Source organism: Lingula anatina, chromosome 9, assembly GCF_051362555.1.
Source record: "Lingula anatina isolate TDL-2025a chromosome 9, LinAna3.0, whole genome shotgun sequence".
Lineage (NCBI taxonomy): Eukaryota > Metazoa > Brachiopoda > Lingulata > Lingulida > Lingulidae > Lingula > Lingula anatina.
Window position 1 is genome coordinate 7,277,627 of NC_141775.1, and position 442,332 is coordinate 7,719,958.

General features: G+C 36.9%; 25 protein-coding genes, 6 long non-coding RNA genes and 5 other non-coding genes across 68 annotated transcripts; 13 read left to right on the forward strand and 23 right to left on the reverse strand.

Moving 5' to 3' along the window:
• Positions 1–4,850: 4,850 nt before the first annotated feature.
• On the reverse strand, positions 4,851–36,870 carry LOC106177732 (sacsin). 4 transcript variants are annotated; one of them, XM_013560619.3, is made up of 6 exons: positions 36,725–36,870; positions 22,124–22,403; positions 12,692–13,070; positions 7,731–12,390; positions 7,197–7,453; positions 4,851–6,864 (listed from the first exon to the last, which is right to left on the reverse strand). In XM_013560619.3, exons 2-6 carry the CDS (start codon positions 22,244–22,246, stop codon positions 6,089–6,091), a joined length of 6,195 nt encoding a protein of 2,064 aa, XP_013416073.2. In that variant the 5' UTR covers positions 22,247–22,403; positions 36,725–36,870; the 3' UTR covers positions 4,851–6,088. The 4 variants fall into 4 exon arrangements, with proteins under 4 accessions (XP_013416073.2, XP_013416050.2, XP_086851437.1 ...); XM_013560596.3 differs by having other exon boundaries at positions 4,851–6,867; XM_086995311.1 differs by lacking the exon at positions 36,725–36,870 and adding an exon at positions 36,054–36,120 and having other exon boundaries at positions 4,851–6,867.
• LOC106154296 (uncharacterized) lies at positions 30,984–32,889 on the reverse strand. 2 transcript variants are annotated; one of them, XR_015331176.1, is made up of 4 exons: positions 32,573–32,889; positions 32,232–32,325; positions 31,752–31,834; positions 30,984–31,498 (listed from the first exon to the last, which is right to left on the reverse strand). It is a non-coding gene; the product is annotated as an uncharacterized LOC106154296 (long non-coding RNA). The 2 variants fall into 2 exon arrangements; XR_015331175.1 differs by having other exon boundaries at positions 31,680–31,834.
• A 1,020-nt stretch (positions 36,871–37,890) lies between the features above and the next one.
• Positions 37,891–37,962, reverse strand: Trnae-uuc (transfer RNA glutamic acid (anticodon UUC)). Its single transcript has one exon. It is a non-coding gene; the product is annotated as a tRNA-Glu (tRNA).
• A 590-nt stretch (positions 37,963–38,552) lies between these two features.
• LOC147759846 (uncharacterized) lies at positions 38,553–41,741 on the reverse strand. Of its 2 annotated transcripts, XM_086994844.1 has the most exons (3): positions 41,288–41,741; positions 40,111–40,466; positions 38,553–39,828 (listed from the first exon to the last, which is right to left on the reverse strand). In XM_086994844.1, the coding sequence occupies exons 2-3, from the start codon at positions 40,413–40,415 to the stop codon at positions 39,525–39,527; spliced, it is 609 nt and encodes a 202-aa protein (XP_086850970.1). In that variant the 5' UTR covers positions 40,416–40,466; positions 41,288–41,741; the 3' UTR covers positions 38,553–39,524. The 2 variants fall into 2 exon arrangements, with proteins under 2 accessions (XP_086850970.1, XP_086850971.1); XM_086994845.1 differs by lacking the exon at positions 41,288–41,741 and having other exon boundaries at positions 40,111–41,248.
• Positions 41,742–42,530: 789 nt separating this feature from the next.
• Positions 42,531–42,670, reverse strand: LOC112042452 (U4 spliceosomal RNA). Its single transcript, XR_002886538.1, has one exon. It is a non-coding gene; the product is annotated as a U4 spliceosomal RNA (small nuclear RNA).
• Positions 42,671–43,150: 480 nt separating this feature from the next.
• On the reverse strand, positions 43,151–43,222 carry Trnae-uuc (transfer RNA glutamic acid (anticodon UUC)). Its single transcript has one exon. It is a non-coding gene; the product is annotated as a tRNA-Glu (tRNA).
• A 572-nt stretch (positions 43,223–43,794) lies between these two features.
• On the forward strand, positions 43,795–43,866 carry Trnae-uuc (transfer RNA glutamic acid (anticodon UUC)). The gene has a single exon. It is a non-coding gene; the product is annotated as a tRNA-Glu (tRNA).
• Positions 43,867–44,931: 1,065 nt separating this feature from the next.
• LOC106177723 (RNA polymerase II subunit A C-terminal domain phosphatase SSU72) lies at positions 44,932–53,950 on the reverse strand. The gene is made up of 5 exons (XM_013560585.3): positions 53,779–53,950; positions 52,758–52,901; positions 46,491–46,630; positions 45,890–46,008; positions 44,932–45,719 (listed from the first exon to the last, which is right to left on the reverse strand). Exons 1-5 carry the CDS (start codon positions 53,853–53,855, stop codon positions 45,618–45,620), a joined length of 582 nt encoding a protein of 193 aa, XP_013416039.1. The 5' UTR covers positions 53,856–53,950; the 3' UTR covers positions 44,932–45,617.
• On the reverse strand, positions 51,897–52,751 carry LOC147759848 (uncharacterized). The gene is made up of 2 exons (XR_015331039.1): positions 52,224–52,751; positions 51,897–51,992 (listed from the first exon to the last, which is right to left on the reverse strand). It is a non-coding gene; the product is annotated as an uncharacterized LOC147759848 (long non-coding RNA).
• Positions 53,951–54,042: 92 nt separating the features above from the next.
• LOC106161218 (pre-mRNA 3' end processing protein WDR33-like) lies at positions 54,043–66,366 on the forward strand. Its single transcript, XM_086995401.1, has 18 exons — positions 54,043–54,212; positions 55,221–55,375; positions 55,751–55,897; positions 56,209–56,277; positions 56,528–56,632; positions 56,863–56,958; positions 57,464–57,615; positions 59,099–59,196; positions 60,300–60,426; positions 60,950–61,104; positions 61,474–61,552; positions 61,975–62,085; positions 62,383–62,477; positions 62,666–62,740; positions 62,959–63,195; positions 63,594–63,674; positions 64,159–64,353; positions 64,624–66,366. Exons 2-18 carry the CDS (start codon positions 55,295–55,297, stop codon positions 65,412–65,414), a joined length of 2,694 nt encoding a protein of 897 aa, XP_086851527.1. The 5' UTR covers positions 54,043–54,212; positions 55,221–55,294; the 3' UTR covers positions 65,415–66,366.
• A 374-nt stretch (positions 66,367–66,740) lies between these two features.
• On the forward strand, positions 66,741–81,012 carry LOC106161216 (coiled-coil domain-containing protein 150). Of its 3 annotated transcripts, none has more exons than XM_086996276.1 (24): positions 66,741–66,815; positions 67,168–67,453; positions 67,695–67,816; positions 68,045–68,214; positions 68,575–68,760; positions 69,284–69,413; positions 70,460–70,596; positions 70,962–71,069; positions 71,345–71,454; positions 71,874–72,051; positions 72,430–72,591; positions 73,000–73,191; positions 73,738–73,929; positions 74,232–74,401; positions 74,878–74,971; positions 75,225–75,394; positions 75,781–75,907; positions 76,181–76,375; positions 76,908–76,976; positions 77,258–77,419; positions 77,934–78,100; positions 78,407–78,515; positions 79,326–79,472; positions 79,725–81,012. In XM_086996276.1, exons 2-24 carry the CDS (start codon positions 67,230–67,232, stop codon positions 79,818–79,820), a joined length of 3,417 nt encoding a protein of 1,138 aa, XP_086852402.1. In that variant the 5' UTR covers positions 66,741–66,815; positions 67,168–67,229; the 3' UTR covers positions 79,821–81,012. The 3 variants fall into 3 exon arrangements, with proteins under 3 accessions (XP_086852402.1, XP_086852403.1, XP_086852404.1); XM_086996277.1 differs by having other exon boundaries at positions 66,789–66,906; XM_086996278.1 differs by having other exon boundaries at positions 66,791–66,810.
• Positions 81,013–83,637: 2,625 nt separating this feature from the next.
• Positions 83,638–104,504, reverse strand: LOC106161215 (DNA-directed RNA polymerase, mitochondrial). The gene is made up of 31 exons (XM_086996280.1): positions 104,041–104,504; positions 103,041–103,223; positions 101,713–102,163; positions 100,519–100,612; positions 100,007–100,141; positions 99,578–99,745; positions 99,038–99,106; positions 98,540–98,647; positions 97,730–97,879; positions 97,166–97,259; positions 96,611–96,690; positions 96,225–96,356; positions 95,259–95,372; positions 94,601–94,648; positions 94,318–94,376; positions 94,128–94,191; positions 93,799–93,928; positions 93,254–93,384; positions 91,671–91,771; positions 90,370–90,490; positions 89,776–89,860; positions 89,123–89,234; positions 88,827–88,905; positions 88,396–88,518; positions 87,752–87,874; positions 87,311–87,388; positions 86,546–86,734; positions 86,058–86,308; positions 85,546–85,710; positions 85,167–85,231; positions 83,638–84,855 (listed from the first exon to the last, which is right to left on the reverse strand). Exons 1-31 carry the CDS (start codon positions 104,216–104,218, stop codon positions 84,806–84,808), a joined length of 3,930 nt encoding a protein of 1,309 aa, XP_086852406.1. The 5' UTR covers positions 104,219–104,504; the 3' UTR covers positions 83,638–84,805.
• Positions 104,505–106,301: 1,797 nt separating this feature from the next.
• Positions 106,302–200,946, reverse strand: LOC106161219 (histone-lysine N-methyltransferase MECOM). 4 transcript variants are annotated; one of them, XM_013538102.2, is made up of 7 exons: positions 200,759–200,946; positions 168,766–169,112; positions 129,166–129,300; positions 117,618–117,735; positions 111,462–111,612; positions 111,069–111,138; positions 106,302–110,858 (listed from the first exon to the last, which is right to left on the reverse strand). In XM_013538102.2, exons 1-7 carry the CDS (start codon positions 200,793–200,795, stop codon positions 109,098–109,100), a joined length of 2,619 nt encoding a protein of 872 aa, XP_013393556.1. In that variant the 5' UTR covers positions 200,796–200,946; the 3' UTR covers positions 106,302–109,097. The 4 variants fall into 4 exon arrangements, with proteins under 4 accessions (XP_013393556.1, XP_013393555.1, XP_013393557.1 ...); XM_013538101.2 differs by lacking the exon at positions 200,759–200,946 and adding an exon at positions 173,701–173,785; XM_013538103.2 differs by lacking the exons at positions 168,766–169,112; positions 200,759–200,946 and adding an exon at positions 132,362–132,529.
• A 9,748-nt stretch (positions 200,947–210,694) lies between these two features.
• Positions 210,695–215,561, forward strand: LOC106161229 (spermidine synthase). 3 transcript variants are annotated; one of them, XM_086995826.1, is made up of 10 exons: positions 210,695–210,856; positions 211,488–211,638; positions 212,177–212,297; positions 212,673–212,765; positions 212,996–213,149; positions 213,314–213,397; positions 213,777–213,922; positions 214,408–214,521; positions 214,684–214,745; positions 215,084–215,561. In XM_086995826.1, exons 2-9 carry the CDS (start codon positions 211,505–211,507, stop codon positions 214,738–214,740), a joined length of 903 nt encoding a protein of 300 aa, XP_086851952.1. In that variant the 5' UTR covers positions 210,695–210,856; positions 211,488–211,504; the 3' UTR covers positions 214,741–214,745; positions 215,084–215,561. The 3 variants fall into 3 exon arrangements, with proteins under 3 accessions (XP_086851952.1, XP_013393578.2, XP_086851951.1); XM_013538124.3 differs by having other exon boundaries at positions 214,684–215,561; XM_086995825.1 differs by having other exon boundaries at positions 210,711–210,856; positions 211,485–211,638; positions 214,684–215,561.
• An 86-nt stretch (positions 215,562–215,647) lies between these two features.
• Positions 215,648–219,679, reverse strand: LOC147759849 (uncharacterized). Its single transcript, XM_086995824.1, has 4 exons — positions 219,347–219,679; positions 217,623–217,806; positions 216,551–216,781; positions 215,648–216,312 (listed from the first exon to the last, which is right to left on the reverse strand). The coding sequence occupies exons 1-4, from the start codon at positions 219,677–219,679 to the stop codon at positions 215,753–215,755; spliced, it is 1,308 nt and encodes a 435-aa protein (XP_086851950.1). The 3' UTR covers positions 215,648–215,752.
• Positions 219,680–220,475: 796 nt separating this feature from the next.
• Positions 220,476–223,607, reverse strand: LOC106161212 (uncharacterized). 2 transcript variants are annotated; one of them, XM_024075547.2, is made up of 4 exons: positions 222,585–223,607; positions 222,000–222,183; positions 221,245–221,466; positions 220,476–221,023 (listed from the first exon to the last, which is right to left on the reverse strand). In XM_024075547.2, the coding sequence occupies exons 1-4, from the start codon at positions 222,915–222,917 to the stop codon at positions 220,482–220,484; spliced, it is 1,281 nt and encodes a 426-aa protein (XP_023931315.2). In that variant the 5' UTR covers positions 222,918–223,607; the 3' UTR covers positions 220,476–220,481. The 2 variants fall into 2 exon arrangements, with proteins under 2 accessions (XP_023931315.2, XP_013393547.3); XM_013538093.3 differs by having other exon boundaries at positions 221,233–221,466.
• Positions 223,608–227,561: 3,954 nt separating this feature from the next.
• On the reverse strand, positions 227,562–239,206 carry LOC106161237 (trifunctional purine biosynthetic protein adenosine-3). Of its 2 annotated transcripts, none has more exons than XM_013538137.2 (21): positions 239,141–239,206; positions 238,306–238,454; positions 237,933–238,055; positions 237,082–237,229; positions 236,753–236,864; positions 236,219–236,287; positions 235,543–235,668; positions 235,180–235,267; positions 234,636–234,721; positions 234,151–234,319; positions 233,567–233,786; positions 232,899–233,118; positions 232,282–232,480; positions 231,769–232,017; positions 231,187–231,389; positions 230,558–230,711; positions 230,175–230,306; positions 229,452–229,588; positions 229,203–229,320; positions 228,702–228,841; positions 227,562–228,428 (listed from the first exon to the last, which is right to left on the reverse strand). In XM_013538137.2, exons 2-21 carry the CDS (start codon positions 238,451–238,453, stop codon positions 228,243–228,245), a joined length of 3,027 nt encoding a protein of 1,008 aa, XP_013393591.2. In that variant the 5' UTR covers position 238,454; positions 239,141–239,206; the 3' UTR covers positions 227,562–228,242. The 2 variants fall into 2 exon arrangements, with proteins under 2 accessions (XP_013393591.2, XP_086851932.1); XM_086995806.1 differs by lacking the exon at positions 239,141–239,206 and adding an exon at positions 238,829–238,998.
• On the forward strand, positions 239,175–241,944 carry LOC106161236 (uncharacterized). Its single transcript, XM_013538136.2, has 4 exons — positions 239,175–239,405; positions 239,813–239,936; positions 240,070–240,150; positions 240,533–241,944. Exons 1-4 carry the CDS (start codon positions 239,329–239,331, stop codon positions 240,611–240,613), a joined length of 363 nt encoding a protein of 120 aa, XP_013393590.2. The 5' UTR covers positions 239,175–239,328; the 3' UTR covers positions 240,614–241,944.
• Positions 241,945–242,555: 611 nt separating this feature from the next.
• Positions 242,556–243,797, reverse strand: LOC106161211 (lewis-type alpha-(1,3)-fucosyltransferase-like). Its single transcript, XM_013538092.2, has one exon. It carries the CDS (start codon positions 243,795–243,797, stop codon positions 242,556–242,558), a length of 1,242 nt encoding a protein of 413 aa, XP_013393546.2.
• A 266-nt stretch (positions 243,798–244,063) lies between these two features.
• LOC147759850 (uncharacterized) lies at positions 244,064–249,240 on the reverse strand. Its single transcript, XM_086995578.1, has 2 exons — positions 247,288–249,240; positions 244,064–246,724 (listed from the first exon to the last, which is right to left on the reverse strand). The coding sequence occupies exons 1-2, from the start codon at positions 249,238–249,240 to the stop codon at positions 245,432–245,434; spliced, it is 3,246 nt and encodes a 1,081-aa protein (XP_086851704.1). The 3' UTR covers positions 244,064–245,431.
• Positions 249,241–252,042: 2,802 nt separating this feature from the next.
• On the reverse strand, positions 252,043–254,815 carry LOC106161225 (G protein-coupled receptor 157). The gene is made up of 4 exons (XM_086995909.1): positions 254,243–254,815; positions 253,576–253,793; positions 252,798–252,983; positions 252,043–252,585 (listed from the first exon to the last, which is right to left on the reverse strand). The coding sequence occupies exons 1-4, from the start codon at positions 254,733–254,735 to the stop codon at positions 252,391–252,393; spliced, it is 1,092 nt and encodes a 363-aa protein (XP_086852035.1). The 5' UTR covers positions 254,736–254,815; the 3' UTR covers positions 252,043–252,390.
• Positions 254,816–260,532: 5,717 nt separating this feature from the next.
• On the reverse strand, positions 260,533–286,821 carry LOC106161234 (uncharacterized). The gene is made up of 2 exons (XM_013538133.2): positions 286,285–286,821; positions 260,533–261,495 (listed from the first exon to the last, which is right to left on the reverse strand). Exons 1-2 carry the CDS (start codon positions 286,474–286,476, stop codon positions 261,262–261,264), a joined length of 426 nt encoding a protein of 141 aa, XP_013393587.2. The 5' UTR covers positions 286,477–286,821; the 3' UTR covers positions 260,533–261,261.
• Positions 286,822–301,635: 14,814 nt separating this feature from the next.
• Positions 301,636–305,262, reverse strand: LOC106161235 (uncharacterized). Its single transcript, XM_013538135.2, has 3 exons — positions 304,696–305,262; positions 303,430–303,607; positions 301,636–303,166 (listed from the first exon to the last, which is right to left on the reverse strand). The coding sequence occupies exons 1-3, from the start codon at positions 304,879–304,881 to the stop codon at positions 303,099–303,101; spliced, it is 432 nt and encodes a 143-aa protein (XP_013393589.2). The 5' UTR covers positions 304,882–305,262; the 3' UTR covers positions 301,636–303,098.
• Positions 305,263–306,466: 1,204 nt separating this feature from the next.
• On the forward strand, positions 306,467–316,921 carry LOC106161210 (uncharacterized). Its single transcript, XM_086995716.1, has 2 exons — positions 306,467–307,440; positions 315,988–316,921. Exons 1-2 carry the CDS (start codon positions 307,307–307,309, stop codon positions 316,727–316,729), a joined length of 876 nt encoding a protein of 291 aa, XP_086851842.1. The 5' UTR covers positions 306,467–307,306; the 3' UTR covers positions 316,730–316,921.
• On the reverse strand, positions 309,797–312,291 carry LOC147759851 (uncharacterized). The gene is made up of 2 exons (XR_015331097.1): positions 310,772–312,291; positions 309,797–310,336 (listed from the first exon to the last, which is right to left on the reverse strand). It is a non-coding gene; the product is annotated as an uncharacterized LOC147759851 (long non-coding RNA).
• On the forward strand, positions 310,851–310,924 carry Trnat-ugu (transfer RNA threonine (anticodon UGU)). The gene has a single exon. It is a non-coding gene; the product is annotated as a tRNA-Thr (tRNA).
• Positions 316,922–321,801: 4,880 nt separating the features above from the next.
• LOC106161217 (DNA ligase 3) lies at positions 321,802–339,909 on the reverse strand. Its single transcript, XM_086995001.1, has 22 exons — positions 338,910–339,909; positions 332,886–333,005; positions 332,315–332,494; positions 331,793–331,899; positions 331,495–331,539; positions 330,763–330,852; positions 330,382–330,461; positions 330,048–330,125; positions 329,626–329,794; positions 329,042–329,197; positions 328,583–328,714; positions 328,158–328,237; positions 327,694–327,781; positions 327,140–327,217; positions 326,070–326,193; positions 325,156–325,373; positions 324,732–324,878; positions 324,290–324,553; positions 323,882–323,992; positions 323,278–323,363; positions 322,902–322,974; positions 321,802–322,746 (listed from the first exon to the last, which is right to left on the reverse strand). Exons 1-22 carry the CDS (start codon positions 339,466–339,468, stop codon positions 322,657–322,659), a joined length of 3,075 nt encoding a protein of 1,024 aa, XP_086851127.1. The 5' UTR covers positions 339,469–339,909; the 3' UTR covers positions 321,802–322,656.
• Positions 339,910–341,163: 1,254 nt separating this feature from the next.
• Positions 341,164–350,938, forward strand: LOC106161231 (SPRY domain-containing SOCS box protein 1). 2 transcript variants are annotated; one of them, XM_013538126.2, is made up of 3 exons: positions 341,164–341,362; positions 345,695–346,928; positions 347,436–350,938. In XM_013538126.2, the coding sequence occupies exons 2-3, from the start codon at positions 346,208–346,210 to the stop codon at positions 347,561–347,563; spliced, it is 849 nt and encodes a 282-aa protein (XP_013393580.1). In that variant the 5' UTR covers positions 341,164–341,362; positions 345,695–346,207; the 3' UTR covers positions 347,564–350,938. The 2 variants fall into 2 exon arrangements, with proteins under 2 accessions (XP_013393580.1, XP_013393581.1); XM_013538127.2 differs by lacking the exon at positions 341,164–341,362 and adding an exon at positions 341,598–341,763.
• A 3,779-nt stretch (positions 350,939–354,717) lies between these two features.
• On the reverse strand, positions 354,718–366,482 carry LOC106161233 (type-1 angiotensin II receptor-associated protein-like). 4 transcript variants are annotated; one of them, XM_013538130.2, is made up of 7 exons: positions 366,317–366,482; positions 363,834–363,868; positions 362,581–362,695; positions 360,043–360,142; positions 357,745–357,781; positions 357,096–357,229; positions 354,718–356,706 (listed from the first exon to the last, which is right to left on the reverse strand). In XM_013538130.2, the coding sequence occupies exons 1-7, from the start codon at positions 366,341–366,343 to the stop codon at positions 356,597–356,599; spliced, it is 558 nt and encodes a 185-aa protein (XP_013393584.2). In that variant the 5' UTR covers positions 366,344–366,482; the 3' UTR covers positions 354,718–356,596. The 4 variants fall into 4 exon arrangements, with proteins under 4 accessions (XP_013393584.2, XP_013393585.2, XP_013393586.2 ...); XM_013538131.2 differs by lacking the exons at positions 360,043–360,142; positions 362,581–362,695 and adding exons at positions 358,554–358,653; positions 361,383–361,494 and having other exon boundaries at positions 366,317–366,481; XM_013538132.2 differs by lacking the exon at positions 362,581–362,695 and adding an exon at positions 361,383–361,494 and having other exon boundaries at positions 366,317–366,481.
• Positions 361,631–362,398, forward strand: LOC147759853 (uncharacterized). The gene is made up of 2 exons (XR_015331024.1): positions 361,631–361,902; positions 361,965–362,398. It is a non-coding gene; the product is annotated as an uncharacterized LOC147759853 (long non-coding RNA).
• Positions 366,483–366,592: 110 nt separating the features above from the next.
• Positions 366,593–370,111, forward strand: LOC106161232 (uncharacterized). The gene is made up of 3 exons (XM_013538128.2): positions 366,593–366,735; positions 368,221–368,297; positions 369,143–370,111. The coding sequence occupies exons 2-3, from the start codon at positions 368,234–368,236 to the stop codon at positions 369,739–369,741; spliced, it is 663 nt and encodes a 220-aa protein (XP_013393582.2). The 5' UTR covers positions 366,593–366,735; positions 368,221–368,233; the 3' UTR covers positions 369,742–370,111.
• A 1,913-nt stretch (positions 370,112–372,024) lies between these two features.
• LOC106161228 (uncharacterized) lies at positions 372,025–377,296 on the reverse strand. 4 transcript variants are annotated; one of them, XM_086995394.1, is made up of 6 exons: positions 377,120–377,293; positions 375,250–375,384; positions 375,030–375,161; positions 373,373–373,955; positions 372,982–373,191; positions 372,029–372,372 (listed from the first exon to the last, which is right to left on the reverse strand). In XM_086995394.1, the coding sequence occupies exons 3-6, from the start codon at positions 375,099–375,101 to the stop codon at positions 372,215–372,217; spliced, it is 1,023 nt and encodes a 340-aa protein (XP_086851520.1). In that variant the 5' UTR covers positions 375,102–375,161; positions 375,250–375,384; positions 377,120–377,293; the 3' UTR covers positions 372,029–372,214. The 4 variants fall into 4 exon arrangements, with proteins under 4 accessions (XP_086851521.1, XP_086851520.1, XP_086851519.1 ...); XM_086995395.1 differs by having other exon boundaries at positions 372,025–372,372; positions 373,077–373,191; positions 375,030–375,384; positions 377,120–377,296; XM_086995393.1 differs by having other exon boundaries at positions 375,030–375,384; positions 377,120–377,292.
• LOC106161223 (uncharacterized) lies at positions 375,909–393,343 on the forward strand. 8 transcript variants are annotated; one of them, XM_086995391.1, is made up of 2 exons: positions 375,909–376,011; positions 390,450–393,343. In XM_086995391.1, the coding sequence occupies exons 1-2, from the start codon at positions 375,955–375,957 to the stop codon at positions 391,524–391,526; spliced, it is 1,134 nt and encodes a 377-aa protein (XP_086851517.1). In that variant the 5' UTR covers positions 375,909–375,954; the 3' UTR covers positions 391,527–393,343. The 8 variants fall into 8 exon arrangements, with proteins under 8 accessions (XP_086851517.1, XP_086851515.1, XP_023931314.2 ...); XM_086995389.1 differs by lacking the exons at positions 375,909–376,011; positions 390,450–393,343 and adding exons at positions 377,386–377,541; positions 383,000–387,155; XM_024075546.2 differs by lacking the exon at positions 375,909–376,011 and adding an exon at positions 377,403–377,541.
• A 1,553-nt stretch (positions 393,344–394,896) lies between these two features.
• Positions 394,897–396,704, forward strand: LOC147759854 (uncharacterized). The gene is made up of 2 exons (XR_015331145.1): positions 394,897–395,941; positions 396,214–396,704. It is a non-coding gene; the product is annotated as an uncharacterized LOC147759854 (long non-coding RNA).
• Positions 396,705–399,198: 2,494 nt separating this feature from the next.
• Positions 399,199–431,546, forward strand: LOC106161221 (protein kinase C iota type). 5 transcript variants are annotated; one of them, XM_086995089.1, is made up of 18 exons: positions 399,199–399,390; positions 400,142–400,220; positions 400,583–400,704; positions 413,932–414,021; positions 415,976–416,026; positions 419,694–419,779; positions 420,261–420,392; positions 421,037–421,165; positions 422,556–422,603; positions 423,595–423,762; positions 424,311–424,408; positions 424,930–425,066; positions 425,554–425,639; positions 427,221–427,308; positions 428,931–429,056; positions 429,331–429,410; positions 430,100–430,305; positions 430,588–431,546. In XM_086995089.1, the coding sequence occupies exons 2-18, from the start codon at positions 400,159–400,161 to the stop codon at positions 430,673–430,675; spliced, it is 1,797 nt and encodes a 598-aa protein (XP_086851215.1). In that variant the 5' UTR covers positions 399,199–399,390; positions 400,142–400,158; the 3' UTR covers positions 430,676–431,546. The 5 variants fall into 5 exon arrangements, with proteins under 5 accessions (XP_086851215.1, XP_086851214.1, XP_086851216.1 ...); XM_086995088.1 differs by lacking the exons at positions 399,199–399,390; positions 427,221–427,308 and adding an exon at positions 427,682–427,769; XM_086995090.1 differs by lacking the exons at positions 399,199–399,390; positions 422,556–422,603.
• LOC147759855 (uncharacterized) lies at positions 405,853–408,160 on the reverse strand. The gene is made up of 3 exons (XR_015331006.1): positions 408,007–408,160; positions 406,902–406,971; positions 405,853–406,329 (listed from the first exon to the last, which is right to left on the reverse strand). It is a non-coding gene; the product is annotated as an uncharacterized LOC147759855 (long non-coding RNA).
• Positions 431,547–442,332: the final 10,786 nt, after the last annotated feature.

Here is a 442,332-nt window from a genome sequence, read left to right on the forward strand (position 1 = left end):
TTTAGAATAAGCCTGCAAGATTTAGTGAAACGTGAAATGGACCTGGGTTGAAATGATCCGACAGAGAACTGCAGTGAGAGCTATCTTTTTTACTCAATTCCAAAGTGACTCTGTGTGTAGTAGAGTAATATCATAGCATTAAATAAACCATTCCCACTTCTCAAACACGGCCGAGATTTTTCCAATCGTGGCGTATGGAAGCAGTGGGACTTTATTAGCGAGTCTCCCCGTTGAAACGCAATGGGGCAACCAATTTAGTCAAGGGTTAGATTTTGAACATTATAGAGATCGCTTGTCTGCGATCAAATGAACGCTGGCATTATGCTGAGATATGTATATTAGCATGTCATCTATACGGAGGGATGTGTGTGTGTGTGTGTGTGTGTGTGAGAGAGAGAGAGAGAGAGAGAGAGTAAGAGAGAGAGAGAGAGAGAGAGAGAGAGAGAACAAGAATTAATGACTGTACAAACCGGTTCAACCTGAGCAGACGATAGAGGAAGAATCACATTACAAAAATAAAAAATTACAATTACCAAGTGAAATAAAGAAGAGCATCATTTTTCAGAGGTAGCAAGTGCATCTAGGCACCGAAGACCAAAGACCTCAATCAGATATCTATGGAAAATTTTACAGGAGAACGCCCGCATTACATATCAAAATGTATCATAATTACACGTGTCACAACATCTAGTACAAGATACATTGCCAAAATGTCTTACAAATTGCCTTCATCTTGATTCATACTTTTGAAGGAGTACATTTTCCAGCAGCAATAAAACATCTTTATACCTGAAATTTTCCCTACATGTAGACATTAGACGTTACGGGAAACATTTAGAACTGCATTATTTAATCAAAATGGTATAAAACAACAAGTTCAAGTACAGGGACGAGTTGAGCCATGATTCGTGGGTTGGAGAAAATTGCTTTCTTTTTGAAAGAAAATTCAATGTCATGGGGAAAATATCTATAAGGGACCATTAAGGGGTAATTAATTATGGTTTAGCAGCTTCAGTAGGCGTGCCAGACATCTAAGCCGCTTAAGCTAAAAGCAATTTAGCGAGAAATCCCTTGGAGATGGATCGATTCTGTTAGATCGATCTAGGTATGGGCACCCAGTCTAAGGCACTAACTACAAGAATTTAGTGCCCTTCTCAGGTATGCGGCTAAACGATCGTTAAGTCAATGTTGCTGAAACGACAAAACCTTTTAAAGCTGTTTTTAATTTTGCAGTGCCCTAAGGAAATATGCCAAACGAGAAATAAGATGCTGAGTGACAAATTAAGAAGGAGTAACCATCTTGTGTGAATTAAAAAAAAAGAAGTAACGAACTACAGTTCTTAGGTAAAAAGCGTAGAAATATCCAAGATCACCAAACATTTTTGACACAATCACATGGTTTGTACTCCTGAGGCGTTTCCAAGATGTCACTGTTAACATGCGTAATTCATTTATTCAAACATGCTATATTAAATGAAGGTCAAAAATATCCACCTTTGCTTAAAAACACGATGTCCTCAGAACTTTTTTGGGAATAAATCTAATTGAAATCAACCTAAAATGTTAATTAAAATTTCGTCTTGGCCTCCTGCATGGTTGCATACATACATAATGCCTTATCCCGCTGTCGCGCCCCCAAGATAAAAAAAAAACACATGTTCGTAAGATCAATTAAAATTTCAGTGTGCTTTAAGAAGGAACCGTATCATTCATTCAGTGCATACAGCTTGCGGCAAGTCTTTCGGGTTCCTTTTCGACATAAAACCGCGTATCGGTATCACCGCTGGCTTGTTGTCACCTTTAAAGTAACAGTGGACCATAAAGAATACGGTTGTCTGGCGAAAGTCTTGCAAGTTCAGCTGTAATACCTAACCTTGTAAAATTGTATCCCTCGCCACGTTTTTTAAATATTATTATAGCATATAGTATAGTATATGCTATTACTTGCCATGAAGGTAAGACGATAGAGTATCATTTTTAGATTTTTATACTGGGATTAGCTTAAGAGAAACGTATATGTCGTGGCCTATCATTGTGGCAAAGGATGTGCTTGCGGCAGTGCCAGTCTCACCTAACACATTCAAACAACTGTCGCATTTTTCTGGCAAAATTTGCCCTCTTTTCGAATATAATTTTTGCATCCTCAATTCCTGTGACACGCACTTGTTGAAATTTATGACCAGTTTAACAGGCACAGTGCTTTTATTCTACCCTCTACCAGGGCGACAGATTGATTTTCCACAGATATTCACAGATATGTCTCTAGATATATAGACAGTCATTTTGGTCTAACGTCGATTCAGCCAAAAATGTCCACAATAATAACTGCGACCCTGGTAGAGGGTACTTTTATTTCCTTTGTCACAATCATCTTTATACCAAATATGAAATACCAAGGTGGTTTAATCTAAAAAAAGTAATGCCTGGGATATTTTAATATCTTAAAAGTCACAGTCACACAGCAGTGCAAGACGCTTTAATGGTAGTTTTCCCTGTTTTACCTCTTTAAGCACTATCATAACAGCACCCACCTGTCATATTATGGGCTTTCACCGGTGACTGTTGGCAAATGTTACGAGGCATACTGCTAAAACGCATGTTCCAAAACAGTATAATTACTCATAAAAAAGACGTGTTCATGCCTGAAGCTATCAGCCAGGTTGACTTTAACGTTGTTGACGTCTTCATTTTGTTTATGGATTATGTAGATGAGAGTGTTCAAGTGCGTAATTGTCTCTCGACCTCCATTTAAACTTTGCATAAATTTTGTGTAATATAGTACAAATGGTATGGATAAAGGATAAGAGAAGGTTGTCATCCTCGTCGTTCTCTCTCTTTCTCTCTCTCTTTCTCTCTCACACACACAAACACATGCGAAAATACAACTCTCTCTCTCACACACACACATACACACGGGCGTGCTCTCTATGCCCCTCCTCTCTCTCTCACACACACACACACACACACACACAAGCACAATACATCTGTCTCTCTCTCATTATTGGCTGGGTACGAAGGGACTTCAAGTTCACAGACCTAAGTACGGATAAATATAACTTTTCCTCGCATATTACAAAGCACCACATTACCATGTAGACCACATTTTTGGTAGTAAAAAGGTAAAAATATTTTGCATATTACCTGCCTTGTCTCTTCACGAAGCACGCACATGTATGAGCAGATACTTTCTCTTCACTGAACGCAGATGACAAAATAGACTGACGCGAGCACTTAATGTAACTTTCTTTCTGCGGTGTTACATTTCACACCTAGGCGTTGTGACACTTCTCTATGTCAAACGAAATTCTTCCTGCGTTCTTCCACCACGCATATTCAAGCAGCCGGTTGCGTTTTTTCCTCTCTCTTAACTGTTACTGTATACGATTGAATATACAGAGATGAGTAGAATGAGCCTCTAATTCTCAGTTCTCACTTAATGATTCATGTAATAATCACATACGAAAATGTACACTGTCCTCTAGTGTATCTTGTGTAGTCTAAAACACAAGCAAAGTCTTGAACCCTTCTGGAAAGTTTATCCGTTTACTTCTTCCTTTTTCTGGTTGAAAAAAAAAAAGAACGTCGTTCTAAATGGGGTCGAGGTCTTACCTCTGCCGTGACGCTGTGTTCTCAATCGAAGACGGCAGCGTGACACCTACTTCTACATCACACGACGTGACGGCGTTGGAATTACCCAGTCAGCATGGGCATATTTCATTTCAGTTATCACACCTAGGTCACCAGTCGTGTGGTTATTTTTCATGTCTCCACACCACACCTGAGCTACAAAACCAGTAACGGCACTAGTCGCCCGTCCTTCCTAGCACCCCCAACGTGGTGTACATTTCAAATTCCATTGCGGTCTCTCTAATGATGTCATTCTCTTCACGTTCAACCAACTGCCTTTGCCCACTGGGAAGTGACAGTAAAATAGATACTAGCCAGAAATATGCATTGTGCATTAACGGCTGCGATATACAGGTTTTATGAGGGCTAGATGTTTTGTTTGGGCCTTAGGAAAGGGTGGTTGCGTGAAATTGAAACCGCGACTGTTGCCCCTCCTCCTATCCATCATCTGTAGTGTGACAAAGACGGCGTGACGTCATGGAAGGGGGAGGGGTGTCTTTGAGATAAAAGAGGCCGGATGATGGGTGAAACAAGTTTAGATACGAAATACATTGGCTTTGTTCTTTGATTGGAGATGCTGACGTCTCAGTGTGGATGTGTGAAAACTTTATAATTAATAGGTTTGCCCTGTCTTTCATTTTCTTTGTATGTTTTCATTTCTATTTTTTATTTCCAATTATTATTATTATTATTATCATTATTATTATTATTATTATATCTGCTTTAGGTTGGTGTCTCATTTGCTAAATTCGAGTTTTATCGTTATTGGCCGCATTTTCTTAGTTTTTATTTTCAGATTTGCCAAGAGAGAGAGAGATGTAGAATACAGCACGTCAATTTTACTTTTAAATTACTAATTATAGTGATGTCAGGTTGGTTATAACCATACAAGCCACCAAGTGAACAGAAAGATTAAGCATCGGCGGTGTCTTTTCGTGAAAGGACCTCTTACATTGCATGCGATATGTGAAAACTAAACTGTTGCGGTCTCACAGCGCACTTTACTTGAGAGAGAGAGAGAGGGAGGAAGGAAGGAAAAAAATATTGCTGGGGTTGTATATGAAAACTGCACTGTATACTATTATATTGGTCTTTTGGTCTTAAACATTTAAACGTTCATTTTTTTTTTTTTTTGGGGGGGGAGATATTATATATTAGCAACGGGTGGAAACAGTATTATTCTTAACGAGAGTGAAAGAGAGAAAGAGACAAACTTCTAGAACTGTGCATATTGCATTTCGCTATTTATTCATGCCAAAAAGTTACAGCAGCAAACAAATACCATTTCACACGCAAGAGTGTGCATACATGAATAACCCGAAACAAGACAGTGACCGAGATTTTTCAAATCTCTTACTTTGAGTAAGCTAGACTACTTGTATGTGCTTCGAGACAATGCTTTTTCTGAGATTCCAAACCTGCTTGGCCGACAATACGGTTTCCAAATAAAGGAGCAGTCATAGCTTTAAAACAGCGTTTCATCAGTAAAAAGGGTTCCACTTTAAAGTGTCATTCACTTAATCCTCATCTATAAACACAATGGTCCACAAATAAAAATACGTCGTGGGCATGTATATTCGCTTTAACAAAATTTCCACTCGTTCTTAAAAATAAAAGAACGCCTTGGGTAAAACGTAAAATAATAAAAATGGAATAATAATAAATGATCATTTGTTTTTAGTACATAAAGCTGGTATACCTATCATAAATATCAAAGATATACAAATTACACCAGTGCTGAATTGTTTATATATACATATACAAACGGATCTTAAACCGTGCTTCTAAAAATGCCAGAACTTTTGTACTATAATATTTATGGATACTCGCTTGAAGCATCCCTTTTCCTACGTATGAAGCAATGAATAGAGGTTATAAAATAAGGCAACAAATGTTTACCCAGAACAAATACAATAAATAATGAGTGAAAACAGTTGTCAACTGGTGCAATAAATATCATAATTATCATGAAATCGTCTTTAGGCATAGCAAGCATTACAAGGATGATGCAATTTCTACTTTTCGACAGACAAGAACAGGCGACATTTTGTCTCTATGCATATTTGTTAAGATTTTGCATGAATAAACTTGAAGTAGTATACATTTTAGTTAATTACTTATGGCGATATCATGTGGGATATGTACAGGCATATTTTGGGTCGAGTCGCCAATATTACCATTGACAATACGGATCGAATTTTGAACAGTGCAAAGTTTCTATTATGCAGTTTGTATTGAAATAATCCGGTGTGACAGGACTAGTAGTCCCTTAGAAACAGTAGCCCGTTCCCAATTACTTTCTACAGGTGGTATTCATCACATATACTAACTCCAATTTCCCGACTAACTCTAACCTGTACTAATCATATGGGACCCCGGACTTCCATTCCTAGGACTACCATTCCTGTCACACCGACACTTCAAAATTAAAACCAAGTATTCTATTCCAATCTCCCCAGAATCAAGAAGAACAACTCTTGCTCGTAACAAGTTTCGCTTTTGGCTTATCGCTGGCAGCAAATGTTTCAAAGTCATTGAATTCCTCCATATACTCTATCATCGCCTCTACAGTTTCAACTATATCCTGAGCGAGTGATTCCGTATAGTTATCGGATATAGTCTTTGATTCATCCAGAAGACTCAAGTCAAAACTGAACAAATAATTCGCGTTAAGTTTCCTCAAAAACGAGATGTCGTCAGACAGACGCTCTGGTAGCCCCGGAAGATCTCGAAGTTTCTCGAGCAGTTTTGGAAGATATCGCGTCATTTGGAGATCGTGGTGATTCTCCTCTTCTGTCTTCTGAAGAATCGAAGCCACCAACATTTTTCGTACGACTTCGTAGCAAATCGTGCAGGCCCACTCGTACCCATGGTTCTGTTTCATAATTTTCGCACAATCGAGATCTCGTTTGGCCTGACGAAACCATTCCTTTGGCGGGTCAAGGCGGTCGGTAGGTGGCGCGTCGATCTTGATTCCTTCTTTCATCTCGGTTTTTGTTTCAGAAGAATCAGCCTCCTTTGTCTCTGTCGTGGGACTGGGTTGGGTATCGAAAAACTCTTCCCCATCGGTCCCAGGCGAAAATGGACTGTCGTCTGCTCCGTCTTCCATCGGTGACGTTGCTGTACGCTGAGAGCTGGTGTCGTCCTCAGTCGCTGTTGACGGGCTTTCGTCAGGCTCAGCGCTCTCAGACGTTGGTCTGTCTTTAGCTGACTCGCTCCTTGGAGTTGACTTTGGTTCTGCTGGGTGTCACAAGAAAAAGAAAAAAATGTTACAAGAAATATCAAAATGTCGTGGATATTTTAGGAAAATACGTTCATCATGCATGTATTAATGTCCTCTTTTATAATCAAAAGGTGAAACGAAACAAATGCAATGTACTTTCATTAAACACAGAAATATCAAAGCATCCTTCAATCAGCTCAATTATAAAAGACAGTATTTTCAAAAACGGAGCCTATTCGTATACCTAACACGGTAAAACATGTATTCCTGGTAACAGACCGCTAAAAAAATCGTTTCACCAAAACATTATCCGCAGTATAACTTCACATTTGACATGCATTCTCACCTGGTTTATCTGCAGGTTTAGAAGGTTCAGGTGGTGGTTCTGGTCGCTGAAAGTTAAACCGGAAGTTGGCCGGGTTGGGACGATTAAACATATTTCCCTGCCCCTCGGCTTGCTCCTTAACGGGGTAAATCTTCTGAAGGCGGTCCAACTCTGCCTTCAGATGCTTAAACACCTCCGTCGCCATTAAAGTTCCCCCTGCTTTATCGGGATGCCACTTCAGGAACAGCCTTTTTCGCAGCTTGTCTCTCTCGTCATATCTACAGGAAAAATACACGTTTAGATTGCAGTTTTTTACTATATTTATCCTTTGTTATATGTTACCATGTAAATTACCGAACCTGTAACATTATTGACTGGTCAGATATATAACATTATAAACCTGATGCTGAATTTAACACCACATGTATTAATTTCATTTTATATCTACTCCAATCTTCTCTTCTAATATTTACCCTAATACTCATAGTAAACTGAAAACAAAATTTTCAGTTTTCGTTTATATATTGACTTATCACAATAATACTGAACAATTACCTCATAGGATCGCGGAAGACTTCTTCTAACAGGCGAGTCACCTGACGCTTCTGTTCCTCGATCTCCATCCCCTCTTTCAACCTCCTGTACATCTCTTCCGCCTCCGACAACTCCCTCATCAGCGCCCTCTGATGAGCAACATTGTCGGACTTCCGCTTCACCTCCCGATAAAGATCTAGCGACTGCGCAGTTAGAGGGTTCTCAAGGCCGACGTCTATAATGTACTCACGGAACATGTTGGAAACGTCAACCGGTTGTTCCTTGCGCTTACACTCTCGTATGATACGTGCGTGGATCATTTCGTTCTCATATTCGGGGAGCATGTACGCGACGTACTCTTTCGGTTGGAAACGAACATCCGGGTCACAACTGTACATCCAGTGGTCCTCGGGATCTATGAAGGCACCAAGTCTGGGTCTGGTCATCATGTCATCGTCCAGAGTGGACAACCCCTCCTCGACCAAAAATTCATCTAAATGATCTATCTTGCATCGGAGAAGTTTCGCAATTTTTCCTGAATCAATGCTGAAGGCGTTATTGGCACACAGCATGGTCTTTATGGCGTCTGCGACTGCTGAGACCATGTCTGCGTCACCGGGGTACTCGTCGTAGTGTTTAATGAACAGACGCATGTACCCTTCGTCCGAAACCTCGTGGTGGACCAGCTTCGGGGTGCTTATCAATTCCGTCGGGATGCCGCGCTCACAGAGGTAACAGTCTATCTTTTCAAAGCAGATGAAATCCATCACCTTTAACCTCTCAATGTTGTCTTCATAGTCGTCTCGATCAGGGTCCGGGGAGTGGCCCATCAGCATCAGTACATGCCCAAAGGCGTCTTGCGAGATTCGCATGCGGTATTCTTGCATGAAGGGACAGGTGGGACCTTTCATACAACGATACCGTACCACAGCCATTTGCTGGACCATATCAGACAGAATCTTGGGTCTTAACTCGTCCGGCAGGAGGTTGATGTACTCTCGCGGATGCTTTGGGAGGTTACAGCTTTGTAATTTGCATAGGTACTTGTATTTTTTCTTCTTGAATTTCTTCGCTATCATTTTGTTGTCGTTCACGATGAGTTGACTGGAGACGACCATGACTGCTTTGTCGGATGGCAAAAAGAGTGGGCCGGCGGTTAATTCGCTCTCTATATCCTGCTGAAGGGATGCAAAGAGGCCATATACGGCCGTGCTGGCAGTCTGTTTCTGGTTAGTTTTGAGGGGATTTGTGCCAGATTCGGTCCGCAGCTTGTTGAGTACATTTGCATAGGTATTGGGCTTGGGACTCTTCACGGCTCCAAGACGCTTGAATAATTCGTCGTACTTGGCCAAAGACATCGGTCTGGCGTACAGGTAAGGGTGCAGGGTGTCACTGTCAATGTCTGAGGGGAAGTTCAACACAACCTGGTCAGGTCGGACTCTTATTGTACCATCGTTAAGGACTATACACCTTGCCGTCTGTAGAGCTTTCATTTCCTTACACGTGTCACACCCAGGGTTGTTACAATCACACTTGAGCAGAAGAAAATCGTAAATATGCACCAAGACTTTCTCAAGCTCTTTCAAGGCTTCGTCTGAAAGCTGGTCGGTTACGGCCTCGCATAACTGTATGCAGTGCTGAGTGACGTCGGCGACGGAGGGCACCTGTTGCACGCCAAGAATATCGACAAGATTGTCGGGAATTTTTGCCCACTGGGGGAGGGTCGGGTTCACAGACCACGCCAGCAGGTCGTGCTGCAGGAGCTGGTGCTCTTGTCTACTCTCGTACTGCAGTGAGCCGGATAACTTCTGGAAACCTTCCGGCTGCTTTGGTGGGCAAACCGAGATGAGTTCGTCGTCATAGTCGATGGTGACTGCTGGAATAAACGGGATTTCTGAAAGCTGACGGAGAACGTCCTCCTCGAACTCGTTCAGGACAGCTGTGGAGAGGACGATCTGAGCAAATTTCTGAGCCTCCTCCATATCCTCGGACATCTGGGATACCGCCTCGGCGCACTTAATCAGTTCCGCCGCTTCTATCTCGGTTTTCAGACCAGCAACCCGCAGAAGCTCCCTCCACTCCGGTCCACAGAATTCCTCCGGAAGTGGATGCAGGTCTCCAGCCAAGTGTAGTATTCCCATATCCAAGTCATAAAAATTACTGGCAAGCAGGAAATTACCTTCATAAGGGATGAAGGGCAGTTTCTGAAGTTCTGAGGTAAACATATGCTTTGCTTGGTCTGTACCGAATGACAACAGCATCGGTAAAACAGAGTCTCGAATGCACTCCAAATGGGATTGTCTCATTTCTCTATCTATGCTGGCAAATTTGGGGAAAACATGATCCGTGTAGACATCTATTGTATTTTTCTTGCTGATACCTAACGCTGTGTACAAGTCACTGTAGGCCTTTTTCTCCTTCAGCAACACACGGTCCGAACTTCTCATGTAGCCTGTGATCCCTTTCGTAGGAATGGAATCGTCTAAAACTGCTACAGAAACAGCAGACGCTATGGACCTGAAGTCCCCTTCAATAGTTTCATAAATTGGGAGGAGACGCAACGTCTTAAGAAAGACGCCACTGCGACGAATTGACTCTAAGTCGTTTTTAAAGAAGAACAAGAACGTTTCACATTCTTCTTCGGAAAACTCACAACTATGAAACGGGTAGACAGTGAGCATGTACAGAATGTCCTCCGGGTGAGAAGCGTCCATAACACACGGCGACGCCATATCACTTATGTCCTGATCCGTGAGGTCGTCGTCTACAAGGTCAGTGGTGTCTAAAGTTGGGAGACCCATTTTCCGGACTATGGTCTGAATGTCTTTCGAAGAGTTGCAAAGATTTACCAGATTCTTGCCCTCGCCTACTTTATAGAAGCGGCCGTCCGAGCCTGGTAGTATAGGCAGGTCGCTCATCATGACCATGACGGTCCTGTTGTTGTATCTGTTTGTATTTTCCCGTAGAAACTTCCACATTAGGGTGAGCCATGCGCGATCTCTGACACATGGTGAAGTTGCTTGTATGTAGTTTGGAATGTCTGCGACCACCAATTTTCGCACGGGGGTATTGGTGTAGGTTTGGGCCACATTCAAAAGTGGTGCCAAATCTTCGTGGATGAACAAGTCTTGGTTGTATGGCAACAAGGTTTTGTACTCGAGGGACAAAAACACGGGCGATCTACGCCGAAATTCTTTCAGCTGGTTTGTCATGGTGACACACAGAGGCAATCCGTCGAGCCGATGGTAGTCTTGGTTGCTCTCTTCTAGGAGACAATACTCTAAGAGAATCTTGGCGTTATCTACAGTGCGTAGTTCAGTTGCAGAGATTGGCTTTGGAAGACCCATCCGTGTGGCTGCGTCTTTAAGGCAGCTTGTGGCTACCCTGGGGGTGAGAAAGTCTATGTCTTTCATTTTGGCTGCAAGTATCCGTTCTGTGATCTCGGGAAAGTTGCATATGTTAACGCCCAACACCATGAGGCTTTTCTCCACGTCTTCATTGTGGTCTTCTCCGTGTACAAAATATAAGTCCTTTGGTCCAAAGAATTCAACCTTCTGTCGAGCATCATTTGAGACACTCGAGGGTCGCAGCAAAGGTATCACAGGCAGATTGTTGTGTAGTATACAGAAATACAAATCTTTGACTAGTTCTTGGTAATATGATTCGGTGGCGACCTCTATGTGTGGAAACAACCTCAGATACCACTCGCCAACGTTGCGGGTATCGACCTGTCTGGTAATACTGCGTAGAAAGGAGCAATAAGCTGGGACTAGCACGTGATGGAGCAACACACGATTCCAATCACCAAACGCGGTGTTTGACCATAGGCTACGGCGAGAGGAGTGGATGGCAAAATGCCCATTGACGTGCACGGGTAGGCCGTTCTCGATAGGGAGCTGTAGGAAGCAGAAAGTCTCGCCCTTCAAGTCTTCATTATCACGTCTTGAGGCGAGGCCTGCTATGGGACTGAATTTTTTCCCTGAGAACGACCCTCCCACGAACTCATTTAGAAACTCTGATTCGTCTTCCGTAAAGTCACCATGAAAACCAAACGTTTGATTGACAGTCCAGTTTGTGGTGTTGAATTCATCCTCTGTCACCATGTTGTAAGTGATGGAATTTTTCGTAATATCCCCGACACCGATCCTCCCCTCCATAAGTGCCTTGATTTCAGTAGACAGACGCTGGTAGGAGGACTTAATCTCCCGGTGGTCTATGGCACTTATCTTGCGTTTAACTTCGGTGACCATCTCTTTATTCCCATCGGGATGAATCACCATAACACCTATATAGTCCACAGTCTTGGTAAACAAAAGGCACTTATGAAGAAGCAACCTGAACTCTATCGTCTCCAGATCTCTCTGCATTTCCTGAAGGCAGTCCTCGTCGTAATGCCGATTAGAAATTTTGGAATTCATCTCTTTTGTGCGAAGGGGAAATCGGAACACCGTGCTACCGCTCTGCTGGACATACTCATCAAGAAAGCCCCGGATGACGTCAGACCACGTGGTTTTGAACTCAGGTTCCTCCTTAAAGTTCACGTGACCACCAGGGCAGCCGTTGTTTGCTCCTGGGACGTAGGTCAAATGGGGGTCAAACATGCAGAGGTTGACACCATCTGACAACAAAGTCGGGCAGTCGGTCATCTGGTAAACTACGTTGAAACCGATGCCAAACTGACCTGCAAAGAAATATTGTTAATGCCCTTAATACAAAAGCACTGCTATAATTACGAACCGCCTGTTGTTTTTATAACTCTTTTGGGTTCGTTTAAAGAAGATTAGGAAGGTTCTTGATATTTTTACCGCCTTATTATACATGTACCATGGGAAAATTATTCGTCATATAACTTATATAAATTGTGCTTCAAAGTTACATTCACTGTAAATTAAGTTTAATCAAAGAATCATATAACATACACCGATCTTTGACACATCTTATCATAAATAAGTAATTACTACATGTAAACTAATTTTAGGTACCTGTTTTATCCGGATCACTGCTTTTGCTTCCCACTCCAAGCTTCTGTATAGCTTCAATATCGTTATCTGTGAAGATGGCGTTATTGTACACACAAAGTGATGGTCCCTGCAGTGGTTTCCATTCGTCCCACACATTTTCTGTCGGCAGATGGCGCTTGTCCAAGATGAACATGACCCTGCTAGCTTTTGCGTCGTCTGCATTTTGGGTTAGCTCCTTGACAACTTCTTCCAAGCCTATCCCTTTTGTGTCACCGACATATTGGTTTATAATGTTTTTAATTCTAACCGTAGGTGGTTCATGTTGACCGAAGCGGTTAAACCTGGGTTTGCGCTTCTCGTGCTCGCCGTTGGCAGCATCGTAAATTGGCCGAATCGGAGCCTAGGAGAAAAGAAAAAAACAAATAAACACTTAAACGATTTCGAAGTTAGCAAAAGGCGGGATTGTAAATGAAACGGCATTGTAAATGAAATATGAAAGAAGTGTACATGAAGATGCAAGCTGAACAATGCAAAAACATCATGGTCAAGATAAAGATAATTAACTGTTATGACAAATCCAATTCCTTGCGTGCCTCGATTTCCAACTGTACTTTACCGCGTACAATATATATTTACCACCAGCATCTAAAATATAACGTGATGCCGATGAGTCAGTCGAAACATTAAAACTTCATTATGCTATCTAATTTAGACTTTCAACATCCATGGTGGTTCAATCAGAGCATTTTCAACTACTTTTCGATTGGACCAAATACTGAACCAACGGCGGTGGTTCCCTTTCTTTTTTCATCTACATATAAAAACCTACAATCAGCAAACACTGGATGACCAAGATAAAGAACTACCTCTTAAGCACTTGAGCTTAGATAAAATGCTTTTAAATTTCGCTTTGCCCAAAAGCAATGGAACAGGATGGCAGTACTTCACGTGCAGACAAAACAGCAGACATCTATAAATGTCCGCAGAAAACCTGATTGCCTCTAACATTTGTTGAAACTCAATAAAATGCACATACAGCATTATGTAATATTTGTGCAATAAAATCAATTTGTACGTAACGCGTAACGACCACATAGAAGAGTGCCTGCTGTAATAGTCGTGCTTATGATTCTATACAGAACCAAATGCTTATCCGAGTCTTACATTAATTGTCCAATCATCATTCTGAACCAGAACTGAAATCTGCAATACAGTGCTTCAAAGCAGATACTTAATGATGAGTGTTCGTTCATAAGCGTTTTGTAATTATTAAATTTTATTAAAACAAAGGTTTCAATACTACCCTTGATTAATCTGATTAATGGGTGATTTAGTGTATTAACTGGCATAGGAAGACTGTCAGCATAAATGACTACAAGGTCCTCGGTGCGTGCTCCAAAGAACGTCCACGGTTTAACTACTATGTGCATAAATGTACTGAATAATGTAAAATATTGAACGGCTTTATATGGTTCGCACTAGCTGTACACAGGACAGATAGAGTGTGGTTACACACAGTGCTCGTGGCGAGTACCACGTATAAAGCCAACGAGCTTCAGACGTACTTGTCAATATATGTATGATTAATGTGGATGTGCACAGATGTCAAGTAGTCCATCCACTAATTAATGAGACGACTGTGTGACACAGGCTGACACGTGCTTTCGGGACACCTCAATTAACGCAATGCCAGATTTCACCTTACCTGAGGTATGCTTTTGCCTTCCATTGAAATCTGCATATGTCAGGTGGCACATGGATGCGATATACGTCTCTTCCTACTAGTACTGTGTCATGATATTAAAGCGGTCGTGACCACAATTCCATGCTATGCAGATCCTTACATATCGTATATGCATATTTCATTTTTGCTGTACTGCATACTCATCTTAAAGTAAATGCACAGACAATATGGCCGTGCTTCTGAGATTGATTGATTTTATACATGCAGCCCAGTCGCCATCCGTCAATGGGGAGAAACACTGTAAATCCAGCCATACATGGTTAGCCTTATTCTATATTCTAACTACCTGCATGAAGTTTTCCATTTAAAAATCAGCAATATCTCATACACACAGTCGAATATGCCGTCCCAATCTAGCTCCGAACTGCAACGCGAACCATGCCCAGTAGTGTTTCTCTTTCTGTTCTAATGACACTGTAGGTATAACGCAGCGTGTGATAAAAAGGCACAGCAGGGTCAGTATACCGTTAATGCCACTGAAGATCCAATATTATATGGGCCCGTTGCACAATAAAGGGTTGATGCGATAGATTCGTGCGATGCGTGAATAGTTCCGGTATTGCTAATCTAGCTAATAATAACTTCACTTACTGTCAGGAAAGCCTACTGAAGACGTGGCACTGAAATTCCTCTCGGAGTATAGAACAGTCAAAAATTACTTTGCAATGGAAATATCCAACTGCGCGGTATATTTCAAAACAGATAGGGAAAAATATCCCTATCACTTCTGATTGAAATCATATATTGATACCGAATAAAATTCCAAGAACTTGGAACCCGATCAATAATGTCAAAATACACATATATATCGGAATTGTAAATACCTGTGACTACAAAGCACGTTAGAAGCAGGTGCTGTCTGAAGTCACTACATGTAGGTATACGCACACCTCATGCTGTTCATTTTCTCAGCTGATACATATGCTGATAGGTATTGGATAGGACCGCTGGGAGGAAAGGCAGTCAATACGGATATTTTTAATTACCTCTAGTTTAGACTTTGGAATGAGATATATGTTTAGGGGAACATAGTTATCAATATGAAAGAACTTAAAATCACCTGTTGTTTCTACTTCCACTCCTTCCTAAGCCATGTGTAACCACATCCTTATTAAAGCTGTTTAAAGCAGTAAACATTAAAAGAAGTAAACTTTCAATATTTTAACATAGTCAATAATATACCCCTTGCCCCTTTTCATGACATTTGGGGGGAAAGTGCAAACTCGCTTTTACTGGCTGTAGATAGACAAATGAAATGAGTTGTGCTGTTTCACCTTTATGAGAACATCTAACACAACAAAGCAGCAACACCATTCGAGACACCTCGAGTGATTTCGTCGAGGCACGAAATCGTCCGCAGTTGGCCGAATGGCAGCAACGCCCTCTATACTATTCAGACTGTCGTAGATTATGACTCTAGATTTCATATACAGTGCTCTCAAACATAATTTAAATGCTTAAATCCCCCGCGACAAAAAAAAAAAAAAAGAAAGAAAGAAAGAAAGAAAGAGAGAAGGTTAATCAAGTGTTAACGCAGAAGATAAGGCACAGCATAATACCGTGCTAAGTTGAAATACGAACCAGTTTTGCCCTGTTAGGAAAAATAACCAGTTCTTCCAGTGTTTGGTGATATGCAAACAGACCGCAGGTGGGCAGCAGTAGGCGCTTCCATTTAAGGTATAGGATTTACGTACGATTAACCAAGGTGGTTTTAAAAAGAATGATATTCAACCATTTAAAGAGTTTTTTCAGGGCATCTGTGGTATCTTAGATTTTTCGTGAAACATGTCAAAAGGTATCAATAAAAGTGTGTTCTTCTTTTCTCAAACCTCATGATCTGGCCCTTAGACCCCATTCCCATACCCAGATCGATCTAGTAGGATCAACCCATCTTCGAGGGGATTCTCGCTAAATTGCATTCAGATTAAGCGGCTTAAGTGTCTGGCACGCCTACCGAAGCTGTTAAACGATAGTTACTTACCCCGTAACAGCTTCATTAGGCGTGCCAGACATCAGAGCCGCTTAAGGTGAATGTAATTTAGCGAGAAACCCCTCGGAGATGGGTCGATCCTGCTAGATCTATCTAGATATGGGAAAGGGGTCTTAAACCCCTGTCTATCTTGGTACCATAACTCAGACTCCCGTCAAGAATAGTCTGGCAAATACATGCTTTGGTTCACCAAGAGGGTAGGGTGTTGGATGTCTTCGTCTCGTACATCCATACATCTTCCCACCTCTGTCGGGTTAAGCACTCTCTGCGTGCTTAATCCTGTTTTACTGTCCCGGTGTTAATGTTTCGCACTTAACGCTTACGGTGCCATTTAATGGGATATTAGCTCTCTTTACAATATGCCGTTTTCACGCTTATCTGCAATTTTGTTTCTTTTTGCAAAATGGGAAAATGTGTTATAAAACGAATAGGGATAGTTAGTTAAAGCATCATCACAATTGTCTTCCTCGGGTTTCAGATGGACAGGTGAGACCCAGACACCTGCGGATTCGGTATGCGGTAATGGGTACTTAATGTAAATAACATGGGTGTAATGCATCGTAGATAGAGGTAATGCTCTTCAACTTCAACCGAGCATGAAATAAAATATGTTTATAATTTCCTGCAATTTTGCGACGTTTCCCCATCGACATCTTGTCGGATTTTAGCACATGGAGTCTTTTGTGCATATCTCTTAAACGCAAAGTTTTTTTAGGGCGCAGAAATGGTTTTCTTAAACAGTCTCAACTGTCAGGTATGTTTTACTTATGAATAACGGAATATAAAATAAATCATATGACAAGCAGAATCGAACTTCGTCTTCTTCTTATCGTTGTTTTTGAATACGACTTTAAACAAATGTAGGCTGTTCTGTAATTCGTCTGAAAAACAAGGATGCTGTGACACTGACACAAGTTCTCATTTTTCGCAGATAGATTATTTGTTCAACAAATCGCGCATACTGAGACAAAAGGTAATAAAAATCACAACAAAATGATTCTGAGAATACAGTTTCATTGAAATTACTTATTTTTCACTATGGCTATGTTTAATAGGCTGTCCGTGATAGGCTTACAACCGTGAAAATTTAAAGTCTCAAATTAACGTACAAAAATACGCGCACTGGAATTAAAAGCAACAAAAACACAAATTGACAAACAAAGCGCACTTAGAGAAAATACAGTCCGTGGAAATGATTTCTTGTTGTGTTTATATTTTCATACAGCTCATGATACCTTAAACATTGCCAAGGCCTACATCAGACGCTATTTAGTGTTGTAATACTTCCTTAAATCATATTTATCTTGTCTGGGCCTCCATACGTGCCACACCACATTAAACAGCACTTCTTGTTAAAGAGGTTTGACTGCAGTGATTAACAAGTCAGGCGTCTATTTTATCTTGGGCGAATTTAAGTGAAAGTTTGTGTCTGTGAAGAGAGAAGCACTGAAGGTGTGTGTGTGTGTGTGTGTGTACACATGAGAGAGAGAGAGAGAAAGGGAGAGAGAGAGAGAGAAATATGGCGGGAGAGGGGTGAAATATGTGAAGCGAGAGGAGAGGGAGGAGAAAAAGAGGTGGAGAATACACATCTCTTTTTCGCCAAGAGGACAACCACAAGAGTGAACAAACCAGTATTATTGGAGTAAAACCGCAACTTATCCTACTTTCGGGCCGTGTGTTTTAGACTTTGCGTCGAAGTCTCTCAAAGAATAATTAGAAATATAGTCCTGTTACTTATGGGACACTTCATTCTACAAGTGTCTATATTAATTTGTGCCTTCTTTTTTCATATTGGTGTTTGATAAGCCTTACGAACCCTTGTTTAACGCTCCAGTATATATTAAAGTGATAATGGGTATAACTTTAAAGTCACGCAGATGAGCACGAGTATATTAGCCACTGATCTTCATACATCATATTAACACATGATTGCCCACGGAGTAACATCGACTCAAATGACAACTTCTCATACTTCTCTTCTTTTTGTCCTGGTTTCTATTGCATACATACCCTAGAAGTATGTTCGATAAAATAAACCTGTCACTGCCATATATATATGTATATATAACTATATATATATACATAATTCAAAAATATCATTTACATCATATTCATTTAGGCTACGTGCAGATATTGTGCTGTTCGAAACAGATACACGCAGTAATATCTTTAAAGAGATTTTTTTCTCTGTACACATGAAGCCTCTCCAGCCAGACATTAAGCTATCCCGCTGTCCCCGCTGTATGTGACATGAATAAGGACTGCTAGTTTATGGCATTAAAAGTCCATAAAGCGACTTCAAAGTGTGAATATTAAAACAAAGCATCAGTATTCCATAAAGACAAGGTACATACTTTGATTAATTGAAGTATGTCATCATTTTTGTACTATAGCCATGCCATATTGTATATTTACAAACCAGAGGTGAACACCACTTCGCTAAAAAAGACAAAGCATTTTTTAAAAGTTTTTTAAAAGTGTCAGCCAATACAAAGGTATCACAACGAATTCTCCGTTTTGCACGCAAATTAGGACACGCGCTCATCAGGACAGGGACCATGGGAACGGGGAGCAGAAAAAATGGCAGTTGCATTTCTCACGCCATAAAGGTTCACAGCAGGGCCAATAACGTAAAATAAAATAAAATAATGGTGACATCATCTCGAGAGTGTTTCAGCTCTCCAGGCCTTGTATGGCCATCAGAAGCTACGACACGTCTCGAGCCACGTAAAAGGGGCATGCTGAATGCCAATGTCCAAATCCTTGGCAGAGATGGCACAGGTGATATCAATCTCTTCTAACAGCCATCAATTAGGACAAACCGGACAAGTGTATTTGCACTTAGAAAGCTTGACATACGACGGTCTGCCTGTCCCTTGATAAGTGTTATGCATCAGCACAAATACCTATCATTTCTTCTTCTTTTTAGGGAGGAGGGGGGCATTTTGCAAATCATTTATCATATCTTTAGTTGTGCTTGGTAAAGAAATTTACATGTATACGTCATTTTGACTCTGCAAGTTGTTTATAAAATTCTTCATAAAATATTTTGAAGGTTGAAAAAAACTAGCAAACAGACATGCAAAGTCTTGTTTTGCCTTGTTTTTCATAAAATTTATTCATTTATTTCGTTGTTAATTAATTTTATTTACTCGTTGATTTTTAGATTTCACTCGGTGTAGGGCATGCGTCCATTTCGAATAATGCACAATAGGATCACAACAGAAATACAAAACATGGAAATAAATAGTTTCTTTGCATAATGAAGTTACTTTGGTAACATAACTATGCAGGCAAATCTGTCTTCAATGCATATCTTATAAACGCATAACATAAAGAGTCGACAGGGTTTTGTCTCGGGTTGCCTCTGATGGTAGACGCCAAGGGGCATATGACATTCATTCATGCATTTGGATACATCCTCCAGCATGTACACATACAACGACATGGCTTGTTAACAAGAACAGCATCAAGAACCTCCTATATTAATAACCTGGCATCTTAGTCATGATGTAGCGAAGATTGCCAACATAAACGCCCATGGTAAAGACCTACATCACTGTACTTTACAGCTCATGGTGATTGAGAGCCATGTACATGTACACTTGTTGCTTGTCGCAGGAAATTAACGCCTCTGGATACCCCATTACTTTAATTTCTGGACGCCTCAGACAACTATTTGAAAAGTATGTCCTGCATTAATTTTCGTGAATAAAAAAAAAATAAAAATTAAAAACTATTTGAAAACTAGTAAGAAATCGTTTTCGAAAGAGGCTGAACGTATTTTTGCCAATGAGGCATGGTGTTTCTGCCTTCGGACATGATTCTTTACTTTTGTACCATCTTTACATAATTAAGAGACAATGTAAAATCAATTTCTGTGTATCTGAAAATTATAAAGTGTTTTGTTTTGTGTTTAAGTGTTTTTACGGTCACAGGACTAATTGCTCCACTATCATGCCCAAAAAATATGAATCAGCCGTTTTTTTTATGCCCAACATAAGTGGAACTGTACATTGAAGTGTGTGAAAAGCAACAAAAATCCTAATTTCCCTTTTAAAACTTTGGTTAAATGCCTTCTGACGTGATTTCCCTAATATAAATTGCTGTTGTAGAACTCATTGTTGTTTCCACAAAATAAATTGAGTTAAACCCTTTGAAAACAAACCGAATTTTATTCTCATAAAGGGCGACCCTGGATCTCCAAGGTCGGTGACATTAAATTATGGATATCATAAAATTGGTGTATGTATCTATATTTATATATATATATGTACGTATTGCGGTTTTATTTGTTATGTGGTTAGTAACCATTGAACAGTGTGGTAGACGCATTTTCACCAAGGAAATTGAAGAAGGGTGTCAAAATAACCATTTCAAACAACATTTACCCCAGGAGAGATGCAGCAAAATATGTTCCATGGGAGTAGAAAAAGAGTGCATGCGTGCTCCTTTAAATTTACAGACATGATAAATAAATATAATATATCCTTTTCAAAATATGACTTCTTTCGGCAACTTTTTTTAAAACATCGGTAACCCCATTTGAGGGAGGGCGTTTTTTCATTCATGTCTCAAAAACCCTTCACCTTGTGTCCGAGAGGCATATACCTGATGAACGACTAAAGGCTAGTGGACGGTAGATGACGTCAACGTTAAGTTCACTGGCGGCGTTTTAAGGGGTGGGCGCCTGCTAAGGTTAACTATAAGATTCATCACATGGAGATGACCTACTTAACGGTGCAAGGATTCCAGGCCAATCTCAATTTTGTCACACAGGTCGTATAGTCTGATTTAACATCTGAATAATATGCTGTATTTTCAACATTTCTTTAATATTGAACATTTTACTTTCGTTATTTTCATTGAACATATTCATTTTTCCCCGCTTGTGGTAAGTTATCATGACACTAACTTTAGAGAGGCCTAAATAAGAATACCCAGAGGGCAGCACAGATCACCTAGAGGGCGGGCCCTTGCAAGACAATCTGTCATATTTGACATGGCACACGAATGGGTCAAGTGCCTGTGGTAACTGACAATGACCGAACAACTGCTCGTCTAAGGTGTTTAAAGAGAAGCTAGCAGCCATATATGAACATTCTTAGAAATGAATCATTTTGTGGCCATGAAGATCTTAAGTAGTTATTATTTTTCTTTTAAGGATAATGAAGTTGAGTGGCAGTTCAATATTAATTTTTGACATGCTAGTCGTGATCTTTTCCCTTTGTCTGATCTGCAGGTGGAATAGTTTAGTAACTTTTCACATACATCAATTATAATCATTATTTTATTATAATGCCTATCATGATTAAATCTTATAATTCCCTTTACTTAATAATTATTATCATCATAATGTATGTAACAGTGACAAAATACTGTTTGGTTCTTGATACCTCATATAAAGGCTATACCATCGGCGACTGCATCACAAATTGGAAAACCACAGCTTCCATGTCAATCCATCCCCCTCTCTCTCTCTCTCTCGTGGTTCATTAAATTTCTCCCATTTCTGCGCAAGTTGTTAAAACACGTGTTTTTTGAAAATACATGGACTGGGAGGATACTGCATCAGCGGAATTCTCAAATTTCTCCAAATATCACCAAAAACAACAGCAATACTTTGAAATCCCCTTACTTCTTTCATAAAAGCAATGTAGAATTGAAAAGCAGAACACCAAGGTTGGTTAAAATATATCAAAGCAAAGTTCTGACTCACCATAGCCCCGGGTCCTGGGTTCAACTCCACATCACCACTCTGAAGCAGACGTTGCTTGTCGCTGGAAAAGTCGCCCCCCTGCACAGGACTCTCGTGGCTGCGGTATTTCTCGAGATCTTTCATCGGCGCCCTGTCAGCGTCTCCAGCTGGTTTGTAACTTCCAATTATGTATGTTTGTCTGAAATCCCTTTATTCAAAAATATCCCTTGTCCTTACTTCTGGCTGTAACCAAGCATGATTCCCTTGTGTTGTCGAGGTCCTGTTTCTGTTATTTGTGTCCCTGTAATTGAAAAATTAACCGGTGTCAAGTCCTATGTTAAAAGTTTTTTCAGATCTTCATATATTTTAGAAGAATTGTTGCCATAAGGCCACCGTGCCCCTATAACATGACAACCTCAGGAAACCACATCTTCCATTTTTGCTGTGCTGAATATTTTATGCCAAAAGACCTTACTCGGTTTACAATGAACATATCACCGCCTAACACAAGTAGACCAAACGACAAGACCATGACAACAAAATATGAATATGCAAATAGTAAAAATGAAAAGATTCCCGTAAGCTATGTCTGGGCCCAAACATCCGAAAGCGTGATGGTGCAAAGTAATAAAATCCAAAATGAGTGCATATTTAGCAATGGTTTGGAAAAGTCACATGACAGAGAGAAACCTGAAGTTCGGACCGATACATACTTTCCATGTATGGAATGGAAATTATACACTTGATAATATGTTTCTTCTTATTTGGAAATTTTTTAATAAGACTCATACCAAAACGAGTAAATGTGGATTCCTGACCTAACCCCTACTCAACGTCATCGTCAAACCGCACATTTTGTATACCATAAAATATATCAAAATCTGTAGCTTTCCCATAAAGAAGTACAGATAATTCACTATAATAGACTATGTATATAAGACCTGTTGCTACTTGTGAAAGCACTGCCCCGATAAAAGACATACAGGGTTACATTGGAATACAGCACCATCCTCAGTGCCACGTCGTGCAAAACCCCCGTTTTTATACCCCTCCCTGTATCCAACCCCATCCCCGCCACCCCACCCTCTAATTTATTTAGAATATTGGCTCCCCACAGCCTTCTTACCTCTCACAACCACTCCCAGCGAATTGAACAAATTAAAAATTTACGGTGCAACTATTGCTGTCGCTCTCAACTACAGTTCCCACACACCATAACATTACGACATGCACAACTAACATAACATAAAGTGCTATATGCACTAACAATTAACGTCGTAAAAATAACACTCAACTGAGGTTATGTTGAGCTTTCGTCTGGGCATATTTTCAAAAGAGCAGCTGATGACGCAACCCCTTTCTTGATAGGTACAAAAATATCTTCAGTGGAGGGTATGGGAAAAATTAAGATAAAGGAACGAGAAAAACAGCCTGGTTTACAGGATATTAAACTTGCAAACCGCAACGGTGGAAGAGAGTGCTGCTTGTCTGGTGACGTCATTAAGCCTCCACGGTCTAAACTTGTCCAGTTGTGAACTTGACCCATGAGTCCTCAGGGTTAAAAGTGAGACAGCCAGATAAGCACAAGTTTTGGCGAATAAATGTCACAAGACTGGAATAAATAAATGTCAAACTGCCTATGCTCGAGACGGTTCCGTTCGTGCTCGTCGTTATGCAAGACGGAAAATGACGATGTCATTGTAATTAATCACCATGGGTAAAATTCGAAGTTGCAGGAGTAAGGCCGCAGGGGGCACAGGTGTGGTCACCTCCAGCTCCGTCTTTACTAAAATGGTTTTAGATCAGATCCACTTCAGGAAGTAGATTCAGAGTAATGCTTTATCCCTGGGAAGGTAATATCAAGCAGCCTGCTTCTCAGAGACCGTCTGGAAAAGTTATCAGTGATAAAACACATGCGAAAAAAAAAAGAACAGCTACACAGAGCTGCAGCCTTCATAAGTTGACTGGATGACGTAATTGTTTAAGTATTTTGCCTATCTCATACGAAAAACACAAGACTTATAAAAAGTTTTTTCAAGAGAAAGGGTAAAGTTTGCAGTTTTCGTCCTTGATTTAAATGTAAGGTTTAAACTTAAACTGCAGATTTTAAATGCGATGTGTAGTTTATATATCCATGTTCTCCGTAACCAGTCATGTACATTTCAGTGAAATGGCCGTCACATATTTCTCGCACCATGTCCGTTTATAAAAAATTTCTATATAATGTGGCCATGCAAATAAACACACTTGGAAACGGTAAGTCTACATGTATGTCGTCTCCAAAATAACGTCGCACTCACGCATCCTATTAACTATATTAACTACACATTACTTTGTCAAGCAAAATACACCCTGCGGTAGTCTATCTATCATCCTTTTTGCACAAAACAATCATATCACTTGGCTCATTCCTCCTTCCATCGCCCCTTGGAGCCTCCGGCGATCAACGTAAAAAAGTACATAAAGAAATTAAAAGATGTCATTCTGTGTAGCGTCTTGGCAACCTTTCATGCCATACCTTGACAAAGCATTTTGAAGTTAAATGAAGGATGGTGTTTAGATGGATTTGTAATATCTAAGTCGATGGCCACTTTACCTTCTAAAATAGAAGTCTCTTTGTGAGCGAGGTTCGCAACCTTATAGCTGGCTGGTCTATTGTTGACCACAGTTAGGAAGCCAGTCTGGCTTATCTATGGTGCCCTTGGTCTTCCTCTCTATCCTACATTTACGTAGAGAGAAGGAGGGAGGGAGGGAGGAAGAGAGAGGGAGGAGGGACGTGCTCAAGCGCACGCACTCATGCATGTACAGTTAATCCAAAACACCTCTAATCTTTTTATGAAAAACGAAAGAAAAAAAAATAACGTTTTTTCACCTCACACCTCATGTGACAAGAGTTTAACCTATAGCATGACAACCCGCACCATCAAGGGGCTGGAAAAGACATAAGCTGTGGCCAATTGGAGGCTACCTATAGTGTCAAAATACTTACCCTGCACGCTCAGCCTTTCAATGTCAAACCAGCCGTGACTTCTTGCATTTTAGTTCAGAAAATGTTCAGTCCTCTCACCACGCAATTTCTTTTCGGTAAGTTAGTGAGGCTCCTGTTACAAAGCTAACGTAGAAAAATGCTGTCAATGGAATGAGACCAACGTCTCACGAATCTCCTCCGATCAACCGTTGCTTAATCGGTTTTGAGTAAGTTCAAGAGCTGTTGCCAAATGTCCTTTTCCTTATGTGTAGCTACAAATCTTTAAAAGCTTAATTTCCTTATCAGCTATCAGCCAAAAACAGTTCAAACAACCTGACATTGTTAAAACACCAAAAGCAACTAGCGACGTGTCACCAGTCGGACGACGGTGACTGCGCTCTGTGTTATTTCTGTGCTGTAGCGAGAGGTCGAAGGTCAGATGTCAGAGGTCACGCTTTGACAATCCGGTTTGGGGACTTACTCTGAGGCATTAGCATCAGGCCATTTGTCTTTCCTTTTTAAACACTCCCGAAATGAACTAGACTGCTTTCCTGATAAGAGGTTCACTAAGGGGAAACACGATTTTATAATGATGATAGAGGTGAAAAGCACAATTCTTATGCACTTCAGCCATTGCTGTAAGTGCGAATATATCCCGAAGGCATTTCCACACGGCTCAAAAGGCTTCGCCTTGGAAAATCGAAATTATTTGCTGGTAAATTTGAACTTCAAATGTTTGGCGGCCAGAATAAAATATATGATATGCACAGTGAAGAGGCAGTTTACATCATACTGTAAAGATGTCTACTTCACAAGTTATATGCACTCCATACATACCCAAACACCTTACGATACGTTTTTAAATCTTTCTGAATGCTCAACGCAAAATTTTAATAATCTCCATATTTCGAAACATAGATACACTTCCAATATTGCAAAAATGGAGAGGCCCTATAATTCCATCCTTTCTCAAACAGAGATAAATTCGGCAAACATAAAGGTATTATGGGGTAGGCCTACTATGGATGCATCAGCTTAAAATAACTTCTGATTTGTAAAAAAGATCACTTGTATTGTCACTTCCACTAAAAAAAAACATAAATCATCGCCACCGATACTACCTGTTGTGTGTATGTCTAAATAAGCAATGTCCTAAACACCCAAGATAGTCAATGACCCACAATCTTTCACGAGATGTCTTCACGTTAACTTTCCGTTTTCTATCAGTATGACTAAGACCCAAACACTGTTAGTCTGTCTGTTTTTGCCCTTAAAGAGACATCATACTTAAAACACCCGTATATGAGAATTACATTAAATATACCTTTTTGTCAGCACGGTAACCAAACCAGATAATCAACAAAAGTTTTGTTGTAAAAGAAAAAAAACAACATATTGAAAAGGAAGACATCGATACATTTTCTATTGAGATCAGACCACCTAGCTATACGTGATATGCCCGCAGACAAATTACACTCCGTTGTGTCTCAAAAGTCGTAATTTCAAACAAGTTCGGCCATCCTTACTTGCTATTCTATCTCAGCAGGAGGCCCTGACCCGTATCACAAGTTAATTTATCTTAATATTGACACCAGATAAAAAGGACTGCTATCTTCCCGGAAAAAAGTATTCTACCAGAACATGGCGACTGACCATTTTTCTTTTTTTTAACCATGGCAAACATCCTCATTTAAGTGGATAAAGCCTGATTAATCTTGGGTCAGGCTGCTGTCTGCTTTTAGGTCATGTTTAAGTTTCGACTGCATTTAGTTCTTTTGATACACGAGTCCTTTTGAAAAATATTATAAATATAGGTGTAGCTGTGAGTAAGGGTGGCGACTAGAAATCAAAAAGAGCATCACAACTGATGGACAAACTGTTTAGATATTTATAGTCGTGTGAGACCCTCCGGTCATTTTGGACAACGGCATGTCGGTCAAGAGGTCAAGCGTTTAGTAACACACAGGAAGTGCCCCCAGGGAAATGACAGCTGGCAGACGACACAAAATGCTGTATCTATACCTGTTGTGCGCGCTTCATCACCCCTTAACACAATTTGATAAATAAATAATCTTCTAAAAATACAAAAATTTTGGACACTACATCAACTTGGTCACCACCTTTTTCTGATTTAATCAATACCAGTAGCATATTATTCTATTAATTTACTGGTCTTATATACTTTATATTCGTTTCTTTTTTAATATATTATTTTTCTATAACACAAACAAGAATTTATATCTTGCTTGTACACGGGGTGACGTAGACTTCCTAATATCTTTTAAAGGCCATTATATCGCCAAAGTTGGCCGTACAGTACAGTGTAGATGATGGAATGAAGAACAAAAATGTTGAAAAATAAAGTCATATCAAACATACAGATGTAGCCGCACTGAACAGAAACACCCCTATCAAATCCTCAGCAGATCTCCAAGCTGGTAACACCATTACAATGCAACCCACGCGCTAACTTTATGCGAGGAGGTACGTAGGTAAAAAGGTGAGTCGTACTGTACTGTACCTCCTCTGGTCACCTGCGGCCAAAATAAGGTCATCAGAGGTCAACAAGGTCATTGACCCCCCTGGACGCAAGTCCGCCCATTAACGACGTAGTTCGACGTGACGTGAATAGCAGCGCTTGTACTGACCGTATACGTAGTAACGCGATTTGTGAATGAGAATAGACATTATCACAATTAAATGGACTTATAAGTGATAAGAAAACGTACAGCATCAGGACACGAGTGTGTCGTATTTGCTGGACATTCACTTATATCTATAATAATGAAGAAATGTTTTAAAGTCAACTTTTGCCGACGTCTGTTTTAGACCAGTTTTGACCTCTTTAAAGGGACGATGGCTCGTGAAACCGACTCGGGGACACCCAGCCTCCTCTCTGCCCTCTCCCCCTCCCCCCCCCCCCCCCCTCTATCGCACTGAACCTAGAGGACATTATAGTTTTCGTAAAATTGTGAACCAGATAGATATCTCACCAGATAGACGCCCCATCTCCCCAGTTGACTATCCCAACCCAGATTGATGTGGTTATAAGGGAGAAGTGACGGTGTTGTGGCAGGCAAAGAGAGTTATGATGGACGGCGATGTGAACTAATCAAATAAACAGGCGGACCCGTGTCCTTGCATCGCTGGACAACGTCCATCATTGTCAGTGTTTTTGTACCCTGAAGTCTCTTCATACTCTGTCCTTTTCTCTATTCGTCTCTCTCTCTCTCTCTCTCTCTCTCTCTCTCTCTCTCATCCACCCTTCAACGCGTGCAAACTTGTATAAAGAGATACATGTACACACACACACAGATACAGAGAGAGAGAGAGAGAGAGAGAGAAATTTAATGGTAGTAACACGTTGGTTGTTTTTTGCTCCAAACGGACAGAAGGAAAGTAGCAGGTGCCAAGCTCCATTCCACATGATATTTTCTACAATTACCATACTATAACACGCGCCAGTCCTTAAATAATTTATCCACTGTGAAAATGGGATCCTCGTTATTATCGTCTTTAAACAAACCTGCTTCTATAAGGGATAGTAAGGGATAGTGAGAGTATTGACCCGTGGGCGATAAACTCAAACGATGCTTAATCAATTATAATATTCCTTACACCTCCTGACCATAAGTTATACTGCTGCATGCATATTAAATCATAATAAGTACTAGCGTGCCTACAAACACAGTTCAACCTTTAAAGGTCTCAAACATGAATGATATACCTCCGACAGGTGCCAGCACATGACTGCCATATCAACACACGAGGGCCTGGATTTCAAACTGTTTTTTCATAACATCTCGGATTAGATTTAAAATAGTAATCAGAGGAGTCGCTCAGCTCAATGATGTAAACTGGGCAGTAGAATACGAGGTGAAATAATAATAATAATTATTATAATTATTATAATAATAGATTAATGGTCGTGTAACCATCAATGGTGAATCTGTTTTTCTACTAGTGTATGCCTAACTGCTGTTTAATCACTCTTCTTTCCCTCATATCATTCAGAGCGAAAAAATGCCCAATAAATCCACTTCTAAGTTGTATTAATCTCACCAATTAGAAATGAACAATTCAATACTTCTTTTCAAAAATCAAACAAGGGGAGACCAATTATATAGCCAGGTATAGTTAGGCAAGATACGACACCAGAATATCATTTGTCAATACAAACTACAATGAGTATGACATCTTTTAAAAGTTTGAATTACAACATGATAGTTTATCCTAACGTCAAATAATATTAACTGCTTACAATAATCAAAAGACAATCAGACACTACCTATCACATATAAAGCACATGAAATCCCACCTACCACTTAAACAGACTAAAAACCAAGCGAAAATTCCAGATACAGGTTCACAAAAATTTACCAGTTTCTCCAGCCTCTCTCTCGGGCCGACACTTCGCGCTTCCTATTAGCATATTTTCGCCGTTAAAGAAATTCCTGACCGCATTTTTAATGCGATGATCAGCATTGAAATCCAATGCGTTTCAAAACAGGTAAGCAAAAGGACAGGTGAGGCGAAGGTGTGTGTTAATGTTACAGCCCAATTTACGTGTTGGGGTTGGCGAGGGGTGTTTTAGGGAAATAATATTGATTAAGTTGATTGACATACCCCGCCTGCATGCTGATTGACATGACATTGTTATGCCGTTATACTTATTAAGCACATCTTTTAGTTTCAAAACTGCACTTCAAGCTTCTTATGGATTATACAAGTGAAAAATGGTTTTTGTATTTGACATTTTAAGTGTGTGTCCATGATAAGACCAGTCAGAGGGTGGCAAGGTGGGGGTCAACAGATTTCAACCAAATTCATAATATTGTTGCATATATAGGAGATATTAAGATTGAAGGCAACAATCCCAAAAGAAATCATTGGATATAATTATAATATGATATTATATGTTTTGGCCATTTTTGGCTTAATTTTCAGTTTCGGTCAATAAAGCCACTTCATAAGCAAATATGTCAAAACTGACGACTTTTTAAAATTAATTGAAAATTTACCTATTTAAACCAGCCATTTGCCATTGAGAATATGCTACTAAATTTCAGTTTAACCCACAAACTAACGAGCCATGCCCATTTTTATGACCCCACCCCCCAAACTCACTTTTCTACCAAGCAATGTTCAAGCATTCATATCTCTCTTTTTGCAGGCTTGACAGCCATAAAATTTTATAGGGATCCTAAGCATATATTGGTCTAATCATACAAAATTAAAAAAGTGTGTTAAACACAACAGAAGATATTGAAAAAGTGCCTCAAACTAAGCAATTTTAGCAAAAAACCAAACGGCCGAAATCAAGATATCAGTACATTTTGAGATAAAATTCCTTCCAATAATCAAATTTAATCAAAGACTCACAGCCAGGAATTCAAACTATGCTTTGATAAGGGCAAATCTATCCAATTTTTATAAATACAAAATGGCTGCCATCAAATCTGTCCCAAAAATACAGTTACCCTAATTCCTCAAAATAATCAAGAGGCCCATTTTTGCAGGTTTTTTATTTTGAGAACTGTAATACAGGATTGCTCAAATAATATTCTTTTCAAACAGAGCCATACAACTTCTGAATAAATTTAAATTACAAGTTATCCCCCCCCCCCCCTCCATTTAATAAGTTATTACTGTGCATATCCAGTGTCATCAGCATTGTGTATATACCTTATTTTCAGGGAGCAATAGAGAAAAAAAATTACAAATGATTTTTCTAAAGGTAAAAGGGAATGACTGTCTCATTTTATCAGTTTTCTCAAGTGCAACACTAATTAATCCACTTGAAATGATTTATATTGCATTTTTTCAACCATTCTTTTTCCTTTCTAATGATTCATAGGCTTTGTAAATACATGTGATATCTTGATATCTATATTCTTTATCTATAAAGAAAATTAAAACAGAGTCAGCAACATACAATAACAGGAGGAGTACTTTATTTTCATATTATCAATTGGACAGTAAAAGAACAAAGCAGTTACTTTTTACAGGAGTGAAATCAAGTTATGAATCTCCAAGGTTCCTATATCACGGCCATCTTTTCCATATACTGAACACAACAGTGATGGGTAGTGTTCCACAGATTTTAATCTTATAACTGATTGATCCCTAAGTTTCTTCTTCTGGTTGAGAGATCCAGGGTCTCCTACAGTAATGATAATTCAGCAATCTTAGAATAAGTGTGGTAACTTGAAGCAACATGCCACTATAGTTTAGTGTGACTGAACTGTCAATTGTCAATATTTGTAAATTCAATGGCGCCAATCCTCCTTTCCTACAAAACTGAATGAGATTGCCAAGACAAAGATGCACATTTGTCATGGGGGATTGTCCCAAGGTGGCTCCTCCAAGTCCAATAGAGGTTTGCCAGGATATCCACTACTGCGCCTACCTGAAGATGGCAGGACAGGCTGTCAAAAGAAAATGTATTAAACATATTTTAAACTCATGTTAATTGCTGTATAAGAACAATTACTAAATAATATTCTGATCAAACATATTGCATAAATGTAAAAAAAGAAATCAAATATGCATGACTGTAGCTACCAGAATTTCATGATATGAAAAGAAACAAATGAAAAAAAGGTAAACCTTTTTTCTTCTCCATGGAAGTGTTCCAGGCATTACAAAGTTGGTACTCACATCTGAATCTGATGAATTTACCTGTGCAATTTCAGGTGACTTTTCTATTATTGTCTGTAAGATTGTCCAGGTCAAGGTTCACATACAGGCCTAGGATGTAAATTCTGAAAAATAAACATAACATCAATAAATGCTTTACAACAACAGAGGCTTACTGTGTTCAGAATAGAAACTATCGTAGCAGGATCAATCTATTTCAGCGGAGTATCACACTCGGGCTCAGTCGTTGTAATCAGCTTAATTGTCTGGCACGCCCCCTTGCAAAGCAACATGAACAACATAATGGACCGCAAAGTTTTCCTGATTTTACATAAGTACCTTTAGTTACAAGTGTCCTGTGTAATATATGTAAGTCTTGAAAATTGAAGCACAGGCGGTTAACTTCAACTTCATTGTAAACACACAAATCTGCAAAGTGAATATAAAACTAAAATGTAAAAAACTGGCACAAGTAACATCCCCTAAAATGCCAAAACTTGAAACTGAATGTGTGTTACATACCTTTGACTCTGGGTAAGAAATTTCTTATGAATCTGTCTTCAAGCTCAGCATAGTCCTTAACTGTTTGTGTTATGATAACACATGTAACAAAGCCCTAGAATTTAATGCAAAAATATACTTCATAAGTTGGATACACAGTTAATTCTTTTCAGCATACATGTTTACCATGAAACAGAAATCAAGTAAAACTCTGTGAATTGAAATATACCAGTATGTCTTTAAAATTTGCTTATACATGTATTCTTTATATTACTGAATAATATTCAAACGTATTATTTAAACTGGTTTGAGTTTTTAGTGTATCTGATTCTAGTATATGTATGCCACCACTGATCACTTACCTTACAACAAACATCCAGAGCTAAATCGATGAGATGGATATATTGAGGAACCCAAGCCTGACAACAGTCTGAAGTGGTTCAACCAAAAAATGCACATTCTAAGGACGACCAGCTGCTATGGTCATTTCTTGTTATATTCTGGTGCACACCAATCATTCTGAGATGTACTTAAGCATCTCTAGTGCGTGTTCTTCATAAATTTAAGAAAGTATTATGTTTTAACACTGTGAAGACGATGTGCTTTGCTCCACAGCTGCTCCGGTGATAATCCTAGTACCCGCCATGTTGAAAATAGGTCACTGAGTTAGCATCGTTATTTTACATTTAGTTTCTACAACATAAACAAATTTAAAAAATGCATTTTCGCTTCATAAGTTCGTCTTCAGGGCAAACATAATTATTTTAAGGGCTTTTCACAAACCTATACATGGTTTTGACTTATTTATTTAGTTGAAGAAACAGTTTAGCATTTAAGTAGTATAAAAATATTCGTTTTTAGGCCCTTTTTAAAATTGTTGTAGTTCTTATTTTACAAGGTTTAACACAGATTTTATTTTACAAAATTTATTTTTTAACCCTTTTCTATCAGCACATACCAAAATTATATGGATAAAACCTGCAAAAAAGAAGTTGTGTGCATTTAAAGAAGGGGAGGGGGTCAAGCATACGGAAAACATGCCTTATTAGAATCAACCTTGTGTGGTCATGACAGTGCCTTTTCAAAAAATCTGTACTGGGTATTAAAGGTCTTTCCTTAACCTATCATGTGGCTTACCTTAATAATTCCTTATGCTGTACATGATTTTTTAAAAGAATATTTAAAATTATAACTTTTCAAGAGCTAAAAAGTGCTATATTTTGGCAAAATTGCCAATAAAAGATCTGCCCCCATATCTCTAAAACTAATGATCCAAAATAAGAAAGCCAGTGGCTCACAATATCTTTTATGTTGATGGTTTACCACACCAAAAATTATTAAAATCTGCTGACCCCCACCTTGCCACCTTCTGACTGATCTGTCTGGCTTTCTCATGGACGCGCTCTTAAGTTTAAAGTATTACACAAAAATATACGGGCTTTTTTATAAGATTTTTATACATTTTATACATCATTTTTATACATAATAGTTCTTTTTAACGGCAAAGCACAGAATTTTGAGGAAACATTTCTAGAAATCTGTTATTTAAACCCAATATCTCAGTGACATTGGGATATCGCTTTGGAGGCACCCTTTCTTTGAGCCAAGTGGGGCTGAGAGTCTTCATGGGTCAAAAATTCCCTGAGGTCTTCATCCACACGTCTTCAGTCTTACATTACAACCCGTATTTCAGCTCCTCCGCGTCAGAGAAAGGGCTTTCCTGACTCATTTTGCCACGTCACGAGACTTCCTTAAATGGCAGGGAAACCCCCGACACTACCTGGCGCTCTGACAAAAAGGTGTTACCGAGCATTTGTCGGTGTTGGATAAGATTCAACATCTTTTAAATAAATGGCATCGTGGATGATATGTTAACTCGTGACTTAATGATTCTTTCAAGAAAACATTTTCATTTTTTTTCATGAACTAAATAAAAAACTCCAAGACTTATTTCCTCATTGTTTCTATAGAAAAGATACAAAAGTTAAAGAGGGGATACAAACTCAGTTCCGTTAAACAATTTGGCTGAATGACAAATAAATGAAAACAGTTCTTTCTACCGTTTTGAAATGGCATGGTTGACAAATGGGATGGGTGATAAACCCGTTGGGTTATTTTCATAAGTTGTTAGATAATTGAAAATACTACCTTGTTCTTTACAGATGACTTACTTATCATGTAATACTGTCGACCAGCTGTGTCATCTAGACCTACACCGATTTAGATACATGGCGATCTCCTGATGCAACTTTTCATGGCATAAAAACGAATCAAGCAAAAAAAAAATCGTTTCGCCAATAAATTCGCATATACAAGAACATGACAAGATTATCAGCTTAATAGACGGACATAGAAATAGCCAGATAAATGATTAAACCGAAAGGCAGTTAACTGTGATGCACTGCTCACGTATAGCGGTAAATACCAAAGGTCTGAGTGATGGCTATCAACAGGTATACATACTTTATCGGATACAAATACAGTGAATGGCTGCAAGAGGAAAACCCATATTTCTCTCATTTTATGCACAATGAATATGTACGTAGTGGCATATACAATTGTACGCACATTGATACAATTTTTCAAGAACTGTAGTGTTGCAGCGTCTGTCATCAAGATGGTCAAAAAAGTGTCACAAACCTGGCACGCGACTTGTGCGACCTCAACTGGCCACATCACCGCTTATCTGATGGTCTAAATGGACGGTTTGACCTTTATCGTCTGCTTTATCGCTAGAAGGAAACCGTTGAGATGTATATCGCCATTATGTGGTAATGATATCATCTAGACCCAACAAAATGGTCAGCATACGAGAGAGGAGTGTGTGTGTGTGTGTGTGTGTGTGTATGTGTGTGTGTGTGTGTGTGTGTGTGAGAGAGAGAGAGAGAGAGAGAGAGAGAGAGAGAGAGAGAGAGAGAGAGAGAGAGAGAGTTGCATGAATTTTTGAAAATATCCCATGCCATGCAGTATCACACTTATCTACATACAAATTTCCAGGTCACTAAAACGAGGAGTAAACATTTTATTTAGTAGAAAGTATAGCTCACTTTGTCATATCTTGTGATTCGAAACACTACAGTGTACATAGTAATATTTGTATTATTCACAACAATGCCAGCATATATAGTAATGTATGTCACGTTTATCATAATCACGAGACTTAAACAAACAAGTATCACCCTACCAGCTTCTTTTCTGATATCTGAGTGTCATATCAACCACCAAGTATCATTTCGAATCGAGAGATTCCTCGAGTGCGCGCGCGGGTGAGTGTGTGTGTGTGTGTGTGTGTGTGGGGGGGGGGGGGAGAGAGAGAGAGAGAGAGAGAGAGAGAGAGAGAGAGAGGAGCGATCTCTGAGCTTACGCATATGCGCGCGAGCTAATGTGTGTGTGTGTGTGTTAAAATCCATGAATATTGGCCCTACCTTATAACAACAACCTACCACCGTAAAAAACACACGACTTTAAACGTTTGAATGCCTGCACACTCACCACACTACTCTGCAACACCGTCAGAATCATGAAGTTAACGTGGGAGACTCGATCCGAAATGCTACATGAAGAAACTGAATCCCCCCTCCCATTAACTGTCAACCTTGGGGGACTGACGCTACCTGTCTGTGTCACTGCCCAATGCCGGACACCGGTTACTGAATGGTCAACTGACAGTCCTCTCAGCGCTAGCCTCTATTTTTTTCACCTGGGTTGCTATTTCAATAATATGTCAACCCGTTATTTGTAGTGTTACCCTACCTATGAATACCTCTTAATGGACGGACTCGGTCCACTCATTGTCCGCCCCAGGTACGCTGATTGCGAACGCCACAGTGTGCCCAGACTTACCCTCCCTATCCTTAACTAGCCTGTAATTCTTGTTATATGCAGCCAGTCTGTAGGCAGCGCCGTTTAGTTATATTGCCGGCATTCAGTACACGGAGGTGGTTGGTTATATATATAGAACGTACATATCCTGAATCACCTGGCTTCGCGTTGAATTCGAGTGGCGATCCCTTATATTATAGGAGCGTGGAGCGTGCTTGGCTTATACACAGTTACACTGATTTAATACTCACTGGTAGTCTCTTCACACACAGACTGTGACCTCTATAGCCGGGTTCATGTTGTCAAGATATGTAACCAGCCTGTGGTATTCTGGTTATTCCATACTGAACATGTGTAAGTGAAACACACATATATTGTGCATAGTACAGTATACCCTTTCATTATACTTATAAAATCCCTGTTTAATACGCGTATTAAAACGTCCTTGGACTCCATGAATGTGTACTGAAACGAGCTTCTGGAATATATACTTTCCAGTGGTAGTGGCGATGAGGGGGGGGGGGGGGGGGGGGGGGGGGGGGAGGGGGGAGCATATCTCTTACTGGTATGTTTAGACTTGAAATGCCCAATGAATGTTCCCTGTTCATTCAGATCAATACTGATAAAAAAGATCAAATATTAAAGAGGGTATGGAAACACAGGTAGTTCCACTCATGATTAACAACACCTACCTTGAGCCCTGTTCGTATCAGCTGTTAACCTCGTACGTCGACCGACTGCTGGAGAATCGTTATGCACTGTGTAACGTCGTGTCTTGATTATGACGGTTAAAACAACATTAAGTGCGCTACTGCGCCTGCGCGACCCTGAAAGGTACGGCATAGCAGGGTGAGTCACTGGCCTCTCTTTTTTGAAATTAACAACAACGCGTAACAACTTATTAGTTACCGTCTGAGAGCACAAGTAGGTGGGGGACTAATTTCCGTGTCGCTTAAAGGTATTGTTTGAAATTTCATCAAGAGAAAAAAAGCAAAGTTTGAGAAAAACTAATAGAAGAATAGAAATGGAATGAGATCGCCGTGATACATGTAATTGAAATGATAAGATTTGATGGAGTAATTCATGAATATAAGAACACCAGTGCAAAGATCCACCCACCTAATAATTAATAAAAGATAATTAAAAGGATAATCATTGTTCATTTTGGCTAAAAAATGGATTCCTCTGGGGTAGGCCACAGTTTTCCCATACTAACCAGTGGTTAACGAATCCTTTCCGACATTCAAAGTTAGTCTATGTTAATTTTTTTTTTTTAGTTTGGGTTTTTGAAATTATCTCTTTTAAAGAGATTATGACAGAGTATAGCCATGCATCTATGAAGATCATCTGGTCCGATGGCAAGAACAGATTCCAGAACAATTGCGATAACCGCCAATTTGGTGATAAAATAGAATTTACAATGTAGGCCTACGATATATATGTACTAGTATTTATTGAAAAGAATGGATCTCATACAAAGAGTTGTCATCCCTTAAAGGAGTATGAAGTAGGTCGTGCGTAACAACCGTGCCTAAGGACATACCACTGTGCCTTTCGTTCTTTCATAAGAGATAAAAGAAAACAAATTATCACAAAAAGTACCACGTTTCGGTTATTAACACGAGACATAGTGAACAGATTAGGGAGTGGGTTGGGATTGGTCAGGTGTAAGTTAAGTCACTTAAAAACGCCTTAACTACGTTAATACCATCCGGAGTTACGTACATGTCTATATTACGTCTTTAAACGACGACACATAATCTTATGCCGAGCCTTTCTGTTTCTTTCTTTCTTTATTATTTTATTTATTTAAAAAGAAACAAACAAAAAAAATGAAATGTAATGCCAAAACAATATCTTCCGGTACCGGGAATCGAACCCGGGCCGCCTGGGTGAAAACCAGGAATCCTAGCCACTAGACCATACCGGACTACACGAGCTAAGGAGGTAAGAGGTAAGTTTGTATACCAGTCATATCACTATCAAGATTGCATTAGTTTAGGAATAACTGCTACATGGTATTCCTTTTCCATTTTCTCCAAAACGAATCCCTTGGTTTCTTTGTCAGTTTTTTTCCTATTATTTTTCAAAATCCAAATATCCATTAATTGTATAAATCAGTTATAACTGCTATCGAACGGTCACGATGACCGTAGGGCATGAAAAATAATGGGGTAATTATATTTTATCATTAGTATTATTAGTATCATTAGTATTATCAACCGGATGCATATCCCACTCCTGTCAGTTATAAGCTTGGTCGAACACATTCCACGGCCAATTTTGGACGATTGTTTTTTCTAAAATTTAGAAATAAATGAGGGCGGGGTCATCTTGCCCTTGTTAAATTAACTTCATGATCTCCATCCAACCGACCTTCGTAATAAATGTTGTTAGTTAGCGCCAGTAATGAGGTTCTACTAATGATGGCGTTTGCTGCCGTGTTTACGCAATGACGCAGATACAGCTTTGTGGCTAGTCATTGGTTAAAATCATTGTAATTAAAACAAAAAAAAAAACAAAAAAAAAAAAAAAAAAAAAAAAAAAAAAAAAAAAAAACAGGGCTGTGGACGCGATTTGCCAGCGCGCCTTGCTGAAAACCGGGTGAGGATTGGGAACGTGGACGCGGAGGTTGGGATGGGGTGCGGCGCGCAGCCTTCTCTTCCTCACCACTGCCTCAGTGCCTCGATAGGTGAAATGGGTTCAGGTGCTGGTACCCTCTGATATCAGGGAGGCTTTAAGACAACTAAACAAATTTAATGGATACAATAATTTCGTAACAGACTTCTGGCGGACCCTGTGGAAAACCACCTGCTAAACCTTAAAGTAGCCAATAAGGAGCTTTTGACGAACGCTTACAGTATCCTTAAAGGACTGAAAATGTGCATAAGTGGTTACAATACAAACAACATTCTACATAAACATTCATACATATATATATACTGCAATGACTTCTCAACATTTGATCACAGTCACTCCAGTCACACTACAAAATGCACACACAAAATGACAATAATCGAGATAAGTCAATCTCAAATACGAAAAAATATTTGACTGATATTCGGCATATTCCAATTTTCACAGAGATAATGTTTGATATTTGTAAAAACAGTTTTTTTACAAGTGCGTAATTGTTCTGGCAGAAAATGTTGGTATGGTAAAATAATCGATCTACTCGGCGTAAATTACACCCGATACCTGTACATGTTTTGTATACACAGTGAGCAAACCACAATGCAAACATGTATGTATATACATGTAAATATGACTGCGTGCCAGTCATTTTACCTGCTTCATTAAAACCCAACGATTTCCTCCATATATTATCTCGCAAATTCCGCCTATAGTTGTCTGCTTCTGCACCTGAACCGAAACACAATCACGAACTCTGACAGTTAAATAACACAGTCGCGGCCCGCCGTCTATGTCCAGGAATAAGGCACCAGGTGACCGCAGCGTTGAAACCTGAAATTGCCATACATCATAGTTCATTTATTTGGTATCCTTGCCATCTCCACAGGATCGCTTGATGGAAGGAAGCCGGGGATGCGACCCTTCGATAAATATATCTGCAATGGCTTGACAGCCATGATGACGGTGGTCCAGGGTTGGAGAAGTCAACTGTAATTTCGACTGCAGCCCTTCGCCTTCTCGTCTCAAACGCTCCTTGTCGCTAGGGCTGATCACGATGCGTGGGTGGCGATAGGTACCTGCCTCACCGATCCCAGTCCCTTTTTTTTTACTAAAAGGAGATGAACACAGCTCCCTGGGCTGCTGCCGGTACGGTGCTTTCCAGCTAGGGGGAAAAAATGATGAAGAATGCATTATAATGGTGATTGGGAGTGAGAAGGATGTGTAAGCTAGTTTTCCCATTTCTAATTGCCATAAGATATTTCAAATACATGTACGACCTCGGCTTTTGAAAGGCCCGCTATTTTCAAGTTTAAGAATTGTTAAATGTTTTCACGGAGTCAAAGTTCATCAAAAACAAAACATGTTAACATTTTATGTGTTAAGGGAAGATCCTTTTATGTTTCTTTGTTGCAAATAAGAAATTTGTCATTAAAACCCCTCTTACCATGATAGGCCCGTCTTGGCATTTTCGTGCGATACGCCGCATGGTGGCGTCATCGACCTGACATCCAACACGGGGGAAACAAGTCTATCGGAGGTTTTGGCAGATGTGGACGGCATTATCTTGGGGAGCCGTTGAGATTGCGCTTCCTTCTTCACTTTCATATATCGCAATAGATTAAGTGTGAGGGGAGGAAGACGAGATTGCTTTGTCGGCTCGGTCTGTTGCGCCTCTGTTTCCGCAACCGGACCGTCAAACGAGGTGTAATGCCAGGGAGGACAGGGCAGCGCCTGGGGTCTGTGCTTCATGTTGGGACTGAGACTTCTGACAAGCTTTCTTTTACTATTTTGGGGGATTATCTGAAAAAAAAAATAGCAAAATTGCTTATAAAGGTTTAACCCTAGCCTGTGCTTAATTCAGTAAAAATTTATTTAGTATCCGGTTTACTCGTCATTTGCCCCCTTGAATAAATTAATTTATCAATGGATAAATAAAGTGCACGAGAGAGATAGAATGATAGATAAAGGAGTGAATGCATGAATGACATTAAATAATTGAAAAATACTGAATGACGAATCTGATTACTGAATATATGGAAAGAAGGAATAAAGGAAGAAATAAAAAACAACCAAATGTAAATGGAGAAAGCCCAAGCAAAGAAACACATTATAAGACGAAGAAATATCCAAAAACCTGCATAAACGAACGAATAAGGAAATAGAAATGAACACACAAATAACAAAATATATGTAAAATATAATTAGAATATGTTCTAAGCTAGATTGGCTAAGTCGCAGTTTCACCACGCTTACGTTCTCTGGTGATTTGTTAATATGTTCAGACATTTACCTCTAATCTATTGGCATATTCTACATGTTTTATCTATACCTTTTTTCTGTTTTTTTTTTCTGTTCCTATACCTGGATTATTCTATTTTTCTATTTATTTGTTATCTATTTATTAATTCTTTGCACTTATTAAACTACAGTAGTATTGTTTTGATTCACTCTATTTCATACACCGACAAAAAAGAACAAGTTTTTAAGAAAACGTGCGCGCCGTAAATTTTAAAATTCACTCCCTCTACTGCTTTGTAGGTATAAGAGGATTCTTTACAAATATTTTTGAAATTATACTTCCCCTTTTAGTCGATAAATTAAGGATAAAAACGAATACATACCCTTCGAACAGTGCTTTAGTGAGACGTTTTTCTTGTTTTCAGAATGCTGATGGATTTGTCGCTCCTTTCTGCCTTTAAGCGCCGTTTTGTTAATAATAAACAAAAATATTACACCTTCGTTGTGACTTATCGATCACAACAGTGTTTTATCTAAGACTTGCTCTTCAATGATGTTTTTGTGCCTCTGAGTCCAAGACTGCCTTCTGATTTGAATATATAGGGTTGCTTTCTTAGTGATGACGGCACTTGTGGTCACCTACTTACGTTTTCATGACGTTCTCTATGTTACACAATTCTTCTTCTTCATTTGCCATCACCGATTCGGTGTTTGACTTACGTTGATATTTTGCAAATAACACAATTAACGCTTGACGAAAGATGGATGCGGCTTAAAGAAATGATATCGATGCACCAAAGTAAAATCACGTATTCAGAAACACTCCAAAAAAAGCGAGCTTTTGCGTCATGGCTTTTACGCCCACTTTTTTGTAAAAATTACATAACTGTTTTAAATCATTTTAATTACTGTTGATTTGCTTCCATATCGGAGGGTAGTCAACAGCACAAAACAGTGAAAAAATGGGCTTAGTCAGAATCATGCAAATATTACAAAAAATAAAAAATAAATAAATAAATAAAAAATGTGGGTCACACGCGTACCTCGAATGGTTACTTTTTTGCATAGAAGAAGCAACTTGCTAAAGTAGATAAAGTAATGAGAGGGTTGGTACGTCAGCTGAACAAGAACCAATCAATTACAATCATCATATCTGCAACCTAAAGTAGAGAGCGTCATTTGTCTTGATAATGAACTTGTTTATCTCATTAATAACACGCTACTACGGTTTAATTGCAATGCTCTTTGCTTTAACATTTTGTATTGCGCACCATAGACGTCAGCTCATGAGCAAAACTTATGTTCATTTTAATTACTGCCAAACTCTAATAATAATCTCAGATGACGGTGTGCCTTAGTTGTTTGTTACAAATTTAGTGTACGGCAAACTTTAATTTTGTAAATTCACTATTTTAGAAGCACCTGACGTCTAGTGGATTATTAATGTATTGTAGCCCAGTGTGTACCCCGGTCTCTACGAACAGATAAGAACTGCCATTCTGAACACTCCTTCTTCATTTGGTGTGAAACAGAAGCTGCTCGTCATTATAAATGACTGATGTGTTTATAATATTGTGTGTGTGTGTGTGTAGGGGGGGGGGGGGTTAGGACATGAGTATTCATGAGCCCCCGTAGAGGCGGGCAAAAATTGTGCCACCGTCGGTATTTCACGACGTCAGCACGGGGTATTGGGTATAGTTTTCAACTAGCAATAACCACGCCTCGGATAAACCTCATTGGCTATGGTACCGCCACTGCGCAAAGCTGAAGGAAACAGGGACCATTTGGGTATTTATAAAAACACAAGTCACCATTCAAAATGGTGGCACTTGACTGCAAGGTAAAAGACGTAACGTGTATTATTTCGTAATACAATTAAAAGTGCAACAGTAACAAATGTTAGACAGAAATTCATTTACGCATAAAAATTGATATTGGGGAAAATTACCAAGTGGGCTATTTTAAGACAACATTTAGAGAAAACATGAGAAACATATTGTTCGCTGCAGTCTGATTGGTTCATTTCAGTTGAGTCTAGCCGTTTTCTTGTTTGTTTGGCAGAACAGATGCATAAATAAGTTCATTTTCTAGAATTATTGTCCAGCAAAGTTTCAAACTTAATTCGTCACGATACACTGTATATGCTCCACTTTCGTTAAATAATTAACTAGTTTGGAGTAGAAAAAACACATTTACATTCGTAAAACGTCAAACTTTCTTCAAAATTTCGTATAAGAAAAATACGATTCCGGTACCGGGAATCGAACCCGGGCCGCCTGGGTGAAAACCAGGAATCCTAGCCACTAGACCATACCGGAGAACTTGAGCGCTATGCTAAGGGTTTCTATTTTTGTGGTTATCTTAACGCTCTTTTAGCTGGGTGATGACGTAATTTGTTTAAAAAAGATATGTACACAGAATAGCCAGAGAAATATATCTGAAAATGATTTAAAAAAAAAAAAAAAACTGTGACCCTGCTAGAGGGAAGGTAAAAAGGCTATATTACTATATATTATATACCCTAACTGACATCCTGTTTTTATCAGTTATCTCTTTGGAACCAGTATTAATTGCTATAAACTGGTTATATAATTGCAGGTATAAATCAATACAGGTATTACACGAAAAGAAAGAACTGATAGTAGTCTACTCAGGCCAGTAGCCGGGGGGGGGGGGGGGGGGGGGGGGGGTTCGAAAGAACCGCCCCTTTTGCTGGGAAAAGGTCCACTCTGGGTTAAATTTGATCTAGGTAAATGAAGTTTTTATGAGAAAAGGTCCACTTTTTCAGAAAAAGAACCCCCCTTTTTAAATTACTGGCTACGGGCCTGCTAGTGCTACTGGATCTTAATTAATAACACAAGAGCGGGGAAATGAGTAGGTGTTGCCGGAGTCCGGTATGGTCTAGTGGCTAGGATTCCTGGTTTTCACCCAGGCGGCCCGGGTTCGATTCCCGGTACCGGAACGTCGTACTATTATAAACTTTTTTTAGACATTAGTAGCAATTCGGACATCCGTAGAAAATCAGCCGAAAATCCCATATGTCAAATGCCTGTAATCCAGTTTCTGTTCTTAAATTGAACAATGCTCACCTGTACCCAATTATTTTGGTCTGAAATTGTCTTTTTATTCTTGCCTACATGTCGCGCAGATATGTTTGGCTTTTTAGTCCAAGGACCCTTACGTTAATAGTAGATGGATCATCTAAAGTAGGGGAGACCGGGGCTAGCTGGACCCCGGGGTATGTTGGACCCCCATCAATTTATGACAAAGTAACTACGGGGTAAAAGAATATGATCACATCATTTTGTAAAGTGACCGTACCCAATAGTGCTAAGAAAGCGTTGGCAGTGAGTCCAAATGAAATAATTTAGCATCTTAAAGTAACTCTATTAAAGAGACTTGATTGGGGGGGGGGGGGGGGGGGGGGGGGGGGGCAACTTACCCTGGGAACCAGCTAGCAGTATAAAATAAAATTAAACTCTATGCAAATATTTTCTTTTTATGTATTTTTCTTTTAATTCCACTTCTTTGTCGGTCTGGTGAACGTCGTAAGGTTTAATATACTTCCCAAAAAGGAATTAATGGCTGAAAGATAAATTCACCAATCAACAATAAAATTAACTAATTCAATATGGTCAGTAAAGACCAGAGATACACATCACGCCACTGGAGCCTTGCATTTTGTAATTTTTAGATCTTCAATTTATTCTCCATTATACGCCCGTTTTCTAAATAAGGCCTTGCTCTCCGATAGAATGTTCTTGTTTATATCTGCTTTTAACTGCTGTGTTGTTAAACGTCCAATTTCTAAATATGGCCTTGCACACCGATAGAACACGTTACTGGTTTGTTAAACAAACTAAAACAGTGGTCTATTACACAAATAAGTATATATCAATTTGGTTGGACTATTGGAAGGCATAGGCGAAGGAGTCAAATAATTATTATGGAGCCTTTAACGGGGGGATGGTATAGACCAAGTCAACTGGACTAAAAGCCGGTCTTTGAAAGTACAAAATCAGACACATACCAACATTGTACTTCATTTTCATTAAGAATTTTTAAAAAAGCTTAACAAAAACCTGCATATCATAATGAAGGACTGAATTCTTTTCAACCTCTGAAAAAACACCACGAGCCTATGTTGTAGGCGTTTATTTTAATGGTGACAAGCGGTTGTTCCCCTGATACGAAAAAAACATGGCTTCAAATGTCACACATATGATGTCCTTCCAGGTGCCGAATCCCAGCAATTAATATATATATTTTTTTTGTCCAACATCCTCTTTACCTTCCCAAGCACCATGGAAGATGGCTCTCAACAGACTAAGTTATAAGATTCAGCGACGTCAATTAACACAACAAATCGAACGCCTCAAATAAAGCAGTCGATTGATGACGCAAATGCTTGGTGCGCATTTTTAGAAATCCCTCTACAAGGATTCTTCGGGTATATATATATATTTCCGCATGGTATGTGGCAGCAGAGCATGGACGTATCTGCACCTCTAAATAATTTACCCACTATAACAGGGTCTGTACCCCTGAGTACGTTTAATGTGGCTGAATAATAACATCGGTAAGGATGCGCTTCACTAGACAGGAGTTTCATGCATTAACCCTCTGCCCACAGACACTCTTTTGCACATAACTGGAAAATGTGACGTATACACAGTGAACTGACGTCACAAAATTGTTAAATGACGTCACAGATCAGTAGAAACAGACAGTGTGTAGGATTGGTCTTTGGCACTTGCCCTCAAAGTCATGCAAGATTTCGTCGACGTCATTTTCCATGTCATCGGATTCCTTGAGCTGAAAAAGATCAATGGCAGTTTTTTATAACATGTAACTGGCGTATCTATAAAACTATTTTACCGGCACAAGTATGAAAAATAGATATATCCTGTAATTTTTCAGTAGTTGGTTCGAAGAGAGAGATAAAAAATGAGAAAATAAGAGATAAAGAGATAAAGAGCACTCACCAATTCACACAAATCACAGATCATAAAGGCACCAAGTGTAGCCTCTTCGTGGTTGTCTTGAATATCAATATTTATCACATGAACGGACTGATACTCTTCCTTCTCCCTATTTTCTAACTCTGGAATAAGATAACACTAGGTCTAAGAATTCATGGCACAATAGATAGGTCTAAATTTTGTCGATGCTATCGTCTTCCTTGCACAACTGGGCCATGTGCAGAATTGTTTGGGTGTATTGGTGGACATCCACGTTGAAGGAAAAGCACTGCCAGGATTTTCATTGAGATTTGGCATGAAGCATGGACGACTTACATCCCGTCCCCTCGGCTTCCTTCTCTACTGACAACTGTAGATTTCATCACACCTCTCGCAAGTGGCAGCTGGATTCCATTTACCCTCAAATCCCTTGTCGCATTCACCAGTGACAGCCCATGGGCCAATAAACGACCCTCTCCCCTTAAGCTAGTTCAATCACTACAGTGACCTATGGACTGTACGCCACGCCCATCACTTAGCGTCATACCTTTCACAAAGCTACGCAACACTTCTCACGCGAGAAATGCGTCACACCTCACCCATGTGACCACTACGTCATACTTACCCTCTATCACCTGGTCGTAGACTCTTTCCTCACACGTGACCACTACGTCAAACCTCTCCACGCAGTCCTGGAACCTCTCCGGCCTCTCCTTGATCCGCTTGTTCCTGTCCAGCATGTGTAGGATGCCGTTTTGTGTATATCTGAGGTACGAGGTTAAGGAATTTTAGACAAATTAGGCAAAAATACCATGAAGATAACGGCTTGTCTGAAGATTCGGTAGAAAATGTTTTCTCTTACACTTTTCTTTCTATTCTACTTATTTCGTTGTTTGTTCAGTGTTAAACGTGGCTCTCAACTTTTCTTGACAGCATAACGATGTATATATTAGAACCGGTGACAGACTGAGTGACGTCAGCAGACAACCAAGATCTGGTTAAACATAACCTCTGATAATAGTGAATTGCTGTTCACTTTAACTCTCCGTGCACTTGTGATGGGAGTTTTTTTGTGTACGAACCATGTAATGAACAGACGTCAGCTAAAGAGGGATCTGTAGTGCAGACCTAAGACAGTGGATTCAAAATTCTGAAAATTCTAAGCTGCTCTGGGACTCGCTGGGTATTCACTTCGTCTGCTTACGTCAATATACTACTTTTTAATTCAAAATAAGATGATTGTGAACAAACATCAATACTAACGATGTGATTAAGTTAAAGAGATAACAACTGTCCATTGTGGCCCAAAAAATCATACAATGGATTTTCCTGGGGTAAACTTTACCAATGGTTATAGCCCGTTTCGAAACTTACAGTTAGTTCCTAGTTTATTTCTAGTAAGTTTGGTTTTTGTAATAATCTCTTAAGATATTATTAAAGAGGGTAGCCATCTATGGAGGTCACGTGGTCTGATGGCAAGAAGAGATACCAGAATGATTTCAATAGCCGCCATTTTGGTGGTAAAATAGAACTTATTATATTTCTTTGTGTTGTTTACAATGTATTCATTGTGAAATGTGGATCTCAAACGAAGAGTTGTTATCCTTTTAAATGACGGACAACCTAACTACTAGGGGTGTGTGTGTGTGAATGTGTAGGCCTATGTGGTGGTGGTATGTGTGTGTGTGTGTGGGGGGGGGGGGGGGGCAAATCAATCTATGTAAACCAACGCATTAAATCAAACACGAACACAATTTCATACAAACACGCAGAATTAAAATGCAATGGACCTACTGCCTCATATTGCCCAACACACTCATTGGCCCACACACGGCAAACGTAATAAAAAGATCGAGATTTCATTACCTCCGCCAAGGAGGTTATGTTTTTACCCCTGTTTGTCTGTCTGTCTGTCATCAACATAACTCAAAAATTTATGGACCGATTTTGATGAAATTTTCAGGAACTGTCAAAAGTGGGCCAAGGAACAGATGATAAGTTTCTGGTGGTGATCCGGATCAATAATCAATCAATAATCAATGAAAATTTAGGGGTGAAACGGCATTGGGTGGAGACTTTGCTGCCTTGGCGGAGGTCTGCGCTCTCAGAGTGCTTTTCTAGTTATCATTTAGACTCCCACTTCATAAAATCGACGAAACCCGAAAGTAGGGGCCTACTGTTTTTCGCTGGTACACACACACACACACACACACACACACACAATAACAACAATTTAGTAGATATCAAGACGAAAAGAGAATATCATTATCATTAATTACTTTTGCTAATGCCCCTTGCTTTGAACTCTAGAACCGTTAAGGATTTTTACGTGGCCCTATACCATAAACGCCAGCTGATATTAGATTGCTTGAGTCCATCTTTACCATTATATGATGTATTCAACAGAATCAGTTACAACGCTATGCAATGGCTCTTCTTTGAAAATATGGGTGTGATTTTTAGCGTGGTGAAAGGTTTTGAACAAAGTACGCACTTAAAAAAATGAAATCTGACTTTTCCATTATAACTGATCTGTGTAACGGCGGTGGATTAGATGAGAGTCTAGTGATCGAGAAATGACATTACTGGGGGGGGGGGGGGGGGGGGTGGGGGGGGGGGGGGCACAAACCACTTTCATATCAACTTGTCGGGAAATATCGCCTTGCACTGGGGGAGGGTGTGTGCGTGTGTGCACGTATACGTATGGAAGGAGGTGGGGGGGGGGGAGGGGGGGGGGCAAAGAGAAGAAGGGCAGTACCAACCAGTCCTCACCAAAATGCCACGCTTCTGCCTAGTATCAAAACCGGTCTCTATTTCTGTTACTGGTATTGTAAATAGCACTTAATTTTACCATCACCTTCTAAGAAGTAACGTATCAATGAAACCCCAAAACCGCTTTCATTTTTACTAGGTAGAGCCGAGTGCGTGGTTGCACACATTTCTTGAACTTTCAGATCCGGATAAGGATAATTAGATACAATATCTTAAAGAAGACAGCGGATGAAAAGACAACACCCAGGAGAGCGGGAAAAGAAACAATCCCAACACTTTTATCAGGGAGGAAGAAAGGAAGGGGGGCGAGGGCTCAAGACTGACCAGTCGAAGGCGTTCCCGTTTTCTTTCTAGGAAACCAAAATTGTAAATATATATTTTTGTTTAAAAACTGGTTCTCCTCCCTTTTTTAAGAAAAATGGTCAATTTAACATTTGACACATGCATTTCTGTCCACCCCATCCTGCATTTTACATTAAGCAGCCACGAAAGCCACATTCTTGCAAAGTTTAACCCTTTGCCGGTGGAGGAGAAAAGACGTTAAGAAGAGAAAAACAATTGGCAAAAAATTCAGTACTAGTCTTTTATCACCAGGAACTGCACTATGAGCAGGATAAAGCTGAAAGATATCAGACAGTATCAAGAGATAAACCACCGAAACACAAATTACGGGGATTTTTTATTTATTTATTTATTTATTTATTTATTTTTTTTTGGGGGGGGGGCATAGATGTGAGCTCCATTTACAAGCAAACGAAAAGATCCATCCTGGAATGCAGATGCATTTCAAGCCAATATTGATGTTCTTGTGAAAAACGTACTACTTACTGTGATCGCTGACGGTGCATGCATTGAACCAAGTGAAACTTCAACCACTGGCAGACGGAACTTCCTGCAGTCGCACACTCGCTTCTTCACCATATCTTCGGTATTCAAGAAGACTAACTTCATGTTAACCACTGATAAAGAGTGGAAGTATTTACATGCTTGTTATCTAGGTACTCGATTAATAGCGACCCCCTGAGATTTTTTTGAGAGACGCAGCCTCCTCATTTCAAACGGAATAGGCCCTATAAGGCACCCATGTGGTAATCAAAAGTTGAGGGTTAGTGTACCAGTAATGATCATAATGAAGTATAACAACATCTACGGCAAAGTGCAATGTATGAATAGCCATCGGTATGCTTTTGGACCGTTCAAAATGACTTATGTCGCGCTAACAAGTGGAGACTTTATCCATGGGGAATCTCACAGAATGCAATCAGATTAACTCGCCTCTTTTTGTTTCCAACGCACTAGTAGAACTACCAGCTTCTATGCAATCTACTCAAGGTCAGGAGGCGTGTAAGGCTCTCAATCTGATTGCATTCAGCAAAAGTCACCATAGAGTTAGTGCACACTAGCTAGTGCGATCCAACTTATTCTAAACAGTCCCTTATTGTTATGCCCTTTACTCTTGACGTATTATTAGATACAGTAGATACCGGTCCAGCCTGTCAGACAGTAACATGTACCCGCACTATAGGGGGCTTACATCCTTTCACGAGTTCTTCACAAATTCGATTTTTTTTTTTTTTTTGTTGTTGTTCAAGTTGAATACCCATGACAACCGCAGAGGACTGTTTAGGTTCTCTTACGGAAAATCTTGGCCATTAAGCTGTCGTTTTCTCAAAGTGCACCGGTACAGGCTGTATCAGATGAGAATACCGCACGATGTGAACAATACTCCTTGATCTCTTTGGGACAAAAATGTCAGACTGCAGCGATTGTCGAAATTTCAGAATGAAAAATCAAAACATTCAACTCGTTTTCACTACATCGACAAATCAGTAATTCGTGAATGCGGCGTCAATGTATTCTTTAGGTTGTATATGTGCGTTTTGTTACACACGTTTTGCCAAATTACAAATAGCTTGCTCATGCGCATTGAGGCGTGGTTCCGTGCAGTTTTCAACCACCGGTCAAACGAAGGTCACGAAGGGGTCAAATGAAGGTCACCAAGAGGTCATTTGTATGTCTCTAGTAAGTGGGTTATTGTAATCGTATGGCCACTGAGAAGAGAACAAAACTGTCACCTCTATGATGTTGAGACTACGTACTTTAAACATTAGAAACTGGCTGAAAACGAACGTGGTTGACACAACACATCAGGTTTTAAGCCCCAGAAATAATGTGCTGTCTGTCCGTAACAGAATTTATAAGCCATGCAGCAAAACAGTATTAGACACCTTTCCGAAATTTCCACCCAACTAAAAAATATCATTTTTCTATACGGAATACAAATTTGATTTCTAAATGCGCTTCATTTGCATATGCACCTCCTCCAAAAAAGTTACAATTTACTTCCTACGTGCGATTTAGACGATACAACTTGAATGGACAGTCAGTTAAAAATGCAACATCAAGTCGATGAGTAAAAGTAAAAGGGTTACCACATCAATATCCGTTTTTTTCTCTATTTTTTTAAAATAAGGCTCATAATCTTATTCTTAAAAGTTAAATTGTTTTGTTGGCTTACTTGTGGTCATCTGGAACACAGCCATAAATCCAAAGAAAGCATAAGCTCAAGAGAGTAAACTGTAGACAGAAATTACAACCAGAGGTGATCAAAACACCACATTTTATAATTTTCTCAACTTTAATCTGGTTATTTAACCGTTCTCTTACGTCGTATACTTGTTTCCCTATAACAGATTTGACTAAAATTCATAGGTGTCAAAATGCAAAATAACCAAAACACTTTCCGTTTTAGTGCGAATCTCTGCCATTATTTTCTTGTTCTTCCTCGAAATTTAACATGGTCTAGAGGTGGATTCGCGACCGGCAGGTGTTGGAAAATACCAGTAAAGTAGCATTTTTTTTTTAAATGAGAAATAGTAACTTGGAGTTTGTAAATGTCATGAACGCCAGTGAATTTTTTCTTTTCTTTTTTTAAATTTATATACTATCTAAATAACTTTCTTCCCCCCCCCAAAAAAAAAAAAAAAAAAAAATTATAATAAAAAAAAAACAATGAAAAAATTAAAAAGGAGAAAAAGGAAAATATTATCCTCCAGGAACAAAGTTTACATCCCTCCATGACTAATTTGATTAATGCACTCATTAGCTATATGACTATATCATCTAAATTTAAAATTCACATCGCTTGAGAGGTTAGAGAAATATGAAGGGACTACAACTATCTCCAAATCACCCCATTTTCTCCATTTTCAGTTCTCTTTGGGATAAAAAGATTCAAGCAGGACAAACACCATTCTGGTGAATTTTAAAACCTTTATTATAAAAATATTCTTATTGAGTTATACTTTTACTCTTTATAATGAGAATTTTACAAACCATTTCCAGTATCAGCAAACTGAAAGTAAAAACAAGGAAAGTATAAATGGTTTAATCTTAACAATACATATTTAGATGTCTTTATTGCTTTTTTTTTTTCAATCTGCATGTAAAATAATTCAAAATCTACTCATTCAAGGATCAAGGAATGTAACTCAAGTTTTTAGTTAGTAAAATTAAGAATATCTATTATTGACAAAAACATTATGATTACAGATTTGAAATTAATTTAATAAAATCGAGAACTTACCTTTCATCAACTAAATTCAGCGCCCGTGTGTAGGTTATATAGACAAAGAACAGGCCTTGAATTCAAAACACACACACACGCACACAGTTTTGAAGCACTGTCCGATCTTAGGTTTTTTGAAAGACTACCTCTCATATTAGATGAAATCTGTCTCTAGCACCACAACAGTTTACATATATATATACATAATTACCAAGCAAAAAAAAAAAAAAAAAAAAAAAAAAAAAAAAAAAAAAAAAAAACATGAAAAAAATAAATAAATAAACAAAATTGACAAATGAATATATTTAAAGCCTGAGGATTCAACTTACAAAAAAAAAAAAAAAAAAAAAAAAAAAAAAAAAAAAGTGTACCAATTGATCAAAATGTAGAAAAACAAAATAACTTAAAATGAATCATATAACAGAACAAAACTAGAACTAATACGTAGAATATGACTGATAGCAAAAGTGTACGACCAAACCAACACCACCTCAGCATTCGGATAATTAAGAAATATCAGATTGCCTTGGCCTTTAAGTTAAAAGGGGATACAAATTTCTGTCCTTCATCAGCAGATCCCTGTACATGTATTCATAGGTAGTGCCGAAATCGTACACGTTGGGCTGGTTAGGAGAAGGGCCAGGCAGCTTGACCTGGGCCCCTGTTCCGAATGACCGCACGTTGAAATTCCTCTTACTGAAAAGAAAAAGGATTTTTAAAAGTTAACAAATATAACCAGCTAAAAAATAAATAAATAAAAATTAAATAAAAATATATAAATTCATAAAAAGAATAAATCAGACTAATAATAATATTTTAACAAATAGTTTACAACTGACAAGCATGATATATTTTTCAAGTACTAGTAAGCCAATGACTTTTTTTAACACAAACTAACATTTGTGATGCCAAGATAAAGTAAAGACAATCTGTTTCTGTAAATGATCAAATGAGGGCAAAAATGTTGACATTTAAATAAAAAAAGGAGAAAACTATTGTCACTCAGTAAATTGCCCCTGCTAAATAAAAAGTTCTTCACAATTTTTTACAACGACTGGGCACGATCTTTGTTTATTCATTGTTTCAGTTGCGATTCTCATTGCTCAACTGTCGCAATTGAATTTATCACACCGAAAGGGGAGGGGGGTTTCATTCTTGTTATAAAAACGTCGTAACCAGAAAATATCAAATTTCTGATATTTCTTTTAGATTTCGTTTGAAACATTTGGCTAGTGAATGAAAATGGTACAAACTGAGTAACGTTCAACAAAGTGGTAGTAACTATTCCCACTTAATTCAAGTTGCAAATTCCTCATAAGTCCAGAATTCAAATAGCTCCATATTGACTCAACTCGTATTCATTTCAGTGAATCACTGTCACCTTTCCCCATACACAGAAGCAGTGTAAAACAAATAACTGTCAAGATAAAATCCATGTCCTTTTTATGAAAGACTTCCAACACCTGGTTCGCGTATGTTCCATTGTTCCACGATTCTTGCAAAGACACATATCGAGAACTGAAGGAAAACGCACTATTTTATTTGTGCCTGTTTCACCTGGGATCATTTTTACCTGAGAAAACTGTGGGCCTCCATACTTCTGTTTTGATTACTGGAACATACCACTGCGACTTTCAAGTTCTCCGGCATTTTACAATAGTCTGTGAGTCTATGCGCAAAATATTGTCTTTGTAAGAATGCCCAGTACCGTTTGCGTCAATATTAAACTACTTCAACACACAAATAACTTCGATGACTACAAATAAATACGATTTAAATTCGCGATTACAGATATTTCTTTGAACACTCAATATGGCGTCAACTTCGGTTAGTCTCGTGCATGCTCGGGATATTCCGACACCATGAGGTCTAAAATGGCGCCGGTTTGCAGGACTCTGAGTTATCTAGGACAATAAACCTTTACTTTTGATTCAAAATGCCATGAAAATGCAGCAGACGTCGATGAGTAGGAAGCTTGGGGGTTCAGGAACCTAGAGATTGTAAAAAGTATGTTAAGTTTTCCTTAAACAGGACTGTAATTTGTCCAAAATAAATGAACTGCTTTTCTTGAAAAACATTATGGCAGAAATTTTGGATCGTATGTTTGTAGTTTAATTACAGTTTTCGTGAGATCTTTTACTTTTATTAAAAAAAAACATTGTATAAACGGAAGAAGTGGTTATACCAGCCTCTTACAAGATGAGATTCTCGTAAAATGCCTGAGGATTTTACCAATTTGGATTGTACGGTTTTGTGGTTTTCAGAATTTCAGTTTGTCAGAGGATCCTTTTTATTACTATAAAGACCCTTACACTTCTCACATGTAGATCTCCACCCATGTTGTGCAAATGACAGCAGAGATGTCAAAGGGAGTTGGCACGGTTTTCTTTGGGTAGAGATCTACACTCTTCAGGCTGGGTTCCCATAAGCCTATCATACTAGCAAGATTGATGTAACTAATGATTGATGTAACTGATGTCACTAAATTGCATTCAGCTTAAGCATCTTAAATGTCTGTCACACTCACTGAAGCTGCTAGAGGGATAATTAAGTGAATGCAATTTATTGAGAATACCCTCGGAGATGGATAGATTCTGCTAGTATGAAAGGGTTATAGGAATGGTCCCCAAGTTATGTTATACCTGGTTGACAACCCATCACATCTTTTAACCCCTGAAGCAATTAAAGTGGGCAGAAGATTAGGGGAAATGACTAGAAGTGATCATTTTGTTAATTTGTAGGCCTTTGAGAGTGACACTCCACTTCCAAATATACAAATAAATGTGAATTGGTATTTTGTCTGGAGATAGTTTGGGTTACTTATCCTTATTCAGGTTTGAACAAACCAACCCAGATACTAACTGAAAGTATTTATTGGATGTAGAAATAAGTCCATCATTTTCTTATACCTTTTCTTCTTTGATTTGGAAGAAAAAAATCCCCAATAAAATAAGCAACTGTTGACAAATCATGTTGATGCTTAACTTAAGTCTGGTTTATTTATGAATGTTTCAGAGTGATATACTGATTTGGAACTTAAGGAAGACAGTAGTTTATCTGACAGTGGCCAGGCTGATTGCAATACAAAGATGGAGGGCGGGGTTGCAATGCAGCATTCTACACCCCAACGCTTTTTCCACATGCCCAGATTCCAGATTAATTATCAAAAGGTAAAACTATTTTGTTCTCTTTGCAGTACTAGTTTGCATGTGAATTGTGTCAGAAAATTTTGTTCTTGTTGACAGCTTAGTTGTTTGACAACAAACAGTCATGGTACAACGATAATGAGTTTCGAAGAAAATATAACTGTAGAAGATTTATAAATAAATATTGAACCATCAGGTGTTTGTCCAGGTTATTGCATTGTTATTAATCAGTGGTATACCTGGAGCTTTTCCGTGGAATCAGGAAATTCCAAGATATTTAGTTCAGTTCTAATGATGTCCAGCCAATTGAGTGTTTGGTCCACCGATAAATATCTAAGCTTTTTTTTTTTTTTTTTTTTTTTTTTGAAAAATCATGCCTGTAAACTCTTCATTTTTCAGGGCAATTATGTTAACAATGCTGGAGCCAACAGGCAGTTTAATGCGCAGGGAGTTATGAATGCTACAACTTTTGATGGCAAGAGACTGAGGAAATCTGTCTACAGGAAAACTATAGACTACAACACGTCCATGATACAGATGCTAGAGGTGAGGTGGGAATGGCAATTTAAAAGGCACTAGGGGCTTTTTATTTGTATTTTATTAATTCATTTTCTATAATTTATTTTTATTATATGAAATATTGTTTGGGTTTGATTGGCATTTTAATTTGGACATTCCACATTTTAAACATTTGAACCTTGCAATGGTTACTTTGAAAAAAAAAAAATAAATAGAATAAAATAAATAAATAAATAAAAAACTTTCCTTACTAGTTTGACATCAGATCTTGTCAAGTGTTTTGAAACAGTGACTAAAGTTGCAGTTAGTGATATGTTATGGTTTTGTCTTCCTATCAGAACAGAATATGGCAGCGTGATCACAGGGATAGAAGAGCACTGCAGCCCGACTCACTATATCACTCAGAGGTGAGCTTGTGTTAGCAGTTCCTAAAATTTTATTAAATTTTTGGTCGTAAATTTGACCTACTTATCTGCCCTGTTTATATACAGTACAGGAAGCAAGCAGAACAATTCATTCAAATATTCTTTTTTTGGGTAATATGAAACAATATCTTTCAGTGTTTCACTAAAGTATGGGAATGCAACAGGAAAATTTATTTATAAGATAATTGGGTACAGTCATATTTTAATGTATTCTGTATTTGCTTACCACCAGCTTGTACCACCAATGGCTATGCTAGACAACCCAATGAATGCCGTCACTACGAAACACGTCAGAACATCCACCAACAAATTCAAGTGCCCTGTGTTTTGTGTCTGCGTAAGTATCTCTCCATGCATTGACATTTATTCACAGAATTTATCAACAGCAGTGTAATGTGATCATATTTTCAGTAGACATCAGACTTTGATAGATATTTGACTTTTTGAAGTAAAAGATACATTGTAGCATGTAGTTATATTTTCACTGAACCTTTGGAACTAGATATATAATTTGACATGTGGATAAAAGATACAATCTTACATTTAGTTATATATATTTTATTTCAGTGGACACCAGAAGGCAGGAGGTTGGTGACAGGAGCATCCAGTGGGGAGTTCACTCTTTGGAGTGGACTTACTTTCAATTTTGAAACAATTTTACAAGTAAGAGTCTCTTGAAGGAGCAGGGTAATGCACAATGCATATTTTAATAATATTTATTTGAGTGGCGCCTAAGTATTCTTGATTTATAGAAATGTTGTATTTCAGAATTCCTTTTGTCTGTAGTTTTTACTTATTAGAATTATAAAGATTTTTTTCACTCCTTTGTATGATTTTTATTTTACTGAACTGTGCTTTGTCAACTTGCTACCCTTATCCTTTGCATATCTACTGACACATACAGTTGTTTGAATGTATTTATGAATGTAATTTCAAAGCTTCTGCATGTTATATGAATTCATATGCTTTGTTAAGTGGGTGAGGTCAATGCTTTCTTTCTTGTTGACTTTTTGTTTACTGAAAAAATAAATAAATAAATTGACATATAAATAAGTAAAATAAATGAAAAAATTGCAGATATATAGATGAACTACAAGCAAAACTTTAAAACATCAACAGCTTGTGACATTAAAGACTTAAAAGCAATTTATTTGTCCCCTATTTCCAGGCTCATGACTCTTCAGTGCGTGCTATGCAGTGGAGCCACAATGACCAGTGGCTACTGACTGGTGACCACGGGGGATATGTGAAATACTGGCAGTCTAATATGAACAATGTGAAAATGTATCAGGCACACAAGGAACCCATAAGAGGGCTAAGGTGGGCAGATAGGGATCACATGATCGTCATGTGGTTGGTCTTGTGGCTGGTCACATGACTTGGGAAGATTTTTTTTTCTGTTTTTAAGGAGACAAATATTGACTCGGAGATAAACTGATCTAAAGGAGGTATAGCATGGACCTTAGGGCTCTTAACTTATTTCATAGAATTTCTAAATAGCTTTTTTTTATCTTAGAAAAAAAGATATTGACCAGGGATAACATTTATTCTAAATTAAAGTGACATTGAACTTGATTTTATAACGCTGTCGAGGAGATTTCTTATCTTAAAGGCCAGTACTTAGGATAGGTGCAATTCCGTGACGAGTTGAGTGTAGGAACAGAATAAATGAAATATATTTTTGATATGTATAATTTTTTTGCCTTTGAAATAAAACTTCCATTTGGTGCTGGGAGAATCTGGTAATAAAGTTCCCAGCACTGTCTTATTTTTTTATTGAAAAATAAATTATACATTTTTGTTGATTTATCAAGTAAATATCAGATATTTTGTGTCCTTGTTGCAGTAGAAAGGGTTAGCAGGAACAAATGGAAGTTGCAACCCCTGCTAATTGGATAAAAAAACAAAAAACAATTATGAATGCAATGCTTGATGTACAAAAATGTCCTTGTGAGCTAATGGAAAGCTGTTATCGTTTGTGGATATAGCAACCTCCCACCACCAACACCTAATAAATGAAAGTAAAAAAGTAAATGGCAGATGAACCCAATAAATGAACGTAAGAAAAGGCAGATGAATAAAGATCAATCTTTGAAAATAAATAAACATGAAGATTCAAAGAAATGAAATAAAGAAATGAATAGAATTAACAGTTTGAAAATCTGATTAGGACAGGTTGCTGCACTTAATAGAAATATAAATTCATTGGAAGTTTTCCTCTTGTTTCACCATCATTTATCCAGAAATGACACTTTATGGTTAAAGTGTTGTTCTCCATATGGAAGAGTCCCAAACAAGATGTGAAGATATTTAAGTGATGCAAACTTCAAATCCAATTTCAAAATGAAACCCTTAAAGAAGTGGTGATATTTACATTGTTGAGTGATAGTTCTTTTTAACTGAATAAAGAAGGATAAGAAGTGCTATTATAATTTTTAAGTATGTTGGAGATTTTTCACTTTCATTCAGGTTTCTTGTGAATATTCAAGCAAAGTAAATAATTGGATGAGGTTTTCTTTGTTTGGCTAGTAAATATATGTCATGTTTTAGCTTTTGTTGATTATTTTTCAGTCTTGGATTTTGCAAATAAATTTTGAATTCCTCATTTGAGAAAATGAAGCCGTTTTCAGTATGGTATTGAGATACTGTTTTATTAAGAAATAAAGTTAATGAAGAAAGAACAATGCAGCAACATTTAATGTTATGAACTACATTTACTTTAGTAGTCCTTATACCTTGGAAAGAATAAAAATGTTTATTTTTCATATTATTCGGAACATTTTTTGTATCTTTTTTCCACCAGTTTTTGTCCAACTGACTCTAAATACACATCTTGTTCTGATGATGGAACTGTCCGAGTGTGGGATTTTCAGCATTGCCATGAAGAAAGAGTTTTAAGAGGTACAGTATTCTAAATTATATTCAGACAAAAGGCTTTACTGGAATTTCCTTTTTTTTTCTTTTTTTGAGGGGTATATGTTGATAAAAATTCAGCTGAGAGTTGGCTTTGATAAAATGTCATTTTAAACAATGTCAAGTTGATTCTTGTACAAGTGAATATGAAATACCAGATGGAACAGGAGTTGTAAGACTTAAGTAGCATTTGTGTAGCACTTTGTGAAGGTTGGTGCTTTTTATGACATGATTATGTAAAAATTGTTGACCTTTGATAAAATGGGTTATTTTTTATTATTTCCATAATAAAATAATATAATTATGGCCCACATAGCACATTTGTTTGTGGAGAATACAGAAGTTGTAAAATACTGATCAATGAACGAAGAGGAAAGCATCAGGGAACATCTTGCTGTTCAAATCTTGTGTTAAAAAACAAATCATGATAGCAAAATGTGCAAACACTGTCCCTAGATTGTTATGGGTGCACGCAACAGTAGACTGTTTATTTTTTTATGACCATACAACGTTGATCTTAATCCAGGCTTTAATCTATCACCATCCAGGTGGTGTGTGTGCTTGCATGTGTGTTTACTTGTGTGTGTGTGTGTACATATGTGTATATGTGTATGCATAAAAGGTAAATGCCATGTTCATAGCAGGTGTAACTTACACCACTTCACGTCACCAGATTATTAAAATGAGGAAATTTGGGAAGGGGAAAGGAGGAGGGGTGTCATTGAAGGAGTCCTGGTGTGATCAGTAATACTATTTCTGATTTAAGTTTAAAGGTGCCCAACATCAACATAAGAATTTCTCGTAAAAAATTCATATTGTAACAAATTATTCTTGGGATAGGTAAACAGTATTTCTCTGTTAAAAAAGATCAAAATTACTTATCCTTAGATAAATTCAGCAAGAAGTGGTTTATGTAGTAATAAGCAAAAAATGTATGTTGAAAATCTTAGTCTTTGTCCCTTTAATCTAAACATGCCCTTTGCCAAGAGAGAAAGAGTGTCCCCCCCCCCCCCTTCACCACCCCGACCCCCACCCCCTCTAGTCCAAACAAACTTCACCCACTGATGTGTACTATTCGCTGTCCCCTATAGGCCATGGTTCTGATGTCAAATGTGTGGACTGGCACCCACAAAAGGGTCTGATAGCATCTGGGAGCAAGGACAGCCAGCAGCCCATTAAGCTGTGGGATCCAAGAGCTGGGAACAGTCTGGCAACTATGTAAGTGATGTACTGAGATCTTTGGATTTTGAGATTGTGCTGGTGTGGTATGTAATATTGAGTAATGAGCCAGTGGTGCCTTGTAAAAAATTAATTTCATTTTTAGTTACATGTGTTGTCTGTCTGCCCGTCTGTCTCTTTCAACACATTTGTGGTTTTTCTAGTCTTCTTATTAAGATTGAAGTCTTCCATATTTATCCTGATAATTTGGAGTTCTGTTCATGGTTCCCAACCTCACCCCACCACAAGCGTGACAAACATTTTTCAGTTTTCAGTCATTTATGTGTGCAAGCATATGTGGAACGTAATACGCTGACTTCCTCGTAATTGTCAGCAACGTGTTTAAACGCAAATGCTTAAATCTATTATGGGACTTAAAAACTTTGTTAGTAGATTCTTTTTTTGTAACATTAACGGCGTCCACATACTGAGGACTGAATCAGATCACCGTGACAAGATTTATTTTTAAGATATGTATATGTTATATTGGGTGGATTGCTAATGATATTGACAAACTTTTCAGTCATGCACATAAAAGTACTGTGATGGATTTGCACTGGAATCCCAATGGGAACTGGCTGTTGACGGCTTCCAGGGATCACTTGGTTAAATTATTTGACATACGCAGCATGAAAGAGGAAATGCAGACTTTCAAAGGCCACAAGAAAGAAGCAACAAGTAAGTTTATTCCATTTTTTGAAAAGATAATAGGGAGATTTAAGGCTTCAGACATTGCGAACCATCTCTTTAAAATAACAGAGGCTTTTTAAAATAATTCTGAATTTTCACCAAAAAATTGCAAACTCCCACTTTAAAAACCAGAGGTCTTTTAAAATCACATAATTCTGAATTTTCATGTTTTGAACTGCCCCTTGAAGTAAAGGAGAGGCCTTCCTTCAAATTAGTAGATCTTAAAATTCTAACTAAAATTTGGTGGTGATAATGCTGTTGATAACCCATTCTGTATGTCATAATTTTCTGATTTATGTCCGTACATTTCACAGCTTTGCTGCCTTGTGAAAAGCATTGTGTACTAAATATTTCCAGCAATAGCCTGGCACCCTATTCACGAAGGCATGTTTGCCAGTGGAGGATCTGATGGGGCTATACTGTTCTGGCTAGTAGGGTGAGTGGTTCCCAGGGTGATTATACAGGGCTTGATATAAACTAATTTCATTCACTTGTCCTGTTGTGCAAGCAGGTCTGAAAATCTACTAGCTCTACTCAAAACATTATTTTAAAAAATAGTAGTAGGACTTAAATTCTAGTTGTCCGACTGTGGAGAACACTTGTGCCAGCTGGCAAGTTCTGGGGTAACAGCAATAGGTATGTCTGGCCCTGATTAATTCATCATTTTAATTTCTGGTTTTGTACACTGGCACTTAAAAAAAAAATGGATGTGGTTGATAAGCAAACTGTACGCATTTTGATTGAAAATAATTAATTTAATAATCTTAAGTTTTCCAGATTCTTACAAAGACCTTAAAACAAGACATGCTGTGAATCTTTTCATGTGTTTGATTTCACATTTTATGTGCTTTTCCTCAGGACTGACAAAGAAGTTGGAGGTATGGATGAAGCTCATGATCAGATTATCTGGGACCTGGCCTGGCATCCAATGGGTCATATTCTAGTATCAGGATCAAACGATCACAGCACGTATGTTGACATCTGACGAAACAATAGTTTTGCTCAGTTTCAAATCCCATGACTCCTCTCTGCTTCTTTATATTTGCCCGCTTGTTGAATAAGTGCTGCTTTGGTATGGACATTTCACCAAACCATCTATAGTTAAAGAAAGATCTTATCATTGTCTTCCCCCTTTTTTCACATGCTGTGTTACATGTTCATTTTCATCATATGGGATTGTAATCATGGTAGTTTTGCCTGCAGCTATCATATTTATCCTTGTGATATTGGAAACAGCACAAACCAAATTTTGATTTGTTCTTTCAGTAAATTCTGGACCAGGAATAGGCCGGGAGACCACATGAGGGACAAGTACAATCTGAACACATTGCCAGTAGGGATGGGAGAAGATGTTGATTATGGTAGGTTTTCCAAATGAGCTTTTCTTGCAAACCAGTGCCATCTACCACAGTGATTACCCGTTTTAAAGATATGGTATAATTAGATTTCATTGTGGTTACCAAAGAGTTAAAAAGACCAAAGCGAAGTAACCAGTGCCATTAAATGCCTGTACCACCTACAAAATCTGTATTTAAAAAAAAAATTTCAGACGACATACAGTCTATTGCCAAGATTCCGGGCATGGGACTAGAATATGGAGTTGCTGAACATCTCAAGCCAAAACGTAAGTAATCAGTTTGCAAAAGTTAGAAATCTTCAAAAAATTGGTAATTGAAATGAAAAACAAATGAATAGAGCTATGTCAAAATTTATCATCAAGATGAGATATAAATTTCTCTCTTCTCCCCCCTTCCTTTTTTTTTTAGCCCCTGAGGAAGTTATGTCAAAATTGATCATTAAGATAAGAAATAAATCTCTCTCCTCTCCTCTTCCCTTTTTTAGCCCCTGAGGAAGCCATGCCCTCCATCCCAGGATTGGATTGGAAGGAAGAACAGCAGAGTGCCATCAACAGGCATCATGCCATGCAACAGCAACAAATGGCTAGTAGGAGAAAACACCCCCAGACACACGCCGTCCCTAAGAAATTTGAGCAGGCTTGGGAGACCAATGTGAACACCCCTGTGGTGGCAGTATCACCTGCCCCGCCAGAGAAGGCAGCACCCACTCCCACAGAAGGACGTAAGTTGCACTATATTTTGTGTAGTTGCTTTTAGCCAAAGTGCATCTCTGTAAGATTTTGACACAAGAAAAAATTCAGTTGTATCAAAATTTCTTTTTTGGGGTGTATGATAATTTTCTAGTATTCTACCAAGTACCAGCTCCAAACAAGCCCTGGAAATATGATTTTAGACCAATCTTTTTCATTTATGTCATGCCAGATGAAGAACTACTGTAACATGTGTTCCTTACAATTTGACTTGGTGCAGTCTGTCTCAACTGCTGGTTTTGTCTTTCAGATTGCCAATACTACTTAGTAGACCTTTGATGAATATGACTTCTGGTTTGTATTCCTTTCATAAGTTTTATTGACTGTACTGTTTTATGGCTGGAATTAACCCTTTCCTTCTGTCCATCAGGTCCACCCAGTCTACTGGATATGAATGTCCATGGTCCTCAAAATGGTCCCACAACGCAGGAGACGCCGTCCAGGTTGGCTGGTCAGTAAATGTTCTTTATGCCCTAGTCATACTCATTAAGCACACAAGGCACTCATAAATACTGTTTATGCCCTTGCCAAACTGTTCAAGCCCACAGTTTAGATGCACAAGGATGTGGTTGATAAGCAAATTGTAAATGTTTATACCGTAGCCATATCATTCAAGCCCACAACGAACATGAGGTCCACAAGGCACTCAGGAATTTTATTTATGCCCTAGTCAAACTGTGTAAGCCCACCGCTAACATCAGGTTTGTGCCATAATCATACTGTTTAGGCCCACTGTGAGCTTCATCTACAGGGGGCAATTTCTTTGTTATGGAATTGCATACTGCTATGAAATATTACATCGTTGGGTATGGATTTTCATGCTACTTTGACCTTGTCAAAAACTTCCGACTTTTAGAACCTACACAATATGTGCTTTATTCAGAAAAACAAAATATAATGCCCAGGGGAGCTTATAAGTAGCCATTTCATTCCAGGTCCTGCAGGTTTGGCATCACCCACAGGAGGGGCACTCACCCCCTCAGGCCACCCCCCAGGAGCTATGGGAGGACCATCCCATGTAGGACCAAATGGGGAACCAGGAATGGATAACAGGGGGTACCCCCCAGGGAATCATCATCCTGGACCACGCCCTCTTGGACCACGCCTACCTGGACCCAGGGGGAGACCAGGTATAGAGATGAAAAAAAAAAAAACTTAAACGTTGTCTTATTTTTCGCATTTTCATTGACTTTCTTATTGTTAAAAAAAAAAAATTGTCCAAAAAAAGAAAAAATGCTAGACTATTTGAAAGTTGTTGATTACTAGTGGAAATAACTATAATATATGCTCCCTCATATAAATAACTAAAATGAAATGCAACAGTGAATTCTTGTGCATGTGGACTTTTCTCAAATGCTCCTATATGTGATAATATTATTGGTGCACTCCATCTGTTTTAGGTGAACCCAGGCCTCTTTTCCGTGGCCAAGAAGGCCCACCCCCACGACAGCTTAGACCCAGGGGAGGAGGTGGCCTGTTAGGGGATGCCCCTCCTAGTCTCATGGAGCCTCAGGAAGAGGAATATGGTGAGGAATATTATGGTGAAGAAGATGGCAGTGGGTACATGGAGGAGTACGGCGGGTACGAGGAGGAACAAGGGTACGAGGATGAGACTGCTGAATGTTACCCGGAGGAGGAGCAGTATGAGGAAGACTATGAGCAGGGATATTATCCAGGGCCTAGGCACTATGAAATGGGCCCTGGTGGTGGCAGAGGTAGGCCAGATTATCGAGGTCGAGGAAGGCCTTTGAGGGGCAGAGGAGGCCCCCCAGAAAGGGGCTACAGAGGCTCCCCTAATGGCCCCCCAAGGCGTGGGAGAGGGGGATACATGCACCATGATGAGGATGAACAGTATGACAGGCGTGACAGGCCCCCCAGTAGAGGGGGCTACATGTCACAACATGGCGATCCCAGTGAAATGGGCGTGGGAAGGAAAAGAACCTGGGAGGAAGGCCCAGGCGAGGAAATGGGATCGTATGGACCCCCCAGGGGCAGGGGTGGCAGAGGAATGCCCCGAGGTCTTATAGGTGGACCCCCAGGGAGAGGTGGACCCCCAGGAGGCCGAGGGGGGCCACCACCACCAGGTAGAGGGGGTCCTCCACGTGGCAGGGGTCTTCCCCCTGGGAGAGGTGGGCCGCCGGGTCGTGGAGGGCCTCCCCGAGGACAGTGGAGAGGTGGGAGAGGGTATTGAGAGGGCAAGGAAAGGAATTTGGTTTGTTTAAAGGTGCATTTGACACTGAGCAGGATCTGTTGAATAGCTGCACTGGTGACTGGAGATATGAGACATTCATGAATACTAAAACATCGGTGACAGGCACTTGGAGAAATGCCTGTGGTACTTGGGAAATAAACAGAGTTGTACAATTCAGAGCAGATATGCAATATACAAAGATTTTTTCAAACTTTTCTGGTTCTTCAGACATTGATGGACCTAAGCTTATTGGCCATTAAATATAAGTATTGAGCTGGACTTCCGTTTTGTGTTGTGAAGTGATGGTCATCTTCACAGTGTTCTCCAGAAATGTCTTTCCCCATACTTTCTATTTATTTGAATTTTCTTATGTATTAGTTTAAGAGTTAAGACAGACTAAAACGGACCTTCACTGAGGAGTTTGTACCATTAAGAGCCACTGTGTGAGATCTTCATTTTTTTCTTTGCTGTATGTTGTTACTTGCTAATCAAATTTTGACACTTATGATTTGACTTCTTTTTCTTTATAAGTAAAATCTTTCTTTAATGCAATTGGAAATCAACAAACAGGCGTTTACAAATCTATATATTCTAATTATTTACAAATCAATTTGAGGTAAAAGATGGTGACTAGGAATATTTGTTCTAGTAATTTCAAACTGGATAGTCATATTGTAAGCCTTCAAGTCAAAGTAGATGTAAAATGGGGCTTATTTAAGACTGAGGTATCAATGCCTAAGACTCTATTGTGAAATGTCATCATAAAATTTATTGTAAAGTGTAAATGTGGAAGAATGTTTGTACCAGATTCACTTGATGAAATAAGGGGAATAATACTGACGGCTGTGTATGTAAAATTATGAAAAAGTTTGTAAATATAATTATGGACATGTATGTCACCTTACTGAAATATATATTTAGCTATGCTTATCTTTGTTCCGAGTCATGAAAATGAGGTAAATTGCAGTGGAAGAAAGCTTGTTTTCACATGTAAAGCTGTTTTTCATAACAAATAATATTGTAAAATGTGAAAATTTCCAATGTTTAAAAATGCAGTAAAATATCATTATTATAAAAAGTGTTCTTCATTTTATTGTTAGTTTGTGTAATCAACATTTTTTCAAATATAAGAACACATGAAGAGAAAGTGGTTTTTCAGGCTCTGCTCTTTAAGAATATTTAAAAAAGAAAATTAAGGTGAGAATAATTGATTTTGATTCTGAAGCAAAAGCACGGGTACAGTTGAGCATTATTGATCATCCCAAACAAACCGTACCTACAGCTTCACAAAATAAGCCATTGGCTTGTCTTGAAGTGAAAATTAGGTCAGCCAATCAAATCTCAGAATTTTGTGTTTGTTTCAAAATGGCCGAGATAGGTGGAAAATTCAACTTTTGTAAGGTAAAAATTTGAAATAAGTCATCGCGTGCAGACGTATTTGGATATTTAATGAAAAATTCTAGGAAAAGTCACATTCTTCATTTAACACACAGTGGGTTATAGTTCTTATCCAATGATTGGCTGATTTGACAAAACTAGTAGTTGTTCTGTTGTTAATTTTACTACAACCGACTGTCAGATTCTCACACTCGGACTCTTTATACATGTCTGTTTTATTTTTATGCTAATTAAGAATGGGATTGTTGTATGGGAGGTGGAATCAGAAGCATATGAGTTCCAATACTTGCAGTTACGTCCTGAATATATTGAGTGTTCAAAATATAGAGAGTTCCGTTTTACATTAATTTTACAGGACTCCATCTCCAATGAACGAGCGTAACAAATACTAGTAAAGGTGCATGACATACTCAGACTATGTCCCATGCGGCCATTCCTCCCATGCCCCTGGCTCATGACTCCCCACCGCAGCAGACTTTGGATGTCTTATCACAACGTCTTCAAGCTGCAGAGGAGGATGCCAAGGGGTTGGTCTCTGTTCTGAGAGAAATGGGAATGAATCCGAATCCAAACAGAGACCACAGAGGGGAGAGGCTGTCATATTACACCCCGAGGATGGCAGATCCTGATATATTGCATAGGTTGGTAGATTAAGAGATTTTTTTATGCATTTTTGGCAAACTTAACACAAAATGTTTAACTATGATGATTTCATTTGAAAAGAAATATGTGTATGGGTATAACATATTTTTCTCTAGGTATAAGATAACATGTTTAATAAACTATGGGATATAGGAATTTATTGATATTCTTTGAAAAGAATTTGAAATTAAGTTTGGAAAGTTACATCTTGACAGAGTAGGAAACATTTTTTTTTTCTAGAAATTATGAAACACTCGTAAGCAGGGTTTGCAAGTTAGAGAGCATCATTCAGTCCTTGAGGTTGAACATCTGCACCCTGCAGGCAGAGGTTGATTTGAGGAAGAAGGAGACCATTGTTACAGGTAGAATTCAGTCTCAGATAAGTGTACAGTCTCAAAAATGGTGTAGTTCTGTTATGCTTGACATGAGTTTTTTTTCCTTTTTCTTTTTTTTTTTTTTTGCTGTGTTTTGAAACACTGAATCTATAAGATTGTTTATTGAAAAGCTGTTTCCTTGATACGTGATGTTTGAAAGCAATTCACATTTTATTATTATTATTATTATTATTGTACCAAATTTTGATTTTGCAGAGGAAAAACTGGCTCAGTTAAATGAAGTGAATGAGCGTGAATTGAAAAAACTTAACAGGGACTTGGGGAGATGTCGCAAGGAACTAAAAGAAGACAAGGAGGCCAGACTGCAGGCAGAGGAGGAAGTGAGGAGGCTGCAGGAGGCACTGGAGGTAGCTACCAGCACAAGGGTAAGTGAAGAGAGAGAGAGAGAGAGAATGGGGAGTGTGTGTGTGTGTGTGTGTGTGTGTGTGTGTGTGTGTGTGTGTGTGTGTGTGTGTGTGTGTGTGTGTGTGTGTTTGAGAGAGAGAGAGAGAGATACTGATGAGGAATAGAGAGAGAAAGAAGGAAGGAAAATTACATGGTGATTAAAAAGCTAAATTCAGTGATGGATCACAGTGTGAATGCATATGTAGCATCATTATTCACTACAGAAAACAATCATTTATAAAAAAAAAATGAATTTTAAGTGTTTCAGCGTTCTGTCAGATTTTTGTATATTTGTTAAAAACCTTTTGAATGGCTGAATTTTATTATTGCTCCTCTCACAGGCTGACACAGCTAATAAAGTGGAAGATCTCAAGTCCACAAAACAGAAGCTCTCCAGGCAGCTGGCTGGACTGAGAGAAGAGCTGGCAAGGGAGCAGAATCTGCGCTCCAGTCTGGAGGAATCCCACAATACACTGCTCAGCAGGATACACCAGTTAGAGGAAGTGGTAGAAGCTGAGAGGGGTGAAGTGAGGCTCTAACTCTCATATTATTTATGCTTGACACTGTGTGTCTTTAACTTTTCAGTCCTCCTTTGGACCTCAGTAACTACTAGACAAGTTTGAATCAAAATATACAAGCCAGATGATGAAATTTATATATTTGGAAAGTTAATGTAAAACAACCTGTGAAATAGTTAACACTTGTAATTCTTAAGAGGAATATATGTGTTTTAAAGGCAGAGAAATGTCCAGGAACTGTTCCCCTTTGAGATTGGTCGAAGTCACAGAAAGGCACAAGGAATAAGGGGATATTAAAGATTTTAATCACATTATGAAATATAAATGATATATGATATTACCTTTGATAGCATTTTTTTTCTTTGTGTAAGAGTAAAGAGACTGAAGGTCGCGACTACAAGGCAAGACAATTTAACTATTCAGTAAATGGCCTTGGTGTCATTACTGAGTCATCAGTTTATTTTTCTGCCATTTCTGCAGGAGACAGTGAAAAAAAAACCTGTTTCACCAAAGCTTTTTCTTCTCTTTTCAGGTAAAAACCCTGTCCACAGACTGCTCTGTACTGAGACAGGATGGAGCCAGGGCGCGTCAACGTGCACAGGAGGACCACCAAGCCAGGATACAACTAGAGGAGCAGCTTAAACTATACAGCATTGAATTAGGTATGGTATGATACAAGATTTACTAAATATACATCTAAATTTAACTTGGAAAGTGGGGTGGGGGGTGGGGGGAAGGTGTTAAGCCAGATTATGGTTAGAGTACCCTAGGTTCTAGATTCCGGTATTGCCAGCTCGATCTTGATTTCATATATAACCCATAGTAGCAATACCAGGCTCTAGCGAACAGTGGCAACTCGGGGGCGTTCTTCTTCAAAATTCTGCCTGGGGCGCTTCCATATTTGGAAGTCACACGTCACAGCTGTGTCCGCCTGGATCCATATTTGGAAGTCATAAGTCTCGTACGTCACAGGTTTGACCGCCTTGCGCTGCCTTTCCCGCCTTGCGCTGAAGTCTCGTGCAGGCGAGACAAGAAGTGCCTGACGCGGAGTTAGAAGTTTGAATTGAAAATATCAGTGAAAATGCAGTCGAAGGTCAGTGCCACAAAACAAGCAACATTCTGCTGTAAAAACTTATTTTCGTGTAGCCATTGCGCAGTCCTTATAGTGGTATCGGGCATACAGTGTAGCTGTCAAATTTGGCACACGGCAAGCACATGTATTGTGCACGTGTATATCTCAGGACTAAATGTTCTTTGATAAGCAAAAAATACAAAAACATTGGATATATCTTTTCTTTCCGAAGAATATTATTTATTTTTTCACTTAACATCTAAAATACAGCAAATAAAATTAAATAAAGCAGAATTAAATTTGTTTTACGTTTTATTTTGGTCTGATGACATTCAACTGCATTTTCACTGCGGAGCAGTTCAATTTGATTGATGGAAAACTTTCATGGCCGCTGGTCTTCAGAGTTAGTAAAAGCGACTCCACCACAAGGTATATTTAGCAAGCTAGCTTTTACGTTGCTCTGACACTCAGGGTAGGTTAGAGGAGCAGCTTTAACTATATGGCATTGAATTGGATGTGGCATGTTATAAGATTGACACAATATCCATCTAACGTTATCTGATCTGATATTTCAAAACCTCAAAACCATATCACCATCAGTTTTTACTGTTCATTATTTACAATTTTTATTTTCAGAAAGTAAAAAAGCTAAAATTCAGGCACTTGAAAATGAGAAAGGGCTGATGGTTGGAGAGATGGAGAAGATTAAGATTGGCTACGCAGACCTGAACAAACAACTGGAGGGCATGCAGCAGCTATTTGATGACCACAGGGTTAGTTATTAAAGGGATAACAACTCTTCATATGAGATTAAGAATTCCAAAATAAATGCAACAACATAATAAAACTCATTTTACCATCAAAATGGTGGCTATCACACTTCAAATCTGTACTTGCCATTGCCACATGGACCTTTGTAGATGGCAACTCTCCGTAGTAATCTCTTAAAAGATTACTACAAAAACACTTATTTTGAAAAAAAAACAATCGAGTAACTTTTAATAGGGGGCAGATTAATTGACCATTGGTAAATATGTAACTCTCATATATATCATATCTTTTCTATATTTCTCTACACCTTTTTAGTGTATGTATATTTGCAAACTTTTCTGTCTAGGTCTAATTTTTTCTAATTCAGGATACCCACATACAGCTAGAACAAGAGAACAGTCAGCTGCACAAAGCTTTAAGTTCAGCTTCAGAGGAAGCAGCCAACCTCAGGGAGCAGTTTGAACAGCAAATACAGGTAGGTATGACAAGGTTCAGGTAGGTGCGATAAGGTGCAGGTATGTGACAAGTGCAGGTAGGTATGTCAAGGTTCTGGTATTCCAAATATGATTGTGAAGAAAGGAGAACTGCAATTCATGTAATTGCTAAGAAACATGCATAAATACAACTGCATTTGAACCTATAGGGGCATTGTGCATGACATCATGAGCATGCTCTAAAACCTTACAGACACTTATAATGATTGAATATTGAATGTGTTCATATTATAACGTTTACTATGTATGATTACAGACAGAGAGAGAAGAGTGGGAAGAAAAGTTTAAAGACCAGTCAGAAGTGGTATTTGTTAAAGAAGAACTCCGGAAGGAGAGAAAAGAAAAGGAGGAGTTGGAGGGAAGAAAGTGAGGATTGAAGTGTGTATCTAGACTCAAGAGATTGAAGTCTCCTGATTAATCCAGAAATCTGGACATTAGGATGTTGTATTTTCGTCAACTTCGGCCCAAATGTGCACATGAAATATAGCATAGGTGTTTAGCTAACTTATTTTAATGTGCATTGAAAGGGTTACCAAATCAGGGTGTAAGTAAGCTCAGCATCTGTGCCCTATTTTATGAGTACATTTCGGACAAACATAAGAAATGTAGTCACCAGGTGCACATAAATTTCCAAGTGTACTATGTTTAAAAGAGACAAAATAGCAGAATTATCGACCTGCTCAACATACCTCATTTTTGGGAGTTATACCCCTTTGATCTCCTAGGGTCTTGTTTAATTTTGAATTCAACAAAGTACTGGTATGGTATGGTTTATTTCTTTACAGTGAGCAGCTTCGAAATCAGAACAAAGAACTGAAAAATGAGCTGGACCAGCAGGCTCAGATAGCAGAAGAAGAAATGAAGAAGCTTCAAGGAAAAATGGAGAATCTACAGAAGACATTAGACAGCTTGGAAAACGAGAAAGATGGTGTGTTAAAAGATAAGGAAAATTTGTTGGAAGAGGTGAGGGGTTGGCCACTGAATTTTAAAAAAATTGACACAAATAAAATTCAATTTAAATTTTTCTACATTGAATTTGAATTAACTTTGTAAAAAAAACTGTTTGTCTGGTACAAAATCATACCTGCTATATGCAGTTTTCTTGTTATCATGTCTGAATATTGTAACTTGATGATTACTGTTATTTACTTTTGCATCTGATCACCCTAACCCTAACCCTATTTAAATGAATTGAATAGTGATTGAATTACTTTATTACCATTATTATTAAGTTATAGTGTGGTTTGATTTTCCATATTAGGTGATATTATTATTATTATTATTATTATTATTAATATTATTATTATTATTATTATTATTATTATTATTATTATACCCCAGGTCAACCAGGCAGTGGATGGGATGGCTGAGGAGAGGACGAGACTGCAGGCAGAGTTACAGCAAGCTCACCTAGAAATCAAGACACTAACACAGGCCAGCCATCAGCTGGAACAAGAGAACACCAGGCTGATGGAGAGAATGGGGGCAGTGGAACAACAACAGGTAGAATCGGGTTCTTGAACCATAAAAATTGAAGGTTAAACTAAAAGCCATTTTCCTCTTCTGTGCAAGATTTTTAAAATATAACTGTTGCTAAGTTTTTAACTATAAGTTTGTGTAACTTGGTTTTGCCCAACTGAAGTCATTTTCAGCTTGCCATATTCAGTGCAAAAAGAAAAAAAACTATGGGGATGCTGACATATTCCTTATTTCTGAAATATTCTTTATTCAACTTGAATCTTTTCATAAAAAACATTTCTTATATGCATGAGTAGCAGAGAAGCATGGATAATGGAGTGGCATGGTATTAGTATGTGTAATAGTATCATTATGTTATGCTATGGTATGGCATCGTTTGGATGCAGTATCTTCCAATGTAGTAAAACACTTCTCTTTTCTGTTTTTATCCAGCAAGCCCAGCACCAAGTGGACCATGTTATTGCAGAGATGACGGAGCAGAAGAACAAGCTGGCCTATGAGAAGGGAAAGCTGCAGTCCAAACTGGAGCAGCTGCAGAGAGACATGGAGAGTTTGTCTGGCTCCAAGGCGGAGCTGGCACAGCTCAGGAAGATAAACCAGGCTCTGGAGGGAAAATATACCAAGGTTTGTACAAGTGTGTGTGTGTGTGTGTGTGTGTGTGTGTGTGTGTACTCGCATGTGAGTGTGTGTGTCAGAGAGAGAGAGAGAGAGATTCATTCATGGATAGAAAAGTTAGATTAGTGGGAATAACATACCAACTGAAGGTCTTAGAGTGGGAGTGGGTTAAAAGTGGATTGAAATGGGAGAAGGCCCCAAAGAGTTGTTATAAAACTGAGAAAAAAAAACATTTTCAGTGAGAATTTGCATGATGGTTGATAGGTTATAAATCATATTAAATGTAAAAAGTCAGATATGAGTACAAAGTACTTTAAAAAAAATTGAGTTAGGATCTACAATTTATAAGACATTTCCTTTATGGTTTTAGCGATAGCTTATAAATCATATTAATTGTATAAATCTGATTTTAGTACAAAGTAGTTATAAACTGAATTAGGATTTACAATTTATAAGACAACAAAAATAGATGCCTAGAATATTTTCTGGCATTAAGAAAAGAAACGTCGCATATTTTCTAAATCTTAAATAATTTTAAGAATTTTGCAATTTCAGGCACAGAATGACCTGGGCAATTGCAAAATCAGCCTCCAGAGACTAGAGAGTCAGCTGAAGCAGGTGTCTGCTGTGGGCCAGAGGAAGGAGGAGGATTTTGCCCTCGCCATTCAGGCCAGGGATGAGGCCATGAAGGAGACACAGAGACTGGCGGCACATATACAGGCACTGGAGGAAAGGGAGAGACAGAAGGTAAGAGATTTGGCCTCATCTGCAAGATAGTTGTTATTCAATTCAATTCAAAAGGCCTTTTTTGATAAGGAGGGCTTGTTAGCTCTGATGAAAATGCTATCAGAGTTTTAACACGAGTAAAAGAGAAAGATAAGTTAACTCTGACAACGTTCTGTTTGAATTGAATTGAATTGATCAGGAAAACAAACACACACACACATTCTGTTTGCAATTTCAATCTCTCTCTCTCTCTCTCTCACACACACACACACACATACACACACACACACACTCATTCACATGGATTTCTTTTGTGAGTGCAGGGCTACAGCTTCCAGCAGAGTCTCTCTGATGCCAAGGAAGACAACAAGAAGATTGCAGCAACCCTGGAGAGTGTGGTGGCCTCCCACTCTCAGTTACAGAGGGCCATGGAGCACCTGCAGACAGAACTCGGCAAGAAAGATACACAAATTGTGCAACTTCGGAAAGAAAGGTAACATATACTGTGTGATTAAGATCAGAACATATTTATTTGAATATGAAAAGGGTTCAGGGGTCATTATATCTTTGCAAGAATAATCACTGAATAACCAACAGATGGAAGAATTGTGAAACCTTTTTGTAGTGCTGTATTCGCTCTACAGGAAATTATTTATAGCTTTCATCTTCAGACCATGAAATTTTGATTCAGACTTCCCTTTTTGTATATTGTTTTACACTTATCTATAGTGTACCACTTACAGTTTTGTTGGTGGGTATGGGGGGAGTGAGCTTTGACAAGTTGACTTCTAATTGTTTGGACCAATCAAAGTTAATGTGGTCAGCCTGCATAGTGTGAATGAGAGCTCCATTTCAGTGACTCTCTAAGTGTAGAATACCTGCATTATTGAGTTGTTAATTGCTCAGAGTTTTTTAATACAGAAAAGTGTAGCACTAAAAGGGTCTATGATTGATTCTCTGTTGTTTCAGGTCCCAGGTCCAGCAGGCCATGCATGGGATGCAGAAAGAGGTGGAGACACTTCAAGCCAGGCTTATTGCCATGGAAACACTTGAGTCCAATGAGGTGATAGTGAAAACGTTGCAGACTTATTTAATAATGAAATCCAACAAATTAATGTTAATTTTTGATGGGAAATATTGTTTGAAAAGACATTTGACAAAAAGTGTGTCCTTTCCACGAGCTTGCTTCCAGTTGTGTTCCTGTAGAGATGGTTATGAAATTAATAAAGAACAGAAAAAGCTAATTTCCAAAGCTCATATATAACCTCATTTTCAATTTACATTGGTTTCTTAACATATTTGTTACTTGGCTTCAGATTGGTCCACTGAGAGAGGCCCTGGAGAAGTGTAAGAATGATAATATCAAGATGGCAAATTCCTTGGATGGTTTACTCTCATCAAACGGTAAGCTTCAGTCCACCGTGGAGAGATTGCAGAATGAGGTGGAGAAAAAGAATTATCTGATGGAACAGTTGAAGGAAGCCAGGTAAAGAATTTTGCATTGTTTTAAAAGGCTCTGAATTTTGCTTTTCTGGAACTTTCTCATTCATCTTTTCCAAATAAGGGCAGTTGGTTTCATTTTTGATCCACTTAAAAACAAAAATTTGACTTTATCAAGGCAGCCCTTAGTTTTAAAATTGTGACATTTTGGATAAAAATTAACTATAAAGGAGGGTAGAGGTAGGGGTTGGGCCAGTTTTTGATAAAATTATGGGCAGGTATAATATTGTGAGCTTCTGTCACTCAAATCCATTTTGCAGGTCATTTAATGAAAACATTTTTCTTTAGGATTTATGAGGGAGAAACACCTTTCAGACAAACTTGATTTTAACATATCATGCTTGCACATGAAGTTTTAATAACTCATTCCAGGGGCCAGGAGTTGGAAGAGAGAAAACAGGAGGTGCAGAGTTATGAAGAACGCCTGGAGAACATGAGACAGCAGCTGAGACAGGAGAGGGACAAAGCTGTGAAGAAAACCAACAAAGATATGACAGAGGTAGGTTACCTAGATCTTTTTTTGGAATGAAGTATTTACATGTACATGATGTGTGTGTGTGTGTGTGTGTGTGTGTGTGTGTGTGTGTTTTGATGTGTGTCTTTGTGTAAGAGAATATTTTTTTATTTGTGAAAACAAGCTTTTTAGTTCATTTACAATGTTATAACCACTAGGGCATTTCAGTAGACTTTCCTTTGCTCTTAGCTAAGGTGTACATTTTTAACCCTTCTAAGTGTACATTTTATATGCCAAATTATCTTTGTCCGGACCTAGGTAAGGAAGCAAAACGAGGAGCTAGTCAGCAAGAACGGGGAGCTGTCGCGCGCTAACCACGAGCTGAGGCACCGAGCGACAGAACTGGGGCACCAGGTGAAGGAACAGAAGGAGAAGATCTCCAGGCACCGCAGCCAGATAGAGCACCTGCAGAAACTGAGACAGGAACAGGAGGAGACCATCAGCAAACTCAGGGTGAGGGGGTGGATATGGAGTGATTTAAAGCACTGGTCTGGAGTGTTTTTTTTTTTTTTTTTTTCGTTTGGGGGGGGGGAGGTCATTCCACAAAGACATGAATATTTGAGTCCCATTTTGTATAATATTTTCATTATTTTGACTTGCCCAATAATTTTTTTCGCTGCTTTATACTGGAGTACCCACCAGTATGGAGAAAGAAATCAATGGTAATTAAAAAGTACTATAAAACAATTTTGCAAATATTGCACAGAATGTGTGGGCCATTGACATGATCACAATGTTCACTTTTCTTTCTTTCTTATTTATTTATTTTTTGTAAGTATGATGTTAATTGTAGATGGAGATTAAAATTTTTATTTGCTTTTACTTAAAGTCAACAGAAGTGGAGTGTTTTAAAGCTTTGCTGGAAAATAATAGATGTTTATTGAAATAAAAAAAGTAATGTTTGCTGTATTTATGGTATGCTATTTGAAAATCAGTATTTTCATTTCTGCAAGTTTGTAAAGACTTTATGATTAATTTCAAACAGGTTATAGCAGATGAAGTAAAAGAACTAGAAAGGATGAGAGATGAATATGCGAAGAAAAATGAAGAACAGGTATTATGATCATATATTAGCAACTGATATATTGCATATTCTTTGAATATATCATTTAAAATTATAATGATGAAATTTTCAGTTACATTCAATTTGTCATATCATCATCTTCAAGATGGTGGCATTTGCACACTTGAATTTTATGTTAATTTTATAAATGGTTGACGTTTTTATATTGATGCCCACTTCATGCAAGAAGTTAACTAACATTTTGATAAATAAATAAATAAATGGATTTCTTTATCTGTTTATTTTTGAATGAACTACTTTCATCTCATCAGGTCAATGTAGTCCAGAGTTTCATGTCTCAGATAGCCTCACTTCAGGCGGAGATACGCGGTCTCTCTGAGGCTCAGCTAGAAACCAGCCAGGTGCTGGAGGACCAGGAGTATAAGCTCCAGTCAGAGAGAAAGCAGAGAGAGGAACTACATAGGAAATACAGGGTGAGTACAAGCTCCAGTCAGAGAGAAAGCAGAGAGAGGAACTACATAGGAAATACAGGGTGAGTACAAGCTCCAATCAGAGAGAAAGCAGAGAGAGGAACTACATAGGAAATACAGGGTGAGTACAAGCTCCAGTCAGAGAGAAAGCAGAGAGAGGAACTACATAGGAAATACAGGGTGAGTACAAGCTCCAGTCAGAGAGAAAGCAGAGAGAGGAACTACATAGGAAATACAGGGTGAGTACAAGCTCCAATCAGAGAGAAAGCAGAGAGAGGAACTACATAGGAAATACAGGGTGAGTACAAGCTCCAAACAGAGAGAAAGCAGAGAGAAGAACTACATAGGAAATACAGGGCAAGTCAACAATCAGACAAAATTCACAGAACGTATATTTGAATATATTTTTTCTTTTTTTGTCATCTGCACAATTCAAATAACCTGAAATTATTTAGTGAAGCATAACTAGCAGGAATATGTATTTTTTAATCACACATAATTCATTTTCTTGTTTTAGGAAGCTCGGAAAAGGGAACAAGAACTTGAAGAACTGCGGAGGAAGACCGAAGAGAAACTGATGGAGGCCAACGACGAGTCTATGCAGATATCGCACAGTCTGCAGGATGCCCATGAATGGTTCAAGTCCAAGTTTGAGAAGCTGCAATCTGAACTTGTGAAGTCCAGGTACACAAGCTCGCTCGCGCGCGCGCGCTCTCTCTCTCTCTCTCTCTCTAGTTTTTGCTCTTACTCTATCTTTGGATTTATGATAGATGTCAGTAAGCATTTATAATTATGAAAATTAGGATGAGAGATTATAAGAAATAGAAAACGTATAAATCATATTATCTCTCGCATTTATTATAATCTTTATGGTGAAAGATGATACTTAAAAATAAAAATAATTTTTTGGCCAATAAATGACCACCAGACTGGGGGCACTTAAACAAATACAGCACCTCAGTCAGTATTAGCAAAATGTTTCAATCCCAGGCAATCTCAGGCCGAGATGGAGCAAGCGGCCTTAGAACAGAGAATGATGGTGGAAGAGGAGAGGCAGAGGGCACAGGAGATTGCTGAGGAGGCTAGAAGGATGTTGAAAGTTAGTCTTTTTAGTTGATGTTTTTGTTTGTATTGGGAGTGGGGGGGGGGGGGGGGGGGGGGGGGGGGGGCATGGAAGACTGTTGAGGAGGCTAGAAGGATGTCAAGGTGGGTCCTTGTAGTTATTATTTACGCATTATGCCAGCAATTCATTTATTTCCATCTCCACTATGAGAGTGACTTTATAAAAAATAAGAAAGTCAAAACAGGCTTATAAATCATACTTTTGATATATCTTTATGAAATGTTGGAAAATTGCTATAATTTTCTGTAAAATTCTTTTTTTTTTTCATCGAAAGATCTAAGGGTCCATTCTCAATGAATTTATCAACCTAGCTACTAACTCTACAGGGACTCTTGCTGAATGCATGGAGATTAACAGATTAACATGCCGCCTTCTGGCATTGAGTAAAATACAAAAAAAAAAATGGTGATTTTACGATAAACAAGAGGAGGAGGAGTCTGTTCATCTGAGTGCAATCAGTGAGAGTCCCCATAGTGTAGAGCACAGTAGCTCGAGGTCAATTAATTCATTGAGAATGGGCCGAAAGATTCATTATACAGTATGCCTTAAACAGCTATTGCCAAAGCCTATTCAGGGGTGGATCCAGCAATATTTTCTGACAGTCTTCCAAATTATCTTTGTTGATCCATCCTCCATTTTTGACCGTCTTCCGACAGAAAAAATTAGATGCCCATCAGTGTCAACTTGAAAAATTCTGAACGTCTTCCGTAAGACCCAGAAGATGTTTTCCGTTCGCCCCTGCTATTCTAGACTTGATTGGTTCTGTTCTGTCTGTGTGTTCTCCAGGCCAGCAGGCAGACAGTGACCAAGCTGGCCGACTATGCCGAGATGGGGCAGCAGGAGACCAGGCAGGCCCTGGGCACCATGCAGGCACAACTCCAGGCAGAGAGGGACCATGCCAGATACATGGGCAGGAAATATAACCAGCTGAAGGTGTGTGTGTGTGTGTGTGTGTGTGTGTGTGTGTGTGAGAGAGAGAGAGAGAGAGAGAGATTATGTGAGAGAGAGAGAGAGAGGGGGTGAGAGAAGGGTGTGACTCTATCTCTCTCTGTGTGTGTGTGTGTGAGAGAGAGAGAGAGAGAAGGGAAAAGAAAAAAAGGGTAATGTAGATGGTAAGAGTTACGACACCTTTCTTGCTTCATGCCTGATCAGCTCATTTTGAGTATTGTTCTGTCTCATTTTCAGGAGTCCAGCAGCAGACAGGTGGAAGATCTAGTCAGGGAATTTGACTCTGTGCAATCTCGATCCCACCCACCAACGTGGACACCATATGGCAGCTAGCAGGACCTGTTATATATGGCTTGATTCACAACCTAGTAGATTTGTGGACTAACTAGTCCTCGGATCAAATATGGCGTGCACTTGACAATAGATTCTTGCTTTCAACTCACGCCGTCCCCAGCAGGGCAGAACAATTCAATCTCGCCATGTTTTTCCAGTGGGTCACGCCATATTTGACCTGTGGATAAGTTGGCCAGCAGATCAACTGGTTGTGAATACTCCCCATATGAGAGAAAAAGAGAACACCTGTAACAGATTCAGGTTGCATAAAGATATTGCCTGCCCTAGGAATATCCAGAGTGTAGTCACAGACTGGAGGGTTATCTTAGGCAGGGGATCGCAGCATTCACCAGTCAGGTTAAAGAGACATCCCATTGTGCCATAGACATTTAGAAGCCATTCAGAACAGAAGATCCGAGGATCTGCTGATCCATGGTTCAAATATGGTGGACTCTACACAAAAGAAGAGGCAACTAATCTGCTGATGGTCTCCCCATCTCCATGTGCACCAATAAAACAGATTAAATATTGGCTCCGAGGTTTAATTGCTAGACCTCTTCAAGGACGGCACATGTGGAGGCTGGGAGACCATCAGCAGATCAGTCGCCTTTTCTTTTTTTCTGTCAACTTTCATCCAGATCGTAGTGTTTTATTATTCTTTGCACAAGCACCAAAAAAGATGTGCAGATTTTTCTTTAAATTGATGGTGCATTTTTCTTTAGAACTTATCAAGAATAAGGTTTTGAAACCGTTTTGTTGAGATCTTAAAAATTATATGAACAAAAAGCATACAAATGGCTGCATAAAGTATAATGTTTGACCTGGTTTGTTTTTTAGAATAATAACTTATTACTCATAGAGTTCAACAGAAATTGGTCAGACATGGGCAAGGTAAATGCCTTGTCACAACTTGTAGAATTTTTTGATTTGTCTGTCCTTTTTTTTTTTTTTTTTTTTTTTGTCCCATCTCATCTCATTGTGTACATACATAAAGACATCATCCATTTACTACTTACTATTTATAGTTCTTTTTTATTTATATCATGAAATACGTCTTTAAAGTACTGTATTGAGATTTTAGTTTTGAATATTGATATATCATTGTCAGATTATTTATTTTGAATGATTTTTATCTGGTAAAATTGTTTCCTGTCACATTTATACCAAATAAAATATCAAATATAAAACTGTATCACATTAATTGTACTGATATATTTTAAAGGACAATGTTCATGTAAAAATCCATTTCTCGAATTTTGAAGATACAGCACTCAATCTATACACTAGAGGTATGTTTTAATCGATCCCCGCCATTTAAAAATTATAAAAACAATCTATTAGTAGAAAAAAAGCGTTTTAGTAAACCTCACCTCAATATGCAAAAATGAAGCAACAGATCTGGGTCACGTGGTACTGTGACGACAATCACGATAAATGTCTATGAGACTCAACTGAGCTCCATGGTGCGTACAGACGGAGAAGTTAATGAAAGTTGTGTTGAACGGAGTTGAGGAATTTTCGTTATGCCTCGGTGTGTTGCCGTGGGATTCACCAAAATTGCAGCTCTCGTTGACAATCTTTCTTTGTCTGTGACGGTCTTCCGTGACTTACTTACTAACTTCGGTGACAATAGTTGCGATGCTCTAGATCATGGTCACCTCAGGTGGTTTAGATCATATCAAGAGCTGGTAGTCTTTCAGATTAACTGTCGTCAGTTGGCAAACTTACTGATTGCTGATGCATTTTAAATGCATTGTAGTTGACCAAAAGCTCGTTTACAACAAACCTGTTAATTATGCACCGCTGCAATTCCCAAGCCAGGTAATAACAGGTATGAAACTCGTCTTGTGGGCTTTGATATTTTTCAATATATCTCCTTTATTTCATGGGGTTATTTTATTGGTATTTGTAAATGACGTTAAATATCAATACTTAAACAATTAAGTTCAAACACGGTCGCGAACATTAATAAAAGAAATTGCTCTCAGGGTATCTTGAAGCTTCCGTGGAAGAAAACGTGTTGAGGAAAAACAGGAAAAAGAGCGTTATATTAAAGAAAAAATGGGAACTGCTATAATAAAATGGTTCGTTATCCTAATTCGTTTATGCTTTGAGGATTTGTTTCTGAAGATTATTTCATCTGAAATATTAAATAATTTAAAAGATTGATCATTTTATAACTTGAAACGCAAATTCTGCGTCAGTACGCAATTTTTTTTTTTTTTTTTTTTTTTTTTTTTTTTTTTTTTTTTTTGCAAATTTGTAAGCTTATAACACCGTGCTATAAAGATCTACTCAAGAAAAAAATTTGCTTGGGTAAAATTGAGTACGGAATGAACTGGAGACACTTGGCTTGTCGTTAAGTTTACACGAAAATATGTCAGGTAACTTTATACTGTCTTTGAAAGAGTAAAGATTGAAAGATAATTTTAGACAAACTTTGACGGGGGAAATACCTACAAAGAGTAATGGGCTATTTCGCCAACATCTTGTTGAAAATTTTACACTGCAATTCTATTCAAATAAGCTAAAGAACTAATTGCCAAATTAATACTCTCATCACATAACAGGGGGGTAACCAGACCTGCAAAAATTGTACGCACATATTTAAAAAGATTACAAGCACATACAGCAAAATGTAGACCTACGCAAAACATGAAGGACAGCGTAATCACAGCAAATGTACCTCATATAGTAGCTTTATTTCCATTAATAATAAAATCATCATTTAAGTCAAAAATATTCTTGCAATTTAATAACTATTTTAATTTACCCAGAACGGTATATTTATTTTAAAGGCGGTTAACTGAAATATAGTTTTATGATTTGTTTGTGAAAATTGCCCATGTCACCCTGTTAGTTTGGAGGTCTAAGCTGGATCAAGTCCGTGTTAAAATTCCTATGAAGTTGTGCAGGAAAAATTCTTCCTTTCTTTCTCTAGCTCCTCGATAAACCTGGTGTTCAGATTTTATCTAGTACCCCCAGGTCTACGGGAGCTGCGCTTTGTAACTAACGCACAGGTAGATTTTTACCTGAGATAACTGGAGTAAAGCTTAGATAGAGAGTGCGTTCGATACAAGCAAGACAAATTGAATGCCATTTAACCCTCTAATTAAGAGGTAAAGGAAGTTCCAGTTAGATGGATGATTAAGATACAGTGTAGGACTTGTAAAGGTAACGGGCATTGTTTACCTCAGTTTAATAAAAGTATGCAAGACGGAGTGTCAGCGGTTTAATAAAATAAATTGAATTTCACAAATAACATGGACCTCATATGCAATAATCAACATTTCCCTTAACTCATTCAAATGCAGTGTTTTATACAACTTGGGATAACCATAATGAAATGATTGTTAAAGAAATGACTAGACGGGAAATGGTTTTACACAGCTTCACGAGGATTTAGACCCCTCGGGTAAGAGATTTGAATGAGTATAAACTTTTATCAGAAGTCAGAGAAGTCATCTTACATGTAGACAACGCAGCTCAGTTTGACAGCTAAGCACGCTCTGTTCTCCAGTGGCTCGATTGTCGTCATCGGACCACGTGACCACGTAGCTCATTAACTCCCATGCCGAGCAAATAGGACGTTTTTTAAAGCCAAAAATTTACAAAATGAGCTTTTAATTTGTGTATTTGGATAAAGATATCGTTAGTTGGGCATGTTTTCTGAAGAATATGTCCCGTTCAGGCCATTCTGACGGCATGAAGCAAACCCTTTAACCATCAATTTTTTCCATAAAGTGGTTAAACTGTTCTTCAGGGCGTGCTAGAATTTTTCTGGACTGAGAAAGTGACTCTTTGAAGAAATCAAGACTGAGACTAATATATTTTTCATTTATTTAGTTTGCATTTTGTTCAATAATTTACCATTTCAATCCCATTGTGTTCCAGAATTAACATTTGGATTGAATGTACAAAGTTGAAAAAGAGTCTCCGAGATATGTCAATGTTAACATGGACTGATGGCATTTTTATTATTTACAACTGTGATGAATCAATATGCAGTCATGAACAGGCTCATAGAAAGACAATGAGGGTTTACAATATTCTCCTGAGAAGTTCAATAAAAAATACTTGCTAATGTATTGATTGCAAGTAATGAATGGACATATTACTTATCACAATCCTACAAAGGAAGGGAAAAAAAAAAAAAAAAAACACAAGAATTTCAAAATGCACATGGTATTTGAATATGTAGAGTTGGTTAATCTGTCTGTCATTTTGTCCTCCGTACATGTGACCAATAATTCATTCTCTTACAAGTGGAGCAATTTTTAGAATGTGAGAACTATGAGACATCTAAGTATGAAGTTACACAATTTAAAAAATGTGACAGAACATGGAAATGCCCCCAACGCCATTTCAATATATTTTAAGTATCAGTAAAACATAAGAGAAGGATTACGTATTGGATGCCTTTTTGGAAAAAAAAAATTAATCAGACTTATTAAGCAAACAGTCACTTTCAATCTACATTGGTGAAACAAGTGGATGTGACATAATTTTACTCATAATTTTTTCCACCAAAAGTTTTCAGATAATCATTATTACAAGTCTTCAAATGGTGCACAATAACATTCATGTCTCCCATAAAAAACTTTCTGACAAGAAAACCTCTCTTGGACTATTCAAATCGCCACTTACCCGAAAACCAACCATATATTCTTACTGAAGAAGTAATAGATTCACTGATTTTCAAATTTTATGCATAATTGTTGTAGAAATAACAAAACCATATCAGAAATGTTAAAAAAAAGATGAATATGAGAAATCTGCCACATATTTATCCCTAAGTGATTTAATCTATAAAAGGTGCTTCTGTGATCATCCAGACACATTTATCATAAATGGTCACTGTTGGTCAATCTTTTCAAAGATTCTGAGTGGGCAGAAAAGAAGTATCCAGGCATGTGTAAACCATATCACAACATGTTCCTGTGCTATGGAGAAAGAATAGTGGCTCGTCTTTACCAGGGGGAGTGCTAGCTGAAGAAGTATTCCGACTTCTTTACTTTCTCTAAGGCGAAATTACCTGGAACACAAACAACACAAAAGAATGATATTAGAGAGAATAAAAACATAAGATGCTTCAATACCAAAGATTGAAATGGTTTTCAAAAAAAATTTTTTTTCGCTTTAACATGACTCCATTTGCTATTTGTGAGCTATTTTGTGTTAAAGTTGGAAGTACATTGCAAATAAAAAATATAATTAAATAAAAGGCAGATTATGCCTGTGATACTTGTATTCCTATCAGAAAGAAAACTGGGGGTTGGACAATGCCCTGTAAAACCACATCTGGGTTAAACTTTATTAAACAGTGCTTACTACATTTGTCTTTACCTTTTTTTGGCACTCTCCTGAGAATTCCGTTTAAACGTGCAATTGAAGGATTTTTTGATGCTTCTCTAAAAGAAAATGAAGTTAAATGTGAGTTCTAATCATTGAAAAATTAAAGACAATCATGAATGTCTCAAGTAACAATTTTAAAACTCAAAAAATCATTTCTCCTTTTTCCGTTTAACTGATTTTGTAGTTTTTAAAAATAATTTTAATAAACAACTGAAGAAATTAAAACATCCATTTGTACAAACTTCCTTATCTCTAACTTTTCCCCTCAAACTTATTTACAAATAAGAAAATTCAAAATATCCACTTCAACAGTTTTTCAATTTCAAGACCTTTCCTTTTCGCAATTCCCGGACTAAGATACCTTTCATACCTTTCACTAAATCCATATTTTTCACAAAGCTCCTCTGATAGCTGACTCAAAATTGGTTGGTTGTGGAGAGCAATGAACTGCTCTCGACATATTTTGTTCATTATTTCCACATCGCAAGGGTGTGTCCAGAAACAGTCATGTACTGACACAAAAGTGATTCCTGCTCTGTAAAGGTGGGAAAAAAAGATCGTGGAATTTTTTTTACTTCTGTTTTGAGTGAATTGCACTGACGGAGCAATGAAACATTATTGCTTGGACTTAGATGTCTTTTCTCCCATGCAAAATGACACAGTAACATATGTATAATATGCAAGAATGACAAAAAAGATTAAAGAGACATTAGAGAACAACCATATCAAAGTCTTGACTTCTTTTCTTATCTTTTTAACAATTTTTCAAATGTTTTTTTTTTAAATAAAATTCCCAAGCTAAGTTTCAAGCTTTCCCCAAGTTGTATCTGTTCTTGCCACGAGAGGGCACTGCAACCCAGACATGCCAAAACCAGTACTTACTCTAAACAGTACAGGGAAGTCAACATCATATGAGTGGCATCTAATGAATGAACAAAGTTTGGTGGAAAGGCATTCTTCTGTTTCACAGCATTGGGTTTAATTAGTTTCACAGATTTTTTGCTGCCATCCTTAATATTGTATTTTGTTGTTTTATAATAAGGCTGGATGACGGGAAAACCTAGGGGAGTGGTCCACTCCATTGGCTTTAAGCATACTTTAGACACAGCCACAGAAGTCTGTATAAACCAGTCCTACAAAAGTAAATTTAAAAAATTGAAATTGAAAATGAACTTCCGATACAGGAAACACCATGTCAATGGCTAAAAAAAGACTGCACAATTTACTTCAAAATGACTACAATTTTTACTTTTTCAAACAGAGGAAATTACCAATGAAATGACATGGAAAACAACAACTATAAATTCAATTTATCACTGCTTTTTTCTTGAGAAAAGTAAACTATCTTATAATTCATATCCAGCAACTACCTGGATTCTTCTGGCTGATTTGAACATATTGCGAATGGCTTTGAATGTCTTTTCTGCCAGATACTTCGCAGCCTCTTTATCATGTATGTGAGGGAAACCCTCAAGTTCTGTCAATTGACGGAGAATCTGCAGCTTGGCTCCATAAGGCGTTACTCCATACACAGTGGTCATCACAGTTTGCTTGATCACCTAAAATAGCATATATTCAGATCAATAACAGCATTTACGTCTCCTTGATCTAAACCTACTTAAATAATATGACATCCCTATTAAAAGAATAGAACAAACTCAAGTATGATGTTCGAAGCAAAAGTTCAATGAGAACTTTGAAATTTGCAAAGTGCAGTTCATTGTGAAAAGTAGGTTAAAATGTCAAATTCAAGGTCACTGGAAGACTGTCAATATATGAGTTCACATTCAAGTTCAGTAGTAACTATGGGCATATCTCTGCCCAAAATTTACATAAATCGAGTTGAGATTATATGTGACCTACATACAAGAGATGGGTACACAGGCTCTTGTAGTCTAGGAGAAGCAGTAACTGTGACATGACAACAGAACCGACAGATGATACCGGTCGGGACTAAAACCATGTGTACCACCAGTGTCACGCTAGTAGTACAATTAAAATGGAGTATGCAAGATATTTGAAATATGTGAATAAATACTGCATGTTCAGTCACCTTTGACAAAATTTCTGAAAATGGAAGTCAATCTGAATCTCCAGAAGTATCAGGAAGAGTTTCATGACCTGTTTTTTCTTACCTTCCTACTAACAAATCCCTCTAAAACTTTTGCTATTTCATTGCCTTTTGCAGCATCAGCCTGTCTTTCTTTTTCCACCTTTGTAAAAAGTAGCAGGAAGAAGAAAAGTCATTAAAACAGACAAGTGGGCCATGTAAGATATTGCACAGATAAGTGAGAAACTGAAATGATTTTCAATAAGTCAATTCCCATTGTTTTTGTTAGTAAACATGTGTACTAGCTGCTCCTTAACCCAATTATTCAAAATCCATAGATAGTAGATGACATTAAATATCAAGAAGATGAGTCAAGATGTCTTAGTACAGCAAGATCTCTTTACAACTGGCTATATATCACTGTAAAGGTCACCAACCAATTTGCATAGTTACAACAGCATTTAATATAGTCCATACAGAAAACACAGCTACAGAAGATAAAGACACTGATTTCACTGTCACTTACCAACTCAGTTACGTCACTATAAACGTCACAAGGTACAGGCGAAGGGGCGAGGTTGACAGACTTAGCACCAGCTTGGTCCCGACCCAAAGCTGCATAGTGCTGCAGACCATTACACGTGCCATCCTGTGAATAAATTTTGGCAAACATCAAAATCTTTTTTTCCCACATGCTCACTTATAATTATTATGGTAATAATTTATTGAAAGATTTCAGATTTACACATGCAGATATAACTCAACTGTCCACACCAAGTGTAACATGAAAATCTCCAGTCAAAATTTCATAATAAAATTTTTACCCCCCCCCCCCACCCACCCACCCACCCACACACACACACTCTCTCTCTCTCTCTCTCTCTCTCTCTCTCTTTTCATAAATCTTATTTTATGTGAGTATATGAAATTAGACTCCGGGAGTCAGATTTTCATGTTACACCAGAACTTTTACTTGAGGAGTGAAAGTTATAGTTTTCAAGGGCTGAATTGGGAAAAAGAACTCTAGTTTTGCAAGATATGTATACACACAATACATAACTGGGAAATTTGTATTGCACACAGTTTACCTTTTATGCACAAAAAATGGCAGACATGGAAACCTTTTAGAATTTTTTTTTTGAGGGAAAGATATCCTTCGTCTTTCCTTACCTGATGTACAGGAAAATGAGAAATGAACTCTTCATGATTAGGAGACCTGATTGCCTTGGCTATTTCCATGGAACATGCTAACGTCTGCCAGGGCTCATCTGAAGATCGCCACCATTTTTTGCCCTAATTTGCCATAAAAAAGCAATGTCGATTTAATACTTACTGACAATGAATTTTATCACATTCTTCATTGCATTAATCATCATAACAAAATAAAATCATTTTAATCAATCATTAAAATTTCTAAAAATATACCAAGTTTCACCAAATTTCGAGCATGCACACATATTATTCTATCAAATATCAATTCTTAATTTTGCTTTGCAAAAATGTTGGAATTGTTACAAGAATAACTTTCCACACAACATCGCAGATACACACAGAAAAAGACCCGTCATTTGTAGAAGCGTTCTCCCTGTGAACACATTTACCTCGAGAGGGTAATCTGCAGAGTCAAGTATCTCCGGCAGCAGCTCATTTGCATAAATAAGTCTCTCCTTCAAAGAGGACCTGAAACAGCACAATGCAAATGATCTTAGCCAACTTTCAGACCAAATTTTCAGCCATTAAGTCACAGACAAACCTTCAGTCTTTAAAATGCTCGTTTTTTTTTTCCTGAAAACTCCTCTTTCCCTTTGACCTTTTCTTAAACCCGTCGTATTTATAAGACTTTTCAGTCTTTAAAATGCTTAATTTTTTTCCCCGAAAACTCCCTTTTCCCTGTTACCTTTTCTTAAACCCTGTCGTATTGATAAGATGTATCTTCAGCCAGTCCAGACCCCGAGGACCCAGGGGCTTCCCTGTGCCAAACATCAGCAGACCCCTTGTAAGGTCACTGCCTGGAAATCACGAATTTGACAAAAGTTAATTTCTTTAAAAAATAATATTTCATCTTAAAGATGTTGATCAGTTGTGAAATATACTTGATGAAAATGTTATGCCTATTACACTGTGATAACATAATTGGTGTTAAGTGTGCTCTGCAGTAGGAGGAGACATACACTTGCACCATAAGTGACCTAAATACTGGATATATATAATTAACCCCTGCTCCTCTCATCACGGGGTTGTGGGGGTATAAGACACCAACCTTTTTAGCTGGGAAAAAAGTCCACTCTGGGTAAAATTTTATCTACGTACATAAAGGTTTCATGGTTAAAGGTCCACTTTTCAGAAAAAGAGCCTCCCCCTCCCCCCTGAAATTACGGGCCTGCTCATTTCACACTGACCAAAATGCACAGGAAATAATTGCTAATGACTGGAAACAATTGGTTTTAAATTATTTATTTTTACTCCCCTGGAAAGTGACGTTTTCTAATGACTGGAAACAACTGGTTTTAAATTATTTATTTTTACATAATTTTTATGTACAGATCATACCCATGTGCTGTAAGAATGGCGCCACAGTGTAGACACGGCTCCTGAAGTCCATGTTATGGGGGAGCCAGAATACGTCATTACGAAACTAAAACAAAAAATTAAATGCCTATGAGATCAAAATGAAATATATGCTATTTATAACTTAGCTACTTACATAAGGAATGATATTTTCATCTCACTCTCAAGGCAAATCTTATTTTTATTTATTCCCTTCGATAGAAAGTTAACCTAAGCAACATTTGGCATGTATTTTTAAGTTAGAGTCAAGTAGTCATAAATTCAATATGGCTGTGTATGCTTTCTTAAGCCTAGGTCCCAAATACGTATTGTATGCATGGTTTTTAGGTACCTTGCATCCGGCTAGGACTTAGCTAGATCGCAGGGAAGGAATCAAGTAATTGTTGAAAAGTTTCTACGTGCTGTTTGCGCCCTCCAAAAGTTGCACGATGGACGTGCTCCTCAAGCACAAACTCCCATGTTTTCCCCATTTTTTTGGCCGTAGACCACACGTAGCAGCCCCTACGTTCGGTTGGGACCAAGGCTTTAGATATATCAATTTCCCTTTATGAAACACAATCTGATAAAGAGGCTCACCATGTTTGCCATGGACAGCCTGTAGAGTTCCGTGCACCACAAGCTGTAGTTCTCACTCTGTTCTTTCACCATCTTTTCTCTCTTTTGAAAGGCCTCTCTGCGATCCCGTTTGCTCATGGTTCTGGAATGAAGATGACACAAGTTGATAGAAATATGTCCGTCCACAGAAAATGGAACTTAAAAAAAAAAAAAAAAGATTAAAGGGATAATAACTCTTCGTTTCTGCCAAAAAATTAATTTTCTTGGAGTAAACAACAATTTTTCCATACTTACCAATGGTTAATGAATCCATTTTTATATTCAAAGTTAGTCCCTGGTTTTTTTCTAAAAAGTTTGGTTTTTTTGTTAAAATCTCTTAAGAGATTTTAACAGAGTATAGCCATCAATGGAGGTCACGTGGTCTAAAGACAAGCTCAGATATCAGAATAATAGCTATAACTGCTGTTCTTGTGGTAAAACAGAATATATTATATTTCTTCGAGTTATTCACAATGTTTTTATTGTGAAATATAGATCTCATACGAAGAGTTATTATCCCTTTAATGTTAGAGATGACCAAATCATCACATTTTTCTTATTCTATGAGAGCATTCAGAACAAGTTGATCAGGGAACTTAGACCCCATTTCCAGAGATTAGATCGATCTACTTTAGATCGACCTAACTCCCTGGGGGTTCACGCTAAATAGCTGTCAACCGAGCGGACACGAAAGTTAATTACCCCCTTACAGCTTGTAGTAGGCAGGACGGACATTTAAGTCGGATTATCTGAAAGTAATCTAGTGAGACTCTCCGCGGGGATAGATCGATCTAAAAGCTCTGGGAATACAGCCTAGCAGATCCCCAGATCAAATATGGCAGACTCACTTAAAAGGTAGCCGTTTATAATCCCCTGATGGTCTCTCCGCCGCCACACGTGCCGTTGATGCAGGGGCCTAGCAATTAAACCATGGGAATGAGATTTAATCCATTTAATGGCTCGTGCGGAGGCAGTGAGACCATAAGGAGATTAAGCGACTTCCTTTTATAATGGGTCAGCCATATTTAGTCCGTGGATCATCTGTTCTGAATGTGGACTATCATGACGCCAAAAGATTACAAGAGATCAGGGCTCCGTATCTCGAAAGGTTCCCTATGTTGCGCACGTGCGCAAGTGTCTCGATTCCATAACCGATTCTATTTCGAGATACGGGGCCATGGAATCGAGACACTTACGCACGTGCGCAACATAGCGAACCTTTCAAGATACGGAGCCCAGGTGTCATCTTGGGACATTTATTTCTTTATGTTCCGCATGCTTACTTGTCAATCTTAGGTAATGGGGGATAAGAAGAGGGTAAATATGGAATATCCAGTGTCATGTCCCCTTTCTCCCTGAAGATTTTAAGAGCCAGGTCCAAAATCTGAAACAGGAAAAAAATGGCATCACAACCTCAGTACACTATATAAAATAAGTGAAAGTTCCCAGTTGTATGTGATTTCCTTCTGTATTTTCATTTTAATGAAAATGAAAATAAAAATTTGCATGCTGTACTTGCGTACATATCTTTTACATTGTACTATTTTAATATCTTAAAAATTTAACTGTCCATATATTTATTTACATTGCACTACACATTTTAATATCTTAATATATTAACTACTTATATATTTATTGATTTTATTCATTGTATTCTGTTCACTTTACCCATGTAAAGTCTACTGAACATTTTATATGGATTTTAGACTACAAATAAATATTACTATATTATTATTACTGTCATGCCTGTACTTAACATATTCCATTCATTATAATGTACAATTTGTGTAAACACATAGTTTCTTTAAAGATGCATACAAAGTCAATTTTTTGTCACAAAAACCAACCAAATGCCAGCATATAGTTTCAAGTAGTATAACTAAGAGAATTACCAAAAGGCATTGTTTAATTTTACCCGAAAATGATGTTTGAACAGATTTTTCTGCTGGCATTCTAAGCTGTATGTCAATGGGGCAGGAAAGTAGGTCACGGAAGTAGGTTAAATTTACAACCATAAATTTGAAGAAAGGAGCAGTCTAAAGGTCTTTTATGGCTGATCGAGTGATCTATTCAGTTTTTCCCTTGGCATGTCGAATTTATTTGAGTCATTTAAGAATCTAGTAGAAGTGGTTTACATGTGTTACTGGGAATCCACACTCCACCAATGCTCGGTTCGTATGTACCTTTAAGGAACATAAAGGTAAGTAGGATCTTATATTAAACCTATCAAAACACTGGGATGCCATGCATCAGTGGAGTCTGCATACACAGATTGTCGGGGCAATCCAGGGCTTCATTATCTTTAAATAAATTATCTCATTAGAGAATTTATAAAGGATTGCTATATTACCATCCTGACAATTATTTCTAAATCACAATTGTTTAGAAAAAGAAGAAAAAGACTACTCACTGAAAAAAAATGAAAAAGGTTTAAGAAACTTCAGTCTGTTGAAAGTAATGGGGGCGGTTTGACAAATTAAAACAGCCATAACCTGCTAACTGGTTTAAACTTTCTAACCAAAAATGCTTCTCTATTTTGACGCGAGATAATTCAGTACTACCTAGTTTGATAAATGGTATATTGCACCCGTTTTAAAACAAGACAGGCACTGAACCAAAGTGGACCAAATTTTGAGTCTAATAAGAAATTAGACCAATTACAATAGCCATTTTGTAATAATGATACAAGGTAACAATTTTCATAATATTAAAATAATAAAAATATTTTAGTCTAAACAATGATTGAATTTAACTGTATTACAGCCCACTGTCCAAGACAAAAACACTCAAGTTTTTTTCACATCATACAAAGGGCATTTTATGCCTCCTGTGAACATTCTTCTATTTTTTTGAGGTCGTGACTTACTGGCCCGTTAATCTTCCAGGAACATGCCCCAAGAGCAGTGAGAGTGTCCAAGGAAGGCAACATGTCTGAGGACGGCCGAGCCTGTATTCTTTTGTCCACTGGCCTCGAGTCATTTGATCGGACCAAATTTACTGAAAAAAAAAAAGGCCCATTAAATCCATCTATCTGTAGTTTAAACAAAATTTGCTGAAAATATTGATAAACCTGTTTTAAGTTAATCACCCCCTGCTGAAAATGGGCAAAAGAGAGGTTTTCTCATATGACAAACATAACAAATATGAATTACAAAAAACTGTGTTGAACCTCGCAAGACAGAGCTTCGTTGTGCTTGTGAACATACGGGTACATAAATACCATAATGATGCACTTCAAAAAGTGAGATGGAATTAAGGGACTGAACACTGGCTCTCAAAGTGAAAGAAAGTAATAATAATAATAATAAAAACAGGCCAATATTATGACACATGAATGCATCAAGATTATATCACTATGATTGTCCTTGATTCCCATCAAAGTTGACCTTGACCTTGACCTCAATACTGTACCTTGATCATGAATCATTCCCCCGGATTTGGTACTCGTCCAAGGTAAAGGAGGAACCAACATTGGCAATTTGAAGGTATCAAAATGCATTTTATAGCCCTGTCTGAATAGCCTTGTAAGATTTTCATCGGCCTGAAATAGTGTCAAGTTCAAGGTCTTTAGGTACAGGTTGAATTAACACACATGTACTGTAGTTCCTTTCCACTGAACATAAAAGTGAACAAAAAGCTTTATATTTACAGTAAGAACATCTCCAAAAAATTGATAGAAAATGTTACCCTTTTATCTAATCAACTTCAAATGCTTTTATTCTGAATGAGAATTTCTTTACCTTGATATGTTGCTCAGTGATAAAGCCGAATTTCTTGTAGAATGTTCTAAAGGCAGGCACAAACCTGGAAAACAAATGTTACTTAATGTATGTGGATCTTGGTAGCGAGTAAACAAACGATAAAAAAAAAAAGAAAGAAAAAGAAAAAGAGGGAGAGAGTGTGTAAACAAAAACCAAATAACATACTCACCCCTTTTTTGTATCAACTTTCAATTCTTCAAATATTATACTTCTCAATTGTTGGCCGACCTGCAATCATATATGTATTATTGCTAATAGAATATACTGGTTAAGTAAAAGATATCAAAGCAAACTGTTCACTTTTCTAGGCATAGTTTCCATTATTCAGCCAAACCCCCTTAAATGCTTGCAGAACTTGTGATTAATTCTTAGGAAAATTAGTAAAAACTTTCTGATGGGTCATTTTCAGACATATTTTAAAATGTCTCATGGGGTCATGCAGTTTATCTCACCTGTTTTATTATTTCACGGGGCCAATAACAGACAATGTCATGGTTGTTCTGAAAATGGAGAAAAAATCAGAAGAAAAATCAGAAGATTCTAACCAGTATATTGCTCTTCTTTTTTTTTTTTGATGAACATCGATTCCACGTGGAATGACCTAACTCAGGGATTTAGCTGCTTGAAATCAGCTTATTGGATGACCCGCCCCCTCCTGGTATTAAAAGGGAATACAACTTTTTGGGGCCCTAAATTCAATAAAATCCAACCCCCTCTTCTCTCTAGATTTGCTCATCACGTTTTACCCACTGAAGCTTTAGCCTAATTTTGAGGGGGGGGGGGGGGGAATTATCTTGTGGTGACGTCATTGCCTGAACTCTCTGACATTGGCCTACACATTACAATGCGGTGTGTAATGCCTTTGAACGGGTACGACAAGGGGATCCTTGATTCTACTAACATGTACATGGACACTGCATTAACCACATCGATGTCTGAATTATTTCTCTTATTGTATCACATTTTTCTACCTGGATTGTTCACTTATCCTTTTATAATTATTAGCTGATGTTCTACACACTTCTTTCCATCTTTCTCTGCACTGCAGGTATGAAACGAGTTAAAAAAAAAAAAAAAAAAAAAAAAAAAAACTAGGCTAAGCGTACTTACGTTTCTATCAATACCATGCTTGTCCTGCAATGCCAGCCATGTTTTTCTGTGGTTCGGTTGGGCCATGGTTTTTGATGTGTACACTTTCACATAGTCTGCATACAAAGTTTTAGTCTAGTCGGAAAAATAATGAAATTCATACACTTAAAAATGTAAGTCTCAAAGTGCCATTTTTACAGTATTTACGACAATATTTTAATGGTTTTAAATCTACGTATCACACTCAGAAAGTCTGCACTGGTGTTTAAGGCTGTATTCCCAGAGCTTTTAGATCGATCTATCCCCGCGGGGAGTCTCACTAGATTACTGTCAGATAATCCTGCTTAAATTACCGTCCCGCCTACTACAAGCTGTAAGAGGGTAATTAACTTTCGTGTCCGCCCGGCTGACAGCTATTTAGCGTGAACCCCCTGGGGAGTTAGGTCGATCTAAAGTAGATCGATCTAATCTCTGGAAATGGGGTCTAAATTTCATTTTGAATGCTTTAAGTATTGAAACTCATTCCCCTAGCTTGCAAGCATAATTCATTTTTACTTAATAATACAAACAAATGGCAAAAATCTCAAATCCCTCAAACTTACAAATGCCAAGTGAAGCTACCTTACAACATTCTTAGGACTTTTTTTTACACTTTGAATGTAACACAGAGAATGCCACTTAGTGCTACACCATTTCCAAAAAAGTTTTTTAAGACATTTGGTGTACGTATTCCACATATGTGTGCATTCTAAACATGTATTTGTTCACCAAACTGCAATAAAGTTTTGAAGCATTCCTTTAGAAAATTTGAACTCCATTTATATCATTGCAAAATAGAGGTCATGATGAGTATATATATATATATATATATATATATATATATATATATATATATATATATATATATATATATATATATATATATGCACAGTATCCTTTAAGCTATCTCCCTCCTTCAGCACTTCTGCTAATTAACAAGCCACTTACATCTTCTAGAATGTTCCTTTTCTTCTTCACTTCTTTTGCATATTGCCTGTGGACCATTTCTCCAAGTTGAAGTTCAAACCAGGAAAGAGTGTAGTGTTTGTCCTCTATAATTGTCAAAAAGCTACGGATTTCCTAAAATGGCAATTTATTTGACAAATATAGGATGCAGGTGCAAATTAAAAGTTAACCGGGGGAAATGCACATTGAAAAGGCTGAAAAGTGATGAGCAACAATTTGTGAGGAGTAAATAACTTTCTTCTAAGGAAAATTTTGTTTGGCATGAAAACCCAGCATGAGATACCATTAAAAAAGCCAAGTTCTAGTTTATATAAAAGAAGGAGTCACACGACTAGATAAGGGTCATGTGACAAAGTCCTGTGACCTACCTTCATTAAGAGCTCCACATATTGCTGATCAGACAACAGTGATAGAAATACAGCTATGTTTAGACTGTACACACTCTGTCCTGTGGATAAAAGATAAAAAAATTATCCTTGATAATGTTGACATGAATACACTTCATTCACTTAGGGACCATTCCCATGATATTTGGATCAATCTATCTCCCTATCAAACTAACCGGCTTAAACGTCTGTCACGCCTAGTAAAACTGTTAGGGGGTAATTATCTTTACCCCTAGCTGATTCAGTAGGCATGACAGACATTTAAGCCTCTTGAGCTGATAGCAATTTAGCATGAACCCCCAGTGAGTTAGGTTGTTCCAGATGGATCGATATAAGTACAGGAACCCAGTCTGAGGGATAGAACAGAAAAATATGTCTAACAAAAATGAAAAAAAAAAGCACCTTTCCTCCTGTTTTTATGTTCACTTTTTAAAAATTGTTAGATAATATCACTTGGTCTTGATTTTATAATTTACAGATCTTATAAAAATGATCAATTGTTTCAAACAAATGCTAGGATTTCCTACAAATACTTACTTTTAAACCCTCGATTAAGCTCATCACGTCTTTCAGCAATGGCTTTCAATAATACTTCCCTGAACTGCTTCTCAATCTCCTTCAGTTTTGGTTTCTAAAACAATATTAAACAGGATTGATGTTATTCCTTTTTGTATTTATGTAACACAATGAATATCACAGTACCCTTAGATAAAGAGGACCTTGCCTAAGTGAATCCTCGTATTATTTTTTTTTACTCTAGCAGAAAACATGCAGGTAAGTGGATAAATGGTGATTACTTGATCTTTTCAATGGGGGAAATTGTGAATTTTACAAATGCTGTATATTTGCTTTCTACTCCAACTATGGTTTAGGCCTAATTAAGTGCTCGTCTACCCAATTATAAAGTCAAGTCTGGTGCTCACCTGCCACACACAAAAATGAGAGAAAAGTAAATTAAAGTATGCTATGCTGGTTTCACATCATATGTTAAAAAAAATGTTGAGTTTAGTCTTTCAGAGAATTGCTATGTATTAACCAACAAGAACATGGTCTGGCCTTAATGGAAAATTACTCAAGGATAAAAAAAAAATGGCAGCCTACCGCCTTTTTATGTCCCTCTAGTTGCCCTGGTGTCAGTTGAAGAACACTGTCCACTTCAGCAATTCCTTCTTCTTCTCTTTTTATCTGCTCCTCCAAGAGATTCATCAACTGTTCTGGAGTTACCTCTCCAGCATAGGGGTTGACATAGGACTAGGAGGAGGAGCAAGACTGTCAGTCTTTCACACTTTTAGTAGGTCTACATTTATCAGTACAGAAACACTTAAGAATATTCCTTATATGTAATAATGCTACAGGACAGAGGGGAGGAGGGGAGCGTTAACTCCCTTTCAAACGTTTGCTTTTGACTGTTTTGAGGAAGCAAATTCCAGTTAACTGTCCAATTGGTGACACTTTGACTGAATTCCCATTAAACTTTTGTACTAGCTGGATCTGCCTAACTCCGGGGGGGGGGGGGGGGGGGGGGGGGGGGAGGGGGGGGGATTCTCACTAAGTTGCATTCAGTTTAAGCAACTTATAAATGTCTGTAAGGCCCACTGAAACTGCTAGGGGGTAATTAACTTTAGTGCATGCCTAAAATGAATGCAATTTAGCAAGAATCCCCTCAGAGATAGATCGATCCTGCTAGTACAATAGAGTTATGGGAATGGTCCCTTTTACATATCAGCCAGGCTAAGATGTACATCTTCAGAAGTATTTCGAAACAGATACAAAAAACATGCTGTAAGAAAAGGGAAAAGAAGCTTAAAAGGATTAAGGTACATTTAATTTTTGTGTAACAACTACACAATTGTGTCAGCAAAAATGCACATTCAATTCCATAACTTAGTGCATGAAATTCACCTTCATTACCTGTTTTTCACCATATTTCCTTGACAGATCCTCTAGAAGAACAGCACTGTAGTCTGATTCATCAGTGGGAGTGGGAGGCACATATTCATCATTCACAGTTCTTATTGCCTGTGTAAAGGAAATGTTGAATATAAACAAGTGGGCGTGTGTTAGAGAGAGAGAGAGAGAGAGAGAGAGAGAGAGAGAGAGAGAGAGAGAGAGAGAGAGAGAGAGAGAGAGAGAGAGAGAGAGAGAGAGAGAGAGAGAGAGAGAGAGAGAGAGAGAGAGAGAATACAAGCCTTTTACCTACTTACACAAATTTCAAAAAAAAAAAAAAAAAAAAAAAAAAAAAAAAAAAAAAAAAAAAAGGCACAACCAACTTCATTAACCAATGCAGGCTGACAATGGCAGTGGACAAAAAAAATTAAATGGATGACTGAGAAAGTTTGCATATGCATTGAAATCCCTCTGCTTAGTCAACAGCCATTATCCAGGGTAACTTAAACCAAAGTTTCTTACTTTTAACATATAGTTCTTGCTCTCCTCTTTCAGTGTGCACTTCGTAAACATGCAATCGGGATTAATGCCCTACAAAACAAGAAGAATGTTCTTTGATGATACTGTGCTTTTATTAGCCAGACATAAGTTTTGTTTCAAACAAGTACCTATATGATATTCAAATTATGCCAACAGTAAAGGAGCAACAGAAAGAAAAAAATGCACATTCACTGGCATTGTTTAAAAAATGTTATATATTATTTTTAAAAAAATGTCCATGCACTTCTGTCCACATTAAGAATAACAGCCAAGTTCTCTGTCACTGTAAACAATTTACCATAGTGACACTTACTACCATCATACCTAACACAAATAATTTTTCCAACCATCACAACTAACTCATTTTGCTTTCCTTTATTTCAAAGCAGATTTTGGTCTCTTTTTATAGTTTCTTAGAATCACTCAAGGCTCGTGGAAAAGCACACCTAACGCATTTATGAGCACAAACACACTCTTCACTGTCACACCAATCACAAATTTTTAGCATCAAAATTAACACACCTTGCTTTCCATTGTGGTTAGACACATTTGAATCTCATCACGTCGGCTCTCAGCATCCCTGCCCAGACATTCTAGAAGAGCAGCGTAGGACTCCGCGTCTGGCTCCACCTCTGAATACCCTGCTTCCTCCATCATTTCTAACAGGGAATATATTCGACGCAGGTGGGTCTAAAAAAAACAGATAAACTGCCCAATATCAAGAGTTCCTAAAATTTGCCTTTCAGTAAAAGCAGCACTGTCCCAGTCCAGACCATTCCAAACTGCATCAGAGCCAATATCGCAGGACCAAACTGATGAGATAAAGTGGCCTTTTTTTAAATTCTTAATAAAACAAAGCTTTCAGTTGGCTACCAAATTCCACAGCAGTCTTCACTAGGACCAATTCTGAACTGAAGTGATTCCATGCCACAGGTTCTTGTCCAGACTTACCTTATCTGAGGCATAAGCATGGAGGAGAAGGTTGTAAACGGACACATGAACCTTTAGCCTGTTCTTCCGGAAGTCAATTTTGCTGTTTGACCATTTCAACAAAGCTCTCTTCAGTGTGAGAAATGCAGTGTCAAGCTAAAAAAAAAATCATTCATTAATTAATCAATTAATTTATAAATGAGGTTAATTGTCTGATTATAATAAATGAATTAATATGGCTGAGGGTCTTGTTAGGGTCATGTCGAAGTCCGGGTCATATAATGGGGTACTGCAAGCACTTATCTTGTATATTGTTTAAAATATAAGATATATAGGAAATAAAATATAATACAGAATTATAGTCCTTTACCTCTTAAGAGTGCTGAACAGTGAACAACTATCACAAGGTTTCTTTGTATTCCATACAACAAAAACCAAAATTATGGAGCTTCCATGTTAACAAAATGCGGCAGTCTTGCAAAAAAAAAAAAAAAAAAAAAAAAAAAAAATTATGCGTCTGGTGGCTCACTTACATCTCCTATGTATAAACATGCATCTACATAGGCCAGCAGCTCGGCTGTGATTTGCTCTCCACCTATCCCATATTCTAGTAGTTTCCTTAAATCGCTGAAATGAAGACGTACATTCAATTATATTTGATACTAACAGTGCCATGTCATTCACAGCTTGGAACATGTCACTCCCAACACACTGTCTCACCATTTGCCTACTAATACACTATCACATTTAATACCATGTCACACCAAATGCATTTGCCTTAGGGTGCATTCCTAATGAAGCTTTTTTTCTTAGTAGATTGATCCAACTCCATGGGGACTCCTGCTGAATGCAATCAAAATTTAAAAATTAACACGTTTCCTCTTGATTCCATCATATTCATATAATCACCAACTTTTCTGTATTCTACTCAACATCAGGATAAGGCAGGTTCAACATCAGGATAAGGCAGGTTCATCCAAGGGTGCTTTCCCAGAGATTTAGATCAATCTAAAGATCAAGTTTTAGATCGACCTAACTCCCTGGGGGTTCAGGCTAAATTGCAGTCAGCCGAGCGGACACCATAGTTAATTACCCCCTTAAAGCTTTTAGTAGGCTGGACAGACCAAGCTGACAGTAATCTAGTGAGGCTCCCCACAGGGATAGATCGATCTAAAAATCTATGGAAATGGGGTGTAATTGTATTCAGCAAGCACCCATAGATTTAGAACGATCTACATAGAAGGATAGTTCCATTTAGGAATGAGCCTTTTCTCCTTTTAAATTTCACCCAACCATGCATGTACTATATAATCAGATTAACAGCTTTTAAAAATTAAACTAAAATCGCGTTCCAATAAACCCAGCGTACTAGCAGGATCGATCTTACTCTGAGGGGTTTCTTGCTAAAGAGCTTCCAGAGTAATCAGCTTAATTGTCTGGCTCGCACAGTTGAGTATCAATTACCCCCTTGAAGCTTGAGTAGGCATGCCAGATATCATTTCAGCCACTTACACTGAATGCAATTTAGCAACAATCCCTGCCGAGAATAATAGGGTTTTGGGAAAGGTCTTTTAAGTTATGGTTCTGAAACAAATTTGGCCAGACGGGGGCATAACATAATAGGACCCGTGTATTACAACAAATGGGTGTATATAAATACAAATATAAAAACTTTTTTTTCTTATTGTCAATTTTATGCAAAAATACCTCACACAAAACATCCTCACCTTTTCAAATCAAGTGTTTTTATTTCAAGCAAATCTTCCTCTCTCTCTTCCTGGTATGCCATCTCCAACTCGTTCTCGACCTGATGAAAATCCAAGCTCCCTCTGACTTGATGAAAAATCTTCTTTGTATCTATGAAGGCAGGGGGGTCTTTAACAACCTTGGGAAAATTTTTCTTTGTCTTTGTTTGATTTTCAATGTTTTTCACTGTTTTTCTGTTGCTAAAATGGGCAATAAATTTGGGCAGCACATCTAGAGGTCCGAACATACCCGATTCCGTTACAAGCAATTCAACATCAAGCTCTCTTTTCTTTTTTTTGAATTTCTTTTTGGTGCTTTCTGTTTGTTCCCAAGCATCTAAGATGCATGTAGTTTTTCGTAATTCCTCTTTTTTCTGTTGGTCTGTCACAAATGATGATGATGATGATGATGATGATGATGATGATGAACCACCTGTAAAAGAAACAGTTACAAATGATTCTCACATTGAAAACTATAGAAAAGCACTCCGAGAGCGCAGACCTCCGCCAAGGCAGCAATTTTTTTCATTATTGATTATTGATTGATTATTGATCCAGATCACCACCAATAACTAATCATCTCTTCCTTGACCCACTTCTGACAGTTCCTGTAAATTTCATCAAAATCGGTCCATAACTTTTTGAGTTATGTTGATGACAAACAAACAAACAAACAAACAAACAAACAAACAGACAGACAGACAAACATAAGGGCAAAAACATAACCTCCTTGGCGGAGGTAAAATTGATTCTCACATTAAAATACAACAAATATTCTTCACTAATAATTTTAACCTATGAATGAGAAGAGAATTCAATGAACTTGCCAACAATTCAGTTCCAGTAAAAAATTTTCTTATCACACAGCAAGGAGTTTGTTCATCAAAACTATACATGCAATTTCTTAACCAGACAGCAAAGCTAGCAAATATACAGACACCAAACAACAATAAACTGTACAATAATGCAAAAAAATCAATAACTTTTCTAAAAAATAATTGGATCTTGCTGATTTTCATAAGGAACCCACAATTTTTACCATGCAAAGCCATCAGATTAAAAAAAAAGTTTGGCAGCAACAGAGTGTTGACCTCATGACCAGAATAAAAACAGAAATGTACAATGTCAGGGGCAGATCCAGAGATATTTTCTGACAGTCTTCCAAATTACACCTTTTTTGATCCATCTTCCATTTTTGACCGTCTTTCAACAGAAAATTAGATACCCCTCAATGTAAACTGGAAAATATGACCGTCTTCCAAATCTGCTGCTGAGTGAAGTGTCCCTATATAAAAACTAAAATGACTCACCCCTCTTGGCAAAGTCTCCAGGTTTCACTGTAGATTTTTTCACATCATCTCTCATCCTGTTATTAGCAGGACTCTCCTCTGTGCAGTTTGAATTTTTGTTGTTGTCAGAACAAGCCATGTATATTTGTGGTCTTGTACTTGCGTATACAACCTGGCCTTGTCTACAGAGTACATCATGTTTGTCTGAAAAATTCAAAGACACATGAATTCAAGTTACAAAATACACCTAATTGCATGTAAGATACACAATCAATTCTTTACTAACAAAGCAGGCACAGCCCATACTCATACCCTGTAATTAATAATAATTCACTGATCCAACTCACGATCAACTTATCAAATCAGTATGATTTGTTTATGTCCCTGTTCAGCACGAGTCCCAGCGCAGTTGGATCAACCTACATATAACAATGGTTGAATTAGTAAGGGACCCCATGATACTAAGACTGGGTTCCCATCCCTAGATCGATCTAACAGGATCGGTCCATCTCCAAGGGGTTTCTCGTTAAATTGCCTACTAAAGCTGCTAGACGACAGTTAATTACCACCTATCAGCTTAGTGGGCGTGACAGACATCTAGGCCGCTTAAGTTGGTTGCAATTTATCAAGAACCCCCGAGGAGATGGATCGATCAAAAGTTTGTACGATAGGGCTGGGATTGGTTGTACCAGTGCGTGGCGGAACTAAGACCCCATTTCCAGAGATTAGATCGATCTACTTTAGATCGACCTAACTCCCTGGGGGTTCACGCTAAATAGCTGTCAGTCGGGCAGACACGAAAGTTAATTACCCCCTACAGCTTGTAGTAGGCGGGACGGACATTTAAGCCGGATTATCTCAATATCTGACAGTAATCTAGTGAGACTCCCCGCGGGGATAGATCGATTAAAAGCTCTGGGAATATATACAGCCTAAGACATGACTACTGGGGTGAAGCAAAACTACACAGCGCCACCGCACCCCTGGACCCACCAAAGATAATGTCCCGCGGCGAACTTACAGTATCTGTTCCAGTTATGGAACTGCTGCAACCTCTTGCACCAAGAACAAGTGGACAGGTAGGTACGTAATAAAGCAGGTCCCGTGGTCACATTCTCCGCAGGTACTGCCACCGCTGCATTGCGTAGAGCTAGAATCTGCGTCTTCTTCAAAATAGGCATTTTGAAGCTTGTTGTCATCTAAGAGTATCCATGTCGACTCAAGTTACTACCTAAACTAATTTTATTAGGCCGTAGCAGTGCATTTAATAACACGTGCGAGACATTTTCAATAAGGTTTGTATCCAAATGATGGGCGAGTTCTCATATGACCTTGGGGTACAGGAAGTGCGTAAAGCAACGACGATTCAGATGAAAAACACCTAATTTAGACTTGGGCGAGATAAAATAACGTAGAAAGAATAAATTGCACTCAAAAAATTCAATAGGGATCCCTACTGAGAGACCGCTGATTACTTGAGATATGTCATGTCAGACCAGCAGCCAGATGCCATTTCAGGCCAGTTTGAAACCAGCAATGTGGTATTCAACATGTCGGTCCTTTTGATATAATTTACCAGTTGATACTACATCAGTAAATTCTGTGTTGTAAATTATAGAGTTCGTGGGCAAATTCTTTTGAAGAAACGGTGTTTGTAGTAAAGTTAGTTGGCTACGTTTTCATTTTATGTGTATTTTTCCTAGACTTCTCAAGGCCCGACGCTAAAACGTAACAAATTACAACACACAGAATGACTTTATTTGTGACTAAAAACTGCACACTATTTGCATTCATTCAATATATAAAACTACGTTTTATCTATTTACTTGTCCAACTGTGGTTTATAATAATTTATGCAGGCCTATATATTACCAGTATATGCATTGCATCAACGGTTACATGCCAATACGTCCCCGCACCGATACTCCCCCGCACCGGTACATCCCCGCACCAATACTTCCCCGCACCGATACTCCCCCACAATCACAGATATACTGAGGGGGAGTATCGGTGCGGGGGAGTAACGGTGCGAGGGAGTATCGACTGTTGTGAGCACATGGACTCGACATCGGAGATTATGGTACAATATTTATATTTATTCTCTATAGCAAACTGCATCATTTATTTATTTATTTATTTATTTTTTGTGTAATTGTAATTTTATAATAATATGTAGCTTGATAATGCCATGTAGCCTACACTATATGGCTTGTATCAATAAAGTTCTTGTTTGAAAGCGATATATAAGTGAATAGTTTTTACCTCAAAGACGCTTCCCAACATCACGTGATTGCAAGTGAAACCTAGTTTATTTATTTATTATTTTTTTTATGTGGCAGCATTATCTCATAACGCATGACAAATTTTAATTCTGCATTATCTGAAAGCGGATAAGGGAAAAAAATCCTAACGTGTCGAACCACGTTCGGATGCTACCATGCACTCATTGTGTTGCCCGTGGTACGCAACATTTCTTGTAACAACTAACACACTCGCCGCTTCTGTCACGCCGTAAGCGTCGGGCCTTGAGAAATGTAGGAAAAATAAAATAACCAAAATCGTCAACACAATTATGCTCTATTTATGCTATTTTATTTATAATTGTTGTAAATTAGATGGAGACTGAATAATTTCACTCCTAACAGAATAAACAGGAAAATTAAAAGTAGATCGTAGGCCTATATATATACTTGGGTCTTTGCAACAGTTTTAGAGGGTATATACTTTTTTTAATAAAATGAGATTGTTGGCATCATCAATTTGCTGTATAAATGCAGGCCCGTATCCAGAAATTTCAAAAGGGGGGGGTCTTTTTCTAAAAAAGTGGACCTTTTTCCATAAAAACTTCATGTACCTAGATCAAACTTTACCCAGAGTGGACCTTTTCTCAGCAAAAGGGGTGGTTCTTTCGAACCCCCCGAACCCCCCCTGAAATGTCTACCGCATTGCATGCATTCAAAGGTCCGGTTTATACAAACTTTGCATCTAAACATATTATTTGTGAAATATGAAAAGACTTAAATCAAAAGATATCCAATAACAGAGTTCTCAGCTGCTACGAATTATTGTGTACTGCGCACTCAGGTTAAAAATGGCAAGATTTGAAATCATTTTTGACAAATGGCTTAAACATCAAGTTCAAAAACTATTCAAGGACAAAAAAGATGGAAGTTCTTTTCAAGGCCAATAACAATTTCTAGTAGGAACGATGTTAACTAGCTAATTCGACTAATTATAATTTATGGGATGAGGTGATAAATGGCATATTAAAACATTCAAACATTTTTTTTCTTTTTAACACTCTTTATTGAATTCTTCAATCAACTTCAATCAATTAAGTATTGACAGTATTTCACTGGGAGAGTTTGAAATATCCTGTGATAAGTTGTCATAGCAACCAAAAGTAGAAGTACCTGGCGTTTTCACAAGTGAAAACAGTGCTTAACGTGATTTATTTTTTTAAACAACTCATTGTGTGAATCTCAGCACATTATCTTGCACTATTTTCAAGAAGCTATGGTAACAGAATTTTTAGCACCCTTGGTTGATTTATATCTACCATGCACTGATGCTACTGTGTAAGGAACGGATATGATACATAAAGGTTGTACTTGAAGCTTAGTGGTGGTGTTGACACAACTAAAATATCACATGACTGCACAAGAATGATTTGCTATTATATACTTTCACTGTTACGAACAGTAAAAACAGGAGAATATTAATGAAAATCCAAGCTTAACACAATTAAACAAAAACTAAATGGCACAAAGTAAACAAGGTGTTTACTGGTCCAGATCTGACTGATGCTCCACCTGGTGGTGTATTGCAATGTTACCTTTACTTTGATTTCATATGAGTTTTAATACTTATACATAAGATGCTGAACTTGTGAACTTAACGGTAATCCTTATTTCCAAAATGAAAAATAATTCTTATTAGCCCATTAGTTAAAATCAATCTTTTTTGTTATTTCTTTTAAAATTCAAAAGCACATAAAAGCCGACAAGTACGGCTGAGAGGAGTTGCAATCATACCTTCCTTTTTTTTCTTTATGAACTAGGACCAGCCAGGGGGAGACATCAATGTTTTCATCACCTCAATCTTTAAATAATTCCAGATCAAACTTCCAGACTTAAAAAAATTAGTTTTCCACACACCAAGAACAAAACTTGAATGAGATTGACTCAAAAAAGGAATCTTCCTTCTAAAAAAAAAAAAAAAAAAAAAAAAAAACTAAAAAAAGAAAGAAAAAAATATTCAGGTCATGCAAAGACAATAAAATAATACGGCAAAATAAAGCTATTTACATAACTTAAAATTTGGGAAAATTGACTATTCCCACGTTGAAGTAAATATTGAAGCATTAATTTTAGCAACTACAGCACAACCTATCTGCAACTATTTAAGTAGCATTTCTAGTCCTGTCAAAGACAAAGACCACAATATTCGTATGCTGTTTTAACACACAAGACGGAAACCAAAAATCATCTAAAGCTCATTTTTTAAGGTCTTCATACAGCTAGCACACTGATATCTATCTGTTCTCTTTAGAAAATGCTGCTCATAGTGTTTGCTGCTTTCTGGTTTTCAGTAATCTTGTATGTAACAACAGCTCTTATTTGAATAATAAATTCACAACCTAGTGGGTAAATGTGTCTCAAACAGAAAAAAAAAAAAGAATTATCATTCCACAAATCAAACTTCTTTAAATGTCTGCAGGAAGATTGATACAAACAGGGTAACCTTTGTATTCATATTTGGCCAATCTATGTAACATTTTTGCATTTAAAATTGCCTTTAAAATTGGTAATAACACATAACTATGACAAACAGTTAATTCGGTTGTTTTAAATAATAGATTGAAATACCAAACACCTACATGTGAATCACAACAAAACTAAAATATTTCATTTAAAATATGCTTCAACCAAATAGTAACAAAAGATAAGATTTGGAAACAGTCAAACTTTGGATTGGTCCCATTTCAGCTGTTTCCATGGTTACCTGTTGTCATAGTAATACTGATACCAATCAAAAACCAAGTGCAATGTAAAGCCTATGAAGCAATAGCTGTGATAAACACCCAAAAAGCTGCAACACTTCAAAAATATACAATGGTTAAATATGTAAAGAATAAATTCTGTATTCATAAAAAATATCATCTGTGTTAACATCAGGTATGTAAGTATCTTTTTTTGGTCCCAATTAATGGCAAAATTGTAAGTTATCAGGAAAACGGAACGCCTGTATCGATGCAACAAGTGGTCCCCTCAAACCTCATAAATGCAATTATTGTTTAATACAAATACTACGTATCTTCACCCAATGTGACTACATTTGTTAATGTTAATCACAGCACAGACTTTGTTCTAGGGCTTACAATTACAGATTTCTTTCTTTTCTCCACTTCAACAAACTGACTAGATCTATCTTGCAAGATTGGTGCAAGCAAACAAACACACGCACAAAATGTTGGCAGACAAAAACTGCCAGTTGATATAAAACAATATTATAGCTCAAGATACACTTCAATTCTATCACTCAATAATTCATCAATAATTTCAATCAATTCATCTTATTTTTCATAACTACAATGGATGCAAATAATCATCAAAGCACTAAATGTAAAACATACTAAACTCTATTTACACCCTGCTAATCAATTACAAATACACTCTCTGTGTGTAAATCAACTATGGGATGCATTCTATATGATTGTCACTGCAACACTGCAAACTAAGGGTACAGAAAGACATGAATGAGAAAAATAAATCCCAGCTTTCTGGGACCTTAATGATTTGCTTTCAAAAATAAAACAAAAATTCAACGCACATATAATTATATGTATGTACAAGTATATAAACTATAATTCATAGATATATATGTATATATGAAGTGCTTCACATATTTGTGACACATAGAATGAGTAAAATATATAATAATTCCATACTCAGCTGTTCTTAAAGAAATGCCAGTGTTCCAAAAATAATAATTACGATAAAATAAAATGGCACTGACATGTCATATTGGCCAATAAGAAATGATTGTGTATCAGCTGCGGTCCAGTAAATGGGAAAATTACATGGAACATGCTAAAGGTGCTGATTTAATCTCGTACGGTTTTTGAACTGTCTTTGGGGACTCTGCCTCTTCTTCTGCCAAGTCTGAATCATTGTTGTTGTCCACTTTAAGTTTTTTCACTAAGGGCTCATCTGACTCATCACTATCATTGGCTATCTCATCTTCTTCAGCTAATGAAGAATCGTGATCAGGAGTGCCTTTTTCCAGGAAATTTCCAATCTGCTCAAAGTAAGAGTCATCCTTTTCTTCAAGCTCATTGGTAGGGGAGTCAACCACATTGGGGCCTTCCGACTCATGTTTCTTTAAATGACGATCAAGATTGGTCTGTTGCCCGAAGCAGCGATCGCAGAGTGGACATTTAAATGGCTTCTCTTTGTTGTGGATGTTACGCACATGACGCTGGAGGTTGGAGGAGATGCTGAACGATCTCTCACAGTACTTGCACTTGTATGGTTGCTCTCCAGTGTGGGTACGCAAGTGACGAGTCAGGTTTGCTGAACGTGGGAATATCTTCCCGCAGAACTTGCAGGCATATCTCTCCTTGCTTCTTGCACTGCCAGGGGTATATTGGTAAGCCTCGGAATTCTTAATGGTGGCTGGGACAGTCTTGGGGGTGTCCGGACTAAGGACGGGGACGGCTGTACTGAAACTGACTGGAGCACCCATAGGGAAACGAGGCTGGAAAGCCATGAGCTTAGCAGCATTCTGCTGAAATGCATGGAACTTTTCTTTATCCATCATCATCATGGGATGGGCCATGGGGAAAGCTTGGTGCAATTTGTTACCCCCCTCACGCACATCACCATAGATGTGAGTTTTGCGAGCTGTGGCTGCGATGCCTTCATCATCGCTTTCTTCTTTCTTGATGACCTTCTTGGACAGATCTAGAGGTTGGTCAAGGTCATTGTTGGACGGAGAATTTGACCTGGACAAGTTGAATGGGGTACCATTGCTGTTGGAGACAGGACTTCGACGACTGACATATGGCGGCACATATTCTGCCTTAATGTGAGCAGGCTTTGGTGCTTGTTCTTTCTCATTCTCACCATCAGATCCTGCAGCAGAGTCAAGGTCGCTTTGGTTGCTCAAGTTGGAGCGTTCATCTTCTGAACCCTCGGAGCCTCTCTTAGCCTTGTTAGGCAGGTCATCATAGCTGTCGTCACTGCCAGTTTGGCTCATCTTGCCATCCGGTAACATAGATGGCGCCAAAGCCAGAGGGTGACCAGGCGGAAACATGTGGTAGCCTGCAGCAGCCGCTGCCAGAGGCGGGTAGAATGGATACAATGGGCGAGGGCCGTAAAAGCCCATATATGCTGCAGGGATCCCTGGTGCTGCCTGCGGGCTCACAACCCCCGGGGGCTTGATGGGATAGCCAAATCGGGTCCCATTTCTGATGACACCTTCGCAGAAACGTTTGTGCTTGCTGAGGGAGGTCACAGTTGAGAAAGCCTGGCCGCAATCCTTGCATTTGATCTGTTGGCGACAGTCAGCATGCATTCTCTTGTGGCGGCAGAGGTTGGAAAATTGAGTATACGCTTTCAGGCAGACTTCACACTGGAACGGCTTGACACTACTGTGGATGTGCTGGTGCTGCTTCAGGCCACTGGATGTCGCAAAGGTTTTCCCACACTCCGGACAGGCATGGCAACGTGCACCAACATGCTGAGCACGAATGTGCCTTTGGAGATTGCTGGGATCTGTGAAATACTTGTCGCAGTGTTCGCATGGAAATTTGCGGTCACCATCTTCTTCAATGTACTGGAAAATGAAACAGAAACTGTAAATAGCACATATCACCCATTTTAAATTGATATATGCATCATGTGTGCACTCTCTTTTGGTTGAAATTGTAAGGCATTTAACGATAAAACCTGGCCGGAAATCAAACTGCCCCTCCTACATTTCTCACAAAATCTGAATTTCTATCCTTACTAAAGTACTGTTATGTATATTCATGTGTATGCTCACGTTGCCGCCATATTTGAGTTCACTTTCTCCCTGGGAATCTGAGGCAGACTTATCATTGGAACTTTTGTCTCTGGAATTAAAAAAAGAAAATGTCAAGAAAGACCAAATAAAAGTTTCAGTTAACCACCAAACCATCTCCCTCTTCTAACTAACAGGAAAACTTATTGCCTTATATGCAGAACAAAATTTTTCTACTACTTAAAAGCAACTGTTTTTTTTTTTTTTTCTTAATTTTTAACTTTTACATTTTTTTTACTTAAATTGTCATGCTCAAGCCAGATATAACTGCTTATACAGACAAGGGCTTTTGACTAACAGATCACTTAATTATTTTATTTTTATTTTTTAAATCAATGATGGAAATCATGAAAACCAATTATATACTGCTCTTACCCATCCATATTTTGGTTGTTTTCCCTGAATTCACTATTTATCTTGCTGTAGATGTTATTGGCATTGTTACACACGTAAGTTTCGTGTCGTCGCAGTGCAACTTTGGATCTAAATGCCTCACCGCATTCTCCACATGAATAACGTACTTCATCTGAAATAATAATAATAATAATAATAATAATAATAATAATAATAATAACTGAGCCAAAATTATGTTCAAATTAAGGAATAAAATAGTAATATATGTGGAAGGAAAATATGTCATATGTACAGCGCTTGGACGATGGTGCCAGCTTCATTAACATTACTTTTTACATCAACCAACAAATAAAATAACTTTGGTGGCAGACTGGTAATCAAAATTCTTTTTAAAAACTTTTGTAACTTTGCAGCTTATAAAGCATGAAGTAGATCTATAGTATGTTTTCCAAGTTCAACAACTCACATAGGTCATAATAATAACACGCAACACTTTTTAGTTAAAATAGTTAACTATTTTTAGGCAAATCTCGTGCTTCAATAATATCACATTTGCTAAATATCACAAGATGAAATCTCCTCTCTCTCCTCCCTATGGTAATAAGCCACTGATAAGCAACAGACTACTACACCAGTTACACAAAAGGACGAGAGATGTACAAAATGGATGATCACACATCCACACCAAGAGATGAATATGAAGGTCGCCAGCGAGGAAAGGGTTCAATGGCGCGCATCAGTGCTTCCCTCTATCACACCATCCTCTCGATCTCCAGGTATCTTCTCAAATGACGAGATAATGGGAAGAGGGTAGCATAATGAGGCAGGGGATATCGTCAGTGATTTTTTTATCTGCTGCATCACTTTACACCTGTCCCTTGCTCTCCAATGAAAACCTATGACAAGGAAGTATTGGAGAATCCCTCTTAAAATGAAAGCAATCTCCCTGGCTTTCTAAATATAAACACACCAGGTTGCGGCCAGTGGTCCTCTTTTTTTTTCTCCAAAAGTAGAAACCTACATGAGCCATGTTAATGACTTGGTAAAATGTAATTTCCAACATGTATATCAACAACCTCAAAAACCTGCCGCATTTAGTCTATAGCCTGTATCTATTATAAAGCTAAATCCTTAGCTAGGCTAGTGGCCATGATAAACTTGGAAAAATGTTTTGAAAACACTTTTTAACATGGAAAAAGCAAACACAAAATATCCCGTTAACACGCATGCACACACGCAAACACACATGCAAGCATGCGCTCACACTCTAGACATCAAGGGATGGGAGAACAGTGATTTTTATTTGCAATCTGTGATCAGGTGATGCTGTTCTCAGTCTTAAAATAGTAGATAAACAAAATCCTCTCAATATATAATCTCAATTATCCCTCAGTATCTGAAGTGCAGTTTATCTTATCTTTTGAACAAGACACCCAGCTCTTAAAAAGTAATAAAGTTTGATAAATGGTTACTACTACTATCTTTTGACATTCAACCAGTTTAAATTTTTCAGTCCAGATTATCATTATTTTTCCAATTTTTTCTTCGAAGAAAAAATATAAGAAAAACTTAAATTAACTCGAGGGCTCATTTTTTAAGTTTTCCACCTTCATGCATGTTAAAATCAGCACAAAATCAATAAATATGCAGGTTGGTTTGAGTTATCTTCAAATTATGACACCATTCTAGACACTGGCGTGAAGATGTCTCACGCTGCCGCAGCCTACCTCTCCAGAATGTGAAGGAGCAATAAATAATACCAGTACCATCTGACGCCTCACAAAGATTCCCACTCTAACAGAGATAAGTGGAAGCTTTCAGATACAGGCTATCTTCATTACAACAACAATAGAACTCCTGTTTGTTGTTCTATAAATACCTTTCATATTTAATGTTCCTGCAGGCCATTTCAGGGATTAGAAACCTTTTTTTTATCATTTCAATTCCATCACCACATATATTCAGTAATGCAGTTATTGCTGTTCATATTATTTTCACGTCTTTTAAAATTTTTTGACTTAACAACTGGTCCCTAATTTTCTTTGCACCAATCTTAATTTTGATTCCATGTTTTATCATCCATATTGCAGCAATGATTATAAAATTATCACTATTCATGTACCACTGATATTCATGATGATGATTCTTCATCCTGTTTTTGTCAAACTGCTCATAAGTAAATTAATTTGATATTGTTAGCTACATGCATCATGAAATGCTACAGTTCATTTAACTTTGACAATGATCCAAAAAGGAATTTCCTGAATAAATATCCTCAATTAAAGACATACATATGCTTGAAGACACTGACAGAGACAAACTACACATCTCTGCAAGATCAAAGTGAACACCCTCTCTTTATAAATATTTTTGTTGGTCTTTCTGCTTACATTTTCCTTGATCATAAAAGTCCACAAGTGTACTTAATAAGCAATATAAACTTCCTAATTTCATAATTTTGCTGTTATCCCCATTTTCTTTCAACTTGATCACATAGTAACTTTACTTCCTACGGTGATTAAGACATTTGATGTGAAAATATATACGAGACGGATTAAAGGAGGGTCAGAGGAAGAGAAGGCTCAACAGTGACACCCCAGGGTTCCCCCTTCAGAGACAAAAAGAAGACCCCACAGTACAGGAACATCACCATTCTCATCTGCTCATCTTCTCGACTGGAAACAGGAAATTCCCAGCCCCCTTTCAAGACCAAAATGAAAAACCTGCAGCGGTGGTATGTCTCATCTGCTCATCTTCTCAACTAAACACAGGAAATTCCCAGCCCCTTTTCCACCAGGGACAAACATTTCTTCTCAGAGCCTTCACACATTGGCGTCATCTTCTGTGGGCCATGCGCCTTGGGTGACAGAGGCATTGTCTGCTGATCACTCGCCACTCCAGGTGAGAGACAGAGACAGCAGATCAGGTGACGATTTGATGGGTTTCAAGTGTTGTCATTTTGATCACATATCTGTTTTGCACTTCTGCCATGGTGCACATTGAGGGAACTGACAACTCCTAATGTCTGCTCATAAAATGCTATTTATTTCATATTTTGAATTAGAGAGAAAATTTAGAAAAAGAATCAAGTTATCGCATCTATACGAGAATTCATTCCAATATGGTTGTAAAGTTCAAATCTGCTGGTAGAGTTAACAACTAAGATTCATGTTTTAAAATGTTGAGATGTTAATTCTAACAATCTTTTAATAAACGTTTAACAAAAAAACATTTAAAATTCTTTCAATTTATTCCCTAGAATCAGACATTTGTGAAGTGATATCTAGACTTGAGAATCCAGAAAACTGCACAAAGAATAACAAGATCTTGTCTGTTGTCCACCTGCTGTAACATCAACTTTTTTACCCATTTTTCCCACAACGTCCGCATCTATAATTTCTTTCAAAAAGTAATGGGCAAAAAAGACCCAGCATCCCATAATTGCCTATCAAATCATCCTACCTTCATGCACAAGTGTTTAATTATGCAATTTTCCCTCCATGTTTACAAAATTCAAGATCCCGCATGCTCCACCATTATTTTGATACTGGGTTACCCAAATTGGCGACTCCTTCACATGGTGTCCTCACAAAGTTTAAATGTTTTCCATGCTTTCTTTTATCATCAATTTATAACCAACTTTGTTGAAATTACATTTAATATCATGCCCAATTGATGGGGGCATGGCAGGCGTTTGACTGAACAAGATTTATGGCCATATAATCACTACCCTCATCCTTTCAAAATTTGATATTTCAACCTTGACATCCTCTGAAATGAGCCTTTTTGATGAGTTTAGAAATGTGAGCCCATCATGTTTGTTGCATTACGTGTTATTTTATAAAATGTTTTCTCATAACTGCCATAACAACCACTAGGGATGAAAGCGTGTCACACCACCCCTGTCATCGTCCCATATTAGGACAAGATGTTCTCTGATTGAACCTTTTCAAAGCTCCAATAATTATGCTTACGTCTGGATGAGATAGTCTTTCTTACAGTCTAAAAAAAGAAAAGAATGGAACAGGATAAAATTTCATCTTCTTTGAGGGCAAAAACCTAACCCACCTAACCCTAAAAGACTATCACAAGGTCTGCTGTAAGGATATCTTGCAAAAAAAAAAAAAAAAAAAAAAAAAAAAAAAAAAAAAACATTCTTTTAAAAAGAACATGAATGAAATAAATTGCACTTCATCATATATTTGTGAAAACAAAAAGAATTGCCTTTTTTAGATATGGACTATTATCACAGAAGGTTGTATATCGAACAGCAAACAAAGAACATTTTACTTTGATAAATATCACACAAATATATATATATATATATATTTAATTGAAAAAATAAAACTGCATTCTTCCTCCTCCCCTTTTGCCTTCATCCACTGTCTGACACAAGAATAACAGTATTCTCAGTGAATTAGCCACGCTTTTGCTGTCACCCATCCTTTCCTTCAACAACTCAATGACAGAATTATGGTGGACACAATAGGACAGCAAATTATGTTTACTGTTGCTTGTTTTCACCTGCAAGATCCTATCTGAAGTGGACAAAGGAAACTCGATGTTTGGAAAATTGGAATTTCACAGATTTGGGAACAGATCAATGAGGTTCGGGTCTGGGTTATCCCTGACACATAACTCCCCATTATAGACATGTACGGCCAGTCATCAGAGTGGCTGATGACAACTTTTGTCCCGTTTTCTCCAATTTTCAGGCCATTTGCTCAATAAATATGTCACAATGGTACAATGGCAGTGTCCTACTTTACAAGCACATTCACGGGATAATCTTTGCATTGTAGACTATCCAGGGCAAAAAGACTTCAGAAATAATTGTCCCCTCGCCACACACTCAGATAGGTAAAATAGCCCCAGGGGAACTCAGGTAGGTAGATGGACAATAAGAAACCCTCAGTAAACACCCCTCATAATGAGGAGATAATTATCAAAACAACTGTTAAAGGTGTGTCGGACAAATCTGTTAACCACCCCAAAATCCCTGCTTAATCTCTGACTTAAACATGCAATCCAGGGGAGGGGTAATTCTGAGAAGACTCTTAGGTGGAATCCAATCAATTAAGGGGATGCACACTTTAAATGAACCACACCAAGTCTCCTGCAAAGAGCTGTGGAAGTGGCTCCAAGTTGCTGCAAACAATGCATCATTAACACGGCTTTATGAGGTGTCAATGTGAACAGAATGAAGGGCAAACATCCCTCCTCTAAAGGACAGGTGAGCAAGAAGCTTGTGAATCTTGCTAATCTGATTGATGAGAGGCCAAGCCAGAGGTGACAAAAATGTGGCACAAAGACTGTAAAATTTCAGGTGATAGAGTAGAGTCCAGGGATTTCAGTTATGCTGCCAAGTGCAGGGAAGAGGCTGCCATTTAGCGAAAAATTTGTGTGAAAAAAATGACATGGGGTTCATGGGGCCACCCAGGCCAATGAAATATCTTGGCTCCCAAAAAGTCAGAACTCCTCCGATAGTCAGAAAAATCTCATCCCTGCTAGTTTTGATTTGCCTCATGGTCAACATTGTCAAAATTTCACACTTGAAAATTTCACACCTGATAAAAGGAAGGCAAGATCCATCTCGTGGGCATTGTTATCAAATGTTCAAAACTTCACACACGATAGGTTATCTTTCTAACTGCCAATGCCTTCTCAGATTTGGAAATGATCTAAGGCACAGTATCTTTTCAAATATCACCCTAATTTTATTGCTGTTCAGAAAATGACAAGCATTTCCTGTTATTCAACTCTAATTCCAAGAGCTAATTACTGGTATTTTTTTAATGATGACTTTACTTCTACATTCAGTGATTAATGCTAATACCTACAGTCAGTCTGCTAATAAAATTTTCCTAGTAATAATCAAACCATTTTTACTTGTGATATTGTGATCATACTTCACCTATTCAATTTGTTTCCTAGCCCAACAATAATTCATTTCACTTGTAAAGTGAAATTATTAGGAAGGGAATGCAAGCTTTCATCCCTTTTATAAACACCTTGCTTACTAATAAGGAAAAGCACTGGCACCATAGTCAAAGCAAACTAATTTACTTCTGTAGATAATTTAAGTAGCTAAGCTAGATTTCACAACATTACATGTGCAACATGAATTCCAATTAAAGGTAAATGTTCGTTTAAAAAAAGGATGGATAAATCACTTACCTTCAGCATCTATTGATTTCTGAATGGAATCAACCTCGTTCTCTGCATACACCGCATCCCGCGCATACAGCAACATTTCTTCACCTGGGCTGATATCCTTGATGGCTTTATAATATACCTAGAGAAGGAAAAAGAAACAGAATAAAATCAACTGTTTACTAGCCTGTGGCTTCTTTTGAATAAATACACAATAATAACATAATAAATTCCTTATTACACAAATTTATCACCTCATAAAAAATCCTGGAATTTTTTTCTCAGCAGGTGCTTTGTAAAATTATTCGACGGTACCGGGTAAATGTATCATATTCCAGCCACCTTTAATTTATATATCATTTCCAAACACATATTCTATGCATGCTCGCATGCAGTTCGTGATCAATGTCCCCATCACCGGTGACTCCCTATCTCCAATAAAAATGTATAGAACAAAAAAATCTCTACACTTGTTTTGAAGAGGAATAAATATTACTAATGGCTTCCTTTTCCACATAAATGACTAATTGTGTATTGTGTACCTCATTCATGATTCTCATACATGTACTAATATGTGTTTCTAAGAATAAAAATTCCCTTCATTGCTCTATCAGTTTGTGTATGTCTCCATCAGTTTTGTGAGATGTTATCTAATAATGCTTCGGTTCTGATTTATTCAAAAAAATCACTGACATAGGCATAGTTCTTATCAAAATTATTGTCACCATTTTTTTGTCAGCAATTTTCAGAAGAGCAAAACGAGAAAAAAAAAACATCTTCAAACATTTACTTCCACCAAATAATAACAAAAACATTAACAGTTAAACCAAGTTACATTAATACAGACAACCTACTTCACAAAATAATCATAAATTCAGAATGTCATCAGTATGCAAACAAAAAATAAATAAAATAACAAAAACAATCTACCTGAGCTAACTCTGAGTCTGAGGCAGGCATCTGTATTCCTAACCAAGACAAAATTAACTTCTTTCCCTAAAGTTATCCTGGTACCTGCTGTCCTTGTACCACAGGCTACTGTGTGCGAGTTATGACAATACTATACTATTCCAAAAGAGAGCTCCTTGCCCATATAAATCGCCAACGAAGACTGAAGCAGTGTCTCTGGTGTCAGTTTATTATACCTCACTGCCCATGAAGTCCTGCAGGGCCTCCCCAATCCAATCATCAACCAATTAGAAAACAGCATCACTAATCCTTTTCAGGGAGAGACAGAGGGTAAAGAGGGAATAAAATCTCATCCGTGGCATGGGTGGATTTTTACTTACAAGAGTTTGTACGAGAAAAGATCTATATAACTGATTTTTTCTGTGACTAGCTTAAATTTTAATTCACATATGGGTTTTTTTTTTTTTTTTGGGGGGGGGGGGGGTTATACTTCACCTTTTTCTTAATTTCACAAAAAAATAATTTTCTCATTACCGCCCCCCAAGAAAAATATGGCCAATCATCAATTTGTTCAACCTTCTAACATTATGATATCTTGCAATCTGAAAAAAAGGACATTCCACTTTCAGTCCTTGAAGATGTTATTTTTCTGCAGCTTCCACCTCTCCAAAGGCCCTCATCAACAGAATAGTTACTTTTTTAATTCAGATAAAAGCAAATAATTAAGACATTCATCTAAAAATAAACTCATACTCAGCTTATGATTGTCTTTTTATTAAAAACATGTATAATAATTCACTGCTTTATTCTAGTTTTATCACTTAAAAATGAAATTTTTTGAAATCTGTATCTATCACTTTTTTTACAGATATCATATTTGATTATGAAAATATTTTTTTTTCATTGTTAAAGATCGCTTCATCAATTTATCTGTTTGTATAAAGCTCCATCAATTTAGTTTTGGAAGATATTTTCTAATTTTTGCTGCTATTTTGACTTTTGAAAAAATCTGTTGAATAAATGGGAGTTATTCGATTTTGCCTTTTCAAAACTATCTCAACCTCATTTATTCCTTACTTGAAGTTTAAAGTAGAAAAAGTATTTTACTTCTTTCATCTGCATGTTAAAAAATAACTGTGCTGTCAGAACTTGTAACTTTCGATTTTGTCACAGTAATTTTCACATTGTTTGAGCTTATCTTTCTGGATAATTGTCTTTGTACAGTTTACTCACTTTTCCTATATCAACTCAACACACAATAACAACAGACACACATTGTTCAAAAACACCTGATTTGGTTCAACAGTACAGTAAGTGTGACAGAAGGGGAGGTGGATATTACTTATTCAGTTGTCATTTCTGCCTTATAAAACACAATTGCATTCTTTTAATTTCAATACAATACCTCTTTCACGATAATTGCACCTCTAACCCCTCCCTCCCTGATTCTTGCTCCACCTTGGTTGAATGGGAAGATGGTCTCATTCAACTGTCAAGTCTCATTAAAATAATCACTGACTAAAGCCCTTAAGTCACCTGTATTGACAGTACAGGTTTGGGGTGAAAGCACCCCCCTCCCCTAATTAAATTAGATGACTGCCTTGATGGTCATTATGATGTCACACCAATACAGGAGGTAGCAGTGAGTGTTTATACTGGGGCTAAGATTCCAAATTCTATGTAACAATTACAGTGATTGGATGGAATTCCAAGTATCAATACTTGGGACTGGATGGAAAATCCAATCAATTAAGGTGTCAAAAGTTCTTAATTCTTGGTGAAAATTGTTGATTCAGAGAATCCCTCCCAATTATATGCATGATTAGATTTCCAGCAAAGGTTAATTCAAAATCCAACAATTAATTCCAAATACGCAATATCTCAAATCTCTCCTTATTTAACACGTTAATCCTGCTCTTAAAGCCTGGATCTGATGACTTTTAAGGTAAAGAAAGAGGAAAATTCTACCTTACTTTAACCATGAACCTTTCACTGCAGAAATGATTGGACTGTTAATAAAATAAAGGATCTGAATTTCGTGAGTGATTGGCTTGTAGACATAATATCATTATCTGTGAATGCACTGTGATAGAATTTAGGTGAAAAACTCACCCCCCTTCCTCCACCTGTTCCACTTTTACTACTGTTATTTATTTATAATGAATCAATTTCGAAATTAATTATTGCTAATCCATTCAAAATACAGAGAAGGAATAACAATTATGAGTCTAAAAATCAGGTGCTCACAGTTATATTTAGAGTATTTCATTAACAGGTGCTTAGTTCTTCCAGGATAAGTCTATACCAAGAAGTATTTACTGTCTTATTTCAAAACCAGTTCATTTACCAGAGAACGATTCTGTGGTTCATCAAGGGCAAATTTTTCTTAAATATTTCTGACATATTTTTTCTGTCATGACAATGTCTGAATTTTAACAAAATCAAAATTATCAGTTCATCACTGTGATTGAAGATTAACTTTTTTCTGCTTGTAAATACATCAGTTTGCAAAAATGTAAGCACAATGCTCAACAAGTATCATGTTTATTTTCGGGTTAGGCTAACTGTTATTCATATTTTTTATCTGACTTGTATTAGCTCAACTGAAAAGTGTCAGCTGCCAGAGTCAATCAAATAACAGAAAATTTTCTATTTCATTAGTTCATCTTTTTATTTCTGCATTGAGTATAGAAAATAGCCGTTCCCCAATTTCTATATTTCCATTTGCAATGTCCAATTTCCACTTGTTTTACCTTTCAGCGTGATGAATTTACCATCCATGGCATCATCCCCAAAGCAACCACTTCCAGGTCCATAAAAAAGTGAAAATGTTGCAAAATTGCCTGACTTTATTCAAAGCCTTCACCACATAACATATATATAACATAATTTACTTAAAAGATCTGTTTATTTTCATAAAAATAATTAATCTGGGATAATTGGTTTAAAGAGGAAACACTGAATTGCACTGTCATATAAAAATATATCAGTTGGCATATTTAATAGTTTTTACATTATTTTTTGATGACCACTCTATTAAATGACAAACTTCATAAGATATTTTGGTTCATTCAATCAGTCTTTTTTTTCCATCCACCATTATCATTTAAGTATCAGTTGTCTTGTTGGCAGTCTAAATACCAGTAAAAAGAGAAAAAAACAATGCCTCTTATTCACAAGTATTTTCTCCTCATTTAAATCTAATCTCTCAAACTTGTACACACAAAGACAAAGCTACTCTCTTCATTTCCTATCCAACTGATAATGGACGCAGAAAAAAATGAGCTCTTTCCTATCACAAGAGCTGAATTCTAAAATGAAAGTGTCAAACACAAGAAAGGTATAAGCAACTACTGTAAACCATAAACAATTGCAGTCATTTCTGCCCTTCCTTGAAAACCAATCACGGAAATATATTTTATAAAAAATAATCTCTTTCTGATATGCAATATTTGATAATTTAATATTCATACTTATAATTGTTGAAATGTTGCAATCTATGCAGATAATCAAAAATCAGAAAATTTCAAGAAACACAAACAAAAATTCAGATGATACAGTTATTGTACTCTTTATGGAAAAGGACAGTGAACAATGGAGGTATGTCATTATCGGTGATCGTATGTGATTTGAAAGGGAAACACAGGATACAGTGTCTACGAACATGAATCTTTCATTAGGGTTATCATTCATGATCGCGAGACAGATTTTACATGAGAAAATGGGAAATCACAATAACTTCTGATATAGTTGGTTAATGTTGGCTTTTTAACTCTTGCAAAATTATCTGTATATATTCAGCCAAATCAAACTGTAAAAGTTTGTGGATGAGAGGATCATCAAAATGATGTTTTTTAAAATAAAATGCTTTTATCTTAGACTTAAATGATGAAATATTTACCTTTAAAATGTGAACCAATGGACTTTTTATGCTTTATTTTGAAAACAGATTACAAATTCATCTGACGAGAAAAAATTTACTAGGTCACAAGTGATTTAGAGACCCCTTTCCTTTTATGGAAAATGATATAAAATAAACCAACGAAAAAAATGTGTTAACATCTCATTTCACCAATAAAATCTCATTTAAATGACCTCATATTTTGAAAAATCAGCACGTAGCAAAAATAATGCTACTTTCAACATTTTCCAGACGATTTGAAATCATGCCAAACACAAATACGTTCCGTAACACTACAGTGACATAAAGGGGAGAAGTAACATCACATCACATTTTACAACCTCTTTACAAAAATTCCATTAAAATTGCCTCACACATTGGGAGAAAATTGACAACAGAGTCAACCTTTGGCCCTACAAAGAGCTACGACAGAGATTAATGCGAAAAATCATGCGATCAAAGGCATCCTAAGAGTGGATAGATAACTCCCTGCGGGATTATATTTCTTGAGATAGACTGTCTCTGATGGTACAGGTGCTTTGTAATGAAAAGCTAGGCTCCTATCTCAAGGTGGTGGAACACAATACTAGAAAACTCCTGACAGGTCTTCCTTATAAAACAGGCTATCCTTTTACAGGGCCTCACTTTGCAGTATCAAAACTCGTTACCATTTATATCTAATGTGCAATTATGCATATTCATGTTCAAATCCCTTGTTCTACTTTACCCAAGGCCCACAGTGTAGTTTCAATGTGACATTGGGACTTGAAATAAAAGATAAAATCAACGACCAGTTTCTCATCAAACTTGTGAGGTGACTTGTTAGATAAAAAAGAGAAAAAGAAGAAGAAAAAAAATGGGGGATTAGAGTGAAAAGAACAAGCCAGTACCATCCGTCCCATCTGACTTCCTTTGTGAAACATGATGCACGCCTACAAATCAATCTCCTGATTTCATCTGGTTCGTACCATCTAAAAACATCACGGAAATTGTGGACAAAAAATGGGGCAGATTTTGAGATTCTGTCCATAATGGGATATGCCTTTTCTTTATTTTTTAGTTTGATATCAAATCCCAGATGACGAGTTTCTTTCTAATGTCTGACATTTTCTTATCAGTTTTCAATTTCGTTTGCCTGTGACAGCATTTGTTGCACCAAATTATCTGAAATATCATGAATATGACTCTGGTATTAAAAACTCTAAAATTTGGTTTAAAAAAAAGTATGCGATAATCACTCTATCATTTCTAAAACATGAACTAGTTGAAAGCGATATCTGTTTACTAGTAATTGTCAAAGATCCCCCTTTCAATATCAACAACGGTCACAATTTATTACAACACATTATACATCAGAACCCATCCTAGCCTAAGGTCCTCCAAATCTTCCCAAGCATCATATCAGTACTCCAATATCAATTGCCAGTCATTTAGACCATGTCACAATCACTCAGGTCCGTTGGACGGTCATTCTTGGGCTACTTGACGTCCATCATTGGTCATTACTGTGGGCAACCTCCCTGTAATTGGTCACTGTGATGCAACAATTGTCTGTGGACACCCCATCTGTCACCATACACAGAGTGAGGAGTAATTTTCTTCTCCCTGTTTTTGTACGCAGACGATTACATGGATTGTCCCATTGTTCTGTCACTATTTGTCTCTGTGAGAAAGCAGTTTCTCTTAACCTGTAAACAGTTATCTTGGATTTTTGATCCATCTTTTTTTATTTATTTTTTAATACATTTTGAATCCTATGAACAGTTTGATCTAAATCTCATTCAGACTCCTTCACATCTACAGTTGTCATAAATCCTTGCAACAGAATGTCATTCCAAAAAGTAGGGATCTTAAAATCATGAACTTTATCAAAATATTATTTTTTTTTATTTCAAAGACATTCGAAAAAAATTTTTAAACATTTTTAAAAACATTTTTATGGTCCTGTTATAGTATGTTATGTGAAATGATTTAAAATGGAGATGGAGCAGTAAGTTGGTTAAAGCTGGGATATAACATATGCATCCTTGCTTAAAGCCAGCGTCAAAATTGAACTAATGACAGTCGAAGCAAAGGACTGTAACAAAAATTGAACGTGGAGATCAATCATTATCTAAAGGAAACAGGTCGCTAGGACAATGCTACCCTGTTGAGTTCCCTTCCTGTCAGATACTGCCCCTCTATCCAACACGCCACACCTAAATGGCTAAATTTTCCCAACTTACATAAATACTTATTGTCTTCGTTTAGGCTGTGGGCTGACAAGCGATTTGTCTCTAATTAAGAATCCTAGTGTCAAGAAGCTTTCTACCTACACATTCAAAATTGGCTGTAATCGTCTTTGTTACATAATGGTTTTGTCTTGGGGATTATCCCCCTATGACAATCAATTCATCACAATGACGTTTGGAACTTCCTTCCAATTTCCTGGATAAATCATCCAATGAAAGACGTAAAACTGCCCTAATGATGGTCAGATATAATCGGACATTTAAACCATCACTTTTCAACCAATGAAAGAAAGAAAACTTGATAAATAATGCTCAAAGACAATCCGTCATTCAACTGGTCAGTTTTCAGTGGGAGCAGTGAGCCGACCCTTATTGTCTCTGTTTGAAGTAAGCAATTTGTCAAGTTAAAGCAGTGGTCTTTTGTTGACCAGTGGTCAGTGTGAATACAGTGTTGGTCAGCAGACAGTTTTATACAGAACAGTGATCAATTTTTTTTATACCGAACAGATGTCATAACTTATCATGCAAGTTCCACATGCACTTGGAGCCTCAGACCAAATTTATCATCAGAGTTTCTCTACTGTAACTAACCACCTAAAAGTTTGCAACCCTCCCTAAACTGTTCCTTATTTTCTCCTAGCCTGTTACATTCTTCTCATAATGGTGAAGTCATTTCACCTAATTATTCTGAAATCTGTCTCGTAGGAGTACAGTTGGCTATACCCCACCCAGTCCCCGAACAATGAAGTGACATCAACGCGTGATCATCCGAGGTGTATTAGATGCTGACAGCGTGACAAAGGACAAAAGAGTCTGTCAGCGTTAATGCATAATGTACTATATGCAGTGGGAGGCACTCCCTGGGAAGGTGAGGGGGAAAGAGTCACAGAAGAAGATGGAAGTATTATGAGGATGGAATGCTCTGATAATGATATAATGATTCTGTCATGGAATAATTCTCCAATTAAAATTGTTAAATATTTCAAAAATTTCTCTTTCCTTCTGAAATATTCATTTGTTAATTGATCATCCTGACCACTCTCTCTCTCTCTCTCTCTCTCTCTCTCTCTCTCTTCTTTCCACTCTCTCTTTCTCTATCTTTTTTTCTGATGAAAACAGAAACCACCCACAAAAGATGCTAAAACATACACTTTTCAAACTCCAATAAAATCCTACACTCATCAAAACCCCAAGTCATCAAATCATCATGAGACATCAAACAACTACACCTTTTAATTAACTGGACTTGATAATTGAAAACCACTTGGATTGCAGAACTGAATGCTGGACTCCACTGGTTGAGGTAAATGACCATGTAAAAGGAAATAGGTCGTAAATTTTGGGACCTTCTTTGAAACTGACCACAGGATCCCGCAGGGACCAGGAGTGGGATAAAGATATTCTTGACCTCAAGTATCTGCTGTGATTAGTCTTCTTTCTATCTTTATCAGTATCAACATGCTTTCAGAAAAAAATTCTCTAAATTAATATCTTTCTAAGTCTGCGAAGTTCTGATCAATGATCCAGGTTTGTAGAAATTTTTTTTACCCTACTTTTACCCTTGGAAAAAACAGCAGTTACATATGCTGCAAAAACAATTTACAAGTGTTTTTTATCATCGCGTGGGATAAAAATCAAAACGAACTGCAAAATTAGTGTATTTTTCCAAGAATGAAGAATCCCTGGAATTTTGAAGACGTGAATCAAGTGATAATGTGATTTTATCTTGGCAACACAAAGAAACCATCTTGATTAGTCTACCTCCAGGATGATTTCTAACAGTCTCCAATCATTACCACATTCTTCAATTATCACATTCAGGTTCATTAAAATCCCATCTGCTTGTTTTGAAGCAATCAAAAAATACCCTTCTCAGAAATACTTTTTTCTATGTATTTTCCATGCCATGTGATTACCTTCATCATCGAACATTTTTCAAAAACAAAATCTGTATCAAGCATTGCTATTTATGCATATATGTATGTTTGTAGTGCTTGTTTAGACAAAATCATTGGAAATGGGAACTGTGATATATCACCTCCCTGGTATACTGGTTAATATTCATATTCCCAGAAAATAAAATAATAATGCTTTTAGAATCAACAAAATGTTAAAAATAACTTCATTTGTGGTATGTGTGTGTGTGTGTGTGTGTGTGGGGGGGGGGGGGGGGGAAGAGTTCCTAACTGTCTGGATGCATCTAAGGAGGGACGAGCAAAACAGACAAAATTTACTCAATGAACTAATTATGAGAGTACCCAACTTCAAGGGTATCTGGTGTCTTGTCAGTGCTTTAATCTACCTCTTCGCTCAAAGGGAGGAATACCGAATAGCTTTGTGTTAGCTTTGTTTTACAGGATGTATTCAAAATTCACTGTCATGTTCAATCACAGACTGAGAGATAAAACAAGTGCTGGTTCTTCACGGGTCAGTTGGCCTGAATTAAACTGTGATGTCCCTTCTAAAGGGATGGTTTGTCTGGTGTTTTTTGTGTGTGTGTTGGACTAATTTTCTTCTACATTTCAAGGAAGAATAAAGCTGGATATGAGAAAAAAATTAAGCCCCACCCACACAGTAATGAATTATCTTTTAAACAGCAACCGAACTCAGTGTTTCATATTTTCATGATATCTTCATTTTCAGTGACTCAATTTGAATGTGCCCTTTTGAACGTACTATTTCACCCAAACCCAATATTATCATCAGTGTTTAACATTTTTTAAATAATCTTTCTTCAGATTCTGTCCGGAAATACATATGACAATTTGTACAAATTCAGTAAGTTTCTGAACTCAACTTCAAATCAGCTGATGGCACATCAGTGCCTTTAAGACTTGTACCTTGGGTAGCTAAATTTCTTAAACCAGCAGTGCATATAATATTTGCAAGGTTTTAAAAAAATCTGAAGGAAGTATTGTTCACTTGTGTGGGAGTTATCTTCGGAAATATGTTCCTGTAACATTAATTTCTTTAAAGATAACAGTATAAGTGTGGGTGTTTTTTCTACTAAAGATTCAGCATTATGCCTTGAGGGTTGCAAATATGATATCATTCCAGATGTGCAGATCTTTTGTTCATCATTTTATTAATGGAAGAAAAACACCTGAGAATCCCAAAGAATCTTACATCATATCATATTAAGTTTGTGTGTTAGCGTGTGTGTGTGTGCATGCTTATGTATGTATGTAAGCATGCAATAAAACATTCAAAAACTTGATTAAATAAGTTTATTATAGATGTAAAAAAGTTTCATTGAAAAGAATCTGTACTTTATTACAAAATGAACATACCTCAGCTAAAACCTAAGAGACTCCCCCCCCCCCCCCCCCCTCCCATAAATGATTTCTTTTTGATTAGTCAAAGAAGATTTTGCTGGTTTTTGATAACAATATTAAGGTTGAGCAATGGAAGTCATTTTGGGACATCCATCCAATAAAATATTCAATTCTAAAAATATAGCCTTGAATAATTTTACAGTGTCTGTGACAGATTTTTTTCCTTGAACTAAATCATTATCAGTTGGTCTTTCTATAACTTCTGGTGATATATAACAATTTTCCCAGCAAAACGAAATACTTTTTTTAAAAATAAAATTAAGAGACGAGTCAAAAGTTTCCTAAAAACTTCTGTGCTAATTGAATGTTATGCCGTTGGAGACCATGAAGTTGAGTGAGTCACTGTGGGATTCTATTTGATCATGTTCCCACACTCATAGACCATGTTTTGTAAATAACAACACCCTTAATCCTCTGCTAGAAAAATTAGTATACAAATGGGCCCGTATGTCCAAACTTAATGCTGCTGATTTTTTTAAAGGAATACCTGTTGTTTAAGGAGGGTAGTTTCATGTGCTATTAACTCATCAGTGTATGCTGACGGCAAGTGTTTCATAGTTCTTATCAATGCATAAATTTTATACTCTCTCTTGCTCTGATTCACTGGTCCCCGATTCACACTATCGCAGCAGCTGTGCAATTGATGTATTTAAGTCAGAAGTCACGTTTGATGCTGAACAAACACCATTCAATCCAATAAATGGTATTAGATAAAGTACTAGAATACAGTTGTACAAACAAAGATGTTCAGTACAAAGTGCAGTATCATCTTAGGCAAATGTTTCCTAGATATTTTAGGGTTGTCTTTGACTACCTTCTTTCTTCATCTCTACAGTTTTTCCCTATTCACCATTATAAATAAGTTTCTTGTTTCCATTTGAGATTTTATTTTAAACAATGGGGTGAATATTCTAATCCAGTTCATAACAAAATCATAATGCATACAAATTTTTCATATATTCATTTACAGAAGTTAGTACATATTCTATATCTTTCCTATCTATACTTAGTATAACCTATGAGTGCTCAGTCTGCCTCTTAAAAAAATATATATTTTTTAATTTTCAAGATATGAAAGCCAACAAAATATGATTTTAAAAGCATGTACCTGGCTCAGCTCCCAGGTTTGTTTTCTTTCTTTTTTTTCAAATTTAAACCAACAGATTTTCTCTTCAGACGTGAAATGATCTACTCACCTGGTCGTCTGCTTGCACGGCCATGAGATTCTGTTCTTGCCTCGAGAGGGCGCTGCGGACGTACTTCATCCAATTCCCTGTTCCTGGGTCACTAGCGTCTACCCAACCTTGGACCTTACCAAACTTATCAACTATCTGTAAAGAGAGAAAAGATAAAGGAACATTTATTTTGGATTTCTCTGTTGTTTATAGTTTTGATTTTCATCTTTAAACGACTTATAAAAGAAATCTCTATGAACTTGTCAGCTGTCAGAAGAAATCTGACAGAAATAGAATTATGAAATCAAGTTTTATGTTTTACATTGTTAAGTGTTGTCTTTTAGAATACTGTTACCAAAATCCAGATTACATGTAAGACACCCCATGCAGGCCAATACATTTTTGTTTAATTCCCCTTTGTTTTATTTTGTAAACTTTACAATAACAACTAATAATGTTATGCATAGTCTTAAGCATTACAATAACAATAACATAACTGGAATTATCAAAATAGATCACATTTCGGTTGAATATTTTTGCAACTGTTTTCTCTGCAGGAACGCTACCTAATATTGCTTCTGTTCAACCTAAACTTAACTGTCCTAAGATGAAAGGAAACACCACAGAATTTATAAAATCTCTGTACTGGGTAGAATAATGGAGAGATGAAACACTAAAAAATGATTTATCAGAATGCTATAAGAAACTGGACACATTAAACATTTGAGTGATTAAAACAATCAAAAAAAAAATTAATACTACATCTGGAATATTTGAAATTTTCATTTTTTTTTTTTTTCGAAAATTCAAACCACTGTCTGCGTTTGATAGGAAGTGTGTGGGAAAATGAAACTGCGTGTGAGCAGACACGACAACAAATAGATAAGACATGTACTGAGATATAAAACCTTCATCCCATTCTATCATTACATCAATCAACTGATACATGTACACAAAGAAAAACTGCAACCGATTTGTTGGGTTTTTTTCTCCTTAAGTTTAACATTTCATCCACCCTTTTCACTGCAGTATCCCAGCTTTTTAAATGCTTTTGAACATCATTAAAAAACAAAGTCAGTTAGAAAAGTAATTATCAATTAAAACTAAAGCAGTAGACACTATTCATCTATTATCTTCTCTTCTGTAATTATCACTGATGGGAAATGAAGCAGATCTGTGTATTAGCCCCCCACGTTTTATATCAAAAGTTTCTCCCTTTAAGGCCCAAGGGGCACTACATACTACAATATACTACCAATGGCACTACAACTAATATGTACCCTTACCTGGGGTAGTGCAAGCAATTTTTTTTTTTTTTTTTTTTTTTTTGCTTAGCCAAATCACCATTTTTTTGTCAATTTGTTATCAAAATGGTTATAATTTGACTAAAACAAGTCAAATCAATCCCTTTTTCTTAAGCCAATTTAAGTAAGTTTTAGCATTTGGCTAAATTGGCGAGTGTTAGCACTACCCCAGCTTACACTTTCCAAGAACTCACAAAACCATTCTATAATCAATCTAGCCAATGATCAAGTCAGCTAATTAAGAGCATAGGATCCCTTCTGTAATGAGACCTAAGCCTTCATAATTATGCCCAGAGCAATCTGGTGATTTAAATTAGGCAGAATTTGGTCTAATGCCAAAATCTGAAGAAAAAAAAACTTTTGCAGAGCTAAAATGAAGTATATAGAATTCTTTGTATCATCTTTTAGATCAGTTTTCAAAATTGAGGCTAAAACATGTATCTGTCTTCAATGCTGAACGCGCCTGCATTGAGGCAAGTCCAGAAGTTGATACACTGTTCAAATATGATTTAATAACCAATATTATAGCATCAATGATTGTAGCGAGGGGAGAATTGAGGTGATTCATCACAAAAATCATGTCATTCTTATCTGTAGATGTCAAAGCGAGTTGACTTTAGCTCATAAGGTTGACACAAATGAGAAGTCACGTATGGAAACCAAGTCCTGGTTCTACCATCTGAATATTAATCACGTCAAATTGAAATAAATCTTAATCGATATATAAACCAAGCTGTGACTACTTATGTTGGTTGTACTTACTACTTTTGTGGCAAAGATATAAGCATATCATAGTCACTATTTAGTTGTCATGGTCAAATAGATGTCTTATTTCTCCATTTCCTTCTAGTTTGTGTAAGAGCTACTCTCTTCATAATGTCACCCCAATTATTTGTAGCTCATATAATTGAACCTACGATGATCTTTTAAAAGTGATTAACTTATCTTTGTGATTGTGTTTCAAAGATAGACTTTGGGCATTGCTCTCATAATCAAGTTTTTTTTTTTTTTTTTTTTATGGAATTGGCTGAGTGGAAGATGGGCAGACAGAGAGTGGAGGATGATCAACACCACTAGATGATTAAGATCTCTTAGAACATTATCTATCATGAGAAACTGGGACGGAAATGCCTCCACAGAAACAACCATTATCAAAACAAGCTAATGTTGTTGAAAAAACGACACCAGCTATTTACCATAAAAAACTATACTGTTTAATAACTGACATGAAAGCGTTACAGCCTAATGTGTAAAATGTGTTATTAATGCAATTAATGAAAAGGGTCTTACGCTGACACTGACAAGGAATTACATTTACGATTTCCACATGTCAGTGCAACATGGGGGTGCAAGCCATACGCTCCTGAAAAAAAATCATCTCTTAAAGGAATTTTCTTCCTCTTCTGTTTAAAACTTCTGGTTTCTGATTACACATACAATTAACATTAACAAAGTTGACAGAAGAGGCTGCTCACACAATGTGTGGAAACATGAACCATGTTTGCAGAAATATACCAGTTTTTAGATGTAACAGAAACTATGGCAATGATAACATTTACTGATGCACAAAAAGCAATATTTTATTCCATTGGAATAACACTGTCAAATAGACATTTAAACAAGCCTTGGCTACATTCACTGCTTTCAACTGAAACAAAATTACAGGTTTTATACTGTTTCTTAATCCTTTTAACTTCTTTATCAATGCCATAACTAAGAAACTAAACTGCCTGAGTGTTTAAATGATAGAGAAGAAAAAAAAACAACATCCTTTAAAAGAAAACTTCCAATAACCTCTGCTGCCCATCTTCCAATTTAAATACACACATTGTAAATCAGCATGTAATGCATTCCAAGACTGAAAAGCATGCATTTTAAGTGTCAACAAAAAATTACCAAAAGAACATCTTTACCTCACAAAATGATAGCAGCGCCAGAAACCACCGTCTGAGTCGGAAAGATTCTCCGCCAGTTTCTGCCTACTGTCCTTCTTAACTTAACAGGTGTCTGTGCAGCTTCACTAACATGTAGCGACTACCTGCCCAACTTGACTTGAGTGGAAGCATATGTTTGGTGGTTGGTCTGATTGGCTGATATTAGATTACCCACAGATTTCACCACCAGAGTGCAGTGCAGTCACTAAAGAGTGGCTGACAGCACAGATGCACTTTTATAACTGAGCAAATACTTTTCTTCGCAGTTTTCAGTAGGCCATCTTGCTATGGATGGCCTGCACTTTGTTTTTTGGCATAGGCTGTGCTTCTAATCTTTTCTTTTTTACTCAATTGTATTCTATTAATAGATTGCTTCACTTTTGCTGTATATCATTTTTGCTCTGAGGTATTATGGATTAATATACCGGTATATATTTGTGTTATTTTGAGGACTTAAATGCTGGAAACCCTGCTTGGTTTAAATGTTGATGCTGTGGTCTACTACAATTTCTGTGTTATGTGGCTGTTTTGACAAGTAAAGCTCAAGTATCTGTCTGTATTGCAAGTCACAGGATGCTTTAAAACCTTGTGTGTCATTTGGATAAAATGGCTCAAATCAACAAGAAGAAAAATTAGAAGAATATTTTGTGAATATGCTTGAATTGTTAATTAAATAAAATATAAAAGAGAAGAAACTATGCAGTCTACATTTTTGTCAGTAATTCCCCTTTTAGGTATTATTTACTTTCCCAGCACAAAAAAAAAGGATAACCATTTTAGTGGGGAAAAATATACATTTCCTTCATCATTTTTCAAAATATCTTTTCTACAAAATCTTAAAATAACAGCCCTTCTGAATGGAAATAATTAGCATGGCTTGTCTTTAGTGACCTTACAGTTGTTAGGGTCGCTGTGTTGTAGCCTAATAACTGTAATGACTGGAACATACCCTCTATCACAGACAGTCATAACTTTTTGCCACTTTTCAGAGTACATTTATTCTTGAAACTATATAAACATACATGTACAGGCAAATATATATATTACTTTCTCTTACAGCAATAACTACCAATGACTATCATGATATCATTTCTTTAGTTTTAAGACTGGTGCAAAAGACTAATTACAAAATATCAAGCCAATCATAGTAGTGCGTGTGCCTGTGTGCGTTTTTTTTTTTCTTTTTCCTGCATGTGCATGCATGTGTGGTATCTCTTAATTACACATATGTGTTAAACTGTATCCAGAGACTGGTAAAATGTCTGAGCAAAGTAAATGCTGCTAAATTACAACAATTGTCCCCTTGCGAGAGTATGAAAAGCTTTACATTCCACGAAAAGTCTGAAAACATCTTTTATCCAAGCAGTAAGGAAAACTGGATGAACCAACTCATGAGATTAAAAAAATGGATGTTATAAAATATATCCATGTACCACATTGACCAATAGGACAGCTTTTTAAGAGAGTCCTTTCAACAACTAGAGAGGGCTGATTAGGCATAGCACAACTATGTTTGTATTTCCTGTCAGCTACAACCCACTACTGTCATACCCAGAGACAAATTAACACTGGCACTGATTGGACAAATTCTAGCACCGTCTTGAGCCCTCCTTCCACCCCGACCAAATGGATGTACAAAGAGCATTTTGTCTGGAAAAAATGATGCGATTTTCTAATAATCTCAACACTCTGACAGGAGTAGGATGTTTTTGAAGAGGTGGAAGCTAGCAAAGGCAGCTACAAAGGTCATAAATTTGGAAAATGTTGAACCTGGGAATGAGACAAACAAATTCCATGTTCCAAAGATTTGACAATGACACTAGGAACAGATGGGTTGCCAAATGAAAATCTACTAAATATCAAGCATTCTTTTGGCAACCATTTTTTGTTTGTTTGTTTTTGAATACTGTTAAGTGAATAAACCGAGGGGTCAATCAAATTCCATTGGTGATTTAATGAAATAATGCTTTGGTCTTTGAATATAATGCCACAATGTGTCTAAAGGAAAAATGCCTTCACACATTTATGTCACAAAAATTTCACTATAAAACTAAGTCCCTAAATGTAATTTCTGAAAATTTTATTAATAGTTTTAAGAGTTGAAATTTTCATTTTACTTCAAAATCAAGATTCATCATAGAAACATCTCAAATAAATGTTTCCCGGCCTCCAATTGAAGACTGAAAAAAAAAAATTAAACTAAGAAAGAAAAACACAACAATAAAACACAATGAAAATATGTATAACACCATTCAAGAATAATTGTGATAAAAAAGCTGTCCACCCATCCTTAAACATGTCAATTTTTTCTTTCAGTTTTCTTGATAAAATATCGACAGCAAGTGGGGCCATTACTGTCAGCAATGGCATCCTCATGAACTTCAGTGGGTGTCCACCAATTTCGTTCCTCAAACGACACGTCCACACTACTGGGCACCTCAACTAACAACCAGGCCCTTGAATATGGATATGGCCATGCTCTGCTAATGCTAAGGGGCATGATACCTACCCACTGCGGCCCAGAGGGAGGATTTTGAAAACTTTCTAGGAACTCTGTTGACTTCCATGTTCCTATGCAGTATCTCACATATATCAGTGATTTGCTGATAGCTGCATGTCGACCACAATTGCGGGACCTCTTCCATTACACAGTGTTGACGATGTGGTTTTTACAGAAAATCACTTCAAGAAGTGCTAAGATTCTTTTTCAACAAGGTCTGATATCTTTGTGGTTAAAACTGCTGTGTTTTCCTTTTTCACTGTTTTTTGTCTATACACTTGTTTAAATTTGCACTTGAAGACATGGTGGTAAGGTTACAGTTTTATCAGACACAATATAGTTTATTGCCTAATGGTCTTACTTTTAACCTGGGTAAATTAAAATTAACTTGCAACTTTGTTTTTTACTTTCAGTAATAATTGAATTGAAAGGATTTGATTTCTTAATTATTTACTAACTGCAATATCATGTAATACACTTAGTTTACTCTTAGTCTCTTCAGATAGCCCCTGAAGAATAATGGCGAACATATCAGAGGACCATGTTTGATGCTGCACTTGTAAACAAGATTAATTACAGCCTACTGAACACAAATCACCTTTTTCACATTCTGAAAATTCCCAAGGCTTTTCTGAGAAATTTATCCCCAACTTAAGTAGCATCGCACAGTTCAATCATATCACATGAAAACAACAGCTTAAACAATATGGCCACCAGCAACGGCGACACTTGTATCATCTTGAATCTGCAAAAGGGCAAAGAAGGCACATGCCGTGGCACAAACACTCCAAAATGCTGATTTTTTGCTGACACACAAATGTTTTTTCTTTTTCTATGGCAATCGAAGAAACTGTCTGACAAAAAAAGTCTCCCTTCAAATTTTCACCTGCACACACCCTCCACAATTGTGAAATTTTACATAAAAATAAAATAAATATAAAAATGTACATTTTTAAAAGAATACGTTCCATAATGATTTCCTCATCAAATACTCTCCCTACACATTCTTCTTGTTTTACTGAAAGAGGGGTTCTCAAATCCTATATCATCAATAATCTAAAAGAAACAAATTGTCGAGAAAATCCTTTCTCACCAAAATGCAACTCCTCAAATTTTTCTGATAAGGCTTCATCAGATATAAGGATGGAAAAAAAAAGATGAATAATCTTCCAGAAAATATTTTCCCACCAAAAATTTGCCTCCTTAAATTTTTCCTGACAAACAAGTGTTCATCACCGAGAAGTCAGTAATTTACAGCCAAAGTTAAGTGCTTTTACACAGCGAGAATGAAGAGAACGAGGGGAGGACAACTCTTATCCCACATTTATCACTCCCGCAGTTGATCCTGCGAACAGATGGCAAGATCATGAATCTGAGGATACAAGCAATAAAAGACATTTCCTCCCGCAGAGAGAGAATCTCTTCTCAGTGCTAAACATAAACCAAGAGCCCTTTGCTCGAAGAGTGAAAATCTCCTCTCACCGAGAAACCAGCTTTCTGGCAGAGACAGGAGTAGTTCTCACTGCCAAACATGTTGCAGAACTCCTAATGCCAAAAAGACCATCACTATGTAGTGGTATAAATTGAATATCTACTTCTTCTAAAGAGAGCATCTCCTCTTGGTGACTAAAAGACAGAGCCCTTTACGCTAAGGAAACAACTTCTTTGAGTTTGTCTTAAAGCCATATGATCACACATAGAGAGCTTTGAATGCTCACTCTACGCATAAATAAATTCAGACATTCTGGTTTAACTTAAACTTCATATTGCTGGACAGCTAGTGTTGAAGCCTGAATACAATTTAATGTCATATATACTCATGTTTACTCAGTTTATATATCTGGTCTTGGTGAGAATGTGAACATGCTTCTTCTTGGTTTAGTTAGTTTCAACACAAATTCTCCATTTTTGGGGCTGTGTTACTTCTCGAAGACAATCTGCTCATCTTTGCTGCTAAACTTATAAGTAAAAGTACTATTTTTGGAGCTGGGGAATGAAGTCTGTTATGTTTTAGCATACTTTCTTTTTATTCTCTGATAAGACGTAATTTCTATCCCTTGTTTCAACACCAGAAGTGTATTGTGAAACAACACAACTTGATATGAATCCACTTTGTTTTGTCCAACCCCTTTCCTCTCCTAATGTGGATAATTTCTGTAAACAGCTTGCTGCCAAGTTGGCTACATCTCATTTCGTGTTTGGCAGTATTTCACTATATTTTCTATTTGTTTTTGGCAATTTTACCCTTTCTTGGAACTAATCTTGCATGTTTCTGCATGTTATGTTGACCTTTATAAATAAAATTATTAGTTGTGTTCCATCAAAAGCTTATATTTCTTAGGTACCATTGTAAAGAGAAAATTTATTTCTATCCTGTAGAACCTCTCTGAGGACACTTAATAAAGAACAGAGAAATTTTTCAAAAGAACATATTAAAAAATCCTTAAAATAAAATTCTTTCAATTAACAAGTTTTTGACAATAAGTAACATAGAATGAACATTCAGTTCAGGTACAGAAAAGTATAAACCAAGGAACACCAAATGCCAATTAAACTGTCATTATCTCTCCCCACACTTGGTTATTTTTTTGACCACAGCAATTTCTTGAATTTTGAAGGAGAAAAAATCTTTTCATCTTTGGTCTCTTGATGGCACTCCACGGACATCAGCTATTCCAGAACGGAAATGAGCAATCAGAAACGAAGGACCATCTTCCTAAGCCCTAGTCTACAATCTCCAGGCTTCCATGTGGAATCTGTCATATTATCAACCAAGACTTTTTTTCACAAAATTTTGTACCCTAATCTGCCCCATTCATATCCCCCTACACAGACCTTCAACTGAGACTGGTCATCTGAAACGACTAGAAATGTAGAAAAAAATTCTGTTGTGAAGTTGACGTTCTAAGAAAGCATCCTGCCACTGTCATTATTCCATATTCAAGATGCATTTGCACCTTGACAAGATGTGTGCATTTTATCCTAATTTTGAATTCAGCATTATTCTTAAAGAAAGTAATAAGTGTTATCATATTAACTTTTCCTGGATTAGCAGACACCTGTTTGAGGAAATACCTCCACTGAGTTCCACTGCAATGTATATATATATATATAAATATGTAACCACAGACAAAAATAACTTTGGTTATTTTGTCAAAGATATAATACACCTAACCAAAATATATAACAAATGCTTTATCTACCCGAATATTTAAGTGAAAAAATGTATTAATAAAAACTTGTTTAAACACTCTTGCCTTGGATGAGTTGAACAAACACCTGAGTTGAACAAACACCTGTTCAAGAGAGCGCCCTCTAGTTGGTGTCAGTCCCTATGTTGAGTTGGCAGCTTCACAGGAAGGGCTCAGCAGTGGTTTGCACCATAAAGATAAGACGAAGCAAATTCCAATTTAAAAAGACAAGGGGCACATGGTATAAACTCCTTGTTTAGCATAAATCTTACAATCTGGTGACTTGTAAAGACTAATACTTGCACATTTTAATGAAGATTTTTAATCCTTTTAAAAAATAAGCACTTGTTGGCTGACAAACAAACAAATAGGATTGGATATAATGAAATTTTTTTTTTTTTAATATGAAATGAAAAGTCTGGCAACGTCCTTTTATTCTATATTCAGTATGAATATTTTTCATTAATTTTGCTGTTGACAGTAACTTTCAACTTTAAATCAAAAGAAATAAGGGGATCAATCAAATTAACATCATACTTTTTTAATTTACCAATGTTTTGATAACATAAGTCAAGAAACAAAATTTCAAAATCCTTTGACCTATATGCCAGTGAGACCTCATAAGTGCACTACTTCCTTTGTAAATCTTCAGTATCTGATAATATTGTTTATCGCCCTGTGACTGGAATGACTGGTAAGACGGAGTCTGCATATTTCTTCCTTCAGAGGCCACATTGGCTTCTTATTTTATTTATAATTTTTTTTTTATTTTTGATATCAAATTGATTATCTGGTAACATTGCTGAACTGAAATGTTGACAGAAGAAAATATACCAATCTATCCCAATGAAAGACTTTGCTTATGAAATTATCTAATAAAAGCTGCATCCTTCAGGCAGCCAATACTGGCTTTGTATGGTATATAATTTTTGATTGGTAATTATAACACACTGTCTATAATTGTTTTCAAAGAAATGTAAGTTTTGACAATCATGGAAATTGTTGTCCTCAAAAAATAAAAAAAAGAAAAAGAAAACATTTCTTTACATAATGCAGTAAACAATGTTGAATATTGCTAATAATTAGAAAAGAAATCAAATGATTTGAGACTACAAACGGAAGCCAAGAGAAATCAAAATTGTCAACCTCTCCTGAGCTCTCCAGAACAGAGGAGCATAAATTTATTCATCAGATGATAAAAAACATCTTTTAAAGGTCTATTACAACCATATGTAATAGTGGCTCTTTACGCTTAGCTAGTGGCAAACATGTTCTCCCCCACGAATTTCACCATAGATCACTAAGTCTCCTCTCCTGCATGTTTCACAGTGCGAGGCAGCTGTGCAGCCATTTGCCAGATCACTTCTCCCGCTGTGGCGCAGACACTATATGGCCGTTCTCTATACCGTAGGCTAACCTATCCCACATAAATTTCACAAGAGAATGAGTTTCACAGGGCCCAAACTGTCAATAAGTGGGCAATGATGCTGCCATCGTATGTCTCCCAGTGACAGCATTGGAGATACATCAGTATAAGAGTTTGCTAATAGTGTTCCCATGTACTGTGATGGGGCTGTTGAAAAAAAAATTGTTCGCACCTAATTCGCAAGGGTTATATCACATATTATGGAATGCATATTGTTCTTTTTTTATCTTTTGATCTTTTTGAATGTGGTGGAATCTAAATGGGAAAGTTTCTTGCATTAGTTGGCTTTTTTAAAGCACTGAAATGTAGAAATGTCTGTAGGAAATGGACCATTTGAAATCGCAATTATGCCATTTTGGACTTTTTGTCTTTCTTCAAGTATTGAGAGTCAAAAGAAGAAACTGCTTCACAGAACATATATCATGGCAGACCTTGCATTTTTGGGTGCAGAGGTCTTCCAATCATCTTTGTTATGGAATCAACCCAAAGCTTGGCAGCAAAAAGACTTATTCCAATGCCACATAAGTAAAGTGCATCAAATTCAGTAAAACATTTTTAATGAAAAGAAAATTGGAAACATTTCTCTTTCAGTCAACCTGCTCTAACTTCCATTCATGTTCTTGCCACAGAGGAGAGTTCAACTGAGGCCAGACATGATGGGGATCTTGACAGAGTTCACACAAGAGAAAAAAGAACCGGTTCTATAGTAAATGACACCATCAACACAGTGTGGTGATCCATTAGGTCACCAGCCCAGCAAAAGGCATGAAGTTGTGCAATGGTGTGCCCCTGCTTAGCTGACACCTGTCTGTTCACTTTAGTCTGGCCAGATGATGTCATAAAGGAGGCCACTGCAGGAACCAATCGACTTGTTTCTAGTGTGAACCCATATGTGGAATATGATATTGTAATTTGGTCTCAGAAAACAAACTTTCTTTCAGTAGGTATCAACTCAAGGCTATAAGCATCAGTATAGGCATTCTCTTGGGGCAAACTGAGTTCAAAACTATTTGAAACATTCCCTAAAACAACTATTCATTCCTAGTCTTACGTACTGTTCCAACCCCTCAACTGTTCTTTTAGCTACTGGTCATGATTTATAATTTTTTCTTTCTTCAAAGCAAATGGCATATCTTTAAAGCAAATGAATTTTTTTTCAAAAATTTTTCTTTCTGGTCTTCCTTGCTAAATCAGAATCAATCCCCCAAACTCACTCTCTCTCTCTCTCTCTCTCTCTCTCTCTCTCTCTCTCTCTCTCTCTCTCTCTCTCTCTCTCAGCCTGCTCAGCTTTGCCTCTCCTGTCCTTTGCCAATATAAGGTTCTCCACATATCCAGTCAAAGCACTAACAGATCTCATGAACATACACACATATGGTCCACTGCCCCCAATGTCAACTATAGGCAGATGTCCAGACACTGGTGCTGAGATACATCTTTCAGAAGTAATTTTGTGTAAAACGGAAACCAAAAAAGAAACAAAACAGCATCTGTTCTGTCTCACTCCACTGATGCACTGTAATGTCGCCTCTTATGTGATTTTCTACATTGAAGCTGATTATGTACATTGGGGAATCATTTTAAGTTTTAAAGAAATAGCTCATTTTGTATGAAACAATTTTCAGTATGAGTGTTTTGTAAAATAACGTACTTCATTAGCATTAATTATTCAGAAAGAAGGGAAGGCAACATTCAAACAGTTTTCTTACATCATCCAGAAAGTTCATATGTGTGAGCATATATATATATATCAAATGCAAATGACCCACATCACCCCATCCCTATTTGGAGTCATTACTATCTCTCCTTTCCCAACCCCACTCTCCCCCCCCCCCCCCCCCCAAAAAAAAAAAAAAAATTAATTCCTTAAATTCCTCCTCTCTCGCTCTTTCTTTCTCATTTTTTTAGAAGAATGTTTAGTAGTAAGGATCAGTGGAAGATAATTGAAAGAAAAGTACTTAACATGCAAATGACAATGCCACGGTTTTGGAAAGAGCATTCAGGTCCCCATATTTTCAGAATATCACAAGACTATGGGAGAGTGGATCACCAAAATTGAATGCGCCATCATCTCTGTCTGATATGCTTGGTTTCCTAATCTGCTTGCATTTCACCTCCACTATGAATCACGTTTGACACCCCATGACAAAGACAGTGCCACATTTTCTCTCTGATTTCTTCTTGTAATCGAGAGATCATGTCTATGAATTTTTAAAAAATATGTGGAAGTCATCTTGAGAGTCTTCAAGCTCTGACTCTGTGTCCCTTATAGAAAATGTCAATATGCCAAGAATATATGAATCTCAAGGAAAAGAGGAGTGTTAAAAAAATTAATTTTGTTTGACTGCAAATGTGACATTTTGTTAGTGCAAATTACACACAAAATCCTGTGGCAAAAATATATCCTTCAAAGATCTTAAAACAGATAAAAAATGTGAAAATGATATAAAAAAAGGCTATAAATATGCCAGTAGCGTTTAGGTACATTTTATTAAAAATGAGCATAAAAAAGACCAATAAATAATCCCCTAAACAGAAGAGTCTTAAATTATTCAAATCATGTAAAAACAACATTTCAGAGGGAAAAAAAGAAGAACTCCTAATAATTTCAATTATTTTACAACCATATTTCATGTTCCCTGTGACAAAAAGAAGAGCTCCTAATAATTTCAATTATTTTGCAGCCATATTTCATCTTCCCTGTGACACGAGCATCCTGAGTGAGAGACAACCAGAACGTCCATCACAGACCAGAAAAACTGACATTTGTCTAAAGCACAAAATGACAACTCTGGCATGTACTCTGACGAATATCCTCATCTCAAACTGAGAAAATTGCGACAGACGCACTCGGCTGTCTCCCGGAAGACAGTGTTTAGCTCTTATGTAATGTGTCAACCCAATCCCAGGGATTAAGCTCCCAGGGGTCCAATGGTTAATTCCCCACAGTTTTAGGTAATGATTCTTTATCTGCCAATTTGGCAATTTGTCCTGTTCTGCCCTATGGAGTTGTGTGGGTTTGAGGTGATAACCATGATGTCAGGTAATAAGTAGAAGACTGACCAATGGCTCAGGATGGGGAAGGAATATACAGGTGACATTTTAAAGTTGAGAACTTAAATAACATGGAGAAATTGTGATGACAGATACATCATGTCTCTCTCTCTCTCTCTCTCTCTCTCTCTCTCTCTCTCTCTCTCTCTCTCTCTCTCTCTCTCTCTCATCATCATCCAGTCTCTTCGCTTCTACCCAGTTCTCTCACAACTTCTCATTCCCTTCACTGTCCCCTTATTATTGCATCGTCTAGTCCTTTTTATTTCTCTTTCTGTCCACCACCTCTCTCTCTCTCTCTCTCTCTCTCTCTCTCTCTCTCTCTCTCTGTCCACAGATTATGGTAAATAAGATCAGTCTCTTTGCATGTCGAGTAGAATCCCTATACTGCTGTGCCCTTAATTAAATCCTATCTCAGTAGATGTTAAACTAGCAAAGTAATTAGAGAATTGATTTGATTACATGGTCCATAAAACCTTAACTCAATAGTCATCCCCAGGAGAATTATCCATAGCCATCCTATTCTATGAAATCTCTGCTTGCTGCTTCAGGCATAATATTACTATACAGGGTTGCCGATCATTTCTACTTTGGAATATTACATGCCATTTTGACTGTTGAGACTTTTTGATTTTCGGCATTTTCATAGGAAAATCACGTAAAAAGAAAAGACCTTATGCATATTATGTTTAATATCATCAAAAGCTGCTGAGATAGATTATCTAATTCAGTGCCTTTTTGAAATCTGTGCATTTTCTAAGGGAACTCGAGGTGTGTGTGCATGGGGAGGGGGGGGGGTGAATTTTGGTGGACTGTGGAGGGGGGGGTGGAGAAAACGAAAGCTTACACTGCAGGGTTTATCTGAGCACTTACGCTATTCATTATCAATCATCTTACAACTTATAAAAAATTTCTGCCAAATCAATGAATTTTTTAATGTAAATTGAAATAGAAGAACCTACACGTATGTATCATAACGCACATTATATTCCTAAGTCTTTTGGGCATGACTTGCAGTTAATGCACCTTTTAAATATGAAGGAGATAAGAGGGGATCATTGTGATCATTTCAAACAAAAAATATCTATGCCTGACTTAGTTCAAAACAGCCATCTGCATCAGTTTGCGAGCAACTGGTAAAATTCTCACAAACTGTGACATCTTCTTCTAAAACTGCCATATAACATTTCCCAATAGCATGATTAGCGCATTTTCATATTTATCAAGCATGTGACTGTTTCCAAAGACTTGATTACCCAACAAAGCGTGGTTGGACTCAGAAACCTGTTGGCAGTCACAAAGACTCTTTTCACTCCCTCTGGTGAGCCCAATGAGGCATTCACTGCCACTTTTGTCTCCCTCATCCTTTTGTCCCCAGGTACAATTGTTCCCGTTTCGGTGCTGTCAATATTTAAGTGTGGGGTCAATCGTATCAGAGTCCTCCCCAGAGGCGAGATCTGTTAAACTGTGTCAATCATCCGAATTGATTCTAGTCACCTTTATTTGTGCAACTAATTGCTGACAAACAACAAGATGCTGTCAATAAATTACTGGAGATGCCTCACCTTTTAGGTATACCACACTTCACATGTACAATACACATAGAAAGATGCTCCCATAATTATTTCAATAAAAGGATGCAGGGAACTTAGAGGCCTGTTGTTTTCCTCTAGGGGATTGACAACATGCATGGAAAATTGACATAATGTCTAATTCTTTGTTTGTAACCATTAACTTACTATTATAATATACAAACAACATAAAAGATGTTCCCTTGCTTTCATTAAAAGGAGCAAGAGAGAAAAGCTAAGGGTCTGTTCTTTTCCTTCGGGGGATTTAACTAAATAATGGAGAATTGACTTAGAGACTTAAGTCTTTGTTCCTCCCCATTAGAGACGTTGTAATAGAAGTCGCTGAGATGAAGAACTTCTGGGAGATAAACTGCCAAATTCCAGGTGATGTGTTTGAATGATTAACTTGTCACTCTGAATTACCTCCCCCCCCCCCCCACCACCACCAAAAAAAACCTACAGGCTTATCCCTAGAACTGATAAATGGAGAGAGAGAGAGAGAGAGAGAGAGAGAGAGAGAGAGAGAGAGAGAGAGAGAGAGAGAGAGAGATTCAGTAATAAGCTTATCACATGACCAAAACAAATAGCTCCAACAACAGAAGAGGATGCCGTCTCCCTTCACTGATCAGTTAGATACCTGGACATTGCAATTAGTCCAGGAAATGGCACAAAGCTTTCATCATTTAACTAATCAATAAGATTAGCTCCCCGTTGCATGGTATAAATACATGCGGAGATTCACTTCCTTTACTGTCCTTTTTTCATAACTCCCATGAAAGAAATACTCCATTATGGACCCACTGTTTTTATGTTTATTCTCTAGTCAGACACACACCAATGATTTCACAAAATCCCTATTTCACTAAGTGTTTTTATCTTCTTTACCGTGCATAACATATTTTGTCTTTCTTGTTTTCATTGATTTTCAATACTGGCAACATTCTCTTCAAAAATAGGTAGATAACTGAACTTACTAAGCACAAAAAGGTTAGAAATATATTTTCCAAGTTTTAATCATCAACATTCCAATTTCTATGATTGGTAGAAAAAGTTAAACGTCAACAATAGTTCTGCAGAGAAGTTGTTCAGTTCTTTTTAAAATTCTGGCCACTTCTTACAATAAATAATGCTCCCTAATATCCTCTTTGTAAAGACATTTTACTTAAAATTAATGATAATCTGTTTTCCTTTCTACCTATTTTCTCTTTTCAAAAAAATACTTCTTCCTTCCCATTCTTAATATTGACAATTTCCTGCTCTCACAACAAACATATCTTTTCCTTAAGTTTTTCCACTAAAGATTAGACACTGGTTACAATATCACATACTAAAAAAAAAAAAAAAAAACATAAGCACTAAATGCACTCTTTGCCCGCTAAAAAATTACTATAAAACAGCTAGATTATGATTAAAACAGTGTCTCAGGGAAGTCCATTGCAAAATGAGCAGACTTAACTGTTATGCAAAAAATTCGTGAGTGCAGTTGGATAGGTGTATTTTTAAAGCAGCTAAGGATTAATTTTTTGATGAAATTGCTGCTCTTGTGACTTAAAGTACATGATAAAAGTCCATCAACCTGGCTTCCTGAGTGGACAGAATTATTTACATTTGACTGTGTCAAATTTCATGTCCCACGCATCTGAATTCTTATCTATTTCCAAATTTATCAAAATGACTGCTAAAATACAAACAGTCGTGATCCACGATGCACCTGTCAGATACGGAGTCCTCAATTCAAGTGATATAACTCCCATCCTGAGGAAATTGGTACAAATTGCAATGACAGAGAGCCCCAGTCAATTGAGCAAATAACTACAGAAGATACGAAAATATCTAGTTCTCATCTCGCTGAAAGATGAACCAATACAATCTGATTTACTATCTGTAATAACAGCCTGTGTTTATAACTGACATCTGTCATAGATAACAAAGTCCTCCACTGTAACTAGGAAGTCCCTTCACTAGGGATGAGCAAAACACAGGTGATCAGGGGATTATATCAGACTCAGCCTGATTTAAACGTAACATGTAAAGTTCCACAAAACTGTTCTCAACCGATCTTTCTCCACTGAATATAAATGTTTTTGATTTTTTTTTCTTTTTGGCAATCATGTCTTTGAATCTCAGGAATCATTTTATAGCTGATTAGTGATTGGCAAAGAATTTGCTGCAATGATGGCAACACAACTTTAACAATTTGATTATTTTCTTTTCTTTTTGTAAAAAGTAAAAAAAAAATCTAAGGGCAATGATATCTGGATATTTTTTCCTTTCCTTTTATCAAACAAGCAATTCATTACAGTCTTCATCTTAAAACCTAATGTTTAAAGCTTGTTTTGGCCAATATTAGCTCTTGTTTCATGTAAACTGTCTTCTTTTCACATATATTCAAGCACTTTTGGTTAAATTCTCAGGTAGGCATTATTATAAACACAGTTCAATGCCATTTGACTTTTAATCAAGTGATTAGACTGTGTTCTCTTTCAGTTTGACAGAAATCGGGTTTGCAATGATTGATATACATGTTACATTTTCTTGTGGAATCTCTTCATCAAATGATCTTCTGCTTCACAAATAAGTCCCCTACCCTCCAATCAGAGTTCAGGTGGGAAATGAACCTAAAGCAATCTGATCAAGACCAAAACGTGAACTCAGTTACTACTAATTTTACATAAAATGAAGAATATATTTTTAAAATGATTTCGGACATTTTTTTTTTCTGATTCGATCAACATTACTTTTCTAAAATGCAGACCTTTCTATATGCTACCCCTCCCCCCCCCCCTTTTTTTTTACTAAAAATGTGATTCTTGTTTTGCAATGCGCTTCAAATTTTCGTACTCCTATATTCCTATATTGCCACTGTCGACTGATTAACTTCTACTGTAACATGCTGTAGTGTTGATCACCATAGCTCCATTACCTATTTTCTTGGACCTTATCCTTATCAACTTACAAAGACAAAATTTATTGTCCACCTAGAAAATTATTTTTTGCCCATAAAACAATCCATTCTTCTCTTCCCATCCCATTTTGATATCTATTTACTTACAGCGCGATATGTCAAGATGGCGATTCGTCAGACAACGACGACAGCCCTCTTGAGAATTGCCAAGGAATTAATATCTCTATTCCCAGGTAATCAAAATAAAAAAGTAAGATTCACCAATTCTCTGAGGGAATTCTACCCTCCACTTGTCAAAGAGACAGGACAGGTCGAATGATGTAGTTAGTAATGATGTGGGAATTTCAGGTCGTTCAGCCAGGTGGGAGAAGCGAAATTACAATTCTTGATTATCTTCCCTGAAAGGCTGGTAAACATACTTGGCACAAGCAGCAACTTTATTGGATCTGTTTCTCCGTTGATATCTAAAGGATGGCCTACACAGTGTCTGCTTTCCTGTGCCCCCTATCATAAAAATCTATTCCCCCCTCCTCATCTGCTCAGATCCATTCCCAGAACGTGGCTAAGTTCAGTCAACAAATATTAAGCTTTGTTGTACTTATTGTTTGCCTCTCCCCCCCCCCCCCCTTGCTCCATACAGTTCTTCACTATCTATTGCATTTTATAAAGAAAAGATATGACTGTACGTAGATTCCATGTAAAGAGCAATTTCCTTTCTGGTTTATTAGCAAATTTTATTCGATGTTTGTTTTTATATTTCTGCAACATATGTACAACAGTAGCGATTGTAACAACTCACGTATATTGGTATATAAATAAACAATACTTGCAATATTTTTCTCTTCTTTTCTGGATTTTCATCATTGCACCTGCATTATTATACCTAACTATCAAACTACACACAAACATAAAAAATCAGTATACAAAATGTTGTTACTGTTTTCAGAGCTGTCCCCCCCCCCCCCCCTCCCTTCCCTTCTCTTCCCATTCATCTTAAATGATCGCCACACAAACTTGTATAATACGAGACAGAAGATCAATATATTCCAAGTCATGTTGGTTGGGTACCTGGATAGAAATAAATTTGAAAACTACAGAGAGTTCCAAAAATATCTTTTTCTTATCTTTTTCTTATGTTCTGCTTATAATTGTTGATGAAAAGATTGTCTGTTCTGCTACTATAAAAATCATTTGATATTTTTTCATTTTTTTTTTTTTTTTGACATACACCAAAGGAATGACTGTGAACATAACAATGCTGAAACCTATTGATAAGTACTGAATATTTAGGAAAGAACCCTGTGTGATATCAAATTTAGATTTCCAGATAATATGACTTAAGAATACAGATTGAAAAATACTCCGTCATACAAATTTATCAGGACCAGTAAAGAATATAAGATATGAGACTAGGCCATAATGAAATAAGATGGGGCAATTCTTCCCAGTTCTAAAAAAAGTCCATTTCCATGTTTACTATTTCTGCAGAGGCTCTATCATAAAAGCTAAAAATATATCAAATTTCTGAACACCTAATATGGATGATGACTTCTTTAATCAATTATTCATAACACAGATAAGCTTAACAGATAAGTGGTGATGGGCAAGGATTCTTTTAGCAGTGGCTATAATCAAACTTGGGTTTTGATTATTTACAGAAGGAAACATCACTGATTCAGTGATACACTTTTGTACCTAGTAAAAGGCTTATTTTGAAGAAATTAAATGGAGACATTGAGGTTGAAAAAAAAAAAAAAAGAAAAAAAAAGCGCCCTGAAATCAGATTGCAAGATAAATGACATAAATACATGTATGAACCAAATAAAAATAACAAGTGAAAAAATACAATGAAAACATGTAAAACTAAATTTTCAAGCATTTTTATCTTGACCTAAATCTGTTTTAGCAATTGGCATTGAATAAGGCAAACTTAACATTCATTCATTATCTCCTCCTCCCTCCCCCATTTACCCCCCCCTTCCCCAATCTGTTTCTTCCTACAAGCATTGCTTAATCATGTTGGGAGGTAACCTTTGATTGTCAGGGAGACACAATAAGATAACAACACCCTGTCAAATCTGATACTCTATAGGTTACTCTCTGGATCACGAAAGCTTTCTGTTGTCAACTGATGTCAACTGATGTCCAAAGGTTACCACCGCTAAGTGACAGTTGTAATAACTTTCGAGGGTATGCTTTTGTCATAATTTACTGCTGTAACTGAGGGGATTTCTCACTAAATTTGAACAAAATCAACAGGTTTTTTCTTCAAAAAGTTGACAAGTTTGATACTGATTTTCATTCCTTATCTCTGGCTTTTGAAATCGACAGATGATCAAATTTGAGTTTTTTAAACAGAGAGGAAATATCTAACATTATCAGGGATAAGACTGCCATTTAGTGAAAAAGTCTGAAAATATAACGTGGGGTCTAAAGACCTACCCCCACACCCATATTTTTTTTTTTTTTTTTTTTTTTTGGCAGATCTCAAAAATCACATTTATGGCTCCTGTCAATAATAGGAAAAATCACATCCCTGCATTTTAAATGTTACAGAAAATATACAACAGACAAAAGCCTAGTAATAACGAGTACAAAGGAGGGGGGTTAATCTACTAGAGGGCAGTCATTCAATGAGACTGGCAGGACTCTTTAATTCACCATCAGTTCTGTCCTATGACCTCGAGCGAACTTTTAACCTCTGACCTCGTCCAGACAGGCAGTCACGGTCAGTAGCAGGGCAGGATTAATGGGATGAAACTGATCCTTCTTTAAAGAGTCTGGCTTTGTTAGTTAAATTGATTCAGTTTCATTGGTCCACTGTTCCGATGGATTTAATAGGATGATTTACTAGGGTGTTAGACTTGTGATCGTTTTCTTTCTTTTTTGTTTTTGATTCTACTAAAGGTGCTTTTGTCTTTTATGTACTCCTTCCTCTCTTTTACCTTCAACCTAATATGCCTGTCTCTTCTCTTTATCTATTTTTCTCTCTCCCATTCCACACCCCATTCCTATTTTATCTCTCATATTATTTGGGGGATGCATGTATCATATGCATTTTCCTGTAGATATTCTCTATCCCTCCTTCCCTCCATCTCTCTCCCTTCTTCCCTCCTTCCCTCCATCTCTCTCTCTTCTTCCCTCCTTCCCTCCATCTCTCTCTCTTCTTCCCTCCTTCCCTCCATCTCTCTCCCTTCTTCTCTCCTTCCCTCCATCTCTCTCCCTTCTTCTCTCCCCCCCTCTCTCTCTCCCCTCTCTCTCTCTCTCTCTCTCTCTCTCTCTCTCTAAGTAAAGTTATTCAGTATGGTTAAATCATATCCTAATGTGTCACAAAAACACACATGCTCTACAGTTTTAATGACATTCAACTTTGCCATTGTCAGCAGGAAACGTTCAGCCCACGATCATGGAAATGCATACACTGACACGGCGACAGCGTTATTCTATCCTAGGATGTCAGAGATTTCGGAGATTTCATCTCCGTCTGTTTCCGTCTGCGTCAGTGACCCGTCCTTCCAAGAGCACATCCCAGGGGCAAATTTTAGACCTGTTTCTTATTTTATCAATTAACCTTCATTCACATTATCTCTTCCAAATTCATCATTTCCAGACCAACTCCGAGTATCAAATGATGGGAGTTTTGGGGGACCTGCCCAAAATGGCAAAAACCACACATTAAAAACTAAAACAATTCCTGTGAGGGTGATTAAATAGTCAAATATGCAACCCATGGTTTTAGCATAAGGGTGATGCTATGAGAAGTGACAACAGAGATGGGGATAATTTTTGAGAATTTTTAGTGACATAAAGACAGCTTTAGAAAAATTGAAGGCCAGTTATAAAATTCATTGCTTTATATTAAGATATGCCAATCCCTTCAGAAGAAAAAATAAAAAATCATTTAACATAAAGCATTCCTACTTCCTAAATATTTATAACACATGGTCTGATTTTCATCTTTGTCATCCTATCCTGGCATGCTGAAGATCAAAACTTTCAAAATCTAAAAACAGAGAAGCAATGCAGTAAGACGGTCCCCTTTCTGGTGGACTGAGTTTCCCAATCAGAGAAGACGTGCCAGCGCCAACACAGTGCTTCTCGCATGCTAATGTTTATCACCAGATGATGCAAACTGATCTTAGTTCTGTATAAGTTTGCATGACAGAAAAACTGTCTGAGAGACAGTTTGAAATTTTGATGGGAGGCGCCCCATATTCCCCTGGAATGTCTGATGTGTAAGACATTGAAAGATTTCTGCTTTGCTGCCACTGAGTTTTTTTCCCAAATGCTTCATTTAACTTGATGTGAGAAATTTGGGTACTTATTAAGTTTTTTCAATAACTGTCATCAGTGCTTCAAACAATATCTATGCAGCCATTATTTTGGAAAACTGGTTACAAATTTTGTTCATGAAGATAAATACACAAGAAACATACACTTAAATCATTTTGATTAAGAACTATGTTATAAGACGATAAATTGCAAACTCTGCCTGAAAACAACCTGCACTTTGGTATCCTTCCATTTCTCTCCATTTTTTGTAACTATCCTCCTAACTGCTGAAATTTCTGCATGGAATTTTTTGGCAGCAGCTTCATTCTTGCCAGATAGTGCATTTAAATTATTTCCACAGTGTTGAGTTTAGATGTTAACATCATTTATCTACCAGACCATTCTGAGTGTGGGAAGGTGAACTTTGCCGCCAGTCAGCCACTTGTTGGAGTCTAAATACAACAGGCTAAGTCAGACCGTTTCATTTTTTCCCCAATTTCTTTACATTTTTTTTGTCTGTGCATCTCTCTCTTTGTCCCTCCCCCCCCCCATCTCCCTACCCATCCTCTCTCTCTCTCTCTCTCTCTCTCTCTCTCTCTCTCTCTCTCACACACACACACACGTATTCTCTCACTCTATCTCATCAATGCCAACCTTGATATCTTAACCTCCATTTCCTCATAAAAATCAAAGGAATAATTACAACTGTCTGATGTCACAAATATTCACAAAATGTCACAGATTATAATTTCTCACACAAACATGCTGAGTCGATACCTCTTACTGCAGTGTTGCAAATAATTGGCTCTAACAGCGCCCATCACTGTTGGCCCAAAACCACACACAGCCAGCTCTTTTGAAACATGAAAGAGGCCTGACAGGGATGGGACTTCTTTACAGAACACAAAGTTTTGTTTCCAAAGATGTAGTGGTCGAACTTTAACCCCCCCCCTCTATATTTCTGTGCTTAAACTACATAAAACAATTATCTTTGACTGCCAAATCGTTTGCCAAACAGTAGATACACCGTCTTTTGCGTTTTTAATTATGTATTAAATAGAGCCTAAAAAATTAGGAATGCTGAGTTATGTGCAAAGAATATGTATTGTATATTTGATGTTATTATTTATGTGGCCGATGTACTCAATTCATTAAGAAATAACATTCAAGTTGTTTCCTTTATACCATATCTTTAAAGTTCTGACCAAACTGAAGTTGAAAAAAATCTCGAAAAATGTTTGCACTTTCATCTCCAACTAGTAACTTGCTAGATTGTTAACATGACTATTACTGTCAGACCCAAGCGTTGCCGTGCCGACTTATGACAGATATGCGGAAACCATTACGGACCTTCAGCAGCGTTCAAAGAAAATTGTGTTTCAAAAGAAAGTAGAGCCATACAAGACGTCCATTGTTTAAGTTTCATGTCTCCTTGGAATAACTATTATGAAATGCCTGACTGTCTACTTTATTCAGTTGGGGATCCAAGAGGAAGAGATGTCACATATACTCAGGAAAATTACATTTGTTTGTTTCTTTTACTGCATCCTCAGTCTTTTTATTTCCTCAGAAACACTTCTTGAAACCTTTTTGTTAACTTTTTTCAATATTTGGACATATTTTAATTGCAATTATTCTTTGAATTCACAGCAGAAATATCACTGAAATTTATTTTTGATCTTTGACCCTTGGCCGTCCAATCACCTGTTTGAAAATTCTGCAGCAAATTGTTGTCAACTCTAAGTCTGAGCTAACATGTAAAGTTTTCATAGCCAGATAAAATAATAAGCATTTCCACCTTTTTATTTTTTTTTTCATCAAAATTACTTTGATATTTCATTCAGATGAAGAACTTACATGATTGGTCAAAGCAAAAGTTCTGCCACAGTGAACACAGCAACAGTTACAAACTGCTGATGTTAGGGGGTCACATACCTGAATGACAAGGGGTGACAATAAATGCTGACCCCAAGGGTCAAAGGAGGCGTTGGAACAAGATCAGCACGCCAGGGGTTAGAATCACTTATGACAACGGATAGGGATGATTTTACTTGTTTTTGTCATGTTTGGTTAAGCCTTGTCACAAGGTCGCATTTAAATTGGGAAGATAAGCTGTTGTCCTGTCTCTGTGACCGACCATTTATTTTTAAACTGAGTCAAGTCCAATTTTGTGCCAATCGTGAATGTGTGTCCTTTTAAACAATCAGTCTTTAAATCTCATATAACCAATATGAGTAATCAATGGAGATATATCTAGGCATTCATAAACAGTTTTTAAAGACAATTTTAAGTATAAATTTCTGCTCGTTTTTTCTAGCATGTTTAACAAAAAAAAAAAAATAGATCTCACTTTTGCTTCCAAGTAATAAACTGCAACTTCAAAAAAAAAGTTATATCTGAACTGCTTTTCTTTCTTTCTGACATTTCCTTTCACTTCTTTTGCAAAAATAACTATCTTATCTACCTAAAAGTACACTGCTCTGATCTATATCAGTTTACACTTAAAGTCATCAAATCTATCAATCCAAGAGACTCAAACTTTCCTTATAGGAAGCATTAAAGGACAGATAATCTGTACTTTCTTTACTATTATCTTTTAATGATAAAATTGACCATCATGTCAAGACCCTGGTGGCTCCTTAGTTAATGCATAATACATCCCTATGGTCTATAATGCCCTTTTCAGGGCCACTGATTGGATGCTGGACATCCATTTCTCTTTATACATTTGGAGGGGCTTTGTCACTGCAGATAAAACCCTCACTATGAGTGATAACAACCACACTATGGTTTGGATGAATCAGAACTATCAGTTTTCCAGCCTGTGACAATAAATGATCATTTTCAGATCATTACCGACAATTTTTCGCTATCGTTTTACTCTAAGATGAACTCCAGCACAGTGATTGAATTACACTAACTGGAGCCTCCTTAAAAGCCCTGCCTCTAGGCGCCTCTTATCATCTAGTCATTTACCAGATCAAACAGGGATGAATTGATCGGTGGAGTAAAAAGGAAAATAATGGAGCGTACGTCTTGAAAATGAATTTTATTAGATGTATTGATGAGCCCTTAGACCTGCCTGTGATCTATAACATATCCGTAACTGCTGACACTAAAATCAATCACGAACGGACAACAAGATTCCATTGATGGGACAGGAACAAATCAATACCTTGCTGTGAATGCCGTTTGACAAAGTCGGTCGCCTATTCATTCCTTGTCACAGATTAATTACTTTTCTTGATTCTTGAATTATTAATGGCCATTATCAATAAGCCTCCCATTGTTAGCAGCAGACGACCATATTCAAGACAGATCAGGACCATTGTTTACCCATGATCAGTCAGACCTCTCTCAATAAAATGAAAGAAAGGGATTAAATGTTCTTCTTTCAGAGGGATTTTCTGTCTTTCTTTCTTTCCTTTTCTTTTTCTTTCTTTTTTGTATCTATATTTATGAAAAATTGTATCATTTCATTCAACAACTTATAAGTTTATTACTTATGGGAGAAAAAAATGGAAGGCTGTGGGTAAAAAGGGAGATAGATACTGACCAATCTGGAAAAAGAACTTAATAAGTATTTAAATGTTTGTTAACTTTACTACATTATTTCATTTTTCAAACACGTACTTGTTCAACTTCTGAATGATGAGTGGTGCACTGGAAAGATTTTTTTTCTTAACTTCATCTATTTGCCCCACAGTGCTTCCATCCATATTCTACCACTTTTTTAAGCTCATTAAATATATCTTACAGTTTTATACACAAAATGTGGTTAAAAATATCCCTCTGACCATTTTCGAATAATCATACCCTTAAACTTAACCATGTGTAATATCTCACCACCTTATCAAAAAAAGAAAGGGAAAAAAGGCACTCAAAGAAGTAATCTATAGTAGCATGTCAGTGATTTCTTTGCACAGGATCAACAATACATGGTAAAGGAGAATTACTCATTGAGAAATGAGATTCATCTGTTCTCGCAATGTGACTTCCTCACAGATCCTCTCTTTGAATTCCCTACCAACGGCAATCAAGGCCTTTTGTATTTCACCTACTGAGTCAAGCACGAGTGAAGGATTTGAATCTTTTCATTTGATAGCAACAAGAGTTTTATATCCCCCTAGCATGCTGGCTAATCCCATCTTTATTAAACAATCACATCATCGGGTGTGTTCACACTTGGGCAAAATGGAACCGATTCTGATCAATTATCTTCCGGTGCCAAATCATTTGCCAAACATTGAATACATAAACCATCTTTTGTGTTATTAATATGCAAAGAATACAACTTTATATGTATTAGGGCACAGAGCAGAAAGACAGGATTGGATCACCACATGAACTTGAATAACTGTGCTTCGGCTATCACCAGCTAAGCAGAGGGCCACCTGAGTGATGATCATAATAAGATCACAAACAGAATGCCATTGTCCTGCATACTACCAGGGACAGAATGCTTCAGAACTGTTGGCATACCTGTTAGGAAAATGTATGATGACATACAGCATAAAGACAATAGTACAGTGTATGATATTACAGATTAAATTAAGTAGTCAAGTTTTTATCAGTTTAGCATAAGGCCACCTGAGTAAATCAGTTCTTCATGATGTCCAGGACATATGAAAAAAAAAAAAGCTCGTAACAGGCTGCTTCAGAACCCTGGTAATATTTTTGGTGTGAGCAGGCCGTTAAGAAACCAGGGATGGCATAGCTTCACACTGGCTTAACACAGCATAATTACTCTCTACCAATTTATCATTAGAATTCAATGAGCTGGAGAAAGTGGTTGAACGCGTGGCATAACTCATCGAGATAGTCAAGGAAATTTGTCTTCTCCTTCCATAGAAATGAGAGCAAAGACGTGTGAGAGAAAGCTTTCAAATATTCTTTTAATTCAGGCTCATTTCCTTATTTCATGCTTCATCTGGGGGGAACTGGTGATAGTTCATGATGGAAACCATTGTGTGAAAAAGGGAGTTAAGATACACCATGCCGTGAGAACGAGAAATTACTTTTAGGAAAGCAGATGAGGTTGTCTTTTTTTTTCTTTTCAAAAGCTGAAGAGCTGTGATAAGTTACTCCTCAGATGACAAGTACAAGATCAAAAATGGAAACACTTCTTTGAAAAGCTAGGAAGAGCTCAGTGCACTTAGTCATTGGCAAGATGAAACCTCAAGAATAATTAATTCAGGAAATTTTTCTTAAGTATCTTAACTTCTGCAACTGTATTACATGTTAAATACCTCAAATTCTGGCTATATATGATATGTACTATCTCTGACTAATAATAAAACTTTTTCATACTGCATGGATTAAAAAGATTATCAAAAAAATTGCATTAACATTATGTTAAAGTATATGTAAAACTAGGAGAGTGAAATATTTTGTGTAAATCAAAAATATATTTTCCCAAATAAGAACCATTCCCTCAAAGTAAAAGATACAAATAATCAGCTCTGCCAGTTTGCCCACCCCACCTCAGATTTTAGAGATGGCATCTGGCAAAAAAAATGAACCAGAATATGGAGGAAGCTGTAATGTTTTAACGGCCATGCATCCATCATAGAAAAATCTGACACAGACTCCCCGAGTTGTGGCACGTAGGTTTGATGTTGAGAACCCCTATAGGCAAGATGACACCCCGACACTGTGACAACTGTTTAACTTTTAGTTACATGATGTTGACAATAGTCACTGGGAAAGTTTATCTTGTCTGTGTGTTGTTTATGGCTCACCAACCACCTGCTACCACTCACCAGATGGGGTTCAAGGACAAGACAATACATGTTCCAAACTCGCAAGTTAAAACGTGTGCCCCAGGAGATGGGTTTCAAATACAAAATAAGTGTCACCCATAGTCTTGTAAATATATATGAAAAAGAGTGCCATGCCCAGTGTGTAACTGATTAGACACTAGGGTGTCTGCGTTAATGCACATGACTCCTGAAGTAACGGCAATGTCATCTGTGGTAGCTCATCAAGGAAGAAATTTTTTTCACTTTTCTTCAAAACAAATGCCACATTAAAAAACACTAATGTTGACTGACAGTCTGAGTGGTTAAAAAGAGAGAATGGGCGTTCCATCCATCAAGCAAAGATCTCTGGGAAAAGTTCGATGAACATTTTGCTCCGCTTCATCTTTCTTTTGCATGTCTTTTTCTGGCAGACGTTAGTGTCTTGCTCAGCAAATGAACCTGGGGCCCCACTGTACCATCTGGATTTAATACACATTGCAGTCGGCATCTCAAGTAGAAATCTTACAGTAATGACACAAACAAAAGTCTTGCATACTACGCACATACATGTATGTGAGCTTCTTTTTCATATTACTGCATAACCAATTTAGTTTCTGACACATGGCTCTATTTTTGCAGCTTTAAACAAATACATATCATTAGGTATTCAAATCTGGAGGAAAATGTGATATCAGCAGGCAATATAAGTGTGTGCATGCGTCCGTGCATGTGTGTGTGTGTGCTTGCATGATTACAAATGTTTGTGCATACATATCTCCACCAAAAAACAAAAACTGGCCATTGCAAACATGCAGAAACCTCTCAAAAACTTGAGAAATGTTGACTAACATCCCTATCTTTGTGATCAATTCAGACCTATTTAACTGTTGATTTTCTAGTCTCCTACACAAGAACTTGGGGCATGCTTTTGAGGCAGAACACATCAAAGTCTTCAGTCTTTCTTAAGAGTGATCAGGTCTCCCCCATCTTCTCACTTACTGATCAGAAAAAAAAATAAAAATATGGTAAATGCTCAAGTTTTCAAACAACCACAAATTCTAAACTCTGGTCACTGCAAGAGATACAAATTTTAGTCACTCTCAAAGAAAAAAGAAAAGAAAAAAGTTACTATGACAGAACCTTTAAATCAACTTTTTTCTGCATTTACCAAAATAATTTTTGTTGAAATATGATTAATTATTTTTGTTCCGATTTATTCAGTAATTGCCGTAACTGTATCCATCTCATATCATTTAGGTTGACTTGAACTGACCTTGCCTAACAACAGCTGCGAGACTCGTGAAGAACAGAGAATGAACATAAACCGAGTTTAATCTAACAGTGATTCTTTTTGCTTGGGAACTTCTTTTTTGAAAAAAAAAGTGTTTTCACAAATAAAAAAACACAAAGAATGCTTCCCAATGTTAGATTACAATCCCGGAGGACAGAGAGAAAATGCCAAATCGCTGATTGAAGGGCAGATCGTCTTTTAAACTTCATCCTTGGTGTTTATGTCTCAAAAGAAAGTCAATCGCAGTAATTAAGATTATTTTTCTGTCAGGCTTTTCTGACACTCCTAAGTAGTAAATTATGGGATAGGATGGGTTTGGAACACAGCAGAGATTCTTACACATGTGGCTGTAATGTGAAGAAATGCACACTAGGCTCTCAGAAAACTAAACCATTAAACGAATATTATCTATAATAAGTGACCTGTGAAATGACAAGGATTCAATGTTGGGTTTAACTAAAATAACATCTAAGCATCGTTGATGTGAAAGAATTTGGTGATTTTCTCAGTGATGAGTGCACAGTTGCACAACATGTTCCATCACAAGGGGTTTAAACACGAGGAATTTTGCGACAGACTTAAAGATTTGAAAGTTTATTTTTCTATTTCTTTTCATTATGATGAAGACTTCTAATATATTAAATTTTGCCACTGAAAGAATGTTCACGTAAAGGCAGAAAACCTTGCCTCACATGACTTAAAAAAAAACGATGTCAAAAATGATGCAGTATGACAAAAAGTAACAATCAATGGATAGAAAATATTACATCCTCTTCCTGCCTTCAATTCTAGAAGGGTCCAGATGAAGTCCATCACCAATGGAGTTTTCAGTGATATAAATACCTAACAACTCACTGAATAGAATTAGTAAAATAAATGAAAGTCTACATACACAACATGAGCAACATTTAAACCGTCTGCTGCAAATCCAAAACTGATTTGACCTGTCTGTAGGCAGTGGAGAATTGACCATTTTGTTCAACCACCTGTGAGAGTAGAGGTAATAGTGCAATACATACCTTGGAAATTAATCAATTTTATGGTAAACTTCACTTTTTTTAAAGAATTATTCTGTGTGTGTGTGTGTGTGCGTGTGTGTGTGTGTGTGCGTGCATGCGTGTTTGTGAGTGCACGTGTCCAGATGTATCTATGTGTGTATATTTGTGCTTGAACATAGTAAATACACAAAAACCCAAAAACAAAACATTGTCTGCAATCAGGAATTGACTCTACCCCCTAAACTGTCTCCCATCCCAACCCTGGGAATCCCCCTTCAAATATGAAATTTGAAATATGCCTGGAAAATTTCTAGTATATATACAATAAAACGCAAAACAAACTCCAATTCTATTAAACAACAGAGATACCACCCTTCTAGAAATTGCCAAACTTATCTTCGTTAGAATCGAGATATCTTTTTCGTGTGGGAAACCTGTCTCTTCAGATGAACCTGTTTAAATAGTTATTAACCTCAAGAGCGGAAAAAACAACACAGGCCTGCAATAACGCCCCTGGTCTAAAAGCCGGGTTTTTTTTCCAGCTATTTCATCACCAGTGAATCCTTCTTATTAGATTTTCGATACAAGTGCTGTGTAAGTTGAAGAAGACATGACAGCAGGGAAAGATAAACAGCAAAGAAATCACAAACACCCATCAGGTTGCTTCACTTATCTAGTTTCTACCTCTCTGGCTTTGATCTAAAAGAGAAATCGTACAAAGGTATTTTTCTTGACCCTCTTTGTTGTGCTTTGAATTAGCAGCACGTCTGCCAGTGCCCAACTCACCCCTGTGGAAGATAAATCTTGGAATTTTACGGCCACTATCAAAACATGCACATCCTTATTATATTTGCTATTCAAAACTTTGAATAACAGACAACGCTAATCTGAAGGATGGTTTGAGTTCATCAAAGAGGGAACATGTTGGGGGCTGACGTTTGCGTCGTATTTTCTTAATTTTTTTAGCCCTAAGAGCATGAAAAACAAGCAGGGCTAATTTGCGTGTTGTTGTTGCACGGCGGCAGGTACGCTACATGTGACATTGCGTCACAAGCTCAAAAATTCTTCGCTTTCCATTACACCAAGAAAAGCCTAACAAATGGCCATTTTTTTCATTTTTTGGATAAGCTGAGTGTTACTCTCCATGTTGATACATTTTTAACATATAATCATCTTGAAAGAATTTCTCAAACACAAAAGGATTAAATCTAAAGATATCCCTTATCAATATGTAACCCTATCAACTTTCCATAATAAAAAAATACCTCTACTTGGCAAAGTTTAGTCTGATAAAATGTCAAAACCAGCTGTATCCTGTATACAAGTATCCTTTATTTTGAAAAAAAAGATTAATTAACATATCATTAATCTTAATTTGATAAGGAGTTATTTTAGATAAAATTTGTAGACATTTACTCATAATTCCATCAAAACATTCTGTAACTCTTATTTAATATACTGGTAAAAAAGTACTAAATAGGCAAGATTTTTTTAAAAAAATTTCCCAAAACACTGACATACTTACAAGTTTATATCTATGCTGAGTTACACTGGTCTCTTCTCTTAAAGCAAGGTGTTATTTCAATACCACCTGCTTCTACTTTACTGCTTGTTCTTGTAAATGACAAAGCATTGGATTTGTACCATTTTACAAATGGGCTTCCTTTTTCCATTGGTGCAATTTCAATTTCACTACCACAATACACTCTGTAATGTTTATATTATAATATATTGAGTTATTATGCAAGTGATGATCATAAAAACGTGATGATAGCTTTGTTTGCTCTTCTTTTTTTGTGATTTTTCTGTCTATAGATGGTTTTCCTTTTGAAAAAAAAAAGAAAAGGGGGGAAAGGAAAGGTAGAAGCACAGTATTTAAAGGAGAGAGAGAGAGAATTTTATACCTCATACAAAATCAAATTAAAAAATAATTCATTCAAACCAATACCAGGAACTGCACAAAAATACCAAAGCCATTATTATTAGATAACACACATAGCAACTTGACACAACATCAAAATCCCATTAATTAACAACAACAGCATTTGTTTTCTCCCCTTTGCCTTAATTATGCTGCGGGAGAACAAGTGCACATGGACAAGACAGAACCTAATCTTCTTAAAGCTTAAAAGACAGGGAAGATAAATCTTATTCCAGAGCCTAATTAATTGTTCAATTTCTGAGGATAGATATCAATTAGGGTCCCTTGAGGCCTGGCACACTTGCTGGCACAGGATTCCACCACTGATTAATGTTTACTTACATTAATTACTCACTGTTTTCAAACATTGCAAACAGCATTGTTTGACAAAGCTAAATATGTGGATTTTGTACTACTTCTCGTTATGTATTGTTTGGAATGTCTTAGTATAATAAACATACAGGTGTTTAAAAATAGGCAGGAAGACAGGTTGTAAAATGTAACTGTAAAAAAATTTTAGTGCTCAATTATGTTCTGATTATTACGTATTTTACTTTTATTTGAGATTAATGATTTCCAGTCAGAGACAGAAGCATGCTTACTAGTACTCAATTGAACCCAGCTTTCTTTTTGGACTTTTAAATCCACAGTTTAAATGAAACAATGTTTTTGATTAATTAATTTTGTTTGAAATTAGGGAGTTATTACCATACTAACAAGGCAGGTGTCTAACATGAGGAACGTGAAATCTTATGGCACACGAGGACATGTTATATGGGCACATATGTAAACTGTTCATTGGTAATTAAGGTTTGATCTGATTGAAGAGAATGAAGACAAAAACATGGTTTTTTTATTGCTGGTTTGTTACTGATTTGATAACAATGTAATTTGGTCACAAATGTTTAATTCTCTCTCTCTCTCTCTCTCTCTCTCATTCAATCTCTTCCCAAATTTAACTTTCATACACAATTTCAGACATCATATCAAGGTATTTTTTTTTTCTTCAATCATGCACATTCTTCACAATAAACAAATGGTACGTGAATCAATATTCACAGACGCTAATCAGGATATACATAGATATATGTCATGTACCCGCATAACCCTTGTTCCCTGTAGTTTAATTAACAAGATGAAGCCAGTGTCAGAAGGAAGACCTGTGATGAAATAAAAAAAAAGCTTCTTCTTAAGTAATCTCTTCCATGTCTCCAGTAAAATGTGCTTTGCATTCACACAATTATTTTTGATTACCACACAATTATTTTTGATTACAAATAGCTAGGTTTTTGTAAAGGCTAGTAGTTGTTGAGTATTCTAAAATAGTAAACTGTTCATATTTGATTCCAAATTCCACCGATTTGGTGAAAAATAAAAAATCATACTATACACTGACAATGGTGTCTGGTATATGCAAAAGGGAAAAGTTGCTTGAAAACCTATCCATTATACTTTTCACTATCAATATTGCTTATCACATATTGTCAATGAAAATGAAGAGAACTGGCACTGCAAATAAAAAGAAAATTATTGTCAGATTTACACATTCATGATACATATTATTATCTATTTCAGCTAACAGAAAAGAGAGGAATCAGAAAATACAAATTTGACTACCCAAAACCCATCACCACCCTGACCAATGCAAATTAAAACTTAAAAATTGTATAAATCAGATTACTAGTAAAAATGCAATTGATATTATAAATCTCAGCAGCCACTAAATAATTTCTTAACTTACTACATAGCATGATGCAAGACAATATCAGGGGACCAACATGTAGAGAAGACAGAAATATTAGCCTACTTTAAATCGCATTAGGCTGCCCTATTAAGTCGGTTGTGTAAATCAATTAAATTCTCATTTTCAAAAACTGAGAACTTCTTATCAAAATCTCCATATTATTACCCTTTATTTTCTGCCAAACCTCTACCAATTTACATCCGAGCACACGTAAGCCTATTTTCCTCAAAAGTTTATAGCTTTTGTCTAATAAAGATTCAAGTTTAATGCATCATAAAGATAACCTGTGCGACTTAAAGAGGACAGAAATACAGGTTGGCCTTGATTAAAAGTTTTACGGTAACAATGTTCACTGTCACTGACAAGTGGATTGGCCCCCAGGGAACATCTTGAAGATGGGAAAGGGTGGAGATGCATCATATGGACTGTAATCACCCAAAAATACAGAATTAAAAAATACGGCAAAGAAATTGTTTTCTTGTTCGATTATGGATGATGAAGCCCACGGGGATCGTAAAGATGATCAGTGACATCCAATCCTAAGGTTAATGAGGCATGACCAATCAAATCGCAGATGAATATCTATCCGTCAACGCTTTTGTTTCGCGGTTAGTTTCCGCGATGGGGGTGCTCAACATCTCTATCAAAATATCCCTTGGGTGTAGTAATTTTCCCATTATGATGAGATGTTCGCTTCATTTTTTTCATTTCTTTCTTGTTGCTGTTCTTTTAGGCACTCAAAGTAATCACAAAACCAAAAGTCATGTGGTTGGATCCCCGAGTCATGCAATGTGGATGTTAAGTGGTAATTCTTGTCATTATGAGCAATGATCGTCTGAAAAACCGTAGCAATATTGCATGTTGTACAGTCAACTATTCTCTCTCTTCATTTTCAGAAATTAAAAAAAAAAGATTGATACCTGGATTTATAGGGCCTAATGTTGATCACTTAGTTTTCAAAAATTTCATAAAAAAGAAAAACCATTATAGAATTTTTAGGGGGTAGAGGGTGGGAGTGGGGGGGGGGGGTCACAGTTATTTAAATAAAGATGTTTCACTGCATTAATAAATTGACCATATCATTATGTTATAAATTACTAATAGTACAATAAAATGTGATTAAAAAATTCAGATTGCAAAATGATTCACAAAAAAATTAAAGCCTCTGATCTTTTTTTCACAGCTAAATCTGTCTTATGCTCATCAATAGTTTGCTCTACTAACAAATATAAATATATATAATCTTAATCTCATTGTTGAGTAAAAATATCTTATCCAAAATAAAAACACTATTAGGGATATTACTTCGTCATCAGTGCCATCCTAACTTTCTGTTAAAGGAATTAGCAGTGGCAAATAAAAAGGTGTTTCCCATACGTGCATCAATTATTAAAATATATCGATTCTCAAAAAGATGATTAAGTTTCATATCTCTCAATCATAGAGAGGTAAATATCTCCATTGCCGACCAGCCTTGCCGACCAGGTAATCTGTTAGACTGGTTACAGTTAGCACTGGCGGAGCAACTGTCTCATTTTGTGTCATTCTCTTATCTATTCTAAACGATACTCTCGATAAGCAGCAGGAATGGCACTCAAGTTGTTTGGAAGATGATATAAATTGGAAACAGTCGATATTGATAAATTCTGTTGACAGTTACCATGAGAAGAGTAGAAGGCAGGGATTTTAAAACAACTTATGGACTCTTCTTTGATGTAAATAACAAGAGTATCAGTACTGACACAAATTTTAACAATAAAATGGCCTATAATTACATCTACATTTTAAATTAAACAGTGCCCATAATTTTCTACACCAAACTCAAGATGTGCAGTTAATCACTAAAATTTGTGCCATTTTTTATACAGCATCAAGTGTCATCAACATGTATAATCAACAAGTAATATTAAAAAGATGAATAAAAAAAAATTAATATATACTGAAGCTATCTCGGCATCATTTAGAAATGAACTAAATATATCTGCTGATTAAAAAAAGTCTGAAGTTCTGTCAGTGACCTTTGGCAGAACTCTTACACAGCCCAGTGATAGAGATCCGCTAGTGCTATGTTAAAATGATTCACACCTTTCCCCACCCAACCAAGATAGTATTTGTTTACCCAAGACTTAAGTGGGATTGAGACCCCATACCATACTTGAAGGAAAGGAGGATGGCTACCAGTTTGCAACTTTTTAATACTTCTTGACTGTATGATCTTATCTCTTACAAATTTCCAATGCTCTGAAGACAGGATATTTGTCTGTAGAGAAAAATAAAATGTTGCTACTTTCTCTTTTGAAACAGCCTGACATTTTATCTCATTTATGTTTATCTTAATTCCTTGTCCATTTAATAACATATAATTGGGAAAATAAAACACAAGGGTGCAGTATTTTAATGAGAAGACTATTTTACTTCCCTTGTCTCTCTCTCTCTCTCTCCCTCCCCCACCTTTCTCTCTCTCTCTCTCTCTCTCTCTCACAGTTTGCTGTGAGACACAACATGACCTCAGCTGACCCCTATGACCTCTGTGACCTCTGTGCCCAATCACAAGGCATGTGGCACAGAGGTCAGATAGCCTCAAAGTTGATCATGCAGTTTTGGGGAGAGACAGCCAGCAAACAAGGCAACCCATTTTAAGTGTTTTTTTGGGGTATTAAACAGGTCAGAAAAAATTAACATTAGATTAAATGAATTCAAAATAAAAAATGAATCAAAAATATTTGAGTGTTTGATTGTTCTAAAAGAGTACGTGGATTTTCATGGAAACCGTATTTGGTAATTAAAAGAAGCTTTTTCATTCTGTTTTTTTTTCTTCATCCCAAGACCTTTTTCTTAAAAAAAATAACCATACCAGAAAACCACCAAAACCACAAAGTTTAAAATGACATTTAAACTTAGAACAAAAACAAAGTGTGGGGTTTTCAATTAACCTGAAATCCTAAATTAAGAAAGAAGAGCGACCAATTTACAGAGATAATCTTGAGGATGACTCACTTTCCTTCCCACTGGCACCTAGGCTGTATAGGATCCATCATCTATCAGGAGCCATTAAGTTTTTTATCTCCAAATAGAAAACAGGTGATGGCTCACAATCCAGCAATTGTACTAACTGATCAGAAAAAATAAAGTTAAGGGCACATGAACCAGGATGAATTGACACTTTCAGTTTTAAGATTGTGTCAAGACAAGGGCCGTTTTGGAACGAAAATTTAATTCATTAAGTATGGTCTTAAATGCTGAAGTGCTATGAACTCTCAATGTAAACCCATCCTCAGCACACAGCAAACTAATCGGGTAGGTTACCAAGGCAACCACTTCTGACAACAAGACTTTGATATTGTACCACCGAGGGCATGAAAACTTGTGCTACCAACAGAGGGTTTTGAATTTGGACAGACAGAGATGTGGTTCAAGAACTGGCCCATCTGACCCCTGACTATTACAACAATAGCTAGCAGTTTGTTCCATGAACAAGTTGCATACAAGGTGCATCAGGGTTCCTTTCAATACAAAGATCCTTAGACATTTTTCAACATTCCAGAAGCCAATAACTCAGCCAAATCAGTATTTATTTTTATTTTCTTTTTTGATTTAGTCTATAAATTAACACCATCCTTATTATACTCACCTCATAAATGTCAATTGATTACTTTAAAGCACCAATGTGGCAACTCAAACTTAAAAAAAAAAAGAACTCTGTAACTTTGTGCTTTCCTTCCTTTCTTGCTTACCCTCTGTGGCAATTTCTGTCTTTCAATAAAAAATAATGTGAGAACAAAGGAGAATACTTCACAAGTTATGATGAAGCACCCTAAATCCACCTCAATTCATTGCGATTGTACCTGCCCCCATCTTCAACCACTAGCTTCAAGTAAAAAAAAATGGCCTGCCATCCATTGCTCCACTTATCCTCCCCCCTTCACAAAAAATGCAAATAAATAAAAAGAAATCCACACAGGGCATTTAGATTAACTGTCTAATTGAGCTGTAGTCGTTCACTTTTTATCCTCTCACGCTCCAACGACTGCTCCCAAAATATGTTACAGTGGATTAGCAGCCTCTTCGTATCCTGTCACTTTTAATGACTACCGACTGGGGACACCTCTCTAAACATTAAATTGGTCTCTAAGGCCCTAAAGGTTGGGTCAAGCTAGGGACCAGAAAGATCCAATGACCATCAACTATCCATGCCTGCCAAATTCATTTTTTAGGAAAGATAAGGAAATGTTTTTTCCCTCCAAGTCAAATCACACACACACACACACACACACACACACACACACACACACACACACACAGAAATTGCCTGCTGAATTCAAGGTTGATCACTATCAACCAGTAATACATTCAAGCTAAATAATACTTTCTTCTTATGATGAGAATGGAAAGACCTGATAAATACTGTGAAGTTAAAATGTTTGAACATTGGCAGAAAAAAGGAACAATGCAGTCATCAGTCAAATAAAATCAGTCCCAATGTTTACAGGCTTGTTTACATTTTCTGTCATCACAAGTTATCTTATAAGTTCACAATGAGTCCCTAAATGTTTGATGAGTAGGAGACAGTTCAATTGACTGAGAAGTTTTTAAAAGAAATTTAAGAAGTTTGTGTTATGTGTTTTTGTCATCTAGTTACGATGGCAACATTAATTTTGGACTCATTAAAAGAGTTGTTTTGACTCTGAAGAAATCCTTCAATTATCTTTAAAGTTGCTTTGCTCTTTGGTCCATCCATCTCTCTGTAGTAAATCGTGTCACTCAGTGTCAGACACGCCACTTCATTCAAGTCATAAATTTTTACAAAATCTGTTTTTAAAAGTATTTTGTCTCTTTGTATTTTTAGTTTCTTAAATCATCATTATCTAATATTCATTTTCAAGCCTCTTAAGATTTGATACCAGCAAATTCGAACAGTGCTACTGGAAAAATATTCTCCACCTAGCTGTAACTGCCTCTACGGTAAATATGTTCTAAGCAAATAATCCCACGCAGCAACAGTAACACATCTATAACCAATTATTACTGTCACATTTTTTTATTCTTTGTCATCAAATTAAACAGGTTTCCTTTGACGCCAGTCTGGGCCAATCCAAAGTATTGCCTGATAATTCACAGGACACCAGAGTACAAAGTGAAATTCTAATCAATTTGCGCTGAGAAAAAAATATGCTGTCATCGCATGTTTTTGTCACAGACGACTTGCTGATGCACTGCTTTTTTCAATCGTTAAATCAAAATGATGGAACTAACAGAGCATGAACCCTACAGAGACACCTGGAGAGCATTTCTTAATTATTTTAAACGACAAAGAAGAAGTTGAGAAGTTTTTCTCCCTTTATTCTTCCCTTTCATCTTCTCAGTACACAGCTGTATTACCCTGGACATTGATAATTTGTCATTTCTGTGTTCATAATCTTTCAGTTGACACTGTATCTTAACAATCAAGAAACCCACTTTTTAACCCCCTCCGTATCAGTTAAGGGACAACACCCTATATACTGTATTTAAGCAAATTTATGGTTTCAATGCATGCCAACTAAATCTTTTTGATGGATGGGTCCATATTAATGAAAATGCACCTTTCCGAGTGGTTTAAAATTTGGATAGACTAATGTATTTTTCTATCAACCATCCTTCCTTTTATTAAAAGTCATTTTTAATAAATTGAATGAGAAAAGTAAGTTTTTGACATGATGCAATGTTATATTTAAAAATATATACCCTGCAATGGAGATATCAAACAAGACAAGCCACTATCGTGCTGCCACCTACCTCCCAAGCACTGGATGGGTCGGAGACAGAAGTCTTGAGTATCCCTTCAAAAGGACCAAACTTCTCTCCCTGTTCTACTGCCACCCTGGTCCAGACCCCTAACCCTGAAAAAACTTTGGATTCTCGAAGCTCAAAATCATCTGGTATTGGAATGTCTTCCGGAATATAAACTGGAGGGTGGTGGGACAGATCGGACGGAGATTCTGAGAAGGTGTCCTCATCAGTATGCTGACTTTCATCAACGTTGTTGTTATGGTTCATGATGCTGCATTCTTGTTCCTGCAGTCGCAGGGTATCGTGATCTTCTGCATGTGCATCATGATCCAAATGCTGCTCTTCATTTTCAGCTAGAAAGAAGAATTGAGGTTTTTAATATTTGAAATCATAAAAGTGACATGGAAGTATTTTTGAAAATGCTGATAAATATATTTACATATAAACTATAAATTTCAACATGGTAACTTTTGAAGTGTTTTGAAAGCAACTGTTAATTCTTTGCAGATGATCATAATTGTTGCTGAGGTTTCATGTAGCCCTGCACAAATCTACACTGTGATAACTGAAACAAACACACAAATTCCATTTTCCATTATAGTATCACTTTCTTTTCACTGAAATGTATATTTTATCTGTTTTTGTAGACTGCTAAAATTGATTATACAGATAAAACAAAGATACACAATTTTTCAATGAAAACAATCTTTCCATGACTGCGATGGCACTGGCCCAGCAGAAAAAATTATCTATTCAATTACTCTGAGTTATAGTCAAAGTGAAATTTAATTCAATAGAAGAGTCATGGTTGGGTACATCTGCCATTTTGTTGCTACTATCAGCGATGTCACTTTTATCTGGCATCGGGGCTAATTTCAATCGGCATCAGTTTTCCCATTTTTTTGACATTGTCTTGTGTTTTTTATGGGGTTTCAATCATCAGAGTTCATCTCAAGGTTCAGCCAAGTGGTTCTCTGTCTTCTGTTTTATATTGTTAACTTCTGGTGTCTGTCTGGCAATTTTTTTTCTTTTTTTTTCTTTTTCTTTTTACTTTTCCACTCTTTTCGACCAACTTAAGGTGTGTTTTTCCCTTTTCTTCTTTTTACATCTTATAGTTTTGGTTATCATTTTTGCTGGTAAACATGGAACTTGAATACTGCATGCAAGCATCATTATAGACTTCCTATCAAACAGAATCAATCTACTACAATACTCCCCCAAAGAAATCACTAAAAATTTAAGTTGGTTTGCTTGGAATATAATACTGACAAACTGCTTTTAAGTAAAACTGTGAATGATTTGCAGGAGTCGACAAAAAAAAAAAATGGATGAGAAAGTTCCTATAAATGTGTCTAAATTTCACAATATACCTACAAAAAATATCCCAAAGCAAGCTCCAAAAAGGGGAGTAAAATGAATTAAGACAAGTCTTGGCATTTTTGTTGTTCATATCCAGATACAGAACGCCTGCAATTCCTACGATTCCAATGAAAGCATCACACATAAACAAAAGCTGCAAAAGAATCTCAAGTTTTTCTTGGAATATTTTTAATTTTTTTTTATTTCACTCTGGTTTTGAATTCAGAAAGAGGTGCACACTTGAACCAACAATCTTACCCCAAAACCCCTTTTGTTGTCCCCTGATGAAATGGTCCGAACAATGACCATTGGATGAGACTATGCATAGAAACCATTACAAAGGAGTGGCATTTTTAATTTACTATTTGCTACTAAACCTTTTTTTTTTTTGTAACAGGTTAATCTGGCATGACCTTGTGTATCTTATAATCAAAACCTATAGAAAAAACTTGCTATCATCAATGTTAAGTAATCAAAAAAATATTAATGAAAATTACTATCTCATGAACAATGCAAACTTGAGCAACATGGTCCCATCATTAAAATTCCCACCAATGAATCCCGTCCAATGAAACATCAATATCACTATCATTTTTGTTTTATTAATTTTTTCCTCATTTTTCCCTCTCGGTGACAATGTAAATTTAATCAACATGGTAGTCAGAATCCTTTTCCCACAACTGATAGTTACAACCCAAATGCTGATGGAATTGCTATCTTTGCTGCATTTTTTGCCACTTGTTTTACCACTCTCACTGACAATGCAAACACTTGCAGAAAGGCATCTTCAGCAATTTTCCCACAGAACTTTGCAGAAAAAAGCTGAGTGTCAGCCGCATCTGCTCTCTAAGTTTATGTTTCTGATGTTTGCAAGAAACGACAGATTGTCTATGCCTGTTTTTTTCTTCCAATGATTTTAAAAGCCTTCCCTTCCATACATGATGATGTGTAAGAATGAGGAAATTTAAACAATGTCTGGTGTAAAAAGATATATTTACAAAAAGGAGACTCTCTGTACTGTTAAATGGCTTGAAAAAGGGAACTTCATTTTTCAAATGATAAACGAGAAAATGATATTCTAAAAGAGATTAATATTAGTGTTGCAGTATGGCTAAGAAGTGTATCAAAAACATCAAATAAGTTATTAAATGAGACTAATAGAAAATAACCTTAGTGATGATACAAGTTGCATTATTTTACCCCCATGAATGCAGAGAAAACCAAGATTGAGAGACCAAGATGTCATATACACAACAGTCATACATAACTCTACTTTATTAACAACTTTTCCCCTCTACCCCTCTATCTCCCTCAAACTCCCCCCCCCCCCACCCACCCCTGGCAATCTTTTCCACTACCATTATCCTACTTTTCTTATCAATCCACCCTGTTAAATAAAACAGAATACCCACTACAACATTAACAGTTAGCAATTAAGCCAACTATTCCATCATATCAGAATACCACTGTTTAATTATTATACAGAGGCATATATCAAATGAAGATCAAGCCATCATTCAAGGGAAATATGATTTATTTCTAAATAAAAAAAGGGCCAAATAGTCTTATCAATTATTATTTTTCTGCTACAGACACAGACAGTCTAAAATGCAATAATTTCAACTGGCACATGTGATCAGTAAATTTTCCCAGTGACAGACATTTTTATCATTATTCTTCAGTTGCAGTGGCCGTGAAAATTTATTCCTCTTCTTTGCTTAAAGGCTGCTTTTGTCTTTACGCTTTGATCTTCGCCAGAAGAAAAAACTCCCCAAACTAGCTACATTAGCCTTTTCACTGACCTATCATCTTTTTAATCTATTATGTTTAAAAAGATGATACTTTAGTTTTTTTTCCACCATATGGCACTTTGAAGTGGTGCATGGGAAGCTAAATTCAACCACTTGCCGCAGGATCGGGTAATTGCCTTCCTACCCTCTGCCGCAAACCTGCATTTTAGTTGCCTCTCGTCACCATAAGGGTGGTTTTCACAGAAACTATTACTGTATAAATTTCAAGAAATAGATCCTTGATTGCAATACCCCATCAGATTTGGCATCATAGCGTTATCTCGGGCTAAGCTGTTGGAAAAAATGGGAGGGGTGGAGGTTGGGGGTGGGGGAGATAAGGGATAACATATGCTTTCTCCTACATAACCAAGGGTGTGTTCACAATGAAAGTATGATACTGAGCTGGATCAATCTCCCTCGTACGATAGTTCCATTGTGAACGCACCCCAAGACTTCCGATTGCCAAGGTAACAAAGGTTAAGCACTTACTTCCAGGTGCACTGCTGAAATGTTTTGTGCTCAAAAGACAGGACTTTTAATTGCCAAAGTTACCAAGGTCAAGTTTGCACTTCCTAAGCTTGATGTTAAAACGTCTTACGTCAAATTTGTTCAGAATACAGTACTTTTGCATACTAGTTGCTAGACACTTCCTTCCTTTAATGAAATTTGTTTCTTTCAGTGTAAATATGTGTGAATATGTTATTACTGCTCACTTGTTCAAAAAAATTTGTATATAAACATTCTATCTATCTTGCAACTTGGAAAATATGACAAAGTTTTAAACATTACTATGATATATATTTCTGATTTTCATATGTTTTTGTACAGTGTTATTTTCTTTCTATTTACTTTACCTTTTTGATAAATGAAGAACTGTGCTGATAAATGTCAGACTGAATTTCAATGTTATCAACATTTGTTTTGTATCACATAATAATAATTTAAGAAAAAATGCAACAAATAGAAAAAAAGAACCTCTGTGAAAGAGGCTTCTAGTCTTGAAGCTCCAGTCCCACCCTTCCACTTTGTTTAAAAAGATGATCCTCTGTACTTTTAGATCTTTTTCAATTTCCACCAACCAGGGACTGTTAAAAATGGCACCTTACCCCCCTCAGCTTGGCAGACTCATGTGGACTTAATTAGGCCTGAGAATACATCCTTGGGCTGATGGTTTATCTTTGTTTTTTTGCCGTTACCACGGAAACCCTCTGTCCCAGCAGACTTTGTAACGCTCAAACAGACTGCCGTCTTAAATTGCCTCGCCTGTGCTTATATCACTTTTCTACACTGAGTTAGGACATGTTACACAGAGAAGACGTCAAACAAGAGGCAGCTAGTGGAGCTGACACCTTGGTTAAAATATATCTTTAAGTTGAAGGTTCCTAAACAAATTTATACGATGTCGGTTCTAACTGTGACGGACTGGGTGACTTCATTCTCAAGTAAAACCTAAGCATCAGTAAAACTGACTTTTTTCCTTCTTTCCTTTTCTGTTTAGTGCAATATATAATAAATGTTAAATCAAGCACCTTGGGAATTAATGTGACTTTTGAAAATATATCTTTTGTGATCACTTTTTAAATTTTCTTATCATTTCTAATTCTGGTATGAAATCTGAAGTGGCTTAACAAACTTTTAAGATGTTAATACTTTAATCTTTAATAACAATGTGTCACTCTAACATATTTAACAACATCCAGATACAATGAAAATGACAGTTTCTTAAAAAAACAAAATCTTTAAAATTTAACAAAAAAATACTAATGAATAAAATAAATAAAGTAAATAGTACCTAGTAAGAATCTGTCCTGCAATCTCCGAAACCAAGCGAAGGTATCAAAGTTGACGACCCGCTTCCTCATTGCAACAGTTTAACAGCGAATACATCAAATAAAAAAAAAATCCAGCTACTTTGTAAATAACTGTTTAAGCCGCGTCCCTGCTGCGATATTATTGTCTTCTTCCCACCTGTCAAAGCAGTAAATTCATCAAGCATATATTTATCATGAGTAGCTCCGATGAGTAATCAAGACCCCCGTTTGTTCAGACGACGCTCTACGACCCACTACGAACACACACACACACAAACACAGAGTATCCTAGAATCATACATGCAGTCTCCTTATCCAATCTTCAGCGATTCATAATGATAAATACGCACTCCATTAAGCTTGATAAAGACTACGCAAACACCAGTGTTAGACATTTATGATCCTAGCATTACTGAATCTCCAAATAGATAAAATAGACAGGGTCTAAAAACAGTTATATTCTTGGGTGGATTCTTCACAAACACAGAGACTATCATTGATAGCAATTCCTTTGATGAAACAAACTTGGAGAGACACACGTTTCACAACTGGCGAGACAAGTTTAAATTTCCTCCCAAAGAAAACGCACGGGATGCACCTTGAGTTGAGAATGGTTTTATGACAGATGCACAAAAACAAATATGACATTAATTTCCTTACACGTAATGCGCACTGTAGTTAAAAAAACAAAATTGTTACAGCTTTTCAATTAAAGAGCAATTCTAAGTGGCTTGCTGTGTTAGGTAGAAGATACCATCTCGGCCATCCAAGCTAAGTGAGACTAATGAATTTGTTTAGCTACATATACACACAGCCTTTTATCTACTTTACTCTTGTCAATGTAATTTCCTGCATATTAAAACCCATTCAACCAATTTGTATACTTAGATATTAACTTTATAGAAGAAGGGTACACAAAAAGAGATGGTGTAGAATTGCGCAGATGTTTAATTTGGCCCGAGATATGAGATATGGAAAACTCAACCATCTGCTGAGAGTCTCTCTCTGTAAGAGCCATCTCTTTCTCAATAACTGTCTTATAGCTTTTATCATTGGACAACACATGGTGTATATTAAATAGGGTAAATTTGAGGCAAAATTATGTTCTAGAATTCTTAGGTGTTAGTTTTATCAACAGGTGTTACATCTGGGTGTACGGAGCTTTAAATTCATTGAGAGTGCCTGGTAAGGTGTTGGCCAAAATACCCCCCCCCCCCCACACACACACACCCTGTATGAACCCCTCCTAAATTTTCTAATTTGTATGTTATGCTGTCAAGAGAGAATTTGTGCTTAGTAAAGAATATGTTGACAAGATAAGATCCTGATAAATTTTAATTTTTTAAAATTATTTTCTTCATGATTATCAAACATAATAAAAAGAGAGCATGAGTACCTAACAAGTTCTAATTTTGAAAAAAGCATATACAGTAGTGACTTATCTGAGTACAAGTAATTTATAAACAAATAAATGGATATAATTATCATTTCAAGACAGTTTGATTACACTGTAAGAAACCATAAAAGCATACTTAACACGAATCAAAAACTGCATAAAACTGAGCCAAAAAAAATAATACATAAGAAATAAAATAAACTAACATTGTTATAGACATTGGAATATATATAACATTGTTATATATATTCCAATGTCAAGGTTCACTTCCTCTCTTACCAGTACATAAAGCAAGAGAAAAATATGACAAATTTGCACTGAGACTAGATTAATTTACAAAGTTATTGGCCAATTGTCATAACTGTGCTGCTAAGGAGGCGTCAGGGATGGCCATAGGGGGACAACTATCTACCCTCACATGTCAACCCTAACAGTAAATATTCCCTTAACAACATGTCAATTGCGTTCCTTTGTCTGCTCAAGTAGAAGCAATTTCACAGCTCGTAGGTCTCATTGTTGGCATTTACCCCCGCCGTCCAAAGACTAGATTATGGAAGAATTAATTAATCATGTCAATCAATGGAAGGACGGAGGATCAATCGGGGGAAAATATTAGTACATAAAATATCACATGAGGAGCAAGACTTGTTAACTGCTCATGGGTGTAACTGACGAAAAAAAAAAAAAGTAAGACTGTCCATTAGGAAGATGCAGTGAAGCTTTACTCCCATGGGTCGGTTCAGGCAAAGAACTCGAGACCAAAACATGTCTTCCTTCTTGACGCAAGATAAATCAGTGGTATCCTATGACATATTGAAGCGATGTTGTAAAAAAGAGAGAAATATTTTACATAAATAATTACAAAATTTTAGTGGACTACTGAAAATTCATTGGAATTGAAATTGACAGAAATATTTATCTTATTTAAATTTTTTATCCAATTTCATTGGCAGTTTTTGCCAAATGAGTTTTTGCCAAATGAGTAAATGGGATTACAGATAACTAATGCCCACGAGGCGTATTTCATGCAACTTTTAATTTCCTTATTAAAAGCTCAGAGCTTTGATATCTATAACACTGGATGAGCTAGGAAGCTGGTCGATTAAAGATCATATGAAAATTTAATTGGAAAGTCCATCCCTATTAATTGTTTTTCTCACACTTTCCAAAAACACTGCACATATTACGTACCCAATGATGTAACTTGTGAATAATAAGATCAATGGAACCATTGGTTGAATTTTCCATCTTACACCTTTCAAGTTCTCCGATAAAAGATCAAATTATACAACCAAATGATGCAACAGGAAAATAAAAGATCAAATGTGGAAATTTTGGTTGGTTAAACAGGTCATCAAATGCCTATATACATTCCCACACCCACTCAGAGTTTTAAACGATTATGCCAAATGACATAACCGATGAAAGTATTTAACAAACCATGTGTTGACACAGGGGGAATGTTTTCATAACTATCACGGAGATTCAACCCCTTTTGTGTGGCCATGTTTAACAGGCCCCTCATCCTTTATTGAAAACCATATTTACAGAGTCTGTTTAGCCAGGTGACGGCGTATCCCCCTGGTGGATCTATTATGTCGTCTGTCGCTCTACGCCAACGATTCTCCATTGTCAACTAATGGACCAGTGACAATGGGGACCGAGGACCTCCTCTAAAATTTGGACTGTCTACGATGTCCGATCAGTATTGTGTAATCCCCTCCGTGCTTCCACTTTGAGGGAATTATGGTAGAAAGTGTAAACAACTTTGGTGACAACGCCATTAAAAGACTTGGTTAAATAGTTATGGCAGGGGATCTTCTGTCAGTGCAAACAAATGGTTAAAAGGGCGCTGTTTGGCTGTTTGTGGAAATGGCAAGATTTTGGGAGGGGGTCTACTGGTACCTTATTGATGTAGATTAGAATTAATATATTACAATTTTGCACAATCTCATCTATCTTTTATGTCCCCTTCTCCAATTCTCCTCCTACCCCCCTTGCTTTTAAAAGTATGATAATTAACACCTTTTAATTTCCTGAGTTCTTTTAAACTTTGAATGACTCATTAATACTGGTGGGTACTTGGGTAATTTTGTTTTGAGATGTTGCACCTGTTTTATATGTTTAGATAACTGTTTCTTTTTCCAAATTTTGATCCATCTTTTTCATTCATCTCTTACTTTATCTAACTACATGACTCACTATAGATTATCTTCAAAATTTTTCAATAATTCATTCATGTCTCTCTGAGTTTACTCTTTTTAAGTGCCCTCTCTCCCAACAAACCAATCCCCCCTGTCTCTAGTCCCCCTCCCTCCCCTTTTTACACCCCCTCCCCCTTTTTCTTACCCCCCCCCCCTTTCTAACATACCAATATTCAGTAGTAGTACAATGATGAGGGATTATTTTATCTGCAAAAATTGTATTTACTCATGTTTTGTCATTTCAATCAAGTACCTACTCTAAGCTTAAACATACACATTTAAAATTACTTTATTCCTGAATGACAGAATGAACACCCCAGACGCACATGGGGTATAAAACACACAGGGAGGTAGGGTCTTAAGGCGAAATTATTCCCATGAAGATGGAGACAGGAGACTTTTCTTCAGAGGTTACACAAGCATGCCAGGATGATAATGATGGTGTCAAGAATGAATAAAATACAATCAATTATAACCTGTGTTTATCCTTGGCAGTTGCAGATAACCCCTAGCTACATGGGAACATCTTTCCGATAACCTTCTTATGACAAAAAGTGGAATCTTTTTTATCATAAACCAAACAGATATTGACAGAAGCATACTGATAGAATGAAATTAGAATTCTCCCTCATTTTTTTATTCATTTCTCAATTTCTATTGTTATTAGTTTTATTAAATTATTTTATCTTGGAATATGAGGACATTAAAATGGAAATGATACATAAATGTCCTTAGCAATAAATTATAGTGATTGCAATAGTGATAAGTGTAAAGGATACGCTCTGCTCTTCTTGCACCTTAACACACACAATGAAACTAAGGTAGCATGACACCATGGCGATATGACAAACGAAAAGGAATCTCTCTTGTCCACAAAGACTAATTCACGTCACAGTCAAATACTGTGAGAGCCGCAGTGTAAAAATGAGCGCAAGGAGATCTTTAAAATGAAGAGGCATTTCTCTCTCCCGTAAGCAGATCAGATCCAGCAACTGTCAAACAAATGGGGAAGTTGCCACAACAGACGTTGCACATCTCTGCACAAACAGCAGAAAATCCCGAGTTTATCCTGTGTACAATGGGTCCTAAACCAATATCAGGACACGATTGAAAGACCCATATATTTTATACAAAGACACAAATAGCAAGTTGACACATGTTACAGTTAGTATCTCTGTATAACAAAAAATCATGTCGCACTGGAGATACATGATTTTCTCTTATACAAACCACCAAATCAACCATTTTAGCTCCTGGATTAGAAATACCTTTATTTCAAACAAAGATAAAAATACCAAACTGACTACCATCTTCTAATATATGACCACATCAGTGTACTTCCCACAGAAACTTAGAATAATGGCACTTTGAATGAAATCAATGAATGCTACAATGTGAAAAAAAAATGATATCAGAGTTAGACACACATATCATAAAGAAGATAATCTTGTCTTTTCCCCATAATCCCTTATCCTAAATACAAATCTATGCATTTTTTTTGGTTTTTGTCCTTATATTTTGTGACATCAGATTCTTCCACCAACAGAGACTAATGAGAGAGAGAGAGAGAGAGAGAGAGAGCGGATGCCCTGTTTCTGAGTGCCAATCCCCTGACAGAATCTTTTGATTGTACCTTTCAATGCGGATGCTCGTCAGCCAGCATATAGAATCCTAGACTACTGATTATCACAGGAATCAAAACGATTGACAATCTTTATATTTCAACTGGTGCCTAAATACTAGTTACAACAGGAGTCCACCACTATATGCAACATACAAGCGCGTTGTATTGAGGCAAAGCCAAGATATAATTTGCTCTTTTATGTTGCATATAGCAGGCGACGATTAGTCGTATCCCAAAAGAAAAGACAAGTTTATCGCATAGTTGGAGCTTCAAACAGTAGGGCATTTTGTTCGGAACGTGGTGAAGGGTGAGAAAATACAGGCGAGCACGTCAGCAAAATGCAAGTGCAATTATCCTATTGTTTGAAGCGCCAACTGTGGGATAATGATTAAAAACAACATGACTGTTAGAAAATTAATTAAAAGGGTAATAAGATTGGCAAAACAAATTTAAACACTTTTCAAGACAGCTTAGAGAAACTTAGAGAAAAAGTATTATAATTGTTCAAATACAGAGAGGTATTTCCGAAAAAAAAAAAAACTTCCACGTTCTTTGAGTAAGATACATCAAACAAGTAAACACTTATTTCATAAAAACATAATTATAAAATATTTTACAGCCTTTACAGAAGCAACACCAAACAAATCTAAAATTCATTGATAAACAGACAGAAAACTAGCGATAACAATAACCTAAATTTAGGCCCCAGATGCCACAACTTCGCTAAGACTAGATGGATGTTAATCGCAAACATCCCTACATTAAAGACGAATCCTTATCTGTGTCAGGACAAACACAGTGATAATGCTGGAGCAAAATGGAAAGTGTAGCTGGGATGGGCTGGACTCCATATTGAAGTGTTTGCATCAAGATAACATTACAAAGAGACATGAGGGAAAAGCAGGGAGGCGATAATCTGAAGATTATCTCGGCACATCTTGATGACCCCGGAGCAAACACGTCTGCCCTGATGACGTGGATCGACTGTCAGCCATGAAAACAGAAATAACACGGGGACAAAATTGGATGACATTGGCTTGAAATATCTCTAAGGAGTTTTTATACAAAAAGATAACTTTCGCACATGAACGTGATGACTTGAAAACAAACATGCATAATGAAGAGTCCCGAGTTGTTTTTTATCCATGAAAACAGAAAAATGTGAGCAAACTTGGATGACATGAAGTGGATTCTGCTATTCAGTCAGGTTTTTTTTACACAAGTGTAAAATTTCACCCTTGATAATGCCCCAAAAATAAACACATCTGCTATAAATGTCAACTGAACTTTTGGTTTTGTAGCAAAATGTGTATAAACATGGAAATAGATTTCAAATTGTCCTTTTATTGGTTACCTTTTTTAAACTTAAAAGATTTACTCAAATTTACACAAAAAGTTAGTTCTATTTCAATACAAAGACATCAGCAAAACATCTGTATCATTTCTAAACGCAAGACGAAGCTTTCCTACCCCAGTCAAAACATGTAAAAACATCAAAGATTTCTGCTCTGATTGGCTTTAGTTGTCTTCCTCTTGGCTCTTAAGAAGAAAAGGGTGACCATGATGACACTGATACAAGCTGAGCTGATACCAGCAGAACGATTTTTCACAAAACCTATTGTATAAGGATGGATCAAAAAGGTACTGTCTGCCTTTCAAATATGGTAATAACTCCAAAATATCAAACAAAACTGATCAATTTTATTCCCCATGAAATGTTTTGTGAACAATTTCTTTAAAAATATCAAAATCTCTTCAGTTCGTATCCAAGTAGTTGAGGGTTAGGGGGAGTGGGATTAACTAAAACAAGAAATCTTAATAAAAAATTCATTTCCACAAGAAGGGTGCATGAAATTTGTGGTCAAATACCATGCTGTTTATATCACAATGCCCATTTATTTCCTTATCTGTTAGAAAGATGCGCACCTGCTGGTAACAATTTTTTTCTAACTCTTTTGTCTATTTTCAGGTATCTGCCTGAGAAGAAAAAAATCACTTCCACGCTGATCATGGGAAACGGTTGCACTTGTAGCTTTTCTCATCTTAACATATTGACTTCAATAATGCAGGTATTACTAGTACTTGATCATTCTAACACAAACATCCCCCATTAATTAACTTTATCATTGATACAATCTGTAAGCATGGTGGAAGTTAAAAAGCTACGTCTCTGAATATGAGGACAAAAATATCCCTGATGTGCTCAAGGTCTCAAATTATTTTGCATATCTGGTTTCATTTGCATTAGCTTGTATCACTTTTTCATTTTTCAAAAATAGTTATTGTAATAAGCAATTGAGAGGGCACTAATGAAAGCATTCAAACATCCACTTTTTTATTTCCATTTAAGAATCAGTAAACAAAGTACAGCAATAATTAGTATCAAATGACACATCTATTTGGAAAAAAATCAATTTGCACTAAAAGGAATGATAAACAAGTCTGCATGAAGTGTAATTACTTATAATTAATTCTTTTGTATGAATGTAATCCTTTTATTAACCCAAAAAGCCATAAAAAGCCCATTTTATCAAAGTCTACAGAAAATTTCAAAAGGCAATAATACTAAATGTAGCAATTTTCTTAAATATATTTTTATTTGCATTTTTTTCAGTCATATGCCACGTGTCTTCTTTCAAGGCAGATTAAATAAGTGACTGCCACTTTGTGATACTTACACAAGATTAATACAAAATATCATAACACGAGACACTTTTAAGTAATCCATGCAAGAAGATGTTCCACAAATTTTTTTTCTTTAACCACGCCAAGAAAATCTAGCCTTATTCTTGAATCAGAGGTCGTTCAACGCTGACCCCCCTAGTTTTCCTATGGGAAGCCTCGGAGAGAGTGAACACAAAGAAAAAGCCCCCATATCGCATACGGTTACAAGATGTCAGAAAGATAAGATAGTAACACACCATTAACTCTATAGACTACCAGTACAGACAGGTATAGCACCTCTTCAAAGACCCTTCTCCAATTACCGTGTTAACACAAAGAGAGTGACGCTTCTCGGCTCACGGGACAAAACGACAACGTTTACAGGTGCACAGATGCAACAGCGATGAGCATGGTTTATAATTACCATTACATATCAGTTAGACAGGGTAGACTATTCCATTACCAACTATAAAAGCTTAGCCTAAACAGACGAGTGGCAATTAATTGGGTTTTTATCAAGTTTAAAAGTCAAATGTCAAAAAGTTAGATATATGGACACAACAAAGTTAAGCAGGGCACATAATTTGCCATTAAACAAACATACAGGCATGCTCATTAGTCAACCAGAAAGAGATGATTCTATTGAACAGATGAGACTTCATGGAAGTTATCAGACTCGGTGACAGTTAATTCACATATTACTGATTAAAAACATTCAGCATCACAAAAAGGTGCACATACACTTTGAGATCCCTCAAATAATTGATGCCTGTTGATGCTACTAACGCTGAAAATTACATATACAGGGTTTAACATTACCCCTGCACGCAATTTTTCTTTCTTAAGAAGTCAGTAGAGGATCTGAGCAGGTGAATGAGGGGACCATGGGTGTCATGAGGGGACATCAGCTGCACCCCTTGTCTGACTTGTCTCCATCAGCCACCTGATTCTTCCCCTGTTTATTTTACTAGGGCTAACTGAAATCCGATCTTTATTTTATTTGTTTGATTTGATATAGAAATGGGTTGTCGTAGTGTCATAGTGGAGTTGGCAGAGTCATGTTTTCTTTTGTCCCGCGTGGCTTCTCCTCAGGTTTTCGCCTTTATTGGAGATGAAATAACTGTGCCACCGAGGGAGGGAGAGAGAGCGGGACTTTTTTTGTCAAGCGATATTCAGCGTGTACCTCTTCAAACAGAAGAAGGAGAAAGTTTACCCTAGAACAAAAGGACCTGTTATTGAGACGATCTTCCCCTTCCCCCCCACTCCTTACGGTCATCGAGCTTGAATGGCAGCCATTGATACTAGTGATGCAGTTCATCTTACATGCCGCACAATTCGGCAGAAAAGCCAGAGTCTAATGTCAACACCGACATTCAGTTAGTTTTGAGGGCAAGTCAAAGAGAAGTAATGTCAAATTAGGAACTCTGAAAAGAAGGTGCTATCCCACGAAGACTTTATTCTCTACTCTTCCATTTAATTCAATTATTTTGAGAAGATGAGCTTTGAAAAATATGATTTTTTGCCTTTTGTTGTAATATTGTGATAACGGCATTTCTTTAAGTCAACCATCATTGTGAGCGAACAGATGTCATCTAAAGAATGTGCTTTTCGGGAGCATTTTCTTCCCGTCTCTGTTTACATGTCTCTTTAATAAATTTTATGCTTATTTTCATGAGAACAATAACTGATTGACTTTGTTATTATGCACAAAAGCTTACCTCAGGAGGAGTTCATATTTACAAAATATTTTTGACTTTGTTTCTTTTAACCATTTTCCTCACACCTGAAATCGTATTCTCTATATTCATCAGTATATCATACAGTGTAGAATCCCCCATGGGGTGTTACAACTCATTGATGAAGTACTAGTAAAATTTAATACTCACGCTCTTGTACTGTTGATTTGTACATTATTATTAAGTCATAATGGAAGAGGGAGTTTTTTCTTATTGCTTTATTTTCACATGCATTAGAGTTGACTTCATGTAGGCTTATGATTGAATTCAATTTGGTAGAAATTGACTTTATACAATATAAAATGCAGACATAATTTGGAGTTGAAGGATAATCTTCGATATGTACTTATATTTTTACTTTGTAAAATAAAATGTGTATAACACAGGGATTTTAGATGCCTCATAGCAGACCTGGTACATTTACTTTATCAAACAAAGTATTTTTGTTTAAAACCTAATAAAGCTATCATTTTGCCCATCTTTTCAAAATTATTCTTTGGTACATCACCTTAAACCCCCTCCCCTCCCACCCTGGCATAGCCAAACTCAAAAGAAAAAAATTCAAATACATTCTACAATATTTACCATAACCAAACCAATTTCACAGCATATCCCTATTATAAATCATGAACGAAAAACCGACACTTTCTGTCAAAAGGTTCTTAACCAGCTACTGGCAATATGCCCATCTTATTTGTCTGTACTCTAGGACAGTCATCGAAAATAGAAAAGTTGACAATTAATTCTCTGCCAGTTTTCAAGAAAGAAAGAGATAAGCTCAACGAAACCCTGATAAATTTTTCTCTGATGGAAATGTCCAGGTGTCAATTGTGAGAGGTAAAAAGAGCCCAGAGCGTCGGCATGATAAAATTGAAGTTTTTCCAACAGATTGATTACACGATGATTGTTTTATCATGCTTGCAATACAATTGGCCTAGAAGCTGGATAATATGGAGCGAAACCGTCGCACAAAGCTTAAGATAAGACGATCAAAACCGATGAAACCCTTCTGAATATCAGCCAAAGATAAATCTTCTGACTATGGTGACGTCTGCTTTCACCGTTGCTAAGATTTTAAGTGTCCTGATGCAACTGTACCTCACTCCTTGCCTCTTGTGACCTTTCTAAGTACACTGGGAAATATTTTGTGGATTTGTGCAAAGTTTATCACATCACCCTTTCTCCGTGCTCTTTTTTAACTAAAATTTTAAGATGGGAAGTTATTGCAGGAATGGGTAGTCACCAGTACAGAGAGCAAAAATGTGGGGATTTATTTCTCTATAAGAAGTCTTTTTTTACTTAAGCTATAATGCAATGATGTACCTTATCACTGGGCTCTTTTATTGCGTCTTCACAAAAAAAAAACCCTTTTCACATTTCTTTTGCTTAAATACCATAATGACAGGCAAATCTTTTGAATTATTAACTTGGGATCCTTAAGGATTTAATATTTGAAATGAGATGGCAAGGAAGCATTGTTCGAATTGAAAACTCCATTCCAATCTTTCTTTTTAGGTCTGCACATCTTTTGGCCACTAAGATAACTCTTCTATTTTTCCTTACCTTGTTGGTTAAACCTATCCCAATAAGGTCAATCTATTGAACTAAATACTGAAGAAATCTATTATGAAAATATCTCATTTCACCTTTCGTAAATTAAATATACATATATATATACACCTATCTGAATAAAACAATTACAAACATATAGCTAGATTTATATAGTTATCAAGAACTGGGTTATTGTTTTGCATAGACAACTGCATCTTTCCCATCAAAAGAAAGCCTCCCATCATAAAAAATAACTTCCAATGTCCCAATTGTTGACAAGAAACACAGGCATTCTCTCTCTCCCTCAGACTGTTGAGTGTTCGACGGGAAATAAAAATAGAAGGTTAATTGATAGTACTAAGATCAATGTTTACGAGACAAACGGTTCTAAACAATGGATTTCTAAATCAACATCCTTTTCACTGGGATGACTTCGTGCATTGATCTTCAATAAGGAGATTCTGCAGCCTGAAAAGTCTAAACGAACGCAAAGAATAAGAAGCCCAGGAATAATTATGCCTCATAAAATATGCATGTGGAGTATCAATGGCATGTCTGATACTTTTATTTTGTTTTCAGGTACTTATTGATGAGTGGTAATTTAGTTCCAATGAACCGAGAAGAGTTATCAATTCAGCATGAGATTAATTAATGGGAGAACATGTACACAATCTGTTGCACTGAATTTTTAAAAACCTCTTTAAGGGCATGTGTAGTTTCTGCTCCCTTGAGAAGACCAATAATATCTAGAGCATCACCAATCTCATTGAGCTAAATAATTCGAATTCTGTTCCACTTCCTAACATTTCAGATTTGAAGAAAGCGCTTTTTCTCAAGAGCTTGATCTATTCAACACCCCCCCCCCCCCCCCCGCCCCAGATTTGCTTATTTATTTTATTTATTTATCTTTTTAATCTTCCTGGTTTCTCAAATTAGTTGACCCAACAGTAATCACAAACATCCCCTTATCCCCCCCCCTCCCCCCACTCCCCAAAATAACTGACAATGCTCATTCTATCACATTTTTATCTTGGTCACAGGAATCTTTTCTTTTTACTTTTGTCAATATATTGACTTAATTTGGTTAAAATTTTGTCAACTGACCATAAAAAAAAGTCTGCAGTGATTCAATTTAATATCTTAGAGTCCTCTCATTTGAAGCTACTATGAATCAGAGCAACTAATACTACACCTTTACAGGGGTTGTATTCTGGAAAACTTGTCGAAAATTGAACCCTTAACCTTGGAAATTCAAGGTGAATTTTCCATTCAATAACTTAAAAAACCATTAATCACTTTCTACGTCAAGACTGAACAAATGAACACAGATGTAGCAAGAATAAACCACCATAACAATTCAATTTCTATTCATTCAACGGTAGGGCCCCCACCCTATAATGTCTGCTGGTATCGCTTTGAGTTGATTCCTAAAAGAGAATTTCATCTTTATGTAATGATATTCCATCACTTTTAAAGCCAACAAATTTACAAAGAGAAACCTTTCTTTGTCCCCCCCTCCCATTCCCACCTGAATGCGGGAAGCAGCAAGGTGCATATCAAATATTCATTTAAAAAAACAATTAATACAGAAGTCCAAAATACAATACCTCTAAAAAAAATTATTTTTGATACAGGGAGTAACAAAGAGCACAGATGTAAGATGAATATGCCATCATATCTTTTAGTTTTCTGTTTATCACGCCGGGGGACCTCCATGTGATGATATTTCATAATGGTAGATTAATAAATGCTGTTCTTAGATGGCAGAGGAATTTGCAATAAAAGATATGTGGCATTCTGTCACACAATCCTGGAAACATCCATCAAAACAACAGGTGCCACCTCCTACACCCAGTTCTTTCCAGACATACGCAAATGCACGCACATGCAAATGTTCGCATGCACACATACTAGTACACACACCAAGAAGCACTGTGAAAATTCTCTGAAATCTCTAACACACAAGACCAAATGGCAATGTCTCCGCAAACGTAATCAATATGATCCTTAGTTGAATTTCAAAAAAATTTATTTTCCTGATTATGTAAGTCCACATTTTTTTGGTATAAAAACAATTAAATTAAGTGCTTACCATTATAGGCAGTAAAAATTCATGCCAGCTCTGGTGGTCAAAACACTGCCACACTGAATGTAATATATTTAGGTGTGCCACATACTGTTCGGTTGGTTTTCTATGGTGAGATAATCACAGGTAATTAGACAACCTGTGAAGATGGGTCCCATGAGGCCAGGTCAAGGTCTTAAGAGTCTATATATACTAGCATCTCACAATGTCAAGAAACTGATACTGAACACTGTGACAGCTCTGTTACAAAAGACCAAAATAGTTTTATGTCACCTCCACCTTTCCATCTACCACACATCATGATGCATCCTAATGACAAAGCAATTGCCAGATACAAGTTTGTGATTTGGCCAATCGTGGAGGCTTTTATTAACACAAACCCCTCAAGATTAATTACAGGTACTTGAAAACTAAGTTACTTAGTCCATTAAACATTTCTGCAATGAGCTGCCATCAATGTAATGGTTTGCAAAAAAAAAAAAAAAAAGAAAAAAAGAAAAAAAGCATAACTATCCCTAAAACTCATCACCTGTCTCTTTTCTCACCTGCACCTCCCCCTTTTCCATCTGCCCCCCACCCTGAATAAAAAAAAAAGATTCTAAGATTCTCAATGATTTTACTTTTTACAACTGATGTAATGCTTTAACAAATATTTCAACTTTTCTATAAGCAAGTTATAATGATATAATTATCTCTACCTGCATGCAATTAATGAACCGAGCCAACCATTAATTAGCCCACATTTGTTCACCTGCCCATCTTCGCACCCTTTTTTCTTCACCTGTCTCTCTCTCCCCCCCCCCCCCCCCACTTCACCTGTCTCCTCCCTCTTCCATCTGCAAGTGCCCATACTTTCTTACATTTTTCTATACTGATTTCCAGTTCTCCAGATTAAAAAATCAAACTGTGGTCATCTTCAGCAGTAGCCAGATACAACTGCACTCACACACGCATGCACATGCACACACATACACACACACACACACACACACAAATGTGCACGCACACACACAATTACTCACCACCTGCTTATTACTGGGAACTAAGAACATATGCTAAACGTCAACACCTGTTTATTTTAATGACCATCATCATTTTGTGTTATGTGTATTTTTGTTGATTTATAGATACCGACAAGTTAATGACAGGGTCTGGTTGAAGAGAATGAGAGCATCTTAAAAATTTTCAATGAAATATATTCTTTATGAGACAGGTGGCGCCCAACTTGTGAAATTATAATAAAATGAAATGCTTGAAAACCTGCTTCTTAAGACAGCTTGTTTCTGTATTTATCAAAAAGTATAATCATCTTATTTCAAAATACAATAAAAATTTTGCTCGGCCACAGAAATACAAGACAAGCCTCCATCCACACTCCCATCAATAATGAAGACCAAAGCTGGGGGTTAATTCACACCTTTTCATTTTCAAAGAAAAAAAAACAAGCACATGCTTTTTCGTTAATCTGTATTGAATACAAACATCTTTAGAAATACTGTTTCTGTTTGTTTCTTATGTTAATTCCTACCCACCCTCCCCATTTTGTGTTTAACTAAAATTTTAACGATACAAAAATCACAATGTTTGTAAATTTTCCATTCTATAATTCCATTCAAATAACCAATATCTTTTATCTGGTTTTCTCTGTTTTTCAGTAAGCCCAACTTTACTGAGATATAACCTGTACAGTTTTTCACACACACACACACACACACACACACACACACACACACACACACACACACAGTGTAGTTAGTCTAGGGTTGGATGATAGTAAGACCATCCTGCTTCGACTCAATTCTACTTTGGCACGTTTCTTTTATTTTCCTAACTTTCTCTCTTTTTTGGTAAGGAGTGAAATCTGAGCTTTCCGTTGGACACACGGACTGTGACAACGGCAGTGTTAGTACAGTGTTGGGTGACAGTAAATCCAGGTGGCGGTGTTTACACTATAAACCCCTCTTTCATTCAGACACCATTCATGGGCCTTATCTGCACTCATCTTGGTAAATATTGGCGGAAAATTGGTCCCTTTATCACAGATAATAAAGGTGGAGAGTTCCATTGAAAACTTTACTCAGTACATCACGGTTGTCAGAGCACTATTAGATAACGGTGAATCTTAACGGATTCCCTGTAACAAAAGAGTGATTACTTGCTCAATTTTACCAGGTAGGCTCAATGCTTGAGGGGTCTGGGTTACCACAACATAGCCACAATGGCAGGATGGCCGCAACAAATTGAGTTATTAAGTAACTTTTGTGCTAACTGTCACCGAGTTCTAAATCCCCGGTACAGCTGAATAGGCCCACTGAAGAAGTACCTCTAGTTTTGTTGTTATTGCTCCGTTATTTAGAATGAGTGATAATATGGCAGGGTGTCGTTACTGGTCCCTTTTCAAACCCACTACAGGTGCGTAAAATGCGCAATTAAAGGTGTAAGTCTGTGGCATAATTAAACAGACACTGCCTGTATCCCCCCTCGACGCTCACTTTCAATGGACCCAGTGGTAAGGAAAGTATGGGACTTGAATGACGCTAAACCAGTGGACAATGCCTCAATAGAGGCAGATAAAACCAGTGACAAATGTCTGCTGAAAATGAAATGGAATTGACAAATAACAGGGATTTTCACAGTTACTAAACTAGCTGATTGAAACATACAAGAAATCAACAAGTAGCAGATTGGAAAGCTGTAATCTGATACACGTTAAAAAATAATCTCCTGGCCTTCTATGACCTTTGACGACCTTGCTAACGGCAGACTTTTTTCAGGGCTGGCTCATAGCATTGCCAAGGTGCAGACTTTACTGTCAAATAAAGGCTAATGTCTCCATCTAAATGCAATGACATTTTTCCCAATTTCTTTCTCAAATGTCACTCTATGGGGATAATTATGATATTTTAAAAGGTAGAATATCTTCTAATTTAAGTTTATAATTTATGATACAAAAAAAAAACAAAAACATTTTCACTGTTACAGTGTTATTTACAAAAGACATGTTGCCTCCAAAAGCTGACTGAAATGTAAAATCAACCTCCAAATTGAGCCTATGAACAAAAATTTAATACATAAGGTACAAGCTTAATTTGTAGAAAAAAATTAAACAAGTGAAAAGACATCAACATCTGCAATATCTCTTTGAACATTCAAGTACCCTCAACATTAAACAAAAAAAAAAGGGAAATGGAGAAAAAAAGTTTGTCTGACAAGTTAAACTGATATACCTCAACGATGGGGGTTAAAAGATCTAATCCCTCCAGTATCTTTCCAACTTTTGTTTTCCGCAAGATCTTCCTGCCTTGTTCTTGCTGAGTAACACAACACAGAGATTAGGCAGAAGACATCTGATTCTTTAAAATAATGAGGGGGCAAAAGCATGCTCTCTGAAACAATTTCCGTCCATTAAAGATACATGTTCCAGAGGTCTGACACTGACAGTTCAGTCTAGTTTCATCTTTTTCTCCCTTTTTTTTTAAACTTTCTCCATACAGCAGATTTTATTTGAAATAAATGTGTTCTTCTCCTGACATATTGTCGGTCCAGTTCCAATTTGCATTATTTTTTTTCCAAATTTGAGCATTTAATGTTAAGGTACGTTTGTTTTTCTTTTTAAGGTTTTTGTATACATTTTTCATAATAATCAGCCCTTAGTTTATTCAGGTTGTTTTTTTTTACAAAATTTGTTCTGTTAATGATAAAAAAAATAAATAAAATTATACTAATTTATGACATGACATCAAGGACTCACCAGAATGATATCTGGTTATAGTATTTTTCTTTCTTTTTTTCTTTTTTTTTTTTTTTTGTTTCAAATCATCAAAGCTTTCTCAATAACTGTGCTTCATTAAATAAATATCAATACCAAAATGGATATAATTCCTTAAAATTTAGTTATGACTTTCAGTAATGTGACACCTATTTGCTTGATTGCACTGCATTATTTCTCACCTGACATGCAAATCAATATTTAATGTATAATTACAAAAGTTATACTTCTTAATGAACCAAACGTGGCAATCAGGATTATTGGTGCTAATTTATATTATTGGAGCATTAAATTTTGAGATTTTACAACTTTTATGAAATAATTCAACAACGAGAAATGATTTTTTCACTCCATGTTTCATTCATTCAAATCAAACCTTTAAATTTCAACATCACGAAATTTTCAGATCCAGAATATTGCAAATTTTGTATATGCATACTGTATATATATATTTTGGGTAAGTAGCTTATAACATATTAATTGTACTTAAAAGACATCCTTCAGAGAAAATGACCACCTTATATAATGCCCCCCCCCTCACACATTTACACCCGTTACGCATTCACTCCTGCGTCAGTGCTACAACTCCAAACTTTATTGTTCTGCAATGAACAAAACACCAAGGAGTGCTTAAGGTCTCCAAACATACTGATACAGCAATAATACTGTTACAAATCAAGTGATCTTGACCGTGAATAAAACCGTTTCACCCTTTGACCGACGTCAGACAATCCCCTGCTCTAACCCTACACACTTTTCTTTGATCTTAGACAGTTTCTGGTTCCTAACATAAACAATCACGACGTGCAGGTGCGAGGGGAAATGAGAAAGCACGATGCTTGCGTCAATGGGACCATCTTGATCTATAGAGAGAGAGAGCACCGCGAGGGCCAATTTGCAACACGGTTCATTATTTCATGCTTGTGTAACTACTGGATAGGAGCATGTCACGGGGGCTTGGTTCCATCTTTCTGAGACCCTATTCTTTCTTTCATGGGTGCTCATCCGTGAGCTGCCCTGACAAATTCATCTCATTTCTAAGCCATTATCACCTGCTATTAATTGTCTCCACAACAAAGATAACAGTTGCCATGTCAAAGATAATACAGTTATCCCTCCTTTGTTAAAATAAAAACATGAAAATCCCAAGAACGAAAAGAAGTTGGCAGAAAAAATACGAAAAAGACTACACCCTCAGGTATTTTCCATACACTTGTCTTGCAGTCGTGTGTAAGTTTCTTCCGCGTGAGCGCACACGTAGTACTCCAATGCTGTCTAGATTAATTTAATGTGGGACTGAATATGTTTAATAAAGCATGCCGTGCCTCTGTGCTATATCGCCGGAAGACATATTCTGTGTAGAATCATGTTTGTGAAGTGACACGGAGACAAAGAGGACCAGACAACACTCGTCTGATCATACCCGTGAATGCACATGCCCTCTGAAGCCCACGGGGCGCAAAGTTTTCACTTTCTCACAAAATACCAACAATTGTCCCCCATTCTGTGCAAGTCAGCAAAGAAAACATTTACTTTTAATTTTATCTTCATCAGGGCCTGGGTTCCATTGGGGTATGTGCGCCCGGTCTGCCCTATTCATACCTCCATTCGGAAGCGAGCTACCAATGTCTAAATCAATAAAGGATCTTCGAGATCTTCACAAGATTCTCGCCCGCGGCTATGCTATTCTGTAACCTCAAAACAATACTAAATCAACAGGGCGATTAAGTTCCGAACACTGAGACCAAAAAACATCCACCTCCCAGGTGGAGGAACATTGTGACAACTATGGGAATTCTAAACAATGACACGGCTATCTCATAGACGGAAAGAAACTTTGCGCATCGTTTCCAGAATAGGGTTTCCAATTTAAACCCAACTTGTTTTCTTAGAATACATCCACTGTGTCCTTAGATGAGAAAGTTAAACTGTACAAGCAGACAACTCCCCGCATTTTGTTCTTTAAGCAAAATTATCTCTAATCGATAGTGTAATTTTTCAAATGAAATTTTCGCTCTTGTATTTACACAGACAATAAACCAGAGACAGTGTGTTATCAAATCATTTAACCTGACGTCTCACGACTGTCTGTTGCATTATGTCAAGTTGCCAGATTTTAGGGAAGAATAACCGCAAATTAATTGCCTTGTTTTCCTGAGGAAGCCTTTTGTTTTCTTTATTTAAGGCAACAGAAATGGCCAATGTATGTTATCAGATATTTTAACTGGAAACTGCAGACATCATCTTGCTGTTTAATATCTTGTCTGCTTATCCTCTTTAACTAAGGTGGATTTCAGGCAGAATTAGAAATAAATTGCTTGAATTTTCTTCAGTCAACTTTCTTTTTTCATATTTGTTTTTTACTTTTTTAACATAAACATGTAGACTTTAGTATGACTGTCACTTGGTAGTAACTATAAAGGATATTCTGAAATTGATTGCTGTTTTTTTCTTTTTTTTTTTTTTAGAAAAAAAGGGGACCTTTTGATATCTTTCTTGGCAGCTCAAAAAAATCACTTTTCTTTTCTTCATATCTTAATTCTTCATGATTTTTCGTAAAGGTAAATACAAATAGTATATAATCACAAACACACACACACACATCCCAAAAAAATTTACTGCTAAATACTGGGCATAATTCATAAAAACTTCTTTCTTCAATGAAAATACTTTGCCTCCCTGTTTGATGTAGTATAAGAACTGTATCCTTCAGGGAAAACACCTGAAGATTCTGAAGACTAAATATTACATACAGTTACAGACGATACATTCAAAGGAAACCTTCAGCCTTCCATGACCCCATTGTTTGAAATTTTACTGGCTCTCCTGAACTCTGACGGGGTCCAACAATGTCGTATTGATCCCAAAAGAAAGCGGATTACCTACTATTAAGGGTCGTCACAGTTATTCAATTTTCCTTGTTACGCCATTCCATTTCATACTATTGAACGCTGTATCAGCGGTGTTTTTAGAATCAACAGTGTGCAACAGGTGATTGTAACGAAGCCACCGCAATAATTGGCAGACTTTTCATGGAGGAATCAGACATGCTCCTCAACCCATCAGGTGCTGTTAACCCCAACAAAAGTGCCACCAAACATTTGTTTACTGATCATCATAAGAACAAACAAATCATAATACCTGCTGATAATTTAGTACTGTTAGAAAATTGAATTTGGAATCTCCAGATCAGCAAGATTTTCAATTTGTCTGAGGCAGAGGAGAGAAAGAGGTCTGACTGAATGAAAGTAGATTACTGAGGTCTGACGAAGGACCAGGGTTCTCCAGGCATTGTAATTTATAAAAGGTAACAGTCAAAGTTGTCAGAATAAATAATCTTTTCAAAGACATCCCATCTCATTTTACCATAATCAGAAAAGCACATTGGGTCCCTCCAAGCCTATTAAGATCTATGAGTAATGATATATCCAATCACAATTCAGCAATCCCAATCAATGGTTTCATTCAAGTGTGCAAAATATAAACAATCTATTTAAATGGCCTGAGCCTGAGATCGTGTAAAAATCTGCCTGTTCGGATGGAAAGACCCAACCGTCCATCCATGGTTTGGTTAATAAGGGTCCAGGAGGGTAAGATTACTTCTTTGTTGGTCGGTGATCTGTCTGGAGACTCTGTTCGCTGAATGCGGCACAATACGAGCATGTCACGCACATACTGCCGTGAATGAATGACTAAACATTTGTGTAATCTATCTACTGTTTGTGTTATCACTTGTTTGGAATACAATAAATTTCACACCTAACCCCGTTCTTTCATTGCCCCTTTTACTGCCAGAAAAGGTGTTAAAAAGCAAGCGGTAAGCCCTCAGGCGTGAAGGGCTTTTACAAACGCACATGTTATCTTTTATTTCATGTGCGAAAACTGTGAGTGCAGATACCGATATTAGGCAGACAATGATGCGTAGCCGGCCAAGCAAAAGCCCTTTGCATGAGCGATTGCTTAGACCATGGGTGCATCCACCTGTGAAGTCAAAATTGAATAGATGCTACCCCCCTCCCAGCATTTGTGATGTTGACTTGCCGAGCAATGTTGTAACAACTGAAGATCAATTATGCACTTTATCATCTGAACGGAGAACTCAGGAAGTGGATGGCTTTGCTCAGAAAACAAGTTTACTGAGTAAATAACGACTTGTATCTTGTCTCCCCATACTCCATTCATATTTATTGATAAATGTTACAAGACCCACCCATCCTACACAAAATTCAATATACAATTTATCTGGTCCATTAATGTATACATTAAGTGCTGAGAGTTCATAGGAAATGGAATCACTGATGTAAAGCACAATTACAGCCATCATTTATAGGTAAACTTTACAGGTGTGCTTATACTACAAATGACCAATACAGACAATTTTATTGAACTCTTGTTGCGCCATTTAAGACACTAGGATTTTAAAATCAGTATCATTTTATTGATATGGTTTGCTGTGCTTCACCATTAATTTTTCTGGGTTTCAATTGTGTACTAAATTATAAATAAATCTCTTTTTTTTTTAAAGATGTTTATCTCGAAGGTGTAGCATGAGGCAACCATAAGCCCCCCCCCCCCAATCTACTCACTCCCCCACTTGCTAATAAATTAAAGAATATAATCCATAATCTAACAACATTAAAAATCTCTTAATCCCTTCCAACCAAAATAAGTGCTCTGTCTCCATCTTCACCTAACATTATACTCCTGTTAGACACGAATACAGCATTAAGAGATACAGGCCAAAAATAAAGAAGCCACTTCTGAAGTACAGTAACATTTAGAAAATGGTGTTCTCCTAATATCTACAAAGTGGTGGAAAATCAGATATGTCCAAAACCTCCAAGCAACCACACCCTTCCTAAGCCCCTACATATCTTTCACTTTTTTAGTCAAAATTGGGATAACCATCAATTTTTATTTCTAAAACTCTCAACAGAAACTGATTGGAATCTGTTGTCAATAAAAACATGTTATTTCCTTCGAAAACATACATTTTTTTTTTTGCTTTTTTAAAGGGAAAAATTGTAATTGGATTGCATGTAATAGCCATATTTTTACTCATTCATTCATTTAAGAAAAGCTGAACAATGAATTTATCAAAAGCATGCAGAACCAGTCATCTAAAAAAAAAAAAATGGCCAAACACACAGTAGAAAAAGTCTGAAAGCAGCTAAAACCTCCTTATGCAGATTCTGGTCTGACCACAGCCCAAACATCTCCATCTTGGCTGTCACAAAAATACCTCCGAAAGTGGCTTTGATGGCACATCAGGCAGACAGGACGAATCTGTGTGTAAACACATTGTCAGATAACGCCACTCATCTAAGAGATAAGCAATTGTTGGTACACATATAAGGTGATGATATGGCAAGGGGCTTTGTGGGGGGGGGGGGGGGGTAAATGGGTACCTTGTTAGTGGATATTGGTACACCTTATTATAATAAGATGACATGGCACAGGGCTCTGTTCGGGGGAGGGGGGGGGGTAAGCTGTGGTGATGTATTAGGCTGCTGGCAGCTGGCATGATCAAATATAATAACCTTTTTTCCAAAAAGTGATGATTATATTTGGGGTCAGGTTTTAGTACTATGTCAGAGGATTCAATCTTTTTTTTTAGTAATGAGAGAGAGAGAGGAGAGTTTTAAGATATTGTAAATTAGCAACACTTGTCAGGAATTATTACATGTATGCTAAATTTGAACCGAAATTATCTACTGAAAACCCAATAAAAAACTAGCTTGTCACTTTTAATGTGACATTCCCTTATCCTCATTGATATTAATCTATATTTCAAACCCGGATTTCAAACCAATAGTAGCCAATAAAATACCCACTATCTAATCCAGGCGAGACAGTCATAGTAGTCATCATATAGATAGCATAAGTGCTGGTAAAACATGTGGAACTTTATGTCATAGATAGCTTCTTTGTATGTCAATAGATACCGCAACTGCCCACATTGAAATGGTTACAGGATGACGGATTTTCACACATGCCTACAGCCTCGTTAGCATGGTTCTTAACTGAGATTAACTACACATTTCTATAAAATAATAATTACCATCAATAGCATCCAAAATTATCAATTTTCTGTACAAAAAAATACTAAAATGAACAGTATATGTAGAGCTTTAACAGACAATAAAGCACCTAGAAGTCCAATATTTCACCTGAATTCATGTATTTACCAGATTCATTGACTATATCACCGAGAATCTCTTTTCGATGACAAACTGTCTCTGAAATAATAAGACAAGCAACAAGGACTGTGACATAAAGAGTTCATCCAAATAAAAAGAACTGTTCAACTCTCTCAGTGGTGGCATCCTAAAAGAAACCAGCTTCCAGCATTTCCATAAATAAAGCACCTAGAAGTCCAATATTTCACCTGAATTCATGTATTTACCAGATTCATTGACTATATCACCGAGAATCTCTTTTCGATGACAAACTGTCTCTGAAATAATAAGACAAGCAACAAGGACTGTGACATAAAGAGTTCATCCAAATAAAAAGAACTGTTCAACTCTCTCAGTGGTGGCATCCTAAAAGAAACCAGCTTCCAGCATTTCCATAAATAAACACAACTTTATCCCCTGAAGGAGGCCACCTTTGACAGAAAACCCGTTGGGCATTTTAGGAGAAAAATGGACGCTCACTTAAAGGGCTTTTAGGCATAGAATCTCTTTGTGGTTGAAGGATCATCCCCTTCTTAATTATCTCTCTACCTTGCATGTTTGATGATGACATACTGTGTGCAGAAGGGCTTAAGGAAACAATGCTTGGAGAGAGAGTACCTCCTAAGCTATCCCGACTATTGTCACAGCCATTAGACACAAGTTTACACATCGCTACAGTGTACCCCAGGAGGGAGAGGAGAGATAGGCTGACAGCCTTTTTGTGCCACTTGGACCCACTTCATCCCATCTATGCATTATATCACCTGGGAAATGCTGCCGGGTGTTTTGAAAGGATAATGAAGCACCAAGATAGAAAAAGAGAGATATATATGGACATTCTGATTAAAATGTTATTTTTTTTCACCTTTATTGCTGAGGGTTTCCACATATTTCGGTGGACTGGTACAACTTAAGATTTTACATTTTTTCAATAGTGTTGTTTTAAACATCTCATTTCAGTTTTTTTCAGGGTGGCTATTTTTTTCTTTGGGATCAATACATTTTAATCTATAAGGCACATTATTATGCACATCATTAAAAAAAATTACAAGTGGATGGCACACTTACCAGACATATCACATATTTAGAAGGATCCTTATAAATAAATAATTTAAGATAAACCATTCATCTCCCCAGAAACTAAAGAAAATGCAAATCTTAGATAAAAATACTAACTTTATTTACCAACACTAATATCAATAATAAATCTACTCAAGTCCTCAAAACATTATATACATTAGAATGTTCTGTACAAGAAAATAATCCCTGAGGAAAGTATTGAAAGTATTAAAACTACAACCCCAATATCTATCAACTTTATGATGTCCATCATGACAATATAACAACAGTGGCCACCCCAAAACCTTCAACGCCATTACAATAATCGGCCAGGAGGGGTTCAGAGGAATCAAACAAAACAGCCCATTTTGCTGGAAAAAGATTGGCTCTGGGTAAAAAAAATAATCTAGGTAAACAAAGGTTTTCATTATAAAAGATCCACTTTTTTAGAAAAAAAAACCCTCCCCCTTTGAAATTGCTGTCTACAGGCCTAATGATGGGGCTACATGGCCACATATAACAATGCCCCATGTTCTTCTGAGAAAGAAATGGGATTACAGTCGACACATACTCTAATGCATATTGGAGATTACTTGAAGAGAAGAGACGAGTATTTGAATAAGTCCGTCCAGATTTTACATCATCCTCGCTGTGTAAATTTCAGAATGTCCATTTCAGTTGTGTACACAGGGACTCCATCCATTTCGTTGGCATGTTTGACAACGAGAGTCTCCGGACAATGGGAGGATTAGGGAGAGAAGAGAAAGCGAGCCAGGCCCATGCAAGGACAGCAGGGATCAGATATTTTAAACTGCATCACTTTGCTGATTGACCATTTGGGTGATGGGGACCAGCAACCAATGAGTTTGTGAAAATATATTCCCCCTCCCCCCCCTCCCCCTCCCTCCCCCCCCCCCCCCCCCCCCCCCCCCCCCCCCCCCCCCAAAAAAGCTAATTTCATCAAAAATTATTGCCAGTTCGTTACAAAATGTTTTAACAAAATGGCACACTCACTTCAGCAATAAAATGGATGACAACAGTTTGTGGACTAGAATCCCGTTATTAAAAAATTTCCCACAGCCCTCTTATGGTTCTTTAGTCCCAGTCACTGTCCAAATCACACTTCCTAAGACTACAAAATCAAGTGCCTAATCTTAAAGTACTAGGCTGATTTTTTTTCACTCTTGATCAGAATGCATTTAATCTATAGATCATCTAAAGGCATGCCACCAACCCTGCCTTTACTAACACATACATGCACTATAACTTCTCCATTGTATGTACTCAATACAAATACCCTTATAAATTATGTGTTACCCTGAAGGCTAACCAGGTCCCTCCTATATGACATGTTGCTAATGGACAAATGACTCTGAGATCTACAAATTATTTGAAATGTACAAATTAGACAATTGAGCATTTACACAAAGCAGCACCTCTCCCTTAACAAAAAGCCTGGGAATTATCTCATTTCATGGGTTCTGGTCTCCAAAGGAATAACAGGATTTCAGTGTTATGAAAGATTGGGTGGTTTCCTCCCACTTGTTCTGCACCTCTGAGTTTTCTCCGAGTTAAGTGACACTCCGTGAAAATGATACGCAGCAAAATTAAGGCACTTTCCAATTAGGTTTTTTTGTTTAGGAATTAGGAAGTATAAAGTGTGATTTTTTATCTATTTTATTTTCTTGCTTTCATCATATATCCTTTACTCAATTATAAATAAATATACTGTTTTTTGTTTTAGAAGAACAAGATCCAATGTAAAAATCAATCAATTCAGTGTATATATATATGTTGCAAGTTAATTTTAACTATTGGATATTTTGTATTTTCATAAAAATTGCTTCTTGGATTAGACTTTAATCAGCCCTAAAATAGTTATCTTTGCAAGAGCTCTGAATAAATACTTTGTATTTTAAGAAGCCAAGGAGCTCATACACAGCAGCAACAGTTTATGAAAGCAAGAAAAAACAATCACAAATATGACTGTAATTGTTTTGCAACATTTATATGTCATAACTTTATTATGTGAAATAAGTCTTCCTGTCTTATTATGCTTTGATTAAACAAATCAATGATCAACTGCAACCACTTGCATATAAAAAGTAGGAGAAAAGGTTGGCATTTTGTGTAATAAATTACTAATTACCTAAAAATAATAATTGTAATTAACATTTTTCATAACTATTAAACAACAATATATTTTTCCGCCTGCTTCCCCCTCCCATTAAAAGGGGGAGCGCGAGCACGTCGCGTCAAAGGCTACATTTAGCTAGATTTATACCGAATCAACAAATGTTTTTCCGAGTCGTTCCGTGAGAGCAACTAATGGCTAAAACACAAGTCAGGCAGCTCTTTTAATATAATTACACGTAGACGAGAAATCTGATCGCTTCCGAACTAGGGCAACACAACCACTTGCTTGGCTTTTGCCTCTGGTGCCTACAAGAGCCTTCAGTCTTTCAGAGATGGGGCATCAAACGCTCACAAAGTTTACAAACTTTCCCATTACCCGCTCTAGATAATATTTAAACTAATAACCGAGTGTACTTCTGTATGTTAAGTCTATGAGGTCATACGAAAAAGGTCACGTAAGAAAACCCAATAAGTCGATACGAGAAAAAGCCAACGGCTGCTGTGAAGCCGGTCGTGATGCCATCTTTCACTTGTAAGTGACAGTCTGTGTAACTTTTTATAACTCTGATTTCCGCGATGCTTTCTTAGTAAACAATCACGCTGCGGGACGATCTGGGTAGAGTTTAGACACTTACTTTGCGTGAGCTTCCTCGCCTTGCCCTTGGAACGCATTTTCGGTCAGTAGTTGCTGCGGTTGAAGAGGGGACATGTACCCAAGACTTGCGAACCTCCCTCACACTGTCTTGTCAACATCTAAACACGCACCTGCTAGCGCATGCGCACTGCCTTGAAATCGACAAAGCTCATCTCGCGCCTTTGGCTTCGCTTACTTTATTTACTTAAGGTGATTCTTTCTTGTAATTTGCGACGAATTGTTTGATTAAGTGATTAGCTTGTAAATACTCATCGTCGCTTGTTGTTAGCGGTTAGTCCGGGATGTCAAGCATATTGTCAATGGGAATCGCGGTCGATTAAATGGGTATATTTGCCGCCACCTGAAAAGTCTTCATATAACAATTTAACCCTACAAGGATATCATATTATCAAAGTGTCATTTTACTAGTGTTAAAGGGAAGAAATACCGACAATATGCTGACGACAGATGTGAACATTTAGGTGATAATCTGAAACGCAGTATGATACCAATTAACGTGAATTTGATACAGATAATCAACGAAATCTTAACCAAAAGAGACGATAGGCCTACTGCTTACCAGACAATTGTTTTCCTCGTTGGAAAATTAATTCTTGAAAATGTAGATGTGTTGTAGTTTTCAGAGATTAAATCTATTTCTAATGTATTTCTAAAACAGAATATCACTTTTATTACATGGGAGGTAATTAACGAGCTGCTAAAACGAATTTATTGGGTGAGATTCATTAGGCCTATACGTGTAATTCAAGGATAAAACGGAATAATTGATAAAAGCTTATTCAGCCATTTTACAGTACTTATATCATAAAATATATATGAAACAGAAATTATAGCCCTATTGGCATCTCAGGTTTAATATTGAGATGAATTAAAACAGGCATTTCAAAGAATCAAAAGTCATCGATTAAATATTACGTTTTGCTATTAAAAAGATGTGGCAGTTGGATAAAAACTTTTAAAAATCTTTTAGAGGATTAAGTGCACTATTACTCGGTGGGAATTCAAAACATAAATAGAAGCTTTATTCTAAGTCTATCTGTATGAACACAGGTATTTTATATGAAATATTGTATAGGCAAAAGATGTAGGTATCCACAGTGTATGTAATTTCAAAGGGTGTTCTTTTTAGAAAATATAAAAAAGCGAACCTTTTAATTCAGCCTTTTGACCCAGCTTGAGAAATAGCATAGAATCTATATCATTGTATCAAACGGATCTTTTTCAGCAAAAAAGGATGATTCTTTAAAACTCCCTACCCCCCCCCCCCCAAGCCTACGAGCCTGACTGACCACTACGTACCTCCCTTGCCCAGTGATGTCAGTAAAAGTTAATTCCCATTGAAACCATCGGCGAAAACGGACTACGTAGACTGACCTTACTCCGCGGGGACTCTCGCTGAATTCAATCAGTTTAATAGGTACGGAAACCTTTAAACTAAATTTCCCATGCTCAAACCAGTTAAACTGAGTTGTGATACTTGTCGTGAACGATATTTTGGGTAGATCTGGATATTTTCTATCTTTGCAAGGAGAGATTAATTTGAAAGACCAGATAAATAGAGAGAGGCGAATGATGAAATATTTTGTAAGAGTGTACAATACGTCGAAAAGAATAATATTGTATAATATTGAATGACCAATAGGACGATATTACAAGGGTCTTACAAACGTTAAATTAAAGCAGAAATAAGAAAATGGACGATGGATCTGGTTTATATTATAATGTGTTCTTCATATGTAATTTAGCAAGAACGTAAATTGAATGTCCTTGGCAGTAGTAAAGATGCACACTGTAAGATTTTCCCGCGAAAAACTCATACTCAACAACGGATTTTCTGGGATAAACGGTATCTTTCCTCCGAATAACCAATCTTTGATCCCGCTAAAATTTCTGAAACCCGACATATCTCTGTAACAATGTGAGGAAATTACAGAGTTCTCAACCCTGGCATTAAAAATAGTTTTTTCAAATCCCGCCATCCCTCCCAGCTCAACTAGCTCTCCGACTACCACAATGCGCGTGTTGTATAACTGCACTTAAATTCATGGTATTTATCTGTAAAAATATCAATAAAAATAATTTTCCTCAGATTAGTCGAATAAGAAATCTTTTGTGTACTTACCGCGTATTCAAAAGCTTACACTTTGTCACCTTGTTAAGGCGATGTCTTGTTAATGTTATTGAAGTTCTAAATGTTTCCCTCTATGTTTAGGCCGCTACACCAGCGTGCACATTTCATAGAGAAACATCGACATTTGGTACTTTTATTTAAGAGTTTTTAAAATCGGTTTTAATGTCTGCATTATGAAAGATAAGCTGTGTTTCAGGAGTTGTAGACACAGAAATTATGACTTTGGGGGCAATTTCAAACGCGGAAGTATACCTTTAAGATGTGAAGAGGTCCGAGATTTGTACTGATCGAAAGTAACAAATCCCAAGAAATAATCTAGGATTCTTTCTTCAAAGGTACCTTAGTCCTTTTCAAAGAATGTAAAGTATGATATCTCGAAAGTAACAAATCCCGGGAAATAATCTAAGATTCTCTCTTCAAAGGTACCTTATTCATTTCCAAGAATGTAAAGTATGATATCTTGAAGAGGGGTTTTGTCTCTTTGTCTAATGATAGCAAAAAGGGAAATCGTTGGTAAAAAGACTGGACGTGTTTCCTACGTCATAGGTAGAAAAAACGTTTTGTCTCTATAAAACAATTTACTTTTTACCATAATCACTATATTGTCTTGCTATGACGTTCCAACTTACAAGATCTCAGTTGTTTTTTCAGAAATGCTCTACCATATATATATATATATATATATATATATATATATATATATATATATATATATATATATATATATATATATATATATTTTTTTTTTTTTACTTTCAAGGTTGAAACAAGTACCCCGATAAACTTAAAGTTAATTTTTTCTTCAATCAACCGTTAATATTGAAACTGATTACCTCCAATATTTCGACGTCTGTCTGGAACATCTTCATTACGGAGTGAGGCTATCTGGTTTAATAGGTTTGGGGAGGGTGGGGAGGGAAGTATATTTCCTTAATTGAAGCTATTTCCTAGACAGAGTTAATAGAGGCAAACAATTTCAGTTTTGCTGTTGATTTGTGAAGTAGGGACGGGAACATTGTTCTTTTTTTTTTTTTTTTTTTTTGATAACCACGTTTATTTAATTTTTTGGCGAATTTTATTGTCCTTGCTTCAGCTCTTTTCCTTTGATTCCACCTATAAAATCACTATCCACAGCCATTCTTCTTGAATTCTCATTCCCTGTGCAATTAAATTATTGTTCGTTTATAGGAGTCAAATAAAAACGTTTCAACCATTATCTAAAGAAGATATTTTTGCTATTGTAGCGTAATGAATATTTTGTTATACATACTATTTTAAAGGCAGGTGGGGACTCAAGGAATACTAATAGAAGGTCGTCTTGAATGAATTGTGAACGAGAGAAAATTTCAGCAAGCAAATCAGCGCTTTCTTAGGAATTGGGGAAAAAACTCAGTATGGTAAGTTTTCGGTCTTACAGGTGGGCGAGATACCCATCAAATTATCATTTTATGGCAAATGGGCCATGAGAATGGCGGTTGGGAGGGGGCAAGAAACGCACAGAAGATAAATAAACTAAAAAGCTGCAACGTGAAAAAGCTCGGAATGAAAAAAGAAACATTTAACGAAAGGGAAACCTATTTAAAACATCAGCAGCATCAAAAGAAAGGGAAAGTGGGAGCCAAGAAGGGTCGGATACAGGATTTTTAAGGGAGGGGGGTCCGCGGATGCGAAGCCGACCCCCCCTCCCCCACCTTGGCGTGGGGTCGGGGCCTGCTCAAGAGCCCCGAAAAATGTTGATATTTTAGAGGGCGAAGGGCGCCTTTTGGTACGGTATAAAACTCTGATTCAGCTAGTCAAAATTCTAATTTCAAAAGGGGACCATTGGAGTGATTTTTTTTCAGAAATCGAATGGGGGGTCAGGACCCCCTTGACACCTCCCTAAATCCGCCACTGCCAAGGACGCACATGGACGACATATAAGCGGGAAAAAAACACAAGTGCACTTCTGCATTTTTCCAAAATTCTTTAAGGAGATTTATGAATAATTTTCCATTATAAGAGTTTTAAAGGTCGCGTATCTTGGTGAAGCTGCATTGTAGAAGACCCTTCCTTGGATTTCAAGATATCCTTTTTTAAACCTGTAGGGCATTATACATGAAGCAAATAAAATCTGTGGGTAAATTTTGCATTAGCAAACAAAAAGAATCCACTGTGGCCACAGAGTCCGCTAGCTACTAGTCTAATACAAAATTATTAATTTTCAATACTTGAATTTTGTATACTCTTTCACGGCCCCATGTGATACCAGAGCGTAAGAAAACAATGGGTTTCTCACTGGAGGACAAAGCCACCAACACTAAAGTGTACTTGTGCTGCAGAGGTCTAAACTGCCTGAGGTTGGGGTGCCTTCTTTCGAAGGTCCTTTCTAGCTGTTTAAAAAATGTATGAAAGACCCCTGTCGGATTCTAGACGATCAGGCGGGAAAAGGCTCGCCTTTTGCATTCCTAGGTGTACAGGTGAGTCTTTTATAAAGTTTTGTAACAACACTTCTTCTAGAGAGTAACATTTGGACGTTCATTCAAGGCTCAGCTAAGATGGGCTGGTTTATGGCCGACCCATTTGAAAGCTTTCCACATAAACCCCCTCGGGGAATCTATTCAGTGTCTATTGGGGGATTATGCAGCAAGCTTTCAAGTTGCACGGCCATATTTGATCCTCGAATCTGTTACTCCGGTGATCGACTTGTTCTGAATGCAGCCTCAGGCTGTATTCCCAGAGCTTTTAGATCGATCTATCCCCGCGGGGAGTCTCACTAGATTACTGTCAGATAATCCGGCTTAAATGTCCGTCCCGCCTACTACAAGCTGTAGGAGGGTAATTAACTTTCGTGTCCGCTCGGCTGACAGCTATTTAGCGTGAACCCCCAGGGAGTTAGGTCGATCTAAAGTAGATCGATTTAATCTCTGGAAATGGGGTCTTAAAGGCCATATGGTTAACTCTCAAGGATACAATTCATCTAATAAACAAGAAGAAAGTTTTCTCGAAGACTTTCTTGTTCTCCAAGATTTTCTATTTGAATCTCAAACTCAAGTTCCATCCTTTGAAAATACTGTGATAACCCTTTGCTCAAAACGTGCACTTTCAAGGGAAACTCGCGACTGTTCATGTAGGTCGCTGGGTTAGAAGTATTAATTAAGGATTTTTAATTAGTACATTTTCACACTGTGGACTAATGTCCCATACTGCGTTACTGATTTCATTTTCGTAATTATGAAAATTTGAAAGACATAAATTTGGCACCCTGATATCAATAATTTTCTATATTTCGTTGAATCTGTCCTAAAATCGATGATTTTCAAGGGAAACTCGCGACTGTTCATGTAGGTCGCTGGGTTAGAAGTATTAATTAAGGATTTTTAATAAGTACATTTTCACACTTTGGACTAATGTCCCATACTGCGTTACTGATTTCATTTTCGTAATTATGAAAATTTGAAAGACATAAATTTGGCACCCTGATATCATAAATTTTCTATATTTCGTTGAATCTGTTCTAAAATCGATGAATGAAAACAATGACTTGTGAGGATGTGAAAGAACCTGTTCCTCTAAAATTCTTGGAAAAAACAAGGAGGCGCACACTGACATTTTTCGGATGATATTTAATAAGCATTCTAGTCCTAATTAAGACACCGGTAGAACTTGGGTATAGAGTTTAATTAAAGGTAGAACCGAGCGATGGTGGGGCACATATAAACCACGTCTCTTGGTTTTTTATACGACTCAAATAAAGTCGACATGCCAAGGGATAAACCGAATTAATCGTTTGATCAGCCATAAAAGAGCTTTACAATGCACCTTTTTTAGGTCTTTGGTCGTAAACTTAACCTTATTATCTCATCTACTTATCTGCCCCATTTATATACAGCATAGAAAGGCAGAAAAATCCGTTCAAATATCATTTTTCGGGGAACACGTAAAGTGATATCTTTTGGTATTTCTCTAAATTATACTATTTGAACTACGTGGTGACACTTGGTCGACTTTTTGTGGCAAAAATTGAGTTCATATACATCTTTGATCTCCCAGTGAACAGATATGGATAGTATCGAAAGCGGAAAATATTTAACAATTTTCTTCAAAAGAAAACTTCCTTTAGTACTAACAACCATACTGTGTCGTTGGACAGAACCTGAGAGGCATACAACCACGTTATATTTTTATATAGCAAATAAATAAATAAATAAATAAATAAATAAATAAATAAATAAATAACCCAGAATATTTCAATAATTTACATTCCCATTGACCAGGATTTGAAAAGATGTCCCCATAAAACTTTTAAAAGAGGCATCTTTAGAGGTTTCAATAAAAGTGAGCTACTGATTGCCATTTCCTGTTTGGAACACGGAGAGCCACTAGAACATTTAGGCAAGTTGGTGCCATTTTACAAAAAGCACCTTGGACAAAAACTATGGTCGCATTCACAACCAAAGTTGTTCCGCAGATTAACAAATCTGCTGATCACATATGACCGACACACTTTCAAGAATATCGACCGGCGCATTTGAATTTTCGCGTAATCCCCGCGGGGTATCTATTCAGTGTCTATTAGCCTATTATGCGGCAAGCTTTAAAGTTGGTCGGCCATATTTGATCCCCGGATCTGTTAGTCCGCAGATCAACTTGTTCTGAATGCGACCTAAGAAATTGAATAAAACCATAGCTTGGAGTGGCAGCCCTTGAATCGATTTTCCACAGAAGTACGAGTAATAGTGGTTCTAGTTTTAATAAATGTGATTTGCGATTTTAAGATTTTATTTCCGTGAACTGTGATCACCCCCCCCCCCCCCCCACACACACACACACAATATGACCCTCTAGTGTTATATAGGGGCCTCCTGCAGATTTGCATACGCAGAAATTAGCTTGTTCATGGAAAATGTTCCATTTATAAATAACACCAAGATTCTTTGCGTTTGGCTCTGGCTTGATGTCACTGGCTCCAAGTTTTAGTTAAATATTTTTTCCGATATTTTCTGGTTGTGTGGCACTGTCACATCTAGCGTACGCCCTCCTCCCTAACATAAGGGAAAAACTGCCCATACGCAAACAGGCGCAAGGGAGTTGTTAGACTTGCGTTGTACACGTCTGGAGAACGCAGGTCTACGTTCGAATACCCGGAGGGAAATAGTATGTTTTGATATATACAAAAACTATTTTGTACGCTGCTCATATCTTCAATTTAGAACTAATAGGGTGAAAAAACGGGGTGATTCCATGAGCTCAAAGTTGTATATAACCGATGTCACATACGATACTCATAGGCCTACGTACCTCTTTACGCTAGATGTCACAGAGCCTTCATATCTACAGTGTACATGTACATTGAATCTTGTGCGTGTAAGACACCATTCCATAGACACCATCGACCTACGTGGATCGACCCAACTCTGCAGGATCTGTCGCTATGTGCAACCAGTTTAAATAAATGACGCGCCTCCACTTGTTTCCAACGTACTTGATAATCAACAGATTTTCTGAATTCTACTCACCAGGAGGAGGCGTGTCATTCAGTTTAACTGGTTGCAGTCAGCAAGAGTCCCCGTAGAAGTTGGGTTGATCCATGTTGACTGATGGTGTTATGGGGATAGGGCCTTGGGATAGCTTGTTTGACTATATGGATTATCTTTGGTCGAAAGCTACATTTATAGTAAGTAAGACAAGCAGCAGAGGACTACATACATATTTAGCAGGATCCGTTTTTGGTACGACTGATATAAAGACAGAGGATCCAGTTTATGTCCTGTAGAAATAAAAATGATTTTGTTGTAAATAAACATTTTGTGACTCTAATGCAGAATTTAGAATATCGAAAGTGCATTTTAATGTGCATTTTAGTAAAAGAAACGTGCAAGTGATAAATCTGTAAAATCTTATCAACGTGAAAAAGAGCGGAATGGACACAAACTTAAGGCTACTGTATGCGTTTGCTAAAAACACCTTATTTACTGCCTTATTTACATAAATCTTCAGTGTTCAGTGACTAAATTGATTAACATTTACACATATGTCATCTTACGGGTGACGTCATAATTGCGATTTGGGGGTAAATATGGAAAAATCGACTTATCAAATTTCTCCTTTACCTGAGCACCCAGGAACACCGTTTCAACGCCCAGTACAGCCAGCGAATTTTCTTAAAACCCTTAGTTCAGATTTTTTCGTTGACAAAGCAAAGTAATGCTTTTGTTTAATGAAAATCTGTTATTATAACTACATACCAAAAACTTTTAAGCCAAAATGACGGCACCGGATTGTAACCCATAGACTTGTGGTTACCTTTGCCAATTTTCGTCGTAAAGTCTCCTTCAGGGATGAAGTTAAGCCCCATAACGATAGCTATCTCACCTAAAAATAGAAAAGTGTGAAATTGACGATAAAAGCTTTAAGTGGCCCATGCTTATACATAGCAACCAGAAAAATAAACGCTGATGTTTTATATATTCCAAGGGAATTTTATCACTATAAATCAGCTCAAAGGTAGATGCATTATTGAATAATTAGATTATGGAAAAACTCATTTTCGGTATTTGGAAGATAATAAACCCTAACAGTACCCTTAGGAAAGAGAACGTTAACGCTATTAAAACGTTTTACTTTAAGAACTTATAAGCCAGCGCGAATTGGTGAGACTGTAAGGCCCTTTATTTTTTATTTCTTTTTTCAATCTGTCCACCACTAACTTTTTCTTTTTCAAAAGTTTGTGGTTGTGTCTCAAGGGCTTGATGTATTATAATACTAAGAAAGTCCATGAAACATTTTGTTGCCAAAAGTTTTCGTTTAAAATCTCAAATCCAATTTTCAGCCAAAAAGAATACTGTGATACCCCCCTACTCAGAGCGTGCTCTTTCACACTCTTTACAGCAGTTTTACGGAAAGGTCAGTGCCAACCAAAGGCTAAATTCACAACCAAAGTTGATCCGAAGACTAACAGATCTGCGGATCGAATATGGCTGACCCAGTTGAAGACTTACCGCGTAATCCTTGCGAGGTATCTATTCAATGGCTATTTTAAAAGGGATAAGGCGACAAGCAAGTGGATCAGGCATATGTGATCCGCGGATCCGTTAGTCGGCGGATCAACTTGTTCTGAAAGCGTCCAAAGATATTATCCAGCCCACGAATGTTTGTATACGGGAGAGTTTTTTGCTGGGCAAGTGAATTGTATTGACTGTAAATAGGGTTGAGTGATGCTGAAATAATAATAATAATAATAATAATAATAATAATAATAATAATAATAATAATAATAATAATAACTAGATGAGGATGACGATGATAAATCAATTAAGTTTACTTTATCATTCATCTTTTTCCTTTTTGTTTTAATTTCTTGTGAAGTAGTTAAATTTCGAAGTTATTTCTGAAGCTTATTTTCTTAGTATTTTTCAAGATTTAAAAAGTTTTCTTGTTTAATTTTTCATTTAACTATTTATTTTTTTACAAAATATGTCGTTTTTGCTTTTTTCATGTCAATCCGTCTGAGGGAATGGTCTCCGAGTATTCACTATCCTTGTGGCGTGGTAAAGACATTGTGTTTGTTGCGCTGTCTTCTGTGCACATGGTAAAAATCACAATCGGATGAAATGCTTCTGTTCGTTCTTTTGAACGAACCTTTTGGCACAACATTATTCCATTTTATTCGTTAAAAAAATTATGCAAGGTGAAAAACAGATGAGTTTCAATTTCATCTTGCTAACAAAAACAAAATAGCAACGACAAAAAATGTTTATTATTCTGGGACATAGATGAACAGTCGTCCGTATATACGAACACGCTCAGAGTCAGAATACTTGTCAATCGACCTTGACCTGTCTAGTAAATGAAACCTTCGTCCAGCGTGTCCGGTTATAACCCATGTACGCACAAACAGAGATCAGTTTGTAGGCCATCTCGGGAGATAGTGCACTGGCTGCTGCCTGTAGATGCTGATCGTATACAGAGGTTAATATTCTTTACGTTTTAGATTTTATATTTTTGGTAATTATAATTATATTAATTTTGTGCCATGGCGATCCCCCCTCCCTCCCTTCCTACCTCTCTCTCTCTCTCTCTCTCTCTCACACACACACACACACACACACAAAGAGAGAGAGGGGGAGAGAGCTAGCTCGTTTTAAGATCTTTTAAGGGTGGTGGCCAAGAATTACCGTGTAAATATGTTTAACAAACTTATTCTTCTCTGTGTTCTCTGTAATCTAACCCAGTGGTCATATATGGATTGTTTGACGGGCTGTCTTTCTCTTGTGGAAAAGAAGGGTTATCAGGATGGGGTGGGTGTGCATGGATGGAGGTGGGATGATGAAAGGAGTGAAAAAAGAGAACAAATGAACTTGCAAGTTAATAATTAACAATTAAAGACACTAGAAGTAGTTGGATATGAATTTCAGCAAAGTAAATACACTGACTGCTATGGTAATTGATCATGAATGTGTTTTTTAAAAAAGAAATATGTTCCTTTATAACTTCTTTTTATGGGTGTGTGTGTGTGTGTGTGTGTGTGTGTGTGTGTGTGTTATTATAGTTATTATTAATATTATTCATTATTTTATAATTTATTATTACATGTGAGAAGGTTGAGGCACTGGTGGTATGGACAAGCTACAACAAGGTTGGTTTAGTGAGCACAGTCAGCAGTTGTGGCCTGGGCAGTGCATGTCCCTGGAGGTGGAACAGGTGCTCTATGAAGGAAAGTCCAAGTACCAGGAAATATTAGTGTTTAAAAGGTGAAAAATGAAAACATATGGAAGTAAGGGACCATTCCCATAACCCTATCGTACTATGAGGATCAATCTAACTCCAAGGGGATTCTTGCTAAATTAGGTTTATGGGAACCCAGTCTTACATACAGTACACTTAAAAGAAGGAATTAATTGAAAGTCTCATATCTGACATTAATACAATGTATCTTGGAAGGACAGACACAAGTGCTAGAATGTTAGTATTCAGAAAATATTGTGGGTACCGTAGTTCTCAAATTGTTTTGAGTGAAGAAAAATATAAGGTCTCAAAATATGTTTTTTATTTAAATGAATCATATTCTTTTATTTTGAATCACAATTTTTATTTGAATTTACATGTATGTTTCATTTAGATTCACATATAATAATGATATTATTTATTTGGATTCACATATTTTTGGATTGAATTCATATATCTTAAATTTTTAATTGGATTTACATGTATCTTAAAGTTGCACTCCCATATTTCTTAGTATTAGATTCACATGTTTTTAATTTGGATTCACGTCTTATTTCACTCCAGCAAGAGCTATGGCAATGTCCTTGTCTTAGATGGGATCATTCAATGCACAGAGAGAGACGAGTTCTCGTACCAAGAAATGATCTCATATCTACCTCTAAACTCACATCCAAATCCAGAAAAGGTGAGTCATTGTGTTGCTGTTATCTGATCACCTGGAGTTTTCTCTATAAGGATTAACAACCCACAAATGGTCTATCTTATGCAGGAAATGGTACATTATATTGACAGCAACCAGTGTGTGTGTGTGTGTGTGTGTGTGTGTGTGTGTGTGTGCATCACTGTGTGTGTGTGTGCATGCATGTGCATGCATGTGTGTGTGTGCATGAATATGTGTGTGTGTCACTGTGTGTGTACATGTCTGTGTGTGTGCATGAGACCCTAGTTAGAAAGCATAGAAAGGAGAAGAAATCATTCATCGCATTATCAATTCAGTCTTTATTATATAGTATATTATACAGATTTTCCACTTCCCCATCTAATGTGTGTTGTTTTTCAGGTGTTGATAATAGGCGGAGGTGATGGAGGGGTGGCACGGGACGTAGTGAGACACCCCCTTGTTAAGTCAGCAGTGCAATGTGAAATTGATGAGGTATGTAACAAGGAATTAGGAATTTCCACATTTTAGTATCGTTTTGTGTGATAATTCCTGAAATTCATGATTTACAAGTTTCCAAAAGTATCAGGTTGATTCATGGGAGAAGAAATGTTTATGTAAATGACTAAAAATAATCAATCTTGAACAATAAAATTTTGTCATTAAGGTGTTTGAAAATTGGGTGATATATGTACAACCATTTACTTATTATTTTTTTCTCTCAGAAAGTGATAGAAGTCTCAAAACAATACCTGCCAAGCATGTCTTCTGGCTTCAGCAGTCCAAAGCTGACCCTCCATGTTGGAGATGGTTTTGATTTCATGGCCAAACACCAGGGGGAGTTTGATGTCATTATCACAGACTCCTCAGACCCCATAGGTAAGGAATGAGTAGAGTATTAAAACCCCGTCCCCATACCTATAGATAGATGTGGTATATTTTACAGAATATGTTATAAGTTTTGTGAAAAATCTTGTTGCAGAAAACAAGTTTTTGTAGTGCATTATTTATTAACAGGTGACTAATGCGCTGTGATTTTTCAGGTCCAGCAAGCTCTCTATTTGAGAAATCGTACTACGAATTGATGAAGAAAGCGTTAAGACCAGGGGGTGTAGTTTGCTCACAAGGTGAGTTAGTTTTCAAATTTACACATCATACACACATACATACACCCACACTCACATATATGCAAGCAAGTACGTACGCGCACATGGCAGGTCCAATACGTTAGAGAGATGGAGGGAAGCCATATTGATCTTTAAGTTTTAAATTAGGTGAATGAAATGCTTTGTACAAATGTAATAAAATGTATATCCCATACCAAAATTGCCCATAGGACTATATGACTATTTGACTGTATGAACATATGGGACTCTATAGGAATCTTACAGGACTCTGTTGAAATTCTATTGGACATCCTATCGGATTCCTATTTAGGACCTTATCCTATAGGTACTGTACCTGATATAAAAAGGAGATGTCCTCTGATATATCTTATTTTTCCAGGGGAATGCTTGTGGTTGGACCTTGGCTTAATTGACAATATGCAGAAATTCTGTCGTAGTCTGTATCCTGTGGTAGACTATGGGTACACCACTATACCCACGTACCCAAGTGGACAAATAGGATTTACACTTTGTAGTCTAAATCCTGTGAGTACGGTGATTTTCAGCCACTTCATTCAACTGGTGGCAACTAGCCAAGTACCAATATGGCAATTACTTGATCTTTTCAGTTTGCAAAATTTATCAAACTATCAGATACTTGATTTTGTGATCACTAAAATTTATATGGCATTTATGCTGCTTTTACTGCATAGAATAGAACTGTTGAGTAGCCTGCTTTATAATTTTGTTGCTACCACTCAGTAGGAATTTTCTAATCTAAAGAAATTTTGACTTAAAAGTATAACAAGCAACTGTTAAATAAACAATTTTCCCTCATGAATAGATCGAATAATTACCGTACCCTACAACTGGGTCATCTTTCCCCATCCATTTCGGGTCACTCAGGGTAAAATACATCAGATGAGGTGTATAGGCTCTAAGGAATCTAAAAGAACATTTGTATGAATGAAACAGGCTTTGTGTGTGTTTGTGTTTCATATATTATACTGAGTAAGATTTTTCTCATTTAGGAAACAAATTTTAGCGAACCACTCCATGTTTGGTCTGATGATCAACTGCCTACCAAGTATTACAATTCAGATGTCCATAAAGCAGCCTTTGCCCTACCACAATTTGCCAGAAAGGTATGTTTGCTCTTTCTCTCTCTCTCTCTCTCTCTCTCTCTCACACACACTCACACACACACACACAAACACACTGACAAATGACTTACACAAATAACTGTGGTATGCTTGTTGCAACAAACTCCAGGATAAGGCTAATGTAAACACGTTTTTCATTCTTAGGTACTGAATGGTGACGCTGATCCTAGGAAAACCCAAGTCGGAAGCCAAGAACACTGACAATGGTGGGCACTCATTTCATCAGTGACTTTTGTCACTCCGTAATCTACCGGCAGTGTTACCGATAAGTGTTTGACTTAGAAGTCATAAATGACAAAAAAGTCATTGAGACAAAATATTTAAAGATTCCCTTTTTTCTAAGAGCAGAAAATTATTTTTGTATTAGATGAATCCTTGAATATGATCTGTTTTAACAACTATATTTTCATAGATATATCTACGGTATTTACTTAGCTGCACTGCTGTAAATTTTTGGTGTAGGCTTACATTCAGTTTTCAACCCGGTGAGACAGGAATGGTAGTCCGCTAGAAACCGTGATCTGTTCCTCATTATTTTCTACAGGTGACATTGGTCCCATATACTAACCCCAATACTCCGACTTACCATAACCTGTACTAATCATATGGGACCCTGGGCTCCGTTACTCGAAAGCATCGCGAATTGCAAATAGCGATATCACCTTTTGGGGCGAGTAAATCTGGAGTTATGGAATAGAGACGCTTGCGCTCGGTCGCAATTCGCGATGCTTTACGGAGCGTTACGGAGCCGTGGACTTCCATTTCGAGGATTACCATTCCTGTCACACTGGCAAAGGAAGTCTCAATATGGTAGTTCCATTGAAACAAGGTCAGAGATTTGGTTGTCTGGAAACTCTCGAGTGGTTCTGGTAGCCTGTTTGAGTTCTATATTGGCAGAGATATTCTGGAAAAAGTCACGACATTCCTGTTGCTCAAACAGATGTATTTGTAACCGGGATGATCTCGCACAAATCAGTTTTGCATTTGTTATTTGTTTTCAAATAAATATGTTAGAAAGTTGAGAGTCGGGTCTTTATTTTGTAAGAATCGTCGTGGAACATTATTGATTTGTAATTGGGAGCGGATGCTGATCTATCTATCTATCTATCTATCTATCTATCTAAGTTGGCAAATTTGTCAAAATTTATTCACATAGTTGCACTAAATTTACAGCACAAATTGTTTTTCACTGTCGGAATGGAATGTGAATATTTCACCGTATCTTCATATCAAAGCCGCGTGACGTAGAAAATTCCAGAAACTCTTTAAAATGCTCCATTACTTCTTCCCTTGTCAACTTAAAACGCTCTGAATCGTACTTGTGTCGGCCAAACTTATTTTGCGGGTGTTCCTCCACGTAAGCACTCATCTTGGCTTCCCCAAGCGCCGTCAACGTCAACCCGAAGAAGTTGTAAATCTTCCTCACCACATTCATGGGCGATACAACAATGTCTTCATAATTAATATCGCAGAATCGGTACTCCTCTTCCGGGTGGGCCTTCCTAAACCTCACCATCTCGTTTCCACCGTTGATCAGGGGGAATCTCAGAGCGTCTTGGCCTAAACGACTTAGGTGTAAATCGATGTCCGCTGCGGTATATCCACGAGAATATACAGCGAACTTACACATGGAAGAGAAAGACGCCGTTGACGCTCTGGGATCACGGTACGTGTAGATGAAAAGAGCGTCGGGATAGACCTTGAGGAATGTCTCCAGATTCATGGCATGCAAGGAATCTCTGAGTATGAGCTGTTGGTTTTGTTCCTTAAGGCCTAATTATAAAATTCAGATTGTTTTATATCGTGTCAGTGATAAACAAAACCTGCTTATTATTCACGTGATTTATGGGTGATTTATACCAACTGATGAAAAAACCATACAATGAAAAAAGACGTTAAATATTTAAATAATGTATATATTGATACATTTTTGACAAAGCCAAATGAAAAAAGTAGGATGTTGATCCTGTGGCTATAGAAATGTGAAGGGAATGAATAACCTCACCCTTACCCCTGTCCTGAAGGATAAGCTGTATTTGCAATTTATGGAAATGATAGGCTTCCAGCATTTGATCTTTGGTTAGTGTTCGGAGCCATTCGTCGTATTCCTGGGAATTCTTGGTGTGAAAACGGTAGGTTTTGAAGATCCCCATGTTTTCCATGAGGGGAAAACAACTATACGGACCCTCAGCATGGACGCTGTGTACCGCTTTTAATTTGGGATTGGCTCTGTACCTTGAAGCTTAAACACAAGAAATGTAGACCGCTATTACAGGTCCAAATGAGACGATGTTCGGCCTAAGTAAGAAAGGGTTTTTATATTCTTCTGTTTGTATCACAGGTGTATAGCGACAGAGAGCCCCCACCCCCCATGATAGAGAGTCCACTTCCCATTGATTTGTACAGGTAAGCCTTGCCCTAGATTTTGAGCTACTTACCATTATAGCTAAATGGAGGGCCATTTGATTCTCTGTTACCCTGTGATGAAACCTCAAGAATGATTACATTGCTGGTTATTGTTTGCATAACTGCTCAGGCGCTGCCACTTAACATGCCTAAGCGAAGTCCCCTTGACAGCAACCAAGACAGTTGATTGGTCTGATTTTAATACCTTACTCTTTTGTGCCAGATAAAGAAGCCCCTTCTGAATTGCTTGCTACTTCAGAATGAAGTTAACTGAGGAATCTCCTGTAGCAGCTCCCTACACAGCGGGTACAATGCCATCTGCGCGCGTGCAGATTTGATTGCTTCCATCTAGCCAAAAGTTACAGGGTGGCTTTTTGGAAAATTTGCCTATAGTATCTGCCACCCTGGTAGAGAGTAGGTGGGGGTATCCTCTACAAGGGACATATGTTGAAATTTCACTAGATATTCCCAGATATGTCTGTGGCTAATGCAAGTTATTTTTTCTACTGTCTGAAGAGAATTTGTGCATGGCATTACTTTGCAAGATATAGCCAGATATAGACGGAGCGGTTAATAGCGTCAAATTGCACTCACTTTTTAAGTTCTACTCACCGGTTTGTCGATATATATATTTTTTTTTATATTAATGATTAATGTAATATTGCCAATTGTCTTACCTAATGCACCGCTTTCGGTTAGAAGCCGCGTGTCAATGCCTTCATTTGTGATTTCTACCACTGGGTGCATCGTCTCATAATATCTTGGAGAAGTGTTATGAGGATCCTCGTTTAGAAGATTCAATAGAAAGGATGTTCCAGAACGACACGGTCCTATTATGAAGATGGGTTTCTTGATCTGACTCTGAAATTTGACGCCAACTGGGAAATATACAGACACCAAACATCATTGCAACAATGTTTACAAAGTGGGCAGCAAAGCTGTTAAATGGACAGACATAGTAGTTTAATACACACATACCTTGACATACTAGTCAAAACTGACTGACTCAGTGACATAAGTAATGACCCCAGATCCACACCTTGAAAGTGCTGACTGATTTGTGAAAAGTACGAAATTCACACACGCACACGCACGCACACACACACACACACAAACACACACACATAAACCAAAAACAAGAACAATAAAAATATAAATCAGGTGCGTTTTAGGGTTGAAAACTGATAGATCGATTTCAAACATATTTCCCTCACATGAACAGCCAACAGAACTGTTATTGACGCCATTACATTTTCTTGAAAGGTTTACTTCATATTTTGTCTGTAACAAGGCATATGCCTTTATCTAACGAAACATTATTAGGGGCCAAATCTACCAGAGAAAACAAAAGATTGTGGTCCACACCCCAGTCGTCATACATGCATGCAACGATGATGGTATCTCGATCGACAAACAACGAATAAGAATTACGAATAACGTGTCCGAACTTCGTTGTTTCAGAAATTACGATCGATGTAACAATACGAAAACAACAGAAGACATGTCGCTAGAGTGCTTAGAGTAAAATGACATGCAGGATGAAGAAAAATCTTGCTCAGTTCAGAGTGATTTTATCACCAGTTTCATTTTAAATAATCCGTCCTGGTTTTTACACAAAAGAAACGTGAAAACATATTGTATCCACCCCGGCCATTTAAAGCGGTGTGTCATGCTTGCAAACCAAGAAGAAAGCAGTAATATGTGTTAACCATTAATATGTCATACTTCTATCATCTGAAAGAGACAGAATGACACATATAGTCTAGGTTGTCATACGGGTTTATGATGGTAATTATTTGTATAAAGCTTACCACCTGTGTCAACATACCAGCATAAAAATGCATGTAGGTTTTTTTACAGTGTCCCCCAAGACCTAAACGTCCTGCCAATATATGAACGTTAACAAAATATGATGCGCATCCTACTGATAATTACTAAATAATTTAAACTTTTTAAAAATTTATTTTCCAAAAGAAGGGGTGGGGGTAGAAATGGTCATTTCAAGTTTAAAAGACAAATCTGAGAAATATGATATCTTGGAAGGTATATTTTTAATGACAGATTTTTAGTATGGCACCGGACATTTGCACGGCCTCATATTTAGCGAGTGTAACATTCAAGTCGTTCTCAAACCACTCTCTTGTTCTTCATAGCCCAATTACAGTAATTTCTTACTTCACTTATACATAAGCTAAATATGTTTTGAAATAAATAGTTGGTGAATATGCAAACTCTAGTTTTACTTTGTTTCATTCTTGCTTATCAATATTACCTTTTTGGCACACCGAAACCCACTAATAACTCAACTTTAAAACCTTTCCATGAAAATATTTTTGAAATGGCTCCAATTCAAAGAACTCTTCTCAATTAACGTGCATGCGTTAAAATATTCTACACGTACCTTTGATACATCAACAACCGCCAATCGTCGGGATACAAAAAGTCTGTTTTGAAGAATTTCGGTCCATCTTTTTTCTATGGACAATCTCCCCGCCACAGACAATTTTTCATCTTCACGGAAACCCTTCAAAAGTATGGAAAATCCTTCGTACCACCATCTTCGAGTGAGGCTTTCTGACAGAATAAGTCGTCGCTCCTCTAAGGTGAATTTACTCCACAGACTTTCCTCTGTGAGAGGACTCAGTCGACTTCGGAGCACAATGCGGAATAACCAGTCAAGTAAGACACGCAAGCATGGAAGGCAGAACTCGTATATCACTTGAAGAACTGCCATATTGACTTGACATGTAAAAAACGCCACATACAGTTCTAATAATGGACCTTGGAATCTGACTTTCTGCGGCCACTTGGTCTTCAATCGCCGAATTCTTCATGCAATACTCTCCGCCAAATTAGCTCTCACCTAACTCATGACATCCACAGTACACAGCTACCAGTATATGTAACAAATATTTCTGAACATGAAAAAAAAAAAATATTATGGTTTTATGCATGAGTTTTGGTTACATTGCGCATACTCCTGTATATTTTCGTCACAATAAGAGGACATACATGTATGATTTCATGAGATCACCCGAGTTTCTCAGAATGGCTTTTACAGTTTAGCTAACGCATTTTTGTAAAGGAAGCACCTCTAACACATCTTATCCAATGAATTAACCATCATCCCGTATTTAGATTTGTGAATTTGTCGTTTTGCATTATCATTATACATAAGCGGGAAAAGAAATTTGCTCTCTCTCTCTCTCTCTCTCTCTCTCTCTCTCTCTCTCTCTCTCTGATCCTCCTTCTCTCTCTCGTTCAATATCCAGGTTGTAACCAGTGTTTTCAGTTTTTCCTGGAAAAAATGTACCTTTTTACCTTTCCAGTTGACCCAACTGGAGAAATGACATAGAACACTAATCAAATTTTGATTTCTGATCTCAAACGGACCATTTCCAGCCAAAATGTTTTTTCGAACCAAATTTCTACACGTTTTTATCATTTTTAGATGGGCGATTATAATTGAATATACATATCAAATTTAATATGTTAGGCAGTGATTATGTCATGGTCATCGTCATTTCATAATATCGCTAAAGAAGACCACGGGCTTTGGAAAACTCTACAAACTCTTTGTGTTGTTCCATGACATCTTCCTCTGTCAATTTATAACGCTTTAGAGCATACTTGTGGCGGCCATATTTGTTTTGCGGGTGTTTCTCTACGTAAGCCGTCATCTTGGCTACCCCTAGCGCCGTCAACGTCAAGCCGAAGAAACTGTAAATCTTCCTCACCACATTCAAAGGGGATTCAACAATATCTTCATACTTTATATCGCAGAATCGGTACTCCTCCTCCGGGTGACCTTTCCTAAACCTCGCCATCTCGTTTCCACCGTGGACCTGAGAGGAACGCAGAATATCCTGACCGAGACGTGCCAAGTCTATGTTCTCTGGACTATACCCCAGGGTTACCATAAAAACCTCACACAAGGAGCCTAGCGACGCGGTGGACGCACAGGGGTCACGATACGTCTGGATGAAGAGAGCGTCCGGATAGGCCTCAAGTATGGCCTCCAGGTTCATAGCATGTGAGGCCTCCTTGAACACGAGTTGTTGTTCATGATCCATGTAGTCTGAAATTAAATGTGGCTGCCATCTAACAATTGGGCAAGTTATTCACAACATAATTATATATTATATAATCATTGTATGCAAACAGTAACATTTGAAGTAGCATCGAAAGCCAGCAGTCTATCATATATCTGATATAAATTACTATTTTTATTCATCACATAATCATATATCTACGTCGCACTAATGTATTTTTTATGAAATATCGTACTGTTCATAATACCGTTGCCCCTAGCCAGAAGGATAAGTTGCATTTGCAATTTATGGAAACGGTAAGCCTCCACCATTTGATCCTTGGAAAGAGTTCTTAGCCATTCTTGGTATTCTCTGAACCTAATGTTCTTCATCCATCCTATGTTTTCCATCAGACAGTAGCATTCATACGGGCCTTCAGCATTGATGTAGTGCATCGCTTTCAATTCCGGTACGTTGCCATACATCGCGGCTGAAACATTCGAAAATGGGCACATTTGACCTTGAAGGCGATTTTTAGGTCAAGTAAAAATGAGGAAGATCATGATAGTACATAATAATGGCAATGATAAACGTAACACACAAGTTTAATCATGATTTGAATTAATGTTTTATTTGAAGTCGACATCGTTGTTTATGTCAACTGCCTTTTTTTAAAGATTTATTTTCAAATCGTAATGCCACATTATATTTTACGTAGTTTCAGTCAAAGTCACAAGCTATATATAAGAGCAAGGCCTACGATCTCTGTCTGCCTTTATCTCTGGCTGATTTAATTTGCCCACTGACCTATTCACAAAAATAAATTAAATATACCCTGATACATTTTCCGCTTTCGTTGTGGAACATTTGCTTAGCAAAAACGTCACGTGTGGATCACGTGGCTAGCACGTTGCTACCATATGATTATTATAACGTCATAGCGACGGGTTAACCACGTGGTACCAACGTGACGTGTTTGCTGGGTGGCAACGCTTATAATAACATAAAAATATACACCTGTACCTAGTGCACGAATTTCGGTCAGAATCCCCTTTTTACTGTCATTTACGGTAACGTTCCCTACAGGATGCATCGTCTCGTAATATCTCGGAGAAGTGTTATGCGGATCCTCGTTTAGAAGATTCAGAAGAAACGTCGTTCCGGACCGACAAGGTCCTATTATGAAAATGGGTCTCTTGATATGACACTGAAACGATGAAAGATAGCTTTGGTCGTCACAAACAGATGTATACAGGGGGGTGATCGTGATATTTTTTTTAGCCTTTCAAATCATCTTTGTTGATCCATCCACCATTTTGACCGTCTTCTGACCGAAAAAATTACGTCAAAGTTTTAATCTTTGCTTTTCTTTGTATCCTATTTAAAATGTAGCGCGGGTGTTGTAAAGAAGTAAAAAAGAATTTGAATTTTTTAAAAATGGCCAACTTAGCGTGTTACAAAAAAGTAAATAAGGCTAAATCATTACACTAAAAAGCTAAAAAACTATTAATTTTTAATAACGTACATCTCCTTAACTGGTACTAGAATGATATGAAAAGTGCATGGCTAACACCACCCGAGATAAAATATTCGCACCACCATATGTACCTTGGATATATCAACAGTCGCCAGTCGTCGAGATATAGAAAGTCTGTTTTGAAGAATTTCAGTCCATCTTTTTTCTATGGATAATCTCCCCGCCACAGACAATTTTTCATCTTCACGGTAACCCTTCAAAAGTATGGAAAATCCTTCGTACCACCATCTTCGAGTAAGATTTTCTGAAAATATGAGTAGTCGCTCCTCTAAGGTGAATTTACTCCACAGACTTTCCTCTGTGAGAGGACTCAGTCTACTTCGGAGCACAATGCGGTACACCCAGTCAAGTAAGATACGCAAGTATGGAAGGCAAAACTCGAATACATTTTGGAAAACTTCCATATTTTGATAGACAACGAGATATGTTGATGGATGTGCTCAGTGTACTGGGACATACAGGATTCCAAAAGACCTGTACAAAGTCTAAATAAGCATGCTCCTCAGTGTTTATATTAAGGAGGCCAGTTGAAAATCATTGATACGTTAACCAGGCTATTTTTGATTGCCTTGAACATTATATAACAGCAGGCTGGGTTCATAACTGCATGGGCACATGTCATATGTTCAGCACATGCGTCAAACGCCCGCGCATGAGCAGCGTCTTTCCCGCTTAGCCTTCTGCGACTGAGATACAGGGTTTGTAACAAAATTATATAAATAAATAAAGGATTCGGTGGCGTTTTCAGCAGGGACGGTTCGAAGTTGTACAGGAATACTTTGTCCCTTTTCCTTGTTTCAGTCTATATGCCAGTATGTTATCTTCAATGTAAATGTAACTTCAATGTAAATCAATATGTAAATATGCAGTGCATCTAATCTGACTGGTAACACCGTTTTGGCAAACATGTAAATGCTATAGGTTGACATTAAGCTTTGCGAGGTTAGAATAGGTAAAATTATGACAACAAACGATCAACAACCCTGTTTCTTTTTGCTAGTATTATTCATTTCAGGGACGCCCGAATCCAATTAAATGCCTTTTATACTGGACATGTTGGTAGGCCTACATATAAATGCACGGAAATGGCTCGAATTTATCAATGGAGAAAATTGTGAACTCTACGGGTACTGAATTTTTAAAGTCATGAATTCTTACAATTAGAACTTTCCTTTTGAGTGGTAGCAACAAACTTGAAACACAAGCAGTAGTTTTGTTCTATGTAGTAAAAGCAAACAAATGAGAAGAAATATAATTTTTAATTATTCCAATATTATGTATCTAAACAGATATAATTTTTCTCATGGTAAAGATCAAGTCATTACCATAGTTTACATTACCGCAGAGCAACAGAGACATCTATAAAATTCGAGATCGAGACAAACGTCTCTCTTGCGTTTTATCGTCATAAACGTTAAAGTTTTTGTCAACAGACAACGGCAACCTTTCCTTCATCTGTGCCTCGTGGGTTTTCACAATGGCGTACGCTAGAGCTCCCAGTATAACCAGCCCGTTTCCCAGCCACCACAATGTCGGTTTGGATTCGCTAAATATGATCACCGCGAAGACCGTCTGCATCACAGATTTGGAATTGGTGCTCACAATATGCGTGAGGGGGGAGGTGTGTTGGATCTGTAAGTTAGTAGCGTACGCTATCAAAAAGTTCATTATTCCTGATAACAGTAGAGTCCCTAGAAACCCGACATTCCACAGTTTGCCGGAAGCAACGAGAGAGTCCATCTGCCCGGTAACCATAGCAACTGGGAAAAACAGAAAGCTCGCGTTGAAACTTTTGACGTAGGTCAGTTTGATGGGGTCTTGTTCTACCAAATCAAGGGCCTTTTTGGAGAAAATTCCAACCAGGGAAACAAAAATACTGGAAAAAATCCCGTATGTTACCCCAATGGTCGACAACGTTCCTGCCATTTTTTCTTGATCCACTCCCAGGACAAACCCCACCACCACGAGCACGCAGCAGACGATAGATGGAGCAGACGATCTCTTCCCGAGTATGAGGGCGGAAAACAAAACTGTGAAGATGAGAGTCAGCGATCTTGCCAGTTGGAAAAATGCGACGCCGACATATTTGAGACACATATTATTGAAAGATAGCATTCCTACGTAAAGACACGACAGCACAAGCATAATCTTAGAATTAGAGACAGTCAAATCGGGTTTTATGGGCTGGATGTGACTGTTGACCTCGTGCCCTGCGTGCGTGACTATCATAACAAACGCGGTGCATCCAATGTTTTGGACCCAGGCGACAAAAATGGAGAAGTCATATTCCGAGTCCCCTCTCCCGACTAAATGTTTATTGAGGAAGACCATAGTGATGGAAACGACCCAGTAGTTGACGACCACGCAGACTGTCTTGAACAGCGTCCTCTGGCGGACAGAGATCCCCATTCTTTTTTCTTGTCGGAAGCTGATAAAATCTTCGTATATCTACAGGGCTTTATAGATGGTCGGTGGGATCTCCAACAAAAGTTTATTCTGTTTTGTTAATTTTTCCGCTCAAAACATCGCGGCCTTTAGTCCGTACAGAAGTGTCCAGCGAGCAATGCCCAATGCCCGCACAGTACCAGCAGATTTTTTGATGGGTGTTCTCTGATCTCTGAACTTATCCCAACATCTTAATCCTTCATTTTTCTATCCGAAGTAACAAGTTTCATTAATGTTATTTCTTCAGTTCACCAGTCTTCGATAACAGATACACTTATCGTATCTACCACTACCGCTTCGGCTAACTTCTGTTGTCGCCTATAATTCCGTTTTGGTACAATGTAGGCCTATAGCGCTATATCCTTGTTTTTTTTCTCGGCGAATTAGCCTACAGTCCTATCTGAAACTGATTTCAAGTCGTTGTATTCATGCATCTAACAGCTGTGCCACCGCTCCTCGATTTTTTCTCTAAAATATTCATGCGTGTCAACTGAACCCATATTAGCTCTGTGAATATATGAAAACGTGTGCGCAAGTAGGTATAAGCTAGCGCTTCTGTTAAAAACTACATTAACATTTTATATGTGCTATATCCTTTCCATGAGAGTTGCCTTCGTTCGTGAGAGCAAGGTATCAAGAACGTGAACCTCTATGTCACTGCCAAGCTATAAACATTGCATTTGTCATTACCGGTGCATTTTAGTCGAACTGCAAAATCTTTACGATAATTCCCACGCGACTATTCCTTCTCATTTGTGGAAATGGTGACCATCTGTCGTACTCGATGTTTTATCAGTTTTGTCAGTAAATAATAAAGGACTGATGGCGTGACGGAAGAAAGTTATGGAAAGCCTACAATCTGTGTCCTGGTCATCAAATTTGGGATATTGTGCCACGGACGAATCAGCAAAGACCGTCCGTCGAAGTGCCTGTCATCGGTCTAGCTCCCTTAAATTTGTTCGCACCACCTTGTAGAACTTTTGTGATAACAAAAAACCGTGTATAAATTTTCCGTAAATAAATTACATTACTGAGGTTTTTCCATTCTAAACCTTCTGTTTACCAACCCAACGTGACTGTAAATAAAATGAAGGCAAACCAATGGAGGTACGATGTACCCGTATATAATGGAAAAATTGAGTGGTAGGTTTTTTATTTAGTTCGCTACTCTGATGTGCATAAGCTTTATTTAGATGCGACCATAAACGTAAATTTGCTGTGACAGCTTCTAAAATTTTGAAATTCTGATAATATACATAACTCTATTAGTGAGTGGCCATTAAAGAGACAATACTGTACATTATTCTTTTTCTCCATTAGCATGAAAATTATACCTTTCAAGCCACACCTGTCAAGTCACTTTCTGCAAAATGATATGCCATTTTCTAAGTAAGTACCATTTAAAACCCCGTTACACTTCACTGTGGCACGCGAGTAACATTAGAAAAAATATCCCAGCTTAAGTTAATGAATCTGATGTGGCGTGTACTAAAGTGGTTACATGCTTGCCAGGAAGCAAGGAGTAATAACCAAAAGGTGGTTACCTTTAAAATATGTTATACAGCCCCGTAGCCAGCAATTTCAAAAGGGTGATTCTTTTTCTGAAAAAGTGGACCTTTACCAACAAACCTCCATGTACGTAGATAGAACTTTACCCAGAGAGGACTTCTTCCCGGCAAAAGGGGGGTTCTTTTGAACTCCCCGACCCCCCCCCCCCCCCCCCCCCCCCGTTTTCTGGCTACGGACCTGTTATATAATCAGAATGTGAAACATTGCGTTAAAAAAGTCGAGGTTGTCATACCCGTTTATGAGCAATTATTAGCTATAGCATGTTAGGGTATCATAAGTTAGTATAACCATCAGTGAGTGAAGATCTCTGACAGGCTAAGTCGCCGTTCACCTCGGGTGAATTCATTTCACAGATGAGTGCTCACAAACGCCTGCATGTCCACGTACCCTGCATTCCGCACGGAAGAAAGGAATTATAGGGATTGTTCACAATGAAACTACCGCACCAGGTACTTTGGTTATATAAACGTTATGGTAACGTTATAATAACGATTTATGTTTGCTGGAAACTTCACGTACTTTTTACTCTTTAATGTTTGTGCTCTAGAGTCAGCGTCACCTTTCTTAAAATATGTTGTCACGATTACGATGTGTCGTGCTTTATTTCATCAGGTGGATCACCCTTTTCCGTGATAGATAGACATAGATAAACATTACACACAGAAGTTTACACTGATCAGCCGAACCCTTGCACACTTTTATACGGACACATTCAGCAAACCTCAAAATTGTTGAATGTAAATTCTATTTTCGGATCTGTCAATTTTTTCAAGATATAACGATTATCATGTCTTTTTTAACAGCCTGCCTTAATAATAACAAAATCACCCAAAATAATCAATCGTTTCAACCGAGTTTTTTTCTCAGTAATCAATGTTTTAGTATGCATGAGTATACATAGTGCGATATTGTTCAAATCTAATCCACCCCAGTCTACAAAAAAGAAAAAATAAAATAAAAAAAAAAAATAAAATAAAATAAATAAAAAAAAATATGCCCTGAGATATCAATAAAAATTCCAACACAAAGACATATTACATTAGTATCAAATACTTTATTGAGATTCAAAGTACGTATTTTGTGAAAAACTTGCAAAGTGGCAATAGAGACTCGTGTCCAGAATGTGAGATTCCAAATATTAAAAAAAAAAACCTACGTTATCTTTAAACGTTTCATGCACTTTTAATTAAGCAGTGCATAGTTATTTCTCATGTCGATAAGTGTAAAAATAGTGTGTCCATAAATTGGAATGTGAGATTCTGCGAGATTTGTGAGAACCTTCTAGTTTTGTAAGTCATTTTATAAACATTCAATTAAGTGTAGCAAAATTATAAAAAAAAACTTCAATAAACACGTCTTCAACCGTGTTTCTCCTAAAAAAAGTGATAATTGTTTCTCGAGTACATTCACTTATTGCTAAAAATTTTAAGTTTCACCTTCTCTCTCTTCCTCGTGTCCTCCACCCGGTGCTCATTAAAACCCGACTTAGTCTCACCGAGTCGTTTTCAATACTTTCCTTGAATTCATAACGATACATGGGTTCATTAAAAAAAAACTCTTGCATTGCTTATCGTTTATCTGCAATAATATCACAAAGCCAAAAATAAAAATATAATAATTATAATAATAATAATAATAATAGAAAAAAGTTAAAATAAAAATAATGAAACAAGTGAAAACATACTAATATAAAAAAAACGTAAAAAAGCAAAAAATTAAACACTCCATATAACTTTATTATTCTCTCCCAACTTTGCTTTCCCAGAGGCCAACAGTTCCAATGCCTTAGGGAAAGCTTTATGTTCCACAGTCTTCACCCTGTCTGCCAGTGTTTCTTCTGTGTCTCCAATTTCCACTGGGACTACTTCTTGAACCAAGATGGCGCCCGAATCAACCTCCTCCTGTAAATTTAATACCAGTGCTAATGCTCATATCATTGGTTCATTTCATAACTGAATATCGATATTACTGCTTATGTTACTATAAAAGACATAAAACACACACAAACACACACCAGATAGTTAAGTAGAAAATAGTCTTTAGTGAAAGAAAGTTGAAAAAGTGTTAAATTTTTTGGGCCTCCTAAAGCCTTCTTGTTATTTTACAACTTTGATTTTTTTCCAACTTGGAAAACACAGCCTTGTAAAATAATTTTCTTTGCATGTTGGACGTACCGCAACAAAATGAACTGTGCACCCTGACACACGCACCCCCTGCTCCAGCACGAGTTTGTGTGCATGTGCACCTTTAAAGGATGGAAGGAGGGAAGGATGAATGTTCAACAGTCTGCCCTCCCACTTTCTTACAAAATCACCTGATGGAGAGAAAGAAAATCTGGGTCAGTAAATTTTTCTATAGTTACCCCATTAGGATGAAAAAGTATAGTTATTGCTCAAAATTAAAAGAAAATCAAATAAACAAATACAGGTATTCCACAAATTAACTCAAAATGTAATAAAAGATACTAGCGCAAAGAAATATTTGCTTCTTAAAATTAAGTTGAGTGGTCCATGGTAAGTTTTTAGCATGCATTATTCAAAGGTCACAAGAAAGCAAAATCTAATCTCGTAGGTAAAAAAAAAAAAAACAAAAAGATTATCAATACTGTTAAAATTGTCTTATTATATAATAAACAAAAAAGAGAGCACTGCCATCAAGACAGGCCACATCTGTACCAGTGAGTATTCTCATGAACCCAGCTAAGCAGACGTACTCCACACCAAAATCTTCTAATATGGCCGACACTGCCAAGTCAAACTCAAGACGAGATGGAAAATCTTTGTGGTTAATGACCTGAAAACAAAATACAACAATTAAAAATCTTAGACTATTCAAGTGAAAATCTATTTATTATAAGACAATGCTGTGAAGGACAGGTGTTATTCTTGTGTTGTATATGAGAGAGAGAGAGAGACAGTCATCACCTGTGTTTGAATGCCTGCCTTCCTCGCCCTCTCCAATCCTTTGACCCCTGCCTTGTTTGAGATGACCACTACAATCTCTGCTGCACTGTCCACTGCTGGGTTTTGGGTGTGGTCAATCAGAGCTTGGAGGTTTGTGCCTGAACCAAAAAGAGTGGGCACAACAGTGAACAGACCTCACTCTGTTATTTCATACTAAGGGAGTCCAAGTAATATGATCTGCCATTATTTTGTGTGGATGAAAAAGCCAACAGACACTGGTACCAACAGTACCACCGTCATATCCAAATGAAATTTTTGATTCATCCACTTGTTCTAAACTAGGATTAAAGATAAAGATGGAAATATAATTAATGCCACACAAATTGTCACCACATGACATCAGTGAAAGAGTGAAACCATCTTCACCATATTCAACTGAAGAAGGCCTTGTAAAATGGCTAAAGTGAAGTGACCTCCATTTCAAACACTACAAAGCTTCAGTATGAAATTGAACAATAATTACTTCATCTTAAAACCACCTCCATTAAATTCTCTCTCTCTCTCTACAATCTTGAACTCACACAAACTTAAATTTACAAAACCATACAAAAAACTGTGCAAAAGCCAGTTAACACTAGCTGTCACCTTTTCACACTCTCATCTATTTTTCAAAGGCAGCAATCAATGTCACATCCCCTGTCTCACCTAACACACTCTGCTATATTAAAATGATAAGACACTTACCTGACCCAGATATCAACACACCAACTTTCTTCCTATTCCTAACTGCTCCATTAACATGTTCTCCTGTTGTTGGAGGGTTCCAGACTTTGTTTAAGGAGTGCTCTAGCTGGCTAATTAGTACTCTGGGACAGTCTTAAAAGAAGACAATATGTAGATGATCGAAAATCCCTTTTGAGGGAGGCAGTCAATTAATGCAAAAAGGGTTTTAAACTGTGAGTCTATTTTCAACTATGATTTTTTAAAGAATTGAATGATTTACTTTTTCTTGCAAATTGTATATTATATACCATGACTTTTTCAGCAAACAAAATATTATTTAAATTATTTTTTAATCAAATTTACACAAGCGCATCTGTTTTAAATTGCTTCACTTTTTTTCTTACCAAAGCACGGCACAACTGAGCCAATCTTCCATGCTTTTTGTCCGGCAGACAACAGTTCATTCAAGATGGCATCTGCATCTGTGGGGGAGACGATCAAGACAGCCCCAATGCCACAGTTAAATGTGGTCACCATCTCCAAAGATTCTACATTACCCTGTATTCAACAAGATACTAAATTATAAATAAATGTTTACATGGTTACAGGATTATATTAAATGTGACAATCAAAATCATAATGTCATAAATAAACAAAACTGAGTTACTTGTAGCTTACGGGCAACAAATGTGTATAGAAATAGTATCCCTGTTTAATGATTACTGCCCACACACTGACTAAATGTGTCCACCCAGGAAGATTCATAATTGACAAAGCCAAAGAGGAAAGATATTGTGAGCTTTCAAATTTACTGGCCAGGCTGGTAGCGAGGAATTTCAAATTTTACCCAGAGCAGATCTTTTCCTGGCATTAGGGGCATTTTGTTTAACATCTCCACCCCCAACACACCTGGCTACAGACTTGCTGGCATCTTTGTGGAGGGGCCAATGAAAAAACTTCTTAATCAGACTTTTCATCTTATAATTGCGTCATTCACATTTTCATCTTCATTTCAACTGTTATTGCTTAGTACCTGCTTATATATCCAGCTGAACACAGGCGGGAGGTCCCAATTCCCAGCACACAGCTGAACTCCTTTTTTACTGGGTAGAACTCTTGGAATGTTCTCTATCAGACCACCACCAGTTATGTGAGCAAACGCCTTCACTTTCCCTGACCTCAGTGAAGGCAGGACGGTCTTGGAGTAAATTCTTGTGGGAACCAACAGAGATTCTCCTGTAAATAATAATGATGATGATGATGATGATATACAAATATTAAAAAATATATACATTGTTACATATGGTAACAAAAGAAATTAAGAATAAAACATTATGCAGTTACTATCTATTGCTCCTGAGCATAAAGCCATGAGATAAATTTCTGAAACAAACTTGGAAGTTTTCCTGTAAAGATAACAATTGCAATTATGGCAACATTGGACATGGTCTCATACATACAACATGTTATGCAAACATTTCAAACACCCTGATACAAAATTTTAATAAAATAATCAAAACTTTGGTAGGATTTTTTTGTCATGACACTAGATGACAAGTCCTCTCACTCTAATGCATCTTTAATTGTAATAATAATAATAAGAAAAAGAAGATACCCAGTGTCTTTCCCTCCATAAATGGAGAAGGATCGGAGTACGCAATCCCTTGCTGCTCCACCAGCTTTCTGACCAGACTAAAGCCGTTGCTATGGAGACCACTGGACGACAGGCCGATGACCATATCACCATTCTTGATGTCTTTACTACGAGGCAGGTACTGGTGTCTTTCCAGAGCACCCACGGTGAAACCAGCCAAGTCGTAGCAGCCAGGGTCATACATGCCTGGCATTTCTGCTGTCTCTCCTCCTGAAGGCAAATATCAAGACTTAATTCTAGCAAGATAATCTCCTAGTCAACTCACTCCGTCATCTTGGAAATCTAGGGCCACTGCTCAGGATACACACATCATCAATTAATTCTTCTTGTGTCTTTGTAATCAATAATTCATCCCAGATTCTGGTTGAACCAAGCCACCTGACCAGTTATAAAAATTTTAATGGACGAATACTTACATGTTACTGAACAAAAGATGAATCAAACAATTTAAAACAAATGGAATAAAGTGCGTACCTAGTAATGCACATCCTGCCAGCCGACATCCATGGGCGATACCCTTGATCACCTTCTCGGCCACACCAAGATTGAGTTTTCCACAGGCGAAATAATCCAGGAAGTAGAGGGGTTCTGCCCCATGCGCAAGTACGTCGTTGACACACATGGCCACCAAATCTATGCCTATCGAATCATGCTTGTTACAGGCTTGGGCAATCTATTTTAATTGTTTAGATATTAAAATGGAATTTAAACTGAAAAACTGCAATTAAAATCAATTTTCATTTTCTGGTCTTAAACTTTGATTGCTTGTTCCTTTTTTTCAAGAATTTGTACTTTATTGTTGTACCTGACTAGCTCTGAGGTCAACGTAACTTGTTAGTATGTCCAAAAAGCAAATCTAAAAATCTAAACTTAAAAATATACATAAAAATAGCTATATTCAATTATCTTTAGATTTCTTACAGTCACTGTCTAGTCTAAGTTTAGAATTCATATAACTATGCTGACTCTGTGTGTGTGTGTGTGTGTGTGTGTGTGTGTGTGTGTGTGCGTGTGTGTGTGTACATATACACAATTCCTAAACAACAGGAAAAACAATATAAAGAAAATGAACACAGTAATACCACAATCACCTTCAGTTTAGTCCCCACTCCGTCTGTGCCAGAAATCAGCAGAGGATCCTTATACCCAGCAGCTTTACAGTCAAACAGGCCCCCAAACTGCCCCAGCTCAGCTGTACACCCATGTCGCGCAGTCGCGGCTGCTGCAGGTTTTATGAGATTCACCAAGTTGTCTCCAGCAGCTATGTCAACTCCAGCATCTTTGTACTTTAACCCCCGACCCTTTCTTGACCTAGAAACAACAAATCAATAGAGACATCTTTGTACTTAAGCCCCAGACTTTCTTTGGCCTAAAAAAAATACAATTAATGTACATAGCCATATTTGTATTTTAACTCTTGAACTTTCCTTGACCTACAAATGTACTGCAAATTATAATAGCCATTTTTGTTCTAAACCTATGACCTATCTTTGAAGAAACCAAATTAATGAACAAAATGTGAAGAACACTTCTGGGTCCAAAAGTTGCTGTAACAAAAACATGCAATTGGATGGCCTAACAAAATCCATTTACCAGGGATTTACCAGTTAAAGTTCTCGCTAATGCCCCTCCCACCACCACCCAAACACATTGTTCCTTTTGATACTATCAAATTGCAGGAATTACTGAAAAAACCTACATCACACTTTCAAAAAGTGACTTTCAGCCTCCCTTTTCTGTCAAAATAGTTCACACTCACCATGCTATGGCTCTATGGGCAATATCCCTTCTGTAAAATGCTCCATCATACTGAATAATGTCTGCTCCCTGCTGGGCTTTGCTGGCTGCTGATTGGATGTTTGTATCTATGGCAACCACAGCCAGGACACGCCCACCACTTGTGACTATTTTTCCCTCTTTCATGGCTGTCCCAGCATGGAATACTGTAGTTTCTGGATCTTTGGACAATTTGTCAAGTCCTAAATGTGACAAAAATCATACCTGAAATCACTGAATAACATAATAACTGTTTATACTTAACAAAATTAAGCAAAAAGTATCAAACTGAGTAGACATTTCTTGTGAGACTTCAACATCTCCTGTGTCCACAGATAGCCTATATGAAATAATGTTCATATGTTGTATTCTCACAAAAATTGGGTTCATATATCTCATTTCAGATCTAAAAAATCTGATAAAATGAAATTCAAAATAACAGAAGGTATATATATATATAATGGTATGTCAAATGTGAAGCCAGTTTTCCAAGAAAATACATTAATAAAGTTCCAGCCCTAATTTACACCTGTTTTACACTCTTCACATATCATTGTATATCAGTACCTGAAATTTCCATCCCTTTTTTATAAGAATTTGGATATCCACCGCTGACAACTACAACCCCCACTGCAGCTCTGTCTGTGCGGAATTCTGGGATGGCATCTGGCAACTTCCCGTCAACGCAGGCAAGCATGGTGGCAAAGAGGTCTGTTTTAATGAGCGGGATGAGGACCTACAAAATATAATATGGAATGTGATGAAAGAAAATCAATTACTGCTTCACTGTACTCATATAAAATATAGAAATATATGGCATAATCAAACAGTTCCGTCTTAGCTAGATCATCAAAACCTAATTAATAAAATCAAATTATGTGAGTACATGACAACAATTAAGATATTTTGATTATCAAAATCCAAATTTAAGATGCACTTGAAAGAAAAGATATCAGGTATACAGTTCCTCTATCCCACAGTTATGAACATATCTAATAGATATGAAAATGAAGAGTATATTACAAGTTTATATGATGAAATAAAAAAATGACCTGTGTTTCTGGATCACCAAATCTACAATTGAACTCCAGTACTTTTGGTCCATTACTTGTAAGCATAAGGCCAGCATATAGGACACCTTGAAACACAAAAAGAGTTATGGATATTCAAAATAATGAAATACAAACATCTCCAGTTAAACCTGTCAACGCAGGCAAGCATGGTGGCTTTCTCTTGGCAAAACAATTTGTTCTAAAGTATATAAGACTGAAATCTGTATAATCCAATTGCAAAGGTCTTAGGAACATGGAGCCTGGTAAACAATATTTACATATGAACAACCAATGAAGTGCATCTACAAGTTGTCACTTACGTTTATAAACAGAAATAAAATATGTTAAACTATGAAGTTTAAACTAAAATATCATAATTATTGAAAATTAAAAGAAATTAATTATTAAATTATGTCCATTTTGGAAATTGACAGGTATTTTAGCTTGGAAGTTTGGAGCAAAATTTAATTGCTTTCCAGCAAAAGCTGAATTCTGAAGCATGCACATCTGCTCTGGCTTCTGACTTTGTACACTTTGTACTTACCAACATATGGAATTTCTTCAGCTCTCATGCCATCCACTGTCTTCTGAAGCACCTGTTTCTCTATTAGTTCCAGAGAAGCTTGTGAAACCTGTGTACATACATTATAATATCCAGATATTTAAAAATATTACAAGTAGCTGGTATCCAATAAAAATGTTGTTTAACAAATAAATTTTTCTAAGAATATTTTAAAAGCCTATTTGCGTAACACTGGTAAACAATTTTTCAAATGTTATGGAAGTTTATAGCACATAGCAAAATCCTGGATCCACCAATGAACAGTGCAATCCATAGGACAGCACCATCCTACATTGATGAAACTAATCCAGCTCTACTCTTTCCTTCCTGGTGTTATTTTCCTACCTGAGGACAAGGACAGTAAGCTCCCATTCCCCCAGTATTGGGTCCCAAATCTCCGTCCAGCAATCTCTTGTGGTCCTGGGCAGGGGGCATGCAGGAGATGGTGCTGCCATCTGTGAAGCAAAGACACTGGGAGAAAGAGAACAGAAATAAGATAATTACAGAGACACTGGTTAAGATTAACAAGAAATATGCAAGACTCCAGCTCCTGCTCCACTAAAGCTGAAAGGTTAAGTTCACCTTTGATTGTGTTAGAGGAGATGGCTGATGCATCCAACACAAGAAGTTCATTATTTGCACTGAAGCAGAGGAAATAGTGAAAGAGCAGTTACTACTACCGGTTCAACTCTCTGAGAAATAATTGATATTTTTGGATGAACGATTCCCTTTAATCATTTCACATACTCTGCACAGTTTCAATGGCTATTTTATATATATGATGAAGAAGAGCCCATCTTTTGTTGTGTTTTACACATTTTCTACCCATCTGCTGCTGCTATTTTTAATTTTACAATCTCCATTGGCTTTCTATATAACTTTTCATTTACCTTAATATCTACCATATTCTTGTAAAAATTACACTGAAGCTCCAACAGTAAAAAGAAAAAATGTCCTATGTATTTTTTTTTTTCAAATTGGTTGAACAGACAGTATAACACTTTACAATGATAATACTTACTGATACTTCCTCACCCTCTAATAACTCTTCAATTACCACTTCATCACCAGCACTGCCATACGTTTTATCCTAGAGTGAAACAAGGCAGCAATACTGTCAAATGGACATCAATTTCAAAACTGATATAAAAGTAAAGTAAGGTACCACACTCCACTAAATCTCAGTGTGGTTTACAGTAAATGAAAATATGCCTGGCATAACTTTTGACCCCGATTCAGTCTAGAACCAGATGTTCTTGCCTGCCAGCATGGAGCAGATTCGACCCAAATTCAGAAACATTGAAACAGTCTATAAGGGTGCATTCAGATTCACACATCACACTAACTGGATCGATCCTACTCTGTGGGGAATTCTTGTTAAAGTGCAATCAGTGGAATCAGCTTAATCAGCACACGCTAGTTAATTACCCTCTTGCTGCTTGAGGAGCATTGCACTTTGCAGAGTTGGACTGACCCCGCTGGTGCGATGCATGAATCTGAATGCAGTCCAAGTCACAAAGTCAAAAGTACATCAACTGTGATGGACATAACTTACTTTCAGTATGATATCCACTGCCTCACACGCCTCCTGCTGGTTACTGGCCACTATGACTCCCTTCCCGGCAGCTAACCCACTGGCTTTCACCACCAGGGCTGGATAGGGGGCGCTGGAAGAAGAAAATCAACCATATAGTAACTCCCTCAAAACCAATTGGTAGGAACAAAAGCTGCATAACAAACAGTTATATGGAGACAAAAATTCTTCACCGAGGACAAAATATTGTAGGCTGTTCAATGTCAATTTTTTTCAGGTAAAATAAGTCTTCGTTTGGCACTAGGTTACAATTTATTATGCTAATACTAGCCTAGCATGTATCTTTTTACCTCTTGATATGGTCACATGCTTCTTGTGCATTTGTGAAGCTTTTCCACCTTGCAGTAGGAATATTGTGTCTGTCCATGAAAGCTTTGGAAAACGCTTTACTTGCCTCTATCTGGGCAGCCTTGGCACTGGGACCAAAGCATTTGATACCTGGAAATACATTTTAGTTTAAAATGAAAAAAAAAAGGTTTTTCTAATATTAAGATTCAGCATACTGTAAACTTGACTCAGTAAAAGCCATAAGAAGCTACAAGAAATACAGGGTGAGGAAGAGGAGTTAAAGGAGGGAGAGGAAGGTTAGGCAGAAAAAGTGGAGGAGGAGGACGTGGAAAAAGGAGGAGAAACAGAATGAGAGGGAAAAGGAAAGAGAGAAAGAGGAGGAGAGAGGAGGAAAGGGAAGAGAGAGGCGACAAGGAAGAGGAGGAGGAAAAAGGAGGAGAACATAACGAGAGGAAAGATGGAAAAAGAGTGGATAGAGTGAGGTAGAGGAGGAGGAGGAAGAGGAGGAGAAAGAGGAGGAGGAGAAGGAGAAGGAGAGTAAGGGCCCGTTCCCATAACCTTATTGTATTAGCTGGATTGATCCAACTTCTCATATTTGCTAACCTGCACTCAGTTTGAGAGGCTTAAATGTCTGGTACACCCCCTTGTAACTTAAAGAACTTAAGTAAAGTTTTGAAAGCTTTGAGTTTCATGATGTTGTTCACATTGCTTTGCCAGACAATTAAGCTGATTACATTGACTGCGCCTTAGCGAGAATCCCCGCTGAGATAGATTGATCCTGCTAGTACAACAAGGTTATGGATATGCAGTCTAAGAGGATTGGAAAGAGATGAGTGGAAACAGAGAAATTCACCTGCAGCTGTGAGGACATCTGAGATCCCGGCAGCCAGGGGGTCCTCAGGACCCACACAGACCAAAGCCACACTGTGCTGCTTACACCACGAGACCACAGCATCAAATTTCTTCAAGTTGATCACTAAACAAAATAACAGAAATCTTGTAAAAAAATCATAAAAAGAAGTCTAGTATATAGCAAACTAAAATTTGCAGCCCCAGCTACCATTTAATCATACAAATGTTAATATTTTCATTAAAAATTATTTTGATACATTAAATTCTCAGATTGTGAGATTGCTTACAAAGGAAAAGGTAGTGTGTTTACACTGACAGAACTTACAGATATTACTGATGTTGCTAGCTGACAGAGCCTAGCTAGTTTTACTTACAGACATTACTGATGTTGCTGACCCCTCTCTCAGTTCCAGCATTACCAGGACTGACAAAGACATGTCGAACTTGTGGGGACTGGGCAAGCTTCCAAGCCAAGGCATGCTCTCGACCCCCTCCTCCTATGACAAGGACAGCTTCGGTCATTCTGGAATGGACACACGGGTTATGTACATTATAGTCAGATCACTCGATCCATAAGGAAGAGTTGATTGTTTGTGAAATAAAAAAGGTGTCAAAAATGGCCAAAGTGGTGTATAGTTTACCAGTCCTAAAGTAAGCCCTGGAGTATTATACTTATTGATAGATACTGTGGCCTGTACTGTTCATAAAACGTGTAGATTCAATTGTAGTTACAGACTAGATTTGCATATACAGGATGCAGATTAAGCACTCTACAAAAAGCTAATAAAAATTCATATCACCAACACATACTGTACAAGTACTAGTTACAAGTAAGTTTTACACTGTATATATAGTTTACAGTAGAATGCAACTACAATATATCAAAATAGTAATTACACTATTGGTCCTTTTATACATAAAAATCTCAATTTTGTTTTGCTTCACACAATCATTCCCATCTGTTTTAGTGAACCGACAGCCTCGGCTTACTGTCTGTGCACGTACTGTAAGTTTCCATTCAAAACACGAGTGCCCTCCTCGGAGCACAAACAAACAATGAACCGATTGACCCCACCGCCAAGTTTTTCATTTTAAAAATCTAGGTCTCTTCAAATGTATAGACCGAGAATTTGGCTCACAAAGGAGTAGATCTGACCAAAAGAGCACATGATATCATTCACAATCAGAACATAAACGTTTCATTCTTACCTATGGTAAATCGTGCAGGCAGCGTGATCAACAACGTGAGATTCTTCTCTGTTTTGAGGAGGGAATAGTAACATCCGGTCTCGGTTGCAAATGCAACCAGGGTAAACAATTTTGACAGCTTGGGCAGTTGTCTACCTGTATGTTATTTTGAATTTTGAACTGATTCTAGCTGCCGGATAGTTAGAGAGATGAATGTGAAAGGATATGATACGGAAGGGACATATGTGAAGAAAGAATTGCGGCTGAATATGAAGCATGAGCAAATGTAGGTTGATATCTTTTAAGATGTAAAATAGCGAGTTACAGGCAGTTAGTACTCAGTACGTGTACATTTGGAAGCTATACCGGTACATTGTACAATGCCTTTAGAGTTAGCACTACTGTTTGTTTGTTTCGTTGAAGCATTTTTTGACATTCGACCAATTAGCAACACTACGGAAGCAACACCCGTTACAATTTTTAACAGTTTCTTGGGTGCAACTTACATGTCTGGGCCAAGTTACAAGTACTGGCGCACTGTATTTGTAACATGCATGTGTACGTTTGAATGAGGACGTCCTTATTCAAAATCTTCAAAAAATTCATTTGTATCACCAGAAAACGTCCACAATATATGCTCATTGTAAAAATAAAGATTTAAAAGAACCAGTAACTGACTATTTTATTTTTAAGCCTGGCTCAACGACAAGCTCTATTGAATGGAACGGAGGCTTATTATGACAGCCGACAGAAACGTGCATCTGAGTTTGTCTCCAGTTATAACAGAGCCATGGAAAGAAACCAAAGATTGAGAGAGGTATAGTAATAGTACATGAACCCAGTGATTTAAAACTTTTAATTTTTTATTTGTCATATTTTATATAGTTGTAAAGGAAGCATCCTAAGATTTCCAAGTAATAACTTGATCACTGAAAGCTTGTTTGCTGTAGGAGATACATAACTGTATGAGGGGAATGCAGAAAGAGAGGAGAAGAGCCAGAAAAGAGGATTCTGAGTTTGAAAATTTGAAGGTAAAGGTTTTATTAAGAAAAGTCCCTTTTAGGAAAAATACTAGTAGAACTGTCATTTATTTACTTTGTAATTCTGTTTGTGTTCGTGTCAGTACCTACATACTTAGGTTCTATTAATAATAATAATAATAATAATAATAATAATAATAATAATAATAATAGTGATAGTGAAAAATAGATAATCAAATGATAATAATGATAATAATAAAATAGCTAAGTAATGCAGTTAAGAAAGACTTGAAAAATTCAAATCCATAACTAAAACATTAAAATAGTCTTCAAACTTTGATCACTTCAGAATTAATTTTTTTCCATCTGTCTGTCTTTATGTTTATATTTATTAAGATAAGCAAAACGATTTATTCATTTATTTACTTTACAGGATAATTACTGGAACATGGTGAAGAAATGTCTACCAAAGTGGAAAGAAGAATTAGATAAACAGAAAAATCTGCCTTCGTGAAAGTTCTCTGATTTCTTCTCTGAAATCCCACAAATCCCAGAGCTTGTGCCTGATCACATGAAACACTGGAAATCTACAGGGTTATCACGAAATTGCGATATCATAAAATAGATTTTCCAGGGTTGCGGACCAAAGTGCTGGTCGCATAATATGATCGGTTGCAGAGGGTAACAAATTTGAAAGTTTGAATTTGGATTCTTTGAGACGGTTTGGTTTTACCATTTACAGTAAAAAATCGATCCTTTAAGGATATATGATGAATGAGCAAAAAGCAAGAAAAGTCAATCACACAGTTGGGGTTTAAGAAATTTTAGGTATTACAATTGAAAAGCACATGACTTATGAAAAAAAAGGGTGATAAGTTTGAATATATTGAAAATTTTATGTGGAGTCTGCCATATTTAGTCGATCATTTAGTCCGCGGATTATCTGTTCTAAATGCGCTCAGAGACAGCCATCTACTGTATGCATGCAGAGTCCCACACTCGACAATTTACTAAACAGCAGGCCCCGTTTTCACGAAAAAAACTTTAGTTTCCTGGCTTAGTCGTCTAAGATTTCCATGAGAGTGCTGTAGCGCTGTTCCTGATAGGGTAAGATATGTGCATTTGACCATGTAACGTTGGTAACCAAGTACTTAGTCAGGGAAGCTGACTTAGTATTTATTTTTTTTTTTTTGAAACAAGGGCCAGGAAGCAAACTGCATTTGTACCGGTAGTGGAGAGCTTGTGATAGGGAGTAAACCCCAAGTTCCCTTTCCGCATGTGAGAGCTTCACAAAGGGGGCTTGAAACGTAATTTTATCATTTAAAAAGAGACTTTATCTGCTAGAGTCATGGTTGTTTTAAGCCGTGTTTGAACTGAAATCATCCATTGCTTTATTCACTCTCTGCATTAATAGTACTGTATATATGTGATGCTCAGTGGCGGATTTAGAGGGGGTCCTGACCCCCCTTCGATTTCTGGTCCCCTCTTGAAATTAGAATTTGGACCAGCTGAATCATAGTTCTAAAACGTACCAAATGGCACCTTTCGCCCTCTAAAATACCAAAAAACTTCGGGGCCTGCTGAAGGGCCCGGACCCCCCCCCCCCCCTTCAAATAATCCTGAATTCGTCCCTGATGCTATTTTAATACATATTTGAAATTTAACCAGACACCATTTGTTGTACTCCCTTCATCAGTTGCAGTTTCTATTTAAATGTAATGTATATATGTACCCAGGGCATCGTTAAATGATATAAGTTATGCCGAATAGCCTGCGGAAACATTATAAGGTATGAAGATATAAAAACGTACAGATGCAACTGAAAAATAAAAACATTAATGCGCACATTCCCCTCAGGGGCTTAGTCTTTTATATGGATTTAGTTTATGGAATACCGGTAGCTAACATACCGGCTAATACAGGTACAGGTAACTGTACCAGTACAGTGCACCTTTTAATGTTATCACTTAAAATGAAATCGCCTAAAAAAGACCCATTAAATCAAATATCAAGGTTCTATCACTGTATGTAGTGTTATAGTTCGTAAAGCCAAAGTGCCCAAGAAAGATTGGCCATCAGATTCTATATAGCTGTAGTAAAAGAAAAAACCCAAGTCCCAAATTTACGGCCTCAAAGCAGCACGTTTATTATTAACCCAGATGTAAAAAAATTACCATAGCTATTTCGTTACTTCACCAAGAGAAAACGGCCTACCGTTTACCAAAAGTTTTATCGTATCAACATTTAATAAGTGAAAAGGATCGTGCGTATGTTTCAAGTGATAAAACATATATTTGTCCTTGACATCTTCATTTTTCTCTCAGATACATAAATACATGTGAGAAAATGTTTCTTCCCTCCCAAAAACATCAAATACCGGTTATAACGTTAGTTACGAAAATAAAAAAAAAAAAAAAAAAAAAAAAAAAACGGGTCTCTTTTTCTCTCGTTGAATCTCATTCACCGTTACTAATGTCATTCTTAGAGGTGCAATCAGACTGGCTCCACCATTTATCGATCCTCTCATATGTCTTCCTCGGTTCATTTTTATTGTTTAGTTTTGCGCATAATTCACACCAAGATGGCAGCCATTTAACCCCGAAATATCCAGTACCATCAAATTTATTTTTGGTCTCCAGATATTGTATATACTTGGTGTCATTTTTATCCAGGTCTATTAAAAATCGCGCCAGTTCTTTAGGCGAACGGAAATCGGCTGCATTTACATAGGACTGAGGTGGGCCAAATTTAGAGTAATCGGCAGCACCCCTCACCACGGGCACGGTGTCTAACGGAATTATCTTGAAGTACTTTTCCGTGACATAATCTTTACAGAAAGCGTTTTCGAAACTCAGATAAAACTTGTACTTTCGGCCAACCATCTTGAGACACGCTTGATCTTCTTTATCCCATTCTTTTTTACAAGTCATGTTCCCGCAGCGTCCATATTTGTCTATGGGGATGTATTTTTCAAGTTCAGTGACGTATTCAAATCGTCTGCTGTGAGTCTGGCAATTACTGGATATCCAGGCAATCAAGCGGCTTTTTGACTTAACCACTTCATTAAGATCTCTCTGAAGGACGAATGGGCGTTCCCAGTAACGACCATAGTAAAGACGCACGTCTGAATCTAAACGGTACGTCATGGTCCAATTGAAAAGTCCGTTCCATTTTTGATACTGGTAATTATGAGACCATCCAGGGCTTTCAAGCATCCAAAATACCCACCTCTGGTGGGGAAATCGAAAACGAGGTCGATCGTCTGCTTTCAGCTGATGAATATGAAACAAAATGGCGTCTGATTCATTCAGTCGGCTTCTGTCCTGGGAAATTTGACAGTTTTTTACCGGACAACGAAGTCTCTGGAACGGTTCACCTCCTAAACCAATGCCCCAGCCTGGCATGTCCCAAAACGAATTCCACAACAGAATTATCTTATCACTCTTTGTGTGCCCGTTGTCGCCATTGCCTGGTGGACGTGGCATGGGCAGAGCTGTATCTAACCTAATGTCTGGTTTGTCAGGCCCAGCACTAAGTTTTACGCCTATTAGCTGATCCCGCATGGATGAGCGTGCAGCTGTTTGGGGTTTCGTATCGCCCGTCCATCGTGTCGGGAAGTAGATGTAGAATGCCACACCTACCTGCACCGCAGCTATACAAATGAAGAATAATTTGAACTTTTTTCGGGCGTTTCTCATTGCGATCTTGTTATTAATACAATACGCATCCGTTTAATTAGTTTGTCCTTCCTTTCAGAATAAATAATGGATTTATTGTATTTGTTTATATAAATAACCTCTCACAGATCCTGTATGTGATGTTTATATTTAAATGTCATCCACTAAAATTGTTGCAAATTTTCATGTATTTGTTGTAAATTGTTGTAAATTTTCTGACTGGCAGTAGACTCAAAGCCAACGTCCCACGCCTGTTGCCTCACGAATTCGATCAGCATTAGGCTGCAAACAAACTTTTAGGTTTATCCCTACAGCACAAGTGAGTGATGGCAACCGTTTTTTCAAAGTCTATCAGCTTCAGTCCTATGTATTATGAGATGTACTCCGTATATGACAGTCGCACATCAATTTTGTTCACTCCGTCACAAATGAACGGTAAATGGCACTCTTCTCTCGATTCAAGTTAAGTCCTACCTGCACGTAATAACATACAGAAACAACCGTCTTCTCCTGGTTCCGTTGTTAATTTAGGGACTCACAATAGTATACTACATACTACATACTGCAGTACAAACAACGGCTATTCTTATCCACAAATCAGTACTAAATTGGTTGAAATACAACATACGCTGGTAGCATAAATGAGCTCAACGCGACTTTTCCCACGTTATGAATCTAATTTATGACATTTAATTTGCATGCACAGGCTAGGAGACATGCGGACCGTTTTCATACATCAGTTCTGTGTTTTGCCCGTGGCCATCTGCTTCACGTGAATATGCTGCCAGTAAATTTCATTGCAGTAGACCATATACTGCATATATGATAGAATAAACTGCTATACCATTTTGCAGTGTTGTTGTGAACCGTCCAAAATGACTTGCACTTAATAAATAATTGTACTGAATTTCAGTGTATCAATTTCCATTAACGAATTAACTAATCTATGGGCTCCGACATGACTCCAGATCCGACCCAGTCTTTCACTTTACGTGCACAAAGAAGCATAACAGAACATCCTCACATCTTCAGTCTCAAGTCTAAAAGTGTCTTTATTATGTAAAAGCATTCAAATTTTATACACATTGAGAACAAAGGATAGGAAAAATGCCATCCCCTTTGTCAACGCTCATGATCCAGATGTAACAAACATTTTTCATGTGGTAGAGACCAAACTCCTCTCCTGATGACAAGTGACAAATTGAAAAACTACCTAGTGAGTGAGAAAATGATAACAGATAGCAAGAGACAACCCAAAAATCTAAAAAAAAGTTTCAACAAGGACAAAAGTTGACTTTAACACACAAACAACATTCACAGTTAATACATGTGGAGACTCACGTTGCGTTACAGTAAAGACAATTATAATTACCTAGAAACAGACAACAAGAAAACTTTCAAATATGGAAAGACTTTCAAAGTCAATGCCATCATGACTTGCAAATCTAAGAATTTAATTTAATATGTCACATCCTCTCACTGACCCATCGTCTATCTGTTGATTAGTTCATCCACGTGAACTACAAATTTAACTTGGTTGTAATCGACACTTTAAATATATTGAGCTAAGATAACCCCATATTCTTACTTTGCGATTTTCATTGTGCGATTTTGACGGATTTTCCTATATTCTGGAATCTGTGCTTGCCATCCGCTTAAGCACTGACAAATGTCTCATTGATTTTCCCCATGTCAGTCAACATGGTGCCCTGCCTTGTGCTGGTATTTGTCACAGTATGCTCACCCGCCTGTCTCTTCTTCATCTTAGAGACGATTTCTTCATATACTGCTCGATTACAGACCAAGGACCCAAAGACGAAGACACCGTCAAGCGTCGCCAGGACAATAAAGACATACCACAGAGCCTCTGTGTTGAGCAGGGACGCCAAAAATCCGAATGTCCAGTTGGAGCCCAGAAGGACAAACAGTTTGACGTATATGCCAATCGGGTGCTCTTGGCTGGTGTTTTTCAGCTTAGCTGTCCTCTCAACCGCTTTACGCAACAGCCTCGCACAGTGGATGAAAAGACCAAGATTGGAGACGATGATGATCCCGACCGGCGACACGAGGAAGATGATGAGTGGGTATTTACGCGATATCCAACACAATCCTATCCCATAGCCTGGCTGGAATGCTGGATTCATTTCAACATGGTCGATCACTATGGCGATGGTTACTATCGCCACGGGAACAAGAAGAGCATATATGCAATACAGGATGAAGAGACGCCTCTTGGCACCGGCAGTGTTAAACTTCATAGCGGCCGTGAAACTTAAGGTACGGCACATGTCGATGGCCAATACATTCATCCAGAAAAAGGAGACGAGTATAGTCCAGTGTAACAGGATGGCCATAACTTTACAAACGCCTTCTGACGTCACAGCAAAGGGGGCAAAGAGGAAAATAAGTTTTGAAATTAATAACGCCAAACACAGACAAAGCTGTAAACGTGCTGGAAAAGTGGCGTACTTCTTGATACAGGGCTGAAGAATGATCCGTGTCGAAAGGCAGATTATCGAAACACTCAAGCAGACGATGGTGACAAGTCCCATGGTGCCAGATGCATTCAGTGTCATAGGTGGCGTTAATGTATTCATGGCGCTGTCATTTTGCTGATGACCATACAGAGCGGTAATGTTTTTCAGCAGATCTGCACAGATCATTATTGTGCCATTAATGTCTTTATATTCATTTGACTGTAAAATTCTATCAAATGAACTTAACTTAATCGTGTCATTTGCAGTCCGTTTATAATCTCTGTTCCATAACCTCACGCGTTGGCAATCTACTTTCGAAAATACAGACGAAAGGTCATTCAACGGAAAAGGACCATCATTCGGTAAAGGATCGCCATCTGTTTTCTCCGAAATAGGGGGAAGACCATCGAAAATAGGTCCTACCGGTACTTCTTTCTTGTTTTCCAAGGTAAGGCCCTCGGGAGAGTAAACCTTATGGATGATAAAAGATCATTATTATTATTATTATTGTTAATATTATTATTAACTCTGGCTGAGATCACCATTAAGCTAGGTATCAACCCGAAGCTGGGATACTTTCCGCTGCCGAAAGCGGAGGTCAATTAACCTAGCTGAGCGTTGATCCAACCAAAGTACGAACAAAGCCTTCAACTCCTTTTTTCACATAATCACGAGTATTAAAATAATTGAAAACAATTCAGACACTCACTGATGAAGGATCTGGCTCATGCAGTTTACATGTTGATCCAAGATGGCGTGATGAGTTGACTAGGGAGTCAAATACTACAATAATTATTACCTCTCAAACGATCGTCAAACTTTAAAATTCGTGATATATCCATAACGTAACAAAATGAATTAATGAGTTTATGAATTCTTAAGAAATTACGAGTTTTTCTGGGTGCCTCGCTTACAACAACGGCAACAACGGCAAACCTGTGAAACACGAACCTACAGCCATCAACAGTATAATATAATAACCTTATTTTGCCAGGGCAAATAGGCCTGAAAGCGTGTAAATGAAATTAAGTTACCTTTAGTATGTTGGTGTTCACTTTCGCTAAAATAAAGGGAAAGGTGGCGCCGTCGTACTCTAGGAGAGTACCTGACTGAATATCTTGGACGGCCGTCTTCACAGTCTCGGTGATATCCGGTCGTTTCCGTCTCACACGAAGCTTCAGGCTCAGTGAGCAGTTGACGTTAGCCGCCAGAGGTTCGAAATGAATGTCATTAAGAACAGTGCTAAGATACAAGGTTGACAGATACGCATTCCCTAGATTTGCTGCCCAGTCCAAAAGTACACCTTCAGTGAAGGACCAGTCCATCTTAGCCCATTCTGATGTAATATTCCACGTAAGGTCGAAATCTACTAGATAGATATCCCACTGATAACGACAAGCTCCATTTACCAGCTCGTAATCTGGGAGGCACGAAATCGGCCGACAGTCACCGAAGCTAACAGTCCCCTCTTTGCACGACAGCGTTTCAACCTCGCTTGCGACGTCCCTCCGTGAGAGGCCAACGCTGAGGCCCGTAGAGGGATTAAAGTCCATGAGCACCGAGAAAGAAAAACTACTCAGATGGGGTATTGAGCCCGTTGGTGCACCTTCTCCAGACAATGGAACATGGAGATCAAAGCATTCTATTTCTGCAACTGGGACGTTGTTACATATGGCGCAAAACTGATTCTTGTAAGTGGCGCCCCAAAAGCGGACAGGGTTGCTGAATTTCCTGCATATGTCTGCCATATAAGTGCTATTGCATGTTTCTGGGCATGTGGATATCTCTACCCTTGTGTCACACGCGTGCACTACTGTGTTATTAGGCGGATTGATCGTCAGGCGGCAGGCGGAGAACAAATCAGGATCTGACAAGTCCAGTCTCGTGACGGCATCTGTGCAATCGTAGTCGCGAGACCAGAACGTGTAGTTCGTTACGTCATTGCAGATGGCGCAGAACACGTTTTTAAAGTGTAGACCTGTGGACAGATCGGTGACGGGGGTGATGTAGGCTGCCTCGCTTTGCGTACTGAGACAGCCCTCCTCGTATTCACTGCCTCTCCAGTTATCGGCGCACTGCTCCCCTAAAACTCGAACGCCAATGACACTATTGTCACTCCAACAGAACGGTTTGCTTGGAACACCGTCAACCTTTGTCTGACTTTCCGATGCATCTCTTTTGCATACGTAGGGAAAATCAAAACAACAATCTCCATATATTTGACAAAGCTCGTTGCAAGAGCAAGCCATTGTAACATAACCGCTAAAACTAACGCTGTCCTGCTTGCTTTCACGGACAATCATTCCACAAGCACCGGAACAAGTGTACTTCCAGGACGAAAATGCGTTTTCACAAGTCATAATTGCAGAGGTATTTTGCATTAACGTCTCGGTGATGTTCGTGTTAGATGCACAAAAGTCGTCCATCTCTCCTTGTGGTGCTAAAGTTGGGGATAATCCAGGAATTGGTAAGGGCTGTCCATATGGCGGCCAGAAGGGATCATAGTCTCCGTAATTGGCGTAATATTGATATGATTCCATATCCTCCGGTGACTGGGTTGCAGTTTCGAAAGGATCAGTGGCACTGAAATTTCCGTCATGAACTCCGGACGCACCTGCAATAGATGCCTCACTTGTAGCTGTTTTAGCAGCATCGATATAACTGAAATTCGTGGAACCATCTCCTTGCTCGTTTGGCTGTGGGGAAGGGTCGGTTTTTAAGCTGGTGGGGTCTTCTGTGGTATTGGCTGTTACATTACCCTGCGTGTGCATGGACTTCTCCGTAACTTGGCATGGAGTGACAGAAGTCAAGTCGTCAAGAGTACTAGTATTCTGAAAGGACGCGTTCCTAGCTCGTCTGTCCCTGTCTTCTGCGCGTCTGTTCCTTACATTGCTATGTTGTTTCTGGCCGTCTATGGCACCAATCAGGGCAAAATTAATATCTGTAGTGGCCATAATCAAAAACAACAAGTTCACCATCCACGCCATGCTGGCTTAAAACACACTTGGGTAACTTGTACTATATATAATTATTTGATTTTTTTGTGGAACCTCACAAATTTCTTCTTTTTATTTACCGTGCACAGGCATGAGATGGAAGCAGTAAATGTTTTTCAGTGATTTAGGGTTACACCTTGGGGACTTCGATGCTCTTCATCCCCTAACACTGTGTCTCTGTGAATACTATTAATACAGTATTTTAAGTTTGTTTGAGTATAACGAATAAGAACATCAATATGAATATCCTGATTGACGACCTTGAGTTTCCGGTGGACTTTCAAAAATGAACGTCGTGTGCACGACGAAATTTTAACTTTGGATAATATGATACTCCTTTACAGGTACTGTGGAAAATACGATTAGCAAAAACAAAGGACAGTCATATTACTACCAAAGTATTCTCTTGCAGTTCCTATGAGGCTCTTGGTTTGGCGTTTACATTTAGAATTATCCACGAGCAATCGACGACTTGTCAACGTATAGGTACGGTGGCATGTGCCATTCCCACTTTGATGAATAGTTTGAGCAACGTTTTTCTGTCTGTTTGTCTCTTCTTCTTGTTTTACCATTAACTGTTACATGTATCAACTGATGCGACCCTTTATATAACGCGCTATTGCTGCGCTGCCCTTTGCAATCAATTGGCAAATTGCTCTTGAGTCGTGCCTGGTTTTAATTGTGAAGCATGTCCGGTCTTAAAAGGTCATTCTTGGCAACGTGGACAACAAGACCGTTCGAATTCCGGGGTAAAGTTTGATAAAATACACTTAAGGACCCAATCAATCGCAGACTTGTCAACGCATAGGTACGGTTGCATGTGCCCTTCCCTCATTAATGAATAGTTTCTGCCTGTTTGCCTGTTCTTTGTTTTCCATCAACAGCTACATGTATCAACTGATGCGACCCTTTTTATAGCGCGCTGTTGCTGCGCTAATTCATTCGCTCTTTGCAATCAATTAGCAAACTGATGTTGAATCGAGCCATGTCTTAAGTGTGGAGCACGAATAAAACATACTTAAGGACCCAATCACATGTTATATGACGGCTCGAGATGCATCTTATGATCAGAACATGCGCCAATGAACTTATTTCCAACCGTGGGTGTCTTTTCTGCTTGAAATGGCGATTGAAACATTTATATACCACGCGTAGAACTAACATCGTGTGAATAGCGATGTAATGGGTGCGCCTGTCAAATTGATTTATGGACATTTACAACAAACTTTAAGACAAAACTACGTTATATCCCACGGGCAGGGTACTTTATTAGCTTAATGGTATCGGGCGGTCATGTTAATTCTAATTATCGTTTTCATGATTGGTCCAATTATTAATAAGCCACTTATCAACCCAGTTCACTTATTGAAAAGACTTATGTATATCAGCAAAGATCAATTATCTCCTTTAATTGTGATGGATAACCCTTTTTAAATGAAACGCACGACATTCACAGGATCTACCGGTGTATTATCATTTATTTAGACCAAACTCGTCATTGTTATCTTTTAGCACTAAATTAGTCTCCATGGAGGTGGTGAGACATCAAAGTGCCCAGGCAATCGGCGTTGCTTTATTGTTGGTAATATTTTATTAATGTTGCATTTGTGAGGGTGTGGTTAGCACCAATCAAGTCGTGTGTATTAATAGGCCATTAAGGCAGAACATACACTATTATGCTTTAGCGGAATGTTTTCTCGGTAACGTGAACATGTGTTCAGCGATAGTAACCAGGTATAATTTTATTTTCACAGTATTCAAAAATATTATGGCACTAGTCCATTTTTACAATGACCATGACCTAACAATATGTTTTATAACTATGTTTTTGAAGCTACAAATAAATTAAGTATCAGGGTTATGCGTCTCTGTATTTTGAACCACAAACCAAGGCTATTTTAAAATGAATTTTTCATTTTCATATGCAAAAACTTACTCTTCTCCGATAGGATATTAACCATTCAAAATATGGTTGCCCGCCTTATATCATTACAAATGACGACCTGTGTCATGTCAATGACCTGTTAGATTCATTAAAATGTGTGTCCATTAACGGATCAGTCTTTATTAGATATAAATAAGGGAGTGTACTTGACAAAGAACACAGACCAATCATGCTAATGGTCGCTGAATATTTAATGAAATCATTACAGCTATATATGCGGTATTTAGTAACGTCCATTTGCCGGTGTAATAACCCCTTGGAATTAAGTGCAAAATCGGTAGATGATAAAAACAATACTTCCAGAGGTATTTGTATGATATGGTATCTTTTACTGTATAAAAATCAATTTTATTCTTTGATGGAATATTTGGGTATTTATGTTGTGTCAAATTAAAGTTTCATAACCAAACAAAAAAGAAATGTGAGATAGATGGCCAGAAAATTATATACAATTACAATTATCACTTTTATTTGTTCGTGCTTCGCCCTTCGCTGCACTAAAATCGAAAATTGTTTCTCATATTTTTTGACAATCCCGTGTTATATTAATTTCAAAATGTTCTTATGCAGAAAGTTTTTGTTGAACAATATTGTCACAAATGCTCAATTAAAACCGTGGAAACGGATACCGCCATTTGTTAAAAGACAACAGGCAGTTTAAGAGGAAGTTCAGGAAATGAACTTCCCCCTTGCCCCTTCCAGACATTTTTTAATACGAAATTCCAATTTGACTTTTTTGCAGTGCTCCTCTGGCGATTCACTTACTGGAATCCAAATTCATTTAATAGAGTTTATCATGTAAAATACAAGATAAACAAAAAAATGATAATTTGATTTATGTACATGGGAAAGCAAAAGCCATGCGAGGCGCATAAGATGAGATAAGTTCACATAGATACAGGGGACCTACATGTAAGCCGTAAAAAGCAGCATGGTCATAAACGTTGAGTTTAAAGAGAATCTCTGATTTTATGGGTAACAAGTGGTCCTTTTGCAGATCGCTATACTAACTGTAACTTTCAGCAGGTGTGCGAGAAAGGTACATGCTTGACTTGTAGTATTGCGGGTTTCCTTTTTTAAATGAATGGCAAAATAAAAAGCCACCAAATTAACCTGTTACGTGTCTGTATGCTTTCGTATTCCAATACATATACAGTGTATTTTGCCCATATGTACATTGTAATGCATATTTGCAGCTAAAGTTGTATATTATAATACGTTTGAGGCACATATATTGCCTGCTTTCTATCACAAAGAAAGCATGGCCTTATCTTCTCGCACATTCTAGCGCATGCGCAGAAAGGCTTTTCTCGCAGTTTTTCGCGAATGACGTCAGTGGTCAGGCAAAATAAGATGCAATTGCAGAAACCCTGGCCGCTGTCACCAAACCCCTGTAAAAAGAAAGGAGAACTATATAACTTTAAGTAACATTGGCGACAATAAATCTTCGTTTTCCAACGTTCTAATTTGGTTTAGGAACTACGTACCATGTACCTCTTCCCGTACTTAAAAAGCAGTAAACCGAAATATGTAAGTACCAAAATATATAAAAAATAATAGTAATAATAAGCATTTAAAAAAAAGAAAATGTTAAACGACGCACCTGAAGTATAATAATCAATGCTGACATATCCGAAGGCTGATAGCCTCCTATGGCAAGGAAGAAACGGATGGTGCCCCATATGCGCAGAAGGATGAAAATGATCGGCACAAATGTCAGCTTCCGATCTGCTCTTTCAACCGCATGGATAGTGTCGCTATCTATATAACGGTGATGAACTTGAACAATCTGGAGTTTCGAAAAGTAAAAGTGTCTTTTGTACACAATATTTGCAATTATTGACGAGAAGCACTACTATATCATGGTTGTATTTGATTGATAAATAATAGAATTGTAAAAATTTAAAGAGAGATGGAGATAATAATTTTGGTTTGGGCGACTTAAATGTGAAAATGAAGCATACACAAGTTATCAAAGTTCAATATAACATATCTTTAAGACATATATAATACCATATAATAGCATGGTGCAGGTTGACAGAGGTAGGCGTTATAAGATTATGTTTTATTTCTGGCTTACTCAATGAATAAGAACAGAGTTTTTTGTTTTTAAAGCGTTGCCCAACTTTTGGGCAAAATTTTATTTTTTAAAGGGCTCCTGACCAACTAACTACCGATACATATACACTAACGAAAACTTCCCACAGCAGTTCCTAACAAATAAGACTATATATCGGACTCTATGGGAAATTGCCCAAAATCCTACAAGGTCCTATAGGACATATGGAATCCTATAGGATGTCCGATAGATTTCCTAGAGATTTCCATAGAGTCCTGTAGCTCTCCCATAGAAAATTTTAGAATATAGAAAAGGGTAGTACCGTTCTGTGAATGTGGCACTTTATATGACCATAGATGACTGGCGTGAGAAGATAGGCTATGATTTCCCAAGCTTTCCCCGTCAACAGCATCCAGCCTATCTCTTCTCCCGGGCTCATGCCGTCCGAACAGGTGGTTTTAATCCAGCACCAACCGGCGCTAGTTTGGGAGCCGTCCTCCCCCAGCACCCCATATTGCCAAGCTGTGAATGTTAACACTGCTAGAAAATGATGAATAAGTGATACAGAAACAATGAAATAAAAAGACGTAAAAATAAATGAATAAACTATTTTATAAACTAAATAATTTTATAAAGTTATGTAAAATAAATAAATAAACAGACAGACAAAAAAACAAATAAATAAATAAATAAATAAATAAATAAATAACAAAAAGGCTGTATGTACATAAACGTGTGAGCGTATGCGTTTACCTGTGTGTGTGTGTGGGCAAATTCTTTTTGGAATATGCTACATGTAGTGTGCATTAACTCTGCTAGAGGTCTTCTCTAGATGTTACAAATTTGTGGAAAATCTTTTGTCTAATTTGTAACATCAAGAGAGACCCATGTTAGACGGTATAGCCATGAACTCAAAATATCCATGTATGGTAATGTGTATGCTAGAGGGTGCGTGCGATTGCGTGCGTGTACGTGTGCACCTTCCTTACCAGGTATCCCCCACGATAACACATGGAACGCCCACACCTTGCGGTCCGCCTTTCTACTGTCACCGCCCACCACACTGACGTGAAGATACAGTGCAATCATCACCGTCCAAAAGAAACTTGCCATGCTGGAAAACGTCGTGATCACACTTTGGGCCACGCATACCGGCCCGGGATTATCGCAGTCCGTCGAGATCTCGTTGGTGTAGTTATAAACGTACCGAATGACCCCTATCAGGTTGCCTAGCGCCGTGAAAAAGTCGACAATGCTGAGGTAAACTAGAAGCTTTCGGCTGGTTGACCGGATTTCTCTGAACGCGATATATGTGGCGATGATCAATACGCTACCGATAATGGAAAGTATGCAACTAAGGCATGTGATTGCGACGAAATAGGCTGGGATCTTTGTATAACTTATCAAGGTGATATTATTGTTGATTGGGATCATAGTTACGGCGCTGCTGTTCCAAGTCAACGAGATCTCGTTGGTGGCCATGTTGATGAGCTTCTGGCGATTGTCGCTTCGTATATTTCCTCAAGCAGCGCTTAATATTAAACTTGTTCGAATAATGAAACGAAGAACTGAAAAAAGGGAAATATTTTTGTGAAGTTCATTAATAGCATTCTTCAACGTAATATTTAAAAAAGTATATTTCTGGTGACCACTTTGTACACTGTACACCCGTGCTTCGTTTATACAGTACGTGCCAAAAGTAAACGCAGATATCCGTACTCTTCTGAGTTCTGCAAAACGTTATATACATTCATACGCAGTATCAACTTACCTATGATCAGAACATTATTGTAGATTTTCGATTCCAGTCCGAACCTAACAGCACATTACATGAACCAGTTTATGTACAGAATGTACTAGTACTGTGGTTATAAGAAGCATTCATGTAATGGAAAGGGGCTCAGGGATGGTGTATGGGGGTTCGATGTAAAAAAGTACCAATATAAAATTTGATAAGCTCAAAGATATATCAGGTAAAGTACATGAGATACGTGCCTTATTAAATTAGAATATCTTGCATATATCTATGAAGCACACGTTTTGGCGGGTCCTAGGTTGAAAATGTAAATGGCGAAAAGGCTGATGCCAAGACCAGAGATAAGTTAGAGATTAGGTACTTTCACTGATACAGTATGTTTGATAAGACCAAGGTCAAGCAGAGCACAGAGCAACACGTGTCCAGTGGTATGTGTGTGAATGGTTAGCTGGGAATAGACTATGTTCTTGAATGATGAGAGAGGTACAAACTATACGTGAAAGTGACCTTGTTCTTGGGGTGTCGAATAAATACTGTCTATATATACCAGCACGTGTCCGTTCAAGATGGGGAGAGGTAGAATCGTGTCCCTAAGACAAATTAAATAAATGGATAATAAAGATAAATAAATAAATAAATAAATAAATAAATAAATAAATAAATTTGCAATAGAAAGGGAAGCGGGACAAAAGGTCAAGGTCGTCTTAAATTACCTGTATATCTTTATGTCCCTCATTTGGAAATCGAGAGTTTGAAAGTGGGGCCAATAAGCTTGTCGCCTAAATACAAAGACTTTCAAGTTTCTTTCCAGAATTACTGTACCTTCTCAACGTCTGTTGTTTTGTGCAATACAGGAAAATTTCAAATGCTTGGGACAACAAACGGTCAATGACATGGTCAATAGTACTCTTGGTCAACTGGCCAGTATATCTAGGAGTTATCGCTGTCCAGACCTCAACTGCAGGATAACAAGCAGAGGCGGGTTAACGTTTTTGAATAGATTTCCAAATCAAAAGTTCTCCGCCTCCTACCCCCGCATAAAAGGTAAAAAAAAAAGAGACACCCAGAAACCCTAAAACGCGTTTCAATTATTTAAGATATATCCAAAATTAGTCTGTTTTCGGTCATTTTGATTCTGTAACTTGTCTTGTTTGATTTCTTTCAAGGGGAGTCCAACAAACCGCAAACTGGAAGGGAAGGGAACAGGTACCTTCTGTGTGGAACTAAGAACTAAGACCTTCATGGATTAAGGCATGCGCTGAGAGAACATATTAATAACATATATCAATAATATCTTTAAAATCATGCCAGCTAGCAGTTTGAAAGGGGGGTGGGTAACTTTGTAGCTTTGCTGGAAAAAAGGAGACCTTTTATCATGAAACTTTCATGGACTGCTTCACGCGTTAAATTTCACCCAGAGCGGACCTCTTCCCAGCGAAATGGGTAGTTTTTACGAATCTACCCCGACCTTCCTGACAACGGGCCTAACAATTGTCACCATTGAAAGCCAAGTCCCTGCAATTCATTCAACTTGTTTTTAAACCGGGCATTCCTCTCAACCTGGTTTTTCTTTCTTATTTTTCTTCTTCCTTTTCTTAGGTAGCGAAATTCGTTTATTTCTTGTTTAAACAAAATTTTTAAGGTTGAACGAACAATGGCCAAAAGAACAGAGAGAATTCTACAAAGATGTACTTACACAACTACAAAGATGTACTTACACAATAAATAACGGACAGTCCAAATCTTTCAGCTTTTCTGTACATGTGTATTCCTTGGAGCCTCTTTGACAAAAAGTTTTTTAATGCTTGCAGTCACAATCATTAATTTGTCTGACGTCTCATTCTTTTTGTGGTGATCCTGCTTCACTTATTCAGGAGGAAAGGTCGTGGATTTGCCAACTTCAACACCCAGAATCACCCTGACAAACAAGTACGGAAAAAAGCATTTCTTCGACTCTATGATCTGGATTGTACATGTATATCGATATTCTGAATCATTCACCCAACCCGACCAAGTGCTTAAATACACAGAGGGCAGATTGCGGACAGTGATATCGCAAGAGAGGAGAAGTGCATTGTAGCTTGTTGACGGGGAACACGCGGTATCACGCTCTGACCTTAGTTGCCATCACGTGACTTATCCCGTGCCGAATTTCATACGCTCTGATCTCCTGATTGGTTTGGTGTTATCGACCTAAGTTCGATAATGTATGGCGTGAGACTAACAAATAAAAGTTGACCGAGAAAGAATGAATATCTGTGGGTTAAGTCATAATGATATATTATGTAAGGCATGTGTCTTACAAATGTTGGTGGATTACAGAAAGTCTCCAAAAAAGGCACTATTAGTAGTATTGTACTGTACATGAGATATGTTTATAGCAACGTCTGTGTAAATAGTCTGAATATCTTATCTTTGCATATCTAATATCAGTAGACGGATAAGAAACATTCTAACAGTCTTGAAAACCCAAAGAATGATTTCCAAGTTGTGTTTTAACAGAAAGACAAGCGAGGAGGGATTGGAAAAAGGGTGTGATGGTGGACTGGAAGACAGAGACAGTCGCAATGGGGATGCCACCCTTATCTCTAATTTTCTGGGTCTTTCGCATGGCTGGTGTAAGCTATCTTGATAAAATGCTAACTGTGCTAAAAGTTATCATGGCCGTATTTTAAGTCTATGTCTGTTCGTCCGTCTGATGGAAGGGGGACGTTCAGGGGCGGTTTTAGGCCGTCTTCTGGGTCTTCCAGAAGACGGTCAGATTTTCAAGTTTACATTAAAAGGTATCTTATTTTTTTCTGTTGGAAGACACTCAAAATTGGAGGATAGATCAATAAATATAATTTGGAAGACTGTCAGAAAATAGCTCTGGATCCGCCCTGGGGAAGGGCCTCATCTCTAGTCATTTTGGATAAAATAAACGTGTTTTTGCAATGGAGGGGTGCCCTTAAATGGTGATAGGCTTTTCGTTTTCTTCAAGCCAACCAGAAGTCTACTAACTCTTCCTTCAGTCAGCGTCCAGATGAGTTCCAGAAACTACAGGTGGTACAAATTGCAGCGTGTTGTGATCCATCGATTGTGTTAGAGGAGACGTGTGAGTCACAGCAACTGCAACGCGGTATTTGATATCATCTTTATCATTGATGCCTTGCAAAATTTTTTCAGCTTGTGAGTAGGTTGGCATTAAAGGGACACATTTTGGAGTGGTAGATTACTATTTGGAATGTGTCCAAACGATGTGATGAAATGCGGTTATTTGGGTGTGGCCTCTGGCATAAAAATTAAAACGACAATAAGTACATGTAAATGTAAATAGTAAAAGCATATAGATAAAGAAATAAAGAAATAAAAATCCAAAATAGATATCCGTTGATGTTGCCTGCACCCTGACATGGCGATAACTAAGCGTGCTCGACCTGCAAAATTCGTTCAGGAATGGCAACTAGAGAGATGGTAGAGGCTCAAGAGGGAGTCATAATTAGGTAAGGGCTATTTATTCGGTAGGTTCATGCTTCAGAATCTTTCTTTTTTTTTTTGAGACAAACTATTCAAGTTAGTCTAAGTTAAGTGTAGGATTTTAAACCCATGTTTAACATGAACCACTTCTTGTTGAACTTATCTAAGGACAAGTTATACTTTTTGCTCATGCTTTAACAGAGACATCCCATGAATTAATGTTGCAAAAAAATCAAATTACCCCCTCCCCCTCCCCAACGAGACTCGCCATTCGTCAATCATCTTGACCAAAAATCTTCTCGACTTCTTGTCTTGGCACAGTTTTAAACCACATGGAATCCAGAAGTCGGCGTGAGAATAGATCGGTGAGCATCTCGATGGGATGGTGAAATTTGAAAATCTCCAAAGCGTGGGTTAATGACTTTTGTTCCCAAGCTGAGATGTCTGAACAATGACGTGAATGAGGAATTTTAGTGGAACAGTCTGTGAGAACCATAGAATAATCGTGTTACAGTTAGGGTGTGTCAATGCATGTATGAATGGTGATGACATTTGTTCTTCATTTGTCCGTATCTGAGGCCACTCCAAGTGTTGTTTTACAAGAAATCTACAGAACTTGCCGTTGCAGCACGTCATTGTGGGCACTTTATACTCTATTCACAGTAAAGGTATCACGAAAGGTCAAAGGAATTGGAATGATCATGGAACTTACCTGGCTGCATTGCAACTCTCATCTCCTCAAAAGATGATGTGACCGCAGCATTTCTGACTTGGGAGTCACGTATAAATAGCGGTTGTGGTAATGTAGATATGGTGCCAGTGACTGAGTGATGATACGATTTACATTTGTTAACGTGATATACCTGTACAGGAACACACGTGTGAAATGGCATGGTTCTTACTTTTGAAATTAATTCTAAATTATTTAAAAACGGCTTATGGAGCTTTAAAGTATCTTTTAAGATACACTGCTGCGAGAAGCAACTTATCAAAATTAAACTAATGCCATTTGCTTACGATGGAATATCCCAGCGGTTATTCGAATGCTTTTAAGTGTTGCAAATAAACTTATTCTGATTCGAAGTTGACATTTGACGATGATTTAGGCTTAGTATTAACTCAGCTTTGGTCTCAGCTGGAACCCTCCGTCGACAAATTTCAATATACATGTATATATTTATAACAAACAAAGCTCTTTAGAGAGAGAAAGCGACTGCCGAAGATGGACTTCTTGAAAAGGATCGATAGAACGGCTCAATCATCCCCACTCGAAAATACAGGGTGACCCCCCTCCCAAAAAAAAATCTCACAAAAGTCCATCAAATTTCAAGAAAAAAAAAATTTCAATAAAATTTTTTATGGGTTCTGTTTTTTTAGGGTCACCCTGTATAAAGACTACCAGTTGTCAATGTCAAAAATCGAAAACTGACTTTCGGATTATTTCAATATTTATTTAACCATGTCCACTGCTGAAAAAAAAAGAGGACTTTACTCTGGCGGAAATATTTTTGCGCTACCCATTGGTTTATATCTTTGACCTTCGTTGCCACTGGAGAACAAGAATAGAAAAATTATCAGACTACTTGGCAACTTTGCGTGTTGTTTTAACGCCCGTAGATGATTAAAGCATCGCCCACGAGGGAAAGAAAAAACGCATGCTTGTAATTAAATGTAAAACAGAGGAGGTGCACCCTTACATTGTAGGACCATACGCCGGTCTCGCTGATAAAAAATAAACCCTGTGTCATTATTAAATATTTAGCGTGCTCAAGGTCATAAAGGACCACGTTCTTTTTTATAGGTAAAGGAACGAACATTTGTTGGCAGAATGTAAACTCTGATATCACAGGCCTCTAAAATAGCAGATAAAATTAAGATATATGCAATGAAATATAACAGACTTCTATGCAGCAAACACAAAACGTTATTATAACGTTGCCAAAAAAAAAAAAAAAAAAAAAAAAAAACGTTATGATAACTTTATAAAACGTTTTGTGGTTGCTGGGTAACGGACCCTGTCCACGGGAGATCGTCACATTTGTGCTCATGATTGAAACAAAGCCACTATTTTCTATCATTAAGTAAATTTCTTTTATTTCAATACTACAATTTCACTATTGACCGGGTTTGCTTTGGATCTGTCATCATTAGCATGGTGTGTATTAAGAGTCATGTGACAGCTACGTGTACAGTATCTTTCTGTTGTGTTTCTTCATTCACCTGTGAAATATTTTTATGGAAACTTGCTTCAGAAGAGAGTGGATGGGGTTTGAAAATATTGAAACCTAGACTATAAAGTTCTTTGACAAAAAGTGTCCTTTTGAAATCCAGTGCTCCTAGTTCCTTAACTTAAAACCTATTTAACTCAAAGTACCATGCTAATGGCATGGATTAAGTATTTCCCGGAATCCGTTTGATAGCCTCGGATCAGTCATCATTATATATCAAAAATATATCTGCTCAAAGTTATTATCAATATCTGTCTTTTAGTGAAATTGCCATGTGCAGATGAGCGAAGTTGCCTCAATCTTCTCTCCTGAAAGCTACGAAAGCTCTCAAATAAGATTTACATTTTCTTTTCATGAAAAAAATGGTGACTACCTTTTGAACAGGACGCACAATATCCATAGCTATTTACAGTAGTTGACAGTCGAGGCGTCCTTGACTGTCTTTGCAGTTTAGAACAGTCAAGGTGGTCTCAACTGCATTATCAGCGACATCTACAGTTCAGAACAGTCAGTTGCACCTCCAGGGAGATCCATACTTAACAGTGTCAATACACCTGAAGTAGATGATCTATTTCCCAAAACAGGAAACTATCCAGACCTGACAGGCAATCCTCTGGCGTTTTTTAAACTGAAGATTAGCGCGTTTTCGCTGAACTGCCGATATCTGATCCGCAAGTTTTGATCCGAGTTTGTCCAGCTCGTCAATTTCCCTTTCCAACTCTCGTATTTTGCTGGCGACCAAGGCTCGTTCTTTAAAGTTGTTTAGGTAAGCTTGACGACCACTGGTAAAATAATCAGGAACCTAAAATGAAACGAAAATTTTTGGTATGAATACGAATTATAGACCCAACACCTTAACAAAACCATTTAATGTTACTAGTATTTAGTCGTCATGCATGCAGCACTTATGATTATTGAACGACCGAGACAAAAACCGTAGACCGTTTCCACAGGTCATATTCGCGCCATATACTGGCCCTGATACGTCTGCTAACTTATCATGTAGGCCTACCCGCACTTATCACCTGTAGTTATGAAATTTTCATTCCTAGGACTGATGTTCCTGTCCCGGGGACTGAATTCACCATTTTGATTTAAAGAAAAAGTGGTCGTTTCTCACATATTTAACAAAATATTATGTTTTCAAGAGCTTTTGGATATACTGTACATGTGCCTATACGAAATGGCAAGTAGGCCTACTATGTTTCGAATGGCATGCGGATTTTGAGGATCAAATAGCCTTTACTCGTAGGCTAACTATGGTCGCGCAAAATGATTATGTAGGCCTACAAGTACAGTATAGATACAATTTTTATGCACAGATTCACTTCAAATTACACTAGTAGACATTAAAAATAGGATCATAATGAAGCAAAAGCGTCCTGATGTGGACTTAATAAATATCACTCGGTTGTTATGAAACCGCAAAAACCGCCATTACATTACAAGTCACGTCAATTGGGACTCCTCATTAGTGAATCTCTGTGTCCTCAAAGATGGAGCGGCCTGTAAACATCGCTAACGAGCCAAATGACGTGCACACGTTCGGCATAGACACGCAATCACGCGATTCGAGGATTTGCTATCCTTCGTTTTTTTTACGCTAGTCTTCGAGTACTTTGTTACTTTCTCTGAAACACATGACGGACTAACAGCGGCTGTTTCCAGAACCCTCGGATCATTTACCATGATAAACTGAAACGTACCACAGCAAAAGAAGTGAATGATGAGAAGAATAAAATAATGATGTATAAAATGAGACCCAAGAAAGAGATAAAGACGAACGGTAATATATCTTTGTGAGCTATCATAGCGGCAAAGCACTTGCGTAGTTATCGAGAAATATGGGCCCATTGAATCTGATACAGAAACCCGTTTTATAAACGAACAAAATGTGAGTGCTTGCCATTCCCCCGAGAAAGCTATTATCTGAAAAATAACAAGTATGTTTGTCTATTCACCCACGTTGGTAGATCGCAATTCGCCTTTTAATGATCAAAGGGATTTTATTGGCATCGTTATGATATTTTTGTGGGTGATAATATAGCTTAAAACTGTATTAATACTTGCGCTTCGAATAAATGTGATTGCTAGTCATAGAATGGCACTTTGCGAAGCAGTAGTATGCCGCAAAATGTCTTCACCATTTACTGTTATTAACTTAGTAAATCATGGCATAGCCAATTAATACAAAACGACCCAAAATAAATGAAGCGTACGATAAGACTGGCAAAATGGGCAATGAAAGAAAAGTATAGTACTACATGTATTTTGAAATCACCTACGAAGCAATCTGTGAAGACTGTGCGTTATCTGTGTAGTATGAGTTGAGAGAGAGAGAGAAAGAGAGAGAGAGAGACGTTGACCTCTTACAGTACATTTTTTTGAAAAAAATGCAATATCTTTTAAAACTACCCTCAGGGTCATGCCGCGAACCTCAGCTACCCCCCCCCCCCAAGCATATTTTCTCACCCTACGCCCCGGTACGTCCTCAGAAAGGAGGTGTCCTCATTGATGCCCTAGTCGACTGGGGGTCGTCTTCGTTAAGCACGTCGACAAATGGCCTCATTACCTTACAATTATGCATGGTTAAAGCATGCTTGGTACGAAATAGTGAATGAATATAAAATTTACCAATTTGTCTCGTTGGTAGTCTTGATATCAAATGTCATTTTTGCTTATCTTAACGGTATTAATGAAATCGTGAACATGGAATTCACCACGTTCGCGCAGAAGCATATCGGGTCGATGGTAATTAAAAAAATACCCTAGAAAACGTGTTTGTGGAAAGCATTTTAATAAAGAGTAAGAAAACTGTCATTAATGTCATGGATTCTGTTTTTGTGTTTTTCTTTTGTGAAATAAGCTAAATCAAATTGCCAAAACGCAGTTAGTAAGTCCTTTATATACTAATTGCACGTGCAATTAAGAGTCGACCTTTGTCATTTCCTTTCTTGTTAGTGAAATTATTGAGGACCGGATGCGGAGTATCATTAATAAAACATCTCGTTAAGGGTTACACAGTCGGTGTTTGACACTTACACAACGAAAAATTAGTTCCACTGTAAATTTCGGCACTTTTCCTTGATCACGAAATTCAACTGCATTTTACGTGTTTATCCAAATACGTTGATAAATTTAAATTTACGGTTTGTATGAATCCGTTTTTTATTAAGTTTTTAATATTGGCGTCACTATCGTAGCGAAACTAGAAAAATGAACATTTTTAGTTTCTGCGAAAAGGGAACGATGTTGTGTTCCTTACACGTTAATATTAAAGAAATCTAAGTTGTGTTGTTTTCTGAAATTAGATTACACACAAAATTATTTCAGCCGTGCTGTTAAGGGATTACTAGAACTTGAATGTGTGTATCAGCTAGCCTACCTGCCGATTTTAGAACATTGGAAAATGCCACTTGGGTAATGAGGGCAGCAGGCTTAACCAGATTGCATCCAGGAATTTATTAAGGAGAAGTTGGTAGGGGCGGATTCAGAGATATTTCCTGACGGTCTTCCAAATTATCTTTGTTGATCCATCCTCCATTTTGGACCCACTTCCGACAGAAAAATAGATACCCGTCAGTGTAAACTTGAAAAACTGAAAGTCATCCGGAAGAGCCAGAAGACGGCCTCAATCCGCCCCTGGTAAATCCAAAGAGAGGTTGCCTAATTGCCATTCATTCCATGGTATGTAACGGGAATTTAACATACTCAAATTTTATCACCAGTAAATAATGTGGGACTAAGAGTACGTTTACCTTGTGTGAAAACACCTGATACCTTGGTATTTCTCCATGAAAAATAAAGACATGCCTGAAGCAAAACTATCGTTACCGGTACGTGCGATTTCATGTTTCATTTTATCTTATTCCTAATCTCTCTCTCTCTCTCTCTCTCTCTCTCTCTCTCTCTCTCTCTCTCACACACACACACACACACACATATTAGATTGACTTCGCTTAGTGCATAAACATTAATCCAAAATTTTTAATTGGTTACCACCCTGGTTACAGCTTTTATGATTTCCATTATGCTCAATGAAGACCACCCTATTAATTAACTGCTTTCTGAGCATAACTATTGCAAAATCTAGTAAAAAGTCTAGGAGGCAATCATTTTATGTTAAATCGAAGTGGAGTTTTCCTCCAGCTTTATAATCCTTTCAAACAAAGATAGAGAATCCAACAAAGAAGATTCACAAGTCGAGACCGTATACGGTTTCTCAATAAAAAGAGAGTTCTTAATCCAATCACCAATCCTTTCTCTTTATAGTGGATGGAATTAATTAAAGCGCAGACCAGGCTTCTTTAAAGTGGTAGAAAAAAATCTACTATTCCTACAATGAATTGCTTCGAATTAGTCTTGATTTATATAATATGGAAGGGAGTGCGGTAAGTACTCTATTAATTAGCAGGGTCAATTTCACCACCAAAAGACCACTTCGCCCCAAAGTAATTGCAACAATACCACGTGCGGTAGCTACGTAGTCCCAACGCGGGACTTGGAGGCCATTCAGAATGAGAAGAGACGAGTGCTAGCTAGGCCACGACCTAAATATGGCGGACTTACAGGAAAGGAAGACCGCTTAATCCTGCAATGGTCTCTCCGCCTCTCACACGGCTCCCCACGCAGCGTCCCTAGACCGGTTGAATTGAGCCGAGTTTTAATTACTGTGCCTCTGCAGGGACGACGTGTGGGGAGGCGTGTGAGAGGCGGAGAGACCATTACAGGATTAAGCGGTCTTCCTTTCATGTGGGTCCGTCATATTTAGGTCGTGGCCTGGCTAGCACTCAGCTCTTCTCATTCTGAATGGCCTCTTACATAGCGTGCTGCACTATACTTCGGTTCCATTTACAGATAACTCTCAGTGGTCTCCAAAAATATATCACCTTTCACCTATTAATCGATACCAACGACGCCGTAAACAGTGTCGACTCTGTACTCACTGCAACAATAATGAACAATTATTTTTTCCGTTTTGACCACTCACCCCCTTTTTGTTTCATTTGCTAAAACAATAAGCACAAGGGGGTTCTTTTCCTGAAAAAGTGGACCTTTAAACATGAAACCTTCGTGTATCTAGATAAAATTTAACCCAGAGGGGACCTTTTCCCTGCAAAAGGGGGTCTTTTGACCCTCTCCGACCCTCCCCTCCCTCCCTCGCAACAGGCCTGAAGCTTTTGATACAAGTGTCATGAGAACTGCATGGTTGGCAACTCGGTAATGTGTATGCCTATCTCGCATGACTTGCCCCAGGTTTAATCACACCAGATCACTCCCGAGGCACTCGATTCACAGCATCAATCGAGATTTAATCCCGCTCGTTCTTTCTTGACCATTCAACCGTTTCTGTCATGTCGCCACCCTTGGGGCCTCGTGCCGTTTCAGTCTGATACGGTTTTCAAAGGCAGGGCGACACGGGATTTCCTACGCGTGGTACAATAACACAATAAGTTGCCAATCTACATCCTTGTTTATATGTATAGTACGTAGGTTACTAGTGAACACATTTCATTAGAGTCAGTTGGCTTTGTCGTTGGTACAGTCAACCGTCCCTGAACGCTTTATTTTGAAAACGTGATCAGGGATAATAAAATACTGTGCCAAGTTGATAGCAGTAACTTCGCGGTTTCATTAAAAATTTAGTCCACAAATAAAGTTATTGAAGAGGACGGGTCTTTAAAGAACGTTCAGCTTTAAGGTGTCCGTCGGGCGATTCGCAACAACAATCACTAGGCGAATGATTGTTTCATTGTGTATTTAGCCGGAAGTGATGGCGTGGGTTATTTCAACAAACGGATTTTTAAATGTCTTTTCCCTTTTCGAATTGTCTTATTCCCCTTGTTTAACCATTCAAATCACTTTAGGTTTTCAGATCACTTTTTAAATTTCGCCCCGACTGAAATGAAAACCGTTTCTCTAGATGATCTCAAATTGCCATCTTTGCAGCTATTAACTGTGAATCATTGAATGATCGAATACAGTGGCTTTAAATAATACTTCTTGTTTCGCTCTGATACAATCGAAGCCTACAGTATGTGCCTTTTTAATTAATAACTCCTCATGAAATATCCAAATTTATATTGATATAGTGCATGCTCAGTGCCCTCCCGTTATTGCCTCCCACACTGCTGAGTCAAAGTTTTCAACGTTTCGACAAATTAAGAACTCTAAGGGAGCATTCAGAGCAAGTTGGTCCGCGGACTAACAGATCCGCGGATTAAATGAGGCCGACCCATTTGAAAACTTGCCGCATAATCCCCGGATTGAATATATTCCACGCGAGGATTACGCGGTAAGATTTCAAGAGGGTCGGCTATATTTGATCCGCGGATCTGTTTGTCCGCGGATCAATTTTCGTTGTGAATGCGGCATAATTGAGGCTAAGGTACAACCACACCAAGAAGAATTAATCAAGGAAGCTATTCACAGCTGCGGCATGTACGCGGTCTGTCTTGGGTAATCATATCTTGGAAACAATTGCTGTGGACCTGGAAAAGCATCGGTCTCAGAGGAGGCCAAACATTATCGGCCCTCAGCAGATATTAAACAATTTATGTGTCAGTTCGAAATGATCAATTTCGGTCGCAGTAGACACTGAACTCTTTCACTATCTATCACACTGTAAGAATTCATGAATGATTTTTATCGTCAATATCCGCACGTTGTCTAAAATGGAAAACAACGCGCGGGTTGTACAATGTAAATGAAATGATTAATCGGCTTGGTCTGGTCTCCTTGGAGCAATAATCTCGTACGAAAGTTAAGGAAGACAATGTATCTGTATCTATCTGTATCTGTCCATATACGTCTAAGAAGACCACTGCTGGTATGAAAGCATGCACCATCTACGCTTAACAGATATTTTTGTATTTGAATGACTCAATCACCATATAGGCCCCACTTGGTTATTTAGCAAGAAAACGTATTTGGACGCTCATTTTTCTATGTCAAGTACCGGTAGCTGGAGGAAGAGTTGGGAAAATGTCAAAGTTACCTCGATCGTGAATGATCTTAAATGATATGGAAGTAAACGGGTCCGTGGCAATAGCCCGAAAGTTCAATAGTCCGAAGGTTCATTGGTCCGAATGTTCACTATAGAACCTCCGGACCAATAAACCCTTGATTAAAAAAACCGATGAAAATGTTACGATTTTTCGGACCAATGAACCGTCAGACTATCGAGACGCCCCCGAAGTGAACGCCATTGAGCCTGCTAACAACGTCCTCTTACCTCAGTAATAATTGAGAAACACACAGACTAACATCTGTGTACGAGAAACACACAGATCGACTTACATCTGTGTACCCGTTAATTTACATGTGGGAAGAGGAGTATTGCCTTTGGTGAGCCCCGAGGAATGGTTAAATGAAGAACGTGAAATAAAACCCGGAAGAGATATCATAAAGGTGTATTACGAAAGGAAGACCTTGGATCGATTGATTTGTTTCTAGAACAAAAGGCCAGTTCGCCATTTTACATATTTGAAGAATACTTCAATTGCGCATAGGAAATTTTTTGTTAGTCTTTACCGGGAAGAATAGTTTGTGTGTAAATACGTGAACTAAGGTGCGACTCCATGTAACCTTCGATATAGGCCTACTCTAAACTCCTGACCGATATAAACAGAAATGCTAATCAACTCGCATCGGTTTACCTGTTTTCAATGGAAGTTTCAAACCGGCGCCTTGAGACAGATAGAACCGCCGTTGATGCTCCAGAAGGAATTGTTTGAAGCAAAATGGGCAAGGAAATGACTTTACGTGACTCATCACCGAAGACCTGTGACCGACTGATATGCTTACTGACGTTTGGTCAGCTCGACCACTGTCTATTGAAATCTATATACAAGCAGGCGGTTCGTGTAAGGATGATTATGAGGGGTCCGCCTCTAAGGGACGAGGTTTATGTACAATTAATTAGAAACTGAGTTTCGGCAACCGCTGTTTGACTGATATGGTTAATGGCAAGTCTATTGCACTAATTATCTGAATTTGACGGACACGTGGCTCTCGAAAGAACCAAAGGTCACACCTCGCAATGCCCCGACGATCTTAAAAGCCTCCTTGTGAAAACATCGCCTAGGTGTAGCCCACGCTGAGACGGCAGGAAGCATACAGTTCACATTTCACCATGGATGTTACGTCATGAATAGTATCAGACTTACCACACGTTTGGCAAGGTTCTGTGAACACTGCACATGCTGTCTATCTGTGAATTTTATCCTTTGATATGTGCCATTCTCGTGTACTGTTTAAATCCTGTAATGGAGAGAGCTGGCAAATGTGATAACGCCCAATTTAGAGCACAAGAAAACATTTAACTTACCAATTAATAGTGCCAAACACCCCATGGTGTAACCAATGTGAGGATCCAGAAATAGAGGACGCTCCATTGCCTTTGAACTGTATTATACCTTTTTTATTTGAGAGGGATGTGAGGATGGACAGTCTTAAATGAATTTAACTCAGTCTTTCATTCCCCTGTATTCTATAAATGTTACTTACAGCACTTGATATTTCAAAGATTTTCGAATTTACAGTGTTGTCAATAGTCCCAGCATTGAGAACGTAGGCATTTGCGTCTTCAGCTAGACTTAAACAGCAGTGAGAGCATCGCATTCACACTACACGTACATGGGCAAGTTTGCTTATTATTTTAATAATAAAATATGTATGTTTTTCTTCGTATTCTGTAAGCCCATTGTGGTCAAACTAATGCAGAAAGTAAACTTATCATCTAAGTCTTATTTAGGGTTTATCGCGTTATAATTAAATGTACATGTTTTTGTGCATAGCCGAAAACTATAGACAGACACGGCGCCGTCATTAAACTGTCTCTAGGTTTCATCTCCACTCTGCCATGTTCATGAATAATTACAATAAATATTTAAAAAGGAACCCATCGCATTTTTTACAACCCATTTGCATTTGTCTTACGTTACATGCATATTTTCTGAAATCTTCATTTTTGGTGTAGGGACTATTCAACGATAAATTTAATTTTACGATTATAGCCTTATGAAGTCAAAGGAAGTAATTAATAGAATAATGCGGTTTGTTTTTCGTATCGTCTTTAAGTACGTGGGTATAGCGGTTTGTGGCAACTTGTACGTGCTGGATATTGTCACAGTGATGTAAAAATAGAATCCCTTTAGTACAAACTTTGGTGCTGTAATAATACACTTTGTGAACTAGAATAGTTCATAAAATAGAAATATGCCACGCGGCCTACATATACCTTTACATCGAGTTATTTGTAAATGGTTGAGAGTAAATTACTTTGGACGTACATTCGTCGCTTTTGACTCGCGATGAAGACCCGATTTTGGCGACAAATAAATATCTCAACATTATATTTTGTTCAGCAAAAGCATACAAATGGATTGCTTCAATGTCGAGTTTAAATATAAAAATGTAAGTTTCGTTATGTATATACATACACAAAGCGCTACATAAATATCTTTACAACAACCAAAGGATACCGAGTACACTAAATCTTGAACCCTTCTAAGCCCAGCAGTATGACTTACTATTTACAGGGGTGGATCCAGAGATATTTCCTGACAGTCTTCCAAATTATCTTTGTTGATCCTCTATTTTTTGACCGACTTTCGACGGAAAAGATAGATACCCGTCAATGTAAACTTTAAAATCTGACTGCCTTCCGGAAGACGGTCTCAATCAGCCCCTGTAATGATGTTCAAATAAATAAGGGGTCAGCAAGGTGCTTTCTACGTCATCTTTAGTTTTTTCGCTGCATTCAACCGTTTCTAGGCACATGTAGATACTAGCACATGTATATGCCACATTGTTTCTCCTATTGCGTGTTATTTTCTCAAGAGTATTGTGTTTTCACAGCAGATGCCAGGCACCCGTTCTTGGAACCAAAATTCTAAGAAAAAAAAACTGTGCCAGGAAAACACAAAGTTTGTTACTAAGTGTTAGATGCGACTGTTCATGCAAAGATTGCAAAAACCAGTATGCTAAAACAAAAAAAAAAAAAAAAAAAAAAAAAAAAAAAAAAAAAAAAAAAATGGGCGCGCACTAGTTCATGGAGACCACGATGTCAAATATCGTATGTGTACCATACGTATGTTTCAATACAATTTTTTTTCAGCAGAACCATTGAATGAAGATACTGACTATGTGCTTATAAGTTATGTGATTACTTATTACATATGCTGGCTAAAAGTAACGCTTGTTTTTAGATTAATCTTTTTTATGTGACAAGCCGTGGGTTAATTAAGTCAAGGGAAACGGCTCCACGTTCCACTGTATTATGTAGTGCAGTACTTATCTTTAGGTGACTATAATTTTCGGGAAACAGGTCATTCGCAGTGATAATCGAACCTCGCGAGTGGTTCATTAATGAGTGTGTCAATGAACCAGACTTGTCGCTGAATTAAGCATGGAGGTCATTTCGCTAAGAGGCCGTTTAGAATGAGTTGGGTAGCAATAGCTACTGGTCACAAACTGTGCGGGGACTGTAGCTGATTGCAATCCGATTAATTGGCAAACGCGCCTCCTCCTGGCGTTGAGTAGAAAAAAGAGAAGCTGGTAATTATGCGAGTACGTTGGAAACAAGAAGAGGGGTGTACTAGTCTGTTAATCTGATTGCATTTAGCGAGAGTCGCTGTGGAGTTGGATCGATCTACGTGGACCGATGCTTTCAGTGGGAATGAGACTGAAGACTCAGCGCTGCTTTCCTTGAAAATGTCATCTGCATATTAAGTTGGCTTGTACACGTGGTGGATTAAGTTGTCTTATGTTATTCAATCAATTGCTTCTAATATGCGGCGTCACATATTGAATAAAAGGTAGAAACAATACACAAGTGTGAACCACGGAGTAAAGCTCTGACACTTAGATACGATTTATTGAGGGGAAAAAAGGAAGTTTTCAGAGAAAATTAGAATGCCGCGTGTGGACCTTTAATGACAATTTAACGTATCTTTTTTGCTATCAGGTGTTTTATTTATTGTAACCACACGTTTCACAATTGGAATGCTGCGGCAATGTTCCGGCTTCTGAAGATTGTATATGTTTACTGACTGCATCAACCAAACCTTGTAGACTGTTAAAAGACCTCAGGTACATTTTGTGCTTAACTTCATTAAGGGAAATAAACGCAGATGTTAAATTAACTACCAATGGGAGAAAAAGGAGGACAGAAAAGATGGAGAGAGAGAGAGAGAGAGAGAGAGAGATTTGAAACCTGAGCCCGTTATCCACTTAACCAAAAATGTTCGGAAACATCCTTTTTTTAATAATTATAATTTTTCTTATTGACATCACAAAACAAAACATACATCTTTCACACTAAACACATATTACAATTAATAATTAATAAATATTAATTATTAATTAATAATTATAAAATAACCATATGAGCTAAGTTAAATATTTAAACCAAATATTGATGGATTGTGTACAAGCCATTCGTTGTTTTTTTATGTACACTAAAGATTTTTCCACTAGATTATATATATATTTTTAATGATTCAAAAACAATTCACGTTTCCGAACTTTTTTGGTCGAGGGCATATCCTGCTGTGTCATGGCTCTTGGTTTATGGACATTTCAAGACAGTTATTACATCGTAAACATGAAACTGCACGTGTAATGATATACTGTGAAAAGAAGTTCTAAGAAAAGAAGGTAATCAAAGGTCATCTTGACACGTCCTTGACACTTGAAAATTACCTATGTCTCAATATACAGAAGCAAGAAGACCAAGAAGGCCTTTTTGTGTGCCTCCTTACAACGTCCTCCCCAAGACACTAAGGCTTGGTGTCTTTTTAAACTACCATTTCATTCTAATATCCTTTACACAGTCATACAAAACCTGAATCTGTTCACTTCCCACGTTGCCTATTTTAAGAACAGAGCACGCTGTGGTATAAAGTAACCGAAACTCGAATCTGCCAAGACAATGATCTAATTGTAGATCACATTTATCCTCAGCGCCAAAATTAACTTTTGTATGGGAGGTAAGACTAAAATGTGTGAGTGTATATATTTATCTACATCTATATATCTATACATGCTTATCCAAATGTACTATAAAGCACTGATCCAGCCAACTTTCAAAGGGATCTAGTGTGGAGTGAATAAATAAATATATATATATATATATATTCTGTCCCGACTACTAAAAGCTGTAAAGGGGTAATTAACTATGGTGCGCGCTCGGCTGACTGCAATTTAGCGTGAACCCCCATTGACGTTAATGTACACTAAACCCTAGTTTGCCAATTCAAGCCCCTGTTGCTTCGGGCTTGCGACCGCTAGCTTAAAGAACGGATTTTGGTCCCTTCTCATTGGAATGCAACTAAAGTAAAGTCGGTCAAATGTTAAAGTTCTTTAACGCCAATGTATGGATTTGTTAGTAATTTTCAAACACTGTCCAACACTCGCTTTGAATGGTGTGCACGTGGAAGTAGACAAAACGCGTGCAAGTCCGTTGTGCTTATAGATACTATAGTATCAGGGGCTTTTTTTAGACATCGAAGGTCTAAAAGAGCCCTTTGAATCATCGAACATTGTCGTGCATCATAAAGGTTTGTGATATAGGAGAGCACGTTCTCAAATGAACGCATTATTTGTTCACACATGGTACAGGGTGTGCTTTTGATATCATCACAACGGATTGAGAGGAACAGCATGAGAGGATGGACCCCCTACATTCCCCGCTTAACAGGACTTACTGCATATGTTTCGGGTCCACCGAATGCCCAAATGATTGTTACTTAAACGTGAACAGAAGGGTTTCTAAATTACTCTATGGCATTGTGCCCAAAGGTATGCAATGGAGTGGGATGGTACTGAATTACCCAGAAAGTTGATGAGGTCACATCACACGGGACCGAGTGGGACATAGGTGAACAGGTTAAATCTATACCGCATGGGATTTTCCCGCTAAAATGAGTTTTCCTCGAGGAACAAAAACCGATTTCTCTTGATACGTTCTTCGACCCTTGCATGCAGAAAGGTTCGACGTTTGATAACATTTCAGCACTCCGAGCAACCTCATTTCCCATAACCAATTAATTAATTAATTAATTAATTAATAGATCACCACCAAAGTCTAATCGATTCTGAGTGGGCCCATTCCTGACCTTCCCTGATAAAATCATCAAACCATCCGCCTATAACTTTAAACATGTTGCTAATAGAGAATCAGAGTAATCAAAATCTAATCGTTTTTAAGTTATGACTTTTCTGAACTATTATGAAAATTTCCTCAAAATACGTCTTTTTTTCTTTTGCATAATATTGCCAACCAGCAAACAAACAGACAGACTAAAAAAAAAAACCAAAATCAAAACAACCTCCTTGGTGGAGGTGATCGAATTTTAAATGTTTTCTGTAACATATAGAATGACATCTGCCTTCCTGACATCCACGATACACGCACTGCACAGATTGGGAATGGTTCGTGTTCACATTATATAGACTGGCCTACCCAACTACCAGACTCGGCCCCGAATGATCCTGAATTTACCGGTAGATCAGACCACACTACCCGTTTTCAAGGTGTGTGTCAGATCGCATTACACAGTATCAGACGCGACACCGCTCTTGCCTAGTACGCGATGTGATAGTGACGATTCTCAGCGGGGTTGAAAAGCATTGCATCACCACTCAAAATTTGTTCAGGGTATGATACTGTGTAATGCGATCTGACACACACCTTGAAAACGGGTAGTGTGGTCTGATCTACCGGTGAATTTAGGATCATTCGGTGCCGAGTCTGGTAGTTGGGTAGGCCTGATAGAGCAAATTAATGTGGCTTGGTGTTTTACTTCTTAGCCTAATAAAGTGTAGGATATGGACGTTTTAATGTCTGGTGTGAATTTGCGTGAAGCTTTAACTTGGATCTCACAAAGATCTCAGAAGTTAAAACGACATTTGTTATGCTTTGAATAGGCTTTTTAGATTTAAGGGTGTTTATCGTTTTTGATGTCTAAAATGGGGAAGATGAAGTTTGAAGCACACGCAAAATAAGACTTTGGTACATTATCAACGCGAACCGAGTACCTTTAAAAACTGTAACATTTAGGAAATTTTCTTTCTAAACAGCGATAATAACTCTGACAACATGATACTTAAACGCCAAAGAAGTGATTCGGTCATTTTTTTTCTCCCGAACAGAAGTAAATAGACCTAAATAACCGAAGAAGTATATTTGAAAAAAAAAAAAAAGATAATCGTTAGCATGTGCGGTAATGTCTTTCATTAGAAAACAAAGTATGTTCATGCAACAGTGATGAACGTAAATTCCACCACAAAATATCTCGAGCTCGTTAGCGTGTCTGTAATGGAAATGGAAGAAACTAACGATCGAAAGTCATTTAACTTGGAAATAAAAACGGAAACTTCGCACTTAACGGGAATTCTTAATAACGGTTGAATGTAAAAACATGAAGAGTATGCAATTTGTTTAATGTGAACTGTTTACGTATTATCTACACTGCTGCGTGTAAAGGCCCAATAACTAAAGATCTTCGGTTTACTACCGTGTCAAAGACTAAAATGAAATGGGTTTAAAAACGTCGGTCAAAGACTATAACATTCTTTTCTGCTCATAACAAAAACAGAGGAAAATATATGAATAAAACAAACGAGCGAACAAATAAAAAAATCCAGCGACATAGATTAAAATGTTTGCACTGTGGGTGGGTTGAAGTGCCCTTTTCAGGGCCACCAAGGCTCGGTCTAACCAACATGCCACAATTACAATTGTGCGCTAGTGATTGTCTTAGTTTCGTAAGCCTCCAGGGAGCTGCCTCACGGGAGAATTTTAGTCGAAAATTAAGTCGAATATCGGTCTTATCTTTTGTTTCAGTTAAGTCTGAAAAGAATTACATCCGACTAAATCATGTTTCACTGGCATCCTATTTTAGACGCCTGAGCTTAGTCCCAAAATACTATGAGGGCTCTTTACTGAGCGGGTTGTTGAATAGAATGTTACTTCTATAATTCATTCCGCCAGCTCTTATGATGAATGTGTCTAGTTCGTGTGAGGTAATACACCCATACCCATAGCATATGATTGAAATATTGTTCACACCGCAGATACATGTACTTGATATTGTATCTTGATAACAGATGCCATTAATTGTTAATCTCCTTGATGGTAGATACCGAAAGGAAAGCGTAAACGCTCGCAACATCATTCTGAAGCATGAGCAGGTGTTGTGATGTAAGTGGCTCAAAAACAGGCGACGTATTACATACATAGTGATAAGAGTGCTCTATTACAAATGTACATGAAAAAGATGGCGCATCATAAAGGAAGGTGCAATAAAACTTATAGCATATTAATATTAGGATTGTATTGGAGTCCTCTGAGAGAAAACCCTATAGAAATACACATAAAATATAAGGATGTACGTGTAACATAAAATGTAAGAACGTACGTGTGTATATCACAACACATAAGCACATATATGCACGTATAAGAGCAGAATAGCGGGGGAAAATCAATTAACTGGCCTGTGTGCCCAGTTTTAACAGACGCCGGAAAAATAGTAAAAAGTACATGGAGAAGAACTGTAGAGGAGTATAGCAAGGGAATAGGAACTTTAAATGATCACCTTTGTCCTTTTATATTGTAATGAGAGAGAGAGAAAGAGAGAGAGAGAGAGAGAGAGAGAGAGAGAGAGAGAGGTCATTGCAGTTGAAGGGATGCATCTAAAATATACCACTGGCGTGAGTATCAATGCAGCGAAACAAGGAACATCTTGGCATATACACAGAGGGAACGAGCTGTTCATTAAGTTTAATGAAAGCACTCTATCTTGATAACCAATAGCTCGTAAATGCACGTGGCACGAAATACTGAGAACGTAAATTGTAACAAATAAAACATTACACAAGTTACGAGCTCCCCGTCCCTAACAGGAAACACGACTCGCAAACTAATCGAAGCTTGAGATCTACATCTAGCTCTGCTTAATAATGGTTTATTATCGCGAGTCGCCCTCTTGTAATTTCTCTGAAACAACTGGAAACAAACCAGAATAATTAAGACTTGATATTGGACCTGATGGACAATTGGATCCAAGGGAATCTCGTGATGTGATGGAAATCACGCGAGATGTTATAAAATCGCTGGCTCCATCCTCACATTTACGAAAAGGACGGGCGTCTTCAGCCACTAGTTAATGTACGTAAAACTATCATATGGCCCACATAAATAGACCAAGGATTTATGTCAAGGAAAACTGGGGCGAATGACCTTTTCCGTGGGAATGGGGTTCCTGCAATCTCCTTATACTAGGAAATGAACGTAGCATCATCACATATAAATGATTGGAAATCCAATCTAGTCGTCTGATCGCGCGAACGATCGGTTTACCCTCTCTGTAAGAGATACTGGGGAAAACAACTTGACCTATAGCTATATTTAAACTACTTATTAATTTTGTTCGACTCAATCCATATCAGGGCTTATTATGGCGACTAAACCCCTTCTCAGCACGAGCCATGACTACACTAACCTCCACATGCCTATGAGGAAGATGATTTATTCCAAACGCCTAAATACTCTTCAACTGAAGTCACCACTTGGGTATTCTGGTCGAAAAATAGAGACAATATTAACAAAAACGCCTTCACCTTGTTCACGAGTGTCCCGGTACGTATAGACAGTGATCAAAACGCCAACTGGATTTTCAACACTTAACCTGAATCTATGCTAGAAAATTCCTGACGTCATGATGACGTCAAGGTCTGGCCGCTGTCTTGACTCTTAGAGTTTTACCATGGCTTTTTATTCAGATTTCTTAGCTTTTTAAAATGTACTTCTTACAAGAAATGTAAACATTTCCACATGCATTTATAAAATCTGAGCCGTGTCTAACTATATCTTAGTTCTCTGTATAGAAGCAAATAAAAAACAGTTCTTTTTTAAATTTAAACCTAAGTTCGCAATGGAACAGATAGAAAACGTGCAGTTTGCATGCAGAGAGTCAGGGAACCCCTTAACGATGTACTACATAAGATCGTGCGTAGGCACCTGTAAAATAATATTCCCTTAAACATGATCTTAACTGCAGCTTTCAATTCTAGCATCACGCTTTTCTCTGTCGCTATAACGCTTACGCATCACAATGAGGATTTAATTTACGTTATCGGAGGTCTTTTTGTCTACGACACATTAAAACTGACAGGGTTAGACATAAAAACTCTTCAAATACTGTCTTTACGTACATTTTTTTTTGGATAATAAATGAATCTTAGGTGTTCACCGACTAAATTCCTTTGCATTTACACAAATGTCAATTTGCCAATGACGTCATGATTGCGATTTTAGGGTAAAAATAGCAAAACCAGTTTCTCAAATTTCTCTTTTACCTAAGCAGCCACGAACACTGTTTTAACACCAATTTAATGGCATCACCGAGTACTTCAAAACCATGCCAGCGATTTTTCTTAAAAACCTTAGCTCAGTTTTTTTGGTCAATATGTTCAAAGAATGCCTTTGTTCAATGATGCTTTGTAATTAGGGGTTCATAACTCCATGACAAAAAACATTTAAACTAAAATGACTGTACTTGACGCCATACACTTGTCGTCATCAATGCTAATTTTCGTGATTAGGTCTTGTTCAGGAATGAAGTTACGTCCCATTACGTTAAGGGCTTGCTATCTCACCTCAAACAGAAAGATGTTAAATTGGCGATAAACGCTCTGGGGCTGTGAGGTGCCTATGCTTATGCTTAGCAACGTGAAACATTAACGCCGATATTTTATATTTTCGATGAGATTTTTGAGTGTTTTTAATCAGCAAAAATGTAGATGCATTATGAAATAATTAGGTGCACGAAAAACCTTATTTTCGGCAATTTGTTATTTTCATAAACCCTGTTAGTACCCTGGTGCAGTAAAGATTAGATGTCAATAGCGGTAAGTAAGCGGATATGCCTATTACCTAAGCGAAGCCTGCAAAATGTTTTTAATGCTTTACGCAATACAATTAACTGCAAAGCAATATGCAGCACATTACGGCAGATTAATGCAAACCAAACTCCGACACGCAGCTAAAAAGGTTTACGCTTCCTAAAAATAAGTTGTAAAGTGTCTTAGGGTAGACCCAAATTAAAGATGCATTGCGTAGTGTGATCCTTTCTTAAATAAGATAGATGTAAACGCCCTGCCATCAGAAAGGAAATGTAATATCACGGATGGAGGATTGTGTTCAGATAAATTGGTTCGGAAATTGGAAGACATCCGATATATGTAGGTAGGAAGTGAGAATAAAAATAAATTGTGATGGAACCCCACCAATCTACTTCATAGTAAATGTGTTGGTTTGTGGTCTTGGTTGGCCCAGAACTTGATTCCAGTGAACTGAACTCTGAGGTGAAAATCCTGCTTTCTCTCCTGGCGCTATTATTGCGTTCACACGTAAGATTTTTGCTTCTACCGCCCCTGGATATTTAAAAACTGCTTTTCGTTCGTATCAAATGGCGTTTATGGTTATTTTCAAAGCATTTCGAGTGGAAAAAAACAGTGACTCGAGATATTGAAGACTTGTTGTCGGCAATTTCAAGAGGGGGGGGGGGGGGGGGGGGGGGGGGAGGGAGGAGAGCCTATGCCCGGAAGGAAATTTTACCTCCTGTGTTGTCCCATATAGAAAAACTACATCAAAATTAAAGTTCGAGTGCACCTCTCTGTCCTAAAGGTCAGTGCTTTGCAACCAGTTGCATCTCCTCTTCCCACGGGCTTGCTTGACTTATACTATACTTATCTCGAATGGATTGTATCTTACCAAAGCCAGCGTTATTCGACTCAACATATCTGTATACAATACATCTGGCATAATGCACTCCACCCTAATTAGAATATTATGGTTAAAACGTTGGAACAACGTGTGATGTATTTTCTCCATCCCCAAAATATTTGCTTCATTTTAAACTAAGATAGCCGTGTTTTCTAGCATGTATTTCACAGAGGCTAATAAGTGTAAATTTAATCTAAAATATTTAGCAGTCGTGATACGGTATAAGTTAGCTTTTAAATCGTTTTTATGTCTTCCCAAAGGAGCGTTCTCCCTCTTTCTTTTATTATCAATTTCTCATTTGTTTTAACCTTATTTTTGATTTGATAGGATCGAGTAGTGATGCACATCCTTTGCGGTTTGTAAAGGTCTCCCCTCTGCGAGAGAGAATAGCATGCACGCCAATGCAGCATCAAATTACATGGATGTCCTCTCGTCCTTGAACTGTTTAAGCTGCAGTCAAAAAAATGAGCGACGGAGGCGTATTCCGAGGCAGAGAAAGAGAAGGAGACATTTATGTAACACCTTTCTCTCCTTAAAAAAACTACTATAATCCAATCCGACTTTATTTGTGCGGTGGGAATATCATTTGGTTTAGGCAATTAATACAGATATTGAAATGCCCGTTACGATTCGCTGGATTAGTGTTAAGGTCGTTACCAATTGCTTAAGCTCCGTCCTTTTTTATACCATTCTTTCGTACTTGAACAACACACACGGTATTAAGTTAGATCAGTTGTATGCTCTCTGAAAATATCCTTTCGTTATTTATTGATTTGTCTGTGTGCAATTTTCTTGAAAAAAAATACAGATTTTGAATAGCATGTTAATGTTTTCTGTTAAGCCAAGTTGGAGTTCATTAACCTTAGTTGGAGTAACGGAATATTGCCACATTAATGAAATCACTGCCTCAGATGTAAGAAATAAAATATTTCAAGAACAGCACGAATCCTGAGTTCAAGTCCTATACGAATAACAATGCTTCCAATGTCTGATACAGTTGGAGAAAATAGCATAATAGATAATTTGCAGGAGGTGTGTTGTATTATTTTAAGTCTGTAATTTCCCATTCTCTTGTGACCATGATATCCACTTTTTACTTAAAAGCAATTTATCATTGAAAATCAACTCAAACTCCGATAAAAAAGATCTGCCTACTTCCACTTCGATGAGAAAGAATAATAATGTAATTATGTATTTGCTTTGTTGAACTATTGGAAGTCTTTTCATTTTATTTATTATTGCTTACTTAGTTGTTTGCACACTGTTCGCACACTGTCGTCATATTGATCATGCTCTGTGTTTTTAGATTAACGCTGCTGAAACCTCAAAAAGCGGCGCGTTTTTGTTAAACCTGCTTTCTATCACCCAATGTTATTTGCAGTAGGGATTTTTAGATGAATAGCATTAGAAATGCAAAATATACTTCGTACTCAGTTCGGTTGGACAATTAGTGATAGTCAGTCTGTTTCGTTAAAAAAATACAGATATATGTTTGCATGTCATATTAGATTATGCATAGGCCTATTCCTATATGAAAAAAAATCACCGTAATAATTCAATTTACCGTTTTATATACATTTGTGAAAATATGGGACGGAAACCTACAAATCCTGTTATCAGCTTTAATTTCGTTTGTTGTCGTCAGTAAGCCAATGAGACTATTACGGCCCTCTATATTCAAAATAAAGGATGCATTTACATTCACACATTCATACTTCCTGAGTCGAACCAACCATGCGAGAGACTCTAACTAAAGTGCAAGCACTGGAATCAGCTTAATCAGCACACGGTAGTTGACTAAACGTACCCCCTAGCTGCCGGAGGAAGCATGTCAGACAATTTAGCTGATCCACTAATTGCACTTCAGCGAGAATCCTCCACTGAGTTGGATCGACCAAGCTTGCACAGTGTGAATCTGAATGCTGTCATACTTGCTATCCTAAGAGTACGACCAGACCTGTGAAAAGATGAGGCTGGGTGTTGACGATTAATCAAAGAGCATAAAAGGATATCTCTTCGCAAGTAACTGGAATCAATCAGACTGGCAAATAGCTATCGATACGTTTACTGCCTCATCAAGAGAGCAGCGTCAAGTTGACAAATGAAACTGTCAGGACGCAGCATCGGTGTGTAACAAAAAACATAATAAGAAAAAAAGTAGAATGTACTAGAATGGAATGTTTATCTAGAATGAAATGCTTTTCTGTTGTGGAAGGTTCTTTTAAGGTATGTCTTTCCTGCTGGATCTTCTTCATTTGACATATGACACTGGTGGTCGGAACTCCTAACTAAAATTAATATTGATATGAACATTGTTTTAATATGAAACGTGCTCGACTAACTCCCCCCTAAGGAATTCTACAGATGTCACACGCATATTAAACGTCTATTCCAGTAATTGCGAATTAATGTACTTAACAAATGTCAGCGTAACTGGTGTCGAAAACCTGACTTATCAGTGATAATGAAAACGTCCGCCTAAATCTGGAACAATTCACACCACGTTTTCACGACTTGAGTACGTTTCGATCTTTATGACATGAACATCAGACGCCCCTGCTGTGATCATGCAGACCTCTTTCGAGCTCTCTGTTCTCATTCTCGATTTTAGGTGCCCACTCAAACTTAGTCCTTTAAAAAAGACAAAGAAATTACGCGCGGTTTTAAGGGAAAACAATTGTTTGTTTTGCCCCCCCCCCAAAAAAAAAAAAAATCCTGGGTAAAGGGCAATTTACCATACTTATAAACGGTTAGTCAACCTTTTCCAACATTCAAGTAAGTTCTTTAATAATCTCTTAGGAGATTGGTGGTGTGTTTTTATTTTTCATTTAAGAGATTATTACAGAGAGTAGCCATCTATGGAGGTCACGTAATCCGATGGCAAGCATCGTTTTGGCGGTAAAATAGAATTTATTATATTTCTGTTAGTAGTTAACAATGTATGTATTGCGTAATACGGATCCCATGTGAAGAGTTGTTATACCTTTAATTGATTGCATGTAAATCATGTGGAAAATATTATTTCCTTACCCTAAAATAAGAAGACTTCGGTGTATAGAAGTCGAAGGCTAGTTTTAAATATTTCACACAATTTTAATCTTGAAAGAAGTCGATGTGACTGAAGTAAAAGTCTGTAACGTAATTTAGATCGAATCAGAATCGCTCTATAAAAGCCAAGTGTAAAAAAGGCACTATTAAATATCACTGATGACAACGGGTCGTCGTAATCAGCTTTTTCTCCTGTCCCACGTTTGCGATTAATTGAGCCGCTAAACCATTTATCGGACTTTCATTTGATTTCGCGCTGTGTTCAAAGCGTTTGGGATTCGCACGTTGTCATTCTTATCTGAGCTTTGTAATATCTGATATGGTTAGAGTTCATTGGGAAAGAGAGAGGGTACAACAAAGGCATCAAGGTTAATATAATGGAAGAGAGCCAACAGAAGTTTATCATCCTGTATGTGCTCTTAAATGACTTAAAACATAAAGAAATATATTTAAAAGTTGTTGACTTGGCGTTAAGTATCGCACATTAACGCCTTGATGTGCGCTAAGGCATGTGCATGCCGTACAATCGATTTAGGCCAACATGTAGGTCATATATGTTAACGGCAGTGTCATGCACATAATACAATTGGAGATCTTTTTCCTGTGGAATTCTGGCTAATTGACGGATGTGAAATATCAACAGTGTCCTGCACGAGATCTAGACTGCAACGCCGAGGTGCATTTATTTTTTAATATCAACGCGTTAATATTTGAAAATTGCTCAGGCTCAGTATCATATCACTTTCGTAATTCTAATGTGTTTGTGTGCAAGGGGCACTTATCTGCGACTGATAATGTAAGAATATCCAAATAAATGCCAAATAAAACATACAAAACGTTTTTCTTCATTTTTCCCCAATTACTTTCTTTTGAGATACGTATAGAAATAGATACCATCCAAAATCTCACTGCTGGAGCGCCATTTGTTTGATTTGAACAACCACATTTACGGGAACACCGCGTAGAGTTAAACCTATGCAATCTATTTATAAAAAATTCAAACCTTTAACACAAAATAAATTCGAAATAAGATATGGACTGCTCATCCAGTCGAGAAAGGTTGGGTCGGAAAAGAAAGGGGGGTTCTAGGTCTAACACGAACATCAAAGTTGGTCTAATTTGTTGATACAGTGCCGCCGGAATGTAACCTTACTTACTCTGCGGGTCCCTGCGGGTTGATCATACATACGGTAAGGTTAGTTTCGGGCGGCACTGTAGACCTAAACATGGGCTGTTGCTTGACTCAAGGTGACTGTGTTTGTGCCTTGATGGCGTAGGAGTCCTTGAAAAGGTTACTTGTCTCAAATTCACTTTTTCATGATTTATGTCTGGTCATAACTGGTCGTTACCTAACACACCTACTAAGCGCACACCACTGCTTGACACGATGACGGTACTATTGCATATCAGCGTTAATCATTTCGTGTGCTTTAGATATTTAGTACTTAAACTAAACCCGATATTAAATGGTCCCTTAATTCAAAGAGATCGTTATAATTAGCATTCGAACAATGGTCTTTATGAGGTTATTGCCATAAAGATATTTAATATATCAACCCCATGAAAATAAAAGTGATAAACAACGGTTCTAGTTCATATAACCCCTAATATAAGTCATGTATCACTTAAAGCTTTACCGGTGTTCGATTTCCCGTGAGAAAAACAGAAATACCTTAGCGTGTCCCTGAATTAAAATGTTGCAACCTGAGTTATTGGGTTTAATACAAGGGACAGGGAGAAAATGCGGCACTAAGCGGATCTGTACTGGGCGAAATTCGGTTTGCATGAAGTAATTAATGGACAATGGGGCACATGTAGGAGAGGAGACATATATCACCTCCCGATTTCTGGAAATATCTGCACGCAAGGTAATCAGTCCTCGTCCGTTGCAACCTACAGTGGTCACCCACTCCAAAAGGCATTGCCAATCACCAACACAGCAAATCTTTGCAATTTAGCCTGTTTTTTTTTAGTTCCAGGTATTAATATTAATATCGAATGCGACAGAAATATTGGGCGTTATTAAAGCACAATTGCGCTTGGTGCTATTGCACGAACAAATAATGGCTACTTCACACTGCTGGAATCAGGAACAAGACTTTAGACCTGAACGATTTTTGATCTTTTTTATCATATGATAAAGATGGTACCATTATACGAAAGTACCGTGCCGGTGGGCCTACTCACGAAACAATCTGCAATTGCATTATCACTGTCTATACAATTACATTAGCTGTGTAACTTTGTATGTTTCGAGTTACAGTACTTGTGTTTGGTTTCCAAATGTGTAATTCTACCACTGCACTTTGCATCACGCGAGGCTATGCACGACAACTTCTTTATCCGGAACAGATGTACATTTGTGGCATCTGTTTTTTTAATGTGTAATTGGAATCCAAATGGCATCCATGTTGTGCATATACAGGTCTACATTGCACATGTGCATATACGGTTATTTTAAAACAAATTTGCTGCTAGGCATGATATTTCAATAACATCAAATAGTTTTGCTTGTACGGCGCGAAGAAAAAATCTTACCTGTCACAAATTTCGATTATTTGTATCAGTGCAATAGATGCATTAGCATTAGGGATGCTTTTTATATTCGAAAGCATTCTCAATATTCAGTAATGGGTGACAATACTTCAACTTATCTTATCGAAATACATTCCTCACTTAAGATACATATGAAGCAAGACCAAAACAGAATTTTCTTTAAGTTATCCTATTTGAAATTATACGGTGGCATATGGTCTGGTTTATATTATTTGACACAGGTACTAACTTAATATGCATCTTTATTGTAAAAATGATCAAACTCCATATTCTTAATACAACATGTCTACAGCAGCAATGTTTATACGGGTTGAGAACGATCGGGTTATATATATAGAATAATGTTGCCACTTCAGCTTATCAATACACTACTCCGTTCATCATTTTTTTTATAATAGCTCTTTGTTTGAGGAACAGAAGCAATCAGAACGTTACACAATCGGCTCACAATTTTCTGACTGTTTTCGACCTTGCGATATTCTTTCTTGGGTGTTGTATGTCTTTCAACAAAATCAATTTATTGAGTGGCAGCATGATTGCAGGCGAAAGAAGAGCGACGATTGATGCGAGTGAAATAATGAAAATGCGATAATTAAGAGAATTAACTGGAAAAATCATGACTGGGAGACTGAAGCACGGTTTTGCACATGGTGCATTGATTCCAAAACACGGGAAGAGGATATAATAAAAATGAGATATGAAATATACAATCCGAAGAGGCGAAAAACGAACAAATATTAACTCGCCCTAGAAGTAAGAAGATACGTTCAAAGAGATAACAGAGTTAACTGTTGTTCGGTTTAAAGAAAGAAGAGAAAGGATTATATGGGAGGGTACATGCAAAACGAAGTGCCTTGGAATTTAAACAAAGATTGCACACAAAAAAATTAAAAAAGAAAGACGGAGCAGTAATACATAGAAGCAAACAAATCGGAGAAATAAACACGAAAAAAATGGAAAATTATGGCCTCAGCTTTTGAGAAAAAAGAAAACAATAACCAAAAGAGGAGAGAAAAATGGAAATATTGCAAACCATAGCAGCAAATTGAAGGTATGCGTAAAGGAAAGAAAAGTCGGAAGACTATTAGATAAAATAAACAAAAATATCACAAAGAGAGAGAGAGAGAGAGAGAGAGAGAGAGAGAGAGAGAGAGAAAACGGGGATGAATGAAAGCACACCATCACCAACAATACCTGTACTGCGGTTCCGGCCGGACGAAATTCTTCATCGGTCACCTCTATAACAGACCCATACCCTGGCTCCGTCTCGACGGTCGCCGGTGCCGCTCTCGCCAAAAGCACCATAGAGCTCATGACTACTGCACATAACGCAAGGGCCCAGTCCTGTCGTCGCAGAAACACGCACCTTCTCCCACTGCAGCTCATTGTTATTGACGAATCGATATAACAATTTCCTAAACAACGTTGATTTCGGAATAGTTTTCGTGTTTTTTTTTATTTTTTTACTTCCGTTCCCCTTGACTACCACAGCTCAAATTTCTAATGTAGTGTTCTTCGCTTTGAATATCAATTATTAAATTTCGTCACTTGAGCCCTGTTTTTGTTTTGGGTTCTCCTTGGTGTAGATTGTCGGGGTATTGGTCCTGCTGACGACTGATCTTTTGTCCTTGTTTGTTCTTTCTGATATCAAATCACCTCGTCTTGGTCTTGCTGTTCAATCAACGTCCTTAGTACGCACCTAGAGCGTTCGCGGGTGCATTAACTCCTGCATCCCTTGTCTTGTCTTTTATATTCCTAGCAGCGTCCGATTTAACCAATCAGAGAACTGCTTCAGGCAGGTGGGATACCGCCTACAGCGCTGCTGGCAGCACGCGAGGGGACTTCGTGAACAGCACGGTAGTTGCAGTACCAGTAACAGCATCACCGCAGCGCTCACTGAACAGACGTTCTTTAAGCATTGCGCCAATGAGTTGGTTCGAGTGGTCATAACAGCAGAATTAACACTGCCAGTGTTTGCGTGGTGTTAAAATTATCGATTGCTTGCGAATCTTACAGGGGTAGGGCCATAAGGTCAAGAGGTTAATTTCGTTAATTCGATGTCGATTATGTTTTTCGAAGGATTCGAAGTATCAATTAAACTGGTCTGGTATAGCTTGGGTGTGGAAAGGCCGGTTCAGATCCCGAATCGTGGAATAACGGTTAATTACGTGAAAAAACCTTAGATCGCTGTTCCAATACCTGTATGCATTGCCTCTTGCCAAATGCCAATTTCCTAGTGCTGTCTCCAGATTTAAGGGCGAATGAAAGCTATCGTCGCCTTTTGCTATTATTGATCTACAAGGGGGAGGGGGGTGTAAAGGCAATGCTTCTATCTTTTGCACCCCCTTTATGTTTTTTTTACGACCTTTGAAATATAAAAAAATATCAAAGATCGTAATGTCATGATATACCTATCATTACAAATCTAACTCTGTTTTGATACAAATAATGACTGAGGATTAGGGGGAAGGGGGTGCTTTTGCAACCCCACAAAATTCCGTAATGGGTGCCCGATTTCCATGAAACAGGTATTTAGTCACACCATAATTTAATACTCTTATCAATTGTTTAGATAACCATTTTGATGTCATGGCTAATTTATAAAGTGAAAAAGTAAAATAACATTTGGGTTTGGCATAAATGAAAACGTCCTTCAAAAGTAGGCAAATATCAATCATTCTATATATTGAAGCTCGTACTATAAGGCGTGGGCAAGAGGTAGAATAATGCTTCCAACACTACCATTTTCAAGTTATTAAGGTTCATTTATGGTATATGTTTAAACATTTATCTATTCTCATAACATAATACAATGTATTACAGTGCATTACAATGCCATTAATACGAACGCATCTAGCTCAATTGTAGATGTAAGCCAAAACTTCCCACACAGTTTTCAAGTCATGTTCGCAGCCGGTAAGACTTAAACGGCGAATGCCTTATTTTCCAGAGGCGGGCTCTTTGGGTTGCAGCTTCATATCTTTGTGCAACGTTTGGTGTACATTTGTACCCTAAGGTAAGCTACGGTTGAGTTACGGGAAGCACTAAAACAGGGGGGAAACAACCAAGTGCACTTTTCCCGGAGCTGAAACCTTAAATCAGTGTCAGTCACAACGAACTAGAACAGGACTTCAGACACACAAACAAAACATACGTCAGTGAGTGCTAATAGGTAACAATGAGACGTTTATCCCTGGCATAATTCTCAAAGAGTTTTCAGCAGCGAAGATGAAAGTGCATGTTTGATGTGGTTTCCAAGAGTTGATCGTTTCTCTTGTTAAACGGTAATTGCTCTAGATTTATCTGCGGCAGCGCACATTCCCATTGGGGAGTGGTTGGGGGTTAGGGCATAATTGGCTGTTAATTTACTATCTCTCTTTAGAAAGACGGAAGTCACGTTCAAGCCGAAACATATCGATTACTCTGACGTTGTTTTAACGCTATGGTCATTTTCATATAGCGCTATGTTCGTTTAGTGACATATGGGTGAGGAATTATCAATTACACACATTAAAGTTATAAAACACTTTAATTGCATCTATGCGGCGAAGGTGGTTTTGAAACAATCTTTGGTCGTCAGTCGTTTAAAAGGAAAACACATCAACAATTTTGCTGTCCAGTTATGTTAAATACTAACAAACTTCGTTCACCTGAACCACTATAATATTTCATTATCCGCTGTTTATTATTTCTCATTATTCTCATGTATATACTCTTCCTGGTATAAAATCCAAGACTCATTTCGGAATTAATTGAGTGGCCCTTTCTTACAGATGTCAGCAGTGATCCATCGGTGTGACAAAAGCATGTAAAATAATTCACTTTGTTTTCGAGAATTTACCGTATTGGGACTCAGGGCTTCCGAGACATGTATTCATACAATTTATTTAAATTGTTTCGAAAGAAGTCTGAAAATCATAAAAGTAGATAAAAAGGTTAATTTTTTTTTTGATAAGTTTGCCATATACTTAGATTTATATTAGATTCGAAGAGATAGTCACACAACGAGACGATCAAACAATGAAGTAATAAATAAATAAATAAATAAATAAATTAATTAATTAATAAATAAATAAAAAGACAAAGAAATCATAGCACATAGCATTACATTTTATTATACAATTTCTCCTAGTATAAATTATAACGCAATTTTATCTAAAAACATTTATGTTTCAGTTTTTGGAATATTGCTGAAAACAAAATGTTACTCAAATGTAGCTAGAGGAAGTTTTTTTCACAATTACAGGTAGTGGTATGCCAGATTTACCACATCCATACGTCATTCTTATCTATAGTCACGCAGTTTTCCCCATATTATGTATTGTACATGTACATATTTTCAACATTCGTGTTTACTGAGGGCGTACCACGGGAAAAACATGAGGCATTTTTGTATAATTTCCATCATTTTTTCAATAAGAATCGTGTTTGTTAATACACAGTTGTTTTATTTTGTACGGTAAGTTACCACAAGTTGAATATATGCATGTTTAGTAGAAAGGGGTGTAAAATGAAGAGATGAGTAGAGACAAGTCATTTTGCTGCATTTCAAAGAACACTACACGTATATCTTTACCTAATTTTTCCAAATAAGACAACTAAGAATAACCACATTATTTTTTATTATCATACAGGTTTCACAGAAGAGGCCTATCTTAACCAACAGAAAAAATAATCGGCTTCCGAAACGATACACTAAGTGAAGTTAACGCATCTGCATAAAGCGCAGTACGGTCCAACTTGGCAGCCACAACTCCACCTTTTCCAAGTAAAACTACGACATTAACTGGACAAAAGTAAAGCACTTTATCACCAAATGGTTAATATCTATTAAAGTTCCCTTTGCTCCATCTTTCAAATACGCCTAAGATATGGTACTTAAGTATTAGAGAAGCTCAATTAAAGGACACAAACGCAGGGAAATAAAGACCATCTGCTGTGCCGACTTTTTTTTTTAGATTTTCCAGCATTACGCTTAACAGGAAGTATCGTTTTGAGCCACGCCGTGATAAAGGTACCGGTGTAACAGAAATGTAAGTCCTGGGAATGGAAGTCGAGGATCCCATACGATTAAAACAGTTTAGGGTTAGTTGGAATATTGGGATTACTATATGGGACAGGTGTCAACTGTGCAAAGTATGGGAAGCGGAATACGTGTTCCTAGCGGACCACCATTCCTGTTACACAAGTTCTCCGCGACGCTATTATTTTGTTTTGCACATGTAATACAGTGATATTTTGCTCAACATTGATGCATAATACAGAAAACATTTTAAATGCGAGGGCCAGATGAAAATAATAAAAATAGTTACGCAAATATGCTCTTTAAATGCAAAAAAGGCCAAGAATGTGATCCATTTTCGAAGCTTTAGATCATGTTTTTGAATTTAATGCTGTGGATCCATGACACGGTTGAAGTTCGATACAAATTTCACTTTTCAAATGAAAGGACTGGAATTTTGCGTAGTTTCAGCATCGATTTCTTAAACGGCACTTAGAGTGGGCATGCGCGTCCTTTTACTTTGAAAGACGTATTTTGTGTAAGTTTATTGGCGTGTTTCAGGTTTTCACATTAAGGCAGCAAGCATCTATCAAAAACTGATATTTTTAGGGGGGGGGTTAGTTAAATGCCGATCACACATACCCAGTAGGGAAATTATGTTGTATTAACGTTGACACAATGTCTAACGTGAACGTTAACAAATTGCTGGGTTAACATTAGATGAACGTCAGCTAACGACGTTACATACGCAGCTTTCCTTTATCAAATGAAAGCGAAACGATTCTTTATTCTGACAAAGGTTTGTAAAGCTTGGCATCTTATTGGTCAGACACCTTATACACTGAACCAATCCACATTAGTACTCACTGAGTGACCATATGCATGTAGATTGCATATTAATATATACCTGTGATTTCTTCGGCAAACGTGCAAGCTAGTAATTAAGCTGGCAACCGTCCCTGCATGCACTGAAACCAAAATAATCTGATCAATAAACAAAATGAATATAAACACAAACAACAGACAAACATATTTACATTGGAAGATGATTCTGACTCCGTTATGAAGGTACATTGCACTTTTGATGTAGGCATGTACATTAAACATATGCTCCCCTACCAAAAAAAGTGTCACCCCTACCGCATTTATATTCATTGCTACAAGGGTAGCCATGGATTTGATTTCACTATTACGTCAAAACACAGGCACCGATCTTCGTGTGAACTATGGGTGTGAGAAGTGAATCATTGATCTACGTAGCAAGACCACTGAAATATCAAGTATATTTTAATATGCGGCACCCAAGTTATATACATGTTCATGTAAATCACTCTAGCTTCTTGGTCTCTCATTGGCATTTTACTAAGCCGTGTTCCAATATTGTTTGCCAAATGAGATGACAAGCGTTACAAGTACTGGTATACATCAGGGTAATCTAGACTACATGAATACTTCCGGGATAGACTTAGTTGCTACTTTTAGGGAACGATTATTATAGATGACTTTGAAATCGGAGGGGCGGTAGTGTGGCCAACGCTATTCCATGACCTGATATGAACCCCTGGGCTAAGCATCTCGAGGCAGAGGCATCGTTCTGTCCTTTTATTTTATCTTCTTCTGTTTATATTTATGTATGTGTGCGTGTGAGAGGGGGTTGTAGGCGTATGTGTGTGCGTGCATGTACGCAGTACATTATGTAACTATTTCTATGTGTGTATGGATTCTAAAAACTACCATGAACTTATAAACCCTCATGAAAACTTCCTATAGGGCGTCCAGTAGGCTTGTATAAGAATCTACGGGACTCTGTTGGAATACGGCAGGATTCTATAGAAATCCTACAGAACTCAATAAGAAGGACTCTATGGGCATTATGTCGGAATCCCTATAATGTCCAAAAGGATCCTATAAGAAAATTCCGTAAGAGCCGTTAGGAATACTTCACACTCTTCTGCAACTGGAGATTACAAGAGAAGAAAGACTGAACGATTATATTCGTTATCTCCTCGGTGTATTGCGTTAACGACTCTTTGGTGGCAGTAAATGGAGTGGGAGTTAACATCCTTTATGAGTCTGCGCACCGAGATTGTTATCTAGAACCCAGACAAACTTATTGTCAATAAAATTCCGTTCGTGCCATCACCTTAAGTGACGAAATTTACATTATTGTGTTGTTGTATGCGGTTATGTTTTATCTCGTTCAACAGTTCATTGACTCAACATAGAGATTTAGGTATTAGGAAACATAAGGGAATTCTTAAAGCGATAAGGTTCCAATCAATAAGAGATTTTCATCATTATTATTGTGTGATAGTGCAAATTAAGATTAAAATATGATACCTCATTCGCGCCCCAATGTTTATGAAGGATGTTTTCGAAGGTATTTTTGTTTCCTTTTTGTAACAGCAAAAAGTTCGTTGTGCAGAATTGTAGAAATTCCATTGTCAATAGTTTTTTTTAGAAGCTGATGCTATGTCTACAACTAAAACAGCCCCTTTTCGTGATAACGTCTGTCGGTATAATCAGAAGAAATGTTGGCTGGTTAAATATCAGTTTTACTTTAACTCACAAGCTACATGTATTTGACAAAACAACGCCAACAGTCCTATTGAAAGCATGCATAGCCAACCAAAGTTTTCAGGACCAGCGCTTTCTTTTTTCCTGCCGTCAGTGTACATGCAGACCAATTTCCAAGTTACTTGTATTGATAAAAATATGTACAAAACGACCAATGGAACAAATGATCTATTCATAGATTAGTGTTAAAGATAATTATCCCAGCGACAGAAAATGCAGTGATTTTCAGAAATAAAGCAGCAGCCTCTGTTGCTCTTAAAATTGAATTTGAAAATCAATCAAACAAATAGATAGACAAAATATTTGCTTTTGGTCTATCCTTACATGCTACCCATCAAATAGCCTGTGATACCCTTAAGCTTAATGCTAAACAATACGTAACTTCACATTAATACTTCAGAGGTAAATTGCACAGCACACTCAAATAACCACGAGCACTTATTCGTCCATCTTCATTTCGATTGACGTTAGGTTGCAATAACCCTCATCAATAACCATGTTAGATGAAAACGTGTCAGAATGGGAGATATGCGTGTTGAAATCCCCGGGTTTTAAAGCGAACAAACCCTTGTGAAGTGTGATCGTTTTATACACTTACAACCTGCGCCTAAACAGGCATCAGACACAACGTTTCTATACTCTAAATTGCGCGGCGCAGTGTGAGATCTGTGATAGTTGCTCCGAATGCGGGATTCATTTGCAATTGCTGGGTAACCAGAGAACCCTAAGGGCGCAATCAACAATCGATTTAATTACACACTTGACTCGATTTGTCGATCGCCACTTAAAGATCGCTCATTGAATGGCGTCTTGTATACAATTAGGAAGTTGGCGCCATTTATAAGCTGTTCTGCTTTGCAAAGTGCACCAGAATCAGCATGTAGATCTCTTTCTGATGAAGAGAGACAAACGTAATTTAATCGATTTACTGCTGTAGAGGAGATTTATTCTAATGCGACGCAGAACCGGATGCACCGGAAGAGAAGTTTTACTGCGAAATGTAATAACACTTAAGACCCGGATGTGTTGCTAAGTAGCAGGATGGGGCCGTAATGACCCGGATGTATATGTGCAGTGCAAAGTGAAAAATACAATACAACTGCAGTCGGTTGTGCGAAACTGGCTCTTCTGGAGTATTGAGATATAACAGTATGAGTACAATATTGGGAAAGATATCCGCCTGCCCTTTTTGATGAGAAACAAGGTAGAAGCTAAGAACTTCTAATGTACATGAATATATACGTTCCCTAGCAAAATATTGATCATGCTGTAATGGACCCAAGATGACAGTAATGGCCCTGATTTCACTTTCGATAAACAAAAACTAAAGTAAGCGTAAGGCGACTGATCACAGTGAGAGTAGACTGAACGCAGCTTGCTAAGGTCACAAGCCACTGTACCTGTCTCTGCATGACGTCCAATAAAAGGATTGCACTTTCCACACCATAAAATAAAAAAAGAAGACTAAACAAGAAGGCAGAAAGCTCTCGGGACAAGGGATTAATTTTCAAGTGCCATTACCCGGAATGCACTTTCATCTTTGAATCATAACACTAGCGTTATGATCGTTGATGTTTATTGAGATATCATTCAAAGGCACAGAGTGTCATCACACTGTGTCATTAGTACCAAGAATCGAGCTCATGAGCAAGTAATATCACTTAAATGAAAATGCACTGACATAAGACATTGCCCTTTAAGGCTGATACCAGAAGAGAGAGAGAGAGAGAGAGACCGCATTCATAACCGAAGTTGATCCGCAGACTAACAGAAAAAGTATTTTTGAAAATTGATATCTGAAGTGCAGTGCTTTTTTTTCATCATCTCGATGTAATTGCTGTTAATACTTTCAGGACTGATGGGGCTTTATTTCAAGTGTCAGAGCATATAGGCAGTCTGATATCCAAAAGCCTACCAACAGGATACTTAAGTGTCTGATCTGTTTATGTTCTGTTAGCAACCCTTGATGCCACCTTATTGATGAATACATATAAAGAGCACATTCAGAACAGCGGACTAACAGATCAAATATGGCCGATCCACTTTAATGCTTGTTGCTTAATCCCTGCAGGGAAACTATTCAGTGTCTAATCGGGAATTAAGCGGCAAGCTCTTAAATGGGACGCCATATCTGTTTGTCTGTTGTTCTGAGTGCGCCAAAAATCAATCGTTTAGGTCGCCCAAGGTGAGAGATCATTCGAGAGCTGGTAACACCATCTTGATAACAGTTATGAAAGTACTTGTCCGTGAAGTGTGTTTTCGTAGCCAGCTGCAGACCGATGAAAAATATTCGAAGAAATTCTCTCTGAAAATGACACACACAGATTACATCTAGCACTTAATCTAAATGTATATTCTGTGGCAGTTTTCTATGGTTTTGCATGCTAAATCGGACTTGCGATTCTCCTTTTGATAGTAATTACCAATTGATTTTATTTAATTTTTGTGGAAATGCTGTATTATAGGCATTTAATTTTTAAGCAAATTCCGTTGTTATATGCTGACGAATATTTCATTTTAAACTATACCTTCTTTGTCAGTAAACTAGCCCGTGAGCATGCGCACTTGCTGTTTTTTTTTCATATATCTTATCATGTATATGATTCCCAAGTTGAACTTTTGTACTTTCCTAAATCAAATAAACAAAATTAATGACAAATTCCGTCCCTTATGGAACTTCATATCATATCTGCTCTGGCAGAGTTTATCTTCATTTTTAATTGGCCGGGCAGAGATGCCTGTTGATAAAGCGTGTGTCAGCACCAAGGCATCGTATCGTAATTCTTCGGATTTTGCTGCCACTGTGTGAATGCCAAAGCTGTCGATATAACTGTCAGAAAGCGAAAAGTCGGGTTTCGTTGTAGTAACTGTAGTCGCGTTTGAGACATATTAAAAAACCGACCAAGCAGGAACAATTGTTTTCAAAGTGAGGCAAACATTAGATTTAAGAGGCATTGCTCCTTACACAATGAAAGCACACGTTATAAGACAACTCGACGGCTTTTGAGATAAGCAATTTAATTTACAAAAATGACGAAAATCAGTGGGCACTAGAAAGAGCACGTGTTATTCCATTTAATTCTCCCTCTTGCAAAACAGATTAATTCAGAAATACAGAAATGATCTGAACAGATAGTTTTCGAATTTGTCTATTCGGACTTCAGGTCGGGGTGAGCGGAAGCCGTCTTCTGTGTCTCCTGGAAGATGGTCAGAAGTTTACACTGACGGGCATCTTTTTTATTTATTTATTTATTTATTTATTTTTTTTGGGGGGGGGGGGGGAGACGGTCAAAAAGGGAGGGTGGATCAACGAACATGATTTGAAAGACTGTCAGAAAATATCTCAGTACCCGCCCCTGCCACCAGCCGTGGCGTCCTGCACGACACTTCTCCAACATCCCGATACTCAAACACAAAATGCATGTATGAGCACTGTGGTTTATGGCAAATCGCCAGTAAATTTTGAAAAAAAAAAGGGGTAGGGGCACGTGCCTTTGCGCTAATTGACACCACTATCACCGCATCCTGTTCTAATACTAATAGGGCCAACACATCACGCCACTGAGGAAGGATTGACGTAGCAACTGGCCCGATTTCTAAAATCTTGCACAATAACGTTGATTACTTTCCAGTATTACCTTAGCTAAGAAGTACCGAAAGTTCAATTTTTTTTGAAAACGCAACATCCCTACACAGCGGTAACGATTTCTCAGTTTATTAGGTTTGTTTTGTTTAAGTCGCCTCCTTATTTTCAGATTCGTTAGTTTGCACGCTAAGAGCCATTATCTACCAGCACATCGTGATAACGAGTTTCAAACCCGGAGCCGTAGACGAGCTACTTTGCATGACGGCTGACTAAGACAGACCAGAATTTCCTTCATTATTTTTTCGACAACAGCTCGTTATCGCTGGAAATGTCTCAAACTTCGCATTTGATGTATGCATATGTCAAATTAAATGGCGTCTTGACATATTTGCGTTTTCATCTTTTCTAAACAAATGCGTCTTTTATCTTCTGAGACGCTGTTGCGTGAGGTGATCGGTAGATCATTAAAAAGAAAAAGAGAGAACTCCCAAAAGTTGCGTGCATATACCTGTTGAATTTTGAGATATCCTTTCTCTCCTTGTTTGGAGTACTTTGTCTTTTTTGTCTTTTTAAATACTTGTTTTGCTCCACGAACGTCAATAAAGAACCGCGTGTTATTTCATTCTATTTTTTACGTAATCCGTACATGTTAACCGATTTGTCACCTAACCCGTTAATAGACTTCGAGAATGATACACCAAAATGTACTAGAGAACTAAAAACGAATATCATGGACAAGATCAATATTCTTATACGTCAAGGTCATTAAGAATAAATGGGTCTTATCCGATATTATAAAACTTGAACCTACGCCAGACGAAAGAATACATTTCCATCCTAATTTGACATATCTTTCTTGTTAACGGGTTAGTTTAAAAATGTTCAGGTATCAGACAACGATGAAATGAGATAATGAAACTAGGGGTATCATCGGAAAAGTAAAATAAATAAATAGATAAATAAATAGGCCACATCTAATAATCATAGTCCCTTGGTTTCCAGAAAAAAAGTTCCACAAAAAGACAAGTTGAAGATGGGTGATATGCATATTCACTAGGAGTATCAAAATACTGATAAAAAAAATCCGAAGTTGATATGACAATTATCTCTTCTATTGATTTATTAATAAATCTGAATTAGTGTCTTAATATGCATATATGTACTGTATATTTTTACTCGAGTCACAAAGATGAGACGCATCTTAAAGCAGATATTAAACATTACATACTTTTGATTATCAATATATTTTTATAGAATGAAATAAAAAGGGTAAAACAATCCGACTTCACTACATACAGTGTACTTCTACCCAACGAGGAGTCGCAAAAGTTCGACATGTTAGTGAAGGTTTCATAAACTTATCTTTTTGAAAATATTTATCCAGAAAATACTTGTCAAATGTTTACAATAATTTCACGTTGGCAAATCCCACCATTATAAAAAGAAAGAAAATTACGTCAAAATGTTTAGAACATGGCATGGCATTTTAATGATTGATGTCAGCCGAAAGGATCCACATCCGCCCTCTCAATACAAATTAGTTTCGTTGTCTAAGGCATCCCACGCACCCAAATAACCACATTACGTCTTGTAAAACAAAATTAAAGATGTTGGTATTTATTCAGAAGTCACTGACGTCCCTTTTTGTATTTAAGCATTTATTAATTACTCTAAAATCTAGATTTTAAAGACTTTGAGGACATTGACGTAAAAAAAAAAAAAAAAAAGCTATAAGTGCTTGTTATATTTGAGCAGGTGTCGTTAAGGAAGCCAACTAAAAGCAGCATTAATTAGGGTGAGAGGGATGAACTATTTTCAGCTCATGAAAAATGTCCGTGGAGGGGGTTCGAAAGAGCAGCTCAATCTTTCACGGCAATAGACCGCTCATATTCAATTTTCTATGTCAGGTATCAGGCAACGATGAAATGAGATAATGAAACTAGGGGTATCATCGGAAAAGTAAAACGGATATTCCTGGGGTAAACGACGATTTTCCCATACTTTCCAATGGTTAATGAATCCATTCTTAGTTCATTAAAAGTTAGTCGATTGTTTTTTCAAGTGTGTGCTTTTTTGTAATTATCTCTTAAGATTTTATCACAGTGGGTAGCCATCTAAAAAGGTCCAATAGTCTGATGGCAAAGACAGATTTCAGAATAATTGCGGTAACCGCCGTTTTGGTGGTAAAATGGAATTTATAAAATATCTATGGGTCGTTTACAACGTTTTATTGTGAAATATGGATCTCATACGAACAATCATCTTCAGTTAGAGAAAACATAAAGTTCCATAAAGTTAATGCTTTGTTTATAATTATAAATGCTTAGTATTGTAAATAATTATATCAGAAAAATTATGACTCTGTTCGCGCGTCGAGCTCTGTCCACATCGTTCGCTCGTTTCTGTGGTTAAGTTTGGTAGTAGGACGAATGTGTTATAACATAATGCTACCAATGGTCCAATTCAGAATAGGGGACTAGCTAGTCCGAGGGTCAAATATGGCGACCCACTACAAAGCCTGCCGTCTAATCCGCTACTAGACACTGAATAGATATCCAGTGGGGAAGTATTCAAGTGGATCAGCCATATTTGACCCTCGGACTAGTTAGTCCCCAATTCTGAATGTGGCCAAAGTGTTTAGGACGCATAGCATTCACATTTCTTTGCACAAAACGTGATAAATGAACTTCTCAATTTGGAAATTAGGCGATGAAACACAAATTTAAGATGCCAATCTCCACAAATCTTACATAATTGGCCGCCTAAAATCAAGCAAAAAGTATCTTCTGAGAAGGAAGGATTCTGGTTTGGAGAGGTTGGAACCAATAAAGCTCTACTACTGGACAAAGATAGAAAATCGATTTTTGAGCTGCGGCGCATCATATCTCATTCTTGCAGACACCTGGTCTTTATTTTAGTAGCAACGTGTACACATTAGCTATTTATGAATGTGTAACAAGAAGGTTCCATATGTGATTCCATATAAGTCATAGTGGCATGTGGAATGATCCCCCTCCCCCCAAAATATGTAACTGAAGTAGCAAAGAAGAGTTATTTTGTATACCTTATAAAAAGAAGAGTTATTTTGTATGCAGGTCATTCAAATAAAACTAATGCACTTGAAACACAGAAAAAAAGAAAAGAAAATCTGAGCACCACACAAAGAAGCAAATTGCACTCGTGATAACCTAAGTTTCAGAAAAGACGGCATTGTGATAGTGAAAAGAACGCATCTCAACTAACGCATTTCTACTGCAGGCTCACGCAAGTATCACAAGAGGGGGAAAAGGGTCTTTACTTATGTCTGATTTCCATCCCATTGTCATTCCAGTATACAACTGCACGTGACCCTCATTTTTAATCAAAGAACACACACCCATGACAGCTGACATACGGAAGAAGCGGTAGGGTGGACTTTAAGGGTACGTTCGCAAAGAATCCATCGTACCAGATCCTGCGCACACTCGCAAAAATAGAATTGCATGCTCTTTTTTAAGCGTATTTTCCGGTCAGACTTTATGGACTTTATGGAGTAGAATTCAGAAAAGCTGCTGATTATTCGTTGGAAACAACAGGCGATGTTTTTATCTGTAAATCTGATTACATTCAGTCAATGGAGTAAGTGGGCAGTAGCTAGTGCGATAGATGCATTGTGAACGTTCCCTGCCATCACAATCGTCGACCACAATGATGCTCTAGCCGAGTCTAGGCCAAAGCGTCCTCTAGCGGAACCTGTATTTTGCTACATGCAGGGTTGGGGGAGGGCCAAAAGGCTGAAAAATTAGCGTAATGTAAGACAATTAAAGTAGACTAGGACTGCTTTACTGTATGTAAGGTGCAGAATTTTGTATCGTTTCGCTAGATATTTTGAAATTTTTGAGGGAAATTGGCTGGAATGGTAACGCGCTTGGAACCGTAGTCCTTTTCCCATCACACTGCACTGATGATTTTCGTCTCAAATGCTGCCCACGCATCTATAAAGATCAATAAAAAATACGTACAAAATTTATAGTAGCAATGTAAAAGTTATGGTAAAACTTAGGACGTTTGCTTGATTATACTCCTTTAGTCCCTGAAGTTCGAAAGTTCGGCCGTTTTATACCTAGTTTTTGTTGTTTTTTTAGAGGTGAACTTTCAGCTTTTATAATTTCTTAAACAAGATCAACACGGAGATTATGATGTATATGCTAACCCTATTGGGATTTGGAGGTGTCTTTTTAATTTCAGAGATAGTTTTACCTCTGTGGAAATCACAGTACAGCATTAGATTTGAGAGGGTGCACGTTCTAAACTTGAATGCATGATGAATATATAAATATTCATATCACTACCGGTATTTTGTTTTTCTGTACCATTAGTCATGTTAGACATGGTATCCGGAATAATGTGATAATTTGTGAACACACGTGCGTCGTTGCTAAGAAAAGACATCGTTAGTGTAAATGAACTCGCATACAATATATTAAAAATAGTAATAATCATCTGTGGTGTGGTTATTTGACTTAACTGTATTAAAACATAATTCTGGTGCTTGTTCGTATTTTAGTCCGCACATCTATATGGAATACGTTGGCAGATGAGGTTTATAGAATTCCTGAAAATTAAAGGGATAAAAACTCTTCGTATGAGATCTATATTTCACAATAAAAACATTGTAAACAACTCACAGAAATGTAATATATTCTGTTTTACCACAAAAATGGCAGTTATAGCTATTATTCTGATATCTGAGCTTGTCTTCAGTCCACGTGACCTCTACTGATGGCTATGCTCTGTTATAATCTCTTAAGAGATTTTGACAAAAAAACAAACTTTTTAGAATAAAACCAGGGACTAACTTTGAAAGTAGAATTGGATTCATAAACCATTGGTAAGTATGAAAAAATTGTTGTTTACTCCAGGAAATTCATTTTTTGGCCAAAACGAAGAATTATTATCCCTTTAAGTTTTAGGTATTCGGTGCAGCATTTTTATATTCTACAAATTTGTAGGTGGGATGGGCTGGTTGGGGCATAGTACCCTCCCCCTTCTTCGTAATATACAGACTTGACATTTAATATGGAATATTTTTTTCCAAATCAATTTTCATCAGTTCTTTCCTTTTTTGCTGACTGATACATGAAAACAAGAATTAAAATCGTATTTAAATAACTTTGAATTATCTCTTTGATGCCATGTTGACATCAGTTCATTAATGGAATTCGCCATAAAAGAAAACAAAAACGCATTGCCTATTCTATGTCATACGACAATCACAATCGCGTGTGACCAGCGACCACGGACAATAAAAAAATCTAAGGCGGAAGTATTTCTGCAACATATTAGCCTTGTGACGTCATAAAGTCATTTTTGTGCAACTTGGTTCGGTTATGAACGTGACTTTTGCCACAGAGACATTAAACAATTGTCAACTGGGAAACTACTGGACGTAGCTTCTAGCTAGCTTTGTGCCAGCTTGTAAGGGACTGTTTTATGAACAACCCCGAGCCCCGCTCTACATCAAATAACCCCTTGTACAAAATTATTGGCGAAGACTATAATTTCATTTATAGTGCAATATACTTCGGGAGTCTCCCTCGCTCGAGCAGTAGCACACATGTGGTCGTCAGGCATACTGTCGCCACTCAGATCGCCGCACGCAATCATTCCTCCACTCAGGGTATCACTGATCAATCATGGCTCAACTCCTGAATCTTTATTTACCCCACCTTCTATAATTGCTAAAACCTCGCTCTCAGTATTTTATCAATTTATCGCACCGCTCGGTCGTCAAGGTGTTCCAGCTCGAGCAACCCAGTGTGACTCGATATTCTCGCCACCAACACCAACCGAGTAAAAAATTTCTTCCTCTCCATAATCAAACTATAAATAATAAATCCCCAGAAGTTGAGCACCATGGGCTCACATCTTTGGATAACGCAATCTGTAAAACTGCTACGGAGATTCCCAGGTTCTACTTGTATGCCTTAAACTCTGCACACGGAAAAGAATGAAATGACTCCATGTTGTAACTTCAACAGAATATATTTTGCTAAACTAAAAGTTACATGGTACAATAAAGATCCATTCTCGGCCTCGATCCAATTTTCCCTTAATATTTAGTTGACAGATTTTTTTGCTTAACTTTACCAATTAAATTGTCAATCAAATAAACCATTAAGTGACTGGTTAATTCAAACACCAGTCCACCCTTTCGTGGTGGGCATAAGTTGCCGCACAACCCAATAAATCCCTGTAATCCAGATCTAACGGATTACCAGCTTGAAACATAGGACATTAAAAATTTGAACAGCTAGGTATGGAATATTATCTATATCTATTATCTAAATCCACTTATACATCTTAGCTTTCTATGTATAAATTTTATCAGACAAAAACTGCCACTGACTGCATTTCTACCACACCATGTAGGAAACATTTTAAAATATTAATTATAATTTATTTAAATACTGTAGTCCCTGCAAGGCTGCTTGTATTTTTCAGAATGCGAAAATCTTTCTGTCATTAAGATTATACAATGGGCAGTGTTTGGACATTTGAAATACGAGCACAAACATACTGAATACTGAAAACACCAGTGGTAACAAAGATGATACCAGCGAAGGAAGCATCCAGCTCCGATTTTTTCACACGGTACCCTAATAGGCGGTGCCATTACCAGAGAAATTTTATTCGTGAGTTACAAATCTTTAAAAAAAAGTAACGGTCGATACAGTCCGGTAAGGTATGGTTAACGAGGGACAGACAGTCAAAAAACCTATTTTGTTCTTGGCGAAGGATGAAGAACTAAACAGCAGAAATTTCGGTCATTTTTTGTCCTCTTTGTGGACAGAAATGGTTCCTTTATCGCCTCCGTCCATGCCTTGTCCACGGCGCTTGAGGGCATATCTTCCAGATGCACATTGGGAATCCTAAGGGAATACAACGGAATTACAATTGAGAACATTTTGTATCAAAAATAAATAAATAAATAAATAAATAAATAAATAAATAAATAAATAAAGATAAAAGAAAGAAGAAAAGAGTGAAATAATAAACGTAGAAATAAAAACAAAATTGCTGTTATAATGGTTGATAAAGGTCATGTTTTACAATTAACGATCTTTCCATAGAACGTTGATAACTACTTCAAAACGTGTATTAAATACATAAAACAGAATATGAACGGTCTGACCTTTATCTTGGCGCTTCCTTGGTTCGTCAATGCCTTCCGGTCTTTTTGACGTCATAGAAGAAATTTGCTCAATGCTGTCACCACTGGCCAACCTGTTTTCTAGATTTCGAAGACCAGATAATAATTTTGAAGTGTCATCGTCGTTGAACTGACCGAGAGCAGCACTTTCAAAGCCAGACTGAAGTAAGAAATTAAATGCGTGTTTGGAGACCATAAATTGGAAACCTTGCTGAGTCGAATGCACAGACTCCGTGTGAATGAGAAAAAAATGAGTAGTTACTGCTTGAAGACACTGTCACACTTTCTATATACTACAAGGTCAGTTGAGTGATGAAATTAATAACAGGCAAAAATTTTCGCAGTAGAAAAAAAGGCATGAATTAGCCAAAGACATACTGTACAAAATTGTGTCTGTGAATATAGGCCTACAGTGAAAAATCAATCTGAGGCCCTGGGAATGGGTGCTACCACACAATGGCAAAGCAGCCGTCAGCGAGAGAAGTGCGTCTTATACAAGCCTTTTGAAATCGGCATTGTAGTTACTAAGACAGCATATTTAACAGAAGCTGAGTGTAAATGACGCGTTAAATGCTTAACAAATAATAATAATAATAATAATAATTATTATTATTATGTGGTTAATAATTTTGCCTTATATTATCTATGCTGCATCTCACAAATTCTTTATGTGTAATGTACTCGGGGTTTTATTCCTGCTCTCAAAACAGTGATGTACATTTATCTTGTTTAAGGCAATCTATAGTCCTCCACGGACTCTCTCCAAAGAGTTTTTCCCCATGTAGGTTCGTTATAAATTCCCTCTCTGTCTAATAAAACAATAGCTAATACTTAACATACTTGGACAATATCATTATTCATTTTTAGCACAGCCTGGATAACTGGGTTTCGTCTCATGCTTTTATATCGTTTTTGTTTAGTTTCATTGCGAGTTGGAGGGTCAAATAAGTCAAGTTAACGACCAGAGGTTTGAAGAAGGTCCCATTTTAAAGCCTTTTTTCAACTGACCGAGCGATTATTATTATTATAATTATTATTTGGAGGGGGGAATGTGGATTTAATTTGCGTAGATGAAGTAATTTGTTTGCTTTACAAGAAATAAACACTGTTGTACTCTCTCTCGTTAGGAATCTTTAAAACATATTCGTTTTTTGTTTTCGCTAAAATAAAGAAATTTAAATTTTAACATGTATCTAGATGATCGCGTTGTTTTTCGTTATTTCCTTATAAAAAACTAAATACTCTTACCTGTAGATCTCCATAGGCCATTATCCCGACGTCGTCGCTCTCCTCTCCTCGCCCATCTGCAGGATAGGCCACTATGTACGTCGTCCAGACCGCAAAGGCAAAAGCAAAAACCAACATCTTCTGCGAACAGCACGTCGCAACATTAAAAAGTTGACTTTCTGCAATGCCTGTCATATCTTGTTTCATTCGCACTTCGTGAAACTATTATGCGCTGAAACGTTTGAGCGTGGTTTATATAGGTCTAAGGTGTTAATCCCCATGCAGTGAAAGCCTTACAGTTTGACAATTTCTTTGAAGGGGCAAAGGTTATGACTTACGCTTTTCCTCCTCGTTTTATTTTCATATACGCAAAAACCCAACATAATTCCGAAGCCCCTAGCGCCACGGCTATCGTCTTACCTCAGATTGAGATGGAGTGGCGTATTAGCAATAGTATGTATGGTCATTAAAAGACATCGGGCGTTAGAAATGGCCATTGGAAGTCAATGGGGAACCGTTATAAGATACATGATGAAAGAGTACCCTTCCAGCCAGTCCACGTGTTGTGTCAATATATTTATGATGGATAGATGGGTGCCAAAGGCATACCTCCCCCCCCCCTCCCCCACGAAAAAGTTGATTCGTTTGGCTGATATTAAATTTACAAAGAGATTATGCGTCGTTTCCGGTGGATTTTTCATTTTAAGGACTAAGAAGTCTAATGTGCGAAAGGTACATTTGAATCTCTCAGTTAGAAATTGTAACCACCAATTATGGACACCCAGTGGGGGGTGTGCCTATCACGTTATTTTGCACGTGCTTCCCACCAAATTCTTTTATAAGTAAAAATGGGAGAAGCTAGTTACTGCCCCAATGTCGTAAAGTTAAATGGTTACGATGTCTACAATCATAAACGCAAAATAAGGAGTAAAGTAAATTCAATCAAATGAAAACCTAGAAAGCTATTAAGTGCAAGTATAATTTTCTTAAGCGTCATCTAGTGATAAAGTTGTGTATTTGGCAAGAATGGAAAATGTTATAGTCACACATGGTTTTGGTTGATTGGTTAATTTCGCAATTAAAAAGTGATTTACCACGACGTGGAAAACAGCCGGGAACTGAACTTTCCAAACATGATGTTAAAAAAATAATATTTTAAGATTTTGATAAAACTTAAAGATTACTCATAGATATTACCTTATGAGGTGATTTTGAATAAGGAAATAATATCTTTAAGACTACGGAAAAGATACTGTACAGAAAATAAGCAAACAAGTGGTTCGTGCGGAGAGACAATTCCCCTGTATTTCTATGAAAATCGGACGATGAAAAGCGTTCGAAACTCCGACTCGTTAAATTGAACGTGGTAAACATTCAGTCTGTTTTGGCAACCCACGTCTGTACCCAGAAATTTTAAAGGAGGTTTTTTTGCACGGGGTAAAAAGGTAACCTTTTTACCTCATTATATGACCAGTTTGAGAATTAGAAAGAACGTATATCACATTATGATTCAGAATGGAGATAAACCAAACAAGCGTTTTTTCGCCCCCCTCTCCCCCTCCCCCCCCCCAAAAAAAAAAAAAAAAAAAAAAAAACACCGTTACATTTAACCATACCAAGAATAAAATTTATGCTGAATTAAAGGTGAAAGCTGAAATAATAAGATTGAAACAGGTGTGACAAGATTCTGAGGAATGGTTGTCCTAAGAATAGAAGTCCGGGGTCCCATATGATTAGTACAGGCTAGGGCTATAGTCAGAGGATTGGGGCTAGAATATGACACCTGTACAGAGTAATGGGAAACGGACTACGGTTCCTAGAAGACAATCATCCCTGTCACACCGGTTTCTCTCTCAATTATTGTATTTTTGACTTTACTAGTGAGATTCACCAGTGTCTTGATACCCATTACACAAGTGACTCTAAAATGATTAACTTAGAACTGAAAACGCGGGTTGACAGATCAATAAATTTTGTCAACAGTATTGAACATGGTGTTCTTTTGTGTTTGAAGAAAAATGGATCCAAAATTTCAGAAATATTCATTTATGCTACATAAAGGCCTTTAAGCCCTCAACACTTTACACCGACGTGGTCGTAACTGCTGACTTCGAACGACACGTGCTAATAAAACAATTCACCATGAAACTGTATAATGCCCGCTCTAACGACTCGATATACCTGGAGTTTGCGAACAACAGAAAATAAGAGACTTTATTAACTCAATCGATTTTTTCAACGATTCCGCAGCGCTCCTATTTATACTAAATTCAAAAGCTAACGATTTTTGCTCTGAAACGGTTACATGGAGCATTGCCGTGAAACAGGTAACGAAAAAGCAATTGAGCTAAATCAAAGGTTGCTCATTTAGAGGCATTGGCAGAACTGGCACAGCCACTGCGCTCCGTAGAAGTGAAAATATAGATAGTATTGTCGTTTTCTCGGTCAACCAATGACGTGCAGGACGATGACTTGGGAGACATTCTTAGAAAAATAAGGCGGATTTTTACTTTTTTAGCAGTGTTTGCAGACGGCGCCATGGTGACGACATTAAACTGTACTTACCTGACTTGACTGGGACATAGCCTGTCTTTGTTAACTTAACAAAACAAAACTCCTTCCAGAAAAAAATATGCCTAATAGACGAAATCAGAGGGGAACATTCAAAAACACAGATAAACATCCTGCCAGGCGTCATGACAGTCCCCAAGATGACAGCATCAGCCAGGTGGTCCTGTATGACAAGAACTCTACCAGAAAGACTGGGTAAGTCTCAAAGAAGACTCAAGCAAGAAAACACGAAAAACAGGATATTATACACTGGACGCACAATATATAATTGTTAAAATAATTGGCACCCAAACGCCACCCCATTATGCCGGCCCCCAACCCACTCAATTAGACCTCCATGCCTCCAGTTCCTCATTGCACCTTGTTATTCAGATGGAAGTTCTTAATTGCTTCCGTCCTCAAGAAGGCGGTTCCGCTGCGTCATTTGTGATGTTGCGCATGGTAGAAAGATTTGTAAGGTGCGGTGTTTCCCCGCGTTAGTTAAAGCTCGATATGGAAGGTGTACAATGTAAACCGTTCCTGTACTGATTATATGGAAACCCGGAGTACCATTCGTAGGAGTACCATTCCTGTTACCTTGAATGTCACTGTGAAAGGTCCCTGGAAATTCAACTCTGATATTGGCGTGCCTCTGGCGATTCCAGTAACCAACACGCCAGCTGTTAAGTCGAGTGGGTTTCCAATTGTCTTTAAAAAGGTGCACCAGCTGGCGGGTTAATGCACTGTATGAGGGGAACTCACTAGTTTCGTAAAACGTCTTCAGCCCAAAAATTGGTCAAAACTCGTAGACCAGATTTTTAGTTTCCTTTAAAGTAAAATACATGTAGATCAATAGTCGCACAATATTATATTAAATATTGCACCTGGTTTATAGCTAGAAAAACATGGCTTATGGTTCCGATCAGCAACTATGAAATTATCTTAAGAGCTTGTCCACGAGAGAACCAGCCCAGGGTGGCAAGGTGGGGGTCAGCGGATTTCAACCAAATTTGTTGTATGGAGGCATATTAGGAAGTTATTCATGAGTTAGGAAGGAATCCCAAAAATATCCTTTCTTCAGAGAATTATAGCCTATTATAAGTCATGGCTTATGTAGCCTCTTTGAGACTCCATTTTTACCTTGGAAAAATAATGATATATTTTGTGTAAATTAAACAAAAATGGAGAAATCTAAAAAATATTAGACCTTACAATCATTGAAAACAATCATTTGGCTTGCCACAGATATATGTAGAATTCAGATAAGACCCTGCTTGGGCGAGCCACACCCATTTATAACACCCCTCCCCCCAAAGTCCAATTTTGATACTACCATCTTTAATTGCATATATCTCCATCTTCACAGGGTTTACAGCTATAAAACTGCATGAATATTTTAGGCAGATATGGGTCATTCCAAATCAAGTTTCAAAAGTTACTGCTGTATTAAAACAGGTACTGAAAAATACCTCCAAAGTTGGCCATTTTTAAGGCAAAAAATCGTGGTGGATTCATTCAAGTCTATGTAGACGATAGGTTTGATTAATTTATTAAACCATTTTGCTCTACAATGATGTTACTAAATTAATAGGGCTGGTGAACATGGAAAGTGGGTGTGTACTAATGAATATCAGGTCAGTAGGTCAAGGTCACTGGGCTTCATATTTGTAAATTGCCATATAAGGACTTCTTAATTTATATGGACAAAAAATTTAGAGGAAATAAATCATAGACTCTGTTACTTTGGATAGGCACTGGCAATTAACTTGAGAGTTTACAAGATAATTTTAATATATATATATATTTTTTAATATCATCAATTTGGTGAATACAAATTAAAATCTTAGTTTAGTAGCGATTTCTTTTTGGTGCAATATTTATCATATAGAGATCAGGATATGCCATAGTATTTATGATAGCAAAGCCAGAACAAATCTTTTTTAATTATCAAGAGTTTTTTTTTAATCATCCACACCACTTTTTGGTGACTATTTATGAGCATACAGTAACTAAAAAATTATTCAATTTAGTTTATTGTTGTCTCAGATGAATAATTACAAATAATAAAAAAAAATCACAAAATTATAATATAGCAATACATGCAAAGCAGTGCAACATTAGTTGTGATCATTACAAACTATATCATAATGTAGCAAAACAAGATAATTTTCTATTCAAAAAGCAAAACTAACACAACCGCAAAATATATCCTGGTGTTATGAAACATCTTTGCAGTTTTGTATCAAACATTACAGCTCTTAACATCAAGGTTTTTAATACATTCAAAAATAACTGCCGATTTTTTCTTCCTGAATAGTCTGTAACCCTTCTTACTGACATTTCAATCTCATCTTCATGCTCACAAATGCTAGGTTCTGCTGGCCTGTTTCTTGTGCCCTTCTAAACTCCTTCAGTAAAAACTCCTATACTTTATTTGAATATAGTTTCAAAGGTTTAGATGACTTTAAAGCTCATCCATTGTGTAACTCAGTGAGATATTCAAGAGGGTGGAGTTCTCTCACAGCTGATGTGCTTTAAGTTTTTCTTTAGTCAGATTGTTGGCCCACTAGACTTTAATTTGATCAAAAGCTGTTTTTTTTTTGGCACATTTCATAACTGTGGTCTAAAAAAGGACCTTACAAATACTCTTCAGTCTTAGTAGCAAAAGATTTCAGAGAAAACTTCTCTGGACAAGAAAAAATTTCCCTGTTTGTGATCTTGCTTGGTATAGTCCCAGTTGGCATATTTGCCTCAGAAAAACCCAAATTAACTTTAACATCAGTATCACTCATGTTAAAACTGCTCAAGGAAGGAAGACACCTTTTCTCATGTTGTAGGAATCAAGAAAGCTAAATTGTTGTAATTGGACACTCCAGTCCACGCGGGTTTGGAAGATGTCTGTCTAGCTGGATGTAGAAAATGGCTCCAACTGCAGAAACTAGGGCCTCATGCATCTCCTCAGCATTTGTTATATTGTGGCTTTCATTTACATACTGTACATGCCTTTCTACAACAGCCATCATTTCCACACTAGTTTCAGTTTCTGCAAGACTTTGGACTCTTTTGCTGACCATAAGATCACTGTGTGTCAAATAACACTTCTCAAATATGCCTGAAATATAAATATAGCTTACTATAGACACATGAAAACACTTATCTGAAAGTTAATTGATACATTGATGAAAAATAAATTATTATCCCATTTGTCCATGTTTTATAAGTAAGGCATGGTTTCGAATATTAATTATGATGAGCCTAGCAATTTTGCCAAGACCAGCCCTAGCTTCAATCTAATTCCAATTGTTACCCTTAAATTTATTTTACCCAAGTACCATTAAACCTACATAAATACCCACACAAATATAGCTTAAAAGATAAAATTATCACAGGTCCTTAGGCTGCAATTTCATTATTTGAAAGGGGGCATTTTTCTTTTTAAAAAAATGGAGCGTTTACCATTAAAAAATTACACCTAGATCATTTTTCTGAGTGAACTTTTTTTCTGGATTTTAGCCTGTATTAAAATACAAACAAACCCGTTTCTTACCTGAACCAAGTGGCATCAGTATATTCAAATGCCTTTTTGTCTACACTGACATCTTGTAGTGCCAGGGGCAGGTAGAACCGGCCGGGTAGCTCAGTAGGTAAGAGCACTCGCCCTGTAAGCGAGGGGTCCCGGGTTCGATTCCTGGCCTGGCTGGTGATTTTTCTGCACTCACCCCAAATCGCTACAATGGTGGCAGCGGTGTTGCGAGATAGGGCTCGCGTCTTTCGGCATTTGGGGGGGAGGAGTGTAGTGCCAGGGGCAGGTAGAACCGGCCGGGTAGCTCAGTAGGTAAGAGCACTCGCCCTGTAAGCGAGGGGTCCCGGGTTCGATTCCTGGTCTGGCTGGTGATTTTTCTGCACTCACCCCAAATCGCTACAATCTGCAAGTTAATCCCATGACATATTTCGTTATAGGCTCGTTTTCCCCTGTGTGGATGGTTTCCAGCACAAACCAAGCCCATATCCCAGTGCTGGTCACATGGTGTAACCCATTTATTCTCCCAAAGATACTTGAAAAAGTCCAATTGCTGTCATCGGATACAAAAGAATTCACACCTGACAAGAATCAGTGTGCTTTCGTAACTCACGCTGTTTTGCTTCACGTAAACGCGACGAAGATGACTGTTAATATCTCTGTTGCAATTTTTCAATACACTACATGTTTTTTTATATCTGTAGTCAGAGTATAAACCACATGATATACGACTTCGTTGAGGAAGATTTGTAAACAAACAGTCTGCGATTTCCGCCATGTTGGATAATGACGTTGTGTTGTTCTGACGTTAGTACATTAGTTTCACATGGTTTTAAAATGTGTTAGATGCTTGTTTTAACCAGAAAAAAATTAGAATAGGTAAAATGAAAATAAAAAGTTCAACTAACAGTGTTTTAAACCATTCGTTGACTTGAAAGAGATGGCTGAAGTTCAGTGCACCGATATACGTGTTCGGATATATTTACGAAAAATGAAGAAATTAGGTCATGTTCTATCTGTTACAACGGACAAGTTGTAGAACAGCAGTAAGTTTTGGTTTCATGTATAAATAGATTAATGAGTTATCTGTTAGTCCTGAACACGCTTTACCCCAAAGACCTGTGAAGATGAAGATATTGTCAAAAATAGAAGGGGGGTGTTCAAAGCATGTGGTTTGTAGGCCTGAGAAAAACGCTTGGTTTGTTACCATGGAAACAAAGAGAGTGGAAAAAGTGTATATCATTTTAATCCCCTATCTTTAGGTTATAATATATCACCAAACTAAATCATTTGGTGACACCTGTATAAACTTTAAGGCCAATCAATATAACCCTGTTTTTCAGAAGAATTTTTGGTTGATAAACCCCCCAAATTGTCACTGGCCATATCTCTGTAAGTAGGGATTTTTTTCAGGAAATATTGCAGCCTCAGATATTGTTCATATAAAGGTTCAAACACACCAAATATGATGTAAATCCGTTCACCCCCACCTTGCCGCATTTTCTACATTTGGTTTGGTTTTCTCGTGGACACACACTTAAATTGAATTTGAACAAATTTTAGGCTAAATGCTTAAAAGATAAATTCTTTGGCTCGTTCTTTTGGGAATCAGACACCAGTTCCAAGCGTAGGGTGGGTTAATGTCTGTATACCCCCTCTTAGCATCTTCATTGTTTCCGCTGTCTTGTTTTATTTTACGTACACTAAAACCATTCCAGATAGAGTGTAAATGCTCAGTAGCTTGTTCTAATTGCACCTCATTTCACTTATTTTATTTTATTTTTCTTCTGTAGAAATCTCAGAAACCCCAGTTACCTGTACTCATGCAGTATTGACTGAATTTTCACCTGTCTCAGAAGAAGATGTTTTAGCATTAATGAAAAGCATGAATTCTAAATCTTCTGCCTTAGATCCTGTGCCAACACATATTATCAAAGAGTGCATTACTGTTCTGGTCCCAGTTATTTTAAAGATAGTGAATCTCTCTTTTACAACAGGCATCTTCCCATCCAACTGCAAAACAGCAATTGTTAGACCCTTGTTAAAAAAAACAAGGCCTGTGCAAACAAGTGTTTAAAAATTATCGACCAATATCAAACTTGCCCTTCTTAGGGAAGTTTCTTGAGAAAATGGCATGTATACAATTGAATAACTATCTAACTCATAACAGTCTATATGGCAAGTTTCAATCAGCTTATAGAGAAGGACATAGCACAGAAACAGCTCTCCTAAGGGTTCATAATGACATCATGCTTTCCTTAGACAAACAAAAAGATGTTATTTTAGTCCTTTTAGATCTGTCTGCTGCATTCGACACCATTGACCACAACATACTTCTGCACAGACTACAGTACCGATTTGGAGTAAATGATTTAGCACTTAATTGGTTAACCTCATATTTAAAAGATCGAACACAAAAGGTGTCAATTGAGTCGTTGCTATCAGAACCCACTATTTTAGAGTATGGTGTCCCTCGGGGTCTGTGCTAGGTCCATTGCTCTTCCCATTGTATATGCTACCAATAGAAGGCATTATAGTTAAACATGGTCTCAACACTGACATTTTTGCTGATGACACTCAAATTTATGTCACAAGTGAAAGTAATCGCTCCATGGCTATCACCTCAATAGAAACTTGTCTAGTTGAGATCCGGAATTGGATGAAAACAAACATGCTAGCACTAAATGATGGAAAAACTGAACTAATATGGTTTACATCAAGGTCTAGGTCAGACAGTGGAAATGCAATGAAATCTGATATTTGTATCGGTGGTGTCAACATCAACATCATCCATCATGTGAAAGATTTAGGTGTCACCTTTGATCAGTATGCAACTATGGATAGACGGATCTCTGAAATTTGCAAATCGGCATCATACTCACTTTGGCGAATTAGTAAGATACGTGACTTACTGGACAAAACTTCAACTGAAAAACTAGTCCATGCTTTCATTACTTCTAAGCTTGATTATTGCAACAGTCTCTTATATGGTTTAGGCAAAAATCATCTGAACAAACTTCAATTAATTCAAAATTCTGCAGCTAGGCTGGTAACTAAAATGGGATGGAACAGCCGAGAGCATATAACACCTGTTTTGATGGAACTTCACTGGCTTCCAGTAAGAGAATTTTATTTAAAATTTTATGTGTCATTTTTAAAGCAGTCACTGAGAATAAACCACTTTATATCTCAGAACTTATGAAGCAACATCAGCATGGAAGAGTTACCAACTTTTAGTCATTTACTTTTAGAACACAGTGTCTTAGAGAAAAAAGCTGGTAAATTTTACTGTGAAAGGGCATTTATGATATGTACACCCAAAGTTTGGAACACCTTACCCTCTGAAATACGAGCAGCAGGTGTCATAGATACTTTTAAAAAGCTTCTGAAGACTCATATTTTTAGAATAGCCTATCAGTAACTATCATATAGTTAATTTTTAGTTTTTAATAAGGTGTACTGTAATTTTATGATCAATTTTAAATGTTGTCACTTTAGTTTCTTATCATTTTAGAATATGAAATAATTGGTTCTTTAAATTAGTTCTTAGTCCTTTAAAATTGTAATGTGTTCTTATACTAGTACTGTGACATTTAGCTCTTTTAAGTGAATGTTGTAAGGCGCATTGAGATTTTTAATGGAATGCGCCATAGAAAAATAAATAATAATAATAATAATAATAATAATAATAATAATTATTTTTTTTTTATCGGTATTGGCTTTTCTTAAGAAGTCTTGTTAAATATGGTATATGGAATAAAAACGGTTAACAGTTGTCATGTAACATCTGTAAAGAAAAACGCACGTGTACAGCACTGAGGTGGGACAACCTTCTTGACCGGAGTATATTCTTGGTATATGGAAGTGGATCCATTTCCTTGAAGTGTGACAACCGGTGGCAGCTACCGGTTACGGAACACATACTGACCTTTACTGGTGACATATTTCCTTGAAGTGTGACAACCGATGGCAGCTACCGGTTACGGAACACATACTTAACTGTCCTTTATTGGAGTCAAGTTCCCTTGAAATTTGACAACCGATGGCAGCTGGCAGTTACGGAACACACACACAATTCTTTATTGGTGTCATTTTCTCTTTATAATAAGAGAGAAGCCCGTCTTTGGTTCCTGATTCAAACCCGATTGCAGTGCTACCTGTACTATTGCAATGTGCACAAACGGGTACATTCTTAGGACCACTCGCCATTCGCGTGGTGGCCGTGAAAAATGATTGAAAGTCTGCTTTCCCACTTCTGCCAACCGCAATGTTGGTGTACAAAATAGTATTTTGAACGTTAAATTCAAGGTTCTGTTTTTGATTAAAAATGCTGTAAAAACCAATGTATTTTTCTACAATATGTATACTTTACCTGTTGAAACCGTGTGTTCTACCAATTCATTTTACGAACTATCTTAGAGCCCTACTCGTCCTTTGGGCGGGAACTTTTCTAGTTGGATATTAAAATCATTCCAGATAGCGTGTAAATACTCAGATGCTTCTTCTAGTTACGTTTGCAACTTTTTCCCAATCAAGGGATTTAAACACCATAACCGAAAGTAGGGGCCTACGTTTATTAGATTGAGAACTCTGGCCTTTGAATTGTCTGTTTTACTCACTGAATATTTACATAATATATGCACAGAGTAACTACATTTCACGTTTACGAAATGTGCCCGGCCCATAAAATATATCATATTGTAGCACAGGTGCCCTGAGTATAATTATGACCGGATTTCCCACCAGTGTCTCCCTAGCTCATAATGCTAGCACTCGGGAAATTCAGAAAACATGAATACATGGGTAACAGAGCGAATTTCTTTCATTAGGTATCCGTAGATATTTTCTGGCTATTCAATGCACATTTCTGTAGACAAAATTTTATTGGGGAAAAAAGAGATCACCCAGTTTGTCTCTGGTGGAGAGAGTAGCTATAAAAAACAGTGTCTGACCCAACTTGGATTCCATTTGTTTTTTGTCGTACCGTCAAGGGATCCATTTTCGTTCCCTAATATGAAATCGTGCGCAGCTAGTTACATGTAGAACCATGCTTTGCTGGAATTCCTCGTCTAATACTAGCCACTTGGCAACTTTGTCAAGCAAATCAAGTTTTCTTTTTTGCCATAGATGGCCTTCTATTTCTCTTTTATTTTTTCTGTTGTATACTATATATTTTTATTTTACTTATTTTCATTTTCTGTTACGTGCTTCCTGAATTCAATGAATTTTACGTTTTATTTCAGCGATCCGTACAGCTACTCGGAGTCATACCAGGACTCAAGTGTTACAGTCCCCGATGAGCGATGGCTAGCTGGCAGAAAGCGAGAAAAATATCGTGGAGGAGACCACCGCCCTCTTGAGCGACCGCTGATAACTGGAGCCACGTCTGATGACCTTGACTCCTCAAATAGCTACTCCTATGAAAGTTCACGAGATCGAGGTCGCCAGGTCAAGGTCGTGACATCTCCTGGACGAAAAACAGAAATTCCAATGGCCAAAATGCGCCAAAAACACGAACGCCACAAAGATTACCACCGCCGCCTAACAGAGAGCGCACTTGCCCAGCATAGAAATAAACACGGTTACCCTAGTGGTAGATATCCTCGAAATGATGTAAAGAAGTTGGAGAAAATAGACGAATGGGCAAAAGATCAAGCACGAGAAAGATATCGTCTGCCCTACTATCCAGAAACTCTCGCGAGGCAACGTTCTAACGAGAACTTGATAAAAAATATTAAAACAGGTCAACTTGAATTAATCAGAGAAACGCAGTCATGGCAAAATGAATACATGCTATCAAAATACGATTTGATATTTTGCGCGAAAAAACTTTTGAGAGGAGAGGTCGATTTCACAAATGAGTTCAGTTTGAACTCGAAGGAAAGCGCTGTTGTCGAAAAGACCCAGCTCGAAGCAAGAGGGCTCCCTTTCGATGCTCTAATTGAAAAGCTGCATATTATAGACATCGACAAAGGTGAAATATAGTATATGAGAAATAAGCTGAATATGCAGTGTAGTATTTTGCCATTTGTGAATGAAAAACGTCTTATTTGGTTTAAAATGTTTTTGAATTCTATTTCAATAGGCCTACAATCATTAGCCTATAATTTTTTTGCGATTCTTAAAGATCAGAACCAATGTTTTTTTTTTAACTTCTGAATTAAACAATACATTGTGAAAACACTTGACGACTTCTGTTTTACTACCTACATAGGCCTATACGCACCTACTTTAGGCCTACCATAGGCTCAGTTGTGTCTATAATTTAAATTATAAAATCATTTTGCATAGATAAAAAATCTATAGTTATATGCTGCAAAGTTCATAGCTTAGCCTACATGTGCAATTGCTAGTAATAATTAATAAGGAGTCAAATAAGTAAAAGTACGGGGAGTTATTGAGTGCAAGTTTATTTCCTCAAATGTCAACGTGTATGCAACATGAGAATGGAAAATTTCCGGTAATCACGCAGTAGACATTGGAAAGAAAACCAGTAATTATAAACGCTTGATCAGTACGGGAAAATACAGAAAAAATACTTGTAAATTTGTATGAAAAGTCCGTCAGTGAATAACCGTTTGAAAGTTCCAACTCCCCATCGTCCTCACTATAATAATAGCTATATGCACAGTGTTAAGTTGACATCCATTATTTTCTAGTAGGCCTACCAAAGAGTAGGCCTATCGATGTTCCCGAGGGACAGCTCTCCCCGAATTTTTATCCACTGTAAATGGTTAATTTTCCTTCAGAAATTAATAGATTCATTTTTTTCATCATTTCCGCGAATAATAATTCCAGAGGCGGACATTTGAAAATTGGTTCCCTTTTCTGTCCAAATCAAGTTTTTGATTTGTTTCCTCAAGTTTTCAGGACCTCGTAATCTACGATCAAATGTTTGTTTCCATTTTTTACATAATTGCACTCAGGATTATCAGAAAGTTTATATTCAAACAGAGGGCCGAAGCATTTTGTCCCTACAATTCTATGAATGCATCTTAAGTTGAACCATCATATCAGCCAGGGGACGATTGTAACTTAAATTCCATGTTATCGCTTTTTTTTTTGTTTGAAGGACCTATTCCATTGTATTAATTGATTGATCTATTTTGAGCTTCGTATAATTTTATTTTTGATAAATATCTCATACATTTCGCTACAACCTCTTTTTTTTTTTTTTATATAAAATCATAATTGATTTTGGTATAACCGGGTTTTAAACTTTCTGTATATCATTTTTTTAATCGGGAAACGCTGTATAGATAACGTTCCTTAGGTCATAATATAAAATAGAGCATGTTTCTTATGCATTTGTGATTTCTTCATATCAAAACACGTGTGCACGCTGTCGTTTAAATCAAGCAAGTCACGCGCAACCTTGAAGCCTTTCTCATATTATAGTAACCAACCAAAATACCCGGGTTATTGACTTATTCCACAATGGATCATTTTTAATTTAATACAGAGTTATTAGGGAACATAATAAATCCAAGGACTTTCAAGGACATTTGAGGATCTAATTCAAGTACTTTTCAAGGACTTTCTGAATACAACTGGGATCAATGGGCTGCCATTTATTAGTGTACACACATAGAAAAAGGAAAAGTTGTGTGCCATATTAACTTTGTGATTTGATTTAACACGTTAATGATGAAACTTGAAAAGGGTAAAATTAAACGCTGTCCGAAAAGGTATCCCCCTCCGTTCTTAGAATTATTGTCTACATTCAGGTAAAAAAAAATGAAATAATTTTGACAAAATAACTTGGTAGTCATTTCAAGTACTTTCCTCGGACAAAAATGAGGGAATACAAGTCCTTTTCAACGCTAATAGCAATTCCGGGTACTTTTTAAGGCCACAAACTGAATTCAAGACACAGGGTAAAATTCAAGCACTTTTTAAGGCTGTATGAACCCCATGAAGAGAAAAGCAAATTCTGTTTGTAAAAATAAATTATTTAGCTGGTAACTGTGTCAACACTTACGTAAATGATAGCAGGCACAAGCAAGTGCTTAAGCTTTGGAAGAACGGCCTTGTGAGGAATTCTTGGCTTTTTATCAGAAGTAGGCCTACGGAAAGGTAGAAAATAAAACCTTAAAAATAGGACTTCACTGCAAAATTAAGAAACGTTTTATGACAACGAACGCCTCCCAACACCCCAACACACCCATGCATTATGTGTCAGTTTCAGGATAATAAGTGACACACATATCGCTTTTTACATTAAAAAAAAAAAAAAAAAAAAAAGAGGAGGAGAGGAAGATTTCACAGGCCAGTAGTTCGATTTGAACACAAACAAAAGCGTTGTTATTTAACATTTGCAAAAGAGCCCCCCTCTAATTTTAACGCTGCATATCATACATTCGACCAAAAAAGTTCGGAAACATCATTATTTTGAATAATTATAAAATAACCATATGAGCTGATCCACCCACCATTCGTTACTTTTTATATACATTCCCGTTTTTTTAATTATAGAAAAACAATCTTATGTTTCTGAACATTTTGGTCGAGTGTAGATTTCGACAGGCGAAACATAGCATATAAGAAATCGCTTTTTAGATGCAATGTAACATATAGACATTGGTGAATGAAAACATATCTTATTTCACATACACTGTATTTGATTTCTATTTCAATATAACCATTATAAAGTACCCGATAAAGTCCAAACCATCACCAAAATGCAGTGGAAAACGCTCTATTTCGGCAAGCAAGTCTGCAAAACACCGACTTCATGAATTTAGCTGATAATTGTATTAACACTTTAGCATTTATAAGCATGCACAAACATGTGCTAAGGCTAGAAATTATTGGCTGTTTATCAGAAGTATAGGAACTCAAGTTAAAACATATCTTTAAAAAATAAAAAATAAAATCTATCAAAATAGGACATTTATTGCAAAAGTATCGCGAAGAGGGATTTATTTCATTACGACAATGGTCTCCCAATATCACTAAAACCATTTTAAATTCTGTAGCACAAAGTACGTGTACAAGGAATGCATTTCAGTTAATGATTTTAATAATTCCAACTTCAAGTAGACACAGATTACTTTTACGTATCTACGTGTAGGAGGCATGACGCACAGCAGCCGGACAAACGGTCCTTTAGGGTCTCTAGAAGCAATTTTCCCTCACGTTCTCCATTAATATTTTGTCTCACAGTAGACATGAATTCATATAAAACTATAGCCAGACCATGAGAATAGGATAAATTGGGATTTTTTCAAAAAGAAAGTGCGAATAGGAATACAAAGGTTCATGGAGATAATAAGGAACTTGACACCCTGGACGTAATAATCTCTACTAAAATCTACTTAAAACTGCGCTGATATAAATATGTCTGGAACACCTACTCAAGCTGCTATGGGGTAATTAACGATAGTCAATTACCATCTACTTACTTACGGGGGCGTGTCAGACAATTAAGCTGATAATACTGAAAGAACTTTACACCCAAACACAATATAGAGGTGCAAGTGAGGTAAAAAAAAAAAACCGCTTAAAAATATTCAGTGCACAGCATACAGACTATGTTTGATTATTTCGGGGCTCCACATGCAGCAGTCTGTATCAAAGTTTTACACTCCTGGAACCATGAATAATAAAAAATAATTCATCGTCTAACACCCAAAAAGGAACACACGTTACTGTCACAAATGCAAAAAGTCCAGCTGTGGAAACGTTTTACTCACTTTGGTTTTATTTTTTTTATTTATCTCCTACAACTATAAGTTTTAAAAAATTTGATGATCTTCTGTTTAGAGCAGTTAATTTTTTGAGCGACTTACGTTTGCTTGTCACCTAATATTGAAAAAGTGGCAAAACACACCCTTTTGACAGTAAAATAATCATGAAATATACTCATTTCCCATTTGTGCTCCAAAATTGTATCAGGAATGTCAAACTATCATGGAATCAAATACATTTTTCAGTCAGCAACAGAAATTGAAAAAGCCAATGTCTAAAAAAGAAACGCTCAACTAAGAAAAAAATAACCAGCCAGTCAATTTTGATGCAATATCTTACCAATGCTGTTTAACAGATAAATCACCACCAATTTGAAATTAATTACTATTACTTACGTGCATATTCAGAAAATGTAACTGCCTTCTGGATCAAGGCCCAAAGAGGCTCCACTAAAAATACCAATAAGTGGAAAAAAAATGACTTCAAGAAAAATAATCCATTAGAGCTGCTATTTAAACTTGACCTGTAAGTTTGAAGATGTGTGGCATGCTTTCCCATTTAATGCTTTGATAGTAAAAAGTGCACAGCTAAGCTAACAATGACACCGATGACAAACAGATGGTGATGGGTATACGTTCAAACATACCGTATCTGTACATAAAACAGGCAAACTTGAATAAATCTGAGAGCGATGTTCATGGGCAATTGAATATACACTGTCCAAATGATTTAAAGGGATAACAACTGTTCATATGATATCCATATTTCACAATAAATGCATTGTAAACAACTCATAGAATTTTAGTAAATTCTATTTAACCACTAAAATGGTGGTTAAGGCAATTATTCTGGAATTTGTGGTTGCCATCACATCGCATGACCTCTATAGCTTACTACACTCTGTAATAATCTCTTAAGAGAATATTACAAAAAAAAAAAAAAAAAAAAAAAAAAAAAAAAAAAAAAAAAAACCTTTTTAGGGGAAAAAAAAAAAAACAGGGATTGTTATCGTTTACCCCAGGAAAATTCACTTTTTGGCCAAAATGAACAGTTATCCCCTTAAGAATTTTTAAATAATAATAACAATAATAATAATGATAAAATACATAAAATAGTAATCACAAATAAAATGATGGAGTAGAGGTAGATTTCACAGGCAGTTTAAACAAAAACGCCATAATTTAACTTACTGAGGGCAACGAGCTCCCTTTCCATGCTCTAATTTAAAAACTACAGGTCATGGTATATTTAGAATCACTTCTCAGAAGAGAAGATGGTACATAATGTTATAACCATTGAGAAACAGTTGTTTTTAAATTGGTTGCTTTTTTTTTTACACTATTTCCTAACTGAAAACAGACAAAGTATCAGTTTTGGTCAGAATGCAAAATTGGTTGCTTTTTTATTTTATTTCCAAATAATTAAAGACATAAAATATTAGTTTTGGTCAGAAAGCTTAGTATTTACTATAAACAACATGCAAAGGAAAACATTTGCTAGTAACATCTATTAACTTATTATGTATATATCTGTATCTATATTTTTTTGCATTTCAAAGATTGGGTGTTTACTTGGTATATGTCCTCTCAAATATCACACCACAGATGTTAAAGGAAGGGCAGATTCTGGGAATACCATTATCATTAATAAATTAAGCTGATAATTAAGTTAACACTTTTATAATTACCCACATGCAGAACCACGTGCTAGCATAAGCCTGTGTGTAAGACTGTCTATAGCTGGCTTACGAGACATTCTAGGCAGTAAACCAGTTGTAGCCCACTAGACTCACATCTACTTAGATTAACAATTTTAATTATATCTCAGGAAATCAACAATGTTTGAATCACTTTTAATGCTAATAAAATATGAGCTTTCCTTTGTGGAGAAAAAGATGCCTGTAATGAATGCTTTCATCCACAAAGATGGTGGTCTTTCCATATTTCTTGACAAAAAAATGTAGATGGCAGCACTGGACAATTTTGGGACAGGAATATGTCATGAACAGGGTCTTATAAAATTACACTGATATTAGAAATTAACTGTTCTATTCCCTTTGCCAAAATACAAGTGGCTGGATAATTCCATCACAGAAAGCTTTATGCTAATCTCAATCTATAATGTATTGTGACTGTAGCTTTGGTGACTACAGTCTAGGTTTGATCCTGTTTCAGTTGCAGTCATAATACTGCTGGATGTTGTCCTCAAAATCATGAGTTAAATCAGCAGTCTTTTACAGGCAGAAGCTTCCTTTCCTTCACACATCCCCACACCCAGTCCTCTGACACAACATTACTGGCTGGATTCTCAACCTGTAAAATTATCTAGCAGTTAACAAAAACATAGGAAAAATTGCTTTTATCTTTAGAAAAAGTAGATCTGGTGCAAAAAATACCAACTAAGTCTCTCTTGCATAATATGTGGCAGTGTAAAATACAAATAAGTAACAGGCCAATGTTATAGATACCTTTTCATTCTTTCCTACTACAACATGAGTGGCTTGACTGCTATCATACTCTGGAACCACATCTCCATCATATCTAGGTCAAGGTTAAGGTCAAAGAAACTTTCACAAATACGCAGCTGCCTCTTTTTTCCTTCAATTTTAAAGAAATGAACAATATTCTCCTTTCCCCTGTAATTAAAATTTGTAGAAAAAAGTAAAATTATCTATATTTGAATTTTTGTTTTTTAATGTCCATTCTTTCATGTTTATGGTTATTGAATTTATCATAAATAAACCAGCAGGGATTTGGGGAACTGTTTCACAATTACAATTATAGTTAATTAAAAATGATATTGCTGCCAATTTACAAAATCTTGACTGACATCTAAAAGGATACGCTATGATGTATCGCTTGAGGTCCTTAAGTTTCTCAACATTGTTGGACAAGGAGAACTTTAAGCCTTTGAATATATCCAGTAGAATCTGAAATATAAAGGGCAGCTTTTCAATAAAGTCCCATTTAACTTAAGTTAACCCAGTCTTTACATTTATTTGTATCTGATATGTGCATGATGTACCTGATCATTTCACACCAGACTTTATCACAACCATACAAAAAGAAATCAAATGTGAGCGGTATCCAGATCTTACTGCCATTTTTGGCATCAGTCAGCATCCATGTTTTTTTATACCCTTCAAACCCACTGATGAACAGATAAACCCACATTTTAAGAGTTTCATAATGATTTTGCTGCCATACACTGGATTGTGAGGCATTATATTAACTGTCTGAGAAATAATGAATAAATAAAAAAAAATGAAAAAAAAAAATTAACAGAAGTTACTAGATGCTTTCTCAATTATTCGACTCTGACATTCATGTCACTTTACATTCTTTCAACTTAATAAGTTAACATTATCTAATTTATTACTTAGTTTACACATAAAACATCATCAATAAGGTTAGTTCCTATCATTAAGATTCTCTGTTTGTTGCTGACCTTCGACTTGATTGGACTTTTTATCTTCCTATCGGAAGGATGAGAAAACTGCTCCAAATGCTGTGGGTTTGTCTGGTAACATTCAGCTCCATATTTGCAAGATGGTTTGTTCTAGAAATTATAACAGAAACAGCAGGTGTATAAAAAGATATACTGCAGATTGAATAATGGTTTTATGTGCTAGGTAAGTGCTTGTGATTACAATGATTTACAAAGATTTTTCAGCAGTAGTGAAAACAGGAACAAGAACCTTAATTGAGGATTCAGAAATTACCATAAAAATTGAAATAAAAATAGAAAAAAAAATTGTTAATAATGACATAAATAAAATATGAAGTCATCATCTTCAGAGATGTATTCAACACCAAAACTGGGCTTAGTCCACACAAATACCTCAAAGGAACTTACATTGCCATCATCTGAAGTCTTCAGCTTTTTAGTCGGTGTAACATCATTGTTTCTTTTAGCAGGTGAGGTTTTGCTGGGTGTCAACATGATTTGTTTTGATGGTGAAGGGTTGCCATAATGGTTATTGCTGTTGTCATCATCATCATCGTCATCATCGTCATCTTCATGTTTCCTTTTCTTCGGTGTGTTCTTCACAGGGGACTTACCACCCATCAGGCTGGACTCACCCAGGTCAGAGGTTTCTTTGGATGTTTTAAACAGGTGCTGAAAGAAAAAAAATTCAGTAAAAGTGAAGAATGGGACTATAGTCATTCTATATTGCAACCACATAAATCTGTAGGTCCGTTAAATCGGAGTAAATTGTAACCCTGTGTTTTCTTCCTAACTTAAGTTCTGAATCTATTCAAAACCACTCATAAGTGGCATCCTATTTCTTCAGTACCTTGAGTTCATCTAAATTGGTGGCTTCCCTCCATCCCTTGTCATCCCTGAACTTGGTGACCCGTGGAAATCGAATGGAGATCCCCGCTGCAGTGTGGACCTCTGCTTTAGAGAACTCTGCCCCTGTTATTTCCCAGACTTGAGATTTCTAATTGAGGAAAAAAAAAAAAAAAAAAAACTCATCAAAGTATGCAAATAAATGTGTGTGTGAAGTACACAATGTTATGTAATTAAAGGCGCAATGCTGAAAACATTCATCATAAGCTTAAAATTTACATATTATATCACTTTCTTGTACAAAACCCCACGCTATCCAAGAGATGGGAATAATTTTTGTACAATTAATAATTTTTTGAGAACTGTCATATATTCAGTATTAAATTTTCAAAACATTTATTTGAAGGGAATCATCTACCAGGTTTTACCTTTGGATCTGCACACACAAAGTCAGGAACAACAGCCTTCTTCACATCTAACCAGTCAGGGACTTTGGCCTGATTTTTCCCAATTTTGACCATGTCCAGCTCTTTCTGCAACTGGTCAAGCTTTTTGTCATCCATGCCATTGCCACACTTGGTCACTGTGCACCATTTCTGGCGTCTAGGGTCCCAACAGCCCATTAAAAACACAGACATCAGACCTCCTGGAGGAGACACAGGGTAATATATGTAATAATGCGATCTGTCACCACTAACACAATAAAGTGATATTTCACAACTAATGCATCACTGTGATGTCACAACTAGCACGACACTGATATAATCACAAAAAAGAAAAAAAAATACTGTGACATCCCATCTTACCTAACATTGTGATGTCACATTTAACTCAACGCTCTGACACTCTAACACAGCATTGTTAAGTCTCATCTAACACAATACTGTGACATTACTTCTAAGACAATTCTCACTTGAAGATAAACCCCAGACTGGTGTTTGCCCAGGTGATTACACAACAAAAAGCAATTCATTCAAACAGTAGTGTAGGAATCTAAGATTGGGTTCCCATGCCCAGATCGATCCATCTGGATCGGTCTAACTCCCTGGGAAGTCTCACTAAATTGCTGTCAACTTAACTGGCTTAAATGTCTGCCACGCCTACTGAATCAGCTAGGGGGTAAAGATAATTACATTTAAGCCTGTTAGGCTGATAGCAATTTAGTGAGACTCCCCAGGGAGATATCAATCCAAATATCTGTGGGAATGGTCCCTAAGTCTAGCATCCTACACTAGCAGATACCCACCTTGGACTTATAATCTTAAAACCATTCAGTGTTAAGTCTTCTTTGATTTAAATGAAAGAACTGACTTTAGTATGGAAAGTAGTGAGGTTACTGTACCTTTATTCCCAGACCCGTAATAGGCTCCCAGCACTACCAGATCTGCAGTGTCGGCCATTGCTCCCTCATTCAAATAATCTTTCTTCACTTTCAGCCAGTGGCGTTTACCGGGCTCATATATACTCTGAAATATAATTATTAAATAAATAATTAAGGGCACATCAGATATGTCGTTTGAAGAAAAAAAAAAAAAAAAAAAAAAAAAAAAAAAAAAAAAGGGGGGGGGGTGTCCCCCCGATATGAACCCCGACAGTATATGCAGTGTATTATGCTATAATTTTATAATCTTGGTCTCGTCAAGTTATAATTATTATTTGTCAGTGTTGTTTTAAAAAGTATTTACATTTTTGGCAAATTACGCGTTACTGTCAATGTGATTACTAAATAAATTGAGAATTGGGCAATTTTACAATTTTTAATTGAGACAATTGCACTAGCAGTAATTCATTATTAAGAAACTCTTATCAAGAAATCAAAATGTGTATAAACTGAAAGACTGGGCCATGTTTTTATATGCAGGGTCAATGCTGTGCGATTTACATTACTGCAATCTAGTGAAGGATTGCACAAAATTATATCGGTAGTTTTTTCAAAGTAACAGCTGTGATCTGAGTTACTGTAAATCTTAACTTGTTGCCTCCTTCAGAGAATAAAGCTGAAGGTGTTAATACTGCAGCTGCTACATCCTGGTCTATGGTGCTAAATGAAGGGACTACAGTAATGATGATGAAGTATGTTTAAACATTTCACTGGATTTTTTTTTTTTTTTTTGGATATTACGTATCACACTGGTAATAACAAAGCTAAGTACTTCAATCTTTTAAAAAGCAAAGGCATGTCATCTTTAATGACTGATGTTTTCCAACTTCATTTTTGTTTTTATCAGTAGTTCAAAGTTATTCTTGAAATAAGATTGCAGCATTCATTTTCAGTATTGCTTTGTATTTTAAACCGAACAGTACATATAAATGTAAAGTGCATTGAAATGTTTAAAATGCAATGAGCCATGCTAGAAATAAATATTATTATTGTTGGATATATTTCTCTTTCCCAATCATATAAGCACTTACATTGATATCCTTCAGAACAAGCCCTTCCAAGCCTTCCTTAAAAACTTTCATCATTTCTTTTTTAAGATCTTCTGCTTTCTGAAAAACAGTTTATATCAGACAAATTTACCCAAGTTTATAAAAAAAATGACACACACACTTTATCTCAAAAGCAAATAACTTGCACGTGTGCACTGGATCACAGTATGAGAGAGAGAGAGAGAGAGAGAGAGAGAGAGCAGTCTTACTTGAATAAGTTACTGGTATAATTAATAATTGGATCACCACTAAAAACTAACTGTAGCCAAGTTGGCACATTTCTGACCTATCTTAAAAAAAATTAAGCAACATCTGTTTGTAACTTTGGAGTTAGGCCGTGAACTAACAAACTTACTAATGGGTAAAAACCTCAGAGGAGGCAACTAAACATACAATTTAGTATCCCTTTACTAAAACAAACAACATAAGAGCTTCCTTTATTAGTTATTTTTCTGAGTATTTCAAAAGATGCAAACACCCCTTTTTTATTAAATAAAAATTGACTGGCATAAAAAAAAAATAGATTTCAAACTTACATTAATGAACTTCATTTCGGAGAACATAATTCTGTTTGGAATTTCCTTCATATTGTCTCTTAGAAACTTCCTTCTTTCCTTGATTGGTCTTTTAAAAAAAATTTAAAAGTTACATTCCTCAGTCAAATGAACTGTCATTTCAGTAAATAAAAATTATATATTAATCAAGTCATCAGTGCTGGCAAAAACGATAAAAATGACATGAATAATAAATGAATTGAAAAAAAAAAAAAAAAAAAAAAAAAAAAAAAAAAAAAAACATCAAATTCCACATTGCTTATGACTGACTATAGCCATATAATATCTAGATCTTTTCATTTGTTTATTCTAAATATCCTCTATTTTAAGACTTATTGCATTATTAGATAATATTAATATGTACGCAGAAATAATTTCTGTTGCAGAAATAAAATCTTCAAAAAATAAAATTCAATAAAAATCTTTAAATTTTCCCCCCAAATCACCTGTTCATAAGGTTCTCTCCATTGTAATGCAGACAGTCAAAAACAAACAGGCAAACATTGGCGTCTTTGAAAGCTGCTTTCTGGAACAGAAAATAGGCCAATTAGTACACATTATACGTTTCATGTTGCCAGGATATTACTTGGGTCCTGTTCTGTTCATTTTAAAACTGCTCAGCTTAAATACAATTTATAGGAATTCCAATTATTGTTCTAATCACTCTGGCAGCTTCTTTTATTTTTACATGTAACCAGTTCTTGAAGAATTCCATGAGTCAACTATTTTATGCAATAAATCCATTCTATTTTATTTAATCATTTCACAACCAGTTACTTACGATTTTTACCTTGTCAAATCAGGTAGTACAATTTGTAAAAAGAAAACCTTTAAAAATAAATAAAAGACAGGTTTGTATTTTTGTTTTTACCTTGTGTACTCCAAGAGAACCAAAAGGAAGTGGTTTACTGGTGTTAGTGTCAATGAGCAGGACTTCACTGTCTAAAATAAGATCATTGCCTCCTTCGAATGCTTTCGGGATGAAATCTTTGAAATGTGACACCTGCAAAAAATATGGCAAAACTTAAATTTACCTTAGCCACCATAAATTACTTATGCTACAAATTGATAATGCATACTGTAAAAAAAAAAAAAAAAAAAAAAAAAAACCAACATTTTCATTAGTGGGTGACTAAGTAAATACTTCTAATGACAAAGAAGACTTAGTTCTCAATTCTGAAATCCTGAGCAATCACACAAATTAACTTTGCATATTTTTCTTCTGGACTTTGATCCCCACTTTATAGCAATAACAGTGACTCTAAACAGCCCCTGTTGTAAAATCATCAAGACCCAATTCTACACCCATTTTTCAGGGTGGATATCAAACCTTATGAGGTAGAACTGGCTTGAGGCTTCTACTGTAGTAGTGAAACTTGTCCCCTTGCTTATGGACCTGTACCCTCTCTCCGTCGTATTTAATCTCAGCATACATCCCATTGGGGCACTTCTTCATTGCTGAAGCCACCGATTTGCAGGCTTCTGCCTGAAAAGAGACATACATACAAAAATATCGCTGATAGTTTTTAAGAGCTTCAATATTGTGTAGAAAGAAAACAAGTTTTAACTTATGATCATAACTGATAGTTTCCTTTTGCTGGAATTTGTAACACAGAGAGACAGAAATAGCACTGAATGTTGTTTTATAAAAGAGCACACCTAAACCACACCATTCATTTTGCAAAGATTTGTAACAAACAATATATACTACTGAACTACATCCATCCAGGTTACTATTGAAATTAGCTCTACTTCCGCAAGCTGAATAATATTTAACCACCATAGCTAGAGCCAGGTACTATGTGAATGATTTTGCAAAAACTAAGTGAAATTGAGAAAGATGATAACATGCTGTGCTTTAGAAATATTCCATATTTTCTAGAAAGATTGTATGTGCATGGACAAAGTGCCTACCAGCATGGGCAATACAGGAGTCATCAAAGAGGCCTTGATGCTCAATTTCTTTGACATCCCAGGCTTTCTGCCATTTTCTGCCTTGTTCGCCATCACCCTGTCTACCACGTCCTTCAGGTTACGGGAAGCTTGGAATGCTGGGTAGGCATGTTCGTCTAAACCATCCAGGCTATAAATAGGATTGTGAAATAAAAAGAGAGCTTACTGACCAAATACTGCTGAATTTCAATATAAAGACACATCTACGAGATTGATAAAGGTTACTGCTGAATTTCAATATTATGACACAAAAGAGAGAGAGATAGCTATAGAGGGAAAGGGGTCATGAAATCAATGAACAGAACTGCTGAATTTCAATACTAAGACAAGAGAGAGAGAGAGAGAGAGAGAGAGCAAAGAGACAGAGCATAATTAATAATTACATGTGTTTTGCACCAGCATTAATGCGTAGGTCGTGTTTCACAAGTCGCACCACCATCTTCAAGTCATTGGCTGTACATCTGTAATACAACAACATGAACATGTGTCAAAATATGATGAACTTTAACTCACAACTTTGTTTTGCTGAGTAACTCCAACTGAAACAGCATAAGAACTGTTTGAAGAGCAATAACTCTAGTACAGATTTTGAATTTATACTCAATTTAATGGAAATTCACTTTTTCACTTCTCGTTAAAAGTTTGCCAAAGCACACCCATTAATCAAACTGAATTTATATTATGTTTGACCAACAAAACCAGTTTATTTTTTCCTACTTTTTAGCAATCTTTGTAAGAGCCCTTTGCTGGTCTTCCTCTCTTGTGTAGAGTGTCAGTTCATCCAGAAATGCATCCACCTGAAATATGACGTTATGTTGGTGTGACTTAGGAAATGTCGAGGGTGCCTTACAAAATGTGTTAGTTGTGACTTAGTGAATATGTTGGGTGAAACAACATGGAAACTGGATCTGAATGTGTCATAAACTCATAATAAACATAATAATCTAAGATGTACCAATCAGTTGATACTAGATACACATAATATCAAGCACTAAAAAATAATTTCATCTTTATTATGAAAGATTTATAAGGGAAGAGTACACAACAGTAACAATAATTTTGAATAAAGTTGTTGCCGTCTCTGATGATAAAACCGACCTCCTGTAGCGAGAGAGTACTTTTCTTCTGAGGAGGAAGCTTGATGCTCTTCTCAAAGAACTCCTTTATGGTATCTGCCACATCTCCTCCCTGAAAAATAAACATGGAAAGCAACATAAATAATTGATTACCTCCAACAAAAAGGTTATGTTTTCGCTTTTGTTGGTTTGTAAGTTAATAGCCTAACTCGAAAATAAAGCTATAGAAGGATACCGATAAAATTTTCAGACATGGGCAGAACATGGCCAATTTGAACTTACATATTTTGGTGCTGACCCATTAAATAATTATTATCAAAATTGGGCTGTCTTGGCAGGGTTTTTGTACAGTCTTAAAGTTTTTCTGGTCAGGTATAAATAAATGACAAATTTTCCACAAACATCTCATCTGAATCATAATCAAATTAAAGCTGAATTCTATCTTAATTATTATCATGTTATCAATGCCACATGTAATGAGGTTTCTTACAAGGATTGACTAAAAACACTTATAAAAAATCATGCTATCGCATTTAAGAACTTTTCTACTTAACTTATGTAGATAAAAACCAATACTTTAAGAGGTTCATTTCATAAAACTCTGCATAAACCAATAATAAGATGATCAGTAAATAAAAGTGTATATCTAAAACAAAACTTACTGCTTCAAAGAAAATATGCAAAAGGAAAGCATCATCAGACTACATAAAAAAATTTAACTTGTAATGTCACATCTTTTGTCCCATCTCCTTACCTGATCAAAATGGTCTGACATTTCGTCCTGATCTTCTCCAAATGCCTGAAACAATATTTTAGAGATAAAACATCCACATCCACATTTTAAACATTTATGGACAGCTATGAGCTATAGAGTAGTATGGCATGGCTTTGTGAATTTGATAATGTCATGAAGGGGGGGGGGGGGGGGGTCAGGGCAAGTTTACTCTTTGCAGACTTGTGAAAATGAAGATAAAAATGGATAACCCATCAGAAACAGCTTTAAAAAAATATGCACACTGCTGTTGTTATTGTCAAGTCCAAATGTTGCTCACCTGACTGTAAAGTTTAATCAGTTGTTTGTTGTTGATGTTGTAGACACGCTTTACGAATCCAGGCAGCAATAATTTCATGGTGAGATAAAGACTGCCAGCAAATCCATCTGCAGTGAAATTAAAAATCACACCTGATCACAAAACTGATAGGACAGTTTTTATTATGAAGTCATACAATAAAAACATTCACTTTCTTGTGTACAAGAGAATCATATTGGTAAGGACACATCTTTTGCGAAGAATGCATGTCCTTACACTTGTGTAAAAACTTCAAAATCATTAGACATGTAGAAATAGTACCAATAACATTATATCTAGTACAACAACAAAAAGTTAAGTTCTGAAATGTATTCCACAAGATGTCACATTTGTACAAATTACTGCCAGAAAAATTATTAACTTTATGTTTTGAAAAAAAAAAAAAAAAGGTTCTAATATCCTATAACTTCACTTTTACCAACAATCTTTAAGTATACTAGTAATTGAAATAAACATGAAAAATATATTTATGGTGTGCTCTACCTCCACTGCTTCCTTTTGTAATAAATTTATGAACAATGGCAGTTTTCCCATTGTAGCTGGCCTCTTCTGCAATCTCGGCACAAAGGCAACGAAACTGGCGGAAAGAGTTATCTTTTTCAGCCTCCTTGCTAAAACTTGCTCCACTGTAACCGGATGTACTTGGCTTTTCATCATCATTATCTGTTGATAATGATAATAATAATAATAGTAATAATATTTTTTTTAAACCAGCTCTGTTTTAAAAGAGAGTTATTTTTTTATTCATTTCAAACATCTCAATTATTCAATTGCTTTTTTAAGTTCAATTATTTATTTAACATACTTTTGAACATGATGCATCCAGGCTGCTTTTCAGATCTTTTAGATCATCTTACTAGAATTCAGGTACAAGTAACCAATCAACATTCTAAAGCATGTCATGGCTGTTATCAGTGTTTTGTATCATATTAACCAGTTTCCTGTCTCTTCCTTTAATACTTTGTTATAAAAAGTTATTAAGAAGTTCACATGGATAAGATATAATAAGATCTCCCTATAGACTATGCACATAAGGAATTATATTAATACATGCCTGCATGTTTTATATTTCCATTTGTAGCGTCTTTTTTCTCTGGAGTCTTCAAGTTTGTGAAGTCAATCTTTGCTTGTTTCATGGCTTTCTTCTTGGCTGGTGATAACTTGGAGTCCAAATCTATAATGCATAGTGTTATGGTGCGATAAATCCAATTTGTATTCATATTGCATTTTGCTGAAAGTTCAGTCACAATGTATCTAAACCAAGATTATTTGAGCATACATAAACACCTATTCTAGAAAATGCTCCTATACACACACACACACACACACATACCAAAAAAAAAAAAAAAAAAAAATAATAATAATAAAATAAATAAATAAATAAATAAATAAATAAATAAATAAATAAACAAGGCAGCAAAGCTGTCAAATGTACAGACAAAAAACAGGAAATAACTATGCACAAAATAGGCTACTGTCAATTCTGATGCAAAAATACATTATGTTAAACTGCAAATTCAACATCAAATTTTAATTATCCTCAACAGGTAATACCAATGTAATTAAAATATGTGACAAGTTTACACTTTGAAAATGTATAACTTCTAGAAAAAGAAGTCAATTAGACTGCTTTTCCAACTCAGACTGCATTTTAGTCCTGTATTTCTTTTTTGAAAGTTTGGCAATCATAAGTAACATGGTTTTCACATAATGGTATTCATGGCAGCAGCACCCAAAATTGTGTTTTCTTTTATTCTGATGCCATATTACATAATGGTTAACAGCATAATGACCGTCAATTTTTAATAATAAAATATAAGTATCATGGATTTTCAGAAAATGTGACTAGCATGGGTCTTCAAGCCCGTGGAACTTCAAAGTCACACCTTGAAAATGCCAAAATGTAAACGAGACAGCACTGTTCTGAAATTATTTTTTTTCCATTTTTAACAATTTTTAACATAAAACAAAATTAACAGTTTTCTGCCGTTTTTATATGATCAACTAAGAAAATTGATGAGATGGGAAAAATATCAACAGAGCAGTGTTAAATGTCCAATTTCTTCCATTCTGAGATTCTGAACATAGTGAATGATTGAATCTGACAAACTGCAATGATATGGGTTTATTTCCATTTTTGAAACTTTATTACACAATACACAATAACAAGTTTACCATCATTTTTACATAATCAACTAATAATGTTGTAAAGATGCAGGAAATGCCAAACAAACACTTTTACGTATCTTATTAGTTCAATAATGAAACTGTTTACATGCCTAAGAATTGAATCTGAGGAAATGTGAAAAAACTGCATTTTTTTTAAATAATGGCCTGATTATGCTGATTTTTTAACTCAACCTGCGTTTTAGCAGGAATGACCACTCCTGTAAGTTTAATGACAATTGGCCTATCTGTTTTTCTTATATTGTGTTTACAGTGTTGCATATATGCTGAAAAGTGAAAAAAAAAGCATAACTACTAAAATAGTGGCCTGATCCTGCCGATTTTCGAACTTGACCTGCATTTTATGAATATTCATCAGCTCTGTAAATATACAGCCAAAAAGTAAAACTTTCTTCCACTTATCGTGTTTACAATGAAAGTGCACAGCCCTGGCGACAGCGACAGTGATGGCAACGACGGCGACGACAGACGCAGGTGATGGCCATATGTACAGACACGTCTGTACATATAAACTGTACTGTTTGAGAACAATAAGTGACATGGTTTTTCTTAAATGGTCATCATGGGAGCAGTGCCCAAAATAGTTTTTTTTCAAATTTTGATGCAATTTTACATAATGTTTAACAGCATAATGACCATCAATTTTTAATAATAAAATATTAGTATCATGGACAAACAGAAAACGTGACTAACAAAGGTTTTTAGGCCGATGGAACTTCAAAGTCACACCTTAAAAATGCCAAAATGTAAACAAGACTGCACTGTTCTGAAATGGGTTTATTTCCATTTTTAACACTTTTTTAACATAAAACAAAATTAATAGGATACTGCCATTTTTTATATGATCAACTAAGAAAATTGATGAGATGTGAAAAATATCAATAGAACAGTGTTAAATGTCCAATTTCTTCCATTCTGAGATTCTGAACATACTGAATTATTGAATATGACAAACTGCAATGATATGAGTTTATTTCCATTTTTGACACTTAATTACACAATACACGATAACAAGTTTACCATCATTTTTACATAATCAACTAACAATGTTGTAAAGATGCAGGAAATGTCAAACAAACACTTTTACGTATCTTATTAGTTCAATAATGAGACTGTTAACATGCCTAAGAATTGAATCTGTAGAAATGTGAAACAAGACAGCACTGTTCTGAAATGGTTTTTTTCCCATTTTTAACAATTTTTTTACACAAAACGAAATTAACAGTTTACTGCCATTTTTATAAAATCAACTAAGAAAATTGTTGAGATGGGAAAAATATCAGTAGAATAGTGTAAAATGTCCAATTTCTTCCATTCTGAGATTCTGAACATACTGAATTATTGAATATGACAAACTGCAATGATATGAGTTTATTTCCATTTTTGACACTTTATTACACAATACACGATAACAAGTTTACCATCATTTTTACATAATCAAATAACAATGTTGTAAAGATGCAGGAAATGTCAAACAAACACTTTTACGTATCTTATTAGTTAAATAATAAGACTGTTAACATGCCTAAGAACTGAATCTGAGGAAATGTGAAAAAACTGCATTTTTTTTAAATAATGGCCTGATTATGCTGATTTTTTAACTCAACCTGCGTTTTAGCAGGAATGACCACTCCTGTAAGTTTAATGACAATTGGCCTATCTGTTTTTCTTATATTGTGTTTACAGTGTTGCATATATGCTGAAAAGTGAAAAAAAAAGCATAACTACTAAAATAGTGGCCTGATCCTGCCGATTTTCGAACTTGACCTGCATTTTATGAATATTCATCAGCTCTGTAAATATACAGCCAAAAAGTAAAACTTTCTTCCACTTATCGTGTTTACAATGAAAGTGCACAGCCCTGGCGACAGCGACAGTGATGGCAACGACGGCGACGACAGACGCAGGTGATGGCCATATGTACAGACACGTCTGTACATATAAACTGTACTGTTTGAGAACAATAAGTGACATGGTTTTTCTTAAATGGTCATCATGGGAGCAGTGCCCAAAATAGTTTTTTTTCAAATTTTGATGCAATTTTACATAATGTTTAACAGCATAATGACCATCAATTTTTAATAATAAAATATTAGTATCATGGACAAACAGAAAACGTGACTAACAAAGGTTTTTAGGCCGATGGAACTTCAAAGTCACACCTTAAAAATGCCAAAATGTAAACAAGACTGCACTGTTCTGAAATGGGTTTATTTCCATTTTTAACACTTTTTTAACATAAAACAAAATTAATAGGATACTGCCATTTTTTATATGATCAACTAAGAAAATTGATGAGATGTGAAAAATATCAATAGAACAGTGTTAAATGTCCAATTTCTTCCATTCTGAGATTCTGAACATACTGAATTATTGAATATGACAAACTGCAATGATATGAGTTTATTTCCATTTTTGACACTTAATTACACAATACACGATAACAAGTTTACCATCATTTTTACATAATCAACTAACAATGTTGTAAAGATGCAGGAAATGTCAAACAAACACTTTTACGTATCTTATTAGTTCAATAATGAGACTGTTAACATGCCTAAGAATTGAATCTGTAGAAATGTGAAACAAGACAGCACTGTTCTGAAATGGTTTTTTTCCCATTTTTAACAATTTTTTTACACAAAACGAAATTAACAGTTTACTGCCATTTTTATAAAATCAACTAAGAAAATTGTTGAGATGGGAAAAATATCAGTAGAATAGTGTAAAATGTCCAATTTCTTCCATTCTGAGATTCTGAACATACTGAATTATTGAATATGACAAACTGCAATGATATGAGTTTATTTCCATTTTTGACACTTTATTACACAATACACGATAACAAGTTTACCATCATTTTTACATAATCAAATAACAATGTTGTAAAGATGCAGGAAATGTCAAACAAACACTTTTACGTATCTTATTAGTTAAATAATAAGACTGTTAACATGCCTAAGAACTGAATCTGAGGAAATGTGAAAAAACTGCATTTTTTTTAAATAATGGCCTGATTATGCTGATTTTTTAACTCAACCTGCGTTTTAGCAGGAATGACCACTCCTGTAAGTTTAATGACAATTGGCCTATCTGTTTTTCTTATATTGTGTTTACAGTGTTGCATATATGCTGAAAAGTGAAAAAAAAAGCATAACTACTAAAATAGTGGCCTGATCCTGCCGATTTTCGAACTTGACCTGCATTTTATGAATATTCATCAGCTCTGTAAATATACAGCCAAAAAGTAAAACTTTCTTCCACTTATCGTGTTTACAATGAAAGTGCACAGCCCTGGCGACAGCGACAGTGATGGCAACGACGGCGACGACAGACGCAGGTGATGGCCATATGTACAGACACGTCTGTACATATAAACTGTACTGTTTGAGAACAATAAGTGACATGGTTTTTCTTAAATGGTCATCATGGGAGCAGTGCCCAAAATAGTTTTTTTTCAAATTTTGATGCAATTTTACATAATGTTTAACAGCATAATGACCATCAATTTTTAATAATAAAATATTAGTATCATGGACAAACAGAAAACGTGACTAACAAAGGTTTTTAGGCCGATGGAACTTCAAAGTCACACCTTAAAAATGCCAAAATGTAAACAAGACTGCACTGTTCTGAAATGGGTTTATTTCCATTTTTAACACTTTTTTAACATAAAACAAAATTAATAGGATACTGCCATTTTTTATATGATCAACTAAGAAAATTGATGAGATGTGAAAAATATCAATAGAACAGTGTTAAATGTCCAATTTCTTCCATTCTGAGATTCTGAACATACTGAATTATTGAATATGACAAACTGCAATGATATGAGTTTATTTCCATTTTTGACACTTAATTACACAATACACGATAACAAGTTTACCATCATTTTTACATAATCAACTAACAATGTTGTAAAGATGCAGGAAATGTCAAACAAACACTTTTACGTATCTTATTAGTTCAATAATGAGACTGTTAACATGCCTAAGAATTGAATCTGTAGAAATGTGAAACAAGACAGCACTGTTCTGAAATGGTTTTTTTCCCATTTTTAACAATTTTTTTACACAAAACGAAATTAACAGTTTACTGCCATTTTTATAAAATCAACTAAGAAAATTGTTGAGATGGGAAAAATATCAGTAGAATAGTGTAAAATGTCCAATTTCTTCCATTCTGAGATTCTGAACATACTGAATTATTGAATATGACAAACTGCAATGATATGAGTTTATTTCCATTTTTGACACTTTATTACACAATACACGATAACAAGTTTACCATCATTTTTACATAATCAAATAACAATGTTGTAAAGATGCAGGAAATGTCAAACAAACACTTTTACGTATCTTATTAGTTAAATAATAAGACTGTTAACATGCCTAAGAACTGAATCTGAGGAAATGTGAAAAAACAGCATAACTTCTAAAATAATGGCCCGATTATGCTGATTTTCGAACTCAACCTGCGTTTTAGTAAGATTGACCACTCCTGTGAGTTTAATGACAATTGGCCTAACGGTTTTCCTTATATTGTGTTTACAAGGTTGCATATATGCTGAAAAGTGAAAAAACAGCATAACTTCTACTATAATGGCCCGATCATGCTGATTTTCGAACTTGACCTGCGTTTTATGAATATTCATCAGCTCTGTAAATATAAAAGCAAAAAATAAAATAGTGATCCACTTATTGTGTTTACAAGGAAAGTGCACGGCATCGGCATCGGCATCGGCATCGCCATCGGCGACGACGGCGACGACAGACACAGGTGATGGCAATATGTACAGACACATCTGTGTCTGTACATAATAAATAAAAATAATAAATAAATAAATCAATTAATTAAAAAAACATTTTAAACTGTAAAAGAAGTGTTTTACCTTTTATAAGTTTCTCCAAGATCTCTTTCTCCTCATCCTTTATAACCTCATGTCCTTCGATATCTTCAATTTTTTCAATAATCTTAGTTGTTGCACGTGCCCGTTGAAAGGTTTCGAAGATGCATGCTGGATGATACCATTGCTTCATATCTCCTCCTTCATCAGAGAATGGATTTGTTACAACTTTGGCTATTCTGAACACTCCTTTTTCGATCTTCTGTTTACACTTCTTACAGCTTGCTTGCCCTCTTTTTGCATAGTCGCAGCAGAATCTGTTTTCGGCCATTTCGTCTTCTGTATCACTATCAGAAGCCCAATCTGATAGTCCCCTTTGAAAGGTGCGTACTAAGCTTAACTGAAGCCCTATCCAGAGGGTTCTCTCTGCTTTCTTGTGTTTTGTCAACTTTTCAACAGTGTTAATTGTGTAAATTCCAGCACTTTGTACTAACGTTCCCTGCAACGTGTGGACGTTACAGGGTTGCCCCACAATGCATTGAACTGGCTTCAGTCGTTGAAGTAAGAGGTTTTCTGTCTTAGAAAGCCGTAACAGCTTTAACATTTAAGTTAAACCTCAGTTACAGCTAAAGTGAAGAAATATACTATAAATCAAAGATTAAAAATACACTACCGGTTACTAGTGGCTCAATCAGTAAAATTATTATTTTAACGTCTTTTTCTATATCCTTTACCTGCTATAATGCATATATATATATATATACAGCGCAGGGCGGCTATGACGTACGATTTTCTATTGTTTCGGAGAGAACATGCACAAGCATGAACCAAACCGTTGTGCTTTCTTGCTGACTCTGCAATCGCCCCTGGATACGAACACAGTGCGTGTTTTTTTTTATGAAATCCAGCAGTATGTTAAGCCTGTATTATGAAATTTCACCCAAACTTACACAAATGACCATGCTACTGGGTGTAAACTTGTCTTCAACGGGAACGCGAATTCGTTGATAAATTAGGTCAATAAAATGGGTCGATATTTTTCTGGTCTCCGCATCTAAAAACCCAAGTCTATATCTGTTCAAGATAGGCCCAATTCATAGCTACGTCTGGGAAAAAATCAAGTAAAAATAAATAAACAAAGAAAAAGATTATAAATAAATAAACAAATGTATAAATAAATAAAGTTTAATAAAAGGAATAAAAAGTGCAAAATATTAGCTGCTGGCAATAGAAAAGTGACGTTAAAATACTGAAAGTGGTTTGGTGGTGTCGGGGAGGAGGGGCAGAGGTGCGTAAGGCCTACAAATTTATATTATTTGATTATTTGCTTTGGTTTTTTCATTTTTGTTGTAATGTACCAGCTAGCTACTGTATAGAGTAGTTGGAAATTGTACTGTCCATAATCGTTCCTTGAGCGTGAAAGTGTATACGAAAAGTGAAATCTGAACTAACTGTACATTAATTAATGAGATATACTGTAACTACTGTTCGGTTTGAAAAAAAAAAAAAAAAAAAAAAAAAAAAAAGAGCGATGAATTCCCCATACTGGTACTTGCTACTGGTTATAATGAGTATATTCATAATTAGTCCAAGCTTTTTTCTAAAAGTTGTTTTTGTAATAATCTTTTTTAAGGAGATTATTAAGGAGGCATACCCATCTGTGAAGGTCCACGTTAGTCCGATGGCAAGCACAGATTCCAGAACAATTGCTATAACTGTTTTGGTGGGGAATGTATATTATATATTTCTATTAGTTGTTTAAAATTTTTGCACTGTGAATTATGAATACGAACAGTTGTCACCCCTTAAATTTGTAATGGGTGAAAAAGATATATATAGGGCCTATGTGTTCATGTAGGCCTAATAGATTACAACTCGGTCTAAACTTCATACAAAACTTTAAAAAAGTAATAAATAAATTTTTTGAGGAAAGAATTGGTAAACGCGAGAAAACTTGTTATGCATTTAAATCAATTTCATTTGCAACGTTTTTATTATCTGTTTGTTCGACTTTTTTTCTGTCTGGACATTACTCATATTACTTTTGCCGGTCGGACCTCTCCCCTCCACAAGCCTACAAATTAACCTGACCTCCCAAAACTTTCATTGAATGATTCCCGTGCCTCTTACTGACAAAAACAATACCTTGGGGCAGAGCAAATTTTAAATACAATTCCGTTCATGATAAAATGGTCTTTCAAAGTGACAGTTCCATCCTTTCAACTGTAATAAAAATATTATTAAAGCGGACACTCTTTATATTGTCGTCTCTGTTGGCGCACCTGCTGACACGGAAGTGACGTCAAAAGTCACGTGATGGCTGTGTAATCGTAGCCATCTTTGTTCGGTGACTCAAAAGAAAGGTTGGATTTTAAAAGGCATGAAAATTCACCCTCTTTTCCTTCGCCGATCGTTCTTATACTTCTGTCATGCTATAGTTTCAAAGCCAAGCCGGTTGTTTTAGGGGAGAGATAGGAGGGATTTTACACAGCTTAGAGGTAAGAATCGCCTGGATCAGATCAACATCTGTGACTCGTCTCCGTGTTATTTTGGTAGCAAATGGGGTCACAGACAGATACAAAGAAATGAGAGATAAATTCGCTAGCAAAACCCTCGTGGATTTGTCAAGCGTGATCCCAAACTCCTCAGCTTATTTTAAATGAACTCTCAGTTTTACTACTTTGAGTACTTGTAGAAGAAAGTTCGTGTTAAATACAGGGAAATCTGCCCATTATTAACTAGGTCACTGTTTCGGCCGTGTCCGAACAAAGGGAACGCGAGGTTGCACTATTTGTTCAAGACCCACTTTAACTCAGCACAGCTGTTAGTCAGCGTCATTTCTAACCATCACCGTGAACTCGGACAATACTCAGTTTGGTTGTTTGTAACTTGATGTGTGGTAGGTGTTAAAATTCGGGTTGCTGTCAATGCGTGAGGAAATTGCTTTGTTCTTGTAGTGTACTAGTGAAGACTAAACAAGAGGTGTTGTTCAGGTATTTTAAGTGCAGACCTGGATAAGTCCCTATGGTTTCTGTAATAATTTGGCATGGAAAGATATTCTTTTCTGTTGAGGTTAAACATGGGTTCATACTAAAATATTATGCTGATTTTTCACTTAGATTTAATGACAGCATCAGAAATCAGTGACAGCTGTTAACATCTGGACCTGATGATAATCATTATTTGACCCCCCTTGATACATGTTTTTACATTCCCATTAACACTTAAGCCTGGATTTTATTGCTTTGGTCTAGGAGAAAATGAACTTTCAATTAACATCTGATTTGATATTTATAATGTGTTTTTAGAACATATAAAATGTCTTGTCACTACTCTCCGCAGCACATGTCAAGTGTGTTTCTATAATTAAGACTATATCAGGAAAATCTGTAGGAAAAGTCATCATGGTATTAACTGATTTACTGTATTATTCATCCAGCATCATCTCATGTTAAATAAGCGGGCTTTTGAAAGCATTGTCCTTGGGTGAATTATGATTACACAGTCAGTTGACATGCTTGATGTGATTAAGATCATAAAAGGGCCATTGTGGAGATATCAAGTATTGTCTTAAATTAGGGCACAGGTCTGCCTCTTTGAGGTAAGGGTTAAGATAGAGAAACATGAGAGTGAACATTATTGAGAGAGAGAGAGAAAGAAAGGGAGAGGGTTTGTATAAGAGGGAGATTGTGTGTGTGTGTGTGTGTGTGTGTGTGTGTGTGTGTGTGTGTGTGTGTGTGTGTGTGTGTGAGAGAGAGAGAGAGAGAGAGAGTGAGAGAGCACAGTTAAGATTTCTTGAGTAAAAAGTTAACAGAATTTCCTTTTGAATATATTGATCCAACAATATTAGTTAGAATAACTCGTCTTTTAAAGTTTATTTATAAGCTGTACTTTATTATTTATGGATTTGGTTATGGTATGGAACATTCACCTGGATGTACATGTGTTTTCTTTGTTGTTGAGTCATTATCTGTGTGGTATTATTATCAAAATTTAGTATTCTTGATGTTTTCTTTGTTCACATGTGGTTAAATATATAGAAATTTACATACGCTCCTAAAATAAAACATTATTTGATGAGCATTTATCAGATGTAATATGTTAGTTGAAAAAAAAAAGATTTTTTTGGTCTAAACCTGTGATTGAATATTTTATCTATGATTGCATCTTAGTAAGCCCTTTGCTATGATATCCATAACATTTCGTTCACAAGGGCAGTTTGGTCTACAAATACCAGTACTATTGCTGATACCCCCTCTCTGTGTTATGTTATTTAGTCTCTAGAGGTAAAGATGTATTCGGTTCCATAATTTGGAGGTTAAAAAGCAAAGTTGTTTTGGTTAATTTGGTGGTAAACAAAATTGAACCAAGGCAGGTGTTCAGTATTTAATACGTAAGTTAAATGTGTACATAGACACTGCAGACTCTGCTAATGCATTATTTTAGCCGTAACAAGCAAAAATGCTTAATTGAAATAATGTTTGGTTTGAAACAAAGATCCTGGCCAGGGCTTGACACTAACTTTTTTTCGATACTGGCCCGCGATATCTGTAAATATTGCAAGGACGATTTGACACCTGACATTTTACTTGCTCTTTGGGCCAGTGACCCCAGCGATTCAATGGCCCTAGGTTGGTTTTCAGTGGCCCAGGGCCAGTGGGCCACCCTTAATGTCAAACCCTGCTGGCATTTTGTTGCTATGTCCTGGGCTCCGTAACTCGAAAGCATCGTGAATTGTGACAGTGATATCACCTTTCATTTCAATGGGGCAAGTAAATCCCAAGTTATAGAATAGAGGCAAATTTCCGTGCTCGAGTTCGGTCACAATTCATGATGCTTTCGAGATACTGAGCCCTGATTGCAAGGCCTTCTTTTGGTAAACTGATGTGAAGTCCCATTGGTGTCTCCATTTCAAACAAGATCCACTATAAGGATTAATTCTCATTACAGACATTTTGATCCTTTCCCGAACATTCGTCAAAAACTGTCCTTATGCTGCTAAGAAAAAACTAACCCACAAACCAACCAACATTGACAAAAATATAACATCCTTGGTAGAGGTGAAATAAAAGAAAAGTAAAGGATAGAATGTACCTAACAAATGAGTCAGACATACAAACAGAGGTTGTGCAATTCAAGAAAGCTGGTATTACCTGTATCCAGAATAAGGTCAGATATTTGGGTCAGGAAGTGGGAGGGAATTTTGGCATATGAGGATCCTTCAGAAGTGAACAACAACAGCAACATCAGGAATGCATATAATTTTCCAGTAACACAACCTTGAGTGACCTTAATTGCTCTCTTTCTCAGGTGTAGCTAGCAATTTTTCCAGGTGTGCATCCAACTTATAGCCAGCAGTGGGTGGAGAGAATTCTCCACCTGTTGTGGTTTACATACAAACTTAATGCATTGAATGCCTTCGTATATATACTGTATATGTGGCCTGAAGACGTGTAAATCTGTGGTATGTGATATCATGAGACTAAAGAGATAATTAAATAAGGGGCTGTTAAGAATGAGTTTGATTGCAGTAGCTGGCCTAGTATGCATTAACTCTACAGGGACTCTCGCTGAGTGCAGTCACATCAAGAGACCAAAACATCTCCTGGCTTTTATTAAAATATAGAAAAACTGGTGATAATGAGAGTTCATTGGAAACAAGAGGAGGCTTGTTAGTCTGTTTGTCTGATTACATTCAGCAAGAGTCCCCATACAATTGGTGCACAGTTGCTATTGTACGTAACCTAACTCATTTTGATAGCCCCTAAAGGTGGCCCTGAAGATATGCGTTAATTTGTTGTATGATGTGTCATGTGGAGATCGCAACTTGAAAGATAATTAAATAAATTTATGGAGCACTTGGTGCATGTTCAAATAATAGTGCATTTGCAGTCTGTTTTTATATTATATATGATTTGCCATGCACATACAGATTTCAGTTGTATAACAATTTATATTTACGTAAATAAAATATAAAGGATTACAGTGATTAGGTGGTTGCTCATACACCTCACATTGGATATTTCAGTTGTAATATAATTGAAATGACATTCCCTTGGCTTGAAATTTGAGAAAATATCAGCCTGGGATTTCAAAATAAGAAATAATGAGTTTGTCGACTGAAGCACAAGCACACCATCTGTCCCTGTTGAAAAGGTCAAACAAGCAGCTAAGCAAGATCCTTGTTTTCCGTGTATTATACAAGAGACAAGGACTGAAGTTATTTTAGGCCATATCACAACGACATTCATGGATAATAATGGTTTCTGTGGAGTAATAGGCTCAGTGTCTTTGTTCTAGCCTAAGAATTCCTGCTGTATCAGCTATGATTACATTGTAGATGGATAAAATCTGTGGATTAAATCTGGTGAATAGGACGGATTTAACGTTCATCATAATGTCTGAATATGTCTGAGTGGCAGGCTATATTGTTATGAAATGAGACTGCCTCAGTAGCAGTGCTGTGACAGTTCTAAAGGCCTTCCTACAGTCTCAGAGCCAAGTGCTAATTAGGCCCTGACCTGAATATGGCATGCCTATATGGAAGGAAGACTATTTAATCCTGTAATTTGATTGAAAATTGAAAATATGCCCCCTCACCACAATAACGGTATGGATTTATATTTGTATACCAATATAAACATGGAAAAATATGCTTTTATGTTTGTATTAATTATGAATTAATTGATGAAAAAAGGCAAAGAATTTATTTAAAAAGTGAGAAAAGTGGTCGTTTCCTCAGTATAGATTCAGGCATTGGTGAAATAACACTTTTTTTTTGACTGATTGTACAATCTGAAAAACTTGAGTATATCACTTTCTCTTTTCAGATTAGAAAGGAAACATTTAAGGAGAATTTTTGCTGTCCATTGAACCAGCTTAGAGCGAGCCACCACATAGGATAATAGCTGCGTTCTATAGGGCAGTCCTCACTCAAAAAGGCAGTGGCAGGAACTCAATTCAGCTTGATTTTATCATTTTAAGAGGAAAAAAAATCCTCCTGCAACTCATTTTGCTCTTTTGTCATTCTTGCCAGACCAGAGAAAGCAGCAAAAGAGTTACTCATAAGAAAAAAAAGGGAAATAATCTACCACATAACTCTAGGCACTGGCATTCCTCTGTAGTGATACAAAGTTCTGTAGGGTGGTAATTTTTACAGAACAGGATTTGAAAGATTTTAACGTTAAGTAAAGAAGGGTGATTTTTTAAGAGGTGATACTGGACCACCATCTTCACATTGAAAAACAGAGCGTTTGCATGTGCTGCATAACACCCTTCTGTTTCACAACCAAAACTTTTCGTTGGTCAAGTTTTGCCTTTTTAACGGCCTCATCGTGGATTGGATGCCGTATCCCGACGCCAGACCAATGAACATGGGCCAGAAGGTTTCTGGGGGCGTTAAGCAAAACGGGCGTGAGCCCTCCTATAGAATTCCATATGAGATTGCTTATAACCCTGACTTCCAAAAGCCCAGTCGATTGGATGTTCTACTGGACATGCCTCCTGCGCCGCTTGAAGTCCAAAACCAACAGGCGTGGAATCCGGACGATAGATCATTAAACATATTTGTCAAAGATGATGACAAGTTGACATTCCATCGGCACCCCGTCGCACAAAGCACGGACTGTATACGTGGTCGCGTGGGTTACACCCGCGGGCTTCATGTGTGGGAGGTGGTATGGAGTGCACGACAACGTGGCACACATGCAGTAGTAGGCGTAGCCACGGCCGATGCTCCATTACACTGTGTTGGTTATCAGTCACTTGTCGGGAGCAACTGCGAATCTTGGGGATGGGACCTCACGAGAAACAAACTCTATCACGACGTAAAGAATAATCCCAGCGTAACATATCCAAATATTTATAACTCAGACGAAACATTCACTGTTCCAGACGCTTTCTATGTGGTGTTGGACATGGACGAGGGAACGATGAGTTTTATTGTCAATGGCCAATACCTTGGAGTGGCATTTCGTGGTTTAAAAGGAAAGAAGCTTTATCCTATTGTCAGTGCTGTGTGGGGACACTGTGAAATTACACATCGATACATTAATGGGCTAGATCGTAAGTATTCAAACCTGGGAACTTTTAAGCATTTCTTCCCAGCAACAGGAATTTGACAAGTCATTAGTCAGTGACTAATACTGTTGTGTATTAATTATAATATGGGTGAAAATTTTGAGTTATTGCAAGGAAATTCTTGTTCTATAGGAGTTATGAAGTGAAATATGTTACTTCATGTCAGATGAGAAAAATGTTTCATTTGAGTATTTGCTATCCGTTTGAAGTTCATTTTTACAATGGTGGCAAGTCTATATGTTAAATGACTTGAAAAACCTCTTGGTTTGGAGCAAATTCAATTGTTACTTAGTATGTTTGAGGCTATTTTTAGGCACTTACATCAATGATACACTGTGATAATCTCTTTCTACAACTGAATACTTTTTCCATGTTCTGATATGAGCTTATTTGATTTTTCATTTCATTTTTGAATCTTTTTCAAAACATTCATGCCTTAAAAATGAAAAATAATACCCTCTTAAATTTTCAATTTTTGGATTTTTTTTACAGCAGAGCCACTGCCCTTGATGGACATTTGCCGCAGAGTAATACGACAACAACTGGGAAAAAATAGACTTCCAGAAATTGAAAAACTGCCCCTTCCGACCCCACTCAAGCAATATCTTCTCTATCAATGAGGACCGCTGTGTCGCAATCTGCTAGCCTGTACTGGGTGGCCAGGACAAAATGGAACTGATGTCTTTGTCCTGGGCTTTTATTTTTTTTTAATGGTGAAAAGTTGAGGATTTATGGATATGTGGGGGAAAAATTGGGGGAAGAATGGAGAAAAAGTTCCTGATTAATGGAGAATAGGCCAAGGATAAACTAAGACCAAGCTGAGTGTTCAGGAACAAATTTGGGGATATATAGTGTTGATTAGAAATATGGAACTGTTTGATGGAGAAAATAAAAGCAAAGCTGCAATATGAAGACAGGTATGCATGGATGTATAACAGGTGTGAGGAAATACTACGCAGGTGCTTGCAAAACTGCAATGATCATCACATGGCATTTGGTATGTTTTTACTACAGGGTTTTTGTAACAACAAGATGTCTCCAAGGATATGTCTCTGCCCACAGTGCAGCAGCCTGGAAGTTTTTTAATGGAATTTTTCAATATTTTCGTGTACGACTCCCTCATTTTTGTGCACATCAGTATCTCTTTTTAATTTATTTTTTAATTATTTTTTCAATTGGAAATATTTTTGCACTTGCGGCGGGAGTCTAGCCTCCACTGGCTAGCCATGAGTATGACACAGATGTTTCATTTTGGGTATGTTCAACTCTGCCCCCCTCCATTGCATGGGGAGAAAAAAAAAACAGAGGAGTTGAGCTCGTCATGTCTGAGATCCCCTAGTGGTAAAGTCACAAGCTGAGTGGAATCCTTTACTTCTATTCATTTCCCATGTTGAATGAGATAAACACTGTAGGGAAGTGGCTAGTCATGTGTATCAGCGTCCAGTTAAACCATTAAATGACCATATAAAATGACCGTTACATACCTCATGAAAGTAAGCATCATTAAGGGACTCAACCAATGACCCTAGAATGAGACAAGTTAAAATAGTTGCCTGGGAAACCCCATTATTTTGAAGGATAAAGTTTTGAAGGTCTTTTTACAGCAACCACACTAATAAAGATGACATTCTGTTGGAAGAGAAGTTTGATGATAAAGAGTGTCATTCTGAATTGAAGAGAAGAATCAGGTACAACAAAAGCCTCGCAAAGTGCTAAATTCGCCTCTTAAAATAGAGCAAAATCTCATAGATAATGCTGTATTTAAAACAACATGTACTCGGATGAAAGGTTTTATTACTGCAACTTTTTTCTCTTACATATAGATGTTAGTGGTATGTGAATTGAATCGATTTTAACCCACCTCAAGTGGATATCTATTGTTACATTTCATAGCAGTATGATCAGTATAGTATTTGATTATTGTGACAAGGTGTTAAAGGCTTAGTGTTGTTAGCACTGTATTACGGAATGTGTGGGTCAAAGAGACACCAGGGAGCATTTTCAATTTTTTAAGATGAGGTGCAGGTTTGTGAAAAAGGTGAAAAACTCATTTACCTAAATCTTTGGGGTGGTTACACATTACATGATAAATGTATGTCATCTTATGTTAATTTCAGTATCCTCCATATGCATGGATTTTGCTGTAAAATAGCCACAGTGAGTTTCAGTTGGCTTGATAACAAGAATAAGTGAAATTAATCTTGTTGAGTGTGGTAATTTGACGTACTTATGTTAATGTGACATTCATATTTGACCTACTTTTCAAGAAAGTGGTGACCTAATTTTGGTTTAGCTTATTGTAACTTATAAGTGTACAAACATCACCATTGGGTATATCTTTTCAACCTACTTAAAAAGTATGTCATTGTGGCATGTTTCATTATAGTACCTTCCATTTTACTTTATTATGTAGATTATTTTGAACCTTAGCCAATATGATTATAACAACCTTTTTTTGCTGGTCATTGTTGAAATCTGGACTAAGGATAGCATGTGGAAATATTAATTTATTTTGGCTAGAGAGCAGAAAATGTAGCAAATAGCCAGGTTGCATTATCTGTGTTTTGCAGGTGAATAGTGAAATAACGCAGCACTTGTATTTTTCATCCCATGTTTTACAATCTGGATTTGCCTGTACCCCCAATTTGATCTCGTTGAAATAAGTTGACCCCTGTGACCTTGACCCGGTTCCATTATCCAGCACACCATGATCTCATTTGATGAACAGCACACAGTCATTATTGCTCCAGATAACAGAGGATACACAAAGGATTCATCCCTTTTCAGGTCACTGTGACTTACATTTTAAAATGTGCATCCAGTTGAAACACTTATTTTAGTTCATTTTAAGTGCATGTAGGTCATGATTTGTTTAAATGTCATTTAATACGATTGAGAAACGGGACTTTTAAAATGAAGTTTGTATGATAATTGGGAAAGATGTAATTTGATGTAAAGATAAAAGTGCAACCCCGTAGCCACTGACATCATGGCAAATAATTTCTGTTAAGCAAAGCCATTTTATTATGTTTTATTTTAATGAATGTGCAATATTTTGATTATTTATGTTATAAATCCTACTGACAAGATTTGTGCTTAATCATTTCTCCATCATTTCCTGAAACTTGAGATTTTGATCTTATTAAAAGTAGATTTCTTTGTTAGGATTTGACAAGGTGGTCAGTTTTAGAAACAAGTGAGTGACCTGTTACCCTGCATTGCAGCATCTTTGTTTCTCACTAACATGCATTTTAGAAATTATTTATTGTAGCGTACAAAAAAGTTTTCAAAATGCACGAGTCCAGAATTGGGCAGTTTCTGTCAAAAAAAAATTCTGAACACTCACAAGTTTGACATTTTAGCTATACATGTTGCAATTCAATCATTAAGCCAATTTTTTTTTCTTTTTCTGGAATCCATGGAGCAGTTAGTTAAAGGCATAATACTAAGACTGCTATCGTCCTATTAGAGCCTGCTTCATCCCCTGTAAAACAAAAAACCTCAAGAGTTAAATACTCTTTAAGGGTAGTTTTCTCTTCAAGAAAACTTGATCCATTAATATTGGCACTTTTTTTTAATGTTTTATTGCTCTTAATTAATGTTTGTGAACTACTTGTAAACAACATTTACTATTTTAAGTGTTTTTTCAGTTGACTCAGTTGTTTTATTATAAGAATGAAAAACACTGTCACCCATCTTCAGACTGTGCCATTGGTGAAATGATAACCAAATTGCTGTTCAGTTAAAACAGTTATTTTAAATGTTCAGGTAATATGTACTTTTACTTCATCACTGGACTAATAACATGTATAAGGCTGTTTTTGAAACGGCACTCAAGAAGTGCTGCAGTGCAGTCACACTTTCGAGTAGTTAAAATGGCTGTATGAACAAATTTGATTTGACATTTTTAATTAAGATACATTGTCTGTTACCCTTATGTAGTGTTATTATTAGGTATGTAGATTTTTCCATCAAATAAAAAGTGAAAAAACCTACGTGCGGATCTTATTTGCTCTATTATTCTTTAAAAAATGAGTGCAGGTTGTTGTCACTTCCCCATGTCATTACTCCTCTACACCATAACTTCCTGCATCAGTACCGCCCACTGGTAATAATGGTAACACATCAAGCATAATTCTTAATTAATGTTAATGAAGGTACACAACACAAAAGTGATGAATGTTTCTAAGAAATTGTCATTAAAAAATGGATGAAGGGGAGTACTAGTGTGGGCGAGTATCGATGCAGGTAAAATAATGATTTTCTTCTGGGGAGTAATGATGTGAGGACATATTCATTCAATCAAATGTTTACAACACTTGCTGCATTCTTACTTGACGCCAGCTGTGTGTGGGTGCTGATCTTTCTACTCTGAAGCAATTCAATTATTTGAGCATGAACCCCACATTTTCCCTTCTGCCTTGACTTCAGAGGGATGGACTTGTCACTTTCTTCTATAGGACTACAGGGGCGGATTTAGGCCGTCTTCTGGGTCTTCCAGAAGACGGTCAGATTTTTAAGTTTACATTGATGGCAGTCAGCAGAAGACGGTCAAAATGGAGGATGGACCAACAAAGATAATATGGAAGACTGTCAGAAAATATCGCTGGATCCACCCCTGGACTAATTGTGTTACTTCAAAAACTTCAACAAATCATCACTATTAATTGTACCACCAGCGTTAGCGCTGGCGGTACACATGGTTTTAGTCCCGTCCGGTCCTTTCCGCCGGCTCCGCCGGCTCCGTGGCCATGTTACCGTTACCGCTTCTCCTCCTAGACGGTAAGGGCCCCCATACCCATCTCTTGGATTTAGGTCACCTATAATCTCAACTCGTTCCACGTAAAATTTGGGCTTTGTCGGTATTTGGGTCTAGGTGTGGCATTCATTGCAATGCCCCCTTGTCCAAAAATGGCAAAATTAAATGCTAATTATCTACCCTACGGAAGGAATTATGGGAAAAATTTCTACAGACGGCTTTCCAAAAGTCATATGTGTAGATTTCAAATATGCCCTTGGATTTGACTTTTGACCTTTATTTCAAGGTCAAACGGGCCAAAATTTTCAAAAAAATGAATTTTTTTACGAAAAAAAAATTATTTGTGCTGTTATTCAGACACCACACAGACTTAACCAATAATATTATTGGAAAATGTTACCCTTCAGGTCATCTTTCATATCCGTGTCAATCGGTGCATTTTCACGGGAGAAGCGGCCATAAGATACCGAAACTGAAAACTGTCTCTAATTCAGGAACCGTTAATGCTAGAGACCCATTGCATTTTGTAGAGCATGTAAAGCCCAACACTGGAAGTGGTCTCCGTTTTTTTGTATTCCATACGGTTTTCGAGTTGCGCTGTATCAAAAAGAACATATTGGTGGTGAAAGCAAAATGTGCAGTACGGTAATGGATAATAAATTTTAAACCCTGGAAAAATAAAACATAAGGCTTGGTAAAGCAGACAACTTGTGGTCAAAAATGACATTATTTCATCAAATTTGAACTTCTGGAACTTCAGAGCACCTCCCATTTCAAGAATTTTGACCAAAATGACCTTTTCTTTATTTTAATTAATTTTTTCTGTAGGAAATTTATGGCACATTATGGTAACCCCAAAATTATAACATTTAGTCCCTTATATCTCCAAAACTGGCAGAGATAGGTCCATAGTTACTATTGAAGTTGAATAGGAAGTCATATATTGGCAATCTAAATGTGACCTTAAAATTGACCTTTGACCTACTTTTCACCATGAACTGAACTTTGCAAACTTTGCTTCCCTTTTATCTCCAAAACTGGCAGAGGTAGGTCCATAGTTACTATTGAGGTTGAATAGGAAGTCATATACTGGCAATCTAAATGTGACCTTAAAATTGACCTTTGACCTACTGTTCACCATGAACTGAACTTTGCAAATTTTGCTTCCCTTTTATCTCCAAAACTGGCAGAGATAGATTCATAGTTACTATTGAAGTTGAATAGGAAGTCATATACTGGCAATCTTACTGTGACCTTGAAATTGACCTTTGACCTACTTTTCACCATGAACTGAACTTTGCAAATTTTGCTTCCCTTATATCTCCAAAACTGGCAGAGATAGGTCCATAGTTACTATTGAAGTTGAATAGGAAGTCATATACTGGCAATCTTACTGTGACCTTGAAATTGACCTTTGACCTACTTTTCACCATGAACTGAACTTTGCAAATTTTGCTTCCCTTATATCTCCAAAACTGGCAGAGCTAGGTCCATAGTTACTATTGAAGTTGAATAGGAAGTCATATACTGGCAATCTTACTGTGACCTTGAAATTGACCTTTGACCTACTTTTCACCATGAACTGAACTTTGCAAATTTTGCTTCCCTTATATCTCCAAAACTGGCAGAGATAGGTCCATAGTTACTCTTGAACTTGAATAGGAAGTCATATACTGGCAATCTTAATGTGACCTTGAAATTGACCTTTGACCTACTTTACACCATAAACTGAACTTCGCAACTTTTTAATGCTTTGCAACTTTTTAATGCTTTTATTTTCAGAGATACGCCCATGGTTACTATTGAATTTGAATAGAAAGTCATTAGAGGCAATTAACTGTGACCTCTGACCTTCTTTTCACCATGAACTGAACTTTGCAAATTTTGCTTCCCTTTTATCTCCAAAACTGGCAGAGAAAAGTCCATAGTTACTATTGAACTTGAATAGGAAGACATATACTGGCAATCTTACTGTGACCTTGAAATTGAACTTTGACCTACCTTACGATGAACTTTAATTTGATTGTACCATTTTTAGTTATATATATTTTTTGCATATTTTGAAAATTCTTGTTGATTGCATTTTTACAGCTTGTCAAGCACAAGACTGGTGGCTGTGTCCCTTATTTTGTGTATGTGGGGGTCTGTACGAATGCGCTTGCTCCAGCTGGTGGTACAATATTCGGAGGCGGTATCGCCTCTCTGATCCTCTAGTTTAAACCCCTTTCTATAAAACTTTTTTTTTCAAATTAATGAAATTGAATTGTAAGCATGGTGAAGTTGACAATAGGTTGAATGTAAAATTCTTTATTTCCACACCCTTGCATTATTTTTCAATATAAACAAATGTTTTAATAATATATTTCCACAGTTACTTCAATTTCTTAATGATGAAAGAACCTAAGAAACTTTTTTGCCAGCGTTCCAGAAACAACATTGGTTAGCTGCATCATTTTCATACATGCCAGGTTGTTCCTCTTTGCTACATACCAGTCCTAGAGATGTTATCCTCTGCGAAAATTTGTCCCGTTTAATGCTCACTTACAGTTCTCAATCTGTCCTAAAACATATCTAAAATAGATTAAGAAACTTGACGTAATTGAATGTTAAATGAGACATTTTCGCAGGGGATGATTCTGAGGCAATGTAGTATTATTTACACTTAATTTGGTTTTAGGGTCGATTTTTGGTGAAATGCAGGAAAATTCACCTGGTATGCCTGTCAAATGATATACTGCCACCCTCTCACTATATATGCCTTGAACATCTCTTGCTGACACTATGGGTGTTCTAGCATATATTGCTCAGGTGAAAATGACACATAATGAAGAAGCTGGCATCTGAGTCTTGGAGTTCAGGTTGAACTATTTGCACATTGCAGAATAATTCAGGGATATACAGCAAGAAGTTCTCTCTACTAACATAAGTGATGAAGAACTCCCCCTTTATTATCTAGTGTTTAAAAAACACCACAATGTATAATGCACAACATACCAAACTGACATGAATCCTATAATCAGTCATTTGTATGGTTTTATTCTTGTTGAATACTGCCCTCTATATTCAAGATAATAACAATGTCTGACATGTTTACAATACAAAGCTTGTTATCAATAAATAATAACATATAATACACCCTTTACCAAGAACACTGAAACCTTTGCTGAAATGTAGAGAATATAATTCTACATTGCCTTTTGCAAAATGACCAATTTGTAAGTATATATTATAAAAACATTATGAGCAAATCATGCATGAAAAAGTTATCTCTTGTATGATAATATCAACATTTTTTAATTGAATCAGTGGGAAAGTGAACGATTTTTTACAACAAAAGAAAAATTCTAATTTGAATTTGACTAGGCCTTGCAAAATTTAAGCAAGTGAAGCTTACAATAACTTGGTCTGTAATTTGTTCATCAATCACTCTAAACACCTTTCACCAAAAATCTTCATTTGTTATTACCAAAAAGGCATGTTTTGTTTTAGAAAAATAGATACTTAACGTTGTTCAAATTTACAGAGTAGCTGTCGTCTGCTCCACAATTGTGTTAGATGTGACAAATGATTGCACAATTTATTATAATGGAATGCTGCTAGAAAATACTTGTTTACAATGGGACCATTTTCAAAATAATAATAATAATAATAATAATAATAATAATAATAATAATAATAATAATAAATAAATAAATAAATAAATAAATAAAATAAACAAAAATAATGATCATTATAATAAAAATGACATGGGGTCCAGGGGTCACCTAGGCCAATGGTATTTTGACTTCAAAAAAGGCGGAAATCTGCTAATGGTCAGAAAAATCTCATCCCTGTATAAAGATGTCTGATGAACATTTTAGGAGAATTCGGTGGCAAAATAGCAGCTGTGCAAGCTTGAATGTAGCTTCTGACCCCTGAAAACCATGAAAACCTACACAAAATTTTTGTTAGTCACATATTAAGTCATATTTTGTACCTAGTATTAGTAAGTAAAATTAAGCAGCGTTTACAGAACATGAATAATAGCAGGTATCTGATATCATAAGAGAGTCTGAGCAAATATCATGAAATTCAATATCAAGTAATTTGGCTATCTATCCAGAATAACGATAATTTTAATAAATCTTGGCCAACAGTTTTCTTGTTAATTAAAAAATTAAAGAAATTTCACCTGCCTGAAAGTTGATTTGAAAATGAAATAATACAAAAGGATATTTTTTTAAAGCAATGCCCATTTTCTGGAAGAATGGAAATTACGTAAAATGCTTTGTCAACTACTTAATACCTGTTAGCTCAAGAATTGATTATTAAACCAGTTCAGTCCCATACAGTATATGAGTTTAGAAATGTATAGTACATGTACATATATATATATTTTTTTTTTACATAAAATATTGTAATAATAAAATAATAGTCTTTACATATCAAAGAGACAAACAGATGAATATATTAAGACTGCAGTCATATATAAGGACCATTTGTCTTTCAAAAAACAAAGCAGAATGCTAATTCCAAATATCTTCTTTAGATAACTAATTTTCAGTAAATATTCAGTGTTATAAAAACAGCTCACAGAGATATATAGTTACCATCCTCCTCCCCTTTGTCCAGAAACGATCAAAACGTGTTTACTGCCTCCTTAATCCTAACCATGTTGTTGTCTCTTTCAGTTTCTTTCTTAAAGTTTTTATTTTTGTAACCTCGTCAAAGTTCTCAACCTCTTCAACAGTCTCAGACTACCTTGGTGCTCAAAAATTTGAAACCTTCTTTGACAAAGCTGTATATTACAAACTTTAAAGAACATTACACTTTGGTTACCATCTTCCCTTATGTTTAATCTTACTACAAACTATTAAACGAAATGCGTTCAGTCAATGTTGGTACTCGCAGCTACTTAATAGCCTGGTGGGTCTTGCGGTTTTTCTATCGAGTGATGAGGAGAAGCCGTTTCCACATTATTACTTGGCACTGGTTGGTCAATGTTTTCATATGGTCCCTTTTGGCCTAAAATCAAACGTGTGCTTTTTTATTTAATAGAATAAGAGATGTGTTATTGAGTTTTATATATTATTAATTGTATAAGTAGTTTATATTGATATAATCTAACAAAAATGAACTGGGTAGCCAGGTCAGCTAAATATTTAAAGGCATATTCAACACATTTTTAAATATCAATTTCCTACCAATAAGTTTGTTAGTTTAATTCCAATACCCAAGGTTAAAATAAAAAAAACTTAACGGTTAAAAACATAAATCTACATGTACACAACAAAAATAGAAACACAATGTCTCTGTCTTTCTCTGTGACACAAACATCCTCACACGCACAAACTCTCTCTCTCTCTCTCTCTCTCTCTCTCTCTCTCTCTCTCTCTCTCTCTCTCCCTCCTTACCTCCAAATCCTGGGAAGTTGGCAGCATCCAGGCCGGGGATGTTCAGGTCCCCCATGCTGCCCCCCCTCTCCTGGTACACCCTGTACAGCATGAAGCAGGTGAAAGGCTTAATCAACAGGTTCAGAATGGTCATACTGTGGGGATGTTAAGGTGAATTTTTTTTTCTTATTTTATCAAAAAAATAATAATGATAATAATGTAAAATATAGCATCACTTTTCTTTTCATTTCAGAGATGAATGTGGACTTTGACATAAAATATATCCTGTAAATTCAAGATCCAAGCAGCTCAAGCTCAAAAGAGGAGCACTCCCCCCCCCCCCCCCCCCCCAAGAAAAAAAATTAAATAAATAAACCTTCCTGGAATACTTTCCTCTCTAAAATTAAAATAAAAATCCATTTGATAATTTAATACAGTGTTCGTAACTACATGAGTCGTATCCATGAAAAGTCATATGTAGAAAACCTTAAGACCACTACAATAGTGTATGCATATTTTTTCAACTCAAATATTATCAAACAAAAGTTCAAATATCAAAGTCAGTGTTAACCCATGTTACACAAGATATCATGATGGAGCTGCAACAGATAATTTAATTCAACAACATCAGTTCCTTAAATTATTTTATTCTCCGACTTTTAAAGGATACCCCAGGGAAAACCTGTATGTGTTCTTCATTGTCCAATCTGAAATTATTAACTGAAATGTTTATATCAAAATTATTCATTTCATGATCATCATTTCACTTACTCAAAGATTCTTGTCTCATCTTTATTTTAATTCTCTATCTAGATATTATTTTAGTATATATACAGCCGCATTGCATGTTATAGCAAAATGTTGTAAACATCAACCAGATTGTTGAAACTAGTCCTCTTTTTCATGCATTGAAATTATCAAAATATGCAAAAAAATAAAAATAAAAAAAAAGACAACAAATGACTTGAAATTCTTAACTTATTCATTTTTAAGGCATCAGAAATTAACTCTCCACTTTTCTATGATCATATGATAGTTAAGAACTAAACCAAAAAGAAATATCTGGATAAAAAAAGGTTATTGATGTTGTTATCCAAAAAATACATGTGGCCTTAAATGTTGCTTAACGTTGCCAGTTGTTGGCACATTATCACATGTTAGTTGGGATTATCATGAATGGCCATCTTAATTGTGTTAGTTGTGATCATACTGTTATCATAATAAACTGTGTTAGCTAGGTGTTAAACACAGGAAAGGTACACTGTTACATATACTAGTACAGGACTTTTGCAGCAGATCTATTGTTTTAGTTTCATTTATATAAGGGAGTATTTCAACATCCCTTTTTATTGATATAATAAATGTTTCTGTTAACATCTAGTAACAAATATATAAACAACTGCATTAATAATTGAAAAAATTATTATTATTATTATTATTATTATTATTATTATTATTATTATTATTAAACTCCCTTACTATTATATGAAGCATTTTCATACACTGCCCTGGCTGCTGGTTCAAACAATCCCAGACACACTATATCCTGCAGTATGCTGAACATCATTAGCACCATCAGCTAAAGAAAGGCAAGACAGTATCATCAGATTAGTACATCATAAACACTGGCTCATCCAGGTTGTCAAGAAAGAGGAAATGGGGTGGGGCGGGGTGATCAAAAACTGCCCTGATATATTTGTACACTGAAATTGCCCCTGTGTACGGTTTTATCGTTATTTTGCCAAACTATAAGCAGGGGAAAAATAAACACATAAATAAATAAATAAACAAATAAATATATAATTGGTGTGCCTCCTTTCCCCTATAGCCCAAGCCTGGATCAGCCAGTGAGACAGGGATATATATTACAGTAGATATATATACAGGGATATATATATTATAGTAGAAATAACATAGAGTACATTCCCATAAACACCATAGATCTTCATGGATCGACCCAACTCTGCATAGATTCTTGCTGAGTGCAACCAGTTCACGTTGGAAACAAAAGGAGACATGTCATTCAATTAAGCTGATTGCACTAAGCAGGAGTCCCTGCAGAGTTGGGTTGATCCCTGTAGACAGATGGTGCCTTTATGGGAATGGGGTCATAGTCAGATCACAGCATGCATTTCAAGCTTGTTTGATCTGGGACTGCTTTCACAAAGAATTTCAATTTATGATAATTTTTAGACCAAAATTTTTGTCGGTTCTTTTGTGCAGCAAGCCCCAGAGAAGACCAAGGCTCACATCATCATTAATAATAAATTATTTACCAAGTGAAAACAACTTTTCCATAAATTATTGAATTTCACTTTTGGACACGGGAAACAAGAACATTTTTTATCATCCTCAACAATATTCAATTAATTCAAAAATTTTTCATTTATTAAAATTTTCCGCCAAAATTACACACACTCAAAGTGCCAAATGATGGTGAGCTTGGAGCTTAGCTATATGATCTGTATATGGAGCTTAGCTATATGGCCAATATAATTCTTAACTTCCACACTGAAATTCATATTACCTAAAAAGCATGCATAATTTTAAGGCCTGTTTCCATTTGAGATACATTGACCAAACTATTTCAGCTATTCTGACAAGATTTCCAACCATAGAAAGTCTGGATCTAAACTCATACTTACATCAATCAAATTGTGACTGGGGAAAAAAAGGTGTGTGTGTGTGTGTGTGTGTGTGGGGGGGGGGGGGGGGGGGGGGGGTGACATGAGCATAGGTTTCAGGAATAAAAAAAAAAAACAACTAAACATTAACAGTGGGACCAAATGTCTAACCTGTTAGAACCATCAGAATTGAAATACAAAACGGCCAAATTCCATGATTCCACAGAAAATGTTGGTCGGGCCTCCTATGGTTAGAAATAATCATCCCTGCAGCTGAGACAGTGTTATTACAGTCTGATGGAAACATGCCTGTCCATTTATCTTCGATGGTACCCTTATCTTACCCTTATACAAAGGTGTTTCATACAAGCTATCAGCGGCTGGTTGAAATATTCCTAAGAATATGATATCCATAAGAATACTCAACGTGTTCATGACAAAGTACTGTAAAACAAAAGTGGCAAAAATCATAAAACTCACATTCATGATTCTTAACTGAGATTCGATGTTACAGTTTTATGGTTATTTTTTTCATTCAGCACTGTAGGTCCCAAAAGCTGAAACTGCCTTTACCAAGCATTGATTTTACAAGCGTGTAAAGGCACAAACCTTTATTCTAAGGACCCATTCTTTTTCAATCCAGTTGAAGACTGAAATATATATTATATCACAACCCCCTATCTATAACTTTGTAAAACACATAAATTTAAATTACAAATGCTGGGGTAGCGCTAGCACTTTTTTTCACTTAGCCAGATCACCACATTTTTGTCAATTTGTTATCAAAATGGTTATAATTTGGCTAAAACAGCTCAAATCAAGCCCTTTTTCTTTAGCCAATTTAAGTCAGTTTTAGCATTTGACTAAATTGGTGAGTGTTAGCGCTACCCCAGAAATGCTTGGTATAAAATGATGTGCACAGCGTGCACCAAATAATATCCATTCCAAATGGATGAGGAATCTATTTCCCGGAAGTTTGCACAGACAGATTTGCATGCATTTGCAAGTGGAAGCACAAAAATCAATGTCATCTGCAAAGTATTGATTTTTAGACTATGGTTAGAACTGTGGCTGACATGCTTTCTGTGCATTTTCTAATGAATCCTGATAAAACAATGTTCTTCCGCCTTAATTCCAAGCCTTAATGTTCTGAATAATTGGAACTGCCACTACCAAGTCATAATGTATCTTCACCAAAACTGGATTTAAGTAAATACTGTAGTTATAATGCAATAACAATATAGACATTGATTTTTTATGATTCCCAAATTTTCCTCAATGACAGATTGAGTCATTACCATATGGTATTCAATATATATATATATATATATATATATATATATATATATATATATATATATATATATGTATATATATATATATATATATATATATATATATAACTGGGACCCTCGAAGCACCTCACTGTCATGCCACTAGGCAGTATAACCATGCTGTCATTATAGCTATAATTACTTTAACAGCCTAGTGACCTGTTTCAAAAAAGATCTTTTACCAGTAAGTTTTTGGGCTTAGCTAGCTTAGACTAGTAAACCTGGACAGCAAACTACTAGTACTTAAAAAAGACTTATATTTATTTGTTTGTTTATTTATTTTTTGAAACAGGCCCTGGACATGCACAACCAATACAGTAACATAAATACATATTACAGTTCAACCTTACCAATAATACTGCCTCTATGGACTCTGTATTTATAATAGCCAGAACCCCAACAAATGTTAGCCCCAAATTCATATACTGATATGATGGAGACTGGAAGTCCACTAGTAGCGCCCTGAAAGCACAGCATATACCCAAAAAGCATTAATACCAGCCCTAAGCACACACATACACATATACTAATATGCTCCAAACTGCTGCACCCTGAGATGGACAGCACAATTCTTCTTTTGTTAGTCCCCAAGCTGTTATAATATATACTGGGTAAAATGGAGACTGGAACATGGTTAAAATATTGAATGCACCCTGAAAAACACTGCATGGATATAATATGTAGCAATTTGCAAAATATAAGGTATGTTTAATATACAAGTGAGCACTAAGTAACCCATTATGCGTTCCTACAAAAGCATCAAGTTCATTGTATGACCCATCTAACACCTAACATGTTCTCCTGCTGGGTTACTGGCAAGCAGAATGGTCCCATGCTGGGTCAATGGCAGACAGAAAGATCCCATGCTGGGTTACTGGCAAGCAGAATGGTCCCATGCTGGGTCAATGGCAGACAGAAAGGTCCCATGCTAGGTTACTGGCAGGCAGTATGGCCTCATGCTGGGTCTGGCAGCTAAAATGGTCCCTTGCTAGCTCACTGGCAGACAGAAAGGTCCCATGCTAGGTTACTGGCAGGCAGAATGGCCTCATGCTGGGTCACTGGCAGGCAGAATGGTCCTATGGTCACTGGCAGCCAGAATGGTCCCATGCTGGGTCACTGGCTGACAGAAAGGTCCCATGCTAGGTTACTGGCAGGCAGAATGGCCTCATGCTGGGTCACTGGCAGGCAGAATGGTCCTATGGTCACTGGCAGCCAGAATGGTCCCATGCTGGGTCACTGACAGGCAGAATGGTCCTATGGTCACTGGCAGGCAGCATGGTCCCATGCTAGATGACTGGCAGGCAGAATGGTCCCATGCTGGTCACTGGCAGACCGCATGGTCCCATGCTAGATCACTGGCAGGCAGAATGCTCTCTTGCTGGGTCACTGACAGACAGAATGGTCCCAGGCAGAGAGAATGATCCAATGCTAGGCCACCACAAGATTATCTAACATTATTCCAATCAACTGTTCCATGCATTTAGTAAATATATATTTTGTTTTCTGCATGCAAGCCTGCCACCCCAGTCTACTGCAATCTGAACTCACCAAATGTATGGCTTCTACAGACTTATAAAATATTATTGCCATGCTCCCAACAACTCCCATTACCATATTCATATAGTAATAGGAATCGGGGAGGTAGTCTTCGGCCATTGTGGCCCTGAAAATAGATCATGGTTTGTAAACAGAAATAATGTACAGAATGTAGGTCAATGAATGAATGAAAATAATGTGTTGAAACACGATCAATTATCTGAAATAGAAATTATGTCAAGATTACCAACAATTTCCATTGCCATCTTTCATATATATATTATAACTAGAAAAGCACTCCGAGACCTCCGCCAAGGCAGCAATTTTTGATTATTATTGATTGAAAAATATTGATTGATTATTGATCCGGATCACCACCATAACTAATCATCTCTTCCTTGGCCCACTTCTGACAGTTCCTAAAAATTTCATCAAAATCTGTCCATAACTTTTTGAGTTATATTGATGACAGACAGACAAACAAACAAACAAACAAACAGGGGTGAAAACATAACCTCCTTCAGGAGCAGATCCAGAGATATTTTCTGACAGTATTCCAAATTTTCTTTGTTGATACATCCTCCATTTCTGATGGTGTCCAACAGAAAAAAAAATTGATACCCGTCAATGTAAACTTTAAAATCTGACCGTCTTCCAGAAGACCCAGAAGATGGTCTCAATCTGCCCCTGACCTCCTTGGCGGAGGTAAAAATCTGAGAGATGGTCCGGTGGCTGTCACGATGACTCTGAATTAACAGATAGGTCAGCAAGTATCTCGTTTATCATTTCAAGTCACATATAAATACAGAATTATTCACTGACATGGCAAAAGCATTAGTTAGTTCTTAGAATGACTTGATTTGGACTGAGAAAGAAATTTTTCTCCCAAATTTGCCTGAAATTGAGATCATGTCCCCAACTCTTTGGTCCCATTGAAGAAATAAGCTACAAATATGATGTCTCAGATGAAATTAAACATGTCTAAATTAATGAAATGGGAATATGTAAAGAAACTAATGTAATAGTATATATCATTATAATAAGAAATATGTTATTGAATAGATGTTTATCACAATAATATAAAACATTTTCTAAATTAATTTTTATAAATGATATTCAGACCTCTGGTTGGTTTGATAAATTTGTGGATTTTGACTAAAACCATGCTGGATTTGTCAACTTTTGTAAAATCAGAAAAAAATGAACAGAACAATTATATAAAACTTATTAATATATCATGACATACAATTAAAGGTCCCACTTACCATGTTGTAAGGATAAAATGGACAATCACAACAACCTGAAATAAAAGAAAATTGTATGAGTAAAGAAATCTTCTTATCCCTTCAACATCATTCTGATATTTATCTACATATTAACACAAATTTTCCATAGAGAAAAGATTATGAAAATTCTCCAAATTCATGAATTATTGAACTTGATGTTCTATTCTATTTTTAATTTTAAATTCATAAATTTTAATCACTGACCAGTCATTTAGATTGACATTTATCTTTACTGAGAAAATGTAACTTTGGAAAGTTTTTCAAAAGTGTACAGTATACCTTTTACATGATATTAATCAAGACCAGTTCAATGTCAAGATGATGAAAAAAAAGAAAAAATTACCAAAACACAATGACTATAATTCTTCAAATATGTCTTGGTAAAGCAGCTGTTTGATTAATATCTTCAAAGTAAAGGGTCTGAACTTGATAACTTTATAATAAATCATAAATTATAATATGTCAAAAAGTCAAAGGATTATAGTCTGACTGGTCATACGTTAGTTTAATATGGTCGTATATAATATCCTGACACTTCCCTCGAGGTTACAGACAAAAATTGGATAAATTTGTTTTTAAAAAATGCTGTCTGGGTCCAACCATGTTACGATTATCCTGAACAATAAATTATAACAGTGTAAAGCAGTGCCAAGGATTCAGTACTCTATGTCATGGGATTAAAATAGCCCACACAGTCAGGCTACAACCCAGAACTTGATGATTCCACTTAAAAGGCAGTTCCAATCATGCCAAGTCATCCACCTAAATGACACTTTAGCATGCTGGATGCCATCTATGATGCTCTGCTTGCCTTTTACACTTCATTTTTTACTTCCTACACCATAAAAAAGCCTAATAGAAAAATTCACTTATCAGAAGAATTAATTTATCTCCAAGGTAACTATTATAATTACAACATGTAAAATAGAATACCCTGTATGTACCTAGTTTTACCTTCAACCTTCTTTGTATTTGAATAATAAGCTGTAACTAGGCACTCTTCAGGTCATTTAACGACAGATTAGCCACTTTACTGTGTGTGCTTTTTTTCTTTTTAATCAGATTTGGCCAAAATTTTGAGAAGTGTTTATTTTTAACATTTAATCCCCTAATGCTTTATCTTTGCAGATATTGTTCTTTATAGATTAGATGCAGTTTTAATTTAATTTATTAATTTCTTAAACAAAATCAACATGGTGATTATGGCAAATCTTCAAAAAGAAACTTACCTTTTGAAAAGAATGATGAAATTAACAAAACATAATAACCATCACTTTTTAATACATCAATGGTAAAGCAGCCGTTAATTTTTTTTAACCAAAGGTTTGAACTTGAAAACTTCATAATAAATCATAAAGTAAAACATGAGAAAGGATAATATACTGTCTGGTCATGTGTTAGTTTAATATGGCCATATATCATATCCTGTCACCCCCTCAAGGTTACAGACAAAAATCTGATTTCTGATTTAAATTGAAAAAAGTGCGTTATCTAGATGTGTTTTGTGAACTTGTTCTTCAACCTTCTGATGTTTATATTTTTTCTCTTGTGATGTTATTTCAGGTATTATGTGACTGTATATCACAAAAGATGCATCGCTACATATGCATGATAGATTTTATTCACATAAGACTGAAACAAAAAAAAAGTAAAAACGGGCCTAGCTAGCAAAAGAATACTCATCATGGCACTGTATTTTCTTGCTGACTCAAAAGACACTGCATCAAATGACAGGCAAATAAACAGAAGCATGTCCTAAGCACTGCAAGCAGTCCATGTGATATCTGTATTTTGCTTAGGTCATTCTTACAGTTAAAACCACTGCAAATGCAGAGAGCATTTCATGAATTGTGGGCAGTCTAATGCACTCTTCTTCAACCACCTTGATGGGCAAAAATAATGATAAAGATTTCTATGATGCTAACAACTAAAATCTCCAAAATTAAAGGGGAGAGTTACCGTGCCTTGAGCTGCACCTCTTGATGACTTTACTTTAAGACTGCCCCTACTGTACTTTATATTACAAGGACAAACAAAATGAGTAAATTGAGAATTCTACAGTAGTATACAGTAGCCGGGGCTAAGACACAATCAAATACCAGTCTGCGGTAGCATCAGTCACATTCATCCTTCACATACAATTACTAGTCTGACAATGTCATTTTCAGTAATAAAACAATTTCGGGTCTTCATGCACAATCAACCTTTAAATGCAGCTTCTACATGATGCATGAATATATATAATCACTAGAGTGACCAAGTCAAATAATGCAGAAATAAATCTGCAAGACTTTGTAACGTTATGACATATATGATTTGTTCTGATTGTGACGCTTTTAAAAAGGTTAACCCGGTTGAAATGGCCAAAGCAAAATACGGCAATACGCCCAAATGTATTAAACTAAACACTTACTAGCATTCATACATCAATATGTCTGTGTAGGCTATATATTGCATCTCACCTTTAATGTCAATTGCGGTGTATTCATCTTCGTTTTCCTGTTGAATTTATCCTGGTTTATTTTTATTCGTCCTCAGCGAGCTGCACTTGTCACTGCCTTGTGACTGACTGACCTCGAGCAGAAGAACACTTCCGGATCAAGGTTACCCTATTCTGCACAATCCGTTAGAATTTATTTCTCCATTATAAATTCATTTCACAAATTCAAAGGGTACAATATGACATAAATGTGCTATTTTATCTTTTTGTAAGTTTATTAGTCACTTTAATTTGTTTTTTTCTTATAAAACCGACAAAGAGGGTTGAATGTGGTAACAAGATGGCTGCTTCCATGTAGCAGAACGTTGTCGATGCACTGATTCATTTTCACCACAAAAGGCTTAACCATAGACTCTTATGCAAGGTGTATTGTCATAAGAGGTAATGTTGGTTGAACAATTTACCTTATCGTGATTTTGCTATTCGTGACAGGCATCCCATGCTCTCTTTAAATCGGAATTGCGGAGTTTTATTTTACCTGTTGGTGTGCCTGTTGGTGGTGGGGGTGTCACAAACATTTGTTAAATTTAATGTGTTCGTCAAAATTAGATCAGAACTGATTGAGTCTCAAAATAGTGGTGCAGAAACTTTAAGCGCATTCATAATCATATATTGAATTTGAGAAGGAGCACGAAGTTTCATGCGTCAGCATTTCTATTTGCCGTACGGTGTCTGGTACGCACGCTTTGTGCCAACGCATGGAAGGTGCCTCAAACTAAAATGTTGGTCAGCTATTGAATTTATGCAGGGACTCTCAAATCTCTCAAAACTTACGTTACTTACGCACACAGCTGAAAAGCCAACTAGTCTTGCTGTTGACAGAGCTGTGAATTTCAGGATATGCTTACATTAGTCTACTCATCTAACAGTGAGATACACGTGTACAGTACACTGCTGTGAAATCACGATATACCCATGGAAAAAAGCCATTGATGGACTTCTAAATGCGTAAAAAAGTTCAAATAATGATGCAACATATACTCCCATCAGGAAATAAACTGCAGTGGAAGTTGGTTGAATCATGTGATTTTTCAAAAGTTTGCTTTAGGAAAGGAAACAATTCCTGACGTATGCACTCAGCAGTCCATCCATGTTTGTCTTAAACAGCTGTATGGATTTATGGTGCAAGGGCGGATTTAGGCAGTCTTATGGGTCTTCCGGAAGATGGTCAGATTTTCAAGTTAACATTGATGGGTATCTAATTTTTTCTGTCCGAAGACGGTCAAAAATGGAGGATGGATCATCAAAGATAATTTAGAAGACTGTAAGAAAATATCTCTGGATCTGCCCCTGTGGTGGTATCTCTGGTATATGAGAAGATTAATCTTACCTTGTTCAAAGCTTTGTTGATGACAAGATTGGTTTTCAGCAATGTATGACTTGAGGGGGTGAGAGGTTTACAACCAAAGAAGTTGAGAGCCCCAGCATCACAGTGGACATGTTAGCTGGCTGTCATTTCACAGTTATAGACACCTATCTTTCATGTTTTAACACAAATGTTTCATATCAGAGACCTTAAATAGTAATGTGAACCCATGAAAGTTCATACTACAGTACATTGTGAGCTGAGGCTATTGTAAGGGACCTTTTTTTTTTTTTTTTTTTTTTTTGTAATCTAATTAGTTGAAAATCTTGAAAGTTTATTGTAAAAACATCTAAAAATTAATCTGTTAACTTTAAAAAGCAGAGACACCAGGTTTTTCAAAACAATAATAATTATAATAATAAAAGAAAGAAAAAATTATTTATGCTAGGTTGGGTGAGGGAAGGAGGTCATACTAAAAAATTACACATTTTCTTTCGTACTGAATTAGATACACTGTCACAGAATTTCAAATGTATTTCTCTCCATTTTTTAAATGCCAGGATAACCAACAGGATGGCAGCCAGTAGAATGTGTGTGCAAAGCCTCAGGGTGACCTGTAGAACAAGTAACATACAAGGTGAGGTATTAGAGACCATTCCCACAGACATTTAGATCAATCTATCCTCCTGGGAAGTCTCACTAGATTGCTGTCAGCTTAACCCGCTTAAATGTCTGTCCCGCCTACTAAAAGCTGTAAGGGGGTAATAAAGTGTTGTGCACACTCAGCTCCCGGAAGCTGACAGCAATTTAGCGTGGCCCCCAGGGATGGATCGATCTAAATCTGTGGGAACCCAGTCTTACACACACTGGTGGGCATCATCCACTTTTATCAACCTTTTCTCAAGTCTATAAAGAGTAGACTCTTTCCAGACCCCCCCCTTCAGACAGTATGAGCTTAAGATGAAGACCTTGGACAGCAATTTAGCTCATTTTTTATTGTTTTTTAAAAGCATACAGAGGGCATTTAACTTCCCCCCCCCCTCCCAAACCAATGGTTCACATTGTAGACCCTTGGAAATGTTAATACAAATGGATGATCCCTGTAAATATATATCTGCATACAATTTTTTTGTTGTTGTTGTAGCAATGGACTGTCAACATTAAATCTATAATATTTTCTAAGTAACATCAATGTAATATACTTGTAAATGTTATGACTGTTACAATAATCTTTGCAGTGCTTGATCTCTCACCTAGTGCTTGATTAACTTTACTCCATCTATGCTGACATTCACAAAACAAATACAGAAACCATATTACCACCCTTTTGCAGGAATGTTTTAAAACTTCTGTACAAAGATTTTAATTGCTTAAAATGTTTCTAGCTTTTCTAGATAATTTTATCTGTAAACAGCACTGAGACGGTAGTGTAGTGCGATTTTAAGAAATAAATATTATTTTTTTTTTTCTCTTCTAATTCAGCATTGGTCCAAATACAACCACCTACCATTGCAAATGGGAACTATTCAGCATCATTTCAACAGCTAGGATTTGGTGCCAAGGGCAATAGTAAGCCAACAGCTGTAACTTTAGGACAGAGCACGGCATTTAAACTGCCATCACTGGACAGCAACAAGTTTTACAAAATAGGTATATTAGATCACCATCAACCCAGTTGGTATGAGTTCCCTACTTTAGCTCATATGGGGTCTGTCTTGGAGAAAGAGGCTCCACCTTTAAATGAAAACGACTTTAAAGGTGATCCCATGCCTGATGAGGCAACTGTAAGAAAGGAAGCCAAAAGAATTCAGAAAATACGCAAACGCAGGATAAGAGGTCTCCATTTTAAAAAGAAAAGGAAAAAGAATGGAAGTATAGTTCGTGCTTTACGGATCAGGAAGCGAGAAAAGCAGGCAGCAAAAATGAAGGAAGAGTTTGCAGCCATTTTGGAGTCGGCAGAAAGGTTTGACCCGTGGGGAGAATTGCAAATGAAAACTAAAGACTTCAAGAGACTTAGGGTAAAGATGCCGTCTGCTTATAAGGATCTTTATAAAAGGATTCATCAAGTTAGATTACAATGATGACACTGGGCGTAACGCAGATTGGAAAGGCACTAAACAAACGACCAACCCCCCATAAAAGGCTTATCATCATAATTGTCAAAGTTTGGTTCTTTAAAATTGATTGACCTTTGTGTCACTTATCTGAAAGAAAAAGCATTTTTCTCAAATTATTGCACTGTGTTGATTAAATTGTACTTGTATATCTCAGTGAAAAATATTAAATTGTAGGGCTTTCGTTTGTATCATACATTTTGAATTAATTTTGAAGACACTCACAATAGGAAAATGGTGAACATGTTGTTTCTCTGTCTTTATAACCCTAGCAGGGCAAATGTCTAATGATTTCTCAACTAAAATTTCTTTTTATGAAATAAAACACTGAAGAATATATTCATGATATTGTTATTCAGAACTGAGACAGAGGCTGTTAAGCAGCTCGTGCTTTGCATCATTTTTGAGTTCCGGTGATAGGTTGTAACACTATTTACCCTCAAGTTGTGACTAATGATTGTGTTATAATGTCTGTCCAGTCATTTTTCACCTAATGTTCTTTGGCTCAGTGTCTATATTCAAAGCACTTTCCAGACAATCGAAAAAAAAAAAATATATATACGACCAGTGTCCCTTTAAATGCCAAACCAAATTTTTTAGGATTCTAGGACAATTCCCCCCTGGACAATCCCCCCCCCCCCCCCCGGGCTATTCCCCTGGACAATCCCCCCCCCCCAAGAAATATATATTTATATACAAATATAAAGTAGAAAGTGTAAAGTTTAAAACATTTCATCCATTTTATTAATATTTTTAGTGTGATAGTACAACTTCATCATGAAACAAATTATTTTATAACAAATTCCCTTTTCATGGAGTACAAGTACAGGAAAATTTATTAAATATCTAATCGAAGTATAACCACCTATCCTTCAGGTAAAGGTAGAGTAAACAGATGAACAGGTAAAAAGATATTTTATGAATATTTTTAGTGTGGCGAGTGGTGGTAGTGGTCAAGCAATTAAATGTGATAAATAGACGAAGGGATACCTGGAAAAACGAGAAAATCTGTTTACCCCACCTGTCCCTAGAGATGCACCTTGATTAAAGACTTAATCAAGGGGGGAGTAATAAAGCAATTAAAAGTAACAGGTAATTCATCAAAGGGCTACCTGGATTAGTGAGATCATCTGTTTAGTCCTCCTTTACCTGGAGATATACTTTGATCATATTTTTAATATAATGTTCTGTACTTCTATCTTGAAATTTTTATGTACTTGTACACCATAAAAATAATTTGTTTAATAAAATTAATATTATCTATCCTCAAGTTGCATCATCACACTAAAAAATATTAAGAAAATGGATGAAAAGATTTGAACTTTGTACTATTTACTTTATAAATATTTATTCTTCGGGGGGGGGGGGAATCGTCCGGGGGGGATTTGTCCTGATACCATTTTTTAGTTTACTTGAATTTACTGAGAATAGCATTGTTTGGTTAAAAAAAGAGAAAATCTGCGTGATTGGATTGTTTTTACTTTTTTGTATGCTTTTAGTTTCATTTTTAATGTAGCTCATCTTTTTATTTCTTTATTGATATTATAAGGTGTCTATGTAAGAGATTTGTTTTTTACATGGATTACTAGACACACGGTCTTTCAAAAACTAATGAAATATTTCCCAAAGTGTTTCAAATAAGAATATTTTGGGATATAACCATAAAAAGCCTTAAACATTTTTGAGGACGGAAAATTTTGAAGACACTCGACATGCGAGTAAATAGAATATCTGTGCATTAGTGTTTTCTCTGGTCCTGGCCATTTACGTGGAGAGCATTTGATGACAGACAGACAGACAGACAGACAATATGCTGCCGTATGTGATGAACGATTGACAAGATATACGAAGAAACAGGCAATTAAATAAAAAGTTTGAAAAATATTTCTTTTATATACGTATGAGGTGATAATGTAGTGTGTTCGTCTCTTTCCGTTTGTTTTCGTGTATGTCCGTTTATCTATATAACACGCCCTTTCTCATTTTGCGGCACATTTGCCTTCTCACGTGTGTTGCATACACTTACAGGTTGACTTGATTGGTTTGTTAGTTATGTTATTTAAAAGTTAAGTTATTATAAGTATATTTTTCAGGTTTCCCGTGTGTCGCATACACTTACAGGTCTGATGAATATACCGTCAGTTATTTGAAACACACGTTCTTGAGTCATTCACAAGTCACAGTTACTACTGTTAGTATTGTTTATTATATATATATATATATATATATATATATATATATATATATATATATATATATATATATTATAGGCAAATTTTCCAGAAGACGGAGAACTTTTAAATGACCGACTATTTATTTAAAGACATATATGTGAATTTTTTGTGAAAAATCAGTCTGTCGCCCTGGTAGAGGGTACTGTAGTGGTATGTCTGTCTATTGTATGTATATACGCATGTCCCATGCTCATCAAGAATGTATCTCAGTGCAGAGCTCGCCGACATCTGTATGCCAGGTAGTACCAAGGACTATGACTGAACTCTGCCGGGGCCCTGTACGTCTGTATATTTACCCTAGGGTTGAGTTTAGAGTGCTTGCTATACAGCGTGTAGATCACTTGCTGGTCTGTGCTCATCAGGACTGAAAAGAAAGGAAAACACGATGAACAAAAAAAAAAAAAAATAATAAAAAAATAAATAAATAAGTAAAAAATAATAATAATAACTTGTTAACTTTTCTTTTCTTTATCAGATAAACGGTATTTCATTGAAGAGACCGTATATTGGATTTAATTTTTATGGTAGGGTTTTGCTTATGCAGTACAATAATACCATAGCGTGAAATTACTACGACTTCTAAAAGTAACTTTTACATGATGTGAAAATAAATGGAACGGCATGCAACTTCTCCAAAGACCTCAGTCAATTAAAGAAGTATGCGTTAAAAGGTAAATGTACCAGATTTCTTTTAGTTTTTAATTCTTTGCAGAGATCTTTAACAAGTACGATACTTAGGAATGATAATTTTTTAGCTAACTAGCAGAATTAAAGTTATATTATTAATCCCTGTCCTACATTTATAATAATTGTTCTATTCTAATTGCTACGTTCAATTAATGAGTCTGTATTACATATCGAAATGGCAACACTACTTGTAATGGCCAGAGTACAATATAGTAATTCTTGCAATTTTCGCGTTCATGGTAGGGGGAGGGGGTCAACTTAAATAATTTTACACTGTTTGTCTTACAGTGTTTAATCATCCAGTGCACGCCACGCCGGTAGTCAGTACACAATGTCTGCACTGCCTCGACCCGCCCAATAAAAAACGCCCCAACTACCCACACCATATCCAGATACACGATGTTCCTTGGGGTTGGATTTGAATTGGCCTCGATCTCGGTATAAGCCACGTGGCCGTCAATGACGTCATTGGGTATGCCAACTTCAAACCCTTCTCCTGGAAAAGAGGAAACCTTCAGTACATTTGCTACCTTAAAAGCATGTCACATGATGTAAAATGTATAAAATGGATTCAGAGTTATGTCTTTCTAAAATTTTGATAAAACACTTTAGCAGTTGTCGTAAATATATAGACAAAATTAAGCGCTATGTCACTGCAAGAAGATAATAAATTACACCTTCTTCGTTTCTCCATATGCCAAAATCCATCCAACACACGTGGGTTGTGCGCACGCGGCCACTTTTGATGGCGTCAGCCATAACTTCATATTTGGCGTGCATGGCCACTGAATAATTGGCGTTGATCGTCTGCGGGTGGTACTTAGGGTACCCGACTTGATTAAAAATCGCCTGGATTCTAGGTCTAAGCCCAAACGCCCAAGAGTCATTTATATTCATTATGATAACATCTGTTTGTAAAGACGGTTGATATGAGCGTCGGAAGAACGTAATTTGTTGTGCTATTTCTGGCGAATTTGTGTAGAAGATTAAAGGGTTCCGGACCATGGCGATTTTCCCAGCGTTCTGTTGGTAGAAATCCTCCCTACGCAGCAATGTCCCCTTGATGAAATTACCCAGGCTAAAAAACGCGGTGACAACGGTGACATTTTTGACGTGTTCGACGGGAAGTTGAATGTCACCAGATCTCCTCTGAAAAGATTCTCCTTTACTGAGAAATTTTCTAATTGCTATGTCCTTTTTATTAGTTCCGGGTTCCTTACATCGTTGCTCCAGACTCCCATATACCAAGAAAAAGAGTATCTGAAAATATACGTTTATCTTAATTCACTGATCATCCCCACATTAAACAAAATGTCTGCGTCACTGACTCAAATAAACACTTTTTATGGAATACCACTAATAAAAGATTAATGCATATTTGCAAACCGGCCGTATACACATATAATATGGTTTCAGATATTCTAAGGTCCTTCCGTTTTTATCTGTTTTAGAAATACATTAGGCTTATAATGAAAATGAAGTGGATTACCCGATGGTCAAATTAACTTAATTGTTTGTCGGGCAGACGTGGTGATGCACGCAATAAAACAGCACTATTGCTTTCTATGGATATTTATCGTCGAGTTTGAAACAGGGAGGTCATTAATTATATTGCAAATCATTTGATTACGGCAATCACATGAAGGTACATGCAGGTCAAGAGTGCTAATAGACTGGAGCTATGTGGGCGTGATTATGTACTGGTTATCCGAATGGGCATGCCGTTTATTCGCCTGAACACATTGTAATTAATCGATTTGGTCAACTATGGCGACCGTCAGTTTATTTTGCCCCCCAAAAAGCACAAAACAAACAGTTATATAAATCGCATTTACTTATATACTATTAGAATCGGCGGAGCTTAAAGATGGATAGCTTGTATATAAAATGATGTTACGAAGATATAAACTTAAGTCCACTGTGAATTTATTAAAATGCCCCATTGCCGGACAGGGAATGTTTCAAAAGTGAATTTATTTTTGAACAAGTGAATACACTTGAGATAATGCTTTAACTATCCAAGATTGAGACTTTACTGTTTGACAAAAAGAAAACTAACTTATGTCCAATACACCACTGTAACCTTTAAATATCTTGCACCCCATTTCCATAGATTTTTAGATCGATCTATCCCTGTGGGGAGTCTCACTAGATTACTGTCAGCTTGGCCGGCTTAAGCGTCTGTCCCGCCTACTAAAAGCTGTAAGGGGGTAATTAACTATGGTGCCCGCTCGACTGACTGCAATTTAGCGTGAACCCCCAGGGACTTAGGTCGATCTAAATCTTAATCTTTAGATCGATCTAAATCTCTGGGAAAGCACCCTTGGTTCCTACCGTTATTAGTAATAACGCTCTGATGAGGCTACCCAGGTAATTGCGTGGGCAAACTATTCCACGCCAATCCATTGGCTGTTTCTTCTATTTGTGCATCCAGATGCCAGGTGCCGTTGATGGTTTTATTTGGCGCTGAAAAAAAGTGCGTTACTGCAACAAATACAGGTAGGTCCTTGTTGTTTTCTTGACTATTTTCTAATTTATGAGGAGATACAATTACCACGTTAATTTGACAAACTGCTTGACTGCTCAGGCTGCGAGATGTTCACTGCGTAATTAATGCCATAATGGGAACTAATGTCTCTTTGGTCCATGATGGTCCAAGCGATGCTGGTCTTAGCTTCCGATAAGTATCCTGAAAATGATAGTTATAGAGCGCATTCTCAACGAATTAAGCCAGGCTTTACAAAGCCGGTGACCTAAAAATGGCGGACGTACATGAAAGAAAGACCGCCTAATCTTTTAATAGTCTCTCCGCCTCCCCACACGTCGTCCCTGCGGGGTACAGTAATTAAATCTCGACTCCGTTCGCCATGCGGAAGCTACCTGAGAAATATTAAGTGCGCATGCTCATCAGTTAAACTCGTGGTGAAGAAAGCATGGCGGCTGAAGGCGATCGAAGGAAAAAAGCTCTTCTGTTCTATTATCTTTGAAAACAGAGACGAAAAAGGAATAATTTGGCCCGTAGAGCAGCAATGAATCGACTATCTACGGAGATAATATCACCAGAGATATTCACGGAAATATTAATGTTCGGAGCCGAGATTTAATTACTGTACCCCGCAGGGACGACGTGTGGGGAGGCGTGTGAGAGGCGGAGAGACTATTAAAAGATTAGGCGGTTTTTCTTTCATGTACGTCCGTCATATTTAGGTCACCGGCTTTGTAAAGCCTGGCTTAATTCGTTGAGAATGCGCTCTGTGACATGATAAGCATGAGTCAATACTGCTTGCGATCAAAAGTGATTATGCTTACGACACAGGTGAGTTAAAAACTGCAGGGTTCCTTTTGAGATTATTGGGTTGCAAGGTCCGTAGCCTATCAGGTTTGGAAATCATCCGAGATGGTTTGAAATGAGGCTGTCAGTACGACATGCGAATCTGGCAGAGGTGCTATGCAGAATTAACTTTTCGGCGACAAGGATAAAAATCAGTGCACTGGGATTGCCGTCAATAGTATTCGTTCCTAACTCTCAGTCTTTTTACATTGTGTCCGATGAAAACCGGACCCTTTTGCAGATTTACTTTCCAATTGTCAAGCTTTGAATAAAGGGATGACGGGACTTAAAGAGGGTCATTACAGCAAAAAGTTAAGATTTCAGTCCTGTCACACATTTTTGTGTCATTCACACATTTTATATTATATTTGCATAACTGTTTATATAACGTTTTAACAGTGTTACATTGTGAGTGTTACACACATTGCTTATATCTACATTATACATATAATGGTTTGCAGCAAAAATATGAGGGCAAGTCAAAAGTACACAAGTATAAAGTGTGTTCATAATGAGGCTATCATACTAGCTACTGCCCATTAACTCCAATGGGACTTTTGCTTAATGTAATCAGATTAACAGGTAAGCACGCCTCCTCCTGGCTTTGTGTAGAACACAGAAAGGCTTGTCTTAATACTAGATGGAAACAAGAGGAGGGGTAGGGGAGACCGGGGCTAGTTGAACCCCGGGGTAAGTTGCCCCCCCCCCCCATCAAGTCTCTTTAATAAAATTACTTTAGGATGCTTAATTATTTCATTTGGACTCACTGCTGACGCTTTCTTAGCACTATTGGATACGGTCACTTTACAAAATGATGTGATCATATTCTTTTACCACATAGTTACCGGTACTTTGTCATAAATTGATGGGGGGCCAACTTACCCCGGGGTCCAACTAGCCCCGGTCTCCCCTATTAATCGGTCAATATGATTGCATTAAGCAAGAATCCTTGTGGAGTGAGTGCGCAGAACCTAGTACGATAGATTCATTGTGAACGCATCCTTAAACAAAAGGTGTGCGTGATTGGCTTGGCTCAAAGGTTCACTTTTTGTGGAATGAAACAAGGACAATTTAAAGCTCTGTGGCAACTTACTTGCATATAGACCCGATATCATAGTGGCGACTATACTGTATTATCAGACCGAGCCTTTTCTCCACGCACAGATTCCCTCCAGCTTAGCTTCCCCAGCAACTGAAAAAATAACAAAAAATCTAAATGTTTTGGTGCATAGTTCACGGTCATATGAATAAAACTCCAGCCTGGATCGAGAGTCAACTATGCCCCAGTGGAACTAGGTTAATTTACCTGTGGCTAGAAAAGCTTTCAGCGTAACAACGTGTGCTGAAATGTTATCCTTTTTTTTTGTACTTGACCATCTTACCATAACGTGTGCGAGCCGATAATGACGCCAATTGCTGACCGACTTTAACTGCTGTCAGCCAAGTCCGATCCAATTGCGTCGACTCGATAAAGAATGGTGGACGTTTACGTCCGATTGGACTGCAATTCGAAAGGTATGTGATGGACTAAGTCAACCCCATAAAAGTATTTATTATACATTTGGGAAATAATTAGATGTCATTCGAGAAGCGGAAGTTATCTACAATCAGTAACCAGCCCGGCAACTTTTTTGACAGAAGAGATAAAGACGCGTATAGCCAGGGGCACATATTTCACAAAACAACCTAAGGATTTTAAATATGAAAGTAGTTTCCCAGGAGGAGCTAACAAGTCTTCTTCAAGACTGAGGTAATGAACAGGCAATTCAGTTTAAAATTCAGTTGCTACATGTACATGTACCAAGTCCGTAGGAGTGAACAGAAAAAACTGTCAACGGGTAAATCAAATATGTCGTAAAAGAAAATCTTCAACTTATTTAAGTTGTAAGTCCTCGTTTACACTACTTAACTGTGATAGCTAAGCTGACTAATTAAATAAATCCATTTATTATGTCAGTACTGGCACTGTCAGCGGGTGGAGTGGGGGGGGGGGGGGTGCGCAGGAAAAGTGTCAACAGGTTATATACGGCGATTTAATCTATCTCGACCACCGTACTTGCAGCACAGAGGCCTATATGTGATACGTATAGCTATGGGTGTCCATCTGTACCATGGTAAGCGTGCATTGTTCAAATTTAATTTAAAAAAACATTAAAAAATGACATAAAAAACACAGGGTAAGTCACTGATATTCTAAGGAGTCGAAGTGCTATTTCTGTACCACATTTTTATTCAACATTTCACATCAATCATCATGTATGCTTTATCTCCGGCAAGTTGGCAATCACATGTTATTTTACACCCTGAAAGCTGGTGTATGTTTTGTCTTTTCGCCTTAGTTATCAAGTATGATTAAAGACTAGCGCATGTTAATTTGGCCAGTTTTGCTCAAAATCTGTCATAATTTCTACTTTGCATACCGGTCATCAACCATGTGGCAAAATGGTTAGTCCAGCATGGCGTGGTTCCCGACCGTCTTTTCTATTTTAATTGTCGAAAAATTTAACTGGCTTTGCCAGTGGTAAAAGTCGATCAGTGTCTCAGTCTAAAGTGTTGGTCATGCTGACGTAGCCCATCATATGACTGCATGTATGATTATCATATTATTATTTTTTTTTTCAATTTTATTTTACTTAAGTATTAGCGGCACCCCCTAAATTGGATATGTGACGTGTTTTACTCCTATTCTCTATGCTGTATATATATGTAGTTTTTGGAAGTGTTTGATATATGACTGAATACATTCCATCCTCGTAGGCCTAGGCGGAGGGGTTCAGAGTTTGGGGGTGGGGTAAAGAATTATGGTAAACATTGTGGCCGGAAGCAAATTGTCATCAAGGTTGTATGTCTTTTCTAAAATTGGGTCAGCTAAGCATGAAGAAAGATTCACTTTTTTCAGAAAAGAAAACTCGCTTTGAATTGTATACGTTAATGACGTTGCTCTGAACGGGAACCGGTTGCGAAAGTATGGCTGGAAGATTTGATGCCTGTGTGCGGTAGTTCTGAAATTGATTGCATTGGAGGGGCTATCCTAACTACAATCTCTAAGCTTTGTCATTTCCGACTCAAATTTAAATTATTGATAATTACAACATAAATGACTTCATCTCTATCCCATAACTGAGTTCATCTCTCGTGTTTTAATATTTTACAATGACATCCTGTTTGGTAAATTGACAGAAGTATTAATTGTGAGGGAAAGCATAAATTTGACAAAACTATTTTCACTGACATAGAGAACAAAACTTATTATCCCTGTAAATCATCCGCTAAATAGCCCTTTTCCTACCCATGCCATGCTTAATTCGAAACAAGAAATAAATGAAATAATATGTTATCACTCTTAAAATAAAAGTGAAACAACGTGATGTTAATCTCGTTTTGTCCTCTCACATACTTATTTTGAACACACGACGGCAGATTGTCCAGAATTCAATTTACCATATTTCGAATTAAATTGTTCGTCTTGTGAGAAAATACTACAATGAATTTATTTCTAATTTAATATCTGACGTTCCCGGTTGGGGAATGATGAAGACCCACATTCAAGTATTTAACCTTCACTTTGTCTGGCTGCATAACAACGAGAATAAAAATTAAATGGATGTTGTAACTTGGGGATTGGCAAATTCGTTAAATTGGTTAAGTACCTTGGAACCGGCGAGATAAAGTTTGCCAAGGGTTCCAGTTTCATGTATTAATTCTCGTTTTTATTTATGGATATTTTAATAGATCAAGATATTGTTTTAGAATGACTACAGATGTACTAACAGGCAAAAAATGTTCATTAATAACAGGGACAATGCAATGATACAAGACTATATACACGTACATACCTAGAGATGTTATGTGACCGTGGAGATTCTTAATTTTGTTTTAGGGGTATTTTTCGGTGAAATGTAGACATTTTATCTAAGTTTGTACAGGTATGTCACTGCCAACTCTCGTAACACGTGCATTGAACATGTACACCTCTTGCAGTCGTTCGAGGTGTTCTGGCATATTATATAACTCACGTGACAGTGTATTATTTATTACACAACAAGTTTGGTTTGACAGAAAACTTGCGTTTGGATTACGGTTATTATACCCCCTTTACACTGGACGGCGTCCTTTCTGCGACCATGAAATTTGGCATCGCTGTGGTCTTAATTAGGAGGCACGAGCATTAATTTTGTATCAGAATGAATGCTCAATGATCAGCCAGTTGTCGGCACGTAAAATATTATAATTTTTTAACTCTCAAATGGGGCCGGACTGCTGGACGCAGAAAGGACGCCGTCCAGTGTAAAGGGGCCCTTAGTGCGAGAACGGATTGAGTCTAACATCTTCATGTATATGACAATGTGCTTGAAGAATCAGTTCCATGCGACCTAGCACAGGCGATAACCATATGGGCATCGCCTGTCTGAGGTTTGTAGGCCTACGGGTGGCATGAATTGTCCAGCATGTCCAGATACCGTCAACGCGTACACTACATGTGTATGTATATACTCAGTATAATATAAAGCAGAAACAATTACCCTGTGCGCAAAATGTGTGGGTCACCACTCAATCCAATGAAAAGGCGAACCCCTATACATACAATATAGCTCAGCGAATTAGGGCTCATTCCCAATGAAACAATCGATCTACGTAGATCGATCCAACCTCGGGGAGACTCTCGCTGAATGCAATCAGTTTGACAGATTAACACGCCTCCTCCTGGCATTGAAAAAAAACCCCATAGAAGCTGGTGATTATACGAGTACATTGGAATACTAGATAGTTCGCACTGACTCAATATGAACGGCCCCTAAACCAAAGCGACCTAGCTGGTTGGCGGTCAGCCGAGCTTGACAAAGGTTCGGAACAAAGACTGTATAAAATACAGACTAGCTGCCTTTAAGGCGGAGTGTCCATGTTGGTCAAAATTGTTCTGTGTGAGACTCCATTGCACCATTGACGCCGGTGATTACCTCATTTATTCACTTCCTCGCCTATTCAACGTATGGAAATGAAGTCGCTTTGTCACTCGATCGCCGAGACCACTGTAGTGGGATGTGGCCTTGTCCGTACACATAGCCTATTTAACGCGTCTCACCTGTTGCTCATCTTTATTTCAAAAGTTTGTGGTAAACGGTGATTGACAGACGTCTTTCACAACAAGTAGGTTAAAATTTTTTCATTATATACGTTGTAAACATGTTTCTCTACATGTTTGGGGACTATTGATCGACATAAAGGTTGACACGAAGCCTTTGCTCTCTATTATTTTCAGACTCAAAAGATTCAATAACAAATGTGAAGGTGTTCAAATCCATTAACAGAAATACGTACTGCCTCAAACGCTTTTTCTCATTTACAACAGGTCTAATCAATCAAAGATTTAATTTTTTAGCATGCTATAATAATATTTTGATTCGGAATATATTTACGATTTTATTGCTCTCTCTCTCTCTCTCTCTCTCTCTCTCTCTCTCTCTCTCTCTCTATATATATATATATATATATATAAGGCAGAAGCAAAGTTAACGTATGTTAACGTTTTTATTTCTAAATCAAAAAGGAATAATGTAGCTTATGAATTTCTCCGTCACTGAAATGCTCCCTTTGTGTTTATTGATGTCATCATCCCATTATGACTGTAGCTGAGTACTCCTCATTTGCCCAATTATACCATCCACGTATTGCTGGGCAGTGAAGCAACGGAGCGTTACTTGGGCTTAGTTAAGACGATCATTTTTTTGTCTTGGTGCAACGGGCGTAAACAGGGAGAGAAAACCTGGCACACGGACGCCAGGCGTTGCGGTTTACGACGGTCGTATCCGAGGCCCCGTTGGTGCAACCGGGTCCTGGAGCTTAGGGGATGCTGTCGCGTGATTGGGAATTGTAATCACCTGAGAGCAGGGTGTTGTCTGCCGGAGGGTGGGTTGGGGGGAGTAGTGTCAGTTATTAACTTGGTTTAGGGTGCAGGCATTCTGTTTGATATGGATCTCCCCTCTCACGCCCTGCTAAAACATGGGGTTTTAAGAGTTGCATTTAATTTATGACACTTACCAAGGTGTTGGACCATGTATAATTACACTGCAATAGCATGTAGCATAAGTGATGGCACTTTGGGGTGCTGCTGCAGTTTAAATGCGCAAAACACACAGAAAAAGTATTATCACAAAAATCACACAAAAATTATAAAGATACATTTTACGTAATTTTGGGGGGCCTACCACATTTGATAATAATGTTGCTAGCGGATAACCCAACCCCTAAATCTTCTTTCTGTCTTACCTTAGGGGGGGAGAGTAGATTCAGTTTTTCCCTAGGCGTCCTAAAGCAGCTGATAAACTCAACTCACTCTCCACATCCCACTTTATGCAAATTTTTTTAAATATATGATTTAATTTTGAAAAGACAGATGTGTTTATCTCTAAATTTGTGAAATTTCATTGTTGGTTGATTAAATAGCTAATTTACCAGAACCATTAAGCGTGGTGCACTCTATTAGCTGTTGTAGACTGTTTTTCATACAGGTTAACTTCTTAACAACAAGATATGGAATTCATCTACTAGTTATGGGCCAAATATTGAATAGAATTTTTTTGGGGGAAGGTACGGTATTAGGTACAAGTTTAGACTCAGGTTTTTGATACCCGCTCCTTTGAATTTCTTGGTCGTCGGACCTAATTGTGAGTTTTGCTAAGTGTTGGTTTTTTTTTCTTTTTTCTTTTTGATATAGGTACAGCTATGTACCCGTCCACTGTAAAGGGATATTCAAAACACATAACCGATACGTGTGCCATAATCCGTTATATCCTTTCTAGTTCTCTATAAAACAAAGCTTTGTAATGCCTGCCAAATGCTTCATTTCATTTTCGAGTGAGAACAATTTCTTTGTGATTGATGATAACATGTAGTGTTATAAAGATAACTTAAGTTGCCCAACGGTTTCTCAAAATGACAGCCAGACTGATAGACACATTTTTGAATTCTTCAGCAATCCTTTGGAGTGGAGTTCGCTTGACCTTAATGTGCCACAGAGCTTACCGATCCGAGAATAAGACTCCGCTGCCAGACAAATCAAGATTCAACGATTTAAGTACACTAATTGGCGTACACACGGATCAATGTTAAAGGGTAAAATACTAAAGTTGGTTGGAAGACGCACCAAGACAAAATGATGCAATGATTTAAGTCTGGAGATTCAAGATTTGACGACACAAAGATTAGAGCAGGCGTACAGTCAGTTCCAGCTTGAAAAATTAAGGACTAGGGTAATCGTACCAACGTGTCAAAATTAAGATTGTTTTGGATACGACAGACGTTTTCTCGACAACGGAGTGCCTCAAAGTGATGTACAATTCTACATGATTGTAATACCAGTGTGACCGAACTCTTTTTATCTTCGAGCCAAGTATCATAGTATGATTTGCAGGCCTTATTTACGGTACAGATTATTCACCCTTCGATGGATCACCATTCTTGTAGTCTTCTTCACAAACGTGTTGATATTTCAGCAAATGGTTCCGCACTTCAACGAGGACTGTTACCTAACCGATGTTAAAATCAAGGCCTTAGAAAGAGCAATCACATACGTAATAGAAGAATACGAGCGCTTAAACCAGACCTATTGGCTTGACTTTGGTACTCTCCTGGGGGCACATCGACACGCGGGTATTCTGAACCACGACGCCGACGGAGACGTCAGTCGCCTTGTTCCGCCATCTTGGACGGACGAAGCCGAGAGAAACTTCATCGCGGAGCTAACGAAGCGCCTTACCCGTCGTGGATGCACATTTGAACAGGATCGTTCCATTACTTGTCAAGGTGCACATGTTGATTTAGGCCGATGGAAAAAGGATACATCTGAGACGTATCTGTACCGATACTATCCCCCATACACTTTTATCCTGAAACCTTTCACCCTCCTCCCGGTCGACTTGACCCTTCCGACGAAAGCTGTGCGTTTCCTTGGGAGGAATGTTCAAGGTCCAGCCAAGGTGAATGAGTTTTTGACTTTCCGGTACCCCACCCAGAAATATATGACTCTGCCGTACAAGTGGAAGTGCGCCTTTGACAGACGTCAGAAAACACATTGATTGTTTCTTCTCTGCGTCTTTGTACAATCATAAAAGTAATAATCAAATGAGGGCATAATTCAAATCGAGGGGTCCAAGGTTTTCCTGTTTGAAAGCAAACAAAAATTTTCCTGTTGACTGGTTTGAATATATTGGATAGAGAACGCTCATGATCGCCTAATTACATAAGATAAGCAGACTAAATAACGTTAATTTTAACGAATCTTGAACTTAGGTCAGCAATTGCAGTTGAGAATGATAATGATAAGACATTGGTTTTGTGGTCATTTTCTCGTTCTATCTCTGTTTTGCGTATGTCTTTACGTTATGAGAATAACTCTAAATACAAGAGCCGTGTCTTTGTGTGGCGGGAACAGGGAGTGTGTTCAGAAAGATAGATGGCGTGCAGGATCCCCTTGCTTGCACTCCAGTTATAAAGATGACATCAAAGTGAACTGGATGACCCGATTAGGACCCTTGATTGCAAAGAAAAAATTAAGCGACTTGATGTTACCTGGAACACACAACTCAGGTTCGTACTCTATCCACAATGCCAGTTACTTAGTGGAACATTTGCTGGCGTCTAAAATCGCCCAAGTTGTCGCTCCTAGCTTTTTGATAGGCTGGGTCCGTAACCATGACGGCGATTTCTTCTCCCAGCTTCAGGCGGGATATCGCGTTTTGGATCTTAGGATTTGTGCATTAAAAGCAGGCGGTGATTTCTACTGGTGGCACGGGATCACGGGGAAGGAAATTTCGGAAGGGTTGGCCTTAATTGCCCGTTTTGCACGAGAGAATCCCAAAGAGCTCATAATATTAACAGTTTCTCATTTAAATGAGCCTGGCTCTATTTGGGGAGCAGCAAAAGTTTCCATGTCGTCTGCTGCATTACAGAGACTTGGCAAACATCTGTTTCGGTACCTTGGACCTTACCTGTTACCAGTTCGTTATTTCAACGGGACCAACACAGTGGGGAATATATGGAAAACCAAGAGAAACGTTGCAATTTATTTTGACGGGGTAGAACTTAGTTCCCTCGGGTTCCCTCACCTATATCTGTACAACACAGAGCAGCAGTATATCAAAAGTACTTTTGAGTTTAAAACAAATCCGCGTGATGTTTTCAAAAGTAGAGCAAGAATTTTAGCAATGGACAGGATACGTTACAAGAATGATTTAACTTACAGCGCTGTAGTCGTGACCCATCAAACAAAAAACCTAATCGGTGCAGTGTTAGGCTTCCAAGCTGTACAGATAATTATTTTGATCATGTTCTGCTTCTTGAGCATTAATCGTCTGACTAAGAAAAGACTGCCCCGCAAAGATTATGTTTGGGCGAGAACTTTTGGTATTGTTGCAGTGTTTGTGACTTTTGGTAGTACTTTGCCATTACTGCTACGCATGGCGCTAGGGTTTGAAGGCTGTGCGAGTACTTTGTTAGAAATGGCACATTTTGCAAACCGCATGGGAACATGCTGTTATAACGATGGGCATGTAACCCCCTCAGTCGTAGAGGATAGAGCAATCACTTTCGTTGATATCAGGGATTCCACCAGTGCTTCAGTAACTGGTATAAACTCTATGTTGCAATATTGGTGTTTAGAGAAGTACGGCTCATACAAATGCAATATTATCACTGTTGATGACTTCCGATCAAGTAATGCTGTAGATGTTGCCATTAGTTTTAATAAGAGATGAATTGTAAAAATGTCAGGAAATAGGTCAGGGTGCCTCTCCTTGAAAATATTTATATAGTTGATGTTTTCTCGACCTTCAGCTTTAATGTTGACTACCTTCTTCACTGCCTTTCGAACTCGCAACAACTTTTGGTTTTTGGAAATTTGCAAACAATGAAGCCGTCTAGCTTCCGATCTGAAACCTAGAGAAATGGGGCTATAGGAGACAGTTAATGGTACGATACAGGAAAAGCAGATCTCCCCCTTAGCAGTTGATCCAACCCAAAGAGCTGGCGGCTCCAGCGTTTTGTCAAAGGGTGGTAGCAGAAAATGCAGTTGATAAGTAGGCCTACTTACCTGGCAAGTATAAAATGCAAGTTGACGAGGACGATTCGCCCGTAATGTGTACGGATAGGAAAATACTTGGTTGTTTCGCGTTTCCATTTTTACAGTATTTAAACAAGGGGATAAGAGAGGGATACCTCCAAACAAAATGGCGTGCACTTGACCCACATTCCCAATAGATCCGGATGACTTTTGGGTCTAGTTTTTTACTTTATCTTTATACATGTATAACTTTAACATACTAGCCCTGTAACAGTCCCACGTGTCAAACACACTTATAATAGACCCTTATATCCAAGATACTAATGGTAGGCATACTGGTATGTGCTGCAATTGTATTTTTGATACGTGTGTATTTAATTAGAGTTTGAATAATGGATTATGTTTGCGGTGGCAGCAAGTACAAATGTTCACGTTGCTAAATGAGAATAAGTCCATGGACATTTATGTATTAAACCAGCCGTCTAAAAAGACTCGACTCATTATGCATATACGGGTACAGCTGATGAATTGCTATTTTCATATTAAATGAATATTTCAAAGCCCATTCGCACTGACGTAGGTCATTAATGGCCATGCAAGCATGATTATTAGCCGTGCCCTGTATAACGCGACCAGCGACTTTCTCCAAACAGGGTTGGCAGGCAATTTTTATTTTCTTTTATTGATAATTATTATTATTATTTTTATCTTTTAAGCATGTAATGTTTTTTTTTTCAAATGGACAGTATAATCAAATCACAATGTGAAATACGTACATTTTACTGTAATTTGCTTTGCACTGTTAGTTTAGGTAGGTATACTAAAAAGGAAATGTGGTAATGTGATTATGAATTAAATATACATTAAATGTTGAACTAAACGTAACTTAACACAAAGCTCTAGAAGTAGCGTCGTTTGAATACCATGTGTCGATCAAACGTGATCATAGCCACAAACAGCATTAAGGGCAGTTTAAGAAATATGTGCGTTATAAAAACAAGTTGCATATTTGACTGAAATGATATAATGGACAAAAATATCTTTTATGTGAAGAAATATTTCCTTAAACTTTCATTGTGTTTGCTCTTTTATTTCTCACTTTTTTATTTAAAAAAAAAAGAACATAAAGCAATGTACAGAAGTCGAAAATGAATTTTTCCCTCTCTTATCTTTGGTTAATGTCTGTAAGTATTTTCTCACTTACTACTGTGTATAAAAGTTGAAAGGCCGACAGAGAATATTAAAAAAGCTCCAAACCCACGCTTAAGCAATGATTTTTCAATTTATTCCGCCACCTCCTCGAGCCCAATTCTCGCACTAACTTTCCGGTTCCACGCGAGTTAAGGCAGAACCAAGATCGGTGACCGGCGGAGTGGTTCGGCCAGTTAATCTGATTATTTGCGCAACACTAATTAATAGATTTTATCTAATTAATTAAAATATTACCAAAAGTATTACTCGTCCTCGGGTATGTTCTACAAGAAGTGGGTTAGTGTGCTTTTAAATCCCCCGCCTAGCCGCTTAATTCCACGGTACTCAATATGCGAAAAAAGTATCATTAGAATAGGCTATTTGGTTTTGTTATTTTAAAGTTTAAACTGTTTTTAATGCCCAAAATGTAAAGGAATGTTTATTGGAACATTTTTATTAGTGTGTTTAGACCTTACACGGGTCCATATGGGTAATCGGTGACCTGTGACATAATTTATTCATTTAGTCGAAATTCGGCTATATGGAGTTTAAACTTGAGCGGGACTTTACTTGATTACCCCTTCTGGTCGTTCATAAAGGGCATTAGAGACCAACTAGCCTTGACAGTGTTCTACGACTGGTTACAGCTAGTTGTCTTTTAATGTGATATATGCACTTTCACTGGAGACGATAGCCTTGACAGTGTCCTGCATGTACGACTGGTTACATATAGATGTCTTTTAATGTGATGTATGCACTTTCACTGGAGACGTGTAGGCGCACCAGTATCAGGTAACACTAAGGTATGCAGTGTTTTTTCCAATGGATCAAGTTAATGTTTCACTGACGCGCTCTAGGACACGGTTCGTAAACACTGCAGTGCAATTAATCGTCCCATAACGAGTGATGCACAGGTAGCGTCCACCCAGATAGCAAGCATACGTTGGGCCAACGTAGGGGAATCGTTGGTTTGTTGGCATATAGTTGGCGTTGGTAGTCATACGTTGGCCCAACGTTGGCCCAACCACATCATAATATGCACAACATAACTGCAATATGCTCACGTTGGCCCAACGTTGGGCCAACGTGTGCATATTTATTTCATACGTTGGCCTAACGTTGGGCCAACGTATCCAATTAACAACTCAATAGAAATGAAAAATGTTTCTGTTATAATAAAAATGTTTCTGTTCACAACTAAGAATCACATTTGCTTATCTATTGATCAGTAACATATAGTTTTTAGAATTAAAAAATATAATTTTTTTTTATGAAGAGTTTGTCAAATTCCTTGGGTTAAAAAACAGTTTTCTGCTTTTATTTGTCTTCCAAGCTATACACTCTTATATATAGGTGCAGCACACTCTTCTGTGACTGGTTAGACAAATATATTGAGGATACATCCAACTAATTGTGCTTTGCCAAAGATCACACAGGTGCAGGACAGGAAAGAGAGGAAAAACACAAAGATTGAACTCATATGACCACTCACACTGACTTGATTTTTAAAGAGACAATGTCTGAGATTTTGCCTGGAGGAAGAGACTGTGATTTTATAGACTTGACATATAACTTATGAAAAGCATCTTACCTGACATTAACAAGGGTTTCTGGTTTAAAATTTAATTTAATGAAAATATTTTTAAAAATTGAAATGGGGCAAAAAACACTTTACTAGTAGTAAAATGCCTTGACTCCAGGAATAAGGTGAAAAGTCATAGGACTGTTGATATTTTTTCTTGATGTGAATCATGTAACAATTGATATAAGACACACTTATTAATGTTTAAATTTAATATTATAATATCTTATTAAAATTTTCTTTGCTGTCTTTTTGTATTATATTTCAATTCACATATCATTATTAGTTGGTATAAGGTATTTGTTTTATGTAATGTTATGAATTAATTAAACAGTTCAAAATATATCACTAATCTTTTGTTTTAACCACAATTATTAATTGACAATTTTCCAGGTGTAGTGTAAATGATCACAGGCAGATGTAGTCCTCTGAAGGATTCATCCCTTAGAAAGCTTGCTAATTTTTCAGTCTATCTTGCAGTTTGCAGATTTCAGATGCTCAAGATATGTCATCACGACATTGATCTGCCTGTGCATCAGACGTGTAATTACAGTGCCCTACTACCTATATGATTCCAAAAAAAAATATTTTGCCTTTAGCTCAATGTTGGGTCACTGTAAATCACTGTGCCCCTGGTTTAAGGTTGGGTCATAATTTGTTGTGCAAATTGCAGATAACTTGGTGACCAGTTGGCCTACCGTTGGGCCAATGCAGATGCATTGTTGGTTTGAGGTTGGGTAATTGTTGGACTGATGTTGGTTATAAGTAGAACCAACGTAAATGCACTCTTGGTTACAGGTTGGGAAATTGTTGGGCCAATGTTGGTTATTAGTTGGCCCAATGTAGGGCCAACGCAGTTTGGTTGGGAATACGTTGGACTGATGTTGGTTATTAGTAGAACCAACGTAAATACACTGTTGGTTACAGGTTGGGTAATTGTTGGACCAATGTTGGTTATTAGTTGGCCCAATGTAGGGCCAACGCAGTTTGGTTGGGAATACGTTGGCAATGCGTTGGCATTAAAAAGACGTTCAGCCAACCGTTGGCCAAAGTGAGCACTTAGATGGAAACCCAACGTTGGGCCAACGTTGCACGGTCAACCAAGGCAACGTTGGGCCAACGTTGGCCCAACGTATGCATGCTATCTGGGCATGCAGTGCTACCAATGTCGGATTAATTTTACCGCTATTAAAAAAAATCTTTCTTCCATTTTGTGGAGCACGGTTTTTACGTTCGTGCGGCATGTAGTAAGCATGTTGTGTTCATGCAATGAGAAAAGCCCATCCAGTACGCTAGTACTTATTTTATTTGTTTACAAGTATTCCAAAAGTTATAATGCATTGTATCCGAATCTGATTATCGGCCCATGAATTACAGATACCGGCATATGGCAGATAGGGCGAATTTTTGGCACAAAGCACTCCATGGCTTTTATTTTGTCGTTGACGCTAATGTCAACTCACTTTCTTCATTCATTAACGGCATTATTTCTAAATAATTTTCTCTTTCCTTGTGATTCTTAATCAGTTTTCATATTTGGCATTTATTGGACGTTTTAGTGACTGAATTAATTAAGTTTTCCCTGTTTTTCAGTTCACCCGCAAAAAGATGGCAGTCGTCCCCATGAAAATACGGAAAGTCATCATACAAGCATGCGTAATCCTCCTCGCTCTATGGTCCCTTATAAACCTCTATTCTGCATTATTTTCCTGCAAGGAAGCCACTCCAGAACCTCCAGCCAATGTTCCGAAACCTGGTGTTGTGATAGACTGGTCATCACTGGTCACTCATACCGAACTTGGGGGAACTGACCACAGCCCTGACGTCACGAGATTCATCAAGGACAGTTTGATTTTTGCTCCTCAGACGATGGTGTCAGAGTGGCCGGAGAAAGAGGTCAAGGACATTTCAAAAGGTCAAAATGTAAAGGACACATCTCAGTTTGGGCAGTCGTCCGCCATTGACAGCATTTTGAACGAGAAACGAAACGGGGTTTTTGTTTCGGCTGGTGAATGGGATGGGTTGACCTATTCTGACACCATGTATTTGGCGCGAAAACGGAATTGGACAGGGCTTTTAATAGAACCCAACCCTGTCGCTTTTGTTGAACTTGTTAAGAACCGACCCGAGTCCTTCAAACTGAGTGCCTGTTTAGACTCGGAGTCAAGAAGAAGGACGTATCTAGCTGCTGGAATGTATGGTGGTTTGGTTGGGAATTTGTTTAATACCCCGGAAGCTCGCCAAGAATTAATGGCAACCGTGGCGAAGTCTTATGAAATATTTTGTTTTCGTTTGGACACCATACTTCAAAGTGTGGGCATAGGACACATAGATCTTTTGGTACTTGATATCGAAAATTCAGAGCTGGAAGTTTTACGAACTTTCCCATTTGAAAAGTTTACAATCAACATGATCTTGGTGGATTTTAAGGTCCATGACATCCACGGGTTTGGAAGTAAGGATGCCAAAAGAACGGAACAGAAATTTGGGGAAATAAGCGAAATACTTGAACGGTGGGGTTTCCAGGAATGCACAGTGTTTCCCAGGATTCCTCTAAAACTCTCAGCATTAGACGTTTTATATGTAAACAAAAATGTAGATGACAGCATATTGTCTCACGAAGGTTATATGCACTACTGCACAAAACATCAGCCTTCTGATAGAAGCTAATGGCAATATGTCCGCCCCGTGAGCGTGCATTGCACATTGTAATTTTAGTAGTACTTGTAGTGATAGAAGTGATAGCATAACGGTCAATCAGTCTGATGTTGAGTCGAATGCATATGTACATGTCCTGGTATATGCATTTGGTGAAAATGTTGCCCAGTAATGATAATAATAATATTAATAATAGAAGGTGTCCCCATTTAAAATTTCAAGTACATGTGTACTGTACGCATTCGAAATATCCCGAATACATATTTTGTATCTCTACGCATCCTTAAAAGCTATACCAATCTTTCCAATTTCAAATCTCAAAACCTCAAATAAAAGTAAATGACTTCGGTTGTTATCTCTAAAATGTACAGAAAGACATAGCCGAAATGGAATAAAAACTGACCATGCAGTCATTTACAACCAATTGCAAATAGTTGATTAAAAACATTTTAATTTAATTTTATTTAAAATACAAGTGCAAAGAAGGGTCGAACAATGATTCGTGAATAGGATAATTTTTTCCAAAGAAAATTCACTTTGGCGTTGGCTGATTTATCTTGCATGCAATGGGAAACGGGGGTTGAGGGCGGGCACGTAGGCCTACGAACTCCTGTTTTGTCTTCTTGATAGCGAAAAATAATTTCTTTAAGGGGATGCGGAATACAATACAATATGTTTTATTTTACGTCGGGTAGAAATTAAAGAGAAACATTATCTTTGGATCTTTAATATATTTATATTTAATTTAACAATTATACGTAATTATAACTGTGAACACGAACAATTTTACACATAATGCTGACTTTTATGTGGATTTTTAACAATAGCCTATAAAGCTACATTTGTGACAACATTTGAATTTTTTTTTTTTTTTTTTTTTTTTTTTGAGATTTGAAACTCATTATTATTATTATATAGCAAGCAATTTGTTGCCTATATCATGCTTTTTAGGAGGGAGAAAAAAATGGGAATGATGCGGAATGATAGGGAAATGTGCCGATGTTTAAGTTAGGCATCGCTTGTAAACACAAATGGTTATCTTTTTTGACGATGCCGAAATCCATTAAATTTGTAGACATAACATTTATTTCAATCATAACACTGCTCAAAAGTGCGTTTTTTTTTTTTTGACAAAAGGGAATCATGCATCACCTCTTTGTAAGTCGACAATTCCAACCACCCCCCTTTTTTCTTAAAATACAACTTAAATGGCAGACATTCACCTTTTTGTCGTTTCTTTTTCAATTTTTTCCATATATATGTTTAAATGGTTCATGAATGTCAGTTCGTGAGCTGTTTGAGCATAGGCCTATACACCACTCAGAGTAGCACGCAGTCCATTGCATTACAGTTGAAGCCTACTGATAGGTGGCTGATTATTAAAGGTTTCTGATATGCTTATTGTGTGAAGAAGACTTTTTTACTACTTTTTTTTTAGATCTACCGGTAGATCTTTAGATATTAAAGATTCTTGTTGATATCCGTTCAATTTTTTATTTTTGCTTTTCGAGGTCTCAAGATCAGATGAGTTGTTAAATCTGTTTTGATTGGTTCTCACTTCATACCGAATCTTAATTTTTTTCTGATTGGTTAATAGGGGTGATTGTCTCCTAGGAGACGTCGCACTCGTTTGCTCTATTGCTATCAATCGGTAAGAATTTTTTTGAGCTCTTAGAAATTATTCTCAATACCACTAACTTTAGGAAATAATGAATCATAAGGTTTAATGCTATTGATTTTTATGTTATGTTGTACCTTTCATTATAATTAAGTAAGCAAGTGGGTCTCAGTAAAGAAAAAGAATAAACGTTTAAGTGTAGGCAAACCGACACATGCATTTACAGAATAGTTATATTTTATATGTATCTGGCCTTTTATTATTATTTATAGGCTCTGAAAATGTCTGGATTGTTTGTACTATCTTTTGACTTTCAGAGATTTCATATGAATATGATTTGGGAGATTCTATAAGTTTGATCTTACCATCCAATATTTCATCTGCTTGCAGTCAGATTTCATATTCATATGAATGAAATCTGACTGCAAGCAGATGAAATATTGGATGGTAAGATCAAACTTATATAAATAGCTATAGACAAAAGAATCTTCAAAAGTCTAGGATGGGTATATATTTATCTTTCACTTCTCTTTCTTTCTTTTTTTTTGCGTACATTAATTTTATAGTTTCTTGTAATTTATTTAAATATATTATACATCCCTTAATTAGGACTAATGTGAAGGATTTATAAATGATTTTGTTAACTTTATCAAGCATGCACTATTTTTATCAAGCATGCACTATTTGTTTTATTCCATTCAAGGTTGTAAAGTGGGAGGTCTTCGAAGGGGGACCATTTCTGAATAGAATGGCCCCAACCTTCCAAAACTTTGCCGGTGAAGGCAAAGTTTTATGTCACTGGGCCCGCCTCGAGATGGAGCAGGAGTCCATTACTCCTGCAGGTCGGTTATTGTTTATTGTTGTTCTTTCATGTGTATTTTCTTTAGTATGAATGATAGTCATAATGATGATGAACAGCATGGGCGTCCCCAGGGGGGGCAATGGCCCCCCCTGGAATTTTGGCGGGCATGTTAATTGGGGGTACCCAGCCAATCATTATCTCCCCCTTCAATGACTTTGACCCCCCCCCCCCCCCCTGGAAAATTTTCTGCAGACGCCCATGATGAACAGTTGGATGAAGTCTATGAATTGCACCCATTCAGATTCACGCATTTTACTAGCTGGGACTCTTTGGGAGATTCTCGCTAAAAGTACAATCCATAGAAACAGCTTAATTGTTTGACAAACCACCTGGCGCAGCTAGAGAGTAATTAACTATGTTCTGATTAAGCTGATTCCACTGATTACACTGTCCAAAGAATCCCCCCCCCCTTCCAAAGTTGGACAGACCCAACTTGTACAATGTTTGCATCTGAATGCGCCCTAAAAGTTTGAATTTTTTAAAAAATATACAGGTAGTCTGTAAATTATGTTTGGTTTGAATTGGTTGATATGTAATTGTCTGGTATTTCACTTAGCCCTTCTTGTATATGGTACTCTGTTTGTACATGTAATAATTTTTGGTCGTGGTAGTTGAAGAAATAGTTTTCAAGATTTACACTTCTGGTGTTTTTGCTTTCAGTCTCTAACTGCACCATGGAGTCTAAGACTTCAAATGACACGGTAAAGAACAAAGTTTTAAAATATATTTAATGTTATACATCTCGGACTTTCCTTTTTTTTATATGCATTGGTGGAATCATGGTAGCCATTCGTGAAAAAAAAAAATTTGAAAATATTTTTAGAAAGTTTCTTTCCCTTTTCTTGTATAATTTTTATTGCTGTATATTTACATTATTCTTTTATTCTCTATTTTCAGGAGGAGAAGACAAGCGTCCAGCTCGTAGGAGTTGCTGGAGAGGCGTTAGAAAACGTCTACGGCGGTTCTTTACTTTCGGCTGTTGGCGCTAGCGGGGACCACCTTTTTTTCTTTTATTTATATCCTTTTCTTTTTTTTTTTAATTTTTAAAGTACAATTCCCCCTTTTTTTACAATAATGTTCAAAAGTCCCGAGTTTGTGAAAAAAGAATTTTTTAGTAAATTTTTTAATAAAATGGGAAAAATTGATATAAATAAACATATATATTTTTTTATAAAAGTAACAACTCCAAATATAATAAAGGGTTGTTGAAAATAAGTAAAAAAATAAGAAAGTTAAAATAACAAATTAGGGATTGGAACATTTGTCACTTTGTTTTAATTGTACGCCTTTTTTTATTTTCAGATAGGTCCCATGTGAGCCTATGGGGAGGGCATTTGATGGGTAAGACCTTGGTGGTGAGGTTAAGACCAGCTGGTCTGCACAGGGATGGCTATAAGGGGAGAGGAGGAGGCCATCTATTTTTTTTCTTTTACAGACATGAACCAGAGGCATATACTGGCTGGTATACAACAAAAGTGCAATCAAGTATTTGTGATGGGTGTAACTGGAGCAGGCAGATGAAGTTTTTTTTTATGTGTGTGTGTGTGTGTGCATGGGGGGCTGTTTCTGTTTTCTTCCTTTCTTTCATAATGGACCTAGGGGAAATACATGAAGAGGCAGAGATTGACATATGTATGTGTAGTTTTTCATTTTAACTGGAGCAGGCATGACATTCTTTTTTTACGTGTTGAACTTTGTGTGTGTCATAGTAATTTTTTCCAGTTACTTTTAACTCCCTTTTTGTATTTGACTGATTTTAAGAGTAGGAGGGCTAGGTGCTTCTTTTTCAGAGATTATTTTTCATCTTTTCTATCACTATACATGGTCCAAGAACACATACTATAAGTACTGCAGAGCTAATAGAAGGTCAGGTCTTTAAAGGAGCAGTCTCCCATCTGCCATAGCATATAGCAAGTAGCTGCCCTTTCTAGCGACAGCATCACAAAGGTACTCTATCAAACTGATACTAATGATTTCTGTGGGCTTAGTACATATGGCTTAGAAGTACTGTATTTATGTTATTGGTATACCAAATATATTTTATATAGATACCAGTGTGAACTTAATTGAATACCCAGTATTATCAGTATATATTGCAGCTTAATTTGCAATTGTTAAGTTTTTGATGAACTGGCTAAAAAAAAAAAAAATATATATATATATATATATATATATATATTTTACCCTTATAAATCTAACTAAAAAAACTTTTTTTTCAGATCTGAGACAGTTAAGCATGGCAGGGGATATTTTACATTACATGCTTATATATATTCGTGGCATCAAAACAACTATCTCAAGGAAGAAACAACTGCTCTTGCATCTTAATTATTACATTTATGTGCATAACAAACATGTAGTTGGATGTACAACATTTGCTGACGATGAGTGAAAAGAGACCACCTGTATCCCATGTTTTTGTAGTTCTTTCCCACCTGCATGTTCTGAAGGAAAATCTGTCTTACTTAAGCCTTAACTAGGGATATGTCAATGTAACAAACAAATTGTTTATGTAAAACAAGTGATTAACAAAAGAATGCAGTGTAATGTAATGAAAATGCCTGACTTCAGCTTGTTGAAAATAATTTCCTTTACCTTGGTTCTACATATCTACATGTTGTATATACTAGGTATTTATTTCTAGTGAAATATTGACTTGAGAACGTTTTTCATACAGTGTACATATTGCTAAGATATTAAAAGTATATATATGAACAGTGGTCGACTTTGTTAATTCTTTGTAGGACCTGTTATGTAAATAACTACAGTGTATATAAATACATGTATGAATGTAGGTAAACGAAAGACCAGCTGCAGGCACTCATATTCTGTGTGTATACTCTTTATTCTAAGGGAGCACTTAAAAACACAACTGGTAAGGCTTAATGACCTTTATGTTCCATATAATCTCAATTAAGTACTAAAAAGAAAACAGACAAACTTACCAATAATTAATTTATCACATCCATAAATTTAGTAATCAAACATTCCTGCAAACCAGTTAAAAACTGAAATGCCCAACACAAAGACATACAGACCAGAGTTCCGATAAATATGAAAATAGTAAAGTTTTTTTTTTCAATTTGAAGATTTGACGTTTGATTAATATAGCAGCTAAACTTTAGAATCAGGCTAGTTTATTTATTTATTTATTTATTTATTTATTTATTTACTTTCAGTTTTGTTTTAGAGGGGATGGGCATAAAACGGAAGCATAATGTTTTTTCCTGGGGTCAATAATTAAACTCTCCCATTTACCAAACCAATTGTACACCGCTATTTTAATATTTTGAATATATTTCTTTAAAAAGAAAAAAAGGTCTGATTTCCTCAAAATTGGGCACGAAGGGTCGGATGCACTCGTAAAACCTATCAATTTTGTCTAGCTTACACTCGATATACTGGGGGTACTCTCATGGGCTGAAACTGCACTGAACATAACATTGTGCTCGTTTAAATAACAAACCTGTAAGCTGCCTCATGTATGCTGATGACCTGGTCCTCATCTCACAAAGTGCCCAAGGACTCCAACACTCTCTAAACCTACTCCACAATTACTGCACCAAATGGAAACTTATCATCAATATAGCAAAAACCAAAATCATGATATTTAATAAGGCTGGCCATCTCCTAAAAACCAACCAATTTATGTTAGGCACAAATCCAGTAGAAAACACCTCCGAATATTGCTACCTCGGCCTGACCTTCACTCCATCCGGCAAATTTACCAAGGCCATGGAGGATGTAAAAAATAAAGCACTCAAAGTATTTTTCAAATTAAGAAATCAGCTATTTTCAGCGCCCACAAAAATTGCCTTAAAGTTATTCATATCACTCCTACTTCCAATCCTTAGCTATGGGTGCGAAATTTGGGCCCCTTACCTACTATGTAATTTGACCATTGAAAAATTTTTAAATATATGCGAAAAGCCCCCTGCTGAACTCGTCCACCTAAAAACCTGTAAAACCATACTAGGGATTAACAAAAACTCTACTAATCATGCCGCACGTGGTGAGCTAGGCAGCTTCCCCATTCTCATCCAATTACTGTCACTGTCCATCAAATATTGGTGCCACCTGTACAAAACCATATACAATGGTCAGTCTACCTTAGTCACCGATGCTCTGATTGAGAACAGATCCCTATCCTCATCCGGTGTGTTTACATGGTCCTCTGGTATAAAAACTGTACTTAACATGAACAACCTGGGGAATTTATGGTCTAATCCAGTCTCAGTATCTGGTAAGATAGCTCAGACCTTGACCAAAAAGTCTCTGCACTCTGTATATCAGGACCAGTGGGCCACATTGATGAGCAAAACGGGCAGTGATAATAAATTAAGAACCTATGTTAAATTTAAGAAGGAATTTGTGTGTGAAAATTACACCCACATGGCCCCAAAAAATATTACGGCTAACTTCTGCAAATTACGTGTGAGCGCCCACAACCTCTCTATTGAACGGGGCAGGTACTGCAAGCCAAAAATCCCCGCAGAGTTAGGATTGTGCAAACTTTGTGATTCCAATAAAGTAGAAGATGAGTACCACCTCCTGCTAGAGTGTAAAGCGTATAACTCACTACGTGATTCCTTCAGAGGGCAGCTGTCAGATTTCCTACCCCTGGGCGACCTCAGCAATAATAAACTGTTTAATCTTCTTATGGGTGCCCAAGACATAGACATTCTTAGAATGGTTATGTGTTTTGTAAATAGATGCTTAAAACAAAGAGAACAGGCCCTCTATTAATGCATTGTACTCTCCCCAATGTACTCATTCTAATTCATCACCTTCATGTATAGATTGCCATAAGACATTCCTTATATAACTTATTATAAAGTAACTTATTTAATTTATGCTACATGTAAACATTGAAATCATGTATATTTATTTATATACCTGTTTGTACTGTTGTAGTTAGATGTAATTGTCTTTGTCCTTGATTGTACCTTATTTGTAAAGGTGTATCAATAAAGAATCAATCCGTTGTGCACAACCAATAACAGCTCAACTACTGCATTCAAGTAACTTGATCAATATCATATCTAACGTTATTGTGTTTTATTTTATTTTGGAAGAAATGCTGATTACATTTGTGTTACTATTCATAAAATTAGTTAAGACAGCACACCTGTCGTTTGAGAACTGAGGCGCAAGATGAAACCTACAATCGCATTACAGAACAAATTGACTCACACCCGGTTGCGGCTTGTCTTGTCACATGACCGTGACAGTTTCAATATGGTGGACAATTTGTAGAGTTTCCGCTACATATCAAGATAAATTCTGAATATTGGTCTAAATATTCAGTTTGCGGACCAATTTCAAAACTCAGGGATAAAAAAATATTAACAAGTTGTTGTAAAACACCAGCTTGTGTATTCAACGTTTTATTTAAGGTAAGAAACAGCTCGATTTGCACGAAGGAATGCGAGGTATTTGGGACAATTATTTTGTCGTGATTCAGCCGACTTACCTTGGAACTATTACAATTTGACTCATAACGTTAGGGTGTGAAGAATTTGAACATTTTACATTAGTTATAATATGCCGTGCTCAACAGGTGAGTTTATTTTATAAGAGAGGTAGGGATTGTAGCGGAATAAAATTTTGAAATGTAAAATAACTATTTAAAATTATTATTTGAGCGAGTAAGGGTGTGTCCAAAATAAAGCGGGTAGAATAGAAAGTATTTAAGCTGTTCAAACTTACTTGCATGTAGGGATTTAATCACCTCATTGTGATTTTATTCTCTCTCTCTCTCTCTCTCTCTCTCTCTCTCTCTCTCTCTCTCTCTCTCTCTCTCTCTCTCTCTCTCTCTCTCTCTCTCTCTCTCTCTCTCACACACACACACACACACACACACACACACTTATGCTGGCTGATGATGATGCTTATTTATATCTTTAACTTTGTTGCTATTCATTTTTATAACATTCATGGTAGTAAGATGTATGTGCCTATGATTTGTTTGTACCTTACTAGTACTTGTAAAGGTGTGTATCAGTGAAGAATCCAATCCACACACATGCACCCACACTTTAACACATAAAAGTACAGCATGTAGAACAATAAGTGTGTCAATTCTAAACTATCATTTCACTTTGGAAGCCAGTGTATCTTACTTAATGTTAAAATAATATATTCTAGACCAACCATCATTCTCAATGCCCACTCCAGTCATGGCAGAGACGGACAATCACATCCGCCTCAAGGCAGTTTACAGTGGGTAAGATCATATTATTTATTTCAAAAGAAAGTTTCTGAGTGACTCTCAGCTTTTATTAGAAAATTATCACCAAGGTTAAGATAAAGCTAAATTTGTTTTTTTCACTGTTCAAACCAATTCTTGCCGTGGGATCCAATATTCTTATTATTCTAGTGGATAGATGTGATTACTGTATGTACTATACTAGTATTAGTCTGATTATATTTAATGGATCTGTATTGCTACATATTATATGATGGATTTGTTTAATTCCTGGATTTGAATCAATTCTTCGGAATTGAAATACTTACTCATCAGAAAGTTCCATACCATCAAATAAAAATGAAAATTAGCATTAATCTATATATTTCCCATAATTCCAGTGACATCATGGTGACCCACCTCCCCATGGACATCACCTACAGCAGTCTGTGTAAAGAAATGCAGGAAATATGCCAGTTTGATGAACAGCAGCCTTTCACCATGAAGTGGCTGGATGAGGAAGGTATGTCCTATTTGTAGTGATTCTCTCACAGTATTAGGCCCCATTCCCATAGACACTATTAGTCTATGGCTCTATTCCCATAGATTTTAGATTGATTTATCCCCGCGGGGAGTCTCACTAGATTACTTTCAGATAATCTGACTTAAATGTCCGTCCCGCCTACTACAAACTGTAAGGAGGTAATTAACTTTCGTGTCCGCCCGGCTGACAGCTATTTAGCGTGAACCCCCAGGGAGTTAGGTCGATCTAAAGTAGGTCGATCTAATCTATGGAAATGGGGTGTATATGTAGATCAACTTAACTCTCAAGAAATCTCGCTGAGTGCAATCTGCTTAACTGAATAACACACCTCCTCCTTGGGTTGAGTAGAATGCAGAAAAGCTGATGATTATGTGAGTACATTGGAAACAAGAGGAGGAGTGTTATTCAGTTAAGCTGATTGCACTCAGCAAGATTCCCAGCAGAGTTGGATTCATCTATGTAGACTGATGTTGTTAATGGGAATGGGGTCTAAGGCATGGTAAAAAAGGATATACTAGTATCTTTTTGAAAGAGGCCGAGCATTATTTAACCTTTGAGGGATATCATTTCCATCTTTCATCAAAAATCTCATGGAGTGTGGGTACTGTAAGGACAGCCTGCAATCCCCCTTGCTAAATCTACAGTGGTGTCCTAACTTCCAGAGCTCTTGTAAAGCCTAGATTACATTTATAATCTGGAATTGTCGGTACAATTATTTTTTAAATCGTAAGGAGCTACGGGCTAAACCGAGTATGTGTACATTACATTGCCTTAAATTTGTATGATTTTGTGCGATTTTGCATGGACACCATCTACCTCCACTCAGACGACGTACGCAAAGGTTATTTCAGATGTAATCTAAGCTTAAGTCAGTTTGAGAACCTTTGTTGAAGGGTTGAAATATCAAAAGGAAAAAAAAAGAAGAAAAATAGAATGGAAAAAAGGTTATTCTCTCTAGAAACCATTTATTTTAACCATTGTCATACAAGAGACAATAAAAAAAACTGTTATGATAAACTATAATTATTTTTGTGCAGGTATTGTACATTTGGGTTGTTGAGCAATGTGTTAGATGTGACAGTGGAAGCAATGTGGAAGACCAGTTTGTGAGTTAAGAGCATTTGTTTGCTTTCACTCAGAGAATAGTTGAGACTTGCATAAAATCAATCATTTCACACCAAGAAAGGTTAATCTCCTTGGAGCTAGACACCACCCAGAGAGCAGGCTTATTTCTTTATTAAGATAATAAGATGATTAAAGGTTCAACCTCTCCAGGTTCTAAGTAAGTTTTAGTTCCAATATTTATTTCAAGATATACAGTAACGGAAGTTGGAAGAAAAGAATTCAGATTTATTTAATCTTGTTGTCAAAAAGAGCATAAAAAAGATTAAGCACTGCCTTAACTTAATTTAAAAATTGCTGTCAGTAAGGCAGTCCCATTGCTATTGGAAACATGACATAAATTAAATCTGATGTAAACAGGACCAACGACTGGCCTTCAGCCTCTTGTTGTGCTTGTTTTGTAATTAGTCTTCCATATTGAAGAGCTAGCCTAAGGTTTTATTGCCTGAGGGGCAATGGAATATCTTCATGGAAAACTTTCTCTAAATTTGAACAAATTCATTATTTATAGTCAGGGTTTTCACTTAAATTTTGAAACAGATAGTGAAAATTCATGTTTTCTTACTGAGACTGGCCATCTAGTATCCATTTGCTTCAGTAATATGTAATAATAAATATATATGAAAAAAATGGCCTTCCAGAATATAAACAGGAAGTCCAAAAGATGACTGAATGTTTGTCTTGCAAATGCCATCTTAACATAAGAGAAAACAATATTTTCTGTTATTCCAAATAAACTGTATTGGATATTATGAATAGTAAACTAGGTGCAAGTCACAAGATTTTATTTAGAAAAGCTTAAATTCATAAACCTTGAATGAATAAAATGGCTTTAAGAAATGGACAGCTGGAAACCTGACAATGTGTGTAATTTAAGTATTTAGTAACATAATGAGTAGTTTTTGTGATGATGTAACATAGGTTGATATATGACCCTCAAACAAAGGCCTGATCCTAAGACAGCAACAATCAATACCTTTTTTGCATGCAGTAAGACAGACCGATAGAGTCTGATCCAACTCCCAGAGACATCCTCTCATTTATCACCCTGTGCCTTGATAATAAGGTTTGAGCTTTCAGCTCGTAAATGTTAATGTGTGGTATTGACAGCGTCTCAGTGAAGCCCGGCAGTGCATTATCGTTTGCCTGCTGCAGACAGTGACTAATTCTTTGGATGCACTAAGAAAAAACTGTCCAGCTAATTGATGCCTCTAAGAAATTGTTCTGAGTATGAAACATTGAATTTCACTTCTATGGGAAATTAGGGCAAACTTGGAATTAACCAGGTTTTCTATACAGCCCAAGTGTGAAGTAAGGTTTATCATTTTGTGTGACTTGCGCTTTCCCCAATGACTTTATCAAACTTGTATTATAAGTGCATTTTATTCAATTCAAGTTGATATCTGAGTAGTCCTGAACATTTGTGAACTGGTCCACATTACTTGGCAAAAACATGGATGTAGCCTATCTTGGGCTGGTCAGCCCCCTGGTGAGTGATATGCCACCAGCTGAGCCTGTCTGATACTTCAAATGTTTTTGAGGAAAGTTGCAAGTTTCGGAAGTGTTCACAACATTTGAGATGTTACCCCAAATATGGCAAGTATAGCATTCTTGCTTTGGGATGAAGTCGTTTATAGACTATCTTGCTGTAACTATGGCAACACCTCAGGCAAGTATTAGTAGATATTATGACTGGTTCTCTATTTAAAATCTTTTTATTGAACATTGATGTTTTTGTTATCTGCTATGAGTCACTGATAAGAGACGGGATATTGATGCAAATTTTGAGAGAGTTGGATGAATGTACTGCAAAGTTACTTGTAGAGATACCACAAATACCATTTTATTTTTGTTTTAAAATTACTGTGGGTTAGAAGATCAAGCACAAGGAGAATCCTCTGAGGTCAAATGGCCCAAAGTTATGCAAGTTTTCTCAGAATTTGTAAGAACGGGGTCAGAAATTATAGCTGACTGGCGAGTGTGGTAAATTTAAAGTGAGAAAATTAATCCACAAATATTGAGTACTATAGTTGTCTTCTCGTTATAAATATGTGTTTTGCAGAATTACTAGTACAGTCTTTTGCACAACACTAGGGATTCACTATGTTTTATGTGCCACTTATGTGTTCCTTCCTAAGATGACATTCCCAGCACATTGGTTTCACCATTACTGCTGAAAGGTTAATCTACCTCACAATGATTCTTGTACTAGTACCAGTATGCTTCAGGTCTCAGGTGATTGTCACACAGGGCCAAGAGCCTTAATTGTGCTAAACTGTGATGAGTTAATTACTTAGCCTAGAAATGTCATTTTTAAGAGGTATATTATTTATTTTATATTTTTTTCCACTGTGGGTGTGTTTCGTCTTCATGATTAATTAAAAGGTATTAAGTGACGTCTGATGATTGAAGTTATTATATCTGGGGGTTTTCCATCAAATTGAAGTTTCCTAAATAACAAAAAAACATAGTTATCTTTTATTCCTAAGTCATTGCTCTATAATCCCTGCATTAATAAATACTTCATATTTTACACCCATTTGCACTATTAGTGAATGATTCAGTTCTTTATGACTGGTCATGCAGTTAGTAAGATTGTCTTGTGTTTATATATATATAGGTAGGTAGGTAGATAGATAGATAGATGACACCCCCCCCCCCCCAAAAAAAAAAAAATACTTATTTGAGTGGTTTTTATCATTTTAAGGTCTGAATTGGCTACTATTATGAACAAAATCATGACTTTGGGGGCATTTCAGACTGCGGTATGTTAGTCCTTTAAGATATATGAGTCAAAAGTCAAAGGTCTGAATGGATGTTATGTTTCTCAAATGCTTAAAAACATGCTGTATTTAAAAAGGAGAGAGAGAGAGAGAGAGAGAGAGAGAGAGAGAGAAAAGAAAAACATGAGTAAACACTTATTAACTTATAACACATAGTTCTCTGTCTCTTGTGGTTCAGATCTAAGATCTAATAAACAGAAAGATTGGACAGCGGCATTTTCCCTTTGACCAGACGTTCGTACGGGTAAACATTGCTCTATTGTTCCCCTTAAGTTGTTTTGATAGCCGGGCTTAATTTTAATCCCCATTGTACCTAACCCGTGTTTAGCGAATAGCGTGATTTCTCGTGCATTCTCGCGGACGCCACAACGTCGTCAAGTAGATCCGCCATATTGGATAAGCAATGGCACACGTGGAGTTTTTTTATTAAAAAGTTCTAAAGATGTACAGTTTGTTTACATTTCGTAGTTGTCTTAATACTTTATATTCAGAGGAGGCAATACCCAATAGCGCACTACCTGTAACAACAGCTGCCATTTTATAGAAATTGACTCAACTTGGAGATATAGCCGGAAACGTGACGAGATCATCAACGTAACAGATAGTGATATTCGATGCCGTTTTGGACAATAAGGTCATGCTAATCACTGGGAGAAACTGAATGGTGAAGCTACACCAAAACAGAAACTTGATCTATTATGCCTGTTTGTAAAACTTCGTCACTATTAGCGGTCATTCTTTTAGAGCATAATCAATTCAAATTCACCAGAATATTCGTAGCAAATCGGTGAAACAAAAAGGACTGAAAAAAAATCCTTTAAGAAAAGTAGTTTTTAATTTCACTTTCACAAACACTAATTTGGGTACCTACTTCATAATGATAGTGAAAGGTAAGACATATCTTTATACTGACAATCAAATAAAAGTAAACTCGTTTTTTCATATTTTTAGAACACATGCAATATAGTTTCCTTGCGACTTCATAATCATGCACATATTTTTAAACTCTGCAAAATCTGTTTTGAAACATATGCCTTTTGAACATCTTCCACAGAATGTATTGGAAGAATAATATGTGTAACAATTTTGTTTTCCATCTCACTAAAAATGACTAAATAAAATATGATTGCTAAAAAATATCAATAGGCCCTATTTCATCAGATTTAGCATTTAAAACTGATCATTCATTTCCGGCTGATAAAGTAACATAATACAAGTCATATTCTGTTCATAAGCATTTTATTATAGATTTAATAAGGCACAGATATTGAAATGCAAATAAAAATGTTAACACCTTTAGATACCACTGACTGTTACACAATCACAACAGATAGGTAATTTATTTAGGAGTACTAGTTTCACATGACAAAGAATTATAGCATTTTCCCCCTATTTTGACTTGTTTCAACATTAATATCTCATTCAATAAAGATTATGCACGTGATGATAATATTTATCTATTGTTAAGAGCATTACTGACTAATACCAACCTAGACTTGACAGTAAACTAAACTTCAGAGTTTACAGAAGGGAGACAATTTATAGTGATATATTTGTTTTTCATGAAGAACAACATATGGCTAGTTTCATGGTGGTTCATTTGCTGAAATATCAATGTGCCTGTCAGGTTCTTGAGTAGCACCGAGTTAACTTGACAGAGGTACGTCGTCATCAGAATCACTTCCATTGCAACATATATCTGAAAAAAATATTATCACACAGTTAAAAAGATGCTGACGTGTTAATTGCTCATGTTATGTTAAAGTCCACTGTACGGGCAACACTGACCTGGCTTTTCCTGCACTTGTAAAACTATCGAGCAAAAATTAAATATTTAATTTCGGGCAGCTTACCATTTTGCTTATTTAATACATCTGTGTGTCTTTTTGATTGTTTACAATCACTTTGCAAACTTGACAGTGGTGCATCTAAATCATCTGCAACACTTGCATTATGACATTCACCCGAAATAATAAAATAATATTTTACTGTCAAAAAGGTTCTGACATGTGCTAGTCTCTTATTATTTGTCATTTGTATAATTCCACTCAATCCACTGTGGTGATTGCACCTGCCTTTTTGTATCCGATACTGGTAATAATGTTGTTGGTACAGTGGAAATCCGATACTTGTAATAATGTTGTCGGTACAGTGGAAATATCTTACTGAGCATGACACACAAGGGACAGATTGATAGTGCCCATGTATGTAAGACATTTTACTTTCAACTCCATAAACTAAAAAGTTCTAGTTATAGACCAGAAAGCTTACCTTTTGATTTTGCTGCCAGATTTTGCTCTTTATTTTTTCTCCTGCGGGCCTTGACCCATTTTAATGGCATCTGAAAACAAAACAAAACAAAATAAAAATAAAAATAAGGATGTGAGGCACATTTTCACGCAATCTTCTCATTACTTAGGTATAAATCCTGGATAAAAATATCACCAGTTGTAATCCCCGCCACCTTGTTTTATTGTCATCTTTACCGATGAATATTTCTAAGAAAAAAAACTAAATTTGAGCTAAGTTTGACCCTACGGCCTTCCACTACTTTTTTAGATGAACACAGGTTAACTGCCAATGCATAGTACAGATCTAATTTCGTGTTCGGCTGTGCATTTGAAGCCCATCGATAACAAAAGTCGCCGCCATCTTGTTTTATTGTCATTTTTACCGTTAAATATTCCTAAGAAAAAAAGCTTAAGTTTAGCTAAGTTTGACCCTACGACCTTCTACTACTTTTTTAGATGAACACAGTTTAACTGCCAATGCATAGTACAGATCTAATTTCGTGTTCGGCTGTGCATTTGAAGCCCATCGATAACAAAAGTCGCCGCCATCTTGTGTTATTGTCATTTTTACCGTTAAATATTCCTAAGAAAAAAAGCTAAATTTTAGCTAAGTTTGACCCTACGACCTTCCACTACTTTTTTAGATGGACACAGTTAAACTGCCAACGCATTGTATAGATCCACTTTCGTGTTCGGCTGTGCATTTTAACCCCGGCGATTATGATCAGGGCCGCCATTTTGCTTTATTGCCCGAAGTATTGTTTTATTTTCATAGAAAACTAAGCTACTATAAATTAAATTATCAACCAATAAAACGACAGTGTTATTCAGTCATCAGTAATATAAAAACCAACGTACATAAAGTTAAACTCCCCGTGTTAGACCTTAGGTAACAAAGCATTTAAACTCGCTTGTCTGTCGCCATATTGCTAATTTGAATGCAACAACGGATTGAAGGCAAATTTTCACGATAATATCTGCTCCAAAATATTGCATATTTTACACACAAGTGAACCCTGTTAGTTTTCCCTTCTGCACATACATTCTCAGAGAAACTACAAGACTAAAAGAGGTAATTTACCTACCTTGAAATCGCCCACATGCAACAGAGCTCTACCTGCGCACGATCACAACGCGACTGACTACTTCCGCCGTACGAACGTCTTTCCACAGTTAATCGGATTACCCTTTGAAGAATTGCCGAGTGTCCAATCTTTGGTATATTAGATCTTAGTTCAGATACATCCCTGGCTGACTCACACAGCAGCTGTGTTCTGCTCTAATGTACCCTGGTCATGATCAGACAGTTCTGTTTTAAGTTAGATCATTTGTGAATGCACCCTGCATGGAAGGCTGCACTTTTCAATCCTGTGGTGAAGTAAAAAGGTTTTCCAGCTTTCTGTTTTAAGTTAGATCATTTGTGAATGCACACTGCATGGAAGGCTGCACTTTTCAATCCTGTGGTGAAGTAAAAAGGTTTTCCAGCTTTCTGTTTTAAGTTAGATCATTTGTGAATGCACCCTGCATGGAAGGCTGCACTTTTCAATCCTGTGGTGAAGTTAAAAGGTTTTCCAGCTTTCTGTTTTAAGTTAGATCATTTGTGAATGCACCCCGCATGGAAAGCTGCACTTTTCAATTGGGTGGTGAAGCTAAAAGGTTTTAAAGCTTTCTGTTTTTAGTTAGATCATTTGTGAATGCACCCTGCATGGAAGGCTGACCTTTTGAATCCTGTGGTGAAGCTAAAAGGTTACCCAGCATGGCACAGGGCCACAAGTGCCATGCCAGCATAAATCTAACAATTCAGAAAAAAAAAATTAATGGAGAAGAAGCAATTCCTCAGTATTAAAATTGATAGTCTAATACAGTTAAGTATCTTTTTGCAAGGTTGCAACACAAACCTTAATGGCTGTGGAGCTTGTTACTTATTCATGAAATAATTTGATCATCTTTTCCTCTATAATAGTATAAAAAAACAAAGAAAAACAAGCAGTCCAGAGAGAGAAAGAGAGAGAGAGAGAGACTTTATACATGCCAGTACAGATGATAATTTTTCCACTAGATTAAAAAGATAAATTGCAGTTGGATGCCACCATTTGCATTTTAGATGGAGGGAAGAGGGAGGGCAGTAATGCTCAACTGATAACGACATTTAAAGGATTATTCACGTGGGCATTGAAAGCTTTTACTGGAGAAAAAGTTAAAAAGGTCAGGTAGATATGTCTACCTGTCTCCATTGAGGAGTTGTTCTAAATTTACCTGCGAGAAAATTGAGGCAGAGAGTCTAATTGCTTTTGAACTTCACTCAGCATGTCCCACGGAGCCAAAACATGCTAAAAATATGTTTCTTACAAGCAAAAGGTGTGTGGCAGACAATCCTGAAATGTTCGAAACAATTTATCAATGAAGTACACTGGTATTGGGTTGAGCCTTCAACCAAGTGCGCACCGTAAAACGTGTACAGAGAGCCAGCTGTGGAATGATGAATGCTGGGAAAATGCTGCTTCAAAAGCAGGGGTTGCTTTGATAAGAATCGCTACATTTGATGGGAAATTTTTGACAGGATTTTTGCATGAGCTTTCATATTATGAATGTGCACTTATGCTGCATTCAAATAGTTGGATGTTCGGATAAGAGACCTGGAATTTTCCGAGGGGCACTTACACCTGAACTTCTACTGGTGCTTTGAATGATTGAGTACCTGTAACTAGTTAAGGAAAAAAAAAGTCGGAAGATGAAGTGAAAAAACCTACAATTTCCTGACAGAAATAACCCATGAACTTCAAAACTTTCTTATTAGTCTGCATGTGTTGTTGGTGCTCGTTTTAAAAGTTTGGGTTCCAGATTCCAGGAATACTCTAGACAGAGTTATAAGCTGAAGGAGCTTCACTACAGAATGCTACTAGCATGTGATTGTACGAGTGCTTACTCTTTATTTCAAGGAAATACCAGCACCAGTGTTAAAAATTTATTGGCTGAATTTTCACTGTATTTGAAACAAGCAGGATATCAGATTTATTGATTGAGAAAATTCCAGATGGCAAATTATAAAGATGAAGCACGCAGTAGAAATGTGTCTTTTGCCATAAGGAGTTTGTAGGATGAAATGAACATCTTGTTGTGGGAAGAAGCATGGGACATTCAGACATAATCTGTGATTAGTGGTTCGTTACACCTTACCAAGTGACTAGAATATATGTATTCTCTCTTGTTTATATTGGGGTATTGGACATGGATTCTTTGACCTGTGCACTGAATAGTTATTTAAAACAATTTTCTTTGGTTTGAAAAGGAAAAGAAAAATCAATAATATGTCAGTTTAGTGTCACTTGGCAAAAAACTAGGAGTAAAAAAAAATTACATAATTGGAGACTAGCAGTTTCACAAAGATGCTGAATACAGATCTAGAATAAGCTGTTAGCAACACCAGGAGTAATTCTCCCGACTTTTCTTCTTTTTTGATTGATTACACAACTGTCTAAAATTTCTCCACAGATTCGTCACTGGAGACTGGCAATATCTGCTGTCTTCACATTGCACAATCTCCCATAGATTCTTACTCTAACGAAACCCGAGATATAAAATATCAATTTGCACTCGAGTTTTGCCAGAGTTTTATGGATTTTCAGATTGCAGGCTGGTGTGAGGGGATAATGGGGTGATAAATAGTTCAGCTGAGCGACTGCTGGGCGTGATGCAGAGACTGTCCCTGTCTGATAATTAGGCAAAAAGAGAACTTTCACAGTTGTTGTGTGCGAGTGATATATTGATGCAGCACATTATCATCAGATGACGGAGACACTTTAGTGGAGCTGGTCTTGGAGAACAGCATGTGGCGGACTCAGAACTGTAACTGTTAATTTAGCTATAAAAGAGTAATTTCACTGTGCATGCGGGATATGATATATTGACACGGTGGATTATGAAGGATAAACAGATGGTCCAGGCACTCATTCCTTGGAGTGTGAATTAGAGACAGGCTTCGGAGTAACTACTTGTCATGTATTACTGGGGAAAGAAAACCAATAGAGTGATTACTTTAAGGGATCTCTGAAAGTTAGATTATAGCAGTGATGCATCAGAGTGAAGAAACAAAATTATAAGTACAATAGAGATGGGTGTTTGAAAACAAACACTGAATGTGGAAAATACAAACTGCTACGGAATGATAGCAACATTGTAATGCTGTTATTGTTGCAACTGATACATACAACTAGATTGTGTGACAAGTTTGTGTTATGAAAGTTCCTAAGCTTGAATCATGCCCAAGTACAGATTATGCATGTAAAGAATTGGATTTTTCACATTGCATGAAAATGTCACGACAGATTATAGCTTGCGATGCCCAACTGTACAAACAAAAAATGAAATTGGATTTCTTGTTGCTATCAACAACCCACCACGCCACGAAGGAAAACACTGCTCAATGATTGCAATTGTAAATTAAAGAAGTGTACATACGTGTTTTGACATTGTATCTGTTTATATATATATATATATATATATATATATATATATATATATATATATATAAACTTTTTCAGGGGTGTGAATCTCTTCTTAAAGAAAATGTCGTGTGATACTGCAAATACCAGAGGATGATGTTTCATTGGGCATCTATTTAGGTCAACACACCTGGCATTTTTTTTTTTTAACATTGAAGCCGAAGGAAATAGTTCCTGTTTGAACATCTGTAAAACATACCATAATGGCCAAATGGCATTACTGGTATATTCAAATATGCGGTGAGGCAGTCAGCCCTCTACTCCAGCGAAAAGCACTTAGAGTAATTGCAGTTGTCCATTAAGACATCTGTAGGTTTCCTGATGTGTTGGTGTGAGCAAGTTATAACACTTACTCCTGCATCTTGGTAAAATTTGTGCGGTTCAAAAAAAAAAAAAAATCTATAATGTATTGAAAGTGCATGGATGTGATTGAATGAAGTCAAATTACTTGCTGCCATCATGTTAGATGAATGTGTTTATATACACATACAGGCTATTGTGCAATTTATGAGTCATTATGATCTGAAATGAGAGTGCAGTGAAAAGGAATCAAGCACACTGAGCAGTTCTCATTCTTCCACGGTACCTAATAGTCTGTTAATTATGGACATGCAAGAGAGATGGTCTTGTGTCATAACAAGCCTTGTGATGTACATGTGACAAATCAGTTTCTTTGCTGGACACTGCTTGGCATTCCAAGGGCCACTTCACTATAAAAGTGAAGCTTGTTTCTGTTTCACTGACGCCACAGCTTTGCTGCAATTCTACAGGGAAACTTTCATGTATGTGAGGCCGAAGTTATCCTGGTCACAGCATTTTATTGAAGAATCCAGCACCTGAGCTTGCCAAATAGAAAAAAAAAAAAGATTATTGATTTTTATTATACTTATTGCAGCCCTGAATGAAGTAGCATATGTTCCTGTTATTAAAACGGAGCCTTCCCCTGGATATTGGTGACATTTATGTACTTTGACTGTTTCTAGGAAGAAGGTGCATAGAGGCTATTCATATTTTCTGAATACGGGGATTTATTTTTACCAGTCTGCTAGCACATGGCTCAGAGGATACAACAAGTTATTTAGATATTTGTGACTAGCAACCCTTAGGGTGAAAGGATGAGCTTTTAGCTTTATGGATATTACAGTTCTGAAGACATTGCCATAGGGGTTCAGTTTAGAGGAAAAAAGGAGTTGATGATCTAAAGAAGCTATAGGCGTGGTACAATAAGACTACTTTTTGTCTAGTGGTTAGCAGGATAAATATGGTCGTGAAATAATTGCTGTGCATTGTCCTAATATTGAAGGTGATCTCCTCTTTCCAGTCTTTTATAATTTTTAATATTGACAATATTTCTGTAAGAATAGGAAATCATGACAAATGACAGGCTAGTTGAAAATGTCACAATAGAGGGCTTTACCACTTGATCAAGAGGAGCCATAGACTTGTGCGATCTGTTTTTTAATTTGTATTCATGATAATTTTTGGATGTGCTCGAAATAGTGTTTGACTAGAAAAAATTAGAAGTATTTAACTGCAACATGACCTCGTACATGAGCTTAAAGAATCAGAAACGTCGTCGGAGTGTAGGGGGCGATGGTGTGCAGTCCACTGCCAACAGGGCCCAGATTCATTGGCTACGGAGGTCCATATCTGTACTGACTTTCTGCAGTCCTCTGACACTGAAAGATGAACTTCTCTCCGATAACGATGAAGTTGAAGGTCAGGGAATATATTATATTTTTCATTGTTATAAATTAGGTTGAATCTTTTGTCGTCTTTATATGTATGCTAGTATGGGTGTTTGAGTTATTATTGCAAAAATAGCATGAGTAGACTGACACACAACATTGACAAGGCAAAAAAGCAACATATATTGTTACTTTTATTAATTAAGAGGAAGCTTTTGAAGTTTGATAATGTCCATTTTTCATAACTGTCAGTATTATGAGTCACTTCTGCTTTGGATGTATCCACTTACTAGTAATAATGGATGGTACATGCACATTAATATGGGGATTCAGTTTTAACCATCAAAAACACTGTATCATGATTCCTTGTTAAAAACATCAGTACTGGTTTTATTGTCTTCTAGATCCCATCTATTACTTATATGCAAACTTTTGTATCAGTCTTAGTTCCCCACCACTGCTGTATGAATGTGCCACTGTCAGTGTGATTTGTGATAAAAGCAATGTCACAACTGTCACATTTTCACAGCTAACACAATATGATAGCACGTACTTATCATTTTTGTACATTGGAGGGTAACACACACGCACACACAGAGGGAGAGAAAAGGAGCTTTTTAAATAAAGTAGAGTGAGCGTGTATGATGTGTGAGCAAGAGCGCATACACATATACATAATTATGCGCACACGAATATTTATTTTCTTTCTGGCTACTATGATGTAGCACTCTCAGACTAAGTTAGAAAGTTTTGGATTGCTATAACAATATAAATATACTATAAGTAAATTGTCACTTTATCTTTTATCTTGTTCTTTCAGGTGACCCTTGCACAGTGTCTTCTCAGATAGAGTTAGAAGAAGCCATCAGACTGTATGAAGTGAACAAGGACTCCGAGATCACCATACACAGTAAGTTTCCCATGCCATTAGAAGATGATACTGAAGTATTGACAATATTAACTTCTGCCTTGTGGGTTTTAGAGATGTGAAGTTATTGATGTGTGAGCCTTGAATCATGGTAATGGATTTACGCAAGGTTTTAAAACCTATTTTGAAATGTACAATTGTTAAAATTTTCTACTTGAATGGCTACCCCTGAGATGACACAAATGATAAGAATGGCATATCAGTGTACATACATACAGCGCATTCAGAACAGCTGACTAACAGATCCATGGACCAAATATGGACAACCCATTTGAATGCTTGTTGTGTAATCCCTGCAGGGAATCTACTCGTGTCTAATCGGGAATTAAGCGGCAAGCTTTTAAATGGGTCGCCATATTTGAACTGCGGAGCTGTTAGTCAGTTTTTCTGAATGCACTTGTGAAGATATCTGAGTTAATTGCCCAATGAGCCATGGAGATGTGGTTAATGGCCCATGTTAAACAAAAAGCTCATGTGACTGATGTTATTTCTCAAGAGATGGCCATCAGTATTCAAGTTGTGATCCATGTCTTGAGGATGGTTTGCTGTCTGGCACAACAAAATGTTATTACTAGTAAAGATTATTTTTTTGAGGGTGTATGTGTGTGTGTGTGTGTGTGGGATGGGGGTGGGGGAGGGGGAACTTTAAGATATAGAGAATAGGAGGGGGAAATGATGGGTACCGTAAAAAAAATCAGGATTTAGTGATGTACCAGTGCATGTTTAACAAAAAGTTTCAAGAAAAACCCAGCCCAGAATAAGGGCAATGTGAAAACCAATAAGAATTTTCCCCACAACTAGAAAATATAATTCAGAAATATTTAATAGTTAATTTAGATAATTGATAGTGAGTGTTCACAGCACTCAAACATCCAAGATTACATCATACCACATCACGCCATTTTGAGCCGTCTGGTTCGTTCTGCCCAGATAGACATACCTTGGTTCATAAACCCATGAATCATGTTATCTTGAGAAAGTACTCAATAGTGGAGACTGAGCTCAGTGTATGTCTGCAGATAACATCCTAGTGCTAATGAAATAAAACCCTCAACTATCTCAGAGTTGATGAAATTGAACATCTCGCCTCCATGGAGACAGTGAAAAATAGGAGTTAACGAAAACTTAGGTATGATAAGAGGGAGAACTTTGCCAAATTATAGGGCATTACTGCACATTGAAAAAAATCTTTTGCGCAAACATCTAAATGGATATCTCCCATTAGTCAATTATTGGAACGTTTTCACCAAATCATTGATGATATCTCTAAAAGGAACGTCATAAAGTACGTGGTAAATTAAATATCTTCAACATTTCATGAACATTTTGTGTGTAAGCATGGGCTCAGTGGATCCAGATAAAAAAAATTTTTGCAACTTTTTTTTTTAATTATGAAAATGGACTCATGAGAATTGTGAAAAAGAATGATATATTGCCTGCCTCTTTGTATTTCTGCTGATGATCTTGTTGCATACTAGTAAAGATACATAGTCACTGTTAGTACTCCATAGTTGTCCTTTATGGTAATTCCGCAATCTTTTCAAATCTGTAACAGGAGAACAAAAAAAAAAAGAACAGTCCAGAGAGAGAGAGAGAGAGAGAGAGAGAGAGAGAGAGAGAGAGAGAGAGAGAGAGAGAGAGCAAAAATTGTCGAATTTCAGATACATAATTTTACTATCACAAAATTATTTCTGTATAGTATATGTGGTGTTTTTACTGCATAGAATACAGTAGAAGTTTAGAGTGTATTGCTTTTTAATTTTGTTGCTACCTCTCAATAGGAATGTTCTAATTTTAAGGGATTATGACTTTTAAAAAAGTATCTGTAAAATTCACAACTTTGCCACCACTGAAGCTTACTGTTAGTTCTGTGATATGATTGGTTAAATAAGCTTTTATTTCATCAATAATAAAGCAGAGGTACTTTTATTTCCAGTTTTTCCAAATGTTCCTGAGAAGCCAGGATACCCCTGTATTGGGGAGGACAGTGAGTACCATTCTTTTTTTATAATTGGTAAATTTTCAGATAAGTAGATGATATTGGCGGACTTTGTTTAAGTTAGAAGTCATATTGGACCAAGTGACCTGTGAGCTGAAAAGATAAAGTTGCCTATTATAGCATCTTCTATTATAGCAATTTTTTTTTCGCTTAGCCATATCACCACTTTTATGTAAATTTGTTATCAAAATGGTTAAAATTTGACTAAAACAAGTCAAATCAAGCCCTTTTTCTTTAGCCAATTTCAGTAAGTTTTAGCATTTGGCTAAATTGGCGAGTGTTAGCACTACCCCAGCAATTTTTTTTCTAGACTTGTAAATTATGCAAAAGCCACTGGCCAAACCCAAGTAGTGCTAGTTTAAACTTAGAGCAACAAAATCTTGAAAAAAAAATACTTGTAAACATAATATTTATTTCATCAATGCAAACAACATATGAGTCAGTTTTTATTTATTTATTTATTTAGAAAATCTTAGCACTGAGTGTCTTCGACACTGCACTTGTGTTAGGCGTTATGAATAAATTAAAGGGATAATAACACTTAATAACACAAAAAATGAATTTTCCTGGAGTAAACAACAATTTTCCCATACTTACCAATGGTTAATGAATCTATTTTTACATTCAAAGTTAGTCCCTGGTTTTTTTCTAAAATGTTTGGTTTTTTGTTAAAATCTCTTAAGAGATTTTAACAGAGTATAGCCTTCAATGGAGGTCACGTTGTCTAAAGACAAGATCAGATATCAGAATAATAGCTGTGACTGCTGTTTTTGTGGTAAAACAGAATATATTATATTTCTCTGAGTTATTCACAATGTTTTTATTGTGAAATATAGATCTCATATGAAGAGTTATTATCCCTTTAATATGAATGGTTTGACAATTTACAAATGCCATTCATATCTTCCCCATCCCAATTAATCCAATTAAACATAAAAGAGAAATTTAAGTACAATATGTCTGCTGATTGATGCTTGTCAATCAAGTTGGCTTTTATTTATGCCAACCCTAAATGAATTTCTCTGTTCAGCTAATATAAACGTCATTCTGCATTTGTTATCTTCACCACTCTCCCCAGTTGTAACGTATTTAGCCAGTGAAGTCCCCAATAAGATTATTTTTTTGAAAGAACTGTTGTCTTATTATTGATCTTGACACTTTTTGGCAAGTAAAACCGTGCTTGTAGTTAAATGGCTGAAAAAGAAAACTGTCAGATAAAATAGGGAAGTAGGTGGGGAAGAAATCATTGTTGTGGGATATGTGCAACTTTCATGTGAATATATCATTTTGCTTTATTAACACATTTTTCAAGAAGCCTCCCCCCCCCCCCCCCTCAATATATTGTGGTTTTACTTGGATGTTATGTTTTTGTGACAGATACAATTTATTCAATAACAAGTACCCTGAGTGTCAGAGCAACGTAAAAGCTAGCTTGTTAAATATATACCTTGTGATGGAGTCGCTTTTACTAGCTCTGACGAACAGCGACAATCTGAGGGCGTTCTTCTTCAAAATTTTGCCTAGGGCGCTTCCATATTTGGAAGTCACACGTCACAGCTGTGTCCTCCTGGATCCATATTTGGAAGTCATAAGTCTCGTACGTCACAGGTTTGGCCGCCTGGAGCTGCCTTTCCCGCCTCGCGCTGAAGTTATCTCGTGCAGACGAGACAAGAAGCAAAGTGCCTGACGAAGTTTGAATTGAAAATATCTTGCAGTCGAAGGTCAGTGCCACAATAGAAGCAACATTCTGCTTTAAAACTGATTTTGGTGTAGCCATTGTGCAGCCCTTATAGTGGTATCGGGCATACAGTGTAGCTGTCAAATTTGGCACACGGCAAGCACGTGTATTGCACACGTGTGCATCTCAGGACTAAATGTTCTTGGATATATCTTTTCTTTTTGAAGAATATTATTTATTTTTTCACTTTACATCTTAAATTCAGCAAATAAAATTAAATAAAGCAGAATTAAATCTGTTTTACGTTTCATTTTGGTCTGATGACATTCAACTGCAGATTCACTGCGGAGCAGTTCTATTTGATTGATGGAAGTGTAACATGGCCGCTGGTCACTAGAGCCGGTATTGTTGATATGGGTTATATATGAAATCAAGATCGAGCTGGCAATACCGGAATCTAGAACCTAGGGTAATAACAAGAAGCAGAGCTGGAAATAACATTTTATATCATTCTCATCCACACATTGGCAGCTACCTTAGTTTTTATAATAGAAACTCACTCAAAACAATACTGGGGCGTGAACTTGGTATTTCATATGCTGCATAAATGGTCTACAAAATGGAGACTTCTGATAGCACAAAAGGTTTTCAGGAAAGTGACAATATCCCGAGGCAAATATTTGATATGGAAAATGCAAAAGAGAAGGCAAAGGGACTAGAGTGAGATAAAAAGCATTTGTCATGTTTACATTAAATGACAGACAGACTATTTATGGTATTGATATTTCATTTGTCAAATTATCTGTGGGAAATGTGATTCTGCTTTAAAAATGTATACTCATGACGTTTTGATAGAAAAACTCCATCGCTTTGTGCCTATTCATCACTGATAAATGAGAGGTTTGTGACTTATGAAACATAAATCATAACACTGAGACTGGGGGGAGCTGTTTTCGAAAGGAAATGGATACATCCTTCACTGTTCAAAATTCCTATAAATTTGATGACATATTTGTTCAGCAATATTGCATTGATGCATCCTATCCATAAGTATGTGTCTAGACGTTATCTAGAGACTTTGAAAAAAAAGTATTTTTTTTTTCGCTGCTAAAAAATTGCATCCTTTCTCATTCCTCCTAAAATGAATTATGCGACCGTTTTATGAGGTATGTCTGAAAAATGGAAATAATGTATATATTGATAAGAAAACCAGTCTATCATACAGTTGAATTTGATAACTGAACGGGAACGGGAAGGACCACATTCTCTTCAGCTGCCATATAGATAATGATATTATACAGTCACTAGTTTTAGCTGTTGAGCATTGGCAAACAAATTATGGGAAGTATATAAATTCTACCTGTCAATGAAAAAAAAAAAAATGAATAGAAAAGGGTGTCTGAATAGGAAGAGCAGACTGTATGTAGGATTTGCACTGTAGGTGGCACTACACAGCATGACGCTCCTTGCACCTGGGCTAGCACCTGTGTTCTCAGCATGATGAGCTGTAACACTGTTCTAATATGGCAGTATTATTAGCAGAAAAATCATGAGTAATTACACTAATAGGGAAGGAAAACTGTGAGATGAGGTTTCAGTATTAGATGCCCTGGTTGCTGATATAGATAAGGCTTTGTATTTTGAGGGTGTCATTTTTTGCCACATGAAAATTATTCTGGAAGAAGGGAGACTGAAATACGAGATACTTAAGATTAAGATATTTCATATATTTTTGCTGCCAAATCACACTAACAATCAAAAATGAAGATCATGTACATCGAGTCATTTGGAGGAAATTGCATATGAGAAAAGGATTTTTCTCTCAGTCCTTTTATATTGCACAAAGGATTGTAGGATGTGATATTACAAGGTTGCTCTGATAAGAGGCAATTTGCTCAGGCCTTTATTCTTGGACGATGCTGTATACAGTCTTTATAATGACTATGTGCTCATGGCTGCATCTGCTACGATTTCCAGGAAATATGTACAGAAGAGGTGCACGCAGATGGCGGAAGCTGTATCGTGTCAACGGCCATCTTTTCCAGGCCAAGAGATTCAGTAGAGTAAGTAGGCCAAAATTGAGAAAAAAAATAGTTGTTTATAGTTATTATTATTATAAATACAATTGTTTTTGCATGTCCAAAAGAGCTAATAACGATTGCAGCTAACTGTGCATAATTATAAAGTGGTGCGGTTTTATTGTGTCAGTATATATGTATATGTATTTCAGGTAATCCTGTCTGTCAGCAGGGTACATACTAGCAAAAATTGACAGATCTAAGCATTCATTCATTTATATGTCAGTTTGTATCAATCAAATTAAAAGTTAATATAAATATTACAAATTTTGTACACATTTTATATGTAATATGTTGTGAATTTTTCTTTATATATTGATCCATTCATTCATTCAGCAATCCGTCCATAAACTCATTTATTTATTCATTTATTCATTCATTTATTTTTTCATTGTGTCTGTTGTATGTGTAAGGATAGAAATTTTATGTTTTCCAATTTGTGAAACGGTTGTCCTATATATTTCAGCGGGCATTCTGTGCATACTGCTCCGACAGAATATGGGGTCTGGGTCGCCAGGGTTACAAGTGTATCACATGTAAACTGCTCGTTCATAAGAAATGCCACAAACTAGTCCAGATTACCTGTCAAGCACAGTTGGTAATTATTGCACTCTCACTGTCTGTCACATTCAGTACTATCACACCTAACACAATTGCAGAGCAGTTTAATGATAATATTAGATAATTGTCTTCTTTAAACCTTGCTACACATACTTCTCAGTGCTGCTTAGCCTTACAGAATTTATATCAATACATTTTATGACTAGTAAGTCTAAAACTAAAAAAATTCATATCTATAAAACAGAAATGAAAGCTTAAAGAGATGAATTAGCAATGTTATTTTTGAAGTGAAAAGGTTTGTAAAATTTCTCTTAAATTGCACTTAAGATTTAACTAATAGTTTTCTAAACAACAACTAAACTCATTATTTTCACCACTGTTATAAGTTGAAATTCCTGGCACAGCTGATGAATATCTTTTGGTGGACTTTCTCTCCCAAAATTTGAATTTTGCTAAATAAATTATAATATTGCACGATTGCAATTTCCGTATCAGTCATAGATAAGTGCATAGAAAACTGAATGGCACGCTTTAACCTCTTCAAAGTATTATAAATAAAAGACCCAAGAAGTTTTGCTCAGTCATATTTAAAACCATTAGTCTTCAGAACCAGATCAGTAATTCCTTACAACATGTCACATATCATGCATATTACAACAGGCTGCACAACCTTCATTCTAGGAACACACAATCCGACCTTTGACCTCATCCTCGTCACTTCCACCTATGCCAGGTCACAATGGCACAGAGGCGACACCTAGGGGCCATTCTCCAAGTAAATCCATGGATGATGCTTCTGAAGCACCAGAGGTAGGTTAAGGGAAAGATGGAATTCTCTAGAAAAATATTATCTTTTGAATAAAGTAGATGAGATTCTTTTCTAGTGAAGCTTTTAATTTTGCCTTGCATCAACAACTATTAATCTATACTCTCTTAGAAAGTAACACTGTTTTCTTAGAACAAGTTAATATATCTTTTGCACATTAGAAATGAATCTAACTTACAGCTAGAACACATCTAGAACAATTTGTATTTAAAGCAGGCAATGTTTTTACATAAATTTACATATTTCTGTGTGGCATTGCCATCGATAAAGGAACAGTTTAGAAAATAAATTGATTTTGGTGTTATACGTGTAACTTTTTGGGAACATTTCAATTCACTGATGTTTTGTGCATGAGCATGGAAATTTGCTTACCTGGCAGTCAAGTGCTTCACATTTTCTGAACCCATTGTATATGTGTGTGTGGTTGGTGTCAGTGCCATAGTTGTTTTTAGCTTCAAATAACACAATGCGGGAGACTGTCACACCTAACACATTTCCAGAGAATGTCACACCTAACACAATTTCGGGAAATGTCACACTCATCACAATCATGTTAATGAGACAGTGAGCACAATCAAGGGTTAAACCTATCACAATCCAGGAAAAAATCACAACCATTGCCATAATGGCAACTACCCCACACTTGTGTGGCTTATATCTGATACCATTTCGTAGTGCTTGGTTTGCCTGGTTCTCTCAGTACACTTATTGCAGTCCATTTTCGTACCTTTTTGCTTTTCATAAACGTTGAGTTTGAATTGTTTATGAGGCAAAAGTGTTTAGTTCTTCGCAAAGATTTAAAATAGAATCTCAAATGTGTGAGGCTCACTTTTCTTTGTATTAGCTTTTTATCTTAGTGTTGGGCTACATGTTTTGTCTACAGTGAAAAGACTATACCAGCATGATAAAAAATACCCTTCTGCACAACCTTACATACCATGTCATGCATGAAGGTCTGTTGAATCATCTTTGAGCTCTTTGCCTAACTCTTTCTAAGTGTTAAGCATAATGGGCAGATTCAGTTTGTGTGTGTGTGTGTGTGTGTGTTTGGGGGGGGGGGGGGGGGGGGTCTGGCGCTGGTAAAGAGCCCCATGCCCTTACTTCACTTGCTTCTGCCAAAAGCATGTGGCTTTTTTCAAGCATGTTTTTTCCTCAATGGATCAGTTGCCATGTGCACTACAACAGCATAATACAAGGTGCATGTACTAATAAGCATGTACTAATAATGGTGTGGGTAGTCTGTGCAAAAAAATGCTTTCCTCTCTCCCCCCAGGCTGTTGACCTCTTTCACCTTTGCTCTTTAACTAGAAAGATAACCAACTTGTTCTTGGTGTAGGAATGATAATTTTCTTACTCTGATATTTATTTCCTTAGACCACCAAAGTAGAAACTGTGGAAAATTCAGAATCACTGGAAGATGAGGTATCATGCTCCGTAAATATCTGAAATAATCGCTTAATAATGATTTTAATCTGAAGTGGTCAGATAACTTTGTACTCTGCCTTCCTTAAATTTGCTCTCTTGCAAACTTATATATATGCTTTGACAGGTTTACTTGATTTGTGATATGAAAAGATGTTTGTTTCATGATTTTACATTAATGAAAAAGTAGTACCCTGCTTTTAAACCAACATAAGATGCAACATCTTTTTTATTATTATTTTTGTTTGTTTTTTATTTAACACTTACTTGGAGTTGAAAGTTTTTATCAATCAAAAAATGATCACCGTGTAACTTATTAAACCTAATATATTCATTGGTGATTTTATAATAAAGACTGGATTGGGCACAATTTTGTTCATTGCATATTAAACTTCTGATCAATAATTTTTCATAGCTTTGTGGCATTTCAAATTCATGTTAATTTTCAAAACTAACCCTATATTTCTTAATTTTTTTCTTTTAAACTTTTGGAAGCATAACATCCTTTTCATTCCCATTTTAAAACATTGAACTAAGTCTAATTCATTTTATTCTACTGGCATATATATATATATATATATATATAAGACAAATAACATAAAGCTTTAAAGTGTAACATAATGCTTATTAGGTATTGTTTACATTATTATTATTATTATTATTATTGTTATTATTATTGTCTTTACCTATAAAGTCAAGTTCATTCAAATTGAAAGAGAACATGGAGAAGTGTAATTTTTGTCACATTGTCAAATCCATTAATGTTGAAAAATTTGGGAGACTGTGGTTATTTCTATAAAAACAATGTGTGCAGCCAAAAGATCTCTCTACAGAATAGTTGAGAATCTCCAAATTTGTTAAAAAAAAGTCGCACCAAAACAGAACTTTTCAAAGTTGGACTAAGACACACTTGTGCACATTTGCTCTAATGCATTCCTAAATTCCACCAACTTTACTTTTATACATATATGGTATTTATTATGTGTTTTAGACCACTGCTACAGAGACAGCAACAGGAGCCATCAGCCTAAGAGATTTTGAGTTGCTGCGTGTAATTGGACGAGGTAGTTATGCCAAAGTCCTCCAGGTGGAGCTGAAGAAAACAAAACGTATCTATGCCATGAAGGTCATCAAGAAAGAGCTGGTCAATGACGATGAGGTAAGGACCTAAGATTGGTGCTTCATATTCAATTCAAATGAGCTCTTTGTCTATGCACATGTGGAAAAGTGCATCTAGTGCCTTTCACTTCCTCTGTCACTGATTCAAAAAGACCGTGGACACACCGAGTAGGTAGTTGGTAAGAGGGGAGATGGGTAGGGAGGAAGTGGTAGAAATACAAGTGGAATAAGAATAGTTGTTTGTGTTGTCACTCGGCTCTCTGAGATAGACAAAGTGTGATATTTAAAAAAGAAATTGCTCTTCTATCCCACTAGAATTCAGCATATAGGGAAGGACATCAACAGGTAAAGGTATTTGATGTGAAAGGGAAACTGGAAAAGATTTATGTGACTTAAATCATTGCTTAAGTGAGGCAAAGGGAGGAGCATATAATTGTTTAAATAAATTTTGGATTGGCTTTGGTGGTTTGATAGCTGCTTGATGACTGTGAACTATCCTGAACTATATCTGATCGTCACTTTTTATTATATGTACAAAAAATCTAAAAACGATGTTAAATATAATTTATTAATCTTTTATCACTACAGGATATAGACTGGGTCCAAACAGAAAAACATGTATTTGAGACAGCATCCAATCATCCTTTCCTTGTGGGACTTCACTCTTGTTTCCAGACTCCTAGCAGGTAAGAGTTCCAATCTTGTTTCTTGACTCCTTACTGGTAAGAGTTCCACTCTTGTTTCCAGACACTGAGTAGGTAAAGGGTTTCAGTCTTGTTGTTCTGCTCATTAGTTAAGATGGGAATCCCATTGTAAAAGTTGAGGTAGACCCTTATCTACCATTCTGTTTAGTGAAGTAAGAAAAAAAGGTTACTAAGTGGCATACACTTTCTTGTAATCACTGATTTGATTTTGTACCTTCTAACTAAAAATTGTAACATGATCGTTCCATGTATCTTTTGGATAAGTGATACTACATAATATACATAAAAAAAATAATGTTTGACAACAACAACAACAACAATAATAATAATAATAATGGTCATGATGATGATAATAAGAATAAAGATTCTCATTATAATGTTTTCTTAATTAAATCACTCATTTTGTTCCACCCACACTCTTTCATCCTAATATGCTACCCTATTCCCATGCTCTGTTAGGCTGTGTACGTGGTAACCTTGTTAATGATATTCCTGTTTTGCAGGCTGTTCTTTGTCATAGAGTTTGTCAATGGTGGAGATCTGATGTTTCATATGCAGCGACAGAGACGTTTGCCTGAGGAACACGCCAGGTTTTATGCAGCTGAAATTATACTGGGACTCAATTTTCTTCATGAAAGGGGTAATTTGACATGAAACATATGCAAGTTCCTTTATGTATTGGTTTGGATTTTGTAGAAAATTAGACTTTTTGTAGCAAATGACATTGTGAAGATTGAGTGAAGGATAAGGAATTAAAAAGAATTTCATTAAATATAATTTGCTACGCAGTCAACAGTATATTAAGATAATTAATTTATGTTATTTGATTAATGGTCAGTTTGATGGCTAAAGTGTTTAGAATGAAATAAGTATGTGTTTGTGATATGTTAATTAGATGATTCAGGAACTGTTTGCACTGGTCTAAGCCATATATGTCTGATGACCACATACTGTCCTCTTGGACTTTGTAGGTCACATACTCTCCCATACTCTGGAGGTCACATATTGACCTTCTTAAATCTGAAGGTAACGTTCTGTACTCTGAAGGTCACACTTTGCCCCCCTGTATTCCAAAGGTCATGCAAAGGTCACAGGTGGATTTATTGACTTGTCTGTTTTATTTCCAGGGATAATCTACAGAGATCTGAAGTTAGACAATGTCCTTCTGGACTCTGAGGGCCACATAAAGCTCACAGATTATGGCATGTGCAAGGTAAGGTAAAAAAAAAGGCAACTTTGATATGAGACACCAAGGAATATTGTTGTTCCTTTCTTAGTATTTCAGTATATTTTTGAAAGCATTTTAGTGCACTCTGTCAGGTGGTAAACTAAGTGTTCTTTTTTCCCATCACTGGGTAGCATAAATTATTTTATCGAAGATGAAAAGCCTGTTTAGACTAGATATTAATTGTCTATTGTCAATGACAAAAAGTAATTTTAATATCTGGTTGCATAGAGTGATATGAATTTGTTTTGATATATCAGTGATCAAATTAAGTGCCCTATGATCTATATACTTTGTATTTTAGATTATTTTTATAATGATAAAAATAATGTATATTATTAATTTATTATCAAAATGTTAAAATATCTGCTAATTTTGCTTGATAAAGATGCCATTGCTGAGAGAAGAAGTCGCTACTGTATTGTATTACAGGCATAGTAGTCTCATTTGCTTGTGTTCTCAGACCGACTTCTGTTTTGGAGATCTCATATTTACAGACATTTTGTATCATGGTTTCATCGGAGTGTGTTTGGGCTAACCTCACTTTAAGAATTTTAACATCAAAGCATGATTGGTTTTGAACATTCAGTTTGTGTTTGTGTGATATACAGATGTTTTTCAGCATAACCATGATAAAAAATGTGCTTTTACACTTGTTTTGTTAGAAAAGATTTTGATTTGTGTGTACAGAATAACAGTATTTTTGACACAAATAATCAAACTTTTGCTTGCTATTGAGAAATATATGCAATCTGGCCTTGAAATGTATACAGGGTGACTGTAATGAAGGGTTTATTTTTTCTATATATCGTAAAGTCTTTGCCTGTCCCAGTTTATAGCCCACTCCTTCTGGTTACCCCTTGTTCCTGTTTATAGCCCCCTGCTACTGGTCACCACCTGTCCCAGTTTATAGCCCACTGCTACTGGTCACCACCTGTTCCAGTTTATAGCCAGATCCTTCTGGTCACCCTTTGTCCCAGTTTATAGCCCACTTCTACTGGTCACCACCTGTCCCAGTGTATAGCCCATGGCTACTGCTCACTGCCTGTCTCAGTTCATAACCCAAAACTACAGATTACAACCTATCCCAGATTAAAAGCCACTGCTACTAGTCACTGCTTGTCCCAGTTCATAGCCAACTGCTACTGGTCACTACCTGTCCCAGTTCATAGCCCATTACTACTAGTCACCACCTGTCCCAGTTTATAGACCACTGGTACTGGTCACCACCTGTCCCACTTAAGTGCCCACTGTTAATGGTCACCACATGTTCTAGTTTATATCCCCCTGCTACTGGTCACCACCTGTCCCAGTTTAGTGCCCACTGTTAATTGTCACTGCTTGTTGTAGTTTATAGCCCATTGCTACCTGTCATCATCTGTCCTAGTTTATAGCCCATTGCTACTGGTCACCACTTGTCCCAGTTTAGTGCCCACTGTTAATGGTCACCATCTGTCCCAGTTTATAGCCCATTGCTACTGGTCACCACCTGACATGGTAATATAGCCAACTGCTTCTAGCATGCTTTGTATATGGCATGTAAATGCATTTTGCATGGCTTCTTTTCAGGAGGGTATCCGGCCAGGAGATAGTACAAGCACGTTTTGTGGCACACCTAATTACATCGCCCCAGAAATGTTGAGAGGGGAAGATTATGGTTTGTATTGTTACCATGCATTGATGATTGAGGAGATGGGAGTTTGAACTGTAGGTGGGGCTGGTTGTCAAGACATTTTTGTGATGGAAAGGTTTTTTAAATTCTGGATGAAAAGTTGTGAATGTAAGCAATGTAAAAGTTATGTTGCTAATTTGAATTATCAGCCAAGTGGAAAGGAAAAAAAAGGAGATGGAAATTTAAAATGTTTGTAAGACAATTTAGCTCCCTTACAGTTCAACTGCTTTATCTCCTCAAAGATTCTTTTGGATGTTTTCTTTTTTTCTTTTTATTTATTTATTTATTTATTATTTCCATTTGTCTTCTTTTTTATTTTTACTTTCACTGTAGGCACATATCGATGCTTGCATTGTAGGAAGGTCTGTACCCGGGAGAAACCACTTCCACGTTCTGTGGGACTCCTAATTACATAGCTCCAGAAATATTACGTGGAGAAGACTACGGTAGTAGATGAATGAAAAAATATATTGAGAAAAAACATCTTGCCGTGTGCTCTTGCTGCTTGGTTTCCTTGAAATATTTTAATCAGTTCTTGAGTATAGCATGCAAACAGATGGTTAATCAGAGAAGTGAATATTCTGTATATTGACATAATAAGAAATCGAATGCCTTTTTATGTGCTCTTGTTGCTTGATTTTCTCAAAATGTGTACTCAAAATTGAGATTTGGCATGACAAAATAGTGGTATGCTTCAGGTACATGAAAATTAAAATAGGAAAGATTAGTCAATCCAAATTACTTTCCTGTATTTTTTAACTACATTCTTTCTGTAAATAATTGCACGAATTAAAATTGTTTCTTGATCAAATTCAAGCAAATGTTCTCTTTTATAAAAAAAATACAGGATTATATGAAGCAAATGCTTTTAAAATTGAAAATGAAAAAAAATTGTACTTGTTTGCAGTGATATTAACTATTGCTACTCACAGTTTGATGATGTCAGGGTACGCGTTTTTATAAGTTACTTAATGTCAAGTACTGCATCAGGGCATAAATATTGTCTGTGACTTTGCTGTAATGGCATGGGGTAAGAGATGAAGTTGTCAATGAATTCGCCTGTTAGAAGATTACACAAGATATTTTTCAAAGCATTGCCAGATGGTTCTCCAATTCGAGTATTGTTGAAAGTGAATTTTTTTATCATTCTGCATCAGAATGTTTCTTTATTGTCTTTCATTTTGAAGTTAGCCTTCAGAATTTCATGTTATTTGCTTTTTATACCTGCTGTTGTTTTGTGCAAGTTTTTATCCACCTTTGTTTGCTTTGTTTTGTTTATTGCTTTACATTTAATTTATGTGAATGAACGTAATATAAATTGATAACTCTGTCTCTGTTATACTTATAGTAATATGGTTTATTTTTTCTACATTTATTTCCCCTTTTGTGCTATATAAGAAGAGCAAAGGAAAATTGCTGTTGTTGATTTATGTGTATTTTTAAGTTTCTCACAATTAAGTGAAAAATACTATGTTTTTGGAAAAAGATTATTATGTAAAAAAAAAGATTATTTATTAAGAATTAATTTGGATATGATGTCTTTTTAAATAAATTAGTATATTAAAGTGAAAAAAAAACAAAATCAGTGAAATGTCGTCTGCTTTCAGATTTCAGCGTAGATTGGTGGGCCCTCGGTGTTCTTATGTACGAGATGATGGCAGGAAGGTCACCGTTTGATATTGTAGGGGGTGCTGAAAACCCAGACCAAAATACTGAAGATTATTTATTCCAAGGTATGGATGCAAAAGATGACCGAGTTTTCCCAAATATATGACATAAAATGTGTCTTTCCTCATCCAGCTTATAGATGCGTTGCTGTGGTCTGGATTCCAACCATATCTACACTGTATTAAAAGGCCAATTTATAGGTTTCACTAAACTGTGCAGAAAATGGAATATCTTCAAGGTTGAATTTAATTTGGTGTTAAAAAAGTGGAATTAGCAGAAAGTATCTTAGTTTGCATGTTTGGTAAGTCATTTACCTAATGCGACTTCTCTTTATTTCAGTCATCCTGGAGAAGACTATCCGTATCCCCAGGTCTTTGTCTGTGAAAGCTGCGTCAGTACTGAAAGGATTCCTGAATAAGGTAATAAGAGACCATTCCCAGACCCTATCGTTTTAACTTTGGATCGAACTATCTCCAAGGGGATTCTAGCTTAATTGCAATCAACTTTGATGGCCATAGATGTCTGTCACGCCTACTGAAGCTGATACGGGGTAATTAACTATCATTTAGCAGCTTTAGTAGGTGTCCGAGACATCTAAGCCACTTATGATGAAAGCAATTTAGCAAGAAACCCTGTGGAGGTGGACTGATCCTGTTAGATGGGAACCCAGTCTAAGGTATTTGTCATCAGTTGATGTGGTGTTGTGGAGTTAGGTGTCAGACTGGTTCATTTTCAAAAAGGTGCTACCAGGTAGTCATATTTAATTTTATTAAGCAAGGATTTGACAAAGATTTGAATAAATATGGGTGAAATTTGTCTGCCTGTGTGGGGTTGTCAGGACGTCAGACATACTTATCACTGGACTTCATCTACTGAGTCTTATTTCTGTCAACTCTAGTGTATGTTGACATGTGGTAAGCCCTAAACTAGCCTCATGTTAGAACACTTTATAAAATAATCTTACTAGCATCAAATTTGCTGCTTTAATTAATTTTGATCACTATATTGATTTTGAACTACCATTGCTTTATTTGAATAGGTCAGGTCTATATTTGAAAGACTTGTTGATAAAATCTTCTCCATGTACAACTTTTTGTTTTCTATTCAGAATCCACAAGAGCGCCTTGGCTGTCACCCACAGACCGGCTTTGCAGATATACAGTCACATCCATTTTATCGACCAATCGATTGGGACCTCCTTGAAAAGAAGCAGGTGACGCCACCCTATAAACCCCACGTGAAAGACGAACGTGATTTGGAGCACTTCGATCCACAGTTTACTAATGAGCCAGTACAGCTAACGCCAGATGACACGTGAGTGTTTGAATAGACCTTGTTTTTTGTTTTAAGAAATTTGTGAAACATGTTTCCATTTTGGACAGCTAGATCGTAATCACTTTACAAAAAAAGGAAGAAATTATTGAAAAAATTGGGCAGGATAATTTATCCAGAACAACTCTATGAGAGGCTGGAAAGAAATTAGTAGAGACCTTCAGTCTATTTATTAAATCAATCAAGCATTTCTCTGACCATACTTAGACTTTTCATGCAGTTTCTTGAAATATATCATGATCCAACTACTTTATTTCTTTACAGAAAAATAATTTCCAAGATTGATCAAACAGAATTCGAAGGCTTTGAGTACATCAATCCGTTGTTGATGTCGATGGAGGACTGCGTGTAGCAATGGCTGCAGTCGAAAGCGTCACACCAAACACAATGGCTCTGTCACACTTAACACAATAAGCTATCACACTCACTGCAATACAGGAGTTTTTTATGAAACGATACAATTCACAGTGAAGGACTAAGAGAATGGATAATAAAAATACTGTTTTTTTTTATAAAATACCTACTATGATAGTATTCAGAACCTAAAATGAGAAAATGTGTGGTCTGTGGCAAGCACTGTCAGCTATTGGTGTCACTATCATAACATTGAACACAATAGAACCGTACACGAAAAAAAAAGTTGACAAAATCGGGATGTCACAACCAGTGTCACAACTAACACAATGAGCTTGGAACCGACCAGAACATTTTGCGCAATGTGGCAAAAGATGTCAAATGGCTTTCTCCACAAACGCAATTGATTGTAGCTAGCATTAGTACCTTGCCATCTCGCGGTTGTCTAGTACACGTTATATTTATAAACTTTACAATGGATGAAGTTAACTATTAGTTTATTAGATTAAGTTTTATTAACTTTTTATAGTTAATTTCTTTAAGCATAATATATTAGGGGGTTGGGGTTTTTAGTAGGATTAAGTTGCTGTATCACAAAGAAAGAGGTTAATTAAATTGAACCCTTGATTGCCTTACGTCGAACAAATACTAACTGTAAAATAGTTTGACAAGAAAGAACTGAATAATCATTGGGGGGAAAAGTGAAGTTGGAAGTTTGAGAACCATGCTAGAAAATTCTGGTTGAAAGAAAGTAATAAATTTGATATGTTATAAAAGACAGTTTGTCATCGGGAACAAGCGCTTACATATTGCCCTTTTTTGTAATTATGTAAAGTTATGGCTATAAACGATGAATATTATATGCTTGACTGAAAGTCTTACTGTTGTTTATCAGGCTTTAAGAGTTAATATGAGCTGTGCTTACATTTCTGATAGAGTAATAGTATATCAAGCCATTAATTTATGCATTCCCTCTAAGCACAACGGGCAGTTAATTGACATTTAGTGCACTAACGATAAAACCTTGAATGCACGTAATTGAACAATTATTCATTTTAGTGACCGTTACCGAAAGCTGTTGATCTCGCCGAGTAAAAACATCGTACGCCCAAGTAGAAATACGCACCAAGAATACCCCTCACTCTACCGTAAGGTCCGTAAATGCCCTCGAAAAGACCTTTCCCATTATTTTTAATGTGTTCTGTGTCCTTTTTGTAAGCCCTCGGTGCTCAGTTTGCGTGGTCAATAGTTAACCTTCACCACAGCGATTATACTTCATCCTTGGACATGCTTAATTCTAAGAAAATTGGTCATTTTGACTCGTTTAAGTAACACATTCATCTTACCGCGATTTTCATTTAAGCCAATTTTGGTTCGTTTTAAAGCGGCGCTGTTTCTATGGCTGATTGTGTTCCGAGCGACACTTGATAAATGCGGTGCACTCTGGACAATACGAGTTGAATTACCGGTGTTAAGACAAGAGGATGGTTTCTTCAGCTTTTAATATACAAATTAAAAAATCCACATATAATAGAGATTGGATTGCTATTTGTAAGTTTTGCAAGTCTTTTATAATGGTTTTCTATTCGTCTTGATTGCTTCACTTGATTACAGCGACTAAGACAAAAATCAGAAGTCATAAATTTTGCAGGCATTACTCTGTATCAATTGTCAATCTTCTGTACATTTTCTTCGGGAAATGCTTGTTTTTGCAAGAGATCGAACATCTATTTCTTATATTCGCTGTAATTTGGAGACTCGTGAATGAACATCTTATCTAACGACCGGTATACAACAGGAACGGTAGTTCTAGGAATAGTCCGGGGTCCCGTATGATAAGTAGTCGGAGTATTGGGGTTAGTATATGGGGTGAATGCCACCTGTACTAGGTAATGGGTAACTGAATACAATTCGTGGCGGAAAACCATTCTTAATTGTCACACCGGGATATGTTGGCAAACGCACCATCTATCGACGAAAGGGTGCATAAGGCATTTGATTTTAGATCTAGCAATGATGCAGTAGCTTGGTGGTGTAGCTTTCAGCTTTTATGTTTGTATGGATTTCAGTGACTTGTATAATCACTTTTTTCATTTAGTAAATAAACGTAGATTGACAGACCATTGAATGGATAAAGAAAGATTAAAGAAATAAGTAAAAAAGGCAAATTATAAAAGATATATGATATTTTTGTAAACATACGATCTTTTTGCAGAGATCACGTTCTTCGCTTTGAAAGATGAACTAATTTCCTGTTGGTGCGTTGTTCACAGACTGAATGTATTCAATTACCCCGCTTATCAAGAACAGTCTGGAAGGTTCTTAGAACGGAACGTCATAGAGTGCAATCGGGCATGTTGTTCAATTCCTGAGCCTCCAGGAATATTGTGGGAAATTACCTGAACGTATTGAAGAAATCAAAGCAGAAATGGCTTATTATTGAACTGGGATTAGACGAAACACGAGTATTTACGTCAATGATGAAAGGCCTCTGTCGGTACTAAATCCACAATTTTGCACACATTGTTTTTTTTTACTATATTTTATTTCTTCAGAAAATATTATCATGAATTGTTAACAAGACTATCTGATTTTAACCTATGTCGCATTTTAAGATATTTCGATTATCTTTCCCAGTGATTGCAAGAAAAGTGCTGTTTTGGAAAAGATTTCTGACCCATTTTGTTCAAATAAAGCTAGTGGTTACCGTGAATACCAAATTGTATTACTGATATAAGTGATCTCTCACTGCAGCGAAAGATGCCATCCTTTGGGGATTGGAGGGAGAAAGGAAGAAAGGACACTTCATAAGTTTTCCTGTTGGCATTTATGTTTTCTCTGATTCTTAATGAGCTCATGGTTTGGCACGTGTTAGCCTCTCATTACTCACTAATGTGTTCCTGAGATATTTTTACTTATATTGGCTTAGTTTACCACTTGTTAGCGCATTTGCTTCTTATTAATTTCTGGTAAAAAAGGCCATTTTATATCACTGGATAGAAAATCAAAACCCAGAAAGTAGTCTCAGACCTTTAAGACTCCAGTGTATGCCATAATGTGCATTGATGAAAATATAAGTCACGAAACGAAAATCCCATTAACTAACTCTTTGATTTTGATACTGTTGAAGGAAGATGAATGGTTACAAGAGCGGTTTAGTTACACGCCATTGCGCAAAGGTAGGTATCAAGACGTCAAACTTCTGAGCTATTGTGTAGTTCAAGCGCAATGCCAGTCACTGATACTGTTAAGTGAAAAACGTGGAATGGAGACTAAGCATCTGCCTCCATTTCCCTACCGTAGAAGAGCGTAACAAACGACACGAGGTTAAACCAAGCAAATTTTTCATACCCGTGCCCTCTATATTAGTAAAAATGACCATCGTCCACTGTTTCATATTTACCTCGAGTCGCCCGTCAAATATTTTTTTATGCTTGTGCCCCCGGCCCCCAAGCCAAACCCCCTTCCCTCCCCACCCCCACCCCCCACTGCAAAATCCTAGATAGACCAATGAAACTAAGATAACCGGTCACTAGTTATCAGCAGGACAATGCAATAATAAACGCTTTCGTAATTCGAGGAAAAAACACAAAGCATCTTGCTATTTGGATATATATTTACATAGGCTAGTAACATACGCATTAGGGAGTACTATGAAAGCGCACCTGCACTAAGACGATATGTAAATAAAGTGAAAAAAAAAATACCACGTAAACAACCACCATGAACGAGGGTACAAGTAATAACATATTTGGAAACTAGTGAAGTCTGACAAATAATCTCCGGGTGCTGAAAAAAAATCAATTTTGCAATTTGCTTTTTGAAATACATTGATAACTGGCTAAAGTAGAAAATATAAAGCAACATTACTCAGAGTACTCAGGGATTATTAAGGGAAATTAACGTTCCGCACCTGAGGCGAATGAAACAAATCCCTCTAGTTTGTTGTTAGATTTATGAAAGGAATCTTTCTGCCTTTTTTTTCTTTTATTATCTTTCTAAAATAAACTTTTATGTCCACACTGACATAATGAATGAATATTAGAAGGCATGATTTTCACAGAAAACACATTTTAGCGTCCCGTGATGTTAGAGATATCTGCTTTGGAAGTAATATGGCGTCTCCAGCAGAATGGGGGTTGGTGGTGGCGGGGGGGGAGGGGGGGGGCATGAATCATGTGCGTTTGTATGCTTTTAAATACAAATCTCTGACGCTTGATTACAAAATAGGATAAAAAATTAATGGTGATTTGATTACTATTTTCTTGATAATCTGTTGACTGGAATTTTGCTTTAATATTGACGATTGTAAACGTTTTTCAGTGAAAATGTCATCAATCAACGAAGAAGTCGGTGTAAGATTGATAAGAAGCGATAAAGAATCCTCTTGTGATTTGTCTGATCAATCATAGGAGGATAACGTATCTGCTGGGATCGAAATACTATGTTTTTTTACATCGAGCTGTACAGTACCATTTTGATTGGTCCTGACGTGAAATTGTACGCTACTGGGGTTTTACTCCCTTTCACAAATTAAGCCTAAACTCAAATACCAATCGAAAATTATCCTGTAAACTGGTCGTGTCGAGCATGGTCTCTGTTTAGGTGAATCTTCTACGTAACAACCATGCATGCATTGAACGTTGTCAATTTCACAACCTGGTGCAATACAGAAAAACTGTACCGCTGTACAAAGTAATGGGGGACGGACAACGGTTCCTAGCAAACTGCCATTCCTGTTACACCGGTTTCGCAAGGATTAGATTTTGCTCGCTTAATCAGCAAGCAAGGGGACTAGCTTTTGGCGAAATATACACCCTTGGGCCTATCCCTATTTACAAAATAGCGAGAGAAATGCCGTAAACATTTGTCATACACCAGGACAGTTTGTATCCCCAGTTATGTTAGATTTTAATAGATGTTCGTTTACACGTAAATATCTTTGTTGAACGCTTCCCAACTAACGTTTATCGTCTTAGACAAGTAGGCACAGCCCACTGGCAACATGTCATTCCATCTTACTTATATTTGTACGGGTGTTGGCAATTGTATATTCATAGTGCAGAATAATTACAATTGGGTTTTAAAAAGTATCGGACATGTCATTAGTACAAAGAGATTTTAATTTGATTCCCACAGCAATAAAATTGATATCGGCTCCATTAATTCTCCCCAAGAGATGATCAAAATAACATTTAGCAGATATTCTTATTGACTAATACCCTACAATTTGACAGTGACATAAGGGGGGGGGGGGTAGCATTAATAGCAACTTCAGAGAAGATGCTTTGGTCCCTTTTGGTCAAGTTTTAACATTAAACACGTGCTTACGTACTCATTTATTTCTATAGTAGTTTTTCTTGGTGGATGGCGTAAGGGTCTCTGGAACCGTTTGCAAACTATCTGGCAGACATTTGCGTACCAGAGAGTATTGAGATGTCGTAGTAGATATATGGCATCGTTCATCGTATCACTGAACTCGTACTACAAAGGGAAAATGTGCAGTTAACCCCATTTTTAAACCACACGAGAGAGAGAGAGAGAGAGAGAGAGAGAGAGAACTTAAAATCTACTTCACTTTACAGTTGACGTACATGTAGTCTGCCTACCAGTGAGGTGAAATTAAATCAAAATGTATGATTTATCATTACAAAGAAGGTAGAAGTACATTCGCAATTGCCAATAAATTGATTGACACTTGGGTGAACTCACATTGCATTGCGCTGTCAGAAAAGATACACTGTACCATTTATAATTCATATTAACTGTTTACGTTTATTGGCTGGGTTAAGCGATGAATGATCTGCTGGCATGAAATGGCTTCGATTCAAGTTTGCTTAACAAAAAGACCACTCACCAACGTACAATCAGACAAGCAAATAAAAAGGGATAGAAGGTCCGTAAGTGCATTTTTATTTCACGTTACACATGCATTTAAGAAATAGATGTACATGTTTGTTTTTCGTAGCAATACAAGGCCGTAACCAACTAGAATCCAACTGGACACGCACATTGCTTACCAAGAACCATCCACCTGAACCTCACTATGGAACCTCTGTTTACATGTACTAGTAAAATTATGCTATTCGCTTTTGCATCTGTCCCAAAGTCATCATTTCTATGTCTATATGTATCATGCAAAACTACTCATCTTTTCCTATTCAGAACTTACTATAAACTATATTTAATCCCTCAAATAAAAGTACCTGGTGTCGAAATCTCCTTCTGAAATCTACAGGAAGACATGGTGGTAAAAGGGACTGGTTGGTCATTAGAACTAAATTATTTTATTAGAAATAGTGTGAAGTATCGGACCCAATATGTGAGTGTATAAGACGTTTTGTTTGCTTAAATACACAAAATTTGCTTTGGATGCCATTTAAAGTGGCGTGATTATTATTATTATTATTATTATTATTATTATTATTATTATTATTATTATTTGAAAATCAATATACTAATTGATATTTGTTTTGTCCGTAAGAAGCCTATCACAGATGTAATTTGTGTGAAAATGAATCCTGTTTGACGAAGTATCAGTTAAATGTATTTTCCGTCATTCATGAAATATGTTTCAATTACACGTGTATAATCTCGTTTTAAACGTATCCCCAAGGATATTGGCTGTATCTTTGTGAAAATTATAAACGGAGATGCCAAAATAAAGTAATTGAATTTGACAAAAGACAGGTGTCATTTTTCTGCCGTGGATGAAAAACAACATCTTATTAATGATGATTTGCAAATCATTCTATCATGGTTTAGTAATTGCTTTCCTATTACCCCAAGGACATACATGTACGATTAATCGCATACTCGCCTTCGAAAAATAACGACAGAAGTCGTGTCTAACCTTATTGCAGTGAATATGCTGCCGTAAATTATCAATATCTGACTGTTTGTTCATTTTCGAACATCTATTTTACTATGGCAGTGTGTATAGGCAATGGGATTGAAGGCCTTACCACGAATGCTGGTGCTGAACTGGGTACCGTCCCGCGAAAAGATCCCAGGACTTATAATAATACCTCTCTTTGACACTCCTAGTAAAACATTTTTTTTCTGCCCTGGCCGCATTTGCGTGTTATACTTTTGTGTGATTAAATCATTCTTAAACACATAAGTCAGTAAGTTTGGTCAATGGTATATGCAATTTACTATATATATTATTTTATAACTTCCAGATGAAGGCTCAGAGTGTTTTATTTCCGCCAGGTTTCTCTCATTAGTTTGAAGCTCTGCTGGAGTAACTTTTAACGCAGTTTGGCTCTTTCTTACAGCAAAAGACTTTAAATTAAAGTGAAACCTGGTGGCAAATGTGTTCCAACATACACATCTTTCTCATTAAATCTTTTTCCTTCTTTGAGACTGGAAGATATTTTCAAAGTACATATTTATGAGACCCTTTTAACCTTTACGACTCTTAACTCTTAAGTAACCTTTTGATAATGATCTTTTTATTTCGAAAAAAACATTCAACTCATCTGAATGGCATGAGGTTCAAATTAAGAGTTGGGTAAAACACCACTTAAAGTTACTTTTTTGGCTGTAACCCAATGTTTGAATCAGGGCTTTGTCGAAGTTTTGAGATGATTGAACGTTGCGCTGGCCGAGTCATGCCTTTTAGTTTCCAAGATGACCTTCAGAGGAAGTTTACGTCACCTTTAGCTCGCCTCTCAAACACCACGTTGGTAGTCGCAAAACAGACGAAGATGACAAGCATACTGTGGAAAGCTCCTTGTAATTTATAATCTTTAAGTGTGCATTTGGCTTTTGCGAAATGCTTAAAATGTTCATCAATTCAATTAGACACTGATACGTAACTCCCTTCTGTTCATTGTTTTAGAGGCAATATCCCTCAATGGGGATTCATTTATTTATTTATTTATTTATTTATTTATTTATTTATTATAATCCTCAATGGGGATTCATTTACTGGATCATCCGATGCACTGGGTAAAGAGGTGATGCCTGAGTAAAGATCTGACTCAGAATGAAAGGAATGGGATGGTTCAATGATAATAAAATTTTATGGATTAACGTGATGTTTATACTGGTAGATCCCCAAGAGGTAGGTATTACGCTCATGGCCGTCTGTAATCGGTGTGCCTGCTTTGAGAGTACAAGTACATGTACTTATCAGAAAATATATTTTATAATTTTCACTTTAGGCCTATTTTGCATGTGTCAAAATGTAAACGAGTTGCACCTTGGACATGTTTCAGGTTTCACGCTGAGTTTTTACCTGTTGCTATATGAGATATAGCGTTTGAAAAAAGTCCAATAACCATATTCTTATCCTGGAAATATTCTCACATTATCCCTTTTGGACCTAAAAGGGATAAACCCCCCTAAAATAAAAGTTTATCTGAAACTAACCTTGTGTCGTTGTTATATTATCGGCTTTAATTTGTTAGGTACACGACATAGGGCCGCGATATAAAACACTGCACCGTTCTTTTGTGTAATAAAAATATATATAGGCCACGCTGGGGGAAGGAAGGTAAGGCAGATGTCGTTCTAAACGACTGGCCAGTCATTTAGAGGTAAATGATTGGATTTATAGGTACATACAGTATATACTAAGCAAAGGCGGGGTATGAGTTCCCAGCAACACACATATAAACCACTTCTATTAGTTTTTTGTACGACTCAAATAAAGTCGACATGTCAGGGGATAAATCGTATTATATAATCATTCGATCAGCCATAAAAGAGCTTTAAGCTGCACGTTCTTTAAATTTTTAGTCGTAAACTTAACCTCTTTTTCTGAACTACTTGCCTGCCCCATTTAAATACAGCATAGAAAGCAAGCGGAAAAATCTATTCAAGTATAATTTTTCAGGTAATATGAAACGTTGCCTTATGGTATTCTCTAAGTTATGCTATTTGAAACTATGTGGTGACATTTGCTCGGCTTTTGTAGCAAAAAAAAATTGAGTTCATATGCATCTTTAAAAAATGGAACGCAATATCGAATCCAAGTAAAGGGACGGGTCGATTAATGACTAGTGAGTAAGAAAAATATTTTTCTTTTTCAGGAAAATGCATTTTGGTAGAAATATGTTTTAAGTAATGACATTAAGTTGACATAAAATGATAAATAAAAATTGTGAGCATAATCATATTAGCTACGGGAGGATCGCACTTTCACCACCAGATATGATGCATAAGGTGTTAAATTTTTTCCTCGAAATTCGTGTAATGCTACTCTTTTTTAGTCAAATATTGATGTATGCTGTGATGAAACAGATTTGAAAATCGAATTAGTTTTGGATATCATCATTTAGATGTGACTGGCCACATAAAAAGTAATTATCCTAGAAACGTTATTTATTTCAATAAGCGAGCCGTTCGGTAAATTCCTTTCACTCAAGGGATGCTGGTTTATTGTGTCAAGCCATGAGCCATAAATTATTTCTAGATATTGACAAATAATTAACATAACATGTGCACATTAACACACAAACACACTGAACATTCACCCACATACTATTAGACGAGAGATAGAGAGAGATCAGATTGATAAGAGCAGCTTCAGCGTACATAATCTTCAGAGAGAAGTCAATTTTGACAAATGAAAATGAAATGCATCAAATGATCTTTCTTTTTGATGTAAAATGTTCATTTGGGCTGAGACACATGTGTCTTTTTCCTTTTTAAATTATTAAAAGGAAAGTGAATTTTAAAAGAAAAGTAAAATCTGTTCACAGGGAGGCAATTTATGAGAGATGACTACCATGCAATTTCTTAGCTCAATTTAGAAAAAATAATCAAACATCTGTCCATGTTTAACAAGCTTTCCGTATATAGGTCCATTTGAATATTTCCTCGCACGCAGTGAAAGGAAAGACAATTTTCATTATTTACATCTGTCAAAAATATTTGGTTTTCCCATCAATTGCAGTCTGTGCGGGAAAGGGGAACATGTGCAAGGAAACGCCCGTCACATTGTAACGAATCACCCGGAAGAGCGCTCATCTTTATGAGAGCAGCTTGTCTTGCAACGCACGCACCTGCCATTATGAACAATTGAGTTGCACAGGCGAGTTGTACATGTATGGCGTAAAAATGGGTCGTGTGGCTTCTTTTATCTGTGCAAACTTGTACTAATATCTCTCTCTCTATCTTCTTTGTGTATATCATACTGTACTAAACAAAGGATTATGACAAATTATCACGAGGTTTTCTTTTTCACAATTAATATTCTACAATGAATTCCGCGAACGGCTGATGCAATTTTTCTTTAATTCTTTTCTTGCCATCCAAGCAAACGCAGGTCAGGAGGTACTGCTTTTAACCGTTCGTTAATAGTCGTTCAAGCGTCGGATTGGCGTTAAGTGCGTAACATTATCAGATATTCATACCCACGGGAATCTTATGTACATATAAATGTACACGTGCATCAATTTGTTTCTTCTATCAGGGTTCTTTGGTTCAGGCTATGTTTCAAGTCTAACGCCAAGTACAGGTACCTGTTAGATTATGAACGATTTCGCATCATGATTTAATAGACAACGGAAACGTTTACAGACGTACGTCTTGTCGTTACGGATCGCCAGAGAGGACAACCAGCATTCTTGAGTACATTAGTAAAACGCTGTTTTTCTTTGTAAAAATGCAAAGAATGAATGGAGCAAAAGCAATGGCGCGTGCAAGGGACAATTAAACGCAACGGCCATTCTATTTTAAAATACCACATCTATAATTAATTGATTTTATTTCGTTTCTCTATTGAGAATAATTCCGTAAAAGTTTCAGCAGTTCTCTCCCAATAAAAGGTACCGAAGTAAACATGGAATGATCAGATGTCATATTCATAGATGTTTTTTTTGCTGGTTATTCAGAAAAAGGAGATTCACTAAACTGCTACAGCATCTAAAAACGGCCGTAATCGTTTCCTTTAACTATGTAAAACGTCAATTTGATCAAGAGTGCAAACCTGTAAAATGAAAATGCCGTCAATCGGGCATCAAGTATGAAGAAATCACGACAGACATGTCTAGACTAGTGTCTCAGTGTATTGGTCTCCAGGCCAACGAGAGGACCAGCTTAAATAAGAATGGGGGCAACAGTATAAATTCTTTAAATGGATTTCCTATGCATTATTTCATTGCAATTTAACTATACTTCAAGGGATTATTTGCATTTTTCTGAACATGTGCTGAACATGAATTTTTATTAATATACTGGGTGCCTGCATTGCAGGTTTATTGCCATTGTTATAAGCGTCAAAAGCGTCATGGCTATAGGAAAAAAAAAGAAAAAAAAAACTGATCCAGATTTTCTTAGGGTTGAGCGCGTCAAACAATATATAACTATTGACAAGGTTCTATGGATGTCAGTTTCAACAAGTACAACAGGCGATCAATTAACTGACCAAGCACACAAATGTCAAACCGTTTTATGTTATTCTCCAATTATAAGATACCAGCAGTGTCCAGCTGACCATTGAAAACTGTGCAGGTCTTTTTGGTGGTATACAGATGCTTTGTTTTATTTAAAGAGTGTTGGAGTTTTCCCGCCAAACAACATTGCACATAATTGAAACAGTCCGTTATCAGGCATCTGTGTACATATATACGGTGACGCATGGAATACAAGGCGACCAATGTGACAGGAATGGTAGTCCGCTAGGAGCCGTAGTCCGTTCCC

What these genes read in the sequence shown, in the direction of transcription:
- LOC106177732 (XM_013560596.3), bottom strand. Translation starts at nt 22,246, where the DNA reads ATGAAAGATCTCGAGAAATACCGCAGCCACGAGAGTCCTGTGCAGGGG. An exon ending in CAGTGATCCGGATAAAACAG is followed by an intron (nt 12,391 to 12,691) that starts GTACCTAAAATT and finishes ATTTCTTTGCAG; the next exon opens with GTCAGTTTGGCATCGGTTTC. An exon ending in TAAACCTGCAGATAAACCAG is followed by an intron (nt 6,868 to 7,196) that starts GTGAGAATGCAT and finishes TGTGACACCCAG; the next exon opens with CAGAACCAAAGTCAACTCCA.
- LOC147759846 (XM_086994844.1), bottom strand. Translation starts at nt 40,415, where the DNA reads ATGAAGCACAGACCCCAGGCGCTGCCCTGTCCTCCCTGGCATTACACC. An exon ending in GCCAAGACGGGCCTATCATG is followed by an intron (nt 39,829 to 40,110) that starts GTAAGAGGGGTT and finishes TTTTCCCCCTAG; the next exon opens with CTGGAAAGCACCGTACCGGC.
- LOC106161228 (XM_086995394.1), bottom strand. Translation starts at nt 375,101, where the DNA reads ATGGATTGGCGTGGAATAGTTTGCCCACGCAATTACCTGGGTAGCCTC. An exon ending in CATATGGAGAAACGAAGAAG is followed by an intron (nt 373,192 to 373,372) that starts GTGTAATTTATT and finishes CCTCTTTTCCAG; the next exon opens with GAGAAGGGTTTGAAGTTGGC. An exon ending in GCACTGGATGATTAAACACT is followed by an intron (nt 372,373 to 372,981) that starts GTAAGACAAACA and finishes CTTTCTTTTCAG; the next exon opens with TCCTGATGAGCACAGACCAG.
- LOC106161234 (XM_013538133.2), bottom strand. Translation starts at nt 286,476, where the DNA reads ATGAGCTGCAGTGGGAGAAGGTGCGTGTTTCTGCGACGACAGGACTGG. An exon ending in CGGCCGGAACCGCAGTACAG is followed by an intron (nt 261,496 to 286,284) that starts GTATTGTTGGTG and finishes GTTTCATTTTAG; the next exon opens with GTTCCTGATTATTTTACCAG.
- LOC106161233 (XM_013538130.2), bottom strand. Translation starts at nt 366,343, where the DNA reads ATGAATACACCGCAATTGACATTAAAG. An exon ending in CATTTTATCCTTACAACATG is followed by an intron (nt 362,696 to 363,833) that starts GTAAGTGGGACC and finishes ATCTATTTTCAG; the next exon opens with GGCCACAATGGCCGAAGACT. An exon ending in TGAAACACCTTTGTATAAGG is followed by an intron (nt 357,782 to 360,042) that starts GTAAGATAAGGG and finishes TAATAATTTCAG; the next exon opens with ATTGGACAATGAAGAACACA.
- LOC106161215 (XM_086996280.1), bottom strand. Translation starts at nt 104,218, where the DNA reads ATGACAACAAGCTTCAAAATGCCTATTTTGAAGAAGACGCAGATTCTA. An exon ending in AAAACACTTGATTTGAAAAG is followed by an intron (nt 100,613 to 101,712) that starts GTGAGGATGTTT and finishes TCTTCATTTCAG; the next exon opens with CGATTTAAGGAAACTACTAG. An exon ending in ATGCTTATGCCTCAGATAAG is followed by an intron (nt 99,746 to 100,006) that starts GTAAGTCTGGAC and finishes TGTTTTTTTTAG; the next exon opens with ACCCACCTGCGTCGAATATA.
- LOC106161231 (XM_013538126.2), top strand. Translation starts at nt 346,208, where the DNA reads ATGCCGTATCCCGACGCCAGACCAATGAACATGGGCCAGAAGGTTTCT. An exon ending in ATACATTAATGGGCTAGATC is followed by an intron (nt 346,929 to 347,435) that starts GTAAGTATTCAA and finishes TTTTTTTTACAG; the next exon opens with CAGAGCCACTGCCCTTGATG.
- LOC106161216 (XM_086996276.1), top strand. Translation starts at nt 67,230, where the DNA reads ATGTCCCATGCGGCCATTCCTCCCATGCCCCTGGCTCATGACTCCCCA. An exon ending in AGGAAAATTTGTTGGAAGAG is followed by an intron (nt 72,052 to 72,429) that starts GTGAGGGGTTGG and finishes ATTATACCCCAG; the next exon opens with GTCAACCAGGCAGTGGATGG. An exon ending in GGGCAGTGGAACAACAACAG is followed by an intron (nt 72,592 to 72,999) that starts GTAGAATCGGGT and finishes GTTTTTATCCAG; the next exon opens with CAAGCCCAGCACCAAGTGGA.
- LOC106161219 (XM_013538101.2), bottom strand. Translation starts at nt 173,770, where the DNA reads ATGAGGAAGCGGGTCGTCAACTTTGATACCTTCGCTTGGTTTCGGAGA. An exon ending in ACCCATCCAGTGCTTGGGAG is followed by an intron (nt 129,301 to 168,765) that starts GTAGGTGGCAGC and finishes CTCTCTTTACAG; the next exon opens with ATAGTTGATAAGTTTGGTAA. An exon ending in AACTCAAATATGGCGGCAAC is followed by an intron (nt 110,859 to 111,068) that starts GTGAGCATACAC and finishes TTCATTTTCCAG; the next exon opens with TACATTGAAGAAGATGGTGA.
- LOC106161237 (XM_013538137.2), bottom strand. Translation starts at nt 238,453, where the DNA reads ATGACCGAAGCTGTCCTTGTCATAGGAGGAGGGGGTCGAGAGCATGCC. An exon ending in CTTACTGTCCTTGTCCTCAG is followed by an intron (nt 235,268 to 235,542) that starts GTAGGAAAATAA and finishes GTATGTACACAG; the next exon opens with GTTTCACAAGCTTCTCTGGA. An exon ending in GTTCATGAGAATACTCACTG is followed by an intron (nt 228,842 to 229,202) that starts GTACAGATGTGG and finishes TCTCTCCATCAG; the next exon opens with GTGATTTTGTAAGAAAGTGG.
- LOC147759849 (XM_086995824.1), bottom strand. Translation starts at nt 219,679, where the DNA reads ATGGCAGTTCTTCAAGTGATATACGAGTTCTGCCTTCCATGCTTGCGT. An exon ending in CGGTTGTTGATGTATCAAAG is followed by an intron (nt 217,807 to 219,346) that starts GTACGTGTAGAA and finishes GTCAAATTTCAG; the next exon opens with AGTCAGATCAAGAAACCCAT. An exon ending in AACCGAAAGCGGTGCATTAG is followed by an intron (nt 216,782 to 217,622) that starts GTAAGACAATTG and finishes CTTGTGTTTAAG; the next exon opens with CTTCAAGGTACAGAGCCAAT.
- LOC106161225 (XM_086995909.1), bottom strand. Translation starts at nt 254,735, where the DNA reads ATGGCCACCAACGAGATCTCGTTGACTTGGAACAGCAGCGCCGTAACT. An exon ending in AGTGCCACATTCACAGAACG is followed by an intron (nt 252,984 to 253,575) that starts GTACTACCCTTT and finishes TCGAAACTCCAG; the next exon opens with ATTGTTCAAGTTCATCACCG. An exon ending in CATTGATTATTATACTTCAG is followed by an intron (nt 252,586 to 252,797) that starts GTGCGTCGTTTA and finishes TTCTTTTTACAG; the next exon opens with GGGTTTGGTGACAGCGGCCA.
- LOC106161221 (XM_086995089.1), top strand. Translation starts at nt 400,159, where the DNA reads ATGCCCACTCCAGTCATGGCAGAGACGGACAATCACATCCGCCTCAAG. An exon ending in CAGAATCACTGGAAGATGAG is followed by an intron (nt 422,604 to 423,594) that starts GTATCATGCTCC and finishes TATGTGTTTTAG; the next exon opens with ACCACTGCTACAGAGACAGC. An exon ending in CAATTTTCTTCATGAAAGGG is followed by an intron (nt 425,067 to 425,553) that starts GTAATTTGACAT and finishes TTTTATTTCCAG; the next exon opens with GGATAATCTACAGAGATCTG.
- LOC106161212 (XM_013538093.3), bottom strand. Translation starts at nt 222,917, where the DNA reads ATGGAAGTTTTCCAAAATGTATTCGAGTTTTGCCTTCCATACTTGCGT. An exon ending in GACCGAAATTCGTGCACTAG is followed by an intron (nt 221,467 to 221,999) that starts GTACAGGTGTAT and finishes CGAATGTTTCAG; the next exon opens with CCGCGATGTATGGCAACGTA. An exon ending in GGGCAACGGTATTATGAACA is followed by an intron (nt 221,024 to 221,232) that starts GTACGATATTTC and finishes ATTTAATTTCAG; the next exon opens with ACTACATGGATCATGAACAA.
- LOC106177723 (XM_013560585.3), bottom strand. Translation starts at nt 53,855, where the DNA reads ATGCCGGAGAACTTGAAAGTCGCAGTGGTATGTTCCAGTAATCAAAAC. An exon ending in GAGGCCCACAGTTTTCTCAG is followed by an intron (nt 52,902 to 53,778) that starts GTAAAAATGATC and finishes TTTTCTTTTCAG; the next exon opens with TAAGAGGAATTTCAACGTGC. An exon ending in CTGATGAAGGACAGAAATTT is followed by an intron (nt 46,631 to 52,757) that starts GTATCCCCTTTT and finishes CTCGTACCTCAG; the next exon opens with ATATACACAAAACGGCATCC.
- LOC106161223 (XM_086995389.1), top strand. Translation starts at nt 384,336, where the DNA reads ATGATAATGATAAGACATTGGTTTTGTGGTCATTTTCTCGTTCTATCT.
- LOC106161218 (XM_086995401.1), top strand. Translation starts at nt 55,295, where the DNA reads ATGGAGGGCGGGGTTGCAATGCAGCATTCTACACCCCAACGCTTTTTC. An exon ending in GGGAACAGTCTGGCAACTAT is followed by an intron (nt 60,427 to 60,949) that starts GTAAGTGATGTA and finishes CAAACTTTTCAG; the next exon opens with TCATGCACATAAAAGTACTG. An exon ending in GACGCCGTCCAGGTTGGCTG is followed by an intron (nt 63,675 to 64,158) that starts GTCAGTAAATGT and finishes ATTTCATTCCAG; the next exon opens with GTCCTGCAGGTTTGGCATCA.
- LOC106161232 (XM_013538128.2), top strand. Translation starts at nt 368,234, where the DNA reads ATGGCAGCCAGTAGAATGTGTGTGCAAAGCCTCAGGGTGACCTGTAGA. An exon ending in TAGAACAAGTAACATACAAG is followed by an intron (nt 368,298 to 369,142) that starts GTGAGGTATTAG and finishes CTTCTAATTCAG; the next exon opens with CATTGGTCCAAATACAACCA.
- LOC106161229 (XM_013538124.3), top strand. Translation starts at nt 211,505, where the DNA reads ATGGACAAGCTACAACAAGGTTGGTTTAGTGAGCACAGTCAGCAGTTG. An exon ending in CACATCCAAATCCAGAAAAG is followed by an intron (nt 212,298 to 212,672) that starts GTGAGTCATTGT and finishes GTTGTTTTTCAG; the next exon opens with GTGTTGATAATAGGCGGAGG. An exon ending in CACTTTGTAGTCTAAATCCT is followed by an intron (nt 213,923 to 214,407) that starts GTGAGTACGGTG and finishes TTTCTCATTTAG; the next exon opens with GAAACAAATTTTAGCGAACC.
- LOC106161235 (XM_013538135.2), bottom strand. Translation starts at nt 304,881, where the DNA reads ATGAAACAAGATATGACAGGCATTGCAGAAAGTCAACTTTTTAATGTT. An exon ending in TGGCCTATGGAGATCTACAG is followed by an intron (nt 303,608 to 304,695) that starts GTAAGAGTATTT and finishes TTCTTACTTCAG; the next exon opens with TCTGGCTTTGAAAGTGCTGC. An exon ending in AAGGAAGCGCCAAGATAAAG is followed by an intron (nt 303,167 to 303,429) that starts GTCAGACCGTTC and finishes GTATTCCCTTAG; the next exon opens with GATTCCCAATGTGCATCTGG.
- LOC106161236 (XM_013538136.2), top strand. Translation starts at nt 239,329, where the DNA reads ATGAATGTGAAAGGATATGATACGGAAGGGACATATGTGAAGAAAGAA. An exon ending in AATATGAAGCATGAGCAAAT is followed by an intron (nt 239,406 to 239,812) that starts GTAGGTTGATAT and finishes TTTATTTTTAAG; the next exon opens with CCTGGCTCAACGACAAGCTC. An exon ending in GAAACCAAAGATTGAGAGAG is followed by an intron (nt 239,937 to 240,069) that starts GTATAGTAATAG and finishes TGTTTGCTGTAG; the next exon opens with GAGATACATAACTGTATGAG.
- LOC147759850 (XM_086995578.1), bottom strand. Translation starts at nt 249,240, where the DNA reads ATGGCGTGGATGGTGAACTTGTTGTTTTTGATTATGGCCACTACAGAT. An exon ending in TGAACACCAACATACTAAAG is followed by an intron (nt 246,725 to 247,287) that starts GTAACTTAATTT and finishes ATCATCCATAAG; the next exon opens with GTTTACTCTCCCGAGGGCCT.
- LOC106161217 (XM_086995001.1), bottom strand. Translation starts at nt 339,468, where the DNA reads ATGTTAAAGCTGTTACGGCTTTCTAAGACAGAAAACCTCTTACTTCAA. An exon ending in TGGAAATATAAAACATGCAG is followed by an intron (nt 332,495 to 332,885) that starts GCATGTATTAAT and finishes CATTATCAACAG; the next exon opens with ATAATGATGATGAAAAGCCA. An exon ending in GTACTCTCTCGCTACAGGAG is followed by an intron (nt 330,462 to 330,762) that starts GTCGGTTTTATC and finishes GTCATATTTCAG; the next exon opens with GTGGATGCATTTCTGGATGA.
- LOC106161210 (XM_086995716.1), top strand. Translation starts at nt 307,307, where the DNA reads ATGCCTAATAGACGAAATCAGAGGGGAACATTCAAAAACACAGATAAA. An exon ending in AACTCTACCAGAAAGACTGG is followed by an intron (nt 307,441 to 315,987) that starts GTAAGTCTCAAA and finishes GTTTTATTTCAG; the next exon opens with CGATCCGTACAGCTACTCGG.
- LOC106161211 (XM_013538092.2), bottom strand. Translation starts at nt 243,797, where the DNA reads ATGAGAAACGCCCGAAAAAAGTTCAAATTATTCTTCATTTGTATAGCT.